Source organism: Euleptes europaea, chromosome 5 (genome assembly GCF_029931775.1).
Source record: "Euleptes europaea isolate rEulEur1 chromosome 5, rEulEur1.hap1, whole genome shotgun sequence".
Classification (NCBI taxonomy): Eukaryota; Metazoa; Chordata; class Lepidosauria; order Squamata; family Sphaerodactylidae; genus Euleptes; species Euleptes europaea.
The window spans coordinates 3,192,600-3,716,916 of record NC_079316.1 but is presented as its reverse complement, the minus strand read 5'-3'; the positions used below and the strand labels follow the sequence as shown (position 1 = coordinate 3,716,916).

Sequence of the window (524,317 nt, the reverse complement as noted above, 5' to 3'; positions counted from 1 at the left end):
GCCGACCACACATACCAAGGCCTGGGAATACTGCTCCTGGGAAAGTTGACTCTGTCTGTGTATGCTGATGTTGTATAATCTCCCGCCATTTACTGCCTTATATTATCGTTCGGCTAGTGAGACTCTCATAGCTGCCATAGTTCCCTGTATGCACTGTATTGCCTTTTTGACCAGTAAAAGCCATCTGCTTGGATTCTATATGACTCTGTGGTGATTTCTGGTTCGAAGGGTCAGGAGCTTACATTATGGCAGCTATCTATCATCTTCTTTATTGTACTACTAGTCAGGCTGGAGCCCAGGGGGGTTCGCCTGCCGCTTGGATGGGAGCTGAGAAGCTCTCCGAGTGACCTACTATCCTGGATTCCTCTCGGAAGGATCCCACCCTGTTACAGGACATAGTCGCTGAACTCTTCAGAACTACCCTAGAGGTTTGCCACTTGAGGGGACTGGTACAGGAGCAGTGGCAATCTCTTAAAGGGACTCTCTGGATGTTGACGTCGGAGGATACTGATACTCGTTTAGATCTTCAAGACTTGGATCAATTACTGGACGATGCCCGGTTGGCAACTGAGGATTTACAAGTACTAACTGGACTTTTGGATAATCTTATTTCTCGAGAGACTCTTTCCTCTAGTTCTACCATGGCAGGAGCCCCGCCGGAGGGTTTTTCCCTGATCCCGGATGCGGCCAGCTGTCAGGCTGAAGCCAAGCGAGTCGCTATTCGCACCGCTCTTCTCCTTGTGGAATGTACAAAGGACACCCCGGTCGCCACCTTGGCTCAAGCTTTGACCTCGACTTTTGGAGCCGATGCACCTGCACTGGCGGTTCGAATACAACCCTTGCTGGGCGGGGAATCCGACCCCATACTCTCACTCCTGGAAACAGAACTTTTACCGCGCATTACGGCGGAGGCTGCCCTAAGACTTGAGAACGCCAAAGTTCTTGCGGATAAGGATGCCGCCGAAGCGGCTAAGGTCGCAAGAGAGAGAGAGGCTGCTGACGCAGCCAAGGCGGCAGCAGCAAGGGTTAGGGATCGGGCGAGAATGGATACGCGCCCCAAGGACACTGTACAAGGGCTATCAGGTCTGTCTTTTTCCCCGGCGTTTGTCCCGTCGCGCGCGACCCAACGCGCACGCCGTTTGGCTGACCGACGTCGAGACTCAGGAGAGTCTGAAGACGAGGATCTTTATGGAGATAGCTCTCAATGGGCCACGAGCTTCCGGACCAGTAAACCTCATCTCACTGGTGGCCCAAGTGAGGAGGTTCACCTCTTACGAGCCCAGAATCGGGAGCTCTCCGACCGTGTTGATCAACTCCAAGAACTAATGGAACGTATGCTTCAGGATAACAGGCAATTACAACAAACCCTGATAGCCCAAGCACAGCCTGTTCCGATACCGGGTCAGGGGGTGCCCATCCAGCCACCCCAACCACCCGCTAATGTGCCTGCTCCACCCTTGCCTCCCGGAGCTCCTGTTGTTCCTCCGCCCGGACCACCCGTGCAACCGGGCCAACCTGCGCCCGGCCCTTGGAAGCAACTTAAATTGAGGACTACGTACGACGGATCTCTCGAGACTTTGCCTTGTTTCTTGCATCAAGTGGACAGTTATATGCGAGAACAAGGACAACTTTTCCCCACGGAAGATAGCCGGGTGCGTTATGTAGCTTCCCTTCTGACAGGTAAAGCAGCTGACTGGATGGTCCTCCAGTTTGACACCCGCTCTCGAGCTATTCGTTCCCTCAACAACTTCATGACTGCTCTAAGAAGGAGGTTTGAAGACCCCTTCCTGGGGGAAAGAGCCAAAACGGAACTCTTGCAACTAAAACAAGGCTCTGCTACAGTTCGAGAATTTGCCGATGAATTTCAACGACTGGCAAGCAAAATTGTAGGCTGGCCACCCTAATTCATCATTTCAGGGAAGCCTTGCACCCTGACGTTCTGAACTGGTCATACATGCGGGGCGATCCCGATACCCTTGAAGACTGGATTCTATTGGCCGAGGAAGTGGAAAGCCGCCGACGCTTTATTTCCCTAGTCCGTCAAAAGCACAAGGAAAAAGGCACCCAAAAGCCGCAATCCAAGGCACCACCGCCCGTCCCACGAAATCCTCCACGTCCGCCCCAGGAACGTGAAGTCCGATTTCAGAGAGGTGCCTGTCTTACTTGCGGAGAAATGGGCCACTTTGCAGCTGTTTGCCCGCACCGCCATGAATTATTTCGTCCCAGCACGACGACCCGCGCCAGAGGTCGTCCACCACGCAGAGGCACCGCGGCCACCCGCAGCGCAGCTCCGGGAAGACCCACACCCTCTGCACTCCATGCCGGAGACCCAGCCTCCCTGCCTACTACCAACGACCCCGCCGGGTCTCGGATTACAAGTGCCCCATTGGGGGACAACTTTCCCTCTTCGGATGAGGAAAATCCTTGGAATTCTCTAGCCTTAAACCTGGAATCTCCCCTCGACTTGTCAAAAAACGGCTCCGGTCTGTGGTGAATGGAGCGTCTCCACAGATCTCTCAGGATCCTCCTGTTAAACCGAATGCTCCTACCAAAACCAAAGAAGTGGACTCCACCGTCTACGTGGATGCAGTTTTACAACACATTAACGGTGGCCCACAACTACCCGTCAAAGCACTAATCGACTCCGGTTGCTGTCGCACTCTCATAAGCGAAGCCACTTTTGCTGCACTCAGAGCCGAATCTGAGGCTTTACTCGCCCCCGTCCAATTTGCCCAAATGGACGGGAGCCATTTCCAGGGGGGTCCAGTTGATCACCGCACCATAGGGGTGGCAATGGGAATTGGCTCCCACTGGGAGCAAATAGACTTCACTATAGCCCCTATCCGTTTTGAAGTGGTCTTGGGTATTAACTGGATTAAAGGACATAGTCCCAGTATTAACTGGGAAACAAACACTATCTCCTTCGCCAGCCCCATGTGCAATCAGCACCGGCAGAACTTTGCACTGTTATATCCGCCCGTACCAGCATTGGCCTCCGATGTCCCAGCACTTCCAGTCCTACCTAATGTATATCGAGACTTTGCGGATGTCTTCGACCTTAAAGAATGTGATACCTTACCCCCCCACCGGGCCTCAGACTGTACAATTGAGGTGGTCAAGGACTGCACATTAACCAAAAGTAAGATTTACCCTATGAGCGCTTCCGAGCGCACTGTTCTCCGGGACTTCCTTGACAAAAACCTCGCCAGAGGGTTCATTCGCCCATCGAATGCCCCGAACTCGGCCCCCGCGTTTTTTGTCCGAAAAAAAGAGGGCGACCTTCGTTTATGCATTGACTTCAGGAAACTCAATGCGGTTACCCAAACCAACGCCTATCCTATCCCATTAATATCTGATATTTTGGGACAGTTACAGGAGGGCCGGGTGTTCTCCAAGTTAGACTTGGTGGAAGCCTACTACCGAGTCCGCATCCGCGAAGGAGATGAGCACCTCACTGCCTTCTCTAGCTGTTTCGGTATGTATGAATTCCTCGTGATGCCGTTCGGATTAAAAGGGGCCCCGGGGGTCTTTATGCAACTCATCAACGAAATCCTTCATGACTTGCTGTATCGCGGGGTGGTGGTTTACTTAGACGACATTCTTATTTATTCAAAAACCATGGAAGAGCATGTAACTCTAGTCCGAGAAGTTCTGCAGCGCCTGCGCGACCACCAACTCTTTGCAAAACTGGCTAAATGCGAGTTTCATCAAAGCCAGCTCACATTTTTAGGATACATAATCTCCCACCAAGGTCTTCGCATGGACCCTGTCAAAGTCCAAGCCGTTCTCGATTGGACTCCTCCCACCAACCGCAAGCAAGTGCAACAGTTTTTGGGATTTGCAAACTTTTATCGAGGATTCATTCCTAACTTCGCCCAAGTGGCCCTACCCATTACTGATCTACTAAAAACCAAAGGGAAAGCAAACACAGCTACCTTACCCTCCGCAAAAATCCTGTGGACTGATCAATGCCAAGCCGCGTTTGTGGCTCTCAAACGCCTCTTCACATCCGAACCCGTACTACAGCACCTGGACCCAAACCAAATGTTTATTGTGCAAGTCGATGCCTCCGATGTAGCTATGGGAGGGGCCCTCCTCCAGAAAGGTCCGGATGGCCTCCTTCACCCGTGCGCTTACTTTTCGAGAAAATTTCCCATTTGGGAAAAAGAGGCAGCGGCCGTTCACCATGCCCTGACTCTATGGAGACAATTCTTAGAGGGGTCCAATATCCCCTTCGAGGTTTGGACCGATCACAAGAATCTAGCTGCCCTCACGGGGTCCCATAAACTATCAGCAAAACAACAACGTTGGGCTGAATTCTTCGCTCAGTTTCGTTTCGTCCTAAAGCATGTTCCTGGGAAGCAAAACGTTCTCGCAGATGCCCTCTCCCGGTTGCCACAATACCCGGTAAAACTCGAGAGACCAACTGACTCTCTGTTCACCCCTACGCAAAGGGGAGCCCTTCCGGTACTGGCCGTGCAAACTCGATCTCAGCAACAGCATCCCAGATCCAGTTCTCCAGCACCTCCAACCCGAGCGGCTACCCAACCGCCCTCGCAACAACAACGAACTGACGATTCCACTCCTCCAACCCCACCGGCTGCCCTACCGCCTACAATCTGCGCACCACCGCACGTAAGCACTACCCCCATAGCTGGTCCTAAGACTACTATAGCCGGAAGGGGGGGTTCCCGCCAAGGTTCCCATCTCCGAATCCTTTTTAAATACCCTTCGGAACCACTGCCTTTCTGAACGCTCCACTCACACCCTACCCCCTGGGGTAATAGAACAGGGAGGCTCATGGTACAAAGACTCTAAATTGTATGTACCCAAGGCACTTCGAAAAGACGTCTTACACTTAGCTCATGGAGTAAAAACAGCTGGACACTTTGGATTCCTAAAAACTCTCCACTTATTGCGCAGACAATTTTGGTGGGGGGGAATGCGTTCCGACGTTGACTCTTTTATTCGCAGCTGCCCTGTTTGCGCCACAGTGAAGCGATCACAAGGCAAACCCCCGGGGCTACTGCAACCTCTAGAAACACCCACCAGACCATGGGAAGTGATTGCTATGGACTTTATGACTGATCTCCCTCTCAGCGGGGGAAAAACTGTGTTATGGGTTGTTACTGATTTGTTTTCCAAGCAAATCCATTTAGTTCCATGCGCAGGGATCCCCTCTGCTCAAAGAATGGCCCGCCTCTTCGTGACACATATCTTCAAATTACATTCGTTTCCGCGCAAAATAATCTGTGACCGCGGCAGTGGCTTTGTTTCCAAGTTTTGGAAAGCATTCCTCAAGTTGGTGGGGGTTGAACAAGGATTGTCTACTGCATACCATCCTCAAACCGATGGTCAAACTGAACGTGTAAATGCTGTCCTTGAATGTTATTTACGGTGTTATGTAAACTACCACCAAAATAACTGGGTAGAACTGTTACCTTTTGCAGAATATGCCTACAATAATGCTGTACATCAATCTACAGGTTTTAGCCCATTCTATGCAGTATATGGACAGGATTTTGGTCCTGTTACGCCCAGAAGTAATGTGGAGGGGGAGGGAGATCCTGACGTTGCTTCCTGGGCACACACCCTCCGTACCACTTGGCCTTGGCTCGTTAGCAATCTCGACCGAGCCAAGCGCAAATACAAAGCACAAGCTGATAAACATCGTTCCCCCGGGGGCGAACTGCGAGTGGGTAAATTGGTCTATCTTTCCACCAAAAACCTACGTTCCACCCGTCCGTGCCTTAAACTCAATGCTAAATTCATTGGCCCTTTCCCGATCACACGGGTCATAAATCCTGTCACGGTGGAATTAGCTCTCCCGAAAACCCTGAGGCGTGTGCATCCCGTTTTCCACATTAGCCTCCTGAAGCCCCATACGGCCTCTCCACAATGGCATCCCGATCCGCCCCCCGAACAGCCCATTATGGTGGGGGGGGAAGAGCACTTCGAAGTCTCCAAAATCCTTGACTCTCGTGTTCACCATGGAAACCTACAGTATTTGGTCCGTTGGAAACACTTCCCCCCTGCCTACGACGAATGGGTTCGCGCACGAGATGTCTCCGCCCCCAAACTAATCGATGCCTTTCACACTGCCTACCCGGACAGACCATCCCCCTTGCGGACTGGGAGGGGGCCTTAAGGGGAGCAGGATGTCAGGCTGCTATCTCGGTTTCAGTATTGTTTCTGTGTCGGTACTGTACTGTCTAGCCTCAAGGCCGACCACACATACCAAGGCCTGGGAATACTGCTCCTGGGAAAGTTGACTCTGTCTGTGTATGCTGATGTTGTATAATCTCCCGCCATTTACTGCCTTATATTATCGTTCGGCTAGTGAGACTCTCATAGCTGCCATAGTTCCCTGTATGCACTGTATTGCCTTTTTGACCAGTAAAAGCCATCTGCTTGGATTCTATATGACTCTGTGGTGATTTCTGGTTCGAAGGGTCAGGAGCTTACAATATGAGTCCACCCTCCAAAAACTGATCTTGGTCATCTGGAAATCATCTTCAGACCCCATGTGGAGGTTGGAAACCCTAGTTGGAGGGATTATGGAGGCTCTGCAAGGGCTGTGGTGGTCACTCAAGCTTCGGGCTCTTGAGGTGGAGCAGCAAAGAGTGGGCTTCCAAATCAGGCCTTTTATTCCAGACAGTTTGTGCCAAGACAAAGGGCTTTTCTTTCTTCCTGCTTTACTATCTGACTTACTGGAAACAGTTATAATCTCCCTTATCTGCTATGACTCAGAACAGCTAACAGTGCAACAGCAGGTTACAAGGAGACAAAATCCGGTTAGCAAGATTTTTTTTAAAAAAATACACTAATTAAAAATACGTTGAGTTAAAAAGCACAGATTACAGATTTTAAAGGGCACCAAATTTAAAAACACACCTCAATAAAATAACAAGTTTTTAAACCGCAGAAATAAAACAACTAATTAAGAATACACAAAAACATTTACTTACTTACTTACTTACTTACTTACTTACCTGTTTACTTATTTGATTTCTGTGCCACCCTTTCCCAACTACGGTATGTCAGGCGCAGGGCTGTTCACAGCAATTCCCACAACAGTTAAAATCACATTAGTTTACAGGTTAAAATCCACAATTAAAAGAACAAATCTGCTGAAACAGTTTACTCCCTGCCGAATGATCTTTGGTGGAAAGTGCCGTCAAGTCGCAGCTGACTTATGGTGGTGATCCCATAGGATTTTAAAGGCATGAGACAAACAGAGGTAATTTACCATTGCCTGCCTCTGCATAGCAACCCTGGACTTCCTTGGTGGTCTCCCATCCAGTTACTAACCAGGGACGAAGCTTAGCTTCTGAGATCTGATGAGGTCGGGCTTGCCTGGGCCTTCCATATCAACACTACAGACAGACAGACAGATGGACAGACGGGTTTCCGCTCTGGCCATGGGATGGAGACTCACAGATGATATCTGTTGACAGCTGGATCTAGGTGGGTCAAGGCTGCTGATATTATTAGATCAGTCAGCAGCCTTCGACATGGTTGATCATGATCTTTTAGAACACCCCCTTGCCAACACTGGGATCCGGGGCACAGCCCGTCAATGGCTGTTCTCCTTTCTCCAGGGTCAGGGACAGAGGGTCGCGCTTGGGGAGGTGGTATCACAGTGGCACCCTTTGGTGTATGGGGTGCCGCAGGGTGTGGTCCTATCTCCCATGTTGTTTAACATCTATATGCACCCGCTTGCCCAGGAGTTTTGGGCTGGGTTATCATCAGAATGCTGATGACACCCAGCTTTATCTGCTGATAGATGGATTCTGCCCTGGACACACTGGCCAGGTGCTTGGATGCCATGACTGAGTGGTTGGAGAATCTGAATCCATCAAAGACAGAGGTCCTATGACTGGGTTGGAGTGGTTCAGGGGTGGAGTGCCAGCTCCCAGCTCTTGATGACATGTAATTAACACCTGCACCTGCCATCAGGAGTCTGGGTGTGATCCTGGATACCTCCTTATCGATGGAGGCCCAGGTCACATCCATGGTCAAGGCAGCTTTTTTTCATTTCCGCCTGACCCGGCAGCTGGTGCCTTACCTCTCCCGCCTTGACCTAGCCACAGTGATCCACGTGACGGTCACCTCTGGGCGAGACTACTGTAACTGGCTGTACATAAGGCTGCCCTTGAGATTGATCCGGGGGACCTCGCTGTGGAAACATATACAGCAAGTACTTCGTCAACTGCACTGGCTCCATCTGGAGTACCGGATCAGGTTCAAGGTGCTGGTTTTGACCTTTAAAGCCTTACAAGGTCTGGGACCATATCTTTGGGATCGCCTCTCCTGGTACACCCCCCAGAACAATTTCAGAGACCTGTTTTATCTCAAATTTGAAAACGCGGGCAAAGTCATCGCAGCGGTGACCGCAGGGGAAACAGGCATGCATAGAAGGCCTTGAAGAACTTCTTGTAGCAGATGTAGGGAAGGACCTTCTTTCCTGGCATGAGAACACAGAGAGCCACTGTCGGAGAAAGGAGGCCGAAATCGAGCGGCTGGGGGGTCCTTGAAGGACCTCCTCGTCCCTTGTTGTCCAGCCCACCAGTTCAGGTCCTCTGACCAAGCCCCGTTCTCTCTGCCCTGGCCTACAGAGGGGAGGCAGGTAGCGACCAGAGAGGGCTTTTTCAGTGGTGGTCCCCCTTTTTTTTAAATCCAGGCCTTTAACTGAGGGGTTCCCTCTTGTTTAGCTTTTTTGTGGTCTACTTCTGGCTGGAGGAATGCTATTTTTGGCTGCTGAGTGTTCCTTTATGCTTGTTTTTAATGGCTTGTTTTAATATGAATAATTTGTATTTTTTTTAAATGATTTTTCCACATTGTGGCAGCTGCTGCCAAAGAGTTTAAAAAAAAAAATCTACACAGCCAATCATATCTCCAATGGTCAGTCAGAAGCCTTGTTGGACAAAAGCCCTGCCCACTTAAAAAAAAATACACTTGGCAGGCACCAGGAAAGGTGTTCAACAGGTGCCATGGCACCCTTGGGCACCATGCTGGGGATCCCTGATCTAGAACATTTTCCCTTTTTTGTGTTTTCTGTCCCTTCTGGTAGTAGTGGTCCCCTTTCATGCGGGGGGGAGGGGAACCTATATTTTTATGGCTGTAGCTTGCACATTTGCATGTGAAAGCTGGACAATGAAGAAAGCTGATAGGAAGAAAGTAGATTCCTTTGAAATGTGGTGTTGGAGGAGAGGGTTACGGATACAGTGGACTGCCAAAAAAACCGGCCCTAGAAGCTAAAATGACTAAACTGAGGTTGTCGTACTTTGGTCACATCATGAGACGACGAGAGTCACTGGAAAAGACAGTCATGCTAGGAAAAGTTGAAGGCAGCAGGAAAAGAGGAAGACTCAACATGAGATAGATTGACTCTATAAAGCAGTGATGGTGAACCTTTTAGAGACCGAATGCCCAAACTGCAACCCAAAACCCACTTATTTATCGCAAAGTGCCAACACTGCAATTTAACCTAAATACTGAAGTTTTTGTTTAGAAAAAACAACTCATACATTAACATCCCCACTTCATCTCATGCTAGTGGAGTCGCTCTGCACAGGATTGCACGGCCGGATGGTCTCTGGGGGGGGGGCGCCCCTCACCTTATAGTAGTGCAGGTACAGGTAAGGGGTGCATCACTGGAAGTCACGCAGGGTCTCGGCCGGTGGGTAGCGGAGCTGGAGGACGGGCAGGCCCCGCTTGAAGTGCCGCAGGCAGGAGGCGCGCTACAGGACGCGCCCGAAGAGCTCCAGCTCAGCCAGCCCCTTGTCCGGCGTGGCGCCAGGTCCCGGTTTTCCAAAGGCCGGCTCCCCAAGCCAGGGCTCCCCCGGCGCCTTGCCGCTGGTGGCTGTGCGCCTCGCTGTTGCGCAGTAGGCAGTGGAGGCGCAGGCTGGCCTCCAGGGTGCGGACACTCTCCTTCCAGCCCTCACCCTCGTACTGCTCCACATAGGCAGGCTGCAGCGGCAGCAGCTCGGCCACCGGGAAGCCGCGGAAGCTGTACTTCTCATACTGCGCGCCGGCCAGGATGGCCAGCAGCGGCGGCAGCAGCCGCCCCCGGCTTCGCTGCTCCATGCCCGCCCCACCACTGCTGCCTGCTGCTGCTCCGGAGCTGCTCGGCTACTGAGCGGCCCATTGGGAGGCTCTAGGAAGCAGGGGGGGAAGGAAGGTGGGAGGCAGGCCCGGGTGGATCCCACAGTGTCTTAGCGTGGCCGGCAGGCGAGGGGAGGGACCAAATGGCCAAATCACACGGGAGGTTTTTCCTTGGATTTGCAACTCTCTAGATGTGCTGGGGCGACTGCACGCGTGCCCACAGAGAGGGCTCTGCGTGCCCCTTCTGGCACGCGTGCCATAGGTTCACCACCACTGCTATAAAGGAAGCCACAGCCCTCAGTTTGCAAGACCTGAGACAGGCTGTTAAAGACAGGACTTTTGGAGGACATTAATTCATAGGGTCTCCATGATTCGAAAGCGACTTGACGGCACTTAACACACACATACGGCTTGCATAGGCCATTTCTGACCATTCCCTTTGTTTCCTCACAGGCGGTGACCAAAGGCCAGGCCCTGAAATGCAGGTATTTGACCCACTGTGGAGGCCCATGGACGGCGATCCCTTGAGGACCTTCTTCCTGGCTCATGGACCAAGAGGCTGCTCCAAGGCAGAGGACGACAGAGCAGAGAAGGACGAGGCTGCAGCCGGGGCTGCCACAAAGTGCTGGGCCCGGTCCATATGCGCCCCCCCCCCGACCCCATGCCGATGATTGACTGTACACACTCCTTCCTCCTGCAGACACAGGCAGCTCTGATCTCCCCCCACCCCGCTTCCAACCGTTGTTGCTGTTGCTTGCCGTTGAATTTATTTTGTAAAGAGAAGTGTTACATTAATATATAAATATTCTATTCTATTTTGAAGAGAGTGGTGTGATTGTTGAGCACAGAGGCCTACAAAAACCTGAATAGGCTGGAGCTGGCAGCCAGAGTAGGGTTGCCAGGTCCTTCTTCACCACTGGCAGGAGGTCTTTGGGGTAGAGCCTGAGGAGGGCGGGGTTTGGGGAGGGGAGGGACTTCAATGCCATAGAGTCCAATACCACAGCAGCCATTTTCTCCAGGTGAACTAAACTCTATCAGCTGGAGAGCAGTTGTAATAGCGGGAGATCTCCAGCCATCACCTTGAGGTTGGCATCCCTAAACCAGAGGGGGATTTTGACGAAGACCCTGGTGTGAGAGACCTTCGAGAAACGAGTCATGTTGCAGTCAAATGAAAGAGACGATGTGTTTGGGTTTGTTTGTTTTTAACTTCCCAGCATTGATAATGGTCTCCTTCTATAGTGCCCGCCCTGGGCTGAATGAACCTGCTACAGTGGCGCAATGCTGCGAAGTCACTTCTGGTGACATATGTGGAACTGACATCATGGTGACACTCTAGGAATTACCCAAAACTCAATGGTTTCCCCCCACATACAGATGTGAAAAATTCCTAGAGAAACACCATGACATCATTTCCAGGTGCATAACCAGAAGTGATGTTTCTGTGCCATGCCATTGCAGTGCCCCGCTCCTGGAAGCTCCCAAGGTTGTCAGTAGACAGCTGGCAACCCTAGATTGGAAGCATCCATTTTTGATCCAATTAGGCATGAACTACACACCCCAGAGTTCACCATGCCAGCTTACATGTTGCATTATGGATAATGTAGTTTTCAGTCATTAATGTCCTTGTCGGTTATCATTCACCCTCCTGGCCTTTAAAGTTTGACTAACACTACAGCATAGTTCAGAGTTGCCTTTTCCATCCCTGATCCAGAAGCCAAAGTGTTGGGCCACATGTATGCTGACCAAACATCTTCTTTCACCATGCGCAGTGTCTGAGTTCATCTGGAGGTGCAACTGCATAAAGTTGTCTTTGCAGAACTCTACGTCTGGATGCAGAAGAACACTGAGATGGAATCATGTGTTCCATATTAAAATAGAAACATCCTCTCCGTAGCTGTAGGCGGTAGCATCAGACAAGGCTGACTTTAGATCCCTGGTCTCCTACTCAGGGGTGGGACCTTCAGGAGAGTCACAAAGCTACTACAGACCTGCTAATTTTGGCTGCTTTATCGAAGGACCGACTGCTAGGGCACATAGGTAGACAGCTCCACATTTGCTTCTCTTTATAGCTCTCGTGGCCCTTTCTTACATGCCCAGGGAAATGCTGATCACCACTTTTGGATCAAGTTGCTCCGCAACTTGTTGTTCCGCAAGGTTGGCCCTGAGAGGAACTTCAGGGCACAGAGGTGAAATTCCTGAATTGTAGTACAAATTCCTTTTCACACAGATGAGTCCAGAGACCGCGGTTCCTCCATTTCCTGTTGGGTGACTCTGATGACCTGTCACTTACTGCCATGTGCTTGCTGCTCAGTGGGTCCCATGCTTCTGCCTAAGGCCCATGTGTGCCTTCACACACAAAAGAGAAGCAGGGATCACAGGATTGGTGAACTTCTTGACATGTTTCAGAGGGCAGCCGTGCTGCCTCTACTTCTACATCCTTTTTAAGTTGCGGTGCCCAAAACTGAACACAATACTCTAGGTGAAGTCTAACCAGAGAAATGGGGTTCGATAGCGGCTTCCAACGTTCTCCTCTCCGCCATTTTATCCTCACAACCTTGTGAGGGAAGTTAAGTGAGTGGCCTGACATTTCAGCCATTCAAATCTCCAATAGTCAATCAGAAGCCTTGCTGGGCAAAAGCCCCACTCACTTCCTAAAAACACTTGGCAGGCGCCAGAAAAGGTGCCACTGGCAGTGGGTAAGAGCCCGCTATGCTGCGGGCCAAACCAGGATCAGGAATTGGACATTTTAAAATCACTTTAAATCAGCAGCCGCTTCCCCGTGGCGGCCACAAGGACACCGGCACACCTTAGTTTGGCCCACTGACTTCACTCTCTCAAGCAGCAGACGGGCAAGTCGAGCTGTCTGTTCTGGAGCCCTTCAGGCGGCAGGCGGAAGGATGTCAGGTTGAGCGAATGCACCTCCAGGCAGTAAAAAAAAAAACCCGCGGACAGAAAACTAGGAGGATGTGCCGGCAGAGGCTGGACTGGCACCCGTCTCCCCAACAATTAATTTTCAATCTGCCACAACGCTGTTCCTTTTGGAGGGGAATTCAGGCACAAGAGCATCGAGTTCCAGTTTGAAGTGTCTCATCCTGGAAAAGAGACAATCGCCTCATCTGTTTGTACAAATTGGGCATTGGAATCCTCTGAATCTGCAGGAGGTGTTTTCGGGCGATGGAGACTTCCCATCCCTCACGCTATGTGCGGCACACTCTGTTCTTTCACAGTCTCATAGTCGGCTCCTGTTTGGCTCATCTGGATCACGAAGTTCTTGGCAGACTGACAAGTATGAGATAGGAGGGCCAGCATTGTTCTCGGGGGGGGGGGCAGCCTGTCAGAAGCAACTTAGCTGGAGTCCTCCATCTGCATCTTTCTGAGCCTGTTTACATATTCAGAAGAATTAATCATTCTGGATTTACTGCATTTCTACCCTGTCTTTCTTCCACTATGGAACCCAAGAGGTCGCTCTTGCAGCAAATGACCGAACCCAGATCTGTTGAAGTTTATACATTTATTTCCTGCCCTTCTCCCCACTGGCGACCCAAAGCAAGTTACATCATTCTCCTCTCCTCCACCCTGGTGGTCCCTTCCAACTCTATGGTTCTATGATTCTATGGGCAAAAACGCATGGGAGGTTTTGCCTTGGATTTGCTGCTCTCTAGATGCACATTTTCCCCAACTGAATTATCAAAACTCTGCATGGGGGATTAGTTTGGAGTTTTGAGAATTTGGCTGGGGAAAACGTACATTTAGAGGACGGCAAATCCAAGGCAAAACCTCCCATGCATTTTTGCCCTATGATTCTATGAGCCTTACAATGGCCCTGTGAGGCAGGTTAGGCTGAGACAGAGCGACAGACCCAAGCTCACCCAGCAAGATCTCACAGCAGAGTGTGGATTCAATCTTGGGTTCCCAGATCCTAGTGCGACACTCTAACCCCTACATAGCATTGGCTCTCAAAGTTGTTGTGTTGGCCCTTCCAACCACACCCTAGGTACAGCTTTTGCAGGGGGAGGTTGTGGCTGCCACCACTCATAGCCATTGATAGATATCCTTGACAGAATCCTCAATAAAAACACACATCTCTAAGAACATGAGCCTTTTAAAGAAAAAAGCCCTCAGCTCTAGATTTTTGTTGAATTTTTGCAAAGAGTGTATTTGCTCATAACACTGTGTGCTTTGTTGTTGCTTTTGGAAAAGAGTTGGTTTTTATATGCCGACTTTCTCTACCACTTGAGGCAGAATCAAACCAGCTTCCAATCACCTTCCCCTCCCCACAACAGACACCCTGTGAGGTAGGTGGGGCTGAGTGAGCTCTTAATAGAACTGTGACTAGCCCAAGATCACCCAGCTGGCTTCATGTGGAGGAGTGGGGGAACCAACCCGGTTCACCAGATTAGCATCCGCCGCTCATGTGGAGGAGTGGGGAATCGAATCCGGTTCTCCAGATCAGAGTCTACCACTCCAAACCACCACGCTGGCTCTCAGCCCTTTCAGTCCGTGTTTTTAAGTTCAAAATCCTTGTACATCTGGATGAGATGGTTTTGAGCCATGGAGACTGCAAAGCTACAGGTTTTTTTTTACTTGGCTTTGTCCAAATGGAAGATGGGGTGTGTCCTGAATGCTTTTGAATCATTGCACCAACAATGGTGTTCCGTCCACAGGATCTGTGCATGGCACACGTGGATCCACGGAGCTCTCCAGCAGCCTGATGACTTTGGGAAAGCTCATTGGAGCGAAGCATGCATAACCCTTGCATGCCATTGGTCGCTCTGCTTGAGGAACTCCTCCCCACTGTGACATCATCAAACACTTTGCAATAGCCAGAGAATGTATTCCATTGACTTGATGGCATTTGACCTTTGACAGTCTTCACATTGGCGAAGCTTCTGCGCTCGGTTCCTGTTGTCCCTTGCTAAGCTCAGCTCTGAAACAGTGCCACGTGGGGGTGGAAACCGTCTCAGGTTCTCCACAACTTGCTCAGTGGGTAAGATACGAATTCTTTGCAAAGTGGACTATCAGATGGTGGGACGGAGTGGATTAAAAAAAAATTGTTTTTAAAAAAGCAATGTGAATCAGGCACCAAACAGGAACGAAACTTTTATTCCCACTGCAGATGTGGTTAGTTGTAGCTTTACTGGATCTTTACTCACAAAATTCCTCTGGAGAAAATGTTGGGCAAGGAAACCAGTCCCACCGTCAGCTTTCCAGTAACCCTGAATCTTTGTCTGGGCCAGGAGTAGAATTGAGGGCAAGCCCAGCTCATCTAGTTATTATTTTCTTGGGTTATCATTTAACATTTGCCTAGTGTTGGGTTAATAGAAAGCAATAGAAATATTGAGAAAATTGAATCTCAGTGCATTTTAATCTAAGGACACAAAGACACACATTGTTAAATAGATTGCCGAGTTATTGGCTGTGCACATATCTCTAGTTGTTGTGTTGTGAGTGTGGGACATTGGATTCTGGGACAGTGTGAACTGTGGCTTCATATCACATGAATACCCGGACAGCTAAACCTGCCTTATCCTGAATCAGACCATCGGCCCACGAAGCTCACTATTAGCTACTCACACCGGCAGCTGCTCTCCGGGGTCCCGGGTAGAGATCTTTCAAATCACTTACTGCCTGGCCCTTTGAATTGGAGATGCCAGGGTTTGAACCTGGGGTCTTCAGCATGCAAAGCAAATGCTCTGCCACTGGCCACGGCTAAACAAAGGTGACTTCTGAGTCTATCAAGACCAGTATTGCCTACTCAAACTGGCAGTGACTCTCCTGAGTCTCAGGCTGAGGTCTTTCACATCACCTACTGCCTGGTCCTTTCAACTGGAGATGGTGGGGGTTGAACTGGGACCTTCTGTGTGCCAAGCAGATGCTCTAATGCTGAGCCATGCCCCCTTCTCTGTGCCAGCTCTGGGGGTAACATTTTACTTGCATTAACATTGCACTGCTGGATTGATTGTGTGTGTGGGGGGGAGTATATATATATATATATATAGTTCCACTCCATCTAGGCTTGCCAGGTCCCTCTTCGCCATCAGCGGGAGGTTTTGGGGGCAGAGCTTGAGGAGGCAGGGTTTGGGGAGGGAAGGGACTTCAATTCCATAGAGTCCAATGGCCAAAGCAGCCATTTTCTCCGGGGGAACTGATCTCTTATCGTCTGGAGCTCAGTTGTAATAGCACGAGATCTCCAGCTAGTACCCGGAGGTTGGCAGACCTAACTCCATCCCACCCTTCTGGTCCCCAATTGCCATCTGCCAGGGCTACACCAGCTACATGTCAGAGTTTAGCAGGAAGAGGTCAGGTAGGGGGAAAGTTCATTCATGCTTCATCCCTCTTGGAATGCCCACGGCAGCCGTTATCTTGTTCATGAATTCACGTGTCTGTCATTCAAAAGGGTACTAGAATGAATACCAAATTAGGCCAAATGAATATGAGAGCTTTCTCATTGTGTGTTCGTCCGATAACCATCTTCTATTTTAGCTTGAGCTCTGTGTTCATTGTGCTGCTCTTGAACAAAATGTACAGCCCTGAGTTGGGACGCCGGGCGGGAATGCAGGCAGGGGGTCAGACAGGTAAATGGAGACGGCGGCTCTGTCTGCGCCCTGGGGCTGCCGGCTTCTTTGCTCTGCTCTGAGGCCCTTAGGACAAGGCCCATCTGCCAAATAAGCCTCCTCTCCAAACTCTTTAAAAGCGTGGCTTGCCGTTTTGTGCAGAACAACTCGCTGTTAAAGGCACAGAGGCACACTGGGTACGCTTCTAGGGCAGAGGTCCCCAACCATGGGGTTTGGGGAGGGGAGGGACTTCAATGCCATAGAGTCTGATGGCCCAAGCAGCCATTTTCTCCATTTTCTTCCGTACTGGGTCACAATTCCAAAGGGGCCCATTGGTTCAAAAAGGCGTGGGACCCCTGTTCCAGAGACAGCTGGCAACCATAGCCTGAATGATGCGTTGCTCAGACTGAGGAGCCAAGTGCTACACGTCCAAGGGAACCCTATTGGCTCCATGTGGGTCCTGATGCCTGCAGAGTTGCAGTTGCAATACCACCTCTGGCCACCTGCAGCAGTGGCACTGCAGTGCAGCAGAGAGCCCGCCAGTAATGCCGTCCTCTGGCCAGCTGCCATAGTGGAATAAAACAGCTGGCTCGAATTAAACAAATTAGCACCTCACTAGCCATTCTCCCCCCCTTTTTTTTCTTGCTTAATTTTTTTTTTAAAGTAACAAGTTGGGGAGGAAATCAGAAAAAGGTAATAAAGAATTACATCCAATACACTGTTTTCTTCCTTTCTTCCTTGGCACTATTCATAAATAGGGCAGGGGACAAAAGGAGGGCTGGGCCCCAACCCATTTAGTTATTGAATTCCAGTGTGAAAAAAATGCGCAGGGTTTTAAAAATGTTATAGACAGCATTGCCTTCTAAACAAACATCACGATAATTGATCTACTGGATTTATTAGTGCTGTTTGATACAATATTGGACAAAAACGCATGGGAGGTTTTGCCTTGGATTTGCTGCTCTTTAAATGCACGTTTTCCCCAGCCAAATTCTCAAAACTCAAAAATAAACCCCCATGCAGAGCTTTGAGAATTCAGATGGGGAAAATGCGAATCTAGAGAGTGGCAAATCCAAGGCAAAACCTCCTGTGCGTTTTCGCCCAATTGTCTGCAGTTTGCATCTATTGTTATTTTGTAATATGTTCAGTTCTGTCTGAGGATATTTTTTAAATTGTGTTTTGCTGCCTCCTCCTTTTTTCCTGTAATGGTACGTTTGCAGTAGCCACACCCAATGGGCATCCAGAAAGGGGGGATGCAATACCCATGTTACCGTTTACTGAAAGGTTACGCGTGTGTAACCATTACACCAATCCCCAACTTCATCTCAGACCTATTTTCACGATGAACATAGACATTAATTTTTGTCATTGTTGGCATTTTTTATCCATTATTTATATAGTGCCCTGACCTGGACGGCCCAGAGTAGCTCTATCTTGTCTGATCTTGGAAGCTAAGCAGGGCTGGCCCTGGTTAATATTTGGATGGGAGACCACCAAGAAAGTCATGGGTTACTACACAGAGGCAGGCAATGATAATCCCCCTGTTTTTGTCTCTGCCCTGGCCTAGATGGCCCAGGCTAGCCCGATCTCATCAGATCTCAAAAGCTAAGCGGGGTTGGCCTTGGTTCTTACGTTCTTACGTTAGTACTTGGATGGGAGACCAACAAGGAACCCCAAGGTTGCTACACAGAGGAAGGTAATGACAAACCACCTCTAAACGTCTCTAGCCTTGAAAACCTCAATGGGATCGCTGTAAGTCAGCTAGGACTTGAAGGCACTTTCTACCACTACTTATATAGTGACATCAGTGTGCCTGAAAAAAGCACATGACCGCCCAGGGGAAGCGTGCAATCCAAAATTTGTCGCAATAGACGGAAAGAAGGAGGATGGGGGCGACGTCCCCAGAGAACGGTTCAGTTACATATATTTGTTTCTGTATGGGACTCAAGACTGATGGGTCATGCCAGCTTTTGTGAATGTCTACAGCCTCAAAAGGTGGAAAGATACATAAGGGATGGTCAGCTGAATGTCACCATTTCCCAAATGTTCTGACTCCATCACAGAATGTTTGGGAGAGATCCTCCGTTGCCCCCAACGGGCCCATCACATGCCTGGGGGTCAAGAAGGAACCAGCTCCGCGAGGAGTGCCCAGTGCCAGAACGTCAACGGGTTGGTTTGCTGAAGGTAGCCAGCTCGGGATCTTGGCCAAGACATGCAGGTAAGCAGGACAACTCTTGCAGCCGAGTAGTTGTCAGGGTGCCATTTGGCAAACTTACCTCAAGGAGGGTGCTGCTCAAAATCTGCTGTGACCTAGGATGAGAGTTGCCAACTCCAGGATTCCTGGAGATTTGGGGGGTGGAGCCTGGGGAGGACAGGGACCTCTGTGGGGTACAATGCCATCGAGTCCACCCTCCAAAGCAGCTATTTCCTCCTAGGAAAGTGATCTCTGCAGACTGAAAATTAGCTGTAATGCTGGAAGAACTCCAGGCCCTGGAGTTTGGCAACCTAGTATTGGGAGGTGCCACGGCGGGCGTCCAGTCACCTGACCATCCTGCGCATGAGCCAAGGGCCGCCAGGCTCTAGGTTCAATTCCTGGCCTCTCTGGTAGCAGAGCTGGGAGAGAACTCCGCCCTGGAAATCCGTGGCCACTCAGTCTAGGTGGATGAGTTTGAGGTAGATGGATCATGGGTCTGGTTTGATGGAAGGCAGTTTCTATTTTCTACCGCTTCTACCAGGTGGGGCCTGGAGATCTCCAGGAATTACAACCGATCTCCAGACTACAGAGAAGAAGAAGAGTTGGATTTTATACCCCTGCTTTTCTCTACCTTTTTTCTACCTTGAAGGAATCCCAAAGCGGCTTACAATCACCTTTCTTTCCCCTCTTCCCAACAGGCACTTTGTGAGGCAGGTGGGGCTGAGAGAGTTCTGAGGGAAATCTGGCCCAAAGTCACCCAGCAGGCTTCATGTGGAAGAGCGGGGAATCGAACGCGGTTCTCCAGATTAGAGTCCACCGCTCATGTGGACTCTAGTGCATTCTACCCTGTGAGGTCCCTCCTTTCCCAAACTCAGCCCTCCACAGGCTCAACTCCCAAATCTCCAGGAATTTCCCAAACCAGAGTTGGCAACCCTAGCTCCAGACTAGGAAATTCCTGGAGATTTGGGGATGGAACCTGAGGAGGTCAGGGCTTGGGGAGGGGAGAGGCCTCCCGAGCTGCCATTTTCTCCAGGGGGGCTGATCTCTGTGGTCTGGATATTAATTCTGGGAGGTCTCCAAGTCCCTCCTGGCGGTTGGCAAACCTTCTCCTAATGCAATAGGCCCCTCCAAGAGACCACAGGTCAGTGGCAGAGGACACACTTTGCATATAGAAGGCGCACTGGGGAGTATCCCTTCACGGAACGGGACTCTTTTGCTTCCCTCTCCTGCTGTCAGTCACTGAGCCTCGTGAAATTTTATTCTGGTGGTCAATGAGCCCTCTGGAACTAGGGCTGCTAACCTCCAGGTGGTGGCTAGAGATCTCCTGCAAGAGCCAGCGCAATGTAGTGGTTAAGAGCCATGGTTTGGAGTGGTGGAGTCTGATCTGGAGAACCGGGTTTGATTCCCCACTCCTCCACATGAGCGGCGGAGGCTGATCTGGTGAACTGGATTTGTTTCCCCACTCCTACATACGAAGCCAGCTGGGTGACCTTGGGCTAGCCTCACCTACTTCACAGGGTGTCTGTTGTGGGGAGGGGAAGGGAAGGTGATTGTAAGCCGGTTTGAGTCTCCCTTAAGTGGTAGAGAAAGTTGGCATATAAAAACTCTTCTTCTTCTTCTCCTCCTCCTCCTCCACCTGGCCAGTTCCTCTAACGGAACTGATCTTCATAGTCTGAAGATCAGATGTAATTCCCGGAGAACTCCAGCCCTACCCGGAGAGGTTGGCAACCCTAGACAGAAGTGTGGGATGCCTCCCTGACCTCCTCAGGCAAGCCGTTCCACAAGGCGGGAGCCACCATAGACAAAGCATTTGAATGGCCAGGTGCCAATCTGACCCATTCTCAGGGTGGCACCTTCAGAGGGCTTTGCTCAGATGAGCCTAGATGTCATGGCAGAGCCCAGGAAGAGAAGGTTTTTTGCAGTAGGGTTGCCAACCTCCAGGTAGAAGCTGGAGATCCCAGAATGGATCTCCATCCAATAGAGATCAGTTCCCCTGGAGAAAATGGCCGCTTTGGCAATTGGACTCTATGGCATTGAAGTCCCTGCCCTCCCTAAACCCCACACTCCTCAGGCTCCACCCCAAAAACCTCCCACCGGTAGCAAAGAGGGATCTGGCAACCCTATCTTGCAGCTATGTGGGCCCTAGGGCACTCAGGGCTTTGTAGGTGACAACCAGACCCTTGAATTGAACCCAGTATCAATAATATAATAGGGTGACTGCAAAATGGTTTTTGAGATGCAGCCTCTACCTAGCTCCCAATAGCAACTGAGCTGGAGTTTTCTCTACCAACTAGGGATGCCAGCCTCCAGGTGGGACCTGGGGAACCCCCAGAATTACAGCTCATCTCCAGACTATATAGTTCAGTTCCCCTGGAGAAAACGGCTGCTTTGGAGGGCGGGCTCTGTGGCATTGTACCCCATTGAGGTCCCTGTCCTCCCCAGGCTCCATCCCCAAATCTCCCGGGGTCTCTCAACCTGGATCTGGCAACCCATTTCCCTGCCCGTGGCCAGGGGGGACCTGGGAGCCCGACTACCAACTGGAGTTTCCAAGCTGGCTTTTTGCCGTTTGAGTGCCTAGCGACATTTACGCTGAAGAAAGGGGCAGAGGGTGCCGTGGAAGCGAAGGGGTCACGAATGAACTTGGCCAAACCACGGGCAAACGAGAACAAGCCCGCTCCTCCGTGTGGCTGGCTTTTAAACTAGCTTCAGGGTGCATTTTGATAACCAAGGCCTTTTATGCATGGGTGTTTCCCTTGCCGTCACCCTTCCAATGACTTGGGGTCTTTGATTTGATTGTGCATGCCGTTTCTGGCCGTCATTTCGCTCTCCCCCTGCATTTCCCCTTGTTTTCAGGGACCTGTTTTATCTTGAATATGAAAACACAGGCAAAACGTAGGAAAACGCAGGGGGAGAGCGAGGCGACCGCTGAGGGTCAGAAACGGCCTGCGCAATCCAAACAAAGACCCGAACACATCAGAGGGGTGACCGTAGGGTTGCCAACCTCCAAGCACTAGCTGGAGATCTTCTGCTATTACAACTGATCTCCAGCCGACAGAGATCAGTTTACCGCTTTGGCCATTGGACTCTATAGCACTGAAGTCTCTCTCCAAGCCCTCCTCAGGCTCTGCCCCAAAAACCTCCTGTTGGTGGCAAAGAAGGACCTGCCAACCCTAGGTGACCGTGAGGGAACCAGCCATGCATAAAAGGCCCAACTTTTTTTTTTTTTAGTTGATGTGGGCTTTGTGGAAAGCCTTCCCCAGAAGACTGGGGAAGGCACTGGCAAACCACCCCGCAAACAAAGTCTGCCTTGGAAACGTCGGGATGTGACGTCACCCCATGGGTCAGGAATGACCTGGTGCTTGCACAGGGGACCTTTACCTTTTTTACCTTGTGGAAAGCAGCTTAGGAATGATTAGGAATTAAGTTGAGGAAGGGCCTTAAAACCCCTGTTTCCCCCCTTAGATTCCCCAACCTCGGCCTCTGACACAACTTTTAGCTCGGTGGCATCCGAATCAGAGGTGAAAGAAGCTCTTCACTTCATGTACAAGTTTCTTCAGGCTACTGAGCAGGTATCAGCATTCTGTCTTCCTCAGAAAAGGGGACGCTAGGGTTGCCCGTTCCAGGTTGGGAAATTCCTGGATATCTGGGGCTGGAGCCTGGGAAAGGGAGGGGCCTCAGTGGGGTATAATGCCAAAGAGTCCATCCTCCAAAGCATTTTCTCCTGGAGAACTGATCTCTCTCATCGGGAGATCAGTTGCAATTTCAGGAGATCTCCAGGCCCCACCTGGAGGCTGGGAACCCTTAGTCCATCCTTGCTGTTGCCATGTGCTCAACTCATAAGGAATATCCTACATCTTCATCTCCCAGCAAGCCCCAATTCATCCCCTGTGGTCTCAGGGTAGGGTTGCCAACCTCCAGGTACTAGCTGGAGATCTCCTGCTATTACAACTGATCTCCAGCTGATAGAGATCAGTTCCCCTAGAGAAAATGGCCGCTTTTGGCAATTGGACTCTATGGCATTGAAGTCCGTCCCCTCCCCAAACCCCGCCCTCATGAGGCTCCGCCTCAAAAATCTCCCGCCAGTGGCAAAGAGGGACCTGGCAACCCTATATGGGGTGGGGGGAGTGTGATTCCTTGTGTATCAAGTGGGTTAATTTTTGGAACAGAGTGACTGGGCCTCATACCTCCTTTAACCTTGAAGACAGACGTTTACTTGCACATGGCATGGATGGCCATGGGCTATAATTCCTCAATAGCATGGGAAATACATCCATGATTTAGGACCTGATAGGGAAAGCAAGTATCGGTCCTTAGCCAGAGGTCTTGGAGCCAGGGGAATGAGCTGTGACCTGGTGGGTCTCCAGTGCAAAACCTTGCTTTACCTATAATTACTATAGTTTCAGAGGGTGGCTGTGTTGATCTAGATTTGAGTCCAGTGGCACCTTAGAGGCTAACAAGCTTTTAAGTACATGAGCATTCACCTGGTTGGCCACTGTGTGAACAGACTGCTGGACTTGATGGACCTTGGTCTGATCCAGCAGGGCCTTTCCTATGTTCTTATGTAAAAATCAAAGCATCCTTTGTCAGCTACTGTAATTACTAGGTGGCCTTAGCCAAACTGCTCTAAACCACCAATGTCGTGTAGAAATTAGGAGCAGTGGAGTCTAATCTGGAGAACCGGGTATGATTCCCCTCTCCTCCACATGAGCGGCGGACTCTTATCTGGTGAAACGGGTTTCATTCCCCACTCCTCCACATGAAGCCTGCTGGGTGACCCTGGGCCAGTCACAGTTCTCTCTGGACTCTCTCAGCCTCACCTACCTCACAAGGTAGGTGTCTGTTGTGGGGAGAGGAAGGGAAAGTGATTGTAAGCCGCTTTGAGACTCCTTAAAGGTAGAGACAAGCGCTGGTCCAAAAACCAGCTCTTCTTCTTCTTCTAACATGCAGATGAAGTACCCTGCATGCTGAGAGTATTGTAAAAAAGTGAATTATTGTTATTATGATTCACATGCACAATAAATTCAAGTTGGTGCTGCTGGATTCAAATCTATCGTGCATATGTATCACAATAAGGTGCTACTGGAATCAACTCCATTGTGTATGTGAACTGTAGTAAAGTGCTATTGGACTTGAATCTTACGCTTCTCCTGTGGACCAACATGGCTACCCACCCAAACCCATATGCACAATAGAATTTCAGTGGAGAATTGAGGGTTCCTTGGCATAGAGTCTGGATTGTTCCTGGTCCAGAGACAGAGTTGCCATCCTCGAGGTAGTGGCTGGAGATCTACTGCTATTATAGCTGATTTTCAGGGAACAGAGTTCAGGTCATCTGGGGAAAATGGCCCCTTTGGAGGGTGGGGCTCTATGGCATTATACCCCATTCAAGTCCCTCCCCTCTCCATACCCTACCCTCCTCAGGCTGTACCCTCAAAATCTCCAGGTATTTCCCAACCTGGAGCTGACAACCCTATTCAGAGACAAAGGGCTCTCCAATCCCAAAATATGTAGGGTTGCCAGCTCTGGGTTGGGAAATACCTGGAGATATAGGGGGTACAGCCTGGGGAGGGCAGGATTTGGGGAGGGGAGGGACCTCCACAGGGTTCAGTGCCATAGAATCCATCCTCCAAAGCATCCATTTTCTCCAGGGGAACTGATCTCTATTGTCTGGAGATCCGTTGTGGAGATCTCCAGGCCTCAGCTGGAGGTCAGCAACCCTACAATATGGCCTCTCTTAACCCAACTTCTTCCTGTTGCTTCTCCTGCTCACATTCGTCTTTCTGACCTTGTTGGCCTGGTTAGGTGTCGACTGATAAGTTACGGTTCCTGGACTGTATAGACATGATCAGCTCCACCATCTGTGAGAAAGGAGAGAGGTTCATGGATGAGGTCTACAATGCATCTTTGATTAGAGAAGCTCTGCAGGTGCGTGGGAACTTGGCCTTCAATCGGTTTAAGGAACTATGTAGAAGTAGCTCCTTCCCAAGGCGATCCAAAAATTCATACCCTAGTCAAGATGCTTTCCAAATGCTCCACTGGATTTTGGTCTGGCTTCCCAAATGATACAGGAGGACTCTTCTGCTGTTCTGTTTGTTTGTTGTGGCTGCCAACTCCAGGTTGGGAAATTCCTGGAGATTTGGGATGGAGCCTGGGAAAGGCAGGGTTTGGGGAGAGAAAGTCAGCATATAAAAATTAATTTTATAACATAAAACAAAACAAAAAGAAAAAATACAAACGGATACTTACAACATTTTCAGACTTCCTTATATAGTAATTTAAAAACATTTCAAAGTATCCTTAAAGCCCACCCTAAAAGTGTCCCTCCACCACAATAATAGACTTCTGGAGAAGTGTCTTAGCAGTATAAAATTAAACACAAAAAATATTTTCGAATATCTAAATTGCACCTATAACTCGTTCACTATATTAGTAAAATTCAATTTCGCCAGTTTGTCCCAATATGCGAAGGCCTTTGACCATATACTTTTAAATTCTTCCAAATCTTTTCCATGAAGAGAATCTGTCAATTTGGCCATCCGCACATATATCCATAATTTCTCTCTCCAGTCTTTAATTTGAGGTCTATTTACTTGCTTTCAGGATTTAGCTATTGTATTCCTTGCAGCTGCAAAACTATATTGGCATATGATTCTATCATTTTTATTCATTTTATCTTTCCCAATAGGCAAAAAGCAGGATCCATTTTTACTTTGCTATTTATCAAATTGTTAGTCTCATTTAATATCTTTCTCCAAAATTAACAACAACAACAACAACTCTTCTTCTTCTTCAACTCATAGAATCATAGAGTTGGAAGGGACCACCAGGGTCATCTAGTCCAACCCCCTGCACAATGCAGGAAATTCACAACTACCTCCCCCCCCACACCCCCAGTGACCCTTACTCCATGCCCAGAAGATGGCCAAGATGCCCTCCCTCTCATGATTTTCTCATGTGTCGGCTCCCTCTGCACTCTTTCTCTTGCCTCTGCTGGAATTCAAGCTGCTTGTCCTCTCTTCCTTTGCTTTTCCAGTTCCTTCTTCCTGCCGCGTCTTCCCCAGATGCCCAGGAGCGGGAAGTGACCCTGGCCAGAATGACCCGGCTGATCGGCTGTATACCAGGCCATGCCATCGGCAAAGTGAGTGGCCTCTTCCTGCCCTTCTTCTGTGTAGCCAGAGGGTGTGCGTGCAAATGGGTTGGCTGAGGAGCAGCAGCAGCTGGTCTGTGGCAAAGATGCCCTAGGTGGGTGTATTTGTGCCTGGTACACATGTATATGCCCTCACCTGGATGGCCTAGGATGGCTCAATCTCATAGATCTCAGAAACTAAGCAGGGTCAGCCCTGGTTTGCACTTGGGTGGGAGAGTATGGCCATTTACACTGGCGTATTTCCTTTGCGGTCACCCCAATGTAGGGTTGCCAGGTCCCTCTTCGATATCAGTGGGACGTTTTTGGGGTGGAGCCTGAGGAGGGCGGGGTTTGGGGAGGGGAGGGATTTCAATGCCATAGAGTCCAATTGCCAAAGCGGCCATTTTCTCCAGGCAAACTGATTTCTATTGGCTGGGGATCAATTGTAATAGCAGGAGATCTCCAGCTACTACCTGGAGGTTGGCAACCCTACCCCACTGACTTCTCCGGTGCTTTGTTTTGATTATGCATGCCTTTGGCAACCATCAGAATGTTGCCTCGATCTTCCCTAGACTGCAGGGGCATTTCAGGATCCTTCCCCATATTAAAAAAAAGTTCTTTAATGTATAAAAGTAGCCAATCAGGGAGAAAGCTAAAAAGAACCCTTCTTGCAGACCAGTTACTTAGGCAGAGACTTAGAATCATAGAATCATTGAGTTGGAAGGGACAACCAGGGTCATCTAGTCCAACCCTCTGCACAATGCAGGTAATTCACAATTACCTCCCCCACAAACTCCCAGTGCCCAGAAGATGGCCAAGATGCCCTCCCTCTCATGAACTGCCTAAGGTCATAGACTCAGCATTACTGACAGATGGCCATCTAGCCTCTGCTTAAAAACCTCCAGGGAAGGAGAGCTTACCACCTCCTGAGGAAGTCTGTTCCACTGAGGAACCGCTCTAACTGTTAGAAAATTCTTCCTAGACGGAAACTCTTTTGATTTAATTTCAACCTGCTGGTTCTGGTCCGACCTTCCAGGGCAACAGAAAAGAACTCGGCACCCTCCTCTCTATGACAGCCCTTCAAGTACTTGAAGATGGTTATCATATCCCCTCTCAATCTTCTCCTCTTCAGGCTAAACATACCCAGCTCCTTCAACCGTTCCTCATAGGGCTTGTTGAGGGTGGGGATTCATTCGACTGCCTTCCTTAGGTTTGCCAGCTCTGGGTTGGGAAATACCTGGAGATTTTGGGGAGGGAGCCTGTGGAAGGAGGGGTTTGGGGAGGGGTGTGATCTCAGCAGGGTATAATGCCATAGAGTCCACCCTTCAAAGCAGTCATTTTCTCCAGGGCGATTGATCTCTACCTCCTGGAGACCAGTTTTAATTCCAGGAGATCTCCAGGCCCCACCTGGAGGTTGGCAGCCCTAGCCCACCTGCAGCCTGAAATGGTGCAGTCCAGGAAAAGCTCTACCACCTTGACGTCGCCGGTGACATCGACTGGCCATTGTTTCCCCGGGAAGTAACTCGCCAGCCAATTGCAACCCTTGTATCTTAGCTGTCTTGCTTCCTTTACCAGGGAATGAAGGACCTCAAGCTCGGGCAGCTGGCGGGATGCTTCACCCTTTGCTGCAGCGACCCCTGCGAGGCGGTCTGCCTCTGGGCAGCCGACGGACTCCACCACCTGTATACCTTGGTCATGCAGCTCAAGAGTAAGACAAGCTCCCGCCTTCTCTGAACAGGACTGGCACTCACAGGGGCCGTGGGACCATTTTGCTGCTCTATAGGTTATGGCCACTTCCAGACAGAGCAGAAAAATGTCCAGGGGCACCTCTAGAAAACATCCTTGCTGAAGAACTAGGGCTGCCAACCTCCAGGTGGGGCCTGGAGATCTGGAACTGATCTCTGGGCAATAGAGAGCAGTTCCCCTGGAGCAAATGGCTGCTTTGGAGGGTGGATTCAATGGTACTATACCCTGCTGAGGTGCCTCCCCTCCCCAAACACCACCCTACCCAGGATACACCCACAAATCTCTAGGCAATTCCTAACGTGAATATCCTATGGAGATAGGGTTGCCAACCTCCAGGTACTAGCTGGAGATCTCCTGCTATTACAACTGATCTCCAGCCAATAGACATCAGTTCATTTGGAGAAAATGGCCACTTTGGCAATTGGACTCTATGGCATTGAAGTCCCTCCCCTCCCCAAACCCCGCCCTCCTCAGGCTCCACCCCTCAAATTTCCAGGAAATTCCTAACTTCAACATCCTATGAAGAACAGTCCAGCATTATCTGGCTTGAAATGTCCGCTCTTCTTCACAGTACGGCACGGGCCGTCCCTAGGGTGTCCACAGTGTTGGGCTCCGTGGGCACACAATTATTTATTGTTTTACTTATGTTATTTATAGTCCCTCTTTCTCACTGGGACTTGAGGCGTATTTCACAAGGCGCGTGGGTTCACTCAATAGGATGGGACATACAGTAAGCAATGCAATAGGAGTAGGATTGTAGAGGTCTGGAACCAACCAGAACATAAACTGAGGGACAGCAGAAGTATTAGCGTGACACCCTTAAGTGGTGTAGAAATTAGGGTTGAAGATGACAAGGAGTTACAGCTGATCTCCAGACGATAGATAGGGTTGCCAGGTCCCTCTTCACCACCGCTGGGAGATTTTTGGGGAGGAGCCTAAAGAGGGTGGGGTTTGGGGAAGGGAGGGACTTCAATGCCGTAGAGTCCAATTGCCAAAGCAGCCATTTTCTCCAGGTGAACTGATCTCTAATCAGTTGGAATAGCAGGAGATCTCTAGCTAGTACCTGGAGGTTGGCAACCCTAATGATAGAGTTCAGTTCCCCTGAAGGAAATGGCTGCTTTGGAGGGTGGAATATATGAGAGTATGCCCTGCTGAGGTCCCTCCCCTCACCAAACCCGGCCCTCCCCAGGCTCCACCTCCAAAATCTCCAAGACTATCCCAACCCAGAGCTGGTGCAGCAGTATAGACTGCAGTCCCCAATAGGGTTGACCAGGTCCCTCTTCACCACCAGAGGGAGGTTTTTGGGGCGGAGCCTGAGGAGGGCGGTGTTTGGGGAGGGGAGGGACTTCAATGCCATAGAGTCCAATTGCCAAAGCAGCCATTTTCTCCAGGGGAACTGATCTCTATCAGCTGGAAATCAGTAACAGCTGGAGATCTCCAGGTAGTACCTGGAGGTTGGCAACCCCAGTCCCCAATCATTTACCCAAGTAAGTCTGTGAACCATTTTGTACAGTGCAGCCCTGTTACCTGCACAGAAAAGCCCTCTTGAATCATTCAGTTTTGCATAGTTTGAGGAAAGCCAGGAGAGTGGGAGCCTTTCTTGACCTCCACAAGGCGGGGGCCACAATGAAGAAGGCACCTGCATGGGCAGTTGTTGACTTTGCCCATTTGCAGGTTGGCACCTGGAGAAGCCCCTGCTGAGATGAGTGAAGCTGTCAAGATGGTGCACAGGGGAGAGCCAGTCCCACAGAAAAGAAGGACAACCTCCAGGTACTAGCTGGAGATCTCCTGCTATTACAACTGATCTCCAGCCAATAGAGATCAGTTCATCTGGAGAAAGTGGCCACTTTGCCAATTGGACTCTAGGGCATTGACGTCCCCTCCCTCCCCACAGGCCTTCTCAGGCTCCACCCCAAAAACCTCCTGCCGGTGGCAAAGAAGGACCTGGCAACCCTAGCTATGAAGGGCCTTGTATGTGATGGCTAATACCTTAAACTGAGCCCGGTAACAGATGGGCAGCCAATGGCGTATCTGCAGAATGGGAGTATGATGCATGCTCCATCTAGCTCCTAATAATAGCCAAGCCGCAGCATTCTGCACCAGCGAGAGTCTCCGAAACAATTTGAGCAGGTGTCCTATCCAAGGATCCTTTGCCACACCACAGAGCGGCCTTGACCGCACACTAAGTATGAGGGCATCCCACCGCCTCCCCTGGTTCCTTCACTCGCTTGTTCTGTTGGGGTGATGATCCGTTGGAAGAAGCTGCGTTGCTTGGAGGTCTGCAACAGACAGTTCCCAAACGTCGCCATCCCAAACATCTGTCTGTGGGTATCCAGGGAGAGAGACAAAGGGAGACCCCAATTACCCGGTGGCCTTTTATGCATGGCTGTTTCCCTCGCGGTCACCCCTCCGATGACATTGGGCCTTTGTGTTGATTATGCATGCTGTTTCAGACCGTCAGAGGCAGGGTTGCCAGGTCCCTCTTTGCTACCAACGGGAGGTTTTTGGGGCGGATCCTGAGGAGGGCAGGGTTTGGGGAGGGGAGGGGCTTCAATGCCATAGAGTCCAATTTCCAAAGCGGCCATTTTCTCCAGGTGAACTGATCTCTATCGGCTGGAGATCAGTTGTAACAGCAGGAGATCTCCAGCTAGCACCAGGCGGTTGGCAACCCTAGTCAGAGGTCACCTTGCTCTCCCCCTGCATTTCCACGCATTTTGCCTGCGTTTTCAGGAACCTGTTTTATCTCAAATTTGAAAACATGGGCCAAATGCATGGAAACCTAGGGGGAGAGCGAGGCGATCTCTGATGGTCGGAAACGGCATGCATAATCAGAACAAATACCCGAAGTAGTCGGAGGCATGACCGCGAGGGAAACAGCCATGCATGAAAGGCCCGAGAGAATACTCAAGGCTATTTGTCCATTCTTTTAGGCAGGACGTTGGCTGTGGACAATCAGAAACATCAGGATCTTCTGAAGGAGTGGGCGGAAGAAAAGATCTTCTGGCTGGCCTGGTTCTCAGACGTCAGTGACGCCACCATGGTAACTACATCCTTGTAATCCTGCAGTTTGCACATTTGGGGTTAATGGAAGCGTAACCTTCCCTTGGAGCACAGAAGGGACATAGCTGCAGGGGAATCCCTTGCCATATATTCCACCACACTAGTCTCCGGTTCTCCTCTGTCATCACTTGCAGCGAACCCCCTCCCCATGTCCTCTGGCAAACACAAGAAGAGCCCTGATGGCTCAGGCCAGGGGGGCATTGCAAAGAGCCTTTCATTGAGGTCTTTCCCCCTCAGCTCCCGGGGCCTCGCCAAGTAGGACTGCTCTGGCATCATGGACCAGGCAGCTGTATCATCTCCAGCTGTGAAGCCCCCTGAAATTCACAGGCCTTGACTTTTGATCTGCAGCATACTGGCAGCCACACCATGCCAACCAGCCTGGCACTGGGCATGAAGCGCTGTTAAATCGTAGCTGACTTGTGGCGGACCCAGCAAGGGGCTTTCAAGGCAATTGAGCAGAGGTGGCTTGCAATTGCTTTCCTCTTTAGACCTTTCCTTGGTGGTCTCCCCTCCAAGTACTGACCCTACTTAGTTCCTGAGATCTTACAATAGTGGGCTACACCATGCTGCCTTCTCTTCCAGCCCCTCCCTAGCCTCCTAGGTAAAGGTTGTCCCCTGTGCAACACCCTGGTCTTTACTGACCCATGGGGTGACGTCACATCCTGACATTTACTAGGCAGACTATGTTTACAGGGCTGTTTGCCATTGCCTTCCCCAATCATCTACACTTCCCCCCAGCAAGCTGGGTACTCATTTCACCAACCTCGGCAGGAAGGCTGAGTCAACCTTGAGCCGGCTACCTGAACCTGGCTTCCGTCAGGATCGAACTCAGATCATGAGCAGAGCTTTTGACTGCGGTACACTCTGTGCCACTGGGCTCCTCCCTCACCTCCTACCATTTGTTTATTTGCAATACATATATCTTGTAAGACAGATAGGTAGCCGTGTTAGTCTGTCAATAGCAGTAGAAAAGAACAAGAGTCCAGTAGCACCTTAAAGACTAACAAAATTCCTGGTAGGTATAAGTTTTCATGAGCCACAGCTCACTTCTTCGGATACAGCTAGAATGTGAGTCCATCTATCCTTAAGTCGAAAAGAGTGAATTAGACACACACTGGCAATGTAAATGTCAAAAGCCAGCAATGCCCTTCCACCTTCTACCTTGGACAAACAGGCCAGTCCCTGTGACAAAGATTAAATGGACACAAGTCTGACATCAGAAACCACAACATTCAGAAGCTAGTGGGGGAACATTTTAACCTTCCAGGACATTCAGTTGCTGATTTAAGAGTAGCAGTTTAAACAATTAGGGAGTGGGAATTGGGTGCAGAGAGGAGAAGGGCGGGAGGCGAGCAAAACAGTAGGCGTGAACAAGGGAAGAGTGTTTGGTGGTGCGGAGAAATAAAGACCGTTTGAAGATGTTCGCATGCTCAAGGGAAAGTGGCTCGAAAATGAAGGGGGTGAAAGTGCTCTGGAAAACAACAGAGGAAGAATGATCGGAAAATGTTTCTGAAACCAAATGGAGGAAAAAACGTGGAAATAAAAAAATAAAACATAGCTTTTGACAGCATGAAACATTGTAAAGCATTTGTGCAGAAAAGGCCATAGTATCAATTTGTCTTAGGGTTGCTAGCTTTGGATTGGAAAATTACCTTCAAAGCCCTACATAGCCTGGGCCCAATATATCTGAGGGACCACCTCCTCCCATATATTCCCCCACGGATGCTCCACTCTTCATCAATCAGTTTATTGAGGTTGCCAGGACCCTGTTAAGTCCATCTGTCTTCCACCAGGGTTAGAGCATTTCGGTGGCAGCTCCTTCCTGGTGGAATGCTGTACCGGGAGAGATCCCGTGCCCTGTCGGATTTATCTCAGTTCCACAGGGCTTGCAAAATGGACCTCTTCCCACAGGCGTTTCTCTAGATTTAGGCCACTGGGTTGGTCTGTTACCCTCAGTGTAACTGCTGGCCAATTGGATGCCTCCGACTTATAGTGCTGAATACTGTAATGTTGGCATAATTGTTGGTTTTTAATGTATATTATTGTGTTATTTATTGTATTGTAAACCACCCTGAGCTGTGGAAGGGCGGTATAGAAATCTAATAGATTAATGAAGAATCAATTCCTGGAGACCTGGGGGGCGGAGCCTGGAAAGAACAGGTTATGGGGAGTGGAGGGACCTAAGCAGGTATAATGCTACAGGTATAATGAACAAGAACAAGAGATCTGTTCCACAAGATCCAAGAAATCAAAGGGAAATTTAAAGCACGGCTAGGCATGCTAAATGATCAACATGGAAAAATATTAGCAAGACAAAATAAAGAAAAGGTGGGAACAATACAATGAAGAACTATACAGAAGAGAGGAAAGGATGACAGATTCCTTCCAAGAATCTTTTGAAGAAGAACCTACAGATTTAGAAAGTGAAGTGAAAGCTGCATTGAGAGCAATCGGGAGAAACAGATCACCAGGAGCAGATGGGATATCAATAGAGCTATTCCAAGCCACAGAAACGGAGTCCATCAAAATCTTGACAAGAATCTGCCAATAGATATGGAAAACAAAACAATGGCCCACAGACTGGAAACGATCAATTTACACTCTAATTCCCAACAAAGGAGACGTCACAGATTGCAGCAACTATTGGACCATCGCAATAATTTCTCAAGGAGTAAAGTAAAGTAAAGGTTGACAATGAAGAAATTGAAATGGTTGAAGACTTTCTATTATTCCTTGGCTCCATCATCAACCAAAAGGGAGACTGCAGCCAAGAAATCGGAAGGAGACTGAGACTGGGAAGGGCAGCCATGAAGGAGCTAGAAAAGATTCTGATGTGTAAGGATGTGTCACTGGCCACCAAGATTAAGTTAATTCATGCCATCGTATTCCCTATTACTATGTATGGGAATGAAAACTGGACAGTGAGGAAGAAAGTAGATTCCTTTGAAATGTGGTGTTGGAGGAGAGTGTTATGGATACCGTAGACTACCAAAAAACCCCAAATGAGTGGGTTATAGATTAAGCCTGAACTGACCCTAGAAGCTAAAATAACTAAGATGAGGCTATTGTATTTTGGTCACATTATGAGAAGACAAGAGTCACTGGAAAAGACAGTCATGCTAGGAAAGGTTGAAGGCAGCAGGAAAAGAGGAAGACCCAACAAGAGATGGATTGACTCAATAAAGGAAGCCGCAGCCCTCAGTTTACAAGACCTCAACAAGGCTGTTAAAGATAGGACATTTTGGAGGACATTGATTCATAGGATCATCATGAGTCAGAAGGGACTTGATGGTACTTAACACACATAATGCCATTCATACAGAGCTACCCTCCAAAGCAGCCATTTTCTCCAGGGGAACGGACACATGTTGTCCATGGGTGTCATTCTGGGAGATCTCCAGGCCCCACATGGAAGCTGGCAAACCTAATGTGTTTTAGCTCTTTAAAAACGCATCCACTGGCTAAGGCCCTTCTATAAAGTGTGTCCCAGTTGTCAAACTTAGATCTCTTGCTGCATAACATGCTACCTGCAGTCAGGCAGATAAATGCCTTTCTAAACACCGGGTCTTTGAAATCCTCGAAGCAAGTAGGATTACTAACATCCTGATGGGGCCTAGAATTCTCCCATAATCTCCAGACTACAAGAGGTTAGGTACCCCTGGAAAAGAAGGAAGGTTCAGAGGGCATACTTTATGGTATACCATAGATTTTAGGTAATGTCCCTTCCTCAAATTCTCCCCTCCACAGGCTCCACCCCCAAATCTCCAGGAATTTTACAGGCGGGAAATGGCAACCCTAGAAGGAAGTGATGCTGCTGAGTCTTTTCTAACAACCGGTGCTGGGAGTTGAACCTGGGACCCTTTCCTGACATTGCTCTATAGGGCCTCTCCTATATGTGTGGAGATTCCTACTAGTGAATCTGCAAATGCTTCTGCAAGGATCCCAGCTGCCTAATGTACATGATGGCCCCAGCTCTCTGGTCTAACCACTCTCTGGCTTCTGTCTCACCTCCTGGTTTTCAGGTCTTCAAAAGATGGCTGCGTGCAGATGAGCAGATGGATTTCATTCTGATGGCCATCAGAGGCATGAGGGACGACAACATCCACAATACGGCATGCGCTGTCCGCATGCTGAAAACCATGCTGAAGAACCCTGCGCCGGACTTGGTGAAGGTAAGAGCCTTGGGGTTTGTGTGCAAGTAGGTGATGCGAAAGTCCTCTGCCTGAGACCCTGGAGAGCCGCTGCCAGCCTGAGTAGACAATACTGACTTTGATGGACCAAGGGTCTGATTCAGTATAAGGCAGCTTGATGTGTTCATGTGTTGATAGAGGTTTCTTTGTTTCCCCTCTTCCTTTCCTCCAAGAATCATCTTCCACCACAGCCCTAGATTAGGTTTTTGCAAAATCCCATAATCCTGGGTTGGTTCCGCTACGGGTGACAGTGGAAGACAGTCCAGAGACACCCCAGGATCTTGGCTCCCTTTGCATCTCTCTGTTCTCATATCCCACATCAATCTGCCTCGTACTGAATCAGACCGTTGGTCCATCAAAGTCAGTATTATCTACTTAGACTGGCAGAGGCTCTCCAGGGTCTCAGGTGGAGGTCTTTCACATCACCTACTGACAGATCCTTTTAACCGGAGATGCCGGGGATTGAACCTGGGACTTTCTGCGTGCCAAGAAGATGCTCTACCACTGAGCCAGGGCCCCTCCCAAAAACATACAGAGATAGCTGCCTTGTACTCAATCAGACTATTGGTCCATCAAAGTCAGTATTGATTACTCTAATTGACAGTGTCTCTCCAACATCTCAGGCTGAGGTCTTTCATATCACCTACTGCCAGGTCCTTTTAGGGATTGAACCTGGGACTTTCTGCATGCTGAGCAGATGCTCTACCTTTGAGCCACATCCCCTCCCAGTAGGTCCCAGTACACCTCTGCCCATAACCTTCACTGCTCCCATGCCTTCCGCACCCCAAAGCTCTCCTTCTCCCTCCAATGCCTTTGCCTTGTCTCAACTACCTTGTCTCCCTCCTGTGCCCAGAGCTGCATGCCGGAACACCAGTGTACTATTGCCACGTTTGTGTCCATGTCTGTCTCTACCACCCAAACCTCTGCCAAGCCCCTGATCCTTCTAAAAGCCACACCTAAGCACAAGGAGCAATAATGAAGTCAGATTCCTCCCCTTTTTATCTCCACTGCTTTTCCTCTTCCCATCTTTTCTGCACTCCCCTATGTCAAATTGATATTACACTTTCCTCTGGGTGGGGTTCTGCCTTCTTGATCTCTTGTAAAGCATCATCATCATCATAATCATCATTATTATTATCAACAACATTTTAGGCCATCTTTCCACCCGATCAGGATCCAAAGGTAGCAAGCATTTTTAAAAATTATTTTATTTACAAAATTTATATCCCACTTTTCTGCCTTTACAAGAATTATCAAGACAGCTAACAATTTAAACAATTTATGGATTGTAATTTAATGTTTTGTAAGTATGCTTTATCTCTATTTATAGATTGTTTTATTCAATGTTGTAAGCTAACCTGAGCCCTATGACCCAGGGGAGGGGAGGGGCAGGGTATAAATAAAAATAAAAATAAAACATACATGATAAAATGACACTCGAAAACCATTAAAATTAACCCTCTCCCCCAAGTACACATCATTAAAATGTTTAGAAAAGGAGCCTCTAGGGGGCTACAGAACCGGATGGTAGCATCACCTTGAACTGCTGCCCTCCTCCCGCTCTTTTTTATAAAATAAAAGGCTATTAGTTACCCATCGGAACGTCCAAATGGTCAGGAAAGGGCCAAAAGATCACCCCGCACCTGTCAGAGGAAAACCAGATCCGAAGCTGTTCTTTGCAGGGCAGAAAGAACTCAACAAAGAAAAAGCTGCAAACCACGAAGGCAATAAAATGGTTGCCATAAATCAGGGAGAGGAACAAGAACAAGAGGAAAGGAGAAGCTGGCCCAGTGAGGTGCCTGCCTCTAAAGAGGACGTCTTGCGAAACTCTAGACACACAGCCACAAATAATCAGCAGAATGGAGAGCCTGCTGGCCCCAATCAACGCCCAGTTAACGGAGATCGAAAGAGGCCTCTTGGAGACAGCAGCAATAGCCTACACATCTCCCCAAAGACTTTACTCCTCATCGGAGTTCCAAGAACTCTCTGAGGGGGTCATGAGAACCTCCTCACTCCCTAGAGGAAACACCTGCTTTCAGGTGTGCTTGTTGACACTCTTAATGTTTTGTTTTAGAGTGTCTAGTTTTTTTCCATTTGTTAGTTTTACATTCCTGTTCCATCAAGCATGGTACACCACGCTACTAAAGATCAAAACGACAACGTTATGTAGGAGGGAAAAGGAATTCAGATTTGTACAGCTTGACAGAACCACAAAATCACATTCAGAATGCACTCTAAATCACGATATAACTATACTAATAGTTTTCAAAAAACTTCGATTACGAGTTCAGTTGTCCAGTATATGACATATAACTGAAAGGGGCTGAATAATCTGATCAAAAGGAAAAGAATTTCATTAATTTTGAATAAGGAGAGACCAGATGTACTATTTATACAAGAAACACATAAAAACTGCTTCCTCGAGACTTCTTAACATACCTTGGTTTTCCCAACAATTCCAGGCCCCTGGATCCTCAAAGGCAAGAGGAGTAGCAATACTAATCTCTAAAAATTACCATTTCCAGTTACAAGACTCAATGATAGACCCAAATGGAAGATTTATATTTATAAAAGGTATGCACCATGGTCAAAAAAATTACTCTTGGATCTATTTACACACCCAATGATCAACAACTTAAGTATAATGAAGAAGTGTTTTGTAAATTACTTGCATTCGGGGAAGGAGAACTAGCTATAGCAGGTGATTTTAATTTAGCGCCAGACCCTGTATGGGATAAATATAAATATAAAAAAGCAAGGGCACCCTTTAAAAATGTAACATTAAACTTTAAAGTTTTATTAGAGACCTTAGGACTCTGTGACACATGGAGAATCTTGTACAGGGGAGAGAGAGACTACACCTTCTATTCTAATGTTCATAAAACCTATTCCCGTATAGATTTTAATCCCGGTGACCCAAGTCTCTAGATTAATGGCAGCAGATATTGGACCAATCATTTGGTCTGACCACGCTTGGGTAACCTGCTCATTGAGCTCACAGGAAAATAAACAGCAATTATCAGACTGGAAATTGAATAATTCTCTTTTAATGAAGGAAAAAATAATTTCAGAAACAACGAGTATTAAAGATTTTTTCCTGCATAATGAGAACTGTGGTGTAACATAGCAAGTTGTATGGGATACATTCAAGGCGGTAATCCGAGGTAAACTAATTTCCATGGCTTCTTACTATAAAAAAGAAAAAGAAAAACAGGCAGTATTGGAATCCATAGAGAAATTGGAAACCAGGCATAAAAAATTTGGTGGGAGGAAAACATATAAAAAACTCCAAGATGAACACATTAAATTGGAATTGTTAGAATCACACACGGTGCAAAAAAATCTCTTATTCATGAAACAAAACTATTGGGAATCAGGTGCAAGGGCTAGTAAATTACTGGCCAGAAGGGTAGCACAGCGGAAGGAATCTAATCTGATAGGTGCAATGAAAGTTAAGACTGGAAAAATAAAAACAAAAAATGAAGAGATTTTAGAAATTTAGAAACAATACTACATGGATCTAAATACATCAAACAACCCAGATCATACACAAATTGAGAAATTTCTAGAGCAGTGCTCCATGAAAAAATTGACATCGGAACACAAATCTTTTTTAGACTCCCCAATATCAGAAGAAGAAACTAAATCGGCTATTAAAAAGCTGGAAAATAATAAAACTCCCGGCAGGGATGGATACACTGCAGAGTTTTATAAAAAAATTCAAGGTATCTTAATAAAACCTATGATGAAAATCTTTAACAAGGCTATTGAGAATGGAAAGATTCCTGATTCATGGAGTGAGGCCCGGATCATTGTATTGCCAAGGGATGGAAAAGAGGCTACTTTGGCCTCTTCATACTGCCCAATATCCCTCCTTAACCATGATGCTAAGATATTTACATCATTGCTAGCCACTAGACTTAATCGGTTTATCCATCCGTATATATCACCAGACCAAACAGGTTTTATCTCAATCAGATTAATTATGGACAATATCAGGAAAACTCTCAATATTATAGAACACTGCAAGAATAACCACTTAGAGACCGCTATTATTTCATTGGACGCAGAAAAGGCATTTGATCGCCTGGAAAGTCCGTATCTCCATACATTATTAGCTCATTTAAATTTTGGCCCAGGCTTTTGCCAGACCATCAAGGCGTTATATAAATCACCTATGACATATTTAACAGTAAATAACTTAAAATCAACTGAGTTTAAAATACAAAGAGGCACAAGACAGGGGTGCCCTCTTTCCCCTATTTTATTTGCTCTCTCAATTGAACCCCTAGCTGAAGCAATCAGAACGCATGCAGGAATAGAAGGAATAAAAATTGATGATTCACGGTATAAGATAAGTCTGTTCGCAGACGTTTTCTATACATAACAAAAATAGCATCTACCTTACCCTGTCTAATGGAAACAATCCAGTCTTTCGGAACTATAGCGGGATATAAGATTAATTACTCAAAATCTAATATCATTACGCTAAACTTGTCTGAAGAGAACATTTTACAGTTAAAAACAAATCTCCGATTAGAACATCCGCCCCCAAAATGGAAATACTTGGGAGTCACCTTATTAAAAGACATAAATTAAAATATGGCCCATTAATAGCAGATATTTAAAAATCCTTTATGGAGTGGTCTAAGTTGAATTTGTCATGGTTCTCTGGAATTCACTTAGTCAAATTGATTATTTTACCCAAATTTTTGTTTTTCTTTACAACTCTTCCTATTAAAATTGAGGGAAAGGATCTTGTAATATGGCAAAGACTTATTCACACATTTATTTGGAAAGAGAAAAAGGCAAGATTACAGACCTCTACTTTAATAATGCCAACAAGTGCAGGTGGTCTGGGGGTGCCTAGCTTGAGGCTATACTATGCAGCGGCTCAACTAAAAAACATAATTAACTACTTAAGCCCTATAGAAAAAGGCTCATGGCCTCAAATAGAACAAGCCTCATGCACCAATATTACCCTGGAGGAATTGGTCTGGCTTAGACCTTTGGAGAGCACCAAATACATGGATAAAAATTCAATGTTGCAGAACACCCTAAGGGAGCGGGACAAATATAAAAAATATCTGGTACCAGAGATATCACCAATAATAACTTTCACTAAAAGCACACTGTATCCTCCAGGACAAGAGGGAGACAACTATAATACATGGAGGCAACTTCATATAAATAGAATTCAGGATATTACGGAGCGAAAGACAATCCAAAGCAAGACCACATTACAACAAAAGCTTTTTCCCCTGGCACTGTCATGGTACCAATTTCTGCAATTGAAACATTTCATCCATATGCCCCAAATCCAACAAAGTTTGCACAGGCCTCCAACACAATTCGAAATAATGGCACGGAATAGGCAAGGGTATCATAAGAGGATTATTGCCAAATTATATAAGATACTTTTGGAAAGTCTCCCACAGACCCCATCTTTAATCAGCAAATGGGAAATAGACAGTGGGGGGCCATCCCAAAAAAGAAATGGGAAAAAATTTGGAGAGCTTATCCCTTCAGATCGGTTGCAGTTAATATTAAAGAGCAAGTGTACAAGTTTATGAGCAGGTGGTACATAACGCCTGACAGGCTACATAAGATAAAACAGACATATCCAAATAAATGTTGGAAAGGGTGCGGGGGGAAAGCAGACTTTGCTCATTGTTGGTGGATATGTCCTAGAATCAAAGAATTCTGGGGGAAAATTATTTCTGAAATAGAAAAAAATGTTTTGTATAAATTGAACCCAGTACTACCTTATGTATTGTTACATCTACATGATGACCAACATGAAGACGTATGTAAGAAGGAGCTTACTTCAGTCTTGATTTTGGCAGCACAGAGTTTTTTAGTATTGTTTTTGAAAAAGAAATCCATCCCAACATTGGTACAATGGTACTCCAAAGTGTGGAAGTTAATGATAATGGATAAAATATCATCACAGATCAGAGCCTTGGAGGATGCAAAAGCTAATTCAAACTACTTAAAAAGATGGTTTCCCTTTTATTATGTATGTAACGAACAATAACACTCATCAGAATGTGAGTTACTCTAAGTCGGCGTCCATACTTCAAATATGGTCCATCTTATAAACTTTAATTTAGGTATAATGTTGTACTAGGTCTGCCTTTCACCCCTACTGTATTGACTAAGTATACAATATTGTAGAGCAATTATAAATGCACCAAAAATGGAATGAGGATGTTGATGTTGTTATGTTTTGTTATTGTTATGTACAAAAATTAATAAACTTTAAATAAAAAAAACAATTAGAAAAGAGAGTTAGGAAACAGGGTTAAAATACATACAACACAAAGTTAAAATGAATACAAAATGTAAAAATATTGGTTAGGAAGGAGGGATCATTGAGAGAATGCTGCGTCACCTTGGGCCAGTCACAGTTCTCTCCGAACTCTCTCAGCCTCACCTACCTCACAAGGTGTCTGTTGTGGTGAGGGGAAGGGAAGGAGATTGTAAGCTGCTTTGAGACTCCTTAAAGGTAGAGAAAAGTGGGATATAAAAACCAACTCTTCTTCTATGCCAGATGAAACAAAAAAGTCTTCACTTGCTGGCAAAAGAAACTGATAGAGGGAGACAGAAACTGATTGTGCTATATACACATGCACAGATGTGTGTGTGTTGTTATTTATTGGGACCGCCTCTCCTGGTATACCCCCTGAAGGACACTGAGGCCCACGTTTCACGGAAGATTTTGATGCTCTCCTGCCGCGGAGCAAAAAAAAAAAAAGTGATTTAAATTTATTTTTCATGGGCACGATTTAAATTCATGTTTTTATATCCCCGTCAATCCAGAAGTAGTTTTGGTTTTTCATGGGAACAAAGCAAGCAGTATTCTACAACGGTTTGGTCTGTCCCCTTCTGAAAAACTCATGAGCCATTTATTCATGGAAGGTTTTGCATTGGATTTGCCACTCTTTAGATGCACTTTTTCCCCATCCATATTCTCAGAACTCAACAATAAGCCGCCATGCAGAGTTTTGAGAATTCAGATGGGGAAAATGTGCATCTTTAGAGTGACAAATCCAATGCAAAACCTTCCATGAATAAATGGCCATAGTTTATGCCCGCCCCAACTCCGCCCAGAGGATTACCCAGTGCAGTTCACCTCTGTGGACACAGCCCCAGCCAAAAAAAGCACCAGTCCCTCTGGTTTCCTTATATAACTTTTCTATTTACCATGCTCCCCGTTTCCCCCCCGTACTTGGCCACCACCCCTTTCCCAGACTTTGATAGATGGTCATCATTGTGCCCCCCCCCCCCCGTAGAGCTCCGGCCATCCATTGCCAGGAACTTCCATCCAGATAGAGAAGGGAGACCCAGAGCAGACTGGCTGCCCCTCTTCAGAAGGGTGACGGGAGTTTAGGCTATGATTTGCTGCTTTCAGGATGCCCCCCCCAACACACACACACAGGATCGCACCGGCAGGAGGGAGACCCAGAGCAGACTGGCTGCCCCTCTTCAGAAGGGTGATGGGAGTTTCGGCTTGGATTTGCAGGAGGGAGATCTGTCCTGCCTTGGAGGGAGGCTGTCCCCCGGGCTTGAAACTCTCCCAGCCAATCACCATTCACAGGGGAGGAGAAATTAGCCGACATGGGTGGGGACAATTGGTCCAAACCCAGGAACATGGGTGGGGACAATTGGTCCAAACCCAGGAACGTTTTTCATGGAGCGAAAAAAACGCGTAGCAACCACAAAGAACGGACCAACACAGGTTTGAGAAGACACGGCGTTGACGCAGTTTTTCTGCTAAAACTCGAAGCATTCATGAAAAATCAAAAATTTGAAGCGGGGCAAAACAAAGGCAAAACCGTGCCAAACCTCCGTGAAAAAATGACCTAAGATCGTCCTACGAGAATCTGCTGGTGGTCCCTGGCCCTAAGAGTGTGTGGCTGTCCTCAGCTACAGCCAGGGCTTTTCCAGCCCTGGCTCCAGCCTGGTGGAACGCTCTGCCGAGTAACATCAGGGCTCTGCGGGACCTGAAAGAGTTCTGCAGGGCCTGCAAGACAGAGCTTTCCCACCAGGCTTACAGCTGAGGGCAGCCGGAGATACCATCATTACTGACCTCCTCCCTACCCCTTCCAAAATGGGTAAATAATATTGATTGGAAGGGGTGCCACCTGTATGGTGCCCACAGTTTCGTAATTTGCACGCCATCTTTGCTATGGGGTCTGTTATGGGGTTTTGAGGATTTTATTGTTGCTTTTATTGTTTTATCGGATTGCATGTTATGTTTTAATGGCATTGCCCACCCTGAGCCAGCTCGCTGGGGAGGGCGGGATACAAATTTGAAAAATAAATAAAATTAATTTCTCATGCTTCTTAGAATCACAGGTTCTGGTGCTTACCTGGAGACCTGTTTTGCTGGCCCGGGCGGGGGAAGGAGGCACGGGGAAGCTCAGGACCATGGGCAGCTTCTGCATGGCGGCGAGGCTCGAGGTGCGGTTCCGTGTGCTGCTCGGCCTTGCCACTGGGTTCCAGGCTTTGCAGGCCTAGGCCAATCAGCCTCCTCCCCTGTAGGCTCAAATTAGCCTATCAGCAGCCTTCCAGGGGATGGGGCTTAGCAGGTGGATGGCAGAGGGGCAGTTTTCCCTCTGGTCCGTCCCCCTGGCTTATAAGGAGCCCTTCCTCGCCTCTTGCTGGCAGTTTGCCTCCAGCTTTGTGAGAAGCGAGTTGGAGCAGCAGGAGAAGCCCAGAGGAAGCAGGGGACAGCTGAATTCTACCCCGGACGGAGCCTTGGAGCGGTGGCTCGGCAACGAGGTGGAGGAGGACCCTGGCAGCAAGGGCCTTCATTTGGCTTTGGTGGGGATCAGCTTTTACAGGCTTATAGAATCATAGAGTTGGAAGGGACCACCAGGGTCATCTAGTCCAACCCCCTGCACAATGCAGGAAATTCACAACTACCTCCCCCCCCCACCCCCAGTAACCTGGTCTTCCTGGCTTGCTCCTAAAGGGGGGGGGGAAGAGCTGAAACCATTATCCACAGGCTCTGCTGTTATCACTATCCCCCCTCCCTCTCTCTCCCTCTCTTCCTTGTGGTCTTGGTTGTGGGCTTAAGGGGGCACAGGCTTCTATGCCTCCCGAGAAGATAAGCCAGCCTTCAGGAGCCCAGCTTCAGGGGCCTCTTCCCCCCAGCACCAGGGGGCGAGGTGGAGTCGCCAAGATTTTTTGGGCCTGCCTGGCTCCCAGAAGGACAAGCGTCGAAAGTCCTGCGGAAGGAGGGGCAGGACGGGCAGCAGCGACTTCCGCACAGGGCAAGGCTTCGCTCAGGCGCCTATCCAAGGTGTTAGGGAGTCTGGTTGGGCGAGTCGACCAGCGCAGCTCTCCACATCAGGCTGCAGCATCAGCAGTGGCAGGCCCCAGCAACCTGCAGGCTGCCAGGTCTCGAGGGGGAACCGCCACCCAGAGGCACAAGCGGGGGGACCCGTCTCCTCCAAGGTCATCCAGTTCGAGTACAAGCAGTACAAGATCCCCACTCAACAGGAGCCCAGTGCAGAAGAAATGGCACCAGAGGAGAGCTAAGATATGCCCAGCTGAGGATTCAGACAGCCCAGGATCTTCTGGTGAGCGCTCTTCTGATGAGGGATCCATAGATTATTGGATGGCTGCTGCACATGTGCCAGGCCTACCAGCTTGGGCACTCTGCAGAAGGGCTGTGTAGGGGCAGAATGAGTCTAGAACTGGCCCTGGGTCAGTTTGGGGGCCAAGTCAGGCTGCTACCCGCTCTCACCTCATATCCACTTTTGAGAATGATGAGGATCCCCCCAGGGATCCATCTTCCTCACAAAATTGGGGAGGACATTTTGGATGAATTTTATGTGGACCTCTGTGCCCTGCTGAAGCCCAAGGCAGAAGAGGGCAGGAGGTCACGTTCTGCCTCCAAAGAAAAAAGAAAGGACAAACCTGGAAGCAGGGAGAAGACCTTCGACAAATGGATGGCAGGCTATGCCAGCTTCATGGGGCGGTTTCCTCGGCCTTCCCAGAACGGGGCTGGCACCTAGCCAGTCACTTGGCAAACATCTTAAGGACATGCTCTCTGGCCGGGGACACCGCAGCCATCGAGTATGACAAGGCTTTTTGCAAACGTGCTTCCCAAAGTGAGAAGGCTAGATGGGACCTCATTAATGACAAATTGTGGCTCATAAATGTGGGCTTGCACATCAAGGGCAACCTTGATAGCAGGAGGACGGGCCATTGGGGGGCACAGGGATCCTTCACACCGCATTTGTGGGGGATACAGACAGGGGAAGTGCCAGCAGGCTAGATGTAGATTTGAACACTATTGCAAGTCTTGCTTTGGGCCGCAACCTAGGTCAGCTTCCCCTTGGTGGCAGCAGCCAGCTGCCCTTTCGAGGCAACAGACTTTCCTCCTTTGCCAGTCGCAGGGATGGCGGGTCTGCTGGCACCAGCTCCGGAGGGAAATAACGTCCTGTCAATAGGTGTGTTGGCCAGCACACCTATCAAGGGTGAGGCCTTGGCCTTGCTCCTAGCTCGCTACCCGCTTAGGCCAGCTGTAAAGTACGTATGGGAAGGTATTTCAGCCCCTGGGTTCCCCTGGAGTCTGGTAACCTGAACTCAGCAAAGGAGATGCCTGATGTGGTAGCGGTGAAAATTACCAAGGAGTCTGCTGCTGGTAGGGTCGCTGGCCCTTTCAATTCCGCTCCTATCACTAATTTGAGGGTTTCCCCTTTGGGCATTGTACCTAAGAAGGTGCCCGGGGAATTTCGCCTGATTCACCATTTATCCTACGCAAAAGGTGCATCAATGATCAAAGCCATAGCTCCAGAATTTTGTTTGGTGAAGTATGCGTCATTTGACCATGCCGTACGCATACTTCGATCCTGCAGCCTTGGGGCACAAATGGCAAAATGCGATATTCAGTCAGCATTTCGCCTGCTGCCCATGCATCCCAGGGATTTTTGCTTACTGGGCTTCTGTTTTCAGGGCTCTTGGTATGTAGATAAAGCCATGCCCATGGGCTGCTTGGTGGCATGTATGGCGTTTGAAGCTTTTAGGACCTTCTTAGAGTGGGCGGTTAAGGATAGAGCAGGGTTATCCCAGGCCACTCACTATCTAGACGACTTTCTGTTCGTCGGCCTGGCAAGCAGTGCTTGCTTATATCAACCTCTTAGCTTTCTTTAAAACTTTGGCAGAAGAATTGGGGGTTCCCCTTGCCCACGAGAAAACCGAGGGCCCTACCACCAGGCTGGTTTTTCTAGGAATCAAAATTGATCCTACTGCCTTCCTGAGGAAAAAAAATATTACCTTAAAAGCCTTGATTTCCCTCCTCCTAAACTGAAAAAAATGCTCCTTGAGGGAGATGCAGTCAGTCATAGACCACCTTAATTTTGCCTGCAGGGTGGTATCCCTGGGGAGGGCTTTCTGTGCGCACTTGGCTAGGGCCACTTTGGGGGTCAGGGCACCTTATCATTGCATCTGCTTAACCCTGGGCCTGAAAGAAGATTTTAGAACCTGGCTGACCTTCTTGAATGGTTTTAATGGTGTGACACTCTGGCAAGAGCCGCTAGATTTAGGCCAGGACTTACAGGTTCAGTCTGATACCTCCGGCAGCGTGGGTTTCGAGCTTTATTTCAATGGCAGATGGTGCTCTCAGAAATGGCCCAATCATTGGGAGGGGATGGGCATTACAAGGGATCTCACCTTCCTGGAGTTCTTCCTGATAGTGGGGGCGGTCACCATTTGGCTCGACCACTTCAGGGACAGGCGAGTTCATTTCTGGTGCAACAACCAGGTTGTGGTCCATGTTATTAACAAACAAACATCAAAATCGGACCACGTTATACGCCTGGTGAGGCGCTTCGTGTTGATATGTTTGGCAGCAAACGTCATCTTCACAGCGCAGCATGTCCCTGGGGTCACCAACGACATAGCGGATGCATTGTCTCACCTCCAGGAGGAGAGATTCCGCAGCCTCGCCCCAGGAGCGAACCTCCTTCCCGAGCCATTTCCAGAAGACTTGTGGTCCCTTGGAGGCGTGCCATAATTCAAGGGGTATATGACTCTGTTGCTCCGTAAACTTTTTGTTCTTATGCCTCGGCGGCTGCAAGTTTTTTGGCCTTCTCAGCAGAATCCAGTGGTCCAGGGGATTGGTCAGCACCAGAGCACGTGGTCCTGCAATATCTGGCTCACCTAAAAGAAAGGCGGTTTCCCGCTAGGACCATGGGGATGCACATAGCGGCGGTGTCGTTCTTTAGCAACGCCACAGCCAAGCCGACCCATGTGCTTCCTTTATTGCTCAAAGAGCCATTGAGGTTGGCGGTGGGCTCCTCCTCGCCAGAGGTGCGAGCCGAAGGGCAAGGGCTCTTGACCTTCGCAGGCCAGTTAACATTGATACCTTATCGCAACTGATCCGTGGTCTTGCCGAATTGTGTTGGTCCCCATTTGAAGCTTCTTTGTTTAAAGCAGGGGTGGGGAACCATTTTTCTGCCAAGGGCCATTTGGATATTTCTAACATCATTCGCGGGCCATACAAAATTACCGACTTAAAAATTAGCCTGCTACATTTGGTCAAACATTTAGCCAAGAGGCATGACTGGAGATGGCTCCGAGTGTCTGCCACGTAGAGCAACTCGTTTTTGAGCTCTGCCATCCCCAGCTGGGCTCAAGAGATTCAGACAGGGCAGCATCCTTCTGAGCTAGAGATCTGCCAGGACCCATGAAGGGCCAGACCAAATGATTTTGCGGGCCTTATATGGCCCCCGGGCCTGACGTTCCCCACCCCTGGTTTAAAGCAGCCTATGCTGCATGTGAATCAGCTGGGCTGGGAGATGGAGGCTGAGGTGCTGGAGAGATGAGTGCTGATTTTGGCCTTTCCTAAAACTGCTGGGGAGCATTAATTAACTGAGCATTAATTAACTGAGGTTGCTGGGAGAGGACTGTGATTGAGGGAGAGTGGATGCTTGTAGCCTGATTGTAGCCTGCTAAAGAGGGGTTTTTGATTGGTGCTGGGTGGAGGTTGTGTGTGAGAGGCGGGGGCTGTGAGCATTTAAATTGCAAATACTCCTCCTCGCCAGAGGTGCAAGCCGAAGGGCAAGGGCTCTTGTCCTACGCCTCTTAGCCTGGGGATCGTGCCCAGGGACCCTATAGGGTGGGGATGTTATCAGGGCAGAGTAGATCTGTGTGCCCTGCAGGAGTACCGAGCAAGTTAAGCATCGGTATGAGTTAGCAACAGGGCAAGAAAGCCAGGGCACTCGGTTCTTATTCAGTACAAGAAGAGCGCAGGGTACACAGGGCAGGTCACTTTCATTTCCAGGGTTAAAACACCCAAAAATAAATAATTAAAATTCCAGCTATGATGATAAGAAGCCAGCAGGGCTTGGGAGGCTATCCAGTGTGCTGCATGGAGTGTCACATGACTATCTGCCTGTATGACTATCTGCCTGCTGGACAGAAGTTGTGGGTGTGTGCTCGGTGCAGGGAGCTCCTGGCTCTCATGGAGCGAGTTCACTTCCTTGAGGCCAAGGTAGCTCAACTGGAGGAGCTGAGACGGGCAGAGAGAGAGGTGGGTAAGGACTCCAGGGATGAAATAGTTCCATCCCAGCCCCAAGGTGATGGCAACCTGCCAGTCACGGATGATGAAGCCCTTGGTGAGGGAGGTCATCTCTCTGAGGTAAGGGGATGTGGTCCCTTAGAAGGGACCTCTTCCTTGGTGGATGAACAGATATTCTCTCGTACCAAGGATATGCCTCTGAGGGGAGAGGGGTTTCTTGTAGTGGGAGATTCAATTCTTAGAAATGTAGATAGCTACTTTTCTGGTGGGTGCATGGACTGCATAGTGACTCTCCTGCCTGGTGCAAAGGTTGCAGACATAACCTGTCATTTAGGTAGTCTGGTAGATAGTGCTGGGGAGGAGCCAGTGGTCGTGGTGCACGTTGGCATCAACGATGTGGGGAAGTATAGTCCAGAGGACATGGAATCCAAATTTAGGTTGCTAGGCAGGAGACTGAAATCTAGAACCTCTAAGTTAGCTTTTTCTGAAATGCTACCTGTTTCACATGCAGGACCAGCTAGGCAGGCACAATTGGGGAGTCTCAATGTATGGATGAGATGGTGGTGTAGGGAAGAGGGCTTTAGATTTGTTAGGAACTGGGCAACATTTTGGGACAAGCCGGGCCTATACAAAAGGGATGGGCTCCACTTGAACCAGGATGGAACCAGACTGCTGGCGCGTAACATCAAAGAGGTGGCAGAGCAGCTTTTAAACTGAACCTGGGGGGAAAGCTGACAGGAGCTGAGAAGCACCTGGTTCGGGCAGACTCATTGCAAATGGACAAAGGGAAAATTGTTTCTGAATGCCCACACGGGAATGGGGTAGACATGAAAAAAGATGGTAAAGTAAAGCAGGATAGCCACTTAAGGATGCCCAAGGGGAAATGCCAGGCAAGCTGAAAGAGAGAGGCAGTGTGGAGGTGTTTCTATGCTAATGCTAGAAGCCTCCAAGAGAGAATGGGGGAGTTAGAGTGCATGGTTTTAAGGGAAAACATAGATATAGTGAGCGTCACAGAAACTTGATGGAGGGCAGAGAACCAATGGGATATGGTCATCCCTGGTTACAAACTCTATAGAAATGACAGGGAAGGGCATATTGGAGGGGCATATGCTATGTATATCAAGAAAGGCATAGTGTCTACTAAACTAGAAACCATAAAAAGGGCAGACCCATCCACAGAATCCTTGTGGGTGATGATTCTGGGCCCCAAAGGTAATTTAGTACTGGGACGTTCTATCGGCCCCCTGACCAAAAGGCTCAGAGTGATCTAGAGATGGAGAATGAAATCAGGGAAGCATGCAAAGGTGATGAAGAAGTAATAATGGGAGACTTTAACTACCCTCATATTGACTCAATAAATGCATGCTCCAGTCAAGCCAAAGAGATAAAAATTTAAACATCCTCAATGACTGTGCCCTCAAACGGTTGGTCATGGACCCAACCAGAGGGGAGGTGATCCTGGACTTAATACTCTGTGGTGCTGCCAGCGACTTAGTGCAGGATGTGGATGTAGTTGAGCCAGTTGGCAATAGTGACTACAGTGGCATCAAATTTAGTTTATATATATGTGGTAAAGTGCCTGGGAAATCTCACACAAACTACCTTTGACTTTAAAAGAGGAAACTTCTCTAAAATGAGAAACCTGGGAAAGAGGAAGTTGAAAAGAACAGTTAGGAGGGTTAAATCTCTGGAAAAGGCTTGGGGGTTACTCAAGTCCACATTACTAGAGGCACAGCTAGATTGTATACCGCAGGTCAGGAAAGGTGGTAATAAGTCCAAGAGGTCACCACCATGGCTAACGGGTAAGGTGAAGGAAGCAATTAGAGAAAAAAAGGCTTCCTTCAGAAACTGGAAGGATTGCCCAAACGAGGCAAACAAAAGCAAACACAAACTTACACAAAGGAAATGCAAGCAAACAATTAGAGATGCAAAAAAAGATTTTGAGGGACATATTGCTAAGCACATCAAGCCCAACAATAAGAAATTCTTTAAGTACATTGGAGTAGGAAATCACCTAGGGAAGTGGTTGGACCATGACAATGGGAGTAAAGGAACACTAAGGGAGGATAAAGCGATTGCTGAGAAACTAAATGAATTCTTCTCATATGTCTTCACTGTTGAAGGTCACAGGTGAGGTGCCAGAAGATTGGAGGCGGGCAAATGTTGTCCCCATCTTCAAGAAGGGGAAAAAGGAGGATCCGGGTAACTACCGACCCATCAGCTTGACGTCTATACCTGGAAATTTTTTTGAACAAATCATCAGTCAGTCCTTGAGCATTTAGAAAGGATGGATCTGATTACTAAGAGCCAGAACGGGTTTCTGAAGAACAAGTCATGTCAGACTAATATTATCTCCTTTTTTGAGAAAGTTTCTACCTTGCTGGATCAGGGGAATGCTGTAGACATAGTTTATCTTGATTTCAGTAAGGCTTTTGATAAGGTTCCACATAATATTCTTGTTGACAAATTGGGAAAATGTGATTTAGATCCTTTTACTGTTAGGTGGATCTGTAACTGATTGACAGATCGTAGCCAAAGAGTGCTTGTTAATGGTTCCTCATCCACTTGGAGAGAAGTGACTAGTGGAGTGCCTCAGGGATCTGTGCTGGGCCCTGTGTTGTTCAACATCTTTATAAATGATTTGGATGAAGGAATAGAGGAGATGCGTATTAAATTTGCAGACAATACTAAATTGGGAGGGGTAGCAAATACAGTAGAAGACAGAGCCAGGATACAGGATGATCTAGACAGGCTCGAGAATTGGGCTAAAACTAATAAAAAGCATTTCAACAAAGTTAAATGTAAAGTTCTGCATTTAGGTAGGAAAAATCAAATGCATAATTATAGGATGGGGGAGACTTGTCTTGGCAGTAGTGTGTGCGAAAAGGATCTAGGGGTCTTAGTAAACCAAACACTGAACATGATTCAGCAGTGTGATGAGGTAGCTAAAAAGGCAAATGCGATCTTGGGCTGTATCAACAGAAGTATAGTGTCCAGATTACGCGAAGTGATGGTATTGCTTTAGTTTGCTCACCTATTGTGTTTTGGGCACCACAATTTAAGAAGGATGTAGACAAGCTGGAATGTGTCCAGAGGAGGGCAACAAAGATGGTGAGGGGTCTGGAGACCAAGTCCTATTAGGAATGGTTGAAGGAGCTGGGTATGTTCAGCCTGAAAAGGAGAAGACTGAGGGATGATATGATAACCATCTTCAAGACTTGAAGGGCTGTCATATAGAGGATGCTGCTGAGTTGTTTTCTGTTCCCCCAGAAGGTTGGACCAGAACCAACGGGTTAAAATTCAATCAAAAGATTTTCCGTCTAGACATTAGGAAGAATTTTCTAATAGTTAGAACAGTTCCTCAGTGGAACAGGCTTCCTTGGGAGGTGGTAAGTGCTCCTTCCCTGGAGGTTTTTAAGCAGAGGCTAGATGGCCATCTGTCAGCAAGGCAGATTCTATGACCTTAGGCAGTTCATGAGAGGGAGGGCACCAACTCTGTGATTCTATGAAGATATAGGGCAGATACCTTCTCCTGAACAGAGGTTTTGGGGAGGGCAGAATGAGAAACTGGGGCAAATAGCGGTAACAAGGTAGGAAATACTAGAAAGCCTAGACAAACTGCAAACTAACCAGTCACAGGGACCTGATGGTATTCATCCTAGACTTCTTCAAGAACTCAAATGGGAAATTTTTGAACTTCTAACAATGATATGTAACATGTCCCTTCGATCAGCCTCTGTACCAGAGGACTGGAGAATGGCCAATGTAACACCCATTTATAAAAAAGATTCCAGGGGGAACCAGGAAGTTACAGGCCAGTTAGCTTAACGTCTGTTCCAGGTAAATTAATGGAAAGCATTATTAAATATAGAATTGTCAAACATGTAGAAGGGCAAGGTCTGCTGAGCAAAACCCAACATGGCTTCTGTAACGGTAGGTCCTGTCTCACTAACCTATTAGATTTTTTTGAAAGTGTCGTGTGGAGTTTTCTGAAAGTAAGCATGTGGACAGGAGTGAGCCTGTGGACACTGTGTATTTAGATTTCCAAAAAGCTTTTGACAAAGTCCCCCACCAAAGACTGCTAAGCAAACTTCATAGTCATGGGATAAGAGGACAAGTCCTCTTATGGATTGCAAGCTGGCTGAAAAATATTAAGCAGAGAGTAGGAATCTATGGTGAGACCACACTTGGAACACTGTGTACAGTTCTGGTCACCACACCTAAAAAAAGAAAAGAGCAACCAAAATGATTAGGGGACTAGAGCAACTGTCCTATGGGGAGCGGTTAAGACGCTTAGGGCTGTTTAGCTTGGAAAGAAGGCGGCTGAGGGGAGACATGATAGAGGTCTATAAAATTATGCATGGTTTGGAGAGAGTGGACAGGGAGAGGTTTTTCTCCCTCTCCCATAATACTAGAACACGGGGTCATCTGCTAAAGCTGGAGGGCAAGAGATTCAAAATAGATAAAAGGAAGTATTTTTTCACACATGTATAGTTAAATTGTGGAACTCCCTGCCCCAGGATGTGGTGATGGCTACCAACTTGGACGGCTTTAAGAGGGGAGTGGACATATTCATGGAGGAGAGGGGTATTCGTGGCTACTAATCAAAATGGACACTAGTCATGCTGCACACCAATTCTCTCTAGTATCAGTGGAGCATGCCTATTATTTTGGGTGCGGTGGAACACAGGCAGGATGGTGCTGCTGCACTCGTCTTGTTTGTGGCTTCCTAGAGGCACCTGGTTGGCCACTGTGTGAACAGACTGCTGGACTTGATGGGCCTTGGTCTGATCCAGCAGGACTCTTCTTATGTTCTTATGAATCAATGGTCAGTTCTCACAATGGATGTGAGCAGTGGGGTGCCTCAGGGATCTGTGTTGGGACCGGTGCTTTTCAACCTGTTCATAAATGACCTGGAGTTGGGGGTGAACAGTGGGGTTGCCAAGTTTGCAAATGACACCAAATTATTTAGGGTGGTTGAAACAAAATCGGACTGTGAAGCACTCCAAAAGGATGTCTTCAAACTGGAGGAATGGGCATTAAAATGGCAAATGAGATTCAATGTGAGCAAATGTAGAGTGATACATATTGGGGCAAAAAAATCCCAACTAAACATATACACTGATGGGATCTGTGCTGGCAGCGGCAGACCAAGAAAGGGATTTTGGGGTGGTAGTGGATCTCTCGCTAAAGATGTCAACCCAGTGCTCTGCTGCTGTGAAAAAGGCAAATTCCATGCTGGCCATAATTAGACGAGGAATAGAGAATAAAACTGCTGATATCATACTGCCCTTGTACAAATCTATGGTGAGACCACACTTGGAATACTGTGTTCAGTTCTGGTCACCACACCTAAAAAAGGATATTGCAGAGCTTGAGAAGGTGCAGAAAAGAGCAACCAAAATGATCAGCGGACTAGAGCAGCTGCCCCTATGGGGAGCGATTAAGACACTTAGGGCTGTTTAGCTTGGAAAGAAGGCGGTTAAGGGTAGACATGACAGAGGTGTATAAAATTATGCATGGTATGGGGAGAGTGGGCAGGGAGAAAAGCTTCTCCCTCTCTCATAATACCAGAACATGGAGTCATCTGCTGAAGCTGGAGGGTGAGAGATTCAAAACTGATAAAAGGAAGTATTTCTTCACACAACACATAGTTAAATTGTGGAACTCCCTGCCCCAGGATGTGGTGATGGCTGCCAACATGGCTTTAAGAGGGGAGTGGACATGTTCATGGAGCAGAGGGCTATTCATGGCTACTAGTAAAAATGGATGCTAGTCATGGTGCATACCTATTCTCTCTAGTATCAGAGGAGCATGCCTATTACATTAGGTGCTGTGGAGCACAGGCAGGATAAAGCTGCTGTAGTGGTCTTGTTCGTGGGCTTCCTAGAGGCACCTGGATGACCACTCAGTGAACAGACTGCTGGACTTGATGGACCTTGGTCTGATCCAGCATGGCCTTTCTTATCTTTTTATATACACTGTGGCCTTTTACAGGGCCCTCAGGGTGGGGGAATTGGTTGCTAGCTCCGCAACAGACCATTCAGACTGGGTTTTGGGGCTCGGCGATGTCACCATATCAGGGCGGGAACTCAGCCTTGTCATAATAGATGGCCATCTGTCAGCAATGCTGATTGTATGACCTTAGGCAGATGATGAGAGGGAGGGCATCTTGGCCATCTTCTGGGCATGGAGTAGGGGTCACTGGGGGTGTGGTGGGGAGGTAGTTGTGAATTTCCTGCATTGTGCAGGGGGCTGAACTAGATGACCTTAGTGGTCCCTTCCAACTCTATGATTCTATAAGACACTCCAAGACTGATCAAACAGGTAAAGGCGTTCAGCTCTGCCTCCATGCAGCCCACAGCCCAGGGCCTTGCCCAGTGAGGTTGCTTAAAGCCTTCTCGGCCATCCGGCCTGGCCAGTTGGGTCCCATGTTCATCCATAGAGACGGTTCCTCTTTGACCCAGTTCCAATTCATTAATGTTTTTCGCAGAGGGTTGGCAAACATCGGCCTGCCTCCAGGGGAGTTCTGGGCCCCACTCATTCGGGATTGGGGGCAGCCACAACAGCAGCCATCTTGGGGATGCCTGCCGAGCGGATCTGGGCCATCGGTAGGTGGAGATCTGGGTCCTATTAGGGTTACATTCGGCCTCGACACAGTTTAACTTCTTTGTTTGAGTTTCAGCGGGGCCTTTAAAAAGGGTCTGGATGTGCGGCCACAGCATTTTGACCGGGCGGGCGTGTATGCAGTATTGTCTGGTTGGGGTAGACACCTGAGCGTTGATGGATCGCTGTGTATCTTCTAGTTGGGAGTAAGGGGCACGTGCTGGACTGCCTTGGTGCTTACTTTGACACGGACATCTCGCCGGCAAAGTGTTCCCGATGCTGTCGTCATACAGCTTGGGGAGAATGACCTGGGAGAGCAAAAGGGACAATATCTATCAGAAGTAGGGTTGCAGATCCCTCTTCGCTACCGGTGGGAGTTTTTTTGGGTGGAGCCAGAAGAGGGTGGAATTTGGGGAGGGGAGGGACTTCAATGCCATAGAGTCCAGTTGCCGAAGCAGCCATTTACTCCAGGTGAACTGATCTCTATCGGCTGGAGATCAGTTATAATCCCAGGATATCTCCAGCTAGTACCTGGAGTCAACCCAAATCAGTTGTCAACCCTAATCAGAAGCAGCTGGCTTTGACTTACGGGCTATTGTGGCCCTGTTTCCCAGCATCGTGCTATGCTGGTCAGACATGCTGAAGAGGCATTCATGGAGGGGGAGTCCGCTGCCTGCGGAAGTTAGATGTGGCATGGTGCAAAGGCGCTAAGGCCATTGGTAAGGTGGTTGTGGCGCTTGGGGGCTTGGTCATCTACCATTGGGACATAGCCTTCCAACAAGCTGCCACGTTCCGGCCGGATGGCGTTCACCTTTTGGACTGGGGAATGGATGCATAGCTCCATAATGTCTGGCAAGGCCTGAAAGATTGGATGCAGCTGTCAGCACATTGGTGGGGGCATTTGGCGGTGTTAGCATGGGGCTGGTTTCAGATTTTAGGGGAAGGGCCATAGCTCAGTGGTAGAGCATCTGCTTGGCATGCAGAAGGTCTCAGGTTCAATCCCCGGCATCTCTGGTTAAAGGGAGTAGGCAAGTAGGTGATGTGAAAGACCTCTGCCTGAGACCCTGGAGAGCCGCTGCCGGTCTGAGTAGACAATACTGACTTTGATGGATCAAGGGTCTGGTTCAGTATAAGGCAGTGTCACGTGTTCATGTGTACTAGACTTGAATCTTAACTGTTCTACTGCCTGTGGGCGCCATGGTGCCTGCTGATACCTTTTCTGGTGCCCAAGTGTTTTTAGGAAGTGGGTGGGGCCAGGTAGGGCTTTTGCCCAGCAAGGCTTCTGATTGGTTGTGCAGATTTTTTAAAATGATGCTTTGGCAGCAGCTGGCATCACAGCGCAAGGATCTGCACTGTGTTACTGAAGTTAAGCTGCGGCAATAATTTGAGGCCGCCGTTTTGTTGCTGCGCCCACCATGCTGTGTCAGAATTCCAGGAGTGGGGCCGTAGCTCAGTGGTAGAGCATCTGCTTGGCACGCAGAAGGTCACGTGTTCAATCCCCAGCAGCATCTCCAGTTAAAGGGACTAGGCGAGTAGGTGATGTGAAAGACCTCTACTTGAGACCCTGGAGAGCCACGGCCGGTCTGAGTAGGCAATGCTGACTTTGATGGACCCAGGGTCTGATTCACTATAAGGCAGCTTCATGTGTTCATGTGCGTGCCCCTTTCCCCATGCCTTGGGGATCCCAATAAAGGATTCGGGGGGAGGCTTGGGGTAAGGACATGCCTAGCTTGGGGGCTGTCTGGGAAGCCTCCTCATGAGTGGCGGGGGAAATGTCAAGTGGCTGAAGCCCAGTACTACCACCCCACGCTACTCCCAGCTGGCACACTGGGAGTAGGATGTGTACATCGGACCGCATTGGGGCCGGCCGATGTTTCTGGCTCTAGTCCACATGCTGTGCCAATGCAACGTTCAGCTGTTGCCAATAAAGGTTGTGGCCGTTTCTCTCCAAAATTCAGTTCTGTGTGTCATTGAGTATCATATGCATTTGGGGTCTTTGTGTGCTGGCCTCTGCCTCCTTTCCCCGCTTAGCCCTGGGTCGGCAAACTTGGAACAAGAGACATGGCTCTCAAGGGTGCAGGAGCATGCTAGAAATTCACACACAATCAGAGAGCTTCGTACAAAGTAGGCTAGCTAGCTGATGAAATGCCGTGCCGCGATAGATATTCACAAAAGAATCAGGCGTCCCATAAAGAAAACAACTTATTTCATTGGCATCTCTTAAAGCCTCAGCACAGAGGGCTACCAAACAGAATCAGCCAACAAAGGATGAGGACAGCTGAGTGCTGAGAAATCATTAATAAATGTTTCACAACTGTGCTGTGCAGAGAGAAGGGCCTCTAGCTAAGGAGACGTTACATCACATCTCCCGTTTAAAAAATAAAAAAATAAAATAGATACATAGAAGGAATTAAAACATGATTAAAAAACACACATGTTATCTAAATAATATAATCATCAAGGTGTGTATCTCTCTGGTGAACAGACAGACAGGTCTGCCATGAGATTAGGGTCCCCGGGTCCCTCTTCGCTACCGGCGGGAGGTTTTTGGGGCGGAGCCTGAGTTGGGCGGGGTTTGGGGAGGGGAGGGACTTCAGTGGCATAGAGTCCAATTGCCAAAGTGGCCGTTTTCTCCAGGTGAACTGATCTTTATCAGTTGCAGATCAGTTGTAATAGCAGGAGATCTCCAGCTAGTACCTGGAGGTTGGCAACCGAACATGAGATGTTACATATCTGGGGCACCTTTCTTCAGATAGGGCTACCTCTTCAAAGAGGGCTACCAAATAGAATCAGCCAGGAAACGACGACGACAACTGAGTGCCAAGAAATACCCCACGAAGGACATTAAGATCGCCCTATGAGAACTTGGCCCTAAGCGTGTGCTGCTGTCCTCAACAAGAGCCTGGGCCTTTCCGGCCCTGGCTAGGCTTGCCAGGTCCCTCTTTGCCACCGGTGGGAGGTTTTCGGGGCAAAGCCTGAGGAGGGCGGGGTTTGGGGAGGGGAGGGACTTCAGTGCCATAGATTCCAGTTGCCAAAGCGGTCATTTTCTCCAGGGGAACTGATGTCTATTGGGTGGAGATCAGTTGTATTAGCAGAAGATCTCCAGCTAGTAACTGGAAGTTGGCAACCCTAGCTAGGGTTGCCAACCTCCAGGTAGTGGCAGAGGATCTCCTGCTATTACAACTGATCTCCAGCCGATAGAGATCAGAGCACCTGGAGAAAATGGCAGCTTTGGCCATTGGACTCTATGGCATTGACGTTTCTCCCTCCCTAAGGGAGGTGAGGAACTTCAGTGGGGTATAATGCCACCTTCCAAAGTGGCCATTTTCTCCAGGGGAACTGATCTCTGTCGCCTGGAGATCAGTTGTAATAGCAGGAGATCTCCAGTCGCCACCTGGAGGTTGGCAATCCTAGAGCCTAAGGGTCTCTAATTAAAAACATTCGTAGCACCCACACCAAACTACAGTTCCTGAGATCCTTCAAGGGAGAGGCCGTGATGGTTAAACCTGTATAAAGCAAGTGACGTTTTTGCAGTTTCGAGATGCGCTTGGAAGTTAATCTGTTTCTCTCTCCCTCCCCTCCTGTCCTTTCTTCTAGGCATCAAAGGCCATCCAGCTCACATATAAACATCTGGAACGCATTACTGACATCAAGGCCCGCGGAGAGATCTTTAACTATCTTTGTCTGTTGGGAAACTCTTACCCTGAAGAGGTGGTGAAGGCACTTTTGGGCTGCTCCCTTCAATGTGATAGGTAAGAGTAAGGGTCTGTCGGATCTCCTGTTTGGGGTGGGGGGAGTCGAATGGGATCACCAGCCTCCAGGTGTGACCTGGAGATCTCCCGGAGTTACAGCTGATCTCCAGACTACAGAGTTTAGTTAGTTCCCCTGGAGAAAATGGCTGCTTTGGTGGATGGACACAATATAGGGTTGCCAACCTCCAGGTAGTAGCAGGAGGTCTGCTAATATAACTGATCTCCAGCCGATAAAAATCAGTTCAGCTAGAGAAAATGGCCACTTTGGCCATTGGACTCTATGGCATTGAAGCCCCTCCCCTCCCCAAACCCCACCCTCCTCAGGCTCCACCCCAAAACCCTCCTGCTGGTGGCAAAGCGGGACCTGGCAACCTTAACACTATAGCATGGTACCTCTCCGATAGGGTTGCCAGGTCCCTCTTCACTACCAATGGGAGGTTTTTGGGGCGGAGCCTGAGGAGGGTGGGGTTTGGGGAGGGGAGGGGCTTCAATGCCTTAGAGTCCAATGGCCAAAGCGGCCATTTTCTCTAGGTGAACTGATCTTTATCGGCTGGAGATCAGTTGTACTAGCAGGCGATCTCCAGCTAATACCTGGAGGTTGGCATCCCTACTCTCAGAGATCCCTTTGCACACCCTACCCTCCTCAAGCTCCATCCCAGATCTTCAGGAATTTCTAAACCTGTAGTTGTCAACCCTTGGGGTTGATGAGGAAAGCACCCCCCTAGGGTTGCCAGCTTCCAGGTAATACCTGGAGATATCCAGCTATTACAATTGATCTCCAGCCGATAGTTCCCCTGGAGAAAATGGCCGCATTGGCAATTGGACTCTATAGCACCGAAGCCCCTCCCCTCTCCAAACCCCACCCTCCTCAGACTTCACCCTCCAAATCTCCAGGTATTTCCTAACCCGGAGCTGCCAACCCTACATCCCACCCAACCGGACTTCCCCCTGTTTCAAACTTTCAGCAGTTCTGCGGCCATGTGGCGTGCCTTGACCAGCGCCTCTGATCTGACCATGAAGATCCTGACTACGTTGCAAGCCATCCTGTTGGAGCAACCTCTCAGTTGCAGTAGCCCAGGGGTGAAGGCTTCCTTGAACCCACTGGCTGTAAGTGACCTATTCTGACCAGGCCTCATGTGCAGTCGTCCCCTCTTCATTCACTTTCCATGTTTTTTCCTGTTTCTTGAAGTGAAATCATCAGTGTCATCTTTTTGGAAGGATTGTCCCTGGTTGCCGTTTCCCTCTGCTCCCAGAACCCTTTTTTTTTAATCGGCCACAGACATATTGTTATCGCGTTATAGCTTTATAACGATCTATTCCCTAGTTCCTCTGAATTCCCAGCTTCCGTGCTTTAAACAAGTAAGTATCTACCTGCTTTCATTGTAGAGATATGCCTTTCCCCTTAGGTCGTCACAATGAAAAGGGCTAGAGGCTTTAAAAAAAAGGAAGCTGGGGATTCAGAGGAACAAATAGATTGTATGCTCTAGCAACATGTCAGTTGCTGATTTTTTTTTTTAAGCTTGGAAAAGCCCTACTGCGGCGGGAGGTGTGGCAGCCACCAGGGGTTAAGGCAAATTAAGGGGAAACTGCTTGGATGCTCTACTTCCATTGCAAATGCATCTCTATTCACAGTGGCAATAAAAGCTACATGGGGAATCATAGTTGTGTGGAAGCAGCCGTAGTATCTGCAGTAACATGGAGAGCTCCCAGAGATAGTGGATGTTGTGCCACGGGAGGCTTAATTTAAACTGTGCCCCTCTGAGCCCTTAGCCCATTGGTGCCGCACGAGGAGCATCTGGAAAACATGAACAAAATGCGCAGGGAGAGCGAGGCAACCTCTGACGGATAAGGCATGCATAATCAAAAGGAAGCCCCAAAGCAGTCAGCGGGGTGACCGCGGGGAAATGTCCCTGCATAAAAGCTAGAGACTCTGGGGAGCCAGCATGGTGTAGTGGTTAAGAGCAGTGGTCTGGAGCGTTGGACTCTGATCTGGAGAACCGAGTTTGGTTCCCCACTCCTCCACATGAGCGGCGAAGGCTAATCTGGTGAACCGCGTTGGTTTCCCCACTCCTACACATGAAGCCAGCTGGGTGACCTTGGGCTAGTCATACTCTCTCAGCCTCACCTACCTCACAGGGGGTCTGTTGTGGGGAGGGGAGGGGAAGGGAAGGTGATTGTAAGCCGGTTTGATTCTTCCTAAGTGGTGGAGAAAGTCGGCAAATAAAAACCAACTCTTTTTCATCTTCTTCTTCCGTCTGTGGTTGAGTGTTTATACCATGAAGGATAGCAGAGAATGATGCTCAAGAGATGCACAAAGGATTGTGGGGGGTGGGAGCATCCAGCAACTGCCAGAGATCAGATGTAACACGGATTATAAGTACTTTAATCAGCCACTGCTTTTTTGTTTATTTTCCTTAGTGCACCTAGATTCTGTCCTGCGCAATCCCCTGAGTTGGTGCCTCGCAGAAGTAACGTTTCTTTAACTTTGCACAAAGTTAAAGAAAGTTTGCACAAGTCCTTACCCGCCCGTCTGGCACCTTGGTATGCTACTGGGCAACACCCCTGTGATGTTGGCTTCAGGCAGCCCATGCGAGAGAGAGAGGAGATGAATTTTACCCAAAGTGGTGGCGGCAACAGTAAAGGGGGAGGCAAAACAGATTATAGTCTTGCCCCACCATGTGACAGAGACCACGACAGAGGCATTAAGGAATTAGGGCATACTGATCTCGTCAGATCTCAGAAGCTAAGCAGGGTCAGCCCTGGTTAGTATTTGGATGGGAGACCACCAAGGAATACCAGGGTTGCTGTGCAGAGGAAGGCACTGGCAAACCACCTCTGTTAGTCTCTTGCCATGAAAACCCCAAAAGGGATTGCCATAAATCGGCTGCGACTTGACAGCGCTTTACACACACACACACAGTGAGGGGCAGATGACGAGCTATTGCCTGGCACCCAATTTGGGTGGGTTGACAAACTCCGGGGCCGTTTATGCTTGGTAATTAGCAGCGCGTTCCAGGCTGAAAAGCCCCACATATTTTTTTTTATTATTTCTTCACGCTGAACCGTTATTCCAGCTGTCACTGCGAAGCCGGCACATACCTGCTTTGCATTTCTTAAGAACCTCTTTAACGCGGCCTTTTGTATTTGCTCCGCCCCCTGCATCGAAGCATTTACTGAAGGAACCATGAAAAATCACAGCCGCTGCTTAGCTATGCAAACGACCATTGCTAATGGCTATGCAAACGAAGGAATGAAGGAGCAAACAATTTATTTGACTTTCTCCTCTTGCATCGGAACAGTGAATAGTCATTTTAAAGGGCGGATTTAAAAAAGCATATTTGAGCGAGCATCAAAATCGACCCTGCATAATTGGCCTGGGATTTCTGCCTTCTCCCGGCAGGCAATCGCGGCTCTTTACGAGATCCTGAGACATCCGACTCTGGCCTGCAAAGAGGTGCTGAAAGAAATCTACCCCACGCTCTCCATAGCCGTGCTGTGCCAGATCTCCTACACCATGCATTTCATGCCGAAGGAGATCGAAATCTACTGGAGGACCTGCATTCAGCAGAAGACGCCTACCCCTCTTGTCCCTTTCAGGTGCTCTCTCTGGGGCTCAAGCCCTTCATCCCTTCCCTTTCAGCCAGTCCGCACATCACTATATGTGCCCCGCCTTCTCTGTCTCTTCCATTATTTGCATAAGCTCCTAGTCCTTAGGATTCTAGCCAGCGTGGTGTAGTGGTTAGCAGTGGTGGGCTCTAATCTGGAGAACCGGGTTTAATTCCCCACTCCTCCACATGAAGCCTGCTAGGGCAGTCCCAGTTCTCTTCGAACTCTCTCAGCCCCACCTACCTCACAAGGTGTCTGTTGTGGGGAGTGGAAGGGAAGGAGACTGTAAGCCGGCTTGATTCTCCTTAAAAAGTAGAGGAAGTCAGCATATAAAAACTAACTCTCCTCCTTCTTCTCCTTCTCCTTCCTTCTCCTTTTCCTCCTCCTCCTCCTTTTACTCCTCCTCCTCCTCCTCCTTCTTCTTGATGTCCCATTGTCAGGGTCACCCCTTCAGCATCTATTTCCCTCTGGCTTCTGCCCATTTCTTGCTTCCCACCATTTGGGGCGGGGGGGGGGGTCCCAATGATCCTTCACCGGGCACACAGCATCCGGTGCAGTTGCATGAAAAAGAAGGCAACTTTCTGAGCTTCATCCTACTGCAGAATGCTAGCCCCCTTGTCGCCTTCCTGCAGCAAGCAGATGATAAGCCCAAGGATCTCTTTAACAGAGGGTTTGGCTTTTGGTGCAGGTCTGCCCTGAGAACTCTCAAAGCTCTGCTCAGATGCGCCAGCCACGGGGATCAGGTCCTCATCATGAATAAAAGGAGAGGCTCCGAGCTGCTGATAAATCCCTCGACTCACCAGAAAGGGCTATACCTCTTTGCTAGGTAAGAGCTGGGCTGTTACAACAAAGAACTTATTCCCTGTTTCTTCAGTGTCTCTCTGCCAGTGTTTCCCCAAAACTGACAGGGTCTTTATCCCCCCAAGCATTTATGTAACGCAGGGATTGCCAGCCTTTTTGAGCCTGCGGGCACCTTTGGAATTCCGATACAGTGTGGTGGGTGCAGCCACAAAATGCTTTGGGTGCCCGTTAGGGGAAAAGGTGGGGCATAAAAGAAATTAAATAAATACAGAGATAAATAACTCTTGAGGGCACTATTGGATGCTACAGAAGTATGGTAATTCCCACTTGAGTTACCATAGGAAGAGGATGACAATCCATTTGATCCAAATACAGGGAGAAGCTTTCCCCCCTCTCTCATTCTTCTTTGCAGAAAGCGTGAATCATCTGATGAACCTGAATGGTGTGAGTTTCAAAACGGACAAAAGGAAGTATTTCTTCACACAACACATAGTTAAATTGTGTAACATCTTGCCCCAGGATGTGGTGATGGCTGCCAACTTGGATGGCTTTAAGGAGAGGAGAGGGCTATCCATGGCTACTAGTCCAAATGGATACTAGTCATGATGCACACCTATTCTCTTCAGTATCAGAGGAGCATGCCCATTATCTTAGGTGCTGTGGAACACAGGCAGGATGGTGCTGCTGCAGCTGTCTTGCTTGTGGGCTTCCTAGAGGCACCTGGTTGGCCACCGTGTGAACAGACGGCTGGGCTTGATGGGCTTTGGTCTGATCCAGCATGGCTTTTCTTATGTTCTTAGAAGCATAGAGTTGGAAGGGGCCATACAGGCCATCTAGTCCAACTCCTGGGGAGGGGCTGTGGCTCAGTGGTAGAGCATCTGCTTGGCATGCAGAAGGTCCCAGGTTCAATCCCCGGCATCTCCAGTTAAAGGGACTAGTATTAGGGATTCAATGCGAGTTCCATTTCTGTCAGGGCAGTTAAAGAGTTAACTTGTTTATATCAACAGTTTAGATAGTCTCAAGGTGATGATGAAATGACAGATGTATTCTATTGGCTAGGGAATCGCCATTGCAAACGTGCAGAAAGGCACGGAGTCAGAATTGTTTATTACTCTGTTCCTTTGTTAAAGGTGTGAAAAACTTTGGGGCAGGATGCGTTAGTTACTTTTGAATCTCACAGAAGCAAGATGCCTGTTCTTAGCTCTCCTGAGCTGGGACACAGACAAAAGGGATTTAAGCCTTAGTACCTGCTAGCATTCCTAGCAAGATTTGTAGGGAACTAGATAGAAAGATTGTTACTTGTTTTTACTCCATATAACCCTCCCTATTTTTAGGAAAGTAAAGGATTTTTGTTTGATTAAGAGAAAAGTCTTTGACTCTGTTTTATTGTGTGCTTGACCTGATTCTCTCTAACCACAATCACGATCCATTGGGCCTCGATAAAACTCTGCAACTAGGCAAGTAGGTGATGGGAAAGACCTCTGCCTGAGACCCTGGAGAGCTGCTGCCAGTCTGAGTAGACAATACTGACTTTGATGGACCAAGGGTCTGATTCAGTGTAAGGCAACTTCATGTGTCCTTGCTCAATGCAGGATCAGCCTAGAGCATCCCTGACAAGTGCTTGCCCAGCCTCTGCTTAAAAGATTGCAAGTGAGGGGGGGCTCAACACCTCCCTAGGCAGCCAATTCCACCGTTGAACTACTCTTACTGTAAAAATATTTTTCCTAATATGTAGCCGGTACCTTTCCCTCTGTAATTTAAACCCGCTTTTGTGGGTCCTATCATCTGCTGCCAACAATTTACTTTATTCAAGTAAATAAATAATAAAGAAAGCTGGAGACTGGAGGGGGGGCAGATAAAAGAAAGGTTAGCTGGCGAGTGGGAAGGAGAGAAGGAAGCGGGGAAAGGGCAGAGAATACGAGGCTGCCAGGAGGAAAGAAGGAAGAAATAGTGTGGAGAAGGGGATACAGGGGGAAGTGAAGTGCCCCCCCAAACACACACACACACACACAAATCCTTGTGGCTTCCCCGCGTGTTCTATATTTCTGTTTTCGACAACAGAGCCATGGTGAGGAACGAGGACTGTGCCAGCATCCTGCCCTCCCTCCTGAAAACTTTGGAAAACCCCGAGGACTTCCGGCACATCACTGTGATGACGTTCTTAGTCGAGGTGAGTCTGGCTGAAGTTCACTAAAGCAGGGAATGGAAGGGAATGGAAGGAAGCAGAAGGGGGCCGTGCCGTGCATTGTGTATGATGCGGGGGGACTGACCAGGCCAGAGGTGGGCAATTGTTTCATCCCAAAGGACAAATCCAGGCCACCACCCATTTCGGCTGGACGGTCTCCTTTTGCATCTCTCTTGTTCTTTTCCAGGTCTAACAACTGTGGGGAAGGACGGGTTTCAACTAGCAAAACCACACGGGGGGAGGGTTAAACGCCCTTTCCTTCCACACTACTACCCCAGTCTGAATTTGGGGCTGATATTGCCACGAAAAATGCTGGAACCTCTTCTGGTTTGACTCTGGAGTGTTGGGTCATTCATGCAGGGCTGTTTCCCTCACCATCACCCCGCCAACTGCTCCAGGGCTTCGTTTTTATTATGCATGCCTTTCCCGACTGTTGGAGGTCACCTCACTCTCCCCACGTGTTTCTGCGCATTTTGCCTCTGTTTTCCAGATACTGTTTTAGCCAGAACCTGGAAAACGCTGGCAAAATGCAGGGAGAGAGAGGAGACCCCTGACTAGGGTTGCCAGGTCCCTCTTTGTCCCCCTCCCCAAACCCCATCCTCCTCAGGCTTTGCCCCAAAAACCTCCCACTGGTGGCGAAGATGGTCCTGGCAACCCTAACCAAGGAGGAAAGCGGCACTGGGGGGGGGGGGCGGGGGGTGAGCCACCAACCCTGCTTTTTTCCCTTCTTGTTCTCTAGCTTCTCCGCCATGAACGCTTCAACAGACATACTGATTACCAAATCATCCGGGAACTGTGGAAGCAGCTGAATGCGACCCAAGTGGAGCTCCGGTCCCTGGCGCTGGATGGCATGCTTCAACTGGCAGCTTACCCAAAGAAGGTGCGGGGGGGGGGCACTGTGCCCCAAAGGGAGGGGGCATTTGCAGCTTTCCACAGTAAATTGCTGGATCCAGTCATGAAGCTGCCTTCTACTGAATCAGACAGTCGGTCCAACGAGATCAGTACTGTCTACTCAGACTGGCAGCAACTTTCCAGGGTCTCAGGCAGAGGTCTTTGCATCACCTCCTACCAAATCCTTTTAACCGGAGATACCGGGAATTGAGCCTGGGACCTTCTGCATGCCAAGCAGATGTTCTACCACTGAGCCACGGCCCCCTCCTATAGTTCTTTCCTTTCAGTGGCTTGGATCCCACAGATGGGTGCTTTCCTCTAGTGCCAGATGCCTTCCCTGATGCAGGATGCAGGCAAAGGATTTTTTGTGCTGGAGGAAAATGCCATCATTAGCAGAACAGGCCTGCAGGATCTAACCCTGTCTCCCCTGTGTACGATGCCCAAGTAGCTAGGGTGTCGCGGTTCGGGCCGTTAAGTGCCTACACTCTTAGAATGTACCATTTACTGAGAAATGGAGTTATCTTATTCAGCGAGACACCACTAGACTGGAATCAACGGTTCCTAGAAACTTGTTATTGCTTCTAGGACATCTCTTGAACACGCCAATAAATTTATAATAATGGACAAGAGTAGAAGTATATATAAAAAACACATTTATTTACATTATACAATATATGCTTTTTGGTTGCAAAGCCTTAAAATATCATATAAGGATAGACATCATTAGTCTTAAACATGTTTATGTAGCAAGTAATCATTCACATTCTCTATGCCTCCATAAAGGAGTATCTTAGTCAGAATATACTCATAAAGTATCCTTAGTGCAATGCACCTTCATTCAGAATATAAGGTTACAGAAATCCTGTCAAAATATGGTTAATTCTTTGGAGAAAGATTTGGTTAGAAGCATCCTAACTCAAATCATTCAAAACATCATAACATTTCTGTACAGAAGACACACTATACCTTGCTGTGCCAATCTGTGTATGTGCATTGTGCCTATCTCACAGAGTACAGAAAGTTTCCTTTCCCTTCAGGAACATTTCTAGTCTCTTGCTCTGAGGAGGTTCAGAAGTCCCTCTGTTAAGTAGAGGACGTTCTGACACAATCTCAGAGGTCTAGCTATTAGCCCTGTATTCAGGATGCTTCTTAGCATTGGTAAGCCAAATAGGCTTAGTTTGTAAGAATCCATAAATCTGATGGACTCTCAGTGTTCCAATACATGGAAAGATCACTGCACTTAGATTCCCATTCAAAGAATAGGAATTCTAAGAGTCTCTATCCTCTTCTAGGAATAGAGCAGTCTCACAAGAAGACTGTAAGTAAGATATGTTGAAATATCCAGATCTTGATGCTTCAAGATATCTCTGAAAACTGCTGTCCACGCAAGAACAGAGTTTCAATGTTTTACATCTCAAGCCTTTTGAGATGGAGGTGCTACACCAGACAGCTGCAGTCTGCCAGCCATAGGACTCTAAAGTGCCAGCTGGACTGTGGCTGTTATTTATACAATTTCTAGACCCATTAAGAGTGAAGAAAGATCCTTTATCCCCTCCTCCTTATCCTTCAAAAGGGTACTTTTATTCTCCCTTTCTTATCCGATACCAGGAGCTCAGTGGCATCTGCTCCTGTCCTCTGATATCTTATTGTCCAAATATGGACATCCTTCCCTTTCATTCCTCTGTGCCTAAAGTATAAACCCTCATTTCTGAGTTACATGATCACGTTACATATTTAATTTCTATACCATCCTCTTCGTTAGGACTATACGCATTAAATGAGACTACTTAGAAATCTGTAGCACAACATTTAACTATATAACTCATGAAACACAATTATTGTTTACATTTGTCACTTTGTAACCTCTTTTAGTAACTGACAGCCTTGGGCAGATTACAAAAGGCAAGAAAGCTTGTTACTCTTATCTTTGAGAGAACGTTAATGCCTTTAAGCTATAATAAGCACAAATTCAGCTATTAATGCACTCTTAGACCTTGAAAAGGCCTTTGAGATTCTGACATCTGGCAGCTGAGTCAGAAAGGTGACTTTATGCTGCCCCTTCAAGGGAAGGTGCTCAGCTCTGCCCCTTCAAGGACAAAGCCAGAGTAACTTTAGTAGTTAGCTTTGATAGAGCTAACCTTGAGAGTAGTCTGTCAGCCTGACACAGACTTTCATTATACATTATACAAACCTCTGTATGTGTATGATGTGTTTAAGCTCTATAAGGAATTAATTCTGCACATGTTCACAAGATACCATGTCAGGGCCTGTCATAGGGTTGCCAACTTCCAGGTAATAGTTGGAGGTCTCCTGCTAATACAACTGACCTCCAGCCGATAGAGATCGGTTAACCTGGAGAAAATGGCCACTTTGGCAATTGGACTCTATGACATCGATGTCCCTCCCCTCCCCAATCCCCACCCTCCTCAGGCTCTGCCCCAAAAACCTCCTGCCGGTAGCAAAGAGGGACCTGGCAACCCCAAGGATCCAACCCTGTCTCCCCTTCATACGATGTCCAAGTAGCACAGCAGCTGCTTCACAATAGCTGAATCACCTGTCACTCTGGCAATACCCAAAAGTAATGTTATAGTGCCTGAAACTTACCCAAATATCTGTAGTGTTTACCATAGAGACTGGGAGGATTCCTAGAATGTCGCTGACAGCATGACATCACTTCCAGGTGCTCAAAAGTGACATCATGGCATCATCAGCACTCCCCCTCCCCAGCCTCCACCTAGGGTTGCCAGCCTCCAACTGGGTCCTGGAGATCTCCTGGGAGCTACACCTGAGCTCCAGACTACAGAGATCAGTTCCCTTGCAGGAAATGGTAGCTTTGGTGGGTGGACTCGAGGAGGTGATACCCCGCTGAGGTCCCGCTCCTCCCCAAACCCCACCCTCCCTAGCATTCACCCCCAAATCTCCAGGAATTCACGAACTCAAAATTGGCGACCCTAACTCTGCCCCTAAATGCTCCCAGGGATTGCCAGCTCAGAGCTGGCGACCCTAGTTGGGGAGCCTGGTCCTCTTTCTAGGCCTTCCGGGGGACATCTGGATGTCCGCTGTGTGAAACAGGATGGTGGGTTAGGTGGACTGACCCAGCACGGCTACGCTGACGTCCTGGGAGACTTCTGATGCCACCTTTTGCATCCTGCAGATGGCTAAACTGGAGCCTGCCCTGCCGGACATCTTGGCCAGGCTGAAGGAATCGAACCGAGAAGTCAACGTGAAGGCGCTGAAGGTCTTTTTTAAAAAAGTTTTTATTTTTCAGACAAGTAAAACAAAACATACAAACATACACATCAAATTCTTATATCATACTGGAACTTACTTTATAGCTACTGTTCTAATATAGCTTCTTTGAATTATGATTATTTACATATCTGACAATACACTTCTGACTTAAATTCTTACATTCTATTATTTCTATTAATTAATGGCTATAGAGTCAAGAAATACTTTCAATTTTTCATAAAAATCAGGGGTTGATCTATTATTCACTGAAGACGTTAACTTAGCTATAGTTGCATGTTCTGCCGGTTTTTCTGTCCATTCAGTGATGTCTGGGTAGTCCAGGTGTGATTCCCCACTCCTCCACATGAGTGGCGGAGGCTAATCTGGTGAACTGGATTGGTTTCCCCCCTCCTGCACATGAAGCGAGCTGGGTGACCTTGGGCCAGCTCTCTCTCAACCCCACTTATCTCACAGGGTGTCTGTTGTGGAGCGGGGAAGGGAAGGTGATTGTAAACCGGTTTGAATCTTCCTTAAGTGGTGGAGAAATTCGACATATAAAATCCAATTCTTCTGCTGCTGCTGCTTTCCACTTTCGTGCATACTCCACTCTCACCGCTGTCACCATGTACTTAAACAATTCACCCCATCTTTTTGATATATTATCTGGCAAAACATTTAACAACACAGTTTTTTGATCTAACACAAAATTGATTGTTAATATTCTTTGCATGCCATCATCTTGCGCTCAAGGTCTTGACGTATCTCTTGAAGAGTCTGGAGAGTCAGGAAGCCAGCCCCTTCACATTAGACGTGGCCAAACAGGTCATCCCCCTCTTCGATGATGTAAGTTAGTCCAGGTGTAAGTGGAGGGGTGTCTGCATGTATTTGGGGGAGGGGGAGATTAGGATTGAGAGCCAGCATGATGTAGTGGTTAAGAGGGGTGTTTTGGAGTAGACTTGTGCACAAGCACACACAACACACAAGAATCAGTACATTTCAGGTTTGGGTTTATTGGGCCTGGATTTTTTCAGGAAACCCGAAACAAGCCGAATTCCTATCGCGGTAAATATGGGATTTTCTGGAAACCTGAAAAAATTAGGGCATTTGTGCCTAAGGGGATTTTTCGGCGATGCTCCTGGGGGGGCATTTTTTGAGGTAGAGCCCCCAAATTTGCAATGTAGCTGCAAGGGACTCTCCTTGCCTGAACCCCCAAGTTTGGTGAAGATTGGGTCTGGGGGTCCGGTTTTATGGGGTCTGGGTCGCCCCCATCCTCCTCCGTCAAGAAGAAATAGTGAAGTGGCCTTGGTCAGATTCTCTATTGTGAACTTTGCTATGCTTTTCTATGGAGGAGCCCGACAAACTTTCCCACCATTGAAAGCAATGGGAAAGTTTGCCAGGCTCCTCCATAGAAAAGCATAGCGAAGTTTGCAATAGAGAATCTGACCGCTACCACTTCCCTATTTCTTCTCTATGTAGGAGGATGGGGACGATGCCTTCCTGACCCCATAAAACCGGACCCCCGAACCCAATCTTCACCAAACTTGGGGTTCAGGCAAGGAGACTTCCTTGTAGCTATACTGCAAATTTGGGGGTTCTACCTCAAAAATGCCCCCCCCAGGAGCTTTGTAAAGCCTGGGGAAAGCCGAACCCGAAAAAGCCAAATAAACACCCGGTTTTTTCGGGAATGGCCAATTCGGCTTTGGGTTTCTCCCCAGGTTTTGGCATTCGTTAAAGCCGAAATTTACAGGAATGGCTTTTTTGGGGTTTATTTTTGGTTCAAGTTTATTAATATGCACAAGCATAGTATGGAGTGGTGGACTCTGATCTGGAGAACCGAATTTGATTCCCCACTCCTCCACATGAGCAGCGGAGGCTAATCTGGTGAACTGGATTTGTTTCCCCACTCCTACACATGAAGCCATCTGGGTGAGCTTGGGCTAGTCACAGCTCTCTTAGAGCTCTCTCAGCCCCACCTCTCTCACAGGGTGTCTGTTATGGGGAGGGGGAAGGAAGGTGATTGTAAGCTGGTTTGATTCTTCCTTAAAGGCAGAGAAAGTCAGCATATAAAAACCAACTCTTCTCCTTGTTAACTTGCCTTTCAACATCTCTCTCTTGTCTCTTAGGCAGATCGCGAGAGGGAGGGCAGGAAGGGTTGTGTCAGTGTTTAGCTCTCGTGGCCCTTTCTTACATGCCCAGGATAATGCCGATCACCACTTTGGGGTCAGGAAGCAATTTCCCCCCAGGCCAGATTGGCCAGGGACCCTGGAGGATTTTTTGCCTTCCTCTGGTCTTAGAGCAGGGGTCACTGGGGGCGTGGGGGGAGGTAGTTGTGAAATTTCTGTGTTGTGCAAGGGGTTGGACTAGATGACCCTTGAGGTCCCTTCCAATTCTCTGTTTCTCTGTTTCTTCCTTTCCTTCTCATGGCCTTTCTGTGTCATCTTTGAAGCAGGGACAGCCCCAGGCAGGCCAGTTTTGGGGGTCAGAAGGATATGTGGATTGGGAGGAATCTGGAACATGTAAAAGGTTGACCCAGACTAAAGTTTCTTCTGATGGAAGGGGGGGCGATTTCCACCCATTCCTACTCCTACTGCAGACCCTCAGTTTGCCTCTCCTGCTGCTCCTGCAAGGGGGGGGTCTCAATCTGACAGAAGTACCGTGCAAAGGTGAAACGTTTAGTCTGGATCCAACCCATTTGGAACTGGGGCATGGGCTCTCCGCCTCATCCTCTTCATTCCCTGATTTCCCCTGCTTATTTACTGTTGCCACCTGCCATCCAATGGTCCTGTTGGGTCTTTTGAACAATCTCAGCCCCTATTAAAAGAAGAGGCTCCACTGGATCAAACCAAAGGTCCATCCAGTCCAGCATCCTGTCTCAAGCGGTGGCCAGGTAGATGCTTCCAGGACACCCACAAGTAAGGCAAGAACCCTCCCTTGATGTATCTGAAGAAGTGAGCAGTGGCTCACAAAAGCTTATACCCTGCCAGAAATTGTTGTTAGTCTTTAAGGTGCTACTGGACTCTTGTCTGGATGTTTGACCACCCACGGCTGGTATCCTAAGGTATACTGTCTTGGAACATAAAGGTTCAAGTTTAGTATCAAGACTAGTTGCTAGTTTCTTCCATTAACTTCTCTATTCCCTTTTTGATTCCCCCACTCCTCCACATGGGCAGCGGACTCTAATCTGGTAAACCGGGTTGGTTTCCCCACTCCTACCCATGAAGCCTGCTGGGTTACCTTGGGCTACTCGCAGTTCTCTCTGAACTCTCTCAGCCCCACCTACCTCACAAGGTGTCTGTTGTGGGGAGAGGAAGGAGATTTTTAAGTTGGTTTGATTCTCCTTAAAAGGTAAAGAAAGCCGGCATATAAAAAACCAACTCTTCTTCTTTTAAAACCTTCTTAAGCCAATGGCTATCACCATGTTCTGTGGCAACGAACTCTATCCGTATCTCTCTGGGTGATGAGAGAAGGGGCTTTTCTTTGTCTATCTGGAATCTGCTGCCAATTGATTTCAGTCTACCTCCAAGCTGCCCAGTACTTTATTTATTTTATTTATTTACTTCATTTATACCCCCCTTTCTCCCCAATGGGGATCTCAAGGGAGCTTACATAACCCTCCTCGCCTCCATTTTTATCCTCACAACAACCCTATGAGGTAGGTTAGGCTGAGAGTGTGTGGATTTGGCCACTTTGGCAATTGGACTCTATGGCATTGAAGTCCCTCCCCTCCCGAAACCCCACCCTCCTCAGGCTCCGCCCCTAAAAACCTCCCGCCGGTGGCTAAGAGGGACCTGGCAACCCTACGGTGAACATCCTTGTGCTATGGTGGCAGCTGCAGCCAAAGCAAGGTTTTCGGATATCTGAACAGCCAATCAGAAGCTTTGCTGGGCAAACGCCCCACCCGGCCCTGCTCAATTTCTAAAAACACTTGGCAAGGCCCAGGGAAGGTGTTGGCAGGCAACGCACCCCACAGCACCCCACGGGCAACATTTTGGGGACCCTTCTGTAGGCTGATACGATGGTGATGGCCTTAATGGAATTTCTCCCCACCTTCTTCGCCGCCCGTGCACAGGGATCCCACAAAGTGAGGCTGGCGGCCATCTGTGCCTTCAACTGTCTGTTTGATATCATCAAAAAGGAAGAGAAGGTGTTTATGAAGAGACTCGCCATGGAGAGCCTGGTGCCGCTCATGGTGCATCTGTACGACAGGAGCCCCCAGGTGATCCAGGTGAGCTCCTCTGCTCTTTGGAAGGGTCTGAAGGTTCATGCCCATCAGCCTTGATGGCTTTGATACATCCCTCAGGTGGGGTTGCCAGCTTCGGGTTGGGAAATACCTGGAGACTTTTGGGGCGGGGCCTGAGGAGAGTGGGGTTTGGGGAGGGGCGGGACTTCAATGCCAGAGAGTCCAATTGGCAAAGCAGCCGTTTTCTCCAGGTGAACTGATCTACGTCGGCTGGAGATCAGTTGTAATAGCAGGAGATCTCCAGCCACCACCTGGCGGTTGGCAACCTTACCCTCAGGAGATAAAAATAAGGCCAAGGCTAATGGTGCAAAATAGATAAAAAGATATTTTATTACTCAGAGTAGAATTTATACTCATTTGAAGGGCTGCTGCAAGAACTACAGATTCCCCTGAAGAAGCCCCTTGGGCAAAATGCATAGGGAATTTCTATTCTGAGAGCCAGCATGGTGTAGCGGTTAAGAGCGGTGGTTTGGAGCAGTGGACTCTGAGCTGGAGAACCGGGTGTGATTCCCCATTCCTCCACATGAGCGGCGGAGGCTAATCTGGTGAACCGGGTTGGTTTCCCCTTTCCTCCACATGAAGCCTGCTGGGTGACCTTGGGCTAGTCACAGCTCTCTCATCCCCACCTACCTCACAGGGTGTCTGTTGTGGGGAAAGGAAGGTGACTGTAAGCCGGTTTGATTCTTCCTTAAGTGGTAGCGAAAGTCGGCATATAAAAAACCAGCTCTTCTAAAAAAATCTCTCCCCCTATTTTGCACCGTTGGCCTTGGCCTTGTTTTTATCTCCTGTGTGGCCCTTTTATTTTCTCTTTGAAATCCTTCAGGCGCAAGCCCCCAGCCCCAATAAGCTTCCCTCCTTTCTGAAGGGACGAGAAGGTTTGTAGAAGCCTGTTTTGACAGAGGCTGCCTTCTAGAACTGAGGTGATAATTACAACCGATCTCCAAACGGTGGAGAAAATGGCAGCTTTGGAGGGCGGACTCTATGTCTTGATGCCCTCCCCTTCCTTCTCTAAACCCTGCCCTCCCCAGGCTCCCCCTCCAAATCTGGAATTTCCCAACTTGGTGTTGGCAACCCAATGCCTAGGGTTGCCAGATTCCCCACCCCCTCCACCGGCTGAAGATTTTTGGGGCGGGGCTGGGGCGGTGATCCCACGCATGCAACTGCGCACGATGGGTTGACCCCCAGAAGCGCCCCATCGCAACTGGAATTTTAGCACTCAAACCCCCGTGTTCGAGTGCTAAAGCGTCCCGTTGCGATGCGGCACTTCTGGGGGTCAACCCGGAAGTGATGTCATTGCGCCACCTGCAGCCATAATTGTGTGCAATCGCCGCTCCTTTCAGCCCAGTGGATTGGCGGGCAGTTGCCCACCGGCAGTGCCGGATTTACGTATAAGCTAAACAAGCTATAGCTTAGGGCCCCACTCTCTTGGGGGTCCCCAAAAAATTTAAAGGGAAAAAAAACTGGATGTACATTTCCAAAATATAAGATAAAAAACAAATAAAATAAAACCTACATACAGCAACAGTGTTTTGTGTTGTGTAGGCTCCTATGATGTAAGTAATGGGCCCCCCCTGCTAGCCTGCTCCCTAAAATATCACTGGCAGGTTTCTAGACTAGATTATGAGTCTTTGTAAATTGTGTTTCTAAAGGAACTTTTGTTTTTGCCAAATGCCAATGTGTTTGCATTATTCAGTTTGCTATGAATAAAAAATCATTTTAAGTTAGAGCTTAATAATTATTTCACTATTAATATACTTCTTAATTGTATTTCAGTTCAACAATTACTTTGATAAAATACATATTTTGTTATGTGCAAATGGCTTTAGACACCTATTAGGTCCATAAATTACCATATAGCATATATTCAACACACAAAAAACAGCGACAATTTGTTGTTGACAAAGGACAGCTGGATATATAAAGGGCCCCATTGCCTTCAATAGCTTAGGGCCTCATCAAACCTAAATCCAGCCCTGCCCACCGGAATCAGCCACCTGGCAACCCTACCTATGCCGAAGACATCTGCCTCATCTCACTTCATTACAGAGCTGGTATCATAGGTTCGTGCTGTCAGTTCTGTGCCCTGGTTCCGGAGCCAGTCTTAGGTAGGGTTGCCAACCTCCGGGTGGTTGGTAGTCAAACAGAAATAACTAGTGCCCCAAAGGAGACTGTGAAATCAAAAAAATTGAGCACTTACGGCATAAAGAAGCTGTTAAGCCTATTTCAGAATAGTGCAACCTTTATCTAGGTCTTTGACACTTGTAAAATACAGTGTGTAGCCAGATGCCTTATCCAGCCATCCATTAGAAGCAGGAAGTCATACACTGTACGAATGGAACAAAAGTTCCAGTCGGAACAATCAACATAGGATCGCCATGGCCCAAGAAGCAGACGCGAAATGGGATAAAATACCGGAACCTCAATGTCGGTGGCCTCTATAGACATTTCTGTTGTGTTGTGTTATGTACCACAAATATTGAAAAGCCACTTTATTGTGAAAAAATTGTAAATTGTGATACTTGTTTACAATTGTACAGCAGTGCTCCCCTGCTAGCTGGCTACACACTGTATTTTACAAGTGTCAAGGACCTAGATAAAGGTTGCACTATTCTGAAATAGGCTTAACAGCATTTTTATGCCATAAGTGCTCAATGTTTTGATTTCACAACCTCCAGGTGGTGGCTGGAGATCTCCTGCTATTACAATTGATCTCCAGCCGATAAGAGTTCAGTTCACCTGGAGAAAATGGCTGCTTTGGCCATTGGACTCTATGGCATTGAAGTCCCTCCCCTCCCCAAACACCACCCTCCTTAGGCTCCACCTCAAAAACCTCCCACCTGTGGCAAAGAGGGACCTGGCAACCCTAAGGTACTAGCTGGAGATCTCCTGCTATTACAACTGATCTCCAGCTGATAGAGATCAGTTCACCTGGAGAAAATGCCGCTTTGGCCATTGGACACTATGACGTTGAAGTCCCTCCCCTGTCTAGCCTGAGTCCATCAAGAGAGGAGAATAGGGAATCCTCAGCACAAACCTCCATGGTTCCTGCTAGTCCACTGAGGAAATTCCATTTGAGTTTCCTGAGGAAACCGCTCTTCAGGGAATCCACCCCTTCCACCTCCTTTCTCCCCTCTTCTCTAGGCTTCCCGGGAAGGTCTGAAGAAAGTTGACAGATTCCTCAAATCCGGCATCCAGATGGCGATCCATGAAAAGGAGGCCTGGAATTATTGCATCAAGATGGTGAGTGGGTCTCCTTCGTATTCTTTGTCGGATAGGGTTGCCAACTCCGGCTTAGGAAATTCATGGAGATTTGGTGGTAGAGTCTGGAGAGAGGTTTGGGGATGGGACAGACCTCAGGAGGTATAATGGCATGGAGGCCAACCTCCAAAGCAGCCATTTTCTCCAGGGGAGCTAATCTCTGTCATTGGGAGAGCAGCTGTAATTCCAGCCGATCGCCAGGCCCCACCTTGAGGTTGGCAATCCTTTTACCGGGACTGCAGCATCTTCCCTTCCCTCTGCTAAAAAGGATGAAAGCCATCTGGTGCACGTGTTAGTTTTAAACACGAATGCTGCAGCATGTTTCATGTTTGTTTCACTGGAAGAAAATTTCCGATCTGTTCGACAGGTACTCAGTGACGTGTTCTGTTCCATCTGGTTATGATCTCTTTCTTGCTTCAGATGAAAAGTGTGGCTTGGATCTAGGATTGCCACATCTGGGTTGTGAAATACCTGGAGATTATTGGGACAGAGCCTGAGGAGGGTGGGTTTTGGGGAGGGGAGGGACTTCAGTGCCATAGAGTCCAATTGCTAAAGCGGCCCTTTTCTGCAGGTGAACTGATCTCTATCTGCTGGAGATCAATTGTAATAGTAGATCTCCAGCTGGTACCTGGAGGTTGGCAACCCTACTTGTATCCATGGTTGGAAATCAACAGTGCAACATAAGGAGGATCGTAGAATAAGTGAAAGTTATTTCCTATACAGATGTGATATTTATAAAATATGGTTATTTTGAAAGTGATTTTTAGGGTTCCCAGTTCTAGATTGGGAACGGAGTCTAGGGTGGGGGCGGGGTTGGCAAGGGGAGGGACCTCAGCAGGGTACAACGCCATGGAGTGTACCCTCCAAAGCAGCCATTTTCTCCAGGGGGATTGAGCGCTGTAATCTGGAGATCAGTTGTAATAGTGGGAGATCTCTAGGCCTCACCTGGAGATTGGCAACCCTATTAATTGTTGGGAAATCATGACTTAACTAAAAGCAAGAAAGTGGGATAACACCCGTCAAATCCACCCACTCCCATCGATACTTCATCAGCACTGTGGTGAGACCAGGAAGCCCACAAACAAGACAACTGCACCAGCACCATCCTGCCTGTGTTCCAAAGCACCTAAGATAATAGGCATGCTCCTCTGATCCTGGAAAGAATAGGCATGCATCATGACCAGTCTCCATTTTTACTAGTAGCTATGGATACCCCTCTCCTCCACGAACATGTCCACTCCCCTCTTAAAGCCATCCAAGTTGGCAGCCATCGCCACGTCTTGGGGCAGGGAGTTCCACAACTGAACTATGGGTTGTGTGAAGAAATACTTCCTTTTATCTGTTTTGAGTCACTTTCTCTCAGCCCAGTCCTGCCTCCCAGGGTTGTTGTTTTGAGAATAACAAAACATGGCAGTGTCTTGGAGCAAAGGTGGGGTCAAAACTAACAAACAATGATTATGTGTGTTTTTTTGTCAAGGAAGCAAGAGATGGCTTCACATACACACCCTTTCATAAGATTGAGCCTAGAAGTTGACCTTATGATTTTTTTCTTCTTCTCCCCCCTCCTAGTTGAAGCGTTATAAAAAGCATGGAGAAACCATCCTTGTGGATCAGGCCTGTTCTTACCTTGAAAATCCCCAGCATTCTCTCAGAGAAGCAGCTCTCAGGATGTTAGGCAAGGCACATTTTGATCTTTATTATTATTATTGGTCGGGATCAAGAGCAGGGTATAAATTTAATAAAATAAATTATTATTCTCGTCATCATCCAATCCCCTTTTAAACCTGTCCATGCCTGCGGCCATCACTACATCCTCTGGCAGCAAATTCCTGGTTTTAATCGCTTCATCAGCCCGATACTTCATCAGCCTGATAACAATTGTAATTGCTCATGAATTGGAGACCACTTTACTACAGGTCTTCACAACTGAGCGATTATCATTGTTATCAGGCTGATGAGGTATATCTCATATGAGACAGTGTGATGCCGGAAATACCATTTTTATAAGATCTTTTGGATTATACAAACGTTGGTTCCCTGAAAAGTGGATGAACATGTGGGACCGTCAAGAAATGCCTTGTTTGCTCACATAGAGACTGGAATTTTTTTTATTATTTTTTTAAATAATCTAGCCATCATATGGACACTATTTACCTGTTGATTATTTCTGATTGTAATATTTATGTACATGTTTGGTATGACACTTCAATGAGTATATGTTCATAGAAAAATATTTGTGTGTGTTAAGTGCCGTCAAGTTGCTTTCGACTCATGGCGACCCTATGAATGAAAGTCCTCCAAAATGTCCTATCTTTGACAGAAAAATATAGCATACTGTTTATGCATGAATTGGTTTGCGACCATTTATGCTTTGAGTAAGGCTTAGTATGGTTGCCAACTCCAGGTTGTGAAATTCCTGGAGATTTGGGGGTGGAGGCTGGGGAGGGAGGGGGTTTGGAGAGGGAAAAGACCTTAGTGGGATATAGTGCCATAGAGTCCACCCTCCAAAGCAGCCACTTTCTCCAGGGGAACTGATCTTTCTCACGCGGCGATGAGTTGTATCTCTGGGACATCTCCAGGCAGGCACTACCTGGAGGTTGGCATCCCTAGCTGGCCCTCCCTGCTCACTGTTGGTGTTTGTGTCCTTAGAAGTCATCGCGATGGGATCGAAGAACAAAGAAACCATCCGCTTGGTTGGTGCTGGTGAGTTAGGGTTCTGTTGCAAGGCCCCTTGATTTCCCATCTGGGTCTGGGGTTCTAGATGCCCTCTTGGCTGCGAGCATGAGGCAAGAATATGGCCAGAGCATGGCATGAGGGTTGCCAACTCTGGGTTGGGAAATGCCCAGAGATTTGGGGGTCAGAGCTTTGGGAGGGTTGGGTTTGGGAAGGGGAGGGGAGGGGCCTCAGTGGGTCATTAGGCCATAGAGCCACCCTCCAAAGCAGCTATTTTCTCCAGGGGAACTGATCTCTGTCATCTATAGATCAGCTGTTATTCCAGGAGATCTCCGGACCCCCCACCTGGAGGTTGGCAACCCTTTACAGCATGGAGGACCACCATCGCTCTCTGCCAAAAGCCCTGCCGTGCTGTTTCCTGTACACTCCCCCCCTTCCCGTTCCACCTACCTTGCCTTCTGAAGCATGGCCTCGCTCCACGTTTTCTCTCTTTGCCCTTTAGTCCTCAATATGGTGAGACGGGACCCCGAGCCGACCAGCACGGACCTGATCCCCCAGATCATGGAGGCCATGGCGCGAGTGTCATCTTCGGAGAACCTGGGGAACGGCTGCTTCAGGAGATTCAAGAACTTCTGGAAGCGATAGAGGCATCTTCTTTGGTGGTGGGGGCGGGAGGGTGGGCAGAGATGAGCATGGAGAGGAGACCCCCGCAAGGTCTCCGCTTTTCTCCGGCACCTTGAGAGGCGAGGAAACCATGGCCCCCTTTTCAGAACTGGCTGTTTGGCCCAGTCTTGGGCCCCCGGGGTGGATCAGAACGTTAAAACTTGGCTGAGACCTGGGCTGTGATGAGGATAACAATGGGTGCAGGGCTCACCTGCTGGATGAGGGTATGCCTGTGGCCACCTTTGCTGGAGCCTGAGTCCAAGAGGCCCTTTGGGTCAGCCTGCTTCTGGCCTACAATAGCCCCTCCCCCCCAAGCAGAGTCCTATCTGGAATCTCTCAGTAAGTCAAAGGGCCAATCCACCTTTGTTGAGCTGCCCGGCAAAGGTCAACCTTCTTTGCTTGTGATTAGCGGGTGCTAGGAGAAAGGCACACTGGGCTCTGAGAGGCCATGCTGTGCAATGGTTAGTGTGCTGTAGGTCGCGCCTGTTGGGTTGGGCTGCAGGACTGAGAGAATGTGCTTAAATGTGTTTAAATGTGTTTAAATGTTTGTGTCTGGTGTATGATAAAGTTGTGGGCTAGACGGTGGGAAATCCACCTAATCCTGAAATAAATATTCCCTGGTATAGTATCTGGAGTAAAAAATATATATGAGCAAGCAATCTATGTATGATAGTATCTAGAAATAAATGCAAATAAATTCCAAGGCTGTTTCAGAGTGTAGTGACGGGGAAACAGCCAGTGTAATAACTAGATATGAGTCTAGGAAGAAGGAAGAGGAGGAGGAGGAGGAGGAGAAGACTTTCTCTACCACTTAAGGAAGAACCAAACCGGCTTACAATCACCTTCCCTTTCCCTCCCTGTGACCTTGAGCTAGTCACAGAGCTCTGTCAGCCCCACCTACCTCACAGGGTGTCTGTTGTGGGGAGGGGAAGGGAAGGTGATCGTAAACCAGCTTGGTTTTTCCTTAAGTGGTAGGAAAGGTCGGCATATAACAACCAACTCTTCTTCATTCTTCCAACCCAAAGCCTGAGGCCATCTCTACTAGAATCACCGCAGTTATGAGGGGCACAGAAAACCAACTTCCATTTCTGGTGTCCCTTGGTCTAAGCAGCCTATTCCTCTTCTTTGGTAATTAATTCATTTATTTGGGTTATTTATAGTCTACCTTTCTTGCTGAGACTAAAGGCACATTGCATAGTGTAAGTCAAGTACAGCCAACAGGATGGGGCAGGACAGTCTGGTTTGGACTACAGGAACCTGAAAACCAACAGAACTCCCAAACAGAGCTGAAAAAAAGGGCGAGCTTTTAAACATGACACATTCAAGTGGTGTAGAATCTGCCTACTTTGTGGAAAGCCAGGAGAGTGGAAGAGTTTCTGACTTCATCAGGGAGGCCATTCTATATGGTGGGGGCCTCAGCAGAGAAGGCATGAGTATGGGCTGTTCTCGATGTTGCCCATTTGCAGGATAGTTGCCCTATGAGGAGCAGTTAAAACGCTTAGGACTGTTTAGCTTGGAAAGAAGGCGGTTAAGGGGAGACATGAAAGAGGCCTATAAAATGATGCATGGTGTGGAGAGAGTGGACAGGGAGAAACTTTTCTCCCTCTCTCATCATACTAGAACGTGGGGTCATCTGCTGAAGGTGGAGGGTGAGAGATTCAAAACAGACAAAAGGAAGTATTTCTTCACACAACGCATAGTTAAATTGTGGAACTCCCTGCCCCAGGATGTGGTGATGGCTGCCAACCTGGATGACTTTAAGAGGGGAGTGGACATGTTCATGGAGGAGAGGGCTATCCATGGCTACTAGTCAAAATGGATACTAGTCATGATGCACACCTATTCTCTCCAGGATCAGAGGAGCATGCCCATTAGATGCTGAGGAGCACAGGCAGGGTAATGCTGCTGCAGTCGTCTTGTTTGTGGGCTTCCTAGAAGCACCTGGTTGGCCACCGTGTGAACAGACTGCTGGACTTGATGGGCCTGGGTCTGATCCAGCAGGGCCTTTCTTACGTTCTTATGAGACCTGCAGAAGGCCCTGCTGGGATGAGCGACACTGTCATGGAGCATAGGGAGAGAGGCAGTCCTGCAGCTATGAAGGACCATGATAGGCTTTGTATAAGTGCTGGAAGACAGCACAAAGACCCTCTACTGAGGATGTGTGTGTGTTAAGTGCCATCAAGTCGCTTCCGACTCATGGCGACCCTATGAATGGAAGTCCTCCAAAATGTCCTATCTTTGACAGCCTTGCTCGGATCTTGCAAGTTGAGGGCTGTGCCTTCCTTTATTGAGTCCACCCATCTCTTGTTGGGTCTTCCTCTTTTCCTGCTGCCTCAACTTTTCCTAGCATGGCTGTCTTTTCCAGTGACTCTTGTTGTCTCATGATGTGACCAAAATACGATAGCCTCAGTTTAGTCATTTTAGCTTCTAGGGTCAGTTCAGGCTTGACCCACTGATTTGTTTTTTTGGCAGTCCACGGTATCCGTAACACTCTCCTCCAACACCACATTTCAAAGGAATCTATTTTCTTCCTATCAGCTTTCTTCACTGTCCAGCTTTCACACCCATACATAGTAATAGGGAATAGGATGGCATGAGTTAATCTAGTCTTGGTGGCCAGTGACACATCCGTACACTTCAAAATCTTTTCTAGCTCCTTCATGACTGCCCTTCCCAGTCTCTAGCTCCTTCTGATTTCTTGGCTGCAGTCTCCCTTTTGGTTGATGGTGGAGCCAAGGAATAGAAAGTCTTGAACAATTTCAATTTCCTCATTGTCAACCTTAAAGTTGTGTAATTCTCCTGTAGTCATTACTTTTGTTTTCTTGATGTTCAGCTGTAGTCCTGCTTTGGCACTTTCTCTTTTAACTTTCAGCAGTACTACTGAGGATAGACAGTGATAACTAGTCAACAGAACTCCACAAACAGACTCTTTTGAGTGGGCTTCACTTCAAGAGGTGGCCCATGGGGGGCTGAATAAGAATCCCACCATGCCTGCTGGCAACTCCCCAGAGAACTGATGGCCAGCCCCCCGCCCCCAGCCTCCAAGCCTCCCCCTCTCTTTTACAGCCACCATTTCCCCATGAATCAGCCAGGGAGCCCATTTGATAGCTTGCCTGTGGGGTACCCCGAAAATCCAGCATTAGGGTACCCCGAAAATCCAGCATTAGGGGAGATTCTCCTGCTCCCTTGGACAGACCCCCCCCCCACTTCACCCTATAGACACAGCAAAGGGTAATCATGCTAGAAGGAAGAACAGTGGGATGGAAAGTATTTTTTTTTATTCAGCAACGACAATTATTCCAAAAATAAAAGATTCCGTCACAGGTTTCTGGTTCAGTTCCTTCAGAAAACAGAAGAGCCAGAGGATTGTTTCGATGAGGCTGAAAATGGGAGAGCCAGTGAGGTCAATCGGTTGCAGAAAAAGATGGGCCAGAAGAGGCAGATTCTCATTCTGTAAGGAAGAAAGGAACAGTGTCAGGGCCTGCCTAGAAAGAACAGTCGGCATTTGGTGCTTAGTGCAGGCCAATTGGGGAAATACATTTGATTATCAGAGCTGTCATCAAACCTACCTTTCCTCAGTTATCAGTCACATGCCATGGCTCAGTGGAAGAGCATCTGTTTTGCATGCAGAAGGTCCCAGGTTCAATCCCTGGCATCTCCAGTGAAAAGGACCAGGCAGTAGGTGAAGTGAAAGACCTCAGCCTGAGTCCTTGGAGAGCCACTGTCGGTCTGAGTAGACAATATTGACCTTGATAGACCAAAGGTCTGACTCAGTAGAAGGTAGCTTCATTTAGTGAGGGTTCATAGCTCAGAGGCAGAGCTTTTGTGTGTGTGTATGCAGAAGGTTCCAGGTTCAATCCCCACCATCTCCAGCTAAGAGGATCAAGTAGTAGATGAAGTGAAAGATCTCAGCCTGAGACCCCAAAGAGCCACCACCACTCAGAGTAAACAAGACTTTGAGCTTGACACACCAAAGATCTGACTCGGTAGAAGGCCGCTTCATATGTAGGGTTGCCAGGTCCCTCTTCGCCTCCGGTGGGAGGTTTTTGGGGCAGAGCCTGAGCCGGTTTGATTCTCCCTTAAGTGGTAGAGAAAGTCGGCATATAAAAACCAACTCTTCTTCTTCTTATGGGGTTTTGAAGACAAGGCCATCACCTGCCTCTGCGTAGTAACTCTGGTCTTCCTTGGTGGTCTCCCATCCAAGTACTGACCATGGCTGACCCCTGCGTAGCTTCCGAAATCTGATGAGATCAGGCTAATTTCGGGTACTGAGGTGGCTTAAGTTTAAACATTCCAGGTTACAAAACTCCTTCGGCCAAAACTGTTCTCATTGGGATACAGCCAGGAAGCTAACGTCCCAAGTACTGGTAGAAAAGAGCAGGAGCCCAGTAGCACCTTAAAGACTTACACGCACTTAAAGACTTAAATGCACCGAAATAGGGGGCGGACTGCATTTGTTTGCCTAAGAGAACAACAACCACTCAACGATAAGAGGTGGCGATGCCGTGGGAGGGTGGGGGATTGGCCAAAACACTCCTCCCTTTCTCGCATTTTCAATGCAGTTACTATTCATAGGTCAAGAAGAATCCTGTTTCCTCTCCGTTCAGTATGGGGTTAGAAGAAGAAGAAAAAGAGTTGGTTTTTATATGCCGACTTTCTCTCTCTACCACTTAAGGGAGAATCAAAGCAGCTTACAATCACCTTCCCTCCCCCTCCCCACAACAGACACCCTGTGAGGTAGGTGGGGCTGAGAGAGCTGTGACTGGCCCAAGGTCACCCAGCTGGCTTAATGTGTAGGAGTGGGGAAACCACCCCAGTTCACCAGGTTAGCATCTGCCACTCATGTGGAGGAGCGGGGAATCAAACCCGGTTCGCCAGATCAGAGTCCACCGCTCCAAACCACTACACCAAACTGGCATGAGGTTAGCAGCGTCCTACATCACTTAGCATGAGGTTAGCAGTACAATGCATAACGTTTTCACCAACTCGGATCAGAAAAGTGTGAGGCAAAACTGGGTCAAATTATGGAGATCCAGCCCACGCGTTAATGGCCAAAATTTCTGGCAGGGTATGAGCTTTTGTGAGCCACAGCAAATTTCTTCGGATAACGGATACGGTATCTGAATAAGTGAGGTGTGGCTCACGAAAGCTCATACCCTGCCCGAAATTTTGTTAGTCTTTAAGGTGCTACTGGACTCTTGCTCTTTTCTACTGCTATTGACAAACATGGCTACCCATCAAGATCCATCCCAAGTACTGGGAAATCAGCAAGATGCCGCTCTCAATGCATGGGTCAGGGCAGAGAAGATCCACCCCCAAATCCGATCCCCGGGGTTCTTGTAGCTGAGCCTCCTCACCCCATTGTTCCTCTGACTCGCTGTTCGACGTCTCTTGCGGTGCCGCAGCTGCTTGTTCCATCTCTCGCCGTGCCGCAACTGCTGGTCCCAAGAAAACAGCAGACGTTGACAGGCATCCAGTCCTATCACACCACCACCCTTGACATGACTCAAGGAGGAAATGAGAGTTTCCACTAGCCATAGGAGAGGCTGGAAGTTTAATTGCAACAGAAGCTCGGCCAGGATGGGGACCTCATCTTGGAAAATATTGCTCTCCCTTGAGGATGCAACTACGGGGGAATGCAGGGCCATGCACTGAAAACAGGTGAGACCCAAAAGGCCATGACTGAAGAGGCAAGCAGAATTTGGGTTTGGGTGGGAGAAACTCAGATCCTCCTTCAGTGCAAAGATGACCTTGGAAAACTCACTGTCTCCAGCCTCTTGGGTTATTTCAATGATAGTCTGGAAAAGAGATATTTTGGAACCAGCTAACAAATCTTTGGAGCACTCTGAGAAACACACTTATGTAGGCTTCCCTGTGTTAGAAGACACAAGTGTTTGTTTATGGATCTAGTATGGACTATGAGATGCCTTCATAGTTACTCTTCATGTGAAAGGCAGAGTACAAACTGGGGAGGGGCTGTAGAGCATCTGCTTGGCATGCAAAAGGTCCCCGGTTCAATCCCCGGCATCTCCAATTAAAGGGACTAGGCGAGTAGGTGATGTGAAAGACCTCGACCTGAGACCTGGGAGAGCAGCTGCCAGTCTGATTAGACAATGCTGACTTTGAGGGACCAAGGATCTGATTCAGTAGAAGGCAGCTTCATGTGTGTTCATGTGTCATCTAGGACATGAATCAAGAGGGGATGTTATATGGAATTTAGAGGAAGGGAATCTAGTTCCTAGGGGCGGAGCAAGGGGAGAGCATTGGGGTTACCACAAAGCCTGGCTCCCTCCTCTGCCTTTGCCAGCTGCAAGAGGGGCCAAAATTGGCCGGCAAATCTTTTCACGGCCTTGTCACGGGCTGACGTCTGCTGATAACGTTAAAGGTAAGGGAGAGAGCAACTGGGAGCCCAATTATTACGGAGCTTGAACACTCAAGAGGGGACCAGTTTGACTAAATACCCCGGGGCCCCCACCCAGTCCCGAGCCTGTCGTCAGGAGAATGGAGCGTTCCGGGAGACTGTAGCAATCGGCCCCGCTAGAGCAGTACCGTGAGGTTTTCAGGAACAAACAAGAGCTGCTCAAAAGAATGACCCCGCACAGCTGTCGGAATGCATTGTCTCCAAGTACATAAGAGTTTCTGAATGGCCTTTTGGAATGCCTTTGACCAGACGCGGCGGTCCGCCCGCACAACAAACGGACAGAAAAGCGTCACTCTTCTGAATGGCCTTTGAAATTTACGGAGATAGTGGGGGAGGCTTAACAATTGGGGGAACGGAAAAAAGCAGGAAGCCCCCAACCGTACAGGCATGGCTTGGCTCCAACTGCCTTCCCCACCTCTCTCTTCTCTCTGGGGCTGTGCCCTTCTAAATTCGTGCTTCCCGTTTTGAGCCATGTAAATAGGGTAGAATGGATGCATAAGTGGTTGCTGAGTTGCATTAAATCAAAAGAGTTTTCGTCTAGACATTAGGAAGAATTTTCTAACTGTCAGAGTGGTTCCTCAGTGAACAGGCTTCCTGGGGAGGTGGTGAGCGCTCCTTCCATGGAGGTTTTTAAGCAGAGGCTAGATGGCCATCTGTCAGCAATGCTGATTCTATGACCGTAGGCAGATCATGAGAGGGAGGGCATCTTGGCCATCTTCTGGGCATGGAGTAGGGGTCACTGGGGGTGTTGGGGGGAGGTAGTTGTGAATTGCCAGTATTGTGCAGGGGGTTGGGCTAGATGGCCCTGGTGGTCCCTTCCCAACTCTATGATTCTATGAGGTCCCCTCCAGCTCTATGATTCTATGGATGGGCGGAGGAACGATAACACCTGTTGCCAGGGGGAACGGCCCCATTGCTCTCTTTCAAGGGGATTGGAAGCTTACCCCACACAGAAGGCCTGTGTCCATCACAGCCGATCTTGGGTCTTTTCTGGCCATATTTATCACAGATATGTGGGTTTCCTGCCTGGTTACAGCACCAGTGGTAGAATTTCAGCTCTTCATCTAGAAAGAGGAAAGGAGAAGGAAGAAAGGAAACCATGACAGACAGCATCCTGGAAATAGTTTTATTTAACTGCAAAACACCATCAATGCACAGGGCATTTTATAGAGCGCAGGAAGGTTCTCTGTGCCCTGAGGACATTACAGTTTGCCATAAGAAAGGGGGAGAAGAAGCTGGTTTTTTTACCATGATTTTCTCTACTTTTAAGGAGTCTCAAAGCAGCTTACAATCTCCTTCCCCTCCCCTCCCCATAACAGACACCTTGTGAGGTAGGTGAGGCTGAGAGAATTCAGAGAGAACTGTGACTAGCCCAAGGTCACAAGCTGACTGGCTCAAAAGTGAACCGGCCTGACAAGAACAAGGGAACCCTCCGCAGAGAACTTCCGTAGCAGGCTGCTTACCATGGTTGGATCCAGGTTTCCGCGCATCCCTCCAGATTCTCTCCTGACGACCTTCCAGAAACTTGTTACCTGCACCATACAGGCAACGGACGCCTGCACCGTGCTGGTTTGGGGCGGAGGAAGAAAACATTGTAATACTGGAGCCTGGCACACCTAGAAGGGGGAAGAGGGAAGAGGTTAGTTCCCCATTCCTATCCCCTAACATTCAGGAGAGGAAAACAGGAACACTCTTGTGCCATTATAATATCCTTCTAATTCTGTATGTACAGTATTCCCCATGATGATGTATGGGTGTGAAAGCTGGAAACTGAAGGAAGCTGACCAGAAGAAAGTTGATTCCTTTGAAATATGGTGTTGGAGGAGAGTGTTACGGATACCATAGACAAATCAGTGAGTTCTAAATCATATCAAGCCGGAACTCTCCCTAGAAGCTGAAATGACAAAACTATCGTACTTTGGTCATATCATGAGAAGACAAAAGTCACTGTGCAAGACAGTAATGCTAGGAAAAGTGGAAGGCAGCAGGAAAAGAGGGAGACCCAACCTGAGATGGATTGACTCTAGAAAGGAAGCCACAGCCCTCAGTTTGCAAGATCTAAGCAGGGCTTTTAAGGGTAGGACGTTTTGGAGGTCATTAATTCCTAGTCACCTTGATGGTAACTTGACAGCACTTAACACCCACACACACACAATGTGATCCATGGAGCAACTAAATTGTCATGTTTGACTGATCTTTCTTTTTTGGGGGGGGGGGCATCGTTGCAGCCGACATGACAGCCACTCAAGGAGTTTTCAAGGCAAGAGACTAACAGGGATGGTTTGCCATTGCCTTCCTCTATGTAGCAACCCTGGACTTGCTTGGTGGTCTCCCCTCCATGTACTAACCAGGGCCGACCCTGCTTAGTTTCCAAGATCTGATGAAATCAGGCTAGCCTGGCCCATCCAGTTCAGGATGAGGCCATTTATGCATGGCTGTTTCCTCACGGTCACCCCGTCAACTACATCAGGGCTTTGCCTTGATTATGCTTGCATTTTCCAACCATCTGAGGTCACCTCACACACACACCGCATTTCAGCACTTTTTGCCCACGTTTTCTGGATTTGTGTTTAACAGATGATGAGAGGGAGGGCATCTTGGCCATCTTCTGGGCATGGAGTAGGGGTCACTGCAAGTGTGGGGGGGAGGTAGCTGTGAATTGCCTGCATTGTGCAGGGGGTTGGGCTAGATGACCAGAAAACGCAGGGAAAACACGTGAAATGCGCGGGGAGAGCGAGGTGACCTCTGACAGTCGGAAGATGCAAGCATGATCAAAGCAAAGCCCCGAAGTAGCCAGCGGGGTGACCGCAAGGAAACAGCCATGCATAAATGGCCGGAGAATGGCTATGCCAAATCAAACCAATGCTCCATCTTGTCCCAGTCAGATGCCACAGGGGAGCCCACAAGCATGTCCCACAGTCGGTGGGCCTTCGCTGCTCGCTGTTCCCCAACACCCACCACCTGCTTGTCAAACATGTAGCTAACAAGGCTTTCTGACCCCTTGCTAAGTTTCCCTTGCAAGGAGCAGAAAGCTCTGTGGGGTGAGTTCCAGGGATGAGTCAGGGCACTGATTGATGGAACCAGCCTGAATCCAGACACCGCACCTTGAACACTTGTTTTGTGTGTCTCGCTTTCTGGGAGCCATGGGATACAGCAGATTCTGCGCGAGGACCCTGCTTTGCTGCGGGTGAAGCGTTTGTCAGACTCTGCCTGCTCCAGCGTGCAGGGGCAAGAGGGCAGGCCATGGTTCCAGACTAATGGCTCGCCCTCGTGGTTGACCCAGTCGAGGCACATCTGCCGGTAGTTCATCCGGACTCGGCTGTTGAGCTGGTAGATCCAAAGACCTCGCACATCTGGAAAGGGAGGCATTTAAGTGGTAGGTGTCAATCACCTTGTCAACGTGAGGGGTCGAGCACATTCATGAGTCCTACAAAAATTTTGTTCCTCCAAAGAACTGAGAGGCTTTTTGTTTCCTCTCTTCATTTTATGTTTACAGCAATCCTGTAAGGCAGGGCAGAGCTATGGCTCCAAACTCACTCAGTGGCCATTTTTGCATGGTCAATTTTGATGCTCGCTCAAAGCTCTTTTTTAAAATGCGACTTTACAAATGACTTTTCACGGCATATGCATAGCTAACATGCCTCTGTTGTTTTGCATTGTTCCTTGAGGATGATTCTTCGCAGCAAACACCAAAGGTCGCGTTAAATAGGCTCTTTAGTAGTGAGAAGCAGGTAAGCACCGGCTTCACAGTTACTTGTGGAATGACGGTTCAGCATGCAAAATTTAAAAAAAATATGCGGGGCAATTCAGCCTGGAACGCGCTGCTAATTACCATGCAAAAATGGCCAGCGAGTTTGCTTGGGAAGGAATGAATTGATCATAAGTTCAGACAGGCTTTCTTATTGGCGAGATGTAATGCCCTAGACTCAGCCGAGACACAAGGGCGATACAATAAAATTATTGCAAAAGAACGAAAATGCCCATTTTGTCTGGATCAAATAGACTCGCTAGCCCACATCGTTTTAGCATGTCCACAAAATAATATTGCACGAAATAAATACTCCCTGGATAAAACAGCTAAAGACACTTTCTGAGAAGCAGATACTGCATTATCTGCTGTCAAATAGATTGGTCAATTGTGTGAGAGATGTGGCAACTTTTATCTTTATAGTGTCAAGGAAACATTAAATTTCATTTATCGTTTTTAAAGTGTGAAGTGGTTGAGGGATAGCCCAGTGGCTGTTAAATCTAGGGAAAGGAACTGATCAGCATGCCCCATTATTCTGGCCTCTCCCTCCTCTCTGTGTTATCCTGGACAAACTGACAACATAGTTGCCAAGAATGTTAACCAGGCAGTGTTGAGTGCAAATCTTACGTCAGCCCACAAGCTCACTAAGCAGCCTTAAATGAGTCAAGATTCAATCCCTGCCCCATCTGTAGAATAGGGATAGTCATTCAGGCTTATCTCCCAGGGCTGCTCTTCTAAAATATACTAAGGCACTAGAAGTGAAGTGTTTTAAGCACTCAGAAGAAGAAAAAAGTATTGCTCTTATTACATTTTATCCCTTCCTGCCTCCAAGGAGTACAGAATGGCCATGAACACGCATGAAGACACGTTATACTGAGTCAGACCATTGGCTAGGGTTGCCAGCCTCCAGGCGGGGCCTGGAGATCTCCCAAAATTAGAACTGATCTCCAGACTACAGAGATCAGCTCCTCTGGGGAAAATGGCAGCTTCATAAGGCATCGCATCCCTGCTGAGATAACTCCCCTTCCTAAACTCCACCCACCCCAGGCTCCACCCTCAGATCTCCAGGAATTTCCAAACCTGGAATTGGCAACCCTACTGTCAACCCCTGTAGCCTAGTGATGTCTGCACTGATCATCCTTCCCATCCTGCCCAAGCCTTAAACCTCTTTGCAGTCTCAAAGACTGATGGAGCTGCAACATTTCTGCCCCAGTTCCTCCCCCCCTCTTTTTGCCACTCCGCCATCCTTTCTTCCCTGCTTGCTCTGAGATAAAACAGGAGCCCGCTTGCCACAGATGAGAATTCGGCAAGGTGGGGTGTGCCAGACATTGCTTGTGATGCCCCGGCAAGTACCTGTGTTGTAGCCCTCCCAGCGATCTGGTCGGTATTTCTCAGCTGGCGTTCTATCAATCAGATCATCATTTCTGAAATATCCATCACCGCTGATGACAAAAAGAAAAAGAGAGTCTTGTCTGTCCAGCAATATGAGCCATTCATCCCGTTCCAGCCAAATAACCTTCCCAATGTCCACCATAGTACATAAGAACATAAGAAGAGCCCTGCTGGATCAGACCAGTGAGAGTCCATCTTATCCAGCATCCTGTCTCACACTGTAGCCAACCAGTTCCTCTGGAGGTCCAACAACAGGGTGTAGAGGCCGAGGTCTTTCCCTGATGTTGCCTCCTGGCGCTGGGATTCAGAGGTTTACTGCCTCTGAACGTGGAGGTTCTCTTTAGTCAATCTGGCTAGTAAAATGGCTCCAGATCTCTGAGCAGGGCCCCTCTGTTCAGCTTTCCCCTCCTGACAACAGGGAAAGCAGATGATCCCCATGTACATTCTTTTGGTAGGATGGAGCCAACCCTCAAGCGCCAAATATCCATGCAAACATTGGGGCACAAACAGAGCGCCAGCTCAAGGAAATGGCGTGCAACCTAGCACGTGGCTAGCTCACCTATTGTGTGCGTGTAAAGTGCCAGGTGCTCGACTCATTGCAACCCCTGCAAGGGGCTTTCAAGACAAGTGAGAAGCAGAGGTTGTTTGCCCTTCCCTTCCTCTGCAGAGCCTTCCTTGGTGGTCTCCCTTCCAAGTCCCACCCTGCTTAGCTTCCCCCAGCAAGGGGCTTACCAGGGGCTTACGGACCCTGCTTAGCAACCCCAGCAAGGGGGTTTCATGGCAAGCAAGAAGCAGAGGGGGTTGGCCATTGCCTTCCTCTGCAGAGTCTTCCTTGGTGGTCTCCAATCCAAGTACCAACCCTGCTTAGCTTCTGAGAACGGATGAGATCGGACTACACCATGCCGCTTACTCTGGGATAAACATACCTGGTGTAGCCAATCAGCACATTTGTGGACGCGAGCTTTGTATAATCCCACTGCATCCCATCACGTTGATACAGGAAAAGCGCATATGTCGTGTAGCCATTCGTGGTGATGATGGCTTGATAAGTGTTGGTCTGTAGGAATACATATAAAAGAGACTCGTTTTCCCCCCATTCAAGGGCACAGAAGTAATTGTTGGGAAAACGATTTTCCTGTTAAAGCCAAGGGAAAGAAGAAGGCGGCCTCAACCACCAGTTAAGAGGAAAAACGATGCCCCGGGGTCCTCAACCTGTCTGAGCCTAGGGGCATCTTTGGGATTCTGACACAGGGTGGTGGGAATAGCCACAGAATGGCTGCCATGGGAGCCATAAACACCCATAGACACAAGGGAAGTGCAGGGGGGAAGAGGAGTATTTTTTAAAAAAAAATATGCTGAAAAAGAGTGTGTGAGAGAGAATACAAGCAATACGGTGGTGGCAGCTACTGCCAAAACAACATTATGTTAATCTGCCCAGACTATCAGAAGCCCTGCTAGGCAAGCGCCCCACCTAGCCCTGCCCGCTTGCTAAAAGCACTTGGGTGCTAGGAAAGGTATTGGTGGGTGTTGTGGAGCCCAAGGACACCCTGCTGGGGACCCCTTTCGTACTCTATTAAAACCAACATGCATTTAAGGCTTTTGTAAAAATATACAACTCTTGTCAGTAAAAAATAAAGTTTTTTTTTTTTTTTAAATTGGCATCAGCACAAAGCAATGTTAACCACAGAGAAAAGACTTGTTAGGGCAACTCACTCCTTTGACCCACTTCTGGGCTGGGTAGGGCTGCACCCTCTCCCAGGTGACCTTGAGTGTCCATCTGGCGGAGTAGGAAGTTTCCGTGTATTGGTGAATCATCCTTTCCACCTCGCTGACCACAGGGTGGGTGGCAGATTTCTGGGTGACGTATTCCTGTGTACAACGGAGGAGCTCATTACGCAGGGTAGCCTCAAACAGACATCCAGGAGCAGAAAAAGGAAGATGGAGAAGGAGACTGGAAACCCCACCTCCTTCCCTTGGGTCCCTGACATATAATAGTTTGGCACTGGCATACATAGGGTTGTCAGCTCCAGGTTGGGAAATACTTGGAGATTTTGGGGGCAGAGCTTGAGGAGGGCAGGGTTAGGAGAGGGGAGGGACGTCAATGCCATAGAGTCCAATTGCCAAAGCGGCCATTTTCTCCAGGTAAACTGATCTCTATCACCTGGAGATCAGGTGTAATAGCAGGAGACCTGGAGGTTGGCAGCCCTAGGCATACAGTGGACTGACTACGGCTCCTGTAGGCAAAGAGATATTTCAGAACTGGAAGACTCCATTATGAGATCAGGGTTAGGGAACTACAGCTCCTTTCCAGATTACAGAGATCAGACCTTGCCGGTGGTCGGGGGACCTGACAACCGTGTTTTAGGGTCGATATTTCAGCTGTCTTCACTATAGGATTGCCAGATCCCCCCGGCCACTGGCGAAGGATGGGGGGCAAGGTTGCCAGATCCAGGTCGGGAAACTGTTGGATGTAAATATACACTCTCCTTTGTGACCAGATTTATTATTACAAAGTAGAGACGACGCCAGGTTTAAGAAGCAAAGGGAGAAAAAAGCTTTTTTTTATTTTGCCAGGCAAAAGAGGAAGACATTTCAGCCCTTTTCGGGTTCAAAAGTGAAAGTCTCCTAACAGACTCCGCCTAGTCCTCATATTTATACTTTTCCAAAGTTCTTTGTTTTAAGAGGATTTGAATATTTCCTCCTCTCAAATCCACCCTAACTCTGATCTCATTTTGTGGTCACATGTATATGATCTCATCTGTTATTTGGTGATATCCTGTACCAGATACGAAAAATCACCTGCTTTGTTCAGTTTAAGTTAGACAGGACTATTTTTTACTGACTTATATAAATAACCACAGCTTACAAATATAATAGAAAAATAACATTTTTCCAATATGCTAGAATTAAATTAATTAAAATCTTACACATCCCACAAAACTACTGGTGATTTGGGGACGGAGCCTGGGGAGGACAGGGACCTCAGTGGGGTACAATGCCGTAGACCCCCTTCCAAAGAATCCATTTCCTCCAGCATGCTGTTGTGGTTAAGAGTGGTGGTTTGGAGCAGTGGACTCTGACCTGGAGAACCGGGTTTGATTCCCCACTCCTCCACGTGAGCGGCGGAGGCTAATCTGGTGAACCAGGCTGGTTTCCCCACTCCTACACATGAAGCCAGCTGGGTGACCTTGTGCTAGTCACAGCTCTCTCAGCCTCACCTACCTCACAGGGTGTCTATTGTGGGGAGGGGAAGGGAAGGTGATTGTAAGCCGGTTTGATTCTTCCTTAAGTGGTAGAGACAGTTGGCATATAAAAACCAACTCTTCCTCCTCCTCCTCCTCCAGTGGAACTGATCTCTGTAGTTTGGAGGTGTGCTATAATTCCGAGGGAGCCTCAGGTCCCACCTGGAGGCTGGGAACCCCATTTCCCATTTCAGCACAGAATTGGGATGGAAATAATCTCAGCCAGGCCTGCTCTAGGAACGAAGGGGTGGCTCTATACTGAGGCCAGAGGTGAGAGGCAGTCGATTTGGGGGTGGAGGGTGGCAGGCTCCACTTCGGCTGCTGTTCCTGCCCTGCCCCCCTTTCTACCTCCTCATCCCTTGCTCTCACCCAGGAGCTAGAGCCGCTAGGGCTGTGAGAAGGGTTGTCAGCTCTGGTTTGAGAAATACCTGGAGATTTTGGGGGTGGAGTCTGAGGAGGGCGGGGTTTGGGGAGGGGAGGGACTTCAATGCCATAGAGTCCAATTGCTAAAGTGGCCATTTTTTCCAGGGGAACTGATCTGTGTCGCCTGGAGATCAGTTGTAATAGCAGGAGATCTCCAGCTACTACTTGGAGGTTACAATGAAACAGACACGTCCGTGCTACTATACAGAGATTAGAAAATCAGCACAGACGCGAAAGTATCACAAAGTGCAAAATTCTTATTGAGTGCTACAATATATACACACACACATGCTGTTGATACAATATTAACACAGAACTATCCTAATTCTAAATATATACAAAGTGGACTGAGTCACTTTTGTATGCCTACACATTGTATATATTTAGAATTAGAACAGTTTTGTGTTAATATAAAATCACTACCTGGAGGTTGGCAACCCTAGCTGTGAGCTCTGGGATGGGAAATTCCAGCAGATTTGGGTGGGTGGGGGGCTGGGGAGGGTGGAGTTTGGAGAGGGGACAGATCCCTGTAGTCTGGCGACCAGCTGTAATTCCGGGAGATCTCCAGGCCCCACCTGGAGGTTGGCAGCCCTACCTCCAAAGCAGGCATTTTCTCCAGGGGAACCGATCTCTGCCCTCTGAAGATCAGCTGGGATTCTGGGAGATCTCCAGGCCTCACCTGGAGGTTGGCAGCCCTGCTTATAAGAAATCCACGAAGACTCACCTGGTAGAAGGTGGTGCCGGTGCCTCTGGAGAAGTCGGCATTCTGCCAAAACACAGCTATCATCGGTTGTTTCTCGTGACCGTTAAATCCCCTGGGAGGTGGGTCAGGGGAGCTGGAAACGCCTTTGTCAGAGGCCAGGAACATGATTTGCCCATTGTCTGTGTACTAAACAAAACACAAGGGCGTGCGCATGAGGGCTGTGAAGCAGAGTACACCAGCTGGAGCCGAGGTATTTGTGGCCAGTTATTATTGCAAAGCTAAGGTGAGTCCAAGTTCCTGTGGCACAGTCCAAGTTTTGCTTTGTTAACTCTATAAAGCCCCATGCATGCTGAGGGCACAGGATATGAACATCAGCAACAATCATCGGAGCATTAAAATGCAAGGAGTTATCCTCAAAAGCCGAGCATAGCAACCATTGATCATGTTTCATTGCAAAAAACCAGATATATATTTGCAGAATTCTGCCACTTTGTTCTTTATATTTGTATTAATATTAATGTAAAAGTTAAGGGGGGCACAGCTGGCCTGCAAGAACTTTCCATCCTGCTCATGAGATGCCTAACTTTACTAATATAGATTAGGGATTCCCAAAGTGGGCAGTACCACCCCTTGGGGGGCAGTGGGATTACCTAGGGGGGCACTAAGAGCCAAGGGGGCAGCAGGGGACGCTAGAGGTGGGCTCCTTCAACTGTGTTGTTGGATAGGGTAGGGGGCGATGGGGTTGAGTTTGTCGAACCAAGGGGGCGGTGGCCCGAAACGTTTGGCAACCACTGATATAGATAAATATCCATCCCAATGTATCAACATCAACCGTCAGACATCCTAAAGCCTAATGCAATCCAGAATATAGTAATGTTACCCACTGCTCCATGTATTACTTTCTACTTAATGTAATACCATTTTCTGCATGGTTGAACATATCGTGTCTACTACTGTAGGCTTTGCTTTAGATTTCTGCAATCCTAGTCCTGTTACATTGCTTATTAGATTCTCATCCTATTGAGGGCATTGCTTTACATGTTGTCTCATCTCGAATCTCAGTGAGAAAGGTGGACTATAAATAAACAAACACATATTCTCTCGTGCATTTAATAAAAGGTATCCAAGAAGCCCTCTCTTTCCCTCTTCCAACTCATCCTGCAACAGAGGTTCATTTGCCAATGCACACATGAACACACATGATGCTGAATCAGATGACTATCCTTCTATTGCCTACTCAGACTGGCAGCAGCATTCCAGGATCTCAGGCAGAGGTCTTTCACCTACTCTTTTTAACTGGAAATGCCGGGGATTGAACCTGGGACCTTCCCATGACGAGCAAATGCTCTACCATTGGGCCACAGCCCTTCCCAAACACACATGAACACACATGGTCCATCAACATCAGTGGTGCCTACTCAGACTGGCAGCAGCTCTCCAGGGTCTGAGATTGAGGTCTTTCGCATCACCTGTTCCTTTCAACTGGAGAAGCTGGGGATTGAGCCTGGGACCCTCTGCATGCAAGGAAGACGCTCTTCCACTGAGCCACAGCCCTTCCCCAATGTCCCCCACCTTGTTGTTAATGTAAATTTATTATGAACTTACACAGAGGCCATCGTAGAGTGTTTTTCCCAGTGGGATTCCAATCGCAGGCTTGAACACTGGGGAGTTGAAATCTGCTTTCCGTTCCACATACTCTGTATCCTTTGCGGCTGTTCCATAAGGTAACAGGGATGATGCTGCGCATAAGAATGAGCATATTTATTAGATAACATGCATCTCTTGGTCCCAGCTTGTCACAGTTGATATTCTGGCATTCCTATGACCACCAGGACTGTTGCCTCGAAGGGAACTCGGCGTTCTAAGCAACGCTTTAGCCCTGTCCCCTAGGGTTGCCAGCCTCCAGGTGGGACCTGGGGATCCCCCAGAATTACACCTCCTCTCCAGACTACAGAGATCAGTTCCCCTGGAGAAAACGGATGCTTTAGAAGGTGGACTCTATGGCATTGCACCTCACTGAGATCCCTGTCCTCCTCAGGCTCCATTCCCAAATTTCCAGGAGTTTCCCAACCTGGATCTGGCAACCCTATCCCCCCCAACCCCCACTGGTCGCCAGGGTGGACCTCTGCAGATGACAAGACTCATGCTGAAATGAGCACATGCCGAGGGGGAATGGTCTCACAACTGGCGGTTCGTGAGCAGAGAGCCTATGTCTGAAAGCTCCCACTCCGACGGGGGATGCTGCTTTTTCAAACTTTTCTGATCACAGGGAGAGAATCGACATGCGTCCACTTCCTACGCATGTAGGTCATAAGTCTACAGTCACATGTGGGCAGGAGATGGGTACGCTTGACACACATTGATTTCCAGGCACATAATTGTCACGGGTAGAGGGCTTTGTACAATCTGGGTACGCCCTATTTTTCTTTAGTACACACACTGAGTAATTCTTACATTATATTCAACACGCATAAGGCCAGACGCACAGTTTAAGCACCACATTTATCGGATCCAGGTACTGATGCCAGGACTTGTTTTTAAAATGCACGTGCATTGGGGTTGGCCCATTCTTACAAACGGATGCACACAGGTTCGCTGCAACATGTGGATAGGGCTAGAGATGCCACCATCTCATGTTTTCGCTCTTTCTCCCTTGTGACTTCTCAGGCAACATAATGCATGGCATCGTAGACTTGGCAAGGGCATTTCCCCACACCCGGCCTCACATAATTGGCAAGCGTTTTGGTAGCTGTGGCATCTCCACCCCTCTGATAAAGCCCAGGTCTGCTTTCCACTTTTTTGTCTCACAGTGGTTCTGAGCTAGGGCTGCCAACCTCCAGGTACTAGCTGGAGATCTCCTGCTATTACAACTGATCTCCAGCCGAGAGAGATCAGTCCACCTGGAGAAAATGGCCACTTTGCCACTTGGACTCTATGGCATTGAAGTCCCTCCCTTCCCCAAAGCCTGCCCTCCTCAGGCTCTCCCCCAAAAACCTCCCGCCGGTGGCAAAGAGGGACCTGGCAACCCTATTCTGAGCCCCATGCACATGTTTTACTAGGGTTGCCACTGGTCCCTCTTCGCCACCGGCGGGAGATTTTCTGGGTGGAGCCTGAGGAGGGTGGGGTTTGGGGAGGGGCTTCAATGCCATAGAGTCCAATTGCCAAAGCAGCCATTTTCTCCAGGTGAACTGATCTCTAGTGGCTGGAGATCAGTTGTAACAGCAGGAGATCACCAGCTAGTACCTGGAGGATGGCAACCCTATGTTCTACCAAAAACATGGGGTGGTGCTAAGGCAAGCCTCTCCCAGGAAAGAATGTCAACAGAACCCTTCTGGGTCAGACAAAGGTCTGTTTGGCCCAGTTTCCAACAGGGCCTATGCAGATGCTTATATGAGAAACATAGAAACTCTAGAACTGGAAGGTACCCCAGGGGTCATCTAGTCCAACCGCCTGCACAGCACAGGAAATTCGCAGCTACTTCCCCCCATTCCTCCAGTGCCCAGAGGGAGGTAACAAAAACTCCAGGATCCCTGGGCCAACCTGGCCTGGAAAAAAAACTCCTTCCTGACCCCAAAGTGGCGATCAGTAGCAAAACTCATCAGCAGGTCCTGAGGGCTTCCCCAGCCCCTGGTCATCAGTGGTACACTTAAGGTTGCCAACTCTGGGTTGGAAAATTCCTGGAGATTTTGGGTGTGGAGCCTGAGGAAGGCAAGATTTGGGGGGAGGGGGGGCTCAGCAGGATATAATGCCATAGAGTCCACCATTCAAAGCAACCATTTTCTCCAGGGAACTAAACTCTGTTGTCTGGAGATCAGTTGCAATTTCAGGAGATCTCCAGCTCCCATTTGGAAGTTGGTAACCATAGGTACACTGCCTCTGAACATGGAGGTTCTGTTTAACTGTCATGGCTTTTAACCACCGATAGGCCTATTCTGCAGTAGTAGTAGGGTTGCCAGGTCCCTCTTCGCCATCAGCGGTGGGAGGTTTTTGGGGCAGAGCCTGAGGAGGGCGGGGTTTGGGGAAGGGAGGGGCTTCAATGCCATACAGTCCAATTCCAAAGCGGCCATTTTCTCCAAGTGAACTGATCTCTATCGGCTGGAAATCTCCAGCTAGTACCTGGAGGTTGGCAACCCTATCTGTCGATCAGTTGTAATAGCAGGAGATCTCCAGCTAGCACCTGGAGGTTGGCAACCCTATCTGTTGATCAGTTGTAATAGCAGGAGACCTGCAGCTAGCACCTGGAGGCAACCCTAACTTGTAGTCATAATTGTTTTAAAAAATATTTTCTATTAGCGCTTACGGTAATAATAATAATAATAATGGTAATATTAGCAACAATAACCATAATAATGATGATGAGGAGATTACTATGTTCCATTGACTTGCATGGGGGTAATATTAATGACCTTCCAATACTTTGTCTTAATATTCATGTGAATCAGCCTCTTGCCGAAGATCATTTTCCTGGAGTTGGTACAGTGGTGAGATTTATAGCTACCAGGCAGATTCATGCTAAGGGGCCACATCTGGCCCATGGGGAATTTTCATCTTGCCTATGAGCTGCTTATGAATTTGTTAGGAGCACCATTCCACCAAACTGCAGCAGTGTCTCGCAGGCCAGCACTCCCGGAAAGGAGTTAAATAGCTTGAGGGCCAAAAGCCATTAAGAAGAAGAGTTGGTTTTTATATGCTGATTTTCTCTACCTTTTAAGGAGAATCAAACCAGCTTACAATCTCTTTCCCTTCTTCTCCCCACAACAGACACCTTGTGAGGAAGGTCTGAGGGAGCTCTAAGAGAGCTGTGACTAGCCCAAGGTCACCCAGCTGGCTTCATGTGGAGGAGTGGAGAAACCAACCCGGTTCACCAGATTAAGAGTCCACCGCTCTTAACCACTACACCACACTTAAGAGTAGCAGGGTAGGAGAAGACAGTATCGGTGTCTCTGTCCCCTTTTCAGAATTCTGGGATGCTAGATCTCCCCGTTCCCACTGTCAGCAGTTTCTGCGCCAGAAACAGTTAGTGACTTTTGCTGGTGCATAGCAATTTTTGTATTCGAAAGAGAAAAGTGTGGGTCGAGCGAGCATCGATCCCCAGTTAAAACTCCCATGCATAAATGACCATAAAGAAGGAGAAGAACTAGGAGCCTTCAAAAAGCGAACAGAGATTAAAGTATGTCTGTCAGGCCCCCAAAATTGCCCGCCCCTGACCAACAGGTAGCTCTAAAAACCAGCTATGAAAACCGACCTCCCTGTAGCGTTCTTCCGATCGCAACACTTAGAAAGATTACGAGCTGAGAATTCCCCAAAGCTCTGCTTTTCACAGCTTCATAGCAATCTTTGCTTTACCATTAGGGTTGCCAACCCCCAGGTACTAGCTGGAGATCTCCTACTATCAGAACTGATCTCCAGCTGATAGAAATCAGTTCCACAGGAGAAAGCGGCAGCTTTGGCAATTGGACTCTATGGCGTTGAAGCCCTTCCCCTCCCCAAACCCCGCCCTCCTCAGGCTCCACCCCAAAAACCTCCTGCCAACGATGGAGAGGGACCTGACAACCCTATTTAGCATGCCTGAAAATGTTATCACCCTTTCCACCTTTTGATAATGCAACGTAATCTTTTGGACCGTGAGCCCTGTTGTTTCCGTCTAGACATTAGGAAGAACTTTCTAACAGTTAGAGCGGTTCCTCAGAGGAACAGGCTTCATTGGGAGGTGATGAGCTCTCCTTCCCTGGAGGTTTTAAAGCAGAGACTAGATGGCCATCTGTCAGCAAGGCTGATTCTATGACCTTAGGCAGATAGTGGCAGGGAGGACATCTTGGGCATCTTCTGGGCCTGGAGTAGGGGTCACTGGGGGTATGGGGGGAAGTAGTTGTGAATTTCCTGCATTGTGCAGGAGGTTGGACTAGATGACCCTGGTGGTCCCTTCCAACTCTATGATTCTACGATTCTCTTATTCGAGCAACCAGCAATTGACCAAACACCTGCTTGAATCTTTTTATCTTTTATTGATAAAGGAAGAGATTCTTTTTATTAAGCAAGACAAGTGTACAGTAAAGAAGTGCAATAACAGAACCTACACAAAGTGTGGTTACGCAGGCTAGTATTATTCTGATACATATCAAAATTAGTTATAATTGTTAAAACAAATCAGGTTTCAGTCTCTTGTCCATTGCTCTTAAGGATTTTCAAATAAGCCCAAAGATCCCCATATCTTACCAATAAGTGATTCTTCAATCTCTGCATACTAAGTCTCAGTCCAAGGAAATCTAACTTGCTCTTCTCAACCATGTATATTTATAGATAAAATTTATCTATCTGATCAGTCTCTAGAGTTGCTTATCACAATTATGTGACTACTTCTAAGTATCTGACTGGCTATTGTAATAAGCAATATCAGCACAAAATACTTTTGAGCTCATTTCTGAGATAGTAAGTTAGGTCATTTATGCATGGGAGTTTTACCTGAGATTCGTTGCTGGCTGGACCCACACTTTCCAGTTGGGAAGCTATGAACCAGCAGTCTCCAAACTCAAATCAAGTCCCGCCCCTTTAAATGCTGCTTTGTAACTGGCTTATTTTGCAGTGAGAGAAAATCCCCCCAAACCCAATTGCAGCATAAAAAAGCATTTTAAGAACAAATAAACAAAAAATGGAGCAATCTGAAAGGAAGGGGGGGGGATCCAAGCCTCGGTTTTACAAAGCCTTTCTTTTGCTCAGAAAGAGCTCCAAGGAAGCAGGAAGCATTTGAATCCGTGCCTCTTTACACACTGCTTTGTGACTGGTTGTGAGAGATGCAATCCTCCTGTGGCCCATGCTTTGCCTTCTGCATGGAGATTTCAGCATGGAGATTTCAGCCTCTCAGGGGAGAGGGAAGAGTCGGGTTAACAGAGGAATGGGAAAACCTGGACATTGCAAGGGCTGGCAGTGAGGCCATTTCTAGTGGACGGAAAACTCATGCGTTCTGCGTTCCAAGGAACAACCGAGTCAGACAGGGGGCGAACGTGAGTCCAAGGGCCCATGCATAAATGACCATAGAAGGCCATAACTGTCTCAGCAAACATACTTTCTCAGGCCTAGCCGCTGCAAAACAAAGGATAACTTAATAACCAGCAGGTGTCTAACCTCCTTATACTGGGGATGAGATCATTACTACTGCGACCTACCCTCACAAGAGCTGAAAGAACCCTTTATGATTAGGAAGACCGGATCAAATCTGTAAACGTAATAAATACACTCATGCCCTTCTATCCAACCCACCTGATGGTGCATGACCGTGAGCGTTTCGTGCACGGCCCACGTTCTCTGTGTTGACAGTTGCTGGATTCTCACTTTTTGAGTTCTTGGATTTCTTGTCTGAATGCCTGTTAGAGGTGGTTGGCGATTCTCTTGCGGGGGGACCATTGCTAGAACTTGCTGGACGAGGACCCAGTTTACCAAGTTGAGATTCCCTTTCCCTGCCTTTCCCTCCCTCAGAAACTGGCTTATTTGCAGAAGAGGAACGGGACTGTGATGGGGAGTCAGGAGTGGATCCTGGCTTTGTCTTCTTTGAGCCTGAAGGTACAAGGTTGGAGAGAGAGGATTTCTGCTCAGCAGCGCCAGTGCCCCCAGCTCCTTTGACTGTGGATGATTTTCCTCCTTTACCCTTAACTCCTGATTTTCCCTTCCCAAGACCTTCCGAGGTTTCTCCAGTAGATGTTCCAGATGATTGCATCTCTGCATCTGAGTTAGCCAAAGGAACACCATTGGCATTTGCTGCACTGGAGCCTTCAGATTCTTCTGGGCCCAGGGAAACTGCAGTCCTGAATCCTGAGGCATCAGCTGGAGATGCTTGAGATCCTTCATTGTCCATTGTCTCTGGGCCAGAGTTTGCCACCCCATTAAGGGAATTGGAGGCTCCCCCATTGGTAATGCCTCCAGAAGACTCTCCTGTAGATGTTCCTGGTGATTGCAGCTCTGCATCTGAGTTAGCCAAAGGAACGCCATTGGCATTTGCTGCATTGGTGCCTTGAGATTCTTCTGGGGCCATGGAAGCTGCAGATCTGAATCCTAAGGCATCAACTGGAGATGCTTGAGGTATGTCATTGTCTGTTTTATCTGGGCCAATGTTTGCCACTCGATCAGGGGAGTTGGAGGCTCCCCCATTGGTAAATCCTCCAGAGGTCTCTCCTGTAGAGGTTCCAGATGATTGCATCTCTGCATCTGAGTTAGCCAAAGGAACGTCATTTGCATTTGCTGCATTGGAGCCTTGAGATACTTCTGGGGCCATGGAAGCTCCAGATCTGAATCCTAAGGCATCAGCTGGAGATGCTTGAGATCCTTCACTGCCTGCTTTCTCTGGGCCAGAGTTTGCCACTCCATCAGGGGAGTTGGAGGATCCCCCATTGCCAAGGTCTCCTGTAGATGTTCCTGGTGATTGCAGCTCTGAGTCTGAGTTAGCCAACGGAACACCATTTACATTTGCTGCATTGGCACCTTCAGATTCTTCTGGGGCCAGGGAAGCTCTAGATCTGAATTCTGAGACATCAGCGGGTAATGCTTGAGATCCTTCACTGCCTGCTTTCTCTGGGCCGGAGTTTGGTCCCCCATCAAGGGAGTTGGGAGCTTCCCCATTGGTAAGGCCTCCAGAAATCTCCCCTGTAGATGTTCCTGGTGATTGCAGCTCTGATTCTGAATTAGCCAAAGGAACACCATTTGCATATGCCACATTGGTGCCTTCAGATTCTTCTGGGGCCATGGAAGCTCCAGATTTGAATACTGAGCCATAGGCAGGAGATGTTTGAGGTCCTTCACTGCCTCCTTTCTCTGGGCCAGAGTTTGCCTCGCCATTAAGAGAGTTGGAGGCTCCTCCATTGGTAAGGCCTCCAGAAGTCTCTCCTGTAGATGTTCCAGGGTATTGCATCTCTGTGTCTGAGTAAGCCAAAGGAACGCCATTTGCTGCATTGGTACCTTCAGATTCTTCAGGGGCCATGGAACCTGCAGATCTGAATCCTAAGGCACCAGCTGAAGATGCTTGAGGTCCTTCACTGCCTCCTTTCTCTGGGACAGAGTTTGCCATGCCATCAAGGGAGTTAGAGGATCCCCCATTGGTAAGGACTCCAGAAGTCTCTCCTGTAGATGTTCCTGGTGATTGCAGCTCTGTGTCTGAGTTAGCCAAAGGAACGCCATTTGCTGCATTGGTGCCTTCAGATTCTTCTGCGGCTGTGGAACCTGCAGATCTGGATCCTGAGGCATCAACTGGAGATGTTTGAGATACTTCATTGCCTCCTTTTTCTAGGCCAGAGTTTTCCACCCCATTAAGGAAGTTGGAGGCTCCCCCATTGGTAAGGCCTCCAGAAGTCTCACCTGTAGATGTTCCAGGGTATTGCATTTCTGTGTTTGAGTTAGCCAAAGGATTGCCATTTGCATTTGCTGCATTGGAGTCTTCTGGGGCCGTGGAACCTGCTGATCTGAATCCTAAGGCATCAGCTGAAGATGCTTGCGGTCCTTCACTGCCTGCTTTCTCTGGGCCAGAGTTTGCTCCTCCATCAGGGGAGTTGGGGGCTCCCCCATTTCCAAAGTCTCCAGAGGTCCCCCCTGTAGATGTTCCAGGTGATTGCAGCTCTGCGTCTGAGTTAGCCAAAGGTGCTCCATTTGCATTTGCTGCATTGGAGTCTTCTAGGGCCATGGAACCTGCAGATCTGAATCCTAAGGCATCAGCTGAAGATGCTTGCGGTCCTTCACTGCCTGCTTTCTCTGGACCAGAGTTTGCTCCTCCATCAGGGGAGTTGGGGGCTCCCCCATTTCCAAGGTCTCCAGAGGTCCCTCCTGTAGATGTTCCAGGTGATTGTAGCTCTGTGTCTGAGTTAGCCAAAGGTGCTCCATTTGCTTCACTGGTGCCCCCAGATTCTTCTGGTGCCCCAGAAGCCCTAGATCCACCTCCTGAGGCACCATCAGGAGATGCTTGAAGTCCTTCACTGTCCGCTTTCTCTGGGCCAGAGTTTTCCACCCCATTAAGGGAGTTGGAGGCTCCCCCATTGGTAAGGCCTCCAGAAGTCTCACCTGTAGATGTTCCAGAGTATTGCATTTCTGTGTTTGAGTTAGCCAAAGGATTGCCATTTGCATTGGCTGCATTGGAGTCTTCTGGGGCCGTGGAACCTGCAGATCTGAATCCTAAGGCATCAGCTGAAGATGCTTGTGGTCCTTCACTGCCTGCTTTCTCTGGACCAGAGTTTGCTCCTCCATCAGGGGAGTTGGGGGCTCCCCCATTTCCAAGGTCTCCAGAGGTCCCTCCTGTAGATGTTCCAGGTGATTGCAGCTCTGCGTCTGAGTTAGCCAAAGGTGCTCCATTTGCTTCACTGGTGCCCCCAGATTCTTCTGGTGCCCCAGAAGCCCTAGATCCACCTCCTGAGGCACCATCAGGAGATGCTTGAGGTCCTTCACTGTCCGCTTTCTCTGGGCCAGAGTTTTCCACCCCACCAGAGGAGCTGGAGGGTTTTCCATTGTCAGGGACTCCAGAAGTCTCCCCTGTAGATGTTCCTGGGGATTGTGATTCTTCAGCGAGTGGCCCTGAAGGTGTCCCTTTCCCACTAGCACCCGAGGAACCTGCTGCTGGTGCATTATCTAGTTGGGATCCCTGATTACCATTTGAATCTGGGCCATCTCCGTTCCCATTATCACTTGGTTTTTCCTTCTGACTGACCTCTTTGTCTTCTGCCTCCTCAGAATCCTCAGACCCTGTTGAGCCCGCATTTTCTCCAGGTAACTGAGGCGATCCTTCCTTGCCAGGTGTTTCAGAAACCTCTTCGCTCGCAGATGTTTGTGGTTCTGCCGCAGATGAACCCAAAGGTGTTTCCTTCCCATTGAGACTAGAAGCAATGCCTGATTCTTGCTCGCCCTCAGAAGCTCCGGATCCTGCTTCTGGTTCATTCTCTACTGAGGGTTGCGACTGCTGCTCACCTGCCGGCCCTGAGCCGCCAGTGCTTTCCGCTGCGAGACCGAAATGGCAAGCTCTTCCATTCCCGAAGCCTTCAGAAATCTTTCCATTTGCAGAACTTTCAGGTGACTCTGCAGCTGTTGAACCCAGATACGTGTTCTTCCCACATATGCTGGAAGATCCATCAGATTCTTCTGCCTGCGTGGAAGCTGCTGGCTCTGCCGCTTCTGTGTCCTCTACAGATGGTTGCAAGTTCTCAATAGGTCTTGTCCCTGAATCAGTAATTTCTTCCCCTTCATTTGACTGAGGTGAACTTCCTTTGCCAGAATCTCCTGAAGTCTCACCTGTAGATGTTCCAGGTGATTGTGGCTCTGGCACAGAGTTCTCTAAAGGCACATTGGCACTTGCTCCCAAGGAGCCTTCAGATCCGGCTGATCCCTGAGTAGGTCTAGATCCAGTTGCTGAGGCATCGTCTGGAGATGTCTGAGATCCCTCACTGTCAGCTTGGTCCTCAGGCCCCATAGAAGCTCCAGTTCCTGCTGAGGCTGCATTGTCTAGAGATGTCTGAGATCCCTCACTATCGGCTTGGTCTAGGCTAGTATTTCCTTTGGCTAGAGGGGCGCTCCCTGCTCCATCGCCTCTAGAAGCCTCGTCTGCAGATGCCCCAGGCGCCTGCGATTCTGACCCTGATGAACCAAAGGGTACTTCCTTCCCCCTCGTTCCAGAGGAGCCTTCTGATCCTTCAGCCCCCTCAGAAGCTCCAGTTCCTGCTGAGGCCACATCATCTGGAGATGGCTGAGTCCCTTTACTGTCTGCTGAGCCGGTGCCTTCCAAATTAGGGGAAGGGATGGCCGATTGTGATTCTGTGGCAGATGCATCCGAAGCAGTGTCCTTCCCGGCTACACCTGAAGCGCCTTCCAATTCATTGGCCTGAGCAAAGGCAGAAGACCCTGGTCGCAGTGCAGCAACCGGAGGTAACTGGTTGGGGCCAGGAGAACCAGCAGGCGCCTGAGATTGATCTCCTGGCAAAGTCGAATCGAGCGGAGGAGACGGCCGGTTACCCAAAGAAGAGGCTGTGTCATTGGAAAGGTTATTCCCTTCTTCATTGATAGGAGGCAGAAGACTTCCAGGTGGCTCTGAGGAGGGCTGCCTTCCTTCACCCTCAGAGACGGTGGAACCAGAAAGTGCATCGCCAAGGGATGTGGAATTTGCTTTTGAGGGTGAGGATGGGTCTTGGCCTGGAGTTCCTGGTTCCGTGTCTGAACTCAAGGGTGAGGCTGGGCCACCCTCAAGGCCTGTGGAAACGCTGCCTCCTTCAGGGGTCCCTGATGGCGAGCCGGCAATTGGTCTTCTTGGAGACAAGGCAAAAGGCATGGGAAAGTAGTCACCGGGCGACGCCGCGCTGGAAGGAGGCAATTCTGCTGGCAGTTCCTCCTTTGCTGGATCACCAATGTTCCCTGGGATTGTTGAAGAATCCGTGAAAGATTTCTGAATTCCCGTGCTTGGTCCTGAGATGGTGCTTGACAGTTCTTCCCATGGGTCCACCGTAGGGGTTAATCCACTGTAGGTACTGGTTTCCACGGTGCCCTTAACTGATGGGTCCTCTCCGTCCGTAACAGATGGAGAAAAAGTGGAAGTGGAATTATCACTCTCTTCCCAGGCGGTAGGAAGAACCTCTGGGATTTTTGAAGAATCTGTGGGGGATTCCTGAGTTCCCACTGTCGGCCCTAAGAGGGTGCTTGTCAGTTCTTCTGATGGAGTTGCGGATGGAGGAAAAGTGGAACCGGCGTGATCTGTGGTGGTGATCGTCTCGGTGGTCATTAATGTTGTGGCATCAAAATAGTCCCCCTCCGTCCCCCAGAAAAGAGGGTCGATGGGATAAGGCTTCGTTTGTGTAGTTTGGCCCCTGGTGACGGGAATTGCTGTTGTCAGTCCAGACTCTGCAAACAAGGAGAGAACACCCAAAAAGTTACGTGTCGCATTAGAAAAACTGCCTGGCTACCATTTGAATTGGCTGCTGGTAGTTTAGTTAGGGCTGCCAACCTCCAGGCGGTGCCTGGAGACCTCCTGGAATAACAGTTGATTCTAAGACAGAGACCAGATCCCCTGGAGAAAATAGCCGCTTGGGAGGGTGCGTTCTATGGCATTATACCCCGCTGACCTCCCTCCACGCCCCCAAGCTTCCCCAGGCTCCACCCCCCAAATCTCCAGGCATTTCCCAAGCCAGAGTTGGCAATTCCTAAAGGAAACGGAGAAAGGTACCACAAGGGGTTATTTTGGGAAGAACAGGAACCATCCTCTAAGAGGTAGTACACGATTTTACCTGGTCCCCACATGCCTCCATGACAGGAGCTCCTAGGACAATGCTTACAGGAGTGAGGAGTTTTGTTGCGGGGTGGGGTCGATGCGAATTTTGGAGACTTAACATAAGAATATAAGAAAGGCCCTGCTGGATCAGACCAAAGTCCATCAAGTCCAGCAGTCTGATCACACAGTGGCCAACCAGGTGCCTCTAGGAAGCCCCCAAACAAGACGACTGCAGCAGCACCATCCTGCCTGTGTTCCAAAGCACCTAATATAATGGATACTAGTCAGATGAGTATGCCCATTTTGACTAGTAGCCATGAATCACCCTCTCTTCCATGAACATGTCCACTTCCCTCTTAAAGCCTTCCAAGTAAGCAGCCATCACCACATCTTGGGGCAGGGAGTTCCACCATTTAACCATGCGTTGTGTGAAGAAAAGCTTCCTTTAATCAGTTTTTAATCTCTCACCCTCCAGCTTCAGCTAGGGTTGCCAACTGCCAGGTAGTAGCAGGAGATCTCCTGCTAATTCAACTGATCCCCAGCCAATAGAGATCAGATCACCTGGAGAAAAACGGCCGCTTTGGCAATTAAACTCTATGGCATTGAAGTCCCTCCCCTCCCCAAACCTCGCCCTCTTCAGGGTCCGCCCCCCAAAATCTCCTGCCGGTTGCGAAGAGGGACCTGGCAACCCTAGCTTCAGCAGATGATCCTGCGTTCTAGTATGATGGGAGCGGGAGAAAAGCTTCTCCCAGTCCACTCTCCCCATACCATGCACAATTTTATAGACCTCTATCGTGTCTCCCCTTAACCGCCTTCTTTCCATGCTAAACAGCGCTAAGCATTTTAACCGCTCCTCATAGGGCAGTTGCTCTAGCCCCCTGGTCATTTTGGTTGATCTTAGGGTGCCTTCTTTAGAAATAAACAAGCAGACCATAACTGAAAGCGGAAAAGCACTACGGTGGCCAAATCTGAGTTAGGAAATTCCTGGAGATTTTGAGATGGAAGCTGGGGAGGGCGAGGTTTAGGGAGGGGAAGGACCTCAGTGGGGGTATAATGCCATACGGTCCACCCTCCAAAGCAGCCATTTCCCCCAAGGGAGCTGATCTTTGTCTTCTGGAGATCAATTGTAATTCTGGGAGACCTCCAGGCCCCCACCTGAGGATTGGCAACCCTACCTGGGTGAGTGAGGTGTGGAAAGGGGATTTTTCTCATCCTGCTCTTAGGCAAGGATGGCAGGAGAGCAGGTGACAGGAGGATAGGAGAGCAGCAGGTAGGGATGCCAGCCTCCAGGCGGGACTTGGAGATCCCCTGGGATTACAGCTCATCTCTGGACTACAGAGATCAGTTCCCCTGGAGAACATGGATGCTTTGAAGGGCGGACTCCATGGCACTGTAACCCACTGAGGTCCCTGCCCTCCCCAGGCTCCATCCCCAAATCTCCAGGAGTTTCCCAACCTGGATCTGGCAAGCCTACCCCCTTCCCATTTCCTGCAAGTGGGGGGGGGGGAGAACTGGCAACCTTAGCAGTGGGCAGTTGGCTGAAAGCATACAAGAGGCCAGGTGGGTCACCTTGGAGAAACCTGACACCTGAGTCGAATGCCCGTCCGGCAGAGACAGCTCTGAGCTGGGACAGCCTTCCCTTCTCCCCTTCTTCCTTTTACCAGCCTCCAGCTAAAAACTCTCCTCTCACAAACGGATTTTGGTCTGTCTCTGCTTCTCTGCTCACCTGGGAGGGGAGGCATTCCTCAGGCATCTGGCACAACAGCCTGGTCCCCAAAAGCTTCTGCCACAAAAATGTAATGAGTCTCAAAGGCGCAAGTCCCCAATGTGTAGGGTTGCCAGGTCCCTCTTTGCCACCAGCGGGAGGTTTTGGGGGCAGAGCCTGAGGAGGGTGGGGTTTGGGGAGGGGAGGGACTTCAATGCCATAGAGTCCAATGGCCAAAGCGGGCATTTTCTCCAGGGGAACTGATCTCTGTCTGCTGGAGATCAGTTGTAATAGCAGGAGGTCTCCAGCTACTACCTGGCCACTTTGGCCATTGGACTCTATGGCATTGAAGTCCCTCCCCTCCCCAAACCCTGCCCTCAGGCTCTGCCCCAAAAACCTCCCACCGGTGGTGAAGAGGAACCTGGCAACCCTTCCGTCTGGAGACCAACTGCAATAAGGGGAGATCTCCAGGTGCCACCTAGAGGATGGCAACCCTAAAACAGGAGGCAGCCCTTGGGTGGGAGCTGGAATTCTCCCAGACTTACAATGGATCTCAGTTCCCCTGGAGAAAACGGCTGCTTTGGAGGGTGGACTCTATGGCATTATACCCTGCTGAGGTTCCTCCCTTCCCTAAAGCCTGCCTTCCCTAAGCTCCCAAATCTCCAGGATTTTCCCAACCCAGAATTGGCAACCTTAACAGAACTGAAGTACAGACAACAATTTGTTCCATAGCTAAACAGAGCAGGGCCTTCTCTGTGGTAGTGCCCTACATGTGTATATTATTGATTTATTTGGCAAATTTCTTTGCCACCTCTCCGGGACAGAGGTGCTCAAGGTGACATCCTGGCCTCAGTAATTCACTGACTACTGAGCCTGTTCAGCTCTCTGTGCCAGATTAAGAGGACTCATGTAGGGTTGCCAACCTCCAGGTGGAGCCTGGAATTCTACCGGAATTAACAACTGATCTCCAGACTACAGAGATCAGCTCCCTTGGAGGAACGGCAGGTTTAGAAAAGGAGCGCTTCAGCATTATATCCCCACTGAGTAGGGTTGCCAACCTCCAGGTACTGGAAAACCTCCAGGTACTAGCTGGAGATCTCCTGCTGTTACAACTGATCTCCAGCAAAGAGAGATCAGTTCAACAGGAGAAAATGGCCGCTTTGGCAACTGGACTCTATGGCATTGAAGTCCCTCCCCTCCCCAAACCCCGCCCTCCTCAGGCTCCACCCCAAAAACCTCCTGCCGGTGGCGAAGAGGGACCTGGCATCCGTACCACTGAGTGACTTTCCCTCTACAAACTCCACCCCTCCAAGGCAGTGCCCCCAAATCCTCGGGAATTTCCCAAACCAGAGTTGGTAACCCTTGCTCAGACTTATAGCTGCTATTTAGTCCCGTCCCTTGCGTACAGACCTGCATGTTTATAAGGCCCATTTATTTATTTATACCCTGGGTATAAATCGTGCTCTGTTTATATATTTACTAGTATGGTGTTCTATTGCTCTTATAGTACTGTTGTTTTATTGATTTTGTAATCTGGATTTGATAATTATGTTTGTAAATTCCCCCAAGACATTTTGGTCCGGAGCGTTAAAATATCTCGAACGAATAATCAGTAGTAACGCTTACAGAAGGGTGAACGTCATCTTGAAAGCTGCAGTTAAAACCATTGTTCATTTCTCAATAAACATACTGGTATAATTTTCCCAGTGTATTTATTGAGAAATGAACAATGGTTGTCCAACAGGCCATTGTTCAATAAATATACCAGTATATTTTTTTCCCACCGTGACTTGGATAGCCCAGGCTAGCCAGATCTCATTAGATCTCGGAAGCCCTGGTCAGTACTTGGATGGGAGACCTCCAAGGAAGTCCAGGGTTGATACACAGAGGCAGTCAATGGCAAAACACCTATGAACCTCTCTTGCCTTAACCGGGATAGCCCAGACTAGCCTGATCTTGTCACATCCCGGAAGCTAAGCAGGGTTGGCCCTGAATAGTATTGGATGGGAGACCGCCAAGGAATACCGGGGTCTCTATGCAGAGGCAGGCAATGGCAAACCACCTCTGTTTGTCGCTTGCCTCGAAAACCCTAGGATTGCCATAAGTTGGCTGTGACTTGACGCCACTTTCCACCACTATATTTTCCCCAGCTTAATCTTTATCCAGTACAACAACATATCAAATATACAGTTCTCTTTTACGTTTTGGCTTGAGGGAATAGCTCTGTGGTCTTTCTTATAGAGCTAGGCATATTTCTGCTACTGTTACAGGGAGATCCTATTCGCAGTGATTCCCCCTAGTCTAAGCTCATTGATTTCATGGGTTTAGACTGGAGAAACTCTGCCTAGGATAGCACTGAACAAGTCTCAGTATTTATTTATTTTATTTTACTTCATTTATAGCCTGCCTTTCTCCCTGAGACTCAAGGCAGATTACAACATTAAAAAAAATTAAATCAACCAGCAAGAACCTCCAATAAACAATGCCAAAAAAGGTCTAAGGTATGACTCAGGCCATTTATGAATTGGGGTGTGTGTGTTGCCTTGGATTTGCCACTCTTTAAAAGGTAAAGGTCCCCTGTGCAAGCACCAGGTCATTCCTGACCCATGGGGTGACGTCACATCCCGATGTTTACTAGGCAGACTTTATTTACGGGGTGTTTTGCCAGTGCCTTCCCCAGTCATCTTCCCTTTACCCCCAGCAAACTGGGTACTCATTTTACAGAGGTGGAAGGCAATGCAGGAAAAGCCAGGTAATATGTACAATTCATCTTGCACTAGGCTGCAATCCTGTTCCCTTATACCTTTTGAGCAATGGCAGATTTCAAATGACTGTGATTTATAACAGTCACAGTGCAGACTATAGTAACTCTGCATAGAATCACACTGTTAGAATATCGATACTAGGCCAGTTTCATTTAAAACATAGTTTAAAGAAAAAGTCAAAAGTCTTCCGGGATCATGAGGTATTCAGTATTCACCTCCCCAGTCACTTTTAATATTTCTTTCCCAAATATTTATAGGGCAGGATATCTCAATTGCTAGCTAGCACATTCTCATTCAACCTTTCTTCCAACAAGCTCAGAGCAGCCACAGTTCTTCACAACAACCCTGTGAGGTAGGCTAGGCTGAGAGAGAAAGAGAGAGATGCCAAAATCACCCATTAAGCTTCATGGTAAAGTGGGCATTTGAATCCAGGTCTCAGAATCTAGTTCAGCGCTCTAATCATGATGTTCATCCTGGACGTCTCCAACTAAAATCTTGTGAGAAGTGTACATTGTAACTGAGATGGGGTTAAAGACCACTGAAGTCATTTTGAAAAAGGCAAAATTGAAGTCCAGCAGCACCTTAGAGACCCACAAGATTGTTCAAGTATAAGCTTTAGAGAGTCAAAGCACCCTTTGTCAGATTCCCTTTGTATATTTGACTCTCAAAAGCTTATACTTGGGACAATCTTGTGGGTCTCTAAGGTGCTACGGGACTCAAATCTTGCTCTTCTACTGCAGACTGACACGGCTACTCACCTGAAATCATCAAGCTACTTGGTGAATTTCAGTCACAGTAACAGGAGTTTACTCATCAGTCTCTTTATATTGGTCACCCCAAGATAGCTACAAAAAAAAAAAAATCTTGTTCCACAATAAGTGTGCATACATTATAAGGCATGAATGAAAGCCATGCCCAGTCGGAAAAGCCTGAACTAGCAAGGGGTCTGATGCATTCTTGTTTAACAGCATAAGAATAAGATTTTAAGCACATTACGTCTTGCTGGGTCTTGTAGATCAGGGTCCCCGTGCCTACGCATCCTTAGCAAGAATCCCAGCAAACCATCAGATGCAAGGTGGCCCCCGTGGAAACCGTCCACCCCACCCAGCTCTCCCAAATCTACCTTCCGACCATCTCTGCTTTAGAACAAAGCCAGGAAATAGGTTGGGTGTGTGTGCAAGAAAGGATGCCATCACCCAGGGTGGACCCCCAGTTTGGCAACGCAAAACCATCTCTGCACATTGTTTCAAATAAACCAAGAGACCCTATGAGGCATGTTCTTGCTAGCATGTGAATGCATGCCATAAAGTTTCCCTTTAATATATTTCTCCTAACCCCTTTCTATCTAGGCTGGATAAGTCTGTCATCTTCTTGATGGTAATTGGAAATAGGCTGATAGCTTCAGGAGGGTAGCCGTGTCGGCCTGCGGCAGAAGAGTTAGATTCGAGTCCAGTAGCACCTTAAAGACCAACAAAGTTTTTTCCTTGAGAAAAGCTTTCAAGAGTCAAAGCTCCCTTCGTTGGATATTTTATGCCCCCCCCCCAACTAGATATCTTATACCCCCAAATCCTGGTCTCTAAAGTGCTACTGGACTCAAATCTAGGTCTGGAATCGAATCAGTTAGGGTAACCATGCAAAAGAAGATAACTTACTGCACAGAAGCCATGCCCAGCAACAGAAGAGCGTCCAGATTATCTGATGCCGCGGCCTCATCAACCCACGAAGTGAATTTGGCAGAGTGTGCATTTGGTTCTATTGAGGCGCTCTCATGAACTGCAGTGAAGTTTTTCTCTTTTCTGCTCAGCCCTGGGTAGCTGGGAGTTCTTGGTGGACTGGCCGTCACCAGCCTTGAGCTTATTTATAGGTGATGTGGGAGAAAATATGAGTGGGTGGTGCCCACAGCCACTCCCCGTTCCCCTCTCACCTGGAAGCCGGAGGACCAGAAGGGGATCAGCTAACTCGCCCACCTCCCCACCTCCTCTCTCCTCCTTCCAGGATCTTCAGCCTGCAACATCAGCCGGTATCCACCAAATTAGAGTGTGCTGGACGGAGAGCTGGAGAAAACCAGGCACACCTTGCTAAAGGTGCCTGTAAGAAGACAGAATACAGAAGATGAAATCTGAGATCACAAACCATTCACCTGTGTTTACTGGAAAAGTACAGGGAAAGGCCATCTTGAGTAATCTGGGATAGTGGGTGGAATTCCCAAACAGGGTGGTCAGTTAGACCCTTGGGAAAGCTGCTTCACACATTACTGGTCAACACCATTTTTAAGTGCCTCGGGACTAGGGGTTGCCTCTCATGGATAGGGTTGCCAACCTCCAAGTGGTGGCTAGAGATCTACTGCTGTTACAACTGATCTCCAGGTGACAGAGATCAGTTCCCCTGGAGAAAATGGCCACTTTGGCAATTGGACTTTATGGCATTGAAGTCCCACCCCTCTTCAAACCCCGCCCTTCTCAGGTTCTACCCCCCAAATCTCCAGGTATTTCCCAACCCGGAGCTGGCAACCAGGTCTCAGAATCTAGTCCTATTAGTGTTGCCAGCGTCCAGGTACTAGCTGGAGTTCTCCTGCTATTATAACTGATCTCCAGGCGACAGAGATCAGTTCACCTGGAGATAATGACTGGTTTGGCAATTGGAGTCTATGGCATTGAAGTTCCTCCCCTCCCCAAACCCTGCCCTCCTCAGGCTCCGCCCCAAAACCTTCCGCCGGTGGGGAAGAGGGACCTGGCAACCCTAAAGCCTATTCATGGACCAGTTCCACAAATGGCACTACAATTCTCAGCCACACAAAGCCTCTCCGTAGGGTTGCCAGCTCGAGGTTAGGAAATTCCTGGAGGTTTTGGAGGTAGAGTTTGGGGAAGGCAACATTTAGGGACAGGAGGGAGCTCATTGGGGCAGTATAATGCCATAGAGTCCACCCTCCAAAGTAGCCATTTTATCCAGGCGAACTAATCGCGGTCTTTTGGAGAGCAGTTGTAATTCCAGGAAATCATCAGGGTCCACCTGGAGGCTTTCAACTCTACAGGGGTTGTTTATGCATGGGGGTTTACCTGAGGTTTGTTGCTTGCTGGACCCACACTTTCGTGTGGCCATAACCCATTCATGGCGACCTCAGGACCATGGGGTTTTCAAGGCGAGAAATGAGAAGAGGTGGTTTGCCATTGCTTGCCTCTGCATAGAGACTCTGGACTTCCTTGGTGGTCTCCCATCCAAGTGCTAAGACCCTGATTAGCTTCTGAGATCTGATGAGATCAGGCTAGCCTAGGCTATCCAGGTCAGGGCAAAAGTCACACAGAGGTGGTTTGCCATTGCTTGCCTCTGCATAGCAACCCTGGTCTTCCTTGGTGGTTTCCCATCCAAGTGCTAACCAAGACTGATGCTGTTTAGCTTCTGAGATCTAACAAGATTAGGATAGCCTGGACCATCCAGGGCAGATAAATAGAGGTGGTTTGCCATTGCCTCTGCATAGCAACTCTGGACTTCCTTCATGGTCTCCCATCCAAAAACTAACCAGGGCCAACCCTGCCTAGCTTTTGAGATCTGCCAAAATTAGACTAGCATGGGCCATCCAGATCAGGGCAGATGAACTGAGATGGAAATGAAATGCATCAAGGGCTATTATCCCTGATGGCTACATTAAACCTCCATGTTCAGAGACAGTATACCTTTGAGCACCAATTCTGGTGGGAGCAAAAGGAGGTAAGGATTTGGCCCTACTTCAAGGACTTTTGGGACATCTGGTTGGCCACTATGTGACAGGATGCCACCCTAGATCTACTACTGGACATATCCTGCCAGGCTGATCTTATGTCCTCTGGCATCCTCCAACCATGTCTATAGTGACATGGCCATGCGAGGAGGAGGAGGAGGAGAAGAAGAGCTAGAATCAAACCGGCTTACAATCACCTTCCCTTCCCCTCCCCACAACAGACACCCTGTGAGGTAGGTGGGGCTCAGAGAGCTCTAAGAGAGCTGTGACTATCCCAAGGTCACCCAGCTAACTTCATGTGAAGGAGTGGGGAATCAAACCCGGTTCTCCAGATCAGAGTCCACCGCTCCAAACCACTGCTCTTAACCACTACACCACACTGGCTCTCATGTGAAACTCATGCGACCTTCCCCCGTTCTTGAAGGTCTTGATGCATCTTGCATCACACAAGCATGCATTCTTCTCAACCACAGTGGACCACCTCTGTTTCAGGTTTTATTACCACTGTTATCTACTACTGAGCAGTCTGAATAGCCCTGGCTAGCCTGATCTTGTCAGTGCTCGGAAGCTAAGCAGGGTTGGGCCTGGTTAGTACTTGGATGGGAGACCACCAAGGAAGTCTCAGGGTCGCTACACAGAGGCAGGCAATGGCAAACCACCTCTGTTCATCTACCCTCACCTGGATGGCCCAGGCTAGTCTGATCTCATCAGGTTTCAGAAGCTACTCAGGATCGGCCCTAGTTAGTACTTGGATGGGAGACCACCAAGGAAGTCCAGGGTCTCAACACAGAGGCAGGAAATGCCAAACCACCTCTGTTCATCTGGTGACTTGAAAAACCTACGGGGTTGCCATAAGTTGGCTACAACTTGACAGCACTTTCCACTACCACCACCGTGTATAAACTGGCCCACAGTCTACACTGCAGATTGAAACCAGTCTCAAACCTGTTTAACCATTCCAGCTAAAGACTGGGGCTTGTCGTTCACTCTATGAACTGGCTTAGAACATCTGAAAGGTCCTGCTGGATCAGGCCAAGGTCCATCAAGTCCAGCAGTCTGTTCACACAGTGGCCAACCGGGTGCCTCCTGGAAGCCCACAAACAAGACGACTGCAGCAGCACCATCCCGCCTGTGCTCCACAGCACCTAATATAATAGGCATGCTCCTCTGATACTGGAGAGAATAGGTATGCAGCATGACATTGGCTTCTCCGATGGAGATTTGTTAGCACCTTAAAAAAATGACCATTTCCTGAGCTTTTGGAAGGAATTCACAACTGGTTCCAAACTAGTTTTGAATCAGAAGACCAGCTCTGCTTTTGTGCTGTCCGCACAGAATCATAAGCATAATACTGAATTTCCGCAAATATTTCTTCGATGAGTTCTCCAAACTCGCAGTCCCCTCCCCATACACTACAGGCACAACTTTTTGAAGTGTTGTAGCAAACCAAAACACATTTAAGACTAACCAGCATCAGCTTTCGTGAGTCGGGTTGGTGGATAACATCACTTGATTTCGGTTTTGACCTTGAGGGGAATGAACTGAATCCCCACTTGGCAACTGGCTCACAGCTACGTATTTTTGCAACTACACTTATCAAGGCGGAAAGCTCCTTGGAGAGACTAATGGACCAACTGCATAGGTGAAAGATCCACTTTCAGAGTTCTTCCAGAAGAAGTTGGGGGGTGGGGTGGGGGACCTGGACTGGTACTGCAGTGTTCCTAAGGGGGGGGGGGAGTTAAACTTTCCCCTCTCACTGTTTTTCCTATATCTCCACCCCCTCCACCGTACCATATATGCCTGTATGCATTCCCTGTCAAGGCAAAAAGCAGCTATGTGAGGGGAGTGGACTGAGCCAGCGTGGTGTAGTGGTTAAGAGCGGTGGTTTGGAGCGGTGGACTCTGATCTGGAGAGCTGGGTTTGATTCCCCACTCCTCCGCATGAGCGGCGGAGGCTAATCTGGTGAACTGGATTTGTTTCCCCACTCCTCCACACGAAGCCAGCTGGGTGACCTTGGGCCAGTCACAGCTCTCTTAGAGCTCTCTCAGCCCCACCTACCTCACAGGGTGTCTATTGTGGGGAGGGGAAGGTTTGAGTCTTCCTTAAGTGGTAGAGTCTTCCTTAAGCCAGTTTGAGTCTTCCTTAAGTGGTAGAGAAAGTCGGCATATAAAAACCAACTCTTCTTCTTCTTCTTTTTCATATCGTCATTGGGGAGAAAAGTTAATTCCCTCTTCCCTGTAATGTGATCCCTGTTTGGCTTGCACAGAGACACCAGCAAACGCCGTTGCTTGGCCAAGAATGTAAGGAGGCAGGGGATCAGAATCTACAGCATCTTGTCTTGGTCCTGATTTGGGCCAGCTCTTCAGGGTTCATTCTTGTCTGTGCGGTTTTCCTCTTTTATAGGTACTCCACTTAAGAGTATCATTAAGAAACGTTAACCAGAAAACATCTCACCTCCCGATCATTTAAACAAGGTAACTCAATGTTCTTCCATCCTTGCTAATTGCCTTTGCTGGAAATGATCATTGCCTTCCAACATCATGCTGTAAACAAATCCCAGGGTGGTAAGAATAAGCTTACTGAGCTGCCCACACAAAGGGACTGGGAAACTGAGCTTCATTCAAATATTTTAACAATCTTCTTTCTTAGAATTAAATCTGAAGTTAATGAGAGACTGTTTGAGCTGATCTCTGCCACCACCACCCCTTCCTACAATTCAAGGCCAACCAACCATTCTTTAAGATTCTTTCCTGGAACTCACACAAAATCAAGCCCTAATTTAGGCAGCTCTTAAAAGCATTAATTCTTGCCTTTGTGCTCCTTGCCGGTAACACAAAAGTTACCCAAATATAGCATGCACCAGACTGCATCAACGGACAGCCAACTGCAGCCAGACACCAAAAGGTTGTCCAAGAAGAGCCAGATTTTAAGGTTGAGGGCAGAAGCCTAGTTGGAAATTTGCCAGCGCTGGAATCTTTCCAATGAAAGGGTTCTCCACTGGAGGATGAAGAGAACTGGTAAGCACCTGGGCTTTCTTCAGTTAATGTGTGGCTCCATTTCCCCTTTGAGCTTTCCTTATTCCCAAATTGGGTGAGGAGGGAGGTATTCCATTCAGCTCCACCTCCCGTGGCAGCCATATTGAGTTTGGCTTAGTGTTGCCACCTCCAGGTTGAGAAATACCTGGATATTCTGGGGATGGAGCCTGAGGAGGGCAGGGTTTGGGGAGGGACTTAAATGGGGTATAATACCATAGGCTCTACCTTCCAAAGTGGACATTTTCTCCAGGTGAACTGGTCTCTGTCACCTGGAGATCATTTGTAATCCCCGGAGATCTTTCTCAACCTTTTTAAAGGAGAATATTTTTTTTATTATTAGTTCTTTTTATACAGGTTTTTGATGTATGTTACTTATTGTTTTTATCCCGTACATTTCATATTTCCTTTTAACCCCTTCCACCCCCCTCCCTTCCCCATCCTTCTCCTTTTAGTTTTTAATCTTTTTGTCCCAGCCACGGGCACAAAGTCTGAATCTTCCACTGAATGTCTTTTCTTCCTTCTGTTGATATCCACTCTAGGTAGGTCTTCCATCTCCTCCTGATTTCTGTAATCTTGTCTTCCCATGTAGTCTTCTGGCGCAGCCTCTCGAGTACCGGTATATCCGACTGTATAAATTCAAACAAATAATTGTGCCAGATTTCTATTGTCCATTTACTTTTATCCTTCCATCTCAGAGCAATAACTGCTTTGCTTGCTAGTATCATAGCCTTAAATGTGGCTTGATCCCCCTTATTTTCTGCCAGATTCCCTGTTATACTCATTAACATTAGATTAAAATCTATAGTTAAGGGTACTTTACATGTTCTCCTTATAATTTTTAATATTTTTGTCCAAAGAACCCTGACCTCTGGGCATTTCCACCACATGTGGGAGAACCATCCTTTAGATTGTCTACAATGGCAGCACATGGGGCTCAATCCCGGAAACATATTTGCTAATTGCGCTGGTGTTTGATACCATTTTGTAAACAATTTATGTTCCAACTCATTAAATATAATCACTTTAATTTCCTCTATTCCTTTCATAATTTTACCTACTGTGTTTTCTGATATCTGACCTTCTTTACTCCAAGTTTTTTGTAAATATGATATTGTCTTGTCTTTGTTTGATATCATTTTCCTATAATCTTTCCTGCTAATCCTTGTTTTGATTTTTGCATTTCTTTGTATATTTCTTCCATTGGTTCCTCTATCCATATTTTCCCTTTTTCATTAATCTTTTTAACCATTTTATAGAGACCTGTTATTTTTAACCAGTATTGCTTACCTATCTCTTCTACTATCTCCTGTACAGGTTTTAGGGTTCCTCCTCTGAACATATCTCCCAGTCTATAGTATCCTTTTGACCTTAGGATTTCCCACCATTTATTTTCCCTTGTCTCGCTGTACATGGTCTCTAGTGGTGCCCATCTTGAGGTCCTCCCTAGCCATAAAGGCTGCCATTTACTCCATACTTCTAGTGCTGAGTGTCTGGGCCCTGTGATTGATTTTAAGTATTTATAACTTTGGAGAAGATACCAAAATGTCCTATGTCACTGTTAATCTCGTTTTCGAATCTAACCCATTTCTGGTCGCTTCCTTCAAAGGAGAATCCAACTGGTTTACAATCTCCTTCCTCTCCTCACAACAGACATCTTGTGAGGAAGGTTGGACTGAGATAGTTCAGAGAGAACTGTGACTGGCCCAAGGTCACCCAGCTGGCTTCATGTGCAGGAGTGGGGAAACCAACCTGGTTCACCAGATTAGAGTCCACTGTTCCTGTGGAGGAGTGGGGAATTGAACCTGGTTCTCCAGATTAGAGTCCACCGCTCTTCGCCACTACACCACACTGGCTCTCCAGTGGTTTTCAAACTATCTGGTGTATCTATCTACTGGGTCGCACTCTGCATTCTTCCCCAGTTCCCCCAAGAATGCCAAATTGGTGACCGGGTTAAAAAAGACACACCTGAGTAAGCAGTCACCTGTTGGCGCTGCCAACTCCAACCGGGCTTGAAATGTTCCTGCCAAGGGGGACTCATGCTTGAACGGCTTCAATGATATAAACATGCTAATTCCTCCCCCTCCGACATGGCCCATTAAATGCGCTGATGAGGTCACAGACCATGAATCGCTAAGGGCTCTCTGCTCACCCGGAGCAAATGCCTTGGCTGAGCAGCCCAAAATACGGGAGGGCGTTGTGTCGTCACACGAGGAAAGGCAGCATTCATGATTGTATAGATATACCTCATGAAGGGCCGTCAGAGCATCCTGTGGATATCTGAAGGATCATACAAGGTTAAGAAGATGCAGGGAGATATTCCCCCAAAGCCTCACCTTTTGCTCCCATTCTTATTCAGTTATTCTTATTATTTTATAAATTATTCTTATTATTTTGCTTCAATTCTTATTCATTTTTATTTTTCAGCAATGCTGATTCTATGACCATAGGCAGATGATGAGAGGGAGGGCATCTTGGCCATCTTCTGGGCATGCAGTAGGGGTCACTGGGGGTGTGGGGGGGAGTAGGGTTGCCAGGTCCCTCTTTGCCACCGGTGGAAGGTTTTTGGGGTGGAGCCTGAGGAGGGCGGGGTTTGGGGAGGGGAGGGACTTCAGTGCCATAGAATCCAATTGCCAAAACAGGCATTTTCTGCAGGTGAACCGATCTCTGTCAGCTGGAGATCAATTGTAATAGCAGGAGATCTCCAGCTAGTACCTGGCGGTTGGCAACCCGAGGGGGGGAGGTAGTTGTGAATTTCCTGCATTGTGCAGGGGGTTGAACTGGATGACCCTGGTGGTCCCTTTCCAACTCTATGATTCAAGACTCCGGAGCTACACAGTTTCCTTGGGGCTGGAATTTTCCAGGCTGGGCAACTGCAGTGCTTGAAAGATGGCCTGCTTAGACAAAGAACATGTGAAACAATCATCAAGGCCAGAGTGCCCTTGAACATATGCAAAGATCTGCTTCCCGATGGATGTAATTATTGCTTTGCAAACTTCTCTGACTTCAGGAAATGCACACTTATCACCACAAGATATACTTTTTTGTACTTTTGAGCTTTATATGTCACACTCCTTCAGCATGAGTGGTAGAAAACAGTCCCACAAATACCTGCTCCTGATGCTGGCCCATATCGCTCGACTTGGATGAAAACCTGCAGGTGTTCTTCTGTCCCTTCCTTGTCAATAGGATTGCCAGCGTCAGGTTGGGAAGTACCTGGAGATTTTGGGGCTGGAGCCTGAACAGGGTGGGGTTTGGGAAGGGGAGGGACTTCAGTGGGGTATAATGCCACAGGGCTCACCTCCCAAAGCTGCCGTTTTCTCCAGGGGAACTGATCTCTGCCACCAGTTGTAATCCCAGAAGACCTCCTGCCACCACCTGGAGGTTTGGAAATTAGCACGGGAAAGTGGTACACAAATGCACATAAACAGGTTGCAAAAAACACATATGTAATGAAGATGGAAAGATCAGACTAGTGTACAACATGAAAGCTTAGCAACTAAGTGATTGTTTCATACTTACCTGTATATTTGTATATAACCAATCTATTGGTGTATATCTGGAGGCAAAAAAGTCCTCTTCTGAGTTTCAAAACTAATTCAGCAAGATATCCAATAGTAGATATACATCCAAAAGCTGGGGGACGGCCGTTTCACTTTAGTTTCTTCAGCCCCACATTGCATCCTACATATAAATATATTATTTAAAATGGTATCATACTAATTTAGCCACTAATAATAAATACATAGAAAAACATACTTACATTCATTTTATAGTAAGTCACTAATAATAAATATATTTGTATATAACCAATCACTTAGTTGCTAAGCTTTCATGTTGTACACTAGTCTGTTCTTTCCATCTTCATTACATATGTGTTTTTTTGCAACCTGTTTATGTGCATTTGTGTACCACTTTCCCGTGCTAATTTCCAAACCTATTTGGTATAGGCACAGAGGTGCCTTCATTTTTGTTTTGCTTACCACCTGGAGGTTGGCAACACTACTTGTAGAAGTGCCTGCCTATAACAGCACTGCTTGTTGGGAGAGTTCTTTTATTAATTTGTTATTATTTCCTGCCCAGGAATTAAGATCACAGGGATCTTAATTATCATGGGCCAAATAATGCTGAGTGCCTGAGACAGGGCCTTTTCAGTGGCATCCCCTCGATTATGGAACAACCTCCCTAGGGAGGTGCAGCTAGCCCCTCACTTGTAGGGTTGCCATCCTCCGGGTGGGGGTTGGAGATCTCCTGCTGTTACAACAGATCTCCAGCCGACAGAGATCAGTTCACCAGGAGAAAACGGCCGCTTTGGCAATTGGACTGTATGGCATTGAAGTCCCTCCCCTCTCCAAGCCCCGCCCTCCTCAGGGTCCACCCCCAAAATCTCCAGGTGTTTCCCAACCTAGAGCTGGCAACCCTACTCACCTGCGATCTTTAGGAGGTAGCAGAAGGCGTTTTCATTTAGGAGCGCACTTGATTACGTTACTAGCAGTCCTAAATTGTGGTTTTAAAATTTTGGGTTTCATGTATTTTATGGATTTTGATTTATGTATTTTATCTATGTTGTAAGCAGCCTTGAGCTCTATAAGGAAGAAAGGCGGCTAATCAGTGTTATAAATAAATACATAAATATATTTATCTCATTTGATGTATTGTTTCATTCCTTTATATCAGCTGCCTTGAGCAGATTTTGGGTCCATAAACTGTGACAAGGAAAGTAGATGGCTCAGTGGATCCTAGAAGCTTTCTTGAGTGATAGCCCCACTCACTGACCTGTGTTTACACTCTCAAAGATGTGATTCTGCAAACTGGTTTTTATTCCCGGTTCTTGACACCTGAGATTAGGGATGCCAGCCTCCAGGTGGGGCCTGGGGATCTCCTAGCAATTGCAGCTCATCTCCAGACTACAGAGATCAGTTCCCCTGGAGAAAATGGCTGCTTTGGAGGGTGGGGCTCTATTGTGTTGTACCCCACCGAGGTCCCTGCCCTCCCAAATCTCCAGGAATTTCCCAGCCTGGATTTGGTAACCCTACCCCCACTGGTGGCCGGAATAGGGTTGCCAGATCCCTCTTCGCCACTGGCAGCAGGTTTTGAGTGGCGCCTGAGGAGGGCACAGTGCTACTATGCACAGTGTATTCTTTGAACAATTATAACTGTATTAATTTTTGTATCAATATTTTTGTAATGGGCAAGTTTGCCTTTCCACAGAATTAACTACTTTCTCATGCAACAGTGAATATGATAAATTAATACCACTTGTACCTTTCGCATATCGTTGCTGTTTTTTGTTTGCTAAGTCCCTAGAGGTTGGCCAACGCAGAGAATGTTAATAACAGCCAGCATTGGTCCCTGAAGAAGGCGTTAATCGCTGAAACAGAAAGATCACCGGGCTTCTGTTGAGAACAACTGCACTACTGAATTGCTACTCTCAAGAAGCATATCTGTGGAAGAAAGGGAGGTTGGCACCCCCTTTCATGGACTTACCTATAATACTATTATTTGTTTGTAACAAGGCATAGTCCTCTCTTTGGTGTTACTTTTCAGACAATAATTAACAACACATGTTTTTGCCTACATACTATCAGTGGTGGATATGTTATTAAATACCACTACTTTATAATCATTGTGTCTAGCTTGTGAAGTGCTGTTTCTAGTTTGCTGAGTCCCTAGAGGTTGGCAACCCTAGCTGTACCCCACTGAGGTCCCTGTCCTCCCCAGGCCCAATCCCCAAATCTCCAGGAATTTTCCAGCCTGGATCTGGTAATCCTATCCCCACATTCCCCACTCGTGGCCGGGGTGGGGGGGACCCGAGATGGGTCTTTCTATAGGAAACAAACTCCCATCTTTCCTTCCCAACCCGTTTTTGTGCAGCCAGAGAGAGGAGAACAGTCACCTTCTCGCATCAGTGGAACTTAAGAGGCCATTCTTGCCTCTTTTATGACGTATTTTGGCCTCTCCTGGATTTGGACGAGTTCCATTGCTCCAAGGGCCAAATATTTATGGACCCGGCTGCTCTTAAAATAGGTCTTGTTGGGTGTTAGATGGAAGGACTAATCTTTCAGCCACATTCCAAGGAGCAGGCAGAGATGTTGGATAATAATACAATCATTCCCCATCTCAAGAATGAGCCCACAACATGTGCTCCTTATAGCAAGGGTCCCCAACATGGTGCCCCAGGCGCTATGGTGCCTGCCAACACCTTTCCTGGAGCCCACCAAGTGCTTTTAGAAAGTGGGTAGGGCAAAGGGGGGCTTTTGCCCAGCAGGGTTTCTGGTTGGCTGTGCAGACTGAAAGGAATTCTGTTAAACAGAGCATCTGCCTAAAACATTGAAGAGTTACTATCGGTTATATACAGAGTTACTATCGGTTATAAAGTAAAATGTCAATTTTTATTGAATGATTCAGTACCTGAGATTACTGAGGGTGTTGCCAATTTTCTAGTGGATGTGATGAAAGTGCAAAAACTTACAAGATCTGATATTTGATTATATTGTTCTTTGTTTTATTTCACTGATTTTATGTTTTATGATCCCTTTTTGTAACAATTGTAATAATGTTTATGCCAATAAAGGTCTATGAATGAATGAATGAATATATACAGCCTCGCTCCGTGATATTTTGTAGTTGGCTCAGCCTCCTGCGGCTACCGTTTTGTGACTGCCCCCACCACCACCCTATGTCAGAATTCCAAATGTGCCCCACAGGCTCAAAAGGTTGGGGACCCCCTGCCTTATAGGGTTGCCAACCTCTAGGTGGGAAAACAAAATCACACCTCTATACTCAGTTGTTACAGTATAAACTCAGTATAGTGTCCTATACTGAGTTTATACTCTAACCTCTAGGTGGGGCCTGGAGATCTCCCAGAGTTACACCTGATCTCCAGATGATAGAGATCAGTCCCCCTAGAGAAAATGACCGCTTGGGAGGGTGGACTCTGTGGCATTTGTATCCCACTGATGTCCCTGTCCTATCCTCTGCTACCAACAGGAACAGCTCCTGGCCCTCCTCTAAGTGACAGCCTTTCAAATATTTAAAGAGAGCAATTCATTAGGAAGAACTTTCTAACAGTTGGAGCGGTTCCTCGGAGGAACAGGCTTCCTCGGGAGGTGGTAAGCTCTCCTTCCATGGAGGTTTTTAAGAAGAGGTTAGATGGCCATCTTTCAGCAATGCTGATTCTGTGACCTTAGGCAGATAATGAAAGGGAGGACATCTTGGACATCTTCTGGTCACTGGGGATATGGGGTGGGGGAGCTAGTTGTGAATTTCCTACATTGTGAGGGGTTGGACTAGATGACCCTGGTGGTCCCTTCCAACTCTATGATTCTATGATTCTGTGTCCCCCCTCAACCTCCTTTTCTCCAGACTGAACATCCCAACTCCCTCAGCCTTTCCTTGTAGGGCTTGGTCTCCAGGCCCCTGATCATCCTCATCACTCTCTTATGCACCCACTCCATTCTGTCCACATCCTTTTTGAAGTGAGGCCTCCAGAACCACAGTACTCCAGGTGTGGCCTGACCAGTTCAGGACTATGACACCTTGCGATTTGCTTAGAAGTATAAATGTTTAATGGTTTCAGTGTGGTTCAAAAGCATAATGGCCCTGACCTGGATGGCTCAGGCTGACCTGATCTCATCAGATCTTAGCTGCTAACCAGGATCGGCCCTGGTTAGTATTTGGATGGGAGACCACCAAGGAATACCAAGGTTGCTGTGCAGAGGAAGGCAATGGCAAACCACCTCTGTTAGTCTCTTGCCTTGAAAACCCTACCGGGTTGCCATAAGTTGGCTGTGACTTGATGGCACTTTACACACATACACTAGCATCTTGGCTTCCAGCCGGGTGCGGGTCTTCTTTCTTCCTTTCTTCCCTCCTTTCTTTCTTCCTTCCTTCCTTCCTTATTATTTTCCCATAAAATCATATATAAGCTTTTCAACAAATACTCAAAAGTAACTACATAAACATTCATATCAAGATATAGTTGTTGAAAATACGTCATTATTAAAAGATTAAATAAGTGAAAACTTCCCCTTCATCCTCCTCCATCTTTCTATTTACCTGTTTGGTCTTTTGCATTTAGAATTCTAATCTAATGTTATTTTATATTATGTCTATCAATATCTTTCTTATTGCATACTAATTTCTTCATTTCAACCAAAGAAAATAAAAGGAAAAACATAATATATCGTTTACAAACCTTGGTTATTAAATATTATGTGTAATAATAAAAAGAAATCAAAATAAACTATTCAGTATAAAGATAGGATTTGAGTATTGCAATTTTTACCTATACCTTATTGATCAGTGGATTAGAACAAAGAATAACCTTGCAGTTTCCCTTCTTATTTCTTTCTTAATGGCCCCTAAATAGACCTAGTCACAAGAGACTAATTTTCACCATTTGCCACTTAGGCTAATAACTTCACTACAAAGGCTTATTTTCCTCACTTGCCACGAAGGCTAATAGCATCCACACGAAAGAACACAGATGTCTCTCTACAGCACCTCACTCGCTTTCTTCACCCACTCAACTTCTTCCTTCTCTCGCACATACAAACCCGCTGAATGTATATGGAGAGAAACACCACTATTTGTGTCGTGGTCTTCACAAAGGTCTGAGAAACGGCTGCGTGCAACTGCTGGCAAAAGGAGAAGCAGAACAACGGTAAGATATCAGGACTTTGCAAAAGCAGGTTCAGTTCTGGGGCATGACGGGGTTTGCGTGGAGAAGGACCCAGGTTCAACCCCCAGCAGCTTCAGTTAAAGGATCAGACACAGGTGATGTGAAAGGCCTCTACCTAGGGTTGCCAACCTCCAGGTACTTATTGGTGCTTACACATGTAACATCAACAATACAAGAGTGAAAGATACATATGAGAACAATCAAAGTTATATACAGTATGTACAATCTAAGTAAGGTGCAGTCTCAATGCACCAATTGCCATGTTCTTTCAAGTAAATGTTGTATTTTCTTCAAAAAGCCCAATAGTAGGTACTATCCCAAAAGCTCACTTTTTGGGAAAAGGTGGGCGATGGCCGTTTCAAATCTTTTCTTCAGCCCCAAACAGTAAACATATCCAAATTGTACCCAATAGTAAAATCTTCCACTCTGTTCTCAGTTCCCCAAGGGATACTCTAAAGTGAAGCCGAGTACTCGGGGAACTGAGAACAGAGTGGAAGATTTTACTATTGGGTATGATTTGGATATGTTTACTGTTTGGGGGCTGAAGAAAAGATTTGAAACGGCCATCGCCTATCTTTTCCCAAAAAGTGTGCTTTTGGGATAGTACCTACTATTGGGCTTTTTGAAGAAAATACATTTACTTGAAAGAACATGGCAATTGGTGCATTGAGACTGCACCTTACTTAGATTGTACATACTGTATATAACTTTGATTGTTCTTATATGTATCTTTCACTCTTGTATTGTTGATGTTACATGTGTAAGCACCAATAAGATTTTTTTTGCTGCTTTTGTACTGGAGACTCCGTTGCAGATTTTCTAACCATTGGTATTGGCACGGAGGTGCCTATATTTTATTGTAACCTCCAGGTACTAGCTGGAGATCTCCTGCTATTACAACTGATCTCCAGCTGATAGAGATCAGTTCACCTGGAGCATATGGCTGCTTCGGCAATTGAACTCTATGGCATTGAAGTCCCTCCCCAAGCCCCACCCTCCTCAGGCTCCGCCTCAAAAATATCCAGGTGTTTTCCAGTCCAGAGCTGGCAACTCTCTCTCTACCTGAGACCCTGGAGAGCTTCTGCCAGACTGAGTAGACAATACTGACCTTGACAGACCAAGAGTTGGGTGTTAGGGGCAAGTCATAAAAGAACAGAGCTCGCGTCCTTTGGGGGAATGTTTGATACTAATCATGTCGAATGTAAATCCCAGGCTCTGCATTTTGTGAGTTCCCCAGGGTCCCATGTGACCAACTTCTGCATTTCCCACGATCCACTTGATTGCGCATTGCTTAACTTCTTAGATGTTCGCAAAATCTGGAAGTACAGCCCAAAGCCCTTGACATTCAACCAAGGTGACATTTAGCCAAACGACTCTTATGCAACTACTCAAGAGTGGGTTTTTTTTCAGATTGATATTACCAAGCTGATTAAAGAGTTAATAGGTGACCAGGCCGTCGCATAAACCGACGCAGGGGAGAGAAGATCAGAGGGTTGCCTTGAAGTCCTCCAAACGGCTTTTCAAGTTAATGAGCTGGATACCAGCAATGGCGTCATGGTGATACCAGCCAGCCGGTGACCCGTTGAGAGGAACAGAAATGGCCTGAGGCGTTAGAATATTTTCAAAGACATGGGCATTTCGTTGGTCCTAATCTCCCCACGGAAGTGGCTGTCAGAGGACAAGGTGAGAGCCAGCGTGGTGGGGAGTGGTTAAGAGCGGACACCTAATCTGGAGAACCAGGTTCGATTCCCCACTCCTCCACATGAGCGGCTGACTCTAATCTGGTGAACCGGGTTGGTTTCCCCACTCCTCCAGATTAAGCCTGCAGGGTGACCTTGGACTAGTCACACTTCTCTGAGAGGGATAGGGTTGCCAGGTCCCTCTTCACCATCGGCAGGAAGGTTTTGGGGTGGAGCCTGGGGGAGTGGAGGGACTTCAGTGCCATAGAGTCCATTTGCCAAAGTGACCATTTTCTCCAGGTGAACTGATCTCTATCGGCTGGAGATAAGTTGTAATAGCAAGAGATCTCCAGCTAGCACCTGGAGGTTGGCAACCCTACCCAGGGTGTCTGTTGTGGGGAAATGAAGGAAATTGTAAGCCGGTTTGATTCTCCTTAAAAGATAAGAGAAAATCAGCATATAAAAACCAACTCTTCTTCTTCTAGATTTATTCCTTTGAAAGGTTTTTTAATGATTTGTGATCATGGTGAGACCTCCATGTTTGGAGGCAATACGTCTCTGTCGATCTCTGGGGGCAGGATCAGGGAGGCTTTGGCCTCCGTGCCCCTCTGTGCGTGGGTTCCAAGATGCCACTGAGGGGAACAGGATGCTGGACTAGTGTAGGTCTGATCCAGAGTTGCTTTTTTATGCCCAATAGTCCCGACAGCCCATTCCAAACATTGCACTGGCATATTTTCCCCACCACCACATTTTGTTCAAGTTTATTGTGATTGGTTTAAAATGTCCATTGCAATTGCACCATAAGCTTCCGCCTGCACATCACTAAAGTTTTGCCTGCTGACCTGCATCTTCAACCAAACTTGTGCATCTTTTCCCTTCTGCAAGGAGGGATGTATTCTAGGGAGGAATGCAGCCTGAAGCCAGGTCTCTACCTCTGTTTCCTTCTCTCCACTGTGCATTACATTTCATTTCATTAACCTTTATTGGCATACCAAAGACAGAGATAGAAAAAACAACAACAAAATACCTCCAAAGGGCAATACATATAAGTTACAGTCGGGTTAATAAAACTTTTCTTGTTCTTTAAGAACTCCTGTAAGAAATTCAGCCACGGTAGCAGTAATTTTGGGATCATGGTCACTCAAAAGAAATTTGCACACTGTGCATTACAGCAAAGCAAAGCTTTTGCTAGAGCCAGGCAGGTACAGCCCAGAGAACAATACAGCTCACACAAATATGTCTATATAGTAATGAAAAGGCACTCCCAAAGCCAGCAAGACGGTGCAATGGTTGGTGTAATGTGGAAATGCTGCGCATAGAAGTGCCAGTCAGCCTCAAGGCCATCCTGTTTGGTAGGAAGATGCGCTAGCACTTCTGGTTGGAGAAAGCCCCTGCCAAGCATATATCTGGTGAGTCATTCTCTCCTCTCACTGCACCTTTTGCTGCTCACAAACCAGGAAAATAAAACCAGGTAGGAACGGAAGATATCAGATTAAATAGACTAGATGCTGGAAATAATTTTGTTCAGATTCAGACAATTTATGATATGATAGTTTTTTTCCATTAAAGTTCATTTATTAAATAATGATAATATATTTAAATCTCAATAATGCTAAAATGTACAGTAAATACTTTCTTTCTGCATTCAGGCACTAACAGATTGACTATATAACAGCAAAAAGATCACTAGCTCCCATCCTAATTAAAATCGCTTGCATTTTGTATTCAAGGAAGTGAGCTAACTGTCGTTAAGCCCAATAGATTTCAGTGGGGATCACCAGTAGGGGTCCATGTCAAATAAACTGAATTAGAGAGAATCTCTTCATCTGTTAATTTCTGGACAAAATACCCTGCATCATGTACGAAGGATTATATTTCCAATACGAATACATTCCCAAATGCTCTGGTTCCAGTATACATGCAAAGGTGTCTTCTCCCAATGTAAATAGAAGGCTTGTGGAACTTTAAAGACAAATAAATTTTTATTCTAGCATAAGCTTTCGTAGTCTAGAGGGAGTTTAAGTCTTGAAGGTGCCACAAGACCACTGGGTTTTTTTTTTTTTTTGCAAGAGGCTACCTTAGCTACCTCTCTGAAAGCCAGTGTGGTATAGTGGTTAGTAGCGGTGGACTCTAATCTGGAGAAGTGGGTTTGATTTCCTACTCCTCCACATGAGCAGCGGACTCTAATCTGGTGAACCGGATTGGTTTCCCTGCTCCTCCACATGAAGCCAGCTGGGATGACCTTGGGCAAGTCACAGCTCTCTTAGAGCTCTCTCAGCCCCACCTAGGGTGTCTGTTGTGGGGAGGGGAAGGTGATTATATGCTGGTTTGATTCTGCCTTAAGTGGTAGAGAAAATCAGGGTATAAAAACCAACTCTTCTTCTTCTTCTCCCAATATGAATTCCTTTTCCCTCTAGCTAGGGAGGCCAACTCTGGTTGGAAAATTCCTGAAGGTTTAGGGTGTGGAGCCTGGGGAGGGCAGGATATGGGGATGGGAGGGAGCTGAGGGTTCACCTGGAGGTTGGCAACCTACCTCTAGCTCAATGGCAGGGCCAGCCTACCTAGATGAGACACTTGTGAAAAGGCAAAATAGAAGATTCTCTTGTTATGCCTCGGCAATACGAAAGCATTGTAAACATTTTCTTTTAAATTAAAACAATTTCACAGTAGCAAGTCAACAAGGATTGATAACATTAAGCCTTCCTGCCAAGGCCTGGGAAAAAATTAAGAGACAGAAATAACTGGATGCAACTAATGTTCAAAAAGCTGTCGGGTAAAGGTGTGCAACTCACGTCCAAAAATGTGTGCGTGCGCAAGATGGTGCTGCAGTGAAAGCTCCAAAAATATCGCTAACATCCTTGGAGAAGAACTCCAGTGACAAAGTTCGTTCCAGCGCTGCTGGACTTTACCATACCTAGCAGAAACCTCACAAGCTGTGAAGGCCAGGGACTCCTGATTTCCATGTCAAGGCCCCGAGTGAAGCAAACCTCCTTTAAGGCTTTAAAACGAGCAATCGAACTGTCCAGGAAGCACATCTAGACTTTTCTTCTTTATTTTAATTTGGATTTAGTTACTCCATGCAGGCCTTCCAGGGAGCCAATGTTTGACCACGGTGTGAAACAGGATTGTGGTCTGATCCAGCCGGGCTGCTCTTATGTTCCAATATGTGGATCCTCCTTTGTACTTCTGCATGCCTCTAACACCGGAACAGCACTGATTGGTTTGGGAAGAATGGTCAAAGCGTAGATCCGGCCGTAGTCAGAAATAAGTGTCTACCTATTCAGGGAAAGTGAAAGCCGGAATGCTCCATGACATCTGATGTGCCCAAAGGAGCGTGCCTCATTCTGCTATCGCTTCTGATAGCCAAGCCACTGTCTGGTTTTTTTTGAAGTTTCCGTTCACTTTCTCTGCGCCCCTTTCCATGACACAGTAAACTGGGTGCAGGGAAATTTTTCATGCAGGATTTGTTCGAGCTGAGAGAACAAAAATGATAAACCGGGACAAAATGAGTACGCGAAGCGTAAGATGCATTTTTGTTTTATCAATGTAAGCACACTTATTAACCGCTTTTCCACTTTACAAGTTCTCAAAGTAACTTAACAAAATGTATTATAACTGCTAAGTGCCACTCCGCAGCCTCTGGTGGGAGGGCTTCACCCCCCAAATCTCCATATATTTCCCAACCCCTAGCTGGCAACCCTGAGAGACAGATGTGATTCCAGTGGAGATGCCTGATGAATGGGCAAGGCCTAGGGTTGCCAACCTTTACCAAAGCTATCCATATTTAATTGCAAGCTTATAAGCTTCTTTTCCCATAAGGGTTATTGGCACACGGATACATTTGAAGCTTGAAAAAAGAATATGAAATGGGGACTTTACCGGAAGCCCATTGCCGTTTATAACTACTCCGTTGCCTGTGCATACTTACCATACTTACCAGTTGGATGTTTGGACTTTTTGCCTATTATACCTGTTAGGATCACATGTAACGAATCTCGCTATCTAAGACCCAACAATACCTCTATTTACCTTTTAGAGAAATTGTATACTTACACTTACCTTTGGGATACTGTAACTGTGAATTTTGATTGGTTTTTGTCTTTTGCTCCTGGAGCACGTATTTATTCTTATTATTGAGGTTGTTCTTTTGAATAGACCTAATTGCATTTCAGTTTGAGTCTGTGCTTTTATTGTTAGCTGTACAAGTGCAATATTTTGATTCCTAACCTCCAGGTACTAGCTGGAGATCTCCTGCTATTACAACTGATCTCCAGCAGATAGACATCAGTTCACCTGGAGAAAATGGCCACCTTGGCAACTGGATTCTACGGCACTGAAGTCCCTCCCTTCCCCAAACCCCACCCTCCTCAGGCTCCGTCCCAAAAACCTCCCACTGGTGGCAAAGAGGGACCTGGCATTCCTAGCAAGGTGTCAGCCTGCCCTTCCCAGCAGTGGGGTCTTCCACTCTAAAATAAGAAACTGCTGGAAACTGCAGGATTTCTAAGGACTCAAATCCAGAAATCTCACCTTCTTCATAACTGCTTCTCTGACCGAGGGGTCTGTGATATTATGGGATGTAGTCAGGCCCATCGACGCAAAGAGGCTGCTGTTGCCTGCAAGGCAGAAACAAAAAGATATGCTCAAATGGTCGGATAATGTTCATATTTGCATCAGTAGAAAAGGGCAAGAGTCCAGTAGCACCTTAAAGACTAACAAAAATATTTCCTGGTAGGGTATGAGCTTTCGTGAGCCACAGCTCACTTCTTCAGATACAGCTAGAATGTGAATCCATCTGTCTTTAAGTAGAGGAGAGTGAATTCAGACAAGCATAAGAATGTAAATGCTAACAGTATGTAAATGTGAATAGCAGGTGTGATGGGATTAGATGTGGTATGCAGAAGAGTCTGTGATGTCCAGGGGAGAGATGGGTGTGGAGAAATCAGCATTGGTAATGAGCCATGAATGCAAGGTCTTTATTCAGCCCAGGTAAATGCATTGACTTTAGTTTGAATATCAACTGTAATTCAGCAGTTTCTCTTTCCAATCTCCCTTTGAAATTCCTTTGTAAGAGAACTGCTACTCCTAAATCTGCAACAGAATGTCCTGGAAGGTTGAAATGTTCTCCCACTGGTTTTTGAATATTGTGGTTTCTGATGTCAGACTCTGATGCCACGCCTGCTATTCACATTTACATACTGTTAATATTTACATACTAATGCTTTTCTGAATTCACTCCCCTCTACTTAAAGACAGATGGATTTGCATTCTAGCTGTATCTGAAGAAGTGAGCTGTGGCTCACGAAAGCTCATACCCTGCCAGAAAATATTTTTGTTAGTCTTTAAGGTGCTACTGGACTCTTGCCTTTTTCTACTACTGCAGACAGACTAACACGGCTACCCACTGTGAATTATGTTTGCATCACATCATCTTGGTGACACTGATCTAAGTATTTGAAGGGCTGTCCCATAGGAGGGCAGGGAGCTGCTCCTGTTGCCAGCAGAGGATAGGATTCGAAATAATGGGTTTAAATTACAGGCGGAAAGGTACCAGCTGGATTTCAGGGAAAAAATTTTTTACAGTAAAAGTTCAACAGTAGAATCGGCTGCCTAGGGAATCATATCATCATAGAGTTGGAAGGGACCACCAGGGTCATCTAGGAGGAGGAGGAGGAGGATAAGAAGAAAAGTTGGTTTTTATATGCCAACTCTGTACCACTTAAGGCAGAATCAAACCGGCTTACAATCACCTTCCCTTCCCCTCCCCACAACAGACACCCTGTGAGGCTGAGAGAGCTCTAACAGAGCTGTGACTAGCCCAAGGTCACCCAGCAGGCTTCATGTGTAGAGGCGGGGAAACAAATCAAGTTCATCAGATTAGAGTCTGCAGCTCCTGTGGGGGAGTGGGGAATCAAACCCGGTTCTCCAGATCAGAGTCCACCCCTCCAAACCACCGCTCTTAACCACTACACCACGCTGGCTCTCCACTTAAAAGAGGTATCCAGAAGTTCACTGCTTCTGAATCTCCATTTAGCTATCAGGAAGCTCCATTTAGCTATCATGGTCATCGACCATTGTTTTTCCCCCCTCTGGAATATTTTATTTAAGATTATATTTAACATTAACCAACATCGGCCATTGTTAAATGTGACTTCCATGAATGTCTGTAGCCCCCCTTTTAAAGCCACCTATGCCCACAGTCACCATCGCTGCCCCTCGCATGCTTTAACCTTTCACCGGAGTTGCGCTGTCTCATGGATGTTTAGAACTTACCTGCATTGCCCGTTGGGGGTGGGCAGGTGGTGGCTTGTGGCAACGTGATGGTTGTGTTTCCAATTCCGTGTGGAGGTGTTGGAGGAGCTAAAGGGAGAAGAGCAAAAGTCAGCTCTGCGGTTAGGCAGAAGGGCATCCCCATTCGCACCGACTCATGGTGACTCCATAAGGTTTTCAAGGCAAGAGTTGTTCCGAGGTGGTTGGCTATTGCCTGCCTCTGCGTAGCAACTATGGACTTCCTTGGCGGTCTCCCATCCAAGCACTACCCAGGGCCAACCCTGGTTCACTATGGTCATTTATGCATGGTCGCTTTAACCTCCTTTATTCCGTTTCAGCCAGGATCAGATTTTTCTGTACACACGTTACCTCATTCCTTGTCAGCTCAACCCTGTTTCAACACAAAATGAACCCGGCTTTTCCCATTCCTCTTCTGGCCCGCATTAAACTGTTCATCCTGGCTCATTCCAGAATCACCGAGCGAGCGTACAACTTTCTCGGGTAGAGCTTCGCCCCACCCTTTTCCAAACCCCTCTTCAAGGCACCATGCTGATAGCCAAACAGGGGAAGCACAGAAGTTTGGCTTCTCTCACAGCCAATCACAAAGCAGTGTGTAAAGAGGCGGGGATTCAAGTGCTTCCTGCTACCTTGGAGCTCTTTCTGAGCAAAAGAAAGGCTTTTTTAAAACAAGGCTTGGATTTCTCTCTCACACACACACACACCTTCTTTCAGATTGCTCTGTTTTTTTGTTTTTTGTTCTAAAAATGCTTTTTTATGCAGCAGTTGGGTTTGGGGGGAAGGAAATCTTCTCTTGTGAGGTAACCCAATTACAGAGCAGCATTGAAAGGGGTGGGACTTGATTTGAACTTGGGAGACTGCTTTTCTGCCTTCATGCCTCCATTAGCACACAGTTTCATCCCTGATCATTCCAGCCAATGCATACAGTTTCCCCCAACCTGGGTTACTTTGATCCTGGCTGAAACGGGGAATAAAGGAGGTTATAGCGACCATGCATAAATGACCTATGCGGGGGCAGGCAATGGAAAACTTCCACTGAACATCGCTTTCCCTGAAAACTCTGTGGGGTTTTCACAATGGCAGGCAGTGAAAGGGTTAGAAGAAGAATGTTCCAGTGAGTTGCAAGCAACTCATGGCTACCCCAACCATGGGGTGTTCAAGGCACGAGACAACCAGAGGTGGTTGGTAATTGCCTTCTTCTGCATAGCAATGCCAGACTTCCCAGGCGGCCTTCCATCCAAGCACGGACTGAGGCAGGCCCTGCTTAGCTTCTGAGGCTCAATGGCCTCTGGCTACGCTGGGCTGTTCGGGCTGTACCTCCCATTCGCCCCATCGTTTCATCACTGCAAAGTCTCATCCGCCCCCCACCCCCCAAAGCTGGAGTTGTGCTCCAACTATGCATCTTGGGCATGAAAGAATCTTGTTTAATATTCCCATCCCCAATAGTGCAGACAGGCACGAAAGGTAATGTGCTCACCTCGGGTCGTAGTCGGTACCCTCTGAGTTGTTGTGGGTACAGTACTGCTGGTTGTGGTTGTGACTTTTGTAGTTACCGTTGTTCCAGTCTGTCTAGAAATGCCTGTGGAACTTGTCTTGGCTGATGTACTGGTATGGAGGCTGGTTGTAAGTTGGGTTGTCAGTTCAGTTGCTGAGATTGTAGTAGGGAGGGGTGATGAGGGGAAGGTTGGTTTTTCAGTCGTACGAATGGTTGATGGGGTTTCAGGCAGTAAGGTGGTAATGTGTGGAGTGTGAAGAGTGGTTTCACTTGTTTGTGGGACTGCCGTTGAATTACTGACAGAATGTGACATTGCAGTTGGCAAGGAGGTGGAAGAAAGGGGTGCTGTGATTTTGGTTGCTGTTGTGGGATGGAAGGGCGATGTTGTGCTTTCTACTGTTGCTGTGGAAGCATGGGCTGTTGAGGTGGATCCTACTATTGCTGAGGTGGCTTCTATTGTTGCTGTGGACGCAGGGAGTGTTGAGGTGGCTTCTGTTGTTGCTGTGGAAGCATGGGGTGTTGAGGTGGCTTCTGTTGATGCTGTGGAAGCAGGGAGTGTTGAGGTGGCTTCTGTTGTTGCTGTGGAAGCAGGGAGTGTTGAGGTGGCTTCTGTTGTTGCTGTGGCTTCTGTTGTTGCTGTGGAAGCATGGGGTGTTGAGGTGGCTTCTGTTGATGCTGTGGAAGCAGGGAGTGTTGAGGTGGCTTCTGTTGTTGCTGTGGAAGCATGGGGTGTTGAGGTGGCTTCTGTTGATGCTGTGGAAGCAGGGAGTGTTGAGGTGGCTTCTGTTGTTGCTGTGGCTTCTGTTGTTGCTGGGGAAGCAGGGAGTGTTGAGGTGGCTTCTGTTGTTGCTGTGGCTTCTGTTGTTGCTGTGGAAGCATGGGGTGTTGAGGTGGCTTCTGTTGATGCTATGGAAGCAGGGAGTGTTGAGGTGGCTTCTGTTGTTGCTGTGGAAGCATGGGGTGTTGAGGTGGCTTCTGTTGATGCTGTGGAAGCAGGGAGTGTTGAGGTGGCTTCTGTTGTTGCTGTGGCTTCTGTTGTTGCTGTGGAAGCATGGGGTGTTGAGGTGGCTTCTGTTGATGCTGAGGAAGCAGGGGGTGTTGAGGTGGCCTCTACTGTTTCTGTGGAATGAGTGAGTGTTCTTGCTGTGGAAGCAGGGAGTGTTGAGGGGGCCTCTACTGTTGCTGTGGAATGAGTGAGTGTTGTTGCTGAGGAAGCAGGGGGTGTTGAGGGGGCTTCTGTTGTTGCTGAGGAAGCAGGGGGTGCTGAGGTGGCTTCTGCAGTTGATGAGGTCTCAGGGAGTGTTGTTGCTATGAAGGCAGGAAGTGTTGAGGGGGCTTCTGTTGTTGCTGTGGAAGCAGGTAGTGTCGAGGTGGCTTCTGCTGTTGATGTGGACTCAGGGGCTGTCGAGGTGGCTTCTGATGTTGATATAGACTCAATGGGTGTCAAGGTGGCTCCTGCTGTTCCTATGGAAGTATGGGGTTCGGAGGTGGCTTCGGTTGCTGATGTGAATGCAGGGGGTTTTGAGGTTGCTTCTTTTGTTGCTGTGGAAGCATGGGGTGTTGAGGTGGCTTCTGTTGATGCTGAGGAAGCAGGGAGTGTTGAGGTGGCCTCTACTGTTGCTGTGGAATGAGTGAGTGTTGTTGCTGTGGAAGCAGGGGGCGTTGAGGGGGCTTCTGTTGTTTCTGAGGAAGCAGGAAGTGCTGAGGTGGCTTCTGCTGTTGATGTGGACTCAGGGAGTGTTGTTGCTGAGGAAGCAGGGGGTGCTGAGGTGGCTTCTGCAGTTGATGAGGTCTCAGGGAGTGTTGTTGCTATGAAGGCAGGAAGTGTTGAGGGGGCTTCTGTTGTTGCTGTGGAAGCAGGTAGTGTCGAGGTGGCTTCTGCTGTTGATGTGGACTCAGGGGCTGTCGAGGTGGCTTCTGATGTTGATATAGACTCAATGGGTGTCGAGGTGGCTCCTGCTGTTCCTATGGAAGTATGGGGTTCGGAGATGGCTTCAGTTGCTGATGTGAATGCAGGGGTTGTTGAGGTTGCTTCTGCTGTTGCTGTGGAAGCATGGGGTGTTGAGGTGGCTTCTGTTGATGCTGTGGAAGCATGGGGTGTTGAGGTGGCTTCTGTTGATGCTGAGGAAGCAGGGAGTGTTGAGGTGGCTTCTGTTGTTGCTGTGGAAGCAGGGAGTGTTGAGGTGGCTTCTGTTGTTGCTGTGGCTTCTGTTGTTGCTGTGGAAGCATGGGGTGTTGAGGTGGCTTCTGTTGATGCTGAGGAAGCAGGGAGTGTTGAGGTGGCCTCTACTGTTGCTGTGGAATGAGTGAGTGTTGTTGCTGTGGAAGCAGGGAGTGTTGAGGAGGCCTCTGCTGTTGCTGTGGAATGAGTGAGTGTTGTTGCTGAGGAGGCAGGGGGTGTTGAGGGGGCTTCTGTTGTTGCTGAGGAAGCAGGGGGCGTTGAGGGGGCTTCTGTTGTTTCTGAGGAAGCAGGAAGTGCTGAGGTGGCTTCTGCTGTTGATGTGGACTCAGGGAGTGTTATTGCTGAGGAAGCAGGGGGTGCTGAGGTGGCTTCTGCAGTTGATGAGGTCTCAGGGAGTGTTGTTGCTATGAAGGCAGGAAGTGTTGAGGGGGCTTCTGCTGTTGATGTGGACTCAGGCTCTGTCGAGGTGGCTTCTGATGTTGATATAGACTCAATGGGTGTCGAGGTGGCTCCTGCTGTTCCTATGGAAGCATGGGCTTCGGTTGCTGATGTGAATGCAGGGGGTGTTGAGGTTGCTTCTGCTGTTGATGTGGACTCAGGGGGTGTTGAAATTGATTTTTCTGTTGTTGCTAAGGGAGGAGGGAGTGTTGAGGTGGCCTCTACTGTTGCTGTGGAATCAGGGAGTGTCGTTGCTATGAAGGCAGGAAGTGTTGAGGTGGCTTCTGTTGTTGCTGAGGAAGCAGGAGGTGTTGAGGGGGCTTCTGTTGTTGCTGAGGAAGCAGGGGGTATTGAGGGGGCTTCTGTTGTTGATGAGGAAGCAGGATGTGTTGAGGGGGATTCTGTTGTTGCTGAGGAAGCAGGGGGTATTGAGGGGGCTTCTGTTGTTGAGGAAGCAGGAGGTGTTGAGAGGGCTTCTTCTGTTGTTGCTGCGGAAGCAGGGGTTGTTGAGGGGGCTTCTGCTGGTACTGAGGAAGCAGGATGTGTTGAGGGGGCTTCTGTTGTTGCTGAGGAAGCAGGATGTGTTGAGGGGGCTTCTGTTGTAGCTGAGGAAGCAGGGGGTGTTGAGGGGGATTCTGTTATTGCTGTGGAAGCAGGAAGTGTTGCGGGGGCTTCTGTTGTTGCTGAGGAAGCAGGGGGTATTGAGGGGGCTTCTATTGTTGAGGAAGCAGGAAGTGTTGAGGGGGCTTTTGTTGTTGCTGAGGAAGCAGGAAGTGCTGAGGAGGCTTCTGCTGTTGATGTGGACTCAGGGGGTGTCGAGGTGGCTCCTGTTGTTGATGTGGACCCAGGGGTTGTTGCAATGGCTTCTTTTGTTGTTGCTGAGGGAGCAGGGAGTGTTGAGGTGGCCTCTACTGTTGCTGTGGAATCAGGGAGTGTTGTTGCTATGAAGGCAGGAAGTGTTGAGGGGGATTCTGTTGTTGCTGTGGAAGCAGGTAGTGTCGAGGTGGCTTCTGCTGTTGATGTGGACTCAATGGGTGTCGAGGTGGCTCCTGCTGTTCCTATGGCAGTATGGGGTTCGGAGGTGGCTTCGGTTGCTGATGTGAATGCAGGGAGTGTTGAGGTGGCCTCCACTGTTGCTGTGGAATCAGGGAGTGTCGTTGCTATGAAGGCAAGAAGTGTTGAAGTGGCGTCTGTTGCTGCTGAGGAAGCAGGGAGTGTAGAGGAGCTTTCTGTTGTTGAGGAAGCAGGAAGTGTTGAGGGGGCTTCTGTTGTTGCTGAGGAAGCAGGAAGTGTTGAGGGGGCTTGTGTTGTTGCTGAGGAAGCAGGGGGTGTTGAGGGGGCTTCTGTTGTTGCTGAGGAAGCAGGGGGTGTTGAGGGGGCTTCTGTTGTTGCTGTGGAAGCAGGAAGTGTTGAGGGGGCTCCTGTTGGTGAGGAAGCAGGAAGTGTTGAGGGGGCTTCTGTTGGTGAGGAAGCAGGAAGTGTTGAGGGGGCTTCTGTTGTTGCTGAGGAAGCAGGGAGTATTGAGGGGGCTCCTGTTGTTGCTGAGGAAGCAGGGAGTATTGAGGGGGCTTCTGTTGTTGCTGAGGAAGCAGGAAGTGTTGAGGGGGCTTCTGTTGTTGCTGAGGAAGCAGGAAGTGTTGAGGGGGCTTCTGTTGTTGCTGAGGAAGCAGGGGTTGTTGAGGGGGCTTCTGCTGTTGCTGAGGAAGCAGGGAGTATTGAGGGGGCTTCTGTTGTTGCTGAGGAAGCAGGGAGTATTGAGGGGGCTTCTGTTGTTGCTGAGGAAGCAGGAAGTGTTGAGGGGGCTTCTGTTGTTGCTGAGGAAGCAGGGGGTATTGAGAGGGCTTCTGTTGTTGCTGAGGAAGCAGGAAGAGTTGAGGGGGCTTCTGTTGTTGCTGAGGAAGTAGGGGGTATTGAGGGGGCTTCTGTTGTTGCTGAGGAAGCAGGGGGTATTGAGGAGGCTTCTGTTGTTGAGGAAGCAGGAAGTGTTGAGGGGGCAGCTGTTGTTGCTGAGGAAGTAGTAAGTGTTGAGGGGGCTTCTGTTGTTGCTGAGGAAGCAGGAAGTGTTGAGGGGTCTTGTGTTGTTGCTGAGGAAGAAGTGTGTGTTGAGGGGGCTTCTGTTGTTGCTGAGGAAGCAGAAAGTGTTGAGGGGGCTTGTGTTGTTGCTGAGGAAGCAGGAGGTGTTGCGGTTGCTTCTGTTGTTGCTGAGGAAGCAGGAAATGTTGAGGGGGCTTGTGTTGTTGCTGAGGAAGAAGGGTGTGTTGAGGGGGCTTCTGTTGTTGCTGAGGAAGCAGATAGTGTTGAGGGGGCTCCTGTTGTTGCTGTGGAAGTAGAGGGTGCTGAGGAGGCTCCTGTTGTTGCTGTGGAAGCAGAAGGTGTTGAGGGGGCTTGTGTTGTTGCTGAGGAAGCAGGAGGTGTTGAGGTTGCTTCTGTTGTTACTGAGGAAGCAGGAAATGTTGAGGGGGCTTGTGTTGTTGCTGAGGAAGAAGGGTGTGTTGAGGGGGCTTCTGTTGTTGCTGAGGCAGCAGAAAGTGTTGAGGGGGCTTCTGTTGTTGCTGAGGAAGCAGATAGTGTTGAGGGGGCTCCTGTTGTTGCTGTGGAAGTAGAGGGTGCTGAGGAGGCTCCTGTTGTTGCTGTGGAAGCAGAAGGTGTTGAGGGGGCTTGTGTTGTTGCTGAGGAAGCAGATAGTGTTGAGGGGGCTTGTGTTGTTGCTGAGGAAGCAGATAGTGTTGAGGGGGCTTGTGTTGTTGCTGAGGAAGCAGATAGTGTTGAGGGGGCTTGTGTTGTTGCTGAGGAAGCAGATAGTGTTGAGGGGGCTTGTGTTGTTGCTGAGGAAGCAGATAGTGTTGAGGGGGCTCCTGTTGTTGCTGTGGAAGCAGAAGGTGTTGAAGTGGCCTCTACTATTGCTGTGGAAGCAGGGGGTGCTGAGGTGGCCTCTGTTGCTGCTGTGGAAGCAGGAAGTGTTGAGGCGACTCCTGTGGTTGCTGTGGAAGTAGTGGGTGCTGAGGAGGCTTCTGTTGTTGTTGTGGAAGCAGGAGGTGTTGTGGCAGCTCCTGTGGTTGCTCTGGAAACAGGGGGTGTTGAAGTAGCCTCTGTTGTTGCTGTGGAAGCAGGGGGTGTTGCGGAGGCTCTTGTTGTTGTTGTGGAAGTAGGAGGTGTTGCGGAGGCTCCTGTTGTTGTTGTTGTGGAAGCAGGAGGTGTTGCGGAGGCTCCTGTTGTTGCTGTGGAAGCAGGGGGTGTTGTGGGGGCTTCTGCTGTTGCTGAGGAAGCAGGGAGCTTTGAGTTGGCTTGTGATGCTGCTGTGGAAGTTGGGGGTGTTGAAACCAGTTGTGTTGTTGAAACATCTGAGGTCAATGGCCAGTCAGGACTACTTGTAGCTGTAAAGAAATAAGAATATTGAAACCCTCAAACCTCCACATGGGGCCTGGTAATTTGTCGGAATTACAATTAATCTCCAGACTACAGAAATCAATACCCCAGGAGAAAATGACTGCTTTGTAGGGTGGGCGTTATATCCCATTGAGTTCTTTCCCCCTCCAAACCCCACCCTCCACCTATAAATCTCCAATAAGTGTCTGACAAAGGGAGGTTTGACGCTTGAAAGCTTATACTCTGGAAATCTTGTTGGTCTCTGAGGTGCTAACTGGACTCAACTCTAAATGACATAGTATGATGGCAGCTGCTATCAAAGCAACATTTTTTAAAAATCGGCACTGTAATGTATGCTCAGTGTTGCCACCCAATGGCCTGGTTTGCTCATAGTCGGGAAAGGGTTTGTTCCTGTTCCCGGGCTGTTCTAAAATGGCCTGGCTGAGGCCTTATGATGTACATCAGCAATAAATATGATTATAGCGGCTCTGCCAGTCTGATTCGGACCTCCAGTCAGAAGCCTCGTAAGGCAAAAGCCCCACCTGGCCCTGCCCACTTTCTAAATACACTTGGCAAGCACCAGGAAAGGTACTGGAGGGTGCCATGGTGCCCACGAGCACCATGTTGGGGACCTCATCCTTGGACCGCCTGTCACATCCAGGATATCAGATGTAATATTTTAGTAAGTGAGTTCCTTGGTCCATTTAGCCAAGAACCCTGAGCTCTGATGCAGCAGGCTAGGGAAATGGAAGGGATCAGGAAACCCTGAACAGTCATAGAAAGGGATAAAATGAGACTGCAAGCAAGTCCCGCTGTTCCCTCCATATGTCTTTTTGGACTCTGGCTTGGCCTCTAGTGCAGGGGCAGCTGGATAGGTCCCTGTGCAGGGGATAATTTGCCTCTGGGGACTCCAGTTGCTGATCTCTAACTTATGGGATCCCCCCCCCACACACACACACACACACAACAGAGGCCTTTTATGCATGGGTAATTTCTGCTCGATATGCTGCTTTCTTGGTGCCCAGTATTTGAACTCAAATTCTCAAATTACTATGCACAGGGGCTCCCCTCCCCCAAGAAATTCCCAGAGTACTTGGGGTTAAATTTATGCAGGGAAAATGTGGAGCGTCATAACTTCTCACTATCATTCTCAGTGGTCGCAAACAAAAAAAAACCCTGTTCAATCATGCTGAGTTCTGAAACTGACCACATTCACTGTGAAACTGACCAAATAAGCAGCCTGATAGAGCCTTTGTGATTATTTCAGCATTCTGGCTAGTCGCAAAAAAGAAAAGAAAAAGAAAAAAAAAGCCTGTTCCATCAGGCTAAGATCTGAAACTGATCACAATCACTGTGAGACTGACCAAATAAGCAGCCTCATAGTATTCCTGCTTTCAGGGGACAGGCTGGATGAAGGGGAAAGACCAGTGGGAGGGAGAAGTGAGAATGGGTGTGGGGAGAAACCCCTGAATTGGCAAGTATGCACCAGGACCAGCTTTTGATTTGGGATCGAGGCAGACATTTAACTCAGGGTAAAAAAAGCATCCACAAAACACAGGGAAAATATGAGAGAAGAGCGAGGTGACTTCTAAAGGTTGGAAGATACATGCATAATGAAAACAAAGCCCCAAAGTACTCAGGGCTTGACGGCGACAGAAACAACCCATTGCTAAAAGGCCAGGGACATAAAGGAGCAAATGCCAGAGGAAGTGGCATTAAAGGAGAGGAACGGACATGAAAAGGACACCCTGCCTTCAAATGTGACCCTCAGAGCCAGCGAGTGTAGCGGTTAAAGTGTCAGACTAGGTTCTGGTAGACCCAGGTTTGAATCCCCACTCTGCCATGGAAGCTTGCAGGGTGACATTGGGCCAATCACACATGCTTAGCCTAACCTACCTCACAGGGTTGTTGGGAGAATACAACGGAGAGGAGAAGGATGTAAGCCCCTGTGGGTCCCCATTGGGGGGAAAGATGGGATATAAATAAAAAGTGAATAATTTTTTAAAAAATTAATTAAAAAGTCAGAGGACTGCCCTGCAATGGTTCTTGAGACCCATGTCAAGAAGACAAATCAGCAGCAGAAGCCATTTGAACGCTGCATGGATCATGCATATAATGCGGTTGGTGTTTCCAGATTTCCTTCCAAGCGTTTCACTGCCTCCTGGAGTAGAATTCAACCCCAGCATTTGTTGTTCAGCTGCCAAAGCTGTTGAAATTCCCCAGCAGGCAGGTAACAAACTAATACAAAGAAGTTACTCAAAGCTCAATGAGGAATTCCTGTTACTGGGAAATGTGTTTTTGTCTGCCCATTCCTTCACAAACTGCTCATCTGTCGCATAACAAGATAATTTCCTTAGGCCTTCTGATTCTAATATCAGCACAGAATTAAAGTACCCCAATGGAGCACCGACAAGTCCTCTTACGTTTGTACGAAATTGCTTTCACGTTATCTCCTATGAATTTGCCCTTTTAAAAAGCAATAATTTCTCCACCTTCCTTTTTTACTTCCTATTGCCGGGGCTTACCATGGGGCACAATTCTGAAATAAAGCCAACCAGCTGCCACACAGAGCTGGGCAGATGTTGGCCTCGGATTTGGGGAGGGGGCGTGGCTCAGTGAGAGGACATTCGCTTGGCACACAGAAGGTCCCAAATTCAATCCCCGGCATCTCCAGCTAAAAGGACAAGGCGGTAGGTCATGCGAAAGATCTCTGCCTGAGACCCTGGAGAGCCGCTGCCAGTCAGAGTAGACAATGCTGACCTTGATGGCCTGATTCAGTACAAGGCAGCTGCATGGGACCACTACCCCTTCATGCACAACCTGCTTCCGTATATTCCTCAGCAAGAATCAGCTCAAGTTCCTTCCAGGGCTTACCGTAAATCTGGAGCCACAAGAGTGAAACGGCCACGGCAGCGAAGCTGTGGTGAGCCATGGCAGCTCCTCTTCTGTCTCCTGGGGCCAGGTGCCCGGGCGGTTCTGTGAGCTGTTCTAGGAAATCCTGGCCTTGTGTTGACTTTGATAGTGTGGTTTTGGAGGGCGGGGAGCTCCCGCTGCAAGGGATTTCCCCTCCATGCCACCTGAGAAGTGTTTGCTTTCGTATCAGACAAGGTAGCGGCCGCACCCGAAATGCCCTGGTTCTGCAGTAGTTCTCTCAAAAGAGCAATGCTTGTGTGTATGTTTTTTGTGTGCGTGGGCCAATTGATGTTGCTGAGGAAAAAGCATTCTGTACATGCTCCAAAGCCACTTCGCACTGCTTTTTCTTCACATACTTGTACGGATGAGCCCGACGTGGGCAGCATAACCAGAAAGGGGGTTGCACCAGGCAACAATATGTCTTGTTTGCATGAAGGTATTGATCTAGGTTGTTGGCTGACCCATGCCGCCTGGCACCCCACAGGGCAAAGTTTGAAAACAGTCAGGCAATCCTCCTCTCTCGATGACTGGGCTCAAAATTGAAAGCTGCCCGTACCCTTGCTTTCTCCATTGTGGCCCCCACCGTATGGAATGGCCTGCCCGAGGAGCTCAGAGAAGCTCCCACTCTCCTGGCCTGAGACCTTGGAGAGCTGCTGCCACTCTGAGCAGACAATACTGACCTTGACGGACCAAGGGCCTGGTTCAGTAGAAGGCAATTTCATGGGAGGGGCTGTGACTCAGTGGTAGAGCATCTCCTGCAAAGGTCCCGGGTTCAACCCCTGGCATCTCCAGTTTAAAAAAGGATCAGGCTATATGTTATGTGAAAGACCTCTGCATGAGACCCTAGAGAGCTGCTGCCAGTTTGAGCCGACAATACTGACCTTGATGGACCAATGGTCTGATTCAGTATCCGGCAGCTTCATGTGTGTTGAGAGTCCATAGGGGTCTTGTAAGCCCTCTTCTCCAACCTCTTCCCCACTGCAGGAAATCGAGGTGGTCCAGGCTTGGATACCGCAAGATAACCCTGTGTAATTGGTAAACCACAGACCTGGGATTGTCGGCCTGGTTCTCAGCCTTAAAGTAAATGTATGCAAATCAATTTACTATGTATGGGTGTGAAAGCTGGACAGTGAAGAGAGCTGATAGGAAGAAAATAGATTCCTATGAAATGTGGTGTTGGAGGAGAGGGACACGGATACCGTGGACTGCCAAAAAAACAAATCAGTGTGTTATAGATCAAATCAAGCCTGAATTGACCCTAGAAGCTAAAATGACTAAACCGAGGCTATCATATTTTGGTCACATCATGAGCCGACAAGAGTCACTGGAAAAGACAGTCATGCTAGGAAAAGTTGAGGGCAGCAGGAAAAGAGGAAGACCCAACAAGAGATGGATTGATTCTATAAAGGAAGCCACAGCCCTCAATTTGCAAGATCTGAGCAAGGCTGTCAAAGATAGGACATCTTGGAGGACTTTCATTCATAGGGTCACCATGAGTCGGAAGCGACTTGATGGCACTTAACACACACACACACACACACACACACACACACACATGCAAATCAGTGCAGTCTGCACAAATCAAGAGACAGTGTGGTGCAGTGGTCAGAGTGTCTGGCTAGGATTTAGGAGATTTAGATTTGAACCATAGAATCATAGAGTTGGATGGGGGCCATATGGGCCATCTAGTCCCTCACTCTGCTATGGAAGCTCGCTGGGTGACCTTGGGCCAGTCACACACTCTCAGCCTAACCCACCTAACAGGGTTGTTGTGAGGATCAAAATGGAGGAGAGGAGAAAGATGGAAGCCCCTGTGGAATCCCTACCATTCAGAAAGGTAGGGTATAAATGAAATAAGTCAATAAATATTGTACGCTCTCTTGAGTCCCGCAAAGTAGAAAGGCGGCTCATTCACGTTTCTAATAAATAACTAGTCCCAATAGAAGTAAATCGTTTCTCTTCAGAGAAGCTGGGATTGTTCATGTACAGGTTCTGAGACAATTCAGCAGATGATCGCACAAATACCCTGTGCAAAGGGCCTTCTATCCCTGACGTCCAACTCCAGAGAGAACAGGAACAGATTCTTCGTCTGATGGACAAAGGATAACTGGGATGATCTTGAGAACTTTTCTGATTCCAGACTCCGAGTTTCAGGAGATTAATCCTTTGTATGCCTGGCTGGCGCAACTGAAAGCAGAATCCAGATAATAATTGCCAGAGTCGGTCGGTGAGATACGTTGTTGATCACCCAGATTAGTGCGGATGACGCTGCTGAGCTAATTGGAGAGCGACAATATAAAATTTGAATGACTCTTGAAATCTCGCCAGGTTTGCGGGAACAAAGGCCTTCAATGGGCAAATACCAGGAACTTATCAAGAGAAAAAAAGGAGTTTTGTTTTGAGAAGGAAGAGAGGCCCTGATTAGTTATATAAAGGGCAGCTTTACTGGATCCGACCAAAGGTCTTTCTAGCCAGCGTTTCCTGTATCTAACAAACATGAAATAGGGTGGCCGATAGATTGGTGGGGAGAAACCCAGCCCGACCCGCTCCTCCGCCTTCAAGAGAAGCAGAAATCTGCAGGTGACAATAAGTAGACATTTATTGATCACATTTTTAACCCTGCCTTTCTTCCAGTCAACTCAGGATGGCGTACACATTAGTATGACAACCCAGGGAGGTAGAGAGAGGGACTTACCCACATAGCAAATCACTCACAGGATTTGAACCCAGGTCCCTCTCCTCTTTCCTGGTCCTGGTTAGGCACCACACTGGCTCTCGGCTATGACTGTGTGTTAACCAGCTGGTGTCAAAGGTATGACAGCTGATAAAAAATAGGAACAGAGGAGCCCAGTTGGATCAGGACAAACAGCCAGGTCTTTTTTCCTCTAGTGACTGTCAAAATGCCTTGAAAGACCCCAAAGCAGGAAGATAGTGGTTCCAAACTCCCCTTCTTGTTACCCTCCATAAACTGGCATTCAAATGTACACTGCCTCTGAACATGGAGGGTCCATTTGGCGGTGGAAAGTCCCATCAAGTCGCAACTGACTTATGGCGATCCCACAGGGTTCTCAGGGCAAGAGACGTTCAGAGGTGGTTTGCCATTGCCTGCCTCTGCGTAGCAACCCTGGACTTCCTTGGTGGTCTCCCATCCAAGTCCTAACCAGGGCTGACCCTACTTGGCTTCCAAGAGTTGATGAGATCAGGCTAGCCTGAGCCATCCAGGTCAGGGCAGGGTCCATTTAGCCATTGCCAATAATGGCCATTGATAAGAACTGTTCTCCACTTACATGTTTATTTAGAATACATCCTATCTTATCCCCTCAGATTCAAGGTGGTTAACAAAGCAGCAAGAGCTTCAGGGATACCATCTACAGATGCCCATCTGTCAGCAATGCTGATTGTGTGAACTTAGGCAGATCATGAGAGGGAGGGCAAGAAGGTGTTTGGCTCTCGTGGCCCTTTCTTACATGCCCAGGGAAATGCCGATCTCTGCTTTGGGGTCTGGAAGCAGAGATCGGCATTTCCCTCCAGGCCAGATTGCCACCTTCTGGGCATGGAGTAGGGGTCATTGGGGGAGTGAAGGGGGGTAGTTGTGAATTTCCTGCATTGTGCAGGACTAGATGACCCTGGTGGTCCCTTCCAACTCTATGATTCTATGATACAAAAGCATCATTCATTCATTTATTTAGGAACTTTAAATAACCCAGCCTGAGTGCGTCCTCTGGAATGCACTCAAGCTAAATTTCTCAGGAAAATAATGGGCATGCCCCACTGTGTACCATATCATAGAATCATAGAGTTGCAAGGGACCACCAATATCATCTAGTCCAACCCCTTGCACAATGCAGGAAACTCACAACTACCCAATGCCCCCCCCAGTGCCCAGAAGATGGCCAAGATGCCCCCCTCCCATGAACTGCCCAAGTTCATAGAATCAGCATTGCTGACAGATGGCCATCTAGCCTCTGTTTAAAAACCTCTAGGGAAGGAGAGCTTACCACCTCCCGAGGAAGCCTGTTCCAGTGAGGAGCCGCTCTAATTGTCAGAAAGTTCTTCCTAATGTCTAGATGGAAATTCTTCTGATTTAATTTCAACCCATTGGTTCTGGCCTGACCTTCTGGGGCAACAGAAAACAACTCGGCACCCTCCTCTATATGGCAGCCCTTCAAGTACTTGAAGATGGTCATCATATCCCCTCTCAGTCTTCTCCTTTTCAGTGTAAACATACCCAGCTCCTTCAACCTTTCCTCAAAGGACATATGAGGCAGTGTGTTTGGAAACAAGTCAAATGCTACTTTAAACCAGAGCATGGCTTACTACCTTTAAATTCTGGCTACGCCTCGACTTTAAGGCAGACTCCTCTTCTGGTGTAGTGGTTAAGAGAAGTGTAGTGGTTAAGAGCGGTGGTTTGGAGCGGTGGATTCTGATCTGGAGAACCGGGTTTGATTCCCCACTCCACATGAGTGGCGGAGGCTAATCTGGGGGACTGAATTTGTTTCCCCACTCCTCCACATGAAGCCTGCTGGGTGACCTTGGGCTAGCCACAGCTCTCTCAGCCCCACCCACCTCACAGGGTGTCTGTTGTGGGGAGGGCAAGGGAAGGTGATTGTAAGCCGGTTTGAGTCTCCCTTAAGTGATAGAGAAAGTTGGCATATAAAAACCTTCTTCTTCCTCTCCTCTTATTCACCATATGCTCATGGAGTCGTACTCATCCAATTAGCTCTCACACATTGAAAGCAAAATCAAATCTATTGGCCTTAATTTTGATTCCCTGCTCATGCTTTCTGATGTAGAAGCTTTCCTGATGATAAAACACAGACTTCTAGACATAGGCCTTTAAGATCTATATAGGGCTGCTAATAAAACCTGCTTGCCACTAAACTTAGGGATACCTTTTGATGTGTACCAGCCTTCCCCATATTTATATCTCATGTATGATCCATCCCATCGCAGAGCCATCTCTCTAGCTAGGTTTAATATTATGCCATCTGGTTGGCAACCCTACACCTGGCCACTCCATGCATGTTTAATCTGAGCCTGCAAGGAGCCACAGCATGGGAGCCAGTGTGGTATAGTGGTTAAGAGTAATGGTTTGGAGCGGTGGACTCTGATCTGGAGAACTGGGTTTGATCCCCCACTCCTCCACAGGAGCGGCAGACACTAATCTGATGAACTTGATTTGTTTTCCCACTCCTACACATGAGGCCAGCTGGGTGACCCTGGGATAGTCACAGCTCTCTTAGAGCTCTCTCAGCCCCACCTACCCCACAGGGTGTCTGTTGTGGGGAAGGGAGGGTGATTGTAAGCTGGTTTTATTCTTCCTTAAGTGGGGGGGGGGGAGTCAGCATATAAAAACCAATTCTTCTTCTTTTAAAGAATCTGGTTGGATTTAAAACCCAAATCCTAATTCGTTGTTTACTGAATGTCCCATCTTGTTGATTGTAGTGACTCACTCTGTGTAATCTGCCTGGAGCCCCATTGAGAAAGGGGGACTATAAAAAAATGTAATAAATAAATAAAACTGGAATGCAACCTTCCGTCTGGGGCACACCAGAAGACCTTTTGCTGAGGAGGGCTGAGACCGATAGCTTCTCAAACTGGCCCTTTCCCAAGTAAACCACAAGATCCGGGGTCACTCCATGCCTCCCCTTCTCCCTCCACCCATGCAAGCCATTCTCCAGGATTCCAGGTGGTCTTCCCGGTCACGCGGTGTTCTCAGCAAAGCCGAGACCATTAAATTAACAAGCGAGACCAACCAACACAGGACTTCCCCTCCCCATGGCTGTTTTTAGAGACTTCCCTTCCTCTATGAGCCTTCCTGATTCTGAGCCCTGTAGTACAGGGTGCCCCCACCCCGTCCCCAGGTTCCTCATTCCAAAGAGGGGTGGTGTTTTATGCTTGAATGGACGCATGTCCCTCCGCCAGCCAGCCAGCCAATTTTTGACTCTTCTTCCTCGCACGGGATTAGAATATTTAATATTTTCTCCCCTTCCTTCTTCCTCTCCGGGTGGACTTGTTTTGCCTCTGGTGAGCCAGTTAAACCTAGGTTTTGGCTGTTCTAACCATGTGAAAAGGTGGCACCTGTCTCTAAGCTCTGGCCTTGCGGTGTTCCAAACATGGCCCTGCTTCCACCATCTCTAAAAGTCTGAGGAAATGATAATTTGGGCTCAGGAAGGCATTCCCCCCCCCCCATGGGATTAGAATTGAAGTAGAATGGAATGGTTTGGGAGGTTGCTTTTATATGGGATAGGACTGTAGTCTCTTGCAATGTTTATTGTATTTATCACCTTGCTTTTACTACATTGTCTTCTGCCTTGATAACCCACTTTCTGGTGTGTCGTGCCTTATACAGGTCCTTTATGCATGGGTACTTGGACTCACGTTTGGCCCTGGACTGATTCGGTTGGTTCTTGGAGTTATGGATGAGTTTTCCATCCCTCAGAGATGACCTCGCGGCCAGCCCTCGCAAATCCCGGGACTTCCTGTTTCTGTTAAATCCCGATTCTTCAATCTCTCCTGAGATCAGCCTGGGTCAAATTGTCCTCCTCCCCATGCATAAGCCAAAGCGCGGGACAGGGGAGCTAGGGGAGGGGGTTGACATTTTCTCACAATAAGCACTACAGCTAATTTCAAAGCAGTGTTTCAAGGGTTGGGGACTCAAATGCTTCCTGGTTTTTCTTCTCCCAGCCGGAGTTCTTTCTGAGTAGCTTTGTCACAAAAAAAGAGTTTTAAAATTATGCATGGGTTCCCCCCTTTATTCTGTTCCTTTAAAAGAACTCCTTTTTGTGAAATGCTTTTTAACACAGCACTTGGGTTTCCGCGGGGGGCAGGGAGAGGGGAACTGCACGTTTTTCTCATAGTAAGCACTTCACCAATTACTAAGCAGCATTTTCAAGGGGCGGGGACTCACACTCCCAGACTTGAGCATGGTGATTGTGCTGGCACATATCTTTTTTACAGAAAAGTGTGGGACAAGCGAGCATCGAGCCCCAGGTAAAACTCCCATGCAGAAATGACCACAGTTGTTTTCCAGTTCTGTAATCCAACTTTTACTGCATTGCCACAATGCAGAGGTCTCAATTCAATTCTCTGAACTGATTTTTATATTTTGTCAACTGTTTTGAGTCTCAGCGAGAAAGCACATGAACTGAGCAAATAAATAAATAAAAATTCTACCATTGTACTGTTTTCCCTCTGTTGCTTCCCATATTGTTCAAGCATATATTGCAATTTCCTTGGAGCAGAGTCTGTCATCTTCACTAATGTTACCTTGCAAAGCATGGTGGAAAGTTAACAGCTATTGATGGCGTCGTCCTTTCTGAATGTCCAGTCGTTTTTAGAGTTGCATCATGTAGTGGCCATTGCTACACCAAGTGGCAGCGAGTTCCACATGTCAATTAGGGAACATCCTTTCATTTCACACCTCTTCCCCCATACCACTTCTGTGCTTCAAAGCAGATGGATGGGACTGCTCATGAGTTAGTGGGAGCAAAGGCTCCTAACCATACCTCGCTCTGGCTATTTGGAGTTTGTAGTTGGACTGCCTTATTCTGACAATTCATAGCAGTGAAATGAGTCCTTCGCATGACACCCTCATCTGTTTACATTTAGCAAAAACCCAACTTCCCATTGGCAAGCATTCTTAACGCAGTCTTCAGCATCTGTCAAATTGCTTCTCCATTCCTTAGGCCACTCCTCCTCTTGGTAATTTTTAACCTTGCCCTTCTTCCAGAGCACAGGGCAGTCACCATGCATGATTCACCAACCCTTCATTTTATCCTTAAAACAAGACTCTAAAGCAGGTTAGGCTGAGAGAGTGATTATCCCAAGGTCACTTAAGAGAAGTTCATGGCTGAATGCGGATTCGATCTCAGGTCCCCCCAGGGCTCGCACGACATTCTAACCACTGCACCACACTGGTTACACCAAGCCAGCACCAGCTTTCATCTGAATTGGTCGTTGTGTTGGGTGATTAAAGCCTATGGTGGTTGGAGATCTCCCGATATTACAACTGATCTCCAGGTGACAGAGATCGGTTCTCCTGGAGAAAATGGCCGCTTTGGCCATTGGACTCTATGGCATTGAAGTCCCTCCCCTCTCCAAACCTCACCCTCCTCAGGCTCCACCCTCAAATCTCCAGGTAATTCCCAACCCGGAGCTGACAACCCTACATATGAACCAGGCCAGGTTTTAAGATCCTTGCATGTTGCTTTCCTGAGAAAACCAACTTGAGCCAACTCTAGTTGGACTACAGAAGGGCTTTTTTGGCCGCTGCCACCAAGCTGTGCAATTCTCACCTGCAGGAAGTGAGAGTGACTCGATTCTTACGGGCCTTCTGCTGTGTGGCAGTTGGCAACCCTATTAGTGAAGCAGCCACATTACCTAATACCCTTTGATAAGTTTTGGTATTACGAGGAGCCCTTCAGAATCCTTGCAATACCAGAGGATGCCCGACTCAGGCACAGCTGTTCAAGAGGCCCACTTGTACCCAGCACATCCTGCAACATAGCAAAGGGGCCCTCAGGCACACCAACACAATTCCACGCTCAAAACCACCCTCAGGCCGCTCAATGTCTTAGCCTTCTTTCCCGCCTAGGGTTGCCAACCTCCAGTTACTGTCTGGAGATCTCCTGCTATTACAACTGATCTCCAGCTGATAAGAGATCAGCTCACCTGGAGAAACTGGCCGCTCTGGCCATTGGACTCTATGGCACTGAAGTCCCTCCCCAAACCCCACCCTCCTCAGGCTCCACCCCAGAAACCTCCCACTGATGGTGAAGAGGCACCTGGCGACCCTATTCCCACCTGCAACGTTTACATTATTTTGGTCACATTATGAGAAGGCAAGAGTCCCTGGAAAAGACAGTCATGCTAGGAAAAGCTGAGGGCAGCCGGAAAAGAAGAAGACCCAACAAGAGATGGGTGGACTCAATAAAGGAAGCCACAGCCCTCAGTTTGCAAGATCTGAGCAAGGCTGTCAAAGATAGGACATTTTGGAGGACTTTCATTCATAGGGTCACCATGAGTCGGAAGCGACTTGACGGCACTTAATGCACACACATGAACTAACAGCAACTGTTATGTGTTGGTAATGTTTGTAACTATGATTGTGCTTTTTAGGAAGCCTGTATTGTTAAATACAATTGTGCCCAATACATAGGGTTGCCAACCTCCAGGTAGTAGCAGGAGATCTCCTGCTATTTCAACTGCTCTCCAGCCGATAAAGATCAGTTCCCCTGGAGAAAGTGGCCACTTTGGCAACTGGACTTTATGGCAATTGGACCCTCCCCAAACCCCGCCCTCCTCAGGCTCCGCCCAAATAACCTCCTGCCAATGACGAAGAGGGAGCTGGCAACCCTAACAATATATAATAAAAATAGATTTATTGGTTGTTATATTAGATAAGCGATTCGCTCAGCCCTTTTGGTTTCCCCTGACTTTTAGGTTGAGTTGTCCCCTTTTTCTTCAGTTGTTAGTCCAGGCGGGGAGGCATCTGGACATCTCTAAAAGAGCGGGGTAACAAAGGGAAATAATAAATAAATGAAATAGAATTTAGCATCCACCGATGTTGGAGCGAGAAGAAGGGACCACTGTTGCGCGCATGCGTACCCGCGTGTACAGGGGGAGAGAAAAGAGGCAAACGCACGGCTCGCTGCCACCCTCTGCCGGCGCCTTTCGGCAACGCTGCCTCTCCCCAGCCAGGACGAAGGCGGAGAAAGGAAGGCGTGGCTTCCCGAAAGCCCCGCCCCTTTCTCGCAACGCCCTCCCGGGGAGCGAAGGCGGTGACGTCAGGAAGCCTCGAACCGAAGGTTGCAACGTTCTATCCGGCGGTTCATTCATAAACTGGGTCCGCCTTCGCCCCGGGAAGGATCACGTGGCCCCCCTTTGCGGAGGGAGGGGCGCCTCCCAGCCAGGCCCGCCCCCGCGTTGTGTAAGCCTGGCGGGACGTTGAAAGCCAAGCCGGTGAGTGGCCGGGGCCCCCAGCCCATTCCCCTCCTCCCGTGGCCTACCCTGTCGGGCTGTTGTGGGAGGCAGCGCGGAGATAAGGAGGGCGGAGGGGTTATGCAAAAAAACCTGTGTGTTGTATAACATGGCCGTTGTATAACAGCGGCCCGCCCGTTGCAGCCAAAAGACATCGGGAGCCTTCGTCGTCTTAGAGGCGCTGGGGCTCCTGGACAAGGGGTCCCGTCGCCAGATGATCCAAGTGAGCGCAGCCCTCCTAGGCAGAGCTTGTGGGTGGGGGGAATCAAACAGACGAATTAACAGCCCGAAATGAACCCAGGTGGCGTTCAGATCTAATGAAAAAAATGCAAAGCCCCCCCCCATTTTTTCCAATGAAAAAACGGGGGGGAATTCAGAGGAGGTATTTTCCCCCCCAACATTGCCCCAAATTCCCCCCTTTTTCCAATGGAAAAAGAACTTTTTTTCTTGATTTAGGGTTTTTTCCCCCACATTTCTAGTGCAGACAGCCCTTATTTCTCTGCCCAGTGTTTAAATGCTATCGATGAGTCGGTTTCTTTAAAAATCCAGTAAGCGGCTCAAACGAATCAATTGACAGCACCAGCAGTAACAGTAATAAGAAACAAACTTTTCTTTATAGCTGACTTTTGGAGAGAGAGAGAAAAAAGCAGATAATCCAAACCTGCTTGTCTTTCCTCTGGTCCTACCTTTGCAGAAGATTCAGTCGATGTCTGTAAAAAGCTGGGTTGACTGAATGAAACCTCCAACCACAGAGGCAGCGAATCACTGAGTACAAGATGCTGGCAACAAGTGAGGGCAGGATGTTGCCTTTATATTGATTGGGCTCAAATTGGTTCCTGGTTTCCCATTTGCAGTTCCTGGTTCTCCAATCCCCACCACAAATATTGATGATGAGAAAACGTCTCTGCACCCCAAAGTAAGCCTGGGACCACCAGACTTCATGCAGGAGACAAATGTGTTTCAAACCCAATCCTATATTTTATTTTTCTGCTAAATCTTGTAGAGCAGGGAGGGGCTATGGCTCACTGGTAGAGCATCTGCTTGGCATGCAAGGGTCCCAGATTCAATCCCCGGCATCTCCAATGAAAGGGATCAGGCAGGTAAGTGATGGGAAAGACCCCTGCATGAGACCCTGGAGAGCCGCTGCTGGTCTGAGTAGACAATACTGACTTTGATGGACCAGAGGTCTGAATCCGTATAAGGCAGCTTCGTGTGTTCAACTTCTGTTCATCACCCCCCCCCTTTTTTGCCATCAAGTCACAGTCAGCTTATGACCACCCTGTAGGGTTTCAAGGCAAGAGATGTTCAGATATAATAGTAGTGACCCTGGACTTCCTTGGTGGTCTCCGATCCAAATAATAATCAGGGCTGACCTTGCTTAGCTTCCAAGATCTGATGAGATCAAGCTAGCCTGGGCCATCCAGGTCAGGGCCTTTGCTTCTTAGCGATACAGTATTCTCCCTTTCAGCTCCTTTTTTTTTTTTTGAAAAAACATGTTTTGAACCAGACTCTGCTCTGTGCCTGCTTGCACAGAGCAGGGTCAGGATACCAACAGGATATGAGTCAGGGTGTGCAATTTAGGAACTAGGAACTAACTTCTGCCTCTCCTTGTCAGTATCCTCTGTACGTTTACCAGCTCTGGGTCAGGACATTCCTGGAGGTTTTTTTTGGGGGGTGGTGGAGCCTGGGGAAGGTGGGGTTTGGGGAAGGGAGGGACCTCAGAGAAATATAATACCATGAGAGTCCACCTTCCAAAGCAGCCATTTTCTCCAGGGGAATTGATCGCTGTCATAAGAACATAAGAAAAGTCCGGCAGTCTGTTCCCACAGTGGCCAACCAGGTGCCTCTAGGAAGCCCACAAACAAGACGACTGCAGCAGCACCATCCCGCCTGTGTTCCACAGCACCTAAGATAATGCGCATGCTCCTCTGACCCTGGAGATAATAGCTATTCATCATAAGAACATAAGAAAAGCCCTGCAGGGTCAGACCAAGGCCCATCAAGTCCAGCAGTCTGTTCACACAGTGGCCAACCAGGTTCTTCTAGGAAGCCCACGAGCAAGACAACTGCAGCAGCATTCTGCCTGTGTACCACAGCACCTCATATAATAGCCATGCTCCTCTGGAGACTAGTTGTAATTCCAGGAGATCTCCAGCCACCACCTGGAGATTGGCAGCCCTAGTCTTCTGACTTGTTGATGTTGAAAACGGGCTGCTGGTCTCCAGGTCTCTTTTGGTCCGGCCTGGCAGGGCTTCTCTTCCGTTCTTGCTTACTAGCTTCTTCCTGCTGGGAGCCAGCGTGGTGTAGTGGTTAAGAGTGGTGGTTTGGAGCAGTGGACTCGGACCTGGAGAACTGGGTTTGATTCCCCACTCCTCCACATGAGCAGCGGAGGCTAATCTGGTGAAGTGGATTTGTTTCTCCGCTCCTTCACATGAAGCCAGCAGGGTGACCTTGGGCTAGTCATAGTTCTCTCCGAACTCTTTCAGCCCCATCTACCTCACAGGGTGTCTGTTGTGGGGAGGGGAAGGGAAGGTTATTGTAAGCTGGTTTGATTCTGCCTTAAGTGGTAGGGAAAGTTGGCATAAAAAAGCCAACTCTTCTTCTATCTGCTCTTTGCTAGCACTGCTTTGTCTTTCATTTCCTCCTGGAGTCGTTGGGGACTGAGCACACTTTCGGGCAGCCCTAGAACGGCATCGGCCATGTCTCCAAAGAAGAGGAAGCGGAAACTTGAAAATAAAGTGGAGGACGACGAAGCTGAATCTCCCGGCTTGACAAACGATGCAGGGATCCTGGTGGAAGCATCGCCTGCGGAGGAGACGAGGGAAGGGGGTGCCGGGCGTGGTGGAATTGGGGCCCTGGCAGAGGCTGTGAAGCAAAGCCGGACCAGAACGGCGGCTTCTGTTGCAGAGTTCAAGTATAACAAGAAACGGGTCCGCTTGGTGTCGCAGGAGCCCGAGCTCAAGGAAGGGGGTCTGGGCATCCTGTACTGGATGTCCCGGGATCAGCGAGTGCAAGGTGAGAAGAGAACCAGGGCGCAGGGAGCAATCTGTGCTGGGTCACGTCCCCCTTATGTGGGGTGTGCTGCACTATATTTTCGCTGCTCCTGACTGGATGGAGGGAAGTCTGGGCAGCGACTCATGCTGAGTCAGCGTGGTGTAGTGGTAAAGAGCGGTGGTTTGGAGCGGTGGACTCTGACCTGGAAAACTGGGTTTGATTCCCCACTCCTCCACATGAGCGGTGGAGGCTAATCTGGTGAACTGGATTTGTTTCCCCACTCCTACACATGAAGCCAGCTGGGTGACCTTAGGCTAGTCATAGCTCTGATAGAGCTCTCTCAGCCCCACCTACCTCACAGGGTATCTGTGGTGGGGTGGGGAAGGGAAGGTGATTGTAAGCCAGTTTGAGTCTCCCTTAAGTGGTAGAGAAAGTTGGCATACAAAAACCATCTCTTCTTCTTGAGATGCAACAGGCACCCTCTTCTGTGTGTTGGTAATTCTTCTGACAAACTCATGGAGGGGTAGGGGAAGGGAGCATCTTCCCATGGATAGGCATCCTGCTTTGTCCAAGGGCATTGGCAGATTGTGTGCACCTGATTACTGAACGTTTAGCAGGAGTATCTTGGCATTTGGCACGCCGTGGTTACAACCAGCGGCCACCGACTGTGGAATGTTGGCTTTGCTTTTTTGTGTCCATTTCTCTTCCAGATAACTGGGCCCTTCTCTACGCCCAGCGCCTGGCCTTGAAGCAGAAGCTCCCGCTGCACGTCTGCTTCTGCCTTGTGCCCAAGTTCCTGGATGCCACCATCCGTCATTTTGGTTTCATGCTCGGAGGTCTGAAGCAAGTGGCAGAGGTACGGGCATACAAGAACCCCTTGCAGAGGTGGGCAGGAAGTAGGGATAATTGGAATGACAGGGGGGCGCTGCCAATCAGCCCCTTTTTGTGTGTGCTTGATGTGTACTGGTGGTTCTGCAGGCTTTCCGCCTCTCGCGTGCCTGTGCCATCTTCACGCACGCCGATTGCAAAGACCCAATAGAATCATCAGCCCCTTTTAGAGGGTGTCTGTTGTCACTCTGCTTGATTTTCACAGACATGTGCATGTGAGTGTTGACACTTGCATATAAACCACAAGGTCTCCTTTTAGGGTAAGGATGATTCTTGTCTCCAGTTTTCAGTCAGAAAAAGAAGCGTGTCAGCAACCAGAAATTTGGAAAACACTGGAAAAAACAGCCTCAGAGGAGGCAGGACTTTATTCAGAGAAGGCAGGGGACTGTAGTGAAGTAAGAGACTCCAGCAGAAGTATTGCAGGTTCAGTTGTATTTACAGCTTCCATCTTCCAAACCGTATCCATGTGCCAAGACAAGCTGACTTAGAATCATAGAGTTGGAAGGGACCACTAGGGTCATCCAGTCCAACCCCCTGCACAATGCAGGAAATTCACAACTACCTCTCCCCCACACCCAGTGACCCCTACTCCATGCCCAGAAAATGGCAACAAAAAAACCCCTCCAGGATCTCTGGTCAATCTTGCCTGGAGGAAAATTGCTTCCTGACCCCAAAGTGGCGATTGGTATTTCCCTAGGCATGTCAGAAAGGGCCACAAGAGCCAACCACTGACGCAACCCTTCCTGCCCTCCCTCTCATGATCTGCTTAAGTTCACAGAATCAGCATTGCTGATGGATGGCCATCTAGCCTCTGCTTAAAAACCTCCACAGAAGGAGAGCTCACTACCTCCTGAGGAAGCCTGCTCCACTGAGGAACCGCTCTGTTAGGACGTTCTTCCTAATGTTTAGATTTCTCTGCCCCTTCTTAACAGAGATTCCTCTCTCCTCCTTGCCATCTTTCCAGGAGTGCCAGGAACTAAACATCCCCTTCCACCTGCTCACCGGCGTCGCCAAAGATGTGCTTCCCTCCTTTGTGACGAAGCACAGCGTTGGTGGGGTAGTGACGGATTTTGCTCCTCTCCGGGTTCCCATGCAGTGGGTGCAAGATGTCCGGGACAGACTGCCACCAAGCGTGCCTTTTGCTCAGGTAGGGGGACCCGGGAACTCTGACCGTGGCTAGGCTGGCGACCGGAATCGGTGCAGCAAGGTTGCAGCTGTAGGACCCTTTTTTCTTAGAAAATGGATCCCTGCTTTCACCACCTCTCATTTTTAATTGCTGCGTACGTATCATCTGACATGTCCACTCTTCACTTCGTGCATCTAAAGAATCCCTTAAGACCCCATGCCACTTTAATTGTGACCTGGAGAACTGGGTTTGATTCCCCACTCCTCCACATGAGCGGCGGAGGCTAATCTGGTGAACTGGATTTGTTTCCCCACTCCTACACACGAAGCCAGCAGGGTGGCCTTGGGCAAATTACAGCTCTCTTAGAGCTCTCTCAGCCCCACCTACCTCACAGGGTGTCTGTTGTGGGGAGGGGGAGGTGATTGTAAGCATTTTGAGTCTCCCTTAAGTGGTAGAGAAAGTTGGCATATAAAAATCAATTCCTCTTCTTCATCTGCACAGTTGGAGTGGATCATGTGGGAAAAATTGATTTTTGGGGTTCTGTGACAGTGTAGCACAATAGGTAGAGTAAGGTTTGGAACTGGGATCAAATCCTCCTCCTAGCTATGAAGCTGTCCTTGGGCAAATCACCATCTCTATGTGTGATCTATCTCTCAAGGTTAAAGGGCTTCTTAACTACCCTAACTCCAGCCACTAAACGTGTTCTACTTGGGTATTTTTCTTAAGTGGAAGTGTTAGCATGCACGGCAGGATTAGTTTAGTCTTCCTGACAATTTGATTAAAGCGTTCCTTGAGGACTCCCTGATTCTGTTCTGTCCAGCAGACTACCGTTGTACCATGTGGTGTATGGACTTAAAGCATCAGATTGGAATGTGAGAAACCCAGGATGAAATCCTCAGTTGGCTATGACCCTCATTGGGTGACCTTGGGCCAGTCAGTTGCTCTCATCTAGCCTACCTCACACCGTTGTTGTGAGGATATCATGGGGAAGGGGAGAACCATGTTATATCGCCCTGCGCTCTTTGGAGGAAAGATGGAACAGAAATATGCTAGATGGGTAGATAAATTAATGATGGAAATAAATGGTCGTTGGGGAGACGGGGACGGCAGTTGAATATCCTGGTCCCTTAGCAAGGGGTCAGAGTTATAACTCTTCAGGCATTCCATGGAAGGTCTTGGAATCTCTCTCCCATGCTGGAGAGCCAGCTTGATGTACTGGTTAAGAGCGGTGGTTTGGAGTGGTGGACTCTAATCTGGAGAACTGGGTTTGATTTCCCACTCCTCCACATGAGCGGCAGAGGCTAATCTGGTGAACTGCATTTTTTCCCCCACTCCTACATATGAAGCCAGCTGGGTAACCGTGGGCTAGTCACAATTCTGAACTCTCTCAGCCCCACCTATCTCACAGGGTGTCTGTTGTGTGGAGGGAAGGGAAGGCGATTGTAAGCCGGTTTGATTCTTCCTTAAGTGGTAGCGAAAGTCGGCATATAAAAAGCAACTCTCCTTCTTCCCCCCTTTGCTTTGGGTCTGCCTCCCCAGGTCGATGCGCACAATATCGTTCCATGCTGGGTTGCATCTGACAAACAGGAGTACGGAGCAAGGACGATTCGGCGGAAGATTCATGACCGACTGGCCGAGTTTCTTACCGAGTTCCCCCCCGTTATCAGGCACCCTTATTCCAGCACCATCCAGGCAGAGGTAAGAACCATCTGTAGGGGTGGGGTGTGTATGTTTATGTATGTTTTTTAAGGGGTTGCCATCAAGTTGGAGCTGACTTATGGCAACCCTTTGGGGATTTAAAGCCAAGAGACATTCAGAGGTGGTTTGCTATTGCCTGTCTCTGCATAACAACCCTGGACTCTCATCCAAGAGTCCAACTCTGGCCTCTCACCCTGGTCTCCCATCCAAGTACTAACCAGGGCTGACCCTGCTTAGCGCCACAATCTAACAAGATCAGGCTAGCCTGGGCCATCCGGGTCAGGGGAAAGCATCTAAATTGCTTTATGATATTTACTGCCAGAAGATGTCCATGCTGAATGCTTTTGTGCACATGAGAGGCTTAGAAATGTGTCACGCTGGCGCAAAAAGAGCGACAGACCTGTTACCTCTGGAGGAGAAGAATTATTTTTAATGGTTCCAGTCTGCCTACCAGCTCTGGACATGATCCCTCGTGTCCCAGGAGACTTCCTCGCTGAGGACTTCCCTCTTGCGCTGTTTTCCTCTTTTCCAGGCCATCGATTGGGATGCATGCTATGCCGGCCTGCAGGTCGACCGCTCGGTCAAGGAGGTGGGATGGGCGAAGCCGGGCACGGCCGCCGGCCTAGCGGTGCTGGAGGAGTTCATTGAGGAGCGGCTGAAGCGCTTTGGCACGGAAAGGAACGATCCGAACAAGCCGGCTTTGAGCAACCTCTCGCCCTGGTTCCACTTTGGTGAGTAGGCCGGAGGGAGCCCTCTGAAAGACGGCTGCAAGTCCCGCATTTGGCCCTTTGGGGGCCAGGGACAGGCTATGCCGGAGGTCCCCAACCTTTTTGATCCTGTGGAAACCTTTGGCACTCTGAGGCAGTGTGGTGGGCGCAGCCGCAAAATGGCCGCCGCAGCTTCCCTTCAGTCGCACAGGGAAAATCCTAGTCCTATGGGGGCAGCTGCTGCCAGAGCAACATCTTTAAAAAATCGTCACAGTCAATCAAATCACCAGTGGGCAGTCAGTGCCTTTGCTGGGCAGAAGCCGCACCTGGCCCCACCCTCTTTCTAAATAACAGCCAGCCTGTATGTAGTGGTTAAGAGCGGTGGAGTCTGATCTGGAGAACCGGGTTTGATTCCCCACTCCTCCACGTGAACGGTGGAGGATAATTTGGTGACCCGGGTTGGTTTCCCCACTCCTCCACGTGAAGCTAGCTGGGTGACCTTGGGATAGTCACAGCCCTCTCAGCCCCACCTACCTTCCAGGGCGTCTGTTGTGGGGAGGGGAAGGGAAGGTGACTGTAAGCCGGTTTGATTCTTCCTTAAGTGGTAGCGAAAGTCGGCATATAAAAACCTACTCTTCTCCTCCTCCTCTCCCCCCCACCCTCCTCTAAGTGCCAGCCCTTCAAATACTTAAGGAGAGCAATCATGTCCCCCGTCAACCTCCTCTTCTCCAGACTAAACATTCCCAAGTCCCTCAGCCTTTCCTCATAGGGCTTGGTCTCCAGGCCCCTGATCATCCTCAGAACCAGGATGTGAAGGGCTTTAAAGGGCAAAGCTAGCACCTTGCATGGAACCCAGAGGCAAATATACAACCACAGAAGCCAACACCAAATAGGCAGTAACTGCTCATGTTTGCATCTTGCAACAAACAAGCAGGTGCCAAACAACGGATATGTTTTTCAGTTGCTTTGCTGGGGTTTAGGGTCGGTGGCAGGAATGGGGCTGTGGTTGGAGTATCTGAGTAGGACTGAAGAGATTCATGTCCAAATTCCCACTCAGGCCAAATTCCCACTCAGGCGTGAAGCTCACTTGGATAGGCACTCTCAGCCTAACCAACCTAACAAGGTTGTTGTGAAAATAAAATAAAGAAAGAGAACTGTATCTCCAGCTCTCAGCTTCCTGGAGGAAAGGTGAGATGAAAACATGACAAGCAGAAAGATAGTTGGGTAGACAGGTAAAGGTAAAGGTCCCCTGTGCAAGCACCGGGACATTCCTGACCCGTGGGGTGACGTCACATCCCGACGTTTCCAAGGCAGACTTTGTTTACGGGGTGGTTTGCCAGTGCCTTCCCCAGTCATCCTCCCTTTACCCCCAGCAAGCTGGGTACTCATTTTACCTACCTCGGAAGGATGGAAGGCTGAGTCAACCTTGAGCCCGCTACCTGAAACCAACTTCCGTTGGGATCAAACTCAGGTCGTGAGCAGAGCTTGAATTGCAGTACTGCAGCTTACCACTCTGCTCCACGGGTCTCTTCAGGTGGGTAGATAAGTCTGTATAAAACATCTAGATTCGAGTCCAGAAGCACCTTAGAGACCAGCAAGATTTAGAGGGTATACGTTTTTGAAAGTCAATTCTCCTTTCATCAGATATCTGACAAAGGGAGTTGTGACTCTCAAAAGCTCATACCCTGAAAATCTTTTTCGCCTCTAAGATGCTCCTGGAATTTTCTCTAGCTCTTCACAATTATAGTTTCAGGAGGGTAGCTGTGTTAGTCTGCAGTAAGAACTAGATTTGTGTCCATTTGAGGGGTTTAAGCTTTCGAGACTCCAATGAAGAGTCTGGCAAAGGGAGCCTCGACTCTCAGAACCCTGAAAATCTTGATCATCTTCAAGGTGCTACTGAGTCTAGCCTCTTCTGCTGCAGACCGACACGGCTACCCTGTGAAACTATCTGTAAAATGTGTAGGCCGGAAGTATGTTGAAGAGATTGTCATTGATCTTGGAATTCATGATGGGTCAGAAAGACAGGGAGATTTATAGAGGCTTAAAGCTTTGGAGGGCAAAATCCTTGGCCAGTTTATTGGGTGTGTAAGGTTGGGCCCACCCAGGTGTTTCCGTGACGCCCGCAAAGCCTTTATGTGGTGGTACATACGGTGAATGCTCTCTGGCTTCTCCTGCAGGTCAGATTGCTGTCCAGAGAGCCATCTTGGAAGTGCGCAAACACCGCCACAGACACAAGGAGTCGGTGGACGCTTTCGTCGAGGAGGCCGTGGTGCGCAGGGAGTTGGCGGACAACTTCTGCTTCTACAACCAGAACTACGACCAGGTTGAAGGTGATGGGCCGGACCGCACTGCCTGCCGGACCTTTTGCCTGGCAGCTGTAGCATTGGGGCCTACTTCTCAGGGCTGGGAGGGCAAACGGAATAAGCGAATTCAGAGGATCATTCTCATTGGCACCCTCAGCATACTGTGGCGCTTTACAAAATACCAGATGCAAGAGGCCCCGAGAGGTTGGGAGGAGAGGCAACAGGAGGTGGTGGTGGTAGAAAGTGCCGTCAAATCAAAGCTGACTTGTGGTGATCCCATAGGGTTTTCAACAAGGCCAGAGACGTTCAGAGGTGGTTTGCCACTGCCGGCCTCTGCATAGCAACCTTGGTGATCGCCCATCCCAGTACTGTCCAGGGCTGATCCTGCTTAGCTTCCAAGAGCTGATGAGATTAGTCTAGCCTGGGCCATTCACCTCTGGGCAGCCGGTGGTAGAGAGAAGCCGTGGAGGCTTTGGTGCTTTGGTGAAGGGAACAGGACTGTGAACAGTACCATTGTGCGTGGTATGCGTTATCTGTTGATTGGTCTGTGAGTATAACAAGGGAATCTGCCCTCAACTGAGTAAGACGCTTGGTCAATCAAGGTCAGTACCATACTCAGACTGGCAGCCGCTCTCCAGGGTAAAAGTCTTTAGCATCATCTACTGCCTGCTTTTTGTTTTTTTAAACTGACTGGGCTGGGGATTGAACCTGGGACCTTCTGTATGCTCTACCACTGAGCCACAGCCCCTCCCATATGCCGTTTGTATTGGCCTATTCTTGCTGCTTAGTTTTTAATACTAACTTAATACCATTTTCTGTAGTGTGAAATATACCTCGTCTAATATACTGTGCTGTATTTCAGATTGCTGAAATCCTTGTACTAATACATTTCTTACTAGATGTCTCAGCCTATTGATTATACACCGTGCAAAATCCATCTGAGTCTCATTGAGAAAGGCAGACTATAAATAAAGTAAATAAATCAGAGAGCTTTGTGGGGGGAAGGGCGGCCACGGTGCAATCGTATGCAGAGTTACTGAATCAGTAGGACTCAGAGTGGAGCCGACCCTGCATAGGATTGCGCAGACAGGATCTGGCCAGGCATTTGCTGCACAGGCATTGTTGAAGTGAACAGTGGCCATTAACGCATGGGCCCTTTCTCCCTCTTTTCTCCCGGGAATGCAGCGAATTGAGGAGGTCCCACATGCGCGTTCAGTCCTTCCGCTTTCACTATATCCCCGGGAGAACCCATTCCTCTGTTATCGCGACTTAAATGGAAGTCGTGTAACGAAGGAAGGAGTCGGCCCATGCGTGCTCCTCTGGGTCGAGTCCCTGCTGGGAGACTTCCGGCCCGGCAGGGGCAGCTGCGGTGGCACCTTTTCGTCCCCCCCCACCTCGTGCCTCTCTCCCCCCTCCCCCCCTGGCTGGAAGCGGGTAGAGGTGAGGGGAAGCCGGCAGCAAGTGCAGGTTGCGGCGCCCGGGGAAAGGAGCCGCCGCAGCCTCCATTTGCCTTCGGCTTCCTCTCACTTCGACCCGGGGAAGGGGAGCGCAGAGCGGCGGTGACTCCTTTCCCCCACCGTCTCCTGCTCTTCTCCGGCCGGGGGGGGGAGGCAGGCGGCGGCGGTTTCACCAGCCCCCGCTGCCTCCACTCTTTGCCGGCTTCTGCTCTTCTTCAGGGGAGGGAGGCGAGCAGCTGCCCCCCCTCCACCAGTTTCCTCCCCCCTGCCTGGGAGCTCCTCCCCGCCTGGGAGCTCCTGTCTTTCTCTCCCCCCTTCCGCTTGGCAACCTCAGTAGGGGGGAGGCAAGCCTTCCCGACCATGTGTTCAATTTTTTGAGCGCGTGATCGAGAGGGGAGAGACAAAAAATTGGGGAGAGACAAAAAATTGCAAATCTTGCCATGCGTTAATGGCCAGGGTTCCTTGTGTGCAACTCCTATTCATTTCCTCAAGGCTTGTACAGAAGAGCTTCCTCCTGGCTTGTAGCCCCGTCTTAATTAGTATAGGTGAACATAGGGAATACACTCATTCATTTCCTTTGGTGGGTCAGGATGACCCCACAATCCCCAATCTTAAAGACAGAAACATTCATGGCTGCCTTTCACAGGTGCTCCCAACTGGGCCAAAACCACCCTGGCGCTCCATGCCAAAGACAAGAGGCCTCAACTGTACACGCTGAAGCAGCTGGAGGAAGGGAAGACGCACGAGCCTCTCTGGAACGCTGCACAGGTAGGCGAAATGCCAGCGGAGGCCATGCGCTGCCTTTGTGCTTAAGACCTTCAGTCAAAGGAGCCTGAAATAAAAGGACAGGCATGCGCTGCCTTTGGCAAAAATTACCCTCGTATGTGGGCGAAGCAGCTGGGAGTGATTTCTGGAGATTTGGAAACTTTTTGTGGATTGTCTGGTGGGGCAGGGAACAAGTGGCCAGAGGCAGCCATGGGGTGAATGGAGGTCCAACAAACCGAAGCTCGATCTGGACTAGATGGAGGTGCTGTTTGTCGACTAGGGAGTGAGGAGTCTGTCAGTGGCTACTAGCCATGGTGGCTTAGGGGAACCTCCCCATTCAGTGAATCTGAATCCCAGTGCCAGGAGGCAACATGAAGGGAAGCCCTTGGCCTCTGTGCCCTGTTGTTAGCCCTCCGGAGGAATTAGTGGGCCACTGTGTGAGACAGGATGCTGGACTAGATGGACCCTCCCTGGTCTGACCCAGCATGGTTGCATTACCAGTGAAAATAGTTGGTTTGCAGCTTGGAAGTTGGTATCTGAAATGAGTCTACAGGTGGAGGTATAGGTCTTTTCCTGTGGCACCAAGCGTCCAGTGGGTATGCCAGCTGTAATTTTTCCTTGAGATGCACTACCTGGGCACGGTTCCCTATGCTTTGAGCCCATCCAGACTGGATTACTGCAATGCAGTCTTCAGAGATGTTTGGACGTTTCAGCTGGTGCTTAGTGGAACGTCCCTCTTCCAAGGACCAGAGCTTGGAGAAGCTGTGGCCATCATGGCCAGCTTTTGAGCTTCCCAGAAGAACCTGACTGGCCACTTTTGGAACACAGCAAACTACCTTGTCTTGCAAAATTCTCTCTAGTTTGTTTGCTTCTCATCCCTTGAAGAGCCAGCGGGGTATAGTGGTTAAGAGTGGTGGTTTGGAGCGGTGGACTCTGATCTGGAGAACTGGGTTCGATTCCTCCACTCCTCCACATGAGCAGCGGATGCTAATCAGGTGAACTGGATTTGTTTCCCCACTCCTACACACAAAGCCAGCTGAGTGACCTTGGGCTAGTCATACTCTCTCAGCCCGACCTACCTCACAGGGTGTCTGTTGTGGGGAGAAGGGAAGGTGATTGTAAGCTGGTTTGATTCTGCCTTAAGTGGTAGAGAAAGTCAGCATATAAAAATCAACTCTTCTTGTTCTTCACCACTCAGCCACACCGTAATAACAGAGGGAGGAGGGAGATTTCTGCAATGAATTCCAAGTTAGAATCATAGAGGGACCACCAGGGTCATCTAGTCCAACCCCCTGCACCGTGCAGGAAATTCACAACTACCTCCCCCACATGCCCCCAGTGACCCCCTACTCCATGCCCAGTAGATGGCCAAGATGCCCTCCCTCTCATCATCTGTCTAAGGTCATAGAATCAGCATTGATGACAGATGGCCATCTGTGTGTGTGTGTGTGTTAAATGCTGTCAAGTTGTTTCCGACTCATGGCGACCCTATGAATCAATGTCCTCCAAAGTGTTCTGTCCTTAGCAGCCTTGCTCAGATCTTGCAAATTGAGGGCCATGGTTTCCTTTATAGAGTCAATCCATCTCTTGTTGGGTCTTCCTCTTTTCCTGTTGCCCTCAACTTTTCCTAGCATGACTGTCTTTTCCAGTGACTTGTTGTCCCATGATGTGACCAAAATACGATAGCCTCAGTTTAGCTTCTAGGGTCAGTTCAGGCTTGATTTGATCTAAAACCCACTGATTTGGTTTTTTGCAAATCTAGCCTCTGCTTAAAAACCTCCAGGAAAGGAACGCTTACCACCTCCCGAGGAAGCCTGTTCCACTGAGGAACCGCTCTGTTAGAAAATTCTTCCTAATGTCTAGACGGAACCTCTTTTGATTTAATTTCAACCCGTTGGTTCTGGTCCAACCTTCTGGGGCAACAGAAAACAACTCGGCACCCTCCTCTCTGTGACAGCCCTTCAAGTACTTTAAGATGGTTATCATATCCCCTCTCAGTTCTTCCGTAGCCTTTGATAGCAGCCACAGCTCTGTCTGACCTCAAGGATGCCGGATTTCCTCTTACAGTAACACCCCTTCCTCCCTCTTCTGCCTCAGCTCCAGATGGTTCACGAAGGGAAAATGCACGGGTTTTTACGGATGTACTGGGCCAAGAAGATCCTGGAGTGGACCAGCTCCCCCGAAGAGGCCTTGAAATTCAGCATTTACCTCAACGATCGCTATGAATTGGACGGCAGGGACCCCAACGGATATGTGGGTCAGTGCAAGAAGGTGGCACTTCGAGTGCTGCCGAAAGATCTCTTTGCTGGGATGGAATCTCAGCCTTTTGTAACTCCGCTCAGCAGAGGCAAAGACCTGTCCCTTGCCCTCCTGACTTAAGAAGGGAGGGAGGCAGTCCTTCTGATGAGCTTTGGAGCAGGCAACACCAATAAGATTTGGCTTGAGAGCCAGAAATCCCTGTGTTGGACAGCGTGGCAGTCTACATCGGGGTTCCTACAGTGGTGCCCCTGGGTGCCACGGTGCCCACAGATTCCTTTCCCGGTGCCCACCAAGTATTGTTAGGAGGGTGAGGCCATGTGGAGCTCTTGTCCAGCAGGGCTTCTGATTGGCTGCACAGATGGTAATGTTTTGGCTGCCACCAGTGTTTTATTCTCTGGAGAGCCAGCGTAGCATAGCGGTTAAGAGCGGTGGTTTGGAGCGAGGGACTATAAACTGGAGAACCGGGTTGGGCTCCCCGCTCTTCCACATGAGTGGCAGAGGCTAATCTGGTGAACTGGGTTGGTTTCCCCACTCCACACGAAGCCAGCTGGGTGACCTTGGCCTAGTCACATTCTCTCAGCCCCACCTATCTCACAGTATGTCTGTTGTGGGGAGGGGAGGGGGATTGTAAGCCGGTTTGTTTCTTCCTTCAGTGGTAGAGAAAGTCAGCCTGTAAAAACTAACTCTTCTCCTTCTGTCTCATTCTTGTTTTCCTGTGTATTTTTAAATTGCCCCTCTTATCTCCACCTCGTTGACTGTGTGGTTGAAATCAGGCCTCATCCTTAGGCTGAGGAGAGTTAGGCAAGATCCCCTTTAAGGTGTTTAAAGGGTGAAGCATTCCCCATTCCATCGAAGCTCCCCCCCCCCCCAGCTCTTTCTTTCCTCTGCACCCTCTCCTAGCATGGTTCAGCTGCTTCCATGTGAAGTCTGAGACCCCCGTTTGTTCTTCTTCTGCCCCCCTCAGGCTGCATGTGGTCCATCTGCGGGATCCATGACCAAGGGTGGGCCGAACGGGCCGTCTTCGGCAAGATCCGCTACATGAACTACGCCGGCTGCAAGAGGAAGTTTGACGTCCAACAGTTTGAGCGCAAGTACAGCCCCCAGCAGGTCTCCCGGAAGCCTCTGTAGGGGACGGCACATGGACGCTGCCAAGGCTTCGAAAAGGACTCCACTCCGGGGCCAAAAAAAAGCAGCTTTTCACCTCCTGGACTTTAGGAAGGATGCTCATTGCTGCTGCAGCAACGCGACAGTCTGCCTTTGCCCATGCGGCAGAGAGGGACACCCTTTCCCAAAGAGGAGCCGTCCTCCTCAGAGTTGCCGCACAGACAACAACCAGATTCTGCCCTGATGATTTCCTGGCCCATCCAAGGATATGTGTGGGGCTGCATCCCAATGGGGCAGTCCTGATTTGCTGTGTGGCAGGGGAATGCCCACAGAGAGGGGGGTATGCGCAGGGCTTGGGGCTTGCCTTCCACTGGTAGACTCAGCTATTTCTCCTGTACCCGTTTCCACCTTGCAAAATACGAAACGGCCTTAGCTTCTGGAAAGCCGCTGTGAGCCCCTGAAAGGGTTTCAGGGTGGCTCTGATTTAGGAGGGAGGGGAAGGAATCAGGTGAGTCAGAGGAGCCTTGTTACCTGGCCGGGTTCAGGCTCTACCAGGCCCCCCCTTTGGTTCAGTGCTTGCTTGGGTATAACGCAGTCCCATTTAGGTAGCCACCTGCTGTAGGGTCATGGGAACGGGGAAGCCTGCAGCCGGTAGCACTTGCCCACTTCTGGAGGGGCATGACCATTAAATGTATCCCCTTCCCACCCATCCCCTCCTCAGTTTGAGAAGCAGCTGACTGTTGGAACAGCTAGAGCCTGAAATGCATTTAAATCTTCCATGGGGGGGGGATCCTTCCACCATCTATGCCCATTTCTCCGCAGGGGTTAACCCTTCAGGTTTCTCCTCTTCGTTCTGTCACCTTTGCCTCTCTGTAGATGTTTGCTTGGAAAAGGGAGATGCGTTGGCCCACTTTGAATTTCTCCCTGGTAAACCAGGCTAGGAGGAATCTTAGATGCTGTGCCTCTTACGGACAGAGGGGCCAGGCTGGTGCTTTGGTTTGGGATCAAAGAAGCAGCTGCTTGTAAAGCTTATTTTTTAAAAATAAAATTGTGGCTTCCTGCCCTCTTAATTCCAAAGCAAAAGGAACAAGTGGATTGCATCTGTTAAAAGGTAACATGCTTTTTATTCTTTTCCTGAATTCATGGTTGGTAGAATCTTAATACCGTGGCAAGTAGCTGGCTAGTCAGTTGGTGGTGGAAGCGCAGGGCTGGGAGGGGCTGTCAAAGCATTGCTTAAGTAGGGCTTTTGGAGGGGAAAAACCCACAGTTGTGCATTCATTTGTTTGAAAGCTCTCCTGCCTTGAAAAATAAGACTTGGAGGGGGAGAGATTCATGAACTGTGGTAGTCATGTTAAAGGGCAGGGCAGAAACAAAATAAATAAACTGCAACACAACAGGCCCGTCTCATTATTCTCCTGAACACTTCTCATAACTGCTAAAAAAAATTAAATTGTGCATCGTTTATATTATTGCCTGTTATACTCTTGCTTTTTCTTCTGATGCAATTATAACTGAAGAAGAGTTTGTTTTTATATGCCGACTTTACCACTTAAGGGAGAATCAAACCGGCTTACAATTACCTTCCCTTCCCCTTCCCCCAATATACACCCTGTGAGGTAGGTGGGGCTGAGAGAGCTCAAAGAGAGCTGTGACTTGCCCAAGGTCACCCAGCTGGCTTCATGTGTAGGAGTGGGGAAAGCAACCTGGTTCACCAGACTGTCCGCTGCTCATGTGGAAGAGTGGGGAATCAAACCCAGTTCTCCAGATCTGGGGCTACACCTGATCTCTAAACTACACCTGATCCTCACATACACCCAGCAATGCCAGAAGAGTGCCAGGTGACCTCGAGCCCATGAGATTGGACAAGATGGTCTGTTTGCTTATTTATATCCCACTTCTCTCCCCAGTCGGGACTCAAAAGAGCCAGCATGGTGAAGTGGTTAAGAGCGGTGGACTCTGATCTGGAGAACAGGGTTTGATTCCCCCACTCCTCCACACAAAGCCAGCTGGGTGACTGTGGGCTAGTCACAGCTCTGTTAGAGCTGTCAGCCCCACCTACCTTACAGGGTGTCTGTGGTGGGGAGGGAAGGTGATTGTAAGCTGGTTTGAGTCTCCCTTAAGTGGTAGAGAAAGTCGGCATATAAAAACAAACTACTCTTCTTCAAAGTGGCTTTTAGAACATCATTCTCCCCTCCTCCATTTTCTCACAAAAGCCCTGCGAGGTAGGCCAGGCGTCACCCAGCTAGCTTCCATGGTAGCAGTGGGGGTTCGAACCCAGCCCACCCAGGGTCCTAATCTGCCACACCACACAGGCCTGCTTGGCCCAGGGCAGCAGCGACATCCCACAGATTCCTCCCCAGCAGGACGCCTCAAAGGATCTGCAACGTTATTCCAGCATTCGGTCCAAGAATCAAACTCCAGAAAAAGCGTTATTTTTAAAATGTGGTTTTATTATGGACGGCATTTCCATTGTTATGCTGTGCAACAGAACGGCAGGCGGGCATCCGGTTGAAACAACACAGGTGAGAAAGAGCTTTCCCGCGAGAGCGAGGGAAACCGGCCAGTCGCAGCGCCATCAGTGTGGAGGGCCCCCGGGGGGCTTTCTCACCCCTCGGCTGTACCTTGAGCTCTCCCTTCGGCCTTCCTGCTCGTTCCAGAAAAGAGCTCTCCAGGACGTTTGCGGAAAACGCAACTTCACCACCCGCCTACCCGCTCTCCCCAAACTTAAAATCAGTGCTTTTCTATTTAAACGGCTCTCCAACTGAAGGAGGTGGCGGGCGAACAGAAATGTCTTGGAGTGCCAAAGTGCTAACAAAAGAAATATGCAAACAAACGTCTTTTAAAGTCTCGAAAAGGCAGCACGATGGAAGGAATCAAGCTGAATCGGCGGCTGCCGCTGGATCAATGATCCTGAGTGCAATTTGCAAATGAGGCCAGTCTGAAACAAAAGGGGTTTGGGTTTTTTTGGGGACGGGGGAGTGGGGGAGATGAATCCAGCACACAGCACCAGCTTCGAGTCGGTCATGGATGATGGTGAACATCGGCAAGAGGAGGGACGTTTTCCTTCAAAGATGATCAGATCTTTGGTCAAGGGGGAGGCAGATGTCCGAGACAAAACTAATTCAATATTCCATGCCGCTGTGTTTGGGCTTCCTGGAGGCTGTTGAACTAACAAAACCATTTTTTAGGTTTCCATTCAGATAATGGGAGGAGGGGATTCAGGGGACTGGTCCTAGGCTATTACATGAATCACAAAGGCACAGGAACCATGGTCTGCTGGGTGGGTGGTCCCTTAAAAAGGCAACCCCTTCCGTTAGATACATAGGAGGGTCTTGCATTTGAGCAGCGGCAAGGCAAACGGAGAGCAGCTGCTGTCTGAGGGCAAGCGTCAAGGAGAACCGTCTTGGGAGAACACCCTGCACAAAGCCTGCAGGACAGCCAACCATTTCAAACAGGGTTCAAAACAGGCTGCGTCTCCGCCTGCTTCCCTCTGTACCCGTAACCCTCTGGCTTGCTGAAATAATTCAATTTTCCTTTCTACACCCTGTAGTTGCTCTGCCGTAGCCCTGAGGTCTGTGCAGAGGCACTTTCCCTACTTACAAGTGAGACGATAACGTGAGCCAGAATTTGTAGACACGCCCTAGCCGATTTGTACTTCAGGCCTGCCAGAGACCTACACGCCTTGGGACCAAGAGCACAGACAGAGGTCCTTGAATTAAGCAACTGCAAATCAGATGGTGAGACCAACCCTTTCTAACGCCAGCTGTCTCTAAGGCCCAATTTAAACCTGACGCTGGCAACTGATCCACTGCCCATGCAAAGCAATTGCGTGGCATGCCTAACGGCCCCTTGCGGCACGTTATAAACTGGCCTTGTGTGGGCAGCAACCCAGTTTAAGCAAAACACTGTCCACGAGCAAAGCCCCGTGGGAAGGTACCTTTGCCGCAGCCACCCTGACATTTAAACAAAGCAGAAACGGAGAGAGGCGGCTTAACGGCTTGAAAAGCCTCATCTTGCCAGACCCCTACTTGCTTTTCTTGACACCAGGCTCCAAAACAACCAACCGCCCCGAGATGCGACTTAAAGACGCTGCCAGGGTTGCTTTTGCATGTGGAATGTGTCACTTCGTAACTGGAGCTCAGGGGTTACCCCTGCTGCGTTCTCGAAAGACGGAGGCCAGCTAAACGGCTCAACTGCTTCAGGCAGCAACAAGAGACGGGGTTTGCAGGGAGGGAGAAAAGCGGCCAATGGAGCTTCAGGGCCAGGGCACAGCCTCTGCCACCAGCCTGGTTTCCAAAGAGGGTTTTGCTTCTTTCAGAACTGACCCCCCCAGCCTCATCCCCAGAAACCCCGGGCTCCTCCCTCCTCCTTTCTAACCAACAAACCACCTTCTCCCTATGTCCAGTCAACGGGAAATGTCCCGTCTGATTCAGCCCTGCGCTTGCTCAAGGCACCCAGTGAACCTCTGGAACCGTCACCACTTCACACGACACCATCTCCCACTTTCCTTACAGCCTCCCTGAAAGCTCACCCCTCGGGCATCGTAGTGGGCGAGGCACTGTCCATCCCTGTATCCCTCTCCTCTCGCTGCTCTACATAAACAGCAGCAGAAGATGGCAGAATCCTGAGTGGGTGGAACGAACGATGTGACTACAGGAGGGAGGATACTGCAAGTCTTAAAAAGCGGCACACCACAGAGAAGAAAGGGCCTAGCCCAGCCCACTCTCTGTCCTTTTTAAAATAATTATTTGCAGAGTTTTTGAAAAATCACCCGGTCACTTACACTCAAAAGCAGAGTTACCGATTTTGGTAGCCCAGAAATCCACCAGCTCTCTCTCTTCCTTCATTCTGCCATGTGCATGGCACACAGTTTCAGGCAGGAGGGAAGAGGAGAAGTGGAAGCCATGGCCTCTCCGATGGGAGGAGGGGGCCGGCAGGCAGGCAGTTCAGAGAAACAGCAGGACACAGTCGGCTAACTTCACGACTTCCCCTCTGGGCTGATTTTCGACACTGCCAGTTTGCTAAAGGCTGGGCAGTATGGTACTCCTCACTCTCTGACTCCCTACCACCCAAAAAACTTCAGGCACTAAAATGAGGGAAGGATAACTAAAAGTTCAGCAGCCGAGCCTCCAGGGCTATAGGCAGCGGTTTTGGCAAAAGCCCCCCCCCCCACAGAAAGTGCCTCTTCTGGCATGAGCAGCCTTTTCAAGGAGTGAAATGATTCCGATGTGTTATTTTTCCCTTTAAGAGTATGTTGGGACGTTCCCAGGACCCCTCCCACAGAGCCAGGCATCGTCAGGGTGGAACCCTTCTTGCGGGTGGAACCGGGCGACTTCAGGTCCTCGGCCGGGGCTGCCGACACGACCAGTCGCCGTTCCATTTGCGGATGCGGCAGACCTTTGCGTCGTAGTGCATTAATGCCAGAGGTGGAAACGGAAACGATCCCTCCCGTCCCCCCAGTCCTGCGGCTCAGGATGAACAGAAAATGAGAACCACCTGAGCCAAGTGCATAAGAGACCCCCCCTCCCCCGGGGATCAAGGCATTAAGTTGGCTTTTGGACTGTCAGTTCAAGTGAGTCCTCAGTTCAGACTCTGGAAGCTGAGGCCGCGGCCTCTCAACTGTCACGTGGCCACCACGGCCGCTGGCTCCTCCTCTCCCTCCTGCTCCTCATAGTCAGAGAGGTCGGCCTCCATGCTCTGCCTCGCCAGCATCTCTCTCCGCGCTTGGAGCCGCTCGCATTTGGGGCAGGGCCCCGACCGGAAGCAGGCTTTGTGGTAGCAGGCTCTGCATTCTGCGGGGGAGAAAAGAAACCGGCGGCTGAGAGCGGAGATAGCAGGCTGCCCGGGGAAAGGAGACTGGACAGACTTCATAACCTGCAACTGTCCTACGGCCCTTGCGCATCCAAGCGTCTGGAGAAACCCAAGGGGTTAACAGCAGACTCCGCACCACCAACCCAAGTGGCCATGTGGGATGGGAAAGGGTTTTAAGGGGCATCAGAGAAGTGGCGTGTGATTGGACGGGTCTCCTGGGATCTCTTGCACTGTCCTAGAGGATGCTCGTGATTGACGAGTCGGTTTCAGGTAGGTGGCTCAAGGTTGACTCAGCCTTCCATCCTGCTGAGGTTGGTAAAATGAGTACCTGGCTAGCTGTGGGGAAGGCACTGGCAAACCACCCCGTAAACATACTCTGTCTAGTAAATGTCATGATGTGACGTCACCACATGGGTCAGGAATGACCCAGTGCTTTCACAGGGGACTACCTTTAAGCTTTCAAGAGGCTATCTCATGAAGGGAGCTTGGACTCTCAAAAGCGTATACTCAAACGTTCTGGTGGTCTCTAAGGGCTACTGGACTCGAATCTAGCTGTTCTACACTAGAGAGAAGCCGCTTTAATGATTATTCCCTCTTCCGTGGGAATCGTACTGCTATGGAAAGGGGCTGGGGCTCTCCAAGAGAAAATTCAGAGCAAATGTATGGATGAGTTTTCAGGGTAGCTCTTCCTATGGCTACTTAGCCACAGTAATTAAATGGAACCTCCATTGACAGGGGCAGTGTACCTTTGAATACCAGACGGTGGGACCAAGGACCATGAATGGTCTAATGCCCTGCTTGTAGACTTCCTAGAAGCACCAGGGTGGGCTGCTGTAGGAAAGAGGGCGCTGGATGACCCGGATCTTTCGCCAAACCTAGCCAAGGCTCTTCTGAAGCTCTTGTGCTGCAGATGAAACATGATCCCCCCACTAATATAGTTAGGCCTATAGTTGAGGGCAGCTACAGTTTTCCATCAGCATAGGCCTTCCACCCCCATCCCTTTTCTCTTTGTGTGTGTGTTAAGTGCCATCAAGTTGCTTCTGATTCATGGAGACCCTATGAATCAATGTCCTCCAAATGTCCTATCTTTAACAGCCTTGCACAGGTCTTGCAAATTGGGGGCTGTGGCTTCCTTTATTGAGTCAGTCCATCTCTTGTTGGGTCTTCCTCTTTTCCTGCTGCCCTCAACTTTTCCCAGCATGATTGTCTTTTCCAGTGACTCTTGTCTTCTCATAATGTGACCAAAGTACGATAGTCTCACTTTACTCATTTTAGCTTCTAGGGTCTGTTCAGGTTTGATTTGATCTATAACCCGCTGATTTCGTGTGTTTTTTTTGGCAGCCCACGGTATCCATAACACTCTCCTTACTATTCCCTTTCTATTCACTCTCTTTACTGTTGTTTATAAATTGTTCCAACTAAATGTGGGGGTCCCTGACTTCTTCCAGGCCTTACAGCGGACTCTACTCCCTAAACGAGTGCCATCGATCTTATGACTTATTTTTATGATCTGTTGGGATCGTTAAATTGTTTGTCTATATTGTGATTTTATAGTACTTTACCAGATTTTTATTGTGTTAACGTTGTTGCCCGGCCTCAGCCAGGGATTGAGGGTTAAAAATCAAAATAAATAAATGAAATAATCTGGAAGGGCAGCATGGACTATTTCCTCTCATGCTGAGCACCCAGCCACCAGCAATCGTGGCTCCATGTCTGCAGGCCTACCTTCACACGTCCTGCACTTATTCAGCTCGAAGGGAAAGATGATGTCCTCGACATTTTGACAGAACTCACAGATGAAGCCTTTAGCCTGGCACAACTGTAGGGGGAAAAGAAGAGAAGGAAGAAGCACACAAGAAGGGGAGTGAAGAGGAAAGGGACATAAGAACATAAGACGGCAGAAGTGGCAATGCTACCTGCGTGACCCTTGGAAACATCTGAAGCACCATCGTCTTAAAAGAGGGTTCTCGGAACCCCATTTTGGGACAGAGAGATAACAAATACCAGCTCATGTCACAAACACGCCTATGGCGATGTTCAGGGATTTCGCTAAAGGGGAAGGAAAAATCGGCCATGTGTGAAGTAGCGTGGTGTAGTGGTTAAAAGCGGTGGACTCTAATCTGGAGAACTAGGTTTGATTCCCCACTCATCCACATGAGCAACAGACTCTAATCTGGAGAACTGGGTTGGTTTCCCCTCTCCTACACATGAGGCCTGCTGGTTGACCTCGGGCCAGTCACAGTTCTCTCTGAACTCTCTCAGCCCCACCTACTTTACAAGGTGCCTGTTGTAAAGGGGAGGGGAAGCCCACATCTTCCTCTATGCTTCGTTCTGCACTAAAATCTACCCTTGAGGAAGAAACAGGTTAACATCCACACAAGCACTGCAGAGAGGTGGAAGATTACCTACCATACACTTCTCAACGTGCAAGGTCCCCGCCTTGAAGAGCTCTGTCAAGCGGGGAACCAGCTCCCCCTTCTTGGTGTTGCACAGGTCATTTAAGGAATAGAGGTGGAGGTCCTCCGTCAGATGGCCAGGCACACTGTCAAAGGAATCCAGAAGCCTGCAAGGAAGATCCAAACTAGAGATCAACACCCCGAGAAGATGGCCTGTTTTCTGTGTAAAACCCCACCACCATCACCCATATTCCCTGTCCCTCCCCTGCAAATAAATTCCGCAGCTGGTACAAAATGACGAAAGCAAAGGATACTGGCAAATTGTGCTGTACAACATGAATCTTGCTGATCACAGTCTCTCTGCCTTTCCTCTCACTTCCCCTGCAGTGACTATTTTCCATTTGTCTTGCCTTGTTTTGGTATAACCTTGTTAGCTATTGTTAGATGATTTTGTGTGCATAAAGTCACAGCTGACATCTGGCGAACCAGTAGGGTTTTCAAGGCAAGAGGTGTTTTGCCACTGCCTGCCTCTGCAGACCCCAGAATTCCTTTATTAGTCAGGACCTACCCTGTTTGGCTTCTGAGATCTAACAAGATCGGGCTAGTCTGATTTATATCCTATAAATATGGGAGGTTGCATTGATTGGGAGCTTCTTCTGAGAAGGGGCTTCTTGCCTGTGACCTGCTTACTTTTGGGGTAAGAGACTTTTATGGGGTAATGTTAAGTGCTCTCCTTTAATTATCTGTGTAACAATGATGGAAGGATGGTATAATGTTTCGTAGATTTCGTCTACGTTAAGAATGCAATAGTGATGCTTTAATAAAAAGCTTAAAATGGAGGCAGAGATTCTCTAGTAGTATTTACTTGTGTGCTATTCCCAAAACAAACCTGCAGTGTTACTGAAGTGTATCCCTGGCTAGGAGTTAAATGATCTGATATGGGAAAGCTATAGGGTCGCCATGAGTCGGAAGCAACTTGACGGCACTTCACACACACACACAGGAGAGCCAGTGTGGTGTAGCGGTTAAGAACGCCAGACTCTGAGCCAGGTTCGATTCCCCTCTCCTACCCATGCAGCCTGCTGGGTGACCTCGGGCTAGTCACAGTTCTCTCCCAACTCTCATTACAGCCCGTGTCACCTTTCTCACAAAGTGCCCATGGTGGGGAGGGAAAGGGAAGGTGATTATAAGCTGCTCTGAGAATCCTGAAAGGCAGAGAAAATTGGAGTATAAAAACCAACTCCTCTTCTAACTAGAAGCCCAGAGTTTCTTAAATACACTCCTATATCTGAATCAGGCCTGGCCAGAGTCATCCAGAACAGTTTGCAAAGTACTTTGTAAGCTCGACTGGGATTAGTACTCATAACAAGCCAGGGTGGTTGCAGTTGGTCCCATTTGACAGATTATAGAATCATAGATTGGGAGGGACCACCAGGGTCATCTAGTCCAACCCACTACACAATGCAGGAAATTCACAACTACCTCCCCCCCCACACACACCCAGTGACTCCCTGCCCAGAAGATGGCCAAGATGCCAAGATTACAGCCCGTGTCATTTGCCCAAGGCCACAAAACGAGGGGCTCTGCACAGATGTTTTCCCTGCCTTCACCGGTTCGAGAGACGGGCCTGGAAGGTCTCGGTAGCAGCCCTACACTACTTACGTTTTTGCGAGGCGGCAGGTCTTGAACATGTTCTTCATGTGGTACAGCTGGATCCTCAACAGCTGGAAAAGATCAAGGAGGCAAGATCTGAGTTTCAAGGATGCAGAATATGCAAGTCTCCTCCTGGCCGATACGCAATCATGCATATAGGTGCCTCAGAAGGTGCAGACAAAGGAACACACAGCCTTTGTCCAGGAAGGGACTTCTCAAACTCCTCATCTCAATGGAATGGGCAGTGGCAAAGGAAAGAGGAGCACAGAGAAAGAGAAAATGCAAAGCTGGGGAAAAGGGGAACATGGGGAGGAGCTGGGTATGTTTAGCCTGGAGAAGAGAAGACTGAGAGGTGACATGATATCCATCTTCAAGTACATAGAATCATGGAATCAAAGTTGGAAGGGACCACCAGGGTCATCTAGTCCAACACCCCTGCACAATGCAGGAAATTCACAACTACCTCCCCCCCACCCCCAGTGACCCCTACTCCATGCCCAGAAGATGGCCAAGATCCCCCCCTCCCATGAACTGCCCAAGTTCATAGAATCAGCATTGCTGACAGATGGCCATCTAACCTCTGCTTAAAAGCCTCCAGGGAAGGAGAGCTTACCACCTCCTGAGGAAGCCTGTTCTACTGAGGAACCGCTCCAACTGTTAGAAAATTCTTCCTAATGTCTAGATGGCTCTGGTTCGACCTTCCGGGGCAACAGAAAACAACTGAGCACCATCCTCTATACGACAGCCGTTCAAGTACTTGAAGATGGCTATCATATCCCCTCTCAGTCTTCTCCTCTTCAGGGTAAACATACCCAGCTCCTTCAACCTTTCCTCATAGGATAGAGCTAAACTGATTGGGCAGCTGTTCCTTCTCTTTTGGAAATCCCGAGAACTGTATTTCTAATTTACGTTTCAGCAACTCTGCTGGACTACAACTCCCAGGATCCTTTGGGAGGAAGCCGGACAATCCAAGCGGTACATCACAGAATGAAACCCGTGGCATGGAAAGCTCAGCCCGACTTACCCGGACTTGGTTGAGCGGCTTGACCTTGCGGTAGAGGGCGGCGTTGATGTCCTGCACGTTGAAGAGGGGGTCGCTCCAGATCTTGCTCAGCAGGTCCTTGGAGAAGTTGCTGACGTAATACTTGCTGAAGTCCCACTTGCGCAGTATGCGGCTGGGAATGACCATCTGGGCATTCTCATGGCAGCACTGGCAGAAGTATTTGCCCAGGTACTCACAGTAGCGCATGCGCTTGATGTAATCTGTAAGTGGTGGGGAGGCGGGGGAGGAGGAGAGAACTCTTAGCCTTTCCCTGGGGAGTCAGGAGGACCTGGTCCGTCCAATCGTATCAAGAACAAGAAAAAGGGTACTGCCCAAGAAGGATGTGTTATGAGTCCTATTTCTGTACAGCACATTGCATGCACAGATGGGTATGGAGTAAAGGTCCCTAAACTTTTTTCAGCCTGTGGGCACCTTCTGCCCACAGAATTCTGACACAGTGTGGTGGGCACAGTCCTAAAATAGCTGCCGCAGGAGGGGGAGCCAACCACAAAGTGGCTGCCGCAGCTTCCTTCACTCACACAGGAAATTGCACTGATATTTGCTGGTCAAATGACTGTAAATAAACTGAACTGAGCTGACATAGGAAAGATCAAACTCCCAATGACCAATCAGAAGCCTTGCTGTGTAAAAGTCCCACTTGTCCCCAGCCACTTTCCAAAAAACACGTGGCGGGCACATGGAACGGTGCTGGCAGGCACCACGGTGTCCACGGGAACGCTGGCGACATGCCCTCCACCCAACATTTCAGTCATTATGACTGCACTCTGTTTGTGCGATGAAACCCAGCTGCAACCTCAGAGCTTGCAGGAAAGAGAGGCCTGGGGGAGGAACCATCCAGCCCCAAGCAGCGCAGAGCATTAGATACGACAATGGCTCTAATGGTTTCATCCTCTCACACTAGGGCTTAAATGTCACACCCAAAGGTATAGAAGCTGCTAGGAGCCAAACGGCTACACACTAAACCCTTCCTCTTATGGCAGGAAGGGCTCAATGACTGGGGTAGAGAAGAGAGACTCTCCCAAGGGGAGCCTATATGGACACAGAAGAAGCTCTTCCATCTTGATCAGCACTTTGGAGAGGCACATGCTGTGTGGGACTCAGGCTTAACCCCTGGGGACTCCATCTTGTTTACATTGCAAAGGACAATGGGGAGAAGTCCCAACCATGAGAACTATGAGAATGCTGAACGGGAAATACTGGAAGTGCAGTAATCAGGAGGGGCAGCAGGTAAGCTCGCCATCCCTGGTGCACGATACCACGAAAATTAATAAGCAACAACAGATGGCCTCCAAACCAGTGTGAAGGTGTAAAGCAGGAGGTGTGGCAAATAGGTGGAGACTTTAAGCAGCAGTGCAGGTACAGAGTAACAGATACGCAACTCCGTTCAGCAGGAGATACTCTCAGAATTGCTAGCAACACTGGTTGTTACCCTGATTGCTTTTGGCACTCCTGAGGAGCAAGGCAAAAGGGTGGCATGGCTGCAGTGTTTCCTGATCTCCCGGAGAGCAACTCAAAGTAACCGGGAAGGCTTGTGAGTCCATTCCTTCACAGACAGAACGGCATCCTGGCCTTTAAAAACCTGAACTGCGTCAAACCTTTGAAATCGAGGACACAAGCAATGATAAAGAGTCTCTAGAACTCACCGGGGTCTGTCCTGATTCCACAGCCCGCACAGCGATAATTCTGCTTCGCCACCACCACTTTCCGCCTAACCAGGGACAAAATAGCGATGATAAACAGAACAAAATACATGCCCGCTACTAGTCAGGTTCGCTGAACATTTCTTAACAAGGGCCTGCTGGGGACATCTGCAAGGGGAATTTATGGTCAGATGACAATATGATTTTTAACAGGGTCCGAGTCACTTTCCCCACAGCCACCAAGCAGTCCCATACAGCTCAGGACCACGTTGTGTGGGAAGGAGAGGCTCCTGCCCACCACCCCACGTTGCTTCCCAAGCCAAACTGGGCCCCTGCAGACATTTAAAAAGCCCTCCCCTGCAGCTGCTGTACCAGAAAGATTTCCCTGGCAGCCATTGAAGCAAGACAACCAGAGGATGGGACAATGAGGACCAACAGACAGAGTATAGGTCTAGGCCAGGGAGGTCGAACATATTTGTTACGAGGGCTGGATATGACATAAATGTCACTCGGTCAGGCCGGGCCATGCCTCGCCAGCCCAAATCAGGACCAGGATGGGGATGGTGGTTGCCTCGGCTGGCTCACCAGCAGTGGGCTCACCCCATCCCAGATTGGGGTTGGGGTGGGGGTGGCTGCCTCGGCTGATGAGCCTGCGCTGGGATCGCAAGCCCAGATTAGGACTGGAGGAGGTGGCTGCCATGACTGGCTCACAGGCCAGATAAGAGCTCTCAAGGGACCAAATCTGGCCCCCGGGCCTTATGTTTGACACCCCTGGGCTAGACTGAGAACCACTCCTATAAGGGGACTTGAATGCAGATCTCTAGATCTCACGTCAAGGGCCATCAGGCCAAGGCATGGTCTAGAGAAGAGACAAATGCTTTCATGGGAACCCCTCCCCACCAAGCATCTTATTTTATGAAATGGATGCATTTTTTAAAAGTTTCTAGCCCACCTTTCTTCCTAAGGGACACAAGGCGGCTGGTAGGCATAGCCTGGAGCGTCTTTCGCTCCAACAAGCTCTCTGAACAGCATTTAGCCCTTAATAGGAGAAGAGCTAGATTCAAGTCCAGCAGCACCTTAGAGACCAACAAGATTTGGGGGGTATGAGCTTTCCAGAGTCTAAGCTCCCTTTGGCTAGCTTTTTGCTGTCTTGGAGACAAACCCTGTTTTGAGCATAGCTGCATATCCAGGGACACACACACACACACACACACACATTGCTGAAGGCTTGAAATAGTCTTTCTTCTTACGTTGGTGCTGAATGGATGTTGAAGATGATCTGCGGCCGTGGGGGCGCCCATTCCAGATTCCCACGGACCCGGATTCGGAGTTTGTAAATATCGGCGTGCTCCCCGTCGTCAGGGGAGATGGGCACGGAATCTGGAATTGGCAACAGCTGCAAGAGGACAAAGAGAGGGGGTCAGCGCCAGGACCCACGCCACACAAATGCATACCATTTTACCCATCGAGTGTGGCTCCAACGGTATCAGCATTCCCATCCCTCTTAAGAGCCTTTGTTCCACTCCAGACACCCAAAGAAAAGGAGCAGGGGAAACAATCGTTCCTGTATCCCTTGAGTTGGATGAGTAGCTATTTACAGTAATAAAGCTATACTCAATGCAGAATTAATGCACTGACAACTTCATATGCAATTGAAATTGCTGCTGGCTTTCCTACGCAGGCAATAGAAGTGCGTTGTACTAAACGAGTCACAAAATTACTTGGGGGGGAAATTAGGGACTTTATAGTCTATACGACTGTGTATAAGCTTGTTGAACCTAGGATCCTACTATGGAATTTTGTGTCATTTAATGTGTCAGTGTTAATACTTAAGCTTTGCTTCAGTGCTGTTTGTGGACATCTGGTTGGTTCTACAACCCTACCTCTATTACATTGTTTACTGACTGTCCCATCCTGACTACTGTATTAACTATAAATAACATGAGTAAGTAAATAAATAAATTTGTTCCCCTGCTGAGAAGCAAAGTAGTAGCTCTTCCCAATTCTCTTATCCAGTGCAAGGGAACATAAAAGAGGACGCCTTTGATTAGGCACTTCTCGTCTGTCATTACTGGGGGAACAGAAACGGCTACATTCTAACCCAGGGGTGTCGAACTCAATTGTTACGAGGGCTGGATATGATATAAACGTCACTTGGTCAGGTGGAGCCATGCCTCGCCAGTCCAGATTGAGATGGTGGGGGTGGCTGCTTCGGCTGGCTTGCGGGCCAGGTAAGAGCTCTCAAGGGGACGGATGCGGCCCCTGGCCCTTATGTTTGACATCCCTGTTCTAACCCTTGAACATCTGCACCCCTGATCAGTGACTAATGTTAAAAATGGAGGACTTGGAGATGGGCATGGAGGGTGGTGGGTCCCCTCCCTCTATCTCATGTAGTGTCGGGGGGGGGGGACACAGTAGATCCTTTTACCACACCCACTCACCAGCCCTCCCACAGACTTCTCTTGCTTCTGGCTTAGCAAATTAAAGGCCAATTTATGTAGGCAGATTTGGCCAAGCAGCCTCCAGCCGGTGGAGGTGAACAGTGCCGTCAAGTCGCAGCCAACTCATGGCGATCCCATCACATTCTTCTAACAGCTCTTCCACATACAGTGGTAGACGGCCAGTACAAATAACCCCACCTTATTTGGCAGCAAAACAATTGATTTAAATAGATCATACCTCACCCCCTTGGGTTTTTTGTTTTCTCTGCAGCTGTCTCATCTGGCTCCCACCCCCCACCCCTTTAAAGATTCTGAGATTTTCTGGCTTCCAAATTTTATGCTCCCTCAGGGCAAAAACCCAGTCCTGCCTGATGGTATCTGTTATTCTTAATTGTTGGGGGGGGGGGGAAACCAACTTCCCCTTGACATAAACTAAGCAATCTTTAAAGAGAATGGGTGCCAATGCTCTAAGCTATGGCTAACTGGCAAATAAGAGCATCTCCTGGGAAGCGCCCAAGAGCAGAACCAGGGGTCACGCCACGGAAGCACCTCTGCAAAGCCGACGCGGGACCCATTAGTGAGGGGTGAGGAGAGAAACGGCAGCAAGAGAAGCTGAGTGTCGCCCATCAGCCATGTTACAAGGGCTCAAGCTGGTGCTATTAGTCCCTTCCAACAGCGCTAAAAGGCATAGACGGGCTCTGGGTGGACCCTTAATATGCAGCAAGGTATAAACAGGGCTGTTCTGTTTCTGCAACCCCCCTATTGACCCCCCAGTTGGTGCCTTCCAGGAACTTCTCTCTTCTATAGGGTGTAGATCGCATGTGGGCTCTGCACCATTACATCCAATTTTGCAGTCTGAAGGAGGTGTTAAGCAAATGCACTTGCGTCAGCCTACTCTGAATAATCCGCTCCAGAGGGGGAGACGATTAAGAATTTGATTTTATATGTCGACTTTCTCTGTCTTTTTTAAGGAGAATCAAATCGGGTTGCAATCTCCTTCCCTTCCTCTCCCCACAACAGACACCTTGTGAGGTAGGTGGGGCTGAGAGAGCTCTAAGAGAGCTGTGACTAGACCAAGGTCAACCAGCTGGATTCATGGGTAGGAGTGGGGAAACCACCCTGGTTCACCAGATTAGAGACCACCGCTCTTAACCACTATACCACACTGGCTCTCTTGTGTACAGGCAAGATCTTTAGATTTTGCCTACTCTGAACCCATTTCCTCATTCCCTGACCTACACAATAGTATTTGTATCTCTACAATAATAACAGCATTTGATTTGCTCTAATAGTGAGTCTGCAAGCCTCGGAAAACCTGTTCCCTATGAGCCAGTCTGCTAGGACACAGTAATGGAGAGGAGAGGCAATCACCTGCCCAACCCAGCCTGAGGTGAGTGTGTTTCGCACTCAAAGCTGCTTAAGCCTCCTGGAATATTCCTCAAAGAGAGGGAAAACAGAGTGTATCGAGGTGGCGTCTTTGGATGTAAAAGACACAATTTTGGTTTTTAAAAAATATTTTTTTCATTCATTGATAGTGTTATATACAGGAGATTTGAGGATTTTTGAGTTGAACTTCTTTCTTTCATTGGATCAGCATTACACACAAAATCTCTGTGGATGTGGTTGGGTAGATGTTCCGTCTTAACCACTGACAAAGACTTGTGGCCAAAACATGTTTTTTTCTTATGTGTCATTATCTCGAGGCAGATCATGATGGGCAGCCGTGTTTGTCTGATTGCAGCAGTAGAAAAGAGCAAAAGTCCAGAAGCACCTTAAAGACTAACCAAATTTCTGGCAGGGTATAAGCTTTCATAAGTCACAGCTCACTTCGACTTATGAAAGCTTATACCCTGCCAGAAATTTTATTAACTAGACATGTATTTCATGTATTGTGTATGTATATATTAACAGAAAATTCATTTTATCGGTGTTTTCCTTTTTGGCTCTTATGAGCGTTTTCCTTTTTGGCTCATTCATTCTAGTTTGTTTGTTTTTAGTGGTATTTGAAAAGAGATATATTTGCTTTTTTACTTTTAAGTTTTTAGGTTTTTGCTTTTCTTGCAGTTGGTCCCTTACTCTTTTTTCAGACAAACATAAAAAAGGAGGTTCTCATACTGTTCTACATTTAGATTCTGTGTTTTACACTCTTATTGTGGAGTACTCGTCCGACTATAGTCCAACCTTTCCTTCTGCCACTGACTTGCTGTGCAATACCACCGTGTCAAATTCCACCAACACCCCACAAAGATGAGGAGCAGATCAAACCTTGCAGTTTAAAATTGCAGAATTACTGTTGGCCTGGCGTGAATTTGAACTCTTTTGACTTAAGAGAGTGAACAGCCCTGCCTATAGACCTCTACTGCAAACCAAGCCCTTTCATCCAAGGAGTGCAGAGCCACACACAACACGCACACCCTGGCGTTCTAGACGGGCATTTAATAAAGGCTGTTAGAGCACACGGTGAGCAAGCACACTCCCCATCGGACGTTACCAGCCGTAGCTTTTTGGAAAGCTGCCTTTTCTTATACCACTGGGGCCGCTTAAAGATCTTTTTCAGAGTCAGCCTTGGGCCCTGAAAACCAACAGCGAGTTGCAGATCAGGGGCGTTGCGAGACTCTGGAGCTAACAGGTCGGAGAAGCTGCCAGGGGGACATCAGCAGTAGACACGACAGGCTGTCTGTGCTGCTGTTGGAGCTAATTCAGGCTGCCCTGCGCTATTCAGTGCCTTCTCTTGCAGTTAGGCACACAGAGAAGCCCTTTTGCGAGGCCCTCCGTTGACCTGCCTCGCTTCGCTTCGCCTGCTGAAGGACCGGTCAACTGTCACCCACAGTGGACAGCGGGGCAGAATCAAAGCAGGGGCCCAAAGGCCTCTTCTGAGCTCACCGGCCTTGTCTCGGGATTAGGGAGGCAGCTCTACCAGGACCCAGGAAAGCGATCAACCCGCCTGGCCCAAACTTTGCTACATCAAAGGGGGCAACGGATGCATATCTGTTCCATGTTGAACAACCCACCTGGCTGTTTCAAATATAAGCTGCAGACCAGAGTCTCATTCAGCTCCCAATAATTTCAATCAGGCACTTGGACAATTCTCTTGCATGTTCATTAGTGGGAGCAGGGCATGAAAAAGATTTCTTGGGCCAGCTGTGCACATATTTATTTATTTTTATTTACTTTTTCAAATTTATAACCTGCCCTCATCCCCAGCGAACTGGACGAACCTAAGGCCTTGGAGACATAAAGGTCTCAACACACTAGCTCTGGAAAGTTCCCAAGGGAAAAAAAAGAAGAAGGAAGAAGAAGAAAGAAGGAAGGAGAAGAGTTGATTTTTATACTCTGCTTTTCTCTACCTTTTAAGGAGACTCAAACCAGCTTACCATCGCCTTCCCTTTCCCTCCCTACAACAGACACCTTGGGAGGTAGGTGGGGCTGAGGGAGCTCTTAGAGAACTATGACTGGCCCAAGGTCACCCAGCAGGCTTCACGTGGAGGAGTGAGGAAACCAACTGCCACTCTTAACCGCTACACCACACTGGTGGGACCACACTTTGGTCCGCAAACTGGAACAAAGCTGGAGAAATCCTACCTTTTGTGGGGCGTCACGCTCCGGCACGAGCCACTCCAGCTCCGAGGCGGCGGGAAGCTGCATCCCTTCGAACTGCTTCAGCAGGCCCATGGCCACAGCCTCTGCCGAGTTCGAGTGAAGGAAGGAGTGGAAGCTGCTGGATAAAGAAGCAGCAGTGATTATATCAACCAGAAGTCCAAGAAGAAAACTCCTGCATGGTGCTGCATCCTCTCTCCACTCCCAAGTCCTTCCCCAAAGCCCACCTGGCAACCCTAAGGAGAACACAGAGAGGAACTAACCATGGTACTATTCCCCTCTAAAAATGAAGATACATACCTGGAGCCAGAGGAGAGGAAGGCCTTCTTGCTGGGAGCTGCGTTCCTCTTGATATCTGCATCTAAGTCACAGTATGGCAAGGGGAGAGAAAAAAAAACACCATATATGACTATGAGCACGTTGGATGGATTTCAGCTGGGACTATAACCCCCCTTATTTTAAATAAGCAACTGATCTACAGCTGGGACAGGTGCTTGCTCAAATGGGTCGGCTAAAACTCTGCCCTGTGCTCAGTATATGGAGAACTTCACGCTCCTGGGAGTATGGACCAAGGCTTCTAGCCAAAAAGGCTAGCACGCTCAAGAAGCAGGCAAATTTGGAGGCCAGACACGAGGAACGGCTAACTCATGGCCCAGGGCGTGCACTCAATCTGTTGTCCTAACGTTATCTAATTTCTTCCGCCCCTCCTTGTGCCAGGTTGGAAGCAGAAGGCACTGCTGCTTAGAAGGCCGCTGCCTTCCCACCAGGAGATGAGGGGGTGTGTGGTCACAGCTAAGGTTGCCAGCTCTGGGTTGAAAAATACCTGCAGATTTTGGGGGTGGATCCTGGAGAAGGGCAGTGTTTGGGGAGGGGACTCAGCGGGGTACAATGCCATGGAGTCCACCCTCCAAAGCATCCATTTTCTCCAGGGGAACTGAACTGATCTTGATCGTCTGGAGATCCACTGTAATTGCGGGAGATCTCCAGGTGCCACCTGGAGGTCAGCAACCCTAGCCTTGATCAGGATGGTGCTTCATGGGCATGACGGGGGCATCTCGTGCTTTGTTTTCGGCCTGGGCAGCATTGGTACACGGGGAGATCCAAAGCATGCAAGTCTGATCCTCTGACTAACTAGATGGGCGCCCCGAATCCCAGGAAACAAATAGCTGCTTCCCAACAGGACAGGGTGAACCGGCAAGTTCTTCAGTTTAGGAGGGAGGGGAAAGGGTCTCCCTGGGTCCAGATGCGGGGGGGTGCACTCCACCCCCCCCTCCAGCACCTCGGATCAAGGGTAGTCTGGGCTATGAGGCTGAAGGAATCAGCCATCCTTGCTTTAAAATACACACAGCCTCTTCTGGCATTGTATTTGGGCAGGATCTCGGCTTTTTAAAAATGGCTTTTTAAAATGAGCTACACAGAGAACTACTGGCTGTGGTGGCCAGAACAGCAACTTCTGTTTTAAATACAGGAGCCCCTGGCTGTGGACTCGCAATATGGGAGCGAGCCTGCACTTCACAAACATCTACGGGGCCAGCAGGCCGGCCGCTGAGCCGGACGGACCATCGGTCTGACTTAGCGTGCTGATTTCACTGGCTGCGTGGCTTCCCCCCCCCCCCAGATCTGCATCATCTACCGCTACCAGAAGTAAGCAAGCAAAGAGGCCTAGAAGTGCGGGAAGCAAGCAAGATTAGAACGGGGATAAGGACAGAAAGGCTGGCGATCTACATGGGGGGACATGGGGGGGAAAGAGTTAATTCATTGTTAATCACCCAGAGAAACACACATGGAAATAGAAGTCAGCAAGGTTGTTAGTATATAGAAGCTTTCACATGTGCTGAGCAACTCAGAGTTCGGAAGCTTCAGTTACTGCAGAAAGCTGCACCCAGGATGTCAACTGGAGCCGGTCGTAGGGATCAGATCACTCTCGTCTTAGCTCATCTGCACTGGTCCCCAATTTCTTTCCGGGCACAATTCAAGGGTACTGGTCATGACCTTTGAGGGCCCATACGGTGTGGGACCGACACACCTGAAGAAGAACCTCGTCCCCTATGAGCCTGCCCAAACCCAGCAGTCACCTTCGGAGGCCCTGTTATAAGCACCCCCGCCTTCTGAGATTAGGTGGGGTGGACAACCCAGGAAAGGGACTTCCAGGTTGTGGCACCAAAGCTCTGGAACTCTCTCCTCAGAGAGACTTGCCTGCCTCCTTCTGCCGCCACCTTCGGCCAGGAGGGGGAGACTTTTGTTTCGTTTCGCATTCTCTCGATGATCTCTCCTTCCTACCTAGTGTTTTAATTGCTGGTTTTATGTTTTGTACGTATCTGTTTTTTAATTGTTTTAATGACGTGTGTTTTGGGGAAAGGGTTGATTTCAATGGTTTTAAAATGTGATTTTTATCTTGTATATTTTAAATTGTTGTCTGTCTTGGCGGCCTTTGTAAGGGCAGAAAGGCAGGATACAAATCTTGGAAATGGATGAATGAACAAACACTTTCCCTGAGCAGGTATTGAATACATGAAGCTGCCTTCTACTGAAGGTCTGCCTTGGTCCATCAAAGTCAGTATTGTGTACTCAGACCGGCAGTGGCTCTCCAGAGTCTCAGGCAGAGGTCTTTCACATCACCTACTTGCCTAGACCCTTTAACTGGAGATGCTGCTGGGGATTGAATCTGGGACCTTCTGCATGCCAAGCAGATGCTCTACCACTGAGCCACAGCCCCTCCTCAACCCTGTGCTGCAGCTTGCCAGGTGGCCTTATCTTACGGCCTTGGCAGCTTTACAAAAAGGAGTTTGAAGTACTTAGTGAGCGTAGGTGGGGCTGAGAGAGCTCTAAGAGAGCTGTGACTAGCCCAAAACCATCCAGCTGGCTTCATGTGGAGGAGTGGGGAAACCAACCCGGTTCACCAGATTAGAGTCCACCGCTCCAAACCACCGCTCTTAACCACTACACCACGCTGGCAAACCCATAGGGTTTTCAAGGCGAGATATGTTCAGAGGGGGTTTGCCACCGCTTGCCTCTGCGTAGCCACCCTGGGCTTTATCGACAACTCCCATCCAAGAACTAACCAGGGCAGACCCACCTTAGCTACCGAGATCTGATGAGGTCCAGGTCAGAGATTCTAGACTAGCCTTTTCTTTAACATCTACATGCGTGAATTATTTTTTGTACGGAGGCACATTCAGCCAGGTGAGCCCATGCCCTGCAATCTGAAGGGGTACAGCCCAGACAAAGGATGAACTGCTCAGTGAAAGCTAAGGTGGCATAACGGGCACTCACGGGTAAAGATGCTTTGAAGCAAACTGGGTCTATTCAGTGATGCAGGGCTAGTACACATATGAGGCGGCTTCCAGATATGTGTGCAGACAAATATTTGTACTAAACTTACACAGGAGAGGTGTACAGGCATACCTTGGAGATATTGCGGGTTTGGTTACAGACCACAGTAATAAAGTGAATATCGGAATAAAGCGGGTCACACAAATTTTTTTGGTTTCCCAGTACATATAAAGGTTATGTTTGCACTATACTGTAGTCTATTAGGTTTGCAATAGCATTATGTCTAAAAACAACAATGTACATTTCTTAATTAAAAATACTTTATTGCTAAAAATGTGACACGGAGACACAAAGTGAGCACAGGCTGTTGGAAAAATGGCATCGATAAGACTCGCTCGACGCAGGGTTGCCACAAACCTACAATTTGTTAAAAAATGCAATATCTGCAAAGCTCAATACAGCGAAGCGCAATAAAACGAGGTATGCCTGTATATGTTTTTCTTCTCTAAAGGCTGTTCACGCCCATCCAGGGTAAATGGCACAAGCAAATCAAACTGTACAGATCTCAAGGCATGACTATTACATCATGGAGCCTTGCTTATGAGCCATTCATCCCTCTGCCTAGATACGATTGGATACTAACAGAAAGAAAAACCTATGCTGTAATATGGGAGCCTCGACAGAACACAACAGCTTGCTGGCTAATCTCTAATTATTATAATGGTAGCAGATTCAAATAGGTCACAGAATAGATAACAATAACAACATAACATTAACTTAAACAATAGCAAACCAGTTCAATTGCCCTCAAGTGGGCAAAATATATCACAAGTCCAAAATCCAAATAAGCGACAGGGAATGGAGTCAATCACTGAGAAGATGCTTTCTTTTTCAAATGAAATATCTTTTCCTTTCATCCACAGTTGTATGATCCTAGGAGGCCACAGAATCTGCTACCATTTTAATAATTACAGATTAGCCAGTGTGCTGTTGTGTTCTGTTGGAAACAGAATTCTGGACCCAGGATTAGGTCTCTTACATTCCTGTCCACAACTGGAAAGCAATTGAGCTTCAGACACCACCAGAAGCGGCTAGCTTCAACTTTGTACTTCACCTCTGCCGAATAACTCCACGATATGCTTGTTCGGTGTACGCTCTCAGCTTACAACAATCATGCATTTGCAGTGTTGCTATAGCGCGCCGTGAAAATCATTTCAACCTTTTTTTTTAGCCCTGTGGGGTTGTTTGCGGTTACAGTGATTAAAGGAAAAGCAAGCGAGGGGATTTGGAAACACGGGAGCTCTACAAGGAGACACTTATTTGGGCATCCCAAGCGGGATCTTCCCAAATGACGCACAGACTGACGGACACGGAGTGAGGTGTACCTGAAAACAAGGAAGCCATTGAGACTGATAGGCCGTTCTTGGACATTTGAATCAGGTTAGATCCATCGTTACCATCTGCATGATACGGTGATGACAAAATATCTCATGTCAGCAGAAAGGACGGGAGGGAGGGGGGAAGCACATGTACATTTTACACCTCCAGAGACAATGAGCTCATTTCAGCACTTTTCTGGGATTGAATGAAACAGCCACAGAATTCCCTATTCCCTGCACAGGGGAGTTCTAATGTGCATGTGATACACACCCAAACCCTACGGCGGGAATGTCCACAGATATTCTGCTACTATGCTTGTTCCTTCTTCGGGTCTTCCGTGTGTGAAGGCAGGCCAAGGGAACGGCAGAGAGAAGAACAAATCGCTTATAGTCAACCAGACCAGGTCACTTAGTTGCTCACGCCAGGGAGAAAACCTGACCAAATGCTTTCCAAAGGAGTTGGGGAACACTATCTCATCCACTTCATGTCTATGGACCAGAACCAACGGGTTGAAATTAAATCAAGAGTTTCCGTCTAGACATTAGGAAGAATTTTTTAATAGTTAAGAGTGCTTCTTCAGTGGAACAGGCTTCCTCGGGAGGTGGTGAGCTCACCTTCCCTGGAGGTTTTTAAGAAGAGGTTAGATGGCCATCTGTCAGCAATGCGGATTCTATGACCTTAGGCAGATCATGAGAGGGAGGCATCTTGGCCATCTTCTGAGCATGGAGTAGGGGTCACTGGGGCTGTGGAGGTAGTTGTGAATTTCCTGCATTGCGCAGGAGGTTGGACTAGATGACCCTGGTGGTCTTTTCCAACTATGATTCTATGATTAGGCGACTTTCCTGGATTGGTGTGGCCGGTCTCTCTGCAGTTCCTACTTATTAATTTTCAAAGCAGGGAAAGCACCCCTTCACACTTCTGGTTTTTAAAACTGGCATCCCGCCCTTCATTTCAGGAGGCAGTTATGCCAGGCAGACAGCCAACTTCATATGGCGAAGAAGTCATCACAGGAAGATCTCTCCCCATTCCGATTTTGTGTTTGTGTAAAGTGCTGTCAAGTCACAGCCGACTTATGGCGTCCCCATAGGGTTTTCAAGGCAAGAGAGTAACAGGGGTGGTTTGCCATTGCCTTCCTCTGCACAGAGACCCTGGGCTTCCTGGGTGGTCTCCCATCCAATTACTAACCAGGGCTGACCCTGCTTAGCTTCCGAGATCTGATGAGATCAGGCTAGCCTGGGCTATCTAGGCCAGGGGGAGGTGCAGTCAAGTCGCAGCCGTTGTATGGCTACCCCTCATGTGGCTTTCAAGGCAAGGGACTTTCAGAGGAGGTTTGCCATTGCCTGCCTCTGCATAGCAACCCTGGACTTCCTCGGCGGTCTCCCATCCACATACTAACCAAGGCCGACCCTGCTTAGCTTCCAAGATCAGGCTAGCCTGGGCCATCCAGATGAAGGCAACCTGCTGTGATGAGGAGCTTTCACATTTGACAGAGTTATCCTTGTCGAGAGAACCAATACATAACAGAAGCTTCAATGCCTCCAGCCAATCAAGTGACGTTTGCAGTCACTGCAAAAATTTTCTCCAGTCCTGGACAGTTGCCCCTTCTATTGCATTTTCTCATTCCTCTGGCTTTGGATCAAATAACTGCAACTCTTCTCAGCAGACAGCGTAGGCATGAGATTCAAGTCCAGGAGCACCTTAGAGGCTGTGAGGACGTGTCCCCTTTGTCTCCCCGCTGACCCCCTCCAGGTTTGCCCCCCCCCTTCATCTGGAGCTCCCTCAGCCTCAGATGGGACAGAGGATGAAGAACTCTCCTCGTTCCCAGCTACTGCGTCCCCCGTGATGGGAACCTACAGCAGCCTGCATCGTCCTCGGCCTCTGCCCTCAGTGTGCCTTATATACCTGTGTCTCCACCCCTTCCCCCCTCCCCAGTGTCCCTAGCCCCGCCTCCTGCGAGGGCTCAAAAGAACCTTCCCTCATTTCCGTGCCCTTCCTCCCAAGACTCCACGTGGGCCTTCCTCCCTGGCTCTGCCCTGTCCAGGCTCTGCACCTGCCGATCAGGTGCAGTTGCAGCTGATCGGCAATGCCACGGGCCTCACATTCGGCCCCTCTCTTTGTGCAGTGGGCCTGCCACTGGTACAGCGTGGTCCGCGGCTTTTGTGCTGCGCTCCTGGCTGCCTTCCTCCTCTCCCGATCCACCGGGGACAGCGCTGGGGGGAGTGGGGTGCCTGGGTCCTGGTCGGAGCCTTGAGCCACATAGTTTGCTTGTCCCGCGGGGATTCCCCTGGGGTCTTCTGGATTTTAGGGATATGAGCTTTCCAGAGTCAAAGCTCCCTTTGTTGGATACCAACAGCTTTGACTCTCAAAAGTTTACACCCTGAAAATCTTGATGGTCTCTAAGGTGCTACTGGACTTGAACTCAGCTCTTCTACTGCAGACCAACATAGCTTCCCTGTGGAACTACCTTCATAGACAGGGGAAGACCACTCTCCTATCTTCAGGGCTATACACTGAGCCCTGTCAGGGAAGAACTACAGGACAGAGATGGAACACGAGTTCAACCCCTGGCATCTCCAGTTCAAAGGGTCCCAGGTAGAAGGTGCCGAGAAAGGTCTTCCTTTGCTTGGGGGCCTTGAAGAGATACTGCCATTCAGACTAGGCAGCAACACGTGAACCAGTGGTTCGATTGGAGCAAGCACAGAGCTTCCCAGCTGTCCTACCTTACCTTTAAGCTCATACTCGTCCACCTCTTCTGCAGAGCCTGAGTCAGACAGATGTGTTGAGTCTCGGGAACTGAACTGGGACCCGCTGTCTGTTGCCATAAAACCTGGAAGGACAGTGCTAGAATGAGGAAAAGTTCTGTAATTTGGTATTTTCTGTCCTTCATACCAACGGGCCACACTTTCAGAACTATATGATTTGTCCTCTTGGCGCATAGGTAAAGATCAGTTATTCCAAAACATTTCATCGGCAGTTCACCCTTCAAAAGGATTACCAGAGGTTAATCTACATCAGAAACAAACTGAAAGCAAGGGAAAGAATAGTGAATAAAGATGGGCTCTTGAGTCACTCATCTGTTGATTTCAAATGTGACCCACACCTGGATTCTATCCCTTTTGCACTTTCTAGAAATCAGCAGCAAGGTATGAAGGAAGGGGGAAAGCCTTGCAAACGAACAAGCCATCTGGAAAAAAAAAACATTTGCACCTTGAAGATGTGTGGGCCAGGGAGGAAGTAGGGGAAGGGCCGTAGCTCAGTGGTAGAGCATCTGCTTGGCATGCAGAAGATCCCAGGTTCAATCCCCGGCCAGGCAAGTAGGTGATGTGAAAGACCTCTGCCTGAGACCCTGGAGAGCCGCTGCTGGTTTGAGTAGACAATACTCCCTTTGATGGACCAAGGGTCTGATCCAGTATACGGCAGCTTCATGTGTTCATGTGTACTCACCGTCAGAGCTGACATCCTGGTAAGCTGGGTGGAGCTGTCGCGTCCTGATCTGCTGCCTCCGGATGCGAATCTTTTGCTTCAGCTCCTGGATCTCCTTATCGCTGTCGTCCTCCTCTTCTTCCAGCTGCCGGTTCATCATGTTGCACTTCATCAGCTCGATGGCAGCGATCAGCGACTCGGAGATGCTGAAGTGAGCGTTTTCCTGGGCGATGGGAATGGGGAGAAGTTTAAGCTTTGCACAGGACCGGGGAGGACGGTTTGTCCCAGCAGCAATCGAGAGCTTCCCGGAAGAAATGGGAGGCAGGTTTCGGTAGAGGGCAAGTGGGGAGAAGCGGCAGCTCCCATGATCTGCCCTTCACCACTCGAAGAATGAATGACTGGCTGAAGGCTCCGTGGTCGAGCCAGGATTTGAACCTGGGTCTCCCGAGTCTTAGCCCAACATTCTATCTCTGCAGCCCTGAGAGTTTTCCACCCATCTGCAGAATTTGGTATCCCGTAGAGAAGTGTCAGCTTCCTGTCCAGGCTTCATTTTTTCCTCACAAGCATCTAATTCAGGGGTGTTGAACTCATTTATTACAAGGGCCGGATATGACATAAATGTCAAGGACCGGGCCATGCCTTGCTAGCCCAGATCGAGAGTTGGGGGTGGCTGCCTCAGCTGGCTTGCAGGCCGGATAAAAGCTCTCAAGGGGCTGGATCCGGCCCGCGGGCCTTATGTTTGACATCCCTGATCTAGTTTGTATGATCGTGTGCTTAAAACATTAGGACCATCCTTGCTTTTATCTTTATTGCTTTTCTATCCGTGCTACCACACACACATATCCTCTCTCCTGTTGGCTACTGCTAGATGTTTATTTAAGAAATTCATATCCCCCCCCCCCCGTTCCCCTGGGAAACTGGGACTCGTCTCACTTAACCGGACTCACTGGTTCTCCCTCTGGCCCACTTAACATCAGTTAAGAGCTACGGGGTTATACTGGACCCAGCATTATTCCCGGAGATTCAAGTTAATGCAGCTACCAAAAAAAAAATGCTTTGTTCCATCTTCATTTAGCCCGGAAGATGCCTCCCTGCCATGACTAGGCCAATCTGGTCTCCCTTTGAAGTCAACTCACAGATTACTGGTGGTGCAGAATGGCACAACTTGGTGTAGTGTGGTGTAACCCACCAGCATGGTGTAGTGGTTAGGAGTGGTGGGCTTGATGGGCCTGGGTCTGATCCAGCAGGGCTTTTTTATGTTCTCATGCAGCCTGTTTTGATATTTTGTAATGTGCCTTGAACCTCAGTGAAAAAGAAGGGCCATAAATAACATATGTAACCTTGCTTTAGGATGAAAGTGTTCCTCAACACGGCATTAAGGACAAATCCCCAGGAAGCCCAAGGTATTTTGTGAATCTTCTCCCATACCAGTTCCCTGCCGTTTAACTGGTAGTAAACAGCCCCGTGTGAATGCGCCCAGTACTTTACCCTTCACCTCTTCCCGTGCTTACCTTTTCCAAGTCTGCACAGCTGCCAAAATCTTGCTCTGACAAATAACTAATCAGGGATTGCCCTTCCGAGGGTCTCCGAAACATCCCTTCCCCAGAGTTCAGATACTGGCCAGAATCTGGAGAAGGGAAAAGAGGAGGGAATAAATGTTCTTCATATTCTTAAAGACTTTGACCAATGTCATGAGCAAAACCCTGAAAGACTAGAAGACCCAGAGTGATAAGAGTCTGGCAGCAGAAGCACAGGTCACCTGGAATGCAAGGCTATTCAACACTAGATTCGGCCCAGGGTTTTCTTGCCATTCTGCAGGTACTCCAAGGCCGGTCTTCTGATTGGCAAGGGGTCAAGCCATAGCTCAGCTGCAGAGCACATGCTCTGCTTGCAAAAGGTCCCAAAATTCAGTTCCTGGTATCAGCAGGTAGCAGGGCTGGGAACGAAGGGTTCTGTGATAAAGCATCGACTCTGCATGCAGAACACCCAGGTTCGGACTGCAGCACTTCCATCCGCAAGGATCTGGTGGCAGATGACCTCTGCCTGAGTCCCCAGACAGCCACTGCCAGTCAGAGTAGAAAATACTGACCTTGATAGAGCAGTGGTCCAACTTGGCATCAGACAGCCCCAAGTGCATCCCTACACCCAGTCATTTGGAATAGATTCCATACTGGGACATGGACCAATGGTATGAATCAGGGCAAGGCATTAGAATGACCCCAGTGGGAATACAGTGGGCCCCAGACCTATCATATAGAGGATGGGGCAGAGTTGTTTTCTATTGCCCCAGAAGATCAGACCAGAACCAACAGGCTTAAATTAAATTAAGAATTTCCAGCTAAACATTAGGAAGAGCTTCCTGACAGTTAGAGCAGTTCCTCAGTAGAACAGGCTTCCTTGGGAGGTGGTGGGCTCTCATATGGACTGCGCTCATATTTTCCTTACATGAAACATGTGTGTGTTAAGTGCTGTCCACTCGCTTCTGACTTATGGTGACCCTATGTATTAACGACCTCCAAAACATCCTATTGCTAACAGCCTTGCTCAGGACTGAGGTCTGTGGTTACCTTGATTGACAGGGTTGCCAACCTCCAGGTACTAGCTGGGGATCTCCTGCCATTACAACTGATCTCCAGTCGATAGAGATAAGATTGCCTGGAGAAAATGGCCGCTTTGGCAATTGGACTCTATGGCATTGAAGTCCCTCCCCTCCCCAAACCCCACCCACCTCAGGCTCTGCCCCAAAAACTTCCCATTGGTGGCGAAGAGGGACCTGGCAACCCTATTGATTGAGTCAATCCATCTCATGTTGGGTCTTTTTCTTTTCCTGCTGCCTTCACCTTTTCCAAGCGTTATTGTCTTTTCCAATTATTCTTGCCTTCTCACAATGTGACCAAAGTACAATAGCTTCAGTTTAATAATTTTTGCTTCTAGGGAGAGTTCAGGCTGTCTGGAACATAGCAGAATGGAAAACGCAGAGATGTGGCGACCACTTCCTTGTTACATGAATACATGAAGCTGCCTTGTACTGAATCAGACCCTTGGGCCCTCAAGGTCAGTACTGTCTGCTCAGACTGGCAGTGGCTCTCCAGGGTCCCGGAGTAGGTCTCTCACATCACCTACTGTCTGGCCCTTTCAACTGGTTATGCTGGGGACTGAACCTGAGATCTTCTGCGTGCAAACCAGATGCTCTATCACCGAGCTATGGCCCCTCCAGATGGTTGGTTGGGGCCAGGAATCAAACGATGTGCCACACAGGTCAGAACGCTGGAATGTCTTTGAGGAGGCAGGAAATGGGCCTGCCATGGATGGCCCACACCTTGTGGAAAGGAGCAGCAGGTGCTCATTCCTGACCCAAAGCCTGAGTTCTGGCCTGCTCCCACCCATGTTAGCTCTGAACCTGAGAATATTTCAAATTCAACCTCTACCGAGGATTTTTATAAAGCAGTTTTAGCCTGTAGGTGTCAGCTCCATCCATCCATCCAACCAACTATCTAGTACTGCTCATACATCTATAGCCTTCAGCAGAAAATAAAGGGGGGGAAAATTCCTTACTTCGTGTTATTCTTTTGGTATTTAATTATTACCCTTATAAATTTTGCCACAGACAGAGTAACAGAATCATTTGTATCTGACAGCAGCCTTGTACTGCCCGGTGTCTCACTGGACATTTCCGTATTTTTAAATAAATTAAACTGGCCCTTAGCTCATTAAACATAGGACACGCCATGAACATATGTCTGATAAGTTTCAACTTTGTCATGTGAGCGTCTACACGTTTTATTTGAGTCTGGCACTTTTTTATGCCTGCCCTCCAAAACCGCCAAAGAAAGGGCATTCATTCTTGCCAAAGTAAAGACTCCTCTGGTGTCAGCTCTGCAGCCAACAGGCAGCAATTAGTCAGGTCCAGCTCCGACTGTAGCACCAGCCAGTTAACATTGGAACAGCCAGATAAAAGGCATCCAGTGCAAACGTTCTTGTTCATTGGATGATCTCACGGATGCAAAAAACCCCTACAGCAAACTTGCAACAACTCAAGAGGCCAGGCCGAGGTCCGTCTACCGAGCAGTGCTGGAAGACAATTGAGCGGTGGCCCTATTGCACTCACCGTATTCCATGTAGACCGAACCGGGCGTGCTCGCTTCGCCGCCCTGTACAGAGCAGGACATGTGGCTTTTGAACAGGGAGATATCGCCATGGGACTCTAGGCATGACACAAAAGAGAGAGAATTAACCTCGTGGGTCAGAACCGGCCGTGCGAAAGAACCGTCGGAATTGAAAGGAACAAAATGATACACTGTGAGATGGGAAAATAAAGTGACCAGGCAGGAGGGAACAAGGAGGTGCGGGCCAACAGGTGCTTAGAAAGGAGCACGGCTGAGAAAAAAAGGCTGTGGAGTGAACTTTCAGGCAGACCAGAGGAAATCATGCAGAACGATCAGCTAGGGGGTGTTCAGTAAGCTCGTCTGTATATATGTCCCCAGGGGGTATCAGGCTCAGACCGAGGAGAATGAGGCTGAACTGTTTCCTTAAACTGACTGCATAACTATAGGAAAGTTGTGCTTGGTCAGCCTCAGTTTCATTATGTGGAAGACGGGAATGGCCAAGGCCCACCTCACAGGTAGGATAAAGACTTAAAGGACAAGAGAGAATAGAAGGGCTGCATGAAGTGATTATGCAACAATCCATACATATTGCCCCCTTTGGGGGAGCACTCCAGCATTCTATTACCACCCGGGGCTCAGCCTAGTGATCTGGGAACAAGACAAGGCAACCTTTGAGAGGCAGACACTTGGTAAGAAGTTGAAGGAGCTGGGAGTGCAACAACTGATCTTCCAAGACCTGGAAGGGTTTGACTGGAGAGATGCTGACTTCAAGCATTCCGTCGCAAATGTTGCAGGATCAAAGAAAACAAGGGTGCATACAATGAAATGATGGAGGGTATGTGTGTGATAGAGAACCACCCAGATGAGAGAACAGATGTTTGGAACATGCAGCGGAAAAGGAGAATGGAGAACAAGGCAAGGAGGGACACTGGTGTCAACTCAAATAGCTTAGCAATTCAAGCCCACTGAAAGGGCCACTTCCTGTGTCACATCCTGCCAACGTGGGATATTTGTCCTGGTCAACAAGCACTGTGCAGCCCCCACATGAGAACTGCACATTTACATGTATTTCACTGTCTCTGAAGAAGTGAGTTGTGGCTCACGAAAGCTCATCCCCTGCCAGAAATGTTGTTAGTCTTCAAGGTGCTACTGGACTCCTGCTCTTTTCTACTGCTACAGACAGACTAATGCGGCGACCCATCGTGATATATTTCGCTGAGTCTAGACCTAGCATAATCTGGCCTGGATGGCCCAGGCAAGCCCGATCTTGGAAGCTAAGCAGGGTCAGCGCTGGTTAGGACTTGGACGGGATACCCAGGAAGCCCAGAGTTGCGACATAGAGGCAGGCGATGGCAAACCACCTCTGAATGTCTCTTGCCTTGCAAACCCTATCAGGGGTCGCTATAAGTAAGTTATGACTTCACAGTATTCAATTATTATTCACAGTTAGAAGTCATTTATGACTTGACAGTATTCAATTATTATTGCCTTGGCCTGAATGGCAAAGGCTGGCCTGACCTCATTAGATCTTGGAAGCTAAGCAAGGTTGGCCCTGGTTAGTACTTGTATGGGAGACCACCAAGGAAGTCCAAGGTTGCAATGGCAAACCACCTCTGAATGTCTCTTCTCGTGAAAACCTCATGAGAGGTTGCCATAAGTTGGCTGCAACTTGGTGGCCCTTTCCACCACCATCATGACAGGAAGCTATGGGCCAACTGTGGCTTCCTCGTGCGCGCACACACACAACTGGTGTTCAGATTTACACCCTCCACACAGATTGTCATCCCAAAATAAATGCTTTTCGGTGTAGAGAGAAAAGTACAAGGTCTGAAGTTGTCCTGGTACTTTGAAATGCCCCCCCTCCCAAAAAAAAAAAAAAACCCTCTACAAAACCTTTGGCATCAAAGCGTTCAGAAGACTTGTGAAAAGGTGTCAAGTCATTTTCCATGGAAAACATTTTTCCATACAGGCTGTGCCAGGAGGTGGTAATCCACATACACACACACAAAAAGTCAAACTATGGTGGCATCTCATGTAAAAAATAGTTGCAAATGATTCACTCCACCACCAATACCACCCATTTGCCATCCTTCTTCCCCCCTCTACTCTTCCTTTGCCTACTTCGCTCTAGCAGATGAGCTCGGACACTGGATGGCACCAACCCTTCCAGCATGGCGTAGCAGTTAGCTGTGGTGGACTCTAATCTCGAGAACCGGGTTTGATTCCCCACTCCTCCACATGAGCTGTGGACGCTAATCTAGAGAACTGGGTATATTTCCCCACTCCTCCACATGAGCAGCAGACTCTAATATGGAGAACCGGGTTTGATTCTCCACTCCTCCACATGAGCGGTGGACTCTAATCTGGTGAACCGGGTTGGTTTCCCCACTCCTCCACACGAAGCCAGCTGGGTGATCTCGGGCCAGCCATAGTTCTCTCAGAACTCTCTCAGCACCACCTACCTCACAAGATGTCTCTGGTGGGGAGAAGAAAGGGTTTGTAAGATGGTTTGGTTCTCCTTAAAAGGTAGAGAAAATCGGCATATAAAAACCAACTCTTCTTCTTCAGACCAATCTGCGTTCAATGCCCTGCACATGAAAGGTTTTAAGCCTCTAGAATGGAATCTCAGGTCTTCCATTCCATCAGAATGTAGGCTGGGAGGCCTTTTTGGAGTGTACTAGCCATCAGGACCTTCAGGAAGGCAGCCCGGACGTGAGCATACGGCCTCCTGAGAATCCTCAAGCTGCCATTTCCGAGCATAGGCTTTTTGAGAGTGACAACAGCATCTTAACGGAAAGATCCTTGAATTCAGTGCAGTGTGTTGGGATGGGGTGGTGGTGGAGAATTTGCAACATGCTGGCTCCAAACCTGCTACAGGATCTTCTAGTATAATGCTGATATCCCTGTGTCCTCCTGAGGACAGGCAGCAAAGCAGAAAAGGAGAGAGAGTTGAAAGAAGGAAAAGGAAACAGAGAGGGTGGTTACTTACCATGAAAGAAGCGGGTCTGTCCATCTCTGGGACTGCCACCCTTTTTACCCTTAGAAGACCCCAGAAAGGCACCCCAGACGCTGTCTATATTGTGAACAGCACTTAAGGTGGAGGCTCCGAATCGCACTTCCACCCGTTTCCTGGCCATTCGGCACAAGCCCGTTCATGCAGAATATGTTCACGCAGAATATCAAGGAACGGAGGTGATCAAGTGGGGCACTGATCAGAAAGGGGGTGGGCTAATACCAAACAGAGGAGCTTCGAAAGGGCTCAGGAGTGCAACACGCTTTCCGGATGGTCCCCGCAGCTGCCTCTTCCCTTTTAAAACTCAGCAAGGGAGCACACTTTAATCTGGCAGCGTTGTAAAAGAGCCATATAAATGCAAATTCTAACCCCAACATCATTCAAATTAGAAGCATAGAATCATAGAGCTGGAAAGGACCACCAGGGTCATCTAGTCCAAGCCCCTGCACAATTCAGAAAATTCTCAACCACCTTCTCCCCACACACCCCGTGACCCCTAATCCATGCCCAGAAGATGGCCAAGTTGCCCTCCCTCGTATGATCTGCCTACGGTAGGTATTGCTGACAGGTGGCCATCTAGCCTCTGCTTAAAAACTTCCAGGGAAGGAGAGCTCACCACCTCCCGAGGAAACCTGTTCCACTGAGGAGCCGGTCTGTTTCCTAATATCTAGATGGAAACTCTTTTTATTTAATTTCAGCCCATTGGTTCTGGTCCGACCTTCTGGGGCAACAGAAAACAACTCGGCACCATCCTCTATAAGCAGCTCTCCTGCTCCTGAAATTACTTAGCTCGACTCTTCCCTCCTCAGCTTCTGCTTCACTCTGGACTCTTGACCCTTCTGTCAAGCTTCTATTGAGGGGCTGCAGCTGACATGACATACAGAACTTCTACCCCATGGTGGGGGCTAAAAGTGGCATCAGTCAATGCTCAACAGCTCAAAGTTCACTGCCAGCAGATGTAGAGATGTCCACAAGCATAGATGGCTACAAAAGGGGGTGAAAAAGATTCATGGAGGAGAAGTCTTTAATTGGCTACTAGCCATGGTGACTAAAGGGAATCTCCACATTCAAAGGCAGTCAACCTGTGAATAAGAGTGACAGGGAACAACATAAGGGAAAAGCCTCAGCCAGCAGGGCTCTTCCTATGCTCTTATGATGGCCTCGGCCTCAAGGCCCTGTTGTTGGACCTCCAGAGGAACTGGTTGGCCGCTGTGTGAGACAGGATGCTGGATGAGACGGGCCACTGGTAAGATCCAGCAGTGCTCTCCCTATGTTCTTATGAAGGCCTCAGCCTCTAAACCCTGTCTTCTGGCCCTCCAGAGGAAATTGTTGGCTACTGTGTGAGACAGGATGCTGGACCCTTGCTGGTCTGGTCCAGCAGGGCTTTTCTGATGTTCTTATGAAGGCCTCGGCCCCTATGACCTGTTTGTCAGACCTTCAGAGGAACTGGTTGGCCTCTGTGTGAGACAGAATGCTGGACTAGATGGACCCTCACTGGTCTGATCCAGCAGGGGTTCTTGTGATGTTCTTATATTAACAGCAATAATAATAGCCGACCAAGGCCTTGTCCACCTTACCATGAGCTCTCCCAGAGGCCACGTTGGTATCTGAGTGGGAGCGCACGTGGCTCCTCCTGAGCGTCCCACGGGGGGCTAATGTCTGTCCTTCTGAGAAGCTGGACCTCCGCAAGAGGACTGCCTCCCGGCTGCTGCACCCGCTCGCCCCCTGCTCCCCCAGAGATGAAATAGACTCCGGCTTCTGAGAGCTGCTGGAGGAGAACAGGTGGGAGGTGCTGCTCTCGGTGCTGTCAGTGTCGGCTGCGCTGGAATCGCTCGGGGTGCTGCAGGCCCGGTTCTGCCGGCCCAGATTCCCGATGGCCAGGTACTCCGGCCCGTCCGTGTCCTCCTGGCTGCCTGCCCAGGGATCGTCGTTCTGGTTGGCGGAGATGCTGGAACTCGTCTCGCCAGTGGTGGGGAGACAGTCCCGTGGGGAAGAGACGTTAATATGTGGAAGAGCGGCAGCCGGTTGTCGCAGGGACCTCCCCTCTGGATGCCAGTGGGAAGAGGCACACGGGGCATTTTCCTGAGGCTGGCTGGAACCACTGCAAAGGGAAGTGCTTGTCAGCCTCCTGTCTGGAAAGAGGAAATTAAGAAATATTTAAAATCCTCCAGTGTACACTGTCACACAAACAGCTTCATTTTATCCCTGTAAAGTCAGGGGTGGCATGATCAGGAGGTTGGAGCACCTTCCCTGGGAAGAAAGGCTGAAGAGTCAGAGACTTTTCAGTTGAGGAAAGAGACAACTAAGGGGGGCCATGATAGAGGTTTATAAAATTATGCATGGAGTGGAGAGAGGAGGAAGAGGAGGAGGAGGAGAAGAAGAGTTGGTTTTTATATGCAGACTTTACCATTTAAGGAAGAATCAAACTGGCTTACAATCACCTCCCCCTCCCCACAACAGACACCCTGTGAGGTAGGTGGGGCTGAGAGAGTGTGACCAGCTGGCTTCATGCATAGGAGTGGGGAAACAAATCTATTTCACCAGATTAGCCTCCACTGCTCATGTGGAGGAGTGGGGAATCAAACCTGGTTCTCCAGATCAGAATCCACCACTCCAAACCTTTTCTCCTTCCCCCAAAACAGTAGAACTGGAGGGCATCCAATAAAGCAGATGGGCAGTAGATCCAGGATGGGGGAAAGTGAGTGATTTACGCAGTGAGTGATTAAAATGTGGAAAGTTCTTGTAAGAACACCACCGCTCCATTGCTGAGCGTAACTGAATGGTTAATATTAGAACGAAAGAGCCCGCTTCGAACAGATCAGCGGCTCTTCTAGTCCCAGATTGGAAAGCAAGATGCTTCTAGAAGGCCCACAACCCAAGCATGAAGGCAGCCCAACCGAACACACAAAGCAGTCTTATACTGAATCAGGGTCAGTAATGTCTATTCAGACTGGCAGTGGCTCTCCAGGCTGAGGTCTTTCATAGCACCAAATGCCTGGTCCTTTGAAGCTAGAGATGGGGACCTTCTGAATGCTAAGCAGATGCTCTACCACTGAGCCACAGCCCCTCCTCCAACATGAGTTGGGGAGGGGCTGTGGCTCAGTGGTAGAGCATCTGTTTGATGTACAGAAGGTCCCAGGTTCAATCCCTGGCATCGCTAGTTAAAGGAACCAGGCAGGTAGGTGACGTGAAAGACCCCTGCCTGAGACCCTGGAGAGCCGCTACCAATCTGAGTAGACAAGACTGACTTTGATGGGCCCAGGGTCTGATTCAGTATAAGGCAGCTTCATGTGTGTTCATGCGAGTTGCCTAGATCTAGCATGGACTGTGCTGCAGTCTTCTGCCTCTGAAAGGCTTCTCCGAGAGACAAGCGTTCAACGCACAACTTAAGACACTGAAACACAGGCTCAGCGTGAGAGCAGAAAACAGGTTCTACATGGTGAAACTGTGCCCCAGGCACAGAAGTGTCTGACTCCTCTCCCTTACCTTGCATGCTGGCGGAGGCTGAGTGAAGACCTGAGAAGGAGCCAAAGTACCGGTGGGTCACACACTCAGCAGGAGGGGTGCACACGGACCCGGGAAGAGCAGTGAGACTTTGGCTCTTGATCGCAGGCATGGAGGCCTCGCTTTTCCTGGCAAACTGAAGAGAGAAGAGCCTCGTTGGTGAGCCAGAAACACAGAAGGAAGCAAAGCCGCAGAAGCAGAAACAGAAAGTACCAAAGGTTATCACTGTAATCAGTTTACCTTCAGGGAACACCACCCGCACTGTCTCGTCTGCTGTGGAATCGTTGAGCATCTGCCATGGAATTATCAAAGGGGAAGGGGCACCGGACCACCTTGCTGAACCTCACCAACGCCATTGTTCCATGACTGCACCCATTCCCCTCACTCAAAACTATGCGTTACAAGCAGACATCAGCTGTGGCAGGCAACCGGTTTTTCAGGGACGCTTGCCTGCTGGCAATTGAACTTAACAGTGCCACAAGACTGCATACATAAAAGCATCCCTAGAATCACAGAATCATAGAGTTGGAAGGGGCCACCAGGGTCATCTAGTCCAACCCCCTGCACAATGCAGGAAATTCACAACCACCTCCCACCCCCACACCCCGAGTGACCCCCTACTCTGTGCCCAGAAGATGGCCAAAATGCCCTCCCTCTCATGATCTGCCTAAGGTCATAGAATCAGCATTGCTGATAGATGGCCATCTAGCCTCTGCTTAAAAACCTCCAGGGAAGGAGAGCTCACCTCCTCCCGAGGAAGCCTATTTCACAGAGGAACTGCTCTAACTGTTAGAAAATTCTTCATAATGTTCAGATGGAAACTGACAGACGCCTGGGAAAACTCCAAAGAAGCTGACTTTCCGAGGCACCTTAATCTACCGGTTTTCAGGATCTTCCCAAGGGCTTAGCCTCAAATCTACCTCCCTAACTTAAGACAGTTGCTTATTGCCCTGTCCTCAAGGGCCACACTAAACAATGGATGCTCCTTTTCTTTCTCTTTTTTATTATTATTACAATAGATGAGATATAACAAAGTAGAAACTTAATATGTACAATACTTAGTAAACAAAGCAGATTATGAAGTAATACAGCAGCTAAATCAGACCCCTGTCCAGCAGAGCACCTAAATAATCGAGGTTATGAAGACAGATAAACCACGGTTCAGATCTAACTGATTTAACACAAACTGTTCACCTTCCCAATCTGACACTTTAAATTTTCACCAACAGTGAATCCCAAGTTCTTTTAACTATCTCAACATCTTGAGATTTTTTTGTAATAAACCTTAGCAGTTTACACATTTCCTTAGCCCTGTTTAACCAGGCTCTGTAGCCGGAGTCTCGATTTTCATACTTTTCCCCCTTTTCTTTCGCCAAACAGGCCTGGCATGCGACTCCCCCAGAAGGCTTTTCTACTTGCCCTGGATGAACAGCTAAATACAAAGCTGGAGAGAAGCGGAGAAAGCCCCCTTTATGCCCCATCCCAGCAGAGCAGTTTTCTAGCTAGTCACTTGCCAGCGTCCTTAACAACTGACTTGTCATCTTTGACCTCCGGGGTCAACGTCTTTTCTGCTCCAAAACTGAGACCCTGCTTGAAGGATGACAGCCAAGAAACAATTGGGCAAGGGGGGAAATGGACCAAAGGGGCAGAACCAAGAAAAACTTTCCTCACCATGGACGTGTCTATTTGAGCAAGCAGCCGAGGGTTGTTCTGTTCCACGGCCTCCAAACACTGCAACATAACTGTGACGTGGGCGTCGCTGAGCAGAAAAGCTGAATCTACAAGGGAGCAGGGAGGGAGGAGAAAGAATTTTTCAGGATTCGGATTGATACATTCTATTGCGCTTCTGGCTCCCCATTCATATGGTAAAGCACACGATGCTATCTTGACAAAGAGAGCTTTGACTCTTGAAAGCTCACGCCCCCAAAATCTTGTTGGCCTCTGTGGCACTACTGGACTCCAATCTAGCCACACAATATTTGTTTCCGAGTAGCCCAGTGCCCTGAGCTTTGTGTTGGGGTAGTGGTGGTGAGAGGCGAGCAGTTCCTCTGGACGTTCAACAACAGGGCAACAGAGGCCAGGAGTGCATTTTTATAAAATGGTTAGAACTGTAGTATAATGGAACAGCTCAGGAGGTTGCTTTTATATAGGATAGGATTGTAGTCTATTGCAATGCTGACTTGCATGTTTCGCTTTCCTTTTACTGCGTCGTCTTCGACCTTTGTAACCCCCTTTCTGCATTATGGTATGCCATGCCTTAGACAGGGTTTTGCTCGCGCTGATTTCTGACTCTGTAACCACAGTCCTACTGCACAGCTGATTGAATGTCTTATGCTGTCAGATTGAGTTGTTTGTATACTATACTGGAAACTGCCTTCCCTAGAAGCTAAAATGACTCCGCTGAGGCTATCGTACTTTAGTCACATTCTGACAAGAGTCACTAGAAAAGATCTGAGAAATAGGTGACCTGAGAGATAAAATCTGTAGATTAAGTAAGATTATGTTTTGTATTATGTTAAGATATTATAAATAAGAAAAATTAAATAAGAGGCAGTTTATGATTATATAAAGATATAAACTAATAATTTCTTAATAAACTATAGCAACACAAATGTATTAACAGGTAGTAATTTGGGTTTATTAATTATGCTAAAAATGGTAGTAATGGCACTAAAGATAGTAGTTAGCAAGTATTTTGATTTAAGCATGTGAGATCAATGTTATGGATAGTAGCAATCTCAGTGTAATTCATTTTATTTGTTTGTTTTGCTATTTTCTGTACTTGATATTCTTTTCATATTAATGTTTTTGTATTTGGTGTGTGTGTTTTTGTATTGATTATATTATAAAATTTAAAAAGAAATTATAAAAAAGAGTCACTAGAAAAGACAATCATGCTAGGAAAAGTTGAAGGCAGCAGGAAAAGAGGAAGACCCAACATGAGATGGATTGACTCTACAAAGGAAGCCACAACCCTCCGTTTGCAAGACCTGAGCAAGGCTGTTAAGGATATGGCATTCTGGAGGACATTAATTCATGGGGTCGCCATAAGTCAGAAGCGACTTGACGGCACTTAACACACACACACACACAAATTGCCTTGAATCTCAACAAGAAAGGCGAACTGTAAATGAAGTAAATAAAAAAATAAATATGAGAAGTCTTCCTGGCCTGCACAGCGTACGTTTTAACCAGTTGTCAGGCAGACTCTTCCTATGAGTCTCCTTTGAAGCTCATTATTTTACATTGGGATCAATCAAGGGTTGCCGTGTGCTTGTTTCTTTCACTGCTTGAATGGTTTTCTAAAATGGTTGGGCGATTTTCTTTTTTTGTAATAGAAAAGCAGCTTTAAAGGTTCATAAATAAATAAGTGGTGCTTCGTCCATTAAAGCAGTCACAAATCTAGGCCGGGTTAATCAAAGAGACACCACGCACCCAGGGGAAACCACGGACGGAGGCAAGACGCTCAACACAAAAGACAGCCTGGAAAGGATCTCAAATAGCATGTTTTGGGAACCTGGGAATGCGCTGCCCCACCCTCGCACCATCATGACACAAGCTCTCTGCACTTAAGGCTCTGTATTTTAAACAATATTATTTAACAGGTCATGATAGGTAGCCGGGTTAGTCTGTCTGCAGCAGTAGAAAACAGCAAGAGTCCAGTAGCATCTTAAAGACTAATAAAATGTCTGGCAGGGTAGGAGCTTTCGTGAGTCACAGGCTTACTTTTTATACTTGTAGGGTCCTGTGCCTTGCGTTCCCACGGGCTGAAGCAGTGGTTGTCTACACGGGGTGCTGAGTTGGTTCCAGGTTCAATCCCTGGCACCTCCAGTTAAAGGACTAGGCAAGTAGGCGATGTGAAAGACCTCTGCCTGAGACCCTGGAGAGCCATTGCTGGTCTGAGAAGACAATACTGACTTTGATGGACCAAGGGTCTGGTTCAGCATAAGGCAGCTTCATGTGTTCAGGGGAGTCTGTAGTCCTTCAAACGAACATGAATTCTGTACTGTAATAACTACAGATTCCCCTGAAGAAGCCTTTTGGGCAAAAAGCATAGGGAAATTATATTCTGAGTAATAAACAATTTTTTAAAATCTATGTAGCACCATTGGCCTCGGCCTTATTTTTATCTCCTGTTTCTGGCGCGGGCTTTTCATTTCTCTTTGGCATTTCACACGCACACACACAGACCCACAGGGGCATGAGAGACGGCATCCCGGGCACTGGTTTCTTCTTACCTGCGTAGAATTTCCTGATGTACTGTTTGTTCCCCAGCAGGGGCTTCAGCTGAGCCGACAGACAGTGGAACTGCAGGCTGTGCTGGAGCCACAGCTCGGCAATGGCTCGGTCGCTGACAACATCCGCCCTCCGCTGCTGGTCCTCGTGCAGGTGGATGAACTGGAAGACAAACGGCACTTCCATAGAATCATAGAGTTGGAAGGGACCACCAGGGCCATCAAGTTCAGCCCCCTGCACAATGCTGGAAATTCACAACTACCTCCCCCCTCCATACCCCTCCCTCTCATCATCTGCCTAAGGTCACAGAATCAGCATTGCTGACAGATGGCCATCTAACCTCTTCTTAAAAACCTCCATAAAGGAGAGCTTACCTCCTCCCGAGGAAGCCTGTTCCACTGAGGAACCACTCTGTTAGAAAATTCTTCCTAATGTCTAGACGGAAACTCTTTTGATTTAATTTCAACCCGTTGGTTCTGGTCTGACCTTCTTGAGCAACAGAAAACAACTCGGCACCCTCCTCTATATGACAGCCCTTCAAGTACTTGAACATGGTTATCATATCCCCTCTCAGTCTTCTCTTCTTCAGGCTAAACATACCCAGCTCCTTCAACCTTTCCGAGACAAGGAAGACGGAGAGCAGCTGGGCTGGATCGATTACACACCTCTCTGGTCAGTGGTGCCTCCTCGACTGCCAGCCGCACCGAAAGCATTTCTGGCGCAGCGGTTTGAGGCACCATCTGACCATCGAGAAGCAGGGTGGTTTATACTGTGGGCAAGTCACTATTCTCCAGCTTCCCCCTCCACAGAACAGGGGAAATAACCACTTGGGGCCGTGAGGCTCCAAAGCATCCGTTTTCTCCAGGGGAACTGATCTCTGTAGTCTGGAGATGAGCTGTAATTCTGGGGGATCCCCCGGGCCCACCTGGAGGCTGGTGTTCTTACTACCAAGCCATATCCCATCCTATTCTCTTTCCCCATCCCTGATGCCTGCTTTTGCCTTATGATACACCAATAATGGATTTTGGCCGCTCGCTTCAGACTGAGCTTGCTAGAGCTTTAAGAAGTTAAGACCTACACTGCAGAACCCTAGTCAGTAAGCGTATTCAGGAAAGCTAGATAAGTTATTTTCTGTGTGCTTGAACTATCCCACTGAAACTATATTGCTTTTAAAATCTTTGTTCTTTAATTTCTATCTACTAAACTTTAATTTGCTTTATGGTGCTGTCGCTGTGAGTTTGGTGGTCCAAACCCAGGTTAAGCTCGGTTACATTATCAGAGGGGCTTCCTCCAGGCTGGAGACAGGGGAACAAATCTCTCAGGCCAAGGTGGGTCAGCCTTGACGCTATCCTGGGATGATTTGCTTTTCAGGGTCTCTGCAATAAAGAGGCATGTGACTGACCTTCACCCACATGACCGATTACAACAAGTCACAGCGCCCCACCCCGACTCCCAGCTTCTTCCTGTGTCCTCGGACAACGGGCTTACCTTCTCGACATGATGGGCGGCATGCGGGCTCAGCCAACGAATGTCTTTCACAAACTGCCAGTAATCCTTCTGCCTGAAGCACACCTGCCCAAGAAACACGCACAGGTGAGACCGCCCCGGAAGCACCAGACCCTCAAACTCAATGTGTGCTCCCAGATTGGAGGCAGGGTAACCTTCCTTCCAAAAAGATAAAAATCATTATGAGGTGCGCCTAAAAAGGGGAAGGAAGTTATTGCTTTTTTTTCAGCTGCTGAATTGGATCTGCAGGCTGGACTTGGTCAGGAGATTCAAAGTGCTTCTTTGGAAACTCTCTCCAGTATTACTGTCCAGGCAACCTCTGAAACCCGATGCCAGGAGCCAACATCACATCAGGGGAAGGTCTCTGCCTCTGTGCCCTGTTGCTGGCCCTCCAGAGGAACTGGGTGGCCGCTGTGTGAGATGGGATGCTGGACTAGATGGACCACTGGTCTGATCCAGCAGGGCTTTTCTTATGAAGGCCTCGGCCTCTGTGCCCTGTTGCTGGCCCTCCAGAGGAACTGATTGGCCACTGTGTGAGATGGGATGCTGGACTAGATGGACCACTGGTCTGATCCAGCAGGGCTCTTTTGAAGAAGAAGTTAATTTTATTTCCACCCTTTTTGTACCTTTAAGGAGTCTCAAGGCGGCTTGCAATCACCTTCCCTTCCTTCCCCCCAAACAGACACCTTGCAAGGTAGGTGAGGCTGAGAGAGAGAACTGTGACTAGCCCAAGGTGATCCAGCAGGCTTCATGTGCAGGAGCAAGGAAACAAACCTGTTCACCAGATTAGAGTCTGCCGCTCTTAACCACGACACCATGCTGGCTCTCCAATGTTCTTATGGCTCATATACGGATGGGGGGGGGGGGCTTATGCACAACTGGACTAAATTTGAAGGTTCAAGTCAAACACCATCCAGGTTTTCCTATGAAGATGTCTCCCTAACGAAGTGCTACCCAAGGATCTTTGAACTGGAGAGCCCAGGGTGTGGTCCAGAGGCTTCTTAATTATAAAGTACCTGAACCACAGGTGCACTATGTATTTGTCTGCCCTTTAACAACCTATCCCCTAATACTGATTCTAGATTCTTCACTCTCTGATGAACCACAGCTGAGTACTTCTAGGACTAGTTATAGCCTCTTAGCTACTAAGATCACAGCCCAAAGCAGGATGGTATCTATTGTTAGAGAGGGAAAAGCTCTACAAAACAGATTATTAACTCTCATCTCAAAAGAACAATATTCCAGTCATAAGATGATAAAGGCAAGTTAATAACTTATCGTTGCTACTATAGAGGAAGATAAAAACGTATGACATACAATGGAAGGAATTTAAGTTGGTCAACGGCTAATAAACTAGGCCAGATAACTTGGTCAAGAACATGACCGTCTGGAAGAGGGAAGAAGAAAAAAGAAAAATAGAATCAGGGTCTATAAAACCATGAACAGTGTAGGAACAGTGACATCTTGCTTGCGTAAACATAATCCATGAACAAGGACTCACCTGCTAAAACTGACTGCCATTAGACTCAGAGCAGACAAAAGAAAGTACTTTAAAAAAGCCAATGAACAGCCAGTTTATTCATGGATACACCTGTTTAGACAGACTGTCCATCAGGCAGTAGCACAATCTCCTTTCTTAATATCCCTTTCAGAACTCTAAATCCAAGAATGTCCATCAGGAGAAAGTAGGATACTCTACCCTGCACCACAGATGCCTTAGGCAGGATACTTCATAGAATCATAGAAACATAAGAATTGGAAGGGACCTTCAGGGTCATCTAGTCCAACCCCCAGCATAAGGCAGGACATTCACAAGTACCTCCCCTCCCCCCATGACCCCTACTCCATGGCCAGAAGATCTGGAGCATTGTTTTCTTAAAGGCATTGGGAAGAAAGAAAAACATTGGGCTGGGAGGGAAGCCTGCCGCAATTCAGACGGGCCAAAGCAAGCAACACAGAGTAGGTAAGCAGTGCTTAAAATGGAGCGGGCAAGCCCTGAAGCCAAAAAATCCTCATGCTGGGTTTTAAGGAAAAATAGTGGCAGCGGGCAGCAGATCTTCAGGTTTATTGATATTTTATAAGCATCTGTGCACCACTTTTGGAATTGAGAAGTTCGCAAGCATTACCATAGCAAACCTTAACAACTACCCTAAAATATTATCCCTGTATTACAACTGTAAAGGAGACAGTGGCTGGGAGACTGCCTAAGGTCACAGGAAGTTCATGGCCAAGATGAGATCACCCCTTTTTCTCTTAACTACATTTGACTCTAGTTGGTCAGGGTATCAGTTCTGAGAGCCAACATGGTGTAGTCAGTGGTTAGAGTGTCGGACAAGGATCTGGGAGACCCAGGTTTGTGGAAGCTCGCTGGATGAGCCTGGGCCTGTCCCAAACTCTCGGCCTAACCTACCTCACAGGGGTGTTGTGAGGATCAAATGGAGGAGAGGGGAAGGATGTAAGCTGCTCTGGGTCCCCATTGGGGAGAAAGGCAGGATATAAATATCCTCTATGGGGCTACGAAGCCTTACTCTGCTGTGGAAGCTCGCTGGATGACCTTGGGCCTGTCACACACTCTCAGCCTAACCTACCTCACAAGGGTGTTGTGAGGATCAAATGGAAGAAGAAGAAGAGTTGGTTTTTGTATGCCAATTACAACAGACGCCTGTGAGATGGGGGGCTGAGAGAGTTCAGAGAGAACTGTGACTAGCCCAAGGTCACCCAGCAGACTTCATGTGTAGGAACAGGGAACAAACCTGGTTCTTCAGATTAGAGTCCACCGCTCTTAATCACACTGGAGGAGAGGGAAAGGATGTAAGATACTTTGGGTCCCAGTTGGGGAGAAAAGCGGGATATAAATATAATAAAATAAAATCACAACTTGCTCCACATGCCTTATTTTATAATAGCAACAGACACAAAGATTTCTGTCTATCTACATGCTACCTTAGGATAAGAGCTAGACCATGTGGGCCCCTTTCTGCTGTTCAGTGCCATGACCCCCTTGAAGCAAGCCCCTAGAACAGCAGCTCAGTCTGCACAGATTTCAAAGAAAGCCGCCCAAGGGAACCTACCTTGTCTGGGATGAGCCCATGGTACAGGATGCTGTGCATGTCCCTGCAGAGCCGCTCCAAGCCGCCATATTTAGACCACACATTGGGATTACTGATCGACACCAGGCCTTCCACAGTGGACTTCAAGTTGCCGAGAAGCTTCCAATGTTCCTTCCTGAAACAGCAAGCATCGGAATCAGACAGGACACGTCCTCATGCTTGATTTTAAAAAGGGAGAAACGGTACCTGCTTTGCGGGAAAGACAGGAGCTTAAAAAGAGCGCAGCATTGCCACTCATGCTCAGGCAAAACCCTGCGCACACTCCGGAACACAACTACTTCACACGGGACCATCACAGATCCTTGAAACAGCAGGCAACCAGGAATATCTTATGGCCAGAAAATATTCCACTTCCGGATAAGTTGTCCAAATATGCAATCACGTAAAGGTTTAACGATAGAAGAGGCAGTGGTTAAAAGGTCAGAATCACTACTAATTTTGACATTTTTATAAATTATATCTTTAAATTGGGGAGAATGTTTTGTGTAGGTTATGTAGTATGAAATGTATATATATATTTCAATTATAAATATATAAAGGGTTAATTATAGTATAGTAGAATAATCAATGTCAGAAGGCTAGAACCAATATCAATTTTGATACTTTTATAAACTATATCTTTATGCAGGAAAAAACTGTTCTGATTTATGTAGGCCATATAGCATGAAACATCTATGTATACAAGTAATTTTTTCTTCGAACTGTTTTATTTACCAAATGCTCCCTTTCCCTGTACTTTCCCTACCCCTTTCCCTATACATATATTTTTTAAATAAGAAAATATTTCACAGCATTATCTCCTCAAATGCTGGTCACCACTGCTTTAAAAAAATAACCTTACATTTATTTGTATCTTAATTTCCACTCGCGGTAACTGGGCTCGGGAGCCTCTTATCGGGCAGATAGGCGTGTTCTCTCTTGCTCCAGAGGGCAGGACTAGAACTAACGGATAGAAATTACTTAAAGTTTACTTGCTTAAACAAAACTACTCATTCGACCCAACGGCCTTGAGCACTATCGCACTGATAAAAGTTGAAAAACAATCCTAATGTCCCAACTCCAGACTCGGACTCATTTATTGATTCGTATTATTATATCTTGCTACAGCTTGGGAAGAGAAATTTGCTACAACCAAGGTAGCCTTGAGTTCAATACCTGCTTGTGGCACTCTCAGTTTCTCTCCAATAGGTACATTTGCCCTCCCTCGAAGAAGTGGCAAAATCCATAATTCTCTTATAGCTGAATAAAACACACATTCCAAGAGACAATGCTGCAGCATATCAATTTTCCCTGATTGACACAAACATAATCTATTCAAGTAAGAAAGCGTCTTATAGCAACCATCCATTACCTGAGAAGGTATTGCATTTAATCTAGCTTACATATTCACTTTTCTATATGGTGGGACAGTTAAATGCTTTAAATATTCAGAAAAGGCCCTTGGACATGACAAACCTAAATAAGATTGGTTTTGGGGTCAGGAAGCAATTTTCCTCCAGGCTAGATTGGCCAGGGATCCTGGAGGTTTGTGTGTTTTGTTTTTGTTGGCCATTTTCTGGGCGTGGAGTAGGAGTCACTGGGGGTGTGGGAGGGAGGTTCCTGCATTGTGCAGGGTGTTGGACTAGATGATCCTGGAGGTCCCTTCCAACTCTATGATTCCATGATTTTAGAAAGGGGAGAGCAAACTTGATGTGCTCTATCACAACAGCTCAAGAAATCCAGTTCATAGGTACAGATCAAAAATCTATATTTGAGCAGCTTCCATCCCCAATGACCTCATGTCCTCGATCTTATCAAAGACAGCCTTCAACCATATGTGAAATCGTGCTCCCAAAGAAGGAACTCCCAGTTCTAATCGCAGCATACTTCCTGCTACACAACTTGGGATCCCAGCAATCTTATGTAGAAATTTTATTAAGATATAATCTGTGTGTGTGTTTTAAGTGCCGTCAAGTCACTTCCGACTCATGGTGACCCTATGAATCAATGTCCTCCAAAACGTCCTATCGTTAACAAAAACCCTGCTTCAGTTGAAATAAGATCTTAAGGACTTCATTGGGAAAGGGCAAGATATAAATAAAATAAAAATAAAATAACCCCCAAGCATCTACCACGCTTGCAACAGAATACTGACTACACAGTGCCACCCCACCCTGTTCTTAAGAACATAAGAAAAGCCATACTGAATCAGACCCAGGGCCATCAAGTCTAGCAGTCTGTTCACACAGTGGCCAACCAGGTGCCTCCAGGAAGTCCACAAACAAGACGACTGCAGCAGCACCATCCTGCCTGTGTTCCACAGCACCTAATATAACAGGCATGCTCCTCTGATCCTGGAGAGAAGAGGTATGCATCATGACTAGTATCCATTTGGACTAATAGCCATGGATAGCCCTCTCCTCTGTGAACATGTCCACTCCCCTCTTAAAGCCTTCCAAGTTGGCAGCCATCACCACATCCTGGGGCAGGGTCCACAAGTTCTTCCAAATCCCTCCTTGGAAATCCATATTCCCTGGGCAGTGTTTTGGCCTGTCCCCTTCCCTGCAACTTGCCCATGTTAATCCTGCATTGCTATTCCTTGCCCCCTCCCCCATTATCTTCCTCACAGTCCAGATTATAGGCTGCTTGGGGCAGGGAGTTTTATTGTTCATGCCTTGGTTAAGCTCCATACAGACATCCCTGCAGAACCAAGAGGTCGGATGCCAAAGGTTCATTTGATTAATCGTGTCGCTTTTCCTTCTACGTAAAAATGCCTTTTTTGTGTGCCAAAGGAAAGTGCTTGCGTTAGTGGAATGGATCAACAGATCCAACCCAAGAGACAAAGGCAGAACACGCCTCCCAACCACCAAGCTGAGAGACCCAAGGAATTGGCGAAGGGGGCTGGCAGTGGAAAGAGGGGGTGGACAGCTGACACCCTCTGTGCTTCGGTGAGGACTGGCTTACAAAGAGAAGCCACACAGATGCAGATCTGTCACATTCCTACAAAAGAGGCACTGTTCTAAGCTGGAAATACCCCAATTTTTTTTCTTTAAACAAATAGGTCCATCACTAAGCCAAGATGCTCTAAAAGCGTGCATAACAACTACTTTTGTTTTCACTGTATCCTCCCAGAGTCCTGGCTTGTGAAAAGTTTAAGCCATCTCTTAAAGGGGAATTCACAGTAAGGGCACAAAGAGAACTAGATTAACTTTGCAATGTAGACCCACGGCCTGTTACAATAGAGATGCATGAAGCTTCCTTATACCATCAGATCATTGGGGTGGGTCACACATTCCTCTACAGAAGGGGTCCCAACCCTTTTTGAGCAATATACCTTTTAATCAATACAGCAGCATATGAATCAACCAGATCGGTATCTCATTTTCATCAGCGGTCATTTATGCACGGGAGTTTTACCTGAGGTTCGTTGCTGGCTGGATCCACACTTTCCAGTTGGGCATCTCTGTACCAGCAGTCTCCAAACTCCCACCCCTTTAAATGCTGCTTTGTAACTGGCTTACTTCGCAGTACTCACTGTGAGAGAAGATTCCCCACCCCAAAACCCAACTGCTGCATAAAAAGGCATTTTAAGAACAAAAAACAAAAAAACGGAGTAATATGAAAGAAAGGGGAGGAGAATCATAGAGTTGGAAGGGACCACCAGGGTGATCTAGTCCAACCCCCTGCACAATGCAGGAATTTGACAACTACTTCCCCAACACACACCCAGCGACCCCTATTCCATGCCCAGAAGATGGCCAAGATGCCCTCCCTCTCATGAACTGCCTAAGGTCACAGAATCAGCATTGCTGACAGGTGGCCATCTATCCTCTGCTTAAAAACCTCCAGGGAAGGAGCACTTACCAAGCCTTGGTTTTAAAAAGCCTTTCTTTTGCTCAGAAAGAGCCCCCAGGAAGCAGGAAACATTTGAATCCCTGCCTCTTTACACACTGCTTTGTGATTGGCTGTGAGAGATGCCAATCTTCCTGTGGCCCATGCTTTGCCTTCTGCATGGAGACTTCAGCCGGGCTGAGCTCAGGGCAGATGGAAGAGTTGGGTTAACGGAGGAATGGGAAGACCAGGACATTCCGAGGGCTGGCAGCGAGATCATTTCTAATGGATGGAAAACACATGCAGAACTCCAAGGGACAACCGAGTCAGACTGGAGGAGAACGTGAGTTCAAGTACCCATGCGTAAACGACCGACGTCTCAGATGCTCTCTGCCTTTCATCAGTAGAAAGGAGGCCAATTCAATAGCTGCAGTAACTCAAAACACATCCAGGAAGTGTTGCAACTAGAGAGACCGTGAGTCTCTCTAGGTTGCAACCTAGCAATATTCTGGGATGCAATTTTTAGCTGAAGATAGAAAGACAGTGTGGTAGTGCAGTCAGAGTCCCGAACTACATCTTAGGAGACCCTGGTTCAGGTTTCCAGACCAATACCAATTCTATTCCCTCACCCCACTTCCAGCTCATGGCGACCCTATGAATCAAAGTCCTCCAAAATGTCCTATCTTTGACAGCCTTGCTCAGATCTTGCAAACTGAGGGCTGTGGCTTCCTTTATTGAGTCAATCCATCTCTTGTTGGGTCTTCCTCTTTTCCTGCTGACCTCATTCCACAGTGCCTGAAAAAAGCTCCACGGGCCAGCAATTCTGAAAGGGCCAATTCCTCTGTTTGCCTCAGGCCTTGGCCTGAGAAAAGGTGGCCTGAAAAGCTGAGACTTTGACCCAGCCCACTCTGAAGTCAACACTTTGGTTTCCTACACAACAAGCAGTAAACTGGCTTAAGTCATCAGCCTCATTTCCTCACCCAAGTCAGCTCTCCTGGGCAAGAGAAACAAAAAAGGAAGTTCTCTAAAGTGTCAGTGAATCAGAGTCTGACACTAGTAGATACCTGAAGAGCCAGAATGCCAAGGAAGCCGGCCGGGGGATCTCAACGGATTTTGCACGATGTGTGCAGAGAAATGCCCTTCAGTGCGGAGCTACGCCCCAATATTTTATTTATTTATTTATTTTGTGATTTATAGCCCTCCCTCCCCTGTTGAAGCCGACTCAGGGCGGGCAACGTCTTAAAAGATACATTCATTCAACCATAATAAAATTAACCACAAAATCTGAATTTAAAACAATAAAGTCCAAATTTAAAACTTAAAAACTGCAGAACTACAGATGGCGCCTGAACACTACTTATGTTGCCGGATATATGCAGTAGGTTACCCCTCCATTGTCATCAATAATGTAACAGGATGGGGGAAATAGGGAGGCCGGCAGATGATATTCGCAGCTGTCCTCAACCATAGGCCTGGCAGAATAGCTCTGTCTTGCACGCCCTGCGGAACTCTTTAAGTTCTGGCCCTCATATAGTATCAGCGGAGAACATCTTCATGGAGAAAAAGTGGGGAACATGTGGGAAGGCTGTGTGATAAGCAGTTTGGGATGATTCCTTGCAGCACCAGGTCAGAATCAAAAATTGGCATGACTGGTTAAACTCTATGCCACCAGATCAGAACTAGATCAGGTGTTTATATACATCCAGCGCTGCAGCACTGTTGGCAGGGTCAGAGTGCAGAATGCATAAAGCAAAACAACTTGCCAAAGAACCATTACTGCTCAGGAAAAAGCCTGGCCCAAATCCAAAAGCCCAGGGCACCGTCATTAGTCACAAGAAGAGAAGGTGTGGTTAACCAAGCCCACAGGGAAGAAAATAGAATAATTTATAAGATGCCATCCACAAGATTTGAAGGCCCTTTCAGAGGATAGCTGTGTTGGTCTACGGTCCAGTAGCACCTTAGAGACCAACAAGATTTTCGAGGTATAAGCTTTCCAGAGTCAAAGCTCCCTTCATCAGATACAAGCTGGAATGGAAATCTCTGAGTCCTTATGTCCCAGTCAAGTAGTAGGGGAGTTGCAAAGAAGGAACTCAGGATGCAAGGTACAATGCACATTGTAACCAGCTTGATTAGAGCAGTGGGGAAATGCTTGGGGGCAGAAAATTAGCATCTGTAGTGAAATAAGAATCCTCTCTCTCTATTCAGCCCTGAGGAGGTCCATTGTTTTGAACTTGTGAATTAACTCAAATTCTGCAATCTTCCATTGTAATCTCCCCTTGCAGCTTCTCTCTTTGAAGACGTCAACTCTTAGGTCAGCAATAGAGTGACCTGGATGATTAAAATGTTCTCCGGCTAGTTTTTGAGTGTTGTGGTTTCTAATGTCAGATTTATGTCTATTTTGTCCTTTTGCATGGGGAGAGTCCTGTTTGTTCAATGCAGAGAGTGGAAAGGCACTGCTGAAATTTGGTGGAATGTGTACATAAGAACATAAGAAAGGCCCTGCTGGATCAGACCAAGGCCCATCAAGTCCAGCAGTCTGTTCACACAGTGGCCAACCAGTGTCTCTAGGAAGCCACAAACAAGACGAGTGCAGCAGCACCATCCTGCCTGTGTTCCACAGCACCTAATATAATAGGCATGCTCCTCTGATACTGGAGAGAATAGGTATGCAGCATGACTAGTATCCATTCTAACTAATAGCCATGAATACCCCTTTCCTCCATGAATATGTCCCCTCCCCTCTTAAAGCCCTCCAAGCTGGCAGCCATCACCACATCCTGGGGCAGGGAGTTCCACAATTTAACGATGCGTTGTGTGAAAAAATACTTCCTTTTATCTGTTTTGAATCTCTCACCCTCCAGCTTCAGCAGATGACCCCGCGTTCTAGTATTATGAGAGAGGGCGAAAAACTTCTCCCTGTCCACTCTCTCCAAACCATGCATAGTTTTATAGACCTCTATCATGTCTCCCCTTAGTAACGTTGGAAGATGAACAACTGAATGAACCTGTGATGGTATCGCTAGTGTTGTTAGGTCTGGTGATTACGCTGTCAGAGCTGGCATCTTGGTTTGTTGCAAGCCCTGGTCCAAGAGACCAGGAGTTGAAGGCTGACTGGTCCTCGGGGGAAAGCCCACCTGTATGTAAAGCATCTGTTCAGAACTAAGGCGCTTGCCCTTGAGTAATTCTCACAGGACTACCTAAGGCAATCCATCTTTTGTGATGTAGTTACAACTATTAGCAGATCTTTAACCAAGATCTCTAGTGATCTCAGTTAGTAGTGGTAATCTCCGTTAGGTCTGTATTATTTGTTTTATTTACTCTCTTTTTTCTCATCTTTTGTATTCTTGTGTATACATCTTTTGTATTCTTGTGTATGTATACACACACACACACACACACACTTTGGTTCTCACTCTATATCGAAATTTCTGGGCAGTTCTGTTCTCTCCATTTCCTTTCCTTCCACATCTCATATGGCTCTCAGTTCTCATGTGTACACATGAAGCAGTCAGTCAGTCAGACGACTGGTCACCTAACTCTATAGCCAGTCAGACGACTGGTCACCTAACTCTAGAGCAGTACTTACTGCCTACGACAGCTGACAGTGACCCTCCAAATTCAAAGGCAGAGGCCCGTCCTAGGGAAGGCTGAAGGTTCAATCCCTGACCTCTCCAGCTAAAGGATCTTAGAGCTACTGAAGTCACCTGATGCAGAATCACTTCAAAACTAAAGAGAAGGAGAGACATAACATCTGCGGCCCAGGAGCAGGCAAAAGAAAGACTTGTCAGCAGTTGGCCAAGTTTACAGCTTCAAAGACAGGCGGTGAAAATGCAGCAAGTGATTCCATTTCCCCCCAGAGGAGTGGTGGCAGCAACAACAACATAGATACGGTTCACGCATGACCAGATCTCGTCCCCAGCAAGCATGCCTGATGCAGCCACGGCATCCAGGTGAGGCTGATGGAAAATCTATCAAGCTCAGCAATGCAAATCTGGTGGGTCAGAAAAGAGGAACGGCACAAAAAAGCTTTAGCTTCTTGGCTGAGAGAGACGGGGGTGTCTCCACTACAGCTTCCTTTCTGTTCTACACGCTGAGTAGTTCTCTCCTTAACTGTGACCTACTTATTTTCTAATTCTCTGGAAAAAGAGGGTTTCCTTCAAAGCCAGACACAGGCTCTGGCCAACCCTGCCGTCACCTCAACCAGCCTGCCGCCACTCTGAGGTCTCCCAAAAAACATGCCCACTCTTCTTGGCCTGACTCGCCAATTCCATTTAACAGTGGACAACTACTCATTCTATTCCAACTAAGGCTGTCTCCAGACAACAAATTTTATTTACGCCTTATTTAGTCTCCCTAGAAACCCTGCCCTCAATTTTTAAAAAATGATCTACGTGGCATTGAAGATTTTTTAAAATCAATCCAAAGTTCATTTTTTTTAAAACCCTAAAGTTTAAAACAACAGTCAAGAGCAACAGGAAAAACAAGTTAGAGCAGCAGTTCAGCAATATACACAGACAGTAAAATAAGGGGGGATGACTCTAAAATGGCACATTGACCTGCGCACACACCCATAAAAAGCCCGGGCAAATACAGTTTTCATAATCAGATGCCAAGCGAACTGCTGTGGGAAGAGCATTCCATAATCAAAGTGGCAGCATTAAAAAAAAAAGTCCTCTCTCTGGTTGCCACCTACCTTCCATCAAAAGGTGAGGGCATACATAAGCAGGGCATCTGGTGGAACGACTGATATGGCGGGCACAGGATGGGCCAAGGGCAACAGAAGGCATTGACAGTAGCACATCTTTCCAGCTTTCCCCTCTGACCCTGGGTGAGTTGATTCCTGGGTTCACAGGACTGATACAGAACAGGAATCTGCAGTAAGGAAGGAGCAGGAGATCTCCCTTCCGGCTTCTTCTGGCAGTGAAAATGGGCTGATGAAAGCGGGAGTAATGCTGCCCTTTCCGCCTCCATACTGCAGCCCACCAATTCACCCAACTATTACTCCGCAGGGGTCCTGTGATCCTGGGAATCAGCTGGGAATCAGGGAAGGCTGGGGAGAGGGGAAGCAGGGAAGATCAATGACCCTTGTGCCAGCCGATCACTGGACCGACCCATTTCCTCTTCACATACCTCCCCTGCCTAAGACAAATGTCCTGCACATGGCTGACGGGGGCACAGATCCAGCAGACGAACGCAGGAAGCTGCCTTCTACCGAATCAGACCATCAAGGTCAGGATTGCGTACACAGACCGGCAGCGGCTCTCCAGGGTCTCTGGCGGAGGTCTCCCACATCACCTACAGCCTGGTCCTTTTAACTGACGATGCTGAGGATTGAACCTGGGACCTTCTGCATGCCAAGCAGATGCTCTGCCACTGAGCCACAGCCCTTCTCCAATAATGATGGGCGAGCATCCTGGTTAAGCCAGTCTCAGCTTTCGTAGAGCCGAATCCAGAGCCAGTGTGCTTTCGGGGTTAGTATTTCAGTGAGACTCGCAACACCGGGGTTCAAATCTATACTCGTCCATTCAGCTCACTGGGGGACTTCGGGCCAGTCACTCTCCATCTAACCACCTCACGGGTTGTTTTAAGAACAGAATGAGAGGGAGAACCACAGATACCACCTTGAAGGTGGAAAGGAGCAAAATACATAGACAGACACTTTAAAGCGACTAAGCAGTAGTAATGATCTCATCCCCAGTATAGATTAGAGCCTGCTGGTTATGTCATGCTTTGTTTTACGGACACAAGGCGTGAGAAAGCATTTTTCATGAGACTGCTATCTCGGAATGAGCTCATAAGTATTTGTTGAGTAATCATTTGTGTTTGTGCTGATATCATTTATTACAATAGCCAATCAGATACTTAGAAGTAGTCACGTGCTTGTGAGAAGCAACTTTAGAGAATGATCAGATAGATAAATTTTATCTATAAATATACATGGTTTTGAAAAGCAAATCGGATTTCTTTGAACTGAATCTCAGGATGCAAAGACTGAAGAATCATTGATTGGTAAATTATTGGGATATTTGGGTTTATCTGATAATCCCTAAAAGCAATAGAGAAATGGCTGAAACCTGATTTGTTTTAATGTTATAATCAATTTTGATATGTCAGGAACCCTAATTATAATAGCCTGTGTGTCCACATTTTGTGTAGTCATAATTATTTCACTTCTTTATTGTATAATGTCTTGCTTAATAAAAAGAATCTCTTCTTTTATCAAATAAAATTATCAGATAAAAAGGTTCAAACAGGTGTTTTGGCCCAATTTCTGGTTGCTCAAATAAAAGAAAAAAACAGGACTCACCGTCCAACAGATTATATTGTATTATCAAAAGCATGTATCATTCTCCCCTCCTCCACTTTACCCTCACAACAACCTTGTGAGGTACTTTAGGCTGAGAGAGAAATGACTTTCCCAGTGGTACCCATCAAGCTGTTCAGCACAGTGGGGATTACCGCTACACCACGCTGCCATTAATCCCTGCAGGGAAAAGGACCCTGATGTGGCAAAACTTTCACATACCTCTCTACCCCTCATTCCCCTACCAGAGAGGCAGACTGAACAGGAGGTAACCCTTTCCCCATCATTCACACCTTGCCAGACACAGAATACCCCAGGAGTACCCTCTGACATACCCCTGGCTAAACAAGTACCTTTATACATAGGCCAGATGCCCCAATACTCTCTGAGCGCCCCTAGTCCCCCAAACTTCAGACACTCCTGGTTCTGTCACCCCAATTATGAAATTGTCTTGCTATTGACTTCACATTACCCCAAGACATTTCCAACATTCTTGACTTCCCTGTGCTCTTGCTGAATACTCACCGCCACTCATTACTGCCAAATGTATAAAGCCAACCCGAAAAGAGCCACTCATGGCCTCATGAATCCATGTGCTCTGTCTCAGCATCAGCCTCTCTCTCTCTTGTACACAGTTTTCTTGATGCAAAGGTCTCCCGGTTTCGGTTACCCCATGGCTGGCTGGCCCTGTTTCCCATATCCAAGTCACCCAGTTCTTTGCCAAAGTGTTGTGTGCCACTGTTCTCTCACACACCACTTTGAGAAGGCAGCAAAGGCTTGTTCTTACTGGGGAGTGGGGAAAAGACTGCCACCCACCCCATGCCTCACTAAGATCTACTTCCATGGCAGATGTCCCAGCCCTTCTGGAAGACACCCCAACACTGTGCTGTTTCTCTGGCTGCCCACCCAATCTGTGGAGTGGTGGAAAGCGCCATGAAGTTGCAGTAGGGTTTTCAAGGCAAGAAATGAGCTGAGGTGGTTTGCCCTTACCTTCCACTGCATAGCAACCCCGGTCTACCTTTATGGTTTCCCATCCCTGGCCCAAAAGGCATCCGGCTGTCCTCGATCAGGGTCAGGGCCTTTTCAGCCTTGGCCCCGGCCTAGTCGAACGCTATGCCCAGTGAGGTTCGGCCCTGTGGGGCTTGCAGAACTGAGCTATTCCACCAGGCACATGGTTGAGGGCAGCATCGGTTTTCATTCTAGCAGCCCTACCCTTTTCCCTCTCCCCCTCCTGTCCGCCTCTGCAATCTCCCCACAAATAAGTCAATGTTGTTGCCATTTGGTATTTCTGTATTGTTATATGCTGATGTAAAATGGGTGTCTGGGTTTTTATGGTTTTATTGTTGTATGTGTGAAACTGGTTTTAGAGTGTTTTTAACAGGTTGTAAGCTGCTCTGAGCCTGGCTTTGGCCAGGAAAGAACAGCCTAAAAATCAAAATAAATAAATAAATAACCAGGGCCAGCCCTGAGAGCCAGCATGGTGTAGTGGTTAAGAGTGGCAGCCTCTAATCTGGAGAACCGGGTTCGATTCCCCACTCCTCCACATGAAGCCTGCTGGGTGACTTTGGGCTAGTCTCAGTTCTCTCCAAACTCTCTCAGCCCCACCCACCTCACAAGGTGTCTGTTGTGGGGAGGGGAAGGAAAGGTGATTGATTATAAGCCGCTTTGAGACTCCTTAAAGTTAGAGAAAAGTGGGGTACAAACTCAACTCTTCTTCTTCGCTTCTGAGATCAGACAAGATCAGGCTAACTTGGGCCATCCAATCTGTAGCCAACTCTTTTCTCCAGGAACCTATCCCATCTATTCTAATTCTACGTCCTCCCAGCAAACACCAGATTCCCCACACCACTTTCAAAGCCCCATTCCGTGGCTGAGTACACCATAATGGCCCATTAGAAACAAGATACCAAGACAGACACTGGAAAACAGTCATCTATAATAGGAACAACCAAGACTGATCATGTGGGAGAACTGTGCAGTTTTCAAATTGCATGGAATTCCTCCTCAGGGTAGACGTAAACAAACAATCAATCAGAAAGAAGGAAATACTTCTCACACACATCATGGATCATAATTGATCCCAATGAGCATTTTTCTTCCCCCTTTTTAATTTTGTTAACAACTAGCCTGAAAAATTCTCTGGCACTTGAAATATTACTTGGGGTCAGTCCTAATAGAGGATCTGTTATGTGCTTTAATTGTACTTTCGTGTGCACTTCTACGCTGTATATATTTTTGCCAAACAAATCAAGAGTACTAACATTGAAAATAAGATCATTTATTTTTACTGTCCTCATCATGGATTCTCACCCATTGGCTCAACCCTATCCTACTGATAAACCATCTCGTCCTCTCTCTTTCTCCCAGGCCATAATAATATTCCAAAAAGAGAGAATATTTGTTGGTTGCAGGAAACCACCACCACAACGAAACCTTGAAAGATGTTGTAGCGAAAGCTCTTTTGAAAACATCTGCCACTATCACTGTTAGAGGTACCGTTATTTCTTTACATATAGAAATCATTCCATCCCACCTTTCCCTCCATTTATGAAGGCTCGAAGTAGGTAACAAACTGCATTTATCAAACGGTCACTGCACAAAACATTTAAGATACTATAAAGAAAAAAATTAAAACGTGAACCCAACAGTCCTGTTTACACACACCCTCCCAAATAACCACATGGAAAAAACCTTATCCTCTGCCTAAAGCTACAGAACAGCTTTATGTCACCTTCTTAAGAACGGCAAAGTAGGTAACACACCAACTTCCTCTGAGAGACTATCCAGTTAAAATGCTTGTGATCGGGCTGTGGCTGATCTAATCATCTTGTGTGGGACTTAGGAACAAGCATGGTTAAGCTACCCTAGAGAGGCAGTCCTTTAAGTGTATGAGTTCCAGGTCTCTAGGGGCTTTAGATGAGAACTAACACCTTGAATTAAGACCAGAACCATACAAGTAACCAGTGAAGTTGTTTTAAAATAGGTATGAAATGGTCACACTAAGAGTCCACAAACTAACATAGTCCACAAACTTGCAGCTGTATTCCAAATGTTTCCAGGATGGTTTCGAGGGCACCCCACAAGGAGTGCATTGCAGTAGTCTAGCCTCAAAGTTACAGAGATATGGATTAGCAGGGTCAGATTGTCTTGTCTAAGAGGGTGAAGGCAATTTCCACAATATGTGCAGTTGGAAAAAAGCATTCCTGACCCAGCTTTCTAACAAGCAGGAAGAATCTGATAAATCTACTGTCCTCTTTGCAGTCAGGCTCAGATTAAGCACGGCTCCATCCCAAACTACCACCTCCCCCAGAACATCACCCTTACCAACCAGTCTCACCTCTTCCTTGTCTGGATTCCATCTCAGCTCCTTATTGCTCAGCCAGTTGACCACAGCATCCACAAGGCTGTGGGGTGTTATCAACAGGTACCCCCTCCCAGCTCCCACCTCTCCAATTGTTACTAAGACTCTTCCCACGCCTTATAGACAAGTAGCCCTGATTTAGATGGCCCAGGCTGGCCCAATCTCATCGGAGCTCAGAAGCTAAGCAGGGTCAGCTCTGATTAATACTTGGATGGGAGACCACCAAGGAAGTCCAGGGTTGCTATGCAGAGGCAGGCAGTGGCCAATCACCTCTTTCTTGTCTCTTGCCTTGAAAGTCTTCATGAGTCACCACAAGATGGCCGAGAATTGATGGCACGTGATGCAAACGCACAAAGACAAGCAACAGAAAAGATCAAGAGTCTAGTAGCACCTAAATGACTAATAACATTTCTGGCAAAGTAGGAGCTTTTGTGAGCCACAGGCTATCATACTTTGGTCACTGGAAAAGACAATAATGATAGGAAAAAAGGAAGACCCAACCTGAGATGGATTGACTCTATAAAGGAAGCCATGTCCCTCCATTTGCAACACCTGAGCAAGGCTGTTAACAAGAGGAAGTTTTTGAGGTAGTTCATTCATAGGGTCACCAAGAGTCGGAAGTGTCTTGACGCACTTAACACACACAAGTTTTTGTGACAAAGGGAGCTCTGACTCTTGAAAGCTTATACCCTGAAAATTTTCTTGGCCTCTAAGGTGCTGCTGGACTTGAATCTAGTTCCTAAAGACTAGCAGTATTTATACCAGCCTAAGCTTTCGTGATAGATCACGATGGGTAGCTGTGTTAAGTCTGTAGCAGTAAAAAAGAACAAGAGCTCACTAAGTGAGGTATCTGAAGAAGGGAGATGTGACTCATGAAAGCTCCTACCTTGCGAGAAATTTTGCTAGTCTTTAAGGTGATACTGGACTCCTGCTCTTTTCTATTGCTACTGACAGACTAATATGGCTACCCATCGTGATCTAGAGACAAGCAAGCTTACCATGGCAGAGGCTTTCAGAAGGCAGCGCTTTGGCCATGAGACATTTGTCCACCCGCAAGGTGCCACAAGACTCGTTCCTGTTTCGCCTGCAGCAGACTAAACAGGAAGTAAGCGACAACTGCCCAGAGCTTTGCAGCACCTCAAAGGTAGGTCTCATGATGACCTGTGGCAGGAGCTTTGGCTCTGGACGGGTTGCGCCACCAAACAAATGCATCCGGCTTGGAGGTGCCACAAGACTCTTAGCAATTAGCAAAGCGCCCATTAGGATCGTGACTATTGCCAGGACTCAGGGTGGTTGAAGTTAACATATGTAATGGTAGTTTGGCTGCTACTATTATTTCGTGACAAGAAGCTTAGTAATTATGAGGGGAAATAGGGTTGCCAACCTCCAGGAGGGGCCTGGAGATCTTGCAAAATTCCAAAACCACAGAGATCATTTTCCCTGGAGGAAACAGCAGCTTTGCAGGGTAGGCTCTGTGGAATCACACGCACACATGAACACACATGAAGCTGCCTTATACCGAATCAGAGTCTCAGGCACAGAGGTCTTTCCCATCACCTACTTGCCTGGTCCCTTTAACTGGAGATGCTGCCGGGGACTGGAGAGGGGCTGTGGCTCAGTGGTAGAGCATCTGCTTGGTATGCAGAAGGTCCCAGGTTCAATCCCCGGCATCTCCAGTTAAAGGGACTAGGCAAGTAGGTGATATGAAAGACCTCTGCTTGAGACCCTGGAGAGCCGCTGCCAGTCTGGGTAGACAATACTGACTTTGATGGACCAAGGGTCTGATTCAGGATAAGGCAGCTTCATGTGTTCACGTGTGTGTGACCCTCTGCATGCCAAGCAGTCGCTCTGCCACTGAGCCACGGCCCCTCCCCACCTGTAGCGGGGTATCTTTTCTGAAGAGCGAGAAGTCCCGAGTTCCAAACACGCTGCTGGCTGCAAACTAGAGTTGCCATCCTCCAGGTGGGGCGCCCTGAAGTCCTCCTGGAATTACAACCGACTTCCAGACCACAGGAACCAGTTCCCCTTGGAGAAAACGGCAGGCTTTGGAGGGCGGATTCTATGGGATATCATGGATTGTGGGTGACCCCCCTCCCCAGATTGCCCCTCTCCGTAGGCACCGCCCCCAAACCTCCAGGGATTTCCTAGGCCAAAGTTGGCAACCCTGGTGGGGGGGGGAACAGCACCCAAACCAGCATTACTAACTAGCAAGGGTAAAGACAACAGTAAATAATAATAATAATAATAACGACAACAGAAACCATGAATCGTTATTACCGCTGCCTAAAGTTGAGGACGCCAGTAATGTTGATTAATGTAACACAGTAATGACATAATCTCAATGAGCACCAGCTGCCTGGAGTCTCGAGGCCCCGCGCCCCCCTCACCTGCTCTCCTCCTGCTCGCCCACCTCCATCCCTGGCCGTCAGAGGCCGGCGGCCCCTCCGAGGGCTCCTCCCGCGGCCATCGAAAGGCCCGGAGCCCGACCAGAAGGACGCCCACTCGGCCCCTCTCCGCCCTCAGCCGCCCGCGGACTACAGCCCCCGGCATGCACCGCTCCCATTTTCGGCCTCGCAATGGGGGGGGTCAACTACGGCTCCCGGCATGCAGTGGGGCTGGGCTTCGCGCTTCCTGGCCTCGGAGACTACAGTCCCCAGCGTGCGTTGCGTCAGCCTCTCTTTGGCCAATGGGAAGTCGCGTTTTCCTGGTGCGTCTGTCCTGTTCGTAATTGGAACGGCTGGTGCATTTAGGACAGTGGTTCCCAACCTTTTTTTGACCAGGGACCACTAGGACTTTTTTGTTCAGTGCAGGGACCCCAAGGTTCAAAATAAAAATTCTGAGAATTTGAAAATAAACTTTAATCATAACTGTTAGTTGAACATTAAGCTTAGAATAATATTTGAATATATATATATTTATAATAGAGAACTTTTAATTGAAAATATTAATTTATTATGGGTTTATAACTTTGTTTCGCGGACCTTAATTTAGTTCTCGCGGACCCCTGGGGGTCCACGGACCCCTGGTTGGGAACCAGTGATTTAGGAAAACACCTGGAGGCCTCCATCCTAAAAGCTCATGCCCTGCCAGAAAATATTTTTGTTAGTCTTTAAGGTGCTACTGGACTCTTGCTCTTTTCTACTACTGCAGACAGACTAACACGGCTACCCACTGTGAATTAGCCTTGCTCAGGTCTTGCAAATTGAGGGCTGCAGCTTCCTTTATTTACACCATCCAACTCTTGTTGGGTCTTCCTCTTTTCCTGCTGCCTTCAACTTTTCCTAGCATGGTTGTCTTTTCCAGTGACTCTTGTCTTCTCATAATGTGACCAAGATACGAAAAAATGTTTACCAGGGAGTAAATCCCGTTCAGCTGCTTATGTCCTGTTCGTAATTAGAACGATCGGTGTATTTGGGAAAACACCTATAGGCCTCCATCCCAAACATTGTGTTTATGTAAGGTAAAGGTCCCCTGTGCAAGAGCCGGGTCATTCCTGACCTATGGGGTGTTGTTACATCCCGACATTTCCTAGGCAGACTTTGTTTACGGGGTGGTTTGCCAGTGCCTTCCCCAGTCATCCTCCCTTTACCCCCAGCAAACTGGGTACTCATTTTACCGACCTCGGAAGGATGGAAGGCTGAGTCAACCTTGAGAAGGCTACCTGAAACCGACTTCCGTTGGGTTTGAACTCAGGTTGAGAGCAGAGCTTGTACTGCAGCTTACCACTCTGCTCCACGGGGCTCCTTTACCAGGGAGTAAATCCCGTTCAACTCAATTACTTTGGAGTGAAATGGGCTGTGAAGCTGTCTTGCTACCCGCCCTCTTCTTATAAAAATCTGAGAAGTTATTGCCATCCATATAGCAATTAGGGTCGCCAACGGCAGGTTGGGAAATTCCTGGAGATTTAGAGGTGGAGCCGGGGAAGGTGGGATTTGGGACTTCATCAGGGATGTAATACAATGGAGTCCACCCTCCAAAGCAGCCATTTTCTCCAGGGGAATGCATCTCTGTAGGGTTGCCAGGTCCCTCTTTGCCACCGGCGGGAGGTTTTTGGGGCAGAGCCTGAGAAGGGTGGGGTTTGAGGAGGGGAGGGACTTCAATGCCATAGAGTCCAATTGCCAAAGCTGCCATCAGTTGTAATAGCAGGAGATCTCCAGCTAGTACCTGGAGTTGGCAACCCTAGTAGTCTGGAAAATCAATTGTAATTCCAGAAGAACTCCAGGCCCCACCTGGAGGTTGACAACCCCAGGAAAAGTGAGCCCTGATTTACCAGCGTTTGTCCTGGAATAAATCTTTTTAGTCTTTAACCTGTCCTTGAACCTCTGTTTTCTTTTCCTGCAATACACAAATGCTACTACCCCTCTCCAATTATCTTCTTTTTGGGCACTTGCTCTTGAGAAACAGAAGATGCATGCTGGAAACAATTCCACGTGTACTGAATTTTTATCCTGCCATTCCTTCCAGGATCTCGGGACTGTGTATGTGGGTTTCCCGTCTTGACAGTTGTTCACATTCTGCAGGTTCCTTTACATGGACTGCTTTCTTTGTAACACCCCTCCCACCTTCTGACTGGGAGATAAGGGCTTGAGGATCTCCATTCCTATGTGTATCTGATGAAGGGAGCTTTGACTCTTGAAAGCTCATATCCCAGAAATCTTGTTGGTCTCTTAAGGTGCCACTGGACTCAAATCTAGCTGTTGGTTTCTTCAGTGACCCACAAATGACTTTTGTAATTTGGAGACATCAAAAGGGTGATGCGGAAAGATCCTTCCAGATCCATCCCTTTGTTCGGTCTTCTTTGTGACTCTCCAGTTGCAGGCAGCTGGCTCCTCAGCCTAGATAATAAAAGCCAAATGCCATCTGACCCCTTGGCCGTCTGTCAGTGTTTGGACTGCTTTGCACCTGCCATCTGGACATCCTTCATTCTGACAGATTTGTCTAGGGATTTAACAAAGCCCCTGTGTCGGCATGATGCTAATACAAACCGGGGCTCTAACCCACCACAGTTGGAGCCTTTTCCCCAAACAATGCAGGAATTAGGTCTTCTGTCCCCAGTTTGCATTGTAGAATTTGATCATACAGAAAGAGCCATTCTTGTGTATTATGATGGATTATGAATCTGTCTGTAAAACTGGACCATCTTCAATACAAACGCTAAAGATGAAAGTTGTCCCTATAATATGAAACAGGCCTGCAGCCGGTTCCCATGCATGTTTATCACACTATGTTCAAGGGGGGTTAACCTCAAAGAATCATTTATATAGGACTGTACCCAGTGCAGACCAGTGCTATATATGTTTATGTACGGTGGTGGAAAATGCCATCAAGTTACAGCTGACTTATGGCAACCCTATAGGGTTTTGAAGGCAAGAGATGAACAGAGGTGGTATGTCATTGCCTGCCTCTGTGTAGCAACCCTGGATTTCCTTGGTGGTCTCCCATCCAAGAACTGACCAGGATCAACCCTGTTTAGCTTCTGAGATCTGATGAGATTAAGTTATCATGGGCCATCCTGGTCAGGGGAAACCACCATCAAGTCGCACTCGACTTATGGGGACCCCACAAGATTTTCAAGGCAAGAGACATTTAGAGGTGGTTTGCCATTGCCTTCTCCTGCATAGAGACCTGTGAGAGTTCCCAACTCCCTGGGCTAACTTCGCAAAATCACTGCTCAGGCTTGAAAGCAGAAACAATAGATTTATTGAAGGCTTCAGACAGGTGAGAGACACGGATTCAAAGTTGCAAGTGAATTGGCATAGCCGGGTTACAAAATATATCTGTTCCAGGGCACTAGGGTTCACACTGATGTTATGGGAAGTTACAAGATAGATTGGTGCAATACAAAACATCAAAGGGGTCCCAGCGAGGCTGCTAGGGCTATCAGGTCTTCAAGGCCGGACTCGGCCTGAGGGAGTGCTCACAGGAAGCGCGGCAGGGGAGGGCACCCGGGAAAGACAGCAGAGGCGCCGGGTTGCGGGGAGGTGTGAACTGCTTTTACGAGTTCAAAGAGATAGGCAAAGAACAAAGTGGGGAAGGGAAGCAAAGAATACCAGACCCTCACATTCTGCCCCCCTTAAGGCCCCCCTCCCACAAGGTCAGGAGGACGGGGCTTATCGGGATAGGCGGTGTGGAATTCTTGTACCAGGCGGGGGGCCGCCATGTGTGGGGCTGCCACCCATTCATCGTGTGCAGGTCCCAGATGTTTCCACCGGACAAAATAGAACAATTTCCCCTTTTTCCATTTGGAATCCAACACTTTAGACACTTCCAGATGGGTGTCCCCTCCCACCACCGTAGGAACCTCAGGTTTCGGAGGGGGGTGGAACTGGGGGGCCGCAACGTACGGTTTGAGAAGGCTTATATGAAAGACGGGATGGACGCCCTTAAGGGTCTTAGGGAGTTCGAGTTCCACAGTGACTTCATTGATCACCCGGGTAATGGGAAAAGGGCCCACATATCGATCGTTGAGCTTTTTGCAGGGTCGGAGGGAGCACAGGTTCTTAGTGGAGAGATAGACCTGCTCCCCCACCTTGAGTTCCCAGCCCGGGGATCGATGTTTGTCGGCTTGTTCCTTGTATTTGCTCTTGGCACGTTCGAGATTTTTGAGCAACCAGGGCCAGGTAGACTGGACTACTCGTGCCCACTCCTGGACCTCGGGGACTGTTTCGAGCTCAGGGGTGACGGGAGCGGAACCAAAAGGACCGAATTCCGTTCCGTACACTACGCGGAAAGGACTGAAACCTGTGGAGGAGTGGGGGGCATTGTTATAGGCGTATTCAGCAAACGGCAGCAGATCCACCCAATCGTCTTGGTGGTAATTGACATAACAACGGAGATAACATTCGACCACTGCATTTACCCGTTCCGTTTGACCATCGGTCTGAGGGTGGTAAGCTGAGGAGAGACCCTGTTCTTCCACCCCCATCAATTTTAGGAAGGCTCGCCAGAATTTGGCGACGAACTGGACCCCCCTGTCGGAGAGGACCTTCCTAGGGACCGAGTGTAGCCTGAGGACATGAGTGACAAACAACTTAGCCAATCCCTGGGCCGAGGGGAGTCCGGCGCAGGGAACGAAGTGGACCTGTTTGGAGAAAAGGTCCGTGATCACCCATAGAACCGTTTTACCCCGGCTGGGAGGTAGGTTGGTGATAAAGTCCATGGCGATCACCTCCCAAGGTCGGGTGGGACTCTCCAGGGGTTTTAATAGTCCAGGGGGTTTTCCCATTCTTTTCTTGGCCGTAGCGCAGGTGGGGCAGCTGCGCACGTACAATTCTACATCGGCTCTCATACCTGGCCACCAAAATTGTCTTCTCACCAGGTGCAGTGTTTTGACAAAACCAAAATGACCTGCCAGTTTGGCCCCGTGGACCAGTCCCAGAACTTCTTTGCGGAGAGAAGTTGGGACGTAGAGTTTTCCCCCTTGTACCCACCAGGAGTCCCTTTGCTCCATGCCCGTAGGGAGAACCTGCTGCTCCATTTCCTGCTGGGATGCGTCCCGGAGCCTTTGCTGAAAGGCCTCCGGGATACCCTTGAGCATGGGATTCTCTGGCAGCCGGGCTTGTGAGCGGGTAGTGACGGCGAGCCCCGGGATTTCCCCCCGTTGTTCTGGGGTAAAAAGGGAGTCCACGGGGCGGTCAAAATCATTGCGGTACTGGGGAAGTCGGGACAGGGCATCCGCCAGGGCATTTTCCTTTCCGGGGACATGTTTGAGGGTGAAACGGAATTTGGCGAAAAACTGGGCCCACCGAATTTGTTTGGCGTTGAGTTTCCTAGCCCCTTTGAGGGCCTCCAAATTCTTGTGGTCGGTACACACCTCAAACGGGAATTCGGCCCCCTCCAAGAAATGCCTCCAGATGGTGAGGGCATGTTTTACCGCTGCCGCCTCCTTCTCCCAAATAGCCCAATTGATTTCCGATTGGGAGAATTTTTTGGAGAAGTAGGCTCATGGCCGCAACTTCCCTTCCCCGTCCCTTTGCAGTAGGCCCCCCCCCATGGCCACGTCGGAGGCATCCACCTGAACCACGAAAGGCTTGGTGCAGTCCGGATGGGCTAAAACCGGCTCTGACGAAAAAAGCAATTTAAGTTCGTCAAACGCCTGCTGACAGAGAAGAGACCACTGCAAACGGGCCGAGGGCAGAGCGGCGCTCGCTCCCTTCCCCTTGGTACGCAAAAGGGAAGTGAGGGGAAGGGCCACCTGCGCGAAATTGGGGATGAAATTGCGGTAGAAATTGGCAAACCCCAAAAACTGTTGTAGGTGGCGGCGTGTGGTGGGGGGTTCCCAATCCCGCATGGCTTGAACCTTTTCGGGGTCCATTTCCAAGCCCTGGTGGGAAATGACATAACCCAGGAAGGTGATGGAGGGCTGGTGGAATTCGCATTTGGATACTTTGGCATACAGCTTGTGTTCCCGCAAGCGTTGGAGGACCTCGCGAACCAACCTAACGTGTTCCTCCATGGTTTCAGAATAAATGAGAATGTCATCTAGAAATACCACCACCCCCCGAAACAACAAATCATGTAAAACCTCATTGATTAATTGCATAAAAACACTCGGGGCCCCTGAAAGTCCGAAAGGCATAACAAGGTACTCAAACATTCCAAAACAGCTGGAAAAGGCCGTCTTGGGTTCATCCCCCTCCTTAATGCGGATGCGGTGGTAGGCTTCTACCAAATCCAGTTTAGTGAAGATTCGGCCCTCTTTTAGTTGCGCAAGAAGGTCTGGAATGAGAGGGAGGGGGTAAGCGTTAGACTGGGTGACTGCGTTCAGTCTACGAAAGTCAATGCACAGTCTTAAGTCCCCCGTTTTTTTCTTAACGAAGAAGGCGGGAGCGGAGTACGGGGCTTTGGAGGGGCGAATGAAACCCCTCGCCAGGATGGTGTCCAGATAGTCCCGCAGCACCGCCTTTTCGTTGGGGCTCATGGGGTAAACCTTCCCTTTGGACAACTTGCCTTCCCCCACAATTTCAATAGCACAATCAGTGTCCCGGTGTGGGGGCAATTCGTCACATTCCCTCACATCAAAGACATCCGCGAACTGGGTATATTCCGCGGGAAGGCGGGGTGGAGGGGTGACTTGGGGGAAGGATCCCACCAATGTGGCGGCCGGGGTGCAAAGCACTCGGTCCTTGCCGTGCGCCCCGCAAGGGTCCTCCGGGAACGTGAGGGTTCGCTTGACCCAGTCGATTGAGGGGTTATGCCCCTGTAACCAATTCATCCCCAAAACTATGGGGGCGACTATGGGGGCAATAGTAAAATATAAGCGTTCCCAATGTTCCCCCACTGCCATAATCACCGCAGCGGTACGGTGAGTCACAGGTCCCTTCTTAAAGTCACTACCGTCCATCTGGGAAAAGCGGAGGGGACCTGGGAGTAGTTTGCGCCGGACGCCTAACTTTTTGGCGGCTTCCTCGCTAATCAAAGTACGGGCGCACCCGGAGTCTACCAAGGCGGGAAACTCTAAAACCGGACCCCCCTTGGGCAGCGAGAGGTGTGCCCGAATATACACATTGTCCTCTTGGGCGCTTACCATCGGTGGAGCTCCTTGCACAACAACGGGAGCGGTCTGCTGAGGAGCCCCCCTTACAGCAGACCGACGGCGTTTTTTGCCGGTATCTCCCACTCTTCCTCCTCACTGGATGAAGGAGACGTGGTAGTTGTAATCCGTGACTCGGCCGAGTCAAAAGCTGCATTTGTAATCCGAGGTCCCGATGGACCAGTGGAGATGGAGGCGTCCTCTTGAGCGCTCGCGTGTAGGGCGGTGGGTGCGCTCCGGCGTCCGGGAGCGCCGCTGCGGCGTCGAGGTTGGCCTTCCGCCGGGGTCTTCTCCAGTTCGGCCGGGGCTGGGCGAGGGGTAGCCGGGCGTCCGGAACGGGACGGGCATTGCGAGGCAAAATGGCCCTTGCCACCGCACACCAAGCACACCCCGGTTTCGAAACGCTTGCGGCGTTCGGCCGTCGAGGGGCCCCCCGGGGTACGGGGATCCTTGATACCACCCGGCCTGTCCCCTTTCGGCTTAGCGTCGCGGCCGGAGCGTTGTCTGGACAGGGTCAAGAGTTGTTTCTGATTTTCGATGTCGGCGGCGTGGCGCACCCAGCCTTCGACGTCCGGGGGGTTGCCTTGCATGAAGGCCCAATGTTGCAGGTCCAGGTTTAGTCCCTCCCTGAAGCACTGTACCCGGGTAGCTTCACTCCAGTCCAGAATTCTGCTCGACAGAGACTGGAACTCACTCGCATACTGCGCCACCGACTTAGTCCCTTGGCGCAGTTGCATCAGAGTGGCCTTAGCCCGCTCCCCCAGGTTCGGGTCCTCGAACCTGTTGCGGAGCACGACCATAAACTCATCCAGATTCCGCAGCACAGGAGAGCGGAGTTCGTACTGTAACACCATCCACGCGGCCGCTTCGCCTTGCAGGAGGGAGGCCACATACTGGACCTGGGACTCTTCCGAGGTGAAGGTCCGGGCCTGTTCCCTCATAAAAATATCCACTTGGACCATAAAGAAAGTTAACTGATCCCCCGACCCATCATACGTGATCTTCAGGTCACGGCGGGCCGGAGCGCTGGGAGGAGCTGGAGGAGTCGCCGGCGTTCCATCCGGAGCGTTGCCGGGGGGAGGCCGTACCTTCAGTGCGTCCATGGCGGCTGCCATCTCCCCCATCACGGTTTGCATGGCCTCCATCCGCTCCAGCATGGCTTGGCGTTCCTCCTGCCATTGTCTCCGTTCCTCGTCCATCAGGACTTCCCTACGCGCGGGGTCGTCCACGAGTCCCGTACCGGACAACCCCAGTCGGCGGTGCTTCGCCTCAGTCCGGGACAGTGACCAGCCCTTAGGAGAGTCCAGCCAGGAGTTAAAGGTGTTCTTGGGCTTCGTACCCAAGTCCGGTCCCGGGTGTGGGGCACCGGGCACCTTCCGCCTGACATCCTCCTCCTTAGGGTCCGGTTTCTCCGGGACCTCGGGTTTCTCCGGTGTACCCGGAGGAGAAGAGGGATCCCCGTCGCCTGGCATTACAGTCCCTTAAGGTACAGCTGCAGAGCGACAAGGCAGAGACTTGCAATTTAATGTGAGAGTTCCCAACTCCCTGGGCTAACTTCGCAAAATCACTGCTCAGGCTTGAAAGCAGAAACAATAGATTTATTGAAGGCTTCAGACAGGTGAGACAGACACGGATTCAAAGTTGCAAGTGAATTGGCATAGCCGGGTTACAAAATATATCTGTTCCAGGGCACTAGGGTTCACACTGATGTTATGGGAAGTTACAAGATAGATTGGTGCAATACAAAACATCAAAGGGGTCCCAGCGAGGCTGCTAGGGCTATCAGGTCTTCAAGGCCGGACTCGGCCTGAGGGAGTGCTCACAGGAAGCGCGGCAGGGGAGGACACCCGGGAAAGACAGCAGAGGCGCCGGGTTGCGGGGAGGTGTGAACTGCTTTTACGAGTTCAAAGAGATAGGCAAAGAACAAAGTGGGGAAGGGAAGCAAAGAATACCAGACCCTCACAAGACCCTTCCTTGATGGTCTCCCATCCAAGTACTAACTAGGGCCGACCCTACTTAGCTTTCAAGATCTGACAAGTTTGGGCTAGCCTGGGCCATCCAGGTCAGGGTAATTTATGTATGCCCTATGTTTTGATATTCTGGATTTTGTGTGTGTGTACATTCCCCACTCCTCCACATGAGCGGCGGACGCTAATCTGGTGAACTGGATTTGTTTCCCCACTCCTCCACATGAAGCCAGCTGGGTGACCTTGGGCAAGTCACAATCTCTCAGCCCCACCTGCTTCACAGAGTGTGTTGTGGGGAGGGGAGGGGAAGTTAGCCAGTTTGATTCTTCCTTAGGTGGTAGAGAAAGTCGGCATATAAAAACCAACTCTTCTTCTACAGAAGACTGAAGATAGTATATGTTATAAGGCCAGCACTATGAACTTGGCCTTCACATCTTTGTAATACCGCACCTGTGCCAATCTAAGTGTGAATTTGTCTCTCCAAAATGGAGAAATCCCAGGAGATCTTGAGCTAGGCTGGCAACCCTACATCACACGTTCCATAGCCACTTGCATTGAACGTGCAGAGACCCAAGGAAACCGGGTGCGCACAGTATGGTATCCTTGTCTGTTGGAACCAACTAAAATGGCACAAAAAGATATACAAGCTTTTGAGTTCTCTAGAACTCTTTAATGCTCTGGATATGAGACACACACAAAGAAGGGCATGGTTAATAGGCTGGCCTCCCTATTGCCCATCCTTCCTGTTATATTGTTGATGTCAACAGAGGGGTAACCTGCTGCAAACACCCAGCAATGCAAGTATGGTTAGGTGCCATTTGAAACTTTGTAATTTTGTTTTAATTGGGATTTTAATATTTTAAATTTAGATTCTTATTGTTGGTGTAGTGATGTTTTCATATGATGTTACCCGCTCTGAGCCAGCTTTGGCGGGGGAGGGCAGGTTATAAATAAATAAATAAATAAATAAAATAAGACCATGACACTTAGTCCTGCCTGAGACACCCCCCTCCCCTTTTATTTCAGCATCCAGCCAGCTGAAGAGCTCTGGAAACCTCGAAAGCTTACACGTGCTTTGGGGTCTTCAGAAAGGGGTTTTGCTATTTGAAGTAGTAGAAAAGGGCCAGAGTCCAGTAGCACCTTAAAGACTAACAAAAATATTTTCTGGTAGGGTAGGAGCTTTGCTATTTGAATTTAGCTTTGGACCCAGCTGCGGCTTCTCGACGATAGGGGGCGACATGCTTAGGCAGTCCAAGGGAACTTGACCTCCGGCGCACGCGCAATAAGTCCAGCGGCGGACGGGGAGAGGCGGACAGGAGATCCCGCGCAGCTTCCCCCCCCCGCTGTTCATCTGCGCATGCGCCGACGCTTCGGTGTTCAGTCGTCGCGTCGCCGAACGCGCGTGCGCCGTTCGGCATTGGCGCGTGCGCAGAAGGAAGGCCCCGAAAAAAAAATCTTATATCGCCGTCGGTTGGGTTTCTGTTGTGAGGGGAGGCGGCGGCGCGAGAAACGGCCATGAACGGGTTCGGCGTCGGGGCACCCCCGCCCCGGAGTACCGGCGGCGAAACCCTGGAGAAGATTGACATGTCGCTGGGTGAGGGGGGCGAGAGGGGCGGGGCTGAAGGATGCGGAGGGGTGGGGGCGGGGAGAAGGAGCATCGCGGACCGAACCATATGTGTGTGAAGGGGGGGGGGAGAGAGAGATAGGCCGGTCGGCCGGGCTGAACCAAAAGGAGCAAGGGGGTGTTGGTGGAACCCCAGCGGTGGCGCGGCCACGGTGGTGATAGGGACCGAAATCGGGGGAGTGGGCGGGGCAGAGAACGCGCGGCGTTGAGTGACAGCAAGGCCTCCCCGCTGCGGCTTCGTGGAGCCTCCACATTCGCAGGCAGTCTACCTCTCGGGGGACGATGCTGTGGGCTGAACGCGGGGGCAGGGAGCGCAGCTGCCTCCTCCTCCTCCTCCTCCGTGTCCCTCTCGTGGGCTTCTGGATCAGCCGCTGTGGGAAGCAGGAGGCTGCATTAGGTGGAGCCGCGTGAGCGGCTGCAAAGAGAGCTTTTCTTGCTATTTGGCAGTTTCAGAGGGCAGCTGGGTTGGTCTGCGGTGAAATAGTTTTGAGCCCAGGAGCACCTTGGAGACCAGCAAGATGCACGCCTGTTCTCTCCAGGATCAGAGAGCCAGCAAGGTGTACTAGTTAAGAGCATTCACAGTGGGTAGCCGTGTTAGTCTGTCTGCAGTAGTAGAAAAGGGCAAGAGTCCAGTAGCACCTTAAAGACTAATGGTGTGGTAAACGGGGGTTCGTGGGGGGAGACAGAGACCTGAGATCGTTATTGCAAGAAAACAGTTTATTTGCAGCGGCTGACTCAGAGGCCCTAATGGGCAGAAATCGCTGAGCCCCGATTGTACTGAGGGAGAGATATTTATCCAAAGTCAAGATGTGACAACCCATCAACATTCAGGGTAAAGCTGATAGCACTACAGACATAGAGGCGGCAGTAGAGTAACAGTTTCACCCAGGTCTTGTTATGGTTTACTGTAACCCTCCATGACTCTTGCCCCAATTCCTTAGCGCACAGACATACACACACAGAGATATCCTGCCCAGCAACAAGCTATTCCCTTGCTGTCCTAATACATTTCAATACATTTACAGAAAGGAAAAGAGATTATTACCAATTGCTAAATCAGTGGATCTTCCATAGTCAGGGGAAGTCTACCTTGCTGTCTCACTAACAAAAATATTTTCTGGTAGGGTATGAGCTTTCGTGAGCCACAGCTCACTTCTTCAGATACAGCTAGAATGTGAATCCATCTGTCTTTAAGTAGAGGAGAGTGAATTCAGACAAGCATTAGTATGTAAATGTTAACAGTATGTAAATGTGAATAGCAGGCGTGATGGGATTAGGTGTGGTATGCAGAAGAGTCTGTGATGTTCAGGGGAGAGAGCTGAATTCACTCTTCTCTACTTAAAGACAGATGGATTCACATTCTAGCTGTATCTGAAGAAGGGAGCTGTGGCTCACGAAAGCTCATACCCTACCAGAAAATATTTTTGTTAGTCTTTAAGGTGCTACTGGACTCTTGTCCTTTTCTCCTAGTTAAGAGCAGTGATTTGAAGCGGTGGAATTTAGTCTGGAGACCCAGGTTTGATTCCCCCACTCCCCCACATGAGCGGCGGAGGCTAATCTGGTGAACCAGGTTGGTTTCCCCACTCCTACACACAAAGCCAGCTGGGTGACCTTGTGCCAGTGACAGTTCTGATAAAGCTCTCTCAGCCTCACCTACCTCACTGGGGGGGGGAGGGGAAGGGAAAGTGTTGTGGGGAAGGGAAGGGGAAGTGATTGTAAGCCGGTTGATTCTTCCTTAAGTGGTAGAGAAAGTTGGCATATAAAATCCAACTCTTTTTCTTCTATTATATTAGGGGCTGTGGAGCACAGGCAGGATAATGCTGCTGCAGTCATCTTGTTTCTGGCCTTCCTAGAGGCACCTGGTCTGCCCCTGTGTGAACAGACTGCTGGACTTGATGTGGTATTGGTCTGGTCCAGCATGGCCTTTCTTATGTTGTTAAGATTTTGGGGTGTGTGAGCTTTGCAGAGTCAAAGCTCCCTTTGTCAGACACCATTGTTATTTGGCAGACTTTGCATGCAGAGGGACCTGGGCTCAGTTTCCCAGGGAAAAGGTGAGGAAAAACTGCCAGCTTCAGAGCTTGGAGGGTAGCTGCTAGAGGGGCCAACCTGCAGGTGAGGCCAGGCATTCCCCTGAAGGAACAGAAGGTCCCAGGTTCAGTGTCCAGTTAAAAGGACCAGATAGTAGGTGACAGGACAGACTTCTCTGCTTGAGACCCTGGAGAGATGCTGACAGCTAGGGTAGACAATGCTGACCTTGATGGACTGATCCTGTATGAGGCAGATTGATGTATCTGCCCTGAGCCTGGCTTGCCAGGGATTGAGGGCGATCTAGAAGTTTAAACAAATAAATGTATGTTTGTATATCTAACGGATCAGTTTGCCTCAAAAAAATGGCAGCTTTGGAGGCTGAACTTTATGGCATCACATTCTACTGAGCTCCCTCCTCTCTCCAATGTGTGCCCTCTCCAGGCTCTACCCCCCCCCAAATCTCCAGACATTTTCCAGCCCAGAACTAGCAACTCTTGGCTGCCTGTGGAATATTATGGTGTAATGGTTTGTTGGACTAGGGTCTAAATTCCATATGGTTAGCAGTGGAGTGAAACAAGTGGCCAGTAGACCTTTAAAAGCTACCAGTATTTATTCCAGGCTAAGCTGGATCAAATCAAGCCTGAACTCTCCCTAGAAGCTAAAATATCATACTTTGGTCTCTGGAAAAGACAATAATGCTAGGAAAAGTGGAAGGCAGCAGGAAAAGAGGAAGACCCAACGTGAGATGGATTGACTCTGTAAAGGAAGCCACGGCCGTCCGATTGCAACACCTGAGCGAGGCTGTTAACGAGAGGATGTTTTGGAGGTCATTCATTCAGAGGGTCACCATGAGTCGGAAGTGACTTGACACACTTAACACACCCACAAGCTTTTGTAATGAGGGAAGCTTTGACTCTCGAAAGTTTATACCCTGAAAATCTTCTTGGCCTCTAAGGTGCTACTGGACTTGAATCTAGTTCCTAAAGACTAGCAGTATTTATACCAGCATAATGGTTAATGGAGAGAGATCATGATGGGTAGCCGCTCTAGTCTGTCTGTAGCAGTAGAAAAGAGCAGGAGCTCGCACACATACACATGAAGCTGCCTTATACTGAATCAGACCCTTGGTCCATCAAAGTCAGTATTGTCTACTCAGACCGGCAGCAGCTCTCCAGGATCTGAGGCAGAGGTCTTTCCCATCACCTACTTGCCTAGTCCCTTTAACTAGAGAGGCTGGGGATTGAACCTGGGACCTGCATTTCAAGCAGAAACTCTACCACAGAGCCACAGCCCCTTCCCATATCTGAAGTATGAGGTATCTGGAGCTGTGACTCAAGAAAACCTATACCCTGCCAGAAATTTTGTTAGTCTTTAAGGTGCTACTGGATTCTTGCTCTTTTCTACTGCTTACAGTCAGACTAACATGGCTACCCATCGAGATCTATTTCCATAAAAGGCACCACATTTAGCCACACAGAATGGAAATCCATAAGCTTTCGTGAGTCAGGGTTCGCTTTATTTGATGCATTGGAGTGTATCCAATCATCAGGCTGCTTAATGTTCAGGACTGAAGGTGGGGGAAAATGTTTGAAGAGTGGCTAGTTCAATCTGAAGAGTACTATATTCACTCAGAATGGGCGGGACACTCTCAGCTGCTGTCAGATAGCCAAAATGTAAAACTTGGTGGGGATGGAATGAGGTCAGCAAATGTAATATAGGTAATCACAGCAGTTTTGCCAAATAAGTAACATATGTAAGGGGTGGGAAGTCAAGCTGTTAGCACCTGTAGTGGCTTAGGAATCTCAGGTGCCTATTAAGCCCTGGGTGGAAGTAATTGTCTTGAATTGGTTAATGCCTTCAGATTCAGCATTCCTGTGTTGGACTCTCCCTCTGAAGTTCGTTTTGTAAGAGAGTGGTAACTTTTAGATTAGCCGTAGAATGCCCGGAAAGATTACAAAGATCATACTCTGGTTTCTTAACATTGGGATATTTAGTGTTGGATTTATGTCCATTTATTTTATTTTTTTGCATGGGTCTTGGAGACCTGGGTTCAAATCCCCACTCTGCCATTAAGCTCCCTGGGTGACTTTGGGCCAGTCGCTTGCTCTCTCAGCCTTGCCTCCCTCACAGGGCAGCTGTGAAGATTAAAAAGGTTGGGGGAAATCATGCATGCCACTCTTAACATCCTTGGAGGGAGAGAACGATAAAAACGCACTAGATACAACAGGCTGGGCCGAAAGGACCAGTGAGCTGATTGGCTGGAATCCGGTAGCATGATCTGTGGGGGAGTGAGTTTGGTTGAAATCCTGCTGGCTGGTTGGGGAGGAAGAGAATGGAGACTGTAAAATTATGCATGGAGTGGAGATGGAGAAGCTTTTCTCTGCCTTCCCCAATCGGTGGGTCATTCACTGAAGCTGAAGGGTGGGGGAATCGGGATGGACACAAGGAAGGACTTCTTCATGCAGCGCACAGCTTAAATTGTGGTACTCGTTGCCACAGGGTATGGTGGTGGCCGCCAACTTGGAAGGCTTTGGAAGAGGAGTGGACACATTCATGGAGGATGGGGCTATCAACAGCTAATACTCATGACTGATTTCTACTCTTCCCTCCCCCCCCCCAGTTTTTCTCCAGCCCCCCAGGTTTAATGCTGAAACATTTTTTTTTTTACAGATGATATAATTAAACTTAATAAGAAAGAAGAACGGAAACAGTATTCCCCCAGAATGAAGAGAGAGGCTCCGCAGAACGGGACATGGCAGTTCAGGATGAGGAGGCCCAAATGGGGAATCCAGGAGTACACAGGTATAGAGTAATACGATGTTTGTGGGGGAAATTGGGGAGTCAAAGTGAGCTGCTGCCAGCTCTGCAGGGGCAGCTTGGCTAGGACTTAACCAGAGATGTCAGGTTGGGGGGGGGTCGTTAGTGGGCCGATGTCACAGCAGGCCGGGCCTGAGCCAGGTGGGGCCCTACGGTGTAAACTCAACAGCTCGCACACTGTTTTGCATCACTGTAGCTGGTCACATTAAAAGTCATTGCATTTATTTGTTTTATTTAAACATTTATATCCTGCCTTTCCTCGTGGTTCAAGGCAGCTTACTATAATAATTAATTTTTCAGCTTAAAGCCAAGAATAAAATAGTAAATCCCCCCCCCATTAAAGCTGCCTGCCATTCAACTCCCCCCCCCCAAAAAAAAAGCCCTGGGAAACAGGCAGGCCTTGCAGCGCCTCCTGAAGATCTCCAAGGAGGAGGCCCCTCTCATCTCTTCAGGGAGCCCATTCCACCAAGCCGGGCCATGATGGGAAAGGGTCCTGGCTCCGGTCATAGAATCATAGAGTTGGAAGGGACCACCAGGGTCATCTAGTCCAGCCCCCTGCACAGTGCAGGAAATTCACAACCACCTCCCCCACACAAACCCTTAGTGACCCCTACTCCATGCCCAGAATATGGCCAAGATGCCCTCCCGCCACCCTTAGTGATGAGATGGCTTCCTAATGACCATAGTTGGTGTACAGGGACATATGGGAGGAGATGGCCCTTCAAATTTCATGCATTTCGGTTGGTTTTTGGTTCTGGACCAGTCCGACCACAAGAAACCTTTTGGTTTGGTGTCACAAGTGCCGAGGCCATCAGCAGTCCTCCTGGGCCTGCTGGGAACCTTCCTGGTAAGTTAAGTTGGAGCGGTGAACTTTGATCCGGAGTACCGGGTTTGATTCCCCACTCCTCCACATGAGCGGCGGAGGCTAATCTGGTGAACTGGATTTGTTTCCCCACCCCTACACATAAGGCCAGCTGGGTGACCTTGGGCTTGTCACAGCTCTCTCAGCCGCATCTACCTCATAGGGTGTCTGTTGTGGGGAGAGGAAGGGAAGGTGATTTGTAGGCCAGTTTGATTCTTCCTTAAATGGTAGAGAAAGTTGGCATATAAAAACCAACTCTTCTTCTTAAAGGCCTGCTGTGCTCCTTGTCTCCATTGTCCTGTGCCTTATTCCTCAAACTGCAGGTTTTGGTAAGAATCGCTTAGGACGCCGAAGGAGAACAGCTGGGAAGAGGCGCTCTTATGGTGTTAAGACCGGCTTGGCAGCGAGGAAAGCGTTAGGATCGCACAAAGGCATCAGCCCTCTGAACAGACCACCTCTTAGTGAAAAGGTGTGTGTGCGTATGGTGTGGATTTGTGCCATGTTTTGTTGGGCTGTCTCGGCGATGGTTTAGGTAAGGCCATGAACTCTCCATCTGTTGATGTTATGCTGCAGCAATCTCCTATGTGCACCGAGGGGGGGTTGGCTGTTTGGAAACAGGTAGTTTCCTGATCCGTCTAGTGCCTCCCCCTGCGACCCAGAGAGGTAAGGCCTTGCCACTGCCAGCTGGCACTGGGGCTCAGAGCAACTTGTCTGATGCTTCCCTGTACGTGGCAGGGATCAAGTCTGTGCATAGAGCTCCATGTTCTCCTCCGAGGCAAGGGCATCTTTATCTGTGGGTGTTTTCCCGCTCTTTCCAGGAGGCAGGACCAAACTTTACTTCCTGTCTCCTTGGCGGGAACACCTCCCTTAATCCCCAGTTTCCGTCCTGCCTTTAATGGGGGAGCAGTGACTTCGTTCAGCTCCTGTTTTAGTTTTAGATCTAGCCTAATTTCGTCTCTGTCCTGTGTGTATTTGTCAGTAGTCGTTTGTTTCCATGTTTGCCTTAGTGTGCCTTGTCCCTCCTGACCTCTCCACCCCTCCCTTACCGTTCCCTGTCGCTAGCCGGCATCGGCTTATAGAGATCCAAGATGGCCGACGCTACGGCCGGGAGAGAGGACAATCTCCTTTCGGTGGAAGACTGTCAGAGTGGGCTGGTCCATTCCGCCCAGAGGGACAGCCCTCCCAATGGCCGCGCCACCGGACCATTGGGGAAGGAAAAAGTCACAGTGGCACAAGCCGTAGGGGACGAGGAGCCCACGCCTCCAGTGCAGCAGAAGAAAAAGGCGTGAAAAGCCGCGCCGAAAGCCACGCCGCTACCGGCAAAAGGAAAAAGCGCTTCAGCAAATTCATCACCTTTCCGAGAGCCGGCGCCTCTAGATCCGCCTACTCGGCGCCTTCCCAAAGGGCGATCCTGGTTCAGCCTGCAAGCATCGCGCAGCCTTTGAACTCGGGAGGATTACTGGTAGGATGATGAAATGATTGGCGGGTGTGTTTATTCTAGTGAAGAGGCCAATGACCTAGTTAACTTGGCCCTCCAGAGGCAGTGGCAGGCCTTTCAGGCATTCCAAATGAGGCTCCCCCCCTTCTCCTGGGCGGTACACGAGTCTTCACCAGCTTCCTCCTCCTCCCATCCCCTTAGTGTGGGACAGGAGGATCCCATATCCCCTCCAGGCCATACCAGCCAATGGGCCACCAAAGCAGCCAAAGAAGCCACAGTTCATACTACAGTAGTACAAGCTGAACCCCTCTCCTCTGATCAGGAATCCGATTCAGAGGAACATGAGGAGGGCGAATTTGACTCAGATGAGGAGATCTTTCCCTCAGACGAGCAACAGCCCAGGCTTTTCTCAGGGGAAGATAGCCAGGATCTACTGGTGAAGGCACTTTTAGCCCTGGATCTTAACGAGGAACAAGAAACAGCTGATGAGCCTACCCCAAAGCGTAAACGGGGTGAAGGAATTCTTCCCTAGGAAACAAACCCAAAGTAACTCTGTTCCCTTCCCTGAGTTCTTTCTAAGGGCAGTTAAAGAGGAGTGGGAAAATCCGACCTCAGGCAAAAAGATCCCCACTGGCGTTAAGAAACTATACACCTTAGCGCCTCACACCATGAATCTTCTTAAGGTGCCTTTGGTGTAGGCCCCGATAATTGACCTACAGACCCCTGGGCTGGTTCCAGAGGATGGTGCGGGCTCCGTAAGGGATCAATTAGATAGGAAAAACGAGTCCTTAACCAGGAAGGCTCATGAGGCGGCTGCCCTGGCAATCCAGTCTAGCGCCACCATATCCATCTTTGGCAGAGCCACGTACCTCTGGGTCAAGAAACGTATCCAGCTGATACCAGAGGAGAACCGCCGGGTTTCAGCAGGTCTTGAAAGGGTCCTCAAAGCCACCTTAATGGCGGATGCCTCCCTGGACTCCATATCCTTTACAGCAAAGTCCATGGCATCAGTCACCTAAATAAGAAGAGCCCTATGGCTGAGAGCCTGGCTAGCCGATTTCAAAGCCAAGACAACCTTAATGGCCTACCCCATTCAGGAGGGGAGATTATTTGGGGATAAGCCTGACAGAATTCTAGTAGAAACTAGAGACAAGAAGCATGTCATGCCTAGACAGCTTAGAAGGACAACCGCCCAGCCGGATATCAGTCCTTTCAGCCCCCCAGAACACCCTTTAGATACAGGGCTGATTTCAGAAAGGGAACGACAGACCTTTTCGCAAAGGCGGAAAGTTCAACAGACAGGGCCAGCAACCCAGATCGGACAAGTCCAACAAGTACTCAAAGACCAATGCCCAGTGACGTTAAGTCACTACAGCTGGGAGGAAGATTGCAGGCGTTCACAAGCAGGTGCGAGGAGTCCAGCCCAGACAGATGAGTCTCCCAAATAATTTCCAAGGGATACCTCTTGGAATTTGTTGCCCTACCACTGGACCGATACCTACCTTCCCCACTCCCTTCAAAGAGGGAAAAGCATTCCCGAACCCGCCAGGCCATTTTACATCTGCTACAGATGGCCGCCATAGAACCAGTACCACCACAGGAACGGTTCCAGGGAGTTTACTCCATCTTTTCTACAGTCCCCAAAAGGAATGGGGACTGGAGGGCAATCTTAGACTTAAAATACATCAACCGAAGGATGCAGAAAACGTCCGAATGGAAACCTTCGTTCCATCATGGAATCCCTCCTCTCTGGAACCTTTATGATGGCAGTGGACCTCAAGGAGGCTTATCTGCATATACCCATACATGCCATACACAGACAGCTCCTCCACTCTGCTTATGCCCAGGAACACTTCCAATTCAGGGCCCTCCCCTTTGGCCTATCATCAGCCCTCCAGGTTTTTTCAAAGGTCCTGGTCACCATCATAATGGTTCTGGAGTCTATCCTGATCTGTGCCCAATCATGGGAACAGTCCCTGTTGCACACTGCAAGAGTAATTCAGATTTTGCAGGAGCATGGGTACTTGCTGAACCTAGAAAAGAGCTCTCTGAAACCCTCCTAGATTGTTACCCACTTGGGAGTCCGAATAAATTCTTTAGAGAACTCACTCTCCCTACCCAGAGAAAGGATGGGGAAAATAGTTGGTCTAGTGACCTCCATAATACGGAACAAAAAGTCTCGCCTCATGTCCCTGACAAAGCTCATGGGACTCATGGTGTCATGTATTGCCATAGTCCCATGGGCAAGGTTTCATTCAAGGCTCCTACAGTGGCTCCTCCGTCCCTTTCAGAGAGACATTACCCATAAAGGGAAGAAGTTAATTCAGGTGACATTCAAGGTAAAACACAGCCTACACTGGTGGGCTAGTCCGCTGAACTTAGGGAAGAGTCAGCAGTTTATTCACGAGGACCCTCTACCATTGTTCATGGACTTCAGCCTCGAAGGCTGGGGAGCCACCTTCAACGGAAAAGTAGCCCTAGGCCTCTGATCCACACAGGAAAAGAAGCTTCACATCAATCTTCTGGAGCTTTGAGCGGTGAGACTTGCCCTACTGACCTTCACCACAGACCTCCGACACCACCATGTGCTGGTAAGGTCCAGCAATATGACGACCGAGGCTTACCTAAACAAGCAGGGAGGCACCGAGTCAACTGTCCTTCATCTAGAGGCCTCGCGGATCTTCCTATGGGCTCAGCTCAATGTGAACTCACTGAAGGCGGAACACATCAGGGGAGTTTTAAACATCCAGGCAGACTGGCTAAGCCGCCAAACCATAGAGGAAGGCAAATGGGCCCTGGGTCAACAAACCTTCCAGACCATCACTTGCAGATTCGGACTACCAACAATAGACCTATTTGCATCGGCCATCAACCACAAGGTCCCACGCTTCTTCACCAGGTACTTCCACCCGCAGGCAGAGGGAACAGATGCTCTCCTGAAACCATGGCCTCAGGAGCTACTATACGCCTTCCCGCCACTACCTGTCCTCCCCAGAGTGCTATGTAAGATCCAGCAAGAGAAGGCCAAGGTCCTTGTAGTAGCCCCATTCTGGCCCCACAGACCATGGTTTACCTCTCTGCGCAGACTATCAATTCAGGATCCCTGGTGAATACCAATCACTTGGAACATGCTGCAGCAGGGTCCACTAGTCCACCCAGACCCCCGGTGGTACTGTTTGACCGTCTGGGTCTTGAACGGAGGAGACTCCTAGATTGCGGCTACTCAGAACAAGTCGTGAGCACCATCCTGGAGACGTGCAAGCCAGCCACCAGACGCATCTATACCGCGTCCTGGAAGGCCTTTGTGTGATGGTCTCGCAGAAAAAAGGTAGATCCCCTCAACCCTGGAGTCAACAAGATCTTAGAGTTCCTCCAGGAAGTAGTATGCTTACAGCTATCTGCATCCACTCTCCGACGCCAAGTGGCAGCAATATCCACAATCATTCCTCTCTCAGAAGGCGTCCCTACCTCTCAACATCGTGACATCATCACCTTCTTAAAAGGGGTTACTAAAATTAGACCACCTACGATACACCGTTTCCCCACTGGGAAACTTAATCTCGTCCTGAAGGCCCTTACCTCAGACCCCTTTGAGCCTCTGAGAACGGTACCCTTAAGGTTCCTTCGGATGAAGGTCCTATTCCTGACTGCGATCACCTTGGCTCGCCGGGTTTCAGAGCTACGAGCACTATCAGTCAACAAAGGCCTTTGTGTATTCCACAAAGAAAAAGTGGTCTTAAGACCGGATCCTACCTTCCTTCCGAAGGTAAATTCTATCTTTCACAGATCCCAAGAGATTTCTCTGCCCTCATTTTGTCCAAAACCATCATGCCAAGCCGAAAGAACCTGGCACACCTTGGATCTTCGACGGGCTATTCGCATATTCATTGCCAGAACAGCAGAGTTCAGAAAATCGGACTCTATGTTCATCAACATCTCCAACCACAATAAGGGCTCAAGAATGTCGACAGCCGCCATCAGCTACACCTTGCGGTGGTGTATAGTGGAATCCTATAAAGCTTCCAAGGTTCCGGTCCCAGACGGTATTACAGCCCACTTGCTACGTAGCTCGGCTACCTTGGCAGCATTTAACAGATAGGCTCCAGTTGATGAGATCTGCCGCGCTGCCACCTGGTCTTAAGTTAACACCTTCGTCAAGCACTACAAAATTAATACCTGGTCCTTCGCACAGGTGGCATTTGGACGCAGAGTTCTCCAACACGTGGTGGACGAAGGGAACTAACCCACCCAGATAGGGAGCTCTTGGAAGTCCCACAGATAAAGATGCCCTTGCCTCGGAGGAGAACAGAGCCTTGGCTACTCACCGGGAGGGCTCCTTCTCTTCCCAGGCGAAGGGCATCTTGTCCACCTGGGCTAAAACGGGTGACAGAAGGACCAGAATACATTATCGTTTCACTTTCCTGTTATCTCAATTTACCTGTTAAAATATCAGTTCACCCGTTAACCTACCAGGTTCAGTCAGGGTCTATGTATGTTATAATGTACTATGGTTCCTGTTTCCTAACCTTACCTTGTTTGTACAGTGTTCCCAGTTTAATGTTTTTACACTTCTCTAAGTAGCTGGGCAAGCCTGTAACTGGAGATTAAGGGTGGTCTTCCCGCCAAGGAGACAGGAAGTAAAGTTTGGTCCTGCCTCCTGGAAAGAGCGGGAAAACACCCACAGGTAAAGATGCCCTTCACCTCGGAAGAGAAGGAGACCTCACGATGAGTAACCAAAGCTCCGTTCTGGGAGCCACAACAGAATTTTGTGGGGTGTCAATCACGTGCCTGACCACTGGAGAGCCAGCGTGGTGTAGTGGTTAAGAGCGGTGACTTGAAGCAGTGGAGTCTCATCTGGATTTGATTCCCCGCTCCTCCATATGAGTGGTGGAGGCTAATCTGGTGCCCTGGATTTGTTTCCCTACTCCTACACACGAAGCCAGCTGGGTGACCTTGGGTAGTCATACTCAGCCCCACCTATCTCACAGGGTGTTGGTTGTGGGGAGGGGAAGGTGATTGTAAGGTGGTTTGATTCTTAAGTAGTAGAGAAAAGTTGGCATATAAAAACCAACTCTTCTTCTTCTTCTTGGCTTCTGCCAGCCTACTGGATTTTTGTCCTTCAGCTGTCGTGTACTATAAAAGTGCATCTGTCATGTACAGTTTGCTAGTAAGTGCAATAGAATCTCATTTTAACCCAGAAGCTTTGTCATTGTGGCTGATACACATGGACAGTTCTGGATGTGTCCTGTCAAGGGAGTCAGCTTGGTGTAGTGGTTAAGAGTGGTGAAGTCTAATCCGGAGAACTGGGTTTGATTTCCCACTCCTCCACATGAAGCCAGCTGGGTGACCTTGGGCTAGTCACATTTCTCTGAACTCTCTCAGCCCCACCTACCTCACAAGGTGTCTGTTGTGGGGAGAGGAAGGGGATTGTAAGGTGGTTTGATTCTCCTTAAAAGATAAAGTCAGCATATAAAAACCAACTCTTCTTAATTGCTTCTCTGCAGTCCAAATGCTGTGTTTAATCTGGAGAATTCGTCCTTGGCGTCATATCTTGATTCTTTGCATTTTGACTCGGAAGTAAGCTGCGCTGATTTCAGTGGGTCTTGCTCCCAAGTAAATGCACATTGGGATTGCAGCCAAAATTCATCTGGCTTGTTTGTGCATTCATGTGCTCATCCGATCTTGTAGAATACCAGGGTGATCTTTTTGAATACCACCATGATTGCTGTTCCAGTGCTGTGCAATTATGCTGGCCTCAGAAGAAAGGGCCAATCCAGGGGCGCGAGCGGTTCAACCATCTCAGGGGACAGCCTGATGTTCTCTGGCATGACTCACTGCAGCTGAAACAGGAAAACAGAAAATGAGCCTTGTGGGTAAAGAGATATGAAAAAGGGTAAATGTCTCACGAGTGAAAATGGCACAAGATAGAAACGCTACCCTGTTTCAAGCTTTAAGCCGCCGACATTTCCATTCGCGACCATCACGAGACTGACTCCATACTGGGAATCAGAAATTACTAATTCTCCCTGGTTGCTGCTCTGGAGGAACATTCTTGGAGAAAACGGTTCTCCCAGCACAAGTGTAATCGAGTAGCCCTTACTTGCCAGAACCTTTCACAGGCAGTGAAACAACAATGTTTGTAACTCTTGAGGCATGCGGTTTGTGGTCATGATCATTATTTTATTGCAGTATATCACTTTCTAAAAATAGTAAAGTGGAGTATTTTAAAGAAACTTCTCAAATACCCTCCTGTGGTTTTATAAATACTCCGTTTTAATGCTAGTTCCTGTTAGCAACAAATTAGCAGGCACTTTTTATTTAGGAGGAGTGTAAATAATAGAAGGAAATTTTGATTTAAACAGACCTTTTCCCCTTGTTGATTTAAATTGCCTCGATTTAAATCAGTCCGACACATTTTCAGATCCTCTTACAAGGGCTGCTCCGTGCTGTGGTAGTCAGTTCTAGAGACACCAAGGCTATTGGTGAGAGCTGCAAGGACCTTGGTCTCAGGGAAGGGGTGTGGCTGTTTCATCAAAGGTAATTGATTAAAAAGGTACCCTTTGCCACAGCTGTTACCTGCTTCTTCATTAGCAACTCCAGGAAGCCCACCTGCTCTCCTCCTCCAGTGATTATAAGCAAGCTCTCATAAGAACATAAGAAAGGCCATGCTGGATCAGACCAAGGCCCATCAAGTCCAGTAGGCCTGTGGCGAACCAGCAGTCCCTGTGGCAAACCAGGTGCCTCTAGGAAGCCCACAAACAAGACGACTGCAGCAGCAGCATCCTGCCTGTGTTCCAAAGCAGCTAATGTAGTAGGCATGCTCCTCTCATCCTGGAGAGAATAGGTATGCGTCATGACTAGCATCCATTTTGACTAGTAGCCATGGTTAGCCCTCTCCTCCATGAACATGTCCACTCCCCTCTTAAAGCCTTCCAAGTTGGCAGCCATCACCACATCCTGGGGCAGGGAGTTCCACAATTTAACTCTCCACTCCCAATGGTGCTCAGGATCCCCCAGCATCATCTCAGTCTCCTGGATTCGGCTTCCGCCTACTTAATTGGTTCTCTATCTCCATACACTGATTGGTACCAGCAGGCCTATCAGTTAGTTTGGTGTAAAGACAGTAAATCGCATACCTGTTCCAGCTTAGGCAGATCAAGAGAGGGAGGGCAGGAAGGGTTGTGTCAGTGCTCGGCTCTTGTGGCCCTTTCTTACAGGCCCAGGGAAATGCCAATCACCACTTTGCCGTCAGGAAGCAATTTCCCCCCAGGCCAGATTTGCCAGGGATACTGGAGGATTTCTTTGGCCATCTTCTGGGCATGGAGTAGGGATCACTGGGTGTGTGTTTGGTGGGGAGGTAGTTGTGAATTTCCTGCATTGCACACGAGGTTTGGGCTAGATGACCCTGGTGGACCCTTCCAACTCTATGTTTGTATGAACTTGCATAATTAGAGCTCCTGTTCTGTTACCAGCACGGCTGCATCAGGCAAACACGCCAGGGAAAAAGCGTCCTCATCCCTGGCCCCCACATGAGAGTGGCCCCAAGTGTTGCAATGAGACCCACCTCTTTATTGGTGGTGTGCAGGGATTCAAAGGCTGCGTTCAGACAGCAGGCTGAACCATGGCTCTTGTTAAAATGTGACTGGACCTAGCCTGTTGGCCAGCTCACGCATGCCCCGCAGAAAGAATCCCGCCAAGAAACTAACCGCCGCTGCCTGTGGCAAGGAAATGGAGCCACCTGGTAAACCGGGGTTAGTTTCCTCCCGCCTAACAGGGTTCTAATCCTGGAGTAAACCCTGTGTTGGAATCCTGCTTAGTGCTGGGGGGAGAGGGGAAGGAACAGGACATGGGGGCCCAGCTGCAAGCTGGTTCTTGGCACTGGTTAACTTACCCATGGGCAAGTTTGCTGCCTGGTGAACCTTTGGCCTCAGTTCACGCAACATGAATCCAAACTGCTGTTTTTAAAATAGGTAGTGGTGTAGGTAAAAAGGTGCTAACACACACTGAGCATCGTCTTGTCCAAGATGAGGACACTCTGAGAAGTCCCAAATAGAGAGCCAGCGTGGTATAGCGGTTAAGAGCGGTGGTTTGGAGCGGTGGACTCTGATCTGGAGGACCGGGTTTGATTCCCCCACAGTGGTGGAGGCTAATCTGGTGAACTGGATTTGTTTCCCCACTCCTACACAGCCAGCTGGGTGACCTTGGGCTAGTCACAGCTCTCTCAGCCCCACCTACCTCACAGGGTGTCTGTTGTGGGGAGGGGAAGTGAAGGTGATTGTAAGCCGGTTTGATTCTTCCTTAAGGGGTAGAGAAGGCATATAAAGACCAACTCTTCTTCTTCCATCGTTATGTGTACAAAATGCCTAACTCAAAATCGCAGGGTTTTAGCAGCCCAGCTAGAAAGCTGAGACTAATATAAATTAGAGGGGGAGAAAACGGCTGTTGCTTCTAGCAGGCCTTATGAAAAGGGCCTGCTTTTGAAAGGCCACAGGGTTCAATTGCTGTGTAAATGGCACATGTGGGAGCCCCTGGCTGCTAGTCAGAGAGAGAAGCGAGGTGAATCTGATAGCCACTTTACTGCCCATTCTACCGTGGGCAGCACACGATGTGTGTGGAATCCTTGGGAGGGACCATGCAGATGAATAGGCTACCCCAGAGTTTGGTCACCCGTGTGCCTTTGCAGCTGGTATCAATGATGCTGTGCTTGAAAACTACTGTGGTGTTATGATGGTGTCAAATAGCATCTGCAAGGAAGGTGTTCCCGTTGGTTGCCCGTGCTGGCCTGAAAGCTTGTTACCCGGAGCTGCCCTGTGAGTTTGCTCGGATGGAAAACAAAGTCAGTAATGCTAAAGGTCTAGTAGTATTTCTCAGAGCACCTAAGTAAAGATCTAACTTCTGATCTCTTTCCCCCCTGAAGAACGTTCAGCGGAACTACTCGGTCTTGAAAAGGAAGATGACCATCCAGAGGCAGTCTGAGTTGCAGAGGAAGCCAGGAGCCGTTCTCAAGAGGCCGACCCCGCTGAATGGAAGGTGAGTTTTGGTCACCGTTTGCAGTCCTCCACTCCTTCTAAAGGAGATTCTTTGTTTTCTGACCCTGTTCTTTTAGTGAGCTCTGTTGCTTCTTGTCTTCTGGAGCGGAAGACTGAGAAATACTGAGAGACACTAAGTACAAGGACATAACGACATCTCTGCCTCTCAGCTCCCTAGGCATTTAAGAAGGCAGATCTTTTTTGGGTAAGCGATGCTGAACCAGCACTGGTTGCATCTAGGGAAGTGGGGTGGGGGGCAAAGTCTTCTATCAGATTTGCAGCCTGTCTTCTTAACCAGACTGTTGGGCTTTTCTTTTCAGTGGTCTGCTTGGGGAGTTGATGCACTTGCTTATTTCTGGTTATGTGAAACAGAGCTTTGATTTTACTGAACCCTTGTAACCCATATCGCTCTTCCTTGGTCTGTTACAATCTGTTATCTCCTTGGGGCAGGGCCCCTGCCTGTTTCATCGCTCCATTGCTCTGCAAGAGCACCATGAACATCAACAGAATTATATGTGTGTTTTAAGTGCTGTCCAACTCATGGCGACCCTATGAATCAATGTCCTCCAAAATGTCCTATCTTTGACAGCTTTGCTCAGATCTTGCAAATTGAGGGCTGTGGCTCCCTTTATGGAATCAATCCATCTCTGGTTGGGTCTTCCTGTTTTCCTGCTGCCTTCCACTTTCCCTAGCATTATTGTCTTTTCCAGTGACTCTTTGTCTTCTCATAATGTGACCAAAGTACGATAGCCTCGGTTTATTCATTTTAGCTTCTAGGGGGAGCTCAGGCTTGATTTGATCTGTAACCCACTGATTTATTTGTTTGTTTTTGCAGTCAACAGTATCCGTAACACTCTTTTCCAACACCACATTTCAAAGAAATCTACTTTCTTCATTGTCCAGCTTTCCCACCCATACATAGTAACAGGGAATACGATGGCATGAATTAACTTGAACTTGGTTGCCCGTGACACATCTTTACACTTAAGTATCTTTTCTAGCTCCTTCATGGCTGCCCTTTTCAGTCTTAATCTCCTTCTGATTTCCTGGCCATAGTCCCCATTTTGGTTGATGGTGGAGCCCAGGAATAGAAAGTCTTGAACAATTTAAATTTCTTCATTGTCAACCTTAAAGTTGAGTCATTCCCTAATAGTCACTATTTTTGTCTTCTTGATGTTCAGCTGTAGTCCTGCTTTGGCACTTTCTTCTTTAGCTTTCACCAGTAGTCGTTTCAAGTCTTCGCTATATTCTGCCAGTAATGTAATATCATAGGCTTATCTCAGATTGTTAATGTTCCTCCCCCCAGTTTTCACTTCACCTAAATCTAATCCAGCTTTTCTTATGATATGTTCTGCATATAGATTGAAGAGACAGGGAGATAAAAAACAGTATTATGTAAATACTAATAATTCTTTGTTTTTTAATGAATGTTTTACAGAACTAATATTCAGCCCCCTTCTGCCAGACTTGGAAACAAATTATATCAGCAGAAAGATTCTCGCCAAGCGACTTTCCTCTTCAGGAGGGGCTTGAAGGTATGGTGTAATGTGTAGCAATTATGCGAAGTTCCCTCTGTGGTTCTCTGCATGAAGGATATGGGGTGGGGTGGTGGTGTTCCTAGGTCAGATCTGAAGAAAAAGAAAGTGACCCCTCCCAGCTGTGTTCTGCTTAACCTTCCACCATAGGTCAAGACTAAGGCTACTGTTGACAATTCCAGAAAGGTGGTCATGTCAGTCTTATAGCAAAAAAATAAACGGGCTGGGTAGTTCTTTAAAGACTAACGATTTTATTTCAGCATAAGCTTCTGTGACCTAGCGCCCATTCCGTCCAATGCAATGGCATGGCTCCTCTCTGTACTTTTCTTGATTTGAGTTGAATTCATTTTGGCCTGTGCTTTGTTCATTTCATGGCCATACTGATTCTGCTGTCTTTCTCCCCCCCCCCCCCACATGTGTGTGTTAAGTGCCATTAAGTCACTTCCGACTCATGGCGACCCTATGAATCAATGTCCTCCAAAACATCCTATCCTTAACAGCCTTGCTCAGATCTTGCAAACTGGGAGCTATCCCCCCCATACTTCCTATATAAAAAGTCTGCCTAATGAAGATCCACTCATTGCGTCTGAAGAAGTGGATTCTAGTCCACAAAAACGTATGTTGGAATGAAGTTTCATTAGTCTTCAGGGTGCTGTGAGGTCCCTATTGGTGTCTTGGCAAGTGTCCCCAAAAAACTCCAGGATTCCTCAGACAGTCTGGCTTGGAGGAAAATTGCTTTCTGACCCCAAAGTGGCAATCTGCATTACCCTGGGCATGTAAGAAAGGGCCATGAGAGCCAAACACTGACCCAACCCTTCCTGACCTCCCTGTCATGATTTGCCTAAGTTCACAGAATCAGCCTTGCTGTCAGATGGGCATCTAGCCTCTTCCTTGCTGTAAAGCTGGTGATCATTTCAGGGGGGCAGCCGTGTTGGTTTGCAATAGAAGAGCAAGACTTGTTTAGTATCACCTTAAAGACCAACAGGATTTTTAGTGTATTCACTTTTGAGAGTTAAACCTCCCTTCATCTGACAAGGGGGCTACGGTGGACTCAAATCTTGCTCTTACAATGCTGATCGTTTCTATGTCCACTCCTACCCCACCCCCATTTCCCCATCTGACACCAACTTCAGAGCTGTTTAGACACTTCTATGGCGCTGCTGGCTGCTTGGTTTCTAACACTGGAGATGTTTGAATAATACCAGTGTTTTAAATGGCATATCTATGCCAAACAGTAATTTTCTATATGCCAATGAAAGTTATACATGATGCATTTCAATAATGTGTAATGACATTTCAAGTAAGGTTAGATCTGATGACTGAATGAATATTGCATCTTTTTCAGTGTGTGACGCTTTCTCCAGGGGGAGGGGGAGATAAAACATTGGGTTGGAGCCTGCAGATCTGTTCTGCTGCGCTGATGCTCTTCTCCAGCATAAGGAACATTCCGCTGAGACCTTTTGCCAAAGGAAAGCATTATGGTTGGTGTAACAGTTCTGCAGGATGCATCCCATTCTTTCCCTCTGTGGCTTCAAAAAGCCTGCAGGGCATGGTTTCGTAAACTGTAGCCCATGAAATCCCTTTCTGTAACAATCTCTCTCCTGCATCCCCTTACGGGCTTCAGCTACTGTTTTTCCTATACCTGCTTTCTTTCCCCCCTCATCCCAGGTGCAGGCACAAGTACATCCAGAAGATGACCCAAACAGTCAGGATACAAAACGGACTCCTCCGTAAGTGTACTGATTTAATTGACAAAGCTCTTGTAGAAGCGCTCGGCACGTATTTCTGCCTTCTGCTGCAGATTCCTGTTGTCTTTCCTAACGCTCCAACATCCTGGAGGCAAACGTGTGCCCGATTCCAGCAAATAACAGATCTGTCCAATTCTAAGATTAGTAATGAAGATGACCTTGTGATGTCATTGTGCCGGAAGGGGGATGGAGTTCCAGCAAATTCTTCCTCCTCTTCCTCCTGTGTGGTTCTTGGTCCCAGATTGTCCATATGTCATTGCAATGTGGTACTGCCAGATTTGCCGTGAGTGAGCCCCGTATGTGTAACGAGGGAGGGGCTGGATCCTAAGGATCTTTTCCAGCAATGGCCTTGCTTTCCGCTAGTATGGGAGACTCTTTCGCAGACGGAGAGCAATCCTATCAGCAAAACAGATCTAAGGGAATCCCTCCCATGGTATTTGCCTGCTCCTTGCTTTCTGCTGGCTAGCCACAGGGCCTCTCTGTGGGGAGGGTTGTGTAGGGCTGCAGCCACGCGCACAATGGTGTGGGAGCAAGTCCCATTAAATTCTGTGGGACTTGTTTGTTTCTGCTCGGGAATTAAAATCACAGGGCGAGGCCCTCCTGACTCTCATCACTTAAAGAAGCTCATCTAGTGGGCACATGAGAGAGGGCCTTTTTAGTGGCAGCCTCAACATTATAGTACAGCCTCCACAGGAAGGTGCCCCTGGCCCCCTCACTTTCCATCTTTTGGCGGCAGTTGAAGCTGCTTTGATTTAGGACTGCATTGGTTAATTTACCAGCAGTCCTAAATTGTTATTTTAAATTTGGGGTTTTATGTTTTTAATGTATTTTATGGGTGTGCTTTTTTTAAAAAACACACCTTTATTTTAAGTTTAGCTTTTAATAACAACAACAACAAAATAAAAAATCAACGTCTGTTGAGAGACAGCATGGTGTAGTGGTTAAGAGCGGTGGTTTGGAGCGGTGGACTCTGATCTGGAGAACCAAGTTTGATTCCCCACTCCTCCACACGAAGCCAGCTGGGTGACCTTGGGCTAGTCACAGCTTTCTTAGAGCTCTCTCAGCTTCACCTACCTCACAGGATGTCTGTTGTGGGGAGGGGAAGGGAAGGCTATTGTAAGCCGGTTTGATTCTTCATTAAGTGGTGGAGAAACTTGGCATATAAAAACCAACTCTTCTCCTTCTTAAACATACTAGTATAGTTGAGATATGGTCCAGTACTTGGTCTATTATATATTAGTGCTTTTTACAGAGATCTTACTATTTGTTGCATTCGCTTAGCAGAACTTAATGAATGCAAATCATATGACAGTTTCATGGGCATCATCTATCTCCTGATGCCCCCTTCTCCACATATTCTAAAAAAGGCAGCTATCTATTTTAAAAGTTTGTGGAGTATTTTATGTGTTTGATCTATGTTGAAGGCTGCCTTAAAGGTAGGCAGAATACTGCCTTGGAGGGGGTTCAGCTATCTTCAGCCAGTCATGCAGAGTGTCTGAGCGCTCCCCAACCCAGCTTTGCTAATAGAAAAACAAGCAGGAGCAGTTGCTAGGGCTGGCTTTCCCACCATCCTCATCTTGTCAATAAACAGTCTTCCATTCTTGGCACAGCTGTCTTGGCCCCACAGATCCATGCCAGCCTCCAGATTGGACTACTGTAGTACACTGTGCATGGGGCAGCTCTTGAAGTCCACTTGGAAACTTCATTTAGTGAAGAATGCGCCTGCCCATCTTCTGTCCTGAACTATTTTCTATGCACCTATAATGCCAGCATTGAGATGGTTACCCTGGCTAACGGTGTGCTTCTAGGCTCAGTGTAAGATGGCGGGTCTCAACTTTGAAAGCCCTTCACAGCATGGGTCTCACATTCCCAAAGGATTGCTTCTCCCTGTACGAACCAGTGTGCCAGCGGCCTGCTTTCCACCAAGCGGCTTCTGCTGCCAGGGCTGTCTCTGTAGGCAACTTGCCCTCCTCAGTTCTGACGAGCCGCCTGCAGCCAAGAAGAATGTTCAGGTCTTTCCTGAGCTGAGGCTAACCCTTGGTCCAGAGGAAGCAGTTATCCCGTGAAAAATGAGTCGGCCATTCTTAGTCAGATGTCCAAGCAGTTTTCATTGAGAGTGCAAGGAATCAGAGGCAGACTGCCTGTTCAGTTATCGCTCCTATCCCTCTTGGGCGGGGGGGGGGGGGAATCTCCATCCCCTGGACCCCCTGGAGTTCCTTTTAAGACCTTGTAGAGCTTGTGCTCTACAGAAGCTCAGTCTGGATAAATGGCTCTTGTGATTCCCCAACCAGGTGGCGAACATCCACAACGAATGGAGGCATTTTGACTGTGTCTATCGACAATCCCGGCGCAGTGCCATCGCCAAGGTGAGTAGGACAGCCTTGTGTTTTGTTCATGTGTGCTGTAGGTATGAATTGTAGGAACCAAGTGAAAAGTCACTTCTTTGGCAAGGAATCGTGACCTGGCTGGCTTTCATTATGAGCCTTGTTGATTGGGAGAGAAGTGGGAATAGAAATAATACTTTGACCAGCATAGTGCAGTGGTTAAGAGAGGTGGTTTGGAGCAGTGGACTCTAATCTGCAGAACCGGGTTTGATTCCCCATTCCTCCACATTAAGGCAGCTGGGTGACCTTGGGCTAGTCACAGCTCTCTCAGCCCCACCTACCTCACAGAGTGTCTGTTGTGGGGAGGGGAAAGGAAGGTGATTATAAGCCGGTTTGATTCTCCCTTAAGTGGTAGAGAAAGTTGGTATATAAAAACGAACTCTTCTTCATCTTCTTACTTGTTATGTCAGTTATTACAAGTAGCTGGTGTGGTGGTGTAGTCAGTGTGTCAAACTAGGTTCTGGGAGATCCAGGTTTGAGTCTCTTACTATGCCATGGAAGCTTCCTTTGGTGATCTTTCACCTGCCACACCCTCTGCCTAACCTGCCCCACAGAGTTGTAGAGAATAAAATAGTTGAGGGGAGAGGCATTGCAAATTGCTTCAGGGTCCCCATTGGGGAGGAAAAACTGGATTCAGATACATAAATAAAGCCTAAGCAGCAACATCACAACTGTGGTCTTGGGATTATTTTCTTCTTTTTAATATATTGTAAACATCAGCCCTGCTGGATCAGCCCACTGGTCCAACTAGTCCAACATCGTCACTTACTCAGTGGCCAACCAGTTCTTCTGGAGGTCCAGCAACAGGGCATAGAGGCTGAGGCCTTCATAAGATCATCAGAAGAGCCCTGCTGGATCAGACCAGTGATCAGTATAGTCCAGCATCCCCTCTCACACAGTGGCCAACTAGTTCCTCCAGAGGACCAACAAAGGGGCCTAGAGGCCAAGGCCTTCTATTGATGCTGCCTTCTGGCACTGAGATTCAGAGGTTGACTGCCTCTGGGTATGGAGGTTCCCTTCAGTCGCCATGGCTAGTAGCCACTGATAGACCTCTCCCCTAATCCCCTTTTAAAGCCGTTATTCCTTTGGCCATTACTACATCCTCTGGCAGTGATTCCACATTTTACACAGAGTACTACAGAATGGTAGACACGGAGATCAATAATGTTATATGTCTGGATTCTCCCAGGTGGCTGTGATAGTCTCCCTTCTCCTTAGTTATGGGTTTGAGAGTAGATAAATTGTTCTCTCTGTCCTTACGTTTTTGTGAAATAAACTTTTCACCACGTTAAAAATATTGTCGAAGGCTTTCACGGTCAGAGTTCATTGGTTCTTGTAGGTTATCCAGGCTGTGTGACCGTGGTCTTGGTATTTTCTTTCCTGACGTTTCGCCAGCAGCTGTGGCAGGCATCTTCAGAAGAGTAACACTGAAGGACAGTGTCTCTCAGTGTCAAGTGTGCAGGAAGAGTAATATATAGTCAGAAAGGGGTTGGGTTTGAGTTGACTCATTGTTAGCTCTTGAAGTTTTAAAGATTCTTTTAGTTATGAGAAAAGATGGAATGGTTCCTGTGTCTCTGCATCGCAGTAGAAAAGTTAAAGAACAAAGTAGATGTGCTTTCTTGTTCCGAAGTGTTTCCAATCATAACTAAAAGAATCTTTAAAACTTCACGAGTTAACAATGATTCAGCTCAAACCCAACCCCTTTCTGACTATATATTACTCTTCCTACACACTTGACACTGAGAGACACTGTCCTTCAGTGTTACTCCTCTGAAGATGCCTGCCACAGCTGCTGGCGAAATGTCAGGAAAGAAAATACCAAGACCACGGTCACACAGCCTGGATAACCTACAAGAACCAATTTTCACCACGTCTTTGTTCATTGCGCTGTTACGATGTATTTTTTCTACAGCTCTTTGAAGCCAAGAGTAACTAGCATTCCGATGCCTCCCTTCCTTATGAAGAGGGATCAGACGGAAGAGAAGAAGATACCTAAAGGTGTTCCGCTACAGTTTGACATTAACAGTGTTGGAAAGCAGGTTGGTTATTCTACAGCTGCATAGCGTGGTTGGTCCTAAAATAGTCTCCATGTCTCTGTCTGCGCAATGGGCTTCACGATAGTTCAGATATGGCAATGGAATCACAGAGCAGCGGCCCATTAGATGTTTCTCAGCTGCTTGCCTGTTTCTGCCTGAGAGTGTTCCACAAAGATTCCTGTTTCCATATTCTCAGCCTCCCCCTTTTCCCAAACACATTCTGCTCATTCGTAAAATGAAACCTTCCCTCATGTCCCTCCTTCCATGCCAGCTTCTCTTCCATCTGTCGATGCCTTCTTGAGTCCAGTTCTGATGCCTCTGCTTTTGGTCTTCCAAGGCTGTGGCTTTTCCTCATGTGGTTATCACTCACTTCTCTTGCACTGATGCAGCTCTGGCCAAGTTTGATTGGCCACTGGTTAGATCCAGAAGTCATTTTCTGTTGATGCGCAGCATTTTTCCGCTGGTGGAAAAAACGTCCTCCCTGCCTCAGCGTGGTGTAGTGGTTTGGAGTGGTGGACTCTAATCTGAAGAACCAGGTTTGATTCCCTACTCCTCCACGTGAGCTGCAGGAGGCTAATCTGGTGAACTGGATTTGTTTTCCCACTCCTACACACGAACCCAGCTGGGTGACCTTGGGCAAGTCACAGCTCTGTTAGAGCTCTCTCAGCTCCACCTACCTCACAGGGTGTCTGTTGTGGGGAGGGGAAGGTAAGGTGATTGTAAGCCTGTTCGAGTCTCCCTTAAGTAGTAGAGAAAGTCGGCATATAAAAACCAACTCTTCTTCTTTTTCTTGAGCTCCCCGGAATGCTGCTTCAGGGTGACAGGGAACCCTTAGAAACAGCAGGGGGGCAAATTTGGAATCTGAAGTGGGAGAGGGAAATGCTCAGTAAAAATTACCTGCCTCCCCAGTTGGTGCTCAGTGCATTTTTAAAAAATTCATTCATTTATGTTTTTTATACTTTGCGTCTCTTACTTGGACTCGAGGCGGATTATTCCACAGTGAGTCAATACAATTGACAGGATGGGACATTCAGTGAATGGTGCCATAGGAATTATGGTTGTTAGAGCCAAACCAGAAGACTAAAAATTGAACTGTAGGAAGACATAAGTATTAACTAATGAAAAAATTGCATAGTAGGATCCTAGTTTCAGCAAGGAACACACAGTAGTATAGATCACAGACCCTAATAAATTATCCAAGTAATTTTGTGAATCATTTAGTACAGTGCAACTGTATTGCTTCTGTAGCTGTCTTAAATAATTCAATTTTCCATAGTTTGCAGAAAGCTGGAGAGAGGGAGCCTTCCTGACCTCCTCTGGCAGGCCATTCTAAATGGTGGGGGGCCACAACGGAGAAGGCACATGTACGGGCAGTTGTGCCCATTTCTAGGTTGGCACCTGCAGAAGACCCTGCTCTGATGAGTAGAGCATGGGGGGAAATGTGGTCTTTCAGATATGCATTCATGCAGAAGGGAAAAGTGGATGAAATATTAACAGGACACCAGATTATTTTTTTTGGTCCCTTTGTGTTTTCTCGTAATTGGTAGCTTATGTAATAACTCACATGCTTGCTCTGTTTCAGACAAACATGACTCTCAACGAACGCTTTGGTATCCTGAAGGAACAAAGAACAGCCCTCTCTCAGAACAAAGGCAGCCGTTTTGTAACTGTGGGCTAGGGGCCGACAGACAAACGCCCGTATGTGGATGGCCTGTCTTTCGAAGGGACTGAACTAACACTTGACAGAAAAGACTGGGATATGATGGACTTTGTGTCAAGATGCTGATGAAGCTGAATCTCTCTTTTTCCTCTCTCTTTTTTTTAAACTGCCTTTATTTTGAATTGTTAAACTGGCATGATATTGGGCCATAAAAAGAGAAAATTCAGTACATTTGATAGATGGTGTCATGTTGCCATGATGGGAAAAGATTCCGTGTAGCCCCCAGCTAGGAGGGAACAAGCAAATGTACTTATTGTAGTACCCCCGAAGCAGCTGGCGGAGGCTGGTTGTTAAAAGTGGTGGTCAGTCCTTGCTCCACAGCCCACTGCGAAACTGAAAAGGACGTCTTGTCATTTCATTCCCCTCCCTTGCTCCCAAAGGTGACTCTCCTGTTCAGCACAGTGTGAAGATCCCTTCCCCTTTTCCGGTTGCACTTCTGCCCTTCATCTGCTACCGAAAGCCCAAGTTGTGTGAACATTTGAGGAGGTAAAATAAAAACTCAGTACTTTCTAGCGGCTTTTCGATTCCGAAAGGTTTGGCAGCTAGGTTGTTGTCACTCTCACAAAACAATCAAGAACAAGGACGTGGCAAGAAGCTGATCCGTGCGTTTTGAGAACTCGGCCTGTTTCAGCGGGGCAAACCGTTTTGACTGACACACGTTCGATTCTTTTTCTTTTAAGCTGCTGGTTCGCTTCAGATCTTCGTTAGCCGAAACTATGATTTGATGACTATTTAACATGACCTGACAAATTATTTTGGTGACAGTTCTGAGACCTGCGCTTTGACCCAATCCTTAGCGTTGGTTTCAACAGGTTTGCATCGAGCTGTTCAAGGGACTGCCCTGTTGTATCAAGGGACCAGAAGCTGTGGAGACAGCCTTTCCAAACTTCACACGCATTGGCTGGGTTCTTGAATGCTGACCATGCATAGTAATGTTTGTGGTGGACAGGAAATGACCATCAGCACCAGAAGATCAGAAGCTTCTTGAGGTTAGTCCTACTCAGAACCATAGCACGAACAATATAACTGCGTATGAATAGCATTCTGGACTAAAAATGTCCACATTGATGCATTTAAGTACATCTAGATAAAAATATACTATTTCATTTCTCCCCCACCCCCGATCCACAGAAGCAAGGTCTGGCACAACAAGACCCATGGATTTGTTTGTTTTACTTTTTCTTTTTTAATTCCCATGTAAATTGTTTATACTCGAGTTCAGGACGGGGATCTCTTCTGTTTGGCAGAAGACAGGGGGCTTTCTGCTGTCAGTTCTTAAAATAGTCAAATATCCATGACCATTAATGTCCCAACTACTTCTGTTTTTAATTCTTTGGAATATGTTCCATACCTTTGCAATGGGAAACGTTTAGAACGTGAACAGTTTTTGCTTTTTAAAAATTTGTTAGTAGGAGTTCTGTTAAAGAAGTCTGTTAGCGTTGACGTAGACTGTACGCTGATGGTCATCCTGTGTTTAGTTTTTACCAGGATGCAATTTAAAATAAAAATTCTTTTTTGCATCAACATGGATGCAAAACATTGATGCAATGCATCTCAAGAGAGCTAGTTTGTATTTAAGAATAATATGCTTTAAACTACCTTTTGGTATTTTTTTTTTTGAGAAGTTACTACATTTGGATCTATTCTAAAGCTGTTGGACTTTTTAAAAATAAAAAAAGTTACAAGTTTGCTACTGTGTGTGCTTGGCATTGAATTTTGTGTCCCTTTCTGTTTCCGTTTAGGACTTAACAGTAATTGTTCGGAAGTTGATAATGGTTGAGTTTGTGCTAGGCAGTAACCTTTAGTTGGGGGGTATTCTGTGCTGAAAACAAATCATGCAGTTGGACTTGTTCATGCAAATTAAATTCCTTTTCCACCCCCCAATCAGTCAAAAAAAAATTTCAGATAATTTAGGAAGACAATTTGGTTGACAGAGGGAGCAGATGAGCTCATGGGAATGTGAGGAGTGAGTAGAGTAGACCTGGCAGAAGAATAAAATGCTATGGAGGACACTGATGATCCATTGCCTGGCCACTGAAGGCTCTTTTCCCGTCAGCCTTCTTTCCCGTCAGCCTTCTAATTTTAACAGCCCTGAGTACTGGAGCCCTGGAGAGCTTCTCCCAGTTTGAGTAGACAGTACTGACCTTGATGAGCCAAGGGTCTGATTGAGTGTAAGGCAGTTTCATGTGTTCATGTTTCAGTCTCACCTTCAGTGTAGAGTTCCCTGTTCAGCTATCTAGGCACACTGGGCCTGAGAACTGGCTCAGGGAAGTCCCTCGAGTTCCTTTGTGTTTTGTTAAAACCACATGTGCCTTAAACCCTGCCTTTCCAGTGTATTAGAAATGGTCAGGGCCCATTCTTAGCCCACATCCAGAACATCTACCAAAAGTCTTAGAAGTGTCTGTTTAAACAACAACGGTGACACCTGAGATCTGATTGTGCATAAACCTTTTTCTGTTCATCCCCAAAAGTGGTTCAAAGACACTTCCAGTACCATTCTCTTATCAATGAGGGATTTTGCGCCTAGTCTTTCCATTGATAGCTTTCTCTTGGCTATCTTAGATTAGATAGAAAGTGATTTAAATGGCTGGATTAACAATTGGGGCAATTCAGGGTTTGCTGTAGCTTATCCACCATTTCCCCCCCTATGTGTCCTGTGCTGATCTCTCTTGAAATTCAATGTGTTAAAAACATCAGAAAAGCCCTGCTGGATCAGACCAGTCATTCATCTAGTCTGACTAGGACCTGAGAAACCCAGGTTCAAATCCCCACTGTGCCATGGAAGCTAACTGGGTGACCTTGGGCCAATCACACACTCTCAGCCTTGACCCTGACTAATATTTGGATGTGAGATCTCCAAGGAACCTCAGCAGGGTACAATGCCATAGAGTCCACCCTCCAAAGCAGCCATTTTCTGCAGGGGAACTGATCTCTGTAGTCTGGAGATGAGCTGAAATTCCTGGAGGTTGGCTACCCAGCTCCCTGGACTGCTTGTGTCTCTCAGCTGCTTTGAATGAGCTCGATAGTCACCGATAAGATTTTTATATTTTAAGTATTTTGGTTGTAGCCGCTAACCAGTGTGGTGTGGTGGTTAAGGTGCCAGACTAAGATATGGGAAAACCAGGTTCGAATCCCCACTCTGCCATGGAAGCTTGCTGGGTGCCCTTGGGCCAGTCACCCACTTTTAGCCTCGACCCCGGCAAGTATTTTGATGGGAGACCTCCAAGGAATACCAGGGGCGTGACCCAGAGGCAGGCAATGGCAAACCACCTCTGAACGTCGTTGGCCTTGAAAACCCCATGAGCGGTCGCCATAAATTAGCTGTGACTTGATGCCAAAAAAATAAAAGACTAACACAGCTCCTCCTCTGGAATCATCACAGGACTACTAGACAGAGCCATCTGCAATAAATAGGAGTCTTGTGGCACCTTGAATACTTAACGTTTAATTCCAGCACAGCTGCACAAGAATTTTGCACGCTAAGGGTCTAGTCCATGAAATTTCTGCAGGAATAAAATGCTCTTTATCTGTATCATGTGTTGTGACTATAACATTTGCATTGAACTGCATGTATAAATAGTTGTACAGTCCTGTTTCTCCTTTGCTCCGTTTTCTTCCTGTGCTATCGGTTCCTCGCCTCTCTGCCCGTCGGTCCATCCACTCACTCAAATTTAACCACATAAAATGTATGCTAAAATGAGGATCCAGTTATTGCATCTCTAGAAGCGGGGTCTGATTCATGAGGGTTTCCAGTTGAATATAAATCCATCAGATAAAGAGCATTTTATTCCTGCAGAAACTTTCTTGGACTAGACCCTTCAGCATGAAAAATCCTTATGCTGAATTAAACGTCGTCTCTAATGTGTGTGTTAAGTGCCATCAAGTCGCTTCCGACTCATGGCGACCTTATGAATCAATATCCTCCAAAATGTCCTATCTTTTAACAGCCTCGCTCAGGTCTTGCAAATTGAGGGCTGTGACTTCCTTTATAGAGTCAATCCACATGGGGGATACCGCACTTTGTATTCCCAGCGATGTATTAAGAGTTTGAAAATGTTGTAAAAAACATCGCTTTAAAAGGGTTCTTGGATACCACAGCTTATAAAGGGTTGGAAGACGTCTTCACAGCTAAAGGGGCCAAAGTGCGAACAGTATTTTTTATAACATTTTCAAACTCTTAATACATTGGTGGGAATGCATAGAAAGTGCGAACAGTATTTTTTTTTAAACATTTTCAAACTTAATACATCGCTGGGAATACAAGTGCGGTAACCCCCCATCTCTTGTTGGGGCTTCCTCCTTTCCATCTTCTGGGCATGGAGTAGGAGTCACCGGGTGTGTGTGTCGGGGTGTGGTAGTTGTGAATTTCCTGCCTTGTGCAGGGGGTTGGACTAGATGACCCTGGTGGTCCCTTCCAACTCTATGATTCCTGGTGCCCTCAACTCTTCCCAGCATGACTGTCTTTTCCAGTGACTCCTGTCTCCTCATAAGGTCTTTTCCTCTCTAAGATGTTAAAAGATTTTTAAGGTAAAAAGGTGAAGGTCCCCTGTGCAAGCACCGGGTCATTCCTGACCTATGGGGTGATGTTACATCCTGACGTTTCCAAGGCAGACTTTGTTTGCTGGGTGGTTTGGCATTGCCTTCCCCAGTCATCTTCCCTTTACCCCAGCAAGCTGGGTCCTCATTTGACCGACCTCGGAAGGATGGAAGGCAGAGTCAACCTTGAGCCGGCTGCCTGAAACCGACTTCCGTCGGGATCGAACTCATGCCGCGAGCAGAGCTTTTGACTGCAGTACTGCAGCTGAACCCTCTGCGCCACGGGGCTCCAAAAAGCCACGCCCAAAGGCGGCTCCCTCCCCTTGCGCATGCTCCCCTGTCCTCCTGACACCGCCCCGCGAGCCCACTTCCGCCCGCCCGCCCGCGGTGCGCAGGCGCCCTGCCGCGCCCCGTCTCGGCGGCCGGAGGCTCCCGCGGAGCATGCGCGCTGCGTCGGGGCGGCTGAGGGAGGCGAGGGGGGTGGCGGGGGAATGGCGGCCGCGGTGTTGGCGGCGGCGGCTGAGGGAGGCGGCGGCGGCCCCGGGGCCCTCATGGCCGGCGGCGGCAGCAACAACGGCGGGGGCCTGGCGGCGGGGGCCGGCCAGGGCGGGGGCGCGGCGGGGCCGTCGTCGTGGACGCGCTCGCTGGAGCGCGCGCTGGAGGAGGCGGCGGCCAGCGGCGCCCTCAGCCTGAGCGGCAGGAAGCTGAGGGACTACCCGCGGGGCAGCGCCGCCAGCCACGACCTCAGCGACACCACGCAGGCCGGTGAGAGCCCCCCCCCCCGAGCCCAGGGGTGGGGGGAGGGCAAGGCCGGGGGGCGGGCTGGGGGCGCTGGGTCTCCGGCCCCGATCCCCTGCGGCCGCTTGACAGGCCCAGGAGGAGGTGGAGAGCTGGGCGTTTAGGCGCCGGCTTCCTCTGCCGCTTTTAAGGGAGAATCAGACCAGCTTACAAGCGCCTTGCCTTCCCTTCCTGTGGGGAGGGGCCGTGGCTCAGGGGTAGAGCCTCTGCTTGGCATGCAGAAGGTCCCAGGTTCAATCCCCGGCATCTCCAGTTAAAGATACTAGATAGATAAACATAGAGAGAGGCTGTGGCTCAGTGGCAGAGCCTCTGCTTGGCATGCAGAAGGTCCCAGGTTCAATCCCTGGCATCTCCAGGTAAAGATACTAGATAGATAAACATAGAGAGAGGCTGTGGCTGAGTGGCAGAGCCTCTGCTTGGCATGCAGAAGGTCCCAGGTTCAATCCCTGGCATCTCCAGGTAAAGATACTAGATAGATAAACATAGAGAGAGGCTGTGGCTGAGTGGCAGAGCCTCTGCTTGGCATGCAGAAGGTCCCAGGTTCAATCCCTGGCATCTCCAGTTAAAGGGACTAGATAGATAAACATAGAGAGAGGCTGTGGCTGAGTGGCAGAGCATCTGCTTGGCATGCTGAAGGTCCCAGGTTCAATCCCTGGCATCTCCAGGTAAAGATACTAGATAGATAAACATAGAGAGAGGCTGTGGCTCAGTGGTAGAGCCTCTGCTTGGCATGCAGAAGGTCCCAGGTTCAATCCCTGGCATCTCCAGGTAAAGATACTAGATAGATAAACATAGAGAGAGGCTGTGGCTCAGTGGTAGAGCCTCTGCTTGGCATGCAGAAGATCCCAGGTTCAATCCCTGGCATCTCCAGGTAAAGATACTAGATAGATAAACATAGAGAGAGGCTGTGGCTCAGTGGTAGAGCCTCTGCTTGGCATGCAGAAGGTCCCAGGTTCAATCCCTGGCATCTCCAGGTAAAGATACTAGATAGATAAACATAGAGAGAGGCTGTGGCTCAGTGGTAGAGCCTCTGCTTGGCATGCAGAAGGTCCCAGGTTCAATCCCTGGCATCTCCAGTTAAAGGGACTAGATAGATAAACATAGAGAGAGGCTGTGGCTCAGTGGTAGAGCCTCTGCTTGGCATGCAGAAGGTCCCAGGTTCAATCCCTGGCATCTCCAGGTAAAGATACTAGATAGATAAACATAGAGAGAGGCTGTGGCTGAGTGGCAGAGCCTCTGCTTGGCATACAGAAGGTCCCAGGTTCAATCCCTGGCATCTCCAGTTAAAGGGACTAGATAGATAAACATAGAGAGAGGCTGTGGCTGAGTGGCAGAGCATCTGCTTGGCATGCTGAAGGTCCCAGGTTCAATCCCTGGCATCTCCAGGTAAAGATACTAGATAGATAAACATAGAGAGAGGCTGTGGCTCAGTGGTAGAGCCTCTGCTTGGCATGCAGAAGGTCCCAGGTTCAATCCCCGGCATCTCCAGTTGAAGATACTAGATAGATAAACATAGAGAGAGGCTGTGGCTCAGTGGTAGAGCATCTGCTTGGCATGCAGAAGGTCCCAGGTTCAATCCCCGGCATCTCCAGTTAAAGATACTAGATAGATAAACATAGAGAGAGGCTGTGGCTCAGTGGTAGAGCCTCTGCTTGGCATGCAGAAGGTCCCAGGTTCAATCCCCGGCATCTCCAGTTAAAGATACTAGATAGATAAACATAGAGAGAGGCCGTGGCTCAGGGGTAGAGCCTCTGCTTGGCATGCAGAAGGTCCCAGGTTCAATCCCTGGCATCTCCAGTTAAAGGAACTAGATATCTATACATAGACAGAGGCTGTGGCTCAGTGGTAGAGCCTCTTCTTGGCATGCAGAAGGTCCCAGGTTCAATCCCCGGCATCTCCAGTTGAAGATACTAGATAGATAAACATAGAGAGAGGCTGTGGCTCAGTGGTAGAGCATCTGCTTGGCATGCAGAAGGTCCCAGGTTCAATCCCCGGCATCTCCAGTTAAAGATACTAGATAGATAAACATAGAGAGAGGCTGTGGCTCAGTGGTAGAGCCTCTGCTTGGCATGCAGAAGGTCCCAGGTTCAATCCCTGGCATCTCCAGTTAAAGGGACTAGATAGATAAACATAGAGAGAGGCTGTGGCTCAGTGGTAGAGCCTCTGCTTGGCATGCAGAAGGTCCCAGGTTCAATCCCTGGCATCTCCAGTTAAAGGGACTAGGCAAGTAGGTGGTGTGAAAGACCTCAGCCTGAGACCCTGGAGAGCTGCTGCCCGTCTGAGTAGACAGTACTGAACTTGATGGACCAAGGGTCTGATTGAGACTGTGGCTCAGATGTAGAGCCTCTGCTTGGCATCCAGAAGGTCCCAGGTTCAATCCCCGGCATCTCCGGCTAAAGGATCTGGCAGTAGGTGATGTGAAAGACCTCATCCTGCCAGTCTGAGTAGACGGTACTGACTTTGATGGACCCAGGGTCCGATTCAGTATAAAAACAGCTTCATGTGTGCTTTGGGTGGGGGGCGTGAATCAGTGGCAGAGCCTCTGCTTGGCATGCAGAAGGTCCCAGGTTCAATCCCCGGCATCTCCAGTTAAAGGGACTAGGCAGGTAGGTGATGTTGAAAGACCCCTGCCTGAGACCCTGGAGAGCCACTGCCGGTCTGAGTAGACAGTACTGACTTTGATGGACCAAGGGTCTGATTCAGTAGAAGGCAGCTCCATGTGTTGGGAGGGGCTGTGGCTCAGTGGTAGAGCCTCTGCTTGGCATGCAGAAGGTCCCAGGTTCAATCCCCTGCATCTCCAGGTAAAGGAACTAGGCAAGGAGGTGATGGGAAAGACCTTTCTCTGCCTGAGACCCTGGAGAGCTGCTGTCGGTCTAAGTTGAAAATACTGACTTTGATGGATCAAGGGGTCTGATTCAGTATAAGGCAGCTTCATGTGTTGTTAATCACTTATCGCCCAACAGACAAAAGGTGTAAAACTTTTTTTTTAGGGAAGGGGCTGTGGCTCAGTGGCAGAGCCTCTGCTTGGCATGCAGAAGGTCCCAGGTTCAATCGCCGGCATCTCCAGTTAAAGGGACCAGGCAAGTAGGTGATGTGAAAGACCCCTGCCTGAGACCCTGGAGAGCTGCTGACGGTCAGAGTAGACAATACTGACTTTGATGGACCCAGGGTCTGATTCAGGCAGCTTCATGCGTGTTCATGTGAGGTAGGTGAGGCTGAGAGAGTGTGACTAGCCCAAGGTCACCCAGCTGGCTTCGTGTGGAGGAGTGGGGAAACCATCCCAGGTCACCAGATTAGCCTCCGCCGCTCGTGTGGAGGAGTGGGGGAATCAAACCCGGTTCTCCAGATCAGAGTCCGCTGCTCCGAACCACCTCTCTTAACCACCACGCTGGCTTCCATGGCAGAGTAGGGATTCAAACCCAGGTTTTCCAGCTCCTAGTCTGACATTCTAACCACAACACCTCCCCACAACACATGAACACATGAAGCTGCCTTATACTGAATCGGACCCTCGGTCCATCAAAGTCAGTGTTGTCTACTCAGACTGGCAGCAGCTCTCCAGGGTCTCAGGCAGGGGTCTTCCACATCACCTACTTGCCTGGTACCTTTAACTGTAGATGTGGGAGGGTGGGGATTGAACCTGTGACCTTCTGCATGCCGAGAAGATGCTCTGCTACTGAGCCACAGCCCCGCACCCTATGAGGTCAGTCGGGCTGAAAGAGTTGTGACTAGCCCAAGGTCACCCAGCTGGCTTCGTGAGGAGGAGTGGGGAAACAAACCTGGTTTACCAGATTAGCCTCCGCTGCTCCTGTGGAGGAGTGGAGAATCAAACCTGGTTCTCCAGATCAGAGTCCACCGCTCTAAACCACCGGTCTTAACTACTACACCATGCCAGTGGGCGCCAGACCGGATCCTGCCTGCTTCTCGGGGGGCAGTGGCTGTCGGGGAGCCACAGCCCACCCTCCCTCTGCCATCTCTTCACCCCCCCAGCTCTTTCTCCAAAGCAAAATGATACACGATATGCACGGGGCGGGGGGGGGGGGAGAGTTTTGGAAGTTGGACACCTGCTTCTTCAGGTGCAGTGTTCGTTCTTTTATTTAATGCCCATAGACCCATCAGTCATGAGCATAGAGGAAAGGTAACACTATTAGACACGAGCAAGCAAAATGATCAGGGGGCTGGAGCAGCAGCCCTATGAGGAGCGGTTGAAACACTTAAGGCTGTTTAGCCTGGAAAGAAGGCGGTTCAGGGGAGGCATGATCGAAGTCTGTAAAATTATGCATCGTTTGGAGAGAGTGGACAGGGAGAAGTTTTTCTCCCTCTCTCATAATACTGGAACGCGGGGTCATCTGCTGAAGCTGGAGGGCGAGAGATTCAAAACTGAGAAAATGAAGTATTTCTTCACACAACGCATACTTAAATTGTGGAACTCCCTGCCCCAGGACGTGGTGATGGCTGCCAACTTGGAAGGCTTTAAGAGAGGAGTGGACATGTTCATGGAGGAGAGTGTTGAAGAACACAGGCAGGGTAATGCTGCTGCTGCTGTCTTGTTTGTGGGCTTCCTAGAGGCACCTGGTTGGCCACTGTGTGGACAGACTGCTGGACTTGATGGGCCTTGGTCTGATCCAGCAGGGCCTTTCTTATGTTCTTATGTAGGAATTACATTTACGGCTTTCAACTTTGGGGAGGGGCTGTGGCTCAGAGGTAGAGTATCTGCTTGGCACGCAGAAGGTCCCAGGTTCAATCACTGGCATCTCCAGTTGAAAGGACCAGGCAGTAGGTTATGTGAAAGACCCCTGCTTGAGACCCTGCAGAGCCGCTGCCTGTCAGAGTAGACAATACTGATCTTGATGGACCGAGGGTCTGATTCAGTAGAAGGCAGCTTCATGTGTTTAACTTATTCAAGTGTAAGAAGAGTTGGCCGGGGAATGTTTGTGCAGGATGTCATCACCAGCGTTGCCATGCAAAGCAGGGCTGCTGACTGCAGATTTGGGCAGGGTAGTTGGGGGGTTCCCATCATGATCTAAGTGAAGAAACTTTGGTCCCGTGGAAGTGGAACAGCTCACAGCAGATTTAGATGTGGTTGTTATTAATTTAGTATCATCTCCATACTTTAATATTATGTCGATTAAGGTCAGGGAAGGCTGTCTTGTAAAGTCCCCCTAAGCATTTCACTATATAAACTTCATCAGGGGGACCAGACTTGGTGGTCACTGCAGATTTGGATGTGGTTTGTAATATTACTATTATTCGTCATTGTTGTTTAGTGTTACCTGTGTACTGCAGTATTGTGCAGAGTAAAGAGAAGAAACTTTGGTCCCGTGAAAGCGGAATGGCTCAGTGCTGATTTAGTGTGTGTGTGTGTTAAGTGCCGTCAAGTCGCTTCCGACTCATGGCGACCCTATGAATGAAAGTCCTCCAAAATGTCCTATCTTTGACAGCCTTGCTCAGATCTTGCAAATTGAAGGCTGTGGCTTCCTTTATTGAGTCAATCCATCTCTTGTTGGGTCTTCCTCTTTTCCTGCTGCCCTCAACTTTTCCTATCATGACGGTCTTTTCCAGTGACTCTTGTCGTCTCATGACGTGACCAAAATACGACAGCCTCCTTCTCCTTCAGTTTAGTCATTGCTGATTTAGACATGTTACTAATTTAATATAATCTCCATAGTTTAATATTATGCGGTTTAACATAAGTGAATAAAGTATGGTTCTATGAAAGCAGAAAGACTTGCTGTCGATTTGGGCATGGTTGCAGTATTACTATCATTTATTTGTTGTTGTATTTGTGGTTTAGTGCCATCTGCGTACTGGAGCATATGAGATGAAACTTTGGTTGTTGTAAAAGCAGAATTGCCAATATCAGATTTTTGATGTGCTGTTGGTGACTTTATAGAGCCTTGCTGGGATACTTGACTACATTCGCAGAGTCACACAAACATAAAGCAAGTCCCTGCCCCGAGCAGCATGAAGTCTAAATGTTGGACGAAAGGGGAGGCTGAAGAGAAGGGGAGGCAAAGGTAACGAGAAAGAGAAGGAGAAAATGATGCTGTTATACATGGTATTGAATTGGCTTCAGGAAGCATTGCAGAATCAGCCCTTTCAACTGTGAGGCTGTCTGAGATGGTGTACAAAATGCTATAATATTTTGAAATCATAATAAGAGTGGGTTGGAGAAGTGTCTGTGATATTGTTCTTGAAGAGTCCCTGAGGTTCAGGATAAAATGCAGTGGAAGGTTGGTCTTTCTCAGTGGTTCCCAAAGTGGGCAGTACCCCCCCTGGGGGGGATTACCTAGGGGGGCAATAAGAGGCAAGGGGGCAGTAGGGGGGTGCTGGAGGTGGCCCCCTTCAACAGTGTTGTTGGATAGGGTAGGGGGTGCTGGGGCTGAGTTTGTGAAACCAAGGGGACGGTGGCCCGAAAAATTTGGGAACCACTGGTCTATCTGGAACACATGCCTTCTTTGGAAATGCATGCATCTAAGCACACAGGAAGCTACATCAGACAGAATCTGTCCATCAGTCTATCAAGGTCAGTATTGTCTTATCAGACTGGCAGTGGCTCTCCAGGGTCTCATGCAGAGGTCTTTCATATCACATACCCCCTGGTCCTTTCAACTGGAGTTGCTGGGGATTGAACCTGGGATCTTCTGCATGCAAAGCTGAGGTTGTTCCACTGAGCTGCAGCCCTTCCAAATCTGTGTGTGCTGTAAAGAATAAAAGGAAATATATGAGGCAGGCTGATAGATCAGGGTGGGCAAGTGTGGTTCTGGACCCAGAAGTATTTGGGGGATGGCAAAAGAAGAGCCCTTGGTTGATGCGGTAAGAAGGACTGGCGCCTTCGAGGCTCAGTAAAGACTACTTTCACCCCTCTGATAACTGCTGTGAGATGAGTGTGTATAAGATAACTTGTTGCCTTGCGCAGCTGAGTCTTCCACTCTAAATATGGGATTGAGAAACTTGGACTTTTTTTTCAGAGTGTAGTAACTGCCAATTTCATAGTATGCTTACACAAGCAAATGAAGAGAGCCTCCGTATGGAAGCCAATATTTAAGACGGGTGAAACGTTGCAAACTGGATCAAGTGTTTACAGTCCTGTCTAAATGAGCCTGTGTAGGATGCGTGGAATGTGGATGGACCCATATAAACAGTTAAAGAGCAAAGAAGGAGGGAATATGAGGCAGTGGCTGAAAGGACCATGTGTATTACTAGACATATGATTATAACTATATGTGTTTGTTACACACTTATATATTATAAGAGCTTTGTGAATCTTTCTGTTCTTCATTTTCCAGTAGATTTGATTATCCGTGACTGCATGCTATTAATGCATTGTTGAAAAACTGTATTTTTAAAAACACTCCTGTAGCTGAGAAAGTCTTAAACCTGAGTGACCCAAGTTCAAATCCCAGTTTGATCAGCCGTGGATTTTCTGGGTAACCTTAGATCAGTTTTACTGCTGTTAAGCTGTGAACAATACTGACTATGTCACGGGGTTGGCCTTGAAAGTTGTAACATGCTTTTCCCGTTAAATGTGCTTTAGAGACTTTTATCATGCTACCACATATTGCTCATGGTGTAGAGGCAATTCTTAAAACTTGTGATACATACTTGTTGAAAATCTGTTCTCTTGATTTTTCAGGAGATTCCAAAAACCAAAAAGATAGAACCTTGAGAAATCGAATCTTTGTACCTTTGAAGAAAAACATGAGCGCCTATTCCTGAGTGTTCAGATCATTTTACTTAACTTCCTCAAATTCAAGTGCAATAGGCAATTCAAGTGCCATGTTAGGCTTTTGCACCAAAAAAGAGAGAGTCTTGTTGCATGTTAAAGAAGAACAGATTTGTTGAAGCATAGCGTTATGTGGCTTCCCATTAAGTTTTTTTGCTTCATTGCACACATACCTCTGCTCAGAAATCTTGACAGTTTTGTTAAGAAAGGCTTGAGATGTTATCCACCTATTACAGACAGAGATTAGAGAGAGAGAGAGAGAAGCTTGCCTTTGGCCACCTAGTGAGTTGAACTGGCTGAGCTGAGGTTTGATCTGAGAACTTTCCGGTTCAGAGCTCATGCTCTCTATAACTGTAGCGGTGTCCAAATGTGGCTGGGGTATATATCCATACCTTAGGATGTGAACAGAATCACACTGTAGCTCCAATCTTACTCTTATGTTCTTGGAAGTGAATTTCATTGAAATCAGTGGTATTTAGGGTCCTAATTAAATGCGTTCAGGATGGAGTTCGGAATCATCTGGCTTCAATTACTGTGGCCTCCTCAAGCCTAGCACATAATTTGGAACCCTTGTGGTTGGCAGGACTGTACAGTGTAGTAAAGTTTTAAATCCATTCTTGTCTGCTCTGATTCCTTCAGAATCAATATTTGCTTCTGTTCTCTCATTTACTGTTCTGTTTAGGAGAAAGTGCCTTGACCACGCCCGCCCGCCCGATTCCCCTTCCCCATTTTGTAAAATGTCAGCTATCGTTAGTGCTGCACATGTGACTTGGGGGAGGGGGATGGTATTGCCTTTTGGCTGGAAGGCCCATTTATTGAGTATGTTTGTGCAGAGACATTGCACCAAGTCCTTTCACCAACTTCCTCCCCTCTCCTGTTGAAAAGCCAAAAGAGCACAACCCCACACCAAGTGGGACTTTTTTGAAAATAGAATATATTGTGTTTCCATGGAATTGAGGTATAAAACAGGAAGTGTTTGTCTACAGTCCAGCATGCTATAATGGCTAGAGCAGGGGTGTCAGACATATGGCCCGTGGGCCGGAGCCGAGGCAAATCCCCCCCTCCCCGATCTGGGCTAGCGAGGCATTTATGTCCAAGTGACATTTATGTCATATAAGGCCCTTGTAACAAATGAGTTCGACACCCCTGGGCTAGAGTGTTGGACTAGGGTTTGAGAGACCCGGATTTGAATCCCCACTCTGCAATGGAAGCTGACTGCATAACCTTGGGCCAGTGATGCTCTCTTAGCATAATCTCCTTCATGATGGGCTTGTTTATAAGATGGCAAGAGGATTGTATAAATATCTAAATCAGGGGTCCCCAAACCTTTTGAGCCTGTGGGCACCATTTGGAATTCTGACATGGCATGGTGGGCACAGCAACAAAATGGCTGCCGCAGGAGGTGGAGCCAGCCACAAAATGATTGCCACAGGTTAAAGTAATTAGCACAGTGCAGATTCTTGTGCTATGGTGGCAGCTGCTGCCAAAGCAACATTTTAAAAAAATCTGCACAGCCAATCAAATCTCCAATAGTAAATCAAAATCCTTGCTGGTCAAAACTGCTATCTGACCCGGCCCACCTCCTAAAAATACTTGGTGGGCACCAGAAAATGTCTCTGTGGGTGCCATGGGGACCCCCGATCTAAATAAATGAATATTGGCACTTGAGGTGGCAGTAAGACATTGTTCCATCCTTTTTGATCTAAAGTGTTTTGCGATAATGGGATGTTGTACATTGGAGAAGAGATAATTGAGTAGAGTTAGTGGAAAGAAATGTCTAGGGGACACGTTTGGTAAAATATAACTTTTTCTTCATAGAGAAATATGAGACTTGAATAAAGTGGTGTATGTTCTGTGATCCCCCACACCGCTGTCCTAATAAAAGTGTGATGGTTATGAGAGCTTGTTTCAAGTCCAGTAGCACCTTAGAGACCAACAAGATGCTTGGGGTATAAGCTTTTGAGAGGTGCTACTGGACTCAAATCTAGCTGTTCTACTGCAGACCAATGCGGCTACCCTCTGAAACAATGGTTATGGGAGACCTTCAAATAGGTGACTATTAAAGACAGCTAATACCTTCTCTTTCATAGTGTGCCTGTAAACTGCCGGATGCTTGCAATGAGTGACAGGGAGTGGATTTTTTTTTTATTTCTTCCTTTTAAAGCCCCATCCCCTTTCTCTTAAATTTTAGTTTCCTGTTTGGGTAGAAACTATGTTGGGTCTGTGCGGAAACTTACACAGCAATGCCAAGGAAATATGGTATGGTGATATTGCAGCATTTCCATACGCTTAGTAGTGAATACAGTAGCGTTTGCGTCCATAAACATTTGGCTTATGCATCATTCAAAGCAAGGGCGGCTGCCTCACTTGAAATATCTGCTTTGTAATCTTTGAAACAATTCAAGGGCACACCACAGATCAAACTTGCAAGTTGCCATTCATCTGAGGTGAGTAAAAACTGCCTCCCAGTGCCTAAATGGAAATACTTTACAAAAGTTGGTTTTATTTTTTATTTTGTTTAGATTTGTATCCTGCCCTGGCTCAGGGCAGCTAACCTCATTAAAACAGTACACTATAATACAATCAAACCACAATATACAATAAATAAGCCTTACAAAAAGTTGACCACAGATAATTAACAAACAGGCATATTTGGGTGGGTTGGCTAATTTAGAAATAAAAATAGGCTAGTGACTTTTGTGGTCTTGATTCCAAGGCTGCTGTTAATAGGAGAAGCATGTTGCGTACACAGGGCTTCCATCCCGGCCATCTTCATGCAAGATGCTCGCTACTCCAAATTTATTGACCATAAAGTTGAAGTAGTGGATGGTCTCTGCTATACTTTGTGCCCTTTCCTTCTTTAAGATATTGCGAGGACCTGTTCTACCGATTTCTGGCCGTGAGAAAGTGGTTGTGTGTGCTGTTTTTTAAAAAAAATGTTTACACTCAGCTGGTTGTGATACAGTGGCAATTGTCGCACAGAGTGTGTTGATTTCTTACATTAAATGCACTTCCTTGCATTTTAGTTCTTTCTTCCTCCACCCATCCCCCATCATAATTTCCTGTTTGGAGGCAGGAAGAACAGGAGGCGAAAGGGCGTCTTTTAAAAAGTCCTTTTTCACAAAAAGCCTTTACCTCACCAGCGGCAAGCAGCCAGTGCTTTGTCCCTCTGCGCTCCCAAAACACACAAAGTTGCGCACAGGCATAAAGTGCTGTAATCCTGGGTGCTTTGGAAGTTCAGGGATTCGATGTTATGGAACACTGCCACAGAGTAAACTGAGGTTACTTTCCTGTTACCACATGGTTTCTAATAGTAACCATGAATGTTTGGATAGTCTGAAGTGCCTATTACCTTTTTTTTGGAGTAAGTCATCACAGAGTCCTATCCGGTTAACTTAAAATTTGTGTGTGTGCCTTGTCTCACAGGCCTGGCTCTAGTCTGGTTTGATTTGAATTGGAAATGAGGGGGTTTCTTCGGAAGGATTAGATTTTGCAGGGTTGGTAGCTTTCATAGCTATCTACTGCTTTTTGCCATATTTATTAAAGTAGTTACGTATTCCACTTTTCTCCAAAAAGGACCCAATGCAACTTGCAGCAAGAAAAACAATACATAAATAAACCAGAGCATAGAAGAAACAAACAAAACAGCAAACCATTCTCCAGTGACTTCTGGTCTGGCCGGCTCAATTGAAGACGCCAGCTTCAAACCACAGGCTAGGAGCCGTTTGGCCGTGGCCAGGCTTTATAATGTACTTGAGACAGGAATGGGGATCTTCAGGATAGATGTTCCTCCTGTTCCTCCTCTCTCCCTTCCTGCTATAGAGCCTCAGGCCACGCCCAAACTTTATAAGGTACCTGAGACAGGAAGGGGAAGAGCAATCAGATGCTCTTCCTCTTTACTCCTTCCCTCACTTCACAGACTTTCTCACTGTCAATCCATTGAACTCTATTCCCAGATACTTCCAAAATTTAAAATTACAGGGCTGAAAATTTAGAGCAAAACAACAACAACAACACCCTTTGGTATGGAGCTTCAGTATCCATATCATAGCATAGTTAAATTGTGGAACTCCCTGCCCCAGGATATGGTGATGGCTGCCAACTTGGAAGGCTTTAAGATGGGGGGCAGACATGTTCATGGAGGAGAGGGCTATCCATGGCTACTAGTCAGAGGAGTATGCATATTATATTTGGTGCTGTGGAACACAGGCAGGATGCTGTTGCAGTCTTGTTTCCTAGAGGCACCTAGTTGGCTACTGGGTGAACAAACTGCTGGACTTGATGGACCTTGGTCTGATCCAGCAGGGCTTTTCTTATGTTCTTATGTTCAATGAAAGCAACATAATTGTGTAGATATTTGTATCCCATTTGTGTTAGCCCATTTTCTGCAAAGAGTTTAGGATGACATATGTGAGATTATTTAATCTTCACAATGGCCCCATGAGGTAGAGAAGTCTGAGGAGATCCTGAAGGCATGGCTGAGCAAGGATTTGAACCACTGTATCTCTGATCCAAGGCAAATGCTCAAATTGTGTATAAAGCCAAGGTTTAAAATGGCCTTTTCCTCTGAGAAATTGTTCATATTTTTAAATAAACTAGAGCTATAAATAGCCATCCCTATTGGCTTATGGTAGAAAGTTTATATCTGAATCTGTAGTATCTGTACAAAATCATTGTTTGCATGATCATTTGGCTGGTGTTGTAAACAATCCATTTTTTGCCTGGGCTGTTCATTTTTTGCAATTCTGTGCTGTGAGTTTCTCCTGGGGTCGGGGCTGCCTCCGTTTCTGCTGCTGTCAGTTTCTCCTGGGGTCGGGGCTGCCTCCAACTCCAGGGCTGGTTTTAGTTGGGCAAGTGCCCCAGGATCGAGTCTCAGAATAGAGCAAGAGGAGAGGGGTTCTCTTCACCTGTTTCCCCACTCTGCACTGCTATTTACCTACTTCCACCTGCCTTGGAATGGGTCTGGCTCTTCCTCCCTGGCTGCTCCCGGATATGCCATTTAAAGGCTTCCCCAAGGGAGGGCCAGCCCTGGGCTCGACCAATCCTCCCTTCCCAATCCAGTCCTGGGGAGTTACAGGCCCCTGGGCCAATGGATCCTTGCCTTGGAATGGTGAGCTCACTGGCCCTTCTCCCTGGACTTCTTTTAAGAGGTGGCTGACCCAGCCAACCTTCTTTAGGAAGGTCAGTGCTGCCTGTTTCCCTGCCCCGTTGTTAGAGCGTGCCTGGGTCTCAAGGCTAGGGTGATCTCTGGTAGGAACTCAGGTAGGATGGCTTCTGCTGCTGAACATGCCACAGAGATCCACCTGGGCTCCTTCAGGCTGGCTGACTCCCGAATAGACTCCGTCAAGGCCACGCCCTGCTGCAACCTGACAGAGGACTTCCCCAGTCCCCAGGGCTTGCTGGTGCCGCATGCCTTCGGTGGGGCTTGCAGTTGCCTGGGGTAAGTGTGGGGACGGAGTCATCAACCCCGGACATGTGGTAGTTTGAATACACTTCTGGTCACTTAGGCTCTGATCTACAGTAGGTACTAGGCCATCTCTCCTGGTGTGAGCCTTTGTGTGTGTGTTAAGTGCCGTCAAGTCGCTTCCGACTCATGGCGACCCTATGAATGAAAGTCCTCCAAAATGTGTGAGCCTACTCCACTGTTTTCTGTCCTCTCAATCAGGGATGTTGTGACAGCTCAAACAAGGGCTTTTCCTGTGGTGGCCCCATCCTTGATGGCCGTAACATCCCACTGCTTTTTAGAAAGGATCTGTAAGAGATCTTTTGGCTGTGATGGTTCTCTATTATCCCTTGCTGATTTTCGCAGTTGGCACTGTTTTACCAGTGGCTGTTTTTTATTCTTGTTGCAGCTGTTTTAGTTATACTTTAAGTGATTGTTTTTGTTGGTAATTGCTCTGAACCATTCAAAAAAGGGGTATATACATAACTTAAAAGAGTTGGATAGAGTCTTCTTGCACTGGAGGAAAGCACCACTGTTAGCAGAATGGATCCACAGGATCCAGCCTAATATGAAATTATTTGTTATTAAGTGCTTACAACTAGCACAGTTTGCGCCATGTGCTACTATAATAATGAAATGTGGAATAAAGCAATGGCATATCGGAAGCAGGAAGGGTGGCTTTTTCTATTGTTGAAAGGATATAGCAGCATCCTTACTTTTAATTGTGTGGCTATAATGAACATTTTAGATGGTTGATTTTAGATGTTGGGTTTTTTAAATTGGCTTGATTTTTCAGTACTTCAAGAAAGTAGGGACCAACCTTTGTTGTAATAGTTGTGAGGGTTTATTTCAGTTTCTCCTACATAGTACCTTCACAGCATTCAAATGAAATATGGGCGCACATCTGCAAGTGTCCCTGTTATTGGCAAACACCAACATATTTATAAATATGAGAAGATGAAGGATTCAAGTGCTGTCCAGGCTTGGTTAGAGAGATAAAATTTCTGGAAAATTTGAAGCCATGGGGCTTTGTGTTCTGTGAAAGTCCGAGTAAAAAGAAATGAGAACTAGCTTGTCACTTCACGTCACCCAAAAGGACAGCGGAAGGAAAAGGTCTTGTTATATGGCGTTGGAACACGGAGAAGAGGCATAAGGACCTGAGGAGGGGGTGCACAAATAGAGGGCTTGAAGTTAAGGACATAAGAAGAGCCCTGATGGATCAGACCAGTAGTCTATTTAGGCCAGCATCTTGGCTCTCACAGTGGCCAACCAGTTACTCTAGAGGTCTAGCGACAGGGCATAGAAGCTGAGCCTTCCCAAGAACATCAGAAGAGCCCCCGCTGGATCAGTGAGGGTTCATCTAGTCTAGCCTCCTGTCTCACACAGTGGCCAGCCAGTTCCTCTGGAGGTCCAACAACAGGGCAAAGAGGCCGAGGCCTTCCCCAGTGTTGCCTCCTGGCTCTGGGATTCAGAGGTTTACTGCCTCTGAAGGTGGAGGCTCCCTTTAGTCACCATGGCAAGTAGCCACTGATGGACCTGAGCTGAGGTTGGTGGAGACCCTAGGTAATGACCAGCTAAGGGTATCAAGCTTACTAAAGTATCAAAACAGATAGCAAGATTTTAAAGAAGACTTTAAATGGGATTAAACAATTTATAGAGGACAGGTCCATCAACTACTATTTGGCAAGAAGAATAAATGGAGCATCCAAGGTCAGAGACAGTCTATCTCTCTAAGCCACTTCTACTGCTGTAACACAGTTGTTCTCAGACTATAGTTTGGACCCCAAGGTTGGTCACAGTGTCAGATGGGAACCAAAGGAACTGGCTGAGCTCTGGGAGTTTCGATGGCAAATTTGGATTTGCCTTTGTATAATGTGCAAAGGGACATTGAAATGCCTTGTTTGGTGTCAAATGCTGTGAGATCCCTACCGCTAATTTTTGGGGGGTTTGTTTGCTTGTGGGGATAAAATGGGATGTGGGAGGGATGTTGTAATTTCTTTGAGTCCCTGTAGGAGAGGAAATGAGGCATGAAAGGAAAAACAGCTCTTACAGAAGTTCTCCAACATGGTTTTGAAAGTGATGAGGTGTATTGTTCCCACAACAGTTCTATGGCTACTGCATCAGTCAGTGATGAACATACAGCAAACCTGGTAAGGGAGTGTGTGTAAAGTGTCATCAAGTCACAGCTACATTATGGCGATCCCTCATGGGGTTTTCAAGGCAAGAGGCGAACAGAGGTGGTTTGCCAGGTCAAGGCAACAACTATGTGGCAGTGGAAAGTGCAGTCAAGTCGCAGCTGACTTACGGTGAACCCCGTAAGTTATGGTGACCCCATAGGGTTTTCAAGGCAAGAGACATTCAAAGGTGATTTGCCATTGCCTGCCTCTGCGTCACCACCCTGGACGTATGTGGTGTTCTCCCATCCAAGTACTAACCAGGGCCCACCCTACTTAGCTTCTGAGATCTGACAAGATCAGGCTAGCCTGAGCCGTGCAGGTCAGGGCCAGGTAAAGTTATTCCTTTTTTACAGTGGAGAACTGAAGCCAAAAGACCAGTTTGTCCATGATTGAGCCTCAGTATGAAACAAACCTCAAAGTACAATTCTCACTGCCAGTTTTTATTGGCTCTTTTCGCAAGTCAGACTTCAAGTACTTGGGCCTTGGTGACAGAGGCAAACAAAAATAAACAGATAATAGAAACAAAGCCATTGACATTTTTAAATAGTTACAGATATATGCTTGGATATGCAGTCCGTCTTTTTAAAAGGTTAGGCTTAACTAATCAAGTCAGGTTGTAATCCATGATAAATCTCTGTGCGTGTAGTTAATTGACCCTGTACAAATCCGGCGTCATTAATGACCCTAGAATAAACAGCAGAGGTCTATGTAAGAAATTACTGTGATTAGCTGTTTCCTAAGCTTTTGAGGCATTGCAATGCTTAACAATGTTTACTAGGTGCTGTTAAAGGCTTGTCATTATGGCTAATATTATCAAGTAAGACGCTGAAAGCTAATTCTTTTATTTGATTGTGAACAGTTACCTTTTTTCATCGGTTGAAGTGGAATCACCGGCTCTTAAACAGTAGCAAAGACATCATTGGTGTTTGTTTTTATAGGGAAGCTGGGATACATTCACACGTTTACAATCTCCTTCTGCTCCTGAAGGCACTTCTAGTCTGTGGCCCCCACTATGTGCTTCAGCAGATTTGAATCTTAACATTGGGCAGAATGTGCACAGATGGTTAAAGGCTGAAGAGGAAGGGGAGTAATGGATAAAGCTGTAATCAATTTAGCAGAAGAATGTTGGTCAAAATGGATTTTACAAAGAGATTTGGAGAAGCAAAGATTTTGATACATGGCAGGCTGTACTGTTTGCTTAGTGAGCATTATTTCACACCCAAGTGATAGGCTCGGTTGACTGCTTTGCAGTTGCCTTTGGGATGCTCTCTAAATGCCCGTTTCCCTCTGTAGCAATAACACCATTCGGGCATAGTGACATCATAGCGGATCTGACAGTACAGAGTAAAATAATTTTTACTTAAGAAATTTTTAAAAGGGTACCAAAGGTGGCGTACAATAAAATCAAACTAAAACACAAACGTCAGGAGGGAGGGGCTTTCAAAATGAAAGCAGCCAATGAAATCATGGGTTTGTGAAACGAGGATTTGACTTATAGGTGATCATTCAGATCCTGGTGTCAAAACTCCACCTGCAGTGGGTCGGAGCCCAGGGCCGGTGCACCCTCCAGCATCCTTTTTGGGCTGGGCTGCAGGAAAGCCTCAGACCTGTAGTTTGAACTCATCCTGGGGGCCCTCTCTCTAACCTGACTTCGCTCCCCCAGTGCCCCAGGGGAAGCCTGGCTCTTCCTCCCTGGCTGCCCTGCTTCCTGCCTTGTAAAGGATTTCCTGTGGGCGGGGCAGCCCCCGTCTCCTTTAAAGCCCCATTAAAGGGAACGTGGTCCTTTGGGGAGTGAGTAGCAGAGGTGTTTGGGTTCCGAGCACAGGCCTTACCTTCCTGCACCTCTCTGTCTCCTGCTACCTTAGAGGGCCTCTCCTCTGGCCTATGCTGGCTTGAGGGGCGCAGGGACTCTGCTGACCTCATCCTTGGGGTAGCCTGCAGGCGTGGCCCAGTGTCAGAGCCTCACCTCCACCCTGGCTGCACTGCGGGTGTAGCTGCCCCAGATAGTCTCCCATCCGTGCCTTCCTGCGTTGTGGCCCACGTGGCTCTTCCTTGGCTGCTCTCAGGCTGTTCATCCCCTGGGGACTTGCCGTACTTAGTCCAGCCTGCGCAGGCACCTGTACCACCCTCCCGGGAGCTTCCACAGGTCCAGGTAAGTTCAGGGGTGGCGCTTCTGCACACCTGGTTTGCCTTTCATCACTTTGCTCTTTTCCCCCACAGAGGTCTGACAGGCATCTCAGCCTGGTCTGCAATGAGGGTGGTGCAGGAGAACAAGGTAGAATGTCAGTGTTTCTACATCATGTGAAAATTAAGGCTAACTCTGTTGAATAAACTAACTTCAGCCCATAGTTTTAGAACCTGATTTGACATGCTCAGATATCCATAGTTAGTGGAGTGGCTCTCATTTAAGTGCACTAACCATAGTTTAATTTAACCCACGGTTTTGTGTGAAGTCTGATCTGAGCTACAGGGTAGGATAAAAATGAGATTCCATCCGGTAAAACTGCAGGAACTTCAGACCAATTCAAAAGCCTTGAAAAGTTCAAGCCCAAGTACAGACTCTGCAACCAGTTGCTCTTCCTGATCCTAAGAGTCAGACAATCCGGGAGAACCAGTCCTGTGCCGCTGCGTGATATTTTGCTCCGGGGACTGCGTGCTGTCTCGCCGCTACACTCACTCCATCTGAACAACTTGTCACTGAGGAACTGCCCTTCTGGGTGGGCAGGTTCCACTCTTTCCTGTCAGATGAAGCCACTGCATCTGCCACCTGACCAGCTCCCTGACTTCCTGAGTCCTGTGATATTTATACAGGTCCTGTGGCTGGAAGAACTGCGGCCTGAGGTTTTACTTTGCACCTGTCGTCTCCTCTTCTGGCCATCTTGCAGTCCCACAAGTTGTGGAGTCCTCCCTTTCCTAGTTCTGTATGAGAGTCTGACAATTGTACCGTATTTATTTTTCTCAGTGATATAAGGTGTTTTGAGTACCACACGGTAATAAGTAACTAGGAAGGTAATGAGTAGTCTCGATGTTGTTCCACCATGACTACTTATTTATATCCCCTATGTCTGTTACCTTCCAGTACTTTTATTAAAAACTAGAGAACAGAGCTTGTATGCTGAAAGAAGGAATACATTCCTGGTTGCCTTTGGAAGTCCCTCCCTCCAAAAACCCCCAAGGCTAGTTTAGTGGAAACTGATGTCTGCCCCCCGTTCCATTTCCATTGATTTGTAAAGTGGCTCACTGCCCTAGAATTCTGTTATGAGATAGAGTTCATATCTCTAGCTTCAACCGTTCGATTTGAAAGTTCCCTTTGCAGTGTGCCTTTAACTAAGGATAGAACAACCTTTTGCTTTTTATCTGTGAAGGTAGAAATGTGAAGGCAAATTAATAAAGAAGTATTTTTATGTGCCCTGAATCTACTGCCCATGAACTTCATTGGGTGCACCCAAGTTCTAGTATTTTGAGAGAGGAAGGAAAAAAATCTGTTCTCTCTGCCCCTTGCATAATTTTATAACCCTCTGTCGTGTCCCTCTGTGGCTGCTTTTTTCTAAACTGAACAGTACCGGTCTTTTTAGCTTTTCTTCACAGGAAAGGTATTCCAACCTCTTGATCTTCTTGGTTGCTCTCTGCTGTACTTCTCCCAGTTCTGTAATATCCTTTTTGAGATACGGCAACTGGAACTGTGCACAGTATTCCAAATCATGGGCTTGTATTAAAGCATGATCTTAATTCAGAGATGTAAAGGCCACAACTGTTTTACAGCTGGCCTTGTTATGTACTTGCAATTATTTTGAAGCATTTTTGAAAGCCTGTATTTTGATATTCGGTCAACTTTTAAGCCAAGTTCTCTCCTTGCTACAGCTTTCCAGGTTTGGGGTTGCTAATTTGCATTACTGCTTTCATGTGGCCCATGGCGCATAGTGGTAAACTGCAGTGTATGTGTGTGTGTTAAGTGCCGTCAAATCGCTTCCGACTCATGGCGACCCTATGGATGAAAGTACTCCAAAATGTCAGCCTTGCTCAGATCTTGCAAATTGAAGGCTGTGGCTTCCTTTATTGGGTCAATCCATCTCTTGTTGGGTCTTCCTCTTTTCCTGCTGCTCTCAACTTTTCCTAGCATGACTGTCTTTTCCAGTGACTCTTGTCATCTCATGACGTGACCAAAATACGATAGCCTCAGTTAAGTCATTTTAGCTTCTAGGGTCAGTTCAGGCTTGATTTGATCTATAACCTACTGATCTATAAGCTGCAGTACTGCAGTCAAAAGCTCTGCTCATGACCTAAGTTCGATCCCGACAGAAGTCGGTTTCAGGTAGCTGGCTTAGGGTTGACTCAGCCTTCCATCCTCCCGAGGTTGGTAAAACGAGTACCCAGCTTGCTGGAGGTAAAGTGTAGATGACTGGGAAAGGCAATGCCAAACCACCCCGCAAACATAGTCTGCCTAGTAAATGTCGGGATGTGACGTCACCTCATGGGTCAGAAATGACCTGGAGCTTGCACAGGGGACTACCTTTACCATTACTTTCATGTGGAAGAGGGGTTGTCTCTCTCGGGTGTGTGTAGTGCATGCTCTGGATGTGTGAGCAGTTTTTTTCAATATCCACATTTAAAGCATTTTGGGTAGAAAGACATGAGTCTCCGATCCCAGAGACTTGGGTCCGGGTCTCATTAACAGTAGGTGAGGTAGGAAACCTGTTCCTTGACTGTCCATTTCCACTGGCCTGGTGGAACTCCCTTTCTAGTGAGATCAGGACCCCACGGAACCTTAAAGATTTCTGCAGACGCTGTAAGGTGGAGTTATTCCGCCAGGCCTGTAGTTGAGGGCATCAACAGTTTATCATCATAGCTGGCCTCCCTATTGCCCCCCTCCATTGTTGCCATCAATTTATATTTGGGGGCCCTGACTGCTTCCATTGGGCCATTGCGGCCCTATGCATTTATGATGAGCGCCACTTGTTTTTTTAACTATTAGTTGATCAGAAATTGGTTTTAATAATTTTAAAGTTTATTGTTGTGGTTTTATTGTACTGTATGTTTGTTGATGTTAGCTGCCCTGAGCCCAGCCTTGGATGGGGGGGGTGAGGGCGGAGTATAAATCGAAATATAAAATAAATAAAAAATTTCGTGGTTTAGTTTTAAGTTGGGGGGGGCATGAGAAAGAGTCAAAAGTGTTGTAGTTCTGGAGCATCTGATGGATATCATTCTAACTAGCCCCTGTTGGAGAGAGGAACATAAGAAAAGCCCTGCTGGATCAGACCAAGGCCCATCGAGTCCAGCAGTCTGTTCACACAGTGGCCAACTAGGTGCCTCTAGGAAGCCCACAAACAAGACGACTGACTTCAGCAGCATTATCCTGCCTGTGTTCCAGTGCACCTAATATAATAGGCATGCTCATCTGTTCCTGGGGAGAATAGGTATGCATCATGTCTAGCATCCTAGTCATGGAGTGGGCGGGGAGCGCGCGGATGTGGCGGAGAGGCGCGCGGCGAGCAGCTTCCGCACCAGGCTGGACCAAGCAACCCGACGAGCGGACGGGCAGCCGGCGGCTCCGGGCAGCGTCCTCCTCATGGCCTCGCCCAGCCCCATGCCCCCCCGGCGGAGGCGCCTCCGCTGCTGAGCCCCGGCTCTTTTCCGCCTTCCGGAGCGTGAACATGGCCACCCCAGCAGCATGCATCCGCTTCACCAACGAGTACCAGCTCTACGAGGAGCTTGGCAAGGGAGCCTTCTCCGTAGTCCGCAGGTGTGTGAAAAAATATGCTTCCCAGGAATACGCTGCCAAGATAATCAACACCAAGAAGCCGTTGGCCAGAGATGCAGCCTAGTTCACATGGCCTATCATCTCCCCGTCGCCTCAACATGGAGATGTGTCTCCATCTTGGGAAGAAATGGCCAGCCACGTGACACGTGAAGGGCTCCAAGAAACCTTCGCTTTCAGATCTCTGTTGGAAGATGTAACTGGGGAAGTGGCCCTGATTTATTTATTTAGAGCGTTTCTATGCTGCATCTTCAGAGAATCCAGTTTGAGGCAGCTTACAGTTTAAAAATCTCAGTATAAGTAGCACAACCCATTGAAATAGTGTGAGACGTTAGACTCAAGAGGCATAAAAACTATCCATATACAGCAGCAGGCCATTAAAGAGCTGATAAGATAAACCTAAGTGAAGCCTGGGTAAAAAGAAGTGTTTTGGCCTGGCACCTAAAGAGGGCATTAGGTGAACGTCAAGGGGTGGCCCATTCCAGAGGCGAGGTGCCAACACAGAAAATGCCCTGTCTGCAGTTGCCACCCACCTTGCCTCTGAAGGTGGGAGCACAGAGAGAGGGCCATAGCTCAGTGGCAGAGCATCTGCTTGGTATGCAGAAGGTCCCAGGTTCAATCCCTGGCATCTCCAGTTAAAGGGACTAGGCAGGTAGGTGATGTTGAAAGACCCCTGCCTGAGACCCTGGAGAGCCGCTGCTGGTCTGAGTGGACAATACTGACTTTGATGGACCCAGGGTCTGTTTCAGTATAAGGCAGTTTCATGTGTTCCATTTTAAATAGCAGCCATGGATACCCCTCTCTTCCATGAACATGTTCGTTTTCGGGGCTTCTGTGCAGTCCCACATGGGACTGCGCAGGCGCAGGCCAGCCACGGAGAAGTTTAACAAAGCTTATATGGAAGAATCGTCTCCCTAGGAGCGCTCCCCTCCCCCCTCTCACGACCAAGCCTTAACGGCTTTAACCGCCCTAGAGTCCCGAGGGGGGGGGGAGCACTCCTCCCTCAGTTCTCTTTCTGCCGCCGCGGAGAGAACAGCGATTTTAAAATTGGAAGAAATTACAGTTGGTGTGAGGTAAAAAGGAAAAGAAATTCTTTTACCTCCTCAGTTTTTATTTAAATGGACATGGCCCTTTTCAAGAAATGCCGCTCTTGCGGCACGAAAATGGCAGCGTCGGATGAACATCAAGACTGCTTGATATGTCTGGGAGAGGGACATGTGGTGGCTTCTTGCAAAGCCTGCTCCCTATTCACCCATAAATGCCGCCAACATAGGGCAAAAAAATTAATGGCCGCACTATATGAAAAATCCCTCTGCCCAGACCAAGGGGGTAGACCGGGATCACTCGACTCTCCCACTACTACTTCTAAAAGAGGAACCAAACAGACCCCTAGGGAGACAAGAGCCATGTCTGAACCCCCCGCCAAAAAACATAAAGAAAAAAAGAAACACCTTTCTTCCCCGAAAAATAAGAAAGGGGAAAATCCGTTACATACTCCGCCAACCTTAACCATCCCAACTCCGAGAAAATCGATTCAAGGAACCCCAGCAACACCGAGAGATGGAAGGGGTGACGAGCAATCGCCCAGACACAGAGCGCCATCAAAGATGCGTATTTTCACGTATCTATACATAATCAGTGCAGGAAATTCCTAAGATTTAGATGTCAAGGAGCCACCTATGAATACACAGTTTTACCTTTTGGATTATCATCAGCCCCACGAGTATTCACAAAGGTGATGGCAGAAGTGGTAGGCTTTTTAACTATGCATAATTGCTACATTTACCCATATCTTGATGATTGGCTCATCGTGGCTAGTTCATGCCAGGACGTGACTAAATCACTAGTGGTTATAAGAAACACTTTAACAGAACTGGGACTCATTATCAATTTACAGAAGTCCCGCCTCAAACCATCCAGGGTAGCTTCATTCATAGGGGCCAACCTGGATGCAGACAAATGCTCTGCTTTTCTACCAATTACCAGAATTAGGTCGATTCAAAAATTGGTAAAATTTTTCAATGCACAAAGATTTCAAAAAGCAGTAGTAATACAGAAGATGTTGGGACTTATGGCATCTGCCACGGCTGTAGTTCCATATGCCAGGTTACACATGAGACCCTTGCAAAACTGGTTTTTACGGGCATTCAGAATGAATGTAGACCCTCAAGGAAAGATGTTATCTATTCCCAGGACAATCGTTAAATCACTAGCATGGTGGTCACAAGAGGCCAACCTCCTTAGAGGTATTAAGTTCGGGGTCACATCACAACAGATTCAGATCTTTACTGATGCTTCCATGGGGGGATGGGGAGCACATTGTGGCTCGCTTCAAGCTAAGGGTCGCTGGACCCCCCATCAATCCTCCCTACATATTAATGTGTTGGACTTGAAGGCGATTAGATATGGCCTTCTTTCTTTTTCAGATATTCTCGCCCACAAGGCCGTTCTCATCAGCACGGACAATACCACAGCTATGTTCTACGTGAACAAGCAAGGAGGCACCAATTCTCTAGCACTATGCAGGGAGGCCACCCGAATATGGGAATGGGCAATAGAGAGACAGGTATCACTGACAGCCATTCATATAGCAGGCCACCGCAACACCAAGGCAGGTGCACTAAGCAGAGATACATCCGAGGAACACGAATGGTCCATCCCTCTAAGTTTTTTAGAACCTATATTCCTCAGTTGGGGATGGCCGGAAATAGACCTTTTTGCCTCAGAAGGAAACACAAGATGCCAACAATTTTGTTCAAGGGCATCACAGGGAAAGGCATCACTAGGAGACGCATTTCAGATCACATGGTCAGCAGGACGAATGTACGCCTATCCACCCATTCCTCTGATTCCAAAAGTGTTAGGAAAAGCCCGTCAGGACAGGGCAGACATGATTCTAGTGACACCATTCTGGCCAAAGAGACCCTGGTTCCCTACCCTATGGAGCATATCGCATCACAGACATGTCAGACTCCCAGACTCTCCTGCCTTATTAACCAGGGGAGGAGTATTACACCACAACTCAGCAACACTGAAATTAACAGCATGGAGAATCACCTGGTGACAGAGTGGTCCGACAGAGTAGCCCAGGTTCTCCTGTCATCTCGCAAGCCTTCCACCAGAAAGGCATACAACCTCAAACGGGTAAGGTTTTCGTCCTGGGCGTTATCACGGGGAATTGAACCACAAAGGTGTCGCTTACCACTTATATTCGACTACCTCCTGTCCCTAAAGGACAATGGTCTGTCAAATTCATCTGTGAAATGCCACCTTGCGGCCATTTAAGCTTTTCATGACGGAATTGATGCCGCTTCACTGTTTTCTAATAAACTATGTAAAAGGTTTCTAAAGGGACTTCAGAATTTATTTCCTCAGGTGAGCATGCCAATGCAACAATGGAGTCTATCACTAGTACTGTCTTACCTAACAACCAAACCATTCGAACCCATGGCTTCGTGTGACTTATCTTTACTGTCATACAAGACAGCATTTTTGGTAGCCATAACGTCGGCTAGAAGGGTTAGTGACCTAAGGGCCCTTAGATCGGACCCTCCATTTACCAAGTTTTTCCACAATAGAGTAGTACTACGTCCAAGCTTAGCATACCTTCCTAAAGTCGTATCCAGGTTTCACCTCTCACAGGACATTACCTTACCTGTGTTTTTCCCAAACCCACAGTCTCCTTCAGAAAGACAGTTACACTCCTTAGATGTACGCAGAGCACTATTATTCTATTTACAAAGATCAAAACAATTCAGAAGAGATGACAATTTATTTATTTGCTTCAAGGGGACAAATAAAGGGAAAGTAGTCTCCACCCACACATTATCTAGATGGGTGGTTTCAGCCATTAGACTGGCATACCAAGCAGCAGGGGTAGATTGCCCCCCTCACCTGCATGCGCACTCTACAAGAGCTCAAGCAGCGTCAGCAGCCTTCACAGCGACGGTCGACATCACCGAGATTTGTAAGGCCGCGACATGGTCCACTCCGATGACCTTCATCCAGCATTATGCCATCGATGTGGATTCCAGAAATGACGCAGCTGTGGGGAAAGCAGTATTGAACACATTATTTCGTTGACCATCTCACACCCACCTCCACAGTAAGTGAGCTTGCTATTCTCCCATGTGGGACTGCACAGAAGCCCCGAAAACGAAAAACAGTGTTGCTTACCTGTAACTGTTGTTCGTTGAGGGGTCTTCTGTGCAGGCACACATCCCTCCCTCTTTCCCCGCTGTGGGCTGGCACCGTAAAAGAGTGAACTCCCCGCGGCGGCGACTGGAGAACTGAGGGAGGAGTGCTCCCCCCCCTCTCGGGACTCTAGGGCGGTTAAAGCCGTTAAGGCTTGGTCGCGAGAGGGGGGAGAGGAGCGCTCCTAGGGAGACGATTCTTCCATATAAGCTTTGTTAAACTTCTCCGTGGCTGGCCTGCGCCTGCGCAGTCCCATGTGTGCCTGCACAGAAGATCCCTCAACGAACAACAGTTACAGGTAAGCAACACTGTTTTTCACTCCCCTCTTAAAGCCTTCCAAGGTGGCAGCCATCACCACATCCCGGGGCAGGGAGTTCCACAATTTAACTATGTGGGCTGGTTCATACCCATCTTTTATTATCTTAAACCTTGATGGTCCTTAATATTTGACATTGACATAAAATTGACATTGACATAAAATTAATGTTTTGATCCATTGAAGCAGTAGGTCAGACCATCAATGTGATGAATTCTGTGAAACAGTCTCTCTTTCAGGCTGTGCTTCCCAACTGGAATGTCTGGAAGGCAGAAAATCTTTGTAGGCAGAGGATGCCAAGGAGCTGCCGCTGAGGAGATGATGCTGAGTTTTCTTGTTATCGCTAGGGTGCTCTAGGAAGTCTGTACTTTTCCCCACAGTAGTAAGCAGGAGTCATAATGTTCAAATCAACGGCTGTCTCGGCAGCATGACTGCCATACAGAGTGTTATTTAATATAGATTAAAAAGTTAATTATGCAGCATGTTGGGCTGGCAGGCCTGATGCGGCATTAGTCATACAAACTATCTGCAGATTGAAAAACGCTATATACTTCTTGAATCACAGAAGCTTCTTAAAATGTAACTGTAGGAACTCTAGGAATTAATATTTGTTCCTTTTACTTTCCAAGACATATCACAATTGTGTATCTTCTGGAGAAGGAAGTTAATTAAGTTGTAAAAAATGGTTTCTTCTGTCTCTATTTAGCCTGGAGGATGGCTCGCTACTATGGCACAACTGAGTTGGTTGTGCGGATGCATGTTTTTTGGAAATGTGGGACATGTATCCGTGCCAGAGTCACTATTTTCAGGAAGGAAGTCTGAAGAACTGAGTCTAACTGAGGTGATCAGAGATAATCTGTGAAATTTTTAGGTAGCTTTCATAGCTGTGCTTGTTGTAAATATTATACTTTTGCACTGTTTTTGTAACTGCCTTTGTAATCTACTTTTGTGGCATTGTTGTGTGTACCTTACTGTCCTATTGTATGTATTATACTGCTTTTGGTGTGCTGTTCTCTAGTTTTGTAATCCAGTTTTTAATGCTGTTTCTTGGGTTGTTATCCTGTGCTTACTGCATTGTTTTTAATTTGTACAATCTGCACTGAGTCTCAGTGAGAAAGGTGGGCTATAGATGAAGCAAATGTGCTTCTTAAAGGTGCCTCTGTGTGCATGTCTAATTTTCTTGTTTTTTGATACTTCCGTTTTGGTGCTGATAGGTGCATCCTGCTTCCTGGCTGCTGAGGCTGTGACAATTGGCCTGTGTGTGAAATGTTCTAAGAGGAAAGCACTCTCAGTCATTGTTCTTGTTTCCAGATTGAAAACTTCTGTTTGAGGAATAAGAGAATGCCAGCTTTCAAGTCAAGATACATATCCTGGACGTTGTTGATTTTGTTGTGCAAAAGTGTCTGCATTTTATTGGAGAAACTTCTGAGTATATTTTTGCTTTCAGTTTCTCACAATAGCAAATGCATGTCACCTTAATCTAAGACATCAACTAGGTTTGCAGTGAGCAGATTTACATTGACTAGGAGAGTACCCAAAGTGCTGCAAAATATATCTCTTGTGATGAAAGGTGGAGAGGGAGAGAGTGTGTGTGTAATTGTATATCTAACCCCCTAGGGAAGGAAGCTGTGATTCTTGAAAGCTTGCACACTGAAAATCTTGTTGACTTTTTAAGGTGCTACTGGACTAGAATCTAGCTTTTCCTCTGCAGACCAGCTGTTCTTCTGTGAGGTCCGTCTTTGCCACCGGCGGGAGGTTTTTGGGGCAGAGCCTGAGGAGGGCGGGGTTTGGGGAGGGGAGGGGCTTCAATGCCATAGAGTCCAATGGCCAAAGCTGCCATTTTCTCCAGTTGAACTGATCTCTATTGGCTGGATATCAGTTGTAATAGTGGGAGATCTCCAGCTAGTACCTGGAGGTTGGGAACCCTCTGAAACTAAGCCCCTAGAAAAGTCAAATATCTCTCTTTAGTTTGTGGAAGGAAGAATTGTGTACAGGCACTACTGCAAAATGTGGACTGTTTTAGGAATAAGATAGCTAACGCACAGTAAGATTTGATCGAGTTGCCAGAGATCGCTTGTCAACTCAACAGCCAGTATTTGGAATGGAGCGCAAGCTTGGAAAGGAGCGCAAGTTTCCAGATTAATGGCTCTGTTTTCTGAATCAGTCTTCCCCGTATGTTGAAATGTCTCTCCTAGCCGTAAACTAATGGTATATGCATCGCTTGTTTGCATGGGGTGTAGAAGGCTAAACAGTCAGTTTTCTGCTTTAGTGCAGTTACTACTACACAAGGCAGATAGCCCCACCCCACCTTTGCGCTGCTCCTTGTTGTGGTTAATTAACCAAGTAAACCAGGCTGTTTGGCCCTTTTTGAGAGCCAGTGTGGTATAGTGGTTAAGATCGGTGGTTTGGAGCGGTGGACTCTAATCCGGAGAACCGGGGTTGATTCCCCACTCCTCCACATGAGCGGCGGAGGCTAATCTGGTGAACTGGGTTGGTTTCCCCACTCTGACACATAAGACCAGCTGGGTGACCTTGGGCTAGTCATAGCTGTCTCAGCCCCACCTACCTCACAGGGTGTCTGTTGTGGGGAGGGGAAGGGAAGGTGATTATAATCCGGGTTGATTCTCCCTTAAGTGGTAGAAAAAAACGGCATATAAAAACCAACTCTTCTTCTTTTTAGTGAACAGTTCTTTTGAGTTGTCGTCCACAGTGTGTCTCACACAGGCATTAAAATCTGGTTCTGACTAAATTCCAGTTCCGATTATGACTTTTCTGCCCGTTGGGCGCTTCCAGCCTCCGAGTCAATGGGCTGCAATGTTCCTCACTTCCTGTTCTGCAGATGTTACATAATGCTTCTTTGCTTTTCAAAGAGAGTTGCTTCCACCCTTTATATGATTGCACTTCAATAAGGGGGGAGAGAGTGCAAGATTTGTACAGAGCCTGGAAACTTATCAAGAGAAGCTCTCCAGCAAATGACTACGCCCCTGTTTGTTTTATAGCTTGGTGCAAAATGTTGTCTTGCTATCGTTGGCTTGTTCCTCGGGGCTAGTTCTTACGAACAGCAGATGAGGCAGTAAACCTGTTTCTGGGCTGTACCACTTCCCGTTGCGGGTGTGGCGGTCACATGATCAAACACAAAATCCCTGCACAGAGAAAATATCAAGGCAAAAGTATCTAGTCTAGCCTTCTTGCTAATACTCTTGTTAGCATCAGAGGGTAGCTGGTCTGTAGTAGAAGAGCTAAATTTGAGTTCAGTATCACATGCCAAAGGAGCTTTGACTCTCGGGAGTTTATACCCAGAAAATCTTGTTGGTCTCTAAGATGCTACTGGGCTGAAATTTAGCTCTAATAGGCTGTTTTGGTGCTGTTTTATTGTTGTTATTGTTGCATGGTGAGATGTGAGTCCCCCAAATAGCTTCTAAGGTAGTACAGATCTGAAACAGGATTTGTTTCCTCAGTTTCTGTTTTTGAGGCCAAAGTCTTTGAGAGTTAATCTGTGTTATATGAGAGGCCCATTATCTGGAGATCTGATTTGGATCAGGGCTGAAGTATTACGAGGAACCAGTTATCTTTTATTTCCCTCCCGTGTCTAACAGCTGCTTCAGGAATACTGTATAATATCTGTTGGAGAAGTGGTGATAGTGAGGAGAGGTTAAATTCCGCCTCTCTTAGTGCCATAACCTGGATCCAAATGGGGATCCTCTGATGCCTTCATTTTAATGTTGAAGTCTCACAACCTGGCAAGTGATGGTTTTATTTTTTTTTATTTATTAAATCATTTATATCCCTCCTTTCCTCTTGGTTCAAGGCAGAGGCTTGCAGTGGTTCAGAATTTCACCAACACCTGTTGCTACTTGGAGAAATCCAAGAATTAAGTTTGCAAAAAGATCGCATAGGAAAGTGCCTCAGAGGAAGCTGTCTTTTTATATAGCTGGGTTTGTCATACCGTGGGCTTTAAGATGGTTCTCTTGTCAAAAGCCCTAGACCGAACTACCTGCTTTCCAGAGGAGGGTTCCTGGAACTAAGGTATGAAATGCAAACACAGAAAGCCAAGCAAGAAAATAGGCACAGATGAGATCAAGGCATCAAGAGTGCGTGCCCCAGAGTTGCCAACCTCCAGGTACTAGCTGGAGATCTGCTATTGCAACTGCTCTCCAGCCAATAGAGATCAGTTCACCTGGAGAAAATGGCTGCTTTGGCAATTGGCTCTATGCCATTGAAGTCCCTCCCCAAACCCCGGGCTCCTCAGGGTCTGCCCAAATACCTCCTGCCGGTGGCGTTTCTGCCCGGGAATTAAGATCAAAGGGAGAGGGCCCTCCTGACCCATCAGTCAAAGAAGCTTGTTTGGTGGGTACGTGAGAGAGGGCCTTTTCAGTGGCAGCCCCACTATTATGGACCAACCTCCTGAGGGGGGCCCTCTTGCTTGAGCTCCACAAGGAAGGAAGGTGGATAATAAATGTTTTAACAAAATTAATAAAATATATTGTCCTGGTGCTGGGAACAGACAAAGTTGAGTTTTTAGAACTGTATGGGAGGAACTGTTAAGATAAGGGAAAATATAGGGTCAGAACATTAGCTCCAAGTGCTAAGTTGACGTAGTTCATCACAGAGCTTGTAGACATCTCAGCTTTGGTGCAAAATTTGCATCACTCCCGATGACTGTTCATACCTGTAGGAAAGTCTGCCTTACAGTGTGAGGTCTCTGGCTTTACACTGAGGTTCTCCAAAGCAATATGCTGTTTTCCTACCTTAGGGGAGAGGAGAGAAGGTAGATATGCAGAACACAGAAATTGCAGCTGCTTGGGTGTTTGTTTTCCCCCTCGGGGTGAACACCATTGGCCTGTGGCACTGCAGAACAGCTTGCGTATGTGCACAGAATGTATCACCTTGCCCACCACACATCTGCTCAGTGTTTGAGGCCTGAAATGGGAAAAAATAAGAACAAAATTATTTCCAGAGGCCGATTCTTAGTTGCCACAGGTGACCAGGGGAGCAGCTGTTTACAACCCTGGTATAGTCTGGAGAGGGGCCCCAGTGCATGTGGCTGACTGTGCATTGAAAGTGTGATAATGGGGGGGGGGAGGTTCTGAATTGAGGTCTTGGGAAAAGCGTCTGCAACCCTGAACACATGAAGCTGCCTTATACCGAATCAGACCCTTGGTCCATCAAGTCAGTACTGTCTACTCAGACCTGCAGCGGCTCTCCAGGGTCTCAGGCAGAGGTCTTTCACACCACCTACTTGCCTAGTCCCTTTAACTGGAGATGCCGGGGATTGAACCTGGGACCTTCTGCATGCCAAGCAGATGCTCTGCTACTGAGCCACGGCCCCTCCCCTGCCCTGAATACTTAGCAAAGATTTGTGAAGACCCCCACCAGCGATCAGGCAAGGTGGGCTTGAGCCCAGCTAAATCGGTGGGGTTTCTTTGATACCACCAAATAGCAGCAGAGAGGGAGAACTGAGGTCTGTGCTTGGAGGCTATGCAGAGCTCCTAACCAGTCAGAAAACCGTACTGAGAAGGCAAGCTTCACACCTCAAGCCTTCCAAGTTGGCTGGCTGAAAGCTCTGCCAGGGCAGCCAAAGGGAGGGGCCATAGCCCAGTGGTAGAGCATCTGCTTGGCATGCAGAAGGTCCCAGGTTCAATCCCGAGCATCTCCAGATGAAAGGACCAGGTAGTTTATGTGAAAGACCTCTGCCTGAGACCTTGGAGAGCTGCTGCCCATCTGAGTGGACAACACTGACCTTGATGGACCAATGGTTTGATTGATACAGCATCTTCATGTGTATTCAAAGGACAATTTACAACAGTTAATAGAAACAGGATCATATATTTTATTGCTGCTAGAGGTTGGTATCAAAGTTCATTTCCCTACCACCATTTTTAATCATTCACAGGCATTGGTTTCCATTACTGCATTTTAAACGCAAATGCAGTTTTAAAATCGGAGCATGAAAGTTAAGGCTTTTATGGCTTGAGCAAAGGACGAAAGCGACCTTTTTGACTTACAGTGTCTAAATTTAAACATCTACTGGAAACACATCTCCCACTTTATTCTTTGAATGGTCTCTGCCTGCTTATCTTGTATTGTTAATTCATGTGCTGTTCTAGTATGCTGGCCTCCTTCCAATTCTTCCTAGCAAGTCTGCTAATTGTCCTATTAGAAACTGAAGTACTCTGTGTGTGTGTGTGTGTGTGTGTGTGTGTGTGTGTGTGCGCGTAAACTATAATAGGCTCTATTTGTTAAGGATGATGTCATTGCCAGGGATAGAGCCCTTAAAAGAACACCAGAGAGCAGGGTAACAATCCTTCTTTTCAATACCATTCTCTTGAAGACGTTACGTAGGGTCTACAGTAGAAAAAAGGCAATTTGGTGACCTTGCTGTGTCACGACATACTGCAATATTGTGCAGTTGTATAGTATTAGGGAGCAAAATTCCAATGTCATCTTGAGTCATTCTATTCCTTTGATAATCTTACACAGCCATGCTTTTGAGGAAATATGGATTATAAAACTTCTCAAACTTTTGATACTTGTTGCATTTTTCCCTCCCTGGATTAAAGTTGGGGCTGTACAACCACTCAAAAAGGCATCATATATTTGCTTGAGTATGTGGTTTGCATCTGTCCCTCAATCTTTCCATCTCCCAAAGAGGAGAAGGAGAAGGAGGAGAAGAAGGTTGGTTTTTATATGCTGGCTTTCTCTACCACTTAAGGAAGAATCAAACTGGCTTACAAGCACCTTCCCTTCCCCTCCCCACAACAGACACCCTGTGAGGTAGGTGGGGCTGAGAGAGTGTGACTAGCCCAAAGTCACCCAGCTGGCTTCATGTGAAGGAGTGAGGAATCCAACCCGGTTCACTAGATCAGAGTCCGCCACTCCAAACCACTACTCTTAACCACTACACCACTTTACACCAGGGTGGAAGGATCGTTCAGACTTATAATCATATACCTAAACACATAGTCACCATCCCTTGCATGTACTGGCAGTTATCCAATCATCTATGGAGTCCGTGGAATGGGATTTCCCGCTTCCCCATTCTTCTGCAGCCCACTGACATACTCCCCTGAAAAAAAATTTCCCTGGGGGTCAGCAGACCCTCAGGAGTAGCATAGGGGGTAAAGTGGGGGGGGGTCTTCAATGGAGTTTGGCAATTGGTGGAAATCACTGCTCTAGCTTTAGTAAATACTGTTCCACTGGAGGAATGGCTTGGTTGGATTCATGCCAGAGATTTTAATACTTTATTTCTCAACTTCAGTTTGGGTTACATCAAAGTGTCCAATCTTAGCCTGCCAAGTCTGTCTGTCTCTTTCTTTCTCTCTGTATGTGCACACCTCCCGTTGCACCTCTTCCTGCTGATTTGACTGACCCACGTCTTGGATAATGTTCAGGCACATGTAAAAATAGCTTTGATAAGTTGCAGTTTGTACAGTAATACTTTGTTAGGTTTTTGTGTGTGGTTTGTAAAAATATTTTGCAGGCTTTGGAGGGTGGACTCTATAGCATTCAGGGGAGGGGCTGTGGCTTAGTGGTGGAGCATCTTCTTGGTGTGCAGAGGGCCCAGGTTCAGTCCCCCGCATCTCCAGTTGAAGGGACTGGGCGGGTAGGTGATCTGAGGGAGCCCTGCCTGGGACCCTGGATAGCCGCTGCCAGTCTAGGTGGACAACGGTGACATTGATGGACAGGGGTCTGATTCAGTAGAAGGCAGCTTCATGTGTTCATGTGTTCAAGAAAACACGGTGGCTCTCTAAATTCCATCATGCCCTGAATATTGTATTAGTGGATATTGTATTAGTGGATAAGTTGTGCGCTGAACATTAGTAGATAAGTTGTGCGCTGAACATGTATTTTTTTTTTCCTAAATGTATTATTTTTTTATTTTTTTGTTATTATTATTTTTTGTGTGTTTATGTTTTATTATAAATGTTTTATGTTTTATTATAATGTTATATGTTTTATTATAAAAATAATAAAAAAATTATAAAAATAAGAAAACACGGTGGCAGGGCCTGAGTTGTTGACAGTCCCAGGAGCAGCAAACATGCAGTAGAGGTGAGGGTTTGAGACAGATCATTGGTTGACTCTGATGTTCCCAGCAGTCTGAATCATAGAATCATAGAGTTGGAAGGGACCACCAGGGTCATCTAGTCCAACCCCCCCGCACAATGCAGGAAATTCCAAACTATCTCCCCCTGCACACCCCCAGTGATCCATACTCCATGCCCAGAAGATGGCCAAGGTGTCCTCCTGCTCTTATATACCCTGCAGTTCCTTTCTATAAACTGGTAATTCTCTGTCTCCATGTCTTTTGTGTCAGTTTTACATTCAAACTAATGGATAATTTCAAAGTAAATGACTCCAAAAAATTTTTTGAAGAAAGTTTCACCCACTCACACAAACTATTTTGCCTTCTGTGGAAAGCCCCTGAGCCCCGTTTCTAGGTATCACAGCAGAGTGTTTCGCAGAAGTAGAGTCTGACTTCAACCCTGTTCCATAAAACCTCAGACTTAGTTACACCGAGCTGCCTAAGCCAACGGTGCTGTCTAATTCCCTCTTCAGCACAGTCCCATCACAGCATTTATTTATTTTGTTTTGCTTATTTTAGCCACCTTGGCTCAGCCCTGCTTTGCTTGAAAAAGAAACTTGCTGAAGGTGTTGGCTGGGAGCCTGTACTGAAGGGGAAGAGTCAAGGATGATTTGACTGTGGTGAGACAGAAGGCTTTGCTGGAGTATTGCAAGGAACAGTGGTGTGGAGGGGTGAATTCTGGAAAGCAGGGAAATCCTGTGCTTTATAATTTATGGGTCAGGGCTGTAATCTACACCATGGATAAATCTTTGCAGTATGGAAATTTCAGGTCATGTCTGTGGAAGAAGCATTCCTTGGGAGCTCTCCATCTTATCATCCCACTGGTTTTGTCTTACCTCTTCTAGGACAATTCTATGAGTATTTTCCCTTGACCCTTGCAGAGTGGGTGTGACTCAATCTGTGTGTTCTGTACCCTTCTATTGCTTCTGTTCATGGAGTCCGGAAAGTGTTCTAGGACAGCCTTGAAAGTAACTGTGTGGGTGGGGCAGCCACCTCCACTTCCCCTTGCTGCTACCCCTGTTTTGCTCCTCCTGGCTGCATCACTTCCCCTGGTACAAAGTGCAGAGGGGGCTTCCCTGGACGAGGGAACTCTGGGGCTTTTTACAGTCTTTGTTGCCTGCCCTCAAATCATCCCAGCTTTTGTTCGTATTTTACAGGAGGAGAGTTGGGAGGTGACCTGGCCAAGAAACATTGTGGGGCTGTGCAGACATTTTTTTTTTTTTGGTCTGTTTATTCATTCGGTTTTCATCCCTCCCCTCCCCAACCAGGTCTTGCTCCGGGCGGCTTATAACATGTTCCAACAATTAAAACATATAAGTTACAGTTAAAATTCTGTCAGCAATGCTGATTCTGTGACCTTAGGCAGATCATGAGAGGGAGGGCATCTTCTGGGCCTGGAGTACGGGTCACTGGGTTGTGGGGGGAGGTAGTTGTGAATTTCCTACATTGTGCAGGGGGTTGGACTAGATGACCCTGGTGGTCCCTTCCAACTCTATCATTCTGATTCTATGAAAATTCCCCAGTGACTGTTAAAAGTCTGTTGGCGCCCTTGAAACATCCCAATCATGTGGAACTAACCAGAGGGAAAGAAATAGAGGAAGGGTTTTTCCCACATCTTCTGGGCTTGGGGTAGGGGTGTGGGGATAGGTATTTCCTGCATTGTGCAGGGGGTTGGACTAGATGACTCTGGGGATCCCTTCCAACTACATGATTATAAAATAACAAGCAGTCACAATAGAGGCATAATAATAACTTAAAAAGCGGGGAGGGAAAAACGGGAGGGAAGCCAGCTAAGTTGGAAACCACTGCTGTCCTCATCCGTAGGCCTGGCAGAACATCTCAGTCTTACAGGCCCTGCAAAATTGCATCAAATCTCGCAGGGCTCTGGTCTCACTAGAGAGAGTTTCACCAGGCTGGGGCCAGAGCTTGGCAAATAGGCTGCTGGTTATCTTGGTTCCTCTCACGGGCTCTTGTCTTCTGGACTGCAAATCCCCCTGCACTTGAAACACTGTTATGGGTTTGGGGGAGTGTATTATGCTCCAAGAGAAACTGCAAGGTTCACTGGAGTTAAGCAGCTGAGGGCACTGACCATCTGCTCTGACCCAGTAAGTCTATGGCATAGGTAGGGCTTGAACCCCAGATGCAGGGCTGGTTCTAGTACTGGGCCGCACAGGCTTTCTGTATGATAGCTATGCTCCTTTCCCCACCAGCTCTGTCTTATGGTGTTCATATGGGCATAGAATACCACTCCCAGTCAAATGAGGATTAGGAGCGTGCCTTTAAACCAACAATGAGTTTTTAGGGGTGAACTGAACAAAACAGGTAGATAAAGCTATTAATTTTCCAAGTTTGGTTTCACTTTGGAGAAAAAGTAATCATCTGGTTGGTGGACAGTCAGCATTATGGATGGGGAGGGGCTGTGTGGTAGAGCATCTGCTTGGCATGCAGAAGGTCCCAGATTCAATCTCCAGCATCTCCAGCTAAAGGGACTAGGCAAGTAGGTGATGTGAAAGACCTGTTCCTGAGACCCTGGAGAGCTGCTGCTGGTCTGAGTAGACAATACTGACTTTGATGGACCGAGGGTCTGATTCAGTATAAGGCAGCTTCATGTGTTCATTCAATCTCCAGCATCTCCAGTTAAAGGGACTAGGCAAGTAGGTGATGTGAAAGACCTGTTTCTGAGACCCTGGAGAGCCGCTGCTGGTCTGAGTAGACAATACTGACTTTGATGGACCAAGGGTCTGATTCAGTATAAGGCAGCTTCATGTGTTCATTCAATCTCCAGCATCTCCAGTTAAAGGGACTAGGCAAGTAGGTGATGTGAAAGACCTGTTTCTGAGACCCTGGAGAGCCGCTGCTGGTCTGAGTAGACAATACTGACTTTGATGGACCAAGGGTCTGATTCAGTATAAGGCAGCTTCATGTGTTCATTCAATCTCCAGCATCTCCAGTTAAAGGGACTAGGCAAGTAGGTGATGTGAAAGACCTGTTTCTGAGACCCTGGAGAGCCGCTGCTGGTCTGAGTAGACAATACTGACTTTGATGGACCAAGGGTCTGATTCAGTATAAGGCAGCTTCATGTGTTCATGGTTCCTGACTCCACCCCACTACCCATGTACGGTATCTATCCCTCTCAAATCATTTGGAATTGTCTGCAGGTTGACTTTGACAGAGTTGACAGAGTTGGAGCCTGTTTACGTTCTGCTATCAAAGATTTGCTTGTCACTTACAAGAGAAACATGTTAGGATTAGACCTTCATTGTTAATGAAGACTATATGGTAAGATACTTGTGAGGCTTGGTATGAACAAGGATCGGCGAGAGAGTGCTTGCTTTCTGCCAGAGCAGAGAAAATTGGAAGGCTATTAAAAATAGTCTTTTCCTTATAAGGGCCATCGTTCATGCTCGCCTGCTCTTGTGACAGTAGTCAAAGCAAGCAAACGGGCACTGCCGAGTCCCTCGTTCTACTTATTTTAACAAGCAGGGATTCTAATATTCTGTCAAGAGGAATGCTGTTTCCAGAGTTCTTCTGGGAAGCCTGCCCTTTCTAATTGTGGTATTAACGTAGGGCGGCTTGGTTGTTACTCTAAAACCACATCACAGATCCAGCTACTGTTTTGTTTCAGATCGCTGTTTGCTGTGTGTGACTTGAGTTTGTGCCTTTAAAAAACATGTAGTCATGATTAAAGCTGCTTAGTCAGGCTTTTAGTGTATATTTCTCCAGGCTTGTATTAGGAAATGAGGGTATGAAGGCATAGAAAATCTGTACAAAGATGACTCAGGGCGAGTAAAGGCATTACAACATCATGGATTCTTCCTCTTCTGTGATGTACTATTACAAAATTGCCTTACTTAGAATGACTTGTCCTATCATTTTTATTATTGCATCCTTATCCAATTCTCCTGGTGATGCAGTAGAGGTCCTGAATCGCTGCCTGGCAGCTGTGGTTAAATGGCTAAGAGTGAACAAATTGAAACTAAATCCTGGAAAGACAGAAGAAATGTTGGTCGGGAAGGCGGAGCTCTGGAAGGGCATTGGTGCACCGCACTTTCCATGGGGGTTCTAGCGAGAAAGCGGACCATAAATAATGTAAATAAATCAAATAAATAAATTATTTATGACGTCAGTTCTAAGCATCCTTAGTGGAGAGTAAATCTTGTTCAACTCCTTGTGATTTACATCAGAGTAGCACACTTCATGGCAGGTATGTTATTGTGGCAGAGCAAGAGATTTTTGTCAATTCTTCCCCTCCCTCCCCAAATGTTGGTCCTTGGGGACAGAGGGCCCACAGGAATAGCTGTGGGGGAAATTGGAAGCAGTCGTCTCCACTTCTTGCTTCCATGGAAATCTGGGGGGGGGGGGAATTCAAGCCATGGTGCTGTACCTGATTTCATAAGGAAAGGCATCAGGTTCTACTCTCAGCTTAAATTTTAACAGCAAGAGACGCATCCATCCAAGAGCGAGGAATATTATTGTGAGGAATAACTCTTTTTTCATATAGCTTGATTGTATTGTCACAAAGTAATGTTATCAGCACCTTTCAATACGGACTACTTCTGCTCACAGGGTAGCTCCAATCATCAGACCAGGGATTGTTACTAGTTCCTCCATTCAGATCAGTGAAAACCATTTTTGCTTGGGCTTTCTTGGTGCCACCCGTGGTCTATGGAATGGGCTTCCCAAGAAGGCCCCAACCTTGGAAAACCTTTGAAGGCGTGAAATCGGAGCTTTTTCCAGGTTGCTTTTGGTGGCTCATGAGAGAAAATCGTTAGCATGATGGGCAATGGCTTAAACTCTTCTCCCCCAATATTGCACTTCTGCGACCTTTTAGCCGGTTATAATGATGTAAATAAATAAAATATTTCATATTCATTTTTATCTCTTAGCAACTGTGTGATGGAATCAATTTTCTATTTGACATTTAAGTCATTAGGTGGGGTTAGAGGGGAGGAAAAACCTATCAAAGATCCAGCGTGGTGTAGTGGTTATGAAGCCAGCTGGGTGACCTTGAGCCAGTCACAGTTCTCTCTGAAGTCTCTCAGCCTCACCTACCTCACAAGGTGTCTACTGTGGGGAGGGGGAGGGAAGGCGATTATAAGCCACTTTGAGACTCCTTAAAGGTAGAGAGAAAGCACAGTATAAAAGCCAACTCTTCTTCTTCTGCTACTTCTACCTCTGGTGCTACTACTAAATTAACTAGTTTTAAATAAATATGTACAATAGGTTTGTCTCTTTGGTGCCACTAGACCATTTGTGGTGCTGGTTAAATGTTTTTTTTGGGTCAGTGCAGTCCTTATTTTATCCAATTCTGGAAGTAACGATGCCCATTTTTCCTCTCATTTTGTTTGCTTCTTTTTTCAGATTTATCACGGAACAGACTCTCAGAGCTGCCACCTGAAGCGTGTCTCTTTGTGTCCCTTGAAAGCCTTAACTTGTACCAGAATTGTATTCGCTATATTCCAGAAGCCATCCTCAACTTGCAGTCATTAACGTTTCTGAATATCAGGTAATACCATGACAGTCATTCATTACATAATCGTAGTAGTGTTCTATGTTATGCAGCTCTTGAATCATCAGATTGAAGTTGGCTACAGTAAGCGTAATCCCTGTCCAAAGGTGCTGTGCTGTATAGGAATGTTCTGTTATAAACTGAAATAGTGCTTCACGTTTCTGCGAATCAGTGCTTCTTTCAAGGGCTGTGGTTTCATAGAGGCGTTGGCTGTGTGTCAAAGAGTCTTGTAGCTCTCGTTGGATTTCCTGGTCTGACAGCAATTCCTCCTGCGGACAGCTTTGAGGAGGAGTTGGGGGGCAGTTGGGGAACTGGGGGGGTGAGGAATCACAGAGATCCCTTCAATTACTTAGTTGTGATGGTTTTATTAGAGCCAGTGTAGTGTGGTGGTTAAGAGCGGTGGACTCTAATCCGGGAGAACTGGGTTCAATTCCCCACTCCTTCACATGAAGCCTGCTGGGTGAACTTGGGCCTGTCATAGTTCTCTCAGAATTCTCTCAGCCCCGGCGGAGGCAGGCAGTGGCAAACCACCTCCGAACATCTCTTGCCTTGAAAACCCTATGGGGTCACCATAAGTTAGCTGTGACGGCTCGCACACAATGGCTTTATGCCCTGACCTGAATAGCCCCAGGCTAGCCTGACCTCATCAGATCTCAGAAGCTAGGCAAGGTAGACCCTGGCTAGTATTTGGAAGGGAGACCTTCAACGAATACCAGGGTTGTGACATGGAGACAGGCAATGACAAACCACCTCTGAACATCTCTTGCTTGGAAAACCCCCAAGGGATCTCCATAATTCAGCTGTGACTTGAAGGGAAAAAAAAAAGAGAAGGCTTTATATTAAAAGTTGCTTATCATGGTGTATACAGCTATACTCCAGTGAAAACTTGAATCTCTGACTTTGATATTCATGTGCTGTATTTTATAAAAATGTGATGAATTCTCATGGCCTGTAAGTAATGCTGTAAGGGGTTGCATAGCTCAGCTAATGACAACAGTATAAAAATAAGCACTGGGGTTTGCTTTGGCATTATCCTTTGGCCCATTCAGTTTTGTCTGGCTTCCTTTGTGTTGTTATTTTTTTACAGTCAGGTTTTTTTTTAAATAGGAAATGAGTCAGAGGATAACTTCCTATTGTTGTTCATTTTAAAATATTTATTATGTGCAGCCAGCTGACATTGGACAATGTCTTCTAACTGAGGATAGAATTTTGCTGTGGACATTTTAGATTCCATGCTCGCATGCATAAATGTTTTCATAGAAATTGCTACATAGTAAGGTTTCTTTTAACACTTTACAGTTCTGGTTCTTGTCATGATTTTTACAGTTTAGAAGTGTTCAGTTTTGAAGGGCGTTAGATCTGTATGTTCAGACAGGAAGGCACAAAGGGGATTTGCCATGCCTTCCGAACGAGAGGGGTGGAGTAATCCACTGCATGGTACCCTCTTTCCACAGAAGAGAACAAACTTCATAGCACACCTGGTTTTTTTCTTAGTTTAGCACATAAAAAACAGCTGTAAAAATTGCTGGCTTCCTGGGTTGAATCTGCTCGCTGCAATTATTTGTAATCGTAAACCATGGTTAATCTGCTTCTTCATGCCCGATTGACTCAGTTCAGTTGAAGTTTGGTCACATGACCACAGTTCTCCTTGCGTGATAAGATACTTGGATTGTAGCACGGCCCTCTGGGGTGAATCGGTGGGATGAATTGGTATGGTGTTTGCTGAAATGAATGTATATTTTATGTTTGTCTTGAATCCGTTAAGGATTATTTTCTGTGCTTGGTGTTTACGCTTGTTTACATTTGGACAGGCTCCTTCATGTCGGTAGTGTTGGGAGTTCCAGCTGTAGATGACGGCAGTTTTCTTTCAGATGCTACTGGTCTCAAGTCCTCAGGCAGCTGACATAGGGAAGATAAAGGCAGATGGCATTAGAGGCAGTCTGGTTAGTTTGTTCAGAAGAGTGAAGACAAGGGAAATCCAGCTGCCTTTTGTTCTGTGATATCACAAAACCTTACCCAACTTTCTGCTTCACTGGCAATAAATCGTGTCTGTTCACCTGAGGCAACCGTGCAACTTTTTGTGCAGGCTCAGCGGTTCCAAATTCTAGATACCTGTCACGCAGCTGGTTTTCACTGGTCTCAGCCAGCTGTCATTCTATGGTAATGTCAGCAGCAGGTCAACTTTAGGTTGTGAAATGACAGGCTACTATTGCACTGCTTGAAGGCAGCTTTGGATGAAAGCTAGTGAACTGTAACATAATGACACTGAGGTGGTACTGGTGGGCAGAAAGGTTGACCCAGAAATTGAAGTGTCTCCTGCATGGGGTTACACTCCCTTTAAAAGGGCAGGTTAGTATCTTGGGGGTTCTGCTGGACCCATGCCTCCCATTGGTCAAGCAGGTGGTAGCTCTGGCCAGAGATATGTTTCACCAGCTTCGGCTGGTGAGCCAGCAGCAGCCTGAACAGGGCAAAAAAGATTTTGCCACTGTGGCAACCTGGGAGGGGGCCGCCTTGGTCATGGCACCAAAGCTCTGGAACTCTCTCCCCTGGGAGATTTGTCTGTCCTCTTGCTATCTTCCGCCAGTGAGTGAAGACTTTTTTGTTTCGTTTGGCATTCTCTCAGTGACCCCTCCTTACAAACCATTTTTGTATGTATGTCAACTTTGTTTTTTTATTGTTTTAACGATGTGTGTTTGGGAGGGGGGTTGATTTTAATTGCTTTAAAATGTAATTTTATCATGTATGTTTTAAATTGTTGGCCACCTTGGTGGCCCTTGTAAAGGTGGAAAGGCAGGATACAAATTCTGTAAATAAATAATAAATATGTGCCATGCTAACATCTAGACTAGACTGTTGCAATGTGTTGTATCTGGGGCTGCCCTTGAAGACTATTCCAAAGCTCCAGTTAGTACAGAATGCTGCAGCCAGAATGTCGACTGGAGTAGGTTGTGGGAACCTTATCATTCCAATGTTATTCCACCTCTGCTGGCACCCAGCTGGCTTGTGGACCCAGTTCAAGATGCTGGTATTGACCTTCGATCACGGGAACAACATACCTTAAGGACTGCTTAGTCCCATACAAACCCTACCCAACCACTGCAGTCATCTTCAGTGGCTTTCTTTGGGTGCCCCTGCCATCTAAAACTGGATGGGTGGCAACCTGAGAAGGGGAGTTCTCAGTTGTGGCACCAAAATTATGGAGTTCCATCCCCAGGGAGAACTGTCTGTCCCCCATCCATCATTGTCTTCAGCAAGCAGGGAAAGCCTTATCTGTTTATTCTGGCCACTGGAGATCCGATTGGCTGTGCAGATTTTTAAAATGTTATTTTGGCGGTGGCAGCCACCACAACACAAGGATCTTTACTGCAAGACAGAAGGTTTGTATGCAAGAAAATATTTTAAAACAATATGTTCACTTTAAAATGCATCCTGTTAAGCAGAGCTGTTGCCTGAAATGCTATCACAGTTATGAATGACCTCACTCCCTGACATTTTGTGGTTGGCTCCACCTCCTGCGGCAACCATTTTGTAGTTGCACCCACTATCCGGTGTCGGAATTTCAAAGGTACCACAGGCTCACAAGTGTTGGTGACCCCTGGTCTGGCAAGATAGTATTCTGACTTTCTCGTGCAATAAGTAAAATAGCAACTTATTATTATTATGTTTTTAAAATATGGTTTCTCTTTTCTTCCCGAAAAGCCGGAATCAGCTCTCTACATTGCCAGTTCATTTGTGCAGCCTCCCCTTGAAAGTTTTGATAGCAAGCAATAATAAGCTCGTCTCACTACCTGAAGAAATCGGGAACCTCAGGCAACTAATGGAGCTGGTAAGCATGTAAACATTTTACTGGTTCAGAGTATAATTCCTTTATTCAGCTAGTCTTGTGGTTTGAGATTTTTTTAGATGAAGTGTTAGCCTTTTCTCCAACCAAATTAACACTAGACAGATGTTCTTTATGTGTCAGTGATGCAGCTACAACATATCCAGGATGGCTACATCCTACTGACCATATGTTGAGTAATCAGGATAAGAACACCAGCCAGTGAATCCTGATTCCCACTGTAAATGTCTTGATACAGTCTGCACCCTGATATTTCCCAGAATCTTATTTCAGGGGGAAGAAAGAACGGCGCATAATGTGTCGCGCTGCGCCTTGTCCCCTACAGCCCCCGGGGTCTCTGCCGGGGGGGGGGGGGGAGGGCCGGAGGAGCCTCCTCGGCCTCAGACCAGTCCGAGGGGGAATCTGAGCTCTCACCCCCCTCGGACGCAGCCAGGGTGTCGAGAGTCAGCTCAATCTCTCACACCGCGTGCTGCAATCCTCCCCGGCCGTGGCTCCTCTCTGGCCTTATATCCTCTCCAGGCCAGAGAGGTCCTGCCCCTGACCTTCCCCCAGCCCGCCCCCGGAAGTCCCAAATAAGGGCCTTGGCCCGCCCCCGTAAGAGGCTGCTGAGCCGTCGGCCGGCGAGCTCTTCCCCTCCCCGCCCGCGCCCTCCCGAAGCCCAGCTGTTGCACGGGGCGGGGTTCGGCGGCGCGCGTCACTCTGGCCGCGTCCGTCGCAGGAGCTCGGCTGCCGGCCTCGCCACTCCCTGGAGCGTTCGCCGCCCTGCTGCCACGTCTGGAGCCTGGGGAGGAGAAAACAGGTGAGGGGCCTTCGCAGGGCTCGCCCCCGGAGGGGTGGGTACTCTCGCCGCCGGTCTCCGTCGCCTCGGCGGGGGGGGGGGACTTCCCCCGGGGAACGCTGGAGGAGCTGGAGCAAGGCCCGGACGGCTCCTGGGAAAGCCCGTCCCGGGACATAATGGCTGAAAAGAGGGCAGGATGAATGCTAATAATGTGCACTCATTTCAAAGCTCGCCTGAGTGATTTGTCCAGTCTTGTAGAAATATAGCTGCCAGATTGTGTCAGTAGAATAGCTGCCAGTTGAGTTGCTAAACTGAGCATTGAATTTGTTTGAACAATGAGGCCTTAACACACTGAGGTGAGCCACACAGGAATGTTCATCGCACACACACACACCGCCATCCTTTTGACAGAATCATTAGAATTACACAGATTGTAGCTTTGTTCTTCTCTGATAATTGGTGTGCTTTATCAAGTATTACAGTGGAGAAGATAGGTTGTCAGAGTTAAACACCAAAGGACTTCAGTAGAGTATGCTGGATCAGACCAGTGAGGGCCCATTTAGGCCAGCATACTATTTCACACAGTGGCCAACCTGCTGCCCTGGAGGACCAAACAAACAGGGCATAGAGGCTGAGGCCATCCCCTGCTGCTGCCCGTCAGCAAGGGGATGCAGAGGTTTGCTGCTGCTGTATATTGAGGCTCCCTTCAGTCACCATGGCTGATAGCCATTGAATCTGCCTAGTCTCTCATCCATGAATCTGTCTAACCACCTTTCAAAGCACATTAAATCTAGTGACTATCAGCAGTTTAATTACGTGTAAAGTAGTATTTCTTTTCGTCTGTCCTGAACCTATTTCCCAACACCAGATATCCCCAAGGTCAAGTATTATGGGAGAAGGATTAAAAAGCTCCCTGTATCCACTTTTTTAAGCTGCATGCGTAATTGTATAAACCTCTTATCATGTCTTCCCTTAGCTGTGCATGGCAGAGTGGGGGTTCCAACTTGGGTCTCCCCAATCCCAGTTTGACACTCCAACCACTACACTGTACAGGCTGTCATCCATACAATATAGAACTGCAGCACTTGTTAGCAAGAGCTGGGATATATCTAATGGCATTTGTCATTTGTCTGAACAAGAATATTCTGAACCCTTCTTGAGTCTGGCCTTGTGGTAAAATGATCATTTGGTCAGGCGTTCACCCAGCTTGCTGTTTGACCACTGAAGAGCTTTCAGATTCTTTATTATTTAGTTCTCTGGTAAGAATAGAGCCAGCGTGGTGTAGTGGTTACGAGCAGTGGACTCTGATCTGGAGAACCGGGCTTGATTCCCCACTCCTCCACATGAGTGGTGGAGGCTAATCTGGTGAACTGGATTTGTTGCCCCACTCCTCCACATGAAGCCAGCTGGATGACGTTGGGTTAGTCACACACTCTCAGCCCCACCTCCCTCACAGGGTATTGGGGGGGGGGAAGGGAAAGGGATTGTAAGTTGGTTTGATTCTTCCTTAAGTGGTGGAGGAAGTTGGCGTATAAAAACCAACTTCATCATCTTCTTCATCAACTAATAAACTGCCTTATGCTGGGTTAGACCCTGGCTCCCCAGTTGGACACTGAAACAAAATATTAATCATGCAAAGCATGCATTCTGCGACTGAGCTATGGCGTCTCATAAAAAGAAATGCACCTACCTACCTACCTAGAATGCCTTAACCTGGATGGCCCGGGCTAGCCCAATCTTGTCAGATCTCAGAAGCTAAGCAGGGTCAGCCATGGTCAGTACTTGGATGGGAGACAACTAAGGAAGTCTGGGGTTGCTACACAGAGGCAGGCAATGACAAACCACCTCTGAACGTCTCTTGCCTTGAAAACCCTATGGGATCTTCATAGGTTGGCTGCAACTGGATGGCACTTTACATACACACCTGCCTAGGATGGGCGTGAAGCTTATAGTTCTCTATTTACAAAGAAAGGCTCTGAGCCTTTGAAAAACTGTTTTCATGTGACAACCCACAACAGGGGGAAAAAAAGCAAAAAATGGTTAATCCCACTGTTTATGCTATAACATTTTTACAGGATGTAAGCTGCAATGAAATACAGACGATTCCACCTCAGATTGGCCATTTGGATAATCTGCGGGACCTAAACATCAGAAGAAATCATTTGGTGCATTTACCCGAGGGTAAGAGACGGGGGGGGGGGGAGAAGTTGTGTCAAATGCTAGTGCTTTAGGAGGTTTTGTGCGAATGCCGCATTTTGTTTTACAATTAGTTGACAACAGGTTTTTGTGTGTGTTTGTGCTTTTGCAGAGCTTGCCGAGCTGCCTTTGATTCGGTTAGATTTCTCCTGCAATAAAATCACCGCAATCCCTGTTTGCTACCGGAACCTCAGGCACTTACAGACAATCACGTTAGATAACAATCCGCTGCAATCACCCCCCGCGCAGGTAATGTATAATCAAATGTTTAAAAAGTATTTTTTGACCAGAATGTATTTTCTCTACAGGCATCAGATATGTCCGTGGAAGGGACTTTTGGGGGGCGGGGGGGGGGGAAGCATCGTTTGGGCATTCTGATGCTTTGGGCTTATTTGTTGGCTATTAGTAGAGAGTCCTTGATGTACAACTATACATACAGCAACTGATATGCTAGACTAGATGGACCCCTGGTCCGATCCAGCAGGCTCTGCCTATGTATTTACCGTCTTATACATGCTAATTGAGGCTTGGAATTGAAAGCTCAAAATGTCAACCATCTATTATCAGCAAGACCATCTGAGAGCTGGGATGTTTGTATGTTTGTTTTTGGCTGATTCCTAATCCCCCGAGGTCCTCTAGCAAAGAGCAGCAGGTTGGGCTTTTTAAAAAAAAAATGTAATTCTCTTGCTTTAGGCTTTATATGGTTTTGTAAACCACCTTTATTTTTATTTTATTTTATTGCATCTTTACCCCCTCCCCCAAAAAAGAACCTTGATTACTTACCGAGAAGGTCCTGATTACTTATCGAGAAGGTCCTTTTTGCTCTGAGGTAGAAGGGCATCTTGAAGCTTTGGGTGATTTTCGTCCATTGCTAGGAGAAGCAGGAACTAAAGAACTGCTTCCTGTGACTTGGGCGGGAATTGCCTCCAGCTTCCAGTTTAACTTTAATGAGCGAAGGAGAGACAGAGAGACATTCATAATGTCAACCGTATACTTGAGTGCCAGTACTGACAGAAAGGGTTGGTTATAAATGCTAGAAAATTACATACAAGTATATGTTCTTTTTTTTTATTTTCCTATTGCTATGCTGTCCCCTTAATACTAAAGGAAGTTCAGTCATAAGTGGTCAGAGTAAGTGTAAGCGTAAGTGGGCAGAGTAAGCGTAAGTGGGCAGAGTAAGCGTAAGTGGGCAGATCCACTGTATGCACTTGCAAGAACAGCTGTGTGTGTGTGTGGTTTGTGGTAGGCACAGAACAGAAATATTGTACGCCTGCAGAAGAAAAGTAATTATGTAAAAAAAAGGCAGGACAGTTGTGGAAGGGAGAGATGAAGTGGCAAGTGTTTTGGAGTAAGATCGTAGGCAATGCAGCGTGGTGCAGGGTGGAGATGTTCTACAGAAGAAATTGACCAACAGTGGCCCACTGTTTATGGCGTGGGGTGTAGCTGCATCCAGGCAAATTGTGGGTTTTGTCTGCCGGGTGAATGCTTGTGGTCATGGAGGGGGGGAGTGACAATAGGCCGCAGCTGCATCAAAAGATGTTATAAAATGACTTTAAGATTTCACTCAGGACTTCAATGTCATGGCTGGCCCCTGTCGGAGATAAATCGCTAAAAATACAAGCAATGGCAGCTTTCATAATACCACCACCCCTGGGCTGCTGCACTTCTAGAAGTACCCTGCAGTGTGTGGAACGTTGCAGGGCTCAGCATCTGCCTTTCAAGATTTTTCTAGTTTGTGAGCCTGCAAACTTGAAAATGGACAGGGAACACCTTAGAAGCCAACTGGGAGGGGGGCATTCAGAGATGAGGGGGTAGAGCCTTAGAAACTTCACAGTTCTTTCTTGGAGCTAGCCCTGAAGGTATTTGGGTGCCTGAAGCAGAAAGGCGGAACAGTGCCCCCACCGTCATGGTAAAAACATAACAATAAACTATATAATTGAAAAAAGATGCTGCCCTTCAAAGTTATTCCAGAGCCCGTTGCCTGGAGCAGACGCCGTTTTGCCCCACCTAATGGAAGGGCCAGCCCGCTCCTTGTCCCCCTCCTGTGGCAAACAAGGAAGAGTAAATGACATATAATTAGCAAGGCTGTGGAAATCTGCTTTGTTACTGCAATTGATTCTGATTACTGAATGTGACTTTTCTTGGTGCAAAGTTCATCCACCAAATGCCATCTTAAGCGAGTAAGAATGCTGCAACCTGCCGTCTCATACTGTAAAAAATCTGTTTCAAATCAGCTGCGTGAACTTTCAGACACACTTCAAGGTGCTGTTGGTTTTATTGTGTAAAGCCTTCGGTACCCTGGGACCCGTTATTTATTCGTTTATTTTCCCTCTGCCCCAGGCGACTCACAGTACCATTAAAAAGCATAATAAGGGAAGAAAACAATAATATCCAGTGGTTTTAAAACAGGTACCCCACAATTATATGACCAGTATTTTTAAAAAGGAAAAAACAATAATAATGTTGAGCACAGACCTCAGTAGCCAAATGTCCTCCAGAATCAAAATGTCTTACGTTGCTGCTGAAAGAGGCAAAAGAAAAGCAATTCCAGACCACATCAGCAAGAGCAAAGAGTGACAGCCGTAGAGCCAACTGCCTCTTTGCATTTTTAAAAATTTGTTTGGTAATGAGAAGGGTTGCACTTCACTAACTGGAAGAGCCATGATGCTTACTGGAGGAATATTCCCTTCTTAGAAAAACCTCTTTGCTCGTCCCTCCCCCATGTATGAGCCCAAACTCAAGTTCCATTGTTGAGAACCGTAGAGGGGATCTGTCACTCCCACAGCCACAGTTTTGTGACTTTGCTTCCCTTGGGGGGCCGGCCAGGACCAGATGCTGCTGGTCTTCCAAAAGCGTTTTTATCAAAAACGGCAAAGAGATTTGGTTGTTAAATATTCTGGTCTTAATTTTATGGGCCTGAGGTTTTATTACTGTAACTTTAATTCTGAGAGAGAAATGGGAACAAACTGTAGATGGTACAATAAGTTTAAGTTCTTTGTTTTACTTAATGCATTTTTGCCCCGCCCCTCCTCTGAAGACCTCAGAATGCTTTGCACTCTAGGCCCTGTTGCTGGTCCTTCAGAGGAACTAGTTGGCTAGTGTGTGAGGCAGGAGGCTGGACTAGATGGACCCTCCCTAGTCTGATCCAGCAGGGCTTTTTTGATGTTCTTATGAAGGCCTCAGCCTTTGTGTCCTGTTGCTGGCAGTTCAGAGGAACTGGTTGGCTGCTGTGTGAGGCAGGATGCTGGACTGGGTGGACCACTGGTCTGATCCAGGAGGGCTGTTCTGATGTCCTTAAGATAGCCTTGGCCTCTATGCTCTGTTGTTGGACCTCCAGAGGAACTGGTTGGTCACTGTGTGAGGCAGGAGGGTGGACTAGATGGACCACTGGCCTGATTCAGCAGGGCTCTTCTGGTGTTCTGATGCATGTGGTTCCTTTGTTGTAGTAGTGTGTGAGTCACTACAACAGATGGTAAATGTTCCTGCATCATTTTCCAGTGTCCTTGATGGCTTCCCATTTTCCTTCAGATTTGTATAAAAGGAAAAGTCCACATATTTAAATACCTGAATATGGAAGCATGCAAAGTAGCTCCAGATCTTCCAGATTACGAAAGGCGGCCAATGGGGTTTGGTTCCTGGTAAGTGTGTACAGATTTTGAATTCACTGTTGTTGTTGTTGTTGTTGTTTTTTAAAAAATGTTTGTAGGGACATTTTATTTAGCTCTTTGTTTCCTGTCCTAAAACCTTAAATAGCTTTAACGCATTACCCGATAATGTTGCTTTGTGCCAGACTGTAGAACTTTCCTGGTCTACCCAGAGGTGAAAATGCTGGTCTCTTTTTGCCTTCATCAAACTGTGTTGATCTTGGCAGGCTCTTCTTCTGCCTTAGCCCAGTAACATACATTTCTGAGCAGTAAGCCACAGCATGAGTTACTAAATTAAGATGACAGACGCTAGAAGCGCCACGTGTGTTTATAGTTCACAGTACTGAGTGATGCAAGGTAATGAGGCAAAGCTCTTAATTTCCTAGAGAAGGAATTGCAATGTGTGCTTACCCTGCAGAGTGGTGCAAATTCACGGGCCCTTTAAGGGGGGCACTAAAGTACAGGTTGGAGGTACATCAGTAAAGCCAGTATGGAAGTGTGGCTGTTCTTGTTACTGGAGGGGCTGTGGCTCAGTAGAAAAGGTTCTGCTTTGCATGCAGAAGGTCCCAGGTTCAATCTCTGGCATCTCCAGGTAAAGGATCTGGCCGAAGATGATGTGAAAGACCTCAGCCTGAGACCCTGGAGAGCTGCTGCCCGTCTGAGTAGACAGTACTGAACTTGATGGACCAAGGGTCTGATTGAGACTGTGGCTCAGGGGTAGAGCCTCTGCTTGGCATGCAGAAGGTTCCAGGTTCAATCCCCGGCATCTCCAGTTAAAGGATCTGGCAGTAGGTGATGTGAAAGACCTCATCCTGCCAGTCTGAGTAGACAGTACTGACCATAGGTTCTTGTAGGTTATCCGGGTTGTGTGACCGTGGTCTTGGTATTTTCTTTCCTGATGTTTTGCCAGCAGCTGTGGCCGGCATCTTCAGAGGAGTAACACTGAAGGACAGTGTCTCTCAGCGTCAAGTGTGTAGGAAGAGTAATATATAGTCAGGGGGGGTTGAGTTTGAGCTGAGTCATTGTCCTGCAAAGTATTAAAGGTAATTTAATACTTTCACATTACCTTTAATACTTTGCAGGACAATGACTCAGCTCAAACCCAACCCCCTTCTGATTATATATTACTCTTCCTACACACTTGACACTGAGAGACACTGTCCTTCAGTGTTACTCCTCTGAAGATGCCTGCCACAGCTGTGGGCGAAACGTCAGGAAAGAAAATACCAAGACCACGGTCACACAGCCCGGATAACCTACAAGAACCTATGAACTCTGACCGTGAAAGCCTTCGACAATACTGACCATGATGACCAAGGGTCTGATTCAGTATAAGGCAGTTTTATCTTTGTTGGGAAGGGGCTGTGGGTCAGTGGTAGAGCATCTTCTTGGCATGCAGAAGGTCCCAGGTTCAATCGCCGGCATCTCCGGTTAATAAGGGCCAGGTGAGAGGTGATGTGAAAGACCACTATCTAACACTCTGGAGAGCCCCTGCCAGTCTGAGTAGACCTGGATGGACTATGGGCCTGATTCAGTATAAGGCAACTTCATGTGTGTTTGATGTGATTGAAAGGGGAACTTGCATCACTGGCCAGAAAGTTCCTTGTCTAGTCTGGTCCCTTGTCTAGTCTAGCATGCGATGATTCATGTGAGGGTGAGGTCACATGGGGCATTTTCTGAAACTAGTTGCCGTTCTTTGGGTTTGAGACTGCATATGTTCAGAGGAGAGAGAGATGAAGTAGCCTTGTACATCGGTGTTGTTGGTACATAACCCTTGCTCTGCCTGGTTGCTTCTCCTCTTCCCTCTGCGAATTATAGCACAGGACTTATAAAATAGTAGCCATCTGACACAGCACGGTGGAGCATGGTTCCTGCCTGGCAGTTAAGACCACAAGGAGAGGCCCTCCTGAATGTCCCACCAATCAAAGAAGCTCATCTGGTGGTAATGTAAGAGAGGGCCTTTTCAGTAACAGCCCCACGACTATGGAACAACCTTCCTCTGAGCGGTGTGCCTGGCCCCTTTCCTTTTCTGATTTCAAAAGCTTCCCTCCTGGCTCATCTCTTAGTTTTCAGAGGCAACTGGGCAATTGTGCCTTTAAGTAGTGTGAGCTCAGAAAAACCTCTCAGGCCTCACTAAAATTCACTCATTGGGTAGCTTGTCTGGTTTTTGTGGAGAGTTTGATCTAGAACGCCACTGATTTGTCTTTTTGGAGGTCCACGGTATCCGTAAAACTCTCCTCCAACACCACATTTCAAAGGAATCTACTTTCTTCCAGTGTGGTGTAGCAAGCGTGGTTTGCTGTGGTTAAGAGCTGTGGTTTGGAGCAGTGGACTCTGATCTGGAGAACCGGGTTTGATTCCCTACTCCTCCACATGAGCGGTGGAGGCTAATCTGGTGAACCAGGTTAGTTTCCCCTTTCCTCCACATGAAGCCAGTTGGGTGACCTTGACTCACATTCTCTCAGCCCCACCTACCTCACAGGGTGTCTGTTGTGGGAGGGGAAGGGAAGGTGCTTGTAAGCCAGTTTGATTCTTCCTTAAGAGGTAGAGAAAGTTGGCATATAAAAACCAACTCTTCTTCTTCATCATCCTGTCAGCTTTCTTCATTGTTCAACTTTCACACCCACATGTAGTATTGGGGAATACTGTAGTATGAATTATCTTAATCTTGGTCGCTTTACACAGAGATCTTTTCTGGCTCATTCATGGCTGTCCTTCTCAGCCTCAACCCCACTAGGTCATAATGCCCTCTTATTACGCACGAATGAAGGATGGGTTAAGTTCTTCAACGGCAGGAATGCAAATAAATAGGGACCTGCTTCTTCTGCCTCATTTGCTGCCTTATCCGTCACTCACAGCATTGCTCTCCTTTGATCACCATTCGCCGAGCTCTGCCTCCTTAGACCAATGGCCCTCTCCTAGCCCAAGCTTGTCTCTTGCCACATGGGGCTGTATGCATAATAGTAATTATGTTGTTTTCCCAAGCCAGTGATTTTTAAAGCAAGTGACAACCGGCCAGAGAAAGACCTGCAATTAGCAATGCCTGGGTGGAGCCATTCGTTTGCAGAACTTCCTCCTTTGCCATCTTGTTGCCGATCCCCCTGGGGCATCTAGTGCCAGGAGGACAGTTGATTCATTGTTAAGTGCCCATCTGCGGAGGGTTGGAGGAGTCTCATTGTTGGATTGCCGCTGTCTGTGGTATTTGCCAAGTATGGCATCTGTGATAGCTGCAGGATTGAGCTGTGTAGTCACTGTGTACGTTTAGACAGGAGAAAGACTGCTGTTTATACCCTGCCCCATCTCCACATAGCACATACATACTGTCTGCATCTAATGATGGCAATGGCATAGTCAGTTTAATGAATGAAAACTAAACTCAGTGTGTCATGGGCACATTCGAAACACGTTCAAAGCATTTTATGGATTAATAATGTGTAACACTTATGAGGTACTCTAGGGCATCTGTTTTGCATATTTTGCTCTGTGCATGTTTAAATATTTGAAAACCACCTTGAATGTTTGGATTGAACAATAGTGTAGACATTTAAACAAATCAGACTTTCTTATGACTGCCTTGGTCCTTCAGGATGACCTGTATAAATGGCTGGTGCTTACTTTCAATTTTGATTTGAATCATAGAATCAGAGTTGGAAGAGACCACCAGGGTCATCTAGTCCAACCCCCTGCACAATGCAAGAAATTCACAACTACCTCCCCGCCACACCCCTAGTGTCCCCTACTCCATGCCCAGAAGATGGCCAAGATGACCTCCCTCTCATGATCTGCCTAAGGTCATAGAATCAGCATTGCTGACAGATGCCCATCTAGCCTCTGCTTAAAAACCTCCATGGAAGGAGAACTCACCACCTCCTGAGGAAGCCTGTTCCACTGAGGAACTGCTCTAACTGTAAGAAAACTCTTCCTAATGTCTAGATGGAAACTCTTTTGATTTAATTTCAACCCATTGGTTCTGGTCCGACTTTCTGGGGCAACAGAAAACAACTCAGCACCATCCTCTATATGACAGCCCTTCAAGTACTTGAAGATGGTTATCTTATCATCTCTCAGTCTTCTCCTCTTCAAGCTAAACATCCCCAGATCCTTCAACCATTCCTCATAGGACTTGGTCTCCAGACCCCTCACCATCTTTGTTGATTAGTTGATCCAGGCTCTTGTTCCTGGCATGATAGACACTGCCGTTGCCTTTACTCCACAGGCTATTCTTAGAGGTTAACCCCCTTTCATCTTTACTACTACACACACACACACAGATCACTATTGTAACTTTTTGGGGTGGGCTGATGGTCAGTCAACTCCTTACTCAGTTCGGAGGAAGAATCTTTATTTTGTAAGTCAGTGTTGGAGGTAATGCATTCCATCTGAGTCTCCGTGAGATGAGGATGGATTAAGCATGTTGTAAGAGATATGGTGTCAGTAGCGCTCTTCAGAGTGCTTACTTGACAGTGATGCTATCATGACATTTGAGTCATCTCCAGTACAGACAAGGAGGATGAAAGTGTCCATAATTATTGCTTGTTTGTAGGCAGAAATGGTCAGTATCCCCAACATTAAACTACAAGGGATGGGGCCCGGTACCTTTCCAAAATACTCATAAGACTTTGGCCTGAGGGGATGTGGCAAAACACAAAGCTAGAAGAAAAAACAGGTGAATAGAACCCAACCTGGAAAGCGGAAGTTGGGTACCCAAGGTTGGGCGGGATGAAAAGAATATATATAAATAATGAAAGTATATAATTTATTAGAAGTGCTATATAGGAATTAAAATTATTTAAAAATCGTTAAAATAGCTCAATGGCATTTCTTAGGGTTGATGTCTGTCACCTATAACCAAACGCGTTTCGGCCTATATGGCCTTCCTCAGTGGTCTAGTTAAATCATATAAAAACATGCACACACATTACAAAAATATTTACATGTACAGACAATATACAACAGGCCAGGCATGTAATAGGTTGTATATATTACCAATTAAACCAACATCTGGTGGTGTTGTCTTAGGTTTTTATGCTGGGCTGTATATGTCTCCCTCATAAGTTTGAATAGGTTGATACTTGCACACAACTTATGCGGGATATATTTGTAATGTGTGTGCATGTTTTAATATGATTTAACTAGACCACTGAGGAAGGCCATATAGGCCGAAACACGTTTGGCTTGTGGTGACAGACATCAACCTTAAGAAATGCCATTGTGCTATTTTAAATGTTTTTAAATAATTTTAATTCTTATATAGCGCTTCTAATAAATTATATACTTTCATTATTTATATATATTCTTTTCATCCCACCCAACCTTGCAAAACATAAAGCTTTCATAATCAGGTAGGAGTATATGTGTTTGGACTGTAAGGTATAACAAAAACTACATGTATGTGAAATATAGGATGTCAGAGGGTTTATTTGACATATTAGCTTGGTATGCCGCAGTGGTAAAAAAGGTAAACTCCATGGTGGGGTTTAGGAAAGGGACTGAGAATAAAACAGCCAATATTGTAATACACCTGTATAGATAAACACGCACGAAACTGCCTCATACTGAATCAGACCCTTGGTCCAGCAAGGTCAGTATAGTCTACTCAGACTGGCAGCAGCTCTCCAGGGTTTCAGCCTGAGGTCTTTCACATCACCTACTGTCTGGTCCTTTTTAACTGAGGATGCCAGGGATTGAACCTGGGACCTTCTGCATGCAAAGCAGATACTCTACCACTGAGCCACTGCCTCTCCCATGAAGCTGCCTTCTAGTGAGGCAGACCCTTGGTCCATCAAGATCAGTCTTATCTAGTCAGACTGGCAGCGGCTCTCCACTGTCTCTCAGGCTGAGGTCTTTCACATCACTTATCGCCTGGTCTTTTTAACTGGAGATGGTGGGGATCGAACCTGGGATCTTCTGCATGCGAAGCAGAAGCTCTACCACTGAGCCACATTCCCTCCCTCATTTGGCATACTGTGTACCATGCATCCTCTGTATCTCACAAAAAGAGAAATTGTGCGGTTCATTGCTGGTGGGCGTGTTGAGGGCCATGATGGCTTCAAAAGGGGGATTAGGCAAATTCATGGAGTAGGGAGGATAGCTCCATCATTGACTAGTAGCAATAGTGACTGTAGGGTTTGGATAGCCATCTGTCAGCAATGCGGATTCTATATCCTTAGGCAGATGATGAGAGGGAGGGCATCTTGGCCATCTTCTGGACATGGAGTGGGGGTCACTGAGGTGTAGGGGGAGGTAGTTGTGAGTTTCCTGCATTGTGCAGGGGGTTGGACTAGATGGCCCTGGTGGTCCCTTCCAACTCTATGATTCTATGTCCAGAGGTAGCAAACCTCTAGGAGGTGGCATCCAGGGAAGATTGTGAGAGGGAGGGCAGGAAGGGTTGCGTCAGTGCTTGGCTCTCGTGGCCCGTTTTTACATGCCCAGGGCAATGGAGATTGATTGCCACTTGGGGGCCAGGAAACAGTTTTCCTCCATGGCAGATTGGCCAGGGACCCTGAAGGTTTTTTGTTGTTGTTGCAATCTTCTGGGCATGGAATCTGGGTCACTGGGAGTGTGCGGGGGGAGGTAGTTGTGAAATTCCTGCATTGTGCAGGGGTTTGGACTAGATGACCCTGGTGGTCCTTCCAACTCTATGATTCTAAGTTCTTGGCCTCTGTGCCCTGGTTGTTGGCTCTCCAGACGACTGGTTGTCCATTATATGGAATGGGGATCTTGATTAGCTGGCCCACCGGCCTGATCCAGCAGGGCTCTAATGTTATTTATTTAGCATATTTATAAGCCTGCCATTTTCCTGACTGAGTCCGGACCCATGGCAGTTTCATTCTGCTAATAGTGACGTTTTCCACAGAGGAAAGTCATAGATGTTGTACACATCACTGATGTGTCGTGGTGGTCCCTGCCTGAAGAGGATATCCTTACAAGATAAAGATGCATTTATTTACAAGGTGGGGCAGGAGATGGGGAAGCCTTGACTTGCTGAGGAATCAGGCTTGCCAAAATAGCATGTTGTTGTGCTCTGCCATGCTTGAGTGCCTTGGCATTTTTTCACAGGCAAAGGTGACTGTCTAAAGGCCCAAACCGTTGGCTAACAGAAAGGAACATTTCTTACTCTGGAAGAAACAGGGCCTCTTGAGCTGGATCCCGTTATGCATGAAAAATGCACTATGACTAACAGGTCGAATATGTCCCCTTGGTGCCGTTTGCCATCTAATTTTTCTCAAAGAATTTTCTCCTTTACTTTTACGGTACGATAACTAAAATTTTTATCTTGTTTGACAGCCACGAGGAACTGTACTCCAGCCGGCCGTATGGAGCGTTGGATTCTGGCTTCAATAGTGTGGATAGCGGAGACAAAAGGTGGTCAGGAAATGAAGTAAGTGCAGTCGCTTTGCTTTTGTTTGAGGGATTTGTAGCATATGTGAAGAGGAAAAAAACAGAACGGCGGCGGAAGACTTAATTGCTAAACTCCATAGGGCTGTAATCTTAAAAACAGCTTATCCTGCATTGGTCTAAGGATTAAGGCCAAGGTGTCATTTTCACATCTAGTGTAAAGAAACCGGGAAGGTATTGCAAATGGCATCTTTTGTCCCACTTAAAACAGCAAATGTTTTACTGGAAATTGTTGGCTTTTGGTTGTAAATTGCAAATGAGAGGTGAGGGGCCCAGAGCTGAATTTAAAAAAACAACAACATTCAGCTGATTTTCTTTCACGGGTAAGGCATGTGGAAAGGCTATGACCAGCATATGTTTAGAAAGCAGTTTTTCTCATAACTCTAGGAACTGACCGAGCCAGTGTTCTTTGATGTGATTGTGAGAACTTTAAATTATCTAGCCAGCGAGAAGAGGTGTTGGTATCGCATGAACACATGAAGCTGCCTTATCCTGAATCAGACCCTTGGTCCATCAAAGTCAGTATTGTCTACTCAGACCTGCAGCGGCTCTCCAGGGTCTCAGGCAGAGGTCTTTCCCATCACCTACTTGCCTAGTCCCTTTAACTGGAGATGCCAGAGATTGAACCTGGGACCTTCTGCATGCCAAGCAGATGCTCTACCACTGAGCCACAGCCCCTCCCCAGTCGTCAGTCACCTTGAGTTTCTGTAAGGCAGAAAGGCAGGCGGCTAATAAATGTTTTAAATAAATAAATAAGAGGTGCCTCTTGAGAGATGGGGGCAAATAGTAAGGTCTTATAAGAGTGGCTTTACTAATGCATGCCATAGTTTTAGGAATGCTCAGTGTGTTGTTTTTAAATAGCATGTGCACATACAGATGTGTATTGTTCTGGCCATGTTGTAATTGAGACTTGGTAGTCCATAGACATGTCCGTTTGAATCCGTATTGTACGAGAAAAGTTTGCATTCTGCAATTTCTTCCAAGTGGCTCACTGGGACAATCAGACATTGCTGATTGCCTTATGGAAGCATAAACTCTGCCCTCGAGTCATTTTTCCTAACCTAGTACCCATTGGTGGTTTGAGGATTCTGGGGCATCCTCTGGCATTTCAGGTCTGGCTTCTGAGGCTGGTAGTATAATCCTAGGGGTTTGGGAAGGGTCAATGCAGTTTCTTGATCGGAGGTCAGGAAGTTTAGAATTATGTGGGCAGATGTCGATGTCCACTTTGAACACCAGATGACAGTCCCACACTGCCCAGTTATGAAAATTCATGGAATGTGGAGAAGTGCTGTGTTTATGCCAGCTCTTTCCTTTGGAATTCCCACAGTCTGCTTCAGAACTTACTGTTAGTCTGCGTAATTGGTGAGGCAAGTGTTTCCACTGCTTTTCAATTTAAGGGTTAATTTAAAGGGCTGCAAGAGAGTCTGCATGGTGTAGTGGTTAAGAGCGGTGGTTTGGAGTGGTGAAGTCTGATCTGGAGAACCAGGTTTGATTCCCCACTCCTCCACATGAGCGGCGGAGGCTAATCTGGTGAACTGGATTTGTTTCCCCACTCCTACACACGAAGCCAGCTGGGTGACCTTGGGCTAGTCATAGCTCTGATAGAGCTCTCTCAGCCCCACCTACCTCACAGGGTATCTGTTGTGGGGAGGGGAAGGGAAGGTGATTGTAAGCCAGTTTGATTCTCCCTTAAATGGTAGAGAAAGTCGGCATATAAAAACCAACTCTTCTTCATCTTCTTCTAAATGCAGAATGTTTTCCTATATCCACTCACAGAGGCCCTGTGGTCAGACCGGAATACACAATTATCAGTTCTCTAGAAAAGCATGTTAGCAATGGGGGAAAGTCAACGTAAACTCAGGACAACTAACAAACTCTGTTTCATCTGCCTGCCTTTTACGAGTCTGTCTTGCATTTGGGGAAGAGTTGTTGCTCGCAAGGGATTTCAGTTCTGAAGATCCAGTTTGAACAACCTGTAGTACAGGGGTGTCGAACTCAATTGTTATGAGGGCCGGATATGACAATAAATGTCACTGGGTTGGCCCGAGCCATGCCTCGTTAGCCCAAATCAAGAGGGATGTGTGTGGCTGCCTTGGCTGGCTTGCAGCCCGAATAAGAGCTCTCAAGGGGCCAGATCTGGCCTGTGGGCCTTATGTTTGACACCCCTGCTGTAGTACATTTTGTTTGTTTATTGACGTTATTTATAGTCCGCCTTTCTCACTGGGACTCAAGGCAGATTACACCAAATGAGTCAATACAATCAACAGGATGGGTACTTGAATAAGCAATGAGATAGGATTAAGATTATAGAAGTCTGGAACCAACCAGAAATTAAAAAAAAACAGAAGTGAAACAAACCATAAGAATTAACATAATGTGTTGAACCACGGGTGTCAAATATAAGGCCCGTGGGCCGGATCTGGCCCCTTGAGAACTCTTATTTGGCCCGCGAGCTAGCCGAGGCAGCCACCCCCCACTCTCCATCTGGGCTGGCCAGGAATGGCCCAGCCTGATCAAGTGACATTTATGTCATATCACATGAACATATGAAGTTGCCTTATACTGAATCAGACCCTTGGTCCATCAAAGTCAGTATTGCCTACTCGGTAGACCAGCAGTGGCTGTCCAGGGTCTTAGGCAGAGAAAGGTCTTTCACTTCACCTACTTGCCTAGTCCTTTTAACTGGAGATGCCGGGGATTGAACTGGGACCTTCTGCATGCCAAGCAGAGGCTCTACCACTGAGCCACAGCCCCTCCCCTAACATCCAGCCCTCGTAACAATTGAGTTTAACACCACTGTGTTAAACAGTGCAAAAATTACATAGTAGGATCCTACTTACAGCAAGCTATACACAGGCGTATAGACCACAGTCCATTTACCCAAGTAACTTTGTAAACCATTTGTACAGTGCAATCCTATTGCTTGTGTAGAAAGGCCCTCCCGAATAATTCTTGCATGAATGAAGTGAGTTTCTTGCTTCCTTTTTTTTTTTTAAATGAAGCCTATGGATGAATTTTCTGACCTTCCTCTTCGAGTGGCGGAGATCACCAAAGAGCAGCGGCTAAGAAGAGAAAACCAGTACCAGGAGAACAGAGGGAGCCTGGTTGTCCCCAACGGTGGAGGTAAAAGTCCTCCATTTGTTTGGTGGCTTTAGATGCTCAGATGTTGCTTTTCTGGTGACACGCTCTGGGAAGCAGCTCTTCTGTCTGCAGGTTGCATATGTGCCTGGTTGCATTACAGTATCCATCTACATTTCTCAGGCACTCCACCACATTTTTGCATCCATTAACTCCATGGATTACTCTTTTGACATTTTGTTATGGCTTTTAGCCAAAACAGATTTCAATTAAAGGAACTAGGATCCCCCTGACAAAGCTTGTACAGCAAAATGTGCAGGGGCTTTACAAAACAATAAAGCTGTCACCTGGCATCTTTTTTTCTTTTTTCTTTTTTTTGTTTGCTGACTAATATTGACTAGTCTTTTGAGAGCCAGCATGGTGTAGTGGTTAGGAGCAGTGGACACTAACCTGGAGAACCAGGTTGGTTTCCCCACTCCTACTCGTGAAGCCTGCCATGTGGCCTTGGGCTAGTCATAGTTCTCTCCGAACTCTCTCAGCTTCACTTACCTCACAAGGTAAGTTCTTTCCCTGTTGTGGGAAGGGGATTGTAAGCTGATTTGATTCTCCTTAAAAGAGAGAAAATCGGCATATATCTTCTTCTTTTCATTAGTGATTGATAATTCAGTGCAGGCAACCCAGAGGGTAGCTTGCAAAATGTCTTCCATCTTAAGTTCTACTGAAGCAAATTGCTATAAATTGGTAACTGCCAGTTGCATTAGTGGGACTAATAAATCCTATAGTGGTGGAGTTTGTGTGTGTGTGTAATTCATTCCAACATATGAACTAGCTCTTAAAATGATTTGATAGTTGGAAAACTCTTTCCTTCCTAGAGCTCTCTCAGCCCCACCCACCTCACAGGGTATCTGTTGTGGGGAGGGGAAGGAAAGGTGGTTGTAAGCCGGTTTGAGTCTTCCTTAAGTGACAGAGAAAGTCGGCATATAAAAACCAACTCCTCTTCCTCTTCCTCTAAAACTTTTTATAGACATGGGTTATGTAAACCAGTTAGCAGGAAGAGATTTCTCAAATCGGACTTGGGGTTGGGGGGTGGGGATGATTGGACTGGGTGGTGTACCAAATAGTCCCTGTGAGAGATTTTGTACTGGCTGACATTTCAGCCACAGCAGGACTTCTGTTTTCCTCTTTTTATTATTGCTGCTTGCCTAATTATGGTTCTTTTCTTTGTATTTGCCAAGTGGAACATGATCTGGATCAGATCGACTTTATTGACAGTTGCGTCACTGAAGAGGAGGAGGAAGAGGTGAGGCAACCCAAGTGCACGGAGCCAGACAGCCTCAGCTCACAGTTCATGGCATATATTGAACGGCGCATCTCACATGAGGTGTGTTAAGTGTGTGTGTGCCCCTGTGAACGTGCTTTCGCTTGCTTAAATGTTTTATGTCTATAGTTGGCTTTGAGTTCATCTTTCAAATTCAGGTGTGTGTTTTTTAGTAGCTGTAATGCTGCTCAGCTGATACAGTTTTCTGTAGCCTGGCCCCTTGTAGTCATCTTCTCAGCACAATTCATAGTGCTGATTTTGACTGTAAGGTATGCATACAGCCCATTCCTGAGGTGGGGGCATTGAAAGTGCTCTGGAGGCAGCGTGCCCCTGCACCCGCGAAGTGGGCGTACTTACCCAGGCGTCAAGGGCAGTTCCATCAGCACCCGGGCACTGTGGAGCTGCACGCTGCTCCTCTGCCACCACAGTCTCTCTGGGACCTAAATCCCAGAAGAGAAATGCAGTGCTAGTGTGGGGAAGAGGCGTTCCTGGGGTGGAGCTGGCAGTAATCAGCATCCAAAGCCCCTGCCGGCCAGGAACGCCCTCTCCAGCAACAGATTTTTCCTGGCGCAGCATCGTTGTTTTCAGTGGGGCTTTCCCCCCCCTTTTTGAATTTCTGGTGTTTTGAAGGGGTTTCTAAGCCTTGCAGCAGCCAGGAAACCTCTTTGGAGGTGCCACGGCGGCACCTCAGCCATGCCGTCCCCGGCTGCTGCAAGGCTCAGGAATGAGCTGCTAGCGTCTCAAGTTATATAGGCATGAAGTTGCTGCCTTCTCTCTTGTTTTCCTGGTGCTGTGAACAAAGTGATTATGTGAACTTAGTGATGTCAGGAAGGGATGAGCCAGCGCTTGGCTCTCATGGCCCTTTCTTACATGCCCAGGGCAATGCCGATTGCCACTTTGGGGTCAGGAAAGAATTTTCCTCCAGGCGAAGTTCGTTAGGGAACCTGGAGGGTTTTTTTGTTTGTTTGTTTTTGCCTTCCTCTGGACATAAAGCAGGGGTCACTGGAGGAGTGGGGAGGGAGGTAGTTGTGAATTTCCTGTGTGGTGCAGGGGGTTGAACGAGATGACCCTTGAGGTCTCTTCCACCTGTATGTTTTAAGTATGTCCTGTTAAATATGCAACCTTATGTGTAGAAGCTGTGGGCCAACGTCCTGCGAAGGTACTTCTGGTTCTTGCCATGTTTGAGAAGTATTTGGGATTATCCAATTTAAAGACTCCTTAGTTGGCCTTCTGTTCAGCACAGCGTGGCTTAGATTCAGCCAGAGCTGCCTCAGGTTGCTGCCCCTGCAACACTCCTGGTCCTCTGTGATGCAGAAATTCCCCTTCCCCCCTCACCATAAGTCCTAACTGTGACGAGGGCTGTTTTGGCACCAGGGTTATCCCAGGGTTGATGTTAACCAGAGTTAGCTCCTAACCTAGGTTCTTAATATATCACTGCTTTGTATGCGTTGTTTGCGCTGTATGTTTGGGGGGGGGGTTGTACCTCTATAGGATACTGTCTAATAATCAGCCACATTCAGTGCTGACTCAAACTCATCCCTCAAGACTTTGAAAGAGGGAGCTTTCTTGGCCCTTTAGCACAGATCCACCCCACCCAGCGTACTGTCATGGTGATTTCTGATGCCCCAAGGGAAAGCAGAAGGAAAGGTCAAGCATCTATAAAATATGGCTTTTCTGTCATTTTTTAAAAAGGGAGACATTCAGTTAGATTTGAGGATTATTCCTGGAATGTACGTTTGAACAATGTAGTATCTGTGTCCTGAAGAACTCTGCTGTTTTAATGGTGCCAGCAGCATCCGGACGGAAAGGTTGCAGTTTAGGAATCTGTTCAAATTTTGGTGCACCAGCTTTCTCACTTTGTTTTAAATCCATGCAAAATCTCAATTGCAAAAGGAAAAAGAAATAAGGAACTGCTTACATGACCGATGTAAGTTAATATATACGCACAACTGAACTTCTTTTACTCACAAATATTCCTTTCAGCATAACATAATAAAGGAATCCAACCCAACCTTTAATTTCTTTCTTACTGAATAAAGCAATAAGCCTAGCTAGTTCCACCATTTACCAAATTTTTCTTAACAAGTCCAATGTACTTGGAAGATACTTTTGTCTTCTAAAAGCTAGTCAATACCGTCCTTGAGAGCCAGTGTGGTGTAGTGGTTTAGAGTGTTGGACTAGTATTTGGGAGACCCAGGTTCAAATCCCCATCCGTGCTGTGGAAGCTCGCTGGGTGATCTTAGACCAGTCACACTCTCTCAGCCTAACCTACCTTATGGGTAGTTGTGAGGATAAAATGGAGGAGAGGAGAATGGTGTCAGCCGCTTTAGGTCTCCATTTGGGGAGAAAGGCTGCATACAACTGAAGTCAATAAAATAAAAACAAAATTGCAGTTCAAATTCAGACACCTTTATTGGCAGAGTAAATAGAAAAACAAAATTGCAGTTGTTAACAAATATTTTACCACTTCCTGTGCTGATAAATCCAACATTTTAACGTTAATTCAGTTAAAGAAAAACCTTAGGCATTTCTCACTTTTAACGCTCAAATAACTATGTAGATCACACTGAGGAAGTGAACTGTGACCCGTGAAAGGTCATACTGAAATAAATGTTGTTGGTCTTTAAGGTCCCACTGAACTTGGTGTTATTTTGTTATAACAGACCAGCGCGGCTGCCATTTTTCAACCAGATTAAAGAAAACACCCTTTCCTCAGATTCAATAGATGGGGTGGGGGGGATTTTTCATGATTGAATGCAGAGCTTTGGTTCCCCAGATTAGAGTCCGCCGCTCTTAACCACTATACCACGCAGGCAAAGAAGAGGCAGTGACTCATGAGTAGAGTGGCTGATTTTAGTGTCGAAGGTTCCAGCTTTACTCCTGGAATCTAGATCAGGTAGTGGGGTGGTATGGAAGACCTTCCTGCTGCTAGGAGAGAGAACTGACCCTGGTAGAACAGTGGGCTGATTCAGTATAAGGCAGCCTCTTGTGTGCACGGCCTCCTATTTAGGATAGCTTTTTAACTGATGCAATTAATTTGGCACTGCTGGAATTTGGAATCATGATGGATTTTGTATGTGTTTTTATTTCTCATCCTTGAGATGTTTGTAAAGCTATCATGTTCAACAATCAGGAAATCAACCTTGATTTTGCAGCCATTTAAAGCAGATTTCATTACCCTCTGCAATTGAATATTGACTCATTTGGCCTCCCAAGCATCCCCTTCAAAGCTCTCCTGGGGGTAGGGAGGAGGAATCATAGCTATATTTTTGGCCTGTTAACTGTTGGGTGTGTATTTGGGGGGGGGTTACTTGCCTCCTTAAAACTTCTCCCTGCTGTGACTGTCTGGAGGGTAGGAAATGGAAGCACTCTTAATAAGGCTAACATCGAAATCAGGAAACATTCAGTAATGTGTTTTCTCCGCTCTGTCCTTTTAAATCCAAAACCCCTCGCACATAAGTGCCGCGGGAGGCAAGAAGCCGGGGGGGGGGGGGTATCCCATGTGGCACAGGCAGCCTGCATGGGATAATCTTCTACTTTGCTTAACAGGCAGCGTTTCCCCATCCTCAGACGGCAATCTGTGCCTCCTTATACTTGTCATAGTGTGGAGCTGGGGGTGACCCTGATTAAGGCTGGCTTATTGTTCCCTTTTGGTGGGCCGTTCAGCCTCTTGGCCATCTCTTCCACTTTATATCCCACAAATGCTGTTAGGGCCCAACACAGCTCCCATTATTCTCTCCAGGCTAAGTGGCAGTGAGACTCGATGCTCCTTAATTACCCGGAGGAGCTCCCAGTTGTGTACATCATGATTTCCCCCAGGGGCTTTTGTGCTTTGTGGGATAAATATCGTTGTGTCTGTGGGCCGGCTTAATTACGACTTTTTCAGAGGTTGTCTGAAAAGGGCCTTTGTATCCTCCCTAATTTCCATTCTTGAAATTGTCGTGGCTCAAATTTCCTCTGCCCATATATTAGTTCTCCAAGCCCAGTAATGAGCCAAGACGATGGCATTGCTGTCCATTGTTTACTTAAGTTGCAGGCCTGCTGAAATACAGAATTCCTCTTTGTAAAAAGTTCGAAGTTGCTAAGTGAGAAGGCACCAGCCCTTATCAAATGTTAATGTGTATATTATGTGTGAATTGTGTGTGTTAAGTGCCATCGAGTCGCTTCCGAATCATGGCGACCCTATGAATCAATGTCCTCCAAAACGTCCTATCTCTAACAGCCTTGCTCAGGTCTTGCAAATTGAGGGCTGTGGCTTCCTTTATAGCAGTGGTTCCCAACCTTTTTTTGACCAGGGACCACTAGGACTTTTTTGTTCGGTGCAGGGACCCCAAGGTTCAAAATAAAAATTCTGAGAATTTGAAAATAAACTTTAATCATAACTGTTAGTTAAACATTAAACTTAGAATAATATTTGAATATATATTTTTATAATAGAGAACTTTTAATTGAAAATATTAATTTATTATGGGTTTATAACTTTGTTTCGCGGACCTTAATTTAGTTCTCGCGGACCCCCGGTTGGGAACCAGTGCTTTATAGAGTCCACCCATCTCTTGTTGGGTCTTCCTCTTTTCCTGCTGCCTTCAACTTTTCCTAGCATGATTGTCTTTTCCAGTGACTCTTGTCTTCTCATAATGTGACCAAAGTACGACAGCCTCAGTTTAGTCACTGAGTTTAGCCTCAGGCTGTTACCGCACTTGTATTCCCAGCAATGTATTAAGAGTTTGAAAACATTATAAAAAATACTGTTTGCACTTTGTTTGGCCCCTTTAGCTGTGAAGACATCTTCCAACCTTTATAAGCCGTGGTATCCAAGAACCCTTTTAAAGCGATGTTTTTTACAACATTTTCAAACTCTTAATACATCGCTGGGAATACGAAGTGCAGTAACCCCCTCAGTTTAGTCACTTAACAGTGGTTAGTACAAACCATGACTTGCAAACCCTGTGATTGTACATCCTGATTTGCAGCTGATTAAGCCATTTGACCATGGTTAAGGGAAAGTACCCACAGTTATATCTGCATGGAGGCCTTAGAACTCAGCATCTGGTTAGTTTTTTTCTGGTACCGGTAGATGAAAACTTTTTTTTCCTCATTCAGCTTTTGATTATGTGCCTCATTTTTTGTGATGGAAAGATAATTAATGGAGTGTAAAGTGATGTTGTGTATGTGTGAGAACTGATGCTGGTGAGTGAAGTTCAGGCCCAGTTCAATAAAAATGACAAGGACTGAATAAGCTGACTTTTGCAAGGGAATTGACAGGCCGTTTATGTTTAAGGTCAAATAGTCCATTTTCTTCCAGCATGGCTTTGCTTTCTGGGTTGTCTTCATTGAAGTTGCCAGAGAGTAGTTCTTGTCTGATAGGAGGGTAGCCATCGGATTTCCCTCTTTAAATGTATGTTGGCATATCTGTAATTCCCCATGCAGTTTGCTTGACTTGTACGCTTTTCTTGCCCGTGTACTGCTGCAGGTAATGCTGTTTTTAGCAACAAAACACCACAGTTTCACTCTTCTGCTTAGTCGCTTCACACGCATCTTCTGCTTAGTCGCTTCACACGCATCACTCTTCTGCTTAGTCACTTCAGTTTTGATGCAAGCATAGTAAATACTGATAATCATAAAACTGGGTTGGAGGGTTAGTTTGGTAAACAGAAGGTTGTGCTGGATCATGCATTGCACTAGAAATGCTGATTTTCATGTCCTGTTTCTTCTTTGTAAAGGGCTCACCAGTCAAACAGGCGCTTTCCCGCGAATGTCATAGGACAGAAGATGCGAGAAGATACTTGCACCACAATAGGTGAGTGTGGTATTGTTGCATGTACATGGAGTTCTCGGTAAGCCAATCTGCAAAGTTAAGAAACAGGCCGTGTGACTTTAATCATTAACTTATTTAGTTTTACGGGCCCACTTCTGCTTTTAAGCACAGAACCCCAAAGCATTTGGACATGTTATTTTACTGCTACTTATGGGCCAAGGGGCAGATATAATATTCCTGATCTCCTGCCACGGTTTATATAGGAATCTGCTTTTTGCATTTCTTCCTATTACCTATCTATGTGTACAGGTATTGTAACAGCATTTATGTTTATGTATTGAGGAGGTCTTCCCTTCCCTCCTATTATTTTCTTATTAGTGTTACATAGGGTTTTTAAATTGCTGTTGGTTTTGCTGTTGGTTTTTAACTGCTAGTTTTAGTGTGAATTGAACACATGAAGCTGCCTTATACTGAATCAGACCCCCCTGGGTCCATCAAAGTCAGTATTGTCTTCTCAGACTGGTAGCAGCTCTCCAGGGTCTCAAGCAGAGGTCTTTCATATCACCTCCTACCTGATCCTTTTAACTGGAGATGCCAGGGATCGAACCTGGGACCTTCTGCGTGCCAACCAGATGCTCTAGTGCAGAGCCACAGCCCCTCCCCCAAATTGGTTTTCCTCTAGATATTTCCCTGTCATTTTCACATGTGAACGCCCATGAAGCTGCATTATCCTGAATCAGACCCTTGGTCCATCAAGATCAGTATTGTCTATAAACGGAAAGATTTAAGAAAGAAATGTTTTATGAGGCTTTTTTGATAAGCAAATGTAGATGAAAACAAGACTAAGAGCTATTATGAAAGCACTGTAATGTAACCTAGTATAGGCACAAATCAATAGAAATTTATGCAATTTCTATATATAGATGTCAAATTTCCTAATTGTTCCTATATGTTGTCATAATAATGAGGTCTTCATTCTTTTTTAACAAGATCAGTATTGTCTACTCAGACTGGCAGTGGCAGGTAGATCTGTCACCTACGGCCTAATCCTTAACTGAAGACGCTGGGGCTTGAACCTGGGACATTCTGCATGCAAAGCAGAGCCTCTTCCACTGAGCCACAGCCCCTCCCTATATTATTGTCAGGTTTTTTTGTGGGCTACCTCAGGAACCTTTTGCAGAGAAGCAGGATGTAATAACGTTAAATAACCATTTATAAATAACCATTTATTTAACGAAAGCTCATACCCTGCCAGAAAATATTTTTGTTAGTCTTTAAGGTGCTACTGGACTCTTGCTCTTATCTACTTCTGCAGACAGACTAACACAGCTACCCACTGTGAGTTAAATAACCATGTTAAGTAAACATGTTTGTGAGACATTTTGAAAGCTAGTTTGAGCTAACCAAGATTAGTGTTAATATCAATGTATGCATGACAGTGGACCATGGTTGGCTCATATAGCCCACATGTTTTTCCTCCTGCAGTAGCCCACTGAATGCCACTGGGAAGCCCCCAAGTAGGGCACGAGGACAGTAATCCTGTCCCACTGTCGCCCCATGTAACTGGCATTCAGTGGCACGCTGCCTTGGGAACGTGAACAATTCCCTTTAGCCATCCTGTCTGACTGCAGCCGTATGGAGGCGGTTAAAGTTGGTTAGACAAATTAGAAGGCCTAGAGGGGTTTAGACAAATTCCTGAAGAGAAGTTCTAAAAACGTGAAAGGAAAGGAGGTGCGTCTACGATGGATATCTGTCAGCATGCTAGACTTTAGTCAGCTTATTCAGTCCTTGTCATTTTTATTGAACTGGGCCCCTATGATCACCTGTTACCTGATGTTTGTAACTGGAGATGCCAAGGATTGAATCTTGGACCTTCTGCGTGCCAAGCAGAAGGTCTACCACTGAGCCACAGCCCTGCTCCTAAAGATGGTTCTATAACAAGCAGTTCCCGGGCACAGTAATTTTGAATTAGAATTGCTTGCCGGGGGTGGGTGGGGGCGGAGCAAGGAGCCTGCAGGCTAGTGAGGTATTCTTGCTCTCTCCACAGTGGAGAGATTAAGATCATAACATCTGCAGCGCACTGTGATGTGTTACATACTTAATCTTATTGAAACCATTGATGCAAACTCATTCTCTCTCGCATGTGATCATTGTCAGCGGTTGTTTTCAATTTTCACCATTTATGGCAATATTGCTCCTGGTTTTTTTTGCAAATGTTGTTTGTGGAGCTTTGTATCCGGTAACTGATCAGTTTTGCCAAAACAGAACGTGTGACTTGATAGATTGTTATTCATCGTAAAATCTTATACAGTTCATGTTTCATGAAGCTTGAGTCTAAGAAAAGTTCTCTCCCCGTTTAATACCTGATCCAAATTTAGCAGAGATTATTAAAGTAAATACACTTATGAAGAATTTGAGCATTGGTTATAAGCTTTTAATTGCCTAACCAAAATTGGACATGATACTGAAGGCGTGATCCTGGCTTGGAATCTTACAAGCTTAAATTAGAACAAGGCTGAAGAGTTGGATAGCTCTTCTGAGTGACTTACACTAACAAAGGCTCTAATGTTGGCTATCTGTATAAAAACAGATCTAGCTAAATTCATGACTACTTAGGTGGGTCTTCCTTACCATGTATAATTCATGGTGCGATTCAAGCCGGACTGGAGATGTACTGAAACTGCAATTGTGTGGAGAGGGTTTTTGCTGGTGGGGTGAAATGAAAATACAGTGGGATGCTTGGTTTTGGAGGAGTGGATACTGGCTTTGCAACATCTCCTTAGCTGTCCAGGGCTGGCTCCTGCTGCTCCCTCACGCTCAGTTTGTGTTTTTGCAAAACGAACAGTTATTACAAAAGGAAACCATACGAGGTCTCCAGCATGCTTTCTTCACAAGAGGGCTGGCTAAGCTCATGGAAGGCTGTCCTGGAACTTTCTGCCACACACGGAAGTGGGAAACCAGGAACAATATAATTAACGTAATCATAATTCCCCCTAACTCTGTTTTAGCTTTAGACTCTGCTCTCTTTGATAAATGAGTGTCTCCCTTTTGCCTTGGGTGGAAGCTTTTGTACGCAGGCCCTATCTAGAAGCTAGTTTTCTTCGTAGCTTTAAGAAGTGTGCCAGAGGAATTTAAAAAGTAGGCTACTGAAACAGTTTTTTAATGCTCTGTGGGTTGCACTCCAAGCAAAGGTAAACTTTTAAAAAGGAACTTGCCTATATTATTTCTGTGTCGTTTATCCAATTAAGGATGGCCTTTGGCAGCTGTAACAAAGTAGTTCGGGAGGAAGCTTGTTATTGCAGTAGTCTTTTCTCCGGATCAGTAATCATCCCCTGCTCTGTGTGTTTGTAGAGACGCAGACGAGTTAAGACGGCCCGAAAGTCTGAGCTTGACGCATGACAGAGAGCGGCAACAGGTGCTGAGGGGCTACTTGGACCGGGGAGAGAGGTAAAGAAGCACTGGGAGGTCCCATCCCCTGTTTTAAGGGAAGGGGGTTGCTGCAGGGGGGTTAACCATATAAGCTTGGCCATCCACAGTTTTGCTCTGTAAAAACTTTCCCCTGCTTATATCCACATACTCTAAAGAAGGGTATCTGTGGGTTGAGGAAAGGCTGAGGGAGTTGGGAATGTTCAGTATGGAGAAGACGAGGTTGAGGGGGGACACAATCACTCTCTTTAAGTATTTGAAGGGCTGTCACTTAGAGGAGGGCAGGGAGATGTTCCTGTTGGCAGCAGAAGATAGGACTCGCAAAAAGGGGTTTAAATTATGGGCGGAAAGGCACCGGCTGGATATTTGGGGGAAATTTTTTTACAGTGAGACTAGTTCAGCAGTGGAATCAGCTGCCTAGGGAGGCAGAGGAATCAGCTGCCCCTCACTGGCGGTCTTCAAGCAGCGGCTGGACGAAGACTCATCAAGGATGCTCTAGGCTGATCCTTCATTAAGCAGAGGGTTGGACTAGATGGCTTGTTTGGCCCCTTCCAACTCTTTGATTCTAATTGCTGCAAAGTGCTGTATAAGGCTGCATAAAAGCTATATGAAAACTGTATAAGAGCCCTACATGACTTGGGACTGGGGTATTTGAAGGACCTTCTTCTCCTGTATGTTGGTGCCCAGGAATTAAGATCACAGAGAGGCCCTCCTGACTATCCCATCAATCAAAGAAGATTGTTTGATGGGCAAAGGGAGTCTTTTCAATGGCAGCCCCGTGATTATGGAACAAGCTACCTAGGGAAATGAGCCTGGCCCCCTCACTTTTCGATTTGTAGGAGGCAGTTGAAGAGACTGCACGCAGGTCTCTCTTGAGCAATTAAGCCACAGGCAAGTTACGTGGCTCATGCCACCACCCAGCTTTATTTATTTTATCATTTCATTTAGGTTTCATTTAGGACCGGATTTGGTGAAGTCTACTAGCCGTCTTGAGTTGTGATTTTAAATTTTGGTATTTATGTTTTCAATGTATTCTATTGTATGTGTTTTATCTATGTTGTAAGCTGCCTTGAGCTCCATATGGAAGAAAGACAGCTAATACATGCTTTAAATAAATAAAATGATAAAATAAATAAAGCTGGGTGGTGGCATGAGCCACGTAACTTGCCTGTGGCTTAATTGCTCAAGAGAGACCTGTGTGCAGTCTCCGAGCACTCTCATGTTCTTGTGCAGTGCTCATTTGCTGCACGGGGGCTCGTACTGGGGTTGTTTCCAGTGTATTGTAGCTGAAGGCTTTTATTGCCATGGTGCAGTTCCAGTTGTTTATGGCACTTGTTGCAAAAGGAGTGAATAAAGAAGAAGAGTTGGCTTTTATACCCCACTTTTCTCTACCATAAGGAGTCTCAAAGCGGCTTACAATTGCCTTCCCTTCCCCACAGCAGACACCTTGTGAGGTAGGTGGGGCTGAGAGAGTTCGGAGAGAGCTGTGACTGGCCCAAGGTCACCCAGCAGGCCGCATGTGGACAAGTGGGAAATCGAACCCAGTTAACAGATTAGCCTCTGCCTCTCATGTGCAGGAGTGGGGAATCAAACTCGGTTCTCCAGATTAGTTTCCACCACTCTTAACCACTACACTACGCTGGTGTAAATAAATCCAGTCTTGCTGAACCCAGGGATCTGCATCCTTTGGGAAGAGGCAGGAGCCAGGAATACCTTCTCAGGCCTGCGCTGCACTGTTGACTGAAGGCTGGTAATCAGTCTTCATGCTTTTATTTGAAGGCTCGTGTAGGTATCAGGGTAACTCCCAGCTGGCTGCTAGTTCTAACCATGGCGTGCCTCTTGGGAGTCAGAGCCATTAGGCCTAGGACACAATACTATGCTGCGGTTCCCCCCTGTATGATTCTTCCTGTGGTCGTTCTCCAACCGGAGAGCCTGTATGTCCCTGTTCAGAGACGTTCTCAAGTTTTCAGCCAGACTAACAAACACTACAGTCAACAATAGCCATGCAGATTAGCTTTGGATTTCACACATTAACAGATCACTTCAGGATACAATGGTTCCATATTAACATACCACACCCTCATTAGCACATTATCTTGATACTTACAGGACAATGGTTAGCACATTACCTTTGATACTTTTTGCAGGACAATGATTCAGCTCAACCCAACCCCTTTTTGACTATATATTACTCTTCCTACACACTTGACACTGAGAGACACTGTCCTTCAGTGTTACTCCTCTGAAGATGCCGGCCACAGCTGCTGGCGAAACGTCAGGAAAGAAAATACCAAGACCACGGTTACACAGCCCGGATAACCTACAAGAACCAATTTTCAGCCTTTGTTCTGTTTGCATAATTTTGGATCTGGGGAAAATGTAGCATTCTTCGTTCTAGATATGGGATTGGGGAATATTGAGACCTAATGTAGAGAATGGTGACTGTGAACTGTGAGGGTTTAGAATAATGCTGGTTTATTCTGGTTTCTAAGCTTTGAGCAGAAACAGTCCAAAACTGAAGATTTTTTTCTTTGTAAGCACCAGTATCTGAAACCTGCTTTATCTGCATTAGACCTTGGTGGTCTAAGGTTATGGTCCAGCTGTGTCTGTTCAGATACTTGAGAAGAGCAGATTTACTATCAAGTCTGCATTAATCATGTCGTTATAGCATTATAAACCGTGAACTTGATGAGAAGTGTTTATTTTATCTTCAATTAAGTTCTCTTTTCTCCCCTCTCAGGGGCTCCAGCGACTTCTCCTGTCTTACATCCCTGCCAAATGCCCACAGTCAGGTAATTGCACCGTTTGCAGATGTGTCCATTGTTTGAAAACATACTGCTTTCTGCTCTTTGCGTGGCTGGACCCTCTTGTTTTGATGCGTGGCTCATGACCCTTTCGTTCCAGGCCTCTCACTCGGATGCAGACCCACACAGAAGGCGCGAGCATTTAGTGGAGCGTACCCGGAGGGAAGCCCAGCTGGCCGTGCTACAGTTTGAGGAAGAGAAGATGAGGACAAAACAGATCCAAAGGGAAGCTGTCCTTGACTTTGTCAAAGTAAGTGGTTTAGGCTTAGAGCAGGGGTGTCGAACTGAGTTGTTGCAAGGGCCGGACATGACATAAATGTCACTTGGTCGGGCCGGGCCATGCCTCAGCTCCAGCCCAGATCGAAGGTGAGGGGTGGTAGTTGCCTCAGCTGGCTCGCCAGCAGCGGTCTCACCAGCAGTGGCCTCGCCAGCCTAGATCCAAGGTGTGGGGGGTGGGGTGGCGAGACCGCAGCGAACTAACCAACCCGGATCAGGACTGGCTGCATTAGCTGGCAACCCTACAGCAGGCTCGCCAGCCCAGATCGAGAGTGTGGGGTGGGGGTGGCTGCCATGGCTGGCTCATGGGCTGGATAAGAACTCTCAAGGGGCCAGATGCAGCCCCCGGGCCTTACGTTTGATACCCCTTCTTTAGAGGGTAGCCTTGTTGGTCTACAGTAGAACGGCTCGATTTGAGTCTACTAGCACCTTAGAGACCAACAGTATTTTTGTGGCAGGCATGAGCTTTTGAGAGTCAAAGCTCCCTTTGTCAGAAACAGAGGATTCTTATCTCATGAAGGATGCCAACTCTGTCCCAAAGCATTTCTCCCCTGCTGCAATCAAGCTGGTTACCTTTTTTGCTTTGTCCCTTTGCATCCTGACTCCCTTCTTTGCAACACCCCTCCCACCTTCAGACTGGGATATAAGGGCGCAGGGATCTCCATTTCTTCCTTGTATCTGATGAAGGGAGCCTCGACTCTTGAAACTCATAGTCCCCAAAATCCTGTTAGTCTCGAAGGTGCCACTGGACTCGAATCTAGCTTATTTAGGCTTGGACGTGACGTTCAGCATGCAACTCGGGGGGGGGGCTTCTCATGAGAAAGAGTGATGATTCAAGACTTGCTGTTTATACCAGAGACCACTGCGCTCTTAGAGCTGTGTATTTAAAAACAGCTTGCTTTTGCCAAGGACAGTCTCCCCAGTGCACAATACCATAATCGTGTATCCTCTCTGTCAAACGAAAACAAATACCAATCCCCAAATACAATAAAGTGCTATGAAACAACACCAAACAGTAATTCCATGGATTGTATCGTGGGATCCAGGAGGCACCCACACTTCAGACCTGCCTGCTTCTTTCCCAGATACAGACTTTGACTTGATAAGGGCAAGACAGCCCCACTCCCATTCAAGGATAACCACAGGCTGATTCTCACCGCCTCCCCTCCCTGGCCAAGTGAGGGAAACCCAGCACAGTTGAATGTACCTGCAGCCTTGTTCAGGTCCTCCACAAATTCTGAGCAAAAGTAACCTCACAAAGAACGTAAGAAAAGCCCTGCTGGATCAGACCAAGGCCTGTCAAGCCCAGCAGTCTGTTCACACAGTGGTCAACCAGGTGCCTCCAGGAAGCCCACAAACAAGACAGTTGGAGCAGCAGCATCCTGCCTGTGCTCCACAGCACCTCATATAATAGGCATGCTCCTCTGAGACTAGAGAATAGGTATGCACGATGACTAGTATCCATTTTGATTAGTATCCATGGATAGCCCTCTCCTCCATGAACATGTCCACTCCCCTCTTCAAGCCTTCCAAGTTGGCAGCCATCACCACATCCTGGGGCAGGGAGTTCCACAATTTAACTATGCGTTGTGTGAAGAAATACTTCCTTTTGCCTGTTTTGAATCTCATACCTATTCTCTCCAGGATCAGAGGAGCATGCCTATTATATGAGGTGCTGTGGAGCACAGGCAGGATGCTGCTGCTGCTCCAGTTGTCTTGTTTGTGGGCTTCCTAGAGGCACCTGGTTGGCCACTGTATGAACAGACTGCTGGACTTGATGGGCCTGGGTCTGACCCAGCATTGCCCTTCTTATGTTCTTATGATTTCACATTGAAAGTCAGCTTCTCCAGCCAAAATAGCCATGACGTTAATCAAAATTGATTGTTTCTGGTTTGGGCTGTTCTGTTTGCATCAGATCTGAAAACGCTCACATTCAGTTTTCGTTGATGGAGCCTGCCTGCTTAGCTCTTTCTTTTCTTATTCTTCCCAAGCAAAAGGCATCCCAGAGTCCTCAGAAGCAAAGCCCTCTGGATAGCGAGGTAAGACCCGAAATGTCTGCGTTGCCTTGTTTTCTGTGAAGGCTGTGATCCGAACTGTACTGACTTAAGAGTAACTTCACTGGAATCAGTGGGGCTGACGTTAATAAAAATAGGTTTACAATTGAGCTACAAGTACAGGTTGAGTATCCCTTAATCGGACATCTGAAAACTGGAATGACCCGAAAACCGGACGTTTGGAGTTGACATGCAGGCCTTACCCACAGGTCCTCAGCAGCCCCACTGATGGTTCAAAGTACACCAAATTATTTAAAATATGGTTTAAAATTACATTCAGGCTAGGTGTATAAAGTGTACATAAAACATAAATGACTTTCGTGTTTACACTTGGGCCCCATCCCCAAGATATTTCATTACGTATATGCAAATATTCCAAAATATGGAAAGATCCGAAATACGGAGCACTTCTAGTCCGGAGCATTCCAGATAAGGGATACTCAACCTGTATAGAATTTCAAACTTGTTTCAGAGTTGATGTGCCTTTCCCCCCATTTGTCTCTTCAAAGCTCTCTTTGTTTTCACTTAGGGCGATCTGTGTTAGGATGTCTTTTGCATTTTGTAAATGTGTGTAAAAAGAACCGCTTGGGTCTGTTTAAATGCAGGTTCTTGAAGTAGCGAAGTTAGAGCAAGTACTTTCTCAGAAGTGGTTTAAAAAAAAAAGCCACCTGTGGTGCTACTGGTGATCGGCTTCTTCGCTATTCACTCATTTCATCATTAATAACGGATTGAACTCCCACCTGGCCATCCACGCGGCCCTTAAAAATCACAGAACGCTTTGCTGTTAACGCACAGATTAATCCCATTCACCCGCCACCGGGCTCTTGTTTTGTGTCCTCGCCCCCTTCCCTGCAAGCAGTAATGCACAAAAGCTTAAATGCGCAAAGTCTTGGCCTTCCAGCTGGCCCTGTTCGCTCAGATCTGGCAACCCCATTAAGGGTGTAGGGGAGTGAGCCCTCTTGAATCCGGTGACCGTATCCCGAAACAGAATTTTTAAATTGATTCCTGCTAATGCTTTTTCATTGGCGTTTATTATTCCCCATAAGATGTTTTTCTACAGCACTTAGGTTAGCTTTGTTTCACTACTGGAAAACAGTTTTTGCTTCACACTCTTTCTAGATCACGAGTTAATGCAAGATGCCACAAATACGTAGGAAAAGGTTTTCCAGTGGCCTGCTTTTTGTGGCTCTGGAATGGTTCCAAGTAACTCCTTTGTATTTGATTTTTTTAAAAATGCAGTTCCTTCCAAGCCCTCTCTCTCTGTGTGTGTCCTTTCCTGAATATTGCCTAGTACTTCACTGGAAAGATTCACATAGCAAATTGTACTCTGCTTTGGAGAGGGAAACTGAAAGAGAAATTGCTTCTGAATCAGTTGCAGATGTTTTAATGCTGAGATTGAGAGACTTGTCAGAGTCTCCAAACACCCCCCCCCAGTTTCTGTTACACGTTACCGATCACCACCATGTGCCTTCTGTAGAAAGAAGCTCACCGTTTCCAGATGTCTGTGCTTGTCCTGCATATTGTACTGTTGTGTTTTCCTGTTTCTGACATTGCCGTCTTTCCCACGTCCCCAGTGTCCCTTTCCTTCCAGAAGGTCCCACCACACTGATGATAGTGCCTTGCTAGTGGTAAGAATCCTGCACGCAACGGCCTGTTTGCCAGGCAGCGTCCTAGATCATAGTTAGCATGTCTTCTACGGTTTTGCCTGGGTTGGGCAGTTTGGCACCAATCAAAATAGCATAAAACATGGCAGCCTTTTGTTTCCTCTGGCAGTTCGGCTACAGACAGCCTTGGTCTCCTTTTCCTCTACTTTGAAGCTGCCCTGCTTATAGAGCCCTCTACCAATACACAAATGAAGTGTTATATCAAATGAGGCTCTTGTCCAAAATGATGGGCATGTTATCTAGCCTGCAATGCCCGAATAGATGCACATCCGCATCCTGCCTTAAAAGACTTGGGTGAGTCTGCAGTTGGTTTGGCTAGAGGCCATCTCAATCGCTGTCAGTTACCCGTTTGAGAACCCTGAAAAGCTCTAACGAAGAAAAGGTCAAATCTAAACGCTTCTAGCTTTGTTGTTGCCTCGCAGTTTAAATCGGTGGAGGCATCGATGCTTCTCTTTTTTATGAGTCCGTTGTTTTTTTTTTAAAGGGCTGTTAACATTTCACGCAACACTTTTTATGTTTTATGCTATTTTCCTTCCTTTCTTCTTTGGTGTCTTAAAAATAGTAATCCTGCAGTCTTTTGTCTGTAAGAGACTCCCCTCCTCTGCCTCCCTTTGCATGATTTGCATGACCCTTTGTGTGTTTGCTTGTTTGTCCTTTTCGGTTTTCACATGTGCAGCTGTGCTGCTAGTTCACAATCTCTGAAACTTGATCCTAAGTGTGAAATAAACCGGTGGAAATGTTCTTAGTTCTGCTAGTTCTGACATTTGTGCTGTTGCTGCCAGCATTACATTTCCCTCCCTGTCTTGTGAGAAGACGTGGAACCAATGGCACTCACTCCGCAGAGAGCCATATTTGCAATTATCACACCCTTCACTCCCCTGTGTGGCTCAGTGGAAGAGCATCTGCTTGGCATGCAGAAGGTCTCAGGTTCAATTTCCGGCATCTCCAATTCAAGGGACTAGGCAAGTAGGTAATGTGAAAGACCTCTGCCTGAGACGCTGGAGAGCCGCAGCTGGTCTGAGTAGACAATACTGACTTTGATGGACCAGGGGTCTGATTCAGTATAAGGCAGCTTCATGGGTTCATCATCAACCAAAAGAGCCACGTTTATTTTCCTCTTTGGCACAAGGCCTGCCCCCCCCCCACCTGGGGAGGCTGCCAGCTTTGTCCGTTCCTCTGGCGGTGGCTGTGTCACGGTGGGAACCACCTGCCAATCCGAAGCCCCACCAGCAAGGGCCCGGCCCGCTTCCCTGAAACATGGGGCAGACACTGCACAGGAGAGCAGCAATCAGAGGAGCCACCGGTGGCTCGTCAAAGAGCCATGCGCCACTCCCGAGCCCCTGAGTGAGCTTTACTGCATGGAATGAAGAAGGCAGGAAATGGGTATCGAAGCCTCGCTTAACAGAACTCTGGCCAGCGTTAGCCATGGTTAAGGTCGATTCCAGCATTAATCGTGGCTAAGGCTGGTGGGGCGAGAGTGGGAAGGGAGAAGGAATTAGGAGCGGAATGTGGAAGGAGTGTGCAATCCCACGGCCCTCTCCCCATCCTTTAAAAAATGGATTAAGGAACAGGCTGCATTTCTGGGTTGGCCCTTCATCTTGATTTCTCAGTATGCAAATAAAGTCTGGAAGAATAATGGCTGGGTAGAAATTAGAAGTGTGGAACATTCAAGGGAGGGGCTACTGCTTGGTGGCAGAGCATCTGCTTGGCATGCAGAAGGTCCCCGGTTCAATCCTCAGCATCTCAAGTTGAAAGGATGAGGTAGACCCAAAGGCCTAACTCAGTCAATGGCAGTTTTGTTTAGGGAAGGGGCCTGTGGCTCAGTGGCAGAGCATCTGCTTGGTGTGCAGAAGGTCCCAGGTTCAATCCCCAGCATCTCCAGGAAGAAGGATCTGGCAGTAGGTGATGTGAAATACTTCTACTTGAGATTCTGGGGAGCCACTGCCAGTCTGAGTACATAATACTGGCCTCAATAGACTCAGAAGAAGGCACCTTTGTTTAACTGTGGCTTAAGTGGTAGAGCATCTGCTTGGCACACAGAAGGTCCCAGGTTCAATCCCCATCTTCCTTTAAAAGGACCAGCCAGTAGATGATGTGAAAGACCTCCGCCTGAGACCCTGGAGACCTGCTGCCAGTCTGAGTAGACAAGACTGACTGATGGACCAATGGTCTGATTCAGCATAAGGTAGCTTCATGTGTGCTCATGAATATGCATTTTACAGTCTTTCTACAGACATTTTCTAATGAGGGAGCCCCAATCTCTGGGAAACAGTTGTTGGTCAGTAGTAGCAAAGCTAGCTAGTTACACAGAAAATTATAATTTTGGGGTTCCTTTCCCAAGCATTCTTGCAAGTGTGAACGGGAGAGTTTTCTCTTACCCCCACCCCACATCCCACCATGATTTTTATAAACGGTGTATAAGTGCAATTTATGTGAAATGGGTCCAATCATATTTGATTTGCTTGCCTGACTTAGTTTTTTAAAATATGATTTATATTAATTTTCCATAAAGATCACATAGATAATTAAACTTGGCTTAGAGGGTCCCCCCCTTTTCTCTCTTGTCTTATCCCAAGACTTGGGTTGAGCAATAATTATTCTCACCTTGGTATCCCAACTTTGTTTTTGAGTAATTCCCTGCTCCATTCTAATGGCGACTTCTCTTTGACAAGCTCCATTGACACTTGGGTCGTACCAGCCGTTACCAGCCTTTTGAGTGACTCATCTGTTTCATTTCCACTCTCGTTTGAATTGCATCGGCTCTATCTGAAGCACTGCTCCCATAATGTAATTGAATACTGTGTAGAACTTGGATAAAAACCCTTTTGTGTGGCACTTCCCTTATTACATCATATCAGGCAGTCAGCTGAGATGGCATCTCTCTTGCTCAGAACAATGGCCTTGCTTTAAGGAACTGCAGGGAGGCTCTTCTCACAAACAGGCAACTTGAAGTCACAGGCAACTTGCTCCCTTGGCCTTCAGCCCCTCCCGTTGCATTGAGGTTACTTGCACAGGAATGGCCTTGCGTCCCTTTAGTTTCTTCTCTTCCAGACATCTGCCTGCATCTTAGGTTTTTTTGCAGGCTTCCCAGTTGCCTCTTCTTCCTGGTGTGGTGTAGTGGTTAAGAGCGGTGGTTTGGAGTGGTGGAGTCTGATCTGGAGAACCGGGTTTGATTCCCCACTCCTCCATATGAGTGGTGGACTCTAATCTGGTGAACCGGGTTGGTTTCCCCACTCCTACACATGAAGCAAGCTGGGTGACCCTGGGCTAGTCACAGTTCTCTGAACTCTCTCAGCCCCACCTACCTCACAAGGTGTCTGTTGTGGGGATGGGAAGGGGATTGTAAGCCGGTTTGATTCTTCCTTAAGTGTTAGAGAAAGTCGGCATATATAAACCAACTCTCCTCCTCCTCCTCCTCCTGCTGCTGCTGCTACTTTGGTCGCTCTTCTCCCCCGAGCTCTTTATTCTGAAGCATTGTAAACCTCCTGGCACAACTGAGCACTTGTGAATTCTTTGAAAACAGAGCACCACCATCATCAGTGCCGTCACTGTTTTGGTTTTTTTGCCCCTCCCTGTTGTGTGGTTTAAGAGGAGTGCATTGGTGGTGGTTGATGGGAGCTGAGCAACACTGGGCCGCCCAGAGGCACTCCATCAGGGCCAGAAGAGGTGCAGCTTCCCTGAGGCTCCAACCCTTCCTCACACTAAGCAAGAGGCCAGAACAGGAATTAAAGTCAGCCTGCAAGAGAGAAGCACCCAACAGGGAGTGGAGCAAGAAAACACCTGGCCCTCTGACTCAGGGTGCTGGTGTGGTGAACTCTTGCGACCAACTAGTCCCACCCTCTCAGAATGGCCAGGTGGTTTGGGAACTGTAATATCTGAAAGCGTAATACGCTGAGAGTTCTTTTTCGATCTCCTTGGGAGAGGACCACCCATTTTCAGATATACCTTCTAAATCAGGAGGGCCAGGTTTTCTTTATGGGGGAGCCCTGCCCCCAAAGAGCTTGTTAAAACATTCCTAGGGCAAGAGACCAAAGAGGAAAGTGAAGCGCGGGAAGGGAGAGCCCAGGCCTGTTGGGGAGGGATGACAACAAATGCCAGGTGTCCTGTTGGATGTTGTTTCAACGGAAGGTGAAGCCTGAGGAGGTACATCCGAGGCATCATAGAGGAGACTGGATCGGCAGAGGGATTTGTGGAAGTAGGTCTCCCCTTAATAACTCCATGGAGGCATAAAAGCAGTCCAGAGATGCTTTTGAATGGGGCCAGCTTCTGGGATCTGCACTGCACCCTTTGCCAACTCTACCTGATGGCTGCTTTCCTAGAATCATAGAGTTGGAATGGGCCATAGAGGCAGCCTAGAGCATCCCTGACAAGTGCTTGTCCAGCCTCTGCTTAAAGACTGCCAGTGATGGGGAGCTCACCACCTCCCCAGGGAGCTGATTCCAGGAATCAGGGAGCTGATTCCAGGTAGCTTTGTCTGAAGCTGTCTCCCTGCTGCCTTGTTCTCTCTAAATCTAGGCCCTGCGTCTGCTTGTCCTTGCTCGTCTGGTATTTACTCTTTGGCATGCGTTAGAGTAGGGAGGAGGGAAGGTGCCTTTCCTTGCTGGGAAACTCCCTTAGGCCAAGGGCTCCCTGGAAAGCACCCTGGTAACCTGCCACCACCATTCAGGGACCACCTGATAACATTGAGACTGACCCACTGAGGAGGTATCCTTCTAGCAAAGTACTAGACCAGTAAGGAAGTAACAGGGCAGAAACCCTGGAAAATAATGTATAACAAGCTATGTTATGGCCATGTTGTCTAGCATGTAGGGAGGAGATTAACAGAAATAACCCAGAGAAATAGATTGTACTAAACAAAGCCAAAAAATGTCTTTATAAAAAAGGTTTATTACAAAAGAAAGAGGGGGAAGGAAAAGAGTGGTCTGACTCAAAAGGGAATGGAAAAAGAACAAAACAAAGAATAGGGAAAAGGCACAGAATAACACAGCACACAGACTTTTAAATAAAAAGCAATATGGTTGATCTAACTCAGCTAGGTACTCATTACCTAGGCTATAGTATGTTCAACAGAGCATGGACAGTAGAAAAGAGCAAGAGTCCAGTAGCACCTTAAAGACTAACAAAAATATTTTCTGGGAGGGTATGAGCTTTCGTGAGCCACAGCTCACTTCTTCAGATACCTCATACCCTGCCAGAAAATATTTTTGTTAGTCTTTAAGGTGCTACTGGACTCTTGCTCTTTTCTACTACTGCAGACAGACTAACACGGCTACCTACTGTGAATTAGAGCATGGACAGAGTTCCTTGCAATAACAAGATGTTGGAGGGGTCTTTAACCCCTACCCAAACTCCTGTGGACCCCAGTTTACTCTGAAGACACAAGGGAAGATCCCAAATGTCCAGATGTTTATGGTGAATAGAATCGGACGTCAGCCAGCTTTGTCTCTATGAAATACAGGCTGATTTAGCCAATCCTGTGCAAAACTCCATCTCTGATGTCAGAGGCTACTGTCACCTATCAGAAAAATTATTAAAATGATAGTCCCACCCTTCAAGCATCTGGTAATGGCCCAGGACTTCATAAGAACATAAGAAAGGCCCTGCTGGATCAGACCAAGGTCTATCAAGTCCAGCAGTCTGCTCATACAGTTTAGCAGGATGGCCCCATGTGGAATATAAAAGAATGGGTTATTCCAGTGTACACCTCAGGGGTTCAAGATCCCAGACGCTCTAGGGTAGCACTTTGGGGCCCTAGTAAGGTGTTGGTGTTTCTGTCACAGCATGGAATGATCCTAATTCTGCATGCTTTTCTCTGTTGTAACTGGTATCCATTGCAGCCATGTACAATTCCAGAGTACTAGTAAGAGTGTATTAAAAAGTGTATGAAGATTTTGGATGTGAAGTTAGCATCTCAGATAGCTCCATGCAATAACCTAATGCTCGATGAGGAGGCCTTTAATCGTCATATGCTCAGGTCCTGCACACTTCACATGCTATAATTATTGCTAATTTGCTTCATTGCTGACATTTTAATCATTGGGCTTTGGGAGCTGAGTCTTTGGGGAACCCCCCAAAATATCTCTTGCCACGTGAAGCTAACTGACCAGAGAGAAAGGAGTCAGTGGGAAATCCCATGAGTTTCTCTGCCTGCGGTTGCCGACATGGTGCCCTCCTGTCATCCAGTGTGGATGCTGATTAGAGCCCTTGTTTCTGTCCCCGGCCTGCAGTGCCATGACATCAGAAGCGCATCATCAGTAGGGCTGCAGTGTGGAGGGTAGGGCAGGCACCTTCCTGGGACAGGAAGGCAGAATTTGTGAACGGTTGGTCAACACTGCTTAAACTTAAGAGGGACTGTTTAGGAAAATTTGTAAACGGTTGCTTTAAATAATACACCAGCGATAACCTGGAGCAGCCTTCGAGGCAAACTTGTCAAAATAGTTTTCGGCTAAACATTAGGAAGAACTTCCTGACAGAGCGGTTTCTCGGTGGAACAGGCTTCCTCGGGAGGTGGTGGGCTCTCCTTCTTGCGAGGTTTTGAAGCAGAGGCTAGATGGCCATCTGTCAGCAGGGCTGATTCTGTGAACTTAGGCAGATCAGGAGAGGGAGGGCAGGAAGGGATGTGCCCGTGCTTGGCTCTCATGGCCCTTTCTTACCTGCCCAGGGAAATACTGATTGCCACTTTGGGGTCAGGAAGAATTTTTCCTCCAGGCCAAAATGGCCAGGGATCCTGGAGGTTTTTGCCTTCCTCTTGGCATAGAGCAGGGGTCACTGGGGGAGTGGGTTGGGGAAGTAGCTGTGAATTTCGTGCTTTGTGCAGAGGGTTGGACTAGATGACCCTGGAGGTACCTTCCAGCTCTATGTTTCTAAATAATGGATTTGGGGCCTTAGCTCAGTGGTTATGCTCACACTTTGCATGTTATAGGACCCCCCAATTGTAGGACAGCTCCGGTTGAAAGTAAAATATCAGGTAGTTGGACTGGCAGCCATCCTGGCCAGTTGAAGTAGAAAATTCTGGGCTTAGACCTTCGGGCACGATATATGGCATCTTCATATGTTGATGTGCAAAAGCGCTCGGTCTCTTTTCCGTAGTGCCCTTGTGAGCCTATTGGTCTCTTCTGCTTTTGCATCTTCTGTCTTCCGCAGGTGATTCTCTGTCCTCACTCCCTTTCTTCTCCCCCCCCACCCCTTCTCTGCCACCCCTGACAGAATGGCTTTGAGCCTGTCTTTGTGTTTGAGATTGACAGTAACACCAACACCATTAAAAGAAGGCCGGGAGCACTCCGCCAGGTGAAGAGCATGCCGCTTGTGACTTGTCTCGGTTGGACCGCCCTGTTGTGTTGGCTGTGGTTTTTTCTGCTTTATCTGAGGCCAGGCACAGTATTGATCCCTGTGGATTTAAAGCGAAGGCTGATGGGGGCTTTTCATAGATCATCTAAGGGAACAAAGGGCCAATTTTATTAATTGGTGGCTCTAAAGAGAAGTAGTAGGATGTTGAGTGAAGCAAGGCATGCATTCAAGTGCAAACCTCAGCTTTCAGGGCCAGCCTCCTGTTTCTAGTACTGTCCAGCCAAATGCTTCTAGGAACCCCACAAGGGGGGGGACACGAAGTCACCAGCCTTCCCTGTTGCATGCCATCTAACAACTGATGCTCAAAGGTATACTGCCCCCACTAAACTATCATGACTTACAGCCACTGACAGACTTCTCCGTGGATTTGTCTGAACCCTTTACAGAGCCTTCTGAGCCAGAAACCGTCACCACTTCTTGTAGTGGTAAATTCCTAAGTTGTGCGTTCTCTGAAGAATGGTGGGTTGTTGTTTTTTTAACCTGTATTGAGAGCCAGCATGGTGTAGTGGTTAAGAGTGGTGGTTTGGAGCAGTGGACTCTGATCTGGAGAACCGGGTTTGATTCCCCACTCCTCCTCCACATGAGCGGCGGAGGCTAATCTGGTGAACTGGATTTGTTTCCCCACTCCTCCACATGAAGCCAGCTGGGTGACCTTGGGCGAGTCACTCTCTCTCAGCCCCACCTACCTCACAGGGTGTCTGTTGTAGGGAGGGGAAAGGGATTGTAAGCCAGTTTGAGTCTCCCTTAAGTGGTAGAGAAAGTCAGCATATAAAAACCAACTCTTCTTCTTCTATTGTGAATCAATGAGTTTCTAATGAGAGACGGAGAAAAATTTCTCTCCCTGCTGTTTCCACACCATACATTCCCTGTGTAACCCTCTGTCTTGTCCAAGCTAAAAGTGCTTCAACCTTTCCTCATAAGGAAAAGTATAGCACACCTTTGATCATTTTGGTTGCCCCAGATTAGATGCTTCTGGGATTTTAGTTTCCCCTTACCATCCAGGGCCACCAGCTGCACAGCCATCGTCGCTAGCCGAAATTTGAGCCGCCAAGTAAAAAGTTTTTAGAGAGATGATTTTATTCGGGAATGGCAAATACGTTCAGTTTGTCTTGCAGCAACACAACACCATGGGCTTGTCCCATGACAAGTGTCCCGTTCCTTGTGTCTTTCGCAGTGGCGAGGCTTAGGCAGGGAGCTCTGAATCTCACTTCTGGCATAGTCTGTACCTTTCCAGCTCCTTTCTCCTGGTTCCCCCCCCCCCATTTGTGACAATTGTGTGTCGAAATTCTTCACTGTGACGGTTCATGCTGTGCTTGAATCATGCCAGAAAGAAGCAATCATGGGGCCTGTTATAAAGCTGCCGTCTGCACAAGCTGGGGTAGGCTTAGGAGAAGGCAGGCTGCATCCAGCCAATTGGGGGGGCAGGCGAGAGCAATTGCTTCCAGTTGCTCAGACCTGCAAGCTGTCAGAGGGGCTAAGACAGGGTGGGGGGTGGTCCCCAGCCTTTTTTGAGCCTGCGGGCACCTTGGGAATTCTGACACAATCTGGTGGGTGCAGCCACAAAATGGCTGCCACAGGAGGCGGAGCCAGCCGCAAAATGGCTGCTGCAGCTTACCTTCACTCACCCAGTGAAAATTCTTGTGCTGTGGTGGCAGCTGCTGCCAAAGCAGTATTTGTAAAAAAAAATCTGCACATTTAATCAGATCTCCAGTGGCTAAGCAGAAGCGCTGCTGGGCAAAAGCCCCACCTGGCTCTGACCGCTTTCTAAAAACACTTGGTGGGTGCCAGGAAAGGTGTCCATGGGTGCCATAGCGCCCACGAGCAGCATGTTGGAGACCTGTGGGCTAGGTGATAGCTATACTTCTTTTCTTTGGTTCCCTTCCCTGTCTCAGAGTGACGACGCACAACAAGCTTGAATCCCAGTAGTCACGTATGGGATATGTTGTAGGGCCTGCTTCACCGTCTGCAGTTGTGTGCATAACTGTTGGCATGTTTGGGGACCTGTGGGCTAGAAGATAGCCATGCTTCCTTTCTTTGGTTCCCTTCCCTGTCTCAGAGTGACGACCCACAACAAACCTGAATCCCAGTAGTCATGTATGGGATATGTTGTAGGGCCTGCTTCACAGTGCGCATAACTGTTGGCATGTTGGGGACCTGTGAGCTAGGAGATAGCCATACTTCCTTTCTTTGGTTCCCTTCCTGTCTCAGAGTGACTACCCACAACAAGCTTGAATCCCAGTAGTCACATGTGGGATATGTTGTAGGGCCTGCTTCACTGCCTGTGGTTGTGTGCATAGCTGTTGGCTGCCACTAACAAGGATGCAACATTCCCAAAGTCTGGGACAGTTCTGAAAGAAACTGTACTGTAAACTCCTGGACCCACAGAGGAAACAGTGCAGGGGTTGAGTGTGTGGTTGTGCTTGTTTGGCTGTGTCAAAGCTCTTGTATACCATCAAAGATGTTACTGTATATCTTTGCAATATTTAATTACTTGTCTTTCCGCTCCTGGCTTCATGGCACCTGTTCTTGTGACTCTTGCCCCAAATACATTCAGCCTCAAACCATACTTTTTCCTGTTATTGTAATCCCAAAAGAGGCAGGGTAATTATTTTAATTCCCTTTTATGGCATGTATTTCTTCTCTTAGAGAATCGCCTGTTTGCTTGTCTTCCTTCTTGGTGTCTTAGGTGTGTGTGTTTATTTCCACTCCCCCTGCCCAGATGATTACAAGTTATCAACAGTGGACTCTTCTATTTTATCTCTTCTCTTTATCCACAGAGTGACGACAGGTCAACAATCTCACCAAATTCGCCTACAGCTCAAACAGGTAAATCGGCGAAAGATGCATTTGTGTTTGCATCTGTTTATTTATATCTTGCTTTTCTCCCCAGTTGGGACTCAAAGCAGTTCTCCCCATCGTCCTCCCCATCTCCATTCTCTCACAAGAACCCTGCGAGGTTAGCCAGGCTGAGAGTTTGTGACAGGCCCAAGGTCACCTACTGAGCTTCCATGGTAGAAGTCAGGATTCGAGCCCAGTTCTCCCAGGATCTTAGTCCAACACTATTCACTACACTGCGCGGAGAGAAGGAGAAGCAGATGCCTCATTCCGTAAAGAGTGTTGGCGTGCAAGCTACACTTCTGTCTGTCAAGAGCTGAATCTCCCTCGGGGGATGTAGGCCAAGGCCAATGTCAGTGCTGGCCAATTTTTGATGTTACATTGGCACAATAAGGTAGCCCTTGCCACTGTGCCTTCAGGAAGCACAGGCTTTAGAAACTGTGTAGGCCCAGCTGTACAGATTCTATACACAAGGTTGTAGAAACAATAGTGCTTATGCAGTTCTGTAGAATGTTTTTTCTTTCACTTGTTGCAGTCTTCACAACAGCCCTGTAAAGTAGGCCAGCATAAGCAAGTAAGAGGAAGTGACCTACCTGAGGCTCACCAGAGTTAACAGCAGAGGTGAACATTCGTAGCTCAGTCTCTTAGCCACTATACTACACCGGTAAAACAGAACTCTCCCTTGCATGCAAGCTGTCTCTACCAGACAAGAGGAAAATTGTCTCCACGTGTAACCAGATTTTTTTAAATTAAAAAATTAGTTGTAGCATTAAAAAGCAAAACAATACAATCCAAACATCAGCCAGTACATATAGAACATATAAAACATATAATGTTTCTGAGCATGCAGTCGTTTTATAGACCTCTACTATCTGAATGTAGACTTTTAAGTATATTTTCCATTCTGGAAATTGTAGGATTCCATACTTCTTCTAAATCCTCTATGCTTCTATCATTTTGTTAATAAGTCAATTTAATCAAAACATAGGTCTCTTTAACTTAATCAAACCAACTAATTAAATCTGGGGATTTTTTCCCCTTTCCAACAACATCTAGCAAAATTTACTCTTGCTATTGTTAACATGTGGAGGAATATATCAAGATGTTTCTTATGCATGGTCAGTAAACAATATAATAAAATTGTTTCTGGTTTCATAGGTATATCTATTTCCAGACCTTTGGATATAATATTAATCACTTTTCCCCTATAAGTTCTATCTCCCACCACATTCCCACCACATATGATAAAAATCTGCCTCGTCCATTTTACAGAACCAACATTTAGTTGCATCCTCATTTAAATTCTTCATTTTCTGTATTCTACTAGGGAATAAATGCCACATATGTACCAGATTTATTCAGCTCTTTAACCTGCACATATACTCATGGCTGGCAAGCTTTTCTCCCGTCGTTAAGTGTTGCCTGCAGGTGTAAAGGAGATGTTCCTGGAGAGCACCGAATAATGGTCACAGCTGTCGCGTCACAGTTACAGGAAGAAGTAGAAGAGCTGGATTCAAGTCCAGTTGCACCATAGAGACCAACGAGGTTTTGGGGGTATCAGTTTTCGAGAGTATCTGACAAAGGGAGCTTTGACTCTCAAAAGCTTATACTGCAAAAAATCTTGTTTCTCTCTAAGTTGCTCCTGGGCACACTTGATCTTAGCCAAAAGGCGGAGGAGCCAAAAGACTCAACTGTACCGTAGCTCTTCTACTGCAGACCAACACAGCTAACCCTCTGAAATTATCAGGGGAAAGTGGGTTAGCACAAACCTACTTTATTTTATTTTTATTTATTTTATTGGATTTTTATCCCATTCTTTCCCGGTCAGGTAGTGTAGGACTCTCATAGCCTGTGTCTCAGTTCCATTGCTGGATCCAGAAGTTGAGTCTCGTGTGTGTGGGGGGGGGGTCTTCTGGGCTCAGATGCCTTCGGATACAGCATCTGGAAGGGTGTGTGTGGGGGAGGTAGTTGTGAGTTTCCTGCATTGTGCAGGGGGTTGGACTAGATGACCCTGGTGGTCCCTTCCAACTCTATGATTCTGTGGTCTTTGTCTCCCGCCTTTATCATGCCCAGCTGTCACATTTCCCATTTCTTTTTCTTACTGTATTTAAATGCCCTCTCTTCTCTTTCCCCTACCTTTGCGCCTCTGGCTTTAGTTCACCTTTCTGCTCCGTATCCTGGCCCTACGGTCGCTGCTACTACTCCATCCTACCGAAATCCTCCCCAGCGTCCTGAGAGCTTCCTTTTCCGAAATGCCGCGAGGGATGACGTGAGCAAAGGTGAGCGAAGCCCAGCCAGACATGACTGAGGTTGCTTCCGTACAGAACGGTTCTCCCGCACCCCTCCTCCCAACCATAGTCTGAGGGGAGGGGGCTTACCGATGTTGGTTTGCAGTCGTCTTCCCGGGTTTTCCCCAGCTCTGCTGTGAGGGTTCTGGAATGATCGTTCTCAAAGCAGGTTCCTGGTCTGTGAAGTTGTTGGTTTCTGCAGTTCCTTGCCCCCATCCAACACTATTTCCTTTCTATTCCCCCTCATGCCTGCCATTCGCCGCTGCCATCAATGGCTTTCTTGTCAGGTTTCTATAAACAGTAGTGGGTATATTGCTATAGTGTTAAAACAAAAGGGAAAAGGCTGCCGGTGTGTGAGGGGGGAGGGGGAATAGAGGGCAAGGTTCAGTGGTAGAGCATCTGCTTGGCCTGCAGAAAGTCCCAGGTTCAGTCCCTGACATCTCCAGTTAAAAAGGAGCAGGTGGAAGGTGATGTGAAAGAGCTCTGCCTGAGACCCTGGAGAGCTGCTGCCAGTCTGAATACACAGTGCTGACCTTGATTGGCCAAGGGTCTGATTCAGTATAAGGCAGTCAAGACAAAGGACAGAAAAGACTGTGGAAACGCCTTGCCTAGATTTAACAACAAAGTGCTTCTCGAATTTACCTGAACTGCATGCAACAGCGCCCCATCAAATGAAGAGCCCCTACTCTCTGTGTGGTACCTTATTTCTTCCATCTCTTTTCTAGCTGCTGCACTCTCGCCCTCTCCCACCTCTGCCCCTGCTAACAGCACTGAAGACTGTAGCGAGAACCATAATTCCAAGCTGCAGGAAGAAGAGGTGGAGCTGATAGAGCAACTGCGAAAAGTAGGTAGCCGTGGTTTCTTTCTCTGTGTCAGTGCTGTGAGAATCACCGAGCATGGTAATCGTTTAGCCTCGTCCAGCCTCCCATTTCCAGGAGGACCCAGCCAGGTACCTCCTCTGGCAGCCCCAGCAGGCAGGAGGGCAATGCATATCCCAAATTCACTATTGGGAGGGGCTGTTGCTCAGTGGCAGAGCATCTGCTTGGCATGCAGAAGGTCCCAGGTTCAATTCCCAGCATCTCCAGTTAAATGGACTAGGCAAGTTGGTGATGTGAAAGACCTCAGCCTGAGAACCTGGAGAGCCGCTGCCGGTCTGAGCATACAATACTGACTTTGATGGACCAAGGGTCAGTAGAAGGCAGCCTCGTGTGTTCATGAACACAAGGGCTGCCCGCTTTCACTGGGGTGTGTTTTGTGAAAGGGGAAGTGTATGGAAGCCATTGCCAGGCCTTGGCCAACCCTGGCTTCAGAGTGAGGACTCGGATGGAAAGGCTGACGATCCAGTTCTGGGTGGCGTGGGCAACACGGAGAAAGGTCAGAGTCTCGAGGGAGCAGGGTGCTTTTGGAGAGCTGGTGGTTGTGGTCACTTTGGGGCCTGATTTCATTAAGGGATGGGAGATGTAAGGATTACGTCTTTTTTAAAATACTTCTTGAACCATGCCTAGTTGCTCAGATTTCATGTCTCCTGGCGCATATTCAGTCCTTATCAGGCCAGTATAAAGAACATTCCCCCCCCCCCATCCTTTTTTTCTTTTTGGTTAATTTATACTTGTGTGTTCTGTATACCCAAGAAGTCCCCTGAGTATAAATAGACTGATACTTTTTGTTTGGCCTGGGAGGTTAGATGCTTTTGAAGTTGATACAGGTGATAATATTTGTATTATTCATATTATTGCTATTGTTATTATTACCACCACCAAAACGTTTTTAGTACACAAGGGTTTTCTTACAAGCTGGTCTTGAGATGGGAAGGATTTTAGAGGCACGTCTACTCCCAAGGCATTCCCAAATTCTCACCACTGCGATATCTGATTTAGCCTGTCAGCACTTGCATGAATCCATGTTCATGTTTGTAGTCCCGAGAACAGCGTGGGGATTAATCTCATAAACACAAGTGTTCGTGACAGGTCTGGTCTTGAGGCATTTCAGCAAAGTGTGCGCTTGTTAGAGGTCCTCTTGCACCCCAGGACTTGTGACCCTTGCCACGATTTCCACTTTGTCCTGTGGCTGTGTAGTGTGTTCCCACCCACCACCCATCCCATCAGTGGTGTTGAATGTCATTCTTATCCATTCCTCTGTTTTCAGAACATCGAGTCACGGCTGAAAGTGTCCTTGCCTAGTGATCTTGGAGCAGCGCTGACAGACGGGGTGGTGCTTTGTCATTTAGCCAACCATGTGCGGCCTCGCTCCGTTCCTAGTATTCATGTCCCCTCGCCAGCTGTTGTAAGTATCTATCGGGTAGCTTTCGGGGACTCCGGAGGGTCTCCATCTATTAATTTATTCCTCACTTGCTGCTCCATCTACTAGATCAGTGGTTCTCAACCTTTTTCGAGTCGCAACCCCCTTTTACAATTGCCAAGTAACCTGCGACCCTCGTCAAATTTGCATAAATTTGCATAAATTTGCATAAATGACATTTTCAATAGGATAAAGAAAACACATTTGTTTTTTTTGGCAGTCCAGGGTATCCATATATATAATTACTTTAAATTTTAAAGTTTAAAACAAACAAGCAAACGGTACTACCACCTGTTGTGCAGCGGCTGTGACTGTGTGGCGCGGCAACCTTTCCTGGCACGGAGGAAAGAGTGCCTCTGAGCATGCACTGTGTTCCTTGTCCTCCCCTCTCTCCCCAAAAACTCTTCCAGGCAGGCCGGGGCTCTCGCGAGGAAACCCCCTCTCTTGTGACTGGGACACTGCTTGTGCACAGAACTGCAGTTATCCCTCAAAGCGGAGCTCCGTTTAATCACCTCACGAGAGCAAAGGACCAGGAAAGAGCCAAGGGCCGCTTATCCTGCTCGGACTCTTCGTGCCTTTTTCTCCCCTCCACCAGTCACCGCTCCTTCTGCGCCTCACCGAACCTGCGCGCTTGAGGGGGAAATCCCGAACTGCGCATACATCTCGACTCTCTCCCCCTTGGCCTTGCCAGAGCGGAACTGATGACTCAGGGCAGAGCGGAACTGATGACTCAGGGCAGAAAAGCGAAGCCACACTACAGACATGCGCACTTGGATTCCAGGCTGAAGCTCCCGCCCCCCCCGAGGGCGGCTAAAAGTAAAAACAACGTGGTTGTAGCGGCCTCAAGGGGGACGGCCCTCTTCTCCGAGACCTGAACTGGCCGAGCCAGGGGAGCTTCCTCGGCCTCCCACACATCCTGCCTCATCAACCGCCCGGCGCAGGTGCGACCGCACCCAGGGCTGGCCCGCCTGCCTCTCAGCTCGGCAGCGGGGCTACAGCTGGTGTGTGGCAGCATGCCGCCGCATCTCTGCAGCCCGGCTCCTTCTGGCTGTCGGTCGGCCAGTTCCTCACCTCTCTGCTTGAGGTCTTCCCTGCCCTCGCGGACGGATCAGGGTTACAGGGCATCTGGGTTAGTCCTGGACAGCCCGGGATGGGGGCTGTCCCAGGACAGTGGCGGCGACCCCCCAGAAAACACTTCGTGACCCCCTTGGGGGTCCCGACCCCTAGATTGAGAACCACTGTACTAGATCCTCATGGTGGCTTACAAAACAACACACTTAAAATATAAGGGAGTAAAAAATAAAAATTTGTATTGTATCAATACAAATGATACTATGAAACTTCAGAGCAAAAAAGCCCACTAATCATACTCATCTTGGGCTGCCAAGTTCCTGGTGGGGATGGGAGATCCCCGCCCCCCAGATCTCATGGCCCACCACAATGATGTGGAAGAATTTTTTTTGTAATGCAGCCTCGTGTACTTAGTGGAAGTTCAACAGGAAGTGACAAAGGATGGTTCTAGGAATCCCAGATATTTCCAGTGATTCCTAGAGCTACCCTTTGTCATTTCCTGTGAGAACTAAAATCTCCCTCATCACTGTGCCCCCCCAGTCCTCCTTCCATTTACCAGGCACGGCCTAGCAGCCCTATGCACAATGTTAGATCACATTATGAATTAGGAAAAAGAGAGGGTTGCGTGGTGGGACTTCCAGCAGTACTTTGGAAAACAAGGTGCTGCTGCAAAGAAGGACCTCATCCTTGAGGATGTCCACTTAATTCCTGAGTTGAAGCAGGTCTCTTCCCCCCCACACACCTACCCAAAAACAGATAAGCCATGATATCAGTGGACAGTGAGGTTCATGTGGAAGAAAGCGCTCTCTCAAGTTCCCTGTCTGCAAGCTGTTGTGCCTTGAGTATAGCCAGGAAACCTTTTGGGCTATTAACTAGCCTAGGTCAGAATTGATATGCATCTCCCCCCCCCCCCCCCCCCGGTCAAATTGTGAGACCCTGTTGGTGGTTTATGTTTTTGTTTTTTTTGCCTTCCTCCTGATGAGTGTACCTTGATTGGCTTGCTCCAGTCCTTCCATCTAGTGATTAATTTGCTGTCCGAATGACTTTGCAGTGCACCTGTGTCTGTGAGTGGCACGCTGGGATCTGGGCTGTATAGATTATTCTGGTGTCCCACCTTGCAGGCAGAGACTGGGCAAAATGGATTTCTGGTCCCTTTTGTTTCTGACTCTTTTGCATAGATAGTCTGGAGAATCTCTGTGATCCTTCCTCAAACTTGGATATTCCCTGTCATTTAAAAATGTGAGTGTCTTCAGCTTTCTCTTAAACAAAACCAAAAAAAAAAAATCACCGATGGACTGGATTGGATTGTGCATGCATAAAATTCAACAAGAAATGCAAGCCATATTTCAATACGTCTGAAATATGGACATTATGGGAACTCCATCAGGCACCTCTGGCGTGCAGCAAACACAGCAATCCTGCATTGTGAGAACCCCAAAGCTTTTTATTATGCAGATGTGTTCATGTAAATCCAGAGCATCGGGTTTGTTTGCCTGCTTCTGACTGCACAGGTGACTGTTGGGTGGGTGTGAGAAATAATGGGAAGTGAACATGAAGCAGATGCAGAACTTGAGGAGAGAAGGGGGAGGGGAGAACGAGTGGTTCATGTCTTGCTTGTGCCTCAGGTGTTTCGGGTCCTAGCCAGGTGCTAGATCCTCTCAGGCAGCTGCTACTAGTCTATTTTTAAGTATTCTGTTTTATCTGTAATGGTGGTATTTAAGAATTCTGGGTTACCTTTTCTTCTTTTCTACAGCCTAAATTAACAATGGCAAAGTGTAGGCGGAACGTGGAAAATTTCCTGGAAGCTTGCCGAAAGATTGGTGTGCCTCAGGTAAGAAAACAACAACAACACTTAGTCTCTTTCATAAATATATTTTGGATGATGATCAAAATGTTTGCTGACCTCCTGAGAGTCCAACATTTAGTGGAAACTGACCACAGGAGGCTACGTTTGCAGAGCTGAGCCTCACACTGGAAGTGAGTGTCTGAAAAGGGGGGGGCTGTCACATAGCCCACTGTTGTGCGTACGCAATGATGTGTCGTCAGGAATGTTTGCGTTTTAAAAAAGGGCACAAAGGAATAAGCAAAACAGGAAATGAAATCCTACTCTTCCTGCTCTGTTTCAGAGAGAATTGTCCGCTCACGGTATTTGCTGGTTGTGTTGAAACTCAGCTTTGGTTTGCCTCGTAACTTCTGTTACCAAAAAAAAAAAAAAAAACTTCTGGTGGAAGCACAGCACTTGAGGCTATGGAGTATAAAGTTGGCTACAGTGAATAGTTTCTTCTCAACACACAAAGTCCATTCCTGATCTGATATTGCAAAGTGGTTGAGGGCCACTTTTAACATTATGATATTTGCTCTTGGGAAAGGAATGGCCATGATGAAAATCCTGACGTGCGAAGGGTTGGTCTCCATACCCGCTGAGCCATTCTTAGGCGTCTTAACTGCCGAGTAAGACATGGGATTTGCATGGCCGTTCCCACAAACAGAAGTTGCAACAGAGGCCCGAGATGGCTCTGAAAAGATGTATATGAGAATCTGGAATGGAGGACTCTGGTTATTTGGCTTTCCTGATTCTCTTTTGGTCACTCACTCATCAAGGCACCTGTTAGTGTGTAATTTTAAATTACTATTTTAGAGAGACTGGAAAGCAGCGACAGTCAGCCTGGTCTCTGTCAGTAGGTATCCGGGCATAAATTCCCACTTGGTAGTCTGCACAAGCTGGCTTTTTTGCCCTACTAACCATTTTTGGACTTGCCACTTCTTCTTTCACACATTCTGACTTGAGGCACAACAGAGGCAGTTCAGCACATCACAGCCCAAGGGACAATTTCCTTTGTTGTTCAGGAAGAATTTTGTTAGTTTGCTTAATATATGGTCCCTCATTCTCACTGAGATTCTAGTGGATTACACAGTTTAAAAGGCAGCGCAGTCATAGAACCATAGAGTTGGAAGGGACCACCAGGGTCATCTAGCCCAACCCTGCACAATGCAGGAAATTCACAACTACCTCCCCCCCACACACACACACCCAGTGACCCATGCTCCATGCCCTCCCTCTCATGATCCGCCTAAGATAATAAAATCAGCATTGCTGACAGATGGCCATCTAGCCTCTGATTGAAAACTTCCACGGAAGGACCACTTATCACCTCCCAAGGAAACCTGTTCCACTGAGGAACCACTCTAACTGTTAGAAAATTCTTCCTAATATCTAGACGGAAACTCTTTTGATTTAATTCCACCCCGTTGATTCTGGTCCAACCTTTTGGGGCAACAGTCAAAACAGTATAATACATACCGTCAATACAAAAAAACAGATTACAAAATGAAGAGACTGCAAAAACAACAGTATAATACATACAACGAATGGAGAAATAGAATAGGGTTACAAAATGGGAGAACATGGCAGTAAAAACAGTCTTAATTCATAGTCACAAATTTCCACAGATGTTAAAATTACAACTCTGTTTCCTTTTCCATCTCATCAAAAATTGAGTGTTTACTATAGTTTATCTAGCATTTTATTTTTCTGTATACCGTAAGTGAATGAACATTTTTAGCGGCCTTGTCTTACTCTGTCACCCCCCAGGGGAGGCCTTCATTAGCTTTGTCATATTTGTTAACAAGCAATTGGCAGGAGATTGCTGGAGCTTTTACCATACCGAGCAATTTGGGATCTGTTCGGTTATTTGTCAATGTTTGAATTGCCACCGTAAGCTGATGCATGATTGAGGACCCAAAGTTTCCTGAGTCTCTCAGCTGCCTTCCAAAGTCGTTGAACTGTGAAGAGCTGCAAGACTTCAGACTCGCCACCCACATTTCTGTCAAGCTTCTCCCTTCAACTCCTCCAGTGCAGGGCTGCTGAGAGCTGCCCCACTCCAGAACCCAAACAGAAATTCTCTCTGCCTTCCCATGTCACCTGTGCATCATGAGGAAAACAAATCTCAAGTCTTTTTTAGCTCCACTGGACTCCTTGGATGACCAGGGCCCCTGGAATTTTATCTCCCTAGTTTCCTCCTAAGAGCCCCGTGGTGCAGAGTGGTGAGTTGCAGTACTGCAGTCCAAGCTATGCTCACGACCTGAGTTCGATCCCGATGGAAGTCGGTTTCAGGTAGCTGGTTCAAGGTTGACTCTGCCATCCTTCCAAGGTCAGAAAATGAGCACCTAGCTTCCTGGGGATAAAGTGTAGATGACTGGGGAAGGCAATGGCAAACCACCCCATAAACATAATCTGCCTAGTAAACGTTGGGATGTGACATCACCCCATGGGTCAGGAATGACCCAGTGCATGCACAGGGGACTACCTTTACCTAGTTTCCTCCTATCCCTGACCTGGATAGTGCCAGGCTAGCCTGATCTCGTCAGATCTCAGAAGCTAGGCTGGGTCAGTCCTGGTCAGTACTTGGATGGCGGGCAACGGCAAACCACCTCCAAACATCTTCTGCCTTGAAAACTCTACGGAGTCGCCATAAGTCAGCTGTGACTTGACGACACACACACACACAAAGTTCCCTCCTCTCCTGAAGATCTCTGGGGGCAGGGAAAACCAGGAGACTTGACATAAGAGTAATGTTTGATATCTCCAGGAGCTGTATGCAGTTTGCAAGCTGCAGTTTGGCAACTGCAGGTACTTGAGATTAGCAAACAGCAGGAGGAGAGGAGTGGCACACGGCTGTCTTCCAGACACCGTTTCTGTAACTCAAGATTCACATCTCTGTAGGAACTGCTCAGCCCTGTGCAGTTAATATGAGGGCAGATCAGATAGCTCACTGGCCCTCATAATCCACACACACACCCCATTGCTCAGACATGTAACAGTCTGGTTTTGTGAAAAGAGGCCTGGAGAAGCTGGAGCTAACCAGACTAGAACGCCATTTGATTCATGTTCTTGAATAAGGCTGTTTGCCCAGGAGTAAGAATGCATATCCTAACCTGGATAGCCCCAGGCTAGCCTGCTCTTACCCGATCTCAGTAGCTAAGCAGATTATGAAACCCGGACAAGTATTTGGATGGGAGACCTCCAAGGAATACCAGGGGCATAACACAGAGGCAGGCAATGGCAAACCACCTCTGAACATCTCTTGCCTTGAAAACCCCACTGGGGGTTGCCATAAGTCAGAGGTGACATGAGAGCAAAAAACATAAATGAATATAACCCTGATCTGGAGGGCCCAGGCTAGCCTGATCTCATAAAATTTCAGATGCTTTGAAGGGTCAGCCCTGGTAAGTACTTGACTGGGAGACCACCAAGGACGTCCAGAGTTGCTACACAGAGGCAGGCAAAGGCAAACCACCTCTGAACATCTCTTGCCTTGAAAACTCGGTCACTGTAAGTCATCTGTGACTTGATGGCCCATTCCACCACCACCAGTAGTGCATATACACGACCCCTGCTGAACTGGCCAGCCCAAGTGTACTGTCACATCTCAGTGGCATTGCCAATGTTGGTTATGTTTGCCACAGGAGAACAAGAACCATGCTCAGGTAGGCTTAGGGTCCTAAGGGGACAGGTGTAGGGATGCCCTGGTGATGAAAGAACAGGGTACATTTGGTGGCACACTAAGACTTGAAGGAGGCTGACACCAGGTGCTTGCTTGCTGCTCAGAAGCTTAGGTGGAGCTGAGAGAGTTGGAAGAGAACTGAGACTAGCCCAAGGTCACCCAAGCAGACTTCATGTGCGGAATCGAACCCAGTTCTCCAAATTAGAGTCTGCTGCTCTTAACCACTGCACCACGCTGGCAAAGAGGCTGGACCTAGCACAAGACTATGTCTCCTCCTCTGAAGCAGGTGCATATTAATAGGGACAGTTTTTTTAGTATGGCTCTATGTAGAGATACTGACCTTTGGAGAGTGCAGATTAAGGCACCTGTTTAAAAAAACTCTTGTTCTCTAGTATCTTGCCGTACGTAGTAGAGCCGTACTCATCCTCCCTATGCAGTTCAGTTGACTGATCACCAGACACAGATTGCTGCAGGGCCAACTTTGAACGCTGGTGTGCTTGGGCACGCCCCCAACTCCTTCGCCGTTGCTGGCAGAAAAGTGAAAAAGTCCAAAAATGTCAGTATTAAAAGCCAACCAGCCAAATGGCCAGCGCTGAGCCATTGGCTCTCTGGGTACCTATGCAGAATCCTACATTTCAAAGACCAGCTTTGCATTGCTGAGAAAAAAAGGGGGCGCACCTCTGCTCTCATTTCTCTTCTGTGTGTTCTGGTGCTCAGCAGAGAGACCCCTCACAGGCCGAGCCTGGTACCAGCTCCACTTTGCATAACTTCCTGGACAGATAAAAGAACACCTGTACCGTGGGCAGCCAGTGGCAGCTCCTTAAGACGTCTGTCACCTTGCTTGAATTTAAGAGCGGATGCTGTTTTGCTTGTGTGTTCGAACAGCTGTGGTGAGAGGTCTGGAGGCTCCTGTGGGGAAGAGGAATTCCCATAGGCTTTTGACTGCTTCATGGGGGCTTGCCGGGCTGATAAGATTGACTCTAATTTTTTTTCTGTCTGTTTTCCCTTCCTGCTCACACTCTGGACAGGACAATCTCTGTTCCCCTTCTGACATTCTCCAGCTAAACCTCAGCGTTAAAAGGACAGTAGAATCTCTCCTTTCTCTGGGAGCAGATTCAGAAGAAACCCCTCTTATCTCCCTTTCCACACAGATTTGCGGCTTTGCGGCATTTTACTGTGCTCTGATGCTAATTCTCTGTGTATTCTACCGCTGGGTCTTTTTCCTCTAGCTGACACTCTGAGGTGCTGCGGACTCACTCCAGCTCTTCCAAGTGGTTGGTAAACAATCTGTGTTCCAGCGGGGAATTTTGTTTCTGTCTGTTCTCATGGATTCTACCGGCGGCCCTCAAGTGTCACATGGGAAGGGCTCTGCAGAAAACTCTGTCTCTGAAAATGAGCTAACGTTTGCTGTTAACTAAGTAATCCTAAGGGTCTGCAATGCTTTGTGATTTTAAACACACACAAAATCAACCCTACAGTGTGGTGTTGGAATAATTTAGCAAATCTAAAAAAATGTAGATATTTAATTGCACAGTTTAGGATATTTTTGTAGAACAGGAAATCGGCCTTTGCCCCTCCTTAGTGTGAGGGGGGTGGAGACGTTAGTTGGAGTTATGGGATAGTGAGTGATAGAGGGAGCCAGGATACGGCATCGACAAAGGGGATTCTGCATCCTGGACCATCAAGCTTTCCGCATATTAGACCTCCTTTGGTATCTTCCGAACACAACAGTCCGAAGCTTTTTCAGGTTTTCTCCACAGTCGCTCGAAACAAAAAGTGGAGATCGCTCAGGGTTCTTCAGAGACCTCAAGCCTCTGCATCAGGGGCCTTATTTTTGCACAAACCGTAGTGTCATCCTGGCCATCTTGATTCAAAAGACACCTCTGTGCCTGCAGAGCACCACTCTACCGTCCTTGCAAAGTGGGCCATGTCTTCTGGTGGACTGTGAAACCGCAGTTTGCTGGAGGCCGGGCAGATGATCCGCTGCCCGTGCAAACAGCCCTCTGTGTTTAGAGGAGGGACCCTGTGGCTTTTCCACTTCTCATGGCTTTTCCAGTCGCTGAGGAGAGTCCATTTTGTTTGTGAGTCCTCTCCTCTGACGTTGCCATGGTCCTGGCATCCAATCGCTTGTGTCTGGAGCATCTGTCCTGGCTCTCAACATTGCTCTTTGCCCACATTTCCCTACCTGTAAACTGGGCGACTGTTTATGAATTTTTTTAGTTTATTTTCTGTTGACAACATTATGCCAAGCAATATGCACATATGTAGCAGCCTACAGAAAGCTGGGCAGTTACCGTTACAGGGCTGTGGAATATTTTCTCCGTGAAAGAAAAGTAGGCCTGGTACACCCAGCCTGTTCTGCAGGCACCCACCTTGGAAAGGAAGGAAAGTCGGGGGTCGGAAAAATCCCTGAACCTGCTGAAGGCCAGCCGCGGGAAGCCTCTGGCTCCTGAGTCAAGAGAATTGAGAGGGCAGTGGAGGTGCAGAGCCCTGGCGGGAATGGCTGGCTCCACTTTTGAGTGCAACCGTGATGCAATCTTTGTTTGCATTAAAACCATGTCAATGGAAAATGAGCCAAGCAGAAAGAGGGGTCCTTTCCCTCCCTCTTTGCTTGCTTTGCTGGTTTCTTTGCCAGGTGTTTTCAGCATAAGGGGCACACTCCACAACGGGATCCCCCACTTGAAGCTTGGAGTGGTGAAGACCGTTCTGCCGCCTCATTCTCTTGGCATGCGTAAACTAGGCCAGAGATTTTGCCGGGCTCATCTCCCCCCCACAGCTGATTTCTGCTGCCATGAGAGCTAGAAACGTGGATTTTCTTTTTAAATTGAGGCTGAGGTTCTCAAGGCGCTGAATTCTTCTGAAACCAAATCCCCCTCCTTATGAGAGTGTAATCACTCCTGTGTGATAAACCCAGGCCTGCCTAAGGGTATGTGAAGTGCTTTTAACAGCACTAAGGCGAATGCGTGTTGGCCGGTTTAGACAACAGCCTCTTCGTTGGAGGCTGGGGGAGGTATGCTTGTAGCCAGTCTTCTCTGAGGCTCTTTACCTTGCAGAATGACATCGTATTTATTTAATTACTCATTTATTTATCTCTTATACCTAAAGTTGCCAACCTCCAGGTGGTGGCAGAAGATCTGCTATTACAACTGATCTCCAGCCAAGAGATCAGATCACCCGGAGAAAATGGCCGCTTTGGCAATTGGACTCCATGGCATTGAAGTCCCTCCCTCCCCAAACTCCACCTCAGGCTCCGTCCCAAAAAACTCCCGCCGGTGGCGAAGAGGGACTTGGCAATCCTACTTATACCCCGCCTTGTTCCCCCATGGGGACCCAAAGCGGTTTGCATCATTTTCCTCTCTTCCATTTTACCCTCACAACAACCCTGAGAGGTACATGGTTGGCCCAGGGTCACCCAGCACGAGTGGGAATTCAAATCTGGGTATCCCAGATCCTAGTCCAACACTCTAAACAATACACCACACTGACTTTCTTGATTCTGCACAGTTTGCAACTCAGGTACCGTCCCAGTTAAAGTGTCAGCCTTTCCAGCTTGCCCATGTGTTGTGCATTTGCTTTTTCTCAGGGAGACCTTTACTCTTAAAGTCTTAAAGCACAAACTTCTACCTTCTTGTTTCGGGCAGGTGTGGTTGGAAGGGCAGCCATGTTGGCTTTGCCTTTGGTCACTGGGGCAAGCTTTTGAGGACTTGCCCCTTCTGTTCTGACCTGGTTTTCTGGAATCCAAAGCTAAGAAGAGCAGAGAACAGGTGGGATTGTCTGTTTTTGTGTTTGAAGAACTTGGATGCTGGCATGGCCGTAGCCTCGCACAATGGATGAATGACACAGGGCCCTCTCACAAACCACTCCTCTGTCCGAAAGTACGTGGGGAAGGTGAAGATGTGCAAGGAGGACCACGGAAGATGCAGGGGCGTCTTTATTCCAACCTTGCCACTTGCATCCCTTCCACGAATGCAGAGAACCTTATCTTGCTAATGGCAGCTGTTTTTTTCGCCTAGAGGAGTCTTCTGCTGACAGGAGAGGCTCTTTGAAGCAAGGAACTGGGTGCTACCTCTTACAAGGGAGAAGAGGGCTTGCTTGTAGCAGGGACCCCATGACTGTGACTTCTCTATGCCACATGGCAGCGTTACCGACAGGCTCTTCTGCACTTAATGCCTTCTGCTGCCAGGCCTTTGGGCCAACCTCTTGCTTTCTCAGTTGAGTGCCCTCCAAACGCCAGACGTGTGCTTGCAAGTCACAAAAAACTCTGCTCTGCCTTAGACTAGCCTGAGCTAATTCTGCTGATCTTTCCTTATTGATGATCCATTACTCTTGACACTGGGCCGTTTTTTAGTCTGGCTTTGTGGCCATACTCCGCGCAGACTTGTGGCCAAATGCTCAATTTGCCTTCCTTGGCCAGAATCTCTCTCTTTCCAGTGCACTAGAAGCCACCAGCTTATGCCTGTTGCTGCGTCTGGGAGCTGAGCCCAGCGCAGGAGGGAACCTGGAAGAAAACTATAGAATCATGGAATCATATAGTTGGAAGGGACCTCCAGGGTCATCTAGTCCAACGCCCTGCACAATGCAGGAAATTCACAACTACCTCCTCCCCATACCCACAGTGACCCCTACTCCATGTCCAAAAGATGGGGAAAACCCCTCCAGGATCCCTGACCAATCTGGCCTGGAGGAAAATTCCTTCCTGACCCCAGAGTGGCAATTGGCACTACCCTGGGCAGGTAAGAAAGGGCCACGAGAGCCAAACACTGACGCAAACCTTCCTGCCCTCCTTCTCATGATCTGCCTAAGTTCACAGAATCAGCATTGTTAAAGGCACCTGCTCCTATCAGAGCCGTACACACTGGGCCCTAGAAGAATTGAAATTCTGTGCCAAAGTCACATTTTCTGCAGACTAGAATAATGTCCTTCTGTTACAACTAGATTCGAGTCCAGTAGCACCTTAGATACTAACAAGATTTTGGGGGTAGCAGCGTTTGAGAGTCAAAACTCCTTTCATCCAATACCAAAAGCTGTGACTCTTGAAGCTTATGCCCCTAAAATCTTGTTGGTCTCTAAGGTGCTACTGGACTCATAGAATCATAAAGTTGGAAGGGACCACCAGGGTCATCTAGTCCAACCCCCTGCACAATGCATGAAATTAACATCTACCTCCCCCCACATCCCCAGTGACCCCAACCCTCCTGTTCCTTATTCACACACATCCCATTTCAACAGGAATTTCTCATCACACTTTCAAGTGTATCTTCACAGCTGTAAGGATTAGAAACCTTGGGTTTCTCAGGTGTCTGAATTCTAGGCGCATCCTGTCCTTTTTTCTGTGCTGTCCCAGAAATACAGCTTGCATATGCAGCCTGGCTTGCCGACTTTCTCTACCACTTAAGTAAGAATCAAACCGGCTTACAATCACCTTCCCTTCCCCTCCACACAACAGACACCCTGTGAGAGAGGTGGGGCTGAGAGAGTGTGACTAGCCCAAGGTCTCCCAGCTGGCTTCATGTGGAGGAGTGGGGAAACCAACCCGGTTCTCCAGATCAGACACCACCACTCCAAACCACTGCTCTTAACCACTACAACACGGTGGCTTTCAATCCTAGAGAAAGTGTCCTAGGGAGCTGTGCACCTTCAATCATTAAAAAGTAAAACAGAACCAGGCTTTCCCCTTTGGGGAAAGAACTAAATCTCCAAAATTTCTCTGCCATTCCTAATATTTGGATCAACAAACTCTCTTCTTGGCTTTTGCACAACAACAGCAAATTCAGTGCTGCTGAACGTGGCTTTTGTCTTGGATTTCTCGTCAGCCGCCCTCTCCTTGCAGAGCAACATCTCCAGCGCCTTCTTTAAACGTCTCCTCGGTGACCACTTTCCTTAGCCTGCCTTTCTTGGATCCCTTTTCCCCATCCTAGATGCCAGGTCTCTGGGGAGAAACGTTCTCCTCTGCCCTGGGTGTGGGGCCGGCAGGTGCTTAATGCCCATGCAAGCGGAGGTCTCTGTGACTGAGCTGCAGCCCAAGTCCAAATCCGGTGCTCGCCTGCCTGTAATCATCATCGCCTTGAGCTCTGCGCCAGATGATGAGGCAGGGCGTCGCCTGCAGCAGTTCATACCGCCTGTAAATGTCCATCACTCCAGCGTGTGTGAGTTTTTGCTGCTGTTCTACATGTATGAAGACACATGAAGCTGCCTTATCCTGAATTGGCCCCTTGGTCCATCAAGGTCAGTCTTGGCTACTCAGACTGGCAGTGGTTCTGCAGGATCTCAGGCTGAGGTTTTTCGCATCACCTAATGCCTGGTCCTTGTAACTGGAGATGCCAGGGATTGAACCTGGTATCTTCTGCGGGCCAAGGCCCCTCCCCATGAAGCTGCCTTTTGCTGAATCAGAGCATCCATCCATCAAAGTCAGTATTGTCTACTCAGTCTAGCAACAGCTCTCCAGGGTCTCAGGCAGAGGTTTTTCACCTACTGTCTGATCTTTTTAACTGAAGATGACGGGAATTGAACCTGGGACCCTCTGCATTCAAAGCAGAGGCTCTTCTGCTGAACCACAGCCCCTTGTGCACAGGTATGTGTATACATTGTCAATTCCGTCATCTCTTCTTTGAGCCCCAACACAGCTTGTTTATGGGACCTTCCTGAAAGTAAGAGAGGGATTTCAAGAGACAGAGGCTAATCAGAGGGGGAAAGGGTGTTCGTGCACACTCAGCTGGCAGGATTGGTCCTGAATTAGTCAAGGAACCAGAGCACCTCAGTCGTATGTGAATAAAAGTGTTCAGAAACACCATCCTTTGTGTATTTTTGAAAAGCTGTTTGTAAATGGAAATATTTTTAGGGATATTTTATAAGAAATGAGAGTGCTTGAGAGAGAATAATTTGGGCTGCACCACGCCGCAAATTTTTCTGAATTGTTTGTCGATTGGAGGGGGAAGAGGTTGCGGGGTGCATTTTGAAATGGAAGGTGCAAAACTTGCCATGCCCAGCCAAAGGCGGATGGAGAGGCGTGTTAAGCTGGATTCCCTCCTCATTCTTATGTTATGAAAACGCCTTGCTATTCTTGTAATGTACCAGCGTTTCCTGTACTCATTCTAACTCTAATTTCATCCATTAGGCCTTTTTTAGTATATTATATTTAGGAGGAAACACTCTTTATCTCTCTTCTTCAACCCCCCCTGCAATTTTCCTGTTATAATATCTGTGTGCGTGGGTGTGTATGTCTTTACACGAGTGTTCATTTCAATAAAGTTACTGTCCCAGAATCTGGCTGGTGTGTTACTGTACTCTAGTTGTCTCCTTGCTGTTTGCAGCATCAACTGGCAAGCAGTTCAAGGGTTAACTGAGCGCTGGAGGTGCTTGAAGGACTCCGCCGACCTGCATTGAGACGGCCCTTCTTTGGCATGTTGCTTTCGTGGACATGAAATACCAAACAATGTGTATGCAGGAAGGGGCGTGGTGGTTTAACTGTCATGTGGTTAACTTCGTTCGAGTCCAGTAACACCTTAGAGACCAACAAGATTTAGAATCATAGAATCATCAAGTTGGAAGGGACCACCAGGGCCATCTAGTCGAAGCCCCCTGCACAATGCAGGAAATTCACAACTACCTCCCTCCCACGCACACCCACAGTGACCATGCCCGGAAGATGGCCAAGATGCCCTCCCTCTCATCATTTGCTTAAGGTAATAGAATCAGCATTGCTGACAGATGGCCATCCAGTCTCTGCTTAAAAACCTCCAGAGAGGAGAGCTTACCACCTCCCGAGGAAGCCTGTTCCACTGAGGAACCGCTCTAACTGTTAGAAAATTCTTTCTAATGTCTAGATGGAAACTCTTTTGATTTAATTTCAACCCGTTGGTTCAGGTCCGACCTTCTGGGACAACAGAAAACACAGCAGAGCATAAGCTTTCGAGAGTCAGAGTTCCCTTCGTCAGATACTTTGAGTGTTGACTCCCAGAAATCTTGTTGGTCTCCAAGGTGCTGCTGGACTTGAATCTAAATGTTCTACTGCAGACCAACGCAGCTCCTCACCCGAAACTATGGTTAATTTCAGTTGTTATAAAAGCAACATCCTGGGGTGGAGGCAAGAAAATAATCGTGGTGTTGACGTGGAGAGAATCTGTTGCAAACCAGAGTGGATTTTCTTGTGCTTCTATAGTCTTTAGTGGTTTTTTGGCCATTCAATTTTTTATGCGTTCGGGGCATCTGCAGCAGCGAAGGCAGCTTAAGAACGGCCCTGTTCGGTATCCTCTTTTGAGGGGTTTGAACAATTCGAAACTGCCTCATACCAAGTCAGACCCTCTGTCCCTCTCGAGAGAGAGGTGCTGGGTCACTGTGTACCAGCAGCTCCTCAAGGTCTCAGCCAAAGGAACGTTCCCAGTCTTGTTGGCAAAATTTCTTTTTTCCCCAACTGATGGTACCAGGGATTGGCCCTAACCTGGACGGCCCGGGCTAGCCCGACCTCATCAGATCTTGGAAGCTAAGCAGGTTCAGCCCTGGTTAGTACTTGGATAGGAGACCACCAAGGAAGTCCAGGGTTGCTGTGCAGAGGCAGGCAATGGCCAAACCACCTGTGCTCATCCCTCGCCTTGACCTGGACCGCTCAGGCTAGGTTGATCTTGTCAGATCTCAGAAGCTAAGCAAGGTCAGCCCTGGTTAGTACTTAAATGGACCATCAACGAAGTGCTGGGTCTCTACGCAGAGGCAGGCAACGGCAAACCACCTCTGTTCGGCCTTAAAAAAAACCTACGGGGTCGACATAAGCCTGCTGTGACTTGATAGCACTTTTCCTTCACACCAGGGATTGAACCTGGGACCTTCTGCATGCAGAGCGGGGGCTCTACCACTCAGCCATGACCTCTCTCCATACCGTTCCTCCTTACGTTTGTTTAATTTGGCTTTCATTTTTTGTGTGTGCGTGTGTGTGCTTCATTATTTTTAGTTTTCATCCCCCTTTTTTTCTTTATGTCTGTTGTGTTTTCCCATGTAGGAGCGGTTATGTTTGCCTCTGCATATTTTAGAAGAGAGAGGGTTGACGCGGGTGGCAGAGACTGTGCAGGCACTGCTGGAGCGGGCCCCCCCAAAACAGCAGCCGCAGCAGCAGCACCATTCAGCTGCTGTGTAGCCATCCTGGGGGGCCTCGTTCCTTTTTCCTTGGCCGAGCAGAAGAACTCCAGGACTTGACCGCTCGCTGGTGGCTCGTGTCCAGACACAGGCAACGTGGTGATCGGAGGAGAAAATCAATATCCGGGATTCCTGATGGGAATAATTTGCTTTGTTTCTCCACTTGGGGGGGTGGGAGGTCAGAAAGGTTCCCATAGATAGATCTGTCCAACTGTTTTTTGTTCTGTGTAAAGTGAGTTTTGCTGGGGAGGGAGCAGGGAGGGGTTTCGCTGGCTGTCAGCTTAGTTTTTAAATATGACCACAGCGGGACTGGGATGTGTGAGAAACCTGAGATTCCCAGTATGTGCCATTCGCATCAGAAATGCTGACTTGCTGCGCTCTCCTTTGCTTTAACGAGACTCGCACCCAGGACACATCTGGCAAACTGAACCTTCTGTGAACAGCGCTTCTGAACCTGACCAATACCTATCGTTACCTGGTTGTTTTATGGCTTCAGCATCACACAGGGTTCTTCGTCATGGGGAACCTTCCTCTGGCATTCTGAGTCCCGGATGAAGGACGCCCATCTTGGTGTGGCTCCATCATAAATAGCAGGGAGATTCTGAAGGGGGCAGATGACCGTTTTTGTTTCTAGTACTGACTACTGGATCCTCCTGTCGCTGCCTTTTTCTTTCGGAGCCCCCCAGAACCTGCAGCCTCTGCCTGTGGGGGCCTGGCACTTTGCACTCAGACAGCGACTTAGGGTTAGTGGTAGGTGTGCCATGTAGCTGGCTGACTGGCAGGCCAGCTCCAACGGGATGTTGGATTTTGCCTTGCCGGCTTCAGAGTTTGACCAAGCCCCAGAAACGTTTTGTTAAATGGAGAACAAAGTGGGCTGTTGAAGAAAGCGCAGGCCTCTCCGTGTTGAAGGTAATAAAATTCCCTTTTAGGAAGAACAGTTGGGGTGGGGCAGGGCAGACTGTATATACGTGTGTGTGTGTTTCACATCCAGATTTTCCATATATGCATTCCTCCGCCCCGCATCCTTTCCCTTCATCATTTCCCTCCTCTGTGTGTGTATGGGTTTTTGTTTTTTTTAAAGCTGCTCAAAATATGCAACTGAGGCTAAGAACCAGGTCGGTGCTCTTTTGAAAAGGTAAGAGGAATTGCGATGCCTGCAAATGAGGCAGGATCGGGCCCCACCTGCAACGTCCTGAGTCTGCCTGCCCCCCATCCCTGCTTCGCATTCCAGATTGGGGGTGGGCACTGCTCTTTCTTTCCAGCAAGGTGTTGCTGCTTGTGGGGGTGGGAATTCTGCAGCATCATCTAGCTTTGTGAAGCACATTTTAGGCACACTCAGAAACAGTCCTCGTACTGTCAAGAGCCTTCTGGGACTGAGAGCTGTGAGGATGGGAAGTCGTGTTTTCCCTCCCGCCGCTGTCCACACGGAAGACCGCGCTGGGCTGGCTCTGCAAGCCACTCCCTTGGGTTGGTTAAGGGAACGGTGCTTTCCAAGGGGCTGGCGAAGCCGTGTTCAACCCCCCAAAGTTCCTTTGCAGAATAGCAAAGAAGGCCCACTTCTCTGCTCGTGTAGCGTAGCCAGCTGAAGCGGCCGGATGTCTTCGGCCAGCCCTTGGCATGACGCTGCTGTTGTGTTGAGTTGAGGAATGTGCAGGGAAGGCACTGCTGAGCCACTCTCGAGAACCCTTGCGAAGGAAGCTAGAGCACTCAGGTGTTTCTTGAGTTTGGGCATCTGCTGATAAACCAAGAAAGGTCAAGATTCTGTGAGCAATAGTATGAGGAGGAGGTAAGAGAAGTGCTTAGCTGAAATGTTGAGGCCGCTGACTAGAGAGTCTACGAATAAAATCCTGGGCTTCGCTGCAGTCTTCCTCTTGCAGCCCTGGGGAATCAGAGCATGGGTTTGCCTTGTGCCAGCCCCTCCTTGTTTCACTAAGAGCTGGGTGGTAGCGTCTGGATCCCTTCCCCCACCCCATTGCTTGGTTTTTATTTTGAGACCCCTCGTGGGGGTATTTGCCTTGCCCAGCTCTTGTGTCAGTGCAGATTGCTTTATCTTTGTATTGACGACTTAGAAGACACATGAAGAATATTTTATGGGAAAACAGTAGCATGCAATGAAAATAGGTTTTATTTATCCGTGGCCGCTTCTGGCTCTGCAAATGCAGGTTCTGGTACCAGCCTGTGGGCACTTTCACACATGCTGAATAATGGACGTGCAATCTGCTTTGCAGCTGGATTTCACTGTGTGAAACGGCAGAATCCACTTGCAAACAATCCCTAAAGGGCATTGAAAATGCATTGTTCAGTGTCTTTGAAAGCATCCCTTTCACAGGGCTGTGCACAGTGTTTTGTGCGTGGGGTTTGCAGGCCAGAAGCCACTCTTGAAGGATCGCAGTAAATGTAGTGGAGTAATTGAAGGCCGTCTCCCTGTTTCCTCCAAAAGGTCGTCTTTCCCCTTTGTGACTCAGACAACAAAACCAAGTTCTCCATAGGTTTTTGAAGGGCTGCAACGGCATCCTTGTGACCTCTTGTGGTGTAGGATGTTTAGTTCCAGAGCTGTAGTGCCTGACATGCACCTCCCTGTCACTGTCTCCCCTTCACCAACTCGCAGTGACCTGTTTAACGCACCTCTCGGAGTCTGTTATTTATTTAAGCAAGGGCTTGTGGATGGAAGCAAAATCCGCAATGATTCAGGAAGGTTAATTCCCTTGCCTGCCCACCCCACCCTAAATATTACTGTTTGGGGGATTCTTCCCCATCACCAATGAACGGGAAGCTTATCGCCACATGCTGTAAACCCGTTGCCATCACAACCGAAGGTGTATGTGTTCATCAGTGTCAATCCCGGGTTTGCTTAAGCAATATGGCCTGCGGGTTGTGTGAAGCCGGAAAGACTGGTATGGAGGCCCTTCTGGCATGCAGTCATGCATGCAGTTCAACTTCCAGGAACGCGAACATACACGCTCGAGTAGCGGTGTCTCCCGCCCTGACCAGCACCTGTTCAGTTCAGCAGGCATGGAGCAAAAGATGTGCCTACTTTAGAAGAAGGCAGGGAAAGTGCTACATTTTGTGGCCATTTCAGTTTGATGCTTCATGTTTTCATGACAACGAAGCCTCGAACAAAAGCAAGAAAGAAATCTGTCCCTTTTCAACTAGCGGTTTATTTTAATGTACTATACCAAAAAACAAAACAAAAACCCCACCCACTTGAGTTTTCTGTTACACGTTTAAATGGCTTGGGAATTTTTGTGTGTGTTTATATTTATGTGCAATTTTCCTTGTATTTACTGAAAAGTTTTTAAAGAAAATTGTATAGAATTCTATTTTGTGTCCTGAAGCAACAATAGCTGATTGTCCCTCTCCTTCTGGTGAATATTGGGGGCGGGGAGGGAAGGGACCCACACTCTGGACCTTGTGCTTGCTGTTAGGTTTATTATAAACCCTTTCCCCGTCCCCAAACAATCAGGCAACTCAGGATAGTCTGAGAATCAGCAATATTCATCCAGGTAGTTTTCAGCTCAGAACTGACATTATTCAAGGTACCTCGCTTGCTTAACTCAGTCCCCGTTTCCTCCTGCAGCATGAAAAACAGACTGGTGTGAGCTTAAAAGCTTGTGCATTCTCATAGGCGGATGTTAAAGGGGGCAATAAGAAGTCATCTCCTTCCTTTATGTTTATTTTTTGTGCTGCCATCTTGTCCCCGTGGGGTAGGAATCCAGGGGAACAAAGATTGCCTGAAAGGGTTTAATGCTCAGTGGTTTCTGCGGCTCACCCTCCTTCGGCAAGCGCAGTCCTTCCTGGTAAGGTCCACTGGGGCCCTGGTTGTGGTGCCTGTCATTTATGACACCCCTTCAGGCAGTCCAGTTCCACTTGATTCCCAATCCCGAAGCGACAGGCAAGTCCACGTGGCTCCTTTTCCCCATCCTAGATGCCAGGTCTCTGGGGAGAAACGTTCTCCTCTGCCCTGGGTGTGGGGCCGGCAGGTGCTTAATGCCCATGCAAGCAGAGGTCTCTGTGACTGAGCTGCAGCCCAAGTCCAAATCCGGTGCTCGCCTGCCTGTAATCATCAAGTGAATTGCTAAGTTTTAAAAATGACCAGGTCTCTTCTGCAGGGCCTGTGTGTGTTCAGGGCCCCCGGGTCCACGTGTTCGTAGTTTCCCCTCGACATACTTGGCAGAATGCCTGGAGGACGGAGGCTTCGCTCCGGTTGCTTCTGCAAACTGTAAACGTGTAATTAATGGTTTAGCTAAAAGGATTTTTTAAAAAAAGTTCTTTCCTGTATTTGTATGTCTGTAAATACATTCCATAGTTTTCTAAGACATAACTTCAGAATATCATGTACTTTATTTTAAATTGCCTGTATGCTATAAGTTGACATCTAGTGCACATGACCTTATAAACTCCAAGCCTGGGTGATTTGAAATAAATGATAAAGCTTTAAAACTTGTTTTGTTTTGTTTTTCTTGAAGATGGTTTGTCCAGTCCATTTGGGGTGCGGGGGGGTGGGGGGGCTGCAGAGACCCTTATTCTGCTTCCCCAGTGAACTCTGGCTAGGAGAGGCACAGTCCCTGTGAACTTGAGAAAAGATGCTATATTCCAGAATATGTAACCAAAAATGAAACTTCTGCTTAGGCGGATGTAGCCTTGTTTCCTTTCACAGCACACACACACACAAACACAAAATTAAAAAATGGAACCATCAGCTTCAATGTACCTTTTGCTGACTGGGCTCAAGAACCTCAGCACCACCATGTCAAAAACCAGAGAGACGACCAAATGCATGTAGAACTGGGTGCTCTTTATTTCTGACTCTCTTGACAAGCGCAGGTGACCAGTCCTGTTCCCCCTGGCCACGTTGCTCCCTTACCCCAAAGCCCAGAGCAGCAGTGCAAGAGAAGCGCTGGCGCCGTCCTCACTTCTTCTTCTTTGCTCCCGGTTTCCCGGCTTTACCCTTTTTCCCTTTTTCTTTGGGTGGCGGCTCTTCCTCGAAGAGCTTTTTGAGGGCCTTGTAAGGGCCAAGGAACCGACGGACCATCATTCCTCTCCACCAGGCCTGCAGCTGGAAACAGGGAGGGAGGGAGAAACTGGTGTGTATTTGGCACACTTCGCTAAGAATGGGCTCTTGGGCATTCTGATTTTGTAAACGGCCAGGTGCCTGCCCCCCACCCCACTATCTAATGCGCCGGCCTGGCTGCTGTCTAGCGTTCCCGTCAGCTGCAATGTCTTCATGCCCACATTTATTTATTTCTGTTGGCCCAGGTCTCAGAGGGACACGCTCCAGCCAGCCAGTTGTTGTTGGGGGGAACCCCTTCAAGATGTCCCTGGGCAATACTAGTGGAGGAGGTGGAGGAGGAGAGTTGGTTTTTATATGCCGACTTTCTCTACCACTTAAGGGAGAATCAAACCGGTTTACAATTACCTTCCCTTCCTCTCCCCACAACAGACACCTTGTGAGGTAGGTGGGACTGAAAGAGTTCGGCGAGAGCTGTGACTAGCCCAAGGTCACCCAGCTGGCTTCATGTGGAAGAGAGGGGAAACCAACCGGTTCACCAGATTAGCCTCCATCGCTCATGTGGAGGAGTGGGGAATCAAACCTGGTTCTCCGGATCAGAGTCCACCGCCCCAAACCACTGCTCTTAACCACTATACCATGCTGGCTAGGATGGAATCAGGCCTCAGTCTCAGCAAGCCCTGTGGGTTTGGCCTCACAGAGAGAATCAACCCTCCCCCCAGCTATTGGGAAGAAGAACCTTTTACCTATTGCCACTTTCCTGTGGTAAATATTTATTATTTACTTCATTTAAATACCACCTTTCTCCCCGGTAGGGACCCAGGGGTGGCTTACACAATTCTCCATTTTATCTCACAACGACCCTGTGAGGTAGGTTAGGCTGAGAGCATGTGGACTGGCCCAAGGTCACCCTGTGAGCTTCCATGGCGGAGTGGGGATTCGAACCTGGTTCTCCCAGATACTAGTCCTACACTGAACCCAGGGGCATCAAACATACAGCCCGCGGGCTGGATCCGAACCCTTGAGAGCTCTTACCCAGTTTTGTGAGCCAGCCAAGGCAGCCACACACACCCACTCTCAATCTGGGCTGGCGAGGCATGGCCCAGCCTGACCTAGTAACATTTATGTACTATCCGGCTCTCATAACAAATGAATTCAACACCCCTTCTCTGACCACTACAGTGTGCTAGCTCTACCTGCAAGTACTGTCTGCCTTTCCCTTTTTCACACATAGGTTTTGTTGGGATTCTTATCTTGTTCTATAGCAGCCTCTTGTAGTGTAGTGGTTAAGAACGGGAAGGGCCATAGCTCAGTGGTAGAGCCTCTGCCTGGTAAGCAGAAGGTCCCAGGTTCAATCCCCGGCATCTCCAGTTCAAGGGACTAGTTAAGGAGGTGATGGGAAAGACCCCTTCCTGAGACCCTGGGGAGCCGCTGCCAGTCTGAGTAGACAATACTGACTTGGATGGACCAAGGGTCTGATTCAGTATAAGGCAGCTTCATGTATTCATATGACTCAACGTGGTGTAGTGGTTAAGAGCAGTAGTTTGGAGAGGTGGACTCTGATCTGGAGAACCAGGTTTGATTCCCCACTCCTCCATATGAAGCCAGCTGGGTGACCTTGGCCTAGTCACTCTCAGCCCCACCTACCTCACAGGGTGTCTGTTGTGGGGAGGGGAAGCTGGTTTGATTCTTCCTTAAGTGGTAGAGAAAGTCGGCATATAAAAACCAACTCTTCTTGTACTATACAAGGGTAATAATCCTGCAACTCTTTGAGCATGGTGGGGAGGAACTTGGCTGAGAAAAAGTCCCCATGGTTGAGCAAGGAAAGGAATTGTAGTCAGTTGACAAAGCAGACATTCCAAAACTGGTGGCTGTGGAAGCGCCAGGTTGCAACCCCAGAGGGAGATGTTGCTGTGATCCACAGAGCATAAGAAGAACAGAGGCTGTTCCACAGCAGGCTCCCTGAAGATGGAAGCCCTGGACTCTCAAACAAGGGCAGTGGCAGAAAACACCGGAAGCCGCCCCCCCCCCTTTCACCTTCAGAATGCTCCTCATCTCCCGAGCATCCTGTTCTAGCTTCTTGCGGGCGTTCTCTTTTTCCTTCCGATCCTCTATGATTACTTGTTCACACACAAGGCACTGCAGAAAAGAAAAAGACCTTAGTGCCCAGGGTTAATAACAAACAGGATGCTTTTTTGAAATCATCATTCACAGATATCTAAGCCACAAGCAGAAGAGTGGGGCAACCCCTAGTATTCAACACCCACAGAAGGGAGGGGCTGTAAACAGGGGCAGACTTCCTTTTAGGATCAGCCCTTTGCTTCATCCATTTTCTGCCACTGCTGGCCCACCTACTTGAGTTGAGTTGGCCCAAGAGTTGGGGCAGTTTCTCCACAAAGACATGATTGTCTCTTCTAGCAAAGTCTTTGCCATGGGCCAAATGATACAGGTGTGAATTGCTCAGTAAAGCCTTGGAAGGTATTCAGCCAACATTTCAAACAGGTTCCACCTAATGTTTCATTTTTCTCCACACAAACAGCCTTAAAGCCAAGTTAAGCAGCTTTTATAGCAGCAACGTAACCCCCAGGACCAGATCCAATGACTTGTAACATCAGCATCAACTTGATTAGCATAAGTCCTTAACGCCACTGCAGAAATACCTTGTAAGCCCAGCTAAAATGACTTATCTGTCCGAGAGCGCAGCAGGCCCGGCCCCAGTTCTGCATCTTGCCAGGCCCAGACTGCCTCCAGGCTGCGGCTGCTGCTTCTACTTCTCCGCCTGACTGTCCATGGCGGCGGCCTCAAGGACTCTTAACAACTCACGCAGGGGCATTGAGCAGGGTAGAGGACGGGGAAGTGGGGGAGGCCAATTGTCTCTTCTAAGTCACCTGCCTCCAGTTTTTTTAACTTATTTATATCAAACATTTCTAGGCTGCCTTTCTGCCCAAACAGGGTCCCCAATTCTTCTGCCACCACTTTCCCAGGCCCTGCTGTTTGTGGCAGAAGACGGGTTCCCTGCCCACTTACAAATGTTGCCCATGTGCACATCTGGAACTCTTGGCAAGGGAGACCTTTCCTGAGATGAGCTAGGTTTGAGTCCAGCAGCACCTTTAGAGATTTTCAGGGTATGAGCTTTCAAGAGTCCAAGCTCCCTTCACCAGATACAAGCAGGATTGGAGATCCCTTGGCCCTTATATCAGTCTGAAAGCATTGCAAAGAAAGGTTCAAAGGTTGAGCTACAAACTACAGTACAACAGATTAATTCCATTTATTGTAAGGTGTACACAGTAAAATTGTTAAAAGCACAGGTTCTGGAATTCAGGCTACATATAAAAATCAGTTATAAAATTCCTACACACCATTTTTATACAAACAATGTGATTTTTATAATTTTATGTATTTATGACAGGGGTGGGGAACCTTTGTCCTGCCAAGGGCCATTTGCACATTTATGACATCATTCAGGGGCCATACCAGGTATAGATCTCCCGGTGTGGGGGAGAAGAGGCTAGGGTTGCCAGGTCTCCAGCCACCACCTGGAGGTTGGCAACACAGAGAAGGCCTGCAGGGTGCCCCCACTCCCCCCTCCCAGGCGGAAGGGCAGCCAGCAGTGGGCCCGAGCAAACGAGGTGCCAGGGGGGCACAGCCCACAGTCAATCGGCAAGGGAGGAAGGAAAACAAAGAGGAAAAGGGAGGGAGGGAGAAAGGGAGAGAAAGGGAGAAAGAAATGGAGAGAGAGGGAGAAAGAAAGAAAAGGACGGAGGGAGACAAAGAAAAAGACAGAAAAAGAGGGAGAGTGACAGAAAAAGAGGAAGAAAAGAGAGAAAAGACTTCCCCCGCACACAAAGCCGCTGGCCCTGCGCGACCGGGCCCCAGCCTCCCCTGCCCACACACACACCCGGCGGCACACAGAGCCCCACATGACCGGGCCCCAGTCTCCATGCCCTCTCCTCCCCAGAGTCCACAAAAGGGCCCCCCCAAAGCCCGATCGCTCCTGCATGCATGCTCTGCCGCCGGGAGCCGCCAGCCTCTTTCCCCCTCCCTCTCACTGCTCAACAGCCGACAGTCGGCGAGAGGAGTTCCAAAGGGTGCTGCAGTGCCGCTGTAAGCCGTGGCACCAGGAACACCCTCTGGGAGGGCCTCCCTGCGCCCCGCCTCTGCAGCAGGGCCCCGGAGCTCCTGAGGGCCACAAAAAATGTCCTCGGGGGCCTCATATGGCCCCCGGGCCTGAGGTTCCCCACCCCTGATTTATGACCACTGAGGAAGGCCTATTCAGGTCAAAACGCGTTTAGGTCAAGCATTGGTCATTTACATTGTTTGTATATCAACTCTGCATGAGAATTTTATAACTGATTTTTATATGTAGTCTGTATTCCAGGTAAAAGGTGAAAGATTTTTACAATCTGAAGAGAAACCAGAGTATATTGTATTCCAGGCCCTGTGTTTTTAACAATTTCACTGTGTACACCTTGCAATAAATGTAATTATTTTTGTTATATTGTGTAGTTTGTAGCTCAACCTTTGAAGCTCTGCCTACATATTTGGTTGAGTTCCCCCCCCCTTTTGTTGTTGTTGTTGTTGTTCTGTTGCAAAGAAAGGAGTCAGGATGCCAAAGTACCACAGCAAAATGTAATCGGCTTCATTAGAGCAGGAGGGGGAAAGGCTTAAGAGCAGAAAATTAGAGATAAGAATCCTGACGAAGGGAGCTTTTACTCTCGAAAGCTCATACCCCGCAAATCGTATTGGCCTCTACGGCACTGCTGGACTCGAATCGAGCTCTTCTACTGAAGACCAATGCAGCTACCCTCTGGAAGCTTTCCTGAGATGCCTCTGCCTATGCAATGGAGTGGGGGGGGGGGCAGAGAGATCCCTGGCATTGCCAGTAACTTGGGGATGGGGGAAGTGGGAGTCCCCATCTCCTGAGCAGGCCTGACTGTAGCTGTGGGAAGCCGCTGCTTTCTCCCTACCTGCTTGGCCAGTTCTTGCAGGGCTAACTGGTCAGCCGTTCTGGAAGCCTTCACGGAGTTCAGCTCTTGCTGCTTGGCCTCCGTGTCCTTCTCATACTTCTCCATCCAGTATTCCAGCCTCTCTTCTATGATCTGATTGGGACAGACACACACTGGGAATGAGGATGTGCCCCCTGGGGGTTCCAGGGCACACGGTGGGTGCCTCGTGGCGGGGGGGGGGGTCGGCATCCTCTTACAATTCAACCATCTCAGCAGAGAGATCAACAAAGAGCCAGAATAAGAATGTCCGTTGGCACAACTGCAGACAGAACTTAACGTTACTGATCAGTGACGTGTTAATAACCCATAAATTTTCTGCAGTCCAAACACAGGCTTTTGCGAGTCCTTTATTAGGAAGTGACACACGTGAAGTCTCACAATAAGTAATACACATTCACAGGAGCACCTTGCGTGATTGTTTTGGCACATGGACATAAATCTGTGCATGGATGGCCTGTGTTCCACAGCACCTAACATAATAGGCCTGCTCCTCTGATCCTGGAGAGAACAGGTACGCATCATGACTAGTATCTGTTTTGACTAGTAGCCATGGATAGCCCTATCTTCTTCTGAAACAGCGTTGTTTTAATCTGATCAGCCAATCAGATGTCCAGTGTCCAATCGGAAACCCTGCTAGGCGAGAGCCCCACCTGGCTCCACCCACTTTCAAAAAACACTTGGTGGGCACCAGGAAAGGTGTCAGTGGGAACCATGTTGGGAACCCCTGAGCCACAACATCAGTGGCATTATAAGTATCTCTTTAAAACAGGTTGAAAGGATCACAGGAAAACCACCTATCACCCACCATTAGCTGGTGCTTGAGGAAATTCTCAATGTCCAGGTGGACTCTGATCTCTTCGTCCATATGATTTCTCAGTCTCTGCAGAGGGGAGGAAAAGAGTCAAGCTTTCTTTTAACCAGAGGAACTAAAAACTGGAGTCACCCAGGGGCACCACTCGAGAGCCAGATGCCCCAAGGAAGCCCTTGGCGCAGTGTCCGTGCTCTGGGCCATCTTGGAGGGAGAGGTGGCCTACCGTTACCCGTTTCTTCCAATACACCCCCTTAGAGAGCATCACGTTTCGCAGGAAATAACTTGCTGGTGGTCCCTGGCCCAAAGAGTGTCCGGCTGTCCTTGACCAGAGCCTTCTCGGCTCTGGCCCCGGCCACGTGGAACTCTCTCTAGTGAGACCAGGGCCCTGTGAGATCTGATGCAATTTTGCAGGGCCTGCAAGACTGAGATGTTCCGCCAGGCCTATGGTTGAAGACAGCGATGGTTTCCATCTTGGCTGGCCTCCCTTCCCTCCCTCCCCCTTTCTTCCCTTCTCTTTTCCACCCTGCTTTTTTAACTTACACTTTTCGCTATATCTACGCTCCCCTTGTCCCTCCCGTATTGAGACTATTTTTCCTTATCCCTCACGCTGTTAGCCCCGCCACTGGAATTGATATGGGGCCCCACTAGAACTTTAAAGGGTTGAGAGTTTTTAACTGGCCCCGTAAATGTTTTAAGCCGTGCAATATGTTGCGCGATATGTTGTGAGCCATCCCGAGCCTGATTTGAGGTTGCTGAGGAGGGGCGGGATACAAATCAAACAAACAAATAGCGCTGCCCATACACTATGGCTCCACAGGGCTGGCCTTGCAGCTGTCGGGGGTCAGCCCACCTCCAAGCAGCTGAGAGCATTGGCTGAGCAAACCCACAGGTGTGTGTGGGCAGGAGCGTGGCATGTGGTGCAACAATATAAAGGAAGGCAGAGGGGAGAGAAGAATTCAGCCGGATCTCAACATGCAGCTCTCTGCCCTGCAAAATTATGGAAGATGTAAAGATATGAGACTCAAGCCAGGGTGGCCAAATGTTTTGGTCTGAGAGCCGCATGTAGGGGGAAGGGGTGCCTGATTTCGTGGGCTCTGAGTAAGACTTCCCCATTCCAGGACTTAGTTTGTGATTTCTTTATTGACATATCCTGCCTTTCCTCGTGGTTCAAAGTGGCTTACAATAATAGTTAAAAACATTTTCCAGTTTAAAACCAAAGATAAAAATTCCAAACCTCAAATCTTTCCCCCCTCCCTCCCTTAAAAGATGCCTGCCATCCAGCCCCCTCCCGTGAAGCCCTGGCAAACAGGCAGGCATGGCAGCTCCACGGAGCCCCTTCTGGAAGCCCCCGAGCTGGGGCCACGTTGGAAAAGGCCCAGGCTCGGGTCAATGCCAGATGGGCCACCCTGAATGGTGGGAGAGCCAAGAGAGGGCTGCCTGGTGACCATAGTTGGCACTCAGGTTGCCAGCTCCAGGTTGGGAAATACCTGGTGGTTTTTGGGGTGGAGCCTGAGGAGGGCAGGGTATGGAGGGGGGAGGGATTTCAATGCCATAGAGTCCACCCTCCAAAGCGGCCTTTTTCTCCAGCGGAACTGATCTCTGTCGGCTGGAGATCAGTTGTAATAGCAGGAGATCTCTAGCTAGTACCTGGAGGTTAGCAAAATAATTCACAGTGCGATACTAGTTGGCTATGCAAAAATAATCAACACTAGGCTCAGTTCTACACATATATTCAAAAGGAGACAGTCAAATACAAAAAGTAGTCCAAGCAATATCTACAAGTGAGCGATAGTCAAACAAGGGAACATAGTACAAGTATCAAAGAACAAAGACAAAGAATATATACAAGAAATCTATGTCTAATGTTTCCCTTTGAGTCCTTAAGACTTTCCTGTAAAGCGACCATTACACAGGCAAGAATCAACTCGCAGACTACTATGTAGCATTAACAAAGTAACAAGGCTGAAGAAGCCATTATTGGTGAAAGCGTCTGTTACCTGGAAGACGTTTCCATTTGACATTAAGTGCCAGCTTGGTCCTCGTTTGAATTTCCCGCAGCACACGGCCAGCAGATTAAAGAGACCGATTCCCGACACGGACCCTATAAAAATCTACAGGAATCTTTTCCTCTTCCTGGATCAGCTCTTAACAAAGACTGATATCATAATAGGAAAGTCTTAAGGACTCAAACTGAAACATTAGACATAGATTTCTTGTATATATTGTTCTTTGACTTTGTTCTTTGATACTTGTTGTACTTTGTTCCCTTGTCTGACTATCGCTCACTTGTAGATATTGCTTGCACTACTTTTTGTATTGACTGTCTCCTTTTGAATATATGTGTAGAACTGAGCCTAGTGTTGATTATTTTTGCATAGTACCTGAAGGTTGGCAATTCTAGTTGGCACACAGGGACATAGCGAATATGATGGGCAAGCCAACCTACTCCTTGCATGTAAAAGAGGAATGAAAGCATGTGGGGAAGGCCCTCGTGGCAGAGGAAAGCCCCACCTCAAGCAGAATGAATATGGAGGATCCAGCCCCAAGCCTGTCGGTGCCCCAGTGTGTGAAAACCTGCCCTCCTCCACCACCCCAGTTGCTTGTCCATCGCTCCTGTCTGCCTAAGCCCGGGCTGAGCTGCCCACCTCCACTTCATTCTGCAGATCGTTGTCGGCGTTGGCACACTTCTTCTGCGTCTGGGCGATCTGCAAATCCGCGTCCTTCTTGACGTACCGGTTCTCCATGTCGGTCTTCGCCTTCATCTCTTGGAGCTGGTCCTTGAGGTATGCGATCATCTCGTCCCGGTTCTGGGAAGTAAGAGAGAAGCAAGAGTTCAAGGACTCCTGGCACAGCCTCTGTGCACAAGCTGGCTCCCGGCATGCCCGGCATGTTTACAGGCGGACTGGCACCCCCCGTACCAATTCCTGTGGGCAACTCAGTGGCTGCGTTCTGTTTGGCTGCATGGGACTAACGCAGAGCGAGCAAGCCTCCATTCCGTTCCTCCACTCCGGACAAACCCTTTTGAATTAGCTACTGCAGCAGTTCAGTTGGGTCTGTTGTGAGGTTATGAAATCTAGTGAGCATTCCTACATTGCATTAAATTTCAGTTTGCTAAGATGCCCTGTGCTTACTAAGATGCCCCAGTTTACTAAGGAGCCCCGTGGCGCAGAGTGGTAAGCTGCAGTATTGCAGTCAAAAGCTCTGCTCACAACGTGAGTTCGATCCCAACAGAAGTAGGTTTCAGGTAGCCGGCTCAAGGTTGATTCAGCCTTCCATCCTTCCGAGGTCGGTAAAATGAGTACCCAGCTTGCTGTGGGTCAAGTGTAAACGACTGGGGAAGGCAATGGCAAACCATCCCGTAAACACAGTCTGCCTAGGAAACGTTGGGATGTGATGTCACCCCATGGGTCAGTAATGACCCTTTACCTTTTTAAGATGCCCTACGTCAGAAACAAGTGCAGGACAGGCTACTGCTGGGTAAATTCACCTTTTGGCCACTGTGCATGTGTGTGTGGGGGGGGGGTAGTCGAGCAGTGAAACTCCAGATGTTGTAGAACACCGCAGCTCAGCTATTATTGAGAGCTAGACAGAGCATGGAATCATAGAGTTGGAAGAGACCACAAGGGTCATCTAGTCCAACCCCCAGGTTCATCTACTCCAACCCCCTGCACAATGCTGGAAATTCACAACTACCTTCCCCCTACACCCCGAGTGACCCCTACTCCATGCCCAGAAGACGGCCAAGGTGCCCTCCCTCTGCCTAAGGTCACAGAATCAGCATTGCTGACAGATGGCCATCTAACCTCTTCTTAAAAGCCTCCAGGGAAGGAGAGCTTATCACCTCCCGAGGAAGCCTGTTCCACTGAGGAATTGTTCTGTTAGAAAATTCTTCCTAATGTCTAGATGGAAACTCTTTTGATTTAATTTCAACCGGTTGGTTCTGGTCCGACCTTTTGGGGCAACAGAAAACAACTTGGCACCATCCTCTATATGACAGCCCTTCAAGTACTTGAAGATGGCTGCCCCTCTGGAATTACACTTTCCATGATTGCTTTTAGCCTTGTATGCAGTGTTCCTGGAATGGTTTTTAGCTGTGAGACATTGTTACACTACTTTTATTTGTGGGGTTTTATGAGAAGGGGGGAAGATGTTCTAATTGTGGTTCTCGATTGTGTACTTTAGCTATTGCATAGCTTTTGATACGCCACAATCTCCTGGGGTTTGTGGGGACTTTACAAAATCCAGAATGAAATCAAAGTGGTTGTGGGCAGTTACCTGGAGTTCAAACTCCTTTTCTTTCTTAACATCATTAATCTGTTTTTGGAGAGCCTTTATTTTCTTTCTTCCCATCTCTTCCCTAGAAAGAGAAAGAAAACAACTGCTATCTCTTGGAACAAAGGAAGACTCAACTAGACTTTTAGGACTAGCCCACAAAAGGGAATGTCTTGCCAGGGGTAGAAAGAAAAGATGGTCCCCAGCAAACTAGTGGTTATTTTGCCCACAGTAAATGTGTGTGATGAAAGGATAAAAGATACTTTCCAAGAAGAATCTGGTGAACCAGATTGGTTTCCCCACTCCTACACATGAAGCCGGCTGGGTGACCTTGGGCTAGTCTCTTAGAGCTCTCTCAGCCCCACCTACCTCACAGGGTGTCTGTTGTGGGGAGGGGAAGGGAAAGTGATTGTAAGCAGGTTTGATTCTTCCTTAGGTGGTAGAGAAAGTTGGCCTATAAAAGCCAACTATTCAGGAGTTTGTGGTGTGAATTCCCAAAGCAGAAAATTAACCCTGCAAGTCACCTGCAGCAACAACTGGGAAAACAGAAAGATACATTCTGAAACAGGTAAGGGTGGTGAACTTGAGTTCTGGGAACCAGACAGCTGGGTTTTGACTGCCATTTAAGGCAGCTAAAGTGAGCGAAAGCTGGTTCTGATCCACAGTCTGCCAGAAAATCTGTATTTCAGCTCTGAGTTGGGCAAATGTTCAATAAGAATTTTCAGGGTGGGTGTTTACCCACCTCCCTTCTCCCAATAAATTAACAGAGAAATTAGCAAGAGGTATATAATGAAAGGGTGGATCTTTGTGTATGTGTTGGGTCTCCTCCAGAGCAAGTCACTTCTGCTGATGCAAGAGGCTCTTCTAGAGTGTCATCCTGGTCCTTTTAACTAGAGGCTCTGGAGACTTGAACCCAGGACTTTGTGCCTGTACTTAGCCATGGCCCTTCCCCAAAATGAAGCTGTTTTATATTGAGTCAGACCCTTGCTCCACCAAGGTCACTGTTGTCTACTATGACTGGCAGCAGCTTTCTCAGGTCTTTCACATCACCTACTGCCTGGTCCTTTTTAACTGGAGATGCTGGGGATTGAACCTGGGACCTTGAGAGCCAGCATGGTGTAGTGGTTAAGAGCGGTGGTTTGGAGCAGTGGACTCTGATCTGGAGAACCGGGTTTGATTTTCTTATGTTCTTATGGAGGAAAGGGGTATTCATGGCTATTAGTCAAAATGGATACTAGTAATGCTACATACCTATTCTCTCTAGTATCAGAGGAGCATGCCTATTATATTAGGTGCTGTGGAACACAGGCAGGATGGTGCTGCTGCAGTCGTCTTGTTTGTGGCTTCCTAGAGGCATCTGGTTGGCCACTGTGTGAACAGACTGCTGGACTTGATGGGCCTTGTTCTGATCCAGGAGGGCCTTTCTTATGATTACCCACTCCTCTACATGAGCGGCGGACGCTAATCTAGTGAACAGGCTTGGTTTCCCCACTCCGCATGAAGCCAGCTGGGTGACCTTGTGCTAGTCTCAGTTTTCTCAGCCTCACCCACCTCACAGGGTGTCTGTTGTGGGGGGGGGGGGAAGGCGATTGTAAGGCGGTTTGATTCTGCCTTAAGTGGTAGAGAAAGTCGGCATATAAAAACCAAGTCTTCTTCTTCTCTGCATGCCATATAGATGCTCTTCTACTGAGCCATGGCCCCTCTCAAATATGAAACACATGAAGCTGACTTATAGCAAATTAGACCCTTGGTCCAACAAGATCAATACTGTCTACTCAGACTGGCAGTGGCTCTCCAAAGTCTCAGGCAGAGGTCTTTCACATCACCTACTGCCTGGAGAGGCTGGGGATTGAACCTGGGACCTTCTGCATGCCAAGCAGATGCTCCACCATTGAGCCACACCTCCGCCCTAAGTCAGGGGTGGCTCAGCATAAACGTAGCCCAAAGCAGCATCTTAGACACAAAACTCACCTGAGGATGATGTCCTGGAGCTGGATCTTCTTTTTTCTCTCTGAGTTGACAGCTCTCAGCAAGGTTTGGAAGGTTCCCAGCGTCAGCAGCTCATCCAAGGTGTGTTCAATCACATCGCTTACATATTGCCTGCCAGGGAAGGGAGCACCCAATGAATGTCTAGACGGAAACTCTTTTGATTTAATTTCAACCCGATGGTTCTGGTCTGACCTTCTGGGGCAACAGAAAACAACTTGGCACCCTCCTCTATATAACAGCCCCTCAAGTGCTTGAACATGATTATCATATCCCCTCTCAGTCTTCTCCTCTTCAGGCTAAACATACCCAGCTCCTTCAACCTTTCCTTGTAGGACTTGGTCTCCAGACCCCTCACCATCTGTGTTGCCCTCCTCTGGACACGCTCCAGCTTGTCTACGTCCTTCTTAAATTGTGGTGCCCAAAACTGAACACAGTACCCTAGGTGAGGTCTAACCAGAGCAGAGCAAAGCGATACCATCACTTAGCATGATCTAGACACTATACTTCTCTTGATACAGCCCAAGACCGCATTTGCCTTTTTAGCTACTGCATCACATTTGGCTGACTGCTGTTGGTTTCAAGATGCTTGAATAGATAGACCCGATGTCAGATCCAGCAGAATTCTCATTATGTACTAAATTGAGCTATATTAGTGTACATTTTTTGCAAGGTAAATTTTTGAACCTACCATATTCGGAAAGGACTTGTCTGTGCTCTTCCGGTTCCATCAATTCCCTAGCTCATGTGCTCTTGGAATGTCGTTTCTATGAGGATCTTAGATGACGATACGTCTCTCCTCTTTTAATAGATAAATCTAATGCCTCTGTGTCTGATATAATGCCTTTTTTTAATTAAGTGATAGGGATCCTAAGGCTACACTGACAGTGGCAAAAGTTACCTCAGTCCTTATATCCCCCAAACAATAGATTTAAAACGATGCTGCTCAGGATCAATGGATCAAAGAGCTTCTAAGGGAGAAAGGAAAGGATTAGTGTACATTATTGAACCCAGCTGCAACAGTGCCAAATTGCCATGGTGTGGTTTTTCCCTTGGTTTGGGGAAGGGGGAACAGTGGTGTTTGCAGTGTAATAACCATCTTTTAGAGCTGCCCAGGCCTGCCTCAGCCCTCTGTGGGGGTCTCACCTGTCAGCCTGGACCTTCTTGAGGTGGTCCGTGGGCAGAGTAGTTCGCTTCGCAGCCAAGCTGAAAAGGCGGTTGGTACTCTTCAGCCCGACACTCGTCTCCTGCAGCTGCCGGCCAAATTCTGCGATCTTGCCAAGCTCAAGGGGGATTTTAGACTGGCACTCTGCCCGGGAATCCATAAGCTGCTGGAATTTGGTGCCCAGATACTTCTGGCTGCTGAGAATCTCATTGACATGTTCACCATCGACCTGAAAAGGAGGAGAGACAGTGGTGGATGAGGGAAGAACAGGTGAAGGAGAAACCAGCCCTGTTCAGACATCACCATGGTTGAGTAACCAGGTAAGAGCCCAGCAGAAGAGTCTCTCTGGATCTGATTCAGACAGACTCCACCTGGCTCAAAATCTGAAGAAGAGTTGGTTTTTACAGGCCAACTTTCTGTACCACTTAAGGCAAAATCAAACTGGCTTACAATCACTTTCCCTTCCTCTCCCCACAACAGACACCCTATGAGGTAGGTGGGACTGAGAGAGCTCTATCAGAGCTGTGACTAGCCGAAGGTCACCCAGCTGGCTTCATGTGTAGGAGTGGGGAAACAAATCCAGTTCACCAGATTACCGTCCGCAGCTCATGTGGAGGAGTGGGGAATCAAACCCGGTTCGCCAGAGTACACCGCTCCAAACCACCAATCTTAACCACTACACCACGGTGCTTAAATAGCTGTCTGTCTGTTCTTAATGAGTGCTGCTTCTCAGCTAGCATACACCTGGAGGTTCTTAAAGAACTCCAATGTGACAATTTTTGATCTATTAACCGGAATATGTAACCTGTTGCTAAAATCAGCCTCTGTGACAGAAAACTGGCAAGTAGTAAACCTCTCCCTAGTTTAAAAAGAAAAAGGTGGGGTCCAAAGGGAATCCTTGGAATTACAGGTCCCTTAACCTACCGTCTGTTCCAAGTAAAGTAGTAGAAATCATTATTAAAGAATCATTAAGCACATAGAGGAACAAAGCCTGCTGAGGGGAAATGGCCATGGTGTAGTGGTTAAGAGCGGTGGTCTGGAGCGCTGGACTCTGATATGGAGAAGAGGGTTTGATTCCCCACTCCTCCACATGAGTGGCGGAGGCTAATCTGGTAAACTGGATTTGTTTCCCCACTCCTACACACAAAGTCAGCTGGGTGACCTTGGGCTGTTAGAGCTCTCTCACCCCCACCTACCTCACAGGGTGTCTGTTGTGGGGAGGGGAAGGGAAGGTGATTGTAAGCTGGTTTGAGACTCCCTTAAGTGGTAGAGGAAGTAGGCATATAAAAGCCAACTCTTCTTCTGCAAAGGGAAGTCCTGCCTCACCAACCTTTGGGAGTTCTTTCAGCAGGTTAACAAGCATGTGGATAAGGGCGATCGAGTACACATGATATACTTGAACTTTCATAAGGCTTTTTATAAGGTACCTCACCAAAGACTCTTCTTATGTTCTTATGGAGCTCCCTGCCCCAGGATGTGGTAATGGCTGCCAACTTGGAAGGCTTTAAAAGGGGAGTGGACATGTTCATGGAAGAGAGGGCTATCCATGGCTACTAGTCAAAATGGATTCTAGTCATGATGCAGGCCTATTCTCTCCAGGATCAGAGGAGCATGCCTATTATATTGGGTGCTGTGGAACACAGGCAGGATGGTGCTGCTGCAGTCGTCTTGTTTGTGAGCTTCCTAGAGGTACTTGGTCGGCCACTGTGTGAACAGACTGCTGGACTTGACGGGCCTGGGTCTGACCCAGCAGGGCCTTTCTTATGTTCTCACATTATGTGCTTTGGGTGTAAGACTGGCACCTATTTGGGGTACAATAACCTGGGGAGGATGCAAGGCAAGCGGGACAGGGTCCCAGCAGAAGCAGTGGGAAGCCACTCCACAGGGACACACCCTTCTCCTCCTCCTCCTCCTGTTCTCAGTGTTCCCACGTCTGTAGTGTGCTTACGCTGAAGGCATCTCTCCTCTCCTCATACGGAACTGGCATGATGTGCCCGAGGACGGTCAGCTGGTCGACGCAGTCCTCCAGCACCGTGTAAACCCGAACAGCATCCACAGGGGGCAGCGGGGGTCCCCGCCGCTTGAGCAGCCCCTCTCTAGGAGAAAGAAACAGAACGAAGGTCATGTAGAGAGGCAACGGAATTGGCTCGTCAGTGGCTGACCCTCACTGGGTGCTCGGTGGAGGGGCCACAACAGCCTGCTCACTGCCTGCGGAAAATGTGCACAATGGACCACCCAGCAGCTCAAGTTAAAAGTATCTCAGGTGGTAGCCCTGGGAAAGACCGTTCTCTGCTGGTCACCTTGGGGAAATGCTGTCAGTCCGCCTAGCCGGTCTTGGTTTAGAGGGACTGAGTGGAGGTTCATTAAAGAAGAAGAAGAGTTGGTTTTTATATGCCGACTTTCTCTACCACTTAAGGAAGAATCAAACCGGTTTACAATCACCTTCCCTCCCCCTCCCCACAACAGACACCCTGTGAGGTAGGTGGGGCTGAGAGAGCTGTAACGGAGCTGCGACTTGCACAAGGTCACCCAGCTGGCTTAGTGTGTAGGAGTGGAGAAACCAACCCGGGTCACCAGGTTAGCCTCCGCCGCTCATGTGGAGGAGTGGGGAATCAAACCCGGTTCTCCAGATCAGAGTCCTCCACGCCAAACCACCGCTATTAACCCACTATACCATGCTGGCTCTCCAGTAATGGACAGGACTTTGAATCATAGAGTTGGAAGGTACCACCAGGGCCATCAAGTCCAACCCCCTGCACAATGCAGGAAATTCACAACTACCTCCCTGCTCCACACCCCTAGTGACCAGAAGATGGCCAAGATGCCCTCCCTCTCATCATCTGCCTAAGGTCACAGAATCAGCATTGCTGACAGATGGTCATCTAACCTCTTCTTAAAAACCTCCAGGGAAGGAGAGCTTACCACCTCCCGAGGAAGCCTGTTCCACTGAGGAAAGACGCTTCCCCAGAGAACCTGGTGGCCAGCCCAAGCACACAGCACTAGGCTACATAGACCCTAAGCCTCTGGTTAAATCTATTATTTTCCTGTTCTGCTGCTGTCTGTATCTTTCAATTCTAGCAGATTAATTTCTTTTTCCACTTTAAAAACACCCAAGAGTTTTGCAGCACCTAACAATTTTATTCCAGGACAAGCTTTTGAGGATTAGAATCCACTTACTGGGATACGGTGAATGGATCTTGACTTATCAGACATTTTTGTAGGAGGACAAGAGAAACCAAACAGAAGGGTCAAGGGGCTGTACTGGTCAAAATGCAATCATGTACAGACACGTAATCAGACCTTAACATTGCTTTTTCATATCACTCTACATCAGGGGTGTCAAACTCAATTGTTACGAGGGCTGGATATGACAAATGTCACTTGGTCAGGCCAGGCCAGGCCTCGCCAACTAAGATCAAGAGTGGGGTGGGGTGGCTGCCTCCACTGGCCCACGGGCCAGATAAGAGCTCTCAAGGGGCCAGATCTAACCCCCAGGCCTGATGTTTGACACCTCTGCCCTACATAAACTGTCTGCAAAAAGAGAGAGAGAGAGAGAGAGAGAGAGAACATTCAGGTTCAATTTTTACCAGGCTGTGTTTTTATCCCACTGCACGGTTTGTTTTCTGAGTGTGGGTTTATGTGTTTTAATAAAGATGTTCCAGTGTGGTGTAGTGGTTAAAAGTGGTGGTTTGGAGCGGTGGACTCTGATCTGGAGAACCAGGTTTGATTCCCCACTCCTCCACATGAGCGGCAGAGGCTAATATGGTGAACTGGATTTGTTTCCCCACTCCTATACATGAAGCCAGCTGGGTGACCTTGGGCTAGTCACACTCTCTCAGCCTCACCTACCTCACAGGGTGTCTATAGTGGGGAAGGTAAGGTGATGGTAAGCCGGTTTGATTCTTCCTGGTAGAGAAAGTCAACATATAAAAACCAACTCTTCTTCTTATTTTTAATTTATATACTGGATATTACATTTTATTGTTCTGGGGTCGTGTTGTACACTGTTTTGGGTGCCATTGTTGCATGACAGAGAATTCAGTATAAAACTTTGCAAAAAAATCAAATAGGGAGAAACACGCCAGCATCCAAGATTTGGGGGAGGGAGTTGCAGTTGTGTTTTTCCTCGCCTCTCCTTTCCAAAAAGGAGGTCATTATCTCCCTTTCTAAAGAAGGGTGGCGCTGGCTTGTTCGAGACCACCCAGAGAGTCCTCTTTATTTATATCATTTTCACAGCCCTTGAACAGAGGAGCTGGTGGCCTCCAGAAACATGAGCAGCCGATCTATAAAGCTGCCTCTGGAAATGGATCAGGGAAGAGGAGTCAATGTAATTAGCCAGGAGCCATTCGGCTCTCCACACCACCCCCTCTACTTCCAATGGAAACTGAACAGGCTTAGACTCCAGTGTGTGCGCTATTTTCGCTACGGGAAGAGTAGAGAGGTTTTCTAGTTCTCCATCTTTAAGTGAAGAAAACTGAGCTGTTCCAAGCCGAAATAAGCAGAAAACAGATCCAAATAGAGATGGAAGATTTGCCTCCTCTCCAGCCGAATGACACAGGCCCACACTTTGAGTTGATCTTCTCCCTCCTCCTCTTGACAAAATATCTTCATGCCACTTCCATTCTGGGCAATGAGAGGGTGAACTGCCCCCAAACTGAGCTGAGCTTGCTGGATTAAAACAAACCGATAAAAGAGCTTGACTCGCCTGTGAACTCTACAGGTCACTGGCTTCTGAAGGCCATTTTACAAAATCTGGGGTTCCATTTAGGCAGACCCAAAATCAGTGGCCACCAAAACACTCTTCCAACACCTCTTGTAAAAAGGCTACAAGTCGACCTAGGCTTTATCAAATACACACACACACAGCAGCAGATTAAAAAGGGAGAGGAAAACCACAGTCTGGGGTCTCTGAAGCTGTTTACTCGATCCTTGGTGGCAACAGAAAACCTCTGCCTTCCATTTTTGAAGACTTGGCACCCAGGACTGCAAACCTTTTGCTTGTAACAAATGGATAGCAGAAGAGAAGGACAAAAAAAGCAGGCCTTGGGGACAAAGAGAGACAGCCAAGCTTTCAGATGGCACCCCTTGTATGTACTGGGAAGGAAGACAGAGCCCGATCTCGTAAACTAAGCAGGGCCAGTACTTGGAAGACTCTGCAGAGGAAGGCGATGTTCAAACCCCCTCTGCTTAATCACTTGCCTTGAAAACCCCACCAGGTAAACAGCTCAGCACAAAGGCTAGTGACCTGGATGATGCCTATGGCTTTAATACAGATTAATACAGATTAATCTTTAATACAGATATGGTTCAGGGCAGCAAAGGTTCCAGCATAATGGGCCTCCCTGCTCTGTTTTCTGTTCCATCTCTGCCCACCTCACCTTCTCTCCTGACAGTGTGGGTACCAGTACTTCGTAAATGGCACCATATGGATCTTGATAAATTGTTAATTTTTATATCTTGCATTAGAAGTTTTAATCGTAATTTATTTGTATATTATGACATTATTGTTTTAAAACGGAATATTGTTGACATTATATTGATGTGAACTGCCCTCCAACCCTGGTTGGGAAAGGGTGGGGAAAACAATCTAATGAATTAATTAATATTGATAATAACAATAATAAGGGTCACCATAAATTGGCTGCAATTTGATGGCACTTTACACACACACACATAGCATGTACTATCTGTTTCTGTTTGTATTATTCTATTATGTGATTTCTGGTTTGCCGTGTCAGTACTTATGCTTTGTTTCAGCTTTGTTGCAGATTTTTACTTGATTTTAATTTCCACAATCCTAATCCTATGACATTGCCTATTTGACGTCCCATCCTATTTACTGTGTTTACGTACACTGTGCAATCCGCCTGGAGTCTCAGTGAGAAAGGGGAACTGTAAATAATATAATTAAATAAATAAGGCCTTCAAGAACCAAAAGCACCTTCTTGACTTCCATTCAGAGCTGTCCGTAGGTAATCATTCTTGGCAGCATCTGCATCTAATGCAGCAGCCACTATACTGCAGACGCTGGTCAGCATGTCAGACTAGGATTTGGGAGACCCAGGTTCAAATCCCCGCTCTGCCATGGAAGCTTGCTGGATGACCATGGACCAGTCACACACTCTCAGCCTAACCTATCTCACAGGGTTGTTGTGACGATAAAATAGAGAGGAGAATGACGTACATTGCTTTGAGTCCCCATTGCAGAAAAAGCAGGATATAAATGAAGAAAATAAAAATATATACAAGGAAACCTAGATGATTTTGATTTGAAATGGTGCACACTCCTGACTGCCCTGTTTGCTAGAGACCCTGCCCATTTTCTGGTCTTCTGTTTTGTCTTTGGGGTTATTCTGGAAATCTCACATATTCTGGAAATTGACACAAGTGCCCCAGGGTCAGTCGGAAAACCTGGAAATGGTGATTCAATCAGCAATACCTCTTTTTCAGCAGTAAGGAATTAAAATAAGCCAACAAATAAGCACCTACTCATTTTTTAGCTCAGAAACTGTTGGTTTTAGATTGTATAATTTGTCTTCTGTGGATTTTTATATCTCATACTCTTATTGCTGTTTTATGGTTTTTACTGTTGTTAGCTGCTCTGAGCATGGGCTTCAGCCGGGAAAGAGCATACAAGTCCAAACAAACAAACAAACAAGCTACATGTGGGGAGGACCTCCCAGAGATTATTTGATTCAAAATTCTATATAATTCTCTCCACTCTGTTCAAGACCTTTTTCTTTAACTTCCCACCATCCTCTCATCCTGTGCTTGCAGAAGTTCCTTCTCAACAAGTGTTGAAAACAATAATACCTAATAATTTTAAAAAAGAAACAAACAAAATATCCAGAAATCTGCAATAAATGGCAGGATGTCACCAGCACAGCTCAATCTCGGCTTGCCAAGTACCCTTGTAAAGACACTGCCTTTTGGGTGGGGGGGAGCAACCTTCAAGAGGTCTACTCAAAAGTAATAGAAAAGTGCTGGAGTCCAGTAGCACCTTAAAGACTAACAAAATTTCTGGCAAGGTATGAGCTTTCCTGTGTCACTGGCAACCAAGATGAAGTTAATTCAAGCCATAGTATTCCCTATTACTATGTTTAGGTGTAAAAGCTGGACATTGAAGAAAGTGGATAGGAAGAAAGAACATAAGAAAAGCCCTGCTGGAACAGACCAAGGCCCATCAAGTCCAGGAGTCTGTTCACACAGTGGCCAACCAGGTGCCTCTAGGAAGCCACAAGCAAGACGAGTGCAGCAGCACCACCCTGGTTCCACAGCACCATCCTGGTTCCACCGCACCCAAAATAATAGGCATGCTCCTCTGATACTAGGGAGAATAGGTATGCAGCATGACTAGTATCCATGCTAACTAATAGCCACGAATACCCCTTTCCTCTGTGAACATGTTCACTCCCCTCTTAAAGCCCTCCAAGCTGGCAGCCATCACCACATCCTGGGGCAGGGAGTTCCACAATCTAACTATGCGTTGTGTGAAAAAATACTTCCTTTTATCTGTTTTGAATCTCTCACCCTCCAGCTTTAGCAGATGACCCCGTGTTCTAGTATTATGGGAGAGGGAGAAAAACCGCTCCCTGTCCACTCTCTCCAAACCATGCATAATTTTATAGACCTCGATCATGTCTCCCCTCAGCTGCCTTCTTTCCAAGTTAAACAGTCTTTGAAATGTGGTGTTGGAGGAGAGTGTTACGGATACCATGGACTGCCAAAAAAACCGATCAGTGGGTTATAGATCAAATCAAGCCTGAACTGACCCTAGAAGCTAAAATGACTAAATTGAGGCTGTTGTATTTGGGTCACATTACGAGAAGACAAGAGTCACTGGAAAAGACAATCATGGTAGGAAAAGTTGAGGGCAGCAGGAAAAGAGGAAGACCCAACAGGAGATGGATGGACTCAGTCAAGGAAGCCCAGGGTTACCGCACTTGTATTCCCAGCAATGTATTAAGAGTTTGAAAACGTTCTAAAAAATACTGTTCACACTTTGTTTGGCCCCTTTAGCTGTGAAGACGTCTTCCAACCATTTATAAGCCGTGGTATCCAAAAACCCTTTTAAAGCGATGTTTTCTCATAACATTTTCAAACTCTTAATACATTGCTGGGAATACAAGTGCGGTATCCCCCATTTGATAGGTCGTTTTGGAAGGCGCGGGCGTGAGCTTTCGTGAGCCACAGCTCGCTTCTTCAGACCTTGCCAGAAATATATATATATATATATATATATATATATATATATATATATATATATATATATATATATATATATAATTTAAATTATATATATATATATATAATTTAAATTATATATATATATAAATAAATACTATACATCTCATTTGAAAATACATCCTATATACCAATCTTTGAATCGATAAAAAATTAAAGAACTATTAGGTGTATGTCTTCAGTATTAAATATAATTAATTACAATTGACTTCCCCACCGACTTCCTCCCTCCCTACAAATATCTGGTGTCTCCTTTGTATTAATATTGTCTAATCCTTATAAGTCATTATTTTAATGTTATACTTTCCCCTTATTTAATACATTTCGATAAGCAGTAATAATATAGTATTAATAATAAAGAGAGAAAAAAAGAAGAAAATCATTTAAAAAATAAAAACAGAGACAAGAAATGTTGTTAGTCTTTAAGGTGCTACTGGACTCTTGCTCTTTTCGACTACTGCAGACAGACTAACCCGGCGACCCACTGTGAATTATGCTCAAAAGTAAGTCAGCGGGGCTTTACTCGCGGGAAAGAGTTCCTACGACTGCAACTTTTAAAATTCGTTTTATTTTTTGCTAAAGGCCCCTGCCAGAGGATTCTGCTGAATCCGAAAGCTTGCACAGACTCACCCGGCGCCCACCAGCAAAGAGGGGCTGATCTCCATGGTTACCGTCCAAGCTTCAGGAAGGGGGCCTTCGCTACGATGAGGCTGGCTAAATAGGAGCCTGTCATTTTGCGACTGCACGTTTCTGAACAACGCGAGGCACACGGGTACCCTCGTGTCTGAAAGGCAGGAAATCCCCGTTTCTTAAAATGTGCGTAGTTCTAGCAACGCGAGTCAGAGAGGCCGAAGGGGTCATTAGAGACAGGCGGATGAGGTAGACAGCTAAGCATGGGCCGGGTAGGGGGGTCCTTACGCTTTCCTATCCCGGCCTGCCCCGCGGCTGCGCTCGCTCTTTCTCCCCGCCATCTTGGGCCGGAGTCGTTGAGGTGAGAGCGGGGAGGGGGCTTCGGGGCCGACGGCGAGGAAGCGGGGCGGCGGGGCCGGGTCAGAGGCCGTGGGGCGCGCGTGGGGAGAGCCGGGCCGCGGGGGTAGCGGGGTCCGGTGTCGGGCGGCGGCGGGATGGCTCGGATGCGGGCTGGATGCTGTCGGGCCTCCTCCGCCGAGAGCCGGCTTCCCCCTGCCCTGTGGCGTTGGCGCGGGGCTGCTGCTCCCAGGAAAGGGCCGGCGGGTCGGGCCGCGCCTCCTGTTCCCGGGAATGCCCGGCCATTGAATTCCTCCCCGGGAAATCACAAAGAACCGGGGAGCAGGTAGGCGACGCGGTAGGGTCACTTCGGCGAAACAGAGCCTCCAGCTTCTGGAGCAGTGTATCTCTGCGTTTCGGTGGCGGGGAGGCAAAGAGTGGGAGGGGGTGTGTGGCCTTTTGTGCCTCGCGTGTGAGCTTCTCGCAGGGGTCTGTTGGAAAGAGAGGAGGATGGGTGACATGGCGGGGGAGGGGGGCTGGGACCCAGCAGGGCTGTTTGGGTGACCTGCCCCCTCTTGCAGCGTATGGGGGAGAGCTGTGTCGCTGGGGGGGGGGCTTGGAGGTGCCCCTTTCAAAGCTAGACAAGCTGCAGTTTCCTCGCTCTCTGCATCTGCAATGTGGGGCCGATACTGACCTACCTTGCAGAGGAAGAGTCGACGCGTCCTGGGTCCCCACGGCCCTTTAAAATTTCATCACGATGCATCGTATTATGCTGTATATATTTATGCACATGAAATAAAGGAAAAAACCCTTACAAGGTTGGTGCCATGCGTTTTACGACATTCTGCCAAATTACATTAGACGATCTGCTTGGCATGCAGAAGGTCCCAGGTTCAATCCCCGGCAGCATCTCCAGTTAAAGCACTGGTTCCCAACCGGGGGTCTCGGGGTCCACGAGAACTAAATTAAGGTCCGCGAAACAAAGTTATAAACCCATAATAAATTAATATTTTCAATTAAAAGTTCTCTATTATAAAATATATATTCAAATATTATTCTAAGTGTAATGTTTAACTAACAGTTATGATTAAAGTTTATTTTCAAGTTCTCGGGATTTTTATTTTGAACCTTGGGGTCCCTGCACCGAACAAAAAAGTCCTAGTGGTCCCTGGTCAAAAAAAGGTTGGGAACCACTGAGTTAAAGGGACTAGGCAAGTGGGTGATGTGAAAGACCTTTCTCAGCCTGAGGCCCTGGAGAGCCGCTGCCGGTCTGATGAGACAATGTTGACTTTGATGGACCCAGGGTCTGATTCAGTATAAGCCAGCTCCATGTGTTCGTGTGTACATTTGTAGTAGAGCACTCTTCATTTTTCTGCAGAGGGGATAATGCAGTATTTGAATAAAAAGCTTTAATTTTGTCAACAAGCACTCTTGGAGGGATTATTTTAACCTTCCGAACCTTAGCTAATACAAGTCTGGGTGGTTTCATTGTGCTGTCTCTTCCGCCAGGAGTACAAAAATCACATAATTTCACATCAGTGCATGTTCTGTTAAGTGACACAAAATAAAGGGGAATGAAGTTATTGTCCCAACAAGAGATGGATTGACTCAATAAAGGAAGCCACAACCCTAAATATTGTCGAAGGCTTTCCCGGTCAGAGTTCATCGGTTCTTGTAGGTTATCCGGGTTGTGTGACCGTGGTCTTGGTATTTTCTTTCCTGACGTTTCGCCCATAGCTGTGGCAGGCATCTTCACAGGAGTAACAATGAAGGACAGTGTCTCAGTGTCAAGTGTGTAGGAAGAGCAATATATAGTCAGAAGGGGGTTGGGTTTGAGCTGAGTCATTGTCCTGCAAAGTATTGAAGGTAATGTGCTACTCATTGTCCTGTAAGTATCAAGATAATGTGCTAATGAGATTATATGGACTACCTAAAATTCATAAGGATTCTGTCCCACTCCAACCCATCGTGAGCGCCATTGGTTCCCCAACATATGAATTAGCTAGATATTTGACCACCCTCCTACAGGACCACATCGGAAAAACCACTTACATCAAAGATTCAACTCATTTCATCAACAAAATCAGTCCGTTGAGACTCAATCCACAGGATATATTAGTCAGTTTTGATGTTGTATCCCTCTTTACCAAGGTTCCAGTAAAAGACACAATCTCATTGATTAACCAGATTTTTCTGGAAGATATAACAGCCTTATTTCACCATTGATTGACAACAAGTTATTTTATATGGGATAAAGAATTTTATGAACAGACTGATGGAGTAGCTATGGGAAATCCTCTCAGTCCAGTAATAGCAAACTTTTACATGGAATATTGTCGAAGGCTTTCACGGTCAGAGTTCATTGGTTCTTGTAGGTTATCCGGGCTGTGTAACCGTGGTCTTGGAATTTTCTTTCCTGACGTTTCGCCAGCAACTGTGGCAGGCATCTTCAGAGTAGTGAAGATGCCTGCCACATCTACTCTGAAGATGCCTGCCACAGTTGCTGGCAAAACGTCAGGAAAGAAAATTCCAAGACCACGGTTACACAGCCCGGATAACCTACAAGAACCAATTTTACATGGAATATTTTGAAAAGACAGCATTAGAATCGGCACCTTACAAACCTACAGTCTGGTTCAGGTGTGGATGATACATTTACTATTTGGAGCCATGGTGAAGAAAAATTAATGGACTTTCTAAACCATCTCAATAATATCCATCCAAACATTCAGTTTACCATGGAAAAAGAAATTGAAGGTAAACTCTTCCTACACACTTGACACTGAGAGACATTGTCCTTCAGTGTTACTCCTCTGAAGATGCCTGCCACAGCTGTGGATGAAACGTCAGGAAAGAAAATACCAAGACCACGGTCACACAACCCGGATAACCTACAAGAACCCACAACCCTAAGTTTGCAAGATCTGAGCAAGGCTGTCAAAGATAGGACATTTTGGAGGACTTTCATTCATAGGGTCGCCATGAGGAAGCGACTTGACGGCACTTAACACACACAAATGTTATTGTCATTGCTTGCTTATATGTAAACTTTTAATTTACTGTATTTGGCAGTACAGATGAATTCATTTCTTAACCAGTATTTTCTATACGGTTTCCATTCAATAAAGTAGAGCTTTTTTTTTAAGGATCAATGAAATTATTAGAAACGAGATAAAAAAGTCAGCTTCTGAATTTTTTGACTGATGTGTCAATCCAAATAAAGTTTGCTGAGCCTTGTTAGAAGATTATTGAAAGGATTTTTGTGGTGGTATACAGGAAGTGCTTTGAATGTCTGACAGTTACGACTATCCTGCCATCCTTCAAGGAGCTCAGAGTGCAAAGCATAGGCATTATTCTCACAACAACCCGTAGAGGTAGGCTAGGGAGTGAGTTGCCAAAGAACCCCAGTGGCCTGAGAATGGCCATGTGTCGGCAGTAGCATTTTTAATGCTCTAGGCCAGCTGCCTAGCTTGGCCAGCACTATATACACAAAGAGTTCTCTTTTCATTAATGCAGCATGCCCCAGAATTGCAGTCATATATTAAGTGCTGGCCCCAATAAAAAGGTGTTTGCATCTCTTGTGGAAAATGCTTTTGTTTTTGTCACGGACACCTGACATTGGGGTTGCTGCCTTTTCCAACATAGAATTCCCCTTTCAGACCGCAGCAGTGTCTGGAAATCTGTGACCTTTGTTTTTGAAATGTTGGTCTTGTGCTTATTACTGAATGGCAGGAGGAAAAACAGCTATTTGCTGGCAGGCTTTCCAGTAGCCTTGATCATTCTTAGAAAATGCATGCACAAAATGTTATGTTGGAGTTCAGACTGGGAAAAGTAGGTGGACGATGAATTTGAGGATTTAGACTCCAAACTCAGGGATAGCCTTGGTAAGAATGGCGTTTGCTAACTTTGGCCTGAGGTCCAAAGGACTTCCTTTTCCTCTCTGCACTTGCATTGTTAAAATGATGGAAGTGAAGGAAGACCGAAATTGCCCATCCCCATCTGTTGCATGTGTGAGGTTGATTTTTGCATCCCAACTGACTATTACTTGGGCTTCTTCCTTTAGCCCTGCTGGGGACAGGACTTCAAGGTGACACCATGACTGGCAGGTAAGAAACAAGATATTCTCGCCTTGCCCACCTTTGCAGTTTCTCACGAGTTCTCTCAGTTGCGGCGTGTCTAATTCTGCAGGATTCCACACCACTTTGGCACTGTTTGCTTGACTGCTGCTTAGGAAAATGATCCCGTTTATTTTGCATATTGATTTACAACATTGATATCACATCTTTCTTTAAGAGCCAGTGTGGTGTAGTGGTTAAGAGCGGTGGTTTGGAGCGATGGAGTCTGATCTGGAGAACCGGGTTTGATTCCCCACTCCACACAAAGCCAGCTGGGTGACCTTGGGCATGTTACAGCTCTGTTAGAGCTCTCTCAGCCCCACCTACCTCACAGGGTGTCTGTTGTGGGGAGGGGAAGGGAAGGTGACTAAACTGGTTTGATTTTTTCTTAAGTGGTAGACAAAGTCGGCATATAAAAACCAACTCTTCTTTTTGCCAAGACAGCTCGCAACTAAAACAATCATACATCATAAAACCGACTAAAAACCAGAGATAAAAATACATTTATCCTGTTTTAACTAATTTATATTATTTAATGATATAAGTCACCACGAGACCTTTTGGGTGAGCGGCGACTTAAAAAATCTAATCAAGAACAAACTAACTTGGGGCTTTGGGCATGCTGAGCAGAGGCTGTACCCCTGAGCCGTGGCCCCCTTCCCTCGGTTTTCGCAGCACCCTCACTGCTGATACGGACTTGAACCCGCTCTCTGTGCTGTTATGCTGTCTGCCCCAAGAGGCTTTGGTTTCATCCCATGTGCCTTTCTTCTCCTAGGCTGTGGTCCAAGGCCACTTTTGCTGGCTACAAGCGGGGTCTCCGCAACCAGAGGGAGCACACGGCCCTTCTGAAGATTGAGGGGGTTTATTCCCGAAATGAGACGGAATTCTACTTGGGCAAGAAATGCGCCTACGTGTACAAAGCAAAAAAGTAAGTGACCGATTGCCCAGCACTTGATTTTGGTGTGTGATGCTTTAGCACACTGCACATTTGGAATAGTATGAACTTCTGGATGCCGCTATATGAAAAACCCAAGTTTGGAGCAGAGAGGAATAATGGATAGAGTGTTGGATGTGGAAGACCTGAGTTCAGATTCTTGCTTGGCTGTGATACTTAGTGGGCAGCCTTGGTCAAGTTGGATTTGTAGCTTAGCCTACCTGGCAAGGTTGCTGTGACAGTACAATGGGATGATGTTTAGCTTGCTGCTCTGACTTCTGTGGTGGAAGAGTGGGTTACAAATACTTTATTAACCCCCACCCCTCAACAATTAAACTTGTAAAATTCTAGGAAAAAAGCAAGAGTCCAGTAGCACCTGAAAGACTAACACAATTTCTGGCAGGGTGTGAGCTTTCGTGAGCCACAGCTCACTTCTTCAGATACAGCTAGAATATGAGTCCATCTATCCTTAAGTAGAGAAGAGTGAATTAGGACACCCAATGGCAATAGCATGTAAATGTCAAAAGCAAGAAAATGACATTAGCTGGCATGTAGATTAGGTGTGATTAGATTAGGTGTGATAGTAGGCGTGGAGGAATTAGCATTGGTAATGAGACAGAAATCCCAGATCTCTATTCAGTCGAGGAGAATACATACTTTTGAGTTTCATTATTAGTTGTAATTCAGCAGTCTCTAATCTCCCTTTGAAATCCCTTTGTAAGAGAACTGCCACTCTTATATCAGCAACTGAATGTCCTGGAAGGTTAAAATGGTTTCTGAATGTTGTGGGTTCTGATGTCAGATTTATGTCCATTTAATCTTTGTTGCAGGGACTGGTCTGTTTGTCCAGTGTAGAGGGTGGAAGGGCATTGCTAGCATGAGATGGCATAAATCACATTAGAAGATGAACAGGAGTGTGAACCTGAAATAGTGCAGCTGACGTTGCTGGGTCCAGTGGTGGTGTTGCTAGGACCTTTATGAGAGCAAAGTTGGCACCTTGGTTTGTTGTAGGCCTTGGTACCAGAGTCCATATTACTGTTTTAAAATTCTAGTTCAAAATGAGGATTTTATCATGATGCTAAAATTCTAGCATCTAGTAACAGGAAGTAGTTTTTCCAGACTGTAAATGACCCCTTAGCTGCCTCTTTTCTACCTGAAGTTGAGAAAAGTCCTGGTTTGCAACCCGCTGTTCGACCTCTGATAGTTGCCTCTGGGCTGTCCCTTTCTTATGGCTTACACGGATGGTGGCCTCTCTTCTGTGGTGTTCATTGACTCCCCCTTTCCTGCAGGATTAATCAGTTGGCCAAGGAGTGGTGTCCAGCTGTTAGGCCTGCTGAAAACTCTGGTGGGATTTGAACCTCAGGCAGAACTTTTGAGGCCAGCATTCCAATGTCCTCTCTGATTCTGGAGACCAGCAAAGTCATATTCCCCCTGTACTTCGATTCACAGTTTTTGCAGTGTTGCAAGCATTTCCCCAGACCTTTTTTGGCTTCTGTTTCTCCTGCCTTGGCAAAAAGACACCTAATGTGGCACACTGTTGGAGCAAAGGGTGCTTAGTTGAATATTTATTGTTTTGAGAGTGTTTGTGTGCCAGTATGTTGATTGGTCAGTAACTGCCGTATTGGGCAGTTCTTTGCAGATTAGTTGCCTTCCATATCTCCTGATGTCCACAGTGCATTTTAATGGAAGCTTTTTGCATGGTTCATGCAGGAGTTTCGAGAGCGCTTCTGCACTTAGGCAAGAAACCCAGGGCTTCATTGTTTTTTCTGTTTCTCTTTGCTAGCAACACAGTGACTCCTGGCGGCAAACCCAACAGAACCAGAGTGATCTGGGGGAAGGTGACCCGCGCCCACGGAAACAGCGGCATGGTGCGAGCAAAGTTCCGCTCCAACTTGCCTGCCAAAGCCATTGGACACAGGATCCGAGTGGTGAGGACCCTGGATTTCCTTCGTGGAAATATTCTTGATAGGGGGGCATTGCTTCCCCTCTGGGATGGGGCCTTTCAAAGGCACAGTGAGCATGGCGCACACATGAGCACCGGCTTGCCTTTTCTCTAGCTGCAAGAGGACGTTGAGGGGAGGCCTGGCGCATTGTGGGACAACCAGTGGTCAGTTGTAATGCCTTTCCACTCTCTGTGGGCTACTTGATTTAAACATGCTGGGGACAAGAGCACTTTCCTGGGCGGTTTTGCACCTGTAGTGCCTGCAGCTGCTTTGTTCAGGTGGCTGCCTGGTGTAAAGGAAATGCTTCTTCCTGAGTGCAAGAGTCCCACAGAAAAGTGCAACATCATGATTAATCCAACCGTCAGGTTGGACTGTCAGATAAATAAGAAGAAAGAAAATGCTTCGGCTTAAATCCTGGACAGTTCTCCAGAGAAGTCACTGGATCACATCAGAAACTGTTGGGCCTGCCATTGTTCCCTTCTGTAACATCATGGAGAGTTGTCACAGAAGTCAAATCTAGAGAGAGCCAACAGGCCCGCCTAGAGAAGGGACCTGTGCCTCCTTGCAATGCGGTCCTCTTGTTGGGCAGAAGAGGCTCTGGCCCCTCTGGCAAGGTGTTTTTGTGCCTGGCAAGTCTTTGCTGATGGGTTTTGGGGTCAGTTCTTCAAGGCAGCTGCTTTGTCCTGCTAGACAAGCAGCAGCTTCTGCTGCTGGCATTGCAGACTCTTTTCCTGCAGTCTTCTAAGTACATCCTGGATATGTAGAGGCAAAGAAGTGCGATCTCCATCCAAATTTCGGGGGACAAAAAAAGTCAAGCCCCTCTCAAGGATCCCTGCATGTGACACAGCAGCCTTACATTATATTTTCAAGAAGTGGATTTTCTTAACCTGCGTAATTCATTAGGCAAGTCTTGTGTTTCCTGACCATTTCTTTTTTTTCTTCTTTTTTACAGATGCTGTATCCATCTAGAGTTTAAATGTGGGCAGTAAATAAAGTTTACAGTATATTACACTTTTGTATATTTAGTCTTATCTTGTCTTTTTGTGACCAGTCGCTGAGGTTCAGATGTAGGAGAAGGAGATGTGTTCCACAGATGTCGGTCAGGAGAAGATTATTTGCCGTCCAAGGCACTGACAGAACGTCACTTTTAAAATAAAGCAGTGAACCTTTTTCACGCTGGTCCCCATTTCTAGCATTCTTGCCCTCACCTGTGGCCTCCGGGATTTCAAAAAGCTTACAGATCTCCCATAGTGCACAGCTTAAATAAAGTCTCCTCGTGGCCAGCACCTAGAAGTAGGCTCGATCCCAGGGCAGTTGCAGAGTCTCTGTGATATTAAAGGTCAGTTTAGGGCAGCTTTCTGAATCTTGGTGCAGTTTAAAAACATAAGAAAAGCCCTGCTGGATCAGGCCAAGGCCCATCAAGTCTAGCAGTCTGTTCACACCGTGGCCAACCAGGCGCCTCAAGGAAGCCCACAAACAAGACGACTGCAGCAGCACCATCCTGCCTGTGTTCCACAGCACCTAATAGAGTAGGCCTGCTCCTCTGATCCTGGAGAGAATAGGCATGCATGATGACTAGAATCCATTTTGATTAGTAGCCATGGATAGCCCTCTCCTCCATGAACATGCCCACTCCCCTCTTAAAAGCTTCCAGGTTGGCAGCTATCACCACATCCTGGAGCAGGGAGTTCCATGATTTAACTGCATTTTATTTATTTATTGTATTCCATTTCTAGCCCGCCCTCCCCAACCAAAGACATAGACTCACAGAATACACTCATAGAGTTGGAAGGGACCACCAGGGTCATCTAGTCCAACCCCCTGCACAATGCAGGAAATTCACAGCTACCTCCCCACCACACCCCCAGTGACCTCTACTCCATGCCCAGAAGATGGCCAAGGTGCCCTCTCATGATGTGCCTGAGGTCATAGAATCAGCATTGCTGACACATAGCCATCTAGCCTCTGGTCAAAAACCTTCAGGGTAGGAGACAGGCTCAGACACTGTGTGAAGAAATACTTCCTTTTATGTGTTTTGAATCTCACCCAGCTTCAGCAAATGACCTGTGTTCTGGTATAATGAGAGGGAGAAAAGCTTCCCCCTGTCCACTCTCCATACTATGCATAATTTATACACCACATTTCAACATGAACTCTCCAGGCTTGTTCACGTTAACACTTTTAAGACCTTGAGAAATCTGACATAAGAGTGCGCAGAATTGAGTTTGACAGCTGGTGTGACGGAAGATGCCTTCCAAGCCGCTGCACCTCTATGGCTGCTGCTTCCTCTGATGGTTCTGCCAGTGGTGGAGCGAGAGCTGGAGAGGAGGGGGCTCTCAGTTGGAGTTAGGTCCAGGCATAATAAAGGGTGAGAGATTGAAACCAGATAAAAGGAAGTATTTTTTCACACAACGCATAGTTAAGTTGTGGAACTCTGCCCCAGGATGTGGGGATGGCTGCCAGCTTGGAGGGCTTTAAGAGGGGAGTGGACACGTTCATGGAGGAGAGGTATCCATGGCTAGTAGTCAAAATGGATACTAGTTGATGCATGCCTCTTAAGGATCAGAGGAGCATGCCTATTATATCGGGTGCTGTGGAACACAGGCTGCAGTTCTCTTGTTTTTGGGCTTCCTAGAGGCACCTGGTTGGCCACTGTGAACAGACTGCTGGACTTGATGGGCCTGGGTCTGATCCAGCATAGCCTTTCTTATGTAGGGATTACCTGACAGCCACTATTTTCAGCCATTATCCTGGCTGCCTGCTTATATTCCTATGCCATGGATCTCGGGCACCGTCTTGCTTGGCCAGCAGAACCTGCAAAGCCACCTCACCTCTATGACCCATGAAGAACAAGGTTGCCTGCTCATGTCTGTCCTTTTAGCTTTTCTGCAGTTTCTCCCACCCTGCTCTTCTAGGTGAAGCACGTGGGTCTTGGGAGTTGTGCCCTGTGGGAAGGCGAGCGGAGCGGAAGACTTCGGTTCAAGCCTTCTTCAACCAGCGTTTCTCAACCTTTGTACTCTTGCAGAACCTTTGAAATAATATTCATGTTTCAGGGAACCCTACATATGATTTACATATGACTAGCCTATTCATCACTATTTCTTGTGGAACCCTAGTGTTACGGGGAACTCTGGTTGAGAAATGCCGCCTTAAAGACTACCAGGGTTTTATTCTAGCCTAAACACTGGTGGCGTTGAATGCACAAACGTTTGCATTGTTTTTAGAGTCTCTCAGGACTCCCTTTTTATTTCTGGTTGCAGCTGCCTAATGTGGCCACCCCCGTTGAATCATCATTTCATCCAGCACAGTTTAGCCTGTCCTCGCAGTAAACCAGAACAGGGTGTCTTATCAAAGGTGCCTGCTTGAAATGGTGTGTTTTGTGCTGTTGCCAGAAGAGGGCATGCTTGCATCTGCTGGCCTTGCAGAGCCCTGTGAGATGTCAGGAGGTTGGGCCCCCGCCATCCATCTTAACCTGCACCATCAAGCACAGCGTTTCTCAACCTTTTTACCCTTGAGGAACCCTTGAAATAATGTCTCAGGGAACCCTTACATATGATTTACACGTAATTTACATATGATACGCCTATTCACTATTTCTTGTGGAACCCCCAGCAATTTCTCGCGGAGCCCTAGGGTTCCGGGAACCCTGGTTGAGAAACAAGCGTTTGCCTCTTCTCCCACATGAACGTGCTAGTTTTGACCTTCCTCGTGCATGCCCCTCTATCATCCCCCCCCCCAGGTAGCCACGGGCCAGTTCTGCTACATTGCAGGGTCTTGCTCTTCTGCTCTGAGTTGAAGCATTTACAGTGAGTTTTTTTTTTTTATAGTGAGCATAGTTCAGCAGTGGAATTGGCTGCCTGGGGTGGCAGTGAGCTCCCCCTCACCAGCAGTTTTCAAGTAGAGGCTGTATGAACACTTGTCAGGGATGCTCTAGGCCAGGGGTGGGGAACCTTTTTCCTGCCAAGGGCCCTTTGCACATTTATGACATCATTCAGGGGCCATACCAAGTGTAGATCTCCCGGTGGGGGGGGGGGAAGAGGCTAGGGTTGCCAGGTCTCCAGCCACCACCTGGAGGTTGGCAACCCCAGGGGAGGCCACACAGAAGGCCTGCAGGGTGCCCCCACTCCCCCCTCCCAGGCGGAAGGGCAGCCAGCAGTGGGCCCGAGCAAACGAGGTGCCAGGGGGGCGCAGCCCACAGTCGATCGGCAAGGGAGGAAGGAAAACAGAGGGAGAGGGAGAAAGGGAGAAAGAAAGAAAAGGACGGAGGGAGACAAAGAAAAGGATGGAGGGAGACAGAAAGAGAAAGAGGGAGAGAAAGGAGAAAGAGTGACAGAAAAAAGGAAGAAAAGAGAGAAAAGCCTCCCCCCTGCACACACACACACCCACGCACGCTGGCCCCGTGCAACCGGGCCCCAGTCTCCATGCCCTCTCCTCCCCAGAGTCCACAAAAGGCCCCCCCCGAAGCCCGATCGGCTCCTGCATGCATGCTCTGCTGCTGGGAGCCGCCAGCCTCTTTCCCCCTCCCTCTTGCTGCTCAACAGCCAACAGTCGGCGAGAGGAGGTCCAAAGGGCGCCGCAGCGCCGCTGTAAACCAGGAACACCCTCTGGGAGGGCCGCCCTGCGCCCCACCTCTGCAGCAGGGCCCCGGAGCTCCGGAGGGCCACATAAAATGTCCTCGGGGGCCGCATACGGCCCCCGGGCCTGAGGTTCCCCACCCCTGCTCTAGGCTGATCCTGCGTTAAGCAGGGGGTTGGACTAGATGGCCTACCTAGCCAGTTTGATCAGGAACAATAGCTTCTTTAAGCAAACCTTTTTGGGAAATTGTGATTGTTTTGCTCAAGCAATATTACTCTCCTCTCCTACTCTGAGCCTTATTATGATTAATACCTATCTGCCACCCTCTAATAATATTAAGGGCTTGGACACTATGTGGTCCAACCTCTCTAAATTTACTTTTAAAATAGCTCAAAATCATCCGTTGGCTCAAATTGTTTTATTGGGAGATTTAAATGCTCGAATTGGGTCAAACCAGCAGGAATGGTCCTCCTCTATGGGTTTTGATGGGGAAGACTTGTTACCTCCCAAATTAAGTTTGCCTCATTACTCTACTGATAAAATTTATAATAAGGCTGGAGTTAGACTGATAGAGTTCTGTGTGACTCATAGCTTAATAACCCTAAATGGACTACCACAATTCCCTTCATCAACAAACTCCACCTTTATATCTACAAGAGGCTGTAGTGTGATTGATTATGGTTTATGCTCTTTGAACTTGTTGCCTCTTGTCAAGTCAGTGAATATTGAAACCCGTACTGAAAGTGATCATCTCCCCCTTTCATTTCTATTAAACTTGCCGATAAAGACCTTCAATTTTTTAAATCCCTCCCCTGATGAGAATAAGGTTCTAATCCTGACAAGGATTAAATGGTCAGAATCTACAGAAATTGAATTGTTCAATATCCTCCAATCTGACTTATTGTCCAAATTAAAGATGTCCATAATTGGCTCTTCCTCTCATGAGGAGGTGCTAATAGCCTTTTCTCAAGTTATAGAGCAATGTAGCTCTATAGCCAAACCGATACGTAAAATTACTTTTGAAACATCGACCTCGTTTGATCATGAATGTTTAACTCAAAAAAGGAATTTGCGATCGGTTTTGGGGAAATCTAGGAAAGGAGGCCAAACAATCGATATGGAGCAATATTTATCGTCCAAAAAAGCTTATCAGGAATTAGTGGTTAATAAAAAGAAAGCCTATTATCAAAAAAGATGGGACCAGCTCTTTTTATCTCTGAAATCAAGTGACAGTAAAATCTTTTGGAGAACAATTTCTTGTCTATTAAACAACAAACCCTCTCCTGACTCAGGTGTTATGCCTCAAGTATGGGTTGATTATTTTTCTAACGTCTTTGGCCATGCTGTGGTCCCTCCATCTGATAATGATGAAATTATTCCCGCAAATATCCCTCCATGGCATGCAGTAAGTAGGGAAGAAATTATGACCCTAATTTCTAAACTAAAAAGCGGTCGAGCACCAGGTCCTGATGGGCTCCCTGTCGAACTTTTTAAGAAATATGCTGACTGGTGGGCTCCACTACTAGCCAGTCTTTTTACATCAATTGATCATTATGGTATCCTTCCTGATTCATGGCTGAACTCAATATTAATGCCAATCTATAAAAAGGGAGACCCCAATCTACCGGGAAATTATCGTCCTATTAGCATGCTATCAGTACTGGGCAAGTTATATGCTAGACACCTTGAGACCCGCCTTTCGGAGTGGTCTCAAGCTAAATCCATTATTGGCCCAGAGCAAATAGGATTCACTAAGAACAAATCATCTTTAGATCACTGTATCGTTTTATCCTTTCTTGTGGAAAAATACATGAAGATAGGTGGGGGGAAATTGTTTGCAGCTTTCATAGACCTAAAAAGTGCTTTTGACTCTATTCCTAGAGAGAAACTGTGGGACAAATTGTCAAATCTAGGAATTGACCCCAGACTGCTAATACTTTTAAAGAAATTACACTTAAATACCACCTGCCAAGTTAAATACTCACCTAATGGTAGACTGACTAAGAAAATCTTAATTCAAAGAGGCGTTAAACAAGGGTGTGTTTTAGCTCCCCTACTTTTTAATATTTTTCTTTCTGATCTAGTGCAGTCATTGGGTTCAGTTAATGGTCATCCACCTAAATTAGGGTCCCAGTCTTTACCTCTACTTCTTTATGCGGACGTCATTCTTTCTTTCACTAAAGTAGGCCTCCAACGATATTTAGATGCTTTTAATATTTATTGCCATTTTAATTTACTTTCTATTAACTCCTCCAAATCAAAAGTAGTGGTATTTTCCAAAAAATGGTCCTTATACAAATGGCACATTGGGAAGGATTCAATTGAACAAGTTAAAAGCTATAAGTATTTGGGAATTACTTATAACTATAATCTCAATTGGTCTATACATCGACAAAATACTATTAAAGCCACCAGGATTTCCTTAAATCAACTCAAGCAGTTTTTCTACGCGAAGGGGAATCAGTGTGTTCCTGCAGTGATAAAAATCCTGAATTTGAAAATATTCCCCCAACTTCTGTTTGGAGTTCCCTTATGGCTTGGAACTCTTAATCAAGAAGTGGAGAACATCCAAGCCATATTTCTTAGACAAATATTGGGGATACCTAAATGTGTCTCATATTTCACAATTTGTTATGAAACTGGGCAAAACTTGATTGCCACCAAAGCCTGGATTCAAACAATAAGATATTGGCTCAAATTATATTTTCAAACTGAGCCAAGTTCCCTTTTATATTTCTTGAAAAGTGAGCTTCATTATTTCTCATGGGACATATTGATTAGATCTAGACTCTGTCAAATTGGAATTGATTTAGATAATCTTGCTCTGGCCAATGAATCGTACATCTTTAAAAGAATCAAGCAACGTCTCCTTGATGTAGAATTGCAGAATTTTAACCCAGCTCTTCCCCCCATCTGCTCTCCGGCGGCCCTAGGCCTTAATAATGGATCGGGTAAAATGGCTAGGTATCTAGATAACCTAGAGATACCTTCTCAACGCCGCGCTTTTCTATTAGCTAGGGTTAATGCATTCCCATCTAGGATGCTCTTAGGCCGATACCTCCAGATCCCTAGACATGAACGCCTATGCACATGCGGTTTAAACTTGTTAGATACAATTGACCACATCCTTTTAGATTGCCCCTTCTATGTGACTCTGCGGGATAAACTGCTATCTACTTTGCTCCAGTACAAGACATACAGGAGTAATGAAGTGAAATGCAAATTTCTTTTGAGTGACCATGATCCCAAAATTACTGCTACCGTGGCTGAATTTCTTACAGGAGTTCTTAAAGAACAAGAAAAGTTTTATTAACCCGACTGTAACTTATATGTATTGCTCTTTGGAGGTATTTTGTTGTTGTTTTTTCTATCTCTGTCTTTGGTATGCCAATAAAGGTTAATGAAATGAAATGAAAAAAAGACTAGATGGCCTGTATGGCCCCCTCTAACTAATGATTTTATGGAGATAGATCATGATGGGTAGTTGTGTTAGTCTGTCACTAGTAGTAGAATCATAGCATTGGAAGGGGCCACCATCTAGTCCAACCCCCTGCACAAAGCAGGAAATTCACAACTACCTCCCCTACAACACACTCAGTGACCCCTACTCCATGGCCAGAAGGTGGCCAAGATGCCCTCTCTCTCATGATCTGCCTAAGATCATAGAATCTGCATTGCTGACAGATGGCCAACTAACCTCTTATTAAAAACCTCCAGGGAAGGAGAGCTCACCACCTCCTGAGGAAGCCTGTTCCACAGAGGAAAACTCTATTAGAAAATTCTTCCTAATGTCTCTTTTGATTTAATTTCAACTCTTTGGTTCTGGTCCGACCTGGGGCAACAGAAAACAACTCGGCACCCTCCTCTCTATGACAGCCCTTCAAGTACTTGAAGATGGTTATCATATCCCCTCTCAGTCTTCTCTTCAGGCTAAACAAACCCAGCTCCTTCCACCTTTCCTCATAGGACTTGGTGGTAAAAAACAGCAAGAGTCCAGTAGCACCTTAAAGACTAACAAAATTTCTGGCAGGGTGTGAGCTGTTGTGAGCTCACTTCTTCAGATGCAGCTGTGGCTCACGACAGCTCCTACCTTGCCAGAAATGTTGCTAGTCTTTAAGGTGCTACTGGACTCTTGCTCTTTTCTACTGCTTGTGATTTTATGATCACACTTGCTACTCTGGCTCTGAGCAGGAAAGTTGCTGAAAGAGGGGTTTGAGTGTGTCCAAAATGCTGGATTGTGGGGGGGGGGGGCAGGGCAGAAGCCAAGGTCTTGCATGCTGTGTTCACAGTCTGCTTTGCCTGTGTGGAAACAGCTGCTGCTCACTGCTGTAGCAACAGAAAAAGCTGACCTTGCCCCATTGCCCTAGTAAACATTGGGGGGGGGGGAGATAAGGCAGAAGCTGAGTGCCTGGCAGAGTTTTTTTTTGGGGGGGGGGGGCTAGCTGCAGTCCTGGATTCAGTTACTGCCTTTGCCTGGGCTGGAAATGTAAATTTTCTGGAAATTTTGACGCCACGGGGGGGGGGGGGGAACAAAACAGTTTTTTTCCTTGGTGTTTTTTGGGGTGGTGGATATTTTGGGGAGAACAAATGCATGCAATGTTTGCTGCCCTATCAACCCTGAACCAGATTTACTGCTTTACCAACATAGAAGGCATTATTTATAACTTCGTGTACAAAGTTGCAATATTTGACATATTTATGGAATTTAAAAATTAGAAATGCCTTAGTTTTCTACAAGCAAAATTACAAATATATCCAGTAGTTGAGAGAAAGCCGTGAGCTGGTGCACTCTAAGCTACCTTAGCATGTGTACCTTCATGTTTACTACCTATGTCTCTGCCCTTGAAAACCCATTGGGGTCAGTGACTTGACATCACAAAGAAGTCTCAGAAGTAGCTCTGTGATTCTCTGGCCACCTTTTGAAAAAAATGAAACTTTGGGAAACTAAAATCCAGACCACATGACTGGTGGGAGGGAGAGTGGGGGTTACTTAACCCTTTCCTACCATGTTTGCTCAAAATCATCAGCTGCTTGTCTTCCTGTGGGGAAAATGTGCCCCCGCCCCAAACAAATAAAGCAGAATGGGGGGGTGCAGTTTTGAGCAGAAAAGCCGCAGGAAGAGAAACGGTTGAGCTGTCTTCAGCTTCCTGCGGCTTCTTTTTGTTTTATTTTTTTATATAAATATTTTATTGGTTTTTAATAATAAATGGGATACAGAAGGAAAAAAGGGCAAGGGAATAATAAAAAAGGAATATATATATATATATAGATAGATAGATAGATAGATAGATAGATAGATAGATAGATAGAGATAGAGATAAATATATAGATATTATACAACATTAGTATATCTAATACCGCCCCCTTATAGGGTGTCATAATACATTAACTTATTAATAGGTTGTGTTCGATCTCAAATATGAATCTGCTGAGCCTTGTAAGGTTTTGTTGTCATTTTTTGGTTTTAATATATTCGTAGAAGGATTTCCATTTGTCTCTATTTTGTTTTTGAGTTTCTTTCTGTAGTAATATTGTCGAAGGCTTTCACGGTCAGAGTTCATTGGTTCTCGTAGGTTATCCGGGCTGTGTGACCGTGGTCTTTCTGTAGTGTTTCAGTTAATTGTGCCATTGTGATGTATTCGTATGCTTTGTCAACCCAGGTCTCGATTTGTGGTATTCTATTTGTTTCCCATAGCGATGCTAGAACTATCCTTGCAGCTGTAACTAAATCTTTTAACATATCTCGTTGGTCCTTGTCGATGCTGTCCGGGGTTTTATTCAGTAGGCATAGTTTAGGATCGTATATTATCTTATGGCCGGCTTCTTTTTGTTTTAAAGGGCGAAGAATCACTGAACTGCCTGCCATATTATCTCGGCTCTAACTCACAACTAGCTTCAGTTGGATCAGGGCCACAGGTCCCTGGACGAGCATGCATGCCGCCTCCAGAGCTTTTGGGTACTGTGGCCAGTGAGGAAGGCACCCTCCCCCCCCCCCACTACGCGCACACCTGAGCAGGTGCAGAGCCGCAGGCCACATCTGCCTGTCTACAACCAGTGCGGATATTGCCCCGCTGTGTAAAGCCACCCTTGCGGATAATCCCTTTCTGTCTCCCGACTGATCACCAAGCAAGAACAGAAAACCTTGGCCATGCTGGAGAGCCTGCCTCTGTTAATGAACACCGAAAGGTAAACGGGGCTTGGCTTGTGTGCTGAGAGGTTATGTTCACATTCCCCCGCCTGCCTGTTTGCCATCAGCGCATTTTTTTAAAAGGTCATAGTTTGTAGCCAAAGTGAAACCCAGCATTAGGGGAAAGGCCTTTCCCAGCTGCCCCACTGTTTCATGGGCGCCAGGGTGGTGTAGTGGTTAAGAGCGGTGGTTTGGAGCGGAGGGTTTGATTCCCCACTCTTCCACATGAGGGGCAGACGCTAAGCTGGAGGACTGGATTTGTTTCCCTGCTCCTACACATGAAACCAGCTGGGTGATCTTGGGCTAGTCACAGCTCTCTTTGAGCTCTCTCAGCCCCACCTACCTCCCAGGATGTCTGTTGTGGGGAGGGGAAGGGGATTGTAAGCCAGTTTGAAAAGGTAGAGAAAGTCGGCATATAAAAACCAACTCTTCTTCTAATCTGGTGAACTGGATTTATTTCCCCACTCCTGCACATGAAGCCAGCTGGGTGACCTTGGGCTAGTCACAGCTCTCTTAGAGCTCTCTCGGCCCCACCTACCTCACAGGGTGTCTGTTGTGAGGAGGGGAAGGGAAGGCAATTGTAAGCATGGCTTCTTTGGAGAGCGGACTCGAAGGCATTATACCCCACGGAGGTCCTTCCCTGAACCAACTCCACACCCAAATCTCTAGGAATTTCCTGGCCGGGAGTTGGCAACTCTAGCTCACGAGCGTCCAAGCGACCGCAAAATTGGGCCGGGGGTGCCAATTGCCAGGTGGTCCCTGGAGATCTCCCGGAATGACAACTCCTTCCCAAGATAATTCACAGTGGGTAGCCGTGTTAATCTGTCTGCAGTAGTAGAAAAGGGCAAGAGTCCAGTAGCACCTTAAAGACTAACAAAAATATTTTCTGGCAGGGTATGAGCTTTTTTGTGAGCCACAGCTCACTTCTTCAGATACAGCTAGAATGTGAATCCATCTGTCTTTAAGTAGAGGAGAGTGAATTCAGACAAGCATTAGTATGTAAATGTTAACAGTATGTAAATGTGAATAGCAGGCGTGATGGGATTAGGTGTGGTATGCAGAAGAGTCTGTGATGTCCAGGGGAGAGATGGGTGTGGAGAAATCAGCATTGGTAATGAGCCATGAATGCAAGGTCTTTATTCAGCCCAGGTAAATGCATTGACTTTAGTTTGAATATCAACTGTAATTCAGCAGTTTCTCTTTCCAATCTCCCTTTGAAATTCCTTTGTAACAGAACTGCTACTCTTAAATCTGCAACAGAATGTCCTGGAAGGTTGAAATGTTCTCCCACCGGTTTTTGAATATTGTGCTTTCTGATGTCAGACTCTGATGTCACGCCTGCTATTCACATTTACATACTGTTAACATTTACATACTAATGCTTGTCTGAATTCACTCCCCTCTGCTTAAAGGCAGATGGATTCACATTCTAGCAGTATCTGAAGAAGTGAGCTGTGGCTCACGAAAGCTCATACCCTGCCAGAAAATATCTTTGTTTGTCTTTCAGGTGCTACTGGACTCTTGCCCTTTTCTACTACTGCAGACAGATATTCAGATCTGAAGAAGTGAGCTGTGGCTCACGAAAGCTCATACCCTGCCAGAAAATATCTTTGTTTGTCTTTCAGGTGCTACTGGACTCTTGCTCTTTCCCACTACTGCAGAGAGATATTCAGATCTGAAGAAGTGAGCTGTGGCTCACGAAAGCTCATACCCTGCCAGAAAATATCTTTGTTAGTCTTTAAGGTGCTACTGGACTCTTGCTCTTTCCCACTACTGCAGAGAGATATTCAGATTTTTTTTAGTAAATTTGTATCGCTTTTTATGAATAAGCAAAAAATAAAACAAAAAAATAGAATCATAGTACAATACCAAAAAATACAAAATCACATAAAGAGCACTAATATATCCATTGCTCATACATTATGTGTGTGTGTGTGTGTGTGAAGTGCCGTCAAGTCGCAGCCGACTTATGGCGACCCCTTTTTGGGGTTTTCATGGCAAGAGACTAACAGAGGTGGTTCGCCAGTGCCTTCCTCTGCACAGCAACCCTGGTCTTCCTTGGTGGTCCCCCATCCATATACTAACCAGGGCTGACCCTGCTTAGCTTCTGAGATCTGATGAGATCAGGCTAGCCTGGGCCATCCAGGTCAGCTCATACATTATACACTATCCTTTATATACTATATAGTGCCCAAACCTCCACCACCCACCTTCGTGCCCTCCACCCTTGGACGTCCGGAGTGGTGTTGTGACAGTATTTAAAAATCAATTGTTATATCCATTTATTAACCACCTATTTATCTATGATTCATTAACTCTACCGGTCGGATCCGTTTTCGCCCATCGATCCCAATATGCAGCGGCCTTAGACCGTATTTATTTATTTTTTTTAAAATCCGTCCATGTCTTGACCATGTAAAGAACCCGTTCAGTGCGGCCCTCCGCGCAGACACCCACAACCTTTCTCCCCACCCTTTGCTCGAAGGCGTCTATTGTTTGCTGGACCCTGGCCCTCCCCTGCTCCTTCCCGAGGGGCCGAGGCCAGCGAAAAGGGCTGCTGCGGAGGGGGGGAGGGTCGGGCGGGCGGCCCCTTCCCTTCCCCGCCCCCAAATCGCCAGGACCCCCCCCCTCCAAACCCGGCCAGCCGGGCGGCCCTGGGGGCGCCCCCAAGGCCGGCGCCAAGCAGCCGGGGAGGCGGCAGGGCCGGGCCGGCGAGGGCTGCTCCGGCGCGCATGGAGCCCCAGCAGCAGCAGCAGCAGGAGGAGGAGGAGGAGGAGGAGGGCGAGGCGGCGTCGGCGTCGGTGCTGCGGGCGCTGGAGGCTCTGGTGGGGCGGGCGGGGGGCCGGCAGCGGCTGCTGCTGGTGGCGGAGCGGCGCGCCGGGGAGGCTCCGCCGCGCGCCCTGCTGGAGCGCTTCGCGCGGGACCTCTTCGGCGAGGCGTCGGGGCCGTCGGGGGCGCCGGAGCGGGGCGCGGACCCCCCGCGCTGGGGCCGGGCGGAGGCGCGGCGGGGCGCGGGGCGGCGCTGGCCCCGCTGCCCGCTGGCCTTCGTGCTGTGCCGCCCGTCGGGGGGCCGCCGGCGTGGGCTGGGCGAGGTGGTGCGCGACGTGCGCGGGCAGCTGGCGCCGTCGGCCGGGCTGGTGGGCGTGCTGGTGGGCGAGGGGCCGGAGCCGCCCGGGGCCGAGCGGGAGGCGGCGCGCCTGCGGCTGGAGGCGCTGCTGCGCCGGGCCGCCGCGACCCCCGGCGCCCCCCGCGGGGCCACCCAGGCCGCCCACTACAGCCCCGGCGCCCCGCAGCCCGTCCGCCGCGCCGCCCTGCGCGCCCTCCGCGCCGCCCTCCAGCTGACAGCAGGTGCCAAAACCCCCTCCCCGCCCCTCCCCGGGCTTCCTCCCCCGCTCGGCGGCGGGGCCCGGGCGCCTTTCCTGGGATCTTTGCCCCTCTCTGCTTTTTTTCCCTTTAATTATTATTTTTATTTTTATTGCTTTTCAAGCTAATTCACATTCAATCGTGTCCTTCCATTCACGCGGCGTGCAATAGAAACAATTTCTGCTTTGTCACTCCAAAGATGGATATCATTGGCTTCCCCTCTCCCCTCCTCTGTCCATTGAAGATCCTTATTTCTCTCTTTTTTTTCTTGCTTTTCAAACTAATTCACATTCAGTTGTGTCCTTCCATTCACGTGGCGTGCAATAGAAACAATTTCCACCTTTGGTTCTTGTGCTTTTAAGTACAAAGAGAGAAATAAGGATCTTAAATGGATCGAGGAGGCGAAACGTCAGGAAAGAAAATACCAAGACCGCGGTATTTCTACCTTGTCACTCAAAAGATGTGTATAATTGACTTCCCCGCTCCCCTCCTCTGCCCGTTTAAGATCCTTATTTCTCTTTTTGGGTTTAAAGTCTGATTCGTTGTAATAACCCACGTTTATCGTTCTCTTAAAGCAGTGGTTCCCAACCTTTTTTTGACCAGGGACCACTAGGACTTTTTTGTTCGGTGCAGGGACCCCCAGGTTCAAAATAAAAATTCCGAGAATTTGAAAATAAACTTTAATCATAACTGTTAGTTAAACATTAAACTTAGAATAATATTTGAATATATATATTTATAATAGAGAACTTTTAATTGAAAATATTAATTTATTATGTGTTTATAACTTTGTTTCACAGACCTTAATTTAGTTCTCATGGACCCCTGGGGGTCCACGGACCCCTGGTTGGGAACCAGTGTCTTAAAGTCTAATCTTTCACTTTGATCATCTTTATTGCTTCGAACAATTTGAATTAGATCGAAACGTGGCCCTTAACATATTGTCGAAGGCTTTCACGGTCAGAGTTCATTGGTTCTTGTAGGTTATCCAGGCTGTGTAACCGTGGTCTTGGACAGTGGAGACACTGTCCTTCAGTGTTGCTCCTCTGAAGATGCCTGCCACAGTTGCTGGGGAAACGTCAGGAAAGAAAATTCCAAGACCACGGTCACACAGCCCAGATAACCTACAAGAACCAATGGCCCTTAACGGTTCTTGTGGGTTATCCGGGCTGCGTGACCGTGGTCTTGGAATTTTCTTTCCTCACGTTTCGCCTCCTCTATCCATTTAAGATCCTTATTTCTCTCTTTGTACTTAAAGTACTTTGTACTTAAAGTCTAATTCGTTGTAATAACCCACATGTATCATTCTCTTAAAGTCTAATCTTTCACTTTGATCATCTTCATTGCTTCAAACAATTTGAATTAGATCGAAACATGGCCCTTAACGGTTCTTGTGGGTTATCCGGACTGCGTGATTGTGGTCTTGGTATTTTCTTTCCTGATGTTTCGCCTCCTCTATCCATTTAAGATCCTTATTTCTCTCTTTGTACTTAAAGCACTTTGTACTTAAAGTCTTATTCGTTATAACTCACATGTATCGTTCTCTTAAAGTCTAATCTTTCACTTTGATCATCTTCATCACTTCAAACAATTTGAATTCGATAGAAACATGGCCCTTAACGGTTCTTGTGGGTTATCCGGGCTGTGTGACCGTGGTCTTGGTATTTTCTTTCCTGACGTTTCGCCTCCTCTATCCATTTAAGATCGTTATTTCTCTCTTTGTACTTAAAGTACTTTGTACTTAAAGTCTAATTCGTTGTAATAACCCACATGTATCATTCTCTTAAAGTCTAATCTTTCACTTTGATCATCTTCATTGCTTCAAACAATTTGAATTCGATCGAAACATGGCCCTTAACGGTTCTTGTGGGTTATCCGGGCTGTGTGACTGTGGTCTTGGTATTTTCTTTCCTGATGTTTCGCCAGCGGCGAAATACTAAGACCACGGTCACACAGCCCGGATAACCCACAAGAACCAATGAACTCTGACCATGAAAGCCTTCGACAATATGTCCCTTAACATTTCCCAAATTAAGTTCATTAACGCACTATGTTGTCCGTGCCTCCCATTCTCCCACAAATGCCGTGTTGTCCTTTTGATTTATTAATGCAGTGATTTGCCTCTCTCTGGAGGCACATTTTCCCCATCCGAGTCCTCAGCACTCTCCCTGGGGGCTTATTGTTGAGTTTTGAGAATGTGGCGGGGGGGCAATGGGCAGCAAACCCAAGGCAAAACCTCCCGTGCATGAATGGCCAAATACTGGCTTTTCCCTGTCTTACAACAGCTCTGCAAGGTAGGACGGGCTGAGAGTTTGTAATGGTCCAAGGTCACATCCAGCATGGTGGAAGTGGACATTGGAACCCAGGATCCTAAAGTCTGTCACTCTCCCCGCTGTGCTGCACCAGCTCTCTTTAATGTCCTTTGGCCAGCATGGATTTAGCGCCCCCCCCCTCGCACACACATGTTTCTATTGTGTGCAGTTCTGGAGGCCTCCCTTCAAAAAGGATGTGGACAGAATGGAGCGGGTGCAGAGGAGAGCGACGAGGAGGATCAGGGGCCTGGAGACCAAGCCCTACGAGGAAAGGATGAGGGAATTGGGAATGTTCAGTCTGGAGGAGGTTGAGGGGGGGACACGATTGCTCTCTTAAGGTATTTGAAGGGCTGTCACTCAGAGGAGGGCAGGGAGCTGTTCCTGTTGGCAGCAGAGGATAGGACTCGCAATAATGGGTTTAAATTGTGGGCGGAAAGGTATTAGGATATTAGGAAATTTGTTTTTACAGTAAGAGTTGTTCAACAGTGGGATCAGCTACCTAGGGAGGTGGTGAGCTCTCCCTCACTGGCAGTCTTCAAGCATTGGTGGGACAAACACTTGTCAGGGATGCTCCAGGCTGATCCTGCATTGAGCAGGGGGTTGGACTAGATGGCCTGTGTGGCCCCTTCCAACTCAAGGATTCTATAATTCTATCAGGTACTAACTTACCTGCTAAGGATTTTTAAAGCCCATTTTCTTTCATTTTTGTAGAACAAAATTCAAGTCCAGGAGCACCTTGTTTGTGTGTGTGTCTGTGTGCTAAGTGCCATCAAATCGCTTCTAACTTATGGCAACCCTTTTGAATTACTGAGCACCGTAAAGACCGACAACATTTCCCAGGTTATAAACTGTTGCGAGTCGAAGCTCCCTTGGTCAGATGCAAATGAGAATGAACAACCATCCTTCCATTGTTACCTTTTTGGGGGTACTGCTGCTACAGCCTAACTCTGCTACCTGCCAGAAACTACTTTAATTTTTCTAGCACCGCTTAATGTTCTGACGCATCACGTTTTGCAGCCTTTTATCCCCCAGCAATGTGGGACAGGACTTCAGAGGCTCCGATGTACGCTTCCAAAACTTAGCGTTTAACAGAAGCGTTTAACGTTCAGGGGGCAGATTCTTTTCAAAGTTCAATATTCTCTCCCACACCCAAGTGCCCCTGGCTTGAACAAAAAAACTGGAATTTCTGGCTTGCTATAGGGGCTAATGTCTTGGCAAATTCTGTGTCTGGACTGTGTACTTTTCTCAGTTGGGTTGGATTCCCCCCACCCCCCAATCCTGCTTTGCTAATCCATCAACCGCTCTGAGCAGGTTGATTCTTCCTTCTGATTGAGGCCTGTTTTATCTGTGCCCTGTTATGTAACTCTGCACACTTCCGCCATAAGAAACGGAGCTCTCCAGCTTCACTAGGTTCTGGCTCCCTGCTTCCTGACCGTTAGGTGGTTGTAGCTTTGGGTATACGTTTATCTGCCCCACAAACGTACACTTCATGCATCTGAGCAAGGGCTGTAGTCCATGAATGCTTCTGCGAGCCTAAATCGAACGAGGCTTTAAATTGCTGCAAGAGTTCTATTCAAAATATTGTCGAAGGCTTTCACGGTCAGAGTTCATTGGTTCTTGTAGGTTATCCGGGCTGTGTGACCGTGGTCTTGGTATTTTCTTTCCTGACGTTTCCCCAGCAGCTGTGGCCGGCATCTTCAGAGGAGTAACACTGATGGAAGAATGTTTGGCTGTTGCTTTCCCTCCCTCTGACTCTGCTGGTGGCAACTGGTAGCTTTGAGGTGCCGGTGTGGTCTTATGGTTAGAGTGTCAGCCTGGGGGATCGGGGTTCAAATCCTTACTCTGCTAGGAAGCTTCCTGGCCACTCATGCATACGCTGCCTAACCTACTGCACAAGGTTGTGTGGGAGTTAAACTGCTGAAATCTACAACTGGTTTTAGTTGGTTTTGCCCGTGTTTTCTGACGTGTCGTGTTCTTTCCTTTCCAAAGATGGGCTGGAAACTGAGAAGCAGAGACTCCCCGCCTTCTTGCGGTGCTTTTCCTGGGGCAGAAGGAGCCGGAAGACGTCGGGCTGCTTGGACAAACCTGCAGACCCTTCTAGGGACGGTACGGCTGCTTGAGGAATTCTGTGTCGAGGCCTGAACTAGGATGGGGCTATGCGGGCACCAAAGAGGTCACGTACTGGGAGGCGGTATGCGGTAATTTGAGTGGGGAAAGCAGAACTGGAGTCCTGGTCATCTTTGTTTAGTTTTTTAAAAGTTTCATCAAGTTCCTAGCACTGGAATTGTGCTGGCAACACAGCGGCTCTCCAGAATTGAGGAGCAGCTGGATTTTCCTTGGTGCAAAACGAAGAATTTGGGGGGGGGGATGGTGGTAAAGTGCGTGTCCTTTAGGGGAGCAGTGTTGGCCAGAGATTTGATGGGGCAGTTGCGGCAGCTACTGGATCCTTGAGGGTTAAAGGCTGTCTTGTGACATTGGCAAGATTCTGTGCTTCTGGACCATCCAGCTTTCTGTGCCTCTCCCGTCTCTTGAATTTCCAACCTGTTTCTCGACCCATGGCTAGGGTTGCCAACCTCCAGGTGGGGCCTGGAGATCTCCTGGAATCACATCTGACCTCCAGAGAGCGGATCCCCTGGAGAAAAGGGCTGCTTTGGAGGGGGGACTGTATGGCGTTATACCTTGCTGAGGGCCCTCCCCTCCCCAAACTCCACCCCCCCATGCTCCATCCCCAAATCTGTGCGGGCTGATTTCGAACCCATCCTGATTCAACAGGCAGGAAGGGTGTGTTGAAACTGGTAATATGTGTGCCCAAATTGGGTTTTAAGAGCAGAGTGGTAAGCTGCAGTACTGCAGTCCAAGCACCGCTCACGACCTGAGTTCGAGCCCGACGGAAGTTGGTTTCAGGTAGCCGGCTCAAGGTTGACTCAGCCTTCCATCCTTCCGAGGTCAGTAAAATGAGTACTCAGCTTGCTGGGGGTAAAGGGAAGATGACTGGGGAAGGCACTGGCAAACCACCCCGCAAACAAAGTCTGCCTTGGAAACGTCGGGATGTGACGTCACCCCATGGGTCAGGAATGACCCGGTGCTTGCACAGGGGACCTTTACCTTTTTAATTGGGCTTTATTCTCCCCCCCCATACAGATGGTACACAAGAGACAGAAGAAGGGGTTGCTTTAATCAACATGGTGCCAAATGGGAATTGCGAAGAAATCTGTGGAGGGGCAGGCAGGACTGGGGGAGGGGGGATAACTGCATTGGACTGAGGATCTACACAACAAAAAGATGGATCAGAAGGAGGGATCTACCCAGTATAATCTTTGGAGAAGGCATCTAGGAGTCTGCCGGTCATATCTTTGAAGATTTTTGCCTGGTTTGGAAGAATCTCTTTTGCTAGCCCCGTTTCCATGCCAGGCCAAGCAGCCGCCTCTGACCTCCGTGAAGCAACGATGGATAACTTCTCTTGCACTGGAAGCATGTGGAGAGCCTGAGAGGTACATGGCTCAAGCCACGTATCAATTTGACAGACGCGGCAGGCCTTGTGCCTCAGTTGGTGAACATGGTTCCCCTTACCAAGTCTGTGATTTCTTTTACTAAGTTTCCTGATTGTCCAATCGACTTCTTTTGAAATCACTGTCAAATGTGAAGATCACTATCAAATGTTAAAAGCGTGCGCATGAGGTGTTTAGAAGCCTTCTATTTGGGTGGAAAGACCAGAGCAATGATTTTAAAAAAACCTTTCCCTGAAAGACACTGTCCTTCAGTGTTACTCCTCTGAAGATGCCTGCCACAGCTGCTGGCGAAACGTCAGGAAAGAAAATACCAAGACCACGGTCACACAGCCCAGATAACCTACAAGAACTGATGAACTCTGACCGTGAAAGCCTTCGACAATATTTCCCCCTTTTGTTTGTCACATTTTCAACACAGCTCCTTGAGGACTGGATACTTGCTTTTTATTTTTTATGATAAAGACAGCTAGAATCAAAGCACCCAGTATCTTGTGGGACCATACATAGCAGGCTGTGTCTCTTGCATCTCCTCTACAGTAAGTGGGAAAGTGACTGGGAAATCTCACACAATTACCTTTGACTTTAAAAGAGGGAACTTCTCTAAAATGAGAAAAGTGGTAAAGAGGAAGTTGAAAGGAACAGTTAGGAGGGTTAAATCTCTTGAAAAGACTTGGGGGTTACTCAAGTCCACATTACTAGAGGCTCAGCTAGCTTGTATACCGCAGGTCAGGTAAGGTTGTAATATGTCCAAGAGGTCACCACCATGGCTAACGGGTAAGGTGAAGGAAGCAATTAGAGAAAAAAAGTCTTCCTTCAGAGACTGGAAGGTTTGCCCAAACGAGGTGAACAGAAGCAAACACAAACTTGTACAAAGGAAATGCAAGCAGATAGTTAGAGATGCAAAAAAGATTTTGAGGGGCAGATTGCTAAACACATCAAAACAAACAATAAGAAATTCTTTAAGTATATTAGGAGTAGGAAACCAGCTCGGGAAGCGGTTGGACCATTGGATGACAATGGGAGTAAAGGAACTGTAAGGGAGGATAAAGCGATTGGTGAAAAACTAAATGAATTCTTCTCATCTGTCTTCACTGTTGAAGATACAAGGCAGATTCCTTCTCCTGAAAAGAGATTTTGGAGAGGGGAAAATGAGGAACTGAGGCAAATAGTGGTAACAAGGCAGGAAGTCCTAGAACGTAGATGGCTGAATTTAATAAATAAATGTTAAAAACCTCCATGTGAAATTTTTAGTAAAAATAATTACAAGTAAAAATAACGTGGCGACGACCCCCCAGAAAACACTTTGCAACCCCCTTGGGGCTCGCGACCCACAGGATGGGGGTGTCCAAGCTCAGATGGCAGCCAGACCCCGAATGAGCCATCCCAGCAGCATGTGTCTGACTGTGGGCCTTGTGAGGGTCTTGCTGGTGACGGTTCTGGGAGAGCATCCTGGGGGGGAGTGACAGGACAGGTGCAATCCTGGGGGGGACCCTACTGGGGCAAGTCTGCAGTCGACGGGGTGGTTGTGAGCCGCCGACACCATTTCTGGCCCAGATGCAAATCGGCCCAGGGGATGCTGGGTCAGGCACTGGGGTGGGAGCGACGTTGGGGGGTGTCATGCGTCTGCATCAAGGTGGCGGCGCCAGGCCTGCAATAGGGCTACGTTGCTACACTCTGGGCTGCCTAAGCCGCCATGGCCATCTGACGGCGCACTGGCTCCTCGCAAACCTCCCCTGTATCTGTGGCGGGGGGCCCCCTTTGGGGGGGGGTGCATGTGCCGGTCCTCTGTTCAGATAGTTTCCTAATCCCACTTTATGCTTTTACAATATTTTGCATTAAATTTGATGACATTAAAATGAAACCTATTCTAGAGTATGTATCATGACTATGTGAATAGTGTGTAAAGACCCTCTCCTGTGGGTTATCTATTCTCCAAGCATCTAGAGGCTCTCCTTAGCTAGACAGCTAAGGCCCCGTTTCTCAGCTTTCCTATCTGAAATGTAGTTCTCCCAATAAAAAGCAACTTTACCTTTGATCAGTGAGTCTGACGCTTCTCTGCGTACTTAGCAGGGAGGTGGGGTACGGGGCAAGAAGCCTTCCGGTACACACAGGACGCCTTACCTTCGACCACCCCCGGCCTGTCGGCCTCTGGCTGGGACACTGTCGGACCTCAGGTGGAAGTTTGTGCTAAGTGCTAGCCCTGTGGTACTGAGTGCGCTGTTGGTGCTTTTCTTGCCACCTTGTGTACCACACAACACTCATAGGTCCTGATGACTGGTAGCTGTCAGACAGCATCCTGTGCCACGCCTGTCCTGCCAGTGGTTTTTATGTTGGTGGGGAGGAGACTGGGCCAGCAGTGCAGCCTCCCCATTGGCCCATATGGTCTCCGTATATGACAACAGAGACTTTGCTGTGTACCAGTAGAGAAACTGAAAATACTGGGTTAGGTCTGTAAACTCAAACCTTTAAGCTTAAAGAGCTTTATTAATTAAGAAGGTTTTTTTAAAAAAAGATCAAAATACAATTTACATAGGCAAGTGGCAATAATAAAAACAATAAATCTAGCTGGCTACATAATACTTACTAAGGTGTTACGTGATAAGCTGAATCTTAAAAGCTAAAAAGATGCTATTCCAAGCGACAGAGGGACATGCTCAAACTGAAGTGTAGAGAACAGACTTATTTATTTATTTATTAGACTTATAACCTCCCCAGCAAGCCGGCTCCCATAATAAAACCAATAAAATTCTAAACACCTAGCATGGTGGCGCACATGTCTGAAAGCTGTAAGGAACCGTACAGGTGGCAACCCTTTGCTATTTGTTGTTCCCACTAGGGGGAAAAGGGGGGGAACCAGTAGATGGTATAAATAATATGAGCAAATATAGGTGGCTGTAAGGCGTTACCAAACTTAAGGAAAAGTGGACCCAGGTCACATCACCTTTCACTCCCAATCAAGGTGGACTTTTGGGGAAAGACTCTAGATGGCAACATTGGGTTGTTTGGTCTAACATCTGCATTTCATTCCAGTAGGAGTTTGGAGACTTACAAGATCGAGGTGGGTGTTACCTTTCAAGAGTCAAAGTTCCCCTTGCCATGTGTTGTCAAAAGGAGCTTTGACTGCAAAATGTGTGGGTCTGTAAGGTGCTATTGAACTCAAGTCTAGGACTTCTTACAAGACCAATAAGGCCACTTTCCTTAAACATGGACCTGCTGGCCGAACGCCACGACCCACACAACCAGTTGTTTCTTAGAAGAGCCCATAACAAACTGGCATTGGTATTTCTTGTGTCGGCCAGGATTGGGCCAATGCTGGTGGGGAGGCCTGGACGCCTTCCTCCTGGCGCCTCCCATGGACACCGGCTGGGGCTTCTGCCAGCGTCGCACCAGTTCAAAGGTCTGCACTGGCGTCCTGGGGGGAATTCCCAGGGCATGAATTAGACAATTAAGATTTGAAAAGCCAAGCATGAACATACATAGCCCTCTCAAGCCCCACCCACAAAAAAAGAAGACTGCAGCAGCAGCATCCAGCATGTGTTTCACATTCACATTTTTAAAGAAATGTGCAATGTAAAAATTGCATATTTTGGAGGTCATTAATACATAGGATCATCATAAACCCTAAGCAACCTTATTGTGATTAAAACAGAGAAATGCAAACATAATAGACTGTTATACCTGAAATTAATCAAGGAACACTGATCCAGAAGCAGAAATGTGAATTTTATTTTTAAAAAGCTTTTTAAACCTAGGTGCAGAATATCTTTGGCATGTTTGGTTGGTCTGCAGAGTTCTTAAAATATCTCCTTGGTTAGAAAAATTTAAATCAAATACACATGTTTATGACATACAGATTCTTCATACAAATAATTTTTCTTTACGTCATCCACACCTTCCTGTAGAAAAGTGCTTTTTAAAGGGATGTCAGAAAAGCCACACAAAGCTGACCTCAACTCCTGCAGTCTGTTCTCACATTGGCCAAATTTGGTACCTCAAAAAAATCACAAAAACTAGATGACTGAAGAAGCATAATAATGCCTATGTTCCAAAGCACCAATTAGGATAGGCATGCTCATTACATCTTGGAGAAACCATTTTGACTGGTTGCCAGGAATAGCCCTCTCCTCCATTTATATGTCCACTTCCCTCTTCTCCCTTTGATGCGCGACACAGTTCACTCACTACTGACCAAAAAGGGTTTGTTATTTATTTTAATAAACTACAGCAGGCATAGGATCCCTCCCTTTAACTCAGCCTTTGCATGGTCCACTATTGCTCATCCCGTAATTGGCCCTCGACTGCCACCCCCTTTGTCCTCTCGGCCACGCCTCAACGCCTTAACTTTCCTTAGTTCTATGTAAAAAATGGCCGCAGAGTGAGTGGGCACATTTTGGCAATCAGTCCTTAAATTCGCTGGTAGTATCGATCCCCATCAGCTTCCTTTCTTGGACACGATGGTACATCGCAGCGCTCTTAATGAACTTACGGTCAGCTCCTACAGGAAACCGACTGACCGCAATGCACTCTTGCATTTTCTTATGGGGCATTTTTCACGGTAGATTTTGCCTCTCTTTTGCCGTGGGAGCAAAAAAAACAAAACAAAACGGTTTAAATCTGTTTTTCATGACAGTGGACATTCCCACCCCATCCCTAACCAGTTTCGATTTTTCATGAGGAAAACTCCGCAGTATTGTGCTCTGCTTTCCTCTTTTCCCTTTGTTCTCCCCCTTCCATCCCGCTGGTGACTCTCCGCCCCAATCCAGCCCGACCCCGCCCTCTTTGTCCAGGATGCTGCTTCGCTCTGTCTGGCCTCTAGATATCGCTGCCTCTCTTGTGATTTGACAACTGACTCGAAATTGTCGCATTCCCCCCCCCTTTGCCCTCTTTAATCAAGCAAATTTTATTGCATTAGCGTTAGGGCCCAGGATGTTGCTCTTCCAGGTGTAGCAGTGGGCGAGGAATGGGAAAGGAAAGATATGACCAAGTCGCAGGGACAATATTGTTTTCATCCAACAGTTCTGTATCTCCAAAGGGGCAACAATTTGATTTCTCTCAGAGAAAAGGGCAACTTTTAACGTAACCACTTGTTATACAAAAGTTTCCATGCACTTTTCCGGTGTTTGTAAAACCACTAAAGCCCATTAACAACTCTTTTTTTTGGTTGAAAGGACAGAAATGGGGGTGTCACCTCCGTTTTCTTATTTTAATGGGCGACCGAAAACTGCAGTCTGTGAAAGATGAACCTGAAAGGATCCCTGGCTCCTGTCTGCCTGCTCTGTTGACAGCCACAATGGCGAGGCATGGATGCACGTTAAACCCTCCCCCTCTTGGCATCATCGGCCACAAAGCAGCCGACCGGATGTGGAGGTGCCAGCAGAACAAAATCCCTACAGCTATGCAAATAGCGCTCCCCCTTCCCGCAATGCAAGTGTTTTCCATCACTGCGGTGACAAGTGCGATCCTCAGGAATTTAAGTTCCAAATGTGAGAACAAAGTACCTTGCCCCTCATGTTGCAGTTGTGTGGGAAACCGTTTCTCGTTAATATGTGTGATTTTTTGTGTGTCATACCCAAAGGAGGACCACTGTTAGGTTTGTTTAATCTTTGAGTTTTCCCTCCATTGTTCTCAGTGGAACAGCAGTGGGTACTGAAAGGTTTCACAAATATTTGTCCATTCCCCATAACTGCTTTTCTTATATTGGGTTTTTTTTGCGTCAGGATTGATGTACTCCTGGTTTTCTTGTGTAGCGTGTTTGGAGGTTTGCTCATATATTGGCTGCAAACACATTTCAGCAAGTTGATGGAAATGGATGCCATGTATCAGATACAGAACTGCATTATAAACATGGCGGGGGTGGGATGGGTACACCCTGATTCCTCAAGAAGGCAGAAAAACTGCAGAATGAGGCATCGAGGGTGGAATCCAGCTTTGCAAGAAACCCTCTTTTCAGAATCCATCAGCTTCCTAGCTCTTCTGGTGGCCAAACAGCGTTTGAACGAGTGAAAATGATGCCCAATGAAATCTCAGAAGCCAGGCGCTCAGGTGGACTAAGACTTCCATTGGTCAGAAGGTGGGGCTTCATTGCTGAGCATAGCTTTTTGCCCCTCCCTGTCAATAACAGTATAGACACCTTATGCATGACAAAAAGAATCGTGCCAATGTGCTTCATTCACAGTATTTATCAGTTTATTAGATTTTTATCTCGCCCTTTCCCGACCGAGGTCGGCCACAGGGCAGCTCACATCCAACAACATTCCAGTTAAAATAATATCAGAATAATACATAGTTTAAAATTAAAACCTATGATATCCCAAAAGTAAACAGCTTAAAACCAAGCGTCCAGATGGCATTTACATATCGGTACTAATAACTAGCAGTCAGGTGAGAATCCGAGGTAGACTGCAATATGGTGGAGTAGTAGGCCAGCTAAGATGGAACCGTCGCTGCCCTCAACCAAAGGCCTAGCGGGACAGCTCTTGCAGGCCCTGCGGGACTGATCTAAGTCACATAGGGCCAGGGTCTCATTAGACAGAGTTCCACCAGGCTGGGGCCAGAGCTGAAGAAACTCTGGCCCTGGTCGAGGATAGCCGGATACTTCTTGGGCTGGGGACCACTAATAAATTGTTACTGGATGAGCGCAACGCTCTTTGAGGGGTGTACCAGGAGAGGCGGTCCTATAGGTATGATGGTCCCAGAATTAATCTTCCCATATTTTGTGTACCACCTCTCATCAAGTATGTATTAACTTTTAAAACGTGTGTACAGCATTTCCAGTTAAGTCCCTGAGTTCTGACAAGTCCTTGGTTCCTTCCAAGCCCTGCCCCTTTGCCCACTGGCGTCGTATGACACCATTAAACCTGTTCGGAGGACACGTCTAGGATCAGGGAATGTGCGTGTGCATGTCAACCTATGCATGTTCTGTTGCAGGCTCGCAGGGAGCCTGTGCATATCCACTCCTTTTCCAGTGTTCTTCAATGCACAGTGAACCCTGGGTGCATAGGCTCCATAAAGGTGCGTGCATGGGACTCTACCTGCATTGTCTTCAACCAGATGTTCAATGGGCGTCCTCAAGCACATTAACTTATTTTGGGTTTACACAGTCTTAGCATCATAAGTCAGATCACTGGTCCATTTAGTTCAAGAATCTCTGCACTGATGGGCAGTAGGGGCCCAGTTCCCCAGGCAGAGTCTGTCCCCGACCTTCTATTTGAGCTCTTTCTAGCTGGAGATGCCAGAGACTGAACACAGTATGCAGTGATGCGCTCAGAGCTACAACCCTTTCCCTACCCTACAATTGTGTCAAATAGTCATTGCACTGAATATCCCTGAGATTTCTTAATGCCCAAGACAAAGGGGGTCACTGCACTTGTATTCCCAGCGATGTATTAAGAGTTTGAAAACATTATAAAAAATACTGTTCGCACTTTCTGTGTATTCCCACCGATGTATTAAGAGTTTGAAAACATTATAAAAAATAGTGTTCACACTTTGCTTGGCCCCTATAGCTGTGAAGACGTCTTCCAACCATTTATAAGCCGTGGTATCCAAAAACCCTTAAAGATTCCTCGACTCTGTCAGTCTATAACATGCCAGTTGCAGGTTTGTGTAGCCTCAGTTTGCCTCGGGCCATGTGTGACAGTGAGGAGGGGTTTAACACTTCAACCTCCACTCAGCATTGCTACTCGAACACAGCTACACTGTTCTAGTACCAATGTGTTAAATGGGGGGGGGGGAAAGTGTTTTTAAAAGACACATAACTTTCTCTTTAAAATGCTAATAGCCGAGTGAGTGAGCTGGTTTTGATGTTTGAAACCAAGTGGAGGTAAAAGGGTTAACCTCCCTCTTCCTCCCCCCCCCCCGCATGGCTCCAAGGCAAATTAAGGCTTGAGTGCGAGAGATTTTCCTCTCTGCTGTTTGAGCCCACAGTTATACTTCTAAGAACATCAATGGGCTGCAGACGTGTGTGCTGCTCAAGGGCTTTTGCTAATCTTCCTATCAAAAGTGGTCCAAATCACCTTGACTCAAATGTAGTGGATTCCTGAAAGTCAGTTATTATTGAATTGCCTGTATCAGATCAGATATGGGTCCTTGGAAGAGAATTCAGTTCAGCTGAGCGTAAGATCCAGGCCAGGTCTTTCCTGTCTCCATAAATGAACGGACCAAGTTTATCTTGATCTAATGCCAAGGGCAGATGCCAAGGATGAGACAACTGGTTGACCCACCCACTGGCCGGCGATCTTCTCGCTCTGGAAGCTGCTGGGAGACTTCAGTATTCCACACCAGTGACCTGCTTAATCCAAGGCAGACTCAGGAGCACATTGGAATACACCCCGTAGCGGTCGTTCAAGCCGCACCCGTCGCCCCAAGACACAGTGCCGATTAGCTGCCATCGTCCAGTCTGGTTGTTCAAAGTGACCATGGGACCCCCAGAGTCTCCACTGCATGCATCTTTTCCTCCTGGAGACAAAGAGAAGAAGAAGCGGGGGGGGGGGGGAACCTTTCAGTCTCTACAGGCCACATTGTTGTGCACAGAATTTGCAAACGTGAATCAGGATGCTTCCTAGTGCTTTCACTCTTGCCCTCACAATGACGGTTTGGCACATTGTTATGTAGGAGATTATCACCTTTTGGAAAAGCGTCACTTGGGATTCCCGTTCACCCAGCCATCTCCACCTTTTATAATGGTATCCTGCTTTTTCTTCAGGAGCTTCAGAGCAGCATTACATTATTGTCTTCCACCAGTTTATGCTCACAACAACCCTGTGAGGTAGGTTATGTTGAGAGAATCTTAGAGTTGGAAGGGACCACCAGGGTCATTTAGTCCAACCCCCTGCACAATGCAGGAAATTCACAACCACCTCCCCACTAAACCCCTAGTGACCCCTACATGCCCAGAAGATGGGGTGGGGGGAACTCTCCAGGATACCTGGCCAATCTGGCCTGGAGGAAAATTACTTCCAGACCCCAAAGTGGCGATCAGCATTACCCTAGGCATGTAAGAAAGGGTCACAAGAGCCAAACACTAAAGCAGCCCTTCCTGCCCTCCCTCTCATGATCTGCCTAAGTTCACAGAATCAGCATTGCTGACAGATGGCCATCTAGCCTCTGCTTAAAAACCTCCAAAGAAGGAGAGCCTAACCCGTCCCGAGGAAGCCTTTTCCACTGAGGAACCACTCTGCTAGTAAGAGAATGGAAGCTGGGTTTCTGAGAATGCTAGTCTGCCACTGGGTTGCCAACTCTGGGTTGGGAAATTCCTGGAAACTTGGGGTTGCAGCCTGGGGGATTGAGGAGGGGAGGGAACTCAGTGGAGATGTGATACCACTGGAATTCATCCTCCAAAGCAGCCCTTTTCTGCAGGGGAGCTGCTCTATGTAGTCTGGCCGTCAGCGGTAATTCCGGCAGATCTCCAGGCCCCACCTGAAGCCTGGCAACCTTTACGCAGTAACCACAACACCGCAAGATCTGGATTAGTGTTGGAAACACAACTTTTCGTTTTACAATGACAACCAAACTGCTAGACTAAGAGTTATGGCTGCAGATGTGCATCTTAGATTTGCATTTTATGGCTGCAGATTTGCAGGGTTTGCACCAAAAGTCAGCTTGTGAGGCAGTTTTGTGTGTGTTCAGTGCCGTCAAGTCGTTTCTGACTCATGGCGACTATGAATGAAAGTCCTCCAAAATGTCCTACCTTTGACAACCTTGCTCAGATCTTGCAAATTGAGGGCTGCGCCTTCCTTTATTGAGCTAATCCATCTCTTGTTGGGTCTTCCTCTCTTCCTGCTGCCCTCAACTTTTCCTGTCATGATTGTCTTCTCATAATGTGACCAAAATTCGATAGCCTCAGTCTAGTCATTTTAGCTTCTAGGGTCAGTTCAGGCTTGACTTGATATATAACCTCTGGTTTGTTTTTTTGGCAGTCCACGGTATTCGCAACACTCTCCTCCAACACCAGTTTTAGGCAGGGGGAAAGGGGGTCCATGTTTCCCATAAGCTCCAACTTTCTCTTCACCACCTCCTTTCATTCTGAGCTTCTGGTTTTTTTTTCATAGCTAGACTTACTTCTGGTCTGAGCTCGGCTAGCAGAAGATCAGTTGGGAAGACATCCCGACACTTGAGGTTTAGCACAAGAAGAAACAAAAGGAAAGGAAATGGCGAGAAGCCACATTGCTTCAGAAGCCTCAGCTGAACTCGACTCCCACACTGGCAATACAAACACATGAAACTGCCTTCTACTGAATCACACCCTCGGTCCATCAAGGTCAGTACTGTGGATTCAAACTGGCAGCGGCTCTCCAGGGTCTCAGGCTGAGGTCTTTCGTATCACTTACTGCCTGGTCCTTTTAACTGGAGATGCCAGGGATTGAACCCAGGACCTTCTGCGTGCCAAGCAGATGCTCTGCCACTGAGCCATGGATCTTCCCCACTTCCGCCCTGGTCATACCTTGTCTTTCTCCTGCACAGATCATATCCTCTGTCACGACCTTCTGAAATTTGGCATACGTTTCCTGGCACACGACGTGATCCGTCAGTGGGATCTCAATCTATGGCATAAAAGGGTACAGGTGGGTTTGTAGGCTGGGGCAAATGAGCGCCTGAGGCCACAACATCTCCTGCTTCTGAAGGCATGTCTACACCACAGACCTAAACTGATTTCACAGTCCTCCTTCTTCACCCCCAGGTGCCAGAGATTTCCTGCAGATAATTCTCAGCACCTGGCTGCACCTTTGGAGAAACCATGACCTTTAAAGTGGATAGAAAACCAATATGAATTTGTAGAGCCAGTGTGGTGTAGCGGATCAGAGTGTCAGATCTGGGAGAACCAGGTCTGAATCTCCACTCTGCCATGGAAGCTAAGTGTGACCTTGGGCCAGTCACACACTCTTAGCCTAACCTACCTCTCAGGGTTGTTGTGGGGATAAAATATAGGAGAAAAGAATTATATAAAGCCCACTTTGGGTCCCATGGAAGAGAAAGGAGGGGTATAAGTGAAATAAATAGTACAGATTATTTGCCAAGCCAGCAATTTCCATTGTTATATTAATATTACAAAAGGCGCTACTGAAGGATTTTAAGATCTATAAATCTGGTCTATCCAAAATGTTTCCTCTGTGGAGCTCAAGGTGATAGTCACAACAACCCAGTCAGGTAGGCTAGGCTGAGAAAGAGTGACTGGTCGAAGGTCTTCCAGTGAGCACCATAGCTGAGTGAGAATCCATGGCCTCCGAGTACAAGACACGCCGCTCAGTTGCACGTGAAGCCGGGTGGGAGAAGGGTCCTGATTTTTAATGTAAAACAGACACCTAAGTGGGGAGAAAAAGATTTTCTCAACCTTTAAGGAAGAATCAAACCGGCTTACAATCTCCTTCCCTGCCTCTCCCCACAACGGACACATTGTGAGGTAGGTGAGGCTGAGAGAGTTCGGAGAGAGCTGTGGTTAGCCCAAGGTCACCCAGCTGGCTTCATGTGTAGGAGTGGGGAAACTAACCTGGTTCGCCAGATTAGAGTCTGCCACTCTTAACCACTACACCACGCTGGAGCTCCCCCCCCCCCATGTTCAATCCACACATTGCAATGCCAGTAATGAGCCCAGGCCTGCCTCAAGCATGTCTAAAGTAGGGAGAAGGGGTCTGGGTGCATATCCAAAGGGTGATAAGTCTTACGCACGGATATGGCTTCCATTCCCACATCTGGCTTTTCAGCACTGAAAATTTTTACTTCCTTCACTGCGTCAGTTCTCCTCTTATGCACATCATTGTTTGCCAGACATGGTTGTCCTGGTTTTCCTTAATGTTTTGCCCATGTTTTTTCCGACTACTGTTGGGCCACATGGGGAAAACATGTGGAGTGGGGACCAAGAGCGATGAGCGTGCTGCGCGTATTGGCGACATACAATGCCACGGAGTCTACCCTGCAAAGCAGCCATTTTCTCCAGGGGAACTGATCGGTGTGGACTGGAGATCAGTTGTAATATGGACTTTATGTGGCACAGCATCTGCTGGCCCTAGGCTTGCCAACACTGGTTTGGGAAGTCCCAGGAGATTTTGGTGGTGGAGCCTGGGGAAGGCGGGGTTTGGGGGAGGGGAAGGACTTCAGTGGAGTATAATGCAATAGAGGCTGTCCTCCAAAGCAGGGCACTGAGCTTGGTCATCTGGAGATCAATTATAATATCAGGAGATCTCCAGGTGCCACCTCAGTGCCCTGCTTTGGAGGACAGCCTCTATTGCATTATACTCCACTGAAGTCCTTCCCCTCCCCCAAACCCCGCCTTCCCCAGGCTCCACCACCAAAATCTCCTGGGACTTCCCAAACCAGTGTTGGCAAGCCTAGGGCCAGCAGATGCTGTGCCTGTATGTTGGCAACCCTAGACCATGCAATCTGTAGACCCCAGCTGCAATGGCCATTTGCCAGGCTGGGTGGGTTAGGGTTGGGGGTACCAGTGTGTTGCCACATGTTTGTGAATTGTGCCTTTCCAAGCAGCCTCTCTTCCAAGAAGCCCAGATGAGGCCCAATGAGGCTTCTTCTCTTTGCTCCCTAAGGAGACCACACCCTCTCTAGATAATAAATGCTGTTCCACCTCCATCAAGGAATCTGGGAGACGTTGCAGGAACTGCTTTCCCCATCCGCTGACAATAACCATGGTACCTGATGGAAAGAAAGAGACTGTCACATCAGTATAAGACCCTCTGCAGAGGAACTGTAGCACGTGCTACTGTTCGCATCACATAATTCTGTGTGCATCCCACAATTCCTGGAAAGTCCAGATTGGGGAAGGGGAGGCGACGGATGCTCGTCTGCCATGATGAAACCAGTGGCATAATATCCATAACAACAATGGAAAAGTGGCAAGAGGACTCTAAAAAGCAGTTCCTTCACATTCTTTTTTACATTACATGTTCCAGAAAGCAGCCCGTTATGTGTATCGATTTGTACAGTAGTACAAGATGGACATAAGGTTCCAAATTGCAAGTACTAGTGGTTACTGCTGCCCAGGTTGTGCCAGCTGTTTCGAAAAGAGTGGCGAGGGGTTGCCTTATACATCCGCCTCTACGAGAGGCTGGGCTTGTGCATGCCCATTTGGCTGCAACCTTGGTGCAGATTGTGAAGATGTGCAAAAATGAGTGAGACAACCTCTTCGCGATGCTGATTTGAATACATCAACTCCATCAATTTCAGCATTTTTGCCTTTTTAACTAGCCTAACCTTAAGGGAGCAAATTTCTATTGCCAATTTTTAGGTATCAACCATTTGTGTGTGTAAAGTGCCATCAAGTGGCAGCCGACTTATGGCAACCCCACAGGGATTTTAAGAAACGTTCAGAGGTGGTTTGCGTAGCAACCCTGGACTTCCTCAGTGGTCTCCCATACAACTCCTAACCAGGGCCGACCCTGCTTAGCTTCCGAGATCTGATGAGATTGGGCTAGCTTGGGCCATCCAGGTTAGGGCGTCAACAATTTAGCCCAGTGTTTCTCAGCCTTTTTACCCTTGCGGAACCCTTGAAATAATATTCATGTCTGAGGGAACCCCTACATATGATTTACATATGATTAGCCTATTCATCACTATTTCTCACAGAACCCCTAGCAATTTCTCGCAGAACCATAGGGTTACGGGGAACCCTAGTTGAGAAACTTAAGAGGGATGTTTTGCATGTTGGAATTGGCCAAATACAACACGCAAAACATCCCTCTTACTTGAGCTCTGAGTTGTCTCTTCATATCATACAATTAAATTGGCTGACCATGACATACTCATCATAGGGTTTACAAGGTAAAGGTCACTAGAAAAGACAGTCATGCTAGGAAAAGTGGAGGGCATCAGGAAAAGAGAAAGACCCAACAAGAGATGGACGGACTCAATAAAGGAAGCCGCAGCCCTCAATTTGCAAGATGTGAGCAAGGCTGTCAAAGATAAGACATTTTGGAGGACTTCCATTCATAGGGTCGCCATGAGTCGGAAGCGACTTGATGGCACTTAACACACACACACACCATGACATACTACTCATGAGTCACTACAATCTAAACCCACTAATTTCTATGGGCTTACATGAGTCGTTTTGTATAGGATCGCTCTGTAAGTGACCTCTTTCCTGAACTGGCATTGTAAGTCTGAAAAGGGGGCTGCCTCCTCACCTCTTGAGTGGGAGCCATCCGGAAAGCATACGGGCATCACAAAATCATTCAGCGTGGCCTCCTTGGACAGCTCCACCAGGGCGATGTCATACTCAAAGGTGGCAGCCCGGTAAGATGGGTGGAGGAAGAGAGACTTGGGTAAGAGATGCTGTTCTGTTTCGTCTTGACTATGGGTCCTGTGTTTCCCTGTACAAAGAGAAGTTTGTTTATATAGGACAACCTCACAGGATTGCTGTGAGGATAAAACAGAGGAGAGGAGAATGATATAAGCTTCTTTGTGTCCCCATTGGGGAGAAAGGAAGAGTGTCAGACTAGTATCTGGAGACCCGGGTTTGAATCCGCACTCATGCCATGGGAGCTTGCTGGGTGACCTTGGACCAGTCATACTCTCTCAGCCTAACACGGAATCATAGAATCATAGAGTTGGAAGGTACCACCAGGATCATCTAGTCCAGCCCCCTGTACAATGCACAACTACCCCCCCATGACCCCTACTCCATGACCAGAAGATAGCCAAGATGCCCTCCCTCTCATGATCTGCCTAAGGCTATAGAATCAGCCAATGCCTGCCTTGGTGTAGCAACCCTGGACTTCCTTGGTGATCTCCCATCCAAGTACTAACCCAGATTGACCTTGCTTAGCCTCCTAGATCTGAAGAAGCGATCAGACTAGGCTGCAGCATCCAGATTAGGGCACTGATTGCACAGCGTAAGTCAAAACAGCAGGATGGGACATCCAATAAAACAGAGCAATAGGATTTGGATTGCAGAAATCTGAAACAGAGCTAAATTGAAGCAACTATAGACATGATGATCTGGATTGCCCTGTTGTTGGCCCTCCAGAGGAGCTGGTTGGCCACTGTGTGAGACAAGATGCTGGACTAGATGGACCCTCACTGGTCTGATCCAGCAGGTCTCTTCTGATGTTTTTATGTTCTTACACCGCATAGGACAATTTCTCACGTTTGACATGACATGAAGCTACAGCCAGGGATGGCTGGTAAGAATGTCTTGTTTGCTTACTACTAGTTCAAAATAAGTAAAATGGTATTTGTTAACCAGATTTGTTTGTAGAATGGTTCTTTCTCCAGTGAAGTCTGGGAGTTGCTTGGCCAGTTCTGGTGAAAACACATAATTTGATGTGTTGTTTTCACAGTCTTTGCAAGAATGTTTGTTCAAAGGTTGCCAAACCTTGTGGCATGTGAGCAATGGCAGAACATGTTTTATAACTTAAGGTGCACTGCTCTTCGGTGGGTTGTTAGAAATGTTTGCAGACAAGTTCAGACATAGAGAAATGCAAAGTGAAAATCAGGGAACCTATAAGGGTAGAGTAAGGTTGCCAGCTCTGGTTTGGGAAACCCCTGGAGATTTGGAGGCAAAGCCTGGGGTAGGTAGAATTTGGGGAGGGGACTCTTTGGAGGTATAATTTCATAGAGACTACCCTTCCAATCTGACATTTCTTCCAGGGGAACTGATGTCTGTTGCCTAGAGATCAATTGTAATTCTGGGAGATCTACAGCTGCCAACCTGGAAGATGGCATCTCTAAGTGGAGGCCACCTTCAAAAAGAGGTTCAGATCAGGGATCTCCTTGACAGTCTGGGACACTCAGATGAAGAACACATGAAGTTGCCTTCTACTGAATCAAACCCTTGATCCTGTTGGAATATCTGTCGTGGAGATATTCCTGTATTTAGCAGAGTGCCTTAAGCTTAGCAGCAGCAGAAGCTACATATGTGTGCGTGTGTGAAAATAAAAGGAGCATCAGTCGTTTGCTCTAATCAAACTAAAGTACATTTATTGTTGAAATACACATTGGATAGGAAAGGACAAACAAGGGTCTCCTATCCTGATCTACCTTGCTAATTCTCTAGGTATAAAAGGATGTCTGCCTTTCACTCCATCTTTGGGGTGGGAAGGCCTGGACGTGCGGAGCACCCGGCTCTAATCTTGCTTGGATGATGGGCAAAGGGAAAGAGAGAGGGGGGGGGAAGTTTCCCTGACAATACATCCTCTAAACATCAAAGGGGCAGGAAATGAGGGCAAGGTGTAACTAGAGATGACTTCCCCCTGTCCTGTCTATCTATCTGACTCTGTGGTCAGTTCCCCCTCTCAATGTGCAGGCAAGTGACACTGTCCTAGAAGGGCAGATTTTCCAACAGATCCATCAAGGTCAATATTGCCTACTCAGATGGGCAATGGATCTCCAAGGTCTCAGGAAAGAGGTCTTTGACATCACCCTAGACCTGATCTGGTGATGGAACCCAGGATTCTCTGCATGCCAAGGAGGTGTTCTGCCACTGAACCACAGCCCCTCTCCCACTTAGTCATATTTACCTACTGCCTGGTCCTTTTTAACTGGAGATGTTGAGGATTGAACATGGGACCTTCTGCATGCCAACCAGATTCTCTGCCACTGAGCCACAGCCCCTCACTAAGAGGGAGGATCCCTTCCTGTCCGGAAGTGCCATTTTCTTACCCAGGACGACTGTGAACAGTGATGGGCTGATCACATCTGAGCTTCGGAAAACAGGGTCCTCTGGATTCAGGTCATTGTGGAGACAGTGCGCGGCGGTCACAATCCACCTGTTGCCTGGGAAGTAACAATGTGCTGATTAAAAATATTGTCGAAGGCTTTCACGGTCAGAGTTCATCGATTCTTGTAGGTTATCTGGGCTGTGTGACCGTGGTCTTGGTATTTTCTTTCCTGACGTTTCGCCAGCAGCTGTGGCTGGCATCTTCAGAGGAGTAACACTGAACGAGAGTGTCTCTCAGTGTCAAGTGTGTAGGAAGAGTAATATATAGTCAGAAGGGGGTTAGGCTTGAGCTGAGTCATTGTCCTGCAAAGTATTAAAGGTATTGCATTGTCCTGCAAAGTATTAATGTGCTAGTCATTGTCCTGTAAGTATCAAGATAATGTCTAATGAGGGTGTGGTATGTTCATGTGGAACCATTGTATCCTGAAGTGATCTGTTAACATGTGGAATCCAAAGCTAATCCGCATGGCTATTGTGGACTGTAGACTTTGTATCACTTCATTGTATCACTTCAGGATACAATGGTTCCACTTTACTCTTCCTACACACTTGACACTGAGAGCCACTGTCCTTCAGTGTTACTCCTCTGAAGATGCCTGCCACAGCTGCTGGCGAAACGTCAGGAAAGAAAATACCAAGACCACGGTCACACATCCCGGATAACCTACAAGAACCAATGTGCTGATTGTTCCTTCAAGGGGTACCACTGCTAGGGATCTCAGGCGTCAAAGACTTTCAACCACATGAAAGAAACTCGGCCGTTCAACATTATAGACAGACATGCAGTGCCAACCTAAGCAGAGCTACGTCCGCCCAAGTCCGTTGCCTTCCATGGAGCCAGCGTGGTGTAGTGGTTAGTGTCGGACTAGGCTCTGGAAGGCCCAGGTTCAAACATACACACCCCGCCGTGAAGGCTTGGTGGGTGACTTTGGGCCAGCCACACACAGCCTAACCTACTTCATGGGGTTGTTGTGAAAATAAAGCGGAGGGGAGGAGAATGATGTAAGCGGTTTTGGTTTCCCCGTTGGGGAGAAAGGCGAGGTATAAACAAAGTGAGCAAAGTCAATGGATTGGCTGATAACTTGTTGCATGGAACAGTTTGGGGGTCGTGCCACAGCCAAGGGGGTCCCTCTCTCCCAGGATTCCCTGCAGTACTGCAGAGGCTGCTGGGTGACAGAGCTCAGATGTTGTCAACGGACCATCCCACCCCATCATCTTTGGGAGCATTTCTGAAATGGCCCTCTTGGAGTGTTTAGAGGTTCCTGGGAGTTGTCCTATAGCTTCTTCCTGCTGCACTGTCCCAAATGAAGATTGTCTCAGGCCCAATTTAAACACAGTGATAGTGAGGTGAAAATAAGGTTGCCAGCTTTGGGTTGAGAAATACCTGGAGATTTTTGGGGCCGAGCCTAAGGAGGGCGGGGTTTGGGGAGGGGGGGACTTCAATGCCATAGAGTCCAATCGCCAAAGTGGCCATTTTCTCCAGGGGAACTGATCTTTTGTCGCCGGGAGATCAGTTGTCGCCGGGAGATCAGTTGTCGGGAGATACCCGCCCACCACTGCACCATGTGAACACGGGAGAATGCAAGGCTCTGGAATAGATTCTGTTTGAGCCACGTTACCTTCCTCCAGCCTCGTTCATTCCAAGGAGATCTTACCTAGGAGCGATCCTCCACAGAAGGGGCGCCCGTTCCTCTGCAGCATGGCGATCCATGGAGAAATCCCCCGTTGGGCATAGCGGCCGTTGGCGATACGAGCCAGCAGGCTACGGGAGAACTTTGGCTTCCCACATTCTGAAATAAAGGGGAAAGGCAATGGTTTAAGACAGGGGTCTCCTCCAACACGGTGGCCACAACACCTTTCCAGCTGCCTGCCAACTGTTTTTTATCAAGCGAGCACGGTCAAGTAGGGCTTTTGCCCAGCAAAGCTTCTGGTTGGCAACTGGAGATTTGATTGGCTGTGCAGATTTTTGGAAATGTTTTGGCAGCAGCTGCCACCACTGCACATGGATCTTCATTGCGTGACTAAAGGTCAGCTGCAGCAGCCATTTTGCGGCAATTATTTTCCAGCTTTTGCTGGGTTTTGCAGAAGGAGACTTAACAGGGCAACATAGGAAGAATCGGTTATGGCCGATGCAGGCGTAAGCTCTGATATGGTGTCCATTTTGCATACAGGGGCTTCCAATTTGATCACTGGCATTTCCAGAGAAAGAGTGTTGGAAAGGACTCTTCAGTTTGCCAGCTCCAAGCTGGGAAATTCCTAGAGATTTGGGGGGTGGAATCTAGAGAGGGGTTTGTGGAGGGACCTCAGCAGGGAATTCGAACCCAACTCATTAAAAAACACAATGCATAGTTTGGTCCTAACAGATGTCAGAAGTTTATACTCTTTATATCAAAAGTCAGTCTTTGGGTTTTGGAGTCAGGTGTTGATTTCTTGGAGTCAGTTAAACCTTCTCTTTGCAAAGAAATCGGATTCTGTTCTTGGAGCGCATCTTAAGATTCCCAAATGGACTTTAAGCACTGAAATCATTTTAGTGGTAGGAGAGTTGAAAGTTTTGTTATGGATGTAGGGGATGTGCACCTGGAAAAAAAAAGCTATTTTTTTTAATTCAGGTTTTAGGAAGGGCATAAATACCAGTATTCAATGGTATTTGAGTTCCCCGATACACTTCCAAGATTTGGGTTTAGTTTTTTCCAGGATTTCATTATTATTCATCACTTCCTATGAGAGGAAGGACATTGATTCATAGGGTCACCATGAGTAGGAAACGACTTGGCGGCACTTAACACTCACACACATGAGAGGCTGGCTCCTTTTCAACCTAATGACACCAAAATTGGCGGGGAGCTAGTGCTGTCTGTCTACTGAAGACCCCCCAAGTTTCACGTGAATTGGACCAAGGGGTCCAATTTTAAGGACCCCTCAACCAGGTTTCCCCAGCCATCCTATGGTTGTGTGGATTGGGTGAAATAAAACCAGTCCTGGAAAAGGGCCCTGTCCCACAAGGGAAAGTGAGAAGGTGGAGCCAGCCAGACACTTGTCTGCAAGCCCCTATCCCTGGGCCAGGCACAGCTTGTTCTGTCTGGGAGCCACCTTCTCACTGGCCAGGAAACTTGTTAAGGGAGGGGGACCCCCCTCAAAAAAAGACCTGGGGCTCTTAAAATACTGCCCCCAGGTATTCCTGAATATGTCTGGAAATATATGGGAGCTGGATACCAGTAGGAGGAGCTAGAAGAGATCCTTAAACATAAAGATGTGTCGCTGCAACCAAGATTAGGATAATTTATACCGAAGAAGCAAAGTTGGTTTTTATATGCCAACTTTCTCTACCACTTGAGACTCAAACTGGCTTACAATCACCTTCCCTTCCCCACAACAGCCATCCTGTGAGGTAGGTGCGGCGAAGAGAGCTGTGACTAGCCCAAGGTCACCCAGCTGGCTTCCTCGGTAGGAGTGGGGAAACAAATCCAGTTCACCAGATCAGCCTCTGCCGCTCATGTGGAGGAGTGGGGGAATCAAACCCGGTTCTCCAGATCAGAGTCCACCACTCCAAACCACTGCTCTTAACCACTACACCACGCTGGCTCTCTTAAGTTGGCAGCAACTTGATAACACTTAACATACACACTGGTATACCTAAGTACCACTCTGGAGAATGAAATTTACCTGGAAATCCCAATAAAGTATTATTAGGGTATATGTTTGCACGAGATATATCCTGTGTGGGTGTCCCTGTAACACTCCAAGGCGCAACCATCTTTATTCATTTATTCTGGATCCACAGAGATTTGTACGTAATGATAGTTTTATTCCTGTTCCACTAAGGATAATAATACAAAATCATAGGCATACTATAAAACAAAGTACAAAATCCTTATCGGAGTAATAGCTCTTAAATATGTAACAAAGCCAGGAGTATTTTTCCAAGCACATACTGTAAGATAAGACCTCTCTCTCGTTTGGGCACCTGATTTCCGCCTGCATCGTATCCGAGTCAGGTAACGTGATAAAGAATGCAGGAGTGTTTGTGCCTTATGGACACTGAGGAAGACCCAGGGGGATGTTCCACACGGTGGCCAAAACAGGCACCCCTTCTGTGGAAGCAGGAGTGAGTGGGGTGGGGGAAGATGGGGATGGGGTCTGTATACACCTGCCCCCTAACGGTTGCTGCTCTCCCCTCCACAACCACCCTCCTTCTCATGATTAGTTGCTTCAGCATCAAAGTAGCTTCCCTTTGCTGTAGGGTTGCCAACTTGAGGTTGGGAAAAGATTTTAGGGGTGGAACCTGACCGGAGGAAGGCGAGGTTTGGGGAGAGGAGGGACCCCTGCAGGGTGTAATGGCACAGAATCCACCCTCCAAAGCAACCATGTTCTTCAGGGGAATCAATCTCTATCATCTAGAGATTAGTTGGAATTCAGGCCCCAATTGGAGGTTGGCAACCCTACACTGCTGAGACCCCCTTTCCCTCTGCACAGCTGAGCCACAGGGGGTCGAATACTGGTATGAGGAATGCCACAGCTTAGCTGTGAACAAATAAAACAAAAGTGAAGCCATTTAAAGGGCTGAAGGGGTGGCTGTGTAGTGTGGTTCCACCATTTTTCAGGCGAATCTGAGCTCTACCGCCTTCCTGGATTGGCTACAGGCGGGGTGTCCTCAGAGTGGCTCTGTCCTCAGCTACCCTACTTTTTCCCCTTTGGTTTAGAACAAAGGAATCATAAAATCATACAGTTGGAAGGGACCACCAGGGTCATCTAGTCCAACCCCCTGCACAATGCAGGAAATTCACAACTACCTCCCCCCTCGACCCCCAGTGACCCCCTGCTCCATGCCCAGAAGATGGCTAAGTTGCACTCCTTCTCATGATCTGCGTAAGGTCATAGAATCAGCCTTGCTGACAGATGGCCATCTAGCCTCTTCTTAAAACCCTCCAGGGAAGGAGAGCTCACCACCTCCCGAGGAAGCCTGTTCCACTGAGGGACCGCTCTAACTGTTAGAAAATTCTTCCTAATGTCTAGACGGAAACTCTTTTGATTTAATTTCAACCCGTTGGTTCTGGTCTGACCTTCTGGGGCAACAGAAAATAACTTGGTTGTTTCCTTGCTCTGATTAGAGAGGAAATGCACAGGACCCCACGAGTAGGGTTGCCAGCTCCGGGTTGAGAAATACCTGGAGATTTTGGGGGTAGCCTGAAGAGGGTGGGGTATGGGGAGAGGAGGGACTTCAGTGGGGTATCCTGCCATACAATCCACCTTCCAAAGTGGTCATTTTCTCCAAGGAAACTGATCTCTGTCGCCTGGAAATCGGCCGTAATTGCAGCAGATCTCCAGGCACACCACCTGGTGGTTGGCAACTCCACCCATGAATTATGTTCAGAATGATCACATCATGCAGAAGTTTCCTGCAAACCCCTCTGCTAGACACTTGGGGACACCTTTGTGCAAAACCCAGCCCAGTTCCTTTTAAGAAGTAACGTTTATCAGCCTAGGAGTGTTTGTGAGGTTTAAAGGCTCAGCAGAGGCTCCCAACCATGTCATGAAAAGGAACCTAGTAATGCAAATTTTAAAAGGCATTCTTCTACACTGAACTTTGGCAGTGGAAAGGTATGCAAGTTTTTGAGATACATAGGACTTTTCATTTGCCCGTGTTAAAATATTACAATATTGTGCTGTCCTCTTTTAGAACGCGTTATTCACTGCATTTATTGTGCTTTGAGGGCCGATGTCTGATGAAGATCCCCGTGTAGCCTGAACGCTTGCTGCAGCAAGCAAGAGTTGATTCCATAAGTAAGAAATTAACTTTGAAAGATAATCTGATCCGTGTAGTCTGGAGATCAGTTGTTATTCCAGGAGATCTCCAGGTCCCACCGGGAGGGTGACAACTCTAAATGGATGTGCTAAGTTGGAGTGTGAAATGGCACTGTTCCAGTAACAAAACATTGCCTCTGAGTGTTCAGAAAATGAAATATTCCTACAATAGATAGGTTTGCCGGTTCTGGGCTGGAAAATACCTGGAGGTTTTGGTAGTGTGGGTCTTGGGGAGAGGAAAAGAAGAGTTGGTTTTTATATGCCAACTTTCTCTATCACTTGAGACTCAAACTGGCTTACCTCTATCACTTGAGACTCAAACTGGCTTACCTGGTGATTACCTTCCCTTCCCCTCCCCACAACAGACACCCTTTGAGGTAGGTGGGGCTGAGAGAACTCTAAGAGAACTGTGACTAGCCCAAGGTCACCCACCTGGCTTCATGTGTAGGAGTGTGGAAACCAACCTGGTTCACCAGATTAGAGTCCACCACTCCTAACCACCCCTTTTAACCGCTACACCACACTGGCTCTCAGTAATGCCATCAAATCTACCCTCCAAAGCAGACATTTTCTCCAGGGGAACTGACCCCCTGTAGTCTGGAGATCCGTTGTAAAAATAGATCTCCAGGTCTAACCTGGAGGTTGGCAACCCTAGCAACAGACGTACTGAGTGCTCTTCCTTTCAAAGCCATTGTACTTTTGTGCTGTGAAATATATATATATATTATGGTCCAGAAAGGCCTTCGGAGTGCTTGCAAGGAAATGGTGCTTTGGTGCAGCTGTGGCTCCAGATGAGAAGCCATTCTTTGTCTTCTGTTTGGTCTCTCATTTCAGTTCATCTCCTCAGGCCGGGATCCGTGAATGTCCATCCGGTTTGCTGCTGGAGCCAGTCCACGTAGTTGGAGACTTTGGTGTAAACCCCGTAGACTTGCTTGCTCCCGCATTCTTCCGGTCCACCCCATGAGACCAGTCCTTGAGCCACCCATCTTTGGCTGCCCAGGTCTTGGATGATGAATGCTCCCCCGCTGTCTCCGAGGCAAGTGTCTTTCCCGCCTTCGTAGTAACCGGCACAGAACATATTCTCGGTGACGCTGTAGTTGCCCGACCGGGACTCATAGCTTGTCTTGCACTCGGCATGAAGCACGACTGGCAGCTTCACGTACTGTAGGACGTCCGAGAGGGTCCTCAGACCTGAGCTGAAGACGTCGTCCACGGTGACGTTGGGGTTGGAGATGCCCCAGCCGGCCACGAGGCCCAGCGTGTTGGGCTGAGGCCCTTCCAGCTCGTGTTCCAACTGCGGGATACAAACCGGCATCACGTACGGACCCATGTCCACCTTCTCTTTCAGCTTCACCAAAGCGATGTCGTGGTTGTAGTTCTGGATGTCGAAGGCTTCGTGGAGGATTATCTTCTCTACTGTCCGGTTGACGGCGTCCATCTTGTTTCTGACGTCGTGGAGGCCCAGGTAGACGGTGACGTGTTCCTTGGAGACCGGGATGATGGTGTTGTCCCGGAGTTGGGACTGGAGGACGTGGGCAGCGGTCAGCACCCAGGATTCGGAAAGGAGAGCGCCGCTGCCGAACCACCTGTTGTTAGGCACCCGGGACATGTCCTCCACCACGATGAGCGCTTGCCATGGGAAGAAGCCGGGCTCTGCGTTCCGCCCACCGATGATACGCTTGACGAGAGTGGGAAGCGGGCGAGTTGGCTGACCACAAACTGGGGAAAGAAGATAATAGAACAGACGGTCAGTCTGCCTGGCTGGCCACTGTGCCAAAAATGTAGCCCAACTGTGACTCTCTAGTAGATTATGCCAGGTTTCTGCTCTCATCAGATTAGATGTGTTTTGGGCCCAGATGCTAGAAACATTCCCGCCATGCTTGCTACAGTTAGTTCTACAAGGCAGGATAGAGGGGTTGCAAGAGAGGTGGTAGAATAGACAATTACCCCGCCCCTGCTCCTTGCCCTCTAGAAATGGCATCCTGGCCATGCTACTTTGCTGGGCTAGAGGTCCCAAACTCTCGTCTGCTCCTAGACGTCTTTTTCCATCTACATTCATCTATAGCCCACCTCAACACCTTTCCTGGCACCCAAGTGGGGCTTTTGCCATCAAGGTTTCTGCTAGGCTGTGCAGATTTTTAAAAATGTTGCTTGGGCAGCAGCTCCCACCACAGCACAAGGATCTTCACGGTGTGGCCAAAGGTGAGCTATGGAAGCCATTTAGTGGCTGTCTCCCCCTGTTGTGGCATTCGTTTTGTGGCTGCGCCCACCGCAATGTGTCAGAACTCCAGAGGTGCCCGCAGGCTCAAAAATGTTGGGGACCCCTGATAGATCCCTGTCGCTCTGTCTGTCTGTCTGTCTGTCTGTCTGTCTGTCTGTCTGTCTATCTATCTATCTATCTATCTATCTATCTATCTATCTATCTATTCTCTCATCTGAGGACTGCAGTCTGTCTGTCCGTCTTTCTCTATAGATTTTAAGACTCACATCTGAGGATTTCTCCCCCTAAAAATGTATCTTCAGAATTTCCCTTCCAAGTTCCTTTCCCTCGCCCTGCAGGAGCTGTGATCCATGGCATAATCTACCGGCAATGATGCACCCACACCGTCCAATGCCGTCCATCATTGCTCCCTCAAAAATCCGTAATACCTTTGTGGGGCTGAAATGGGGAGTGGCTGAGCGCCCTCGCTCCCCCCACCAACATGCACGGTGAGGCCCGTCCTGTCACCAGGCCGCACAACCTGCCCATTCTTCGGAGACAGCCTAGGCTGGCAATGAAACAGAATATAGACAACCGTTTCTAGCATATCGGGAACGGGGAAGAGACTGGAGCCTTTTCAGACCTTCGAACGCCTTCCAGGAGACCTTTGGGAGAGGACCAATGCCCAACTTTGACTTGGGTATAGGTTTGGCATGGGACATTGTCCACAGCAGACCAATCGATGAGTGATGCCCCTCTGCTCACCCAGCTTTGGCATTGGGGGCTGTTCAAAATGGATAAGTTTTGTTCATAGGACAAGGATATATTCGCGATGCAGATTACAGTGAAATTTTCCCAGGAACGCAAACGTAGAGGGGGGGGGGGAAGACTCCCGAAGCAGCCACAATTCGCTAGAACAAAATCATGTCACCGACCAACTGCAATCTGAAAGGGTCTATGCTGTAACACTTTGCAGAATCTGGATTTTTTGAAAACGTAAAAGGCTTCAGTAGCTTGGTCACAAAGGTGCCAACGTCATCGAATATGCCTTTGTATGTCTTTTTAGTTCTGGTTTTAAATGTTTTAATGGTGTGTTGTTGTTTTTTGGTTGGTTTTAATGGTTTTGGAATATGATTTTACTAAGTGCATTTTAATTTGTCAGCTGCCTCAGGTCTTTTATGCATGGCGTTTGCCCTCGCCATCTCCCCTCCAACGACTTTGGGTCTTCGTTGTGTATGCGTGCCATTTCTGACCGTCAGAGGTCGCCTTGCTCTCCCCCTGCATTTCCCCACATTTTCCCTGCATTTTGAGAGACCAGTTTTATCTCAAATTTGAAAACGTGGGATATGATACGGAGATATGTTCCTCCAAGGAGGAAACAACCACTTTGGAAGGGGGAATTAGAACCTGGACAACACTGTGGTGGAAAACCTCCTTAATGCCAGTTTTCTGAACCAATATCACCATGATCCCAGCCCAGGTATTTAAGCTTTAAAAAATGCACATGAGGCCAAATCACAGACAAACACCCCCACACACACACACACATAAACACCATGTTTGGAGTGGTGCTCAAACAGATGGAATGATCCCCGCCCCACAAAGTATATAATGACTAATGACTATAATGACTATAATGACTAATGACATTAGTATATAATGACTAATGACGCAGGCACGTTTGGCGAGAAATAAGTAGAGATTCGCTTCCAAGTAAGAACGCAAAGGATTGCAGCCTAGGTCTAGAAAGACCATGAAAAACCCCCAAACGGTCTGTTGCTCCTGTGTCAAAGCAAATGGGAGATCTGCCCCAGAGCAGATGTCGAAAGGAAGGAGGAAGGATTCTTGGCCATTGGCAGCCGGCTTGGCTCAGGGAGAACTGAAGCACAGCGAATTCCTTGCTGTTGGCCAACACCCTCTGACCTTGGGAAAACTCAAAACTTTCCCCAGGAACTGCCAGCCCGCCTGGCTTCTATCAGTACCAGGAGCAGCAGACACGATGGAGAGAGCGCGTGGCGGAGCTGATGTTTGACGCAAAAGCAAACTTGTACTTTTATGTAAACGTTTGTGTAAACTTTCTGCAAACGCATACAGCATGCTTGAAAAAAAGATGCTCCTGCAAATTCAGTTTTCCTTCTTACTGAGGAGTGACATTCTGCCCCTGCTTGGTTGGAGAGACCTCCCAGATGGTTGGCTCACAACCAACCGTCTGTTTATCCAGGCCTGATACCAGCAATAGCTGAGAAATCTCGGCAAAGACTCCTGCCCCGTGGCAGGGGAACACACAAGCGGGCTGCAGGTAAGCGTTTGCATCGTGATCTCGTTTTTATCTGTTCTCTGTTCATTTTGATTATCACAAAAAATTCAATGGACCCAGACACGTAGCTTTCTAAATATTTACATCCCAAGATGATAATAAATAGGTAAGTCAAGTCTATCCTGAATTACCTCAGGGGTGTACTGGTTACAGAGAAACATTAGGACCAACGAAACCCCAGTTCAAATCTCTGCTTAAATGTCAAGCTCCTTGGGTGACCTTGGACTAGTGCTGCCAACTCTGGTTTGGGAAATTCCTGATGGTTTTGGGGAGGTGGAACCTGGGGAGGGCAGGGTTTGGGGAGGGACCTCAGTAGAGTATAATGCTATACAGCCCACCCTCCAAAGCAGCAGCTTCCTCCAGGGGAACTGATCTCCGTAGTCTGAAAATAAATTGTAATTCCAGGAGATCTCCAGGCCCCATCTGGAGGTTGGCAACTCTACCTGGTACCCATTACCCTCTCTGCATAAGCAACCTCGTAGGGTAGTTGTGAGGCTGAAATGGAGGAGGGGAAATCTCCACATCCTCAACCCTGAGCACCTTGGAGGTAGGGCAGGGTAAAAACACGACAGGGTGGAAACACCGCAGAGATAGCGCTGGGCATGCTTATCTTATACAGGGTTGCTCCTCTGGTATCCCCAAAGGTGGCATCATCTTGAGCAAGAGCCTCCGCTCTATGAAACTGTATCACACTGCCCACGCCTGACGCCATTCCCTTGCTCCACTGCCTTTGAAGAACAAGCTGGGTAGGTGAGGACCAAAAGGTAACTTCATTTTGACAAAATTTCTCCCGAACTTGCCACACGACGCCTGTCTCAAGACTGGCTAAGCTTGCATGTGGTACTACAGAAGGCCACAGAGAGACTCACCTCCTTCCCAGAGTCTAGAATCTAGCTACATCTAGCAGAGTCCGGATTCTACTTCCTAGAGTAGAATCTACCTCTTCTACTTCCTAGTGTGGCTCTCAGTTGGCCCTGAAGGATGTTAGTGCGTACGTCAAAAAGTTTGCATCATCTTGCACCGTTCTGCCATAGTTTGTGTTGTGGTTACATCCGTGAAGTTTTGGTACCTGGTTGGCAAGATGGCAGAAGCGTCCCCAACTCGGCACTGATCCAAACCCCGCTGGCATCACACGCGTAGATTCCTGGGAAGGGACCAAAGTAGGAGATGTAGATAAAAGGAAATACTTCTTTACACAGAGAGTGATTAAAATGTGGAATTTGCTGCCAGAGGACATAGTGATGGCCACAGGCATAGACAGCTTTAAAAGGGGATTAGACAGATTCATGGAGGAGAGGTCGATCAGTGACTACTAGCCATGGGGACGAAAGGGAACCTCTTACGTTCAGAGACAGTAAACCTCTGAATATCAGTTCCAGGAGGCTACATCAATGAAGGCATTGGCCTCTATGCGCTGTTTGTTGGCCCTTTGAGATAAGAGTTGGTTTTATACCCCACTTTTATCCACCGAAAGGAGTCTCAAAGCGTCTTATAATCACTTTCTTTTCCACTCCCCACAACAAGCACCTTGTGAGGTGGGTGAGGCTGAGAGAGTTCAGAGAGAACTGTGACTGGCCCAAGGTCACCCAGTCGGCTGCAAGTGGGGAATCTAATCTGGTTCTCCAGATTAGTCTGCTGCAAATGTGGAGGAGAAGGAAATCAAACCCAGTTCTCCAGATTAGAGTCCGCTGCTCTTAACCACTACACCACGATGGCTCTCAGCAACCATTTGGCCACTGTGTAAGACAAGATGCTGGAATAGATGGACCGCTGGTCAGATCCTGCAAGGCTTTTCCGGTGTTCATGTTCTTATAACATGAATTATGCCACCAGGTGACGCTGCAGACACATTTTGACTACACTCGTCTCCAGCATGCAAGCTTTTTGTCGCATATTTTATAGGGTGCTGCATCAGCGTGGATTATTGCTATTTGAATGATTGTTTTATTACATAGTACGGTCCTTGTTGACGATGCTTTTCAGTGTTTCGTAAGCAAAAAAAAAAAAAAGACTGTCCCCACACCACGAGAATCTAAAATTGGTCACGTGTGACTTGAATGGCCCTTTCCACCACCAGTAACTGTTGATTCCTAGATTATTTCAAATGGGCCAACACAGCTGCCTAGAAACTTGAATTCAACCACGTCAGAAAAGGGGTTCTGCAGCTGAAGGAAGATGACCTTCTAATGGGACATGCTCACAAGAGTTCTCTGTCCCCTGGGTAATTGTATCAAATTGCATTTCTGTTGAACCTTTTCCTAATGCATCACCTACTAAATTTAATCCCCACCTTTGTTAATATGAGGAGTATCATGTGTTTTCCTGCCTTAAAAGGGATGTGTGAATTCTGATCAGTGCTGGGGAGATTTTGATTAAACGCTGGCATTTATATTTCCAAAGACAGGAGGTTTTTCGGCTTCTGAATCACAATAGGTTTCAGCGCGTCATGGAATGTGTCTACTAGCGCCATCTAATTACGGCTTCGTCACCCCCTGGTCCCTATATTAAGAAGGCGACAAACTGCTGATGCTGGGGCGTTTTCATTAGGCTACGAATTTCCTTTCCTTTTTTTTTTTTTTTGTGCACTGAAAACCTAGCTGGGGGAATCTGAAAACTTGTACTTTACTTTGTAATTATTTAGTTGAGCCTGAGCAAAAGATAAGGTGCTGCTGTTGATTTAGGGTCCCCCCTTCCCCCAATACAGCAATGTTGTTCCCTTCAACCTAGTGCACATGAGATGATGTAGGATTCTGAGAGATCAAGCCAACAGCCTTGGGCATCAGACATGCCAAACGTTATTGTCAGATAAAGCAAAAGTCAACAATCCCCTTACAGAAGCCATTGTCCGAAGCAAATCTGGAATGCTAGTAAGTCCTTCAGACCCTGGAGGAGGAAAAGGTGACGTATTTGTAAAAATGCCACTCAAGTACTGTGTCTCCTATGCTACGGGTAAAACAGACAGGTCATTGTTACCAAGGGGACTTGCATTCCACAACATCCTTACATGTGAGTCGAGTGCCAGATCAGCGCTCTCCTTACCCAAGGAAAAACATTAATATTTTAAATAACTCCTCTGAGGATTTGAAGGGAGAAATTTGTTGGTTTGATGACATGGGCACTAGCCAATCAACACACACCATAGCTTGCTGAGATGGAAACCCCTGCAAAAGTAGTAATTTGAGAATTCACTCCAGGAATATTTCTTTGGATGGCAGCAAAGCAACTTTAAAAATGTTTGTGTCAGATTTTCATGTTCAGTGGCAAAGAGAGGTTTCAGGCCAGAAATGGTGTGCACTTTTGTGGTTTGTGTTTGAGACAAACAGTTCAGAGGAACTGTGTCGCTCAGGACGAAGGAAGAAAAACACACGTGTAGTTGGTGTGAGCTTGGCCTAAGCCGACACAATGGATTTTAAAGGATTGAAGTTTTGTCTCACATGAAACTTGGTGTCCCCGGTAGTTCTGTTGCCTACAAAACCTGCCCTTAAATGCCCATTCATCATTTGCCAATGATTAGTAGTCGTGATAACTATTAGACCTCCATGATTCTACTGTACCTTACGTATTACGTATACCTTCATGCAAGGTGATGGCAGGGGACGGAGAGGCAAACAAGGTTGCCTCAGCAAAGTCAGCTGGTCTCACCTGTGACGTTGGGAACCATCTGGTAGTAGGGATGCTGGCAGGAATACTGGATCCCCGACTGGTACGTGGTCAGGTTGTCCGGCGTGAAGAAAGTGACGAAGCCGTGCTCCAGTTCAGGCGGCTGCTTGCAATCTGCCACTGGAGAAGCCCAGCAGAAAAGGGAAACATTCAGAGAGCCTCATGAGGATAAATCCCAGCTAGGATTGCCAACTCTGGGTTGGGAAATGCCTGGAGATGTTGGGGATAGAGCCTGGGGAGGACAGGATATAATGTCGTAGCGTCCCCCTCCAAAGCAGCCATTTTCTCCAGGGGAACTGATCTCTGTTCTCTGGAGATCAGTTGTCATTCCAGGAAATCTCCAGGCTTCACCTGGAAGTTGGCAACTCTTACCTGCTCTGCTGATGGCCAGAACTGGGAGGAGACCCCTGTGGCCCATTGGAAGGGACAATACAGTTCTTCCTTTCAGAGGTCCAGGCCCCATGGTTGCCAACACCAGGGAATTCCTGGAGATTTGGGGGTTGAACCTGGGGAGATGGGATTAGAAGAGAGGCCTTCCTTGGCTTCTGTCCCAGTAGAACCTAGAGAAACCCAACCCCTCCAGACTCCTCAAAAGGCAGTCAGTCAGGTTTTCTTTTGACTGTAACTATAGTTTGCTGTTGCCTATCTCTCATTGAGTGCTTCTGTCTTGCCAGTGAAGGGCAAAGTCTTCTAGGGTTGCCATCCTCCAGGTGGGGCCTGGAGATCTCCCAGAAGTGCAACTGATCCCCAGATGACAGATCCGTCCCCCCATCCCCCCCAGAGAAAATAGCTGCTTTGGAAATGGTCTTTTATGCATGGGTACTTTGACTTACGTTCGCCCTCGGACTGACTCAGTAGCTCCTTGGAGATATGCATGAGTTTTCCATCCCTTAGAGTTGACCTCGTGCCCACCCCATGCTTTTCTCAGGTTTTCCCAATGCTGTTTTGCCACAGATTTAAAGTCTGCTCTGAGATTAACTCAGTTCAAATTGTAGCCATTTGTGGCATTATACCCCACTGAGGTCCCTTCCCTCCACAAACTCCACCATCTCTAGGCTCCCCTCCCAAATCTCCAGGAATTTTCCAGGCCAGAGCTGGAAACCCTAATTGCCCTCCAAACACAGCCAAGAACAGGGGTCCCCAACCTTTTTGAGCTTGCCAGCACATTTGGCATTCTGGCACAGTATGGTGGGTTCAGCCACAAAACGGCTGCTGCAGGAGGCTGAGCCAGCCACAAAAGATTGCCACAGTTTAACACCCATCAAATCTCCACTAGTCAATCAGAAGCCTCGCTGAGCAAAAGCCTTACCTGGTCCCAGATACTTCCTAAAAACACTTGGCTGGCACCAGAAAAGGTGTCAGCGGGTGCCATGGAGCCACATTGGGTACCACATTGGGGACCCCAGGTCTAGAATCCTATGCACTGTGCTGTGCTTCCTAAGTGGAAAAATCAATGCAGCTTTGCTACTCTGGTGGTTGACAGTCTGAAAGAAGGATTCTAATTAAAAGGGGAAGGTGTAAGGAGCACAGGAACCTGTGAAAGGAGGTGAGACATACGGAATGGCATTAATTCACACCTAAGGAACACCAGCGTTAAGATTACTAACCTACTTTAAATTTGTTTTCATTTCAGTATCAATCAGGTAAGGACTGTTGGTAAAGTTCACAATGAGAGCCAGCATGGTGTAGTGGTTAAAGTGCTGGAGTAAGTTCTGAGAAACTTGGATTCGAATGCTGACTCTGCCCTGGAAGCTTGCTGGGTGGCCTTGTGATATTTCTCTGCGTTTACTCAGCCCCAGGCTAATATTAACGATAGTGCTGAAATTTAGCTAACTGAAGTATAAGAGATGCCAACTGGATCTCTTGTGCGGGACTGAGTAGACAATACTATGATGGACCAAGGGTCTGATTCAGTATAAGGCAGCTTCATGTGTTCATGTGACTGCATAGGAAAGATCAGGATGATAAACAATCTTATTCCTTTTTTAAAAAAAGAATTCCAATGCTGATTTCTTAAGCAAGTTCGGGATGTTCTCACACATTTTGAAGGCCCCTTTCTGCTGAGAAAGGGATTTTTCTTGCCTGCTAACTGCATTCCCCTCCCTTTCCCACTACAGAATGCATTTTTGGGAAGTGCAAATAATGACTGGAAAGTGCGGGAAATGATACCAAAGGCCGTGGAGGTGAGGTCAGTTTTCCACATGGCTTTCCAGAAGTACAGAACTCCCATCCAGCAAGAGGGGACTATCCGGACAGTACAAGATGGATAGCTATGATTGGTGCTTTTCTCATTGATAAGATTTTGCTGCGTGCCCAAAGAAAACTGGGGAAGCGGTTGTGCAAGAGGTGTGTGTGTGTGTGTGTGTGTGTAGATCAGGCTAAAAGGTGATCTTCCTCAATTTCTGCATTCAGTTTGTTCACCTCTGGATGGAAGATCCAGTGTAAAGCTTGGAATGAGTTTCCAGACTAACACCCACAACACTTCAGGTTGAGAAAGACTAAGGCTGTGCCCCCTCATGGGGCTGCCAACCCCAATCCCCCCACCATTTTGCAGTCGAAGAGTTATTGTCCACAAATTGAAGGTTCTGCTCTTACATACTATAGGTACTCCTTTGAAAGACTTCTGCTCTGGGGTGAAGGGGCAGTTGGGTTAGTGACGGTACCATTTCCAGCCAATCAGCACTGTGCATAGTTGGCTTCTTCTAAAGCAGAGCTGAGCGTACATTTCAACAAAACATGGTGAGTGTGCTTGCAGAGTGGGCCCACGTGTAGGGTTGCCAAAGTCCAACTTGGGAATTTCCTGGAAATTTGGGGGGGAACCTGAGGAGGTCAGGGTTTTGGGAGGGACCTCAGTGGAGTATAATGGCATGGAGTCCACCCTCCAAAGCATCCATTTACTCCAGGGGAACTGATCTCTGTAGTCTGGAGATCAGTTGTAATTCTGGAAGATCTCCAGGCCCCACCTGGAGGCTAGCAACTCTAGCCCATGGATCAACTTGTGTGTGGCCTTTTATGCAAGGGTTGTTTCCAATGGATATGCTGCTCTTTTGATGCACAGTATTTGCCTTGGAATTCTCAGATCTCTCTGCACAGGGTTCTGAAACTGACCAACACTCACTGTGAAACTGACCAAATAAGCAGCTACATAGGTTGTTTGTGATTATTTCAGCATTCTCACTAGTGGCAAACTAAAAAAAACCCCTGCACCATCAGGCCGAGGTCTGAAACTGACCAACACTCTCTGTGAAACTGACCAATAAGCAGCCTCATAGTATTCCAGTTTCGAAGGGAAGAGTTGGATGAGGGGGAAAGACAAGTGGGAGGAAGAAGTGAGAACGGGCATGGGGAGAAAACCCCAAATTGTACGTATGCACAGGACCAGCTTTTGATTTGAGATTGAGGCAGACATTAAACTCGGGGTAAAATGACATCCACAAAATGCCAGGAAGAGAGCGAGATGACTTCTAAAGTTCGGGAAATACATGCATGATGAAAACAAAGCCCTGAAATACTTGGGGAAACAGCCCGTGCATAAAAGTCCTATGTCTGTGCACACCCTTTGGTGTACTTAGGCTAAGCCCACTGTCATTATGTTGGCTTTGGTGGACCAAATTCTGCACAGAACGGGCCTGGAGTTGATTCTGCAGGTCTATGTCAAAAGTAAATTCATTTTTATTCAATGGAACATATTCCTAGGAAAGTGGGTTTTTTTTAGGATTTTAGGGATGACAACTGCCTGCCCCTCCCAAAAGTGCTCTCCCTTTAATACAGGCTCAATGTGATCTTATTTACCAGTTGATGTAATTTACCTCCACAACATGAAAAGCTTCAGCTGCCCATTTTCAGATGTTAAGCCTCAGATAAAGAGACTGGAGGACATTTTTCACCTGTCCTGATGGCAACCCTATTTAGAGGGTATCTGGCAGACAGGAGCCATGGGAACTGAGCCCCACAGATGCTGGCAGGGACTCAGAGGATGCTCAACTCATCATCTCTAACTGGGCCAGAGCCAAGCAGCCCCTGCTTCTTGGCTGGCACCCTGGAGAATCAGCCTCCACAGCTCCTGGGCCATTTTAATTCCTTAACATACCCTGTACCACTTTCACATTGGACAGACGCAGGGAGCCTAAAATGTCAGGATTGAGAAGCTGCAGAAACAGTGCATGGTTGTGAGCGGCAACACACCCCTCACCTTCCAGTCCCCTGGTCGAAGTGGGGCATTCCCCACCCCCAGCTCCTGTTACCAGCCGCAGCTCCAAGCAGCAGAGATAAATTTAAAATGTGGTGTTATATACACCATTATATAACTTCTGGGGAAAACCCAGAAGTTGCAGAGGGCAGCAATAAGAATTGCTGGAAACTTTATGGTTTTGCCGTAGAGTTTCCAGCAATTCCTAGAGCTACCTTATGTCACTTGCGGGTTCCCCCCCAAAGTTACATAGCAGCACATGCAACGCTGTGACTCTTCCATGTCCCCGCCCCACAAACCTCCTGCCAGTTGCAGGCAATGCCTGACTGCAGTGAGAACTATTTTTTAAGCATCCTTTCCCACTACTGAGTAACTGATGCTTCGGCATTCTCCTACGTAAGGGGCCGCATCGATCAGCTCAGCCAAAAGAAACAGATGGTCCCCAGCGTGTCACGGAGCTGGGGAAGGAGGCGGAGAACGCCTTTCTTTCTGAGGCGTCCTCAGGCAATCCTGGGGCTTTGCTTCGCCGACTGAACGGAGCCGACCACTCTGAAGCAGATGGTGCATTCGTATTGCTTCCTCCTCCGCCATCTGCAGATGGCTGGTGGAGAACCATAACGCTCGAACTCACACGTGTATTTTAGCCATCGAGGGGTGACGGCGAGTGAAACAGCCACACATAAAAGACCTAAGCCTCTGTTAAAGGGGCATTTTCCTGAGATTGGTTGGCAACCCTACAAATTGTTGCTACTGGATATGTTTTCTCCCTTTGTCTCCTAACCTTTGCCACCTTTTCTTGGTTGCCCTCACTGCCCCTCGATCTTCCTTGTTCGCAATCCCCTTAGCTGAGAATTTAATTTTTTCTTGCAATTGGCGCATCATTTTAAAAAAGGCTGCTGTATCATGTTATCATGGACAAGATCATGTGGGATTAAACTACCGACATGAATCGGATTAAATACCAGTGTGGGCAAATGAAGAAGGCCGAGCAAACTGGGTAAACGGCACTAAGAGAAACAGTAAAAATGACGAAAAACAGGAAGCAGCTTACGATGCTCTCAAAAATGAGCATGAATCGAGGCTCAGTTTTAGGCAATTCCCCCCTTGTCTGCCCCAGGAATCAGAACAGTCACACAATTTTTAAAAGTCTTTTCTAGCTTTGACACCTATTGAGAGTCTGAGAATCGTATTTCGACACCACCGTGTTTTGTGACTCAAAACATGGGAGCGTGCAAACCTCCCACATTCTGGTCCGTGCCGTAAGATGGTTGACTGTGCTGGTGAGCGTGCCAAGGAAGATCCAGATAACTTGTGAATTAGGGACAGCTCATAACTGTGGTCTGTCAGCTAGGAAGGCAGGCTTTGATGTGGGCACGCCGAGTGCAGCCCTGCCTGTTCTGTGGGAGGATTGTGGGATCTTGAACAAGCCTTGGTCACATCACTTATAGTGCAGTCCCAAGCGGAGTTACATCCTTCTCAACTTCTTGACTTCAATGGGCTGTGAAGGCCGTGACTTTGCTTCGGATTGCACTTTTAAGGACTCGGTCCTTCGTGAAGCCGTCTCCATTGGCATCCTGCGTCTGACCTGACATCACACAAAATTGACCTAGAAAAAGTCCAACCACGGGGCAATCTAGCTGAGCATCGTCTATTCCAGGGGTCCCCAACATGATTCCCGCCGGCCCCATGGTGTTTGTTGATACCTTTGCTGGCGCCAGCCCAGTGTTATTAAAAACTGGATGGGGACCTGGTGGGGTTTTGGGCTCAGTGAAGCTTCTGATTGGCCATTGGAGATTTGATTGGCTTTGCAGATTTTTTAAAAAAACATTGCTTTGGCAGCAGCTGCCATTGCAGTCCAAGGATCTTCACTCTGTGAGTGAAGGTAAGCTGGGGCAGTTATTTTGTGACAGCCATTTTGTGGCTGTGCCCACCACGCCAAAGGTGCCTAAAGGTGCCTGCAGCCTCAAAAAGGTTGGGGTCCCCTTAGGGTTGCCAACCTCCAGGTACTAGCTGGAGATCTCCTGCTATTACAACTGAACTCCAGCCGATAGAGATCAGTTCCCCTGGAGAAAAAGGCCGCTTTGGCAATTGGACTCTATGGTGTTAAAGTCCCTCCCCAAACCCCACCCTCCTCAGGCTCCGTCCCAAAAACCTCCCACCAGTGGCAAAGAGGAACCTGGCAACACCTAGGTCCCCTGGTCTACTCTGCCTCGAAGTGCCTCTCCAAGGTCTCAGGAAGGGATCTTTTCTAGTTCAACTAACTTACATCCTTTAAACTGGAAACGAAACCCAGAGCTTTCGGCATGCAGATCACATGCTCCAGTAATGAACTTTGGTCTGTCTCCTTTTTCTGTTGGCTAACAGAAAGTGTCCTATCTGGAATGCTGAACCTTTGATGTTTTATTTGCATGTGCAAGCCATCCCTTCATGCTACAGTGATGAATCTGTGGCTGTGAATCAGCCCCACTTCTCAGATTCTACTCCACATCAGTTTCAGAGGGTAGCCATGATGGACTGCCAGATTTGCACCCAGTAGCACCATAGAGACCAACAAGAGATAAAAGGTATAAGATTTTGAGAGTCAAAACTCTCATACCTGATGAAGGCAGGTTTGACTTTAAAAAGCATATACCCTATAATAATAATGCCATGTGCCCATGGGGAGGAGTTATTGCCAAGTGGAAAAGTGGTTTTCCTTGCATGCAGGAAGTGCTAGGATCAGTCTCTGACTTCCCCAGTTTAAAGGTCTTAAGTCAAAAGATTAAGATAGATCTCTGCCCTGGGCCTCAGTGACCTGCTGCTATTCAGATGGTCTAACAATCTAACTCAGGATACCTCAGCTGTACCCAACACACCATGAAGCTTCCACAAGTCAGAGTTGCCTTCAGTATATTTTTGGCAGGATGACCCTAGTGTTGACATAACAACTTGTCCCCCTCTCAATCCACTTTTCTGTTTTCTAGGATGTGCTGAGCTATAACTCCCTTTTCCTAGACAAACACTTGTCAGGGATGCTCTAGGCTGATCCTGCATTAAGCAGGGGGTTGGCCTGTTTGGCCCCTTCCAACTCTATGATTCTAACTCAGGGACATCCTTGGACATTCACACAAGAGAATCACAGTAGTCATGAACTGCCTGATGCTGACTCAGGCCCTTGGTCCATCAAAGTCAGTATTGTGTACTCAGATCGGCAGCAGCTCTCCAGGGTCTCAGGTAGAGGTTTTTCACATCACCTACTTGCCTAGTCCCTTTAACTGGAGATGCCAGGGATTGAACCTGGGATCTTCTGCATGCCAAGCAGATGCTCTATCACTGAGCCACAGCCCCTCCCATGAAGTATTTGGGAAACTATGCATATGCATATGAGAATAATAAGTCTCTCTGTTACAATTTTCCCTGTGTTGTTTGTGGACTTAAAACTTTGCTCTTATCTGGGTGGCACTTGGAGTGAACAAACCTGAACCAAGCTCTGCCAGGGAATTTGGTTTCTGCTGAGACTACCCAGGCTTGAGAAAGGAGTTGTGTTCCTATACTGATAGGCGTGGTGCTGTGTTATTTGAAATGTTGTTTGCTTCAGCGCTTTCAATATCTGGTTGTGTGGCGTGCACGTGGATAAAGCAAATTCAAATAGGGTTGCCAACTTTTTGTCTGGCAGGGCTCCTATGCCAACAACATTTGTCTCTCAGATGCAGAAATTCTGCTGGTGATTCCCCCATCACTGTCTCCAGGTGAGGAAAAGAAAACTTCATGTCTTCTTTTCTGCCTGTCAGGTACAGGCACTCACCCAGACAAAAAAAGTTGGCAGATTGAAGGAATTTTCACTTTAGCAAACAAACAATTTAAGAAGGGATCAGCGTGTTCACTGATTAACAGAGGTTGGCCAGACAGTCCCCTGAGATCTGTTTTTCTGCTGCTTCAGTTTTGGAATAAAGAGAATGATGCTATGATAAAGGAGAAACTTCAGACCTGAGAATAGCGAAGGCAGAAAAGAGTTGAAACCGAGTAAGAGAAACAAATCCCACCACCAAGAAAACCACAGCCAGACAACCCAGTCCTTGCAAAACCAGTTTCATTCTGGCAGGGCTGGAGTGTACCGAATTAGAGACACCAGGGTGGGGGCTGCAGAAGGCATCCCAAGTACGGTGCAGGCCCCCACCCACCATCAAGAGTGATTTTGTTCCACGAGAAATGTTTTTGTTTCATGCCATGCATGGATTGTTACTTTCTGCTTTTCTCTGTCATCATTCTTGCATTTAACAGCATGCCAGGCAGGAAGAGGTTAACCGGCCCCCAAGCGTGGTGGAAAGGAGCCAAGGTTCCTCCACAGAGATCATGAAAGGTGATTGAGGGTAAAGCCTTCACAGCCCCCCAGGTAAGGCTGAGGCCGCACCTTCCTTAAAGGCACAGTGCATCGGGCACAGCCGTCACTTGGCCTCTTGGTCTGCGTCCTCCTTTATCTCTGTCCTGACGTCTGTTGCTTCAGTTGCAGTGGCTGCTGAGAAGGCAAGAAGAGGCAGGGAGGATGGAAAGGGGGTCAGGGAGAAGCAAGAAGAGAGAAAGCAGGAGTTAGCACCCAGGCAGCGAGAGAGCATGCAGCAGGCAGCCGGTAAAAACCCAGAGCCGTTAATAACCATGCAGTCTGTACGGAGGGGAGGCACACTTACTCCGGTGATTAATGTATAGATTAATTATAGAAGAGGGCAAAACCAAGATGGTTAAGGGGTCGGAGTCCCTTCCTATGAGGAAAAGCTGCAGAGTCTGGGACTTTTTGGTTTCGAAAAGAGATGACAAAGGGGAGGGCACTGTGTGAGACAGGATACTGGACTAGATTAGGGTTGCAATGTCCCGCCCCCACCTACCCACCCCGGCCACCAGTGGGGCATGGGGGGTGGTTAGGATTGCCAGCTGAGATTTAGGGATGGAGCCTAGAGAGGGGAGTGATCTGAGTGGAGTACAATGCCATAGAGTCCATCCTCCAAAGCATCCTCTTTTGCTTTTTCAGGGGAGCTGATCCCTTGTAGTCTGGAGATGAGCTGTAATTATGAAGCTGCCTTATACTCAATCAGACCCTTGCTCTATCAAAGTCAGTATTGTCTACTCAGACCGGCAGCAGCTCTCCAGGGTCTCAGGCAGAGGTCTTTCACATCCCCTACTTGCCTGGTCCCTTTGACTGGAGATGCCGGGGACTGAACCTGGGACTTTCTGCATGCCAAGCAGATGCTCTCCCACTAAGCCACGGCCCCTCCCCAAATTCCAGGGGGTCTACAGGTCCCACCTGGAGGCTGGCACCCCTAGAATAGATGGGCCACTGGGCTGATCCAGCAGAGCTCTTCTGATCTTTAGAACCCACCCTTATGCATGCAGAGAGAGAAAGACTCTCGCCCATTCGTTCTGTCTTCCTGAATCTGGAATAACCACCCTCATCACCTGGAGTTTGGCAGTCCTACCCAGGCAGGGAATTATGCATGCTGAGAATCTGAGACGCCTGGTGGAGGCTCGAAAGCTGAAGGGAGGCTGGGCCAGAGTTGCAGGGGTTCTGGGGGGGAGGATTCAGTGTTGTCCTTAGCTTCCAGTACCTCCCCGAACCCAGCAAAAGGTCAACAAACAATGGCAAATGGATATATCAATCTGTCAGTTTCCTCCTCCCTTCCTCTGAAGGCCTCTGAGAGGCGGACATGGTTCTTTCCAATTTTATCTTCAAAACAACCCTGTTAGGTAGGCCAAGCTGACACCATAAGTGGCCTAAAGTGACCCAGCAAGTGTTCTGACTGAGCAGGGATTCCGACCCTGACCTCCCAGAAGTCTAGTCCTGTACTCTAACCACTGCTCCACACTATGTGAAATAGGCACAGGTAACCATTTGTTTGGGCGGCAATACTGCATTGAGTTACGTTGATTTCTGCGGGATGAGCTATTGCCAAACCAGCCTCCTAACTAAAGTCAGCTCTTCGGGGCTTAGGAGTTTTTTCAGGCACGGCTTGAAAAAGCAGCAGATTTTCTCAGGTGCTTGCTAGATGGCGAAGTGAGTAGTCTTTAAGGATCTTTCCGTGGAGGATTCTGACAAAGCTGTTCAACTGCGCACGTAGGCAGGCAGACCCACGGGACGGTCCTCAGGTCAAGGAGGAGAAAGAAGGGCTCTCACCTGGCCACGAAGTGGTGGCGTTGGATGGGAGGTGGGGTGGAGCGCTCTCACCTAGGCCGGTGCCATGCAAGCTGGCTATTAAGAAAGGGCTCAGGGGGGTGAAAAGGGGATCTTACTTTTGCAGACAGGGATCTTGCTGCTCCACGTCCCGTCCTTCATGCACTCGATCTGGAACGTTTCGCTTTCCACGTCATCCTGCCGAGAGGAAGACAGAAGACGGACAGGAAGGGTGTCAGATGGGTGGGGGCATATCTGCCTTCTGACCTGACTTCACCGCTTCTAGGCAGGCTTGTAGAAGGGGGGGAAATGGCCAGGGTTGCCATCTCCAGTCTTTGGAAATTCCTGGCAATCTGGGGGTGGAGCCTGGGCAGGGTGGGGTTTGGGAGGGGAGGGACCTCAGCAGGGTATAATGCCATAGAGCCCACCCTCCAAAGCAGCCATTTTCTCCAGGGGAACTAGTCTCTGCGGTCTGGAGACAAGTTGTAGCTCCAGGAGATTTCCAGACCCCACCTGGAGGTTGGCAATCTGAAGAAGAAAAGAAGCAGCTGCGGGCTTCTGGTGACTTTTGGGCCAGATCTGAACTTCCTCAGTTTCCTTTTGTGCCCGAGTTTCCCCTCCCCTCTACTGTAATCGGGGAGCTCCTCTTTCTTTCTGGGGTTCACTCTTCCTGCCCTGGGCTTAGCAAGGACATATGGCCCAGGACTGTCTCACCCCCCAACCCCACACACACTGGTTTAGTAAGTTAGCATTAAAAGGTCAGAATAAGGTCAACTGCACTGGCACTAGCAGGCTCATCGGGTTCCGTCCTGAAACATTGGAAGCTAGGTCCCAGTGGCCAGTCCTGGGGCACGTGAAGGAGTGAACCAGAGGAAAACACCTCCCATAGCACAGTAGTCCCCTCACACTAGAGATGTGGGAGGGAGGCTTCCAAATGAAGAGCTGTGATATTCAAGTACTTTTTTCTTGTTGTAGGTACTCTCCGGATACATCCTACGTTTGGATTACACAGAACGCAGGCTTTTAGAGATTATTCGACCCACTCTGATGCATACATCAGTTCATTTCAACCCACAGTTACTGGACATTTTAAATGTGGTTCATGTTCAGTCTGTGCACTTAGCCTTCCAATTAAGGACTTAAGTGCTACCACCACATGCTTTAAATTTTCCTTGCGACAATTTACTAACTGTGCATCCAAAAATGTGATATACACAACACTATGCCCCTGCCCAAAAATGTATGTAGGCCGCACCTTAAGATCGGTTCGTACCTGTATAGGTGAGCACAGGTCACACATAAGATTAAAATTTAAAGAGGCACCATTAATAGGGAACTATTTAGAGATGGGACATAGTAAGAATGACTTACTTTTTTTGTGCTTTGGCAGTATCATCCGCACCTATTTAATTATAGGGATGTACAACGGACGTTCTACAACAAGAAATGAAATTCATTTTTCTATTCTGGACTCTATCCCCTAGAGGTCTGAATACAAATTTTGACCTTTCCTGTTTTGTATAATTTGTTTTCCTCCTGTTGTGTATCAAGACATAGCATTTTGCTAGGGCATTATCACTTTAAATGAGGATGCACTGATTCAAGGGCTGGGTTACTTACGTCTCCATCTGTGTTTCATATAGCTGCTAAGTTTCCGCTTCTATAAAGTGATTCCACTATCGGAGCATGCAGCGTTTGTTTTTGAACCCTTTGTGGTCTTAACACATCAGATGCTTTTCACAGGTAGGCTATATATGATTATGTATTATTGTGTATTTATTATGTATTTATGTATGCACACTATTTTTATTGTACAGCAGCAGATAGTCTGTGCATTTCCTTTGATCCATCACAGGCTGACGAAGCTATTCGGCGAAACGTGTAATTGTATCCGGAGAACACGTTCTGGTGATTTTCAACTGGTGATTTTCAAGTTCATTGAAGCACGGCTCGCAGCCTTTGGGTATTCTACTAGTTGTGTTCATCTGAATGAGCAAAGTCATTTTAGACCTTTATGTACTGCTACCTGCTGTATTTGTCTCTCTGTGTTGTATGGTTGTAATACTTTGTTCACTGTGTGTTGTATGGTTATTGGTAGTTTGTTAGTGGTGTGTTTAGTTGTTTGCTATTTGCTGTTACATTCTTTATATTGAGCCATCGTGCTGTTTGCCAGTCATTATCTGGAGGTTGGCAGCCCTATGCCAGGCCTCACCTGGAGGCTGGCAGCCCTACCTACTCCACATCCAACCCAAGCTACCAGCTAACTTGGAAACTGTGAAGCCCAACTTTGCTTCCCAATAAAGGCTGTTCCTCGCAACAGGTGTACCTTGAGGACATTGTAGCCGGTGTGGCAGCTGATGACCACCTGGTCTTTGAAGGTGTACGTTGCCTGCGAGGGCTCGATTTTGCCATTGAGTGGTGGCTCCACCAGCGGGCACGGATCCCCTTTTTCCCCCAGAGTGCAAATAAGGAGAGAGCAAGAAAGAAGAAAACCCACAACATCCGGTTAGGCAGAAAGCAGAATTGAAATGCAGCTAGAATTCCCAGTGGGCTGAGGACAAATGCCTTACCGGCACATGGAAGTTGCTTAGCATAATAATACCTGCCTCTTCCTGGCAGTGACAGCTACTAACAGAGAACAAAAAAAGGACAGAGAACTCCAGCATATCCATCTAGTTCTAGTACATTTTTTATCCCTCCCTCCCCTCTGCTTCTCCAAAATGCTTAGGGTGGTGTACCTTACACACAGGGTTGCCAAATCTGGGAAATTCCTGGAGCTTTGGGGATGATGGAGGAAAGAATTTGGGGAAGATTTCACCCAGGATATATGGTATGACATAGTGACCACCCTCCGAAGTTGCTATTTTCTCCAGGGGACCTGATCTCTATAGTCTAGAGATCAGTTATAACTCTGGGGAAACTCCAGGCCCCAGCTGGAAGTTAGTAACCTTACTAGTAGGGCTGTCAATTCGGTTCGGTCCGAACTGAAAATCAACCGAATTTCCCCTGATTCCGTTGATTTTCTGTTCGGACGGATCCGAACTCAAAAGTGGCGGGCAACCGGGGGGGCCGAATTCAGCGAGTTCGGGAGTTCGCGAATAAATTCGGCAAATTCGGCCCCCCTTCAGGGGAGCCCGCTGAAAGGCGCGGGCTGCCCTTTAAACTGATCTGAGCCTCCCAGCTGGGAGGCGCAGATCAGTTTAAAGGGCAGCCCGCCCCCCTTCAGCGGGCTCCGCTGGGAGGCTCAGATCAGTTTAAAGGGCAGCCCGAGCCTCTCCAGCGGAGCCTGCTGAAGGGGGGCGGGCTGCCCTTTAAACTCATCTGAGCCTCCCAGCTGGGAGGCGCAGATGAGTTTAAATGACAGCCCGAGCCTCTCCAGCGGAGCCCGCTGAAGGGGGGCGGGCTGCCCTTTAAACTGATCTGCGCCTCCCAGCTGGGAGGCTCAGATCAGTTTAAAGGGCCCCCGTGCGCCTTCAGGGAATCCCTCTGAAGGCGCGCTGGGGACGAATTTTCCCCCGAACTCTGGATCCCCCCGAATTACCGGGGATCCGAAGCGGGGGAGTTTGGACTTCGGCACGTACCGAACCCACAAGGGTCAAATTCGGCCGAATCCGAACTGTACCGAATTTTTTTTTTTTGACAGCCCTACTTACTAGCACTCCCTCTTTCATTCTTCACAACAATCCTGTGAAGTAGGTTAGGCTGAGAGTGACTCATCTTAGGTCGCCACTGGGGAGAAAAGCAGGGTATAAGTATCTCTAAATAGACAAAACACAGCCAATAATCAGCACCCAGGCTCTTGATTTATATGGTCTAGGGTTGCCAACTCCATGTTGGGAAATTCCTGGAGATTTGGGAGTGGAGTCTGGGGAAGGCAGAGTTTGGGAGGGGAGGGACCTCAGCAGGGTATAATATCAGAGTCCATCCTCCAAAGCAGCCATTTCCTCCAGGGGAACTGATTTCTGTCGTTTGGAGCTCAGGTCTAATTCCAGGAGATCTCCAGGCCTCACTGGGAAGTGGGCAACTCTAGAATTGCCACGTAGCTTCATGTACTTAACATCTTAATGTGACTATATTATATTTATTTTTATTTTCTTTATATCCCACCTTTCTCCCGATTGGGCCCCAAAGCAGCTTACATCATTTTCCTCTCCTCCATTTGATCCTCACAACAACCCTGTGAGGTAAGTTAGGCTGAAACTGTGTGACTGGCCCCAGGTCACCCAGCAAGCTGCATGGGCAGAGTGGAGATTCGAACTTGGGTCTCCCAAATCCTAGTCCAACATTTCAACCACTACACAATGCCGGCTCTGACTATATCTGTAAGCCCAAGTTCAGTGGTGGTGTCAAGACATGGGAGACCCACAAGAAACTCGCACACTCTAGGAACATCGTACTGGAAAAGCTTACCAATTGCCGTATAGGCCAGCTTCCAGCCTCCATTCTCTCCCGAATTGTCACTGTGGAAGAGGATCTGGACACTGTTGCTTCTGGTTTCGATGCGTCCCGGAGATTTTTCTCCACAGAAAGGCCCAAACTCTTTAAGTCCAGCTTTGATCTGCCAAAAGAAACAGAGGAGAAGCAGAGAGAGGGTAGGTGGAATGGTCAGAATTACTAATTCCTAAATTAGAGTGCTTAAAGGGAATAAATTGAGTGGCACGAGTGCTGCAACTCCTGGCCCAGGACCATCTGCTCAGACGGGATGCAGCTAGATCTCCAAGGTCCCTTTCTGAGGTCTGAGCCTTTTGGCCGGAGATTCCAGTCCAGGGCTGAACCTTATACGCTGCTGCAGAATTTATGGATATGATCCAGAAATGGGGTGGAGGTACCTGGATATTCCCTCTAGCTTAAAACCTGGAGACAAAGGGATGGCGGTTTCCGTCTCGCCTGCCAACGTTTATCGCCAAGGGATATGAACGACACCTCCATGCTGAGCTCACCTTGATATAATCGTATGGACAGGAGACTTCTGGGTGGTCCTCAACGTCAAAGCCACCTTCGAACTGCAGGGTGATGAAGAACCCTTCTTCCAGCTCAATGCGGTACAGGCAGTCTGAACTCTTCGGGTAGGGATTGGGAAAGTCCGGGCTGCTGATCACCCCGTTCCTCTGGGTGAAGAGATTGTCACTGCATTCCACTGCAACATGCGCAAAGGGAGGGGGGAGACCACTGAACAGTCCGTGGTTGAACAGTCCGTGGACACCACAGCAGGCTGAGTTACGATTCAAGTACCATCTTCAAGTACTTGAGGGGCTGTCATAGAGAGGACGGTGCCAGGTTGTTTTCGGTTACCCCAGAAGGTCGGACCAGAACCAACGGGTTGAAATTCAACCAAAAGAGTTTCCGTCTAGACATTCGGAAGAACTTTCTAACAGAGCGGATCCTCAGTGGAACAGGCTTCCTCGGGAGGTGGTGATCTCTCCTTCCCTGGAGGTTTTTAAGCAGAGGCTAGATGGCCATCTGCCAGCAATGCTGATTCTATGACCTTAAGGAGATGTTGAGAGGGAGGGCATCTTGGCCATCTTCTGGGCATAGAGTAGGGGGTCACTGGGGGTGTGAGGGGGAGATAGTAGTGAATTTCCTGCATTGTGCAGGGGGTTGGACTAGATGACCCTGGTGGTCCCTTCCAACTCTATGATTAAACTTAAAAAGAAAAATAAGGCCTCATCTATTTACAGGACATTCTTACCATGGAGTTTATGGTGATTCCTAGAGCTTCCCCAAAGTGACAAAGGGTAGCTCCAGGAATTTCCAGAAACTCTATGGTAAGAACTTACTTCAATTTTTCTCCCAATGGTAGTCAGTGGCAGGGGGCTTGGCAACCCCTATACAAGATCCATCCTGGCCAGCTACCAGCTACAAGGGTGGTCTGCAGATGATACCTTTGCATGTCCTGTTGTCAGAGTGGAGGAGGTAGCCGAACCTGCAGGAGCAGTAGTAGCCACCAATGTAGTTGTGGCAGTGGTGGTCACAAGCCAGTTCCTCGTCGCTCTTCTCCAGGCACTCATCTATATCTGCAATGGATCAAGGAAGAAGCACAAGATCAGCACAGGAAATTCTCAGTTGACCAAGCATCCATCGCTCATGCTTTTGCAGCTGCAAGAATGACTACTGCTCCCTGCTTTATGGGGACTGGCCCTTGAAGACCGTACAGAAACTCCAGCAAGTGCTGGAAAATGGTGGCTCCTGTCTCATTCCGGGAGAAAGGTGTCAATATCAACATTTGCTGGGGAGAGCAGATGGTGGCAGTGTAAAGGTTTAACTTAAAATATAAACCTGTCAATTACAAAAAATCTAAAATGTAAAATTTGTAGCAATTACATGCAAATATAAAATAAAAACCCTGCTTAGAAGAAATAAACAATAGCCAGTATAATTTCTGTGAGGCAATGCATCAGTGTGCAACTATTGTAGGCCACATTGAGCCAAGAGGAAAGATAGGATATAAATGTTTTAAATAAATAAATAAGTAAATGGGCCAACACAAGCTGTAAAAGAACTCCGACAAGGGCAATCCCACCCCCCATGAGTGTTCCCCCAGAAAGTTTGGAAATGCCACGGGTCATGTTCCAAATCAAGTACAGTGGAATTTGCTCTTCTGCTGCAAGGAACAACTGCAAGAAAATCTTTCTTACAACTGCAAGAGAGTCTTTCTTGGCGTCATGCTCAAATGATATGGGGCTGTTTTCTTGGACTTGTGCTTAGGTTTGCCATCTCTGGGTTGGGAAATACCTGGAGATTTTGGGAGGTGGCGCTTGGGGAGGGCAGGGCTTACAGATAAGAAGGAGCTCAGCTGCTTACAGTGCCGTGGAGTCCCCCCTCTGAAGCTGCCATTTCCTCCTGGAGAACTGATCTCTGTTGCCTGGAGATCAGTTGTAATTCCAGGAGAACGCCAGGCCCCACCTGGAGATTGGGAACCCTACTCACGTTCAAATTATAAAGGGTAATTGTGAGTTACAAGAAGCTCAGCCTTGTTCAAAATGAGTCTGTGCCCAAGCCTAGAATTTGTCTCAGGTTTCTCCACGGTGCAAAAAGTTCCTTGGTGGTGTGTGTGTAAAGTGCCGTCAAGTCGCAGCGGACTTATGGTGATCCCCTTTTGGGGTTTTCATGGCAAGAGACTAACAGAGGTGGTTTGCCAGTGCCTTCCTCTGCACAGCAACCCTGGTATTCCTTGGTGGTCTCCCATCCAGATACTAACCAGGGCTGACCCTGCTTAGCTTCTGAGATCTGACGAGATCAGGCTAGCCTGGGCCATCCAGGTCAGGGCTGGTATTCCTTGGTGGAGACGGTAGAAAATGTTCTTTGAAAGGAGAAAGTTTGAAAACCACAGGCCTGGGAGACCATATTGCAGAACAGGAGCCACTTACCGACTGCTGTGTAGTGGGCGTCGAAACCTGTGAAGCGTTCCTCGTTGGAGAAGTCTGACCGGAACGTGAGGCTCATGTACGAACTGGGAGACAGGATCGCGTGCTGGCCCGGGGTTTGCTCCGTGTCTGTCGCCTCTCTCCCACAAAAAGTTGCCAAGTCTTGGTCTTCGGACTCAACCTGTCAGAAGCCCAAAAGAATAGTGGCCATTGGCCCAAAGATGGAAATTAGGGTTGCCAGCCTCCAGGTGGGACCTGGATAGGGTTGCCAGGTCCCTCCTGGCCACCAATGGGGGATGGAGTAGGGATGGCAGCTCCAGGTTGGGAAACTCTTGGAGATTTGAGGATGGAGCCTGGGGAGGACAGGGGCCTCAATGAGGTATGATGCCATAGAGTCCAACCTAAAGCATCCGTTTTCTCCAAGAGAACTGATCTCTGTTGCCTGAAGATGAACTGTGACTCGGAGATCTCCTGGCCTCACCTGGAGGATGGCACCCCTGCAACTGGTCTCCAGACAGCAGAGACTAGTTCCCCTGGAGAAAATGGCTGCTTTAGAGGGTGGGCTTTATGGCATTATACCCTGCTGAGGCTCCACCCTCAAATTTCCAAGAATTTCCTGACCCTCAGCTGGCAAGTTTATGGAAATACATTGTTTGTTCCATTTTTTTTCAACCTGTTACCAATTTGGGGGAGGCTGGCCCACCTTTACCTGGAACCCACTTGAAATTATCGTTACTGCCCATGTTTGTATCTTTCTTTCTCTCTAGTTCTATTTTTCCTTCCTTCTAAAAAGAGAAAATAACAATAGGAAGTGGAGGTAATTCTGCCGGCAAACCCCCCCCCCCCCACACACACACACACATTTCCTATGGAGGAACTCAAGAAGACAAAAGGAAACATAAAAACAATTGATCAGAGTTCAGCATAAAGTAAAAAGCACATCTAGGTCCTATTGATTTCAGGGCTTATATCTCTTCTATTGAAATCAGTGGGACTTGAAAGTGCTTAACTGTGATTGGATCATACCCATTTTTAAAAAAATCTTAATTGATATAAAATGGAAGCAGATCAGTTTCACACCAATCCCCAACCTCTCAAGAAAAGAAGAAGAGTGGGTTTTTATATGCCGACTTTCTCTACCACTTAAGGAACAACCAAACAGGCTTACAATCAGCTTCTCTTCTCCTCCCCACAACAGACACCCCGGTGAGGTAGGTGGGGCTGAGAGAGTGTGACTAGCTCAAGGTCCCCCAGCTGGCTTCATGTATAGGAGTGGGGAAACAAATCCAGTTCACCAGATTAGCCTCCGCCGCTGTGGGGAATCAAACCCAGTTCTCCAGATCAGAGTCCACCACTCCAAACCATCGCTCTTAACCACAACACCATAGTTTCAAAAAATCATGGTGTTGTGGTTAAGAGCAATGGTTTGGAGCGGTGGAGTCTGATAATTTTAATTAAATAATTTTGTCTATTCTTGGGTTGCCAACTCCAGGTTGGGAAATTCCTAGAGATTTAGGGGGGAGCCTGGGGTGGGCGGGGGTTTGGGGAGGGACCGCTGTCGTTTGGAAATCTGCCAGGTGATCTCCAGGCATCACATGGAGGTTGGCAACCCTGGACTCTGTTCACAGATGAAACACAAAATTCAAACCAAAGGTTAACTGTGATTCTACTTTACTGCATGGACATCCAGCGTGGTGTAATGGTTAACAGCGGTGGTTCGGAGTGGTGGAGTCTGATCTGGAGAACCGGGTTTGATTCCCCACTCCTCCACATGAAGCCAGCTGGGTGACCTTGAGCTAGTCACAGCTCCCTCAGCCCCACCTACCTCACAGGGAGTCTGTTGTGGGGAGGGGAAGGGAAGGCAATTGTAAGCCAGTTTGAGTCGCCTTTAAGTGGTAGAGAAAGTCGGCATATAAAAACCAACTCTTCTTCTTCATCTTCTTCATTTAAAAACCAGATACAAAAGCTCTGGAAAATGCCTCTTTTTTCATTCATGATGGTGCAGCTACATCAGGGAAGAGTTCCAAGAGCATCTGAGTAGGACAGAATAGCAGCCATACCATGAATCATTGTGTGTGTGTGTGTGTGGGGGGGTCTATCCTCATGCTTGTACAGGATTTTTACGATTTGCGTTTTGCCTCTCCGATCCTGACTCACAACTTGAGTGAAACCTTCTTTTGGAGGAAATAAAGCCCTTCCTTCAAGCTCTTTGGGGTGCCTGATTTTCCCGAAGGAAGAAGAAAGTTTGCTTGTCTTAGAATGTATTTACGTTTTGGTCTGGCTGCAATTTATGTTTCTTACAACCGCTTGCATTCTTCAAGCATCGCTCATCACCTCGAATCCTGAGACTGGGGCGATCCAAAGACACAAATCCGACAAATTAATGGCATCGATGCTATGCAGTTTCCAGAAGGAAATGATCTATCCTCGGTACCCAGGCCAGTGCCTTGTGGTCGAACTGCTCCGTGTGGAGATTTTCCAGAGAGCAGCCCCGTTCCAAACTGGGCCAAGCACACAGCCTTCCAAGGCACACCACCCCACCCCGTGCTCCACCAGATTTCTGACTTCTGCTGAACAAACTCATCATGCATCACCACACCCTGCCTCTGGGTAAACGATGGCTTCCCCCTTTTTACTGCAACACTGGAAAATAAAATCCTCAACCCAAATGTCCGGTGGCATCAAAGCCCGACCGAGTCTTGGGACCGCTCAGAACTTTCCATCGGGTTGTCTTAATTATCATCGCTGAGGAATGGCTGAAGACAAATTCGCTCACGATGTAGGCAAAGGAATAGTTTCCATGGAGTTTGAATATTATCTTTAAAAAAAAAATCAGTGGGTATGCAAGAAAACAAAAGGGATTGCAGAAGAGTCTGAAGAGATTCTTGGGGAGGGTTAGGATTGCCAACTTCAGGCCGGGGTCCTGGAGATCTCCCACAGTGGTTCTCCAGACTACAGAGATCAGTTCCCCTGGAGAAAATGGCTTCTGTGGAAGGTGGATTCTATGGCATTATATCCCACTGAGGTCCTTCCCCTCCCCTAGCCCTCCTCAGGCTCCCCCCCCCCCAAATCTCCAGGAATTTTCCACCCTAGAGCTAGCAACACATTGAAGCTCATGGCTAATTCTCATTGGGAAAACCTTTGGACTTAACAGTGCTGACTGCCCTGTCTCTAATCTAAGCCACCTTGGTGGCCCTTGCGATACGACAGGCAGGTGGGGCATACATTCTGTAAAATAAAAATAAAATAAATAAAAACAATCACTCAAGAGGAGCAACTGCACTCCACATTAACAGCTCCTAAAGGCTTTTTTTGTTTACCAAAGAACATTAACTGCCTTGATTATTAGCGCTTTCACACAGCCTGAATAATGCACTTTCAGTCCACTTTCAATGCACTTTAATGATTGTTTGCAAGTGGATTTTGCCATTTCACACAGTAAAATCCAGCTGCAAAGTGCATTGAAAGTGGATTGAAAGTGCATTATTCAGTGTGTCAAACTCGTACAAACAATGAATGGGTCTCTGTGCTAGGTATGCATGCTTAAGCGCAAATCCCTTTTCTTAAAAAGGGTTTGTGTGATTGTTGTGTGTCGATAACACACCTGTGGTTATTATTGAGGTTTAGCACACAATTAAACACATGAACGCGTGAAGTTGCCTTATACTGAATCAGACCTTTGGTCCGTTGAAGTCAGTATTGTCTACTCAGACTGGCAGCGGCTCTCCACCAGGGCCTCAGGCAGAGGTCTTTTACTTGCCTAGTCCCTTTAACTGGAAATACTGGGGATTGAACCTGGGACCTTCTGCATGCCAAGCAGATGCTCTACCACTGAGTGGAAATTGATTAATCAAAGGAAGGGGTCAAATGTACACATGAACGCATATTACACATTGTCCTGAAGAATAGTCTCTAGGGTTTTCAAGGTAAGAGACGTTCAGTGGTGGTTTGCCATCGCCTGCCTCCATGCCTCACCCCTGGTTTTCCTTGGAGGTCTCCCATCTAACTAATGACCAGGGCCGACCCTGCTTGGCTTCCGAGATATGATGTGATCGGGCTAGCCTGGGCTATCCAGCTGAGGGCTGTCATAGATTGGTCCCTGGTATTTCAAAATGTCTAGATCCGGGGAGGAATTCCCAAGAGGAAAACTTGGAAGCCCCCCTAACCACAGCGAAGGCTGGTGTGCACATGGCGGACCCAACTCTGACTGCTTAACAGCTAAATTATCCTTGAATTTCCTACCCCAATTGCACATGAAACAACATGCGCTAAGTTGCTTGTCTCTTTCTGACTTTACTCTTTGAGATATGTGTGAGAACATCAGCTTTAATAGGCAAGTCTGGTTTTTATTTTGGTTGAAAGCGTTCTGGTATTTCATTTCCCACTGCGTTCTCTCTCTTCAGGGCTTCACATCTCAACCCAGAACAGCTTTCCTTTTTCACAGACTTCCCTTCTTGGTGCTGCCTCCGTTCCATCCATCATTAGGCACATGAAACGTCATGCCAAAGAACATATAAATGAAAAATTATACACCAGATAGTTTGTGCCAAGCCGATACTCTTTGCAAACCCTCTGCATGATTCTGCCCACTGTGGTTTGATCTCACGGCTGGCTCACAAAACTAGTGATGCTGGAGGAATCTTTCCAGTTTTCCAGTCCCTGTAACACAGATGGGGCACACTTCCTTTAAGGAAGGGCCCTCACCACAGTGGCCTCTCAAATGGAGAATCTCAGGCTTACTTTAAACATTTGTGATGGCAAGGCAAAAACACTCCCTGCGACCTGAGAGTGGGGATTCGAACCTGGGTCTCCCAGATCCTATTCTGACACTAACCACAACACCATGCTGGCTCTCATGTGTTTCTATAAGAGCTGCTCATCACTCCCGTCTGCTGGATTTCTGGGCTGGGCCCCCTGGGTGTCCAGAGAGAGGACACAGCAAGGGTATAGCTGAATCCTAGACCTCAATTAATTAAAATTAATTGTTTCCCACAGGAAACCCTGAAAATATACCTGCATATATGGGGGAGTTGGGTGAGGGGTTTTCTACTGGACAATTCTCAGAGTCCTTGCCAAACTACAGTTCCCAAGACTCTTTGAAGCATGACATGTGAGGGGCTGTGGCTCAGTGGTAGAGCATCTGCTTGGCATGCAGAAGGTCCCAGGTTCAATCCCCGGCATCTCCAGTTAAAGGGACTAGGCAAGTAGGGGATGTGAAAGACCTCAGCCTGAGACCCTGGAGAGCTGCTGCCGGTCTGAGTAGACAGTACTGACTTTGATGGACCAAGGGTCTGATTCAGTATAAGGCAGCTTCATGTGTTCATGAGTTAACCTGATAGTCACCTGTCATGTTTGCAGTGTAACTCTTACAGTTGGCTTGATAAAGCCCGTGTTTGGACTTTTGATTAAATGCAATACAGAAATCCAAATGCTGTTTATTTCACAGAATCATAGAGCTCGAAGGGGCCAAACAGGCCATCTAGTCAAACCCCCCACTCAATGCAGGATCAGTCTAAAGCAGAGGTTCCCAAACTGTGTTCCAAGGAGCACTTGGTGCTCCATGAAACATCTCCTAGTGCTCCGTGAAGAGATTGGAAAGAAAAATACTACTGTCTTTCAGTTTAGTATATAGGTGCTAGGTAGGGTTGCCAGATGCCTCTTTGCCATTAGAGAGGTTCTGGGGGTGGAGCCTGAGGCGGGTGGGCTTTGGGAAGGGGAGGGACTTCAATTCCATAGAGTCCAATGACCAAAGCAGCCATTTTCTCCAGATGAACTGATCTCTATCGGCTGCAGATCAGTTGTAATAGCAGGAGATCTCCAGCTAGTACCTGGAGGTTGGCAACCCTAGTGCTAGGTGAAAATTAGTGCTCTGAGACTAATTTCTCTCCTGAAACGTGCTCCATGACTCAAAATTTTTGGGAAACTCTGGTCTGAAGCGTCTCTGACAAGTGGTTGATCCGGCCGTTGTTTGAAGACTGCCAGTGAAGGGGAGCTCACCACCTCCCTAGGCAGCCGATTCCAATATTGAACTACTCTTACTGTTAAAAATATTTCCCCTCAATATGCAGCCGGTACCTTTCCGCCTGTTATTTCAACCCATTGTTGCTAGTCCTATCCTCTGCTGCCTTTAGGCCATTTATTCATGGAAGGTTTTGCATTGGACTTGTCACTCTATAGATGCACATTTCCCCCAGCTGAATTCTCAAAACTCTGCATGGCGGCTTATTGTTGAGTTTTGAGAATGTGGATGGGGAAAAAGTGCATCTAAAGAGTGGCAAATCCAATGCAAAACCTTCCATGAATAAATGGCCTATTCAAACACTTAAAAGAGAGCTCCTCGCCTTTTCTTCAGCCACGGTTTTGCTGATGACAAGTAAAAATGAAAAATGCAAGGAAGGACAGAATAAAAATGTACTATCTAGACCAGGGGTGTCAAACATAAGGCCCACGAGCCGGATCCAGCCCCTTGAGAGCTCTTATCGAGCCTGCTGAGCCAGCCACCCCCAGTCCTGATCTGGGCTGACGAGGCATATCCTGGCTGACCAAGGGACATTTATGTCATATCCACCACCCTTGATCTAGACAGATGGACAGATGGATCCTTGAAGTATGTTTGATTGAGATTTTTTGAAATCCCCACTGCATTTCTCAGCATTATCATCCTGACTAGCACTACTCAGCAGCGCCAATTGGCAGAGGAGCTGCGTTCAGGGTTTTGGAGTTGGGCATTATGCCCGATGCCAAAGTCCTACAAAAACTCAAAAGTCCAATTTCACAATCTCGCTAACCTTTAGCTAATTCAACGAGAGAGATGGTGTAATTCTCTCTCATTCTCTTCTACAAACCGTTCCCTGAATGTTTGGTGATACAATCAAAGAACAGACAAATTGCTTTCCCGGATCAGAGCAAAGTCCACAAAGACCTGATCTAAACAAACAATTCATGGCAGGACAAAGAACAACATATTATGGCACAAGACAATTAAGGATAGGGAACGAGGCATTCCCTGCTCCGAACAGGCAGATTAGACAATTTTATTATACCCACGACCAACCAAATTTACGCTTCAGGTAGGCATAAGAGTTGCCATCTCCTGAAATCAAAAGTTCAGTTTTCTGGACAGGACCTAGGGGCAGAATCCAGCAACACACAAGGTACACCCCTGTGGGAAAGTTATCTATATACCTGAAATATATAGCTATTTGTTTAAGGCTGAAGCAGAAAAGACTGGCCTGGTTCCTTCTTCCCCGGCCTCTGGCCCCAAAAGCAAACAACCCCAACAAAAATCCAGCCAAGCTGTTTTTCCATTTGTTGGGCAACCCTACCCGTGTGTCGGGATGTACATTTCCTCCCTCATTTCCCATCCGGTTGCAAAATATTCATCTTCATAACATTTGCTGTTATGTCCATTTCCGTTGGGTTTTCCTTGGGAAAGTGTTATGGTCAGTTTCATCCCCCCCCTCCATCTGACCTCTTGAATTTCTTCTGTAGCTCTGCTGATTGGAAAGCTTGAGCGTCAGTTTCGTATCTCTTGTTCTCTCTTGACTCTGTCCTGTTGACACCCTTTGACCCCTCCAACCACATAAAGAATTGACTGAATAAATACATTTATTATTAACATTCCCATTTGTTTTCTTTACTTTAACCAACGTTATAAATGTTTCCCACCCAGTTCATTTCCCCCACCCCATATATTTTAAAACAAACAGCCATGCTTACCTTGTGTATATCTGACAAAGTGTGTTCTACTCTATGAAAGCCTATGTATGCCACAAGAAATACGTTTGTTTTTACAATGTTATTTTTGCAGCTGATGGGCTTAGCCCCTTCCCCTTGCCCAAGATCATTTCACATTTCCTATTTTTGACCAGGGAGGCTGGAGAAAGGAGAAATCTCATGAGCTTCCCCACACGCAAACACACACCGTAATCAGAAGCCAGGGCTGTCTACAAAGTTTTAAAACAATCTGATACAATCTCAGCATATTGAAGATGAAATGATATACTAAATTGTGTGTGTGTTAAGTGCCGTCAAGTCGCTTCCGACTCATGGCGACCCTATGAATGAAAGTCCTCCAAAATGTCCTATCTTTGACAGCCTTGCTCAGATCTTGCAAATTGAAGGCTGTGGCTTCCTTTATTGAGTCAATCCATCTCTTGTTGGGTCTTCCTCTTTTCCTGCTGCCCTCAACTTTTCCTATCATGATATACTAAATATTCCAGTGTAAAAAATACCACCCCCTCAACAGACAATAGAACAATACAAGCAGGAGACCTGTGAGACTTGCTGGGGTGGGGGGAATCTTATCCCCCATCCCAAATTGCCTGCTAGGCCAACCCATCCACTTGCGGTGCTACAATTCTGCTCCCTCCTTCTCCCTCCTTCTCCCCATGGCGAAGGGGCACTAAGGCTCCTGTTGCTCCCCCCCCTCCCTGCTAACAGCAGGTTTCCTTTGGGGGGGGGGGAGATATATAATGGCAAACCACCTCTGAACATATCTTGCCTCGAAAACCTTACGGAGTCACCTGGCATTGGCTGCGACTTGATGGCATTTTCTCCCACCATATTGAATGGCTGGGTAAGAAGCTAAATAACTAGCACGTGACGGGAATGGCAGGAAAAGATTTTGATGCCACTAAAGGACTTTCTTCATACAATGCACAGTTAAATTGTGGAACTCCCTGCCCCAGGATGTGGTGATGGCTGCCAACTTGGAAGGGTTTAAAAGGGGAGTGGACATGCTCATGGAGGAGAGGGCTGTCCATGGCTACTAGTCGAAATGAATACTAGCCATGATGCATGCCTAATCCCTCTAGTATCAGAGGAGCATGTCTATTATATTAGGTGCTGTGGAGCACAGGCAGGATGGTGCTGCTGCAGCTGTCTTGTTTGGGGACTTCCTAAAGGCACCTGGTTGGCCACTGTGTGAACAGACCGCTGGACTTGATGGGCCTTGGTCTGATCCAGCATTGCTTTTCTTATGTTCTTATGTACTCTAGTATACAATCTTGTGTAAGCCACTTCCTAATAAAAGACTCGCATCAACCAGCATTAATGGAACCTGTTAGTCATCTGCAATCTTAATCTGCATAGTTTCAGTTATGCAAACAGACTTTCTGATGCTGGCTCTTTGTTGAGCTCTTGCTATGAATTGGCTCTCTAATTGCAACCGGGTGCAGGCTCCTGCTCTAGCGTAAGCACGTGGATTTCTGCATAGGCTTGCTGTCTTACCCTGTTGGTGTCCTGTAAAATAAATACCCATTATAGCCCCGTATAGAGATGAGAAAGCAGCTGCCGTTAGCTTGGATCCCTGCCTTCGTCTCTTCCCGTTTCTCTTTGGTATAGTGAACTGCCATCTGGAGCACTTTAAAAGAAAGCCACGGTGATTTCCTGCAGACAAATAGCGAGAATCCGGCCTCTGCTCTGCTGCTGGCATCCTTTGGGCAAATTCTTTCCCTTTCTGGCCTGATGCCATAATTTCCCCGTCCCCCATAGTAATCCTTGCTTGGATTCTAGACTCCCTTTGGGGGCTGGTCTGGGGGGAGACGCGTCTCTTAGGCAGGGGCTTTGTCTGAATTCCTAATGAAAAGATTTGAATCTGAATATACATCCCCCCCCCTTCATTTTTCCTCCCTGTCAGGGAAGGCAAGAGATGCCAATACGGCTTTTTTTGGCAAACAAATTTGATTCGGAGAACGGAAGGAGGAACTGGCTTCTCTTGGGGAGGAAAGGGTGATTGAGAATGTCTGAAGGTCTTTGTGCTATCTCACCCTATTGCTTCTTTCAGGATTAGGGTTGCCAGGACCCTCTTCGCCACAGGCGGGAGGTTTTTTGGGCTGAGCCTGAGGAGGGTGGGGTTTGGGGAGGGACTTCAATGTCATAGAGTCCAATTGCCATAGCGGCCATTTTCTCCAGGGGAACTGATCTCTGTCAGCTGGAGATCAGTTGTAATAGCAGGAGATCTCCAGCTAGTACCTGGACGTTGGCAACCCTAGTCGGGATGTGGTGTTGTTTTCAAACACATTTTCTGCTATCTGCTCTTTGTTGAGACCCAAAACTTGTCTTGGATGGGGCATATGTACAAGAGGGTCCAGCTGTTGGGAGCACAGAGGCGAAAAGTTATGTGAGGACGAAGATTAAAGTCTAGTAGCACCTTAGAGACCAACAAGATTTCCAAAATATAAGCTTCCAATAGTCAAAGCTCCTTTCGTCATATACAAGTCAGAATGGAGATCCCTGCGCCCTTATTCCGCAGTCGGAAGGTAGGAGGGGTGTTGTGAAGAATGGAGTCAGGATGCAAAAGTACAATCTAAACTCCCCTCCCACCATCTGACTGGGATATAAGGGCCCCGGGATCTCCATTCCTACTTGTATCTGATGAAGGGAGCTTTGACTATCAAAAGCTTATACCCTGGAAATGTTGGTCTTTTAAGGTGCTACTGGGCTCAAATCTTGCTTTACTACTGCAGGTCAAAATGGCTACCCACCTGAAACTATATATATGAGGAGGAATCACCCTAGAACAAAGAAATTAATACCTTCTTCCTTCTAAATGTATGTCTTCTGGATGCTTCACAAAAGGGGTCAGAAATACACAGAACAATTCATAAGAGTGCAATAACTTGTAGCTGCTTTTAGTCTATATTAATTTGGAACATTTCCCCCCCAAAGGAAAAACTAAATATTTTATCCAAGTAGCAACTCACATAAATTTGCTATTGTGATTTTTTGCAGGAGTAAAGGACTGTGACATGGGAAATTCATGGTTTAAATCTCCCCTCCGCCACAAACTCCTGGGATGGCGTTAGGCATGCAACTCACTCTTGCAGCCTCAACCTTCTATATGGCATGTGGGAGTAATAATAATACTGGCCTACCTTTCAGGGCTGTTGTAAAGTTTGCAGTGTAAGACCATAACATGAGGTGCCCCTTTGGATCAGACCAATGGCCCATGTAGTCTAGTATCCTGTCTTGAACCGCGGCCAGAGAGATGCCACAGAGTACTTGAAGGGCTGTCACATAGAGGATGGTGCTGAGTTGTTTTCTGTTGCCCCAGAAGGTCGGACCAGAACCAGCGGGTTGAAATTAAATCCAAAGAGTTTCCGTCTAGACATTAAGAAGAATTTTCTAACAGTTAGAGCGGTTCCTCCGTGGAACAGGCTTCCTCGGGAGGTGGTGAGCTCTCCTTCCCTGGAGGTTTTGAAGCAGAGGCTAGATGGCCATCTGTCTGCAATGCTGATTCTGTGACCTTAGGCAGATCATGAGTGGGAGGGCATCTTGGCCATCTTCTGGGCATGGAATAGGGGTCACTGGGGGTGTGGGGGGGGAGGTAGTTGTGAATTTCCTGAATTGTGCCGGGGGCTGGACTAGATGACCCTGGTGGACCCTTCCAACTAGGATTCTATGAATCCCACAAGCAGAATCCACGGACAATGGCCTTCTCTTCAGGCTACTTCCCAACATCAGAGGCATTCTGCCTCATATCCCAGAGCTCCATACATCAGATTATCATGGCTAATAGCCAACAACAAACCTATCCTCCATAAATCTGCCCGCTTCCCCTTCTGAATCCATTTGTGACAGTGATCATCAGCAGATCTCATGACAGTGAATTCCACATGTCAGCCACCATCTGCCCCTATGGCCTAGGCCATGTGTACAGACCCTTTCCTGAACTGTTGAAGGTTGAATGTTCATAAACATTCCATAGTGCCCTGAGCAGCAGAGCCAATGGCTGGAAAGGATCAATGTTCAGTCACGTGAAGCTCTCTACGAGCATGGACAGTGCCGAAACAGAAGAATATCCAGCGGCTTTGATTTCCCGATATCTATGTAGAACGTAAAAAAGTAATCTGGGAGCAAAGGCAGAGGAGACCAGTCCAGTGGTGCCCTGGAACATTTCAAAAAAAAAAAAAAAGTGAACATTCAGCAGAGTGGGACGTTCAAAAGGACATCTCGCCCAAGTCTGCAGGGTTTCCAACCTCCAGGTGGTGCCTGGAGATCTCCTGGAATTACCAAAAAATGATCTCCAGACTGATCTCCAGACAACAGAGATCAGTTCCCGTGGAGAAAATGGCTGCTTTGGAGGATGGACTTTATGGTATTAAACCCTGCTGAGGTCCCTCCCCAAAGCCCTCCTTCCCCAGGCTCCACCCCTAAAATCTCCAGGTATTTCCCAACCCAGAGCTGGCAACCCTACCTATCTAACATGCTTAACAGCCTCAGAATAAGCCCTGGTGTGCACCAGGGACCTAAGTACTCATATTTACCCAAAAGGAAGATCACCCTGAATGTAAGACAATCCCCTTAAAATGTTATATCTATCTATCTATCTATCTATCTATCTATCTATCTATCTATCTATCTATCTATCTATCTATCTATCTATCTATCTACCTACCTACCTACCTACCTACCTACCTACCTACCTACCCACACACACACACACCTACACACACACTGATTATTATTGGACAAAACGGTAACTTGTATGCAAATGTAAGATAGCGTACCTTTGATAGCATATTTGTGAAAAAACTAGTCTTGCATTTGAGTAGGTACTGTACCTGCTTAACTGCTTTGCTCAGAATAATCGCCACTAGGGTTGCCACATGAGCGGTGGAGGCTAATCTGGTGAACTGGATTTGTTTCCCCACTCCTACACACGAAGCCAGCTGGGTGATCTTGGGCTAGTCACAGCTCTGTTAGAGCTCTCTCGGCCCCACCTACCTCACAGGGTGTCTGTTGTGCGGAGGGAAAGGGAAGGTGATTGTGAGCCGGTTTAAGTCTCCCTTAAGTGGCAAAGAAAGTCGGCATATAAAAACCAACTCTTCTTCTTTAATTGAAATCAGCGGGACTTCAATTTTGGCTGGATTGAGCCTTTGATGTGTTTTCTCTCTACCATTTCACTGACTTATGACACCCCCACCCAACTTTATCCCTAAGCACCCCCTCCCCAGACCCATAGCCCACACAGTTCTCTGGCTCAGTGCCTGCCCTCCTCTCTTGACACGATGCACCCAGGAATGCTTTCAGTCCCACAGTGGAATTTCACTGATTTAATGAGCAGTTTATATATACATTGCAAAGGGTAGATTATGTCGCCCGACTGCCCAATTAGTGCATTCCTGGGCAGGCCACGAAGGGGTTGATGGCCGCATTTCTTGAGGGCCCACTTATTGGGGTTTGCAACGGAGAACACCCAGAGCAGCAGCGTTCCCAGGAAACATCGTGACCGTGAATGCTTTCAAGGACGCAACCCTGCAACAGTTCCCTTGCACCCGGGAAAGAATGTCTTTCCTGTTGGGCACGATCCACTGGTAAACACTTTTGCGCACGTCTCATTGGATTGAATAAGAGATGTTTATTCTTGATGGAATATTCATGTATTTCATTTGTTTATTTAGAACGTTTCTATGATGCCTTTCCATCCAGTTCAGGGACCCCATATTGTGGTTATAAGATAATTGATAATAATGGCATTTCACCACCCTCCCACCTCCATTTAAAGTATCACTGACCCATAACATATTATTAAATTCCTGTGATGCCCAACATAAGAACATAAGAAGAGCCCCGCTGGATCTGACCTGTGATCCATCTAGCATCCATGTAGCATCCTGTCTCACACAGCGGCCAACCAGTTCCTCTGCAAGTCCAAGAACAGGGCATAGAGGCAGAGACCTTCCCCTGATGTTGCTTCCTGGAACTGGGATTCAGAGGTTGACTGCCTCTGAATGTGGAGGTTCAATTTAGTCCCCATGGCTAGTGGCCACTGATAGCCTTCTCCTCCCTCAATCTGTCTAATCCCCTTTTAAAGCCTGTTGCCATCACTACATTCTAGGGCTGCCAATTCCATGTTGTCATCACTCATTGTGTAAAGAAGCATTTCCCTCCTGAATCTACTGTTCAACCCGACTGGGCAACGCTCTAGCATACTACCAATTATCTCAAGGGATAACACCAAATTCTCAAAAAATGCCCAAGCAAAAATTCACGTAAATTCCATACAGCCTGTGTTTTCTAAGGCCATTTATGCATGGCTGTTTCCTCGCGGTCCCCCCGTGACTACTTCCAGCTTTGCTTTGATTATGCTTGCGTTTTCCGACCATCAAACGTCACACTCCTTGCACATTTCCGCACATTTTGCTCACTTTTTTGGATTTGTGTTTAGCCAACATCCAGAAAATGCAGGGAAATGTGCAAAAACATGCGCGGAGAGCGAGACGACCTTTGACGGTCGGAAAATGCAAGCATAATCAAAGCAAAGCCCCGTAGTAGTCAGCGGGGTGACCGCGAGGAAACAGCCGTGCATAAATGGCCTAAATGATTGTAAATGCCTCAGATTGGATCCTAAGGATCAACTGCATTACATGAGCCACTGCCAACCTACGGAAGCTGATTTTTGGGGAGTAGGGTTGTCAGCTCCGGGCTGGGAAATACCTGGAGATTTTGGGGGTGCAGCCTGAGGAGGACGGGGTTTGGAGAGGGGAGGGGCTTCAATGCCACAGAGTCCAATTGCCAAAGTGGCCCTTTTCTCCAGAGAAACTGGTTTATTTCGCCTGGAGATCAGTCAATAGAGGGAGATCTCCAGCCACCACCTGGAGGTTGGCAACCCTACATGGCAGCTGTAGAACTGCTAAATTGGAGTCCAGGAGCAGCTTAGAGACCAACAAGATTTGGGGGTAAGAACTTTCAAGAGTCAAAGCTCCCTTCATCCGATATCATGGGCTTTGTTTCCGAAAGCACCTCAAAAATCTTGTTGGTCTCTAGGGTGCTACTGGACTTGAATATCACCATCATTATTGTTTCTCACTGAATTCAGTGAGATTTGGATTTTTTAAGTGTTATTTTATACTATATATAATTTCAGATTTAATTATTCTGCAGAGGAGAAAGGGTGTGTGTGTGGCAAAAATCAAGCAAAGAATCATAGAATCAGAATCATAGAGTTGGAAGGGACCACCAGGGCCATCTAGTCCAACCCCCTGCACAATGCAGGAAATTTACAACTACCTCCCCCTTCCACACCCCCAGCGACCCCTACTCCATGCCCAGAAGATGGCCAAGATGCCCTCCCTCTCATCATCTGCCTAAGGTCATAGAATCAGCATTGCTGACATATGGCCATCTAGTCTCTACTTAAAAACCTCCAGGGAAGGAGCGCTCACCACCTCTCGAGGAAGCCTGTTCCACTGAGGAACCACTCTAACTGTTAGAAAGTTCTTCCTACTCTTAGACAGAAACTCTTGATTGAATTTCAACCCGTTGGTTCTGGTCCGACCTTCTTGGGCAACAGAAAACAACTCTGCACCATCCTCTATATGACAGCCCTTCAAGTACTTGAAGACACCCTAATGATAGGGTGTCACATGTCCAAAAAGTTTAGGGATCACTGCTTCCTTAAGTGTGTGATATTCCTTTACTTTGCCTCTCAGCCAAGTCTGTGTTTCTGCTTTCGGTTCCTGAGATACTCAGAACACATAATTGTTCTATAGGATAGGAACAAGACGTTAGACCGCCCCTCAGCAGTTTCACGGTGTGAAAAGGCAGGTTGTAAATGGCATGGTGGGCTGCTGGTTTTGCTAGCTGAAAGTCTACGCCAGATGCAGACACATCGTATTTCTCTCCTTCGACCTTTGTCCCTGCCCTTCATAAAAAAATATCCAGCCCACTATCAGGCGACCAAGCCAAACAGAAAATCCACCATGCAGTCCAGAAGCTAGGGTTGCCAACCTCCAGGTGGGGCCTGGATAGGGTTGCCAGGTCCCTCTTCGCCACCGGTGGGAGGTTTTTGGGTGGACCCTGAGGAGGGCGGGGTTTGGGGAGGGGAGGGACTTCAATGCCATAGAATTCAGTTGCCAAAGTGGCCATTTTCTCCAGGTGAACTGATGTCTATCAGCTGGAGATCAGTTGTAATAGCAGGAGATCTCCAGCTATTACCTGGAGGTTGGCATCCCTAGGCCTGGAGATCTCCAGGAATTAAAACTGATCTCCAGATTACAGAAATCAGTTCCCCATGCAAAAATGGCTTCTTTGGAGGCTGGTTTCTATGCATCACATCTCTGCTGAGGTCCCTCCCCAGGCTCCATCCCCCCAAATCTCCTCTTTCAACCTAACCTACCACACAGGGTTGTTGTGAGGATAAAACGAAGGAATGAAGGATGTAAGCTGCGTTGGGTCCTCATTAGGCAGAAAAGCAGGGTATGTGAATCATGTACACTGCTCTGAATTTCTTGGAAAGAGGATGGGATAAAAATGCAATGTGTGTGTGTGTGTTAAGTGCTGTCAAGTCGCTTCTGACTAGTGGCGACCCCATGAATGAATGTCCTCCAAAATGTCCTATCTTTTAGCCTTGGTCAGATCTTGCAAATTGAGGGCTGTGGCTTCCTTTATTGCGTCCATGCAATAGATAGAGAGAAAACTGCTCTTTTTCTTGATTCTGGCCACTCATCCCAAGACCTGAAGGAAGAGAAAACACCTCCAGACAAAACACAGAAACCTGGCAACCCTTTGAAAGACAATGTCTCAGAACGGTTAGCTAAAAAGGGATAGAAAAACCAACAAATCCAGCTTCCAAGAGTGCTCGAGAAGTAGCTATTGTTTCCGAGGGCCGCAAAAAAAAAAAATTGCAATACATTTTCCTCCTTGGCAATCGATGCTCCTCCATTGGGAGGAATCTTCTCTAGTGAACAAGTCGACATAATGACCCCGGAGGGGAATCCCGCCAAACAGACAGCCAGGATTTAATTACCAGCCTGCTCTTGGGTCGTAAATGATCTATGAAAAAGTATACAGGCCCGAGCAGCGACAGGACACATTAACCAGACCGGTTGACCTTTCTGTTTAGTTTACTGTCAGAAGCCCATTCCCGGGGTTTTTTTGGGGGGGAGGGTGGGTGGACTGAGGCAAGGGGCTTGGAGTCTATTGCAGAAATAGCTGCTCCGAAGGAGAGGGGCGGATTTGGCACGCCCGAATGCCAGAGGTTTCCATGGAGTCATGTAAGCATTTGCTACTTGCCAGGGTTAAAAATGAGCAAGAAGCTCTCGACTGATGGTGATCCAGGTTTGGCACAACCATGAAGCGTCAGCGTCAGGAAGCTGCTTGGGGAAATGGCAGAAAACAGGGGCCCTTATGATTGCCAACCTCCAGATGGGGCCTGGAGATCTTCCAGAATTACTACTGATCTCATAAGAACATAAGGAAGGCCCTGCTGGATCAGACGAAGGTCCATCAAGCCCAGCAGTCTGTTCACACAGTGGCCAACCAGGCACCTCTAGGAAGCCCCCAAAACAAGACCACTGCAGCAGCATTATCCTGCCTGTGTTCCACAGCACCTAAGATAATAGGCAAGCTCCTCTGATCCTGGAGAGAATAGGTATGCATCATTAAAAGGTAAAGGTCCCCTGTGCAAGCACCAGGTCATTCCTGACCCATGGGGTGACGTCACATCCCGACGTTTCCAAGGCAGACTTTGTTTGCGGGATGGTTTGCCATTGCCTTCCCCAGTCATCTTCCCTTTACCCCCAGCAAGCTGGGTACTCATTTCACCGACCTCGGAAGGATGGAAGGCTGAGTCGACCTTGAGCCGGCTACCTGAAACCAACTTCCGTTGGGATCGAACTCAGGTTATGAGCAGAGCTTTTGACTGCAGTACTGCAGCTTAACACTCTGCGCCACAGGGCTCCTATGCATCATTAGTATCCATTTTTACTAGTAGCTACAGATATCCCTATCCTCCTATCTCCAGATGATAGAGATCAGTTCCCCTGGAGGAAGTGGCTGCTTTGGCGGGTGGACTCTCTGGCATGACACCCAGTTGAAGTCTCCCCAAATCCTGCCCTCCCCAGTCTCCACCCCCAAATCTGCTGTAAGGCATTCTGTCACCCGAAGTATCTTACACCCAACTGCCTCCTTCTGTGCTGTTGGCTGCAGAATTTCAGCACCCTTCCTCAACTTGCTGTCCCAAGAATTTGCTCACGTGGCTTGAAAAGAGAAGCAGCCATGCTTAGCTGGAGAGCATGTGCAGAAGGTCCCAGGTTCAATCCCCAGCCTCCCCAGCTAAAAATGACTTTATATCACAGGTATTGGGAAAGACCCTAGAAAGCCACCGCTAGGCAGAGTAGACAACACTGAGCTATGTGGACCAGTGGTCTGTAGGGTTGTCAACTCCGGGATGGGAAGAACCTGGAGATTGGGGGCAGAGCCTTGGGAGGGTGGAATCTGAGGAGGGGAGGAGGCTCAGCAAGGGTGTGATGCCCTGGAGTCCACCCTTCAAAGCTTTCATTTCCTCCAGTTAGGGTTGCCAACTCTGACAGCCAGCGTGGTGTAGTGGTTAAGAGCAGTGGTTTGGAGCGGTGGACTTTGATCTGGAGAACCGGGTTTGATTCCCCACTCCTCCACATGAGCAGGGGAGGCTAATCTGGGGAACTGGATTTGTTCCCCCACTCCTACACATGAAGCCAGCTGGGTGACCTTGCGCTAGTCACACTCTCTCAGCCCCACCTACCTCACGAGATGTCTGTTGTGGGGAGGGGAAGGGAAGGTGATTGTAAGCTGGTTTGATTCTGCCTTAAGTGGTAGAGAAAGTCAGCTCTTCTTCGTCTTCTGGGTTGGCAAATACCTGGAGATTTTGGGGTTGGAGGTTGGGGAGGGGCCTCACTGGGATACAATGCCATAAAGTCCAAGCAGCCATTTTCTCCAGGGGAACTGATCTCTGTCGTCTGGAGATTGGGTGTAATTCAGGGAAATCTCTGGGGGCTGGCAATCCCAGTGGTCCAACTTGATATGAAGGCGGTTTCACATCTCAGAGCTCAACTTCTATTTTACTTCTCCAATGAGAGGTTAAGGCCCTCACTGAATGAGCTGAAGTTGCATGGATTCCTTCCTTCTCTTCTGGGTGAAAGAGGATGCAAACTCCCCACAGAATCCGCAGCCTTTCTGCCCACCAACTGCTTTGCCTCCCCAGCTGTGGGCAGAGGAGAACAAAGCAAAGCTGAGTACATCATGTGCAAGGAGGCAAAAACATGTACATCAGTGCAAGGAGGCAAAAACCAAGCATTTCTCTGGGCAGGGTTTCTCTTCTCTTAGTACAACGTTCTGTTTTTATTTTGTCACCAAGCATACGTGGCCGTGGCGAACTGCTGGGTTCCATGAAGCCCCAGAAAATACAAACAACCCAACTGGGTATGTAAAAAAAGAGTCCTGATTTTTTACAGTGGTTTTGACAAATTCTGTGGAATTGTGTGAAAAAATGCGCAGAAGGGACCAGAGGGCAAGGTTCTGGCTCCTCCAGGGAGCAGCCATGAAGCGGCCTTGGCCATAGGATTGTTCATTCCTCAGCCTTAGCCAAACTGCCGAAGCCACAGAAATATGGAACCGTTTAGTTCTTCCAGTCAAGTCTGTCCTCAGCTGCTTCTCTGGCATGTGCAGGGCCAGCTTGAGATGTTCCTTCCTCCATGCGCCAAAATGAACATGGCTTGCCTGATTCATGAGTCCACCAGTACAGACAGCAATTGCACAGTGCATGGCCCTCTTCTCGGCTCAGTTCAGTCCTCCAATGTTGCTCTGATCAAAGAACTCAGGAACACATGAAGCTGCCTTATACCAAGTGAAAGCCTTGGTCCATTAAGGTCAATATTGCCTGCTCAGACTGGCAACAGCTCTCCAGGGTCTCAGGCAGAGGTCTTTCACATCATCTACTGCCAGATCCTTTCAACTAGAGATGCCGGGGATTGGACCTGGGACCTTGTGTATGCAAAGCAGATGCTCTACCACTGAGCCACAGCCCCTCACATCAAGCTGCCTTATACTGAATCAGAACTTTGGTCTGTCAAAGTCCGTCTTGTCCACTCAGACTGGCAGTGGCTCTCTAGGGTCTCAGGCGGAGGTCTTTCATATCACGTACTACCTGGTCCTTTCAGCTGGAGATGCAGGGGATTGAACCTGGGACCTTCTGCATGCCAAGCGGATGCTCCACCATGGAGCACAGCCCCTTCCTCTGTGCAGTATACAAGACATGTCTCTGCTACCAAAGTCAACTGGTTCTAAACGCTACGTCCTCCTGTCCCTGGCTCCACCTGCTCTCTCTTTCTGTAAGACTTCATGTGGCATTGAACTAGACTGGAATCAGGGAGATCCAGGTTCAAATCCCACTCTACCATGGAGCATACAGTATAACCACGGGCCAGTTGCCATCTCCCTCTCAGTCTAACCAATGTCACTGTTTGGATAACATGGAGGGCAGGGAAATATATAGGCCAACCTGATCTCCTTATTAATTACCTTACTTAGTTTTATTTTAATACAAGCATTAACCCCCCTTCCTACCTTGCAGAATTCAAAGTGGCTTACAAGATAAATAAAACAATCTTTATAAAACATCTAAAGACCACAAGCTGAAATCTCTGTGGGGGGAATGGTTGTCGTGTGGGGAGAATGGGGAAAACCCAAACTTTCCCAGCCACACAGCAGACATCCAGCCTGTGTGGAGATCTTTCCAAAAACTTCAGAACAAAGCAGGTTTGGGAAAGACTGGAGAAAAGTTGGAAGTGACCATGGAAGGCAGAGTGGGGGTGGAAGGGAACTCAGTAGGTATAATGACATAGGGTCTACCTTCCAAAGCAGCCATTTTCTCCAGGGGAACTGACCTCTGTAACTTGGAGATAAGTTGTAATTCCAGGAGAACTGCCAAGACCCTAACTTCAACCCTAGCTTCAGGCTGGAAAATTCCTGGAGATTTGGGGGGTGGAACCTTGGGGGCAGGGTTTGGGGAAGGGGGGGTCTCAGTGGGGTGTCATACCATAGAGTCCACCCTCCAAAACAGCCATATTCTCCAGGGGAATGGATCTCTGTAGTCTGGAGATGAGTTGTAACTCTGGGAGATTTCCAGACCCTACCTGGAGGTTGGCAACTTTAGCCCAGGAGCATGGAAAGGGATCATGAATTTGCCAGCTTGTGTTGCTCTTAAATATCTTCCCTTATCACACACACACACACACCCTTAAAAGACACAGCAACAAACAGTCTGCCCCCCTTCTCGGGCTCTGACCTTTGTACTTGGAGGATATCCAGAGAACTGAGTAACAATAAGCATCCAAGCTGTTAGAAGCAGAAACAATGCCAGAAAAATGTAGAGCAACACAAAGCAAGAAAAGCAAACACCAAACATTTAAACTGTTGTTGCAAAGCAGAGCATCCAGGCGGAATCGCAGAAACATTTAACGGGTCCTGCCCCATGACAGTTCTAACCACATGCATCAGTGGAGTCAGAACATTTTACTCTCTGGACCCAGACATAACATGTCTGGGGACACATGATAGAGGTCTATAAAATTATGCATGGTATGGAGAGAGTGGACAGGGAGAAGCTTTTCTCCCTCTCGTCATACTACAATGCGGGGTCATCTGCTGAAGCTGGAGGGTGAGCGATTCAAAACAGATAAAAGGAAGTATTTCTTCGCACAACGCACAGTTAAATTGTGGAACTCCCTGCCCCAGGATGTGGGGATGGCTGCCAACTGGAAGGCTTTCAGAGGGGAGTGGACATGTTCATGGAGGAGAGGGCTCTTCATGGCTACTAGTAAAAATGGATACTAGACATGATGCATACCTATTCCCTCCAGGATCAGATGAGCATGCCTATTGTATCAGGTGCTGTGGAACACGGGCCGGATGGTGCTGCTGCAGTCGTCTTGTTTGTGGGCTTCCTAGAGGCACCCTGGTTGGCCACTGTGTGAACAGACTGCTGGACTCAATGGACCTGGGTCTGATCCAGCATGGCCTTTCTTATATTCTTATGGACACTTTCCCAACACGGGTTTTTCCCTTTCCTGGAGAACCCCTGTAGATCTCTCACAGAATCTTTGCATTGTGGAAGCAAATGTCAGATGACAACCTCCTGAGGGAATGGAGATGCTCTCCATGCTTTGGAACAAGACCACAACCAGTGCTTGGATAAGGTAATAATAGTCTATCAGTTACAAGGAAGGGGAAGAGAAACAGTGAACAGCCATTTTGCAGTTGGAATTTAGAGAGCATGAAACCAAGGGAATCTTTGAAGCCAGGGGTAAAGTATCACGGGATACAGGACTCTCCCTAGGTGTTTGCTGTCTGCTGAAGGAAGGTCCCAGGTTCAATCCCTGGCATCTCCAGTTAGAAGGACCAGGCAGTAGGTGATGTGAAAGACCTCAGCCTGAGACCCTGGAGAGCTGCTGCCGGTCAGAGTAGACAACACCGTCCTTGATGGACCAAAGGTCTGATTCAGTATAAGGCAGCTTCACATGCGGGAGTATTTAATATTCCCTGCTTGTGTATTTTTAAATCAAATGCCCTTGTCCAAATTTAGTAGGACGGTCCAAGGGGCTTCGCAATGTGTATACCTAGAGTGTTGTATTCCTAGGACAGGGGTGACTTCAGTTTTGCTTGATGCACTGATGCCTCTCCAGTTTATACAGCACATTTAGGATCTCCAAAGAGTTAAAGAATAACTAATCCAGGTTAAATTATCCTGAACATACCCGAGGACATAAGTGGTGTCTGATGGGATCAGAAGATCGAGGTCCAACTAAGTTCAACATTCCTTACAAGATTCCCAGCGACCAGCAAGAGGGACTGGTCCTCCAGAAATTGGACAGTGATACACCAGTAGATGCAATCTACGTTTCAGCAAACCAGCATTTTCCCGCAGCTGCTCCATAGCAGGGGAATGTCAGCAATAGTGGAAAGCTTTCCGCCTCATCTACAGATAATTACCAACATTTCCAAAAATGAACCATCTTCCAAGGAACCTTATTTATTTTATTTACTTCATTTACCCCCACCTTTTTTCCCAATGGGGACCCAGAGCGGTTTACAACATTCTCTCTCCTCCATTTTTATCCTCATAACGACCCTGCGAGGTGGGTTAGGCTGAGAGTGTGCCAGGCTTCCTTGGCAGCGTGAAGATTAAAACCTGGGTGTCCCAGCTCTACGGTTGCCAACCTCCAGGAGAGGCCTGGAGTTCTCCTGGAATTACAAGTGATCTCCAGATGACAGAGAACAGTTCCCTTGGAGGAAATGGCAACTTTGGGGGGCAGACTTTATGGTATAACATGGATTCTAGGTGAAATCTCTCCTCAAATCTCCCCCCTTCAGAGGCAGCACTGCCAGATTTCCCAGGCTACAGTTGGCAGATCAAATGAAGCCTCAACTGACCCTAGAAGCTAAAATGACTAAACTGAGCCTATCGTATTTTGGTGACATTATGAGAAGACAAGAGTCACTGGAGAAGACAATCATGATAGGAAAAGTTGAGGGCAGCAGGAAAAGAGGAAGACCCAACAAGAGATGGATTGTCTCAATAAAGGAAGCCACAGCCCTCAATTTGCAAGATCTGAGCAAGGTTGTCAAAGACAGGACATTTTGGAGAACATTGATTCATAGGGTTGCCATGAGTTGGAAGCGACTTGACTGCACTTAACACACACACACACAGTTGGCAACCCTACACAGATCCTAGACTGAAACTTTAACCACTACAGCACACTGACTCACTTTAGGAACACACTGCTATAGAGATTGTTTGTAGGCTTTGGCTATCTGGAGAATCGGGGTGTGGGTGTTTTCGTAGAGGACATGTTAACAGCAGCTGATTTTTGTAAACATCAAGAGGCAGTTAAGACTTTCTCCAGGCCACAAAAAGCTTCACTTGCTAATTTGTGCACAGCACTTGGTGGCTAAAGGCGCAACAGCCAGCCAGGCTTAGATCCCCCCCCGCCCCCAAGACAATTGCAACCCCGCTGATATTCCAAGTACAGCCAGGCTCTAACTCTGCGTGGGGCAAGCAGAGGTTGCCAGGATGTGTGCCTGAGAAAGACGGCGAAGGACGCACACACAAACAAAGTCCACACATGGTTAGTGTCTCCAGGGAGTGAGTTCAGAAGTTGGCGCCATGTGCCAAAAGTCCATGCATTGGCTAAGCATTAAATGCACACACTGAGTTGCCAGATAAAGGAGGAAGGGAAAGACTTGCAAAGAAATCATCCTTAAGTATTTGAATGTTCCACCAACATTCCCAGTTGTACATGTAGTTGGAACCAGTAATGCAAACCCCTTCCATGGAAGAAAACATTGGGAAGGTAAGGTTTGCAATCATTGCGACAAAATCCAGAAATAAAACTCTAAAATATTGGGGGGGGGGTCATACAATTGGAAGGAGCCTAAAGACCATCCATTCCAATCCCCTTCACCAATCAGGATGACCTAAATGAGGGATGTCAAACTTAAGGCCTGCAGGCCAGATCTGGCCCCTTGAGAGCTCCTATGTGGTCCGCAAACCAGCTGACACCGCTACCCCCCCTCCACTCTTGATCTGGGCTGGCAAGGCATGGCCTGGCCTGACCAAGTGACATTTATGTAGGGTTGCCAACTTCCAGGTACTAGCTGGCGACCTCCTGCTCTTACTACTGATCTCTAGCCGATAGAGATCAGTTGCTATGGAGAAAATGGCTGCTTTGGCCATTGGACTCTATGGCATTGAAGTCCCTCCCCTTCCCAAACACCGCCCTCATCAGGCTCCGCCCCAAAAATCTCCCACCAGTGGTGAAGAGGGACCTGGCAACCCTACATTTATGCCATATCTGGCCCTTGTAACAATGGAGTTTGACACTCCTTACCTAAAGCATCCCTGACAAATAATTTGTCTAACCTCTGCTTTAAACACCTCCAACGAGGGAGAACCCATCACATCCCTGGGCAACCAATTCTATCGGCCCTTATTGTTAAAAGGTTTTTCCTAATATCTCCCCACACATAATTTAAACCCTTTACTACGAGGCCAATTGTCCAATACCAACTGAAACAGCTCCCTGCCCTCCTCTAAATAACACTCCTTCAAATACTTAAAAAGTTTAATCATATACCCCCTCAACTTCTTCTTCTCCAGAGATATAATGCCATACAGTCCACGCTCCAAAGCATCCATTTTCTCCAAGGGAACTGCTCTCTGTACACTGGAGATCTGTTGTAATTCCAGGAGATCTCAAGACCTCGCCTGGAGGTTGGCAACCCTAAATGTACCTCTGATTTCCAATTGCTGAGGGGTAGACATCAGGGGCAAACTGAAACTTTCCTGCTCTGTCTTCGGGGGAGTATCTCAGGTGGGGCTGCCAACTCCAGGTTGGAAAATTCCTGGAGATTTGGGGGTGGAGCCTGGGGAGAGTGGGGTTTAGGGAGAGGAGGGAGCTCACCAGGGTGTAATGCCACCGAGTCCACCCTCCGAAGCAGCCATTTCCTTCAAGGAAACTGATATTTGTAATCCAGACATCAGTTTTAATTCTAGGAAAACTCCAGGGCTCCCCTGGAGGTTGGCAGCTAAAGGAATCCAGCTGGCCACTGTTGGAAACAGGATACAGTGCAAGATAGGCCTTTGATTTGATCCAGCAGGGCTGCTTGTGGTTCAAGTTAGCTAATGGCGGTTTTAAAGACCAGTTAAGCTACTGCAATCAATTATTACCTCTAATAATGTAACGCAAATACAAATTTACGCAGGCAAAATGTTTAGGATTGATGTATTTCAGGGATTGTACAGGGCTCGGCTTTGATTCCAGAGCCCCGGGGGAGCCAAACAATGTTTGAAAATGGAATTAAACAAATAAGAACAACTGCCGCAACTGTACAAGGCAGAAGACAGCTTGGAAATGAGGTGATGGTTACCATTCTAACAATACTGTGTGCGGCAGGGGTTAGGTTGCCAACCTCCAGGTGGGGCCTAGACATCTCCCAGATTTAAAACTGATCTCCAGGGTACAGAGATCATGGGAGGGTAGACCCTATAGCATTATACCCTGCTGAGGTCATAGAATCACATGTGTGTGTTAAGTGCCGTCAAGTCGCTTCCAGCTCATGGCGACCCTAGAATAGAATCATGGTGTTGGAAGGGACCTCCAGGGTCATCTAGTCCAACCCCCTGCACAATGCAGGAAACTCACAACTACCCTCCCCTCCTGCTTTGAGCTTCGTATGGAAGAAAGGCGGTAAATAAATATTTTAAATAAATAAATAAAATCCTGGAGATGGGGGGGGTGGAACCTTGTGTGGGTGGGGTTTGAGGAGGGGAGGGACCTCAGTCAGGTACAATGCCATAAAGCCCACCCTCCAGAGCTGCCATTTCCTCCAGGGGAACTGATCTCTGAAGTCTGGAGATCAGGTGTAATTCCAGGAGATCTCCAGGCCCCACCTGGAGGACGGCAACCCTCAGGAGGGACCGGGACTTGTGTGGTGAACTGAGGGAGTGGCAGATGGGTGTGAAGGGGCCATCAGTTGACAGTGAAGCAAGGGTTGTTTTGGCAAAGGTAATAAAGTGGCGCAGAGTGGTAAGCTGCAGTACTGCAGACCAAGCTCTGCTCACGACCTGAGTTCGATCCCGACGGGAGTCGGTTTCAGGTAGCCTTCTCAAGGTTGACTCAGCCTTCCATCCTTCCAAGGTTGGTAAAATGAGTACCCAGCTTGCTGGGGGTAAAGGGAAGATGACTGGGGAAGGCAGAGGCAAACCACCCCATTAACAAAGTCTGCCTAGGAAACGTCGGGATGTGACATCAACCCATGGGTCAGGAATGACCCGGTGCTTGCACAGGGGACCTTTACCTTTACCTTTAAAATAAAGATTAAGACCACACGGCCTCCCCATAAAATTCTGATTGTCTTACCAGAGCTCTTTCCCCTTCTTTTTAATGTATGCGCTTATTTGTTTGGGAGGGAAGGCAGCATGGTATAAGCCAGTCTTCATCAGATCTCGGAAGCTAAGCTAGGTCAGTACTTGGAAGAGAGACTTCCAAGGAAGACTCTGCAGAGGAAGGCAATGGCAAACCACCTCTGCTTCTCACTTGCCTTGAAAGGCCCTTGCTGGGGTCACCATAAGTTGGAAGGTAAGCAGGGTTGGTACTTGGATTGGGGACCACCAAGGATGACTGTAGAGGAAGGCAATGGCAAACCACCTCTGCTCCTCACTTGCCTTGATAGCTTCTTGCTGAGGTCACCATGAGTTGGAAGCTAAGCAGGGTCGGTATCTGTGGTGTGGGTATCCGGAGCAAAATCGTTGCACTTTAAAATGCCAACAGCAGTTCAGGGAGCCCGGTTTTGATTAAGGAAACTGAGCACAGGTCTGCACAGCTAAGTCTCCTCCTTGCATGGACCAGATCCAAACAGGAGCCGCACAGGCACACAATTTATCTTTTACAGACAGCTCTCTGGATCTGTGATCTCAATCATGGTCTGTTTTAGCATTCAGGAAACCGCACCCCTTACGCCATCAGCTCCTTACCCTTATGTTATCCTCTTGGAACAAGTCAGTTGGATTGGCTAGGGTTGCCAACCTCCAGGTGGGGCCTGCAGATCTCCTGGAATTACAACTAGGGATGCCCGCCTCCAGGTAGGACCTGAGGATCCCCTGGAATTACAGCTCATCTCCAGACTACAGTTTTGGAGGGTGGACTCTATGGCACTGTACCCCATTGAGGTCCCTGTCCTCCCCAGGCTCCATCCCCAAATCTCCAGAGGTTTCCCAACGTGGATCTGCCAACTCTAATTTACAACTGCTCTCCAGAGATCAGAGATCTGTTCCCCTGGAGAAAATGGCAAATTTGGAAGGTAGACTCCATGATATTATACCCTACTGAGGTCTCTGTTTTCCCCAAACCCTGCCAGGTATTTCCCAACCTATTCCTGGCACCCCATTCCCCAACGTTGTACCCATGAGCGCCATGGTGTCCACCAACCCCTTTCCTGGGATTACAATTATACAGATTATACTCTGCCGAAGTCCAACGTGGAGAGCCAGCGTGGTATAGTGGATAAGAACAATAGTTTGGAGCGGTGGAGTCTGATCTGGAGAACTGGGTTCGATTCCCCACTCCGCCTAGGGTTGCCAACTGCCAGGTAGTAGCAGGAGATCTGCTAATTCAACTGATCTCCAGCCGATAGAGATCAGATCACCTGGAGAAAAATGGCTGCTTTGGCCATTGGACTCTATGGCATTGAAGTCCCTCCCCTTCCCAAACCCCGCCCTCCTTAGGCTCTGCCCCAAAAATCTCCCGCCGGTGGCGAAGATGGACCTGGCAACCCTAACTCCGCCACATGAGCGGTGGAGGCTAATCTGGTGAACTGGATTTGTTTCCCCACTCCTACACATGAAGCCTGCTGGGTGACCTCGGACTAGTCACAGCTCTCTTAAAGCTATCTCAGCCCCACCTACCTCACAGAGTGTCTGTTGTGGGGAGGGGAAGGGAAGGTGATTGTGAGCCGGTTTGATTCTCGCTTAAGTGGCAGAGAAAGTCGGCATATAAAAACCAGCTCTCATTCTTCTTCTTCCCTCCCCTGACCAAACCTTGGCATCCTCAGGCTCCACCCCCCCCCCAAATCTCCAGGTATTTCCCAACCCAGAGCTGGCATCCCTATGGTTACTGGTTCCACCTCCTGCGGCAGCTATTTTGTCTCTGAGCCCACCACATTATGTTCCAAAGGTGCCCACAGGCTCAAAATGTTTAGGGACCCCTGGTGTGGTGGTGAATGAAAACCTCCCACAGGACAGGCACCCCCAACCCCGGGTGCAATTTTCCCATCTCTGTTTTAACTGCTCCTAGCATGCATCCATAGAGGCCCGCTGGGACTCACCTTTACGTAATCGTATTCACACAGGTAGGACGATTCCAGGTCGAAGTGCATGAAGTAAAGCTTGATCCGGAACCCCTCTGGCACAGATATATTCCACGTCACTTCTGAATCACTGGGGTAAGAGTCTGGAAAGCTGGGGGACTGGATCTCCCCAAACATGTCAGTCAACTCAATGGCCTCCGCTTTGATGAGATGCAAGATGCTCAGAGACCAAATCAGAAAGCGCCTGCGAAATACACACCGAGATTTGGTTGATGTCTCCCTATACATGAACGTACTAAAGCAAGAAGATGCATCTTGAATATTGTAAGCCACTTTGAATTCCACAAGGGAAAAATGTGGATAATAAGAGTTTTAAATAAAACAAAGAAATCTCGCATATATTTATGATGATGATGATTAGTAGTAGTATCAATAGTGTGTTTTGCATTTTATAAAGGATGCAGTAGGAATTAAATGCTAGAGGACCTGGCTAAAATGACTTCTAACTTATTGCCAATTTGCAAACTCTGGGTTAGGAAAGTCCTGGAGATTTTAGGGACGGAGCCCGGGGAGGGTGGGGATCTCAGAGGGGTGTAATACCATAGAGTCCACCTTCCAAAATAGCCATTTTCACCAGGGGAACTTGTCTTGGTCATCTGGAGACCAGCTGTAGCTCCAGAGAATCTCCAGGCCCCACCTGGAGGTTGGCAACCCTACTTTGATGTCATAATGGGCTACAATTTTGGGTTACCTGTCTTGAACCCCTGTGGCTATAAAGATGGCAAATAGAAATCCCCTCAATCAGTAATAAAAATAAATGGGAAGATCTTCTCGTAATCAGATTTGTACAACTGAGTATCTGGAGCAGAGCAGCCAAGTGGCTGAAAGTTTTGGGGGCTGCCGCTTAAGAGGGCCTTCTGGCAGAATCGTTGGGTTTTTTTTGTCCCGAAAGTGATGGTTCAGAGAAAGTACATGTGTGTGTGGTTTTAATTGGTTGACCTGGCTCCCAGTTCACAACAGATGAGAAAGAGCAGAGCAGACCGGGAGTCCCTCTTCCTCCAGATAAGCAGAGGTCTGTAACAAACAGTGTTTGCTGAGTCCCCTTCCAAATGCAAAAGCAACGAGCCAAAGGAAAAATCTGCTCCAAAGATGGGGAGCTGCTTCCTCAGCGGCGCTTCCTTCCTTCCTTCCTTCCTTCCTTCCTTCCTTCCTTCGCATGGGACTTTGTGACAGCGTGGTGTAGTGGTTAAGAGTGGTGCTTTAGAGTGGTGGAGTCTGATCTGGAGAACTGGGTTTGATTCCCCGCTCCTCCACATGAGCGGCGGAGGCTAATTTGGTGAACTGGTTTTGTTTCTCCGCTCCTACACATGAAGCCAGCTGGGTGACCTTGGGCTAGTCACAGTTTTCTTAGAGCTCTCTCAGCCCCACCAACCTCACAGGGTGTCTGTGGTGGAGAAGGGAAGGCGATTGTAAGCCGGTTTGATTCTCCCTTAAGTGGTAGAGAAAGTTGGCATATAAAAACCAACTCTTCTTCATCATCTTTGAGAGTTGAGGGTGGAGCCTGGGGAGGGCAGGGTTTGGGGAAGGGATAGGAATGCCAGCCTCCAGGTGGATCCCCTGGAATTACGGGTCATCTCCAGGCAACAGAGATCAGTTCCCCTGGAGAAAATGGACACTTTGGAGGGTGGGCTCTATGGCATTACCGCCTTGAGGTTCCTGCCCTCCCCAAGATCCATCTCTAAATCTCTAGGGGTTTCCCAGCCTGGAGATGGCAACCCTCCCACCTCCTGCCAGTTGCCACAGAGAACTTGGCAACCATAAGAGGGGAGGAATGCTAGAGGGGTATAATGCAGGGGTGTTGAACTCAATTGTTGCAAGGGCCAGATATAACATAAATGTCACTTGTTCGGGCCGGGCCATGTCTCGCCAGCCCAGATTGAGAGTGTGTGTGGGGGGGGGGCTGCCTTGGCTGGCTTGTGGGCCCTCCGAAACAGCCATTCTCTCCAGGGGAACTGATCTTGGTAGTCATAGAATCATAGAATTGGAAGGGACCACCAGTGTCATCTAGTCCAACCCCCCTGCACAATGCAGTAAATTCATAACTACCTCCCCACACCCCCCAATGACCCCTACTCCATGCCCAGAAGATGCCCCCCCCCCAACAAAACAAAACAACCCCAACCCCTAAAACCCTCCTGGCCAATCTGGTCTGGAGGGAAATTGTTTCCTGACTCCAAAGTGGTGATCGGCACTACCCTGGGCATGCAAGAAAGGGCCACGAGAGGCAAACACTGATGCAAACCTCCCTGCCCTCCCTCTCATGATCTGCCTATGAGTCTGGAGATCAGCTGTAATTCCTGGAGATGTCCTGGCCCCACCTGGAAGACGGCAATCCTAGACACATGGGGACTTTCCCTGCTCGGGTCTGTCCCTCTTTTCCCAATGCAGGACTGGCAGAGGTTCAACAGGTGCAGCTGACAAAAAAAAAAAGACACCTCTTGAATTTCTGTCTACACAGAGCTTCTGCCAGGAAACAGAGAAATTGTTTTGGCATGATGACAAACCTAATACAGCCCAGGAGGCTGTGAGTTTATTCAATTCATGCCTTTTTTTTTCTCCAGAGGAGGTAACAGGGATTTGGGATGCGGGTTCACCTGTGGAGTACCTTTCCCTACAGACTGATTGAAACACAGGTATCTGCTTTGCAGAAGGGTTGTCGGAACCATGTTCCAGTCAGGCTTTGGATTTCTTCTCTTAAACTGCTTTTAGCGGAGGAGTTTCCAGAGCCACTCCATTTTTGTTATTTCGGCTTTAGCCGGCCTTACAAACCATGTGGGTTTTTCAGTGCTATAAATAAAGACGGGCAATCAATTGTGATGGAATCCTACTTGCCGAGTGGAAAATAAACAGCCCATCCTGACATGGTTCCCTGCATGGACCATTCCTGTGGCCATCATAAGTTTAATTTCTGGCGGCCAACTGAGAAAATCGTCCAGTATTCTCTGCCGCAGGAGTCACTCGCTTGACAAATGCCCCTGGCAGCCCACGAAGGGGAAAGGGCCTCTTCCCAAATGCCACCCGGCTGCATCATGTGAGGAGACGCTGAGGGGCCGTGGCTCAGTGGCAGAGCATCTGCTCGGCATGCAGAAGGTCCCAGGTTCAATCCCCAGCATCCTCAGTTAAAGGGACTTGGCAGGTAGGTGATGTGAAAGACCCCTACCTGAGACCCTGGAGAGCCGCTGCCGGTTTGAGTAGGCAAGACTGACTTTGATGGGCCAAGGGTTTGATTCAGTATAAGGCAGCTTCATGGGTTCATGTGAGACAGATCGCGACAAGCACCCACGCTGCCTGCTACCCACCCCCCGTACAATCTCCAGGCTATTTAAATGGGCCAAATGTTTGTTTCTGTGGAGCCGGGAAAGAGGTGAAGCTTGCTGATTATTAGAAACAACTGTTGGCTATAAAAAAAAAAAAAGTGTGAATCCCACCCTGTGATGGTTGCCAACTTTCCAGCGGGGCCTGGGGTTCTCCTGGAATTCCACCTGATCTCCAGACTACAGAGGTCAGTCTCTATGGTACACCACGGATTATAGGTGAAATCCTTCCCCAAATCCCCCGATTCCACAGGCACCCCTCCATAGGCAACCCTGCACCCTGTTAAGTACAAACAGCTCCCTAACTGAATGTTACTGAAGTTTGGTGAGCCTATTTTAATAGCACCTTTACAGAGAGACAGGGTGGTATAGTGGTTAAGAGTGTTGGCCCTGGGAGACCTGGGTTCAAATCCCCACTCATGCCAAAGAAACTTGCTGGGTGACTTTGGCCCAGTCACCCTCGCTCAGCCTATTCTACTACCTCCCAGGGTTGTTGTGAGGATACAACCACTTTAGGTCCCACTTTAGGTCCCCATTGGGGAGAAAGGTGGCGTATAAATGAATTAAATAAATAAGAATCTTGTCATGTGGCTTCAGAGTTGTCAACAGTGGTTCCTGTTTTGTCATCAAAACAGCTTTAAACACTGTGGGAACGAAGCAGGAGAACATTATTTGCTAAGGATTGCTTGTTTTATTTTTGAAGCTTCGTTCCAGTTTAAAATGCATTTTCCCTTTGACGCAAAGAAGAGGAAGAGTTGGTTTTTATATGCCGACTTTCTCTGCCACTTAAGGGAGAATCAAACCTTGCTCCAAACTTTGCCTCAAACAAAAAGAAAATGCTTCATAATCTACTAGCAGATCGGGATCCTGGGATCACAGGAAATGTGGCTCGATTCCTGCTGATAGCTGCTACCCAATGGGAACTCAGCAGAAGACAGACTATAACACCAAGGAATGAACTACATCCCAATTTTTAACCTGATTTCACTCCTTGTATTTTAAAACTGTATTATGCCATTAAAGGTATTTGTATTGTATTGAATCAAACCAGCTTACAATCGCTTTCCCTCCCCCTCCCCACAACAGACACCCTATGAGGTAGGCAAGGCAGAGAGAGCTGTGACTAGCCAAAGGTCACCCAGCTGGCTTCGTGTGTAGGAGTGGGGAAACAAATCCAGTTCACCAGATTAGCCTCTGCCACTCATGTGGAACAGTGGGGAATCAAACCTGGTTCTCCAGGTCAGACTCCGCCACTCCAAGCCACCGCTCTTAACCACTACACCATGCTGAGCTCATCAAAGTGGGTTCGTCATAGTGCTGGAAGCAGGGAGACCCCCCCCCCCAGCAGATCTGGACTGGCAGCTACTTTTTCTGGCTTGGTTTCTCTAGTCTCTGGCATTGCCCTGGATCAGAGGGGCATCCGGCTCTTCCCTTACAAGAACCTTGCAAGTGGAGCCTATTTTTCCAAGTGAGGATATAATTTGGGTTTTTTGTATTTACGTATCTCCAGATAGTTTCAGGGAATGGCCGTGTTGGTCTACAGGAGAACAGCTTGATTCAAGTCCAGGGGCACCTTAGAGGCCATCAATATTTTTGGTATATAAGAACTCCAAACTCCTTTATGTGACGAAGGGAGCTTTGACTCTTTAAAGCCTATATCCTGGAAATCTTGTTGGTCTTTAGGGTGCTACTGGATTCAAATCTAGCTGTTCATCGTTATCGTTCCAGAAGGTAACCACATTGGTCTGCAGTTCAAGAACTGGATCCGAAGCCAGTAGCACCTTAGAGACCACGACAAGATTTTTGGGGTATGAACTTTTGAGAGCCAAAGCTCCCTTCGCTGAGCTTTGACTCTGGAAAGTTCGTACCCCCCAAAATCTTGTTGGTCTTTAAGGTGTTACTGGTCTCGAATGTAGCGCATCTCCAGATGAAAACAACTATTAGAATCAGGCAGTCAAAGCCCCGCTGGTTAGAAATTACTCTCCCTTTAAAACTGGCTCTGTTCCCCTCCGCTCTTCACACGAACATTTTCAAGTGGCAGATTAAAAAAAAGCATTCCAAGTTGTCACTTGTGCACACACCCTCCCAAAACCATCCCACCCGCAAGCATCTGAATCAAAACGAAATCTCTTTCTTTCCAATGCCTGCGCAAGCATGCTCTAAGGGAAGTGGTGTGGGGGGGGGCTTTCATTTGCCACAACCCTTCATGACTAAAAAACAAAACCCCAAAATCAACTCACCTCATTTCCCCCCCTGTAGGTTCCACTGCCTTTGGGGGAATCCCGATAGGTCGGGAGAGTATTGCAAAGCTTTGCTGAGGTTGGTTTGTGCTGTCTCAAGTCTTCAGCTGTCTGGCTTATCTTTGTGCGGAGATTTGTGTGTGAAAGAGAAAAAGAGACACTGTGTGTGTGTGAGAGGCAGAGTGTGTGTGTGTGTGTGAGTCTGGGGTTCTCTGGCATTCCCCATGCAGGTCACGCCTTCCTCTTCTTGCAATAGCCTCTCCCCCCTCCCCAGACACACATTCACAAACGTGCCAGGGCTGAATCTATATATCTTCCTTTCCGCCAGCCTGCTTCAACCACCCCACCGTTCCTGACAAAGATGTTTCAATCACCGGGAAAGCAGCTGCAGGCGCAGGGCCGACTTTCCAAAATCTGCACAGTTGTCTGCTGTCAAAATCCACCCCCTAAGGCTGTTTTGCCAGATGGCTTTTAAAAAAAAATCTAACTGTTGTTTCACAACAGGGAATGAAAAAGCAAAAGGAGAGACTGCCCCAGAATTTCTCATGAAAATAAGGATGGATCAAGGCCCCAAAGAACATTTAGCTAATGGGCAAATTTGAATGCTGGTTTTCAAAAAGGGTCAAATTGTACATTCAATATGCAACTTTCTCCCAACTCCTCCGACTCAGGAATGTATGTAAGCCATTGACTTCACCCAATGGAAAATGTATTGGGCGGCGGGGTGTGTGTGTGTGTCATAGAACTAGTGAAGAGTTTGAAATGGGTCTTCCAAAACCTGCGTAAGGTTGCCAACCTCCAGGTGGTGGCTGGAGATCCGGGATGACAACTGATCTCCAGGCAACAAAGATCAGTTCACCTAGAGAGAATGGCCACTTTGGAGGGGGAGGCTCTGTGGCATTGTACTCCACTGAAGTCCCCTCCCCAAACCCCACCCTCCTCAGGCTCCATCCCCTAATCTCCAGGTATTTCACAACCTGGAACTGGCAACCCTACATGTCTGGGTAGGGGACTGACTGGAGGACTGGACCAGATTCTGAGAGAGCTAAGTTAAAATCTCCACTCTGCCAGAATGTTTGCCGGTGTGAGGCATATGCTCACGCGAATTTGTACAGCTGGGCTTGTTGTCGTGATAAAACAGGGACGAGAGAATCACATGAAGTGTGCTCAGCTTCATGCAAGGAAGGGAGGACAAAAAATGTGCTCCGTAGATCAGCGGCAGAGGACTCATGTTTGAATCTTAAAATCAGAGTTGGAAGGGACCTCCAGGGTCATCTAGTCCAACCCCCTGCACAATGCAGGAAATTCACAACTACCTCCCCCCCACACACCCCCAGTGACCTCTACTCCATGCCCAGAAGATGGCCATTTAAAAGAGGTATGATTGGAATGATCAAGGTTCCATAATCAGTCCAGGGCATCTTTTATTTATTTATTTGTTAACAAAACGTATACCCTGCCTTTCTGCCTGTGTTTTCTGGATTTGTGTTTAGCCAGTATCCAGGAAATGTGGGCAAAATGCACATAAGAACATAAGAAAAGCCCTGCTGGATCAGACCAAGTCCCATCAAATCCAGCAGTCTGTTCACACCGTGGCCAACCAGTGGCCAGTTCACACAGTGGCCAACAGAAATGCGTGGGGAGAGCAAGGCAACCACTGACGTTCAGAAAATGCATGCATAATCATAGCAAAGCCCCAAAGTAGCCAGCGGGGTGACCGCGAGGAAACAGCCATGCATAAATGGACAAAAGTTTATGCCCTGAAAATCTTGTGTGTCTCCAAGGTGCTACTGGACTCTAATCTAGCCGTTCTGCTGCAAACCAGCACGGCTTCCCTCTGAAACTACCGTAACCGTTTCTTCAGTTCCCCAGAACAAAACAACAGACGGACAAAAGGAGCTAGCCAATTCTCGCCTGGCTTGGAGCAGTCACGTTGGGAGGATTTAGCAGAAGCCTTGGGTGGTTTCTCCCTTGACAAAGCCCCTCCTTAGAGTCTTTCAGTGTAAAACTTTAATCGTTGTTTATAAGGATTCTCCTGAGTCAGTTGGCACAGGGAAGGGGAGGGGAAAGAAGGGATTGGCAGAATGCCCTCAGAACGGCAGGTTTGCAGGTTTTCTTTGGGGCACCAGAGATGTTTGGAATGGGATGCTTCGGCTGCATCAGGGAAATGAAACTCTTCTGCAATTCCAGGGCTAGATGTGCTGGTCTGTTGCAGCAAAAACGAACAGATGTCTTGTGGTACCTCAAAGACTACCGCGTTTCTGTTTAACAGTTGATCTTGGAACGGACTTGACATTCTGCACGTATTTGAAATCTGCTGAAGGATGTAATTTGCTTTCTTTCTTTTTTTTTAAAAAAAGGTGTACAACTTTTCTAATGAAATCACCTGAACACATGAAGCTGCCTTATACTGAATCAGACTCTTGGTCCATCAAGATCAGCATCATCTACTCAGACTGGCAGCGGCTCTCCAGGGTCTCAGGCAGAGGTCTTTCACATCACCTACTGCCTGGTCCTTTCAACTAGAGATGCTGGGGATTGAACCAGGGAGCTTCTGCATGCCAAGCGGAGGCTCTGCCACTGAGCCACAGCCCCTCTTCTCTAAAATATGAAGACATATACTGGCTTATACTGAGTCAGAACAT

The 524,317-nt window shown here is 47.7% G+C and overlaps 8 protein-coding genes and 2 non-coding genes across 10 annotated transcripts; 6 read left to right on the top strand and 4 right to left on the bottom strand.

The window, feature by feature from the left end:
- Positions 1-160,506: 160,506 nt before the first annotated feature.
- Positions 160,507-173,132, top strand: LOC130477821 (deoxyribodipyrimidine photo-lyase-like). Its single transcript, XM_056849895.1, has 9 exons — positions 160,507-160,822; positions 161,512-161,657; positions 162,654-162,836; positions 164,355-164,513; positions 165,046-165,244; positions 167,398-167,550; positions 169,627-169,748; positions 171,843-172,002; positions 172,969-173,132. The coding sequence occupies exons 1-9, from the start codon at positions 160,507-160,509 to the stop codon at positions 173,130-173,132; spliced, it is 1,602 nt and encodes a 533-aa protein (XP_056705873.1).
- A 5,598-nt stretch (positions 173,133-178,730) lies between these two features.
- Positions 178,731-235,220, bottom strand: RUBCN (rubicon autophagy regulator). The gene is made up of 21 exons (XM_056849745.1): positions 235,123-235,220; positions 219,222-219,375; positions 216,133-216,216; positions 214,647-214,806; positions 212,080-212,186; positions 210,391-210,544; positions 208,482-209,036; positions 206,760-206,804; positions 203,894-203,989; positions 201,297-201,412; positions 199,807-200,008; positions 199,088-199,189; positions 192,010-192,070; positions 191,695-191,827; positions 186,922-187,067; positions 185,675-185,739; positions 183,993-184,231; positions 182,978-183,039; positions 181,329-181,482; positions 180,645-180,738; positions 178,731-178,900 (listed from the first exon to the last, which is right to left on the bottom strand). The coding sequence occupies exons 1-21, from the start codon at positions 235,149-235,151 to the stop codon at positions 178,731-178,733; spliced, it is 2,928 nt and encodes a 975-aa protein (XP_056705723.1). The 5' UTR covers positions 235,152-235,220.
- Positions 209,995-210,064, top strand: TRNAI-GAU (transfer RNA isoleucine (anticodon GAU)). The gene has a single exon. It is a non-coding gene; the product is annotated as a tRNA-Ile (tRNA).
- A 10,482-nt stretch (positions 235,221-245,702) lies between the features above and the next one.
- Positions 245,703-271,467, top strand: FYTTD1 (forty-two-three domain containing 1). Its single transcript, XM_056850090.1, has 9 exons — positions 245,703-245,828; positions 250,557-250,688; positions 251,889-252,034; positions 261,921-262,033; positions 263,471-263,567; positions 265,236-265,297; positions 267,607-267,681; positions 269,612-269,738; positions 271,318-271,467. The coding sequence occupies exons 1-9, from the start codon at positions 245,750-245,752 to the stop codon at positions 271,411-271,413; spliced, it is 927 nt and encodes a 308-aa protein (XP_056706068.1). The 5' UTR covers positions 245,703-245,749; the 3' UTR covers positions 271,414-271,467.
- Positions 271,468-276,482: 5,015 nt separating this feature from the next.
- On the top strand, positions 276,483-384,697 carry LRCH3 (leucine rich repeats and calponin homology domain containing 3). Its single transcript, XM_056849575.1, is given in 21 exon segments — positions 276,483-276,756; positions 315,848-315,992; positions 319,695-319,821; positions 322,690-322,795; positions 322,923-323,059; positions 326,339-326,448; positions 333,742-333,835; positions 336,855-336,975; positions 338,166-338,311; positions 343,972-344,048; positions 350,173-350,224; positions 350,337-350,486; positions 352,504-352,551; positions 354,141-354,187; positions 354,492-354,528; positions 357,913-357,960; positions 364,355-364,403; positions 367,426-367,544; positions 368,846-368,983; positions 371,823-371,900; positions 384,563-384,697. Coding segments are annotated over 21 exon segments (2,238 nt in total).
- On the bottom strand, positions 332,331-332,402 carry TRNAA-CGC (transfer RNA alanine (anticodon CGC)). Its single transcript has one exon. It is a non-coding gene; the product is annotated as a tRNA-Ala (tRNA).
- Positions 384,698-389,605: 4,908 nt separating the features above from the next.
- IQCG (IQ motif containing G) lies at positions 389,606-412,917 on the bottom strand. The gene is made up of 12 exons (XM_056849894.1): positions 412,853-412,917; positions 412,107-412,436; positions 411,819-411,938; positions 404,893-405,040; positions 402,926-403,173; positions 401,765-401,893; positions 399,797-399,878; positions 398,167-398,328; positions 395,516-395,590; positions 394,672-394,803; positions 391,742-391,843; positions 389,606-389,752 (listed from the first exon to the last, which is right to left on the bottom strand). Exons 1-12 carry the CDS (start codon positions 412,915-412,917, stop codon positions 389,606-389,608), a joined length of 1,740 nt encoding a protein of 579 aa, XP_056705872.1.
- Positions 412,918-416,249: 3,332 nt separating this feature from the next.
- RPL35A (ribosomal protein L35a) lies at positions 416,250-420,155 on the top strand. Its single transcript, XM_056849893.1, has 4 exons — positions 416,250-416,260; positions 417,009-417,197; positions 418,987-419,131; positions 420,099-420,155. Exons 1-4 carry the CDS (start codon positions 416,250-416,252, stop codon positions 420,120-420,122), a joined length of 369 nt encoding a protein of 122 aa, XP_056705871.1. The 3' UTR covers positions 420,123-420,155.
- Positions 420,156-420,239: 84 nt separating this feature from the next.
- Positions 420,240-441,290, top strand: C5H2orf72 (chromosome 5 C2orf72 homolog). The gene is made up of 5 exons (XM_056849892.1): positions 420,240-420,245; positions 432,671-433,256; positions 437,573-437,689; positions 438,725-438,808; positions 441,163-441,290. The coding sequence occupies exons 1-5, from the start codon at positions 420,240-420,242 to the stop codon at positions 441,288-441,290; spliced, it is 921 nt and encodes a 306-aa protein (XP_056705870.1).
- Positions 441,291-462,395: 21,105 nt separating this feature from the next.
- Positions 462,396-521,704, bottom strand: MASP1 (MBL associated serine protease 1). Its single transcript, XM_056849420.1, has 11 exons — positions 521,673-521,704; positions 516,077-516,302; positions 487,433-487,610; positions 485,948-486,079; positions 485,006-485,202; positions 484,476-484,623; positions 482,392-482,510; positions 480,185-480,263; positions 469,720-469,857; positions 467,147-467,221; positions 462,396-463,279 (listed from the first exon to the last, which is right to left on the bottom strand). Exons 1-11 carry the CDS (start codon positions 521,675-521,677, stop codon positions 462,396-462,398), a joined length of 2,181 nt encoding a protein of 726 aa, XP_056705398.1. The 5' UTR covers positions 521,678-521,704.
- Positions 521,705-524,317: the final 2,613 nt, after the last annotated feature.

Bases quoted from the DNA above. Each gene is read 5' to 3' on its own strand.
- LOC130477821 (XM_056849895.1), top strand. From the start codon at position 160,507: ATGTCTCCAAAGAAGAGGAAGCGGAAACTTGAAAATAAAGTGGAGGAC. The intron at 160,823-161,511 runs GTGAGAAGAGAA...TTTCTCTTCCAG, and splicing joins CCGGGATCAGCGAGTGCAAG to ATAACTGGGCCCTTCTCTAC. The intron at 172,003-172,968 runs GTCAGTGCAAGA...TGCCCCCCTCAG, and splicing joins GGACCCCAACGGATATGTGG to GCTGCATGTGGTCCATCTGC.
- RUBCN (XM_056849745.1), bottom strand. From the start codon at position 235,151: ATGGAGGTGGGCGAGCAGGAGGAGAGCAG. The intron at 206,805-208,481 runs GTAAGGTGGACA...GCCTGTCCTCAG, and splicing joins GGCCTCTGGGAGAGCTCATG to GAGGACACAGGGATATCAGC. The intron at 183,040-183,992 runs GTAAGTCGGGCT...GATCTTTTCCAG, and splicing joins AGCCGCTCAACCAAGTCCGG to CTGTTGAGGATCCAGCTGTA.
- FYTTD1 (XM_056850090.1), top strand. From the start codon at position 245,750: ATGAACGGGTTCGGCGTCGGGGCACCCCCGCCCCGGAGTACCGGCGGC. The intron at 262,034-263,470 runs GTGAGTTTTGGT...AATGTTTTACAG, and splicing joins CCGACCCCGCTGAATGGAAG to AACTAATATTCAGCCCCCTT. The intron at 265,298-267,606 runs GTAAGTGTACTG...TTCCCCAACCAG, and splicing joins GATACAAAACGGACTCCTCC to GTGGCGAACATCCACAACGA.
- IQCG (XM_056849894.1), bottom strand. From the start codon at position 412,917: ATGCATCGTGATGAAATTTTAAAGGGCCGTGGGGACCCAGGACGCGTC. The intron at 411,939-412,106 runs GTAAGGACCCCC...CGCGTTGTTCAG, and splicing joins GCAGGCCGGGATAGGAAAGC to AAACGTGCAGTCGCAAAATG. The intron at 403,174-404,892 runs GTAAGCACACTA...CCTCCTTTTCAG, and splicing joins AGAGGAGAGATGCCTTCAGC to GTCGATGGTGAACATGTCAA.
- RPL35A (XM_056849893.1), top strand. The intron at 417,198-418,986 runs GTAAGTGACCGA...TCTCTTTGCTAG, and splicing joins TACGTGTACAAAGCAAAAAA to CAACACAGTGACTCCTGGCG. The intron at 419,132-420,098 runs GTGAGGACCCTG...TCTTTTTTACAG, and splicing joins TTGGACACAGGATCCGAGTG to ATGCTGTATCCATCTAGAGT.
- C5H2orf72 (XM_056849892.1), top strand. The intron at 437,690-438,724 runs GTACGGCTGCTT...CCCCCCATACAG, and splicing joins TGCAGACCCTTCTAGGGACG to ATGGTACACAAGAGACAGAA. The intron at 438,809-441,162 runs GCAGGACTGGGG...CGTACTTAGCAG, and splicing joins AGAAATCTGTGGAGGGGCAG to GGAGGTGGGGTACGGGGCAA.
- MASP1 (XM_056849420.1), bottom strand. The intron at 480,264-482,391 runs GTACACCTGTTG...TCCTCTCGGCAG, and splicing joins CCGGCTACAATGTCCTCAAG to GATGACGTGGAAAGCGAAAC. The intron at 463,280-467,146 runs GTACCAAAACTT...TTCTTTCCCCAG, and splicing joins TCTGCCATCTTGCCAACCAG to TTTGTGGTCAGCCAACTCGC.